This window comes from Myxocyprinus asiaticus, chromosome 7, assembly GCF_019703515.2.
Source record: "Myxocyprinus asiaticus isolate MX2 ecotype Aquarium Trade chromosome 7, UBuf_Myxa_2, whole genome shotgun sequence".
Taxonomy (NCBI): domain Eukaryota; kingdom Metazoa; phylum Chordata; class Actinopteri; order Cypriniformes; family Catostomidae; genus Myxocyprinus; species Myxocyprinus asiaticus.
In genome coordinates this window covers 46,829,385-47,320,000 of record NC_059350.1, presented here as the reverse complement: position 1 = coordinate 47,320,000, position 490,616 = coordinate 46,829,385, and the positions used below count along the sequence as shown (strand labels likewise).

General features: G+C 37.4%; 1 protein-coding gene across 1 annotated transcript; it reads right to left on the bottom strand.

Annotated features, from left to right (window-relative positions):
• Nucleotides 1–3,703: 3,703 nt before the first annotated feature.
• On the bottom strand, nt 3,704–283,722 carry gpc6a (glypican 6a). Its single transcript, XM_051702187.1, has 9 exons — nt 283,338–283,722; nt 219,032–219,190; nt 138,643–139,034; nt 111,220–111,385; nt 61,534–61,664; nt 59,713–59,856; nt 18,637–18,767; nt 13,534–13,709; nt 3,704–6,745 (listed from the first exon to the last, which is right to left on the bottom strand). Exons 1-9 carry the CDS (start codon nt 283,495–283,497, stop codon nt 6,549–6,551), a joined length of 1,656 nt encoding a protein of 551 aa, XP_051558147.1. The 5' UTR covers nt 283,498–283,722; the 3' UTR covers nt 3,704–6,548.
• Between the last annotated feature and the right edge of the window lie 206,894 nt (nt 283,723–490,616).

Sequence of the window (490,616 nt, the reverse complement as noted above, 5' to 3'; positions counted from 1 at the left end):
AATGTTTATTTGCACCCCTTCATTACTTGTCTGTATATAAGAGAGAGTAACAAAATCCAAATATGCAATTCATTCAGTACTTTTCTTAAAAAAAAAAAAAAAAGTAAAAACAAAATAGAAGGAAAAACTGTAAGGCATGTCTGCTTGCATGACATAAACGTCGTATTAAAACTTCACCTATAGTAGCTCAAAGCAGCGTGCTTCAGTAGAAACAACTTCACTTTCAAACCACAATCTCATCAAAGTGTTCCAAACATGTATTTAACATGGCTTGCACTTGTTTACATGTAAACTTTTTTTTTTCTTCTTTTTTTGTCACTCATAGCGATAAACAATCTAAATGTGGAACTCAGTTTCAAAGTGCAATGTGGAAAGAAAAAGTATATAAGTTGAAACTTTTTTTTTTTTTTTTTTTATCCTTCAGTTTATAAGAAATAAAAAATGAAAATAAAATAAAAATGTCCATTTGATGGATGGACATACTGTATCTTAGTCTTTACATCCTCCAGTAAAATCGGTGATACATTTTGAAACGATATCATCCTTGCACAAAAGAGAAAGCCATACATTCAGACCACAAATAGAAACACGCAAGCTATTAGGCAAAGTTTTACATGACATGCTCTTTTCAATAACACCATATCTTCGAATTCTGACAGGAAAGCACAATAAAGGAGAATAGAAGAGAAAAATCTGTTTTGCATTAACATGGCCCTATATTGCGACCAGCCCTTTTGGGACCCTCGACTACTTCTGAGGGTTCTTCACTTTTGTCGTCTTCTCTCTGTCATTTTTTTTTTTTAAAGTAAAGTTGGCATGTCATTCAAAGAGCACTCTGGAATTCTCTGTTTTTGTAAATCTTTCCATCTATATTTCCTTAGCTTTCTTTCTAACTTAGCGTCAACATGAAATTACATTCACAACCCATATTACTGCTGTAATGTGATGTATTCTTTAAGTGAAAGTTTCCGTAGTTTTTTGCCTTTTTTTTCAATAAAAATTTCTAAACGTCTTTCAAACTAGATATAGTTACTTCAGAAGCAAAAACTAGACTATATTTTATTTTATTTTCAGATCATTTATATTGAACTAAGCTTTTTTACCCTATTTGCAAACAGATTTATCTGAGAAGCAAAATTGTGTAAGATAATACCAATTTTTAGACAATATACTGTATGTTGAATTATGATGATTTTTCTAACCAAAGTTTTGTTAGAAATGACTATTGACCAAGATTAATACACTGGAAAGAAAAAGTATGTGAACCCTTTGGAATTAGCCGATTTTCTGCATTAATTGGTCATAAAATTTGATCTCATCTTCTTCAAAGTCACAAGTATAGACAAACACAATGTGCTTAAGCTAACAACACACAAACAATTATAATCTTTCATATCTTTATTGAACACATCCCATTAAACATTCACAGTGTTGTGTAAAAAGTAAGTGAATCCCTAGGTGTATGATGTCAGCAAATGCTAATTACAGTCAGGAGTTGGCAAACCTGGCATCCAATTAATGAAACGAGATTGGAGGTGTGGGTTAGAGCTACTTTGACTTATAAAAAAGCACTCTTGCAATTCACAAGAAGCATCTGCTAATGTGGACCATGCCTCACAAAAAGAGATCTCAGATGACCTACAATCAAGAATTGTTGCATTGCATAAAGCTGGAAAAAAATTCAAAGTTATCTCGAAGAGCTTAGATATTCATCTATCCACAGTTAGACAAACTGTCTATAAATGGAGACGATTTAGTACTGTGGCTACTCTCCTTAGAAGTGGCCATCCAGCCAAGATGATTCAAAGGGCACGCCGTAGAATGCTCAATGAGTTAAAAAAAAACAAAAAACAAAATCCTAGAGTTACAGCTAATGACTTGAAGGAATCATTGGAACTGGTTAACATCTCTGCTCATGAGTCTACTATACGGTAAATATTAAACAGGCATGGTGTTCATGGCAGGACACCATGAAGGAAGTCACTGCTTTCCAACAAGTTTGCTGAAGTTTGCCAAAGACCACTTTGACACTCCACAAAGGTACTGGGAAAATGTTTGTGTGGAGTGACTTCAAAAGAGCTGTTCACACCAGACATCCTAAGAATATGGCTGAGTTGAAGCAGTTCTGTAAGGAAAAATGGTCCAAAATTCCTTCTGAACGTTGTGCAGGTCTAATCCGCAGCTACCGGAAATGCTTGTTTAAGGTTATTGCTGCCAAAGGAGGATCAACCAGTTATTAAATCCAAGGCTTCACTTACTTTTTCCATAGAACTGTGAATGTTTTATGGGATGTGTTCAATAAAGATATGAAAGATTATAACTGTTTGTGTGTTGATAGCTTAAGCACATTGTGTTTGTCTATACTTGTGACTTTGATGAGGATGAGATCACATTTTATGACCAATTAATGCAAACAAGCAGCTAATTCCAAAAGGTTCACATAAATGTTCTTGCCACTGAAAGTGTTAAAAAAAAGTATTGTTCATTGTGAGTTCATGTTAACTACTGTAGTTAACTAATATAAATGATTACAACCTTATTGTAAAGCATTACCAATTAATAGTGAGAAACAATACTTGATTTTATAAATTACGAATTGGATTGTGAAAGTGTGTTGAATGTCACTTGAATGTGAGTTTGCAGTTGATTGTGGAGGACTTCTTTTTGTTTTGTGCACTGATGAATCCTAATAATGTATATTAAGAAAGTCATTACAGTAGATTCTGATTTCATGTTGACTTCAAGACACATTTAGAAACATGTTCAACCTTGTCCTCTGTTGGCTCACTGGATTACTTATTTCCAAAAACTCTGAGGTGCTTTTTAAACCTCTGCCAGATTCCACATTTCATTTCCAAAGCTGTATATTTGCCTATATAGTGTTTTCACATCACTGAAGCTTTCCGCATTCAACTTTTACTATGAACAGAAAACAGAGGAATTTAGCGATGTCGTACTTGAATGATGAAACAAGTGTTTAAGCAAGCAGGTTTCAACATAAAGCACACAGGCTCTGGTGAATGCATGGCATCCTTCTATAAACAAAGAGTTGTTTGGAGAGGTTTTATAAAACAATATAAAAACATGCCAACATTCATAACTGGAGGTCTGAGCCATTAAATTGGTAATTCCATTAGTTCGTTAACTGTACAAATTTGATCTGAAATCCACTGGATTGGGAAAAATTAAAACTACAGACACAAATGAGTCGGTACAACCAAGAAAGTGCCTTATAACATCCATTACAACTCCCTGACTCATTGGGCGTCATTCATACAATACTAGCAAAACAAATTTCTGTGTGCATCGTTCATAAAACCATTCGTATGTTTATTGTAGCATTCACATGGCAACAAATAATTTCTTAATTATGTCCAAAAAAAAAAACAAAACAAACTCTTTAAACATTAACAAAAACAAAAACATGCTTAATATATATATATATATATATATATATATATATATATATATATATATATATATATATATTTTTTTTTTTATTTGTTTTTTTACCAATGTGCTAAGTAAACTTATAATCAAGACATTCTAAGATTTTTTGAAAACATGATTTTTCTGAAAAATTTTACTTTTAAAGAAAATTTAGCTTGTTTTAAAGTTGTGTAGATATATATATATATATATATATATATATATATATATATATATATTATTTTTTTTATGGAAAAAAGACAAAAATACGGGTTAAGAATTTTTGCAGTGCAATTAAATGCGACATTTTTCGTAAGAATATTATTTTTTTTTTTTGACAAAAAATAAACTGCCACTCCAAAATATACAAAGTCCAAGATCAAAAACATTTGACTAAATAATTATATAAAACATACGTGTACACACATTTTTCACAGAAATTCTTTCTGCAGGTGTTTCATGAATGAAGCCCATTGATTCACAATATAAATGTGTAATTGTGAAAGTCAACAAGAAATGCAAAAAGCCAACATAGTGAGATACTTAAAAATACTAAAAAATAAAAGAAATGTTGATAGGTAAATAAAGGGTTGTATATAGATAATTGAGTACAATAAAAAAATGCATAAATAAGAGCAAAGACCACAAGTAGGTTAGGTTGGTTTTAACACTTTCAACTTAATTTAGTTCTATTTTTGCTGTTTTTACTTTAAATCGGCGTTTCCGTCCAGGGATCTGATGCTGTTTGAAATGGACGAACTCTCGCGTGATGTTCTTTCTTCTGTTGTAAATAAGCGCCGCTTTTGAATTCTCACGTGAACTTGCTGACCCGCTTCATGCGTCTCGTCAGTTGCTGGCAGGAAGTGCTTTTTAAAAGTTAATTAAGTTTTATTTATCAGTTTATTTTGTGATTTGTGATTTTCTTCAGAAGACATTCATTGATCAACTGGAGTCGTGTGGATTACTTTTATGCTGCCTAAATGAGACTTTTGAACCATCAAAGTGCTGGCACCCATGTACTTCCATTATAAGGACCGGACAGAGCTCTATCTTCTAAAAATCTTAATTTGTGTTCTGTTGAAGAAAGACAGTCATACACATCTGGGATGGCATCAGGGTAAGTGAATTTTGGGTGAACTATTCCTTTAAGGGAATTGTTTCATTCTTAAGGGAAATAACTTTTCCTCAATTTTCTTGAATAATTTAAAACTTATCAGGTGCAAAAGCAAGTACCTGTGAAGCCAGCCTTTAAATTGCAGTTTAAAATAAAATAAAAATATTAAAAAAATAAAATGAATGCTTGTAATGAAAAGGCCCAAAGCATCATTCTCTGCAAGAGCTATTTTGTTATATATAAGCATTTTTGAATAAAAGTTGCTAACTGGTAAAGCCAAAATATAATATTATATTAGAAATATAAATAAATTTTCTGTCTCTGTAAGAAAACATTTTATAACTAAAACCTTTATATTAAGATAAGGATCATTTAATTTGAATCAAGCCGGAGTAACCCTCAGGGAATTTCTGTCAGACTCGCTTAAAGCTCTCAGTCCTTTAAAATAATTTCAAATTGCTATCAGTTTTACAATTAACATAAAAAGTCACCTTTTTAACACACACAAAAAAGATTGAAAGAAACGGTGCATTAAAATTGTGAGAAAATCACAGTTAAAAACATTTACTAATGACCTTCCCATGCATTCTCACAGTGGTGCATAAACAAGTTTGATTTGTGTTTTTGTTCACCTCTGTTTTTTGTTTTGTTTTTATTATAAGATGAATTCAGGAGGGGCGTGAAAAAAACAAAAAAAAAACAAAAAAAAAGCCCACCAGAGAGCATTGTGTTTCTCTAATTTTATACAGTATAAAAGAAAAACAAAAATATATATTTTCACATTCCCATTCTTTTCCGAAACGACCATGATGAAAGTGGTCCCATTCCCACGGAAACCACCTTTCATCCTAAAAGTTTGTTTGTCTTTTAAAACTGATGTGTGTAAATTCTGTGCCAATAGTGTCACCAAACGGAATTGCAAAAATAATGACTGTTTTCCACTGGTTGGCTAAAGAGATAGTCCCGCCCCAAACTCACGCCATTGGTTGAACCAATGTTGCTGTGTCAGGCAGGTCGGTATGCTCAAACAAACAGAGCAATATTTTTATAGTGCCACAGTGTTTGCACGTTTTGTGGAAATTAACCTACAAATGGCTTACTTTTATTTGATAAGTCGAAAAATTATTTTGTCCCTCCTTTTCTTTAAAAAAGCTCAAATTTAGGTTGCAGTGAGGCACTTACAATGGAAGTGAATCGGACCAATTTTTGGATGGTTAAAAGCAGAAATGTGAAACTTATAATTTTATAAAAGCACTTACATTAAATCGTCTGGTAAAACTTGTGTATTATTTGAGCTGTAAAGTTGTTTTAAGTGTTGTTTTTACGGTCGTTTTAGGGTTTTCGGCGTTACATCTTCATGGCAAAAAAGTTGTAAAATTGGATATAACTACACAGAAAATGTTAGTATGAGATTTTAACACATATTGTTTTTGTCTTGTGGCTATACTTCTAAAACAGTGAGTATTTTAACATTTACAGATTTACCCCATTGACTTCCATTATAAATGCCACACTGTAACCCAGATTTTAAATTTTTTTTTAAAGAAAAGAAGGGACGTGTTGCAAATAATTTTTGTGGTAATCAACATTATGCCACAAATGCTGTCGATTGAGCTTAACTTGAACTAAATCCGGAATATTCCTTTAAACTGGGATACGATAAGAATTGTAACATTGTAAAAATTACACACTTTAGCTTTAATTTCCAAAAGAGAAGCTGCTTTGTGATTGCACCAAGCATTCTTTGGAACAAGCAGGATGCAAAAGTTTGCGTTCACTTCTTTATTAAACTCTCTCTCTCTCTCTCTCTCTCTCTCTCTCTCTCTTCGCTCCTTATGTCTAACTAGCTTGTTCTCCTTTTCTTTTTTTTACAAGGGCTTTTTCTCATTTTTTTTTTTTTTTTTTTGGAAAACGTCCAGCTCAGTTAAGGAAAGGCTAACAGCGCATTGTGAACGACGCTGCATTTGTCTTAAATGTCCTTGTGGCTGTTTGCCCCCTCCAGCCATTATCTCCACTGCAACAACAGCGTCGTGAGTGTGATTACAGCAAATAGTAACGGCAACGAAGGGTTTTGCTGATGGGCTGTGTCCGCTGCTGGTTGTGGGTCGCTTATGTCAGCTTCCACCATTGGAGGTTCTGTGTGCACCACTTCAGGTTCTGTCGTAAAGCCACTTCCACTGCCCGAACCGCTCTCCTCATCACCTGATGTAAAGAAACATACAGTGAGGAGAAATCTACAGAAACAACATGCAAGTGATCGTCAATTCCAATTCGAATTTTTACTGCAGTTGAACAATGCAGATTTACTGGATGATAAAATAATGATGGATATGATAAAAGACAGAAATGTTCAATAAATATTAGGGAAGTCCCAAACCAAAAAAAAAATTACAAAAAATTAGGGAGTACCGATACTTCCTTTTCTGTACTCACCGATATCTGTCTTTTTGTTTAATTTTTTCTGAATTCCATATCAACTGTTTTTCAAATTTATCATCAAAATGGTGTCTAAATACATTTTTCATTAAAACTTTAATCAAATGAAAATAGAACAAATCATTTTCAAAATAACATTGTATTATTTTTTTATCAAATAAAGTGCTTTTTACAGAATCTCACAGCACACTCGAAAATATAACACTGGAGGTATTTTTGTCAAATAAAGTGCTGAGCAACAGCATCACAGATGTGCAATATTGCTTAAATATAATACAATTACTATTAATTATTTTATTATTATTATTATTATTATTATTATTATTATAAATGTATTAATATTGACATATTATTATTATTATTATTATTAACATACTATTATAGTAGTAGTATTACAGTGAATATTACATAAATATACAGTAGTGATCTATTTCTGTCGTACATTTTTTACACTTAAATTGAGCTTTTATTTTGGCAGAAGCTTTTATTTTGAAGCCCTTTCCATTTCAGTTTTTTTTTAATTATATTTTTATTGTAGCTTCTCACTTTCGGAAAATCAGGTCGATACGTGATCCAGTGTGATTATTAAACCACATAAGGCTGCAAATCAATTCAATAAATATGTAGTCTGTATGTGCTGCACACTATAAAGTGAATTAGCGCTCTGCTCACTGTCATCTGCTACAAACAGAGCACACGATATTCATGATGGTGTTTCCCGTGTATGAGCCAAGGCGCTTTTAAAGGTATGAGACACCGGCTCCATACATTCACTATGAAGTGTGCAGCACATGCAAACTATATATTTATCTCATTAAATCACAGCCTTTGTGGTTTAATAAATCACACTAGGACATAAAAGTGATTGTAAGTCAGATGGTATAATTTTTTGGTATCGGAACATTTTTACAAGCACGAGTACAAGTATATGAGCTGATACCAGTATCGATATCGGGACATCCCTAATAAGTACATTTATTAATAATCACAATAATTATTTCCGCAAGTAAAATTCATTGGCCTAACTATAGGTTGTTTAGTGCTGACAACTGACATAGCAAAGTAGAAACTTGTATTTATATCAAATTATTTTGATGCACAGTCACAGATGTACATATATCAGATATATATATAAAAAATTGTTTTATCAATTTCATAATTACTTATTTATTAGATTTTTATGAATTGGTTCATACATTTTTCCAGTGATTACTAAGTCTCACATATAGTTACTGTACAACGACCAACTCAAATCCCCACAAACATGAATGTCACCCGAGGACAAGTATATTCTTGGACCAACTACTGCACCTTCATTTTGGACACGACCCTCCATTATCATAATTCAGTTTTCTGTTGGTGTCAGTTGCGACCGAAATTCCCCACTCTCATATTAACAGACATGAGATCTTGTTTCCCTGACATTGACAGAGGGTTTAGATGGTGTGTGATGCTTTTTGACGTCACTCCATGATTAATGGAGCTGTATGAGAGACACGCTGGCCTCCTTATGGGCAATAAAAAAATGCTGGAAAGTTTATGCATTAGATAAAGTTGTAAATGTTGATGTGAGTTTGGGCTTGTTTTGGACTGTGCAATTGAACCTATTTTCATCTGTGCAGTATTATTTTAAGTAAAAACCAGTTTAAGTAGGTCAACCTTAAATCAAATGTCTATTACACAAAGCGTAGTGAATGTAGTGTTGTCTGATATGCAAACGTGCCTATGCACTCACAGAGGTGAACTTGTTGACTTTTCAACATTGCTAAAAAGGTACACACTTAATTGTATATTGTACATGTGGAAATATATATATATATATATATATATATATATATATATATATATATATATATATATATATATATATATATATATTATAGTACTGTGCAAATGTCTTAGGCACATAAGATGTTTCACAAAAGCATTTGTCTTAAGATGGTTATTTATATCTTCAGCTTTAGTGTGTCAATAGGAAATATAAATGTTAGACTCCCAAACATTACTTTTGCAAATAGAAAAGATTAGAATAGAAGAACAGGGAGCCCTGCAACAGATGTCATGGCCTCCAAAAAGCCCCCCACTGAACATCGTGTCAGTCTGAGATTACATACAGAGACAGAAGCAATTGAGACGGACTAAATAGATAGAAGAACTGTGGTGAATTCTCCAAGAAGCTTGGAACATCCTATCTGTCAACAACCAAGAAAATTGTGTCCAGGTGTACCTAGGAGAATTGGAGCTGTTTTAAAGGTAAAGGTGGTCACACCGAATATTGATTTAGCTTTTTTATGTTTACTGGACTTTGTATGACATTAAGTGATAAATGAAAACTATTTATGTCATTATTTTTAAAGACATCCTCACTATGTAACATTTTTCACAAGTGCCTAAAACTTTTGCACAGTACTAATATATATATATATATATATATATATATATATATATATATATATATATATATATATATATATATTATACATTAGGGCTGCTCAATTATGACAAAAATCATAATCATGATTATTTTGGGCAATATTGAGATCACGATTATTTACCACGATTACTCACTGACTTTGGAAACATCGTGCATTTATTGAACTTAAACTTGCATTATAACTCTAAAGTAAATGTACGTTGTTTTAAAGGAGTTTTAGATATTATTTTGAAAACAAGCAAAAAAAAAAAAAACTAATCCATAACTTCTTTTGTTCCAGTGTATAATGGGCTAAGATTACACTCTCTCACCTTTATTTTCACTTCGATCCATCTTTAAAATTACAAAAAACAAATCGCCGATTTCCTTCATGATAAGATGAACATGATACATATATTGTGATTCACTAGGTCATGAGCCATCACGTTATAATCTAGCTGCAGCAAACGCGCGCGAGTGATGTGCGTCCTTGTGCAGTGACCATCAGCTGGGAGAAGATTCAATCTCTTCCCCGGTCACTTCTTGCAACTCATAGACACAGCGCTGACTGCACAGAGAAATGCCGTTTTCAGAGATTATTTTCATAACCTGCTTCCTTATTATTTTAACTTTAATAAAGGACGCTTTAAAAATATAACGGTGGGGTGTTTTATTGCAAAACGGAATGCGGCACAGTAATCGTTTATCTCGATTATCTTGTTTTCATAATCGTTGGAAGCAAAATCGTAACTGAAAATAACATTTGATTAATCGCTCAGCCCTAATCCTCTTTTTGCGTGTAGTATACATATAATTATATACACATAAATTCTGACTATACACACACACACACACACACACACACACACACATATAATTATTTGAGCTGTCAGTGTTAACGCATGCGATTCATTTAAAAAGCTTAACGCGTTAAATTTTCTTAATCGTGATTAACGCATTTACCATTAATACAACATAAATACATCTTGGGAATGGCAGACACATTACAAAGGTTCCAACCTTCCCAACATGTGTTAATGTCATTACACTGATGCACACGCCACAAACAGACACACGCCAGAGATATTCTACTAAGATGAGCCTACAAACCTAGCATAAGATAGCAAAATGTGGTGGTCCCATTGACATTCTATGGGCGGTACTGTCAAGCTACTTCACCGTTACGCTCTCTGCTATGATAGAGCCGCGGAGGTTGTTATCTCAGTAAATAAAATAATCTCTGCACACACACACACACACACACACACATAACAGCACTTCCATGATAAAATGATAGAGAAAGGACCTCTTAATGCTATTTAATGTACAAAACAAGCCCTAGCTGGGACTTGTGATCAAAAATCAAGTATTTTTCCAAACATGTAATGTGCATTTTAATTACCATAGAAGCACGTCAGCTCTTAGCTATTGGCAAAATGTAGAATGAGACGTTTTAGTTTGCAAGCGCTGATGCCCTGACGCGAATAATGAACGCAGCTTCATGATTGCGGTAGGAAAGCGAATAGCCACAGTCTACCGGCAGATTAATATTGTGGAGGATGAGAGTTTGCTGCCTGCCTGGAACAAACAGAGGCACCTTTGTACAATGGGCGAAACTTCACATTTGTCACGACTGCACATCCTAGCACAAAAACTAATTGTGTGGAGCAGTGCATGTTTCGCTGCACACGACGCATGTCCCTGGCATAATAAACATGGGAGCGGATTTACTGTATGGAGAATGAAGCCTTCGCTTGAACCAGGAGTGCAAGAGATACGGGCAAGCTGCTGTAAATGCGCAACTACTGTCGTCTGAACCAGTTTCAAAAGTGGAACCGCGAAAGAGAGACCCTGCATGTGTGCATGATAGAGACTGAATGATGTGTCCATTCAGCGAGCTGCAGACAGGTACTGTTGACAGGTACTAGACTGAACAACAGCCAGAGAAAATAATAATTATGAGATTTTAAACTTCAGCAAATTAAACTTCAGCATTCAATATGTTTTATATCTGTATATATAGTGTCTAATAATGCATTGTCAATGTAGAGTACACTTAAGTTTCTCTTGCCAATAAAGCTCGATATGAATTGAATCTGCCCCTTTGATCCTATTATTAAACAAAGTCCACTGGAAAACACAAGAGGATTTTGCTCATCTTTTAATAACAGCATTATGCTTTCCTAACAGTGATGAGCAATCTCACTGTAACACAATAACCCTAAGCTGTCAGCATGTCCATTGATTTTATGGCATGTATACGTATCCTTGTATCAAAGATTAATACCTGTAAAATTGTATCTTATTAACTCTATCCACAAAAAAACAAAAAAAAAAAAAAAAAAAAACAGAACATTTGAACATGTAAATTGTTATTTAAAATAAATGATGACTAACCAATTTCTTGCTAGTTCTTTTAAGACTAAGTATAAATTAAATATATTTATGATGATTTTTTTAATGTTTGTTGTAATGTATCATGTACCATAATTTAATTGTGATTAATCACAATTAATTACAGAAAATTGTGCGATTAATTAGTAAAAAAAAAAAATGTAATCGATTCCCAGCCCTAATATATATATATACATATGATTGTGTAAATACAAAAACACTATGTAGATAATTGTATATACATAAATGCTGACTATATATATATATATATATATATATATATATATATATATATATATACACACACACAGATAAACGCTGACTATATATATATATATATATATATATATATATATATATATATATTTACACCAGCGGCCACAAGTTTGGAATAATGTGCAGATTTTGCTGTTTCGTAAGGAAATTTTTACTGATGTAAAAAACAGCACCATCACTATTTGAAAAAAGTAATTTTTGATCAAATCTAGACAGGCCCCATTTCCAGCAGCCACCACTCCAACACCTTATCCTTGAGTAATCATGCTAAATTGCTAATTTGGTACTAGAAAATCACTTGCCATTATATCAGACACAGTTTAAAGCTATTTGGTTCATTTAATGAAGCTTAACATTGTCTTTGTGTTTGTTTTTGAGTTGCCACAGTATGCAATAGACTGGCATGTTTTAAGGTCAATATTAGGTCAAAAATGGGAAAAAAAAGAAACAGCTTTCTTTAGAAACTCATCAGTCAATCATTGTTTTGAGGAATGAAGGCTATACAATGCTTGAAATTGTCAAAAAACTGAAGATTTCATACAAAGGTGTACACTACAGTCTTCAAAGACAAAGGACAACTGGCTCTAACAAGGACAGAAAGAGATGTGGAAGACCAGATGTACAACTAAACAAGAGGATAAGTACATCAGGGTCTCTAGTTTGAGAAATAGACACCTCACATGTCCTCAGCTGACAGCTTCATTGAATTCTACCCGCTCAACACCAGTTTCATGAACAACAGTAAAGAGAAGACTCAGGGGTGCAGGCCTTATGGGAAGAATTGTAAAGAAAAAGCCACTTTTGAAACAGAAAAACACAAAAAAAAGGTTAGAGTGGGCAAAGAAACACAGACATTGGACAACAGATAATTGGAAAAGAGTGTTATGGATCTTAACCCCATTGAGCTTTTGTGGGATCAGCTAGACTGTAAGGTGCGTGAGAAGTGCCCAATAAGACAGCCACATCTATGGCAAGTGCTACAGGAAGTGTGGGGTGAAATGTCATCTGAGAATCTGGACAAACTGACAGCTAGAATGCCAAGAATCTGCAAAGCTGTTATTGCTGCACGTGGAGGATTTTTGATGAGAACTCTTTTAAGTAGTTAATTTGAAGACTTTGTTTTTTAGTATAGTAATTTTTCATGTTATTAATGTTCTGACTATACATTGTGATCAGTTGAATACCACTTTGGTGAATAAAAGTACCAATTTCTTTCCATAAGAGCAAAATCTGTACAGTATTCCAAACTATTGGCGGCCAGTGTGTATGTATATATATATATATATATTAGGGCTGTCAATTGATTGAACATTTTTAATTGAATTAATTACATGATATGCAGATTAATTAATTGAATTAATTGCAATTACTATAATATGTATATCAATAATAATCACACACACACTATATATATATATATATATATATACAGTATATGTTATATATAAAATGTTTTCTGAAGGTAACTTACTTGAGTCTTGGAAGTAGACGTCTTTGCCATTGTACGCATTTCTTAACTTGTTGGTCATCACACGCAATGTCATGATCTGTTGTCTTATAAAAGTATCCGGTCTTGTGATGTCCACTTCTACCTCTGGATTATTCAGCTGGTTTGTGAGGCCATCTTTAACAACTTCTGGAAAATATCTGAAAATGAACAAGCAAACATTTGGAATGGAGTTTTGGTTGGAATATTCCATGAAAAAAGGTTTTCACAGTTGATGTTACACCAACACATAAATCATCCACTTTTAGTTATGTATCAGATAGATATTTTGAAATAATCTATATTTAATTAAGAATCTCTTAAAGCGAAGTCATGGGGGAAACAATCACAAGTGCATTTATTTACAAATACTTTATTTATAAATTGAATAAAGATTATAATTCAAAACTGTATTCAAGCTTATCCAAGATAAAAGACCAATATTTTTCCCTTACATCTCCACCATGCAGTACTTTTTCATGAACCCATCATACTGTATCTGCCTTATATGTTGGATTAAATATTTAAAATCAAACTTTTTAAGTATTTTTCTTGTTTTATGTTACAGAGTTTAAAAGGACTGCATAACAGGAATGACTCCACTGCAATTGAAAAAGGGTAACTGTTGGCCATACATTTGCAAATGATCACATTAATGAGCATATTGACCCAACTATGACCCCGTCTGGAGTAACTTTAGTGCGATCAGCATTAACGTGCTCTGCATTGTGTTCAGGATGTATTCATTTGCAACATTCAATTGCAATAGGCTCTTGTTTGAAAAAGTCAGCGGTTTTGTGTCACCCTACAGTATGTTAAAGCACACACCAATATTGTGAGGTTGCACTCTGTACTTTCACTCATGTAAAGGCAGCTATAAATGGTTAAATAGATGCAAGAAAAACCAATCACAATTCAGTATGCTACTACTACAACGACATCATCGCTGTGGGTTTCATTTTACATGGCGAACATTCTAACAATGTAGTTCAATGGAACTTCAATTTCTTAAAGGATAAACAGTTTTAAAAGATATAAAAAATGTATAAAAAAGTTATATATTAAAGTTTTCCAAAATCGATTGCACACTTAAGACTGAAATGATCTTGTTTGAATAGAGTCTGTAGACTAAAGACCCCATGGAATGGCTTGATGTGCGCAGTTTTCTTTACTTTCTTTACTGTGTGGATATACTGTATTTCCTATTGAAACAGGAAGTTTTGGCGGGACAGATTTGTATTTTTTTATTTTAATTTTTTTATCGCCTTTTCTCCCCAATTTGGTATGCCCAATTCCCACTGCTTACTAGGTCCTCGTGGTGGCGTGGTTACTCACCTCAATCCGGGTGGCGGAGGACAAGTCTCAGTTGCCTCCGCTTCTGAGATAGTCAACCCGTGCATCTTATCACGTGACTCGCTGTGCATGACACCGCGGAGACTCACAGCATGTGGAGGCTCATGCTATTCTCCACGGTCCACGCACAACTTACCACACGCTCCATTGAGAGCGAGAACCACTAATCATGACCACAAGGAGGTTACCCCATATGACTCTACTGACCAATTTATTGGTCAAAAAATGGCTAAAATCTGCAACAAAAAATAAAAACAATATATATATTTGGTCAACTTTTAGGAGTACACTAGCATATAGATGGCCACAATGCGAACAGACATGAACTTTAAGACTTAAGGTCTTTAAGAAGTCAAGCTGAATTAATTGCAAAAATAGTTTTTAAGAAGAATAAATCTTAACAATATCAAATATCAAAACTATTTTTAATTTGCTGCCTTGCAAGCAGTTAATAAGGTATCATTGCTGAATTTTAACTCTACAAATCTGTATAAACACATGCTGCAGCTTTATGCATGCATTGCTCTCTGTTGTGATCTAATCTCCTAATAACTGCTTTAGCAGGAGGTAATTGTTTGTGCCTAATGAATATTTCAGGTGATGCTTTGTAGAAAAATACACAGAACTTGTTGAATGCATGCGGGTTGCGCTATCACAAACGTGCCTCTATTCAAATGCAAATTGTGTCCTTTTTAAGCAGTAATTAGCCAATATTGAGATTGTTGTATTCTGTGGAGACCTGATCTGACAAACACAAAAACCATCACATTAATTTCTTACAATACTATAAAGTCTTATAATTTGTGTTAATTTGTCGTTACTCTAAAAAACTCTCTTCACACAGTACAACAGAATTAAATGATGAGGCCACTCGGAGAGAAATTGAAACACGTCTTATATTGCACCATCTGCTCATATTATTACTTGTGGAAGGCCAGAAAGCAGGAGGGTTAGTCTGCCAATCCGTCTGGCATATTGTCAAACGCAGGCAGACGGAGTGACAGACAGCATGATGCGTGCCATTAGATGGCCATGAACTGATGATAAAATATGAACTATGTGATAGAAATAGACATTTCTTCTTATTTATGCAAATGAACTTGATGCCTTTTACTGGGCAAAATCAACCTGCATATACCTGCTTTGATGTAGATGTTTCACGTGATTTCCTGAGTAAGTGTGGTTCTAACACATGCATATTTGCTTACGTTTGCATGGATACTGAAACAGACAATACTGACGTATTGACAGCATCGAAAATGTAATCATTATATGTATGAACAACTTTATTGTTCAACTTTATTGAACAATTTTTTTTATTATTATTTTGTTTGCCATGGGACACAAACATTTTCAGAAAATGCTGCTGTTCATAAACATGACCATAAATAAACCACATAAGCGTCATAAAAAAGCATAAAAGTAATCCATTCTATTTGTACGCTATAAAATATTCTGAAGCCATATGATAGCTTACCATCTGCACATTTTTTTTGCAATTGTTCTACCAGTGGCAAGAAAAAGTATGTGAACCCTTTGGAATTACAGTACCTGCATTTACTGTATATATAAATTTGTCTCCATATCTGATTTGATCTTCATCTAAGTTATAATAATGAGCAAACACAATCTGTTTTAAGTAATGACAAACCAATTATTGTAATGTTCTTGAAAATATTGAATACATCATTAAAATAGTCACAGTGTAGGTTGGAAAAAGTATGTGAACCCCTAGGCTAATGACATCAACACAAACTGAGTCAGGATTTGGTAAAACTGGCATCCAATTAATGAAACAAGATTAGAGGTGTGGGTTAGAGTTACTTTGAATTTTTTCTTTTTTTTACTTATTTATGTATGAATTTATTTATTTGACATTTTGAGTTTCCTATTAAAAAGAAGCATCTGCTGACGTGGACCATGCCTCGCAAAAAAGATATCTCAGAAGATCTACAATCAAGACATGTTGCTTTGCATGAAGCTGGAAAGGGTTACAAAGTTATCTCAAAAATCATAGATATTCATTTGTCCACAGTTAGACAAACTGTCTATATGGAGACGATTTAGTACTGTGGCTACTTTCCCTAGAAGTGCCCGTCCAACCAAGATTAATGAGATAAAACCTCAATGAGGTAAAAAAAAAGAACCCTAGAGTTACAGCTAAAGACTTCATTTCATCATTGGAACTGTTAACATTTCTGTTCATGAGTCTAAAAAACATTAAACAGGCATCGAAGGAGGCCACTGCTTTCCAACATAATCATTGCTTCACACTTGAAGTTTGTCAAAAACCACACTAACACCACAATGCTACTGGGAAAATGATTAGTGGATTGATGAAACTAAGGTTGAATTGTTTGGGAAGAACACACAGCACTACGTATGGCGTAAAAAGTGCAATGCTTACCAACATGAAAACATCACCCCAACGGTGAAGTACAGTGGGGGAGTATCATGATTTGGGGCTGCTTTCCTACTTCGGGCCTGGACCACTTACAACAATCGAAGGAAAAATGTATTCAAATGGAAAGTTTGGTTGGAAATGTATCCAGATATCCTACAGGATAATGTCAGGGTGGCTGTGCACCAGCTGAATCTCAATAGAAGCTGGGTGATGCTGCAGGACAATGACCACAAACATCCAAGTAAATCCACTACAGTAAGTCTTAAAAAAAAAAAAAAAAAAATCCACCTTTTGGCATGGCCCAGTCAGAGCCCAGACCTTAACCCAAATAGAGATGCTGTGGAATGAACTCAAGAGAGCCATTCACACCAGACATTCTAAGAATATGACTGAACTTAAACAGTTCTGTAAGTAAAAATGGTCCAAAATGCCTTCTGAAAGTTGTGCAGGTCTAATCTGCAGCTACCGGAAATACTTGGTTGAGGTTATTGCTGCCAAAGGAGGATCGACCAGTTATTAAATCCAAGGGTTCACTTACATTTTTCCACAGCACTGTGAATGTTTAATGGGATGCATTCAATAAAGATATGAAAGATTATAATTGTTTGTGTGTTGTTAGCATAAGCACATTGTGTTTGTCTATACTTGTGACTTTGATGAAGATGAGATCACATTTTATGACCAATTAATGCAGAAAATCAGCTAATTCCAAAGGGTTCACATATTTTTTCTTGCTACAGTAGATCAAGTTTGTATATAAATATCACAAAATTCATTAGGGCATAAATCAGTAACAGTGTAAAAAAAAAAAAAAATATAAGCAAAAGTACATTTGATCTGATGGTGGCGCTAAAGGGTTTGACTGACATACTCCCAAATTGGTAAAAACACTATTCAGACTGACCCTAATGAGTGTGCCAATTTTCACAAATATCCTCCAAACAGTTCTGAGGGCTTCCATAGACCAAATAGCAGAAACAGATGAGAAATTACTGTAAATGTGAACTGTTCAAACATTGTACGAAGCTCTTTTCTTTCTTAATTAATTTTTGATGATAGTGGTGGCTAATACCACGTTACTAAAATGTCATTGTCATTATAATTGCATCTACAATGGTATATTGGCGAAACAGCGGTTACCGTGGTCAATTTTTTGTAAGGGACTCAACAACCTTGTACATTCTTTCTAGGACTTGCGGCAGCAGCGCGTGCATGTTTTGTATTTGGCTATGGCCTCATATTGCTAAAACAATTACCATCTAAGGTGTCATTGAAACACAACAATCTGCAACCCAACCCAAGGGATCTGCAGTTCAAGGTGACCTCCGTACCTTCCCTTTGTGTGACTGTTCCAACACTGTTCCTCATCTGGGTCAGTCACTTTGTCCTCTGCACAGATGCGGTCTGGCAACGACGACCAGAATTTCTTCGACTCCTTCAGCTTCTCCTTAATGTCGATCACCTAGAATAACACAATGAGAATCAGTTTACCATTTCCAACACTGAAAATACAATGAGAAATGAAGATTTTGCATTGACTTAGGCACATTTAAAACAGCTTAGATTGCTTGTGGTGGTTTGGGATTATTATTAAAGGGGATAAGACATGACCAAAATTTAAAAACATTACAGTGAAAAAAATCATATTCTAATATTGAGTAAAATACCAAAACATCCTTTTCCATGAGAAGGTGTTTTTTTCTTGCATTTAGGCATTTTTTGTCTTTGGTACACTCACAGATTTTGTACACTTGTTTTAAGCATGAATGTGAGAATTCTGGCAAAGCAACAAGACAAAATACACTTGAAATTATTAACCCATGTAAATTCACTCGGATTGTCTTCAAGACTTCTAAAACAAACTTAAAAAACAATACTGTCACTTTGAGACTTCAGTTAAGATGTTTTCCTTCACCGTTTCCCCTAGACACAGAATCTAAACACAGCGTGTGAAAGTTTCTGCAAAACTATTTACTGTGGCAAGTATAAAACAGTTAATGATTTGTTGTCTGTTGCTGAACAATTCATTGTAACAACATAACACGGCATTGTTTCACACTTCACATCTTGGCACCAAAATTCATGGTTAGCACTGCAAAAGTGAGACTAACTCCGCATAGGAGAAGGACTTCATAACTAAGAATTCAAATCAATGCTAACCCCATCAAAATTAAAAGTGTGAAATGTTTATATATTCTGGCTTAAATGTGGCTTTAACTTAAATGTAAAAATCGATCTCATGGCAAAATCGGCAACAGAGGATTGAATGTTTTTTTCTGCTCAAACTGGTCTACAGTATGCTTTCAGAATATCAGAATTTCACAAGAAAGTATTGCTGCAACCCAGAGATCTCCAAACGGGGGTGGAAACTCCAAAAGAGGGCAGGAAATCTCTGGAAGAGGGTGTGGTTCCTCCAGAAGGGGGTTGGGCCCACTCCATAAGGGGGCGGCACTTCTACCACAGTTAAGGTGAGGGTCAGGGTTGGTTTAAGGCTCTGTATGTCTTTGCTGGTGGTCTTGTGCTCCCGCCCCTTTTTGGAGCTCAGCCTGCAGCTATATCCTTCTCGGTTTTCGGGGCATGAACATCCACCGCATGGTGTCGTTTGTCCGGAATTCGGCATATTAGAGCCAACTTCAGGTGGAAAAAATTTCGGAACTAACAAGCCGATTTCCTGTGTGATCATGGTGAAGTAATCTGGGGTTAAGTGCAGAGTGAAAAGCCTTTTAAAGATTCTCTGAAAACAAGTCTTAATATATAAAAGGTGCATTTGTATTGTTTTATGGTAGTTTAGATTACTTTTATACTTGTAAATAAGACTTTAAGAATATAGCTTTTTGTAGTGTAAAAATCTAAATTTGTCTTTAACTATTATGTATTAACATTAAAATACATTCAGTGCAATGTACTTGTTGTGTAACTATATGTGGTTCTTCAAAATTATCACAAGATTCACATTTGCTGCTACTGAGGTTAAGGTACATGTAGGTTTAGTAGTACGGATAGGGTTTAGGGGTTAGGGTTAGGGTTAGGCTAGGTTAGGTTCAATTAAGTTAGGTTTAGGGTTAGGATAAGTGCTGGAGTGGGGTTAGGTTTAGGATTGGGACTGGGGTAATTTAACAGTGTAACTTCAGATGTAAATAAATGCAGGTACTTTAAATGTAAGTACAATGCAACAACATGAATGTACATAATAAGTACGTTGTATCAAATGCTTAAGTACATAGTAGTTATAAATATAAATATGGGTCCTTTTATATTAGTACTGTATTATAGGTAATACAGTTGTATATTGTGCTTTATGTGAGGAGTACATTCTAGGTTCAAGCAAAGTACCTTTTATTCTAAAACACCTATAATTCATCCAAAGGTGTATTCTGTTATTTATTTATATTATACTCATATTGCCTTTGATACAAGAGAAAATTAGCTTATGCTCAGATATTACAGAAATATCGATAAAATCTTGCCCTCTAGTACATCACCAGTGCTCAGCGCAGAGCTTCAGAAATGTGCAAATTGATTTTATTAATGAAGTGCACTGTACTCCAGAAAGCAAACACATTGATGCTTATCAGAGTCCGTGCACTCGGACTGTAAAGCCGATATATCACGGAAGAGATCAGGTGGGAGATTTCTGAAACACATTTTGTCAACCATATTAAAGGGCCTTTCATATTACTTGCGTCATGGCTTCAACGTATAACAGAATCTTGGAAGTTTTGTTAAATTTATGCTTCAAGGTGCTCTCAGTAATATTTCTGTTTATGTTGTGCTGACACCAAGTGATGTAGATGCAGCATCATGCAAATACAGAACTTCTGATTTAACAATGTCATTGTTTACCATTGTCACTCCGCAAGTGAAAGCTTCCAATTACATGGGATTATTGAGATAAAGCGAGTAATATTTGGCTGATGATGGGATTTCAACGTGGTGACGCTTTTGAATGTGTGCCCAGCACCATTATAAATGTATTTTTCCAAAATACTATTCTAATATGTCTTTCTATTTAAAAGTTTAGCAATTAGCAAAAAATAATAATTATAAATTAATTGAATGAATAAAACATTTATAAATAAATACAAATTCATGTGTGCACCTTTAAAGGAAGAAATACATTTTCAAATGGGGAAAATAAATAAACAATATTTAGATTTCTGAAAACAAGTTTTAACATCTTATGCAATTTGGCTTCACAAGTTGCTTTTCAATTTAGTTTCTTACTTGCTTTAAGGATGTTTCGCTATTTTAACTGGAAACCAACACAAATTAGGGTTGCATTAAAATGTTTAATTGAATTAATTACACGGTATTTCAATTAATTAAGCAAATGAATCGCAATTAATCGCATATATCATTATTTGCTGAGAAAGCCCCTCAAATAACAATAATTCAATATATAATGATTACACAATTATAAATAGTTATATTTAAATTATAATTAAAATATATATTATTAAAAAAATAATAATACAGATAATTAAAATGTATTACAATATTTAGGCACACAAGTAAATAATTAAAAAAGACAATACAAAAAGTGGCTTTACAATACAATATATTGTTTTTCCCTATCTGTCACTCATTCGACGTTGTGTCGATGTAGTGACACTAGGGGTCACTCTTGGGAGCCCGAGACACCTCTGGTCTTTGATAAAAGGCCAATGAAAATTGGCGAGTGGTATTTGCATACCACTCCCCCGAACATACGGGTATAAAAGGAGCTGGTATGCAACCACTCATTCAGATTTTCTCTTCGGAGCCGAACAGTCGATGTTTACTGAGCTGACTGTTCATTCACCTCTGCTGGATCAGACGGCGCATTTCAGCGGCTTCTCCCTCCTCTGCACTGGTGCACTGCAGAGAACGCCCCTGGGCACTTCGGCAGAAAAAAGAGAGTATATTTTTCTAAACGAGTATATTTCTATAAAAGAGCGGCACACACGGAACGTCTTTTTAAAGATGCATCTTTTTAAAGATGCCTTTCTGTTTGTGTATTATTCCTGGTTGCGGTCGTTACCTCTCAACTTCTGACAGTCACGATCGCTGTCTTTCGTGTCGAGCGCGACACACGCGGAGACAGAGTTCATGAATGGATCATGTACTCATTGCGAGGACATGACCATGGCAACATTTCTTACGAAAGCAAGCCACCCCAGTGGCTCCCCGCCTCGGTCCTTCAACCTACGGGTATGAGGCCAGCGCGGCTAGCACTGGGGGCGATTTGGGGACCAATGGGACCACCTCAGCCGGGTATCCCCCCACTGACCTCCCATTCCCCAGCACGCTCGTCTGCCCGATCGGGCTTCCGGATGAGTCCGCCGGCTCGTCTCACGGCGAGTTCGACCTCTTGTTCGGAGCCCGCGAAGCTGATGAGCTCTCGAGCGCAGCATCAGAGAGCGGGCTCGTCCAGTCGGACGCAGAATCCTCAGCTGGGCTACCCCCCTCTGGTACGGTTGCCCAGTCACAGGCTGATGCGGAAATGATGGTCATGCTTTCTTGGGCAGCCGCGAGCTTCAGGCTAGAGTGGAACCCTCCGCTCTCACCTGAAACCTCGTTGCTCAAAGCAGCCATGCCCCACTCCAGCCACGCCCAGCCATTCGACACTCATAACAGTGTTGGGGGAGGTTATGTATCGGCCTGGTGTGCTGGCTACGAGGCACACAGTGGTCTGTCCGTCACACACTGCCAGTTCACCTTACACAGTTCATCCAGTTGCTGTGTTTCGTATAGGGACCCCTAATGTCACTACATTGACACAACGTCGAGTGAGTGACATAGGGAACGTCCTGTTACTTGCATAACCTCCGTTCGAGACATTGTGTCCCTCCTGCCACAATGCTGAACTACCTGCTGAAATGGCTGGGACCTTGTCTCGGCTCCTCAGCACAAAACCTGAATGAGTGGTTGCATACCAGCTCCTTTTATACCCGTATGTCTGGGGGAGTGGTATGCAAATACCACTCGCCAATTTTCATTGGCCTTTTATCAAAGACCGGAGGTGTCTCAGGCTCCCAAGAGTGACCCCTAGTGTCACTACATCAACACAACGTCTCGTTCCCTCCATCAGGGAACGGAGGTTACGCAAGTAACCAGGACGATTTCCATATTATTGAACATAAGCCAATCAATGGCCTACAGTTCACAGCAATCTTTTTGCATTTGAATTCGTCAGTCAGTCCGAGATTTATTATAACTGCTTGTTTATGGACGTGTCAATGTACACCGGGATCAGACAAATGCTTTTGAGCGTCTCGGTTGCATCGCGTCATAAACGTACCATTTTAGGCCACTATGTCAAGTTAAATTAAGTTTGAAACTTAGAAAAACACGGAGAAAATTGGATTTGTGCTCGATCAAGCTATGTTTGTATGCAAGACCGTGTTCTCATCTTGTGCTGTCTGCTCTCAGTAAGTGTGGTTTGTTCTCTGTGTAAGCTGCACATTGCCTATACAGATGGAGTTTTGCTTACTGCCCCCTGGAGAAAATAGGTGGTACTACAAGCTTGAATTGATCATGAATCTTCCTTATTATGGTCCGGGGACATGATTAATTGCATAATTTTTTTTAACATGTTATTTTTTATATACGCGTTAAATCGACAGCCCTAAATATTTTTTTTTTTTTTTTTTTTGCAGTGAAGAATTCGCTATTATAAGGGCGCATTATGTTTAATTCTGTTTTGATCGTCAGTGTGGGGTTTGTTATACATTTCAATTTGGGATGTTCTACATATTAATATTAAATCTTTCTGCATAAATGCCCTTTAAATATCATTATGTAATTAGCCACAAATATCTCATGCTAAGTGACACTAATTCTTGTTGGCAAAGGAAACCTGTATACATCATATATGCATCATCTTGTGAGTAGATTATGTTTGTTACATATAATACTGATATTAAGGGATTAAAAGGTGCCTGATGTCACTTTTTGTATAAATAAGCTGCAGTAAATGACGCAGAGGTTATATGCGGAGTCAACAGCATCTGCCAGAGGCATGACATTAAAGAATCTGTATTGATGCCGTGTCAGAGTTGGAGACCGCTTTGCCCTTTTTGAAGTGCTAATCCGTCAGCATGGGCTGAGGAGATCTGGAGCGCTTTCACATGCGGCTTTTGGTTAGCATTCATAAGCTGCTAGGCTGGATACTGATATTAACACCTTAACATAGATGCTGTAGGGGGTGATGAGATAAACACCGAACAGACAGAGCTAATGTGACGGTGCATGCAGTGCTAGCGAACATGCATATGGAGATATTACAATTTGTTTTTGAACGTGGGAGCAAACAAAACAAAATCGTCTTCTTACAAAAAATGACACTAGGGTAACCGCTTGAAATACCAAAGTAAAATACTGTAGTTCCTACAGTAAAACTGTACAGTAAATAATATTTGGTAGAGGTGGGAATAGCTAGACTTACATAAACAAACCTGTTGATCAGTCTCCCCTTAGAAAGATGTACCATGGTAACCAAAAAATACCAGAGTATTACAGTAAAATAGTGTTGACATGGTATTAGCCACCACTGTCATCACTGTCATCAATAAAGGAAAATTGAAAAATTAACATATATTAATTTATTTAGCTTTTATAGTAGTAACAGTGAAAGTAACTATGGTATTTTGGTAGCAAATTTTGTAAGGTAATTTCAAATCTTTCTCACAAACATTAAATACTAAACCGAAGTCTAAGGGCCTTCGATTAGACAAGAGCAGAGCAAATTCCTGTGTAAATCGTTCATAAAACCATTTGTGCGTAAATGGTCAAATTCTGCACAAGTCGCATTCTATTTTAAGCATTACAAGTGATTAACAAAACCATTCTCATGTAAATTGTCACGTTCTGCATTAGTTGTATAATTTTAACAATTTTGTAAATCACTCGTAAAATCATTCTAATGTAAATTGTCACATGCTTTTTAAGCTGCATAATTTATACATAAATTATGCAGTGCTCTATGAAAATCATTCTTTAAATCATTCTCACGTAAATATTCACATTCTTAAGTCGTATAATTTCAGCATTCTATATAAATGATTCGCAAATTTTTTTTAATGTAAATTGATGTATTACGCATAAGTTCATCCTTATAGCACTCTATATAAATCATTTGTAAATCATTCTTGTATAAATTGTTTCATTCTTCTTAAAGGGATAGTTCACCCAAAAATACAAATTACGTAAATATGTTCTTTTTTGCACACAAAGTGATCTGTTTGGAGACAGGATGGATTACTTTTATGCTGACTATCTGTGCTCTTTGGACCTACACATTTTGAATCAGCATCCTCTCCCATTCTAAGGACCTGCTGAGCCTGGATCTTTTTCTACAAATCTTCAAAAGTGTTTTGCAGAAGAAAAAAGTCACACATCTCAGTTGGCATGAGGGTGAGTAAACATTTTTGGGTGAACTATCCCTTTAACTCGCATCATTTTAGCATTTTATTTAAATAATTTTGCGTAAGTTGCTTCACTATAGTGCTCTATCATACGTTAACTCATTCTTACATAAATTGTCATGTTTTTAAATCATTGTAGCATGTACAGTGAATCACACATAAAACCATTTTTACGTACATTTCTATATTTTGCATAAGTTTTGTCAGTATAATGCTTAATGTAAATAATTGTTAAATCATTCTATATAAATTGTCACGTTCTTAAATTGCTAAATTTTAAATATAATCATTTGTAAAACAATTTTTTAATGTAAATTGATGCATTTTTCATAAGTTGCTTCATTATAGTGCTCTATGTAAATCATTCGTTGACTCATTCATACGTAAATTGTCACGTTCTTAAGTCGCACCATTTTAGCATTCTATTTAAATAATTCGTAAAAATATTTTTTTACATAAATTGATGCATTTTGCGTAAGTTAATTCATTATAGTGCTCTATGTAAATCATTCGTTAACTCATTCATACGTAAACTGTCACATTCTTTGTTGCACTTTTTTACATTCTATAAATCATTCATAAAACCATTTTTATGTAAATTGGTATAGTTTGTGTAGGTTTGGTAATTATAATGCTTTATCTAGATCATTTGTTAAATCATTCTACATAAATTGTCATGTTCTTAAGTCACATTATTTAAGCATTCTGTATAAATAATTCATAAAAAATATATTATTAACATAAATTGATGCATTTCGCGTAATTCATTAACTCATTCATATGTAAATTGTAACATTCTTAAGTTGCATAATTTTAGCATTCTATAATTCATTCATAAAACCATTTTGTTTTTAATGTAAATTGACACATTCTGAGCAAGTTGCGTCATTATGGTGCTCTATTTAAATAATTTGTTAAATCATTCTTATGTAAATTGTGACATTTTTATTAAGTTGCATCATTTGAGCGTTCTATATTCATAAAACCCTTTTTACATAAATTGAGGCATTTTGCAGAAGTTGCATTATTATAGTGCTCTATGTAAGTAATTCGTTAAATCATTCATACATAAATTGTCACACTGCATAAGTTGCATAATTTTAGCATTTTGTAACGTTAAATCATCAGTAAAACCCTTTTTCAATGGTTTCAATTATTTATTTATTTTTAAGAATGACTTGCAAAAAAATTGATCATAACTACTTTTTTAATCAGTTTTTAACAGAAATATATTACATAAACAACACTTAGGCCAAAGTGAGAAACAAATATATTTTATTTATTTATTTAGTACAAACATTTTTTATATTTTATTTCTTTCAATCAAGGCCACTAGATGCTGCTAAGCCTCTTAGAGAGTGGGCAAGAGAGATAAAAAAAAAAAAAAAAACTCCCCAGACAGTTGAAACAGAGCCAAGTGAGCATATAAATAAATAAACCAACTCATGTTTCAAAGGTGTATTAAAATACATGCCGTGTATTAAGAGAAGCCCTTTATTAGCGGTAAGTGAGTGGCTGTTTATAGGGGGAGCGCCACGCACAGGGATAGTCTGCAGATCACCTAACGGGCCGGCCACACAGATCATTAAAACACTGGCCCACCAGAAGGGATGAGTTAAGGGTAGGAACTGTTACCCACTTGGGACCCATTGCTCAACTCTAGTCCAAATTGGAAAGCAGGCAGACAGCACAGTCCGATTGCTGGGCAATACTCCTTACATGTGACACGACTTAGCATGTGGGTTATAACCAAATCTCCAGCAGCTCAGCCAATGTCATCATGTTCTGGGTTAAAGTATTAGATGTTTAAAGGAATAATCATTCTTCAAAAGAAAGTCATGTGCGTTTTATATAACATTTTTATTTTTGGTTGAACTATTCCTTTAACTTGCCATGTACCAAATGCAAAAAATTGCAAGAATGCACAAGAGGAAAGCAGCTTTATTATTTATTTGTTACACTCATTTCTTTATCGTCTCGTGCAGGAGCGCTGCGTTTTTAAATCGCTGTGTCAAAGTAAACAGATTTTAACATTTAAAAAATGCACCTCGCGACACCTGCCTTCTGTTATATTCGTTGCACTGCATCAGCCTTTTTTTAAGCGCAAGAATGCATTCGGTCTGAACGATCCCTTAAAACCACTGTAATGCATGGACTATAAAGGCTTATTGCTTTTTATAAAATGCTGGCAACAGCAATATGATAAGAGACCCCAGTGGTCAATTAATGGCAGGTCCAAAGGGGGGCGCTATATCGCAAAAAAAAAACGTTTACGCTTAAAACATTCAAGTTTCCTTATAAATAAGTCAGGCATATGTGGTATCATTTAAAAGCTTAGAATCTAAACTTTTCAGAGATAACCATAACTTCTGCATTTCTGTTAGTTAAAATAATAAAATAAGGCCTCAAAGCATTCGCGTTGAAAATTAGCACCTCCTAGAGGCAATGGGGTAGAAATATTTATATGAAAATAAAAGTCCTTCACATAGCACCTAAATGGACAAGTCATACATCAAATGAAAGCTCACATTCTCAGGAGTGCGACTATATAGTTTATTTTTGTTGCTCTCATACCACAGTTTGAAAGATTTTCAAAAGAATCACAAAGTGAAATTTGATTTCTGTAAGTCATCAAATACAAACAGCTCTTTTATGAGCTGATCACTGCTGCCGTAAGCCCCAAACAGCTAAAAAATGTATAGCTGCTTTTACATTAGGCAGTTTTCTAAAAAAACAAAATAAGCCATTTTTACTTGTCTGTAAGCTTGCTTGACTGAATAATCTAATGTTACATCTTAGATGTCCAGAACAAAATATGCCATCCACCAAGAAAAGCATGCTAAACAAATTATGAGAAAAATATGTTTTTCAGCTTTCTAATAACACCTAGATTGAGCTTCTAGTCCACTCAGAGGCCGAGATATTCAATGAAATAAAAAGGGTGGCGCTTGAACTGAAAGTCAGATTGAATGTCTATGTACAAGCACACCTGTGAGGGCTAAAATGTGTTAAAACGCCACCTACATTTCAGATCTGTATATTGTGATGGAATGTGATAGAGATAGTGGAATTAAATAACACTTTTCAAAGTGAGGTAGAGTGAACAGAACCAGAATTACATGTTTACAAAATTAGGACACAAAAAGTTGTTTAAAAAAAAAAAAAAATTCTGTTTATTATAAGATATAAGACTTATAAGATATTTTAAGATTATAAACACATACAATAATATTTATGAATAACTGGAGTCTTTTTTTTTCTTTTTTTTGTGAGGATTTCTGAAAAAATGAGACCAATTTTTTGCAATAAGTCAACAGTATGTGTGAATGGTGAGCTTTTAAATTTGAGTGTTTAATATAATAAATGTATTATTATTATTATTATTATTATTAATAATAATAATAATAATACATCAGGGTTATTATTGTGAATTATTATTATTATTATTATTATTGTTATTAATATTAATAATAATAATAATAATACAGTGGTGTTCAAAAGTCTGAAAGCACATTGAAAATCAGGATTTTTTTATATAAATACAAAACAAATAATTGTTCTTAAGTAAAATAAAGGACAATATTTAATATTCTGCTCTATTAAAATTAAAAAGTAATTATTAAAAAAAGTCATTAATCAAATGTAAACCAATTTGTGACATTTAACATGAACAATCGTCAGATTTACTTGCTTCCACTGAAACATACAAGATGCTGTTTGGAACATTCTCAAATCAAGCTGGATAACATGATCATCCGATTTTTATATTATATGTAAAATAAGAGAAATGCAAAATAAAAGCATTTTCATGAGTAATCTCAGACTTTTGGACCCTACTATAGATATGAACATGCCTTTAACAACATACCAAAGGAGTTTACCCACTGGACTGCTCCTTTTCACTTAAAATGGGCGAAAATTTTGGTGGGAACAATCCATCATTGTGGTTCTATATGTATTCGGCACCATTTCTATTGATAGTTCTGTACCTCACTGGAGAATACAAGTGATACCCATCATCACAGGCCAGATCAACATGCAACATTCAACTTTCAAAAATACCCCAGCAACTGCCCTCTATTACAAAGTTTAGGAGATGGCATGTCCCAATTTATAATGATTTTATTCCTGGTTTGAGTTGTGGCTATGTAATGATATACTAAAGATTGCATGACTAGAAAAAACAAGACAATATATTAGTTAGAAAACTGCAAAGGACACGCAATAATCGTAGCACAAAACAGTTCCTTTTGAAATAATTAATAGTGCTTTGAAGGATTCTTCGGTGGAGGAGACTTTTCCTTCAGTGCAATAAACATACAACAAGATATTTTTTGACATAATGCCGTTGTTACTTTGAACTGAGATTGTTTTGCCAGAGAGGAAAAAGTTTTAAACTTTTATCTATTGTTATAGACACACCGATTCATTTTAAAGGAATAGTTCGATCAAAAACGAAAATTCTGGCTGTAAGGAACCAAAATACGAGTCCTGAAGAGCACGCGAGTCTACACGTGATTTGAAAGTGTCATAGAAGCACCACAAAATGACGTGGAATTGTGCTTTTTATCTCTCACTTGCTTTTTATGACACTGTCAGTAAGGTTTAGGTTACTATTCTATGCTATTCTACTCAGTCACTGGCAAGTGAAATCTGAACATTATCCAGGCAGTGGCTATTCACAGACATTTATAGTCACATAGCACAGAATTTGGTCACATTTGCGAGTGATTTTAATTGAAAACTGCGATGAATCAGAAAATCTATATTTTTACCTAGCCCTAATAAATAATGTCAGAATTGTGATTTTATGGGTGAACTATCCCTTTAAGAGCATTTTGCACATTTTGAACTGAGTATATATAACAGAGTTGAATAACAACACAGAAAGAATTACAGACTTCTGCACCAAGCAAACACAAAGTTTACAGCCTTGTCTCTTGTGTCTACAGCTAACCCAACCCTCAAGCCCAAGATCTTGGAAGTCATGTCAAATGCCAGTTGAACCAGTCATGCAAGCCGCTCGCCTCTCTGCTCAGCATACTAAATGCGCCCTCGCTGCTTTGCAGGGTTCTGGCTTTGGTGACCCTTCTTAGTCTGATCAAATGCCTGGCGAGTCACATCCCCTCCAGCGTTCTTTGTGAAGTTTGGGGGCCCGCCATGTCCCCTCAAAACAGCTTTAGTAGGCCAAGCCTTGTGAAGATCTGAGACTTGTATAGGTCAGAACGCCTCATTAGGACTATGTGTTCTCGCTCTCCTTTCTCCCTACGGGCGAGAACGAAGTTGTGCTAATACACTCTCATGCTGGTATAGATTAGATGTGCGGAGTGGATTTGGGTAATTGGACGGGGGATTACCCAGCGTGATATTTCACTGTTTAGGTTATTCACAGTAAACAACAACGTCCTCAGGTATTCGGTATACGTACATGCAACATAAAAGTAGCATTTAGTTCTAGATGCTAAATGACTGATAAATTAATATGTTGAATTCTACTGAATCATGATTTTTGCTAATTAAATATCAACTGAATTCCAACATTAAATACTTTTACATGTACAAAAAAAAAAAAAAAAAGACTTTTCCATTGATAATGATCTTTATTTGAATAATTCTGATTTCGATACTTCTTTTTTAAAGGTATTAATGCATAGTAATCATACAGTGAAGACCAGTAATTTAAGTAGTTTAATGTTACATTTCATTACTTTTCTTAAATTGCTGAATGTTTACCTGAATATTTAAGCATATTTGTTTATTTTTGTTTAATTGTTTTTATTTGTTTTATTGCTTGCCATTTGTTTCTACATTATTACTGACTGTTAACTAGTCTTGAATAATTACTTGAGAACTTGAAACAATGTTTCCTCAACCTAGTTAGAGTTTTGTATCTGTACTGTAAGCAAAAAGGACTCAAATATTCTCAAAGTAATTGGAATCAAATCAAATCGAATCAAAATCAGAATCAAATTAAATTGAGTGCTTGTGAATCAGAATCGAATCTGGAAATCTGTATCGATATCCAACCCTATAAAATCTTTCAGAAGGTCATATCAACAACCATCCATTAATAACTGGATATTTGTTAATATGACACAGCATTATTAAAAATACACATTACGAATGTTATTCAATAAATAAATAAATCGCTTTGAGTCTAATAAATGACTAAATGTAAATAAAAAATAATATAAATTAGTTTAATATATATATAAATAAATAAATAAATATATATATATATATATATATATATATATATATATATATATATATATATATATATATATATATATATATATATATAATTTAGTATTATTTAAATATAAAGATTATAATTATTTCATCATTATATATTGAATTATTGTTATTTGAGGGGCTTTCTCAGAAAATATTTATATTGATTAATTAATCGGCATACCATGTACATAATTCAATAAACATTTTCAGCATTTTCAGCATGAAAAAACTAAAAAAACTAAAAAAAAAAAAATATATATATATCTATATATATATCATATATATATATATATATATATATATATATATATATATCTATATATATATATATTATAACATTAAAAATGTTGCAAGACAAAAGCCTTGGTGGAACTGTTTTACTTTGGTTACTCAATTTGATTTGAACAATCCATCATTTTTAGCACTGCTTTTAAAATTAACACAGCAGACGTTGGAGGTCCCTATTAAGGGCATGATTTAGCAAGTTGCCATTACCACCTCAAGTTCCCTCTATAAACACATGCTTCTCTCCAGAGCAGATAGTGTTCACATTGCACTGTCTAGTCATCTGCTGTCTGATGAGAGCGCCAGTGAACCGACTGACACTGCTAATGCCTGCACCCGCTCCCTCCCCCCATTATGTCGACGGTAACCCTCATGCTTTTTACAGCCCATCTTCTTGACATACCTGCCAAGAGCTGAAAACCAACTCCAACAGGATGAGCCGTGAGTGACGCAGCCTCTTTCTTTTTATTGCCTGTCACTGTGTATTCTCATACATCAGCAGAACGCTTTAACGTTTAGCTAAACGTTTTAATTACAACCACATTCGCCTGCTCGCAAAACACTAACACTTAAGCATGTCAGAAGAGAGCACATTAGTATTAAATAGATGTTTGTCAATGTCAAAGCATAAAGACAGTCCTTTAATACATATATTTTCCTTGATAGCATTTGACATCATTGATCACAACCCTTTAAAGCTGAATTGTGTAATTTCTGAGCTACAATAATTATTGCTTTTAAACAGTTTTCCTGAATACTTCCATTGTCTTCAATTGGTTGTACAAACAGATACAGTAGTCCCGCCCCAAACTCACATTATTGGTCGAGCATTAGTCAATGTTGCTGTGTCAAGTGGTAGGGATGCTCAAACAAACCGAGCAATGTTTTAATAGCGTCACAGAGCCACGTCTTTTACACGTTTTGGGGAAATCAAACAACAAATGGATTACTTATAGTTGACTCTGCATATTAAATCAGCTTTAAGAAATGTCCAGAAGCATCTTGGTGCAGGGATTCTGTATCACTTTCTTACTTTCCGTGGAACACAAAAGAAGTAATATTGTAAGTCTCAGTCACCATTCACTTTCATTCCATTTCTTTTTTTATCCATACAATGAAAATGAATGATCACTGAGGCTTAAATTCTGCTTAAAATCTTATTTTGTGTTCCACTGAAGAAAGTGATATGGTATTGGAACAACATGATGGTGAGTAAATAGTGATATAAATTTCATTTTTGGGTGAATTATCTCTTTAAACCCTGCTGCAAAATAAACTCACTAACCGACCACATTAATTGACTTGTCAACTAGTTCATCCTGAGTGATCCCTAATAACAAGTGGTGTACCCCAAGGCTCTATCCTAGGGCCTTTTCTTTTCTTAGCCGTTCAATGATACATTGATACAATTTAATGACATTTCTGTAGAGTTCACATAGGAACTTCATCTATATGACAGAATTGTTTGCTATTGTGAGTAAACACAAAAATCTTTTGAACTAAACACAGGAAACATAGAGGTGCTATTATGGGTCCAGAAAGACATATTCATTTCAAACGAAACCAAAGCTACATTACACATTTCCTCAACACTGCACCACAATCACTGACTAACACCAATTGTATCCCTTTATTGGCTTCCTTCATGTTAACTGGTCTCCATTACAGTCTACTTGTTGTTAGGGTTGAGATTAGAAAATGATGGGATGCAACCACCATGGCCTACTGTGCTCCCCTATGGAAGAACTGAGGAAAAAACCTCAGACTTTCATAATCAGTCAATAGGCCTTATTAATTAAACTTGAGCAGGATGAATTTCCGTGTTAACTGTTCATAAACGACTTCTTAAATAAATTGTTGCATAAATTGAATGACAATATACATGAGAATGGTTTTATGATTTAAACACAGAAATTTGTTTTTCATACAATGAAAGTGAATGATGACTGAGGCTACAATTCTGCTTAATATCTCCTTTTATGTTCCACTGAAGAAAGTATTACGGAATTAAAACAACATGAGGGTGAGTAAATGGTGATATAATTTTCATTTTTGGGTGAACTATCTCTTTAAAGCACTGCTGCAAAATAAATTCACTAGCCGACCACAATAATCGTCTAGTCAACTAGTTCATCCTGACTGATCCCTAATAACAAGTGGTGTACCCCAAGGCTCTATCCTAGGACATTTTCTTTTCTCAGCCGTTCTATGTTACCTTCATCATATTTATTATGCTTAACTGTAAATTTCTGTAGAGTTCACATAGGAACTTCATCTATATTGAGAGAATTGTTTGCTATTGTGAGTAAACACAAAAATCTTTTGAACTAAACACAGGAAACATAGAGGTGCTATTATGAGTCCAGAAAGACATATTCATTTAAAACGAAACCAAAGCTACATTACACATTTCCTCAACACTGCACCACAATCAATGACTAACACCAATTGTATCCCTTTATTGGCTTCCTTCATGTTAACTGCTTTCCATTACATTCTGCTTGTTGTTAGGGTCAAGATTAGAAAATTATTGGATGCAGCCACCATGGCCTACTGTCCTCCCCTATGGAAGAACTGAGCAATTAAACTCAGACTATAATAATCAGTCAATAGGCCTCATTTATTATACTTAAGCAGGACAAATTTCCATGTAAAATGTTCGTAAATGACTTCTTACCTGACTTCTTATGTGACAATATACGTAAGAATGGTTTTACTATTTACACACAAAAACGTGTGTTTCATATTCGTTCATAAAACCATTTCTCCGCAATTTTCACATTCTATTCAGGGCGACAACTTACATATGAATGGTTATACGAACAATTTACAGTACAGCTAAATTAATTATTTTTGTGTTTTATATTCTTTTATAAAATCATCCTTTCATAATTTATTTCAGTTTGGTTTTATGAATGATTTAGACATCAGATCATTCTGCTCGTGTTTCATGTTAATTCTTAAATCCATTGTTTCTAAATTTTCACTCACATTTGTTGCCGCATCACATCACTGCTCATTTACATAAAGTTGAACTATTCTCAACTTTTTCGCATCGTCAAGTAGTTCTTCGCTCATGTTGCCGCAATTTGGCAACCCTCATTAAAAATTAATGACTTGGGGTTGCTTTGTCATCGCTAATCGCTCTCAGTGAGAATGACCTTTACACAGAAGTCTGTTGTTCTTGTACTTTATGAATGAGGCACATAATCTTTATATAACGTTTCCATTTGTTTTTTATCAAAGCAACATACAAAATGAGCAATTCATCTTAAGGAGACAGTAACATGAAAAGTGCTGCAATACAAAGCAGAGGTGGGTAGAGTAGCCAAAAAATGTACTCAATTAAAAGTACATTAGAAAAATAATTACTCAAGTAGAAGTAAAAGTAATAATGTAAAAAAATACTCAAGAGTAAGAAAGTATCCAATAATAAGAATACTAAAGTAGTGAGTAACTATAGTTACTTTTACATATAACTCTCCTATATTCTAGTACATTATACACATTTAACATGCATTACAGAATGATTATTATTGTTATTAACAATAATAATACTATTATTAATATTATTGTTAATAATGGAAATTCACCACCATGTTGTTCCAAACCCATATGACTTCTTTCTTCCATGCATCAAATTAAAGGGATAGTTCACCAACAAATTAAAATGCTCTCATTTTCTCACCCTCATGCCATCCCAGATGTGTATGACTTTCTTCTGCAAAATACAAATAAAGTATTTTAGAAGAATATCTCAGCTCTGTTGGTCCGTACAATGCAGGTGAATGGTGACCAGAACTATGAAGCTCCAAAAAGCACATAGAGGCAGCATACAAGTAATTCATATGACTCCAGTGATTTTCAGAAGCAATATGATAGGTGTGGGTGAGAAACAGATAAATATATGTATAACTTTATTATATATAAAGTCCTTTTTTTTACTATTAATTCTCCTCCCTGCCCAGTAGGTGGCAATATGCACAAAGAATTGAATCACCAAAAACACAAGAAGAAGAATGTGAAAGTGGAGATTTATTAGTAAAAAAAGGATTTAAATATTGATCTGTTTCTCACCCACACTTATATCTCTTCTGAAGACATAGATTGAACCAGTGTCATTCGGATTCCTTTAATGCAGCGTTTATGTGCTTTCTGAGCTTCAAAGTTTTTGTACCCATTCACTTGCATTCTATGAACCAACAGAGCTGAGATACTCTTCTAAAAATCTTTGTGGCATGAGGGTGAGTAAATGATGAGAGAATTTTCAATTTTGGGAAAAGTATTTCTTTAAAGAGATGAGAGAATGCTAAACTTAATCATCATTTACTTTAACTGCATGTTTTGTTTTCCCCTCCATATTTTGAAAGGGAATGGTGACTGAGTCTGTCAGTCCCTAACATTCTGTCTATCATCTTTTGGGTTCCACAGAATACAGAAAGCTTCACGGGGTTGGAAGTACATGAGGGCGGGGAAATGATGACAGAATATTAATTAAAGGCTGAACTATCACTTTAAGGATGCTTCTCAGATTTGGACAAATCTGTCAATTAGAAGAGAAGTTTGGAAACCTTTTTCTAGTAATTATTACGGTGGAAAACGTGAACAATGTCAACAAGCCGGGGGGGGGGGGGCCTGGGTAGCTCAGTGGTAAAAGATGCTGGCTACCACCCCTGGAGTTTGCTAGCTCGCTAGTTTGAATCCCAGGGCATGCTGAGTGACTCCAGCCAGGTATCCTAAGCAACCAAATTGGCCCGGTTGCTAGGCAGGGTAGAATCACATGGGGTAACCTCCTCGTGGTCGCTATAATGTGGTTCGTTCTCGGTGGGACGCGTGGTGAGTTGAGCGCGGATGCCGCAGTGGATGGCGTGAAGCCTCCACACGCACTATGTCTCCGTGGCAACGCGCTCAACAAGCCACGTGATAAGATGCGCACGTTGATGGTCTCAGATGCAGAGGCAACTGGGATTCATCCTCCGTCACCCAGATTGAGGCGAATCACTACACGACCACGAGGACTTAAAAGCGCACTGGGAATTGGGCATTCCAAATTGGGTGAAAAAGGTAAAAAAAAAAAAAAAAGTACGAGCCAAGACAGAGATTAGAGTGCCATTTTTTTTTTAAATATAAAGATTTTCACCCTAGTTATCTTTTCTTTTCTTTTTTTCTCTGCCTTTAATGTATTCATTAGGTGTACTCTTAATTTAATAGTTCATCTGCATTGCTTCTTAATAGCCTTTGTATTTTATGTACCCTATAGTCTCCTTCGTATTTGTCATGCTGAGCATGGGTAACACTTTGTGTTGCATTATTTGCATATAAAGGGTTTTATGAATATGAATATAGTCTGAACTGTGTTGGCGGAGTATCTCCCACATCAGTAGAAAGGTTATGCATGCAGACATTTCATTGTCTGGTGAACTTTTTTGCCGGCTTGTTTGTGTCAGAAAAGAGGCTTTGCACACAGAGCTGTCAGTCTAAAAATTTCTCAGCTATGAACGCAACGATAAGCATACGAGAATCTTTCTAGATAAAGAATTTCACCTCACAGCTGGACCCCACTCTACATACAGACCTGCAAAATATATTTTGTACTTTGCTGAGGCAAGCATCACAATTACTGTTTTAATTAAACCTTAAGTATTAACTTTTGCGCAACTCGTTGCACACCGTTTGTGCTACAGACATGAATTATACATCAAATCATTGGACTTGTTGAAGAGAGGTTTTTATTGTATTGCTTTTCTAAGTAATTGGAACTATGATGTTTGCCTTTTAAAAAAATTATCCAAGCAACTCAGCTTTGAATATATTGTGGTGATAGGTTAGTTAGTGTCAGTTGACGTATCCATTTCAATAATAAATGCAAAGTAGCTCGCATATTGGATCAGAGCCACAATCCATCAACCCCCATGTCAGTGATTCCTCGGAAACAGTAAACTATGCTAAAAATGAAAAGGCTGAATTCTTTCCAGAACCAGGGTAGATGACATAACATGAGTGCGAGCAACGGAAATAAAGGGGCATTCAGGATCTTCCCAGCCATTTTGAGAGCACTTGAAAAGAGTGAGCAAAGATATTATTCATGGAGAAAAAAAGAAATCTCTGACTCTGAGAACAGAAGGGGTCAGCCCTAGAGAAACTGAGCACATGACTTCTGCTTGAGTAGTACCATCACCATTTTAATTAAAATACCATGTATATCAGAGTTTTAAGTAAAAGTTACTGAAATGTTTAAGTTAAATATACTCTCTCACTTCATATTATGTCATAAAATAAAGTAGATTTTACTGAATTTTATACTATTAACATTTACTTGCAAAATTAAAAATTTTAGTGCAGATTAGAGACCCTACTGTATATCTGGCTGATTATTAGGCATGTTATAAAATATTATCCCCTTTCACACATACAACCAGGTAAATTACAGAAAAATCGTTGGGTTGCCTTTACTGATAAGTACCATATGTGCTGTTCACATACCATCAATATGGAAATTAACTCATTAAGAGTAACTGCCAGAGCAAAATTTACCAGTACACTGTAAAAACTGATTTTTATTTTTGTCATGTTTTCCAGTAAAATTCTCTAAACATTCCTTAAACGTGATTTATTTACTTGTTAAGCAAAATGGGATAAGATATTAAGTCTTGTTTTAAGATAAATCTGACAAAATTTTGTGAACTTTAGACATAAAACAAGAAGGGTTAGGTTCAGGGTTAGGGTTTACTGGAAAACAAGACAAAATGTCTTGAAAATCATTTATTGTCATGTATTTTCAAAAGGGTCGTGTTCACCCATGACCTCTAACCTGAAAATTGCAGTACATTTTCTGGACTGTATGTGTGAAAGGGGCTAATGATATATATTGATAATTGATCGGCACATTATGTTATCGATACATTTTTGAGGCTTTGATATATTAACAAAGGCTAATTTGCATGCTTTCCAATTCACTTAGTTGGGCTTCTGTTGAATGGCTGGCGTAATAGCATTGGGAAACCACAAGGGGGTGAAACAGGTCGCAAGGCACAGGTATCACAGCATAGGACAGGTGTTTTAGAGCTCCTTCTTCAAGACACATACACACAAAAGTTAAGGTTTTTGTACTTCTTCAAGAATGAAAGTGATGTTGATGAGTTTGCAGGTAGTGTTTGAAACTGGTTTAACTGCACAAACTAAACAATTAGAAATTATTATGAAATGTCTCTGTATGTATCTTTGAAGATTTTTCTTTCAAGTGTCAAACCACAAAAAGACACACTTGTAACTGAACATACATTGTGTAGGCATTATGAAAGATGCACGTTCATGCAACATGATCACACGGGAGGTCGGAATGTTGTTTCCGATAGTCCTGATACACTAGGATCGGCGACACTATGCTGACTCACGGACCGCCATCATGTCCTCACATCATGCTTTACCCTGTGGCGTACCCAGAAGCATGTCGCATCTGGACGCGCATCACATCAGCGGGGAACACCGTGGATTGAATCCCGTTGTGACCAGGGAGTAATCGTGATCGGATAATCAGTGATGGCCGCGCTGCGAACATTGCATTTTCACATCAAACAATACAGTTTTCATATACTAATGGTTAAGGTTAGGTATAGGTTTGGGTTGGATTATAGAATTTATAAAACAGTCATTCCTCATATGTGCCTGAACAGCAGAAAACAACTTTGCGGACATTACACCCAGAAAATGGCGCTCACACGTGACCATACACCCAAGAACACTTACCGCTTTGGCCACATGGGGCAGTGTTCCGAATTTCGGTAAGTATACGTCGATTTTACATAAAGAAAATTTGACCTACTCTTTCCGATCTCACTGTGAGATCAGTCTGGTTCACAATAGATCATCCACTGATTGTTAGAGTAAATAATATTTATCCTTTGATAATGATTTGGATATAATTTAATGGAAAAATATGCGAGTTACGTTCTGTGGCGCTGCAGATTTTTGAGCAGCCTCGAGAGATGTCGAGCCCATGGTGTATGCTTACATACTGTATAAATATCTATAATCATCGGGAAAATCTTCCGATTGTCGATGCTTGAAAAAGGCATCGATCCCAAGCTTACTGCTTATCCTTTGTCTTAGGGACAAGTCTATATGGTACTTTTTCTTAAATTAAACATAGCAGTGTTTATAGTTTGGAACATCTTGAATTGCTGTAGCCTTCTATCACTGTATTTGTTTGTTTTTGTCTTCCCAAGTGCAATTTAAGGTGCCATACAGAGTTATCTCGATTGCATGCGTAAGTTCAACATCATATTTGACATTACAGTTGTCTTTACAGATCCACAAGAGGCCATTTGAGCACTGTCAATGTTAATGTCATGGTGTGGTTATACTGACACAAGTGGCGGTGATAATGGCTGTGTTGGTCACTCAAAAAGGCTCCGAGATGCCTCGTTAGCACTTTTTAAGCGTTCCAACACTCCGCTCTTGTTAGCAGATCAATTTGCCGCGATCATTTAGACTTATGCATTTAGTTTTGCTCTCTAAAAGCTTGCATTACTTAAAGCAATCACAGTCTCCCAATCAATACTGTGCAAATAGCCATTTACGGACTATCAGGATATCTCGCGTTGTGAGAGGTTTTATGGGGTTAAACTGAAAGAGCTTTTTGTTGACTTTAGTGGAACTGCATCTAAAATGGTTAAAATGTAGGCTATTCTTTTGTCCATCTTACATTTAGAGCCTTGCATTCAAACAGTCTGTCAAAACAAACCACATGTACGTCTTTAACGGCTACACCCATGTCCACTGACAGTGGTTTTCATGCAGTTTTAGGTTAACCAAATAATTCCAGCATTCCGAATCACTTTGGAATGTCAATGCACCAAAAACACATAGTAAGATGATGACTACGAAGCTACACCCGGTTGGAAATCTGGTGGGAAAATCCAAAGTATATGGAAGTATATTAAAGACAAATGTCTTTGAAACAAAGCACACTGAATTGCACTAATTGAAAAATAAACGCATTGCATTAACAGTGCTTGCATTTGTTGGGTACAGAAACCCTGAACCACACTGTGAAAAAAAAAAAAAAAATTCACTAGTGCCTCCCTGAGCCTATGTCCTACAAATATGTTTTTCTCTCTCTTAAAAAGTTTTCTCTCAAAACTTTCTCCAATGTTTTTTTCAAAAAAACAAAAAACAATTGTTTCAAAAATATTTCCCTATAGAAATTATCTTTTTTTTTTTCTCCTCAAGAGGCAACACATGAGAGGCATCGAAACAGGCAAAGACACCTATCTAGTGCATGTTTACATGGGCCAACAAATTAAAAAATCATATTATTAATAGCAGCATCTATATTCCCAGTGGTGAATGTCATCAAACAACTAGAAATAACTCCCATTGATACACTTGACAGTGAATGCCATATGAAACATATGTAACCTGAGGTATATTTATTTAATTGTGGGATTTCATGCATTAGTAGACTCTCAAACATTATATATGTTTCTTTCCTTGATTAAGATTTGCAAAACATTCTTGTTAGAGTATTATACAGCTATAAATCAATAGATTAATGCTGCCTTCATGTGCTATCGGAATTATCGTAAATACGAGTTTCCCATTCGGAAGCTTCACATGAACGACACCTCAAGCTGTAATTACTACTGGGAAACTCTGAGATAATTTTGATACCTAAGTTTACAAGATGGGAGGAGTCCTAAACTTTCAGCATGGCAGAGGAGAGTTCAGTTTCTGTAGTGAATGACAGGTTTTATTAATTTTTCTAAATACAGCTAATTGTTAGCACTTTCCGTTTTGGTCATACTCATTTATGTACACCACGGGTCAAAAGTTTTGAAACACATGACCGAAATGTTTCCCATGATCTTAAAAATCTTTTGATCTGAAGGCGTATGCTTAAATGTTTGAAATTAGTTTTGTAGACAAAAATAAAATTGTGCCAACATATTCATTTATTTCATTATAAAACTAAAATTTAATAATAAAAAAAGTTTTTGAAATGGATTACTTGGACCAAATAATAAAGATAAGCAGCTAATAAGTGCCCAATATAGATGGGAACTCCTTCAATACTGAAAGATACAGGGTGATACCTCAAGAAGTTGGTTGAGAAAATGTCAAGAGTACATGTCTGCAAATTCTAGGCAAAGGGTGACTACTTTGAAGATGCTAAAATATAACACAGTTTTGATTTATTTTGGATTTTGTTTAGTCACAACATAATTCCCATAGTTCCATTTATGTTATTCCATAGTTTTGATGACTTTACTATTATTCTAAAATGTGAAAAAAAAATATATAATAAAGAATGAGTAAGTGTTTCAGAACTTTTGACCAGTAGTGTATATCAGCATCTATTTGATGCATGTTTTACATTTTTACACCATTAAAATAGCTTATATTTGACCAAAATTCCATTATCGTCAGCAAGCTGTCATATTTTTTATGGTGTCAAAATAAAAGTTCCTCATGAAATATATATGAATGAAAGTTTTTTCTGACAACAAAGTACTTGAACGCGACATACTCGTAATTACCACTTCAGAAGTGGGAAGTAGGATAATTCCGATAGTACATGAAGGCAGCATATGTACCACAGTACATAACCACAATTATTATTATTATTATTATTATTATTTTTGTTATAATCTTTTTTTGTTTGAAAAATAAAAGTAGAAAATAGGCTCTATTTGAGCTTTTAGAACTATTTTTTTTTTTAAAGGACTTTAATAAATTCGGACATCTGGGAAACAAGCTTACAAGTGTCTTCTGTCAAAACAGACCACGATTATGACTGTAATACAAAAAGGTGATGAACTACAGCCTTTAATATTGAGTATGTCCAATTCAGGCCTGAGCTCAGAAAATGGGGGCAGTGGGAACAGGTTAAACTATTATCCAGTAACATTTTTCTAGCATTGTGAGCTCCGTGTACTTGTTGGAGATGGCAAGTAAATGTTATTGTAAATGGTGCTTTGACGAAGGAAAACGGTAATTTGTTCCAGCCAGCGGGACTTTACATGTCAAGTCTGAGAGTCTTTTATGGCTTTTATTGGCTGTTTTTGCTAATCCATTGTGGACCATACACTTCAGCGGAGCGCCGTAAAGACACCTTCAGGTGTGATGTAATCACAGTTCCTGTCCATTCACATTTTATTGCCAACTAAAAGGCTGTGACTGTGAATTTCTAATGCAACTTTTTTTTTTGGCAGGACTAAATAAAAATAGTTTCTGGTGAACATATCAAGTATTAAGATCACTGTTTGCTTGTTTTATGGAATACAGAATGGTCAATTAATTGTCATTAAACAATTCCCAAGGACAACACGTGTGAAAACTACCACATCATACCCTGGGTTGGGGAGTAACGGAATACATGTAACGGGATTACGTATTTAAAATACAAAATATAAGTAACTGTATTCCACTACAGTTACAATTTAAATCATTGGTAATAAGAATACAGTTACATTCAAAAAGTATTTTGATTACTGAAGAGATTACTTTGCATTTTATTGTCATTTAATTCATTTAATATTTAGTCCTTTCAGATGGAAAACATTTATTCATATAAATGATGCGATCTGAGGAGCTTTTGAACAGCAGTGAAACGTTTAAGATTGTTACATTCATACGAGCAGACAAAGAGCGCTTTTACACTGTTATGAGTGAAAAGGTGTATATGACATCACTGAGGAAAAAGATTGTTTTGAATTGTTTGAATTGTTTGAATTGCTTTCCAGTAAAATAAATAAATAAATAAAAAGATATATATATCACTTAATATATATATATATATATATATATATATATATATATATATATATATATATATATATATATTATATTAATATATTAAAAAATAATAATAATAATATATATATATATATATATATATATATATATATATATATATATATATATATATATATAATTTATTATTATGATTATTATTTTTTAATTTTTTAATTTTATTTATTTATTTATTTATTATTATTATTATTTTTTTTTTTTTTATAAATTAGATGCATTTACTATGTATAAGATATTTAGGCTTTTTTTCAGAAAATGTATTTTTAATAAGTGTATTTTGTCTTTTTGTACTCACAGATTTTTGTACTTGTTATAAACTTGTTTATAGTCAAAACAAGTGTATTGTGTGTAATCGAAAGTATTCAGATTACATTACTGACCTTGAGTAATCTGACGGAATACATTACAAATGACATTTTAATGAATGCATTCTGTTATCTGTAGTGGAATATATTTTAAAAGTAACCCTCCCAACCCTGACCATACCATACCCTATACACCGTGGTATTAAATGACACTCTTTTTTCAAAGAATATAACTCGGTTTTGCCATGGTACAGGTCTTAAAACCCATGGTAATAATGTGGTACTTTTTACTATGGAATATTTTGGTTCCTGTAACTTAACTGGTAACCCAGAAGAAAAGTTTATTGCTACAAGGTTTTGCTTCAAAAGCTATATATATATATATATATATATATATATATATATATATATATATATATATATATATATATATATATATATATATATATATGTAATTATAAACATTACTCAATTTTGTCACATTTATCTGAAAACAAATCTAAGTATATTATGTAATTTTGCTTCTGCATCTTGTTTTAAGAATGTTTAGATATTTGATATACTGGAAAACAAGACAAAAATGCTGCAAGAAAAAGATTTTTTGCAGTGTTGGCTGCAAAGTCAAAAAACAAATAAAAATAAAACTCAGAAGCAAGAGACTTCAGAAAAATTTCTACATTGATCTCCATTTAATCTCATTGCTGTCTAGATACAGTATCACAAATTATATATAAAAAAAAAAAAAAAATGTTGGTACATTTTTTACTATGAGAGAGCATGGATAAAACATCTGCGTAATGCATACTATGTCAGTTGTCAATAAATTGATTAACACAATAGTTAATGTGATAGCATACAATTTGAAAACATGACCATCAAACATATTACTTAGTATGCCGAGAGTTTTCCTGCCCTATTGACCTGCCTTTAAAGAAGACTCAGAGAGCGTTGAAGAAACACAAGTCGAGAGAGAGGCTGCTATTGAGCCGACAAATGACTGAACAACAAGAGAGTGTCAAGATGAGATTAAGGGGACGAGTCTTTTTGAGGTTAAGACCGAAACTCAGAGGAAGAGGATGTGACTTGATCAACAAAGAACGTAGAGCGAGTGAGCGCAAAGCGAGAGGGAGGAATTCAGCTGGCCTCCTTTTGCCAGGACATGAATAGATCTTTCCTCAGGCATGACATGTGGAGAATTGCAAGTTTGGGGGTCGGTTCGGGTACGTGAAAGAGGAAGCTATTGAGATGCACCACCAGTCTCCAGCATTTGTTCCAAGTGACATCAGGGGTAGCAGAGTTCAGTTACATTAAATTAATTTATCAGGCGGTTTTGAATAGCATTACGGGCTGCATTAATGAAAGATATGTTAAAATGTATTGGGGTAACAAATGCTTGGCCATGAAATCAACTTGAATGAATATGCAATTGGATCATAGGAAGTCTAAGGGACCGGTCACACCAAACAATAATGTGTTGAATTTTATAATATGTTGGGAAACTTTTACTTGGTGACTTTTTATTGGTCCTGCACTGCCTCTTCATTTAGTGGTTTATATCGGCTAACAATGATTCTGTGAATGCCTGTCATGTTTTATAGTATAGCCTAATGTTCAATGATCATAATTCAAGGCAAGCACATCGCAATTATATGCCCTATTTTCCTGCTGCATTTAGTATCGTATTTGGCTATTGGAATGAAAGATTAAGAGGCAGATACACTAAACAGTTGCGCTACTTTATGCGTGTTATTTCAGTGCTAATACCTGCGTCTTATTCACTAACCACCTGCAATCACGTTTAGCGGGTGCAGTCAACGCTGAAATTGCGCTGCATCTTCAATAATTAAATGAAGTCATAGTCATTCCTTTCTGCGCAAGCACGCCTCATTTCTATTTAAATTAGGCTCATTAAAGATTGTGCTTCATTCACAAAACTCTGTGCAGTTTGCCCTGCGCAATTTACTGTACATCGCGCTATTACCGCCAACTGAAAGTAGGCGGTAAAATTAATTTTATTTAAAAGAGATGTTTGTGAACATTTTCAACTGACCATTTCAGTAGATATTAATCAAATACTCATCAAATGATGCTGAAGTGCTTCCGAATCAAAGTGATGCTGTTCGGTCTCAGCAGGGTGGGTCAAATACGGTGGTCTGCGGCATCCTCAGCTATATAGCTCTCAGAATCGGACCGCATTATCAGAATTGTGTGTGCAAATTGCGCTCAGCAGCGATTATGTGGGCACGTTTGTGCCATTGCCTGATCTGCTTAAATCCTTTAGTCAATCGGGCACTAAATGAGCACATTTAGCATGTGTTTTTTAATATTCTCCCCTTTTCTCCCCAAATTGGAATGCCCAATTTCCAATGCGCTCTAAGTCCTCGTGGTGGCATAGTGACTCTCCTCAATCCGGGTGGCGGAGGACGAATCTCAGTTGCCTCCGCGTCTGAGACCGTCAATCCGCTCATCTTATCACGTGGCTTGTTAAGCACGTTACCACGGAGACTTAGCGTGTTTGGAGACTTCACGCTATACTCTGCGGCATCCATGCACAACTCGCCACGCGCCCCACCGAGAGCGAGAACCACATTATAGCGACCACGTGGAGGTTACCTCATGTGACTCTACCCTCCCTAGCAACCGGGACAATTTGGTTGCTTAGGAGACCTGGCTGGAGTCACTCAGCACGCCCTGGATTTGAAAGAGCAATTCCAGGGGTGGTAATCAGCTTCTTTACTCGCTGAGTTACCCAGGCCCCGGCAATTTAATCTTAGTGAATCTGCCGGAGTATTTCAAAAGGATCGCATATACGTAGACAAAGTTTTTGCCTGTTTTCTGAGGGTTTCTTACTGTAAACTGGTCTAACTAATCGATTACAAAATTTCAGTTTAAACTTCAGTAAAATTATTCGTTGTGCACATCCCTAGTCTCAAGACGTGCTCTTAAAAGCTGCCTTCTTATATGTGGCGCTCATAGGCGAGACACTGAAATAAATGTGAGATGTGGTGCAATGTTCAAATATGTCGTCCTAGTGCATATTTACATAGAAAAACAATGGAAAAGGGGACCCACAATGTGTGTGGTGTGAACAGGCCTTAGATGTGTCACGTCAGGTTTGATGTCAGTTAAATTTTTCATACAAAGCTATCGTTTGGCAGAAAGAACTGCCAGTATATTATTCAACATTTCCCCTTTTGTGATCCACGTAAGAAAGAAAGTCATACAGGTTTGGAACAATATGATGGCGAGTAAACAATGACAACATTTTCATTTTTGGGTGAATGATTTAAAGTCTCAGTTAGCAACATACCTGGCAAATGGCCCCAATGCTCTTATTACATTAAGAACAACACAAACCAGAGTTTCTCAAATATGGCAAGGCAAGATAAAATATCCATAATTACATGACTGAGCAGAGAGGATGTTGGTTTAGAAAAGCCCATTTCTCGGGTTCTCCCCTGAAAAATCTCTACTCCAAGATGCTCTGGAAATGCCCACATTTATGCCCATTGTGGTTATTCTGCTCATAAAAATATTTGCTGAATCTGCAAAACAGCATGACGGCATGCCATACAACAGGAAGAAGAAAGCCTTTACTGGTGTTTTATTCGCCCTACTCAGCCGCACGGTAATTGTGACTTTGGGGAAATAAAAAATAGAGTGGCTATCTCAATGCACGCCTCCATTAAACTGTAACTTAAACCATCTGACAAAATGTCTTTTGTATTTCAAAGCTATTCAGGCTCTTTACTGGCAGAGGCAATTGGATGCTGTATCCGCCAGTGCTCGACTAACAGACTTCAGGTTTGCTTTTTACAAGTAGCTCTTTCTACCGTGCCACATCTTTAATTTTAGTTTTACACAAAGCTAGTGCAGTTAAATGCAGCCAGTTGACCTTAAATTGTCAACACTGACTGTTAAAAGAGGGGGTGAACATCACGAACAGACCAATGAAATAAAAGATTGAAAAATGAATGCAACAAAGCCACAAAGGAACTGGTAGGATGTCACTTTTCAAAACTTTGAAAGCTAATAACAATCTGAAACAATCCAACATGATAACAAAGGAAATCGACATGTTGCTTCCGAATGTTCACATACCCTGAAAACAACCCCATTCTGCCTAATTACTGCCAAGCGCCAACCCTCATCAGACATTTTTGCATCAATTCTAACGTGTTCGCATTTACCTCTAACGCTACCAGAGACACCGTTAGTAACCAGAAAGTAACCGCATTCACATAAACAATGGTGAGTGCGATTTGGAGGTTGCATTTTCGCTCTAAAATTACATTTCTGCTTTACTGATGGTTAGGTTCAGGGTTGGGATTAGGGGGTAGTGTTAATAAAATATGCATTACCAACCCAATTTCATGAAAATTCATACATAATTTATGAGTTGGCTATTTCGTATGCTCTAACATGATGTTGTTTGCATAAACTCGTACAACTTCATCACGTGCAAATTCACAGATGTCTAATGCAGAAGTGTGAGTTCCGCGCACGAGGCGTTAAGAACATACTTCTTAATATTATGCCCTTACCCAAACCCCTTATCTAAACTTAATCAATCAGTAGAGTATGTAAACATGATAGAAAGCTGTTGTGTGTGACAGAAGCAAGTAATTGTCATGTATTAGATAGAAATGATGTCCAGCGACGTCACTGGCTGAAGTGAAAGTCATAAGGAATTCAAACGAGTGTAGTCGCACAATATCATACGAATTAGTCAAATTTAGAAAAGTCGTACGAATCCTGACAATTTTGCCGTGAGAGTGTGATGGCATTACTGTTGACTGTTTTACATAATTTATGACTAAAAATACAACTCACTTTTTGCGCCCCTCTGTGGACATTTCATCCAGAAACTGGAGCTCACATGTCCATACGTTCAACAACACTTCCAGCATCGGCCACTGGGGGCAGTGATTCAAATTTCAGGAAGCACAGACTGATTTCAACAGCAAAACTTGCAGCCTACTGTTGCCAAATTCACAAGGCAATCATTCTGCATATTCAGCATTTCTCAAACTAAGGTCCAGGAAAATTCCTGATAATTTTTTATATTTTTTTTTTAAACATGGTACGGTATGTGATTCCCACTTTTATGCAACAACGATATGCTATAAAAATATTCATACTGTGAAAAATTAATTTTCTTATTCAGTATTTTGTCTTGTGTTCCAATAAACAATCATTAAACATCCTTAAAACAAGATACATTTCATTTAACCCAAAAATGAAAATTCGGTCATTACTCACTCTAATGTTGCTCCAAATCCATTAAAAAATTTCTTGACACAGCTTTTTTGCCATTTATTGAATGTGAATCGTTACTCCGGGCTGTCAAGCTCCAACAATGACCATAATCAAAGTAACTGATTCAAATCATGCACTATTTCCTTATTTTAACAATTTTTTCATATCGATGTGATAAACAGTCTGAAATGTAAGTGAGAGAATATACCTTGAACCAAGTTTATTTCTCTAACCCTATTGGCCTTTTTTCTTTTTTTACCCTATTGTCAAATTGTAAACTCAATATAAAATAAATAAATACAAAAAAATACCAAGTGTTGAACTTAATTCAAGCTATATTCTCTAAAAACTAGCCATAATTTCAAATTTTGCACCTTAAGAAAATGTATCTTGTTTTAAGGATGTGAATATATATATTTTTTTATTTTTTTTATTTTTTATTTGCAGTACATTATAAGTGACTGTCTTTCAGTTTATAACAAACAAAAAGTTTATTATAAATATTCAAATATATCCCAAAATTTTATAACGCAGGACTGCAGAGTAGATTGATAGTGATAGATAGGGGAGACGGAATTAGTTACGTCATTTGCAGTGCTTTATTCCGTGGAAGTGCACGGTTTCTGCCACAATTTCTGTTACTATGGTTACAGCGTCCTCTCTGTTGGTAGATCTCATACAAATTGGACCATGAAAGAGGTCCTTGGTTCAAATAAGTCTGAAAACCTTAAGATAATCATAACCCTTAGATTGAATTCAAGCTTGTTGAACTTCTTGAACTACGCTTGATGCACACTACACAGGACACACTGTTTAGTAGACAGACTGATTTGAGGGATTTAGTAAAACCTTTAAATAAGAATGAATAATATTGCTACTCAGCCTTTGAAGACTGAGAGATAATCTTATGAATTCTGAAATGTTAACACCTTCATATTATTGCTAGTGTAGCACCCAAAAATTGGCTCAGATATTTGAAAGTTCAGTAGGGTTTTTTCTATTTTAGGATTTTATGAATGTTATTCGAGGCACTGAACCATAGAGTGCTGGCTTGAGTTGAGGTCATAAAGCACCTTCATTATTTCGCAGGAAAATTGCGCTTGGTATTTACAGGCAAAAATGCGCCACTGGCGTCCTATATGAGAACACAAATCCAGTTGTTTGTGTCAGGCCATTTCTTGCCAAGTCCAACATAAAATGCCTCTGCCATTTAACTAAAAAGTTGCTGTTGGAATGCATATTCCCTTAATAACACTCAGTGATGGTAAATAATTCACCCAGTACTCCAGTCCTGATTCATGACTTTGACTTAACCCTGCAACAGGGCTCCAGACTAAAAAAATGACTTAGGAGCCATTGGCTCCTAAACTGAAACATTAAGGAGCCAAATGGCTGTGCTGTGTTGCGAAAATTGGATCTTCTTGGCCTTATTTGTGCACTTATGCAAACCCAGCTGTCATTGGAAACATCTCAGTACTGTCATCTCAGTAAAAGTGGTGATTTCATACAATGCATAGATCCAGGGATGCAAATTAGGAGCAATCAGTGTTCAAAAAACATACTAAATCACGTAGAGTGAATCATAATTTTAGATGACATTTCAGCATTCAGTTCATTCACAAATTGACATGAAAATGTTGACCATACAAGCTGATTTGTAGCTAGTTTGGGGAAAAAAGCAATAGGCTCGTATGACATCAACGGCCAGGGCAACCACGAGTGCATACTCAGCAATAGCTTTATCTTCAAACCTACTGTTCGTCATATGGTTGGCATTCGGTTTGTCGACATACGCCAAGACGTTGGGACGTCAAATGATCAGTCAAGCGAGCTCTTAAGCTAGAAATAACATTATTTTACCAAAAAGACACCAATGAGACTATATAAAGCTATAAATTGAATGTAAATAATTTAGCTCAGATCATTTGGTCTTGGAAGGATTTGGTGAGAAACGTTTGGGTTCATATTGAGATCTCTGACATTTTATCACAGACTTTGTAATCTTGGCAAACCTGAGCACAGTTTGAGACATAGTCGAGATCTCTTCTGAAACTCTAGAGGAGATTTGTGATATATCTAGGGTGTTTTTCTCCAGAGAAAAGCAGGAGACTTAAGAACAAGTCTCCATTTAATCTCACTGCTGTCTAGTAGAGACCACTGAGAGATTATCAAGATCTTTGTTGTGTTTTTTTCTTTCGTACGGGTTGGATTGAGATTGCGTTTCCTATGCTGGTCCAGGCTGGTTTATGATGGTTTGGTGGTATGCTAGCTGGTGGGCCAACAGAGCCATATTGTTCATGAGCAAATCTGGTAATGCTTTTTTGTAATGCTGGACATCTTTCTGGTTAAGCTTGTCAAAAATCTTTATTGGAACAGCATTTAAAACACAACATATGCTGGTTGTTAAAACAAAACTGTGAAAAAGTGTCAGGAATAAATCATTACTGCAAGACTAAAGCAATGAAAAGCTTTTGTTATCCACATTTGTACTTTAAGCACTATAACTCACTGACTCTGTTTAGTGTCTTGAAAAGCCTCGTTATTTTAAATGGCTTGTGCGGGCGCTTTCGTTCACTCGGGTCCCAAGAGGAAGTCTATAAGTCTCAGGGTAAGTGCTTCCATTAAAACTTCAATAAGCTATAAAAACCAATGTAAATTCATTTCCTTAATCATACTTAAGATACTTAGGTCACGTACTGTACAGCGAGCTGCTTTTAGTTGCACAAGTGCTCTCATAACAACTTCCATATTCATAGACAATAAGGCCTTTGCAAGTCTCTCATCCAAATCATTTTAGACATTAGATTTTTGTTCCAAAACCGAGTTTGTCTACTTCTGATACATAATATAAGTAAAGCTTTGCAATATGATTTTATATGTTGCATTTTCATGAACTAACACTGAAAATAATAATAATAATAATAACTGCAATTGTAATCTATAAATACACCATTGTTTATTGTTCATTCATTTCAGTTCATAACACATTTACTAATGTTAATCTACAGTATGCAGTACAAATTTGAATATATTAAAAACATATTTGTGCATGTAGAAATGAACATTAAACCAAGATTAATAACTGCTGTAGTAGTGTATTTCTTATTGTTAGTTCATGTTAACTTTTGTGTTAACATATACAACCTCACTGTAAAGTGTTACCAAACATGTCTATATACTCTTAAAACAAATAACTGTAAAATTGCTTAATATATTAGGAATTGTTTTCAGAGAATGTATAGATTTTTTCTTGCCCCATTGGTAAATTGTTTTTGTCTTGTTTTAAGAATAAACCTCACAAATTTTTATTAGAATAATGCTTAAAACAACAACAATAATAAAAAAAAAATAGAAAAGGGTCCCACTATATATTATATATGCAATGTAATTATTGTGTTACTATATATTGTTCTGCAAATTTCATAGGATTCACTTTTGCTGCTACTGAGGTTGAGGTACAGGTAGGTTCAGGAGTTGGGTTAGGGCAAGGGGTGGAGTTAGGTTAGGTTAGGTTAGGGTTAGTGGTAAGGTTAACAGTGTAACTTTAGATGCAATTAAAAGCAAGTACTTTAAATGTAATTAAATGTAACAACACATATGTACATAATAAGTATGCTTAAGTACATAGTAGTTAAAGATGCCTAATATAAGTGTGGGTCCAGAAATGGTAGAAAAAAAACAATTAGAAATTTTTATTTTTTTTTTAAATTCTGAATTGTCTTTATTTCTTATGCAATTTTGCTCGAAATAAGAGCTATACATGGTTTGTGACGACCACAATGTGTTTTTTCTGAAATTATTATTGTGTTGTAATTATTATTTTTGTACGTTAAAACTATTTTGGTACTGTATTTGTTCGGCACTTAGAGTCCAATGTAAAATCTCAGTCCTGAAGCAAAACCATTTGAGAAATGCTCGTTTAGGCAACTTTCTTGAAGCTACACAGCTTTCTGTAGCCACATTCAGTCTTATTTTGCACAATGTCAGCTGATGTGAGCATTAAGGAAAATGAACAAAGAAACAACACAACAGCATACTGTTCAAATCTTCTCACTGTCAGAAAATGTAATTATTATTTCATTAGAAGCATTGTATATTTATTTTATGGAGGATGTCCTTTTGCTGTAGACCCCCTAACTTGAACCGTTCTATCTCAAACCCTGCACTATAACCTACCACACACTTCAGTTCGCCAAGGTAAGCAGTAGCAACTCTTTTACAGCTCAAGTCATGTATACAATGATGAAAATAAATAAGGTGTAGAGGAAAGACTCAGAGTGCTGTTGCCAGATGCCCAGCAAGAATCAACGGAGCTGCAATGTTGTGTTTCAATGAGAGGAGAATGCAGACATTGCATCTTTGAATTTAAGTTAAATACAGGCATGTTGTAATTATTACATAAAAGCCCGCTCGCAAGTATTTGATCTTATCGTGATTATTTGCGATAACTGTTCAAAGTGCACTTTAAATTCCAATCACATGCAATGTAAACACGAGGCATTTCGGTTTATAAAAAAATACAACAATAATAATAATAATAATAATAATAATAATAATATTAAGGTTGGTTGGGTTGCAAAAACAACAGAATGGAAATGTGAATGGAAAGTGGACAAAGACTAAAGTGGACCAAAACAAAAAATAATTTAAACATTTGTAAATATCATCATTATTATTATTTGTATTATTATTATTATAGCTGTTTATGTTGTTGTTGTTGTTTTGGAACTAAACTCCATTGCAATATTTCTTTACAATTTTTTTTTATATATTTATTATTAGTATTGTTGTTGTCATTCAAACCCCATATAATATTTGTTTACAAAGTCTTATGTATTTGTAAATATGTATTATTATTATTATTATTTATTCCCTGTGCAATATTTGTTAATTAAGGTTGTAAACATTTGTAAATATATTATTAGTGTTGTTGTTTTTGTCATTTAACCCCTGTGCAATATTAGTTTACAAAGTCTTAAACATGTGTAAATATATTTTATTATTTAAAAAAAATGATTATTATTATTATTATTCAACTCCTGTTAATATTATTTTAAAAAGTCTTAAATATTTTTTAAATATTTTATTATTATTATTCAACACCTGTGAAATTTGTGTACAAAGTATTTAAAATGACAAAAATTATTATTATTATTATTTTTATTATTTATTGCTGTTGGTATTGTCATTCCCCTTGTGCTATATTTGTTTACAAAGTCTTAAATATGTATTAATATTTTATAATAATAATAATAATAATAATAATAATAAATATAGCTGTAAGCAGCAATTAAGGCGCCAAGCAGGTCATGATTTTAGGCAAAATGGTTGAAAAACCATGAATATTTTCAATTGCAATGTGACATAAAAGCTTATTACTTTTGACCAACAGGTGGTGCTGTCACCAAATTGATATGGTGTTGTCAAGGTGCAGTCATGATGACACATATAAAGTTTCATGTCAATACGCCAAAGCGTTGCCGAGATTGAGCCTGAAAACCATTCTGGCACTGTGCCATCAAATTCATTGTTGTGTTACACGAAAACGGTTTGGTCTATCAACACGAAATCCATAAATTTTTGTTGATATGGTCTGAAGGTGGTCTGATTCGATTTTGGTTACAATCTGACAAATGCTTTAGGAGGAGTTAGAAAAAGTAGGTTTTTAAAAGATTTCAAAATGGTGGATAGGAAGTTCGATCGATCATAGCATAATTGGTATCCTTGTTCTCGGCATGACCCACGGAATCTACCAAGACTGATTTCATGACAATAGCACAAAGTAATCAAAAGTTATTAGCATTTCATGAAAATTTGGTATAACTTTTGACCAGAAGGTGGCGCTGTCCCAAAACATTTTGAGTACATTCAGGGCATTGTGCCAATGACACATAACGAGTTTTGTAATGATATGACAAATGCGTTTGAAAAATAACATTCAAAATGGGTGACCCCAAAATGGCCGACATAGGAAAATATGGTATCATTTGACTCGGCATCCTACACAGAATCTCCGCCATCAATTAAGAATGGCAGAACAATTTTCAAAACGGAAAATGATGACATAGGGTGCAATCGATTCGTCTTGAAAATTAGGATTCTAGCACTTACGGTTCAAAGGTTATTAGAATAAATGTGTGAACATTTGGGCAGTTGGTGGCACTACAGGGTTTGAGTTAGAGACTCCAAATTTGCTCCAGTTAATGTTCAGAATGTCCTCTATCTTTCCCACATATGGGTCTATGGGCTACCATAGACTCAATGGCGGAAGAAGAAGAGGAAGAAGAATAAAAAGAACACTAATGATTACAATAGGTGCCTACGCACTTTCAGTGCTTGGCCCCTAATAATAATAATAATCAACCCTGGTGAAATATTTCTTTACAAAGTGTTAAAGCAAATTAAACAGTATAAGCCTATTGTAATATATGATATCAAGTTACACGTGAAAACAATGACTTCTTAATCAGTTGATTAGAGTTAAGTGAAGTTACATTCAAATATTTGCCAGATGCTTTTATCCAAAGTGACTTACAGTGCATTCAAGGCATATATATATATATATTATTTTTTAATTTTTTTTAATCAGTTTGTGTTTCCTGGGAATTGAACCCATTATCTTGGCATTGCTAGTGCCATGCTCTGCCAGTTGAGTTACAGGTTAGATTTGAGATAAGCTCTAGTAGTTGTTGTTGAATATAAGCCTGTTTTACTAAACTGTATATTATTATATAAAAGTATTATATGATTAATAAGTTAAATGTGAAAAAAATGACTGAAGGTGGAAGTTGTTAAAGTGTTAATTGCAATTATCTGTATGATGATAAGATGTCCGATTCGTGTTTACCTGTTGTTATCAGACTAAAAGCACACAATAATGCTCATTTGCACTCATTTGTCAACAGTGCCAGTGATTTCTGCTGTTGATGGTTTTGCATCACAAACAGTTTGTGATTCATTACTGCTATAAACTGAAAACAAGCAAAAGTCATAAGTTAGCAAAAGTCATATTTACATTTGGCAGATGCTTTTATCCAAAGTGACTTACAGTGCCCTTATTCCAGGGACAGTTCCCCTGGAGCAACCTTGGAGTTAAGTGCCTTGCTTAAGGACACAATGGTGGTGGCTGTGGGGATTGAACTAACAACCTTCTGCTTACCAGTTCAGTGCATTAGTCCACTACGCCACCACAAGGTCTGTTAGGCAAGGTCTCTGAGATGGTCTGGAATGGGCCAGTGGTGTTCTGAGTTTAATAGGCAATTACTAAATGGATCTTTGAGCATGTCTGGATAATAAGCAGAATCTGTTTCACTTGTAATGGTCAACACTGTTCTTAATGTTTATAGAACATAGTTTAACTTAAACAGCAGAATGGGACAAATGAGAATAGAGATATGTTTGGGTGTGTTTGCAGTAGCGAGAGAAACACATATACAATATAATGGGTTTTTCATTCCTTTTCATTTTCCAGCTTTTGATTACAGACCGTGCCATCTCTCCATGTTGCACTTCATCAGTCAACAATTTTAAGTCCAGACCATTTTCGTTCATCTCAGTAACTGTACAGTGCTGTGAATTAGCTGTGTTGACAGCCGTGGTAATTCACTGCCACTTCAAATCCTTTCTTTTACTAGGAACTCTGGCAGAGAGACCAGCAAAAGCCCTTCTTTTCAAGCCTTTATTTCTGTATGTACAATTTCAACTACCAGTTACATCGGCTATTTGTCATTTAGCAAACACTTTTTGCCCCCAAAGCAACTTACTAACTACTAATCCTACTACAGGGACTGATATTTTCAAATAGTTTTCCACTACGCTATCACCCATATCCATTTATAAAGGGAATTGTACTCAGAACTTAAGAGAGTGCAAATGTAGTATACTATAGTGCATGAGAAAATTCAGTACAAATCATACATTTATTCAACATTTAGCTTTAATTAGAAGGTGCCCTGTTCCAGACCTTTTACAGAAGCAGACATTTAATAGCCCTCCAAGTCAACAAGTTCCTTAATTCTCATCTGACTCAAATAGACAGTGCATTATGAGTCTGGAAACAAAGTCAGTGGAAAAGAGAAAGAAGATGTGAGGAGGAGGAAGAGATGGAGAGAAGTCTGATAGCCACAAGACAAATGACAGAGGTAAAGTAAGAGAAGTGTTAGACGGCTTACGCTGTGTTGCATTGTTCTCCAAACAATCCTCTGGGATACGCAAGCACAAAAACAGAGAAAAAAAGGGATTTCATTGAAAGCGTAGATGAGAAAGAGAGAGAGAGAGAGAAAGCATTCGATGATAAATATGCATTAGACAGGAAAGCAATATGTACGATTACATTTGATGAATGGCATCGCTGTGATATTCCATCCTATTCGCCTCGGCCTTTGGGAAAATAACTATAAATGCATCCCTTTTCAGACAAATGCTTCCTTCTAAATCAACATTTATTTAACCATCATGCATCTCTGTAATGAAATTTGAGGGTTAACTTTAGACTCATTCAATGATGGAATGAAAAAAGTCATTTGCCCAAAATGGATGGAAAGTCATCTGAAATGAATTGCACGAATTAGCCAGAGGCCAAAATAAGATTACGCACAAATGCAATCTTGCTCTACTTTTAAGTCAAATTATATAAACATGTTTTCGTGTATTCTTGTAAAGTTTTATTAGTCAAAACACTCAATTCCAGTGAAGTATCTCAAGTACTTTTAGAAACTACTTCATTGTGTCAAAAAAAAAAAAATAAATAAAAAAAGAAGAAGAAAAAGGAAAAGAAATATTGACTACATCTTATTTTAATAATATATTAATACATTTATTATTATTATTATTATTATTATTATTATTATTATTAACTTTATTATACCTTTTTTAAATTACAGAATTACTAATTTTGTATGCCTTACAAAAATATAAGGTACCACATGCTAATACAATGGTTCCATATTCATATACCATGGTATTTAAATAGAATTCCAAGGTACTTCAAAGAATACCATGATATTACCATAGTACACTTTAAAAAGTGAACAAGTACTGCTGTACTGGGTTTCTACCTTATCTGATTTGTCAAGATTACTTTAGTTGGTGTAATCTAATGTAGGTTAATTAATTTCAGCCATTAAAAATAATATTTTTGACGTGAATAAAACCAGTTATTTAATGTCATACCATTTATTTTGATAGGAAACAAATTTTACCAAAGGTAACATCATGGTGCTTTTTGGTACAGCCAATTATTATTGAATTGTGCTCTCTAAATGTAAATAAATAAATAAATAAATCAAAATCAAAACAAACAAAACATATCACACTGAACATGTTTCAGTTCATTGAACTACACAAACATTTTATGTTACCTTAAGGAGCTAGTATTGGAAATATGATGATGATGCTGATGATGATGATGATTATTATTATTATTATTATTATTATTATTATTATTATCATCATCATCATCACTCAACCCAATGCAATATTTTTTTCAAAGTCTTAAATATTTTTAAATAATATATTATTATTATTATTATTATTATTATTGTTGTTGTTTTTTGTTGTTATTGTTGTTGCTGTCATTCAACCCCTGTGCAATATTTGTTTACAAAGCCTTAAATATTTATAAATATTCAATAATAATAATTATTATTATCATCATGATCATCATCATCATCATCATCATCATTATTATTATTATTATTATTATTATTATTATTATTATTATTGATTATAATTGTTATTATCTGATTCTAACCCTAACCCTAGAATAAATGTGAAATATAGTATTAAATAAATTATGTGTATGCACATTTAAAATGTAGTAAATTAAATTATTTGTTTACTAAAAACAAAAGTTTTAAACTACACAGTTTGGTAAATTGCAAAGAAGTCACATTTGCTTTGGAATTATCTGACAATTGTGATATTTAGCAAAGTTAAGCATACTTAAATCTCACTTAAACCATCTTACAGAACATTTTCCAGGAATATTTTATTCCTGAGAAAATAAGACCCCCACAGAGTTCTCCTGGGTCTGAACTCTAAAGGCCATTACCTCCCACTCATGCCCTCCTTAACAGCACCACCCTCCTTGCCACCCACTTACCAGTCTGTCCAGGCTGGTGCCGGCTGCTGTAGTGGGTCTCTCTTCTGGGCTGTACGGTCTGAATCGTCTGTTGAACACATCCGAGATCCCGCGGGCAGACCGGCCAATTCCAGCTGGCTTGGGATGACCGCATCCTTGGAATACCTATAATTACCAAACCGGAAGGCATCAGATTGTGTGGTTTGGGTATAAAAACAGAAGCTATTTAAAAAAGGTGAAAATTAAGAATGAAGTTGTGGTGATCTTGAAAGAGCTTTAGATATTTCGCACTGGGTTGTTCATTTATTCGGTGTATAAAGTTTGAGACACATTTTTCAAACACTATATCCTAAAGGGATAGTTGACCCAACAATGTAAATTCTGTTTTCATTGAATCACCCTCATGTTGTTACAAGCCAATATGGCTTTCTTATAACATTACAATGATAAACAAATAAATCAAGAGCAATTTAAGTGTCAGAGAATTGTTGAAATGCCTATTCCAAATGGAATGGACCATTGTGATTTTTCAAAAGGATTTCTGCGTATGCCGATCAAATGAGAGGCAACCACTTTTAAAACTATTTTCAGTCTAATGTATGGTGTGAGAGAAATAATGTATGCTTTGCGTGCACATTCTGATGTCTTGTACTGTAGATGCAATGAGCTCAGGGTGAGCTGACAGTGATGGAACATTTTAATGTCATGTCTAGCTCTCATGGCAGAAGGATGTCTGTGCGCTGATGTTGCACTATCTGTCACCATGATTACCGTTCAAAGTGTCTGGGTGACATGTAAAGCAGGATCAGTCAGATCCTGCTTTAAAATGTACACTATATGGCCAAAAGTTTGTGGACACCATATGTGCTTGATGAACATTTCATTTCAAAACCTTAGGCATCAATTTCCCCCTTTGCTGTAATAACAGCTTCCACTCTTTTAGGAAGACTTTCCACTATACTGTATGTAGTAACATGGCAGCAGGGATTTGCTCTCATTCAGATTCACAAGGCTATCAGTGAGGTCAGGAACGGATGTTGGTCGATGGGGCCTGACTTACAGTTGCTGTTCCAGTTCACCCCAAAAGTGATCAGTGGGGTTCAGGTCTGGGCTTTGTGCAGGCCAGTCAATTTCTTCCACGCCAGACACAGTAAACCATTTCTTTATGGACCTCACTTTGTTCACAGGGGCATTGTCATGCTGGAACAGAAAAGGGCTATCCCCAAACAGTTGCCACAAATTTGGAAGCACACAAAGCCGAAGCCATTACATAAAGAAACATTAAGATTTTTCTTTACTGGATTTAATGGAGTAACCAAATTCTTTAATTAGAAGGGGGTGTCCACAAACTTTTGGCCATATAGTGTATATTCCTTCTTTTCTTCCTTTCGTTCTTTATTACTACCTTCCTTTCTATAGTTATTTATTCCTTTCCTTTATTTAGTTCTTTATTCATTTCTTACCTACATAAAGAAGGAAGGATGGAAGGAAAAGGAAAAAAAAGAACAGAAGGAAGGAAGGAAGGATCTTTCTGTTCTTTTTTCCTTCCTTCCTTCCTTCCGTTCTTTTTCCTTTCTCTTTCTTCCTTCTGTTTTCCCACTTAGCTTTTCTCCTTTCTTTCTTCCTTATTTTCTTTATTGCTTCCTTCTATTATTTTTATAAATATATATTTAAATGAGTCAATAACATGACAATGAAAAAAAAAATATACTATATAAAAAGTGTAAAGTATTCATAAATCACACCAGAATTTCAAGTACTGCAATCATTCTATTATGGTACTTTTACTTTAATATAGCAAAAAATTAAGCAAAATGAGTGTGTGAGTGTTTGCAGACATACCTTGGAAGAAACTTGCATACTGTTGTCCTGCATGGTCATGATGGCTTCAGAGATCTTCACATCGATTGGCTCCATGACGGCTTCGATATTAAACGGGCCTTCCAGTCTATCAGCGACCAGCAGCATGGCATCTGTCACAACATGAGAAAAGAACCAGTGAAACACTCACATTCATGATCTTACCTACAAAACACACACAACACACAGGCCATGATGCTACAGTGGATTTTAAAAGACCACTCTCGCTTTTCTATATCCAGAGAGAAATCACGCAAAGAAAAATAATAAGTAGATTTAGCTGTTTGTGCAGTTAAACATTTGATGTTTTGAATTTTACTATTTCAGTAGTTTAAAGTCAACATCAAAGAACATAAAACGTTCATAACACGACCAGGAACATGTTTCAAGAAAATAAATAGAATCAGTCGTGATTTCATGTTGTCTTATATGACCAATGTTATGCAAACACACTAATTAAAAAACTAAATGATCAAAGTCTAAGATCTACAGATGATAATTAACATTTATAATCCTCAAACTAATCTAATTATGCCCAAGCATGCCAGTAAAACTACTGAAGTGTCCAACAGATGGTCACATGGTAAATATCAGATCCTTGAGAAAGCTACTGAGACGGCATGGCTCAGTACACATTAAAGTTCTTATTTTCCCTATAAACTCCACTGAGTTGTATATACGACTGTCACACAGGCATAAAAACAAGTAATGTATTGATTCAATTAGTGTCAGTGAATTGATTTTATCCTTTAGGTTGTTCCTTGCACTCATATTTTGAAATCTGTAGCCGAATCGTTTGTCTATAATATCCCTTGTAGCTAAACAAATGCCATAATGTATTTTACATTGTGAAAGACAATAGCAGGGCAGTAATTTGTACATTTCCCTAAACATTACCTTTGAAAAAGCCAAGATATATGCAATATACTGCATATATAGTGTTATAAGCTTTAATTACCCAGTCGTATCATGGTATCACTATGTTTTTAGTTTGTTTGTTTGTTTTTTACATACTGTACATATGTATGTACTTTTTTATTACATTTACTGTGGAAACATCATGTTTATTTGGACATGTACCATGGCATCTATCATGGCATAGCCATGATAGTTATACTGTTATTTTCTGGACATGTACCATGGTAATACTATGTTTTTTATAATTATTATTAGTTTTATTACTATTATTATTATTATTATTATTATTATTATTATTATTATGTCATGGCAAAACCATTCTTTTTCTTATTATACCATGACAAAACCATGTTGTTGTTTTTGTTGTTGTTTTAATTTTAATAACAGAAAAAAACATGTTTTTATTATTATTATTATGATTATTATTATTATTATTATTATACCATGGTAAACCATGTTTTTATTATTATTATTATTATGATTATTATTATTATCATTATTATTATTATTATTATACCATGGTAAACCATGTTTTTATTATTATTATTATTATTATACCATGGTAAACCATGTTTTTATTATTATTATTATTATTATTATTATCATTATTATTATTATTATTATACCATGGCAAACCATGTTTTTATTATTATTATTATTATTATTATTATTACTTATTATTATTATACCATGGTAAACCATGTTTTTATTATTATTATTATTATTATTATTATTATTATTATTATTATTATACCATGGTAAACCATTTTTTTTTATGACATGGTAATACCATGTTTTTGGGCATGTACCTTGGAATTATTGTTGTATTTGGATATGGTGCGATGTTAATACCATTTTTTTCTATGGTTACATAGAAATGCCGTGTTTTTGTGGATACGTACAATTATACTGTCATGGATTTTTAACATGCCATAGCAACAGTATGGTATTCTTTGAAGTACCTTAGAGTACCATGTACATACCATGGTATACAAATATGGTAATCATTCAGTTATATGATATATATCAAAGTACCATGGTATCACCATGACTGTACTTAGGTACTGCCAAAGGAATATTTAGGAAGTTCTGAGCGTCTAAGACATTTAAATGTCACTTTTGAAGGTTACAGTTATATTGGCGTATGAAATTTGCAAATCAACCATTGCCAAGGATTATGAAGTATGAGAGTTGAGTCATGGTGTAAACTGATCAAATATATGCTATTTATAATTGTAATGCAATCTCATTGGAGTTCTCTGTAAAAATGTTTTAGAAAAGTAGATAAACTATTGAAACATTCTAATTAAATGACAACTAGCAAACAAACATCAGAAATAGGGGAATTGTTTTTACAAATTGCATGGTAAAAAAATAGAGGTGAATTGAGGTCAAAAATGAAACAATCAACAAATGAAGACCGCATACAGTATCTCAGTCAGGCAGTTTAGCAATACACAACTAATTGTGCAGAGCCAACAAAAAATTCACATCAGCAAGGTCAACCTTTGGATCCAATTTCACAACATTTTATGTGTTTCTTTCTTTCAGCAAAGCAATTATATTAAAAGGCCATTAAAAACCATAAAAGTAAAGAGATGCTTAATAGACTTTGACATGATAACAGGATACAGCATTTAAGCATACAGTGAAATAGATCAACTTAGCATAGGTCAGCATTCAGAATTATTTCCCCTTACATCATATGTGAGTAGCAGCTCAAGGGGGGGGATTCACTAAGAATCAAATGCGCTGCTAATAATGTCGTTTATTTGCATGCGCTGTCTGTTGCTTTTTGAACGCAATTTTCACTGCGCGATTTTTCGATGTATTGCAATCCTCATTTGAACGATCTCGATATTGATTCTTAAATCCCAAGATTGATCTTTCACTCTATGCACAACCCTCTATTACAATGAGAGGAAATCTCTCGCATTTGCAACAAAATTTTGCACTATTCAACAAAAAATGTCTATGATTAGCCACTGACTGATAAATGTTCAGATTTCACTCACCAGTAATGTGTAGTATAGTGGTGAAATATTCAGGAACGTCAAGTTTTCACTGCGTGTTGAGAGTAAAAGTTGTTCCGTATAATGCGTGTCCAAAGAAGAGATCCACAAAACCAATTTGTCATTGAATAATGTCTCTTTTAGTACCCTTTCTCTTCTATATAGTCAGTTGTTGATCAAAAACAACAAAATAGAAACATTTTATTCTAATTGCGCATAGCACAAATGAGCTAAAGCAATTTGGGTCATCTCTCGTTAATATTCGATCATTTACAGACGGTTTTTACAGGAATGCCGGTTTTCTTAAGTATCGCGTATTAGCCCGTGTTCAACAAATCAATTTAAATACTTGTAAATAGTTCACATTATGCAATTAAACAATAAATATTTAACAAAATATTATACGTAAAACATAACATCATATTTATTGATGTAATACATGGATTTGGCCATTTTTAAAAAGCTAAAATGTGGCCAAAATGATGAAAAACTAATAAAATATAAGTAATAAAACACTTTTTTATACTTTTAAGAACATACATAGTTAGAAGGTCCCCTGTATAATAAGACAAAAAAAATAATTTCTAAGCAAAATGGACATAATAACTGAAATATACCCATATGAATCGATATCTAATCGAATCGAATTGAAAAACTAATTGAAAGCTAGTGAATCGGAATCAGATTGAATCTATCTAGTCTCATAGATACACATTACTATATATTCATTTTTGCTAAATAATTTCTACGTGGCTCGTTGTACATATCGTGGCAGTTTCCTGGTGAAATGAACACTAGAGACACTACAACAACAATGACTCTTTGTTTCACTTTCAAACAAATCATGAATAAAACAGCATCTTATGACATCTAAACACTTTTACTACAGCACATGACTAACTATAGCACGATACATTTAATGTTTGCATTACAAAACCATCTACATTTACAGGCTTGCTCATGTGTGATCAAATTGCACAGTAGCTCAACTGATTTGCAATGCAAAAGACCGGTGTACGAGCCCAGAAGAGCGAGTCGAAATCTGAGACGAAAGTGTCATGGAAGCACCACAAAATGATGTGAATTGCGTTTTTTAATCTCACATTTACTTTTTATGACACTATCAGTTAGGTTTAGGTTGAAGGTTTAGGGTAGGGATGTAGGTTTTGTTGATTTTAAACTCAATAGAGCATTAACCTCAAAAACCTTTTAATTTGACTCGCTTTTAGCACCACTCAGTGGACATTTCACCTCGGAAGCGCCACGAAACGTTTTACCACGTAATATTATTTTGCAAAACATTTTGCCAAAATGTTGGCTAAAAATAGAACTTAATAGAAACAAGTCTAAGCACAAGCAATAGAATAGACCCTCCCAGTTAAATTCCCCATTTATGATGTCTCCATTTTGCACAAAATACTAACAAATTGTGTCAAATCTTGTAAAGCCATAAAGGCTGTACCTTCATACCAAGATGATAATATTACATATACCAGAGTACAATGATGAAATAAAATCAAACCTAGCCTGAGGTATTCCTTTTCACAGTGTACGATAATTTATTAATGAGCGCCATATATAGAAGCTCATGCTGAATTGTTAATTAAGGAGTCAGTTCGTATGAGCAACACTGAGGACTGATATCATATTGTAAAGTTTGTTTTAATTACCAAATTTTAGTTACTTATTTTGTTCATTATCTGCCTTTACATCCTCTTACCTGCATAAAAAGCCTCTGGTTTTTTATTATCACACACTATTTTGAGGGGTGACTTTTCTCATGGGTGTAAGAGGTGATTTGAAGAGGCAGTCTTGCAAGGACAAAGACAGGGAACAAATCTTAACCGTCTATCCTCTCGTAGACCAAATTAATCTTGAGCGGACTACGGCACAAATCGATATAGAAGACAGATGATTTGCCAATCTCGCAGTTGTGTCATTAAACCTCTGTGTTATTAATTTGTGCTCGCATGGAACCTATTACAGCAAACTGGATGATGGCATTGATCGGTGTGAGTTTTCGATAAAAGAATGGAGAGAAAAGGTATTTGAACTTTTCATTAGGTTTTACCCCTCAGTTGAACTCATAAATGCCCCTGGAAACAGGGCAAGATGGATATCGTGTTTCATTTTCGAAAAAAGAGGGAAAGAAGTGGGTGATTTAAGGCTTGATTGTCAATTAGGGTGTTGAAGAGGTGTATTGTGGGTAGCTCAAGGCGAATGAGTGACTATTGCACATGGGAACCAAATGGAATGACACCATAATGGCAAAAGCAATTAAAACTTGGAAGGCATCATTGGCGTGTCATGCTATAATGTAGGTCAGTCCAATGTAAGTTACTCACTGAGGAAATGCTTTGAGCTGCCACTTTGAATAATAATTGGCAAAAATGTGAGTTGGAAATGTAAACGCTGTGTTAAAGGGAAACATGAGATTGTAAAGTGATGTATAACAGTTTCAAATATCTATAATGCAAAGTGAAAATGGATGTAAACGCAGAGTCAGCATGATGCATGGACTGCTATGAATTTTCTCAAACCTAAATGGTTGTTTTTTCATATTAAATCTGTACCAGGGTGAATCATATGAAGAAATGTGGTCATATATATATATATATATATATATATATAAATTGACTTTCTGCATCCATACAAATAACTAAAATTATGATTCCATATATTTAAATTTGATTATTAATTTTTTCAATTGATTCAATTTAAGATCTGTATGGGTAGCTAAAATTCTGATTCCATAAATTAAAATGTAACTTCCTGTCTCCGTACAGGAAGTAATCAAAATTTTAATAAGTAATTAAAAATGATTTTGAACATTCATATTGGACTGTTTGTATCTGTACCAGTATTAAAAATCATAAATCTTTTATTTTTATTTTTTCTTCTTCCTTTTTCTCCCAATTTGGAATGCCCAATTCCCAATGTGCTTTTAAGTCCTCGTGGTCATATAGTGATTCGCTTCAGTCCGGGTGGCGGAGGACGAATCCCAGTTGCCTCCATGTCTGAGACCGTCCATCTTGTCACGTGGCTTGTTGAGCGCGTTGCCACGGAGACATAGCACGTGTGGAGGCTTCATGCCATTCACCGCGGCATCCACGCTCAACATATCACACGCCCCACCAAGAACGAACCACATTACAGCGACCATGAGGAGGTTACCCCATGTGACTCTACCCTCCCTAGCAACCGGGCCAATTTGGTTGCTTAGGAGACCTGGCTGGAGTCACTCAGCACACCTTGGGATTCTAACTAGCGAGCTAGCGAACTCCAGGGGTGGTAGCCAGCGTATTTTAACACTGAGCTACCCAGGCCCCAAATCATAATTCTAATGATTACAATTTTGATTTCTATATCCACACACGTAACTAGAATTAAGATTACACAGATTAAAATTTCACTTCATGAATCCATTGAAATACTGTGGCAAGAAAATGTACGTGAACCCTTTGGAATTACCTGCATTTATGTATACATTTGTCTTAAAAGTTAGGTTACACTAATGAACAAACACAATCTGTTTTTACAAATAACACAAATTATTGTATTGTTCTTGTAGATATTGAATACATCATTCAAATATTCACAGTGTAGGTTGGAAAAAGTATGTGAACCCCTAAGCTTCTGACATCAACTAAATATTGGAGGTGTGGGTTAGAGCTACTTTGACTTATAAAAAGCACTCAAACATTTTGAGTTTGCTATTCACAAGAAATATCTGCTGACGTGGACCTTGCCTCACAAAAAAGAGATCTTAGAAGAAACTACAATCAAGAATTGTTGCTTGGAAGAACACGCAGCACTACGTATGGCGTAAAAAGGGCACCACATACCAACATGAAAAGATCATCCCAACGGTGAAGTACGGTGGAGGGAGCATCAAGATTTGGGGCTGCTTTGCTGCTTCGGGGCCTGGACCGCTTGCCATCATCAAGGGAAAAATGAATTCCCAAGTTTATCAAGATATCCAACAGGATAATGTTAGGCTGGCTGTGCACCAGCTGAAGCTCAGTAGAAGTTGGGTGATGCAGTAGGACAGTGACCCTAAGCATTGAAGTAAATCCTCTACTTCCTATATCCATACAGGTAACTAGCCCTGCATTCCAGATGGGATAAATCACCCTCCAAAGGGCACTTTGAAGGGAAAAGAATCATGATAGTAATGTTGTAAGATCACTTAAAACTGAATTTCCAATAAAAATTACTTAAAAAGTGAGTTCTGAATGAATTACTTTTGAGCCCCACATCTTTTCGCCCTCCTCATAGTGGATGGTAAAGTATTTGAAGGGAATAGGGAATAGGGATGATCACTTCTGAATGGAACACATCTAGAATTAAGATTCCATAGATTTAAATTTAACTGTATCCTGTATCCTTATAAAACTAAATAATAATAATAACAATAATAATAATAATAGTACTAATGTGACTCCATACACTTTAATTTGACTTACTGTCTCAGTACAGATAACTAAAATTATGATTCTATAGATTCAAATATGACTTCCTGTATACATACGGGTAGTAAAAATCTCATATCCATAGAGATTATTACAATTTAGACTGCATAAATTCACATTTTACTTCCTGTATTCGTACAGGTAATTAAAATTATGACTCTAACCCTCTTTCCTTCTTCCAAAATCCCCTTTAGCTAGTAGCAATGATTGTATGAGCATGCAGAATATTAGCGCGGTATGATAATGATTAATTACATTTATGTATTAACCTCCCAAAACTAATTTGAATTAGAAGTGAGCATTGCAAAGCTACAGGTGCATTTATTAAAAGTCCTTCCACTCATCTTGTGTTCTTTGAGGCTTTAATAACCCCAGTGTGGTGTGAGAAGACTGGTTTAATCCAGAAATCTCTTTGAATGGACCTGCAGTGGAGCGGTTCTCTCTGCCCCGGCTGCCACTCTCTGTTCGGGAAGCGGGCTTTGAAGAGCACTTGTGTTTGTTTACTCTGAGGACTCAAATTGCCCGTGATGCTTGGTTAGATTTCCATCAGGAGCTTGCTCGAGGTCACAGTGAAGGGCTCTACTGGGGACTGTGAAGTTTGAGGCTGCTGTGGCAATCTAAAAGCTGTCTAACAATCAGTTATTACATTCAACTGCTTCAATATAACAGGTTCAGTTGATATAGTTTGATGATTTAACTAGTTTTAGCGTGTTTGAAGAGTTAAGATGGACATGACATGGAACCCACATTTTCCTTGTTCTTTTGAAATAAAACTTTTGATGTACCATGTAGACATACTACAACATACTGTATATAATGCAACACTCTATTCCCAGTCCAACCAGAGCATTTACTGAAACTAACCTGCAAAAACAGCTCAAAATCAGAAATCATACACAGATGTTAGCCATTCACAACAGAGATCATTTACATATATCATATGGAGACAGTAGCAAAAACAGCCTGTTAACCCTTTAAGCTCTGAGGGTGTTTTTAAAGATTTCCTGTTTCAATGACATACCCAAAATTAAAGGCTTATAACTTATATTTTATATATATATATATATATATATATATATATATATATATATATATATATAGACAGGAGTGTGTTTGGTGTAATTGTAAAGAAAACTTTTCAAATTTTCTAATGATATAGATTATGATAAATTCTGAGACTCTCAGCGTAAGAAATCGCTGAAAATCAAAGTTTGTGTCTTATTTTTCTGATTTGACATGATATACCTCTGGGTGTAAATAAGGTGGCTCAGAAAAACTGCTTTTGTTTTGTTCCCAATCATGTCAACTGTGAGTAAAATTTGGTGTTGATGCGTCAAAGCAATCAAAAGTTATAGCTTTAAAAAATAACTTATCTTAGTGTCCAAAAAAATGTGTAAAAGTGTCCAAAAGCCTCTCCAAACAAATGAATCATAATAATTGTACATAAGAACTAATTACACATGCAAACACAACAATGACTAAAGGTTTGCATAGCATGTAGACATGATTTTAATAATGAGATTTCACAGAATGAGTTTCATTCTGTGCCATTTGAGTCATCATTGAGTCTGTGTCATGTACTTGGCACCATCTCCTGGTGGACATATGCAATTAGAGTGATTGATTGCATGACTCTGCCGAAATATGTTGGACTATCACCACTGGTTGGAGCAATCTTAATCGAATACGATTGGTTTAGTGTTCCATGACTCTGCAGCATTTCCGATGATGCCATATGATTCAGGAAAGCTAATGTGTTTGTAGCTAGATAGCCAGATGATGTGTGTGCACATTGTGCTTTGTGTGTTTTATCTAACAATCTATGCATCCGATTACTTTGTGTGTGGGCTCATTTTAAAGATAATCACCTCCCCAAAGTAATGTTATGTGATATTTTATGTTCTGTTGATTTTTCTTGAAGTTATAATTTTTTATAAATACATTTTATAAATGTTATAAATACATTTGTAATACATTATCAAAACGAAACACTTCTGATTTGTCTGCAAATTTCAAAGCACTTGTTCAGTTTTGGTCATAATGACTAAATGCATTTTAAAGTAGAGATTTTAAGCTTTTAAAACAATGCCTATTTTGTGTTGGTAAAGACTGTAATTATTAATAATTATTAAAATATTAATAATTTCAGTCTTGACCAAATTATTTCTCACGGGCGCCCCATCCAAGCTTAAAGGGTTAAATTCTAAGGTTCAGAGCGATTATGGAAAATTGTCATGGAAAAACTAAATTATTATCTTTTTTTTGCACATTAAAGATGCACAGTGAGTTAAAAAGCTAGTCTGTTTTTTAATTCACTGCACTTCTGTATATATGTACTGTATGTACGTGGATGTTTACTTTTTAATTTGTATTTACTTTTGTGTAAATTAATCTTTTACCTTGTTTTATAATTGTAATTTTAAAATTAATCAGAATTTATTTAAAAATGACAGAATATTAAAGTGTAATGTATCCACATTTAACAAAAAAGACAGCATTTGGTTGATATTTAGGTATGTATGCAAATGTTTACATTTCATTTTTTATTTACTTTTGTACAAGTTAATGTCTTGCTTTTTATTATTTTTATTTTAGAATTTATTTTAATTAATTTATATATTAATTAATGAATTAATAAATGTATTTAATGTTATAAAATATTAGAATATTATATTATTTAAATGTTTTTTTTATGCAGTCACTTTGACTTTTCATTTCTGACATGCTATACAAATAAAATGTATTTATTTATTTATATATTAGTAGTAGTAGTAGTAGTAGTAGTAGTAGTAGTAGTAGTAGTAAACTGGAAAAAGAGAAAATGAGAGGTGAACAACCTTCTCTTTGAAATACACTGACTGGCTAATTTAATTTAATCTAATTTGGGAGAAAGTAACGACAAAATCATCAGAAATACATCAGGCCCTGATTCAGCATTTCAGACTAATTAAACTAATTAATTAGATTAATTAGACTAATGAATTCCTAATGCAAAATGCTTTCTGTGGTTTCATATTGTTGTCCTGTTGCAGTGCCTTTCATGAAATAATGTATTAATATCACATTTTGTTGAAAACAAAAAACAACAGCAAGGGAAAATCTCTGAAGAGACATTACTGACAAAACTGCAGTCCACCAGCATCAAGGTTAAAGTTTTTCCTACTAGCGGAAATAAAATGCACAGGCCATCGGGTAAAGATAAAAATAAAAAGATAATAGACGGAGGTCGAGAGCTCCATCAAGGGATTTCACGGCGAGGAAGTGTTAAGCACGCAGGGCGCACCTCGCGGCACGTCTGACATGCACTGTAGCACAGAATCTATGGTCCCCGCCATGCCGTCAGAATTGATGGCTTTCATGTGCTGAGAAACATCAGTTTAACTGCTGAGCAAAGGTCGGTACATGTTTGAACATGGTGCGTCATTCAATAAGATCAAGCTGTTCGGTTTACAAGAATAAAGTCGGAATCAAATTCTTGTACAGCAAGATTACATTTTCAGTTTATGGTTTCCAAAAAACTACTTAAAAATTCCTGACTCAGTTACCAAAGTGGCATAACAGGCAATAAACTTGTGGTTATGAGTCATAATGGATGAAATGGAGAGGATTTTACATGGTGAACGTTGAGGCCTAGACATACAGTAGAGCAGTGCCTTAATTGATTCCAGTTTTATGGGGGGTCCCCACCCCTTGAGGTTTTGAGTTGGGACGGGGGTATGGGGGGAGGGGGATTGATTGATGGGTGTTGCACTTTGTGGTATTTATGGGCACAGTCGGTGTTCAGGTTAATGTAACTGCTAATGTATCACAACAGAGCATGCATAAAAATGACTACAGAATTCATTAACAAAAGATTCTTCATACATGACAAAGTACATCTTCTCTGATAAACCTTTTTCAAATTATTATTTCTTAAATTAACCTTACAGGCAGCACCAAACTACATCAGTCCTGACGGATCTCCTTAAGCCATTAATAAACTAATAATATATTGATGACACTTTATACTTCCATTTGCCATAAACAAACATATACTGTAGGTATGACTTATTATTAACAGATTAGTAGCTAGTTCATCAACATTTAAATTTTTCAAATCAAACTTTATTTTACAGTGTCCATGTTACACATTTTACATCTTTTAACTATAGTAATAAAATTGAATTATGCATAATTACAAGCATCTTTTAACTATAGTAATAAAATTGAATTATGCATAATTACAAGCAACTAACCCTAAACCAAACCCTTACCCTTACACTAACCCTTAACCTATAGTAAGTACATGTTGTTAATTAGTAATTAATAAATTAGTATTAATCAGTAATTGTGTAATTACACTCTAACAAGGACACTGAAAAAAAAAAAAGTGTAATCCTTAAATATATACACTGATGAGCCAAAACATTATGACCACCTCTCTAATATGATGTTGGTCCTCCGCATGCCAATAAAACAGCACCGACCCACCAAGGCATAGACTCTACAAGACCCCTGTAGGTGCCCTGTGGTATCTGGCACCAAGACATTAGCAGTAGATCCTTCAAGTCCTGTAAATTATGAGGTGGAGCTGTCATGGATCAGACTTGTTGGTCCAGCACATCCCACAGATGCTCAATTGGATTGAGATCTGGGGAATTTGGAGGCCAGGACAACACCTTGAACTCTTCATCATGTTCCTCAAACCATTCCCGAACAATGGGTGCAATGTGGCAGGGCGCACTGTCCTGCTGAAAGAGGCCACCGCCATCAGGGAATACCATTGCCATGAAGGGGTGTACCTGGTCTACAACTATGTTTAGGTACAGTAGGTTCCACTGGTCTAATGTTCAGTTCCGTCGCTCACGTGCCCATTGTAAGCACATTTGATGGTGTACAGGGATCATCATGGGCACTCTGACTGGTCTGCGACTACGCAGCCCCATACGCAGCAGGGTGCAATGCACTGTGTGTTGTGACACATTCCTCATGTAACCATCTGTAAAGGATCTCTGTTGGTCTGGGAAAGGAGGAAGTGGGAGCCAGATCCATATTCAACAAGACTTTAACACAAACGCTGAACTGAAAGCATAACATCACAACATAAACACACATGAACACTGCTGCGTCTCTCTCTCTCTCTCTCTCTCTCTCTCTCTCTCTCTCTCTCTCTCTCTCTCTCTCTCTCTCTGTCATCTCCGGCTCCTCCTTTATCTCTCTCCCACTGATTGGCGGGACTCCTCCACCTCCTGGCGTCTGGCAGCGGCTCCTCCATCCCCTGATGGATGGCAGCAGTTCCTCCGCATCCTGGTGGATGGCAGAAGGTCTTCCATCCCCTGGCGGATGGCAACGGCTCCTCCGCCCCGCTGGCAGACGGCAACGGATCCTCCGCCTCCCTGGTGGATGGCAGCGGCGAGTTCTCCCAGATAGTGTGCTCTTCCTCCAGTGTAAAAGATCTCTGTTCATCTGAAAAAGGAGGAAGCGGGAGCTGGATCCACATTCAACAAGACTTTAATTAACACAAATGCTGAAATGAAAGCGTAACATCACAGCATAAACAAACACTGCTGCGTCTCTCTCTGGCATCCCCGGCTCCTCATTTATCTCTTTCTCACTGATTGGGCCCTCCTCCTCGTCAGACCATCGTTAAAATTTCCTGTGACTTCTGCCCCAGTAGTAGTAGGTTCGGACCAGATGGGATGGCCGTCATTGCCCTCGCGCATCGATAAGCCTTGGACGCCCAACATGCTGTCACCGGTTTGTGTTTTGTCCCTCCTCGGACCACTGTCGGTAGGTACTCACCACTGCTGACCAGGAGCACCCCACAAGCCTTGCAGTTTCAGAGATGCTCTGACCCAGTCGTCTGGCCATAACAGTTTGGCCCTTGTCAAAGTCGCTCAGGTCTTTACTCCTGCCCATTTCTCCTGCATTCAACACGTTGACTACAAGATTTGATTGTTCGCTTACCATCTAATCTACCCAGACCTTGACATGTGACCTTGTAAGGAGATGATCAACGATATTCACCTTAATTGTGAGTGGTCATAATATTTTGGCTCATCAGTATATACTGTATATATGTATATTATATATATATATATATAAGAATAAAGTTGGAACATTTTTATATTTTAAGTATTAATTTAATTTTGTAGAATATTACTCAATTTAATTGGATGGAATTTTTTTTTTTTTATTTGTATTGAAACATGAAAAAAAAAATGAAAAAAATAAAGGTTAAAATATTATTTTTGTGTGTGTAACACTTGAGCTATAAACTTTAGACTCAAAACAGCAAAACTAATATTATAAAATAATTAGTTCTGACAAAATTCTGATTGGATGAGCCACATTTAAAGCTAACTGTACATCAATTGAATTCTATATTAATGCAACAAGTTATGAGGTTGCTTGACAACCATAAACAATAAACAACTACACAACAACAAATGCAAATATTTTGATATTTGCTTTACATGTTGATTTGGAGCCAAAAGATTATTTAATGTGCTGATTTGGACAGACTATTGCAGCGTTTATTCGGTACCAATCTGTTTCAGGGCTGAAGCAAACATTTCCTAAAGAAAAAATCTGCAAGTATGTAATTGGACTAATTACTTCCTTTCTGAATTGAGACGCAATGAAGCACAGCTGCTCAATTCATGGCTTTCAAAAGTTGAAAATGTGACGTCAAAGTGTTGAATACTCTTAGTGTTTATAAAAATGTGTTTCTAGGAAAACAAATCATTGAAAAAGATGCAAATCGGTTATTTCCCAGACAGTGGTGATTGCTTTATGACTACACAGGAAACACAGCTTTCCCTATAATTTCATTGACAAATGGGTCAATGACATGTCTTTCAATTGACATGAGTGCAAATTACTTCTCTTGCATTCGTATTTTAGCAACGTCAATTGGGGAACTGGCTCTAAACAGGTTTCCAAAGCTCTGTTTGCACAAGAAAAACTATTTTATGTTCTTATGGAGAGTGGAGCTTTGAATCAATGCATTTCTCCTCTGCCTGGAAGCCTGACTTCTCAATAAAATGATTGGGGAAAGTCTCAAATGGGCGAGACTTTGCAAAAACAGTCAACTGAAATAATGACATGACTGACAATGTTTGTATAATGTGGTCGGTCAAACGCAGAGGGCTTGGCAGATGCCATAGTGCAGGCTACTTTTGGAATGTTTTGATAGCACTACGGAGACACAGTAATCAACCAAATGGCTTAGACTAACCCTAAACCTAACCCTAGCCTAACCTAACCTTATCCTAACCTAGCCTAACTCTAACTTATAGTTGACTATTAAACATACAGCAGCTTTTAAATACAACCCCAATTCCGAAAAGAGTTGGGACAGTATGAAAAATGCTAATAAAAACAAAAAGTAGTAATTTGTAAATTATATTCACCCTTTGCTAAATTGAAAACACTTCAACTAAACATTATATGATGTTTTACCTTATTTTTATTTTTTATGTACAGTAATTTCAAATCAGATGATTGCAACACACTCCAAAAAGGTTGAGACAGGGCAGTTTAAGACTAATAACAATTTGATGAGTTAAAATAACAAGGCGATATTAAACAGGTGAGGCAATCATGTTATAGTATATAAGGAGCCTCCAAAAACAGCCTAGTCCTTCAAGAGCAAGGATCATTTGAGACGTTTCAATTTGCCAACAGATGCTTCAGCAAATAATCCAGCAATTTGAGAACAATGTTCCCCAAAGACAAATTGGAAGGATTTTGACCATTTCACACTCTACAGTGCACAATATAGTTAAAAGATTCAAGGAATCTGGTCAAATCTCACTGTCTTAAAAAACGGCAAACATCTGTAATGGATATCATGAACATGAGATTGGGATAACTTTAGTAAACCTTTGTTAGTCAACACCACTCACCGCTGCATCCACAGATGCAAGTTAAGACTTTACTATGCAAAGCGAAAGCCTTACATCAACACTGTCCAGAAGTGCTGCCGACTTCTCTGGGCTCGGTCTTATCTTAGATGGAAAGTAGAACAGTGGAACTGTGTTTTTTGGTCCAATGAGTCCACATTTCAAATAGTTTTTGAAAAACACAGCTGTCACGTTCTCAGGGCCAAAGAGGAAAAGGACCATCCAAGCTGTTATCAGCGTCAGGTCCAAAAGCCAGTGTCTGCATGGGCCAGGGGTGTGTCAGTGCCCATGGCATGGGTAACTTGCACATCTGTGAGTGCACCATTAATGCAGACAGATATGTACAAATTTTGGAGCAGCATATACTGCCATCCAGCACAGTCTTTTCCAGGGACGTCCCAGAATTTTCAGCAGGACAACTTCAAACCACATACTGGCCGAATTAGCAGAGAGTGCGGGTGCTAGATTGGCCTGCCTGCAGTCCTGACCATCTCCAATTGAGAATGCGTGGTCCACTTTTTAAACTTGTCGTGTCTTCAGTGCCCAAGTGCTTAAAAAGTATTATTCGAAGAAATGGTGATGTTTCACAGTGGTAAACACTCGATTGTCCCAACTTCTATGGAGTATGTTGCAATCATCTGATTTGAAATTATTGTACATTTAAAAAAAAAAAAAAAAAAAAAGGAAATTCACAAGGTAAAACATCATATAATGTTTAGCAAAGGGTGAATGTAACTTACAAATAACTCATTTTTGTTTTTATTTGCATTTTTCATAATGTCCCAACTTTTTCGGAATTGGGGTTGTAGATGTTTTGTCATTAATAAATGACACATGTGCTTCTTTTGAAAAGCACCAGCCGCCACTGTTCACAAATGACTGGCTTTTGATATGTCAAAGAGTGAAAAAAACACTCTGCAAATTCTCTGACTCAACGTATGTTTTCTACATTTGCTTGTTTGAAGGACTTGCTGAAACTGAAATAAGGGATTACTGTTACACTTTTAGGTAAATTCAGAACATGGCCAGCCGACGAAATGGACGCAATCTGTCATGAAAACTGAGGTGTAAAAGAGTCTTTATAAGAAGCACCGGTCTGAACACAGAGATTCTGTTCTCTGACACATGTTTTGGTGGGATAAACTCATCAGAGCGCTATTAGTTTAAATCAAACTTGACAGATATGTAAACATTCCCTGGAAGGAATGTACAAGATAGAAAAAAGAGAACTGCTACTTCAGGCCACACCGTAGTTCGGATATTAACATTTTAATATTTTTTATTTTTTTGGACTAACACATAAATTATTAGGAGTTTCTGTTGAAGCTTACAGCTTAATTTGTTTAAATATTGGAGTACTTTTCAAATCTATGTCATAACTCACAAAAAACATTTCCAGGTCATATTGTACCTCAAATTCATATTGTTGTTATGTTGCAGTAAGAAAATATAGTCTATTCTTAGGACCATTAAGACATTTTATTTTCCAGCCTGGTCTCATAGAATCACGTCATTTGTGCAAAAACATTTTTATGTGGCTTGTTGTGCGAAATGAACACTAGAGGCGCTACAGCAACAATTACTTTTATTCCCTTTTATACAAATCACGAGTAAAACAGCAGATTGGGTTCATAAACACTTACTTTTTACTCTGTTCCTCACACAATGCTATCTTATGACATCTAAACACTTTTACTATAGCATATGACTCATTTTAGCATTTGCATTACATAACCAAATACATTTACAAGCTTGATCGGATGTGATCAAATTGAGCGGTAGCTCAACTGATAGAGCGTTGCACTTGCAATGCAAAGGACTGTGGTACAAGTCCTGAAGAGCACGCAATTAATTTTTTCATCATTAATTAATATCGTGAGACGCTGTGGCCTCATGCGAGGACTCGCTATTTTGGATTCACTATACGCAACGCATAATTTAAATGAATAAAAACCGACTGAATACTGTTCACAAGACTCTAGACCAGGGATGGATGACTTTGAAGGTGGTGAGGGACAACATTTTCTCTCCTTTCTACCAAGGGGCCAGATTACAAATCCACACTCACAATGTTTACCCCCTTACTAAATTTCCTCATTGTTGTGGGTAATCTATGGACAACTAATGCAACGTGCTTTTAAAGATTGTGTTAACTATATTAACATATTTTTTTTAACAATATTCATAAAAACATAATTATTTTTGTATAACTTGCATATTTACTAAAATATGCAGTTCAATTGTACCAATTCATGTTCAGTTGACAAGTAAAAGGATTTTACCCTTGTATTTTACCCTTTACATTTGTGAGGAGAGCAGCTCTTGTGTACGTATCTCTCATACTGTACGTCTCTTTGATCACTTGATCAATGGTGTATTTGCGAATCAAACTGAAATCTTTAATGACAGATTTTGCATCCACGCAAACAAAAGATATGTGTTTCACCTGCGTACATTAACGTTAGTGCGTACTAGCTCACTGACTAGCTGAGGTAACATTTTGCTCAATTTGCCTTAGAAATGATGAACAAGTGTTAGACGTTGCATGCTAGAATCCTCCAGTGATTAGCAGGTCTGCTAAAAACAAACGACCTCTTCTGGTGGATAGTTGTAATAACATCATAGCCTGAATGCAGTCTTTGTATAATCCCTTTTTCAATTAACTAAAATCAGTCCTCAGTCTTGTCCGATGGGCCGTATTCAATGACACTGCAGGCTGTATACGTTGCCCATCCCTGTGCTAGACTGTCATTTAAAGGGTTAACTTCTGCTGCACCAAGTCAGGTGGCACAACGGCATGCCGTCGGACGCAGTGCCAACAAAAGTGCCTCTGGTAAGAAATATCTTTGTGTTTTTTTTCATTTAAACCTGTTTGGTTGTGAAGAGTAGAGTCTCTAATTTCGTTTGATATACCGTTTAAAAAAATCTGTTCATTTTTTTTGTGCATCAGCATGCTGATAAACATGATGTCCACATATGTGGACACTGGCACCGCATATCCTCAAAAGCAGAAAAAAAAATCATGTTAGTTATTTTGAATAACTTTCAACTCTAACACATCTATGGGTCATTTAACTTAATTATAATATATATTATGTTATGTTTAATTTTGTTATCACTGTACAATATGATTTTATTCATTAACATTAGTTAATGCATTCCTATATATTTACTGTGCATTTTCACATTGAGGATCAATAGGTTCATCCAAAAGCTGAAAAATTCTGCTTTCAGAGGCTTTATATGGAGTTAGGATGAAAATAAGATGCATTTAAAACTGTTCTGAGACCAGTGCAGACAGACAGCACACTGGAGGTTAAGTCATTCACTAAATAGTGAGCAAGGGAGCATCCTATAGCTCTCTATGCAGCTAAGTGCATTCACTCTTAAAATCCGACTAAAAGTTCAGTTTCAGGCTGCAGATGGTGTTTGGAACACTCAACATGTTCGGCAAACATGGGACAAAGATAATCAGTACATAGATTCAGAATTTTCTAATGCTACATTTTATTTTAACATGGTTGGCAGTGATTGGATGAGGCTTATAATTAGAATTATTTATTCAGTTTACAGAAAAGCAGCTGTAATGTCTGTAACGTCTAAAAAAACATGAAAAACCAATACTCCTGGAAACATAAATAATTTAATGGGGGGGGGGGGGGGGGGAGCTACTGTATTTGCTCTAAAAAAAAAAAAAAAAGGAAAAAGAAAATGCACACAGCAGTCACTCGAGGGTCTCAGGAGGTTAAAACTCGATAGTGCATTAACCTTTAAAATCTCATCTGTATAGGGTTAGGGTTAGGTTAGATAGGCTTGATTTTGGGCTGAAATATGACCTGGACATGTTCTAAACAGTCGTCATTGCTTATATTTTATTATCTATTGCTAATACCTGAATGGATGCATATATGGGCCATCAGGACATGTCTAATAGGACACAAGTTATGTGTGTCTTTAGTCATCTGTTCTCTGTGGATGACATGGGCTAGTAAGTGTTTGCTGTTTATTGTCAGTCAGTGCATTTAGTCGGAGCATGTGGGAGGCTGCTGGATTCCAGCAGGTATAATTAGTCTTTTAAAATGATGAAGCTGTCTTCATCAGCCAACGACAATTTAGACCTCATCATGGAATAATTACAGCAAGGATCATCAAATACTGCAAATGTATAGTCACATTTGCTCACAGGTACTGCTAAACAGATTGTGTGAATATAGCGCCACTCCAAAACCTAATGAGCAGTCTACCTAGACACCATTTAAAAGGCATCATAGGTGCATCCCGACGTATAGACTGTTCCAGCAGGTAGGCAGCAACATTATGCTGCCTTCTAGGATCCCTTGAGAGTTGAGAGAATTGTTGAATAGGGCTAAAATCGGAAAGGCATACTACCATACTACTCTTACTACTGTGCAACATTCAGTAAGCAGTAAGTAATATTCTATTTCGGAACAGTCTGGGTAAGTACTCAAAAGAGCAATTTACTATTAATCAGATTACTGACTTTAATGATAACTTTATATAAAAAAGTTATAATTTTACTAATTACATTTAAGCTACTTTCTAAAAACACTTCACAGAAATGTTTTTGGTTTTCAGCTCAACTAATTCAAAATAATGTCTACTGTATATACTGTATTTCCTCTTTGTTCATTGTCACACGCAAGTCATACACTCAGTTTGTACCTTATAAAGACTCATTAGGAGACATCATGTTTTATATGTATTCTCCAAACTAATATTTTTAGTAATGTACTTAAAAGAAACTGAACTGAAAGTTAGTAACTGTAATCTGATCACAGTATTTTACAATGTATTGCCTAAGACTATTTTTTTTTTTACTAAAAATTAAATAGATTACAATAATGAAGAAAAAAGAATTAGATTTAAGTTCAAGAACCATTGACCACTTTTATGTAGAAACCGTGTTGTGTTTTTAGTTGCGTTTTTCATTTCCCAGCTCCACGGAAGAATATCATTGCAAAATATTTTGATGATACAAAAATATTTTAACAGCTAAATGCTTGTACCTTTAAAGATTTCACAATAAAGTCTGACCAGACCAGATGATAGCAAGACTGCAAATCATCATTCATTTCAACAGCCACTTGCAATGATCAAAAATATACCAAATTAAATACATTTACAGTTGTGCTCAAAAGTTTGTATACCCTGGCAGAAATTGTGAAATTTTGGCATTGATTTTGAAAATATGACTAATCATGCAAAAAACTGTCTTTTATTTAAGGATAGTGATCATATGAAGTCATTTATTATCACATAGTTGTTTGGCTCCTTTTTAAATCATAATGATAACAGAAATCACCCAAATGGCCCTGATCAAAAGGTGCCTGCATCTCATCTTCACTGTGAAGTCGACAATATAAGACAGATGTAGATAAATGATAGATAGACAAATGGATGGACAGACAGGTGGACAGACATACAGAGTTACAGACAGACAAATGAGAGATAGATAGACAGATGGATGGACAGACAGGTGGACAGACATACAGAGTTACAGACAGACAAATGAGAGACAGACAGACAGATGGACGGACAGACAGGTGGACAGACATACAGAGTTACATACAGACAAATGAGAGATAGATAGACAGATGGACAGACAGACAGGTGGACAGACATACAGAGTTACAGACAGACAAATGAGAGACAGACAGACAGACAGACAGACAGATAGATAGATAGATAGATAGATAGATAGATAGACAGACTGGTAGACAGACTGGTAGACAGACAGAGAAAACGACAGACAGAGAGAGAGAACGACAGACAGACAGACAGAGAGAGAGAACGACAGACAGAAAGAAAGACAGACAGACATGTAGAATGGTAGAAAGACAGACAAACAGATAGAACGACAGACAGACAGACAGAAATAGAAAACAACAGATAGACAGACAGAGAAAATAACACAGAAAGACAGACAGACAGATAGAAAGAGAAAACGACAGACAGACATACAGACAGACAGACAGATAGATAGATAGAAATACAGACAGACAAACAGAACAACATACAGACAGACATACCGACCGACAGACAGATGACCGAACAAATGACAGACAGACAGACAAACCCAATTTTCAGTATTCAAATCTAGACTTTACTGAGAGCTTATGAACTGATAGACTTCGAAAATGTCATTCTTAATGCAAAATATTCACACTGCTCTTAATTGGACAGTTGCTCTCACAAGTCGATGGAGAATTTGATAGCAGAGCAGGCGGTAATAGCCACAAAGCTATTCATGGTTGGTCAGCGGAGGATAAAGTTCTACATTTTAATGATGGGATTGGTGCATTTCTTTTTTAAAGCTCTTCAGAGCAAAGGGAGTTCAATTTGAGCTAATAAGATGTAAATGTACTGGAGGAGACTAAAGCTTATCAGAACTTGATACAAATTCAAAAAGCACTGTATTTGAAAGTCAACACCCAAAACACACAGATGCTAATTCACTTGTCATGCTGCATATAAGCAAACCAACTCCAAAAGGGCATTTTTACAAGAAGTCTTGTTTATCTTTCATGCATTAGTGGATTCATTTCATTGGCCGTTCGCATTTACAAACACAGTTTGAACACAACTACAACAGCGATTAAGTTGTACTATCACCATATAAAAGGTAATTAAAAGTAAAGGTGCTCTGTGCTTCAAACAGACAGTTCTTTAATTAATGGGTTATTTTTAATTACTCAACCTTTTTACTTCCATAATGTGACATATTTCAGAATGAATATGGATATTCAATGAGAAAAATTGCTTAACCAGCATTAAAACACTACATTTACTAATATCAAAATATTTGAAAGGCTGAATTACCTACAATAGTAGCCTAAATCATTCCCTAAATAGAATTGATGTATAACTAATAGGCCATGTGGCTTCGGTGATTTATGCCAAAGTCATAATACAGTCAGAGCAAGATATTACATTTTGATAAAAGATTAAAAAAAAAATCCCATTCAAAATACACTAGACTTCTACACAGTTTAAATAAGGCTGTAAAAACCCTGTTTTAATGTCAAGAGTGCCACTGTCATATTTAGTCACATATAAACTGTGACAAATATAAAACAGCACAGCATGTGTTTCATTCAATAAAACAAGCTGCATGATGGTTAAGGGTAAAATTGGAAAGAACTTTTGCTCTTAAATGTCTCTCATTAGCATTAGCTTTTCTGTGAGAGCTCATTTTATAAGCCTGAACCACAAACATGTTGATTGAATCTTTCCTCTGAGAAAACAAGTTTCCTGGCGAGAAAGCCACAAACACTTGGAACACAACAGTTACAGCCAAAAAAAAAAAAAAAAGCATAAATGTTCTGGAACATGGTCAGGCTAGCTTTTCCAACATTTCTAGATCCAAAACCATTAAAAATAAAGCTTCTAACAATACATGATTACACAACCGCCCAAATGATGCCAGCCAACTTAACCCTAACCCTAACCTACCCTAACCCTTATTTTTTATAAATCACATGTAATATCAGACTTCCTGGTCAAGAACAACAATACCCATGATCCTGCAGAGAAAAGATCCACCAATCAGACACCTGTGGCAAACAAAGCACACCAAAAGAGCTCTGCAGCGACCGCCCACTGCATGACACATTGTGAATGATGCAATCGATTTGCTCTCCTTATCCTCTCAAACTACATACAGTATATATTTGCATATATCTGGATATTTTGCAATAAACTTAAAGTATATTCTTTCTTTACTTATTATCAACAAATTTAAATCAATATTTTTATGTATTTCCATTATTTTTAATTAAATTACGTCATTTGCAATGTTTCATGGGATTATAGTTCATTCCCTCATTCCAGTAAAGATGTAAAGCAAACAGTCTAAACTGGAAAATGAGACATTTTTACATTTTATCTTACATTTATAGTTTCTATTAATAAAATATGTTTTTCATAATAATAGCCTAATAATAATAATAATAATAATAATAATAATAAAAGTATTATTATTATTAAACAATTATTATTTAATTAAATTATTATTTATTTATTTTTTAAATACAAAAAGTCAAGCACACATTTTGCAGTGAATAATAAATACAAATTCAAGCATTAAAATAAATATAATAAATCAATATAGCCTACAAACAGGTGAAAGTCCCGTAAATCTATCAGGAATTTTTACGATAGGACACCTTTATTTAGTTAAATAATAATAATAATAATAATAATAATAATAATAATAATAATAATAATGTTAAATTTATACAGCACCTTTTCAGAGCTCAAGAACACTTAACATTCAAAAATTTAGCACAGTTTAAAGAAAAACAAGAAAAAAAAAAAAAAAAGACTTCAGTTTCTTCATTTTCCATAAGGAGAAATATTCCGAATACTCTATGGAGCATTTAAACCTTTATGAAGCATTTTAACTTTTTTCGGAATAGTCTTAATCAGTTAATAACCTTAATTGCTGATGTGAATATAAATGTGGTCAACTTTAAAAGAAGGCTAGATGAGCTCCGATGTGAAATCATCACTTCAGGTCAGGAATTTAACATCATGCTCAGGTTTGGGCTATAACAAATACACGAGAATCACGTGTGAATCGTGTGATACATTAACAGACATTTCAAGAAGTGGAAAGTGTACATGATGTAATATCTTAGTTAATATTACAGTTGACAAGCTCCAGAAGTGCACAATTAACGGAACGCAAACGGAGTTAAGATCGCGGCCATCAGATCTGAAATAACACCTTTCGCATTTTCATTCATAAGGTTTACACCTTAGAAATATTGGCTGCACAGATTCATAAATTAATTGTAATTTAGAATAAGTTCATTTTTCAATGTTGCTTTATGCTTGTGTTTCTTGGATTATCAGTCAAACAAATTTGTTTTTATTTTATTCAGATGAATCCATTATTTATTTTGAAGTCATTATTCGTACCTTTCCGAATAGGGCATTCGGCTTCGGGCACATCCCTACAGTCTTGTACCTTTTTGACTGATTTTGAATACTTTTGTGGGCATTGTTGTGCTCTACAATTTTCTTGGGAGTTGACATTCTCAATTTAGAGAGCATTTTAATTGGCCAAAAATTTAATTATGTTCACAAGTGCAAGATGAGTCATCAATATTTTTTGTCCATTTTCCTGAAACAGTAAGAATGCGTATATCTGCTAAAAGTGAATATTAGCAACGTTAAGAAGTACACTAGCATATAGACAACCTCATACCTAAAATACAAAAATCCACAAAACTGCAATTTTGATTCCATGGGGTCTTTGAAGAATATTTAGAGAAACAATACCCTATATTAGCATGTTTTTGGACATGTACCATGGTAATACCATTCCATTCTTTAAAGTACCTTGGAGTCCCATGTAAATACCATGGGACATTTACATTTATTAATTTAGAAGATGTTTTCATCCAAAGTTACTTACAAATACAACAGAAGCGATTCATCCTAAGGAGGTAGTAATAAGAGAAGTGCTGTAATACAAAGTTGCAAATTGTTCAGAGAAGCGCAAATAGAGAGAAAGGTGAGAGACAGTGATTGAATGAAATTAGAATTATGTTTTTTTTTTTTTTTAAGAAGACAGTTATTGCATTAGTAGGATTGGGTCAAGTGCTCACGAAAGAGATGCGTCTTCAGATGTTTCTTGAAGGTTCCTAGAAAATCAGCTGCTCGGGTGGGGTTTGACAGGTCATTCCACTAGTGAGGAACAGCTGAAATGGAGGTTGGGGAAAGTGATTTTGTGCCTCTGGAGGGCACATGGACTGGAAGTAGCGAGTGTAGATAGGGGAGTGCTGAGCAAGTGGTTATTCTGTAAGCGAGCATCAACTCCTTGAACTTGATGCAAGCAACCTTTGACAACCAGTGCAGATGATGTGGCCTCTCTTGAGTTCGTTGAAGACCAATCGTGCCACCGCATTCTGGATCAATTGCAGAGGTTTGACTGTACATAGAGGAAATCCTTCCAGAAGAGCATTGCAGTAGTCCAGTCTCCATATAACAAGAGCCTGGACAAGGAGTTAAGTAGCATAGGAAAGCTCTGATCTTCCTAATGTTATACAAAGCAAATCTGCATGATTAGGCTGGTCTTGTGATGTGGTCTGTGAAGTTCAATTGATCGGCAAACACAACCCCAAGATTTCTGTCAGTCTTGGATAGTGTAATTGTTAACGAGTATAGTTGAATGGTAAAGTAATGGTAAACTTCTGGGTATGCTGGAACAATGAGAAGCTCCGTCTTTGCTGCGTTGAGTTGGAGGTGGTGTTCTTTCATCCAACAAAAAATGTCTAGTATATTAATATAGTAATCGTTCAGTACAATTATATATGGTATTCCCATCTGACACCATCACAGTACCATGCTACCACCAAATTACTTTATGACTGTCTCGATCAGCTCACTAGTTCAACAGTCAGGGCATTGGTCAGGGAGTCGGCCATTTCCAGGGCTATTTCAATTGCAAAATCGTTCCAGTGGACTGCAACGTTCTCTCTCGCAAAATTCCCAGAATGCACCGTAAAAACCAGGGAGCATCGTTGCTCACTTTGACAATGTTTACATGGACACCAGAAAGTCGCTTATTGCGAGAAAGCAGCGTTATGGTTTACATGCACTGTATAAGCAACGTACTCTTTAATCTCGAATACATGCAGCTTAGTCACTAAGCAGATTTCTCTACAGCAACGTAATTTCCCCGCAACGCTTGTGTAAATAAAAAACATGTTATACAAGGAAGACTTCACTACTTTTATTCCCCGTAAGCTTTGCTTTATTTACAGATATTCCAGAGTTATTGGTGTGTTTATTTTCTTAACTTTCTATCGTAACCTGCAGTGGAATTGCGCTGCAATAGTGGGGTTTCCCTCTTATGTAAAACTCCGGGAATCCCCCAATGTATGAGCGCATATACGTGGACATGAGGGACCATCAGTATTTTACATTGGTGGGTATAAATGGGTATAGTTTATAGTGTATGTGCTTCCCACTATACTCCCCTAAATGTTGAATTATTTTTGCTTTGTTGACTTGTTGTTGTGCTCCACCCTATGACATTTGTTATCTGGTCTGTTCACACATATGCACACTCTTCAAAAACCTGTAACAACGGCACTTATGCGTTAACATGACCATATAAGCTGCATTTTCTGAGAGAAGCCTGGGTGTATTAAACCGGTTTCTCTTAATCCCTTAAATGGCGTAAGAAAATCGTCGTTCTTGTTTACATGACTTTTCAGAACAGCACTTACTGCAAAACCCACAGAATAAACAGTTTTCTTAAGTGCATGTATACCGGCAATGTCATCATGTCTTCTGAAGTCTTTCAAGTCATTGAAGACGAGCACAAGTATAAAACTATCAAGTCAAAGCCTTATTTTCTTTTTAAAAGAGATTCATAATATGCATGAAAGGGAAATAATCTTTTAAACATTAGAGTTTTTAGAAGATTAAAAATACACTCCATTGTATTTTTATTTCTACTTTTATGTCATTCATCTTTCATAATGACACTATACGCTTTAATATCTACCACGAAAATGCACAACGGTGTCATTTAAATGTGCAACGTCATTATCGTGTTGCAGTTGATTGAGTGATAATGTCCCAGAGTTCAGTGGATAAACACCCTTGCAAGTGCCCGAATTCATGTTCACGATATACTGATTTATGACATAGGGATCACCTTTTTATTACAAACATTGGAAAATACACCACACTCTCTTGACTTTCCATTAAATGGCTCGTGCCTAATAGCCTAAAGGCCACCAAAAAGGTTAGCCTCAACTCCCCAAGATTAAAGCTAGCTTGTTTGTGTTACCATAACCCTGCTTGGCTTTGCAATGAAACATTCCACTGAGAGTGTGGTGAAAGCAAACAACAATTAGAGAGCTGTTTACCGAGATGCTACCATTGACCAAAGTCAATAACTGACCAACTGAGCCCATTATTGCTGCCTAGTCAATTGTCCAGACTCCAATTCGGATGACACACATCAATCTCTTATCATACCATCACTTAAGGTGGACAACTCCATGCTAGTACTGTAGATTAGACTAAAGTCTTCATTGATATTTTAAGAGCAGGTTTCTGATAATTACTATTTTCACAAGGGGCCAACACAATAACAGAAAACCTAAACACGCAACATTATTGACAGACAAAGACAATCATAATTGTCCTAAAAATAGGCTTTATTTTATTGGAGCAAAATGCATCTTCTTGTTTCTTTCTTTTGATTTTGGGAAGAAATTGTGGACATGTTGTGTGAGATTGGCCCAATTAAGTCATTGTGGTGACGTTCATCTCATAAATACAACCATTCCGACATGACTTAATGGTGTATCTGCGTATTTGTCTCTGGACATGTCATCTGCTGGCAAAAGATTCAAATGGTTAACACAAAACCTCCTCAGGAACACAGCTGGTAATCAGAGACTTCTCCCAACTCTGTGCTGTACTTCAAGTCCAATGCTCTGTCAAAACACATCCCGTCTGAGCTTTTCTCGTAAGTCTGAGCAGGTCTTTTCCAATTTAGAGAGAGAGGAGGTAGATATCGCCCAGGGCAAAGCTTCAGGGGCTGGGGAATTTGAGATGATGCCAGGCAAATTCATTTACATGGTGTAATTTCACAGCTGCATATGTATTCATGTCTATACAAAAGTAAGCAAACACATAACCGTCCCATTTTTAACAGATCTGCTTCATTTATTGAAATTTGTCGAAACTAGGGTTAATGGCTGGATTATCTGTTTAGGTGACCATTGACAGACAATGTTTCAGACAGCCCGTCAGTCTGTGCGTTGCTTGGTGACCTGCAATGTTTTTTTATTTTTATTTATTTTTTTGCTTTATCTTTGTTTGGAACTATTTTAGTTAGCAGAGACAAAATAAATGGTCATCTCGCGCATAATCAAGCACTCTAGCCTTTCAAAGTATAGTCTTTTGACCACGAGCCAATACGGACGTGTTCAGCGTAATTTTTTTTAGAAAAACAGAGCTGCAGGCGGACAGTTTGTGCGTATTGTGCTGATGACGAAATTGACATCATGCGCACTGTGTGCGAGACGTAACGGCATGCAGAAAACCAAAGTATGCTTTGGCCTAAAAATGTAAGCTACTCAATATTAGGGTGTTTCTTCAACTTTGGGCACTTTCCTGTCAGAGGAGTTACTGTAATTTGAATCAAAACTAACAGGTTTTAACTTTTTGTTATATGTAGGCCACATTAAAACTGACTTGGAAACTTTTTAACAGGCTTTTTGTTTGAGGAAATCAAAGAGAAATCAAGTTAAATATCACTTGTGAGCAGAATATGTTATTTCCAATCATGCTGTATGTGGAGGCGAGGGCGTGGTCGAGCGTTCATCTGGGGAGAGAGGAAACGGTAAGGGTTTTCACCTGAGATGAATTGCTGGTAATGGGTGTTTCTTTGTTCACAGTGAGAGACGGGGGAAATAAAAGGGGCCAGACCTCAGAATGAGAGAGAGAGCACCAAGCTGAAGCTTCGAGTTTGTTGGCCGCTGCCATTGAAACCAAGCTGCAAAAACGCTTCGTTCTCTACTTCCACGACTTCCCTACATCACTTGGGGTACATTAATTACAGCTCAAAAATATTAATGCCTACTTAAAATCATCACACCCTTGGCCCCGCCCACTGGTGCTTCAGTTCATAAACTACCCTGTGGCTTCACTATTCCTGAACACCAAAGGGGACCTGTCTGGACTATTTTAAATTAATTTTTGTATTTAAACATGCACAGACAGACGTCATTGACCGCTTAATATATATCTTGGTCCGCTTTTAAAAGATGCAGTGTCAAGTTACAACTGAAGAGGAAAATCTATTATCTGTCATTCAGCTGCTGCCTCTTGCTTTTTTGAGCACAAATGTATCATGGACACATTATTTCACCCATCTGTGCTATTTTTAATTGTTGGTGTATGAAAACATGTGATGGACGTCTTTGGCCGTTTAGATGCGTTTCTGGTGATGTGCATTTCAGTGCAGGATGATACTGAAAACTGGATGTGAATGTGTCTTCAGCATATTTCAGCATGGATTGCATGTTTTTTCTGCTCATATCAATGTGGATTGCTTGTGAACCAGTGAAAATATGATTAATGCTTTGCAAAGTAACTGTTGTTGTAGCATGGGGTTGTTAAAAACACTTGGATACAATCAAAAACGTAAGTAAACAGTTCAATTCATGAATATTTCAAATGTCATGATTGTTTGATAGTTTATAGTGATGACATCCTGTTTACACCGGCTGCGTCGACACAAACTTTCTAAACCGTTTATTTGTGCAGCGCAAAATGGAACGAGACATCTGTTTACTGTCGGCGAAATGCGACGCACCGAAACGGACGCTTCCATGGTAGACAGCATCATTGATTATTATGGGTTCTATTGCTTTTGACACAACACGACTCTCGCGTCCGGTGCTGCCAGGGTGTGAGTGTTTACAGTTGTGCCTGATGAACAGTTGAATATATTCAGTGTTGGATGTGCATTATGTGTAAACCCTGAAATGTAATTTTATAATGTTGTGGAGCTTGTTCCCTCTTTTCCGATTGAGTTTAAAAAATGGCTGTTTTTGAGGGGCTGCACGATGTTAGCTGATGATAACAGTGGGTGTTTATATTGAAGTTTTAAGGAGGTGCTTAGGCCAAAACCAAAAGCTTCAGACAGAGGGCCAGAGACAGGGTGGAATATGATCATATTTTACTAAATTATGACTGTTTTAATGCTAAAAAACAGTATCAGTGGACCTCAGGGAAGATAATAAAACTATAAAAAAGAGCATTTCATGACCCCTTATATATATATATATATATATATATATATATATATATATATATATATATATATATATATATATATATAGTACATATAGATATATATTCAACTTTTTGTAACAATTACTAAGCTAATTCCTGAAACTGACAAATTATGTGTTCTGAAATTGCTTGGAATTGTGCAAATAATTAATTCAATAATTTCTGAAAAAAACTTAACTATACTTAAAACAATATTACTTTGACTACCAGTGGCATCCATTCTAACCAACAGAAATAAACCATTCTCTCTCATTTCCCAGATGCATAAGTGACGTTATATGGCACCATGTGAACATCTGGAGCTCTTCACACTGTGATGACAGCTGACAGCTGGAACTGTTGTCATGGAAGCAACCACTGATGGCAAAGGCCTGGCTGACCGTGTGACATAGTGCATGTTGGGCGTCCCTGCTGTCACTCACAGACATTATGAGGAATAATTAATACTACGGTCAAAGCTTTGACAGTAGCATTGCACAGCATTTTTATTTTAGTCTGATGCATGACAAATTTGGTTCTTAAGCAATTTATGAGAAACATATTTTAATAAACATATGATAGAACATTAGAAAATGTAGTAAATAGACTTATTATTTTGTCTAATTTTATGAACTATGGATCATATGCATGTTGTTGCAAACCTAACCCTAGCTAACCCTAACCATACTCCTGTCCCCATCCCTATTAAATGAATAAAGAATAATATATTTAAAAAAAAAGATTCTATTATACAAGTTGTTGCATCTTAAATATGCTAATATCACCTTTTTTCCCACTTTGCTTGTTTTTTGTAAGATTTGCAGTTGCCTTGTAAACGTATCATTATTTATGTTTTTTATAACTCTTTCTCATGTAACATCAAATCTGATGCAATTCTTCATTTATATCTTGTGCACAAGGACACCCTCTGAAAGGAAGAAAATAATATTGACTCACAGGTTGCTGCGAGCTCCTATTTCACATTGACACAATGCCACACAATTAAAAAGAAATGAACAAATAAAATCAATGTGGATCACTTACATTGTGGTGACAAAGGACTCACCAAAGGACAACAGAGGCCTAAATCTTAATTAGCATTTGGAATTAGCAGAATGCATGGAGGAAAATCCGATACGCCGACAGGAGACTTTTGCTGGCTCAGCATTAAATTAGAGAATTCCTGTTTGGCATTCATTGATTAATGCAAAGAGGAGGGCTATGTACGTCAGAGTATACTACCATACTTCTCTTACCCGTTCTGCAGTATACTGTTTAGAATATATATATAAGTTTAAGCATTTCTATAGCATATTTTGTTAGCTCCTCACGCCCATGCACAAAATACATCCATCCATATGTAGCATTTGTGCCCTTAAGCTATGTGCACCCGTTGAGGGCATGTCGCTGGGCATTTATTATACTGTGCCACCTTCCCCTGTCACTGAATATCCCAACAAGTTGCTGACGAGAAAAATGATAATGATGTTCTGGTCATAAAACCGAGTCAAGGCTGTTTATCATGAGAGGATATGACTGATGTTGCACTGCCACTCATAAGTAAAAATATGAATCCATTCATACGCCACCTGCACCTGAACCATAATGAATTCTATATCCTTCGCTGACCTCCAAACAAACCACTTAATAAGTCCTTGACAATGATGCCAATTCAAAATGTGTTTCAATGTGATGCAAGCCCCAACATTGGGTAAATCTCACAAAACATGTCCAGGTCATATTTCAAAGAATTTTTGCAATTAAATTCTATTATAATACTCATTACTGTAATGCAAAAATTTGTAAAGTATTTATACAGTGTCAAGAAAAAGTATGTGAACCCTTTGGAATTAGCTGGTTTTCTGAATGAACTGGTCATAAAATGTGATCTCATCTTCAAAGTCACAAGTATAGACAAAACACAATGTGCTTAAGCTAACAACACACAAACAATTATAATCTTTCATGTCTTTATTGAACACATCCCATTAAATATTCACAGTGCTCTGGAAAAAGTAAGGCTAAAGACATCAACAAAAAATAATCAAAGTTATGAGTTGTCAAACTTGGCATCCAATTAATGAAACGAGATTGGAGGTGTAGGTTAGAGCTACTTTGACTTATAAAAAGAACTCAAACATTTTGAGTTTGCTATTCAAAAGAGGCATCTGCTGATGTGGACCATGCCTCAAAAAAAGAGATTTCAGAAGACCTACAATCAAGAATTGTTGCTTTGCATGAAGATGGAAAGGGTTACAAAGTTATCTTGAAGAGCTTAGATATTTATCAAAATCAAATCAAATCACATTTATTGTCACACAGCCATATACACAAGTGCAATGGTGTGTGAAATTCTAGGGTGCAGTTCCGATCAATATAGCAGTCGTGACAGTGATGAGACATATACCAATTTACAATAATATCAAATTAACACAACACAATTTAAAGTCTAATATACACATAATTACACACACACAATATACAAATAATAACATACACTGTACAGTATACAATATGCACAATATAGATACACATTATTCAATAAAAATAGTATATATAGTATATATAGAATGTACAGTAGGCTGTATTGTACTGTATTGACATTCAGGCTGTCGGCTGATAGTAAGTTGTTAAGAGAGAATATATATATAATAATAATATAATTTATGACAGTCCGGTGTGAGATATAAGAGTAAGAGTAATAAAGTGCAGTGCTGATGTATTTTGATCGTGGGAGATCAAGAGTTCAAAAGTCTGATTGCTTGGGGGAAGAAGCTGTCATGGAGTCGGCTGGTGTGGGTCCTGATGCTGCGATATCGCCTGCCTGATGGTAGCAGTGAGAACAGCCCATGACTCGGGTGGCTGGAGTCTCTGATGATCCTCCGAGCTTTTGTCACACACCGTCTTGTATATATTTCCTGGAGGGAGGGAAGCTCACCTCTGATGATGTGTCTGGCAGTTCGCACCACCCTATGCAGTGCTTTGCGGTTGTGGGCTGTGCTATTGCCGTACCAGGTGGAGATGCAGCCAGTCAGGATGCTCTCTACAGTGCAGGTGTAGAACCATGTGAGGATGTGATGGTTCATTCCAAACTTCCTCAGCTATCTCAGGAAGAAAAGGCACTGATGAGCCTTCTTCACAACAACTTCAGTGTGGATGGACCATGTGAGTTCCTCAGTGATGTGGACACCCAGGAACTTGAAGCTGCTGACTCTCTCCACTGGTGCTCCATTGATGGTGATGGGACTGTGTTCTCTATCTTTTCTTCTGAAGTCCACCACAAGCTCCTTTGTCTTACTGACGTTGAGGGAGAGGTTGTGCTCCTGACACCAGGGTGTCAGAGTGTGCACCTCCTCTCTGTAGGCTGTTTCATCATTGTCAGTGATCAGACCTACCACCATCGTGTCATCAGCAAACTTAATGATGGCATCGATGCTATGTGTTGCCACAAAGTCATGTGTATACAGGGAATACAGGAGTGGGCTGAGAACCCCCCAGTGTTGAGGGTCAGTGATGAGGAGATGTTGCTGCCTATTCTAACCACCTGGTGTCTGCTTGACAGGAAGTCCAGGATCCAGCTGCACAGCGAGCTGTTTAAGCCCACAGCCCGGAGTTTCTCATCTAGCTTGGAGGGCACTATGGTGTTGAATGCTGAGCTGTAGTCTACAGACAACATTCTCACATAAGTGTTCTTTTTTTCCAGGTGGGAGAGAGCAGTGTGTAGTGTAGATGCAATGGCATCATCAGTGGAGCGGTTGTTGCGGTAAGCAAACTGCAATGGGTCAAGAGAGAGAGGCAGCACAGAGCAGATGTAGTCTCTAATTAGTCTCTCAAAGCATTTGCTGATGATGTGGTTCAGAGCAACAGGATGCCAGTCATTTAAGCAAGTTATTTTTGACTGCTTTGCAACAGGCACAATGGTGGATGTTTTAAAGCATGTGGGGACTACAGACAAAGAGAGGGAAAGGTTGAAAATACCAGCCAGCTGGTTCACGCACACTCTGATGATGCAGCCCGGAATGCCATCTGGGCCCGTGGCTTTGCGGATATTCACCCATCGGAAGGATCGGGTTACATCCGCTACAGAGACGGAGAGTGAACTAACCCCTGTAGCTTCGGCCGTGAGAACTCTCTCCGCGAGGGCGGTGTTATTTCCCTCAAAACGAGCATAAAAAGTATTTAGCTCATCCGGGAGAGAGGCAGCAGTGTTCATGGCAGAGTTTTTATTCCCTTTAAAGTCTGTGATGATGTTAATTCCCTGCCACATGCTTCTAGAGTTGGTGGTGTTAAACTGTCCTTCAATATTGTTCCTGTGCTGGCGTTTTGCTGTTTTCGGAGGGCATAACTGGCTTGTTTATGCTCCTCCGCATTCCCGGAATTGAAAGCGGAGGTCCGCACATTAAGTGCCGCACGAACATCGCTATTTATCCATGGCTTCTGGTTCGGATAGATCCGTGTTGTTCTGGTCGGAACGACGTCCTCCACGCACTTTCTGATGAAACACATTACGCTATCAGCGTAAAGCTCAATGTCGTCATCAGAGGTGGACCGGAACATCTCCCAGTCCGTGTGATCAAAACAGTCTTGTAGCATAGAGTCTGATTGGTCCGACCAGCACTGGATCGTTCTGAGGGTGGGTGCTTCCTGTTTCAGTTTCTGCCTGTAAGCGGGCAGAAGCAGAATGGAAGAGTGGTCCGATTTGCCAAATGGTGGGCGGGGGAGGGATTTGTAGCCATCCCGGAAGGGAGGTAGCAATGGTCCAAAACCCGGTCCCCTCGTGTGTTAAAACTAATGTGCTGGTGGTATTTTGGTGCGACTGATTTGAAACTGGCCTTGTTAAAGTCCCCGGTCACAATGAACGCGGCCTCAGGGTGCGCGGTTTCCTGTTTGCTTATAATCCCATACAGTTCCTTGAGTGCCCGGTCTGTGTCGGCTTGTGGTGGGATGTACACAGCAGTGATAATGACCGCTGTGAATTCCCTCGGTAGCCAGAATGGTCGACACAGAAGCATGAGAAATTCCAGATCAGGAGAGCAGAAAGACTTGATAGAATGTACATTCCTCTGATCACACCAGGATTTGTTGATCAGAAAACATACACCACCACCTCTGCTTTTACCTGAGAGGTCTTTTGCTCTGTCCGCTCGGTGCACGGAGAACCCCGCGGGTTCAATGGCTGAGTCTGGAATCTCCGCGGACATCCAAGTTTCCGTAAGGCAGATAATGCAGCAGTCCCTCGTCTCTCATTGGAAAGAGATCCGTGCTTTCAGCTCGCAGAGCTTGTTATCCAGAGACTGAACATTTGCCAGTAGAATAGTGAGTAGCGGGGGTCGATTTGCGCGGCGTCTTACTCTGATGAGAACGGCGGCTCTGTTTCCCCTTTTCCTCCTGCGTTTCCGTGGCCGTGCAGCCCAGACAAAGAGCTCCGCTGGTGTGTTTGTAAACAGCGGGTCGGCATTGAGGAATTTGAAGTCCGGTTTACGGAGTGAAATTGCTGAACCAATGTCCAAAAGTGTTTGTCTGTCATAGACAATAAGGCAGACAACATCCAAGACAAAAAAAATAAATAAGAATTGTGAACAAAACAAACAAAACACTGCCATGTTGTGTCGGAGCTCGCAACGCAGCAGCCATACTCTGCGCCATCTTGAGTCCATCTCACATAAGGCTTGAGTCTTATCTGTCCACAGTTAGACAAACTGTCTATAAATGGAGATGATTTAGTACTGTGGCTACTCTCCCTAGAAGTGGCCATCCAGCCAATATGACTCAAAGGGCATGCCATAGAATGCGCAATGAGGTAAAATGAACCCTAGAGTGACAGATAATGACTTGAAGGAATCATTGGAACTGGTTAACATCTCTGTTCATGAGGCAGGACACTGCATGCTAGAATCCTAAAATATGGCTTGAAGCAGTTCTGTAAAGAAGAATGGTCCAAAATTCCTTCTGAACGTTGTGCAGGTCTAATCTGCAGCTATCGGAAACACTTGGTTGAGGTTATTGCTGCCAAAGGAAGATCAACCAGTTATTAAATCCAAGGCTTCACTTACTTTTTCCACAGCACTGTGAATGTTTTATGGGATGTGTTCAAAAAAGACGTGAAAGATTATAATTGTTTGTGTGTTGTTAGCTTAAGCACATTGTGTTTGTGTATACTTGTGACTTGTGCAGAAAACCAGCTTTTTCCAAAGGGTTCACATACTTTTTCTTGACACTGTACATTTAGGTAGAATTTGTGGTTTTACTTTTATTTTAATTTATACTATTTGAATAAAAAAGTATACAAAATGTTAATGCAATATATTAAAATAATTACTTTATTACAGTAATGAGAATCTATTGAGAATCAACAATAAATGAACCAAAGAGTGATGTTTTTATGATTTTTTCTACATTTAACCCCTAAACCAACCTTAGACTTAAACAAAGTTTTGTTTTTGATGCCTGTATAGTATTGATTTGAAATTCTGTTTGTTGATTGGTTGGTCTCTATGGCTGTAAAAGAGCCAAGCCATATAATATCTTACGATTTCAACATCTTGTACAAATTATTACAAGTTCTCATGAGACTATGTTGAAGACCTTTAAAAATTTGAGCCATTAAAGGTCAACCTCAACTAATGATGCGAGTTTGGGGCAGGACTACTTGTTTTTACCAGATGGGGGTGGGACTTTGGGAAACATTCAGTCATTTGGTGCTACTAGTGGTGCAGAAATTACACACTTCACCTTTAAGACATTGAATGTCTAAATGTTGAATCTTACTCTAATGTCTCATTACAGTTTTGAGTTTTCTCTTTAGCTGTAGTGTTTAGGTTGTCAGTCTATTATTTTTTTATTATTTTTTTTATCATATAATAATTTAATTTTATAATGTATTAATAGGGCTGTCAATCGATTCAAATTTTTTATTAATCACATTGTGTGCTGATTCATTAATAGCAATTAATCGGATATATAAATATTTGCTGAGAAAGCCCCTCTAATACAATAATTAAATACATACATAATGATGAAATATATATATAATAATACAGATAATTAAAATGCATTACATTATTGTGGCAGAGGAGTAAAGCATTGATAAGACAATACAAAAAGTGGCTTTAGAATTCAATATGTTGTTTATTTGCATATTATTGAACATAAGCCAATCATTGGCCTATAGTTTACAGCATTTGCAACTGAATTCATAAATCAGTTTGATTTATTATGAGGGCTTGTTTAAGGACGCGTCAATGTACACCTGCATCAGACCGGAGTGTCTCACTTTGGTTGCGTCGCATCATAAACATACCATTTTTAGGTTGCTGTGTCAAGTTAAATGTAGTTTAATACTTAAAAAAAAAACATGTCTTTGAATCCCTAAGTTTGGATTTGCGCTCCATCAAGCTGTTTTTTAAACGCAAGAACACGTCTTCATCTTGTGCTGTCTGCTGTCGGTGAGTGTGGTTTGTTCTCTGTAAGAGCTGCGCGTTGCATATACAGCTGAAGTTTTGCTTACTGCCCCCTGGAGAAAACAGGTGGTACTTCATCTCGAATTGCCGCGTTGGTAGGAATATTCCTTATTACGATCCGGGGACTTAATTAATTGTGTTTATTTTTTTAACACATTATTTTTTAAATAATTAACCACACTGAATTAAGGCATTAAATCGGCAGCCCTATATATATATGTATATATATATATATATATATATATATATATATATATATATATATATATATATATATACAATTTATAATTATTTAAATATAACTATTTATAATTATTTAATCATCATAAATTGAATTATTGTTGAACTATTATATGTATATAGTTAATCGGCATACCATATAATTAATATTAAAGTAGCTTGCGCTTTATTTTTAGTCAGCGATTAAAGATTCCTACTGTGACACATTAACATTTTCTTCTAGGACACAATGCCACAGAATCTATGAAATAAATGTAATGTCATGGGAAATTATTAATCTATGTTATTAATTTACTTATAAAGCCATGGGGGTTTAAATTTCCCACCATTAGCCTCAAGCTACAAAAAACTGACATTTAATGAGAGCAGATAGATGCTTGAGCTACGAGAATGTGCAGTTTAAAAAGAAAACAGATGCACTGAAAGTATCTATTTTATTTTTGTCTTGTTTTCCAGTAAAAATATCTAAACATTCTTAAAACAAGATACATTTACTTGAAGCAAAATCAAACTAAATTTAGTGAGGTTTATGCTTATTTGCCAATGGAATAAGGAAAATAAGCATCCATTTATTGTATTTTTTAGGGTTAGGGTTAGTTAGGGTTAATTTACCATTGGCAAATAAAATCTCACTAAATTTTGTTCGATTTCTCTGACTTTATATCGTATGTCATTTTGCTTCTCCAGCAAATGTATGCTGTTTTAAGAATGTTTACATATTTGTTTTACTGGAGAGCAAGGCAAAAATCCTGAACATGTTGCAATACTGAAGTGACATTTCATCAGAGCCAGTCAATAAGCTGTCATCACATGGTTAAGTTTCACAGGAAATGAGTTTTACCAAGATAACATCAGCGCATTGGTTTATTCTTATCCTGATGAATATTCCACCTCTGATCTGGGATCAGACGGGTTAGGAAGTATCATTTCAGTCTCATCCTATGAGCATTCATCTCTCTCGGGTTTTGAGTCTCAATTAGATGACGTTTGAATGGTTTTGTGTGTACAAGTACAGATAGTTGGTGACTGAGGCACATTACAAACTTAAGGTATAATACAATATGCATTATATCTAAATATGCACCAAAAAAATGTAATTTACTTCCATTTAATTCGTTTTTTTTTCTTGTTTTCCAGTAAAATAAACTTAAATATAATAGATAATATAATAGCTTTTTGTTTTAAAACATAAAGTTGCTTAAACATTTACTCAAGTAGAAATACAGCCTGCTCTGGAAAAAGACGGTGTGGTTGTTTCAAGGAGCACAATACGACAATACAAAATGAGCTGCATGGTCGAGTTGCCAGAAAGAAGCCTTTACTGCGCCAATGCCACAAAAAATCCCGGTTACAATATGCCCGACAACACCTTGACACACCTCACAGCTTCTGGCACACTGTAATTTAGAGTGACGAGACCAAAATAGAGCTTTATGGTCACAACCATAAGCGCTATGTTTGGAGAGGGGTCAACAAGTATTGTGCTCCTTGAAACAACCACACCGTCTTTTTCCAGAGCAGCCTGTATTTCTCCTGAGGTTATCTGTGGGTTTCTCTTTGTATCCCAAACAATTCTTCTGGCAGTTGTGGCTGAAATCTTTCTTGGTCTACCTGACCTTGGCTTGGTATCAAGAGATCCCCAAATTTTCCACTTCTTAATAAGTGATTGAACAGTACTGACTGGCATTTTCAAGGCTTTGGATATCTTTTTATATTCTTTCCATCTTTATAAAGTTCCATTACCTTGTTACGCAGGTCTTTTGACAGTTCTTTTCTGCTCCCCATGGCTCAGTATCAAGCCTGCTCAGTGCATCCACATGAGAGCTAACAAACTCATTGACTATTTATATACAGACACTAACTTCAATTTAAAAAGCTACAGGTGTGGGAAATTAAACTTGAATTGCCATTTAAACCTGTGTGTGTCACTTTGCGTGTCTGTAACAAGGCCAAACATTCAAGGGTATGTAAACTTTTGAGCACAACTGTATTCATTTCATTTCTTAATTTAAAAAAAAAAAAAAAATTCACATTTTGTTATGTTGCAGCCTTCTGCTAAAATACTTTAAATTATTATTTTTTTTCACATTAATCTACACTCCATACTCTATAACGACAAAACAAAATCCAGATTTTTGATAACTTTGCAAATTTATTAAAAAAGAAAAAACTGAAATATCACAATGTCATAAGTATTCAGACCCTTAACATTTCTCTGGATCATCTTTGAGATGTTTCTAAACTTTGATTCCACCTGTGGCAAATTCCATTGATTGGACATGATTTGGAAAGGCACACAGCTGTCTATATAAGGTCTCACAGCTGAAAATGCATATAAAAAATGAAGGGGTCTGAATTCTTTCTGAATGCACTGTATATATCATAACCACAATGCAAAATAAATTGTATAGATTTTAATTTATATTTTTCAGAAATTATATTTTTGAGTTGCGAGCATGCAGTCTGAATTGAATGCGAGTGATAATATAAATTCAACAAATACACAACATATTTTGTTATATCTATATATCTATATCTATAAAATATGTTGGAAAACATGTTCTTCTATTTTTTATTTACCTTAAACAATAAAAATAATATTTTAATTATATATATATATATATATATATTATCATATTAAAAAAACTCTTAATTTCAAGATGTATTTTTCAAATGATATTTTTTGTATTTTATTGTATTTTAGGTATTTACATTAGTTAATGGAGGGAGCAGTAAACACTGCTTAGGGACGCAGTCTAATACAGCCTTAAAGTCTCAAAGTAACAAAATAATCACTAAGAAAGCAGACAGAGAAAATGATGTGTAACTTTCATCTGTCTCAGTTTGCTGCCTACACTGAAGCACACTTGCAGCTCTGCTGTGTGGGTAGAGTCCATTAGCGTGTATCTGTCATAAGACTTGATTAGTGATTTGTTGAATAATCGTGGACACAGCTGTGTCAAACAGCATTAGGAAGAGAGAAGAGATACAGAATGTACAGTTTTGCCTTCTCTCTTAGCTTTAAGATTTCAAAATGGATACCATGTGAAGTTGTGAAGTATAGAACGCAACAGTCTCGTTACAGAAGTAAAAATCTCATTTATTTTTCCATAGGGGTACTGTTTTTACTTTTTGTCTTAAAGCTATACAGACAGACCTTCCGTGAGCTCCGAGGTTGGTAATCGATGGTATATGCTTCTGCTGAAGCCATCAGTATTTATTTTATTATTTATATTATTTTAACTTTTTTTAATTTTTTTTTTTATCATGGTTAATTACAGATATCCTGCTGAAGAACTATGCTACCCATGACACACTGCAAAGGACGCAATCAAGTGTCCCTTCACTCAGTTACGCTTACTCCCTAAATTATTATTTTGAGACTACACTTTTTTGTAAGGATACTTTTCACCAATCCTGCAGCATCCTTCATGGGAGTTCATCTGTACTGTCAGAGGTATAAGAGAAGGTAAACCGGACCAGAAAAAACACCTGGAAAATGGCACAAGTCACACTTGTGGTGTTTCCGGTCAGAAACGGCCGGCCATTGAAAATGAATGGGGGAGATCAAAAATAAGAGAAACATTGAGTGTTCAGGAGCATGTTCATCATATTCACATATGTGCATGTGTGCTTGCAAACATAAAGGCCTCGGACCTGTGCACTAACATACACACACACACACATACAGTTGTGCTCAAAAGTTTGCATACCCTTGGAGAATTGGTAAAATATGTACCATTTTTAAAGAAAACATGAGTGAGCAGGCAAAACACATTTCATTTATTTCTTATGGGATTCATATTCAACTGTAGGTTATAACAGAATGGCACAATCATAAAACAAAACATGGCAACAAAGAAAAAAATGAAATGACCCCTGTTCAAAAGTCTGCATACCCTTAGTTCTTAATACTGTGTATTGCCCCCTTTAGCATCAATGACAGTGTGCAGTCTTTTGTGACAGTGTGCAGTCTTTTGTAACAGTTGTCTATGAGGCCCCAAATTCTTGCAGGTGGTATAGCTGCCCATTCGTCTTGGCAAAATGCCTCCAGGTCACGCACGTTTGAGATCTCCCCAGAGTGGCTCGATGATATTAAGGTCAGGAGACTGTGATGGCCACTCCAGAACCTTCACCTTTTTCTGCTGTAACCACTGGAGGGTCAACTTGGCCTTGTGCTTAGGGTCATTGTCATGCTGGAAAGTCCAAAAGCGTCCCATGCGCAGCTTTCGTGCAGAAAAATGCAAATTGTCTGCCAGTATTTTCTGATAACATGCTGCATTCATCTTGCCATCAATTTTCATAAGATTCCCCGTGCCTTTAGAGCTCACACACCCCCAAAACATCAGTGAGCCACCACCATGCTTCACAGTGGGGATGGTATTCTTTTCACTATAGGCCTTGTTGACCCCTCTCCAAACATAACGCTTATGGTTGTGACCATAAAGCTCTATTTTGGTCTCGTCACTCCAAATTACAGTGTGCCAGAAGCTGTGAGGCATGCCAAGGTGTTGTCAGCATATTGTAACCGGGCTTTTTTGTGGCATTGGCACAGTAAAGGCTTCTTTCTGGCAACTCGACCATGCAGCTCATTTTTGTTCAAGTATCGTTGTATTGTGCTCCTTGATACAACCACACCGTCTTGTTCCAGAGCAGCCTGTATTTCTCCTGAGGTTATCTGTGGGTTTTTCTTTGTATCCCAAACAATTCTTCTGGCAGTTGTGGCTGAAATCTTTCTTGGTCTACCTGTCCTTGGCTTGGTATCAAGAGATCCCCGAATTTTCCACTTCTTAATAAGTGATTGAACAGTACTGACTGGCATTTTCAAGGCTTTGGATATATTTTTATATCCTTTTCGTCTTTATAAAGTTCCATTACCTTGTTACGCAGGTCTTTTGTCAGATCTTTTCTGCTACCCATGGCTCAGTATCTAGCCTGCTCCGTGCATCCACGTGAGAGCTAACAAACTCATTGACTATTTATACACAGACACTAATTGCAATTTAAAAAGCCACAGGTGTGGGAAATGAACCTTTAATTGCCATTTAAACCTGTGTGTGTCACCTTGTGTGACTGTAACAAGGCCAAACATTCTAGGGTATGTAAACTTTTGATCAGGGCCATTTGGGTGATTTCTGTTATCATAATGATTTAAAAAGGAGCCAAACAACTATGTGATGATAAATGGCTTCATATGATCACTATCCTTAAATAGAAGGCAGTTTTTTTGCATGATCAGTCATATTTTCAAAATCAATGCCAAAATTTCACAATTTCTGCCAGGGTATGCAAATTTTAGAGCACAACTGTATGCACACACAAACAAACACACACATGCTCACATACATGCACAAACTCTTTTGGGTATTACATGCTTTTCACAGAGATTGAACTGCATTCAACATCTATTCATCCATCCAACATTACCACACACACATAAAAAAAATTTACACACACACACGTGCACACACACACACACACACACTCTTTGTTTTATATCATCGTGGGGACTTTCCATAGACATCTATGGATCAAAGATGAATAGCCATTGAAAATGAATGGGGAAGACCACAAAAGACGGGACATTTATTTTTAAATGCTTTTATTTTCTGAAAAGGGGCACAAAGTAACACTTGTAGTGTTCCCTGTCAAATCTGACCATTGTGACAAAGAAAACTGGCCTAAGCCTATTTACACACTAACATTGTCATATAAAGAAAATTTCTCGGAAAAAAAATACCAACACTGTTCATATCTCTGTTATATTTTCTAATCAACAACAAACCAAATCAACAAACGCCTGGTAGATTTGTGTCCTCACACACATGACTGACAATAGCTTTTTGCATGTGCCTTGCAAATGTGTACTCTGCATTTGAAACACATAATGCTTGATGAAAGAAAGCTCATAAAAAAAAAATTCTATTGGAGAAGGGCCACTGTAAGGCAAAGACAGTTCGGGTGTGCGTGGTAATGTTGGATGGATGAATAGATGTTGGATGCAGTTCAGGGTAGGATAAAATTCATCTCTGTGTGAAAGAAAGCATTTAATACTCAAAAGAGTTTGTGCATGTACATGAGCATGTGTGTGTTTGTGTGTGTGCGCATATGTGTGTGTGTTAGTGCATATGTGTGTGTGTGTGTGTGTGTGTGTGTGTGTATGTGCGCGTGCACAGGTCTGAGGCCTTTATGTTTGCAAGTACACATGCACATACGTGATCATGAACATGCTCCTAAACACACTCAATATTTCTCTTATTTTTGATTTCCCCCAATCATTTTCAATGGCCGGTCATTTTTGACCCGGAACACCACAAGTGTGACTTTGTGCCATTTTGTACAAAACAAAATCATTTCAAAACAAACTTCCTAGTTAAACATTAAAGCACACAAGTGTGATAAACTGTACAGAAAGTTTACATATTTTATTTAATATTGCCAAAATTATCCTCAAATAATTATTTTTTCACTCAAAAACAGAGTTGTATAAGCTCAGGTCAATGAGGCCTACGATCAATACATTCCAAAAAGAAATACAAAACCTGTGCTAATTGATAGAAAACAAGTTGGCAAAATCGAATCCAATATTTGGTGATAATATGGCATAACGAGAGATTTCTAAGCAATTTTTAATAGGCCTGTCATTTTTGACCAGGAACACCAAATTAGGTAAAACATTTCAACACAGCACATGGGTTAAGGTAAAAATTGGTTTTGTTTTAAATCGACAAAACCGACCACCCTATCCGAAACCTTAATCCTAAACCTAACTGATAGTGTCAGAAAAAGCAAATGGGAGATAAAAAATGCAGTGCTAAAGCAACAACATAATTTTGTGGTGCTTCTGTGACACTTTCGGCTCACATGTCGACTCACGTCGACTCAGGTGCTCTTTAGGACTTGTACATCGGTCCATGACATTGCAATATCACAAATCATGTGACTTGTTGATGATAGGTGTGCTATTACTTTAATAAGCAATCAGACTTATGTTTTTTTTTTTTTTTTTTTTTTTTTCTGGTGGAAGATAAAATGGGGGGTGGGGCATACTTGCATTGAAGGAGGATCCCAAGACATATCGGGAGACCACAATAACACTGACCTTGGCCAGTAATCAATCACCTAGCAACTATCCGGAACACCCTAGCAACCACCTAGCAATGCAATGCCCTAGTAACAACTCAGAAAACCCTAGCAACCAGGGGCTGACTGGCCATCGGGAGGACCGGGTTTTTTTCCTGGTGGGCCGCTGGGTAATTTATCCTATAGGTGATATAGGCGGCCGCCCTGGGCTCCAAAATGCCAGCGCTAACCTCATTACAGAGTGAATATTCAAAAAAACTTTATAAGGTAAAGCCAATACAATGGCATTTATTTTGAAAAACTACAATGACTTTAATTCTGAAATTACTTACACTTCATGGCGCATTTCCGTATGTGTGCATTAACTCCGTATCTCGCGTGGACCTCATTATTTGACAAACAAATCACAATAATTGTGACAACCAAAGACAACATATTAAGTATAAGATGAGCTCTGAATAATCACAAAATGACAAATAATTTTAAGTTACAACAAATATAATAACAGCAGTGTAAATAAAATTGACAGTAAAGCTATGAGCAGTGCATAGTCATTTGCATAATTTATTCATACCACAGGGAGCTGAAGTGCAGCTTGCTGAATAATGCTCACACCTGATAAGAATGCAGAAAATAAGTCATGAAAAATATTATTTTGTAGCTATTTAAATCTTTGAGGATTACTTTGTGTAAGGGATTGCAGAAACAGCACTTGTAAAAGCACTGGGCTTTTCACTTTTTCTCAAGAATAATCTGGGGAAGGAATTAAAACACCGCAGATATAAAGATGCAACAAACTCACAAAATATGTGAAAATATGAGCAATTAATCTGCAAACTATCAGAAAAGATCTACACTTTAAAAGGTATGTTTATTATTATTTTTTTTACATATATTTATATTTGTTTATATTTATATATAATGTACATATTTTGATCAACTTTGTTTACATTGATTTTTTTTTAAAATAAACATTTACAGATAGTTATGCCAGTAACTGACAATAACATTTTAAGCATTGTCATCAGTGTCCTGCTGTGTGACACTCTAAGTATTTTAAACATTTTATGATCTTTTATAGCTATATATACATATATAATATATTATTATTATTATTATTATTATTATTATTATTATTATAATACTTGTTGTTTCCACAACCTCATATTAACTAAGACAATAGTTTATTTGCACTTCTAGAAAAAAGTTGAAACGTGATTAAGTTCTTTAAAAACTTTGAAGAAATGCTGACCTGTCACAGCACCTAAAATACACCCTTTCCCTTGTACTTTCATGTACATTTTAACCTAACATCTGTACGTTGGGAAAAAACGTTTTCGGACATGTTATTTGTCTGAGCTATAAAGTACTTATGTTTAGTGCTTTATCTAAAAAATCCACTCATCACATTTACAGTGTTTTTATATGTTTTAAAGTTATGACAGTTTTTGCACTGTGGGGTCCGTTGTCATGACTAGCAGTTAGTAGAAATTGAAATTGAGCTGGAAAATGAAATCAATGAGCCGGTGTGTTATGGTGTGGTGTGTTGCGGGCCGGGTTTGGTGGGTTGCTCTGGGCCAGAAAGTCCAGGGCCACTTTTTAGTCCCACTCCAACCCTGCTAGCAAACACACAAAAGTGCCCTGGGAATCATCCACAACACCCTTGCATCATGGTGGTAATTTCTTCACAAACAAATACTACTTAGATTTTCTACAAAAAAACAAAATTTAGGCTGTCGATTAAACTTGTTAATTCAGTGTGATTAATAATATAAAAAATAAACAGTTAAAAAATTTTTACACAAAATGAATGCAATTAATAAGTGCTTAAGCTTCTTTTTGTATTGTCTAATCACTCATTTGCCACAATAATGCAATTATTCTTTGAATTATCAGAATTATTATATTTAAAATATATGATTTGAATACTGTATATATACGCACACACACACACAGCGATCAGCCACGACATTAAAACCACCTGCCTAATATTGTGTAGGTCCCCCTCATGCCACCAAAACAGCGCCAACCCGCATCTCAGAATAGCACAGAACTGCCGCTCACTGGATGTTTTTTGTTTCTGGCACCATTCTGAGTAAATTCTAGAGACTGTTGTGTGTGAAAATCCCAGGAGATCAGCAGTTACAGAAATACTCAAACCAGCCCGTCTATATATATATATATATATATATATATATATAAAGTCTTAGGCACATACAATGTTTCACAAAAGCATTTGTCTTAAGATGGTTAATTATATCTTCAGATTTAGTGTTTCAATAGGAAATATAAATATTAGACTCCCAAACATTACTTTTGCAAATAGAAAAGATTAGAATAGAAGAACAGGGAGCCCTGCAACAGATGTCATCACCCACACAAAGCCCCCCACTGAACATCATGTCTGTCTGAGATTAAATAAAGAGACAGAAGCAATTGAGACAGCCGGAATAGATAGAAGAACTGTGGTGAATTCTCCAAGAAGCTTGAAACATCCTATCTGCCAACAACCAAGAAAAACTGTATCCAGGTGTACCTAGGAGAATTGGTGCTGTTTTAAAGGTAAAGGTTGTCACACCGAATATTAATTTAACTTTTTTAAGTTTACTGGACTTTGTATGACATTAAGTGATAAATAAAAACTATTTATGTCATTATTTTTGAAAACATCCTCACTATGCAGCATTTTTCACAAGTGCCTAATACTTCTGCACAGTACTGTATATACACAGTTTGACCAGTGTAGATCAAATCCCGAATGAATGACTTGTATGAGCCGGTACTTTTGAAATCTACTGCATGAACAGTGTAGTCCAATGCCTGCATGAATGACTCTATTGAGCTGTTTTTTTATTTATTTTTTTAATCTACAACGCAACCAGTGTAGTCCATTTTCCATATGAATGACTCATATGAGCCAGTTCTTTTGAATCTATAGCGCAAACTATGAAATTAGATTTCTGAATGAATGACTCTTATTACCCAATTCTTTTAAATCTTCTGCACGAACAGTGTGGTCCATTTCCCAAATGAATGACTCTTATGAGCTGGTTCTTTTGAATCTATAGTGCGACCAGTGTAGTCCGATTCCTGATTGAATGATTCTTATGAGCCAGTTCTTCTGAATCTACAGCGCAACCAGTTTAGTCTGATTCCCGAACTCTTATGAGGTGGTTCCTCTGAATCAATAGGGCAAACAGTGTTGTCAGATTTCCGAGTTAATGACTTTTATGGGCTGGTTCATTTGAATCTACAGTGTGACCAGTGTTGTCCAACTGTCGCACTAATGACTCTTATGAGCCGGTTCTTTTTAATCTACAGTACGACACGTGATTCCCGAAAGAATGACTCTTATGAGCTGGTTCTTCTGAATCTATCACGCAAACAGTGTTCTCTGATTCCTAAATTGATGACTCTTGTAAGCTGGTTCCTTTTAATCTATAGCATGACCAGTGTAGTCCAATTGCTGAATGAATGACTCCTATGAGCCAGATCTTTAGAATCTACAGTGCAACCGGTGTAGTATGATTCCCAAATTAATGAATTTTATAAGCTGGTTCTTTTTAATCTACAGCACGACAAGTGTAGTCTGATTCCCGAATAAATGACTCTGGTTCTTCTGAATCTATAGCGTAAACAGTGTTGTTTGATTCCTGCATTAATGACTGTGGCATGGGGGGCGTGGTCATGTGTTGGCCCGCGGGAGAGAGCGGTAAGGCTCGTCACCTGGGTCATAATTGTCTCTATCACCTGTCTCTAATTATAGTGATGGCGGAAGGAGACCTAAAAAGGCACTCCAGAGCGTCGGAGTGGGAGAGAGAGACCAGAGCCTGTTCCTGAAATGGCATATGATAGTATTGACCTGTTTGTGAGTTTGGCCACCAAGAGCCCTTTTTGTTTTTGTTTTGTAAGACATTGAGAGAGAGTAATAAAATACTCACCTTGGACTGTTCGCTGTCTCCTGACTCCTCCATTGCCCACGAAGCTAGAAACTTGTTACAATGACTCTAATGAGTTGGTTCGTTTGAATCTACAGCACGACCAGTGTAGTCCGATTGTCGCTCCAATGACTCTTATGAGCCAGATCTTTTGAATCTATAGCACGAACAGTGTAGTCCGATTACAAATTAATTGACTCTTATGAACCAGTTCTTTTAAAATCTATAGTGTGACCAGTGTAGTCCAATTCCCAAATGAATGACTTCATGAGCCGGATCTTTTGAATCTATATCACGAACAGTGTAGTCCGATTCCTGAACGAACGACTCTTCTTAGCTGGTTATTTTGAATCTACAGCACGGCCAGTGTAGCCGATTCCCAAACGAATAACTCTTATGAGTCGGTTCTTTTGAATCTGCACTGCAAAAAGACAGCCATTTATTTTCTTTTTTAGCGAATCAAAAACATACTGAACCATAAATTATTCTTTTTGTGTACGACTCCAAACAAAACAAGAACTGTCACTTTTTAATGATTGTGAAAAGTTGCCGTCACACACCAGAATAAAGCCAAACTGAAAGTGGGGTTCCTGTTGCTCAAATGGTAGAGCATGGTGCTAGCAATGCTATGATAATTTGTTGAATTCCCAAGGAACGCACAATGTTGACTATAGACTGTAAATACTATCCCAAAATATCTATTCAAGCACTACCACCTTGAAATGTATATAATGGCATCAGCAAATTACAATTGCAGTTCAAAACTCCATTCAGTAGTAAACCAAACAGTGAATTCTATTATGTCTGAAAACCAAATCACTTCTTACCAATGAACAGATTCCACTCTGGATCCAGATCCGCTTGGTTGGCCAGGCAGCCTCTCATAACATTTTGGCAGTAGTTGGCACAGGGTTTGAGGCCTGGCATTCCTCCACAATACGGGCAATACAGCATTTTTGTGAGTGCTTTACTGCAACCTGGTGATATGTTGACCTACAAGAGAAAAAGGAAGATGGTAGTTCTCAAAGTACTGATGAGTGTGTAAATACATGTGTGAGTTGTCTTCAAGGCTGTTGGAGGAAACAGAAATATATTCTTGTTGGACACTCTACTGTAATCTATGATAGGACGTGACCTCTGGGAATTTATTTTGCATTCTGACTGCTGTTTGCATCCACCTCTAAGTGCAAGCAATGACAGGTTGATCCACACTTAAAGTGGTTTTCAAAGGGAAAACTTGAATTGACAACAGGTTAAAGATCCCTTTCATACCAAATTTGTGGTGAGACATTCAAAAAAGCATTGCATTCGCTTAAAGCATGCTCCAATTTTCAGCGTCAGTGTTGGTTCTTCAAAACGACAACCAAATGAGAGAAGCTTTCGCCCTTCTGTAGAGGAATATTATTGAAATCTCTGATGGCTTGTTCCCCTGTGAATACGGACCTCGAGTGACAACATTCTCACATCAGCAAGCCTTCAGAGCAGCCAAATAGACAGTTCCAGAAGTCTCAGATAATTGCATGTCATCTTCATCTTCATACTTGACTTAAGAGCTTGAACACAAGCCACCTTCTGTCCATCACGTCAACCAAGTGTGGTCTCCAAACGTCAAGCTTTCACTGAAAGGAGGCACACGGTCAACTGGAAACATCTGGCCTGTGCAGCACCATGTGGATTTCCTTTCAGGAGGATCCAAAAGGACATTGGTGTGGATTGCCCTGATCAAACCTGACAGCGTTGTGTAGCATTGACTTACCATGCTCGAACTTTAGCATGTAACGTAATATCGGGTGTATTCTCGTGTAGAGAGGCCTTTGACTATCGCAATGGGGCCTGGTCCACATTGCATCTTATGGTAGAACCACCCACTTAAACAGGAAGTGACTGTCTTACTAACACACAGAGCAATAATATTATTTGTATGTGCCATTTAGGGGCAGAGTTATGCAAAATCGATTAAACCATGTGTGTTTAAGTACAGTACAAATAATATGTGCAGATTGTTTCATAGGTGTTTCTTCAACTTTGAGCACTTTCATGATTTTAATTTAAATGAACAGATTTATAAAATAAAAAAAATTATTTTAAAATTAATAAAATAATAATAATAATAATAATAATAATAATATATGACTAGGCATATACAAGGCATATTTTATTCATAGAAACTATACATTTAATAGTTTAAGAACGGTACAAATACAGATACAGACCATTTTGCCATATCAACAGATACAGATACAGATAATGGCATCAAAATCAACTTTTAGACATTGCACACAATGACCTCATGGATCAGAAAAATGTTGCAGTGCATAGTGACAAACAGGTTTTAGGAAAGTCCTGTTGTAGTAGTGTTGCTATTTAGTTTTTAAAGAGAAAATAAAATGGAAAGTGCCTTTTACCCTGGGGGGTCTTTAGCCCTGTTGTACCCTACACTAGTATTACATTCTGAACACAGCCTATCTTAGGCCTGAAAATATTCTTTACTATGGAGAGACAGTGAGATAGTGTCAATTTAGCCTTTAAAGTGAGTTTTTACAGAGCTAGTGTGCATTTTGCCTTGGTAGAGACAGCGTTAGTATGCAAGTTAGTTTTCAATTAACTTTCCTAACATTTTCAAACACATGTATCCTGTCAAGTTTCACTTATTTACCCTTCCAAAACTGTGCTTTACACAACTCCGCCATCGTCTCATAATTGAAAGAACAAGCAGGGAGGATCAGTTACATCTGTGAAGTTGCTTTACACCTCCAGATTCCAGGATAAACTCTTCTGCCCTTCATCTTCCCGTTTGTCTCTGATGTTCCGACAGATCTCGACAGAACCCACTCCCGTTCCCTTCCCTTCCTCTACTTCTCCGAAGCTATGAGTGTGTCTGGAGTGCTGTACGAAGACTTTGCTGCCTGTTACGAGTTTCTGAACTATGGAGGATCAAACAAAGTCACCGTGACGTGCCTCATTTTACACTCCGACAACAAATACAGAGCGCTGGAGAGCTTTGAACACAGTGCATCTGCAATTTCATCACAGGAAGAGCTTTACACACACTGTGCTCTGACAGGTTTTTTTTTTTTATGCATTTGCTCATCAGCCATTAACTTCACACAGTAAATGAGGAGGCTGTGTATTTACAAATGTGGGAATTCAATAAGGGACATTTTAATGATTCTGATAAATAATTTTACTCATAAATGCAGATAAAAAAATTAAATAAAAATCATAATAGCTACATATCTTTACCATGGAGCTGCCCCAGTCTTAAAAAATAAATAAACATATTTAAGCAAAAACATTGTATTATCTGTATTTTTTTGCCAAGAAACCAAAATATGCAATCAAATGATTGCAATATAAACTCAAACATTTCTCATCAATTTCGTCCAAGACCAAAATGATCTGAGCTATGCAATTTACATTAATTTAAAAGTTCTACATTCTTACTGCATTTTGTCTCACCTGTCTATTTTTATTTCTCCATAGTAATTTTAATCTGTTGACACTTCAATCTGCATTAAGTCTTCTGAGCTATGAAAAAGCAACCTTTAAGCAATAACATTTTCCTCAGTTTTGGGTTTGCCAACTTTATTTTTCTAGCACTAATCTATTTTAGTCTATATCTACCTTCGACAAAACTGTCATGCAAAACAGACGCATAGCATTGCTGGAGTAGACATATGAAGTGTGTTCAACATGTCAGATGATTTGTCATTTCCATGTTTCTAAATTTCACGGCTCAAATGCAAACGATGTATATTTCATGAAAGTAAAAGCAGCTTACATTGCAACTCTCTGATATCCCTGTCACTAATCAATTCCAAAAGTCCAGAAATCTACCTAAACCATGAAGAATGCAACATGCAGTAAGCTTGATCAGCACGCAGAGATGTCTCTCATATTTCCTGAGGACAGCGAGAGAGACTAGTGACTCAATTATAATCCTCGGCTTCTGAGGCGTTTCGTGATACCAGTGAATTCCAATAAAATGCCGCTTTTTCAAACATGTTTTGTTACCTGCCAACTTCGATCTAGAAATCCTTTAAGCACAGATTGTACTTACAGGCCTAAGGCAGACAACAGCCCTTGTTTGACATGCATAGCTTAAAAGAGAATATATCAGAATATATAGTTTCAACCAAACAGTAGATCAAGTAGATTCAACATGTTACAAGGAAAAATTAAACGCATATCTATCTATCTATCTATCTATCTATCTATCTATCTATCTATCTATCCAATATCATCCATCTATCCATCTATAATATTTAATATCCATCCATACATTATTTTCAATAGCCATCAACCATCCATTTGTCTGTCATATTTAGTCAATATCCATCCAGCCATCTATTACTTACAATATCTATATCCATCCATCTGTCCATCCATCTATCCATCCATACATCATTTAAATTTAATATCCATCCATCCATCCATCCATCCATCCATCATTTAAATTTAATATTCATCCATCCATCCATCCATCCATCCATCCATCCATCCATCGTTAAATTTAATATCCATCCATCCATCCATCCATTGTTTATATTTAATATTCATCCATCCATCCATCCATTATTATTCATTCTTCCATCCATCTATCCATCCATCCATCTATATTTAATATCCATCCATACATTATTTTCAATATCCATCCATCCATCCATCCATCTATAATATTTAATATCCATCCATACATTATTTTCAATCTCCATCCATCCATTTATCTATCATATTTAGTCAATATCCATCCATCCATCTATAATATTTAATATCATCCATACATTATTTCCAATATCCATCCATGCATCCATCCATCCATCTATAATATTTAATATCCATCCATATATTATTTTCAATCTCATCCATCCATCCATCATTTAAATGTAATATCCATCCATCCATCAATTCATCCATTATTATGCATCCTTCCATCATCCATCCATCTATAATATTTAATATCCATCCATCCATCCATCCATCAGTCCATCCATCTATCCATTCATCCATCCAATATTCATTCATCCATCCATCCATACATACATTATTTAAATATCCATCCATCCATCCATCCATTATATTCAGTATCCACCAATTCATCCATCCATCCATCCATCCATCAGTTTGTCTGTCTGTCTGTCTGTCCGTCCATCTATCCATCCATCCATCCATCCATCCAATATTCATCCATTCATCCATCCATCCATCCATTATTTTCAGTATCCACCAATTCATCCATCCATCCATCCATAATTTTCAATATACATTCATCCATTCAGTTATCCATTATTTTCAATATATATCCATCCATCCATCCATCCATTATTGTTAATATCCATTCATCCATCATTTTCAATATCTATCCATCCATTATTTTCAATTTCCATCCATCCATCTGTCCAACCATCCATCATTTTTAATATTCATCCATCCATCATCCATCAATCCATACATCCATTATTTTCAATATCCATCCAACCATCCATCATTTTTAATATCCTTTCATCCATCAATTCATCCATTCATTATTTTCAATATCCATCAAAAAATCATAATACTCCTTTGAAATAATAAAAAAAATAAAATAAAAAAAAATAAAAATACCTTTGTCATACAGGCTGAAATCAAAACCCTTTAAAATAATAATAATTATATACACACACACACATATATATATATATATATATATATATATATATATATATATATATATATATATTCAGCTTTATTTACAGATTTTGCTTACAACATTCAAGTAACAAAAAAAGGGTTTGAAAAGTGATCATACCCCTGGATTTAATACTCCATGGAGCTACCTTTTACTTTAATGAGTCTGTTTGGATATGTCTCTACTAGCTTCGTGCACCTAGATTGGGGAATATTTGTCAGTTCTTCCTTGCAGAATGTTTCGAGTTCAGTCAAATTGTGGGGTGAGCGGCGATGGGCTCCTCACTTCAAGTCCATCCACAGGTTTTCTATTTGATTTAGGTCTGGGTGCTGACTAGGCCACTAAAGGACTTTGACCTTCCTATCCTCAAGCCACTGTGTTGTTTTTTTGGGGGTTATGTTAAGGGTCATTGTGCTGAAAGGTGAACCACCTGCCCATCTTCAGTTGTCGAGCAGAGGGCCACAGATTTTCCACAAGGATTTGGGTGTACATGGCAGCATCCATTTTCCCTTCAATCCTGACCAATTGCACAGTCCCCGCTGAAGAGAAACACCCCAACATAATGTTGCTACCACCGTGCTTTACAGTAGGTATGCTATGTTCTGGGTGGTGTGCTGTGTTTGGCTTTTTCCAAATGTAGCACTTGGAGTTCAGTCCAAAATGTTAAATTTTTGTCTCATCCTTTTGTCTCATCAAGTGTTTTTTTTTTTTTTTTTTTTTGTGTGCAAACAAGACTTATTTTGGCATTTTTTTCAGAAGAGGCTTCTTTCTTGCCACCCTGCCATACAGGCCAGCTTTGTGTAAAGCTTGGGAGATTGTTGTCACATGCACAGACAAATCAGCCCCACAATGGCTTGTAAATCCTTCAAAGTTGCCTTTGGCACCTTAACAGCTTCCCTGATCAATATCCTGCTGGCACGATCATCCAGGCAAGGTTTTGGAGTGCCATGTGCTTTCCTGTTCTTTGAGCCTTTGACATTTTTTTTTACCCTTCTCCTAACCTGTGCCTTTCCACGATTTTATCCCAGAGCCCTTTTGAAAGCATCTTTCCAATCATAGTGAATTCTTGTATTCATTACCATGCACTACTAGTATCCTCATGGAACAGCTGCTTTATTCTGAAGTAATCAAATCCACTACAATTGTTGTCAGGTGGGGGCCAATTAGCCAGGTGTGTGAGCTGAAAAGTGATTGGCTGCACCTGAGAAAGTTTGTAATGGTTACTCTTAGAGGGCTGATCACTTATCTAAACCAGATATTTTACTCATTTAATTTTACTAATTGTTCATGGGACATTTTTCAAATATAAAAAAAAAAAGAAAAGAAAAAAAAACACAAGTCGGTAAATATTGCTGTTTACACTAACACCAACAGCTATTTTTGCCAACTTAAGTGAACTAGTAAATTATATTATATTATATTATATATTATTAAATATATTATAGTAAATATTGCTGTTTATTACTATGTATTGTTATAAAGAGTAAATACACTTTGAATCTACTTGGCAAGAATGGCTGTTCGATTGAAATGATGCTTCCTCTGATTGAAAAAAAAATCACCATTTAAAGCCATTTTAGAGCACATATGAAGATAGCTATGTCACTCAGGCCTACTTCATGGGCTCTTTCATGGGCTCTTTAAATATCAAGATCAGTTTTAATCCAAAGATTCAATTAGAGGCTAAATGCTCTAATGTAATACTAATACATCTTATTCATCACTAAAAATGTTTGAATGTGGGATTTTTTCAATCTAATAGATATATTTCTGCACCACTAGCGTCACAAAATGGAATTGTGAAAATAATGAGAGTTTTCAGAAAACTCCCCATCGTCCACTGTTTGTACGTTAACAGATAGTCTAAACTCACACCATTGGTTGAGCCACCATGTTACGCTTTTAGATTAAATCAACCTACTAATGGCTTATGTTTACTCTAGTTGACCCTACATAAGCTGCTAGATACAAGAAAGGATTTTGAGCACGGCATCATTTTATTAACAAGTTGTCGATGTAAAGAAAAGTGCAGGCAAAGTGCCATCTCAAGGAAAATCTAGAGTCTCCTTCAACAGAAATCTGAAACGAGGAGCCCAGTGACTCTTAACATTAATACAAGAAAATAATAAACTGTGCTGTATGAACAGAAAGAAGATAAAATGGCTTTGAACATTCGCTAAGAAATCCTGTTCGGCACATTGTGTTCCATTTTAAGCCATGAACATTTGATTTCTCATTCGGAGTTGAACGCATAGCCCGGGGAAACCGACCCATGGGAAATCTAGCCGAGCAAATCCTAAGACTTGCATCTGGGAAGGGAAATATATGACCAATGGTTTTAAGAAAAGGAGCAGAATTAACCTTGAAGGGTGTTAAGAAATACAATATAACAGTAGCAATACGCTGAGCTTATAAACTCTCTAATATGACACTTTTGGCATAACAAAAAGAACATTCCCGTCAGCAGATGCATCTAATCCGCAGTTATTATGACAGTATGTCCAATCCGACCTGGCACACACTACAGAATCAAGTGCGAAACATTCACAGGCTGGTAAAGGAGTGAAACTTTGAGAGGAGCAGCTTGCGAGTGTAGGCTTGGATATGATATGATCAGATCAGGGAAGACATGATGGCACCTCCCTGTGTTTCTCGACGCTTTCTTTTCAGATGTCAGAGAAGGGCTGATGAGCTACAGGAAGTGACATAAGAATGTAATAAGGTGGCAAAAGTTTAGAGGAATCCAGTAAGGCTGCATTATCTGACATTGTGCTTGTTACTAGAGAAGCTACAAAAGTTATTGAGACTTAACTTTGCCTTTGGTTGAGTTTCTTGAAACGCTCTTTTTTTTTTTTTTTGTATCTGCAAAAATTATGGGAATTCCAACCGCTGCCTTTATATGAGACACTCTTCTGTTCTATTACTGTTAGCGTTGCTGTTTATATCTGAGTACTTAGAATGGAATACAATCTTTATATATAATCATTTGACACAGGCCCAACTTATTGCACACACAATTTTTAATGCAATAAAAATATTCTGTTCACATTTGATAATTTTTCTTCAAACATTACTTGTCTCATATTTCATCTCAAGCATGCTCTCACTGACCCTTCTGTCCACTTGGTTAACAAGTACACTTCTTCTTTCGGCTGCTCCCTTTAGGGTTCGCCACAGTGGACCATCCGTGATCCGCATATTTGATGCTTGATGCCCTTCCTGACGCAATCCCCAGTGGCTGGGGGACTCTCACTCACACCAATTTGGAGACTCCAGTTCACTTAACCTGCATGCTTTTGGACTTGTGGGGGAAAACGGAGCATCCAGAAGAAACCCACGGGGAGAACATGCAAACTCCACACAGAAGGGCCCAGTTGAGCCGGGACTCGAACCCGGGACCTTCTTGTTGTGAGGCAACAGTGCTAAAATTGTTTGGTGTGATGAAAATGATGGAAAAAAGTTGTAATAATCAAATAAAAAAATAGATAAATAATAATTTCCACATAATAAATATTGCAATGATTTACAGTATATTTATTTCACTCTTTAAATATCATCCTGTAGTTTTAAACATGTAGTAATTTGCATTTTTATAATGCATTTTCATAGTTTAATATTGAATGTCTGGGTCTGTGACAAAGCTAAAACAGTGAAATCTAATACATTTAAAAAGTACCAAAAATAAATGATAATAGCCCATACAAACGCTTTCAAGTCTGTTTTAAGGTGACCTCTATATATCATTTTTTTTTTTTTTAAAGTTGGCATCTGTTTGTTTTAATAATAATAATAATAATAATAATAATAATAATAATAATATAGGTCCCTAATTAAATAAGCAAATTTGTGACATTGCTCATGTTAACTCATTTGTACAGACAGTCAGATTTCCTTGCTTCCACTATAGCACACAAGATGCTCTTTGGAACATTCCCAAATCAAGCTGAGATAATTAGAAGATATGTAATATGTCATTTACAGTATATAAAAAAATGAAAATAAAAACCCTAACACACACACACACACACACACACACACACACACAAATATTATTGACAAAATACAAAAATGCAGTGGAGAAACAATCTGACAGCATAGCAATGACGCAGACTCCAGATTTGCGCATTGTCCTACTAATCCAAATAAAGCTCAATCTCTCTAAAGATCCAAATTAGTGCCAGGCTTAAACTCACATTGCCAGCAGTCACATTGCCTTTCATTTGGGCATTAGGTGCGTTCGGCCAGCATCATTAACCTCGCTACCCCTGACAGTGAACTGACACTACAAGACTCAACACACCATCTGTCACCTACAAAAGCACTTAAACAAGCTGGTAAAGAGGAAATGCGAGAGAGTACTGGACTGGTATTGAATTGCATCCACTGAAAATGGGCTTTTGTCATAGTGTTATTCTTTTGAATGTTGGAGAAAAAAAACTTTTGTTTAACATACACATGAGTAGATAGATAGACAGACAGAAAGACAGACAGAATGACTGACAGACCAACAGACAGACAGACAGAGAGAGAGAGAAAGAGAGAGAGAGAGAGATGGATGGATGGATGGATGGATGGATCGATAGAAATACAGACAGACAAACAGAACAACATACAGACAGAACGACTGACCGACAGACAGACATACCGACCGACAGACAGACAGACAGATGACCGAACAAACGACAGACAGACAGACAGACAGAACAAATGACAGACAAACAGATACATAGATAGAAATACAGACAGACAGACAGACAGAATGACATATAGCCAGACAGACAGAGAGTGAGAGACAGACAGACAGACAGACAGACAGACATGGATGGATGGATGGATAGAAATACAGACAGACAGAAAGAACGACATACAAACAGAACAACAGACAGACGGACAAACGAACGATCAACAGACAGAATGGACAGACGGATGGACGACAGACAGGCAGACAAACAAAACAAACAAACAACAGACAAACAGGCAGACAGACAGAACAAACAAATGACAGACAGACTGACAGACAGACAGAGAGACAGACAGACAGACAGAATGCATGAACGATCAGACGACAGACATACATATCACAGTACTTTAAGTATGTATGTTAACTCAAAGATATGTGCATAGACGTTCTCAACTGATCACCAAAAGTCTGGACCTTTCTTCCAAAGGAGATAAAAATAGTAAAATGAAGAGAACTGTAGCCATATTTGGCCAAAGATTTAGTGTTCAAATTTCAGTTCCCAGTAATGTTTGTGCAGCTCTGTAAACATTACTGAGAACTGAAATTGTCTCAGCTATGAAATAGCAACCTCAGAAGGAACCTCTAGAAACCTTCACACCTTCGCTGACGCATACACGCACATACACACACACACACACACACACACACACAGACACACAAGTACAGTATCCACCTTTATCTGTCGTTTTCCAGTCTCCAGTGTTTCCACTTGCATCGGCAAATGTTTTTTAGCAGACAATGGGATGTATAACATATTACATTTGTAAAAATTGGCTCCAAAATGCCGATACTGTCTTTTTGACAGTGCCTCACCTGCGAACGTAGATGACATGAAATGATGGCCCGAGGTTAGTTACGTAACTACGTCGAGTTGTTATGACAGCTAACAACTGCAAAACTTGAGCCTGAACTCATGTTTACTCCAGCATACACTTAAATCATTTTCCTCCATCTGGATAGCTCAACTCGGTAGTTTATACAGTGGCCGGGTCTAAATTGGAGCTAGGGAGGCATTTACCCCCCAGATTTGATGCAATTCAATGATGTGGTACAATACCCAGTGCCAGTAAACCCCACAACAGTTCTGTCCGACCCCCTAATTACAATTCTCTCTAATTGTATGCCATCATACGCCAAGAGCCAGTGAGCTCTCAGTGGTGTTTTAACCCACTTGCTGCGACGCTGGCGACAAAACAATCAGCTTTGCACATTTGGCATACCGCCGTACTGCAGCTAGCATGCCACACACACAGAAAACGTGTTTGAGAGGTAATAAAGACAAGTGGAGCGCGCTCTACTGACACAGTTTATTCACTTCAGATGCCCTTTTGGATACATCCTACTTCCTGAGCATTGTCCAAGGGCAGAAATGTGGCACCTGCTGTGATTTCCGCATGGCTGCATGTTCATAAAGATGATACAGTGTTGGTGCTAATGATGGGCTTGTGCCAATATTTAGCAGGGCATACTGAGGGCCTTTGCAAGAAGGTTTGGTTGCAGATACCAGCTTGACTTCTGACAAAAGGCTTTAACAAGACAGAAAGATTTTCGTGTAGGTAACAGATGGTCTATACTTCTGTGCTCTTTTCAGTCAATAACTTGTCAATTTGCATTGGTCAAATGATGGTCCCTACTGGATTATATTGAATTGTAACCAATTTTGTCCATAGATAAATATATTAAAGAACAAAAAGTCACTCTTAAATGAGCATACATACAATTCTGCTGGTACTGAAAGATTTTCAGTAGAACCAAAGTGTTGTAACAGAAAACAAATGTGACATTAACGTATACAGACCCATGAACAGTAGGTCAAAATTCTGCTGTTAAAATTGGACTTTATTTACCAAAATTCAAATCACTGCCCCCAGTGGCCAAAGCTGGAAGTGTTGTTGAACTTATGGGCTGTGTCAGCTCCAGTTTTCATGTGAAATGTTCACATATTGGCGCCAAACTACATACTAAAACTCCATCGTATGCTGTATTACTCGTCGAAAACATACAGTAGTGATGAATAGCTGCAATTTAATATTTTGCTTGAAAAAAGAAGACGCTATGACTTCTACACAGATGCTGAAGTGAATTGGTGAATCATTTTTTTTTTTTTTACTTCATTAGAACTTCATTACAACTGTCCAAGCAAACCAATTCCCTAAAATGTTTTGGACTTCCGAAATGTTACATTTAAGTCAACTGGTGAATCGTTTATTCCGATCAACCCAATTCTGTCTTTTTTGGAAATTCCCGACACTACATTTAAAGGTGCTATAAGCGATTTTTCATGGAAAGGTATGCAAAAAATGTTACTACTCCCTGAAATATATTAATGCAATAAGTGACAGCTCTGTCACAGCTCTAGACTCTGCAAACAGCAAACTAAAATATGTCTGTGGGCTGTGGACAATGATGCTTTCTGCCTGTCAATCATTTTGCAGGTTCTCATAGTGTTGTAGTTGCAGCAAATTATTGTGGCTTAATGCCATTTTTATGCCATGCTGCTCATAACAGTTGTCAGTTGAGGGCGCTATTTTGATGCTTTTGTTTTTGACAACTGTTTATGCACAATGTCGCTCTCAATAAAGCTCACCTGGTATCTTTGGAGTGTGGCATTTTGGAAAAAGGAGGCGTGGCTAATCCAACAGCTCAGCGTGTGGAAATTCTAGAACGGGTAAAATTGCTTACAGCAACTTTACGTCAATTGGCTAATTGTTTATAATTGGTCTATGTACATGAACCATCTGAACAAACCGATTCACTTAAATGTTTCGGATTTACCATGGGATAGAGAGGGCGCATTGTAGGCAAACGTGTTTGATTAATGTCTTAATTCACTCAGCTGCTGCAGACTGATTTCACATTGAATTTGGAAAGAGTAGGTTGACTTTTCTTTACCAAACATTCGCTGACCGAAATTCAAAACACTGCCCCCTGTGGCCAAAGCTTCAAGTGTCGTTGGGCGTATGGGCACGTGTGAGCTCTGTTCTGCGGGTGAAATGTACACAATGTAATACAGTATGGAGGAATGCATATTTTATAAACTGTACCCCCAAACCACATTCCAAACCTAAATCTAACCATTAATGGAGTAAAAATGTTATGTTGGGGTGAAAAATACAGCCTCTGAATTGCGCTCGTCACTGATTATGCGAACGTGATTTCTTCCTGGCTTCAACATGGGATATGACAAAAAGCATTGTACTGCATTGTACTGTTTTGACATGCTACACAATTACTTGTTAGAAAAAAGTAAGAAAGTAAAATATAAGGGGGGCCTGGGTAGCTCAGCAAGTAAAGACGCTGACTACCACCCCTGGAGTTTGCGAATTCGAATCCCAGGGCGTGCTGAGTGACTCCAGCCAGGTCTCCTAAGCAACAAAATTGGCCCGGTTGCTAGGGAGGGTTGAGTCACATGGGGTAACCTCCTCATGGTCGCTATAATGTGGTTCGCTCTCGGTTGGGCGTGTAGTGAGTTGTGTGTGGATGCCGCGGTGGATGGCGTGAAGCCTCCACATGTGCTATGTATCCGCAGTAACGCAAGCCACATGATAAGATGCACAGTTTGACGGTCTCAGATGAGGAGGCAACTGAGATTTGTCTTCCGCCACCCGGATTGAGATGAGTCACTACGCTACTACGAGGACTTAGAGCGCATTGGGAATTGGGCATGCCAAACTGGGGAGAAAAAGGGGAAGAAAAAATAAAGTAAAATATAATTGTGAAAATCATTGAACTAATGTATAGCCTACATTAGTGAGAATGCTACCACCCTAGGCGACTACCTAAACTGCCTATGCCAAGATCCATCACTGCATATTTTATTAACACTACTCCCTTACCCAAACCCCAAACCTAAACCTTACCTTCAGTGGAATAAAATTTAAATTTTGGAGCAAAAATTCAATCTTCAACTCACACTCATCATTGTTTACGTGAAACATGCTATCGGTAGCACTAGAAGGAAATGCTTGAACTGATGCAAAACTATCTGATGGGGGATGACGTTTGTCAGTAATTTGGCAGTATGGGTACATTCACTTTTGGAAGCAACAAAAGTAAATTTTCCAAGTGATCATTTTGTAACGGAATATTTCTAATGGTGCTACATAATCAGCATTTGATTTGCTATTCCTTGCCAAGCTCAATTCAAAACTTAGGCCATGCTCTTGCATCTGTACCTGGCCCCTCACTTGACTTTATATGTGTCCTCTTTCAAAGTCTCTTTCTATGCAGAGTGGAGGACACACGGCTGAACTTTCAAATGAAAAGCAGAAGAGAAAGGCAGTCCTCGTGAGGCCGGGCCAGTGTCAGTTATTGTAAAGTCAAAAGACCCTTCTTAACAGTCAGGTCGGAGAGGCGGAAAAAGTCACCCCCAGTGTCCTCAGTGAAGCGGCTATCTCTGCTGTCTGGGTTGCCCGTGAAGGTGAAAGGCCGCATTTTATCTTTTAGCAGCACTACCCATCAGTGACCGCTTCAGACAGCCAGGGTGATCACTTTTATGAACTCTGACATACACCAGCAGACTAAAAGCAAAATATCACAGCCCCTGCTCCGGGCGTCTGTCGCCTGATCTCCGGCGGTCCCCTTCACTCCCAGGTCAGTTACTCAGGCTCAGAGTGTCATATGGCGTTAGGTTTACACCCTTGGGCCACCCATCCAGTCGGTACTTTGCTGATGAAAGGTGCCGCACTTGACAGAGTCGGCACTTTAGCCATGTCTCAAGACCAGCTTAAATGTCAGGGGTCCTCAGGGGCACGTAGAGTGCCAGGAAAGTACATACATTATGTCACAACACAGGCTTTGACAAGCCTGATGCTCAGTTACCCTCTCCAACTACACAAATACATGCACTCCTACTAAATCAAGACACTTACATAACACAGGTGTATGTGTTGCAGTTCTGGTTGAACAATCTGTCCTCATGCAATTACAGGAATAGTTCACCTAAAAATAACAATTATAATCCTCATGTCATTCCAAACCTGTATGAATTTTTTTTCTTCTCTGTCAGCAGCTCTTTTGCATATTGTGACCAATGGCTGTCTGTCAAGCTCCAAAAAGGACAAAAAAACAAAACAAAAAACACCATAAAAGTAGTCTGTACAACTTGTGCACTATATTCCAAGTCTTCTGAAGACTAACGATAGCTTGCTGGTGCAAACAGACAAACATTTAAAGGAACAGATCACCCAAAAATGAAAATTATGTCATCATTTACTCACAATCACGTTCTAAACCAGTATAACTTTCTTCTGTGGAACACCAAAGTAGATATTTTAAAGAATGGCGTGGTCGCTGATTTCCATACAATAGCAGTTGATAGTGACTCACTTTAAAGTTTTAAAAAAGCACCTAAAAGCTTCAGAGAAGTAGTCCATGTCACGCTTGCTTCGTAATTAAAATCTTCTAAAGGCATTCAATCACTTTGTAAGATGATTTATTCTCAAATCAACTCAAATAATTGATCAATTTGGCTCTGTATACACAAGATGTTAAACCATTTATTTTAAGGAATAGTTCACCAAAAAATTTAAATTCTCTCATAATTTACTCACCCTCATGCCATCCCCAGATGTGTATGACTTTCTTTCTTCTGCTGAACTCAAACAAAGATTTTTAGAAGAATATCTCAGCTCTGTAGGTCCTCACAATGCAAGAGAATGGTGATCAGACCTTTATAGCTCAATAAATCATCTTCCGAAGCGATATGATAGGTGTGGGTGAGAAACAAATCAAAATTGAAGTCCTTGTTTTACCCTAAATCTCCACTTTCACTTCCACTTTTACATCTTAAAGTCACGTGGTGACTGTTTAGTTTCACTTTTACATCTGAAAGTGAAAGTGTAGATTTAGAGTAAAAAAGAACTTAAATATTGATCTGTTTCTCACCCACACCTATCATATCACTCCTGAAGGCATGTATTTAACCACTAGAGTCGAGTGGATTACTTTTATGTTTCCGTTATGTGATTTTTGGAGCTACAAAGGTCTGGTCACCATTCACTTGCATTGTATGGACCTACAGAGCAGAGATATTCTTTTAAAAATCTTTGTTGTGTTCTGCAGAAGAAAGAAAGCCATACACATCTGGGATGGCATGAGGGTGAGTAAATGATGGGGGAATTTAAATTTTTTGGTAAACTATATCTTTAATTTGAGAATGAATAACTTAAATTTCGGTCTGTTCATCACACAAAGTGACTGTTTGTCTTCAGAAGACTTGGAATATAGCACACATGTCACATTCACTACTATTATGATATTTTTATGATACTTTTCCTGTGTTTTTATTTTCATTTAATTTTTAATGTTTTGTACTGTTTGGAACTTTAAAGCTCCTGGTCATCATATATATGTATGTATATATATATATATATATATATATATATATATATATATATATATATATATATATATATATATATATATATAAAATCAAATGGGTTTGGAAAAACATGATAGTGAGTAAATAATGAAGGTTAATGGGTTAAACTGATCTCTCTGAAAAAAAAAAAAGGGCATTTGCACTTGAAAATCTGTGCTGTTCCCAAAGGAGAACATCAATAAGATCTTAAAAGACATATATTCGGTAAACAGATAGATTACTGATTCTATTGAACAATGCAACTCAATCCTGCTGACTGTTAAATCTATCTTTCTCTCTCTCTCTCTCTCTCTCTCTCTCTCTCTCTCTCTCTCTCTCTCTCTCTCTAGCTCTCGCTCTCTCTTTCTCTCTCTCTTACTAAACATGCATGGAAAAATGTCAAAGTTAAATTTTATGTCAAACTAGGCTCTCTTAAAAAAAAATAATAATAATAACAAAAGGAAAAGAAAGAAAATATATGAAAATACAAAGTAGCAGATTTAGAATTGTGTTTTTCCTTCTACACCAAATATAAACGGTGACAAGACATTTATATATGTGTTGTACCTGCTTTAAAAGTCAGGGTTTAATTCTGAAAAAATTCCTAGACTGTATTTAATGGTGTTTGCAAAGTCAAGCATCACTATTACTATTGCTCATATTTCAGATTAGTGATTTTTTTTTTTTTTTTTAAACATTAACCTTAAAGTAATTTTGTCCACCATCAACTCGCATCGTTTTTACTAAAGTAAAAAGCAAAACACTTAAATTATTACGTCAGTCAACATTTAGACTTTCCTTTTTACTTTAAAACTCAAAATGTGTTTCTGAGTGACTCAAAATGATGGAGCTAATCACAATTACCCGGCCATCATTGAGCATGTCACACTAAGGGATAAAAACAGTTGCATTTGCCCTATGACAAAATAAATGTTTTATGATTCCAGTAATTTGTGAAAATTGCACAGTGTGCACCTGACTTTACAGTGCATTTAATTAACACATTTTATCAGTTTGTGTGTTTTCCTGGGAATCAAACTACTGACCTTGACATTGGTAGTGCCATGCAAAAAAAAAAAAAAAAACTTTCAGTAACAAGATACTGTTTTAACTTCATAGCAGAAGTATTAGGGTGTACTCACACTAGGCAATCTGCACCATGCCCAAGCACATTTGACCCCCAAAGTCCAGTTCGTTTGACTAGTGTGATCACTGAACCGTGCCCGGGCCCACTTGAAGAGGTGGGCTCGGGCACGGTTCAGTTGGCTCAGACACGGTACGCATCTAATGTGATTGCTAACCGTGGCCGAGCACAGAACTTGAAACATGATGTCAATGATGCGACTGTTCCATTTAACAAACATGGCCGCAAAGGGATCACTTTGGTCTACGGCAGAGGTGCAGTGTTTACTGGCAATTTAGGCAGACGAGAGTATTCAGGAACAACTGGATACAACACTCAAAAACGAAAAAGATATTTGGTAAAATCTTCATGCTCATGGATACCAAAGAACACTGAGCAATGTCAAAGCTGACAAAACTGTGGGCTCAGTATCTGAAGGTATGGGATGCATGCCGTAAATCTGGCAACATATCAGACGAAAAGGATAAATTCCAGTGGTACGATGCTGTCGACAATTAGGCATGTGAGCGTGCCGTGTGTCACTGTGCCCCAAACGACTCCAAATAAGCCACAAAGTAACGTTAGAATGATGGACTCGCATCGTAATGACGTAAGCATTACGTGCAAGTGTGAGTGCAGGCCAGCGGGGGAGTGGGGAGGGGGGCGATCATGCTTGGGCACGGTACAAGGCAACCAATCACACCACTATAATGCCCTCAAACAAAAAAATGCACATACTCTAATACTGTTTTCCTGCTTTTTAAATAATGTTACATCCAAATCTCTGAGGTAAAATAAAATGAATCTGGTAAATCTTCTTCAGGCTTTCAAAGTCCAGAAGGATGGCATGAAGAGAGAATTCCCCAAATGGAACTCATAATCTGCCATGAGCGGGATTTTCTGCTCTTAATTCAGAGGAAACATTCCAGCAATGAGGCCTTGAATTGCAATTAATCCCATATATGTAATCGGAGCTGTTTATTCTCAAGTGGACCATGATGGTGTTCCAGTTGACTTATGCATAATACTGTACATTATATACATTAAAAACATGCTGATATAAGTAAAGGCACACTAAAAGTTATTTATGCAAAGTATTATTCAGAGTATTATGGCTAGTATGTTCACAAATTTATTTTTTAACTATAATATATATATATATATATATATATATATGTAAGTATATGCAAAAATAAATTTGCAAAGATTTCAAACAAACTTCTTTCACGTTGTCATTATGGGGTATTGTTTGTAGAATTTTGAGGAAAATAATGAATTGAATCCATTTTGGAATAAGGCTGTAACATGACAAAATGTGGAAAAAGTGAAGCGCTGTGAATACTTTCCGGATGCACTGTATATACTTCACCATTATATTATACTTGACCTTGATCATTTAAATAATTATAGTTATTGTTTTGTTAGTTATCATATAATATTTGGTATTTACTTATTAATTAAAGTAATTAAATATAAAGCAGTACCTTTTATTCTTATTTTCAATTATTCACCTTAATATAGCCACTTGCATAATTATCAACATAAAGAATAAAGGATGTTCAGAGATGGATTTTTTTCATTCTTTAACATTTTATACGTAATTATTTCAATATGATATTAAACATAACTTTTTTTTTTTACTACTTATATTAAAATTTCAATGCACACAAGATAGAGTTATATGTTTGCAAATGATAAATTCTTAGGTTATTTTAAAGTATATATTAATACATTACATTTATTTGAAAGCGTTTTTATTCTTATTTAAAATCATTCTCCTTAATGTAGTTGTTTGTTCATGCATTTTTTGAAAATCTTCTTTAAAAAAGGATATAATTATCTGCCAAATAAATTTTAAAATAAATCATTATCAGCAAATTGTCTAATCTATTATTACAACAGATCTGAACAGCAGGAACATCGAGATCTCTAAAATAAGCTTGAACATTTTATGTTTCAGAACAAAACTGAGCTACATACAAATAAAACCTCAAAATAGTGATGGCTGCATCGGTGGGTTTATGTGCGTGTTGGTGCATGTAAACAACATGTTTTCATTTTGGCATGTTTTTTGTGTTCATTTTTTTTCTGCATCAGGTCAGTGACACACTGCCCCGAACAGGTCAGACACCTGTGAAAACAGCCGCGGTCCATTAGCACAATACACACTACACATGTTGAATCAAAACACAACCATTAGCAATATCTGCCTGTTCTACAGCAGGGACAGAAAAAAACATCTGTAGTCCAACAACATGCTGTAATTTGTACAAATAAATGCACAATAAGTCTTGCACAATTATGAATCATTGTAAATAGAATTTATTTGATTATATTTCAATTATTATTAATATTATTATTATTATTATTATTATTATACAGGTTTTTCTTATAGGTTTTTTTTTTTTTTTTTTTGTGGCTATATCTCTTTGGAGATTATAAACTTTCCTGATGTTACATTATACTGTAGATTGGTGTGTTGGTTTTAGGTATCATCTGTAAACAGATTAAAACTGTAGTACTAGTAAATAGATGCTCTAAAGAGCCATTCAACTTCAAAAGGTTCTCCTCTGTCATTATCGGAACTTTAAAAAAGGTTGTCCTTTAAAAGGATTTCCAATGACATCACAGGAGTTTAAAAAAGCTCTCATATGACATCATACAAAAAAAAAAAAAAAAGCAAAAGGCATCCCTTTAAAAACTGTGATTTTAGATTTATTTAAATATGCTCAACTTTGCTATTAAATTTGTTTAATTAATGCCCACGCAATTGTATCAAACTATATTATTTAAAACTCACAAATTTTGTTTACTAAGTATCTAAAGTTCCTTGTTAATTTTACAGTAATTTTCCTCGTGCGACCCCACGCACACATGCGTGGATGTTGTATTTTGGCTTTGCTATATGCAACGCATAATTTAAATAATTTAAAAATAATTTAAATTTAAAATGACTGATCTCAGTTCAGGATACTCTGTGCTGTCAGTAAAGGGTTAAACTTTCGATGCACTGAGTCAAGTGACAAAACAACATGGTGCCGACCACAGCGGAGTTTGTTTTTGGCTGAAACACCAACAAAACTGAATCTGGTAAAAAACCTAATTACGTTTTTACAATGAAACCTGTTTGAGTCAAAAGAGTAGAGTCTCTAGTTTCATCTGATATGCCATTTAAAAAAATTGAGTTATTTATCGCGAAATGCCACGCTGATAAACACAATGTACACTGATGTGTACTTTATCGCATTTTTCCTTAGAAATCCTATTTACTGTGCATTATCACTTTGAGAATCAATGTATGCATCCAAAAGCTGAAAAATGTTGCTTTCAGAGGCTTTATATGGAGTTCAGATGAAAATAAGGTGCATTTAGAACTGTTCTGAGACCAGTACAGACAGACAGCACACTGGAGGTTAAGTCATTCACTAAATACGGAGCAAGGGAGCATCCTAAAGAAGTGCATTCACTCCTAAAATCTTATCAAAAGTTCAGTTTCAGGCTGCAGATGATGTTTGGAACACTCAACATGTTTGACAGACATGGGACAATGATAATCAGTACATAGGTTCAGAATTTATAATGTATCATTTTAATTTAACATGGTTGGCAGTGATTGGATGATGCTGGACATTACTTTGAATCAGAATTATTTATGCTAATTTCTGATGTAATGTCTGTAACGTCTATAAAACATGAATAACCAACACTCCTTGAAACATAATAAGCAATTTGATTTAAAAAATCTGACTTTCTATTGCTTGATATTATTCAAAATTTCACAACTTAGTCCCGATGTCCACATATGAGGACATACATTTTTAGGAAAACTATTTGGTCTTGAAGCTCTTTGCAAGTTTATTAGGTGCCCCTAGTTACAAACACAGCGGTCACGCTCGGGTCTCAGGAGGTTAAATACTTCACATTTATTCTGAATTAATACGTACACTTTTTAAAGATTTTTCTATGACATTACAGGAACTAAAAAGGATTCTTTTATGACACTGGGCTGTAAGAGTCTTTTTGAAATGAGTGTTTGAGAAAACAGCCCTGATTAAAATACTTCTAATTATCATCGCCTAAAATAAATATTGTGCTTTAAATGATGAATGTTCATTTTTAAGTAATCTGTCATATCCAACGGTAAACAGTCCAACACTGTGCCCATGCACATATCAGAGATGTCCCTAAGTCTAGCAATCCCCCATAAAGGAATGTAGCCATTTTCCTGTTTCTGGCATGGATCCTAGTGGCAGAATCATAGCATGTTTGTGTAAAAAGGTGAAAGAAGGGTCAAGGTGATTTGTCCAGTCAACTGAGTAGTTCCTCTCTGTTTATCTTCACTTGAAGAGCCTCCTGCTTTGATATTATTGTTAGTGTTATACATACAGTATGAAATAGGTATGCAAAGAGCACCAGAGTTGATGGAAAAGGCCCCTCTCAGTTTCAACTTAAACCTAAAATATTCTGTATATGTTCAACAAGCTGTTCACCATTTCTGCAAACACAAACTCTTATTACAACTGTATATTTTTGCTAAAAATAATGTGTAAGAAATCTGCAGGTCTTGTTTCTGAGGAAACATGTGCCTGACCTTGAGGAGGGGAGAAAAAAAAAAAAAAAGAAATAAATCTGAACTTATTCTTTGTTTACAATAACCCTTAGACTAGAGAACCTACATTAAAAAAAAAAAAAAAAAAAATGCAAGATATGCAAAACAAGATTATTAAAGTTTCTGGAAACAATGATGCAGGACAGGTTAAACTATTAGTGCAATTCTGTCGTTGATATAATAGGTATACAGTAGTAACCCCAAGAAGACAAATTCATTTATGTACTGTTTAGCATATACAATTGGTATGCACTCCTTATTAAAAGTGTTAAAAGATTTAAATTAATGCAATTACAGTACACACAGATTTTTTGCTAAAATAAACATTATTAATACTAGACATTTTGTAGAGGCCAACAGTGTGATTACAGAAAGTTTTTTAAAAGTATCTCATGTCTGAAAAATGCTCCGTAAACAGTGTTGAAGCACTCCTCAAGAACACTTCACATAATGACAATTATATGTGATTACTGAAGAAATACATTTGAGACTCTCCCAACTGCACCCGATTGGCCAGATATGTCATTACAAACAATAGAGCATGATTGGCTGAATCAATACTGCTAGAGTCTGGTAAACTCTCTGTCAGAGTTACAAACACACACAAATGCACAGATATTTTGGGTGTGAATGTCTGTTTTGCTCAGAAAGTAGTTCCCAAAAGTTCCATCTGAATTTTAAACCAGTTAAAGAGTAGAGATTCTGCTCCAAACCAGCGGGGAAAAAATCCTTAATTCTCTTCCTTCCATTTCTTCTCTTTTCTTCTGTTCTCTTTCCCTCCATCCCTCTCTTCCTTCCTTCCTTTCTTCTTCCTTACTTCCATTATTTTCCCTTTCCTTCCTTGCTTGGTTCCTTCATTCCTTTTGTTTTTGCTTTCCTTCATTTTTTTCCCTTCATTCCATCATCCTTCTTTCCATTTTGCTTTCTTTCCTTCCTTCTGTTCTTTTTCCATTCTTTCCTTCCTTCCTTCCTACCTACCCTTCTTCTTTTTTTCCTTTTCTTCCATTTTCTTTCCTTCTTTTCTTTCCCTCCATCCCTCTCTTCCTTTCATTATTTTCTTTCCTTCCATCATCCTTCCTTCTGTTCTCTCTCGCTTCTTTTTATTTCATTCTTTTCCCTTTCCTTGCTTCCTTTTCTTTTTACTTTCTTTCCTCCCTTCCTTCCTTCTGTTCTCTTTCCCTTCCTTCTTTTTGTCTTTCTTCCTTCTTAACATTCTTATTTTTTTTATTCATTCTGTCTTCCTTCTTTACTTATTTTTTTTTCTTTCTTTCTTTCCTCCCTTCCTTCATTCATTTTTTTCATTTCCTTTTTTCTTATTTAAATTTTTCTGTCTTCCTTATGTTCTTTTTCATTCCCTCCCTCCCTCCCTTCCTTCTTTCATTCTTCCTTCATATCTTCCTGTTTTCCTTTCCTTCTTTTTTCATTTTCTTCCATGTTTTTCACATCCTTCCTTCTTTTCCTTCCTCTTATTTACTTCATTTTATTCTTTTTCCTTCCATCTTCCTTCCTTCTCTTCTCTTTTCTTCTGTTCTCTTTCCCTCCATCCCTCCCTTCCTTTCTTTTTCCTTTCTTCTTCCTTACATTATTTTCCCTTTCCTTCCATCCTTTCTTCCTTCCTACCCTTCTTCTTTACTTCCTTTTATTCATTTTTCCTTTTCTTCCATCTTCCTTCCTTCCTTCTGTTCTCTTTCCCTCATCCCTCTCTTCCTTTATTGATTTCTTCCTTTCATTATTTTCTTTCTTTCCTTCCATCTTCCATCCTACCTTTCTTCTTTACTTAGTTTCTTCTTCCAGTCTTTTCCCTTTCCTTCCTTCCTTCCTTCCTTCTCTTCTCTTTTCTTCTGTTTTCTTTCCCTCCATCCCTCTCTTCCTTCATTCATTTATTCCTTTCATTATTTTTCTTTCCTTTCTTCTTCCTTCCATTATTTTCTCTTTCCTTCCTTGCTTGCTTCCTTCATTCCTTTTGTTTTTGCTTTCCTTCATTTTTTTCCTTTCATTCCATCTTCTTTCCATTTTGCTTTCTTTCTTTCCTTCCTTCTGTTCTTTTTCCATTCTTTCCTTCCTTCCTACCTACCTACCCTTCTTCTTTACTTCATTTTATTATTTTTTCCTTTTATTTTGTCTTCTTTCTTTCCTTCCTTCCTTTTTTCCTTCCTTCCATTTTTTATTTCCTTCTGTCTTCTCTCCTTACTTTCTTCTTCATTCCTTCCATTCTTTTGCCATTCCTTCCTTCCTTGCTTCCTTCCTTCCTTCTGTTCTCTCTCACTTCTTTTGTTTTTATTTTATTTCATTCTTTTCCCTTTCCTTCCTTCCTTGATTCCTTCCTTCTGTTCTCTTTCCATTCCTTCTTTTTGTCTTTCTTCCTTCTTAACATTCTTCTTATTTTTTTATTCATTCCATCTTCCTTCTTACTTATTTTATTTTTTTCTTTTTCTTTCTTTCTATCTTTCTTTCTTTCCTCCCTTCCTTCCTTCCTTCCTACATTCATTATTTTCATTTTCTTCCTTCTTCCTTTTTTCTTAAAATTTTTCTGTCTTTTCTTCCTTGTGTTCTTTTTCATTCCCTCCCTCCCGCCCTTCCTACTTTCATTCCTTCCTTCCTATCTTCCTGTTTTCCTTTCCTTCTTTTTTCATTTTCTTCCATGTTTTTCACGTCCTTCCTTCCTTCCTTCCTCCCTTCCTTCCTTCTCTCTCTTCTCTTTTCTTCTGTTTTCTTTCCCTCCATCCCTCTCTTCCTTCATTCTTTTCTTCCTTTCATTATTTTCTTTCCTTCCGTCTTCCTTCCTACCTTTCTTCTTCATTTTATTCTTTTTTCTTTTTCTTTTGTCCTCTTTCCTTCCTTACTTCCTTTCTTCCTTCCATCCTTTCATTTTTTATGTATTTCTGTCTTCCTTCCTTACTTTCTTTTTCCTTTCTTCTTCCTTACATTATTTTCCCTTTCCTTCCTTCCTTTCTTCCTTAGTTCCTTTTATTCTTTTTTTCATTTTCTTCCATCTTCCTTCCTTCCTTCTGTTCTCTTTCCCTCCATCCCTCTCTTCCTTTATTCATTTCTTCCTTTCATAATTTTTTTTCCTTCCATCTTCCTTCCTACCTTTCTTCTTTACTTAGTTTCTTCTTCCTTCCTTCTATTCTCTTTCCCTTCCTTCTTTTTGTCTTTCTACCTTCTTAACATTCTTATTTTTTTATTCATTCTGTCTTCCTTCTTTACTTATTTTAATTTTTTCTTTCTTTCTTTCCTCCCTTCCTTCCTTCCTTCATTCATTTTTTTTTCATTTTCTTCCATCTTCCATATTTTTTTCTTCTTCACATTTTTCTGTCTTTTCTTCCTTATGTTCTTTTTCATTCCCTCCCTCCCTCCCTTCTTTCATTCCTTCCTTCCTATCTTCATGTTTTCCTTTCCTTCTTTTTTAATTTTCTTCCATGTTTTTCACGTCCTTCCTTCCTCCCTTCCTTCCTTCTTTCCTTCCTTCCTTTCTACCTACCTTTCTTATTTCCTTCCTTTTATTCTTTTTTCCCTCCAAAATAAAAAAAAAAAAAAAAAGAAAAATCAAATCACTTTATTGTCACACAGCCATACACACAAGTGCAATGTTGTGTGAAATTCTTGGGTGCAGTTCCGATCAACATAGCAGTCGTGACAGTGATGAGACATATACCAATTTACAATAACATCAAATTAACACAACACAATTTAAACATCTGATATACACATAATTACACTCAACAATATACAAATAATAACATACATTGTACAGTATACAATACGCACTATATAGATACACATTATTTAATAAAAATAAAAAATAAAATATATAAAAAAGTATATATAGTATATATAGAATGTATAGTATTGTACTGTATTGACATTCAGCTGTCGTTTGATAGTCAGTTATTAAGAGAGAATATAATATAATATAATAATAATATAATTTATGACAGTCCGGTGTGAGATATAAGAGTAAGGGTAATAAACTCCATCTTCCTTCCTTAGTTCCTTCCTTCCTTCTCTTCTCTTTTCTTCTGTTCTCTTTCCCTCCATCCCTCTCTTCCTTCATTCATTTCTTCCTTTCATTATTTTTTCTTTCCTTACTTCCTTTCTTCATTCCTGACTTTCATTTTTTATGTCCTTCTGTCTTCCTGACTTTCTTTGTCCTTTCTTCTTCCTTCCTTACATTATTTTCCCTTTCCTTCCTTCCTTCCTTCTGTTCTCTTTCCCTCCATCCCTCTCTTCCTTTATTCATTTCTTCTTTCATTATTTTATTTCCTTCCTACCTTTACCTAGTTTTTTCTTTCTTCCTTCCTTCCAGTTGTGTCCCTTTTCATCCTTCCTTGCTTCCTTCATTCCTTTTGTTTTTGCTTTCCTTCTTTTCTCCCTTCCTTCCTTCTGTCCTCTTTCCCTTCCTTCTTTACTCATTTTTTTATTTTTTATTTCCTTCCTCCCTCCCTCCCTTCCTTGATGGACTACAGATGAACTGAGATGAACTATTCCAAATGTGATAAGCTCTTTCACTTGTTGCTTCTAGAGGCTATTAAAATATGCAACCATCAAGAGAGGTAGTACATTACTAAGCAACAAATGTTGTTGCCTCATTGCCTTTGGCATCCTGGTGAACACAAATATAAAAGCTGCTTATCTACACATTATCCAAGCGAACTTGCTTAAAACAGAACAGGCCTGGCTGCCTCACGACATTCATAGGGGCTTTTTTGCAGGAAATCTGTCAATAATTCTCAAAATAATGCAGTAAGCCGTTACAAAGCATAAAGATCCAGCAGAAAATATGATTGAGACAAGATATCAAAGACGCACCTGAGACATGAAGAGAGATACCGGCTGCGGCTGTCGGGCCGCTCGCTTTTATCTTCCCTACAGAAAATGTCCATCTCGCCACAGGGCATGTCCCTTATCACTGATGTCATAACATGCCCAGCGCGTAGGCTGTCACATCAAACAGAATGAACTGTTACTATGGTGTTAAGACGCATTAACAGACACGTAAACACTTTACTTAGTGGCCTATTAGAAAAATAAAAAGCTTCTATAGAATATACAAAAGTAATGCTGTGTTTTGCTTGAGGGAAAAGCGAAGTAAACAACATCTTTTGTTCAGTTAATAGCTCTGTTTTAAAACCTAGTGAGCTGCCTACCTGTCAACTTTCTACATAGATAAATATCTTCTAAGGCAGCATCCTAGCTATCATGGAACCTCACAAGTGACTGACTTGGATGTGGTACAAATAGTGCTTTGAGACAACACTCATAGCTGATTCTAATAGATTTTGATGTTATTGTCACCAAACCGGAATTGCAAAAATAGTAATTGTTTTCAAACAGATTTCAGAAAACTCATCCCATCTTTCATTGGTTGTACAAACAGATAGTCCCGCCCTAAACTCACACCACTGGTCGAGCCAATGTTGCTGTGTCGGGCTGGAAGGGCCACTCAAACAAACAGAGGAATGTTTTGATTTCACTTTTACACTTTTAGGTTAAATCAACCAACAAAGCTCTTACTTATAGTTGACTCTGCATATTATGACATGATCCAACAAATAATTTTAACACCAAAAAAATGACACCCATCAGCTTTCAACTACAAAAGTACAACTAGAAAAAACAGCACAAGAGAATATCTCTTCTCGCACAGTCTGAGTGGAGTTATTTTATTACTGGGGTCAGTGACCCGTCTAGACGTCCAGTGAAAGCCGAGTTAGACCAGGAAGAATGTTGTAAAAGTAGAAGCCTTACCTTCGCCACTCTGTTGGCCACTTCTCGACCCACCATAAGTCCTTGAACGAACGAGCGAGCCGCAATAAATGCCTTCGTGACCTGGGCTTTGAGTTTGCGTGGAACATCTCCAAAGGGTTTTAACTGGTCTGTATATTTGCTGATACACTCAAGATAGTCGTCAGTAAACGTGTACTGGGAGTTGAGCAGCTGAAACATTCGTTCAAGCAGTCTCGACCAGAAATCGTTCAGCATTTCTTCAAGGTTAACATTGCCACCGGTGTAGTAGCGTTTGAGCTCCGAGAACAGATCTTCAAACATTTCCGAGTTATGAGTGTATAGTTTGCCATATGTGCGCACAAACATGTCGTTGAGTGACTTTTCCGAGTTGTCCAGCAACTCCAGGAAGAATTCTGAAAGAAAGAAAAACAAAAAAAGATGTTAGAAATTATAGATATTTTATATACTGTGTATACAAATACACACAGGGGCCCAAAAGCATGAGACCACATTGAATATCTAGGATTTCTTTAAATTTGTATTACTATTATTTAAACTTAAAAATAAACAAACAAAAAAAGTTAGTGTTTTTTTTAAGGAAATTTAAAACAAAGCAGGAATATTTAAGATTCTGTACCATTTCTAGGCAATAGGAAATTATGAATTTCACCCTACTTTTAGAGTTCAACTTTTCACTCAGATTGTTGTGGTGATGAATATATGAATATGGATATAATTTGCTTTTAAATATAATTCACTGTACATTTGAGTCACTGACAAATAAGGATGTCCAAAGTGCTAAAAATGATAAATCTTTTAAAAATGTAGTTTAAAACACACATCAGTTTTGTAGAAATGAAATCAGTGTGTCCAATTTGGTTTCTTCGTATATATATCTATATATAGCATTTACTACAAAAATAAATAAATTATAATACTGATTTTAAAAATATAAAGTCAAGTAAAAGGTGTAAAAAGTGTACTTAACTTAATCGTTAATTTCCAAAAAAAGTTTTCCAACACATTTTTGCAAGGTAAACAATATCTTTATTATTATTATTATTATTATTATTATTATTATTATTTTATTTTTTTACAAATACAATGAATTTGTGGGTCAAGACGTTTTCTCAGGGTTACTCCATTTCACCTGAACAAAATGTGCCTTTTCATAAAAATGTCTAAAATAGTAGTAGTAGTAGTAGTAGTATTTTAGACTTCACAGTCATGAGGGTCTTAAGGGGTCTTCTCTGTTTTTTGTTTAGTTTTTTTGGTCACATGACAAAAAAATGACAACCTCGGGTTAAAGTTAGGGTTAGTTATGTTAGTTAGACTTTTGGTGGACAAACCTTGTTTTTAAATAATAATAATATTTTAAAACTATATTTTTTAAATTGTTCTTAATATTATTTTTTAAGAAATAATAATAACAAATTGTTCTGCACTATTCATGCCAACATTTCTTTTATTTCAGAATTTCATCTTTCAATTTAGATTTTTTTTTATTTTTTATACTGAAACTAGATGGTTATACCACATGACATTTAATATAAATATATATATATATATATATATATATATATATATATATATATATATATATATATATATATATACACACACCCACAAACACACCATATATATAAAGTATATAAATATCATATAAACATGTACGGTGACAGAACAATGGTTCAGTTGTTGTATGGTACTGTTTTTGCAACAGTCATATAATGGGATATATTCAATTAAAGGTAAATTTAATTACATTTATTCAATTTAAGCAAATTACTTTAAACAATACCATGATATTAACCATTTTTGAATATCCAAAAACATGGTATTACCATGTATTCTCCATGTTATAAGGAATATACACCATTTTAAGTGTCAAAATAAAGATGACATTAAATGGCCATAATGATTCTGAAAACATGTTACACCAGCGATACTCTCCAAAGACCGTTTTCTCACCTTGTTCTCAAATAGAGTGGATATCAAATTATGTGATGCAGAGAGCTGCTGAAATACTGCCAGTCTAACATATGGTACTCAAATTATCGTCCTGCTTTAACTTTATCAGCCGGAGGCAAATATTTATGGAAGGGCACTGCTGACAGCGTCTGCTCAGTCTGATACAGACCGGCTAGTCTTTCAGGTCTACATTTTGCAGTTCATAACCTGAAGTGCCGATTATTTTTAACAAAGGTTGGCTGATTGTTTGTCCTCAAAGAGAGGACGTTACAATTTTTAAAAAGCTCAAAAACTCCAGTGATGGTCTTCCATCATGAACTTCGATGTTATAAACAAGTTATTCTGTTGTGTACTGTCGATTACCACAGACAATCATTTTGACATGTCATTTAGTATTAATCACGTTTAATATAATGTACTTAAAATGAAGTCAACGGAGAAGGCTATTTTAGGCCGTTTAACTTTTGTTTATACGTGACTGACAGGGTTGGGGAGTAACGGGATACATGTAATGGGATTATGTATTTAAAATATAAAATATTAAATCGTTGATAATCAGAATACCAGAGAGCCTTTTATTGTAATTTGTTTAATTTAATATTTAAACTATTCAGTTGGAAAACGTTTATCCATATAAATGATGAGAATCGAGGAGATTTTGAACAGCGGTGAAACACTTTCTTATGATGTGTTATCATTAACATTCATACAAGTTTACATTGTTGTGAGTGTAAGGTGGATATGATGTCATTGAGGAACTTTCCCTTGAGAGCTGAATAGAAGAGCTACATCATGTTTCTACAATTGAACAAACAACAGTTAGAAACGCTTTGACAGATGAAACATATTGTAAATCTAATAAATACACGATTGCATGCCTTGTCAATGCTGTGTATGCGGTTAGGGTATTTTTACAAGAAATGCTAACCAATGTAGCCTTTAACATCTTATAGAAAGCTACAAATAATATATGTTCTGCCTCATTCTATGAACAGAATCCACATACGATCAGAAAAGGATGTTGTTGTGTACACTCGGTGGGGTTTTGACGTTTGGTGCAACAAAAATAGTTAACCTTGTGTAAATTGTAATGTGAACATTTAGCTTCATGCTAAGCTAAAATGCTAATTCTTGCCTTTACGTGCATCTGTTACCAGACGCGATTATATTTTATAATGAATTCTATTAAGTAAATTCACGTTGGAGCATCACCTTTTTTCTCTCTAGTAAGACCTTTGATATTAGAGCAAATTATGTACTGCAAAAAATAAAAAATAAATAAATAAATAAATAAAATCTTAACGAGAATTAGAATATTGTTTTCTTATAAAAATATATAAAAATCTAAAAAAAAAATAAATAAATAAATAAATACAATTATTTATTAATATATTTCAGAGAATGTATTTTTACAATTAAGTGTACTTTAACAATGAATTGTATTTTCCTACTTTATTTACTTGTTTATTGTCAAAACAAGTGAAAAAATAAAAAATAAAAACATTTCTTCAGTGCTGAAGAAGTAATCCAAAGTATTTAGATTACATTACTGACCTTGATTCTAACAAAATAAATTACACATTTCATTTTACAGCATGTCTTCTATAATCTGTAGAGGAATACTGTTTAAAAGTAACCTTCCCAATCCGGGTTATCGATGTAATTCCTGTGGATGGATTTTTCTCATTGTAAATAGCACTTTATGAATAGTAACATTTAGTTTATTTTTTGTGCATTTCATGCGAAGTTACAGAGTTTACCGGTTTTGCATGGTCTTGACATGAGTTGAAAAATTGGATTAGTTGACAACATGTCTACTACATCAATATGCACATTAAAATTTAAATATATGTATAAGTGGAAATATTTACCTTACGTTCTGTAACTGGTCATCATTTCTTTTAAGTTTTTCACCAATTTTAATCATCTTTTTGCCTACACTATACTTTATTAGGGGGCCAAGCATCGAAGGTGCTGGAACCCTATTGTATTTTTACTGATTTTCCATTTTTTCTTATTATTTTTCTGCCCTAAAAGTGTCTGGGCAGCAAAAACCGTAAGTCGTAGAGATCCCAAACTTGGCAGGATGGTCCCAAATCCCAACCGCTAGTCGGGTGCATAGACACATCTCCATCTGACTCTAGGTGGCGCTTTAATAAGGATTTTTACATTTTTGCTAATAACTCCATAACTGTAAGGGTAACTGCAACTGTAATAAGCTAATTCCTGTTTTTGCAAATAACTCCAGAACCATATAGGCTACAATAATTTGTCTTAGCTTCATCAAATCCTTCAGTGACCCCAAACCATATGGTCACATGGATTTCTATTTCCGCATGAAACTTTTCAACCACTTTTCGAACTCGTCCTAGGCCGTTTCCTTGATTTACACAAAATTTAGTAAACATCATCTATAGACCCTCCTGATAAAAAAAGTTATCATGTGGCCTGTAATGACTAACTGGCCTGTATCTTGTGAAAAAATCATAAATTTTTGATACTAGGGGGTGCTATAACTTAAGAAAATCCTATTTTTTCTACTGTGATTAAGGCAGTTAGGGCTGGAGTTAGTGTTAGGGTTCCACAGTATCTTTCCTGTCAAATCTGATTATTTCGGTAATCTCTCCACATGTGCTTGGACCCCGATGATTGCCACTTCCGGCTATATTTTTTAATGGTTTTGCAGTGTGTCAAATGGATTTGTAGTGTATAAGTAGTGATGCAATTAATATTCCATGTGGTTTTTAAATTAATAGAATTATTAAAAAAAAACTGTATACATAATAATTCTAGAAGAACTGAAAAGTTTTGTTACATACGCTACATATAAAACTTTACATTGACAAGGTCAGAAAGGGATTTCATCACACTAGTTAAATATTAACATGTATAATATAAAGTCTTAAAGCTATACTTTGGAAACAGTGTGCATTTTAACATTTATCGCGTTGCAAAGTCTTGCCCCATAGAACATTCTATTGTAAGTGTATTACTACAGTATACACACAATTTTCTGAATGATTTGTCAAAATAATTATCTAACTTGAAATGAACGCAAAGCAGTCCTTTAACTTTCATTAAGTCTGACAAACAAGAAAAAGCTAAACTTCATGATTTCTGCAGTTATGAAATCTTCAATGCTTTACGCTCAAGTTCTGATGAATATTCCGTCATTTGCAAAGGATAATTAGTTGTATCTTTGGGTCACCTGCTCACATAATCAAATGTTTCATTAAAGCAAATTGATCTCAATGCCGCTTAGTTTGCCCCCTTTGAAAACGACCCTGCAAAATAATAGTAATTACCTTCTCATCAATCTCACAAAGGCTGTTGACGATGTAAAACAACATCTCTATTAGTCAACGTTGAAAAAGCGCTTCACCCTTTAGATAATTACAATGGAGTACATCATGCAAATACACAATCTAACACCCTACAGCCGCCACAGAACAACATGCCTGTAACCTTAACCTGATGTAACGCAATGGATTAATTTGCTCTTTTACTGAGAGTCAGAGAGAGACAGCGAATGCAAGATCATGTTCGTCGTACAAAACAATTGCCTAATCAACTGTCTTTGTTGCTGATACTGTGCTAATACTGCGCTTCTCAGCTGGTTTTGTTTTAGGACAAAGATTTTACACTGGTCATGAAGTGGTGACCCAACACAGTACCAACATTATCGTTCAGCACCAAAATGTAATTTAACCCTTGTGCGACCTTCGGGACATTTTTGTCTTTTTCATTTTTCATTTTTTTGATCATTTTGGCTGTGTTAATTCCAACGGCATATATTTTTTGGGGAATTTTTATATTTCAACCTCAGTTCCTATAATACATCTATAATACACTGTGTACACAATATAGTTACACTCAGGACCTTCAGGACAAAAATGTCCCCATTGAAACCCATTAAAACTGCAATATTTGATCCCAGTGCCATAAAAGCATAAAATCATGAATTCTATGATATTATGCTTTCATTCCAGAGCCCTGGCTTCAAAATGTAATTTTTAAATATTTTCCACCAGATGGCGCCATTTTCCGTTTAGCCTATGGAGCAAATACATGCTTTTTTCCTATTTTCTACTTGCTGTATTATAGAGCACTGCAGGCCAATTGAATAAATTATGCAGCTAAAATTGTGTGGGTGTGTTGGTATGGATGTTAGAGTGTGTTTTGTATGTGAGCAATTTGTGCATTTGTGTGTGTAAAAAACAACAGTGGCATTATGAGTGAGTTTTTTTTTTATATTTCTTTTTATTTTATTTTTTTAAATCTGACACTGCACAGAAAATAATAACGCATAAAAAAATCAATGTTGTTGCTAATCATTGACATATCCCAGACTGTTATAATCCCCCCAAAAAATTCCCCTAAGCATTTAGTATTTGGAAAATAATGCTTTTTTTTTTTTAATAAAACACAACAGTGACATAATGTAAACAAACTGCATTTAAAGAGTGAAAATCCTGAAAATGAATGAATGTTTGGTAGTTATGATCAGGACTGATGTTGGTTAAAAAATTAACTAATTGAAAGTGGAAAATAACATTATTATATAATATCCTTATGGCAGTTTTGTGACGTGGATATTTGTGTCCTCTAAGGACCTCTGAGTTACTATTTTTTATTGATGCATATGGGTTAAGTCGACACTGAAATTTATTGAAATTACCATGAACTCCATAGGCCCAACAAAAGGTAAAATTATTAATGTGTTTGTTTTGTTTTTAAATGTCCCTTAAAGTTCAGTGGTTTCATGCTCTCGAAAGTCAATAATTCACAGCCCTTAATATTTTGCAGTTGAAATTAGTGTGGGTCATATTTTCATGTGTAATTCTGTTCATGGTTTGCGAGCATCTGTCTAATTTGACGAGCTTCTATCAAAGGATAGACAAATTTGCAACAAAATACCAAGAATAGCCTTTGACATCAACAACAAACAATATGGGAAGCAGTGTTGAGTAAGTTACAAAAAAAAAGGTAATCCATGAAAAATTCGTAAGTACATAACTAAAGTTGTAATCAGATTAATTAACTGATTACTTCATCGGTAAAGTAATCACATTAGTAATGACTTGTTACTTTCTAAAACACTTTATACAGAAAAGTTTGTTTTTCTCGCTTAACAAATTAAAAATAGTCTATATTTCCTTCTCGTTCATTGAATTCATAATGTAAATCTACTCATCATCAATATTATTTTAGCAATATGTGTAACCCAAGTTATGGACTTTAAAGTAATAACCTTAATAAAAAAGTCAGTGACTTTACTATGATTACAAGAATTTAAAATGTAATATATTACATGACTTTTTTGACTAAAAGTAATTACATTACAATAGCTAATTATTTTGTAATTAGGCCCGATCCACACAACACTACTCCAGCCAATCAGCAACAGGGGGTGGTTCTTGCGCATGCACAGGATGGGGGGTGGGGGCAGAGCGAGAGGGAAAGTCATTAGAAGAGGGATGGCAAATCTGGCTGATGCGAACTTTCTAAACTCCAAGGAGGACAAATGGCTGAGAAACAGACCAAGAGAAAAAGGTCAGACAAATATAAACTAAAAAAGAAGGATTATGATAAGTTGAGGGCTAGGAGCCGCATCAACATCGGCGAGGCTTATCAATTTTGCAGAGACCTCCAAGAGGTAAAAGGAATTAATTTGCATGCTTGAATTTTGGGGGCAGAGCTTCCAAAGGAGCACTGAAGTGTGTTTGATTTGGCAGTTGAGTTCGAATATAAACAGTGTTTCTCAGGAATCACTAAGTGCACCATTAAGTCCTCTTTGCAACCTGAACTTCATCAGAATGCCAATTTGTGACACCAGCGCTGAACAGAAACAGAACACAGGTGTCTCGAGATGCGTTAATACTGTAAATATTGAAATTATTTTTAAGTTAACAGTGTCTAAAAAAATGCAACAGTCCTGCGCAGTACACTGAAAAAATGAGTTGTGGCACAATGATCAAAGACGTCCATGCAGTGCGTGTTTACATGGCCTCAACTCACGTGTGAACAGCCCGTAACTCGCCCTATAGCCTACTTGAAAAACTGACCTGAACCTGGCCCAAAACCTGTAGGTTTGTCGGACTCAGATCGGGTTGAAGACCTCTAAACACGTGCAGAATAACTGAATTGTGATTCTGGTATTTGAATACCATGCACATCCCTATTAAAAACGCACAATTTTGGATCGGTTCACAATTAAAAAGTACATACTGTATTACTGGCCATGTAAGACATTGCTCCAAACCTTTCTTCTGTCAATTTGAAAAATCCAACCAAATCTGGCAAGCATCCTGTAGCGCATAAAAGTGAATGTAGTCACATGACATGTCATGGGGGGCCTCCATGGTGTACCGGCCCATGGGCCTCTCAGTTCTTAACCTGTCCTTGTCTGTGACCATGTTTTATTCGTGACCCATTCATTTTAGGCCAGGTCCACACTAACCTGTTTGAGTTTGAAACCTCTATTTTCCTTTAAACCTAACCCTAACATAACCCTAACCCTTACTAAACTATATATATATATATATATATATATATATATATATATATATATATATATATATATATATATATATATATAACGAACATAGCACACAGCAAATATATACAAAATATATTATATATATTTGCTGTGTGCTATGTTCGGAATGTGTACCTATTACTGCATACTACAATATATACTTTACATTGACTACTGTATAATTTTACTTCATTGTGTGATTGTTTTTTTTTTTTTTTTTTTTTTTTTTGTATTTGAAACAGTATGCAATAAATATTGCAATATTCAGTAAACCTTTCAAAGAAGTATAAATATGTGTAAAAGATGCACAACATCTCATCCAGTCTTCATGGCCATCTCTGGTAGCCATAGAATAATGCGATGTTCGGAATAGAATACTATTGTACCACTTACTGCACACTTTATAGTATGTAGAGTACAGTACATTTCTTGTACTATTTTACAGCACTGTTTATAAGTATGTAAAACAGTCTGCAATATGGAACAATAAACATTTCCAACAATAATATGCTATAATGTTGAATGTTTAATTCCGCGAGTGGCATCCGCTTAACATGACGAAAAGTATACATGGTTATTTAGCATTTTTGATAAAGTAATATTAACATCTTACCTCATGTGCAATCAAGTTATGAGTCAAGAAAAAGTTGATATTACTTCCAAAATTAGTTTATATGAACAAACTGCAGTACTTGATATACATTTCCATACAGAGCCTAAATCAATAATTGCAAATGAATCATGTAGTGCAGGTATGTGGACTGTTCTCATTACGAGTCCCCTGTCTCTCACTCCAGATTCGCTGCAGTCGAGTGACCCATGATTACCCCTTCATTTATTTAAGTGATAACATGCCCCGAGCACTTCTGTGTGGCGCAGACAGACCTTTATTATTTTAAAAAAGGGAGTCAAGGACAAGCCCAGATTCTGACAGAGTCACTGTTAAAAGTAATTGTTCCAAGAGACACTCTGGTCAATGTGTTCATATTACAAATGCTGACTTGATTCTGAATGACTGCGGCTGAGAATAAAACACTACACATGCATCTAAACAAACATTTCTGTCCAGCACATTGCAAGCGCAATTTACCATTGTTCATATTTAGGGGCAGATTCACTAAGAATAAAATGCCCCCGCTAAAAGTGATGTTTTTTTGGCATGTGCTAACTGCACTCGTTTAGTGCCCGATTGACTAAAGGAATTGCAGATCATGCAATGGTGCAAAAATCGCGTGTGCCCACAAAATCGCAATTTGCATGCACAATTCTGATCTTGCTGTCCGATTCCGAGCGCAATGTAGCTGAGGATGCAGCAGACCACCGTATTTGACCCACCCTGAGACCGAATAGGATCACTTTGATCCAGACACCTGGATCATCTCTTAAACACGCAGAAGGTGCGCTTGACGACACCGCGCATCTGGATATATGCCAGGTTATTACGCTCTTCAACATAATTTGATGAGTATTTGATTAATTTCTGCTGAAATGGTCGGTTGAAAATGTTCACAAACATCTCTTTTAAATAAAATTCATTTTACCGGCTAGTTTCATTTGGCGGTAATAACGCGATGCAAATTGCGCAAGGAAAATTGCACGGATTGTGAATGAAGCACAATCTTTAATGAGCCTAATTTAAATAGAATGAGGCGTGTTTGCGCAGAAAGGAATGACAATGACTTCATTTAATTATTGAAGATGCAGCGCAATTTCAACGCTGACTGCACCCGCTAAACGTGATTGCAGGTGGTTAGTGAATAAGACGCAGGTATTTGCAGGTATCTGAAATGCCATGCAGAAAAGTGCCGCAACTGTTCGGTGAATCTGCCCCTTAATGTGCATTCTTGCGTAAATGACTAAACCAGATTTTAAACTTGTTTTAACAGACAGTGAGATTTAATGTCAATTTATATAATTTTTTATTTGTGTTATATTACCCTGGCATTATTATTATTATTTTTTTTTTTATTATTTTTTTTTTTTTTTTGCCTCTTTCCAAAAGGCATGGACACGTAATAGTGTATTTTTATCTTTTGCTGTTGGAGAAAATGGGAATGCAATTTTTTATTTTTTATTTTTTGTGGTCTCCCAGTCACCGCCATAGAAGTTTACCTGCTCTAGTTTACTTGCACGTTCCAAACCAAGAAATAGGAATATGGTCCATTCTGGTAACTAGCTATAAATATTTTGACAGTTTAACTAACTTTCAAATTAATATGAAACAAAAAAATAACCCTTTTTATTTTATTAATACACATTTGTTGGCGTACTGTGAATGATTAAAAAATATATGTTATTTCAAAGAGAGCATACATTACTATATTATATTGTAATATTATATTGTATTAATGATGTATTTCCCTCAGAAATACATCACATTACAAGAGTTATTTTTATGTAAATAATTGCACTGCATTCACTGAATTAACCTGACAGACCTAGTATATATATATATATATATATATATATATATATATATATATGCAAAATTGGTACTATTTACATTTATTTACATTGATATGTAGAACAAAGTCTAAAACAGTACTGTGTCTTTAAGAACAGCGGCAGCCCAGCGAGCACCTCAAAGAAGTGTTTTGGTTGAGAGCACATTGACGAGAGTCGAACAGTTTCTTTACCATATCCACGCTATGTATGATTAGAATTAAATGTTTCTATATTTGTTGTTTTTGGTCAACAACTGACTGTAGAGAATATTTTATCAGCCAGTGGCTAATCACAGAAATTTCTAGTTGCATAGCACAAAATTTGGTTGCATATGCGTGTGATTTACTCATAGACTGAAAGACCAATCACTGAATTTTAAAAAATCGGAAGAAGATTGCGATTAATCGTAAAATCAATATTTTTACCCAGCCCTATTGCCATTGCATCACGTTGACTATAACTCGCACAACAAAATTCTCTTCAAACTGTATACTGATATTTTACACCAATTTCCACTTTAGCAACATTGAGAATGCAAAGCTTACTTTGCTTAATAAAGCCTGCTAACGTGGCTTTTCCAATGCAAGACTGGGCTGCAATGCCACCAGTTGTTCTTAGTCCAGTTGTAAGAGTATTGTGGGAATATTATGCACAGAAAAATATACTGACATTAATATTAAAATACGTATGTCCCTCATCATTCACAGTAGGCTTTTATTTATTCAGCTAGCCACTCCCTGTAGAGGAATAAATAGCTAGGCATATTTTAATGTATTTCACTTAAATGACCTACATCATTGAGGGGAAAATCATGAATGATGGTGGAACGCTAAATTATGTATCAGCTGCTACATTAAGATTTACTTCTATGTTATGTGTAATTTAGCCATTCTAGTCTGACAATCTCTCTCTCTTCTCTTGGCCATGAACTCTTTCAGTAACATGAAAAGGGCAGAATGAATGAAATACTGAATTATGAAAATACACTTGGCTGAAACAGAAACTAGTAAGCACCAGGTCAAACAACATGACGGCCATGCTAAAACATATATGAGGATTCTTTGCCGAATTGGTGTTCAAATCCAGTCAACTACGCAATGGCTGCAACATTATCAACCTTGCGGACAGTTTTTCTGTATGTCAAAGTTCAATAAATGATAATTTTTAAGTATTAAGTCATGTCTTTAATAATGAAAAAATGTGGGCTCCAAAGTCAGATGTGTACTGGAAAAAATAAAAATGAAAAATTTGTTTTCAGTATTTTTGTCTTGTTTTCCTGTAAAAATATCTAAACATTCTTAAAACTAAATATATTTACTTATAAAGCAAAATTATATTAAAAAAAATATTTTCAAAGAAATCTAACCAAATTTTATAGCATTTATGTTTATTAAAAAAAAAAAAAAAAAAGGAACTTTGATTCAAAGGTAAAACAAGTTTATTTTTCTTACCCCATTGGCAAATATTTTTTTCTTGTTATAAGCATGAACCCCACACAATTTTGTGCTCTTATCCAATTTTTGTGAGAGTGCTAATTCTAGATGCAATTTTTGTGCCAGTGCAAAGCACAAGTGGCCGTGGGTGGGAGTGTTTGCGCTATCTGTGGGTGTATGTGCGCAAACTGTGATTATATTGTATGTTAATGGAGTGAATGAAAGCACAAATTGCTATTTTCCCGAGAAATAAGTAATTGCGCTACGACATTTGAGAAGCATGTTTAATCTCATCGCAAAGTCTAAAGTTAGTTTAATTTGCAGTTTGGAGATTCCACCAGCAGGTGGTAATTAAGTTCTGGTCCAATCTCTAAAAATATAGTGGAATATCAAATAATGTCCCTGACAATCACTGTTGTAGCCGTTTTATGAATCAAAAATATATGAGATTTTTTGTTAAGCTTCTAGAGGTCAGGGATTATTTTGTTTTTCAATTACTATTACTAAGTTATATTTACAATTTTATTCATGATCTAATTTGTATTGGTATTTTTCCACCTGTTGTCGTAGAGTAAAATGTTTGGATTTTGTATGATTTTTTTTTACCACTTTGTTATTTCGATTATATTTTAGTTTAGTTTAAATTGCAATTTGAATTTAGAAATATTTTTTTGTGTTTCAATAAATTTATTTGATTTTTCAAAATCAATCTGTGAATTGAAGTGCGCTCTGATCCAATCACTGTTACCATGATTTGGTGTTTCAGAAGATGAAAATGATATAAAATACTTACATTCTATATAATTAAATGGAGATCCAAGACCTGACAAGAACCACATTTTCCATGCGTATAAAAGGAGCGTGTCACTGTCATGGAAATATGCTTGACATTCAACAAGGACACAGTTAATACACAAAAGAACATAAATCCATATTTCTATTCTTCTAATTGACTGCATACAGTCCATTTACACTACCAACTTCTTATGAATGTGCTGTCTTTGTTTATATCACTGCGCTTGGCAGGTAATGGACTATATAATAGGATGCAGATGGTGAAATAATCAGAGAAGAACCTCAGAATTAAATTGTACAAGCCAATTAGCGCTCTGCACGCAATTTCACTGAACCCACTTGCGCATAAACTTAGCGCATGCTTGCACGAAAATATTAAAACTCCATGGCCATGCATATTGACTTTGCCCGTATGACTTAAAGCATAGTGCTGCACTTAGCACTCTTAAAATAGGGCCCCTTATGTCATTTTTGCTTCTCAAGTAATTCTTTCCTGTTTTAAGTAAGTTCAAATATTTTCACTGGTGGCAAAAAGACAGAAAATATTTTTTTTTTCCCCTGTGTGGGATATTCCTATTTGATATCTCTGACTTCTCTCCATGTAGTCAAAATTCCTGACATTCATTATATGATGTTTAAGGAAATGCTACTGTTAGCTTTGCACTCTCTTGTTACCTAAATTGTGATAAATAATGCTACCATTGTTTCTGTAGGTGTATGATTACCATGCTGGAAGACCAGCTTAATCCAGCCTAAGGTGGTTTGCTGGTCTTAGCTGCTTTAACCCCTTACACTCTGGTGAATTTTTGAGCTGCCGCCAGCAATTTTTCACACTCAAATTTAAAAGCTCACCATTCACACATACTGTGGACTAATTGCAACAAAAAAAAAACAAAATGGTCTAATTTTTTCAGAGAACCTCCCAAATAAATAAAAAAGACTCCAATTATTCATAAATAACATTGTATGTGTTTATAATCTTATGACAAACAGAAAGTGAAAATAAATTTATTTATTTATTTATTTATTTTTTGCTGGCCTGTTCACTCAACCTCACTTTGAAAAGTCTAATTTTATTCCACTAGAAGGCAGGAAGCACTAACAAAAATAATAATAATAATTCTCTATCACATTCCATCACAATAAACAGATCTGAAATGTAGATGGCACTCTAATGCATTTTAGCCCTCACAGATGTGCTCGTCCATAGACATTCAGTCTAATTTTTATTTCAAGCACCACCCTCATTGTTTGATTGAATATCTCGGCCTCTGATCTATGTGCTCAGTCTATGTGTCATTAGAAAGATGAGATCTTCCTCTTTGTGATAATATATAACATTTGATCATCATCATTTTCTGGTGATTTGTGTAATATGCTTTTCCTGCTGGATGGCATATTTTGTTCTGAATATCTAACATCTAAGATATAACATTAGATCATTCAGCCAAGAAAGCTCTTTTTTTCTGTAAAAGCATATATAACTTTTTTGGCTACTTGGAGCTTACAGCATTAGTTATTGGAGCATAAAGAGATGTTTGCATTTGATGACTTACAGAAATCATATTTCACTTTGAGATTCTTTTGAAAATCTTTTGAACTGTGGTATGAGGGCAACAAAATTAACTGTGAAGTCACATTTCTGAGAATGAGAGCTTTCATTTGGTGTATGACTTGTCCATTTAGGTGCTTTTACATCTGGAGGGCGCTAATTTTCAACACAAATGTTTGAGGCATTATTTGTTCTTTCAAGTATCATAAATGTAGAAGTGATTTTTATCTCTGAAAAGTTCAGATTCTAAGCTTTCAAATGATACATCATTTGCCTGACTTATGTATATGGAGACTTTTTTCGCAATATAGTGCCCCCCTTTGGATCTGCCGGCTGGTCCATAGAGTTTAAGGGGTTTTAAGCTGGTTTAAGATTAAAATCCCTCTAAAACCATCATACCAGATGAGCTTGACCAGTGGAAACAAGCCAGTTAAGACCAGCAAACTACCTTAAACTGATTGTTCAAAAGTTGTTTTTCAACAGAGTCATTAAATGAACCAGGTTTAAATATCATGTACAAACATACAATGTTGAAACTTTGACTTATAAATGCATTTTATTTGCTTAAAAGTGAATGTTTACCATTAACTGTGTATTGTGGAGTTGTGGATTTCTGAACAAGTTGAAAAATCAGTCTTCATGTTATTGTATTTTAAGTTCGAAATTCCAACTCTACGAGTTAAATGAAACGCAGCATAACCTCAAATTAAACAGAAAGAGGGACTCTAAGCCGCAAATTGCTATAGCTCCATTGGTCCACTGTACTATGTCAGAAAAGAGTCGATTCATTCTATAAGAGGCTGTTTTTTTTATACGTTTAAGTATCAAAGACTTGGTTTGAACTGTCTCCGTTGGTCACGGTATTTATTTATTTTTTATTTTTTTTCATTTAATTTAGTTCAACACAATTAAATTTGATAGTATTTTGTTATGAAATTTAAATGTGTACATTTTAAAAATAGACTAAAATATATTTTTGAGTGTATTGTTAGCATACAGCGATACTTAACATACAATATTTTTCCTGTTAATAATGTTATGAAGTAGCATTATAAACAGTAGAGAAAAACACAGTTTGCGACTAAAGAAATTTACCTAAATGTATGTAAGCTGGTATTTTCATATTGTGGTTGTACTATACTTTAATGATGGCAATTTCATGGTACTTTGATATATATACTATGGTTCTGCTTGATTTCCATATTTATATAGCACTATATTTTAAGGTCTAGTTAAATATTAGCATCATAAATGTTTCAAAAAGAATATATAGTTATGTTTTAGCATGGTATAATGTATTATGTTAATACCATGGTACTCCTTTTGTAAGGATCAATTTACAATGAAAGGTAAAGATGATGTTTATTACACTAACAAACTAAAAAACACCATAGTGTTACAATCTTTCATTCGGACATGATACCATTGTGTCATTATGGCTTTTTGGACATATACTATTGTAATACCATTTATTCTTTGACTTACCTTAGAATACCATGTTATTAGCAGGCAGTACCATGGTATATATCAGCATACAATGGTATTAATTTTACCAACTGAAGTCGTCATCTACCATGGCAATATCACAGTACTTTTTCATAAAGAAAATCACTGAATACATAAAACTTTGAAAATAAAAAGAAAATCAAAAACAAAAAAAAAGTGTATTGCTACCTTAAGTCAAAAATCAAAGTGATACCAAGTTCATTGCACTTTTATGACCATTTTGTTTCCAGACATTTTTTTTAATATATATATATATATATATATATATATATATATATATATATATATATATATATATATATATATATATATATATTTATTTTTTATTTATTTTTATTTTATTTATTTTTTTTCATTTTAATGGATGAAAACAAAGATGACATTATGTCAATGATGAAAACATTGTTTGCATTGAATGATATAATTCCTCACCACAATTTAATCCATTACTAACATGCAGCTTTACACTGGAAAGGGAAATTCATCCCACTCGGGCTGTCTATGTATAATTTATCATTACACATTCCCTGCAATTCACACTCCACTTCAAACCACAACTAACCCCGTGGCCATACCGCCTATAATAACCTCATAAAATGTCTTTGTTCATCTCACACTGTCTGTTGGCAGGAAAAATCCAATGGCGGTCATTTAGTCTGTGTACTGAAGCTCTGTGGTTGCTGAAGGACAATGCTGCATGTGAAATTTCCGAGACTGTGGTTATCGATCCGCACATCAGAATCAGTCACCTAATAGAGTGATTGATGGATAAAAATGGCCTGTTGTTCCACATAACTCTGGTGCAATTTTGGGCTGCCGTCTGCAATTTTTCCCATTCAAATTTAAAATCTCACCATTCACACATACTGTGCACTAATTGGTCTCATTTTTCAGAAATCCACCCAAATAATAATAATAAAAAAGACTCCAATTATTCATAAATAATATTGCATGTTTTTATGATCTTATGATAAACAAAAAGTGTTTAAAAAAAAAAAAAATGTTTTTTTTTTTTTTCTTTTTTTTTTTTGTCCTAACTTTGTAAACATGTAATTCTGGTTCTGTTCATTCTACCTCACTTTCTTTAGTCAATTTTATTCCACTAGATGGCAGCAAGCACTAGAAAAAAAGTTTTTTTCTCTATCACAATCCATCACAATATACAGATCTGAAATGTAGATGGCGCTCTAACGCATTTTATCCCTCACAGATGTGCTCATCCATAGACATTGTCTAATTTTCAGTTCATGCACCATTCTCATTATTTCACTGAATATCTCGGCCTCTGAGTGGACTAGAAACTCAATCTAGGTGTCATTAGAAAGTAGAGATTCTTCCCTTTGTGTCGATATGTAACATTTTATGATCAATAGTTGGCAACATATTTTTCTTAATTTGTTTAAATGCTTTTCCTTCTGGATGGCATATGTGTTCTGAACATCTAAGATATAACATTAGATTATTCAGCCAAGCAATCTCACAGACAAGTAAACAGTTGCTCATTTTTTAGAAAACTTTCTAAGGTAAAAGCAGATATAAAATCTTTAGCTATTTGGGGTTTACAGCAGCAGTTATTGGAGCATAAAAGAGACTTTAGTATGTGATGACTTACAGAAATCATATTTCACTTTGTGATAATTTTGAAAATCTTTCGAACTGTGTTATTAGGGCAAACATTAACTGTATAGTCTTGATTGCATTTGATATATGACTTGTCCATTTTGGTGCTATGTCAGTGATGTTTTTTTTTTTATATAAACATTTCTACCCCATTACCTCTGGAGGGTGCTCATTTTCAATGCAAATTGTTTTATTTTAAGTATATGCAGAAGTGATGGTTATCTCAAATGCCTGATTTATGTATATGGACACTTTAACATTTTAAGCGTAAACATTTTTCGCGATACAGCGCCCCCCTATGGACCCGCCGGTGGAGTTTAATGGTACAAAAACATAGACAAATGCAAGCTGAGGGTTTCAGCAAACAGAGTGTGCAAACTGCATAACAAAATTTTCTTAAGTATTTCTGCCTTATTTTCGAGTAGAAGTTCCTAAACATCCTAAAACAACATATATGTACTTGAGATGCAAAACTGTATACAATACTAAAGGTAGAGAGTCAAATTTGTAACAGCGCTACAAACACTGCAACCGAAGTCAAGATTTTCAGAAAAAAATTACTTACATTTCAGGTATGTCTTGGAATATGATGCACAAATCGCATGGACTACATTTATGACACGTTTGGGTCATTGTAAGCTTTAAAATGAGTCACTGGCCATTGTCATTGTATTGAAAATACCATTTTTTTATTTATATTTTAAATATCTTTATTTTTTCACACATAAGAAAGCATTGACAAATTACGAAAAATAAAAATCACTCAAAATATATTCTTTGAAAAAAGTCTCAATATCTTATATAATCTTGCTTCAAGTTTATTTAATTTTAAGAATTTTAAGACATTTTATTAGAAAACAAGATTTTTTTTTATTTATTTATTTTTTTTATTTATTTTTTTTGTACAGCTGTCATTGTCACCATTATTTGTTTAGTATTTTTAGTTCTTTTTCTCGCTGAAAGGACTATATTTTTTTTTCTATTAATCTATATTTCAATATTTGGCTTGACAAATGGCCCATGCAGTGATCGATCTGAGAGGTTTGTATTCTAGCAGTCCAACACTAACAAGAATCAATGACATTAGACTTCAGCTCTGAAATAACATTATGGAGACGTCTCAACAGTGTTGTCCCATTTAACACTCACTACCTGCAGCCATCCTGAAATGGGCTAAAAACATATTTCAGAGCAGCAATGAGCCAAAAATATGTGCAGAATAGTTTTTAACATTACTGTGTATTCTTTTAGTTGGGCAAATTTTCTGGGTCACATTTTACCCCAGAATTAAAAGAAATCAAATACAACATTAGATTTAGCATAAAGACAATTAATGGCGTTCATAAGAACATGCATTTTTTATGACATTATTTTCATGACAATTAAGCACCCACACATTCCCCAGATTGTTTACTTCTGAGTTTTTTGTAATTAATTTTAATTGACTCTCATTAAGGTAATATTTTACTATATACTGTATATATATATATATATATATATATATATATATATATATATATATATATATATATATATATATATATATATATGTAATAAAAATAAAGCATACACAAAGTATAAACATAAAAAATTTACTTATTAGTCACAAACAATAATTCCACAAAGCAAAATAAAGTAAATAAATACATAAAATAAAAATAAAAAAATAAAAAAACAATGGTCCTTAAAATTATTAATTGTCTGTTAACAAAATATATATATTTCTTTCTTTCTTTCTTTTGAGTTTGGGGTTAAATATGACCAGGTTTTGTGAGATTCACCCGGTTATGTGTTACAATGTATCATATCTCCTAACTGTTTCATATTGCTAAATATTATACCACAAGTTTCCTTAGAAACAAGCCAATAGTTATACATTAATGATACCAATATAGCCTTCCAATTTACTGAATCTTCATATAAATACCAGTGCTTAAAATGTTCCCGTTATCAAGCGTTTGCTGCAAGTGTTTATCCCATGTGGTGTTGTGAATTTAACTCATGCTGCATGATAATTTGAATCTCAGGAGAGGATTCAGCTGGTGTATAATGTAACAACTGGGTATTTATGTATCATAATTTAATGCAATGCAAGGCTCAATATGCATTGTTCCAAACTTTATGGGACCACAAACAGCAGTGCTTTTTAAATACAGCTTTATAAACAAGCTTGTCCAACTGATCTCCTGTCATTTTCACTACAGCAACAGCTCAGCAAGCTTGGATTGATACAATACAAACTATGCACACTAATCACACCTAGAGTTATTGCATGCAAATGTGCAAGAAAACATCTTAGCACCCCAGGCAACAAATATCATTCTAGGCACACTTGTGAGAATTTACATCCAGAAATCAATACAATCAACTTCTCTGTACCCAGTTAAGTAAAACTAAAAATGAATAACTCTGAATGAATGTAAGTGTATGTGCAGATGTACTTTAAATCAAAACCACAATCGGATTTAGATCTGTGGAATTTGGAGTTCAAGGCAATACCTTGAACTCTTCATCATGTTCCTCAAACTATTCCTGAACAACGTGTGGAGTGTGGTGGGGCGCATTTTGCTGCTGATAGAGGCCACTGCCATCAGGGAGTACCATTGCCATGAAGGGGTGTACCTGGTCTGCAACGATGTTTAGGTCGGTGGCACATTTCAAATTGACATCCACATGAAAGGCTGGACCCAGGATTTCCCAGCAGAACATTGCCTGGAGCATCGAACCATCTTCCTACGGTGCATCCTGTTGCCATCACTTCCCCAGGTAAATGGCCATCCATGTGATGTAAAACAAATGGGACTCATCGGACCAGCCATCCTTCTTCCACTGCTCCAAGGTCCAGTTCCAATGCTCGCGTGCCCATTGTAGAAGCTTTCGGCGGGGGACAGGGGTCAGCCCCATACACAGCAGGGTGCAATGCAATGTGTGTTGTGACACATTCCTTTCATAACCATCATTAACATTTTCTGTGACTTGTGCCACAGTAGACCTTCTGTCGGTTCGGACCAGATGGGATAGCCTTCGTTGCCCTCACACATCGATGAGCCTTGGGTGCAAAACACCCTGTTGCAGGTTTGTGGTTTGTCCCTCCTCGGACCACTGTCGTTAGGCACTCACCACTGATCAGAAGCACCCCACAAGCCTTGCCATTTCAGAGATGCTTTGACCCAGTCGTCTAGCCATAAAAATTTGGCCCTTGTCAAAGTCGCTCAGGTCTTTTCTCATGCCAATTTCTCCTGCATTAAGATCTTTGACTACGAGAATTGACTGTTCTTTTACCATCTAATCTACCCAGACCTCAACATTTGGCCTTGTTAGGAGATGATCAACAATATTTGTTTTACTTGTGAGTGGTCATAATGTTTTGGCTCATAGGTGTGTATATGTTTATATATATATATATATATATATATATATATATATATATATATATATATATATATTATAATATTTTAATGTATTTGAAGTAAGAAACATTTATATAATTTATTTATTTTAATTCAAATATATCTTATTTCTTTTTTTTATTTTGTCTATATCTGTGCAGATGTACTTTATATGAAGACATTCAAATGACTAAAATTAAAAATATAGATGCAGAATTTTGCACTCAACACTGTTAAAAAATGGTAACTTGCAATTGTTACCTTAACAATCAATTTCTACTTGATCTAACTTTAAAAATAAGTTTTTCTGGTGTAATCTAATATAATCGGGTTGATTTAGTCACATTAAATAATATTTTTTGACTTGAATAAATTGGATGTTACCAAATGAAGCACATTTTGTAGGTTATCTGACAAAACATTTTTACATTGTACAAAGAGGGAAAGAAAAAAAAAATAAAAAATAAAAATGCTTCAGGATTTCAATACAACAGCCAGTGCTATTTAAAAAAAAATGTCTTGGTTGCTCAAATGTAGTTGTTCAAATCACTAACCCTAAGAATGATTAATCATAATAGTGATGTTTTATGAGCATGTCAATCTTAACACTTGAGAAAAATGACTATGTATGATCTTCTTGAGTTTTTCTAGGTATTATTACAGCAATAACAACTTGTAGACTTGCACTATTTCAATATTAAACAATAACTCAAGAACTTACGGTAACTGCATAAATGGACTGTTCATAGCTTTGCTCTTTCGAAAATTCCAATAAGCTTTCTGCAGCTATAAACTATAATCCCAGAACCAGGAATAACGTTCATTTCTGCAAATTTGATTATGCACCTCACAAAGATAATTATACTGTTTCAACGGATTTATTTGCGTCACCCTCTAGTCCTTTATTGCCTCTTTGCACTAGATTCGCTCTTTTAAGCCCATTAAGACCATTCCGAATCAATTTTCTCCATTTCACCTATCACTGTGAGATACAGTGAAATTAGGCCCGACTCCATTCAGGCATAATTAGGATGAATAATTAATACGAATGTTCAGGGTGACCTTTCTATGGCTCAGTCGGTGTTACTTTAACATGAAAAATGCATTTTAAATACTAAAGACAGCCACATTCACCATGTCTTGTTACAATTCTTGCAGAGAAAGCGTACGGGTGATCATATTTTAGCACTTTTAACTTCTAGAGACTCATTAATATAATGTTTAATTAAGAACAAACTTTAGTTGGAAGTCTTGCAACACTTTCTTTGTTAAACACCAGGTCACAGCATTGACACGTTATTAAACTGCTTTACGAATGTGCGGCTTTTACAAAGATTTAACAGACCAAGGTCACTCAAAGTTGTTGTTTTTTTTTTTTTTTTTTTTTTTTTTTCTCATGTTAAACTGAGGATAATTACTGGTTCAACTGTATATAAGGTGGCTTTAACTGCTATGTACTAACACTAATACACTTATAATACAATGTAATTATTTTGCTACAACATGTTGTTCTACAAAATTCTCACAAGATTCACATTTGCAGCTACCTACAGGGTTAGGTTCAGGGTTAGGGGTAAAGGTTAGGTTTAGGGGTAAGGTTAAGCGTAAGTGTTTGGTTTAGGGGTTAGGATAAGGGTTAGGTTTAAAGTTAGGGGTAAGGGTAAGGGTTAGGTTTAGGGTTAGGTTTAGAGGATAGGGTAAGGGTTAGGGGTTAGGGTTAGGGGTAAGGTTTAGGGGTTAGGGTAAGGGTTAGGTTTAGAGGATAGGGTAAGGGTTAGGGTTTAGAGGTTAGGGTAAGGGTTAGGTTTAGAGGATAGGGTAAGGATTAGGTTTAAATTTAAGTTTAGGTTTCAAGGATAGTGTAAGGATTAGGTTTAGAGGATAGGGTAAGTGTTAGGTTTAGAGGTTATTGTAAAGGTTAGGTTTAGAGGATAGGGTAAGGACTAGGTTTAAGTTTAAGTTTAGGTTAAGAGGATAGGGTAAGGGTTAGGTTTAGAGGATAGGGTAAGGATTAGGTTTAGGGTTAAGGGTAAAGGTTAGGTTTAAGGTTAGGTTTAGAGGATAGGGTAAGGGTTAGGGTTTAGTGATAGGGGTAAGGTTAGCAGTGTAACTACAGGTGTAATAAAATGCAGATACTTTAAATGTAAGTACAATGCAACAACATGTATTTACATAATTACTACTTTGTATCAAATGATTATGTACATAGTAGTTAAAGACACCTAATATAAACTGGGTCCTAATTATTAATTACATGTTGCTAATGTTTTCACAAGTCAATAATTATAGGTGTTTGCGAAGGCAAGCATCACTATTATGATTGATCATTCTTTGTGTTCTGAGACTTTAGCCAAAAAGGAAAGTCGTTTCAGAGGCAGAACAAGTTTTTACATGATGAATCATGCACAATATGACCAGGATCATGTATTAAAAAAGTGTCCATTTTAAACGTTCAGCCTGAAAGTCAAACGGGTTTAAGAGTGAGCCGCTTGACAACAAAACTGAATATACCAATGAGTATCTGATATCGAAGTCCTAAATATAGAACCTCAAAATTGTAATAAACAGACTGTCATCAAACTCAGGAGTGGAGGACAGACAGGGCGAGAAAATCATTGCAGCTCGTGTCGTAATCATCAGAGACAAACAGGCCCGCTGACAGTTGCCGGCTGTATTTAGGCCTCCTGCAAACAGGCTCAACTTGCGCTAATTAAATTGGAGTGACACGCGATATGAGGCTCATTATGTAGTGTTTTCCCTTATGGACGTCAGAGCGTGTGTGGGTGGGTATATGATCACTGTCTGTCCCTAGGAATCCAGAATCCAAATATCATATCAAAAAGGCATGTCACGATGCCGTACTAAAGGCAGAGCATCAAACTTTGTGGGTTTCATTTTGCTATGATGTGAATATTGAAGGTGAAACTTTGGCCTTCTCTAGCCGGTGTGATATTTAAAAACAGGCACTTGAAATGTCTAAATGCCCCATGACTTAGTTAAGTGTGAGTCCTTGTTCACTAATTGCTTGCTGGAATGGTATGATATCGCTTACAGACTCATTAAGAGTAAAGACGCAGACTGTTGGAGGTTGCCACAGAGTTAGGACATGCTTTTGTTGTTGTTGTTGTTGTTGTTGTTTGTGTGCAGCCAGTGATTCATTACCTAAAGAAAAGATGACAACTGTCTGAATTCAATACTTGCCAATTATACAGATTGTGTTTATCTTGATGCAGATGCCATTGTGTGTAGGTACTGTATATAAGCAGTACGGAGGGGTTTTTCCAAATTACACTCTCTGAATAGAAGCTGGTTAGTTGAGAACTGATCGTGTAATGGCCAAAAGGTTGATGGTGTGATATGCAAAAGAGGGATTTAAATTAGTCTTGGTGTGTCATGCAAAGAAGTGTTTGAGCTGTGGTTTCTGATTCAGCCGAAGGCTTTTACATCAAGAAACAAAATAGACCGTTTAAGGGCCGTCTGATGCATATCTCATACACAAATGCCAAGGAGTTTCGTGAAACTGTGCGAGTTTAAAGGATTAGTTCCCTCAAAAAGTCATCATTTACTAATGTAATTCCAAACCCGTCTGACTTTCTTTCTTCCGTGAAACATAAGAATATTGATTCCGTCCTGGCTGCTCTTTTCCATACAATGAAAATGAATGAGGACTGGGGCTGTTGCGCTCCAAAAACGACAAATCAAGCACCAAAAATGTATTATAAAAGAACTATTTTGCGCTATATACAGGTGCATCTCAATAAATTAGAATGTCGTGGAAAAGTTCATTTATTTCAGTACTTCAACTCAAATTGTGAAACTCGTGTATTAAATAAATTCAATGCACACAGACTGAAGTAGTTTAAGTCTTTGGTTCTTTTAATTGTGATGATTTTGGCTCACATTTAACAAAAACCCACCAATTCACTATCTCAAAAAATTAGAATACATCATAAGACTAATAAAAAAAACATTTTTAGTGAATTGTTGGCCTTCTGGAAAGTATGTTCATTTACTGTATATGTACTCAATACTTGGTAGGGGCTCCTTTTGCTTTAATTACTGCCTCAATTCGGCGTGGCACGGAGGTGATCAGTTTGTGGCACTGCTGAGGTGGTATGGAAGCCCAGGTTTCTTTGACAGTGGCCTTCAGCTCATCTGCATTTTTTGGTCTCTTGTTTCTCATTTTCCTCTTGACAATACCCCATAGATTCTCTATGGGGTTCAGGTCTGGTGAGTTTGCTGGCCAGTCAAGCACACCAACACCATGGTCATTTAACCAACTTTTGGTGCTTTTGGCAGTGTGGGCAGGTGCCAAATCCTGCTGGAAAATGAAATCAGCATCTTTCAGCAAAAGGAAGCATGAAGTGCTCCAAAATTTCTTGGTAAATGGGTGCAGTGACTTTGGTTTTCAAAAAACACAATGGACCAACACCAGCAGATGACATTGCACCCCAAATCATCATAGACTGTGGAAACTTAACACTGGACGTCAAGCAACTTGGGCTATGAGCTTCTCCACCCTTCCTCCAGACTCTAAGACCTTGGTTTCCAAATGAAATACAAAACTTGCTCTCATCTGAAAAGAGGACTTTGGACCACTGGGCAACAGTCCAGTTCTTCTTCTCCTTAGCCCAGATAAGACGCCTCTGACGTTGTCTGTGGTTCAGGAGTGGCTTAACAAGAGGAATACGACAACTGTAGCCAAATTCCTTGACACGTCTGTGTGTGGTGGCTCTTGATGCCTTGACCCCAGCCTCAGTCCATTCCTTGTGAAGTTCACCCAAATTCTTGAATCGATTTTGCTTGACAATCCTCATAAGGCTGCGGTTCTCTCGGTTGGTTGTGCATCTTTTTCTTCCATACTTTTTCCTTCCACTCAACTTTCTGTTAACATGCTTGGATACAGCACTCTGTGAACAGCCAGCTTCTTTGGCAATGAATGTTTGTGGCTTACCCTCCTTGTGAAGGGTGTCAATGATTGTCTTCTGGACAACTGTCAGATCAGCAGTCTTCCCCATGATTGTGTAGCCTAGTGAACCAAACTGAGAGACCATTTTGAAGGCTCAGGAAACCTTTGCAGGTGTTTTGAGTTGATTAGCTGATTGGCATGTCACCATATTCTAATTTTTTGAGATAGTGAATTGGTGGGTTTTTGTTAAATGTGAGCCAAAATCATCACAATTAAAAGAACCAAAGACTTAAACTACTTCAGTCTGTGTGCACTGAATTTATTTAATACACGAGTTTCACAATTTGAGTTGAATTACTGAAATAAATGAACTTTTCCACGACATTCTAATTTATTGAGATGCACCTGTAAGTCTTCTCAATACTTCTAAAAGTTTGCTTACAGTACACTCAGATACGATGCTTTCAAAGCATCTAGAGGCACCATAAAGTACAAGGACATATTGGACATGAGGGCGAGCAAAATGATGACAGAATGTTTGTTTGTGAGTTAAAGGGTTAGTTAGTTCACCCCAAATGGAAAGTTTTCATTTACTCACACTTATGCCATCCCAGATGTGTATGACTTTCTTTCTACAGCAGAACACAAACAAAGATGTTTAGAAGTATGTCTTAGCTCTGTAGGCCCATAAAATACAAGTGGATGGTGATCAGCACTTTAAAGCTCCAGAAAGCAAAGACAATCGTTGTAAAAGTAATCCATATGACTACAGTGGTTAAATTAATGTTTTCTAAAGCAAAACAATCACCTTGGGTGAGAAACAGATCAATATTTAAGTACTTTAAACTATAGTTGTTTACTTCCGGATGCTCTCCGATGCTGCCTCTCGCATGACGCATAGGTGTTGGCATGTTTATGTGAGAAATTACGCGATATAACCGGAAGTGCAGCTCGATTTGTTTACAAAGTAACGCTGTTTACAAGTTTCATTGGTTTTGCTTTCATCAACATGCCAGTGCGCTTATGTCACATGAGAGGTAGGGTGAACTGAGTCCCCTTGTGGACGTGCTTTGGAGAACAACCGGAAGAAACCAATTATATTGAAAATGGCTTAAATATTGATCTGTTTTTCACCCAAAGCAATCGTATCACTTTAGAAGACATTAATTTAACCAATGGAGTCATATGGATTACTTTTACAACGACTGTCTGTGCTTTTTGGAGCTTTAAAGTGTTTATCACCATCCACTTGCATTGTTTGGACCAACAGAGCTGAGACATCCTTCTAATAATAAAATTACATTATGTTTCCCGTTAATATTGCAACAAAACATTTTTATTTAGAAGCCTAAGCATTATCAGAGCTAGTGCGGCATCATTCATAACAATATTGCACATCGTCTGAAATCAAAATATGTTGTTAAAGAATGCAACTTTTCACTCAGTAGATGATAATAAATAGAAAAGTGTTGCTTGTGTCAGCTAGATGACCGATGTCTGGTATTGGTCTTCACTTTGGTTTAGGCTAAGTTATGATTGATGCGTTTCAGCATCCCCAGTTCTGCACAACATCAACGTAAATGCAAGGATTTGCAGATGAAATGTATTACTGCTGAGTTTAATGGTGATTTATTGGGTAAAATGAGCAAATCTAACAGACCTCCGGAAAGGGACGTACAGTGGTAAATTTTGATTAAATGACATCGGAACAACAAATATATCTAATAATTTTACAAACTAATTGGTAACATTTTATCTGAAGCCTCTATTCAAAATTCATTGTAAATAATACCTAGTCATAATACCTTATAATGCACAATTATATGTTCTGAAATTCACAGTATAACGCAGTAAAAAGAAAGGAGTAACTGACAACTATGCATATATAAAATATTTTCTTAATTCCGCACACAAGTGACTAAGCAAGCACTACTAGCCCATCCACGTTTCCCACAATTGCCAATGACTTAAAAGGGATAGTTCACCCAAAAATTTTAATGTTGTCATAATGTGACCCTTAAAGGCAGTACTTGTAATTGCAGTTCTGATATACCATAGATCCAACACAGTGACATTTCAAAATAGGTGAACAAAAAATAAATAAACTTTAATCTCTTGATGTCTTTCAAGAGCAAAAGCAAGCCAGCTGATTCAAACACTGAAATATAATTCCCACGGAAGTCCAAGAATTCCATCCTGTTGTTTAAATATGTGCTGTCTTTGCATTGGAAGCCTACTGCTATCTCACACTAAAGCAGTAAGCTTCCACCTAATCCACTTTGTGAGTTGAATGCATAAAACATAGGCAGTATTCAGAAGCTGAGCTGGGATTCACCATGCTGTTATAAGTGGAAATGCATATACTGTACATTGTATGGCTAAATTAACAAGATGTCAGGGAGTGATGGATGGGGGTTTGGAAAATTGTCTCCTATATCACTGTAACAACTTGGTTTAATTTTGTGACCTCATATTGTTCCTGTCAGCTTAAATGAGCTACAGTATGCTCAATACATTTGCTTTAAGGAGAGAGAAAAATCAATATAGCGTGTATCGCTGTGAGTATCGAATGGGTCACTCCTGTTACAAATATGCTTGTGTTGTAATTTTAGGTAGTCTTTCTATAAAAAAATAAATACAAAAATATATACATTCAAGACTTTCAGAAATCTGCTATGGTCAAGCTCACACACTAAAACTCGATCAATTCTAATTGTGAAATTGCAAGAAAATTAACAGGATGCTTAACAAAATAGAAATAAAGAGCTAAAGTTAGCCATTGCTCTGTGAAGGCTTGAGAGTTAATTTACATGAGGGTGTCTACTTGAAATTTCTGTATGTTTATCTAACAGTACCACAAAACATCACAGAATTCAGCAAATCCATTGCTAATATTTATGGACGTTTGTGCCATTGTTTTCCCTCCAAAAATGATACAACTTCCTGGAAGACGATGTCATTAGGGAACTGGCTTTTGCTGGTTAAAGGGATATTATGAAATGCTAACAGGATGGACACTGAAATTCAGGACACAAATTAATAAATTGATTAGTTATTAAAACAAAAGTTTTAAAACATGTTTTTGAAGTCTTTTCCCCATCTTACCCCTCATTTTATCCCCAACATATCATGACTGTCCTATAAATATGAAGGTGGCACAAAGGCTCATGATTGTTATGAAAGCATAAGATAAAGTTTGGTGAGAAACAAACTGAAATCTAATGTATTATTAAGTGAAAATGTTCACTGACCATTGAACTCCTGTGTGTGTTCAGGATAGAGCACGAGAGCAACAGTTTATATATTTTTTTTTTCCATAACAGATGAAGCTGAATTTGTAGGCTACATTAACTGAGGAATATGTTGTGGTTTCTCCAGGTATTTCAGATATTAATATCTGCATGAAACATGAAAATTTTCGGTTGTTTGAGCATGTATAACAACATTATTCTGGAGGCAGGAGGTGTCAAGCAAAATGTGAAATGTCAAGCACACATTTTGCAGTGAATAATAAATACAAATTCAAACAATAAAAGAAATATAATAAATCTATATAGCCTACAAACAGGTGAAAGTCCCATTAGTCTATCAGGAATTTTTACGATAGGACACCATTATTTAGTTAAATAATAATAATAATAATAATAATAATAATAATAATAATAATAATGTTACATTTATGCTGGCTACCACCCCTGGAGTTTGCTAGTGCGCTAGTGCGCTAGTTCGCTAGTTCGAATACCAGGGTGTGCTGAGTGTCTTCAGCCAGGTCTCCTAAGCAACCAAATTGGCCCGGTTGCTAGAGAGGGTAGAGTCACATGGGGTAACCTCCTCGTGATCACAATAATGCGGTTCGTTCTCGGTGGGACGCGTGGTGAGTTGAGCGTGGTTGCCGCGGTGGATGGCGTGAAGCCTCCACACATGCTATGTCTCAGTGGCAACGCACTCAACAAGCCACGTGATAAGATGCGCGGGTTGATGATCTCAGACGCGGAGGCAACTGGGATTCGTTCTCCGCCACCTGGATTGAGGCGAATCACTACGCGACCACAAGGACTTAAAAGCACACTGGGAATTGGGCATTCCAAATTGGGAGAAAAGGGGGAAAAATCCCAAAGATTTTGCACAGTTTAAAGAAGAAGAAGAAGAAAAAAGACAGAGTTTCATATTCTTCGTTTTACATAAGCAGGAATATTCCTTATAGGTCAATACACTATGGAGCATTTCAATCTTTATGGAGCATTTTAACTTTTTTTTCGGAATAAAGTCTTAACCAGTTAATCACCTTAATCGCTGATGTGAATATAAATGTGGTCAATTTTAAGAGATGACTAGGTGAGCTTCGACGTGAAATCATCACTTCTGTTGCACGCCTAGGAATTTAACATCGCACTCCGGTTTAGGCTATAAATAAATACATGAGAATCACGTGTGAATCGTGTGATACATTAACACAGACATTTCAAGAAGTGGAAAATGTATATGATGTCGTATCTTAATGTTACACTTGACAAGCTCCAGATGTGAACAATTAACAGAGACCGCAAACGGAGTCGAGAACACGCCCATCCAATCTGAAATCACAACGTGCGCATTTTCATTCATAAGTTTACACTTTAGAAATATTGGCTCCACAGATTCATAAATTTGTTGTCATTTTGTATATGTTTATTTAAAATGTAGCTTTATCCTTGTGCTTTTTGGATAATCAGCCATACAAATATTTTTTATATTATCGTATTTAATTGTTTTGAAGTCATTATTCGTGCCTTTCCAAATAAGGTATTCGGCTTCGGGCACATCCATAACATAATGTATATATATATATATATATATATATATATATATATATATATATATATATATATATATATGTCATGTTTGTGTGTTTTGTTCTTGTTTTCATGTCTTTTATTTTCAAGTTTAGTTCCTGTGATTTCCTGTTCCCTCATGTGATCTTGTCATATGTTTCCCCTGTTCATGTGTCTTGTTTTCATTGGTTCATTGTTTGATTACTTCGTTATTAGTCTTGTCTTTTCATAGATTAAAGTTCATTTAGTCTTGTTATCTTGTTTTCAGTTTAGTCTTGTAATTGGTTGTCTTGTTTACCTGTTACCCATGTCCTTGTATTTAAGCCCTCATGTTTGCCATTGTCTGGTGTCAGGTATTGTGAATGTAACTTTGTTGTTTTGTCAAGTCAAGTCAAGTCGTTTATGTCTAGTCTAGTTTAAGTCAAGTCAAGTTTTGTCAAGTCTAGTTTTAATCTTATCAAGTTCATGTTTTTGTTTAGTTCACATTTGTAGTCAGGGTTTTGGGTTTCCACGTTTGAAAAATAAACTGCACTTGGGTTCGTCACTTCATCGTCATCGTCTTCATCATTGTCTTTGTCAGCATCGTTACAGAATACCTGACCTGCTCAAGATGAACCCAGTAGTTCAGCTCATTCGTCTATGCCAAGGGAGTTATCCCCTGGAGGATTATGTGGAGGAATTCTGCATTCTGGCCTGCAGGGTGGATTTTAATGAGGTGGCCCTCAAAGACGGTTTCCGTTTTGGGCTTAATGAGCCGATTTCCTCTTTGATGCCTGATGGTCGGTGTGCCGACGGCCTTGCTCGGTATATAGACCTTGCCCTAATGATGGGTGGTTCACCATTCACCGTAGGGGAGACGGCCAACGAGCCAACGCCAGCCTCGTCCATCCCAAAGCCAGCATTGCCAACTTCGGCCATCTGGAGGAGGAGGAGGAGAAGAAACATTTTCATTTCCAAGTCTCTGCCCATGTACACGACCACAGAGGTTGTTTCCAAGTTTCTGCCCATGTACACGACCACGGAGGTCCTTTCCAAGTCTCTGCCCATGTTCACGACCACAGAGATCGTCTCCGAGTCTCTGCCCATGTTCAGGACCATGGAGGTCATCTCCGAGTCTCTGCCCATGTTCACGACCACAGAGGTCATCTCAGAGACTCTGCCCATGTACAAGACCACTTAGGTATTTTCCCAGTCATCCAGGACTCTTAGTCTAGAGCATCCCATGGCTCCGCCTTCCACGACTTTGCTCCACATCATGGCCGCCACGCCCGAGTTCCACGTCATGGACGCCACGCCCGAGTTCCACGTCATGGCCACCACGCCAGAGTTCCACGTCATGGCCGCCACGCCAGAGTCCGCTCCATGCCATGTCACAGCCGAACCTCAGCCTGCTCCATGCCACGTCACAGCCGAACCTCAGCCTGCTCCATGCCACGTCAGAGCCGAACCTCAGCCTGCTCCATGCCACGTCAGAGCCGAACCTCAGCCTGCTCCATGCCACGTCACAGCCGAACCTCAGCCTGCTCCATGCCACGTCACAGCCGAACCTCAGCCTGCTCCATGCCATGTCACAGCCGAACCTCAGCCTGCTCCATGCCATGTCACAGCCAAGACCCAGACTACTCCATGCCATGTCACAAGCAAGCCTCTGCTCCACGGTCCAGGCCCGCCTCTGCTCCACTGGGACCTCTATCCCTGCGGCTCCGCCCCTTGAGCCTCTCAGGTCCCCACTTTCCATTGGCTTTGCCCTGTTCCCACACCCCATGCCCCATGCCCTGTCTCAACAGGCGACATCTCAAGGTCATGTTTGCCATTGTCTGGTGTCAGGTATTGCGAATGTAACTTTGTTGTTTTGTCAAGTTAAGCCAAGTCAAGTTTTGTCAAGTCTAGTTTTAGTCTAATCAAGTTCATGTTTTTGTTTAATTTGTTTGTAGTCAGGGTTTTAGGTTTCCACATTTGAAAAATAAACTGCACTTGGGTTCGCCACGTCATCGTCTTCATCATTGTCTTTGCCAAAATGCAACATAATACAACACACAGATGTTGACGAAATCTTCATGGAGTGACTTAACATCAACAATGTGATTTTGATGAGATGCGACTTATTCTCAGGTGCCACTTTATTTTCGAAAAATATGGTAGGCCGTCTGCCTGTTAATGTACAGTATGACTTTATCACGTTGCTAGATAACAGCTAATCTGCATGTTGCATTATATAAGTTCTAGCATACCAGCAATCAAACAAACTAAAGTAATTCAAAAATAACTGTCATTAAAGATATCAAGCCATATTGTTGTTCAAGTTACTTTCACATTAACACGTGATAACATTCAAAGATAACCAAGGCTTAAATCCTCCGTAGTGAGGTTAAAAACAGCCACAGAGTGCAAAAAGCATCACATCTGAAACTACCTTTGTCAGACTGGCCAACAGTAGTCAAAAACACTACCAACTGTCAAGTGGGCAGTTTGTGACTCATTTGACACTTGAGTGTGGCCATTTGGGGGTTTTGTAGGATAAACATGTGGATTTACTGTTCTGCGATCCGGATATGACAGCAAGGTCACGACTCACTGTGGGATCCCCAGGATTTCTAGAACTGGGAACGTGGAACTGCACAGACAGTCTGGCCACAGTCTCGATTACAAGTCAACCCCCAGCTGCACTAATTAAAAGCCTCTTCACTGATGCAAAAGGCCAAATACAGGCATTCTGCTTTATAGCGACAGGCAGACTGGATGATATTCTAATTCCCTATGGAGCACATGAGGCGGGAATTTAGTCCCTATGAGCTGATGGCTTGATGAGTTGTAAATCATTACTGTTTGTGCATGCTTCCTTTAAACATATGGCTAGCATGAAAAATAAGCTTAATTAGAGAGGAAGATATAAGCTAAAAAGGATGTTCCCGAGGTGGAAATCCAAAACACTAGACAGCAATGCATCTTTTATTCAGGGATGTGCGCGAAAATAGGAGAAATATCACCAAACGGACACCTTTGCAAAACAAAAACATCAGTGCATTTTGTCACAATTTTTAGGCAAACTAAAAGAAGCCTGTTTGCTCAGTAAGAATAACTTCCTTCATAAATAACTTAATTTTTATATTCAATAGTCTGACTACCAAAAGACTAGTATGGCTGCAAAAGTAAAATTGCAAAAAAAAAAAAAAAAAATTTGCAAAAAAATATATGAATGAATTAGTGTTTTGCATCGGGTCCAAGTATTTTTAACTGCCCCATCCTTTAATAAAAGTTCCTTTGCAAAGCTTGAATCGTTTTATGACTGGTTCACAAGCAATCCATGCTGACATGAGTCGAAAAAATATACAATCCACGCTGAAATACGATGAAGACACATCCACATGATGCACTTACATAGTCCAAACCACGGTGTGATTGCCGGAAACGTATCAAAACGGTCAAAGATGTCCATCTAGGGCATGTTTTCATACACCAACAATTACAAATAGATGGGCAAAAGAACGTGTCCAAGACGTGTTTATGCTCAAAACAACAATAGGCAGAGCAGTTGAATGAAACCGAATTTCTTTTCCTCTTCAGAGTTGTAACTGGACACCACATTTTTAAAAGCGTATCAAGCGGTCACAGATGTCTGTCTAGTGCATGAATATATATAAAAATAATCCAAAATAGACCAGATGGGTCCCCTTTAGTTTTCAGGAATAGTTAGGCCACAGTAGGCCTAGTTTGTCCTACTCTCTATGTTCACGAACTGAAGCACCAGTGGGCGAGGCCAAGGGTGTGTTGATGTAAAAGTAGGCATTAATGTTTTTGAGCTGTAATAAATGTACCCCTAGTGATGTAGGGAAGTTGCGGAAGCAGAGAACGAGGCGTTTTTGCAGCTTGGTTTCAATAAATACTTTTATTGCATTGGGGATTAGGTTTTGAGTTCTCAACTCAAATTCTGAACTCTGATGTTTTTATTGTAGAAAGACCTCTTATATTTCAAAATATCAAGGGAAATTTGATTCCTCATGACATGACCCCTTTGACCCTGCTATAGTCTACTTCCATGTTCTAAACCCGGAAATGTGTAAAGGGTCCATTTTGTTTTGTGCCACTAGAAATTACAAACTTCTTGTGGCAGCGGGGGCGTTGTCAAGTATCTCTCCGGAGAGAGAGAAAGCGGTAAGGGCGCTTACACCTGAGCTAAATTATGTCTAACACCTGTCTCTAATTTCAGTGAGCACGGGGAGAGCGGCATAAATAGAGCGACACAGCACTTAGTCGAGAGAGAGACTGGATACGACAGAGCCGAGCCAGAGCAAGGATTTTCTAGTAGTGAAAGTTTATTTATGAAAGCAGTGTGCGTTAGTGTTCAGTTTAGTGCGTAAAGGTAAACTGTAAAGTGGTGTCGCGAAGAGGGGAAAATAAAGCCTCACCTTAAGAAGGAAAAACTGCTTCTCGCCTCATCTTTTACACTGGTGCCGAAACTCGGGAATGAAGTTTGGGTCGAAGATGGATGGAGGTCGTCCCGTAGAGTCCTCCCAGTTGGCAGAGATCCTCCAAGCCCTCGCCAGCCTACATCAGAACCACCAACAAACGCTGCTTGAGCTCCGACAAGATCAAGACCGCTGGTTTGTGGAGCTCATGCATGCTCAAGCCGAGGACCGGCAGGCGATCCGGAGCCTCCTCAGCCAGGGGACATCCTCAGCAGCGACCCCGGACACACCCACGCCGTTACCCCCGCCAGCATTACAGAAAATGGGGGCAGCGGACGACCCCGAGGCCTTCCTGAATTTGTTTGAGCGGACCGCCGAGATCTGGGGCTGGCCGCTCGGCCAATGGGCAGCCCATTGATCCCACTATTGTCCGGGGAAGCCCAGCTCGCGGCTCAACAACTGCCAGCGTCGAGCATCCTGGCCTACTGAGATCTAAAAAGAGCCATCTTGCAACGGGTCGGTCGCACTCCGGAGGAAAGTCGTCAACTCTTCCGGAGCTTGGAGTTGGAAAGCTCCGACCGCCAGTTTGCCTTTGCCTAGCAGCTCCGTGACGCCTGCCGAAGATGGCTGCTAGCGGGGGATCGCGACGTCCAGGGAATTATCGACCAGGTGGTACTGGAACAGTTCATAGTTCGACTGCCAAAAGGGACGGCGGAGTGGGTCCAGTGCCACCGCCCGGTGTCGTTGGAGGAAGCCATCCGACTTGCGGAGGACCACATGGCGGCGATCCTGAGGGCGGAAGATCCCTCCTACGTTTTCTCTCCTCCCTCTGTTTCTTCCCCCTCCCCTCTCTCTCTCTCGTCTGCTCTCTCCGAGCCACTTCCGAGATCAGTGCCCTCTGATGGAGCTGGGGACGGTGGTTAGGGTCTCTGACCTCCCACAGGCTGCCCCCGACTGGGCCAGAGCGTACCGGATACCGGTAAGTGTAAAGGGGGGTACTCACCAAGCGTTGGTGGATACCGGGTGTAATCAAACCACTATCCACCAACGCCTGGTTCAACCCGAGGCATTGGTCACAACCAAAACGGTGAAGGTGAAATGTGTACATGGGGATATTCACAAGTATCCGGTGGTGACCCTGACAATTACATTTCGGGGGAAAAAGCATAGAGTGGAGGCCGCGGTTAGTTCCCGCCTCACCCATCCGCTGATTTTGGGGACTGATTGGCCTGATTTTAGAATTTTATTAAAGGGAATTTGCGTGGATGGGTCCTGTATGAAAATAGGGAGATGTGTGATGTGCGATGCTCTGGCAGGGGAGACGGAGCCGGGGCCATCCTCGACAGCTCCACATCATGATGACGAGAGAGGGGGAGATGCTGCGGCCCCCTCCCCTTCTCAGGGAATTCCCTGATGGGGATTTCCCTTTGGAGCAGTCACGAGATGAAACCCTCAAACACGCCTTTGACCAAGTGAGAGTCATCAATGGTCAACGACTCCAGCCTGACATCACCCTTTCATACCCCTATTTTGCAATTATAAATGAGCGGTTGTATCGAGTGACACAGGACACTCGGACCAAAGAGGATACAACCCAACTTTTGATTCCAAGGAGCCGTCGGGAAATGGTATTCCAGGCGGCTCATTATAATCCCATGGTGGGTCACCTAGGAGAAAGAAAAACACTGAACCGTCTAATAGCCCATTTCTATTGGCCGGGCATTGGCGGCGATGACCGCAGGTGGTGTGCGGCATGCCGCGAATGCCAGCTGGTTAACCCACCGGCCACCCCAAAAGTGCCATTGCGCCCTCTCCCTCTGATCGAGGTCCCCTTTGAGAGAATTGGAATGGACCTCGTCGGGCCATTAGAACGGTCAGCACGCGGACATCGCTTTGTATTGGTCCTAGTGGACTATGCAACGCGATATCCGGAAGCAGTGCCTCTTCGCAACATCTCAGCACGCAGTGTTGCGGAGGCACTCTTCAAAATAATCTCCCGGGTGGGGATTCCGAAAGAAATCCTCACCGATCAGGGCACAACATTTATGTCACAGACACTACACGAACTGTACGAGTTGTTAAATATTAAATCGATTCGCACCAGTGTATACCATCCTCAAACGGATGGCCTGGTGGAACGATTTAATAAAACCCTCAAAAACATGATTCGTAAGTTCGTGCACGATGATGCTAGAAATTGGGATAAATGGCTCGACCCCCTATTATTTGCAGTACGAGAGGTCCCGCAAGCCTCCACTGGCTTCTCCCCATTTGAGCTGCTGTATGGGCGACGCCCACGCGGTGTGCTTGATGTATTGCGAGAGGCCTGGGAGGAAGGACCTTCAAACAGTAAAAATGAAATTCAGTACGTTCTTGTTCTTAGAGCAAAACTCCACACTTTGGGACAACTAACACAGGAGAATTTGCTCCAAGCTCAAGAACGACAGCGCCGGCTGTATGACAGGGGAACTCAGCTAAGGGAATTTGCACCAGTAGATAAAGTGCTTGTATTGCTTCCCACATCGAGCTCTAAATTACTCGCCAAGTGGCAAGGACCTTTGAGGTCACACGACGAGTGGGAGATCTCGATTATGAGGTTAAACGGACCGATAGAGGGGACGCTCGTCAAATATACCACCTCAATCTCCTGAAATTGTGGAGGGAGGCGGTTCCCGTGACGTTGGCCACGGTAGTTCCTGAGAAGGCGGAGCTCGGACCGGAGGTGAGTTCAAAACATAAACAGTTCACCCCAGTCATTTGCGGAGACCACCTCTCACCGAGCCAACTCGCGGAGGTTGCTAGGTTGCAACAGGAGTTTGCGGATGTGTTCTCCCCTCTACCGGGACGCACAAACCTCATCCATCACCACATCGAGACCGAGCCGGGGGTGGTGGTACGTAGCCGCCCCTATCGATTACCCGAACACAAAAAGAAAATTGTTCGGGAAGAATTGGATGCGATGCTTGATATGGGGGTAATAGAAGAATCCCACAGTGATTGGTACAGCCCTGTTGTTCTAGTGCCTAAGAGCGATGGGTCTGTACGGTTCTGTGTGGATTACAGGAAAGTCAACGAGGTGTCTAAATTTGATGCATATCCAATGCCTCGCGTTGATGAGTTGCTCGATCGGTTGGGCACTGCTCGTTTTTATTCGATATTGGATTTGACGAAGGGTTATTGGCAGATCCCCTTGACACCAATTTCCCGTGAGAAAACCGCCTTCTCCACACCGTTTGGTTTACACCAATTTGTGACACTTCCGTTAGGTTTGTTTGGAGCCCCGGCTACGTTTCAGCGTCTCATTGACTGAATCCTCAGACCGCATTCAACCTACGCCGCTGCCTATTTAGATGACATCATCATTTATAGCAATGATTGGCAGCGGCATATGCAACATCTGAGGGTGGTTCTGAGATCGCTGCGCCGAGCGGACTCACAGCGAATCCGAAGAAGTGCGCGATTGGACGGGTGGAGGTACGGTATCTGGGGTTCCACTTGGGCCACTTGGGCAGGTGCGTCCCCAAATTGACAAGACAGCAGCGATTGCGACCTGCCCGAGAGCCAAGACCAAAAAGGGGGTGAGACAGTTCCTGGGGCTGGCTGGCTATTATAGAAGGTTCGTACCTAATTATTCGGACGTCACCAGCCCGCTGACTGATCTCACTAAAAAGGGAGCTCCAGATCTGGTCCAGTGGACGGAGCAGTGCCAACAGGCGTTTACGCAAGTTAAAGCTGCACTTTGCGGGGGGCCGCTTTTACATTCACCTGACTTCTCTCTCCCTTTAATTTTACAGACAGATGCTTCAGACAGGGGGCTGGGTGCTATACTCTCGCAGGTGGTGGAGGGGGAGGAGCGCCCGGTGCTGTACATTAGCCGTAAGCTCTCGTTAAGGGAAACTAAGTACAGCACCGTGGAAAAGGAGTGTCTCGCCATCAAGTGGGCGGTCCTCACTCTCCGATACTACCTGCTGGGGCGGGCCTTCACACTCTGCTCGGATCACGCCCCACTCCAGTGGCACCACCACATGAAAGATACTAACGCCCGGATCAGCTGTTGGTATCTGGCTCTTCAGCCGTTTAAGTTCAAGGTGGTCCACAGACCGGGGACGCAGATGGCTGTCGCCAACTTCCTTTCCAGGAATGGGGGGGGGAGTGGTAGGCAGGCCGGATGCCGCCCCGGCCTGAGTCGGGCGGTGGGGATATGTGGCAGCGGGGGCGTGGTCAAGCATCTCTCCGGAGAGAGAGAAAGTGGTAAGGGTGCTTACACCTGAGCTAAATTATGTCTAACACCTGTCTCTAATTTCAGTGAGCACGGGGAGAGCGGCATAAATAGAGCGACACAGCACTTAGTCGAGAGAGAGACTGGATACGACAGAGCCGAGCCAGAGCAAGGATTTTCTAGTAGTGAAAGTTTATTTATGAAAGCAGTGTGTGTTAGTGTTCAGTTTAGTGCGTAAAGGTAAACTGTAAAGTGGTGTCGTGAAGAGGGGAAAATAAAGCCTCACCTTAAGAAGGAAAAACTGCTTATCGCCTCATCTTTTACACTTCTCCTTTAAAAACAGCATTTATTAAAAAAAGAGCATGAAGTCTTTGTATGACATTTATTAAAGTGCACAGCAATTAAAAACCACTGCCAGAAAATGTAGTGATTTCCAGCAAACCAGTTGCTAAAACGCTCTAGAAGGATGCCATGATTACAATCTCTTCCCAAATATCCATTTACAAATCCAGAAAGGGCATCACTTAAACATGAAAACACACTCACCTGCCTGCTGAAGTTTCCAATGAGTCAAAGAATGATGGCTTGTGCCAATAATATATTATGTGTTGCTGTTGCTGTTGCCTTGGCTTTCTTAATGAAAATCCCATTCCATCTAATCAATTATGAAGACAGACAATTATTAATGAAAGCTTTGGATAAATAATTAAATGTGAAATCTCATTTTAAATGGCTTGTGTTCTATCACAATGAAAAAGGCCTGCAGCGATTTAAGGTAATGATTTACAGTCATACTCTCGTTGACTTCATGTTATATCCATTCGAAGCAGTGAATGACAGGGCAACAAGACTACAGTGAGACATGCGAGCATATAGTAAAGTTCGTAAAAGAGAAACCTGAATCCTTGATTTACCCTAATGTATGTATATGAGGTCATCGCATACCATAGGTCTGAATGAATGTTACATTATATAGTGCTTTTCTAGACACTCAAAGTGCTCCACCGGTATGATGCAACGGCAGCCATAGTGTGCCAGTACGCTCACCACACACCAGCTATCGGTGCTATATGACACATGGATGTACAGTATATATTTCCACTGTAAAGTCAACATGAAATGGCATTCGCAACCCATTTTACTTCAATAATGTGACATTTTTCCAAACGAAAGAAAAAAGTGTTAGGCGGGACTTAGTTTTACCAATCAGGAATTGACTGAATGGTGGAAATGGTCTCCAATTCCAAAGTCAAAAGGCAATACAATGAACACAAAGTGAAAGGGACAAGTTTGTATCATTGCTATCTGTTCCCCTCACATTCATTTTAATTAGCACCAATCCTTTTTTATCATCATATTCATGCCTCTCCACAGAGTGCCAGTGTGTGGGGTTATGACAAACAAATCACACAATTGTTGAACCCTCTAGAGTAGACGAATACATATTAACATTTCACTGTGTTTGTAATATGTTGTTTTGGTTTCTGTGTGGAATGCTTGAACAATTCATGAACATTTGCTGTCAGGCTTTTCAAAATAACTTTGAATACTGCAGACAATATCAGACCTATCCATTGATTTTCATGGTAAAACACTTTCTTTCTGTTATATCTCCATGCCATGATGGTGAAATGACATCAAAGGCAACTGTTTACATCATAAAAAATAAAATATGCAAGTTCATCCCTATTATATCTAATACAGTTTTCCAAATGAAAGTAATTAGTTATTTAATACAGACCGCGCATTGTAATGCCGGATTTCTGGATTTTGCTCCTGTCAAATTATATAATATCTTCTATAATCCAGTCAACACTAAGCAGCTTGTAATTATTGTAATTATTATTAAATGAGAGAGGGTAATCCTTCTTATACTAAAGTTATGCTACGTAAAATGTGGGCTTTCTGGCCAAAAAATTCTAAATTATTCATGGGTTTAATTAAACAACAAAATGAATGTAAACTTCATTTCTCAATAATAAATATATTATTATTATTATTATTATTATTATTATGAATGATCCACCCACGCCATATCTAGAGACTATGGGATGGACTCTTTTGACGTGGGCCAGGAAGCAACCACCAAGAAACCACCCTTGCAACCAAGCAGAACCATAGGTTTACCATGGTATTTGTAGTAAAACTTTAGTAACCACAAAAGTAACCATGGTTATCAGAGCCGTTTCTAGCTATAAGCGGTATAAGTGGCCGCTTAGGGCCCCTGAGCCACCAGGGGGCCCCGCAAATCAAAGTGTTTTTTTTTTTTTGTTTTTTTTTTTAGGGGCCAAGCCCCAAAGGGACACAGGCCCCTATTGCTTGAATAGGTTTTCTTATTATTATTCTGCCATTAAGTCTATGGCAACCCTATGAACCATACATAGGAGAATGCTTTGAGACCCCTAGGCAAACTCCGTAGTGCCACCACCAGTTAAAAAAAATCACTTTTCTTTTGTGCGCATCTTTAGAAACATTTGGCCTAGTTTTAACTTTTTTGTCTGATTACTCTGCTCACTTACCCCTCCTGGACCCCTTACATTAAAACTCCGCCCATTCCAGTGGCCACCATTTTGGATTATGATGTTTACAGTTTAAAAGTTTCATGTCCTTCAAACTTTGTCAGATTTTTCCAAACAATGGCTCAAAATAATATCCAGACTAAGCCGCACAGAACTGACCAGAAACCATTTTAACGTGCTACCATTCAGAAATTATGCCAATGCCAAGTTAACAATGTCAATGTAAAAATGGATTTGAGGCTGTATCTCAGCAATGCTTTGTCCTATTGAAACGAAACTTGGTGTGATTCATTGGAACCACGATCTGAGGGTGCATACAAAGTTTGGAGACAGCGCCATCTATGGGTCAAAAGATGTGAAAAATTGCTCTTTTTGCCCGAATCTTATGTCAAAAAGTCATGTGGTTGGTGTCTTTGGATTCCTTGGGTCATGAGGATTTCAATTTTTCCAACATCAGCCATATAACCTCTCTGCCATTTTGAAGTTTATGAAAAAGTAATGTATATTTTAAACGCTTTGTCCGATTTGAATAAAAATTGGAAGGGGTCTTTGACATCATGTCCTGAGGGTATCTGAGCAGTTTGTAGATAGCACCACATAGTGGTCAAAATGCTTAGTCAATTGAAACTAAACTTTTAATTCATCATTGCTTCTTTATTCTATGTTTTCATAAAATATCAAAGAGACAGTTTTTTTTTTTTTTTTTTTTTTCTGCTCTTAGCTTGGATTGTCTCTTTGCCACTTTTGAGCTGTATCAGCTCAATGGCCCAGTGGTTAATGCATTGGAGTACAGGTCAAAAGGTGGGGCGTTTGAGTCCAGCAAAGAGCAGTTTCAACTATTTTACTTCTGTGATCTCATATTGTGCTTACTACAATGCAGGCAGTACTTTTTTGCGTAGTTGCTGCTTTAAAAAAAAAAAAAAAAATGTAAAAATATATTACCAGCAATAGTTGTATACTCTCAACCTAGAATGTCTCTTTGATGTCAGTCTTTTGATTGCGTGGCACAGTGGTTAGAGCTTTGGGCTTCAGTTCAAAGGACTGGGTGAAATTTGGTTCAATACCCACCTCAGCTCGTTTAAACGTTGTGTCCCTGTTGTGCTAGGCTCTTTGCATTGTGCTTGATGAATTCTTTAGGGCTTGGCCCCGATCATTGCTGCTTGCAGCTATATTTTGTATATAGTTATTTATTGTAATTTATTGTTAATTTGTTTAATTATTTAGTGGCAATTTATTTGTATATGTTGTTAATGTATTGCAAAAAATGTTGTGTGTGCGTGTTTTGTGTATTAAATATATTCCAATTCTGTATCAATGTATTTACATTTGTTAAAGACTGTCATTCTTGTGTGACCTGGACCCGTCCTCCAAGTAGGAATTTGCTTAGGGCCCCCATATGCTCAGAAACAGCACTGATGGTTACTACAGTCATAGTTAGTAAAACGTTACTATAGTAAAACCATGGTGACTACGGTATATGGATACTACAGTATTACTGCAGTAAAACAATGGTTAATTTTGTATGGGTTAAACAAATAGGGTGACAACATTAAATTAAACATAAACGTACACTTAATATACCCTAATAAACCAGTAAAGACCTTGTTTTTAATAACCAAATTGAAATATAGTGATAAAAAGCAGCAAAACACTTAATATTTTGCTTAAAAAATAAGGCAAATCCCTTTATGGTTTTGCAGAGCTCAAGTGAATTATGTATATGAGCTAGTTCATCTGCATGAACTGTTCAAAAGAACCAACTCACTAAAATAAATCGAAGGTCCCAACACTAAATTTAAGGGAAAATTTAGTTGAGTTAGTAGTATCGCTACATTTAGCTAACTACTCCCCAACACTGTAAAGTCCAAAAGTATAGCAACACACTGGTAATCAGCCATAACAACCTAGAAATGTGGCATCAAGTACTGCATGGGAAAAAACACTCAATTTTTTCAGAAATGCAACATTTGATTTCTGTTTTTAAGGTTGGTCTCATGTTTAATTCAAAATAGTTAAGAAATTGGTTTTCATGCGGGCACAAGTGCTAACCTTGAAAACGTTCATCAAATCACTCTAGTCTGTGCAATATTTTTGCCCATATTTCCACAATCGTTTTAAAAAAGAGGGCTGCATCTGAAAGCCGGCAGTCTCTCAAGAGGTGTTGTCTGCGGTGTGGTCCACTTTCTGCATTCATCTGATAACCAAGACAGAACCATCGCCAGCATCCTCTCTGGGCTACCTCTCTGTCTCGAGTCATGCCGGTCTGAGCTTTCGAAAGCAAGAAGAAAGCCAGTCCACTCGAGTCCAGCGACGGCCTGCAGCCAAGGTGCAGCTTATCAATGTGGCAGGACTCAGGCTTGGGACTCTACGGCCTTTCGTTGGCCTTCCAATCTTTTTTGCCTCTGAAGTCACACAGACAGCATGGCAAATATGGCCTGTCAGTCAAAAAACTCTTTATCAAGTGCCAGACAGTGGAAGCTTGAAAAACGAAACCATGAGGGATTGCAGATGTGTTTCTGACGTGATATCGCACGGATGACCTAACTCGCTTTGATGGCTGCTACAATGTAAGAAACAGTGTTGGGCAGAAACTACCTGAACTACCAAACCAAATATTCAAAAGGTAAAATTTGAACTCAGATTGGAGTTCTGTGGCTTTTAGCGCATATCTTATAGCTTTGAAGCCATCTATATGCCAGTGTACTTGTTAAAGTTGACAAAATTAAATGAGAGTTCACCCAAAAATTAAAATCACAACCCAGTCATAATAATTAGTATGGTGGAGTTTTCTAGAACAAAAGGTGTGACATTTAATCCCATAGAGAAAAATAAAAGAACCAATGAACGATGTTATGAAGTTTTTAAAATGTATTTATTTATTTCATTTCTTAGTCCTCTAATAATTTGTTGGCTATTCCGTCGACCATTATGTGTTTTCCGAAAACACTTCTTTTTCTAACTCTCCAAGACCGTTGCTCCAATTCGCTCAAATGTTTACATGTATCATCTAGAGACATTTCTGAACGATTTGACAAAACCGTATTCTTTGGATACATTTTTGTCATAAGGATCTCAAGATGATGCATGTAAAATTTCAATCGAATTGGACCAATGGTCAATTAGGATTTGAAAAACTAGATTTATCTGAAAACTCAAAATGGCTGAAAAATATTGATTGTAGCCCATATGGTTGCAAAGATATTAGCAAAACCGTAAAAGTGCATATTATAGCACCACCTAGGGTAATATTCATAATTGATGATAATTCAAAAAAATAAGTTAAACTACAAAAGGGTTCCTGCACTTTCGGTGCTTGGACATCTAAAAAAGACCCAAAAGTTTCATAAAAGTAGTCTGTGTGAATTGTCATATTCAAGTCTTTGAAATGTAAGTAATTTTTCTGTGAAAATCTTGACATCCATTGCGTGTTCATGAGCACTATGGGAGAAGCTCGTTCACAGTGGCTCATGTTCACACGAGAACTTTTGCTGTTTTAGTGCCAAGACAGACCAGGATAATCATTACAATTTCTCCTTTTGTGTTCCACATATGAAAGAAAGTCATACAGGCATTTTTACATTTTTATGTGTACTATTCCTTAAATTATTTTTTGTTAGTAACCAGCTACTTGAGTAGCTTGACTGTAGTGTATTACATTAAGAGTAGCTTTTTAACAAGTACAGTTTCAAAGTAGCTTTCCCAACACTAGACAGAATATTCCAGTACTGCACAGACTGAGAACGGAGTTGTTGGAGCTTTGCAGCTCGGGCAGAGGCCTGAAAGATGAAGTTGTTTACTGGCCAGGAGAGAGATATGTAACTAAATCCAGACAGGCCTTACATTCCCAGATTTTTTCTTGAGGGAACCATGAAGCACACTGCCCTGCATCAAAATCAACAAATAGTTTGTTTCCAAGTGAAATCTAGCCTTCCAAAATCTCCCGAGAAATGTTCCCCATAGCCGTTAGCATGTGCTACGACTCTAAGGCCTTCAAAATGAGGCTAACTGATCATGAATCACGATTCTGTGCATATTCCTACAGAGAATTACAGGATCGATATGCTCTCTGGTAACACGAGGACACAGAGTATAGTATTCCCAGTCTTTATAAACAGCACTGTGCATTTGGGTGAAAAAAAACAAGATATTGCATTGATTTCAAGGTGGTATATTAACAATACTCCTACATTAGGGCTTTTTAAATGTCAACATGCCTGTGCACACTCTACAACCATTGAATTTCAGTGCATGTTGAATTCAAGGAGCAGATGTACAATTAAATATCTGTGATGTCGCTCCAATTCAAACATATTTTTCTTTCAGTGATGTGGTTTTTATAAAAGAATATGTTCAATTATTATTCTTAAATGGATAGTTCCGATTTTAAAATCTGTTTAGAGAGCCACGATCAAAGCAGTTGTAAAATAGCTCGTCATAGTCATATCTAGAGATCAGAATATTAACAAAATTACTGACGAAAATGACGATGGATTTTTTTTATTTTGTCAACAATAGCGAAGATGAGATAAAAAATATGCATCATGATGATTAATCAAATGGCTGAATTTAAAACATACTGTTAACAAAACTAAAATAGAAATAGAAAATATATGATCAATGCACAAAAACTATTTATTAATTTATTTTTAAAGACAGAAATATATGGAAAGAATTGATTCAAAGTTGATTACCTCACTCATACACATAATATATTTGTGACATTAATCAGCTATGTCTTAAATGTTTTATTACTACTTATACCTGAACAGACAATGAAGCGAATGAACAGGTCAACTGAACTAAGTTACGCGCTAGTAAGAATGCGTTGTTAATCTGCGGTTTCCTTAAAAATACGTAATGCAATACTCTAAATTGTATAAACGTGAGGAATTCGCTAAAAATGTGCTAATACTTGAGTTTATTCATTATATGCTATTATTTCAGTAGTTCGAGTTTTCAGGACAGTCTCATGTTGTTTAATTTTAGATATTAATTTTAATATGCTTGAAACATGTTAATATAAATGATAATTGTAAGAAGTTTATACATTTCTCAAAATATTTGAATATTTGGCTAAACTTTGATCTGTTACAGTTTTATAGCTACATGTTTTTGTCATTTTGCACATATTTGTCAACTAAAATATGTTGTTTTTGTCGACTACAATAATATGCCATTTAAGTCTGAGTAAAATTGACTACATTAATGAATATGACAATAAAATATTGACTAATTTGAATGGAAATTTCGTCAAATACAGCAAGTATGACTAAAATTAACACTGCTAGCAACAATGAACACCCTAGCAACCAACTAGCAACCACCCAGAGCACCACAGTATCCCCATAGCAACGCCCCGGCAACCACTAAAAACACCCGAGTATCACTGCAGGGAGTTTTACAGTGGCAAGAAAAAGTAAGTGATTAACTGGTTTTCGGCATTAATTGCTCGTGAAATATAAAATCATCTTCATCATAGCCACAAGTACAGACAAATCACAATGTGCTTAAGCAAACAACACAAAATATCTATTATCTTTCATGTCTTTATTGAACACATCCCATTAAACATTCACAGTACTGTGGAAAATGTAAGTGAACCCCTAGGCTAAAGAGGTCAACAAATGCTAATCAGAGTCAGGAGTTGGCAAACCTGGCATCCAAATAATGAAACTAGATTGGAGGTGAGGGTTAGACCTACTTTGACTTATAAAAAAGCACTCAAACATTTTGAGTTTCTATTCAAAAGAAGCATCTGCTGATGTGGACCATGCCTCACAAAAATATATATTTCAGAAGAGCTGAAATCAAGAATTGTTGCTTTGCATAAAGCTGGAAAGAGTTACAAAGTTATCTCGACGAGCTTAGTTATTCATCTGTCCACAGTTAGACAAACTGTCTATAAATGGAAACAATTTGGTACTGTGGCTACTCTCACTAGAAGTGGCCGTCCAGTCAAGATGACTCAAAGGGCACACTGCAGAATGCTCACTGAGGTAAAAAAGAACCCTAGAGTGACAGATAATGACTTGAAGGAATCATTGGAACTGGTTAACATCTCTGTTCATGAGTTTACTATATGGAAAACATTAAACAGGAATGGTTTTCATGGCAGGACACCACAAAGGAAGCTACTGCTTTCCAACAAAAACATTAATGTGCGCTTGAAGTTTGCCAAATATCACCTTGACACTCCACAACGCTACTGGGACTGTGGACTGATGCAAATAAGGTTGTATTGTTTGGGAAGAACACACAGCAATACATATGACATAAAAAGGGCACCACATACCAACATAAAAACACCATCCCAACGGTGAAGTATGGTGGATTGAGCATCATGATTTGGGGCTGCTTTGCTGCTTCAGGGCCTGAACCTCTTGCCATCATCGGTGGAAAAATGATCCCAAGTTTATCAAGATATTCTACAGGATAATGTCACGGTGGCTGTGCGCCAGCTGAAGCTCAGTAGAAGTTGAGTGTTGCAGCAGGACAATGACCCTCAATATCGAAGTAAATCCACTACACAATGGCTTCAAAAAAAGAAAATCCACCTTTTGGAGTGGCCCAGTCAGAGCCTAGTCCTTAACCCAATAGGGGTGCTGTGGAATGACCTCAAGAGAGACGTTCACACCAGACATCCTAAGAATATGGCTGAGCTGAAGCAGTTCTGTAAGGAAGAATGGTCCAAAATGCCTTCTGAACATTGTGCAGGTCTAATCCACAGCTACTGGAAATGCTTGGTTGAGGTTATTGCTGCCAAAGGAGGATCGACCAGTTATTATATCCAAGGGTTCGCTTACTTTTTCCAGAGCACTGTGAATGTTTTATGGGATGTGTTCAATAAAGACATGAAAGATTATAATTGTTTGTGTTGTGTTCTGTTGTTAGCTTAAGCACATTGTGTTTATCTATACTTGTGACTTTGCTGACAATTTATGACCAATTAATGCAGAAAACCAGCTAATTCCAAAGGGTTCACATACTTTTTCTTGCTACTGTAAATGAACAAGTACCACTCACATTTTCTTGTATGTAAATTTAAATATAAATAAATAAAATAAAATACTAAATCAAATTATTATCATTTATATTAATACACTTAATGAATATATTTTGAAATCTGTGATTTGCTTGTTTATTAAATGTAGAGCTTTTGGAAAGTTGCTATACAGTATAAATAGCACTTAATATTTTCTCATATTGCCATTGCCAACATGTTTTTAAAGCAATAAGTCAATCAAGGCTGTGCATTACAGTGATTTTACCACAGTTAAATTGGCTTCAGGCACTCTGTTTTGTGTTTCACCCAACAAAACCTTTTGTAATGCTTTGCCTCAAGTGCTTTGTTGCATTATAAGGCATACTTTATCAAGACTTACACATATATTAAAATATATGCATAGTGTTCCCAACTCTCTCTCTCTCTCTCTCTCTCTCTCTCTCTCTCTCTCTCTCTCTCTCTCTGTCTCTCTCTCTCTCTCACCTGCAGCTATTTTCTCTGCTCATTTTTAAGGCTTAAAATAATTGACCTTGTGAAATTAATTACTTGTGTGCTCTGTGGCGTCCCCCATTCGAACTGAGGAGAATTAATGGAGGCAGCAGCATTTTTCATCCTTTATCAGACTAATTTTTCAGGTAGATGTGGCCGCTATATGTGGCACGACACTTACAGTGAATGAAGCCCGAGATTTCAGTTTCCACACGAGACAGAAATTATTTCAAAGCATCACAGACTGTCATTTTATTTCATTATTATTTAAAGGTGCAATATGTAACATTTTTCATGTAATATTTGCCTTTTTTTTGCCAATGTGTGAATGGCTTGTAACGCAACTGTCATGTGTATTCTGTTGATTCATGTCTTTTATTTTGAAATGTTTAGTTCCTGTTTCCCTTGTCATGTGATTCCTGTTTTCCCTCCATGTTCATTTGTCATGTTTTCATTGGTTTATTGTTTAATTATCTTGTGATCAGTTCTGTTTGTTCATTGGTTTATGTTTCCCCATGTCCATGTAAATAAGCCTCATGTTTTCCACTGTGTGGTTGTCTAGTATTGAATGTGAAAGGGTATGTGCAAAGTCTAGTCTAGTCTAGTCTAGTCTAGTCCATGTCCATGTTCATGTTTTGTAGTTAGGGTTTTGGATTTCACATTTATTTAATAAACTGCACTTGGGTTCTTCATCTCATCATCGTCTTTGTCAATGCCATCATTGTCAGCAGCCAACAACGTTACAGAATACTAGACCACCCATGAACCCAGCAGTTTTACTTCTCCGCCTTTGTCAGGGCAATCGTCCCCTGGAGGACTATGTCGAGGACTTCTGCGGTCTAGCCTGCCAGGTGGACTTTAATGAGGTTGCCCTCAAAGACTGTTTCAGATTTGGATTGAATGAGTCCATTTCTTTTTTGATGCCAGGCGGTCGCAGTTCCTTCAGCCTGGTTCAATATATCGATCTCGCCCTACGGATCATTGGTTCCACGTTCACTGTGGGGGAGGCGGATGCCGAGCCAGAGTTCCACGTCATGGCCGCCGCCGAGCCAGAGTTCCACGTCATGGCCGCCGTCGAGCCAGAGTTCCACGTCACAGCAATGCCTCAGCCTGCTCCATGCCACGTCACAGCAACGCCTCAGCCTGCTCCATGCCACGTCACAGCAACACCTCAGCCTGCTCCATGCCACGTCACAGCCACGCCTGAGCAGTAGGACCTGGAGATGGTTCCCACCCTTGTACCCACCCTTAGTTTTCCTGAGCAGGCAAGGGGAACTTTCGGCCCTCCGATCCCGCCTGGACCCTCCGAGCCCTGGACTTCGCCATGGCCTGTCGGTCCCTCGACATTGCCTCAGCTCGGCGTTCCCTCGGCTCCACTATGGTCCTTCAGCCTGTCGGCTGTGCCGGGGTCCCTCGTCCCTCCGGCTCCTCCTTGGTCTGTCGGTCACCTGGCTCCGCTTTGGCTCTCCGATCCTCTGGCTGCGCCTCGTCCCTCCGATCTGTCAGCTTCACCGGGGACCTCCTTCCCTACGGCTCCACCTTGGTCCTCAGTCCCACCGGCTCCACCTCAGTCTTCCGATCCCTTAGCTCCACCTTGCTCCTCCGAGCATCCAGCACCGCCTTTGTCCTCCCTGCCATCGGCTCCACCCTGGCCCTTCGAGTCTTTGGCTACTCTCCGGGCACCACATTCCATGGCTCCGCCCCTCGAGCCTCTCACGGCTCCACCTTCCATGGCTCTGCCCCTCGAGCCTCTCATGGCTTCACCCCCCACGGACTTTGCCCTGGCCCCATGCCCCTCGTCCTTTCTCACCACGCCACGCCCCATGCCTCAAGACACCCCCCCCCACCCCCAGCTCCCTACAGAACTTTGAATTTATGTCATGTTTTACGTGTTTTCTTTATGTGTTGGTGTCAGGAGCCACCCCTTAGTGGGGGGGATATGTCATGTGTATTCTGTTGATTCATGTCTTTTATTTTGAAATGTTTAGTTCATGTTTCCCTTGTCATGTGATTCCTGTTTTCCCTCCATGTTCATTTGTCATGTTTTCATTGGTTTATTGTTTAATTATCTTGTGATCAGTTCTGTTTGTTCATTGGTTTATGTTTCCCCATGTCCATGTATTTAAGCCTCATGTTTTCCATTGTGTTGTTGTCTAGTATTGAATGTGAAAGGGTATGTGCAAAGTCTAGTCAAGTCTAGTCCATGTCCATGTTCATGTTTTGTTTTGTAGTTAGGGTTTTGGATTTCACGTTTATTTAATAAACTGCACTTGGGTTCTTCATCTCATCATCGTCTTTGTCATTGCCATCATTGCCAGTTCCAGCATACGTTACAGCAACTTAAAAAATGAGCCCTTCCCAGACTTCCTTTGTTGCCTATTAAAGCCTGTAGACTGATTTTCATGCGAAGGGAGCGGGTCGCTTTTGCCGGGAAAATCCAAAGGATGTGATGTTTATGCGCGCTCCCGAGAGACTTGCCACAGACAGTAATAGCTTTTCTTCCGCTATTCAACAGCGTCAACAAACTTCAACACTAGGTAACGTTATCTTAGAGATGGAATCCAGCAAACGTCCAGCTCCCAGCACAACACTGACTCCAACACAAACTCAGAGTAAGCCAAAAAAACATTTATCTACTGAATCCCGTCTGGCTAAGCGGGAACGTGATCGTGGTCAAGCGAAAACTAGAGTGAACATCGGTAAGACATTTGATTCCTAGAGGGACCTTCGTTCAGTTTTGGGGATCAAAACTGACCCTGAATTGGCATTCTTCTTATTGGACAGGTAAGCTTACATAACTGCAAAGCATGTGAAATATAGTGCCATAAGGATTGATCTGTGTCATTTTAGCTAACTTGATCTTGCCTGCTAACACTGACAAATTGCAAGCTACCTTGCTTCGTAACTTTGTAACAATAATTTCAACTATATTCTCTTTATACTAAAAGTCAGGTATGATTCACAGTAACTGACATAATGTTAATCTGTAATTATTCAGCAAGGTAAACTACAATAACACATGAAATGAATGTAGACAATGTTCAAGATAATGCAAAAAGACCCATTCATTAGTGTAACGTAACTTGGTTATACAGAAAATATATACAATCTATTATTATAAAACAATAGCGCATCGATATATCAAAATGACAGTTGTGATGGAATCACATCAATACTGAATTGTGTTAACATATTTATAATGTACAGTCTATTTTATAAACAGCTACTGTCATCATCCACCAAATTTAGCTAACAGCTATTGATAAAGCTGGCTAGCTAGCTAACGCCGACATAGGCTATCGTATAAATGCAGTCAATGTATCATGCAAAGAAAATTGATTACTTCAGACTACAGTCTCACATAGCCAGATCTATATCCACACTTTGTTTTAGCCCTGTTCCAGCACTGGAGAGTCAGATATAATATGCAGTCTCAAAGTTTGTAGTAAAACAATCATAACTGTGTCATTTTAATTATGCTACCTCATCTGTGATCATGATGCCGGTGAATCACGGTCAGTCTCGCTTCCCTATGGAGTCATGCTTGCTTGCGTCCCTATACAGTGTGTGCGCGATCACGAGCAACAGGCTGCAGTTCACTTAATGGGCACAGGTGTCATTAATAACAAGGGTTTCTGAATCTTACATACTGCAACTTTAATGCAACCTGAAATGCGCTGCCTTGATGTGCTTCTCCTGTCCTTAAAACTCCTTGCTAAATAACACCTAAATTGCAAGAATGTGGGACTTTTTACTGCACAGACCACCAATTGTTGTAAAACACTGTGCATCATTGTAAAAGGGATGTAATTCTCCATGATTGTGGTTTATTTTAGGATGAATTGAATTTGTGTTTCAACAGCGCTTCTCTTCAAATATGGACAATCAAATGCTGCTCTGAAAGGAACAGTCACTCAGACAAAAATGTAAATTTCAGAGTGTAATAATGTGTATCTCAGTGCAAAATATATTTAAAGTGGAATGCCCATTGTTTCGCAGTGACCTTTTCATCTACATAGCTTATGTTCGAGGCCAGACGATCTTACAGTATGGTGAATTCACAATGGTATTGCCGTAAGTTCATTTGTACAAATAAATAGAATTATATAAATCCAGAACTAATCAAGTCTCCATAATACAAATGTCACTCAGACTGTATAAGCCGCACGGCTGAGCTAATCCATCGCGTTTATCCTCTACAGACTGAGAAACCTCTCGGCACAGAATAGAACAGATATTGACCGGAATCCGGTGCTGTTGTTTGAACATCTCCTCCTGGAAAAACCTGATAGGTCATGTCCATTTTCAGCATACAGCATACATTTGCATTAAATGCTCAGAATTCCCTGCAGAATGTTCCGTAATCACATTTTTAAGTCTTTTGGAGGATGCTCTAATGTTAAAGCAGAATTCCGAAAAGGTGTCCCGGGTGTACTAAATAGATTTATATTTCAGAAAAAAATGTTGATATATAAAAATGTCTCTGTTATTGTCACTTTCCTATGTGAGGGACTGGTCGAAGTAAAATATTGTCTGTATCCTAGTTGCCAGGAAGAGAAAAATAATAACACGCTGATGTTAATATAAGATGGTGACTCGAAGACATCTTTAAAGAGGATACGGATTCCAAATAGAAAGAAAATTATTCCATCTCAAAGGGAGATATGTGAAATATTTAAATGTATTTCACTGAGACTTTAAATTAGAGCAAGACGAACAGTGAATGACGGCATGTGAACGTGGTGATATTAATCAACTCTGTATTCTATTTAAAATTGAAGAGTGAATGTCATTCTAGTGGTAGCTTGAAAAGTAAAAAAAAAAAAAAAGAATATAGCTGGTATACCTGGCCCCATCAAAATGCTGTGTAAAAACGCAGGACAGATTTTCCACTTAATCCCATTGAAGTCACAGTTATTGTTGCTGCATCATTTGGCTCAACAACTGGGAATGAGAAATATACTTTTATATCAACAACATATTCACTTATATTAAAATCTGCTCATGTATATTTTTTTTTTTTTTTAAAAGATGTGTGGGTAGAGCAACATTACTCCAGTACACAAGCTACATCAACCTACTTTAAATACATTAGCACAAATATGAAATAATTAATAAATAATACAAATAAATAAATAATATGGCCATTACAGTATATACTGAGGCAAAATCTGGATGGATGAATGCATGGATGAGAGAGAGAGAGACTGACTGACAGACAGGATGATAGAACTATAGAACGATGCATGGATGGATGGATGGATGGAACGAATGAAAGCTGGATGGATGTATAGAGAGAGAGAGAGAGAGAGAGAGAGAGAGAGATACAGACAGACTGATAGACAGGACGACAGAATGATGGATGGAGAGAACAAATGAAAGCTGGTTGAATGGATGGATGGATGGAGAGAGAGAGACAGACAGACAGACTGACTGACAGACAGGATGATAGAATGATGGATGGCTGATGGATGGATGGATGGATGGAGAGAGAGAGAGAGAGACAGAATGACAGAACAATGGATGGATAGAATGAATGAAAGCTGGATGGATGGATGGGTGGATGGATGGATGGATGGATGGATGGATGGATGGAGAGAGAGACAGACAGACTGACAGGATGATAGAATGATGGATGGATGGATGGATGGATGGATTGATGGATGGAGAGAGAGAGAGACAGATGGATGTATGGATTTATTGAACGAATGAACACTAGCTGGATGGATGGATAGATTGATGGATAGAGAGAGAGAGAGAGAGAGAGAGAGAGAAAGAGAGAGTGAGATAATGATGGATGGATGGAACGATAGATGGATGGAGGGACAGATGGATGATAGATAGTTGGATAGATAGATGGATGAAACGATAGAGTGAGAGAGAAAGAAAGAGAGTGAGAGAATGATGGATGGATGTAACGATAGACTGAACGATAGATGTGAGAGGCATGATGGCAGACCGACAGACGCATAGAACGATGGATGGATGGATGGATGGATTGATGGATGGAGAGAGAGACAGACAGACAGACAGGATGATAGAATGATGGATGGATGGATGAGAGAGACAAACAGACTGATGGATAGACGTATGGATTGACTGAACAAATGAATGATAGCTGTATGGATGTATGATATAGAAAGAATGAGAGAGTGAGAGAGAGAGAATGATGGATGGATGGAATGATAGATGGACAGACAGACAGATGGATGGATAGATAGTTGAATAGATAGATGGATGAAATGATAGAGAGAGAGAGAGAGAGAGAGAGAGAAGAGAGAGAGAACGATGGATGGATGGAACGATAGACAGAATGATAGATCAAAAGAGAGAGACATGATGGCAGACAGACAGACACAGAACAATGGATTGATGGATAGGTAGATGTATGGATGGATGGAATATATAATATATATACTAGGAGTGACAGCAAAAGTCACTGGAATTAAAACGTGCCCAAGGGTCAAACAGATTCACTATCATCCTCTTCATAAACTCACTCCGACATTCACCGACTCCCTTAGGGTTCAACGGGTAACTGCCAGCTCTCTCTTACGGCCCATCTGAGTTGGGTGACTCTATAAGGTCAAAACAAAAACCAATGACGTGATTGAGGTCGCCAAACCGATTTACCTGAATATGTCTAATTCGAGAGGAGGCGCTCTCTTGCGAATATTAAAAGCCTGCTGTAAAAACCAAAGTTCAGTACAGATCAACTCCTAAATGGTGCTTTACTCTGTGCTAATGGTCAATAAAGTCTGTTGCTGGTGAGGAAATGGTTGTTATTATGGTGTGTCTCCCTCCTCTTCAAACATCGCCACTTAGTGAAAAATGATGCAGTTGTGGTGGGAAATTTTCTTTTCTGAAAAAAATACCATAAACCTCATGTGGTGCATGCACATGTACTGTTGGACATTTTTAGTAAACACACTTTTAAAAAAATAAGTGAGAGTGTGAAAAATGTTTTAACAAGCTTTTACTTTCTGAACGCCCACAGTGCTGAAAGTGCCCGAAGTTAAAAAAAAAAAAAAAAAAAAAAAAAAAAAAATATATATATATATATATATATATATATATTTATTTATTGCCTAAAAAGTATATATTAATATTGAGCTCAGCAAAGCATATATAAATGGTATGTTAAACTACAGTATAAATAAGTTGTTTCCTTTCCCACAAGATGATAATGTAATTGCATGGCAAAGGTCACATCCTTAAACAAACCCTTGAGGAAGTGCTCTAAATTCAAGCTTCATATTCTGTCCATGTGACCCTGCCTCATTTGCCTTTATTAATACCAGCCTCTGCTTTGCTTTTACACTTCTTGATGAACGTGCGAGCGACACGCTCTAGCTGCATTCACGCCCCCTAAGAGTCAAAGGTAATTTCAGCTCATTAGAACTTGCCCAAATTCATTAGCAAAGACTGCAGCAACCGGCAACCCCGAGGGGAAGAATCACCAGCGTCCAGTTAGTATGCTAATTCTAAAAAGTGGTTAATTCATCAGCGGGAACACAAGACTTAAATTAAAGCATAAAAGTAAAGGGTTTTTATTCATCAACTAATTACACTCAAAACAATGTGCAGAAAAAGGAAAATGGATTACGGTCTGTGTTAACTGAAAGGCAGATATTGCATTGATATGTAGTTTTCAAAGGCAGAAAGTTACAGAATATTTGAGGCTAGACAGAACAATTCAGGGAAGAGGGTGTCTTTGGATTTTCCAACATGTATTGGATCATTCCTACTTCCTGGACCATTTTCATGTCCCAAATTGTCATATTTGTCTTAATCTATTGGACAAAATATTTTGAACCATTTTTAATCATTTTAGTTATGACATCATCACAAATAAGAGAAGACTGGTGTTGAATTTAAGGTTATTTTACTACGTTGTTTGAGTGGATGCTTTGCATCAAAACTATGCTATCTATTTAGGCCACGTCCACATGAATACGTTTTTGTTTTTTGTTTTTTGTTTTTTTCGTTTACGGCTTTCATCCACACTGGAACAGCATTTCCTCCACTGAAAATGGAGCATTTGCAAAACGCTCCCATTACAGCATACTTTGGAAAATTATGACATTAGGAAACTGAAAAACTGAGATTTCAAATGAAAACATATCAGTGTGAATGTGGCCTGTTCCAGATGATTACTAATTTGCTTCATTTTCTATTTAAAATGTTTAAAACTAAATGTGTTTTATTAGGAATGCTATTTTAATCTGTAATCAATTTATAGCTTTTTTCAGATGTCCTCAATATAAATTTCCATCCTGTTAGTCTTGTGTAATATCCCTTTATTAACAAAGTCAGTAATCTGGTAATAAGTTACCAAACGAATAAAGCATTAAATTAAAAAAGAAATTACCAAATGAAAAATATATATATATATATTGTTAGGCCTATATAATTGCCTTTTCTTTGCACAAACTTAAATTAGCCGTACCCTGTTCTCTAGACAAAAAAAGTCGGCTGAATGACATTCTCAGAATGTTCTAGACTTTTTTCAAGACTATAAACTATCAGAACTATTTGTCCAATGCTGAGTTCACTTTCAGAAAACGAGCTTTTGAACATCTTAAAACTTTTAAATATTTTAAATCTAACCCTCTTTACCTTGGATCGCATTTGCTGAACTTCTTCAGAAAATATAAATTGCATTATGACGCTAAAATTAATTTGAGATGACAATCAAGTTCAGTTGTTCGTTAAAAGTTGCTGGAGAAATATGTGGGACATAATGCAGTTGTGATGGTGATGCTTTAGATTAGATGATTGTTCAGAACAGCCTCTTGAATATCAGGAATGTATCATATGTAAACTATGATATTACACCGCATCAGTGTTTCTTTAATAGTTGTGCACACAGCATATACACATCGATGGATGATCCTTATACTAAGACCTAAAGTTTCCCCCACTACTTGGTGCTGGTTTCCAGCTTGAACAGGGTCATGAAGATTCACTTTCAGGTCAGAACCGGTGTCAACCTGCGACAGGCGCAACATCAGGACCAATATTACAGTCCTATCAGTAGGGCAACTGCTCCCATTGCAATTCCTCTTCTTCTGATTGCTTTTATTTGTGAAATTAAAATCACAGTAAGCTGGCTAATTTCAATGAATTGTCTCAATACTCTCCCCATTTTAACAAAACTTTGGGGGAGACAATTTAGGGACATCTGGGAGGCAAAAGGTACAGGATTAGTGATAAACACACATTTCTGTATGGAAACAGCTTAAGCGCAGATTTCTTAAGCAATAAACCAAAACTTTTATTAAGCATGACGTCATCACGCACACCATTTGTATCGATTAAAGGCCATTTGAATGGAAAATTTCGCAAATATTTTGTTATGCATTTTCACTTTGTCGAGAACAAAACAACACAAAAAGTGGATGGAAACTAGGTTATTCTCACCCATTCCTCTGACTGCAGTGAAGTCTAAATTTGCCCATAATTTGGGAAAAGCTACCAGATGATGTGGAAAAGTTTTGTTAAACATGCTTAGATGTTCAGTTCGCTCTTTCCTCAGGCTTAAGCTTGTGTTTCTTTGGTGTCAATGGTGTTTCTTTAAATGAAGGAGGTTGATTTGTTTTACCAAACTAACAGATTTTAATGAAATAGTTCAGCCAAAAATAGAAATTCTGTCAATCTTGTCGAACGTTTAGGGATAGTTCAACCTCCAAACCCATATAACTTCCCTTCTTCCATGGAACACAAAAGGAGATTTTAAACAAATAGTACATTTTTTTAACAAAGCCAATTGATTTGATTCCTTTTTCTCTTCCCAAATACATTGTTATACTATAACTATAATATATAAAGATTAAAAAAGGGGTGATTTGATATTCAATTTCAATATTTAATGTGTAAAAATGATTTATATATCTCATTTCTACCTTTGTATATTGCTGCTAAAACTGCTTTTTTTTTCACACGTTAGTGCACTTTTTCCCAGAGTGTAAAAAAGTGTAAAATATTATTTAATTGTGCATTTTTAGGATACTTAAAATGCTAGCATAAAAGTAGCAAGACAAAGGTGTTTACATGCTAAATTTCATGTCAACCAAGTTCAAGGGTACCGTCATATACTCACATGCACTCTTTTTTTCCAAACATGCATGAATACAAAGAAACCCAGGGGAGCGATGACAATAGAAAAAAAATCTCCACAAGAACCGAATTGAGGTTAGCAAGCAAATGACCTCATTCATCTTCTCCCACGACAATGCTTGGATAACAATTTAAGGGTGCTGATACGATCCGAAACATTAGTTGAGAAGGCTGTGCGCAAGACAATTCGTAAACACTACATCATAATTTGGACTCATTCTGACAGGCCAAGGCCCATGTTACTGCAGGACATTTTAACACTTCAGGTTTTTAAACGGAATATCACACATTTTTCTATGCTATGTTATCCCTTACATGCTAAAATGTGGACTGTTAACACTTTGAAATGCAAAGTGCTTGTGTGAATGTCTGTTGAAATTTGATTTCAGCAAGATCAACTTTTAAATACTAGGGATGTCCTGATCCTGATACCCGGAATCAGTTCCCATACCATGCTCATGTACTTGTACTCGTGCTCGTAAAAATGCTTTGATACTAAAAACTGATACCATCTGACGTACAAATGTCATTAAACATGCCGTAAACATTCAGTGCACAAATTACAATCATGTCATCTCCTAATGTGATTATTAAACCACAAAGGTTGTGATTGAATGAGATAAATATGTAGTTTGCATGAGCTGCGTGCTTCAAAGTGAATAGTGTGCCAGCACCTCATGCCTTTTAGAGCTCCTACACCGAAAACACCATCATGAGCATTGTGCACTTTGCTAGTAGCAGATGACAGCGAGCAGAGCGCTAATTCACTTTGTAGCGCGAGGCACATACCGGCTACATATTTATTTAATTAAATAGCAGCCTAGGGGGCCTGGCTAGCTCAGCAAGTAAAGAAGCTGACTACCACACCTGGAGTTGCAAGTTCAAATCCAGGGCATGCTGAGTGACTCCAGTCAGGCCTCTTAAGCAATCAATTGACCCGGTTGCTAGGGTGGGTACAGTCATGTTGGGATGACCTCCTCGTGGTCGCTATAATGTGGTTCTCGCTCTCGATGGGGCGCGTGGTGAGTTGTGTGTGGATGCCGAGGAGAATAGCGTGAGTCTCCACATGCGTCTCTGCGGTAATGCGCTCAACAAGCCATGTGATAAGATGTGCGGATTACTGGTTTCACATGCAGAGGCAACTGAGATTCGTCCTCCACCACCCAGATTGATGTGAGTCACTACACCACCAAGAGGACCTAGAGTGCATTGGGAATTGGGCATTCCAAATTGGGGAGAAAAAAAAATAGCAGACTTTTGAAGTTTAATGATCACATTGGGTCACATAGCAACCTGCATTTCCAGAGGTGAGAAGCTACCATCAAAAACACACAGAAACGGAAAGAGCTTCAAAATAAAAGCTTCGCCAAAATAAAAGCTAAAATTAAATGGAAGTATGACAGAAATGTACCAATACTGTATAGTTCTGTTATATTTACTGTAATACTACTACTAATAATAATAATAATAATAATAATAAATCAATGGTAATTGTATTATATTTAAGCAATATCTCAACTGTGTGATGCTCAGCACTTCAAGCATGCCAGTGTTGTGCTGTGAGGTTCTGTAAAAGCTCTTCATTTCATAAAAAAATAATACAATAATATGTTGGAAATAAATTTTTATTTGATTGAAGTTTTAATAAATGTATTTATTTAGACACCATTTCGATGGCAAAATTGATAAATTATTGGTACGGAATTCAGAAAAATAAATAAATAAAATAAAACAGTTAGCTGTATCGGGAGTACCAAAAAGTAAATATCAGTACTCGTTCTCAAAAAATAAAAAATTTAAATAAAAAAAATAACAAATAATAATGGACAATTCACCAAAAAACGACAATTCTCTCATCATTTACTCAAACCCATGCCATCCCATATTTGTATGACTTACTTTCTCAAAATGAAGATTTTTAGAAGATATTTCAGCTCTGTAGGTCCATACAATGCAAGTGAATGGTAGCCAGAACTTTGAAGCTTCAAAAAGCACACAAAGGCAGCATAAAGTAATCCATAAAAATCCAGCGGTTTAATATATGTCTTCTGAAGAGAAGAAATCACTTTAGGTGAGAAAAATATAAATATTTCAGTCCTTCTTTTTTTTTTTTTTTTTTACTATAAATCTCCACTTTCACCTTCACTTCCACATTATTTCACATTCTGAAAGTGAAAGTGGAGATTTACAGTAAAAATGCAGCATTTATGTGGTTTTTTAAGTTCTGACCACCATTCACTTGTATTTTATGGACCTACAGAGCTGAAATATTCTTCTAAAAATCTTCATTTGTGTTCTGCAGAAGAAAGAAAGTCATACACATCTGGGATGGCATGAGGGTGAGTAAATAATGAGAGTTTTCAACTATCCCTTTAAAAAACGTTAAATCACCTTAAAATGAAAACTCTGTGATCATTTACTTACCATCATGTTGTAATTTGCCATTCCAATCTTGCTATTTTTCCAGAATGTGTGAGCTATTGTTTTCCAAACAAAGAAAATGTACAGTGATTGCCAGGCTCCAAAAAAGACATTAAAGCACCATATACGTAGACCATATGACTTAGACACCATATACGTAGACCATATGACTTAGACTTTTATTTTAGATATCTTCTAAAGCCATATGATAGATTTATGTGGTGAACAAATCTCAAATCTCATTCACGCACTCCAGTGTTGTGCCGTGGAATGATGAAAGATCTCCTCTTGACCTCACTGTGACTCCCCTTTGAATACTGCGGAGGAAACCAGCCTGTATGAAACATTTCCACTAGCAGGACAGAATCACAGCATAAGCGGCTTTGTCTTCATCTCGCTGCGGGACGGCCTCTCTACACTCCTCCAGTTTGGCTTCATAATACGTTTTGTCAGGCAGATCCATCAAACCCAGCCTTGCTCCCTACACACAAGTGTGGATGCGCAATGGGATCTCATTAATATTCGGAAGTATTCGTACAAAAAAGCATGGATCTAGCACACAGATATTTTCCTACATTTGGATAGACACTGAATCAACGTATTGACAGCTTCTTAAACGTACTAACAACTTCAGACACGTACACATGTTTACAAAGTCTTTGAGGATAATAAATATTGGCTTTAGGGTATTTTTGTTCATGTATAAGTAGGAAAGATTTTCCTGATTGCTGCTACAATCGGAATTTAACATGTAATTATTCCCATTGGCTACAAAATTTTGTACCACAAGCTCTCCAAAAAGTACAACAACTGTATCATTAACTTTGAAAACCTTTAACCATTCATGTAGACATCAATACATGAGTAATTTTAAGACAATTTACAATTGCAAAACAAGTGATTGTGTTTTTTTTTTTTTTAATGTATAGTACACTTGAAAGTTGCTTAAGACAGATATTATTTTAGATTGTAATATGTTCTGTCATTTCTGCCTGTCCTTAAAAAAAATAAATAAAACATCATTTTAAGTTAATAGAAGGTTTTAAAACTTTAAACTTGAACTTATTAAGTTTAGTAATAATAATTAAAAAATAAATAAATAAATAAAACACAGCTTATTATTATCTACAAAACAAATTTAAATGGAGTCTGAACATAAAGCGCTTAATTAAGTTTAATAGTTAGAGTTAGGAGTTCAGAACCAGAATGACTGAAGAATATCAAACATTGCCTTTCAAGCACTGAAATTATAATATAATATAATATAATATAATATAATAATTGTATAATAATAATTACATAGGGAAATCTATCATTTATAATTGTATAAATATATTATAAACAATTGTGTGTGTGTGTGTGTGTGTGTGTATGTATATATATATATATATATATATATATATATATATATATATATATACAATGATCAGCCACAACATTAAAACTACCTGCCTAATATTGTGTAGGTCCTCCTCGTGCCGCCAAAATAGCGCCAACCCGCATCTTTGCAGAGCGATTATCTGAGTTACCGTAGACATTGTCAGTTCAAACCAGTCTGGCCATTCTCTGTTGACCTCTCTCATCAACAAGGCATTTCCATCCACAGAACTGCCCTCACTGGATGCTTGTTGTTTTGGCACCATTCGGAGTAAATTCTAGAGACTGTTGTGTGTGAAAATCCCAGGAGATCAGCAGTTACAGAAATACTCAAACCAGCCCATCTGGCACCAACAATCATGCCACGCTCCAAATCACTGAGATCACATTTTTCCCCATTCTGATGGTTGATGTGAACATTAACTGCTCCTGACCCGTATCTGCATGATTTTATGCACTGCACTGCTGCCACACGATTGGCTGATTAGATAATCACATGGATAATTGTTGGTGCCAGACAGGCTGTTTTGAGTATTTCTGTAACTGCTGATCTCCTGGGATTTTCACACAAAACACATATTGTATTATATATTGTCTGAAATTTGTTTGCCACTTTCAAAACAGTCACAGGATTATTGTGCATGCCTGACTATAAATGTTCCCAATATATTCCAAGAAATTCCAATTCCTTATAAAGTTGTAATACAGAGATAAACAAAATTGAATGCCTTGAGCAGGAGTATAAGAGATCATGTTAAATTTAGTGCAGGCTTTATGTTAGTTCAACAGTCAAACTTGTTGATAAACATGCCGGATATTAAACTATGTGCACGCTTCCCCCTTTGTGGTTTGAAAAATAATTGGAGTTATAAATAAATATATATAATCCGGTCACAAGCTCAGGAAGACATACTTTGATTGTACTAGAAGAAGGATGAATTCAATTAGGTTTTAAGGTCTCCTACATTCTCAAGTGTCTTTGTAAAAAAACATCCCACAGCCTTGGGATTTCTGGCAATGACTCCTGGCAACATAAAAAGTTAAGAGCATCTATGGCACAAGTAGCCCTTCCCTTGGGTTTGTAATGATTGGTTATGTTCTCAACCCTCACTAAAGTGCTTCCATTTGCTTTTCACAGAATATCGCACCTGCATTTGTTTCAGTTTCTTAAATTACTGTACAATTGTGCATAAGCTTACATTACACTTGCAGAATCTGTAAAATTATTACTTAGCTTATTATCATTTAGCTAAGTACATTCCACACTGAGCGGTATGAAATAAAATTATGTCCCAGTGATATACAGTATCAGTAACTTAAGTTCCTTAAGAGTCTAGAAGTGAACCACAGTGTAACGATAGCCAGCTGGTATGTGATAGCTGTGCAGTGTGTAAACCTCACTCCCCCGGACTCAAGAGGCGCACTAGCGACTGATGCCAGTGGCTGTATCCTTTAGCATCCTTGTTAGCGCTCCCGCCTCCCACACCAGAGACACCAGTTCGAATCCCGCTCAAAGTGGGTGGAGCAGGACTGGTTACAGTGGTGCCGTGACCTGAATGGGAGTGAGGTTTAGAAGAGTGAGTGTAACGGGAGCCAGCTGGTAGGTAGCTGTGCAGTGTGTAAACCTCACTCCCCTGGCCTCAAGAGGCACACTAGCGACTGACGCTAGGGTCTTTAGCCTCCTTGTTAATGTGCCCACCTCCCATGCTGGAGATGCTGGTTCGATTCCCGCTCAGAGCGGGTCAAGCAGGACCAGTTACAATAGCATGCCATAAACCTAATGGGGCTTGAAAAATATGTTCAGGATAGCCTGTAATAATTAGCTCTTGCCTTGACAGCACATAATGCTCATGGTAAAACGGTCTCCAATGTATTTCACAAATCGCTGAAAAGTGGGGGAATGTACTGCCTGGCCTTGTAATGCCGAAAAACATGGGACAGCTCATTCCAACAGAGCTGGTACTCTGAAAAATTTATGTCTCCAAAAGCATTAAAGCTCCAACTGCTTGAGGTTCTTCAGCTTAAAAATGTATCAGCCCAAGTAACTCAAATCCTTTACAAAATTGGTTATCTAAACATGTTTGTAGGTACAGTAGCAAACAATTCATTTTTCTTCATAAAAGTGTAAATGATTTTGAATGTATACTCTCATCATGGTAGATTTAGAATGATCTCACTTGTATGTATACGTAGGTTAAGTGTACGCTTACATTTTTGTGTGTCCGAATAAAATATCAATGTATTAATAGTCTCTAAAACATAAACCTTTTTTATGCATGATCATATGAATCAATTCTCAAAATGTAATTATAAGTGAAATCTAGATGGTGATAATATCCGTTTTTCACGTACACATACAAAATATAAGTGAAACAATGTCAATGCCAAGATAAATGCGTTAAATGTTAGAAATAAATATGAATATTTAATTAATCTCCTTTATTAGAATCACAATAAAATCAACCTATAAATTACATGAATTCAGCATTCTTTGGAGTAGATAAATAAAAGTGTTTACCTTTTAGAAGCTGTCCACATATTGATATTGTACGGATTAGTGACTATCCAAACATACAAAAATTTACTTTATATACAAATAGCGAGGAATACTAATGTCATCACATTGGTAGATTACTCTGGGAAGATAAATGAAATATGAACCTTCTTATTTCGTAAAAACGCTAAATGTTTCATTAAAAAAAAAAAAACGTGTACTGAACGGTGTTGGCGAAGCTACTTAAAAACTGCTAGCTAGAAACATTACAAGGGAGAGCATTTTTACACCTGTAATTTGGCTTGGCTTTAAAGCTGCGTGCACAAAACAATGTGCCATTAAAAACAGTGATATGGCATTTTGATGTGTTAGAAGCCATTTAGTTCAAACATTTTCTGAGGCTAAAACAAGCTAGACATACTGTAGGGCAACGAATGGAACAAAACGCAAGTGTCTCGAGACGCATTTTTAAAAGTTCTTTAACTTGACATTTCAAGACATTTCCTAAATCTGCAATCGTTAACGCAAAATGCAAAATGTATTTAGTGTGGACTCAAAAAAGTAGTCTGTTACTGTAAAAGTAAAAAAACATAGCGCTCATTGGCGCGATATTGAAGAAAAGAACAGCGAGACGTGGCACAAAGGTCATTGGCGTCAACCTAGCAAATATTTATATATTAAAACAAATATTAAAAAAACAGTACAGACAGACGGAAAAAGGTATTTGGTGTGAACTGAAAAAAGTAGGTTGTTACTGTAAAAGTAAAAAACGTGGCGCTTATTTGCACGGCACTGAAAAACAGCGGGAAGCGACTCAACTGTCAAAGACGTCAGTTTAGCGCATGGTTATATAGAAAAACGGCACAGACAGTCGCAAAATATGTATTTGGTGTGAACTGAAAAAAGTACATTGTTACTGTAAAAGTAAAAAACGTGGAGCTTGTTTGTGTGACACTGATAAACAGCAAAATGCACTGCAACAGTCAAAGACGTCAGTCTAGTGTTTGTTTACATAGAAACACTATTAAAAAAACAGCGCAGACAGATGCAAAAAAGTATCCATTGTGAATTGGAATAAGTAGATTGTTACTGTAAAAGTAAAAACCGTTGTGCTCAATTGTGCAACACTGAAAAAACAGCGAGACTTCAAAGGGTATTCAAAGGGGGCCTGGGTAGCTCAGTGGTAAAAGACGCTGGCTACCACTCCTGGAGCTCGCTAGTTCGCTAGTTCAAATCCCAGGGTGTGCTGAGTGACTCCAGCCAGGTCTCCTAAGCAACCAAATTGGCCCAGTTGCTAGGGAGGGTAGAGTCACATGGGGTAACCTCCTCGTGGTCGCTATAATGTGGTTCGTTCTCGGTGGGGCGCGTGGTGAGTTGAGCGTAGATGCCATGGTGGATGGCATGAAGCCTCCACATGCACTATGTCTCCATGGCAATGCACTCAACAAGCCACGTAATGCACGGGTTGATGGTCTCAGACACGGAGGCAACTGGGATTCATCCTCTGCCACCCAGATTGAGGCAAATCACTACACAACCACAAGGACTTAAAAGCACATTGGGAATTGGGCATTCCAAATTGGGTGAAAAAGGAAATAAATAAATAAATATAGGTACTGTTCAAAAGCCAGGGCACAAAAATGCATTCACTTTAATTTGGAAAAAGTAGTTTGTTACTGTAAAAGTAAAAAACGTGGTGCTCATTCATGTGATACTGACCGTTGTAATGCTTCATGCTGTTTTTCCAAAGACGTCAACATAGCACATTTTATATTTTAAAACACACACATAAAAAAGAAATAAAAAAAAGCTATTTGGTGTGAACTGAAAAAAGAAGGCTGTTACTGTAAAAGTAAAAAAACGTGGCGCTCATCTGCAAGAAACAACAAAAAAAAAGCGAGACGTGGCACAATAGTCAGCGATGTCAGTCTAGCGTATGTTAAGACAGAACAACTATTAAAAAAAGACAGGGCAGACAGACGCAAACATTTTTTGGCTTTGACTTGGAAAAAGTAGTTTGTTAATGTAAAAGTAAAAAACATGGCACTCATACGCGCGATACTGACCGTTGTGATACGTCTCGCTGTTTTTTCAAAGACGTCAACATATTTTAAAACATAAAAATACAGTCCAGATAGACGAAAAAGGTATTTGTGTGACGGCAGTCTAGCGCATGTTTATATAAAAAAAATTTAAAAAAAATAAAAAACAGAACAGACAGATGCAAAAATGTATTTGTGTGAACTGAATAAAAGTAGATTGTTTGTGTCAAAGTAAAAAGTGGCGCTCATTTCTACGACACTGAAATAACCACGAGACGCGCTGCAACGGTCAAAGACGTCAGTCTAGCGCATCTTTACATAGAAAAACTATTAAAAAACAGCACAGACAAAATGTATTCGGTGTGAATTGTAAAAAAAAAAAAATTCTGTAAAAGTATAATATTTTAAAAACAGCTAAACAGCAGTCAAACAACAAAAACATTTAGTTATTTTAATAGTGTTGCTACTTTTAGTTTGTTACTCCCTAACACTGGCACTAAAATAACTGATAAAGAAGTAATCCATCCAGAGTAAAGAGGATTTTGGCTGAGCAAACTCAATATCAAAGAGAAGAGAGATTCTGAACAAAGTGAATTATGAGAGCAAAGTTATCTCCTCATCCCTGACACGCTCGGATGTAAGGGAGCGGAGGAAATAAATGAAAAGAGATGAAATAAAATTGCCGTGGATCTCATATAGCCTTTCCCAGACAGTCCGCGGAGACATCTGGCCATTTCTTTGACCATTCCTCAACTGCCAGAAGCTCAAGGCGAGAAAAAAACAACAAAAAAACAGCCTTAGTTTCCACTCAGTCATCGGTACTGGCGTGATGAAATTACACAGAGTGGCAGCCACTCCCCTGATGATGGAGGTCGCTGCCCGCAGTGAGTGAGAAAGCCGGATGAGGGCCTGTCTGGAGACGTCCTGTGAGAATAGCCCACCCTCTACGACAGTCACTTTAGCTGACACCAGCCCATCACAACAATGCTTATTTATTCATGCTGGATTCCAGGAACTACATGCATGGATTCGGATTGCTGATTTGAAGAGGAAACCTTGCTGTCACCGGGTTATGGCCACACGGGACAGCATATGGAGCGATGCTCCATCAAACTCATGATTTTTTGGGAATATATTATGTTGGTGTTGCTGGACTGATCAATGCATTGACATTCAATGACATTTAGGTGCTGTAAAGTGCTGTGCTGACATATGTATGAATTATTGAAATGAAGGGGGCCTTGTGCTGTGGAACAAATATGATAAATACGCTTTTCTGCATCTTCTATGTTGTTACATAATATACCATAATAGTACTATGATGATATACATTAAAACTGTTTGTGGTGCTATTTGCAACGCTTGTCATGAGGAGGACAAAGTGAAATTTAACGATGACATAGAGTACTGCGTTGATGCCCCAATGCCACAGAATTTTCCTTTTTGTGTAAACTATTCCTTTAGTAAAAGAGCCTTAAAATAAATTCTGATGGTGAGGGTAAGCAGACGTCTTTAGCTGACTCGGCTCTTTGTTTGTCTCACCCCAGTTTCTCTCAGCCCCTGACCTAAAGGAGACCATGAAAAGTTCCTCTTCACAGCTGAAGTATAACTGACACACAAACTAGGTCTGAAGTTGCCCTTTAAAGCCAGTATGGGTTTCGGAGTGTTTGTTATGACTGGGGAAGCTGGTCTTGGATCATTGTAAAGGCCAACTTCAACCCTGAGTGCTGGATTTCCATTAAACAATGCTGTGGAAACGTTTTCTCAATGGTTTCTTTCCAGAGCAAGACATCAACTGTCATCTAGATTTTTAAATGTTCTTAAGAAATCTTGCTTGTATGTGCAAAAATCGTTGGCGACATTCACATTAATAGAAAACTTGTAATGACAGTGGCAAGGTTTGCATTTCTTTTTTCTCTGTTTTCTAACAGCCTTCTAACAGCCTTGTTTATCAGCTCAGTTTAAAAATATGGGCACAATGTTTACCATGTTAGCTCTCCTTCACAGCAGCCATAATGGGCATTTCACAATGTTTGTCAAAAAGCCATCTGTATCACTCTCACTCTCTCCAAACTGCTATTTTTTGCCCTCCTCTTACTGTATTTATCAATCTGTAAATTGATTTCTCTGTAAACCATCTCTTTCAGACACAATATGATATGAGATTACATCCAAATGTCCATGCTATCTCCTCATGCCTTGAATGGGAAGGAAGAGCTTTCAGTAAAATATATGTAATGTATGTGAATGTATTTCTCATATTTTTTGCAGGTTTTAGTGGCAAATGTCACAATTATTATTGCTCATACTTGTGGTAAGGAGTTTGTTCCAAAGTATTAACAGTAGTAACAGTGATGCTTTCCTTAGCAAGCACCAAAACCAACAAAACAAAATCCAAAACCAACCCAAAACAAAACCCAAAACCAACAAAAACAAAACCCAATACCAATCTGAATTGTTCTTTACCTGAAACTAAACAAAAAAACTAATCCCAAAACAGAACAAAAAAAAAAAACCCAAACCAACCAAAAACAATATGAAACAAAACATTGCAAAGCACACCTAAAACAAACACAAACAAACCAAACAAAACTCAAAACCAACGTAAAATAAATCCAAACAAAACCCAAAGCCAATGGAGCAGAACAAAATAAAACAAAAACACCCCCCCCCCAAAAAAAACCCTGAAACAAACACACACAAACAAACACACACAAAAAAAATACACAAATCCAACGTGAAAGCAAAATGAAACAAGAACAAATCCCAAAACAAAATGAACAAAGCATCACAAAAACACAACTAAAACAACCACAAAGAAACCAAACCAAACAAAACCCAAAACCAACAGAAAACAAAACAATAAAAAAAACAACCTAAAACTAAATGAACAAAAACATAACAAAACCAACGTAAAACAAACCCAAACAAAACCCAGAGCCAATCGAACAAAACAAATCATGAAAAAAGCAAAAACAACCCCCCCAAAACCAAAACAAACCCGCAAAAAAACAAATTAAAACAAACACAAACAAACAAACCAAAAAATACCCAAATCTAACCCAAAAACAAAACTAAACAAAAACAAATCCCAAAACAAAACATCACAAAGCCAACCTAAAAGTAACCCAAACAAACTAAACGAAACACAAAACCAACTGAACAAAACAAATCAAATCCGAAAAACAAAAAAAGAACAAAACTAAACTAAACTTTATTTATATAAAAAAAAACTTTGAGACAAGAAACGAAACCCAAAACCAATCGAAAACAAAACAAAACCCAAAAACAAGCCGAATCTAAACTAAAAACTAAAAGCAACACAAACCAATCTAAAACTAACACAAACAAACAAAACCCAAAATCAAAACAAAACAAACAGAAAAAAGGTCTATGAGAATATCCAAAAGCACATTTGAGCTGAAAATCTCCACCTGCCTTCTAATGTATAGCTGCAACCCTTGAACACCCACAGAGTTTGACATTTCGGCGTTTTAATGCCATTGCAAGTTCAAGCAAGGCAGCTCCGTGAAGGTTTGGCCATACAAAATTAAAAAGCGAGTGATGTCGAAACCCGTACTTTGTGAAATACTGGCTTCCTCCCGTAAGCTCTCCTGCCAGCAAAAGAGCACAAGATTTGTCAAGTTTGTGGGGGTGACCAGAATAACGTTAAGAAGCTTTTCGCTATGATGTAATCAATCCGCTGAGGCTTTTTTTTTTCCATAACATCTGTGATTCAGGGGCTCTCCCACACTGAGCAAAGTGCCCACATTTGTCTAATCCTGAGTGTGTGTATTACTCATCTCGCTGTGCTTAAAAACAGGTTAGGATGGGGCAAAGTAGGGGAGATTGAACCAAACTAATGTATTAAAGTAAATGTAATGCAGCCTAATGGTTATAATTTCCGTCGGTTTAAGATGAGAGTTTGTTCACGTGTTCATCATAAAGGATTAGGTATAATCCGTGCCAAACGACATGCCAATATTCAGAGTTGGGTAAGCTGCTTTGAAACTGTAGTTTGTACTCAAGTACTTAAAATACTGTCAAGCTTGCCTGTCATAAAAGTAGTTAGCTACACTACAAGCTACTAACAAAAAGTAGCTAACTACACTGAAGCAATTTAACGGGGAGATATCTTTCTAAATATATAACATAATATATTCATGTTTGCGAGCGCAACACAACGTGACAAAAATAAACAAAACAAAAATGCTACACTGCTACTCATTGGAAAAACTAGCTTGTTACTGGAAAAAACTATTTGAAATACTGTAATCGTCGCTACATTTAGTTAGCTACTCCCCAGCACTGCCATGTCACGCTTAATGAGTTTTAAATGAAAAAAGGGATATAGTGAATGACAAAACTTGATGAGGATGAGCATTCTGATTCAAACTTAATCCTGTAGCCTTTCAAAGGCTAAACCAAATCAGGATTTTTCAATAATGTATCAAAAAACACAAAAACCCTGGGAAGCAGAGGCAGTAATCAAAAAGTGGGAGTTAAATAATTTCTAAATAGGGTCCTATAAATAGCAAAGAGAAAAAAACGAGGGCATGTAAAATGGATGAAGGTTTAAATCCCTTGGAGGTGGTGAGAGCTCAGTGCTAGAAGAAAAAAAAAAGTTGGAATTCAGCTTAACAACCTGGTAGAGTGGGCAGCTGTACGGAGAGCAGCCCTTTGGTTGAAGAATTCTGATTTATGAGTAGATATGGCCATAAACTCCAAACATCATGTGAGATCTTTCTGTGATCAGAAGCTGATTGCAACTGGTAGCAATAACGTTACTGGAAGCTATGGAAGAAAATACGCCACCAACAGCAAATATCTCAAATGAGATTTGACAGCTGATTTGACAGTAGTGAGATGAAATAGAGACCTTTGATGAAGTCTACAGCTTATTTCACATGTGTCTCCTTAAGAGTTTCAGAAAAGAACTCAACAAAGTCTCAAACTGTGCTCACATTTGCCAAGATACCAAAGACTGCAATCAAAAGTCAGAGATCTCAATAGGAGCTTAAATATCACTTAAATACATCATAACTGAGAACTTAATACCTCAATTGATTCTCCTAGACACCAATGAGATTAAAATGAGAACAAACTGAGACATTTGCTGAAGTCTACGGTGTTATTTCTCAAGAAAAATCTCCCCAGTAATCTCAAACGTCTCATCTAGAATTTCCGAAGAGATCTCAGCGATGTCTCAAACTGTGATCAGATTCGCCAAGATCCTATTTCAAAAGTCAGAGATCTCATTGTGAACTCAAAAATGTATCATAATTTTCTCTCACATGTCTCCTGTGGCTTTTCAGAAGAAATCTCAATACGATCTCAAACATTTCTCATCAAACTCTCCCAACTCTTTTAACTCTTAGGAGGTGTCAACAATTGTCAGTTGCAAAGATTTTTAGAAGAAACATCTCAATGCTGATACAAAAATGAACCATAACTGAGAACGTTATACCTCAACTGTTTCTCCTAGACAGCAATGATATTATAATGAGACATTTGCTGAAGACCCCAGTAATCAAAAATATGTCTCCTCTAGAGTTTTAGAAGAGATCTCAATGATGTCTCAAACTGTGATCAGATTCACCTAGAATCCATATCAAAAGTCATGGATCTTAATGAGAACTCAAAAATGTATCATCAAATTCTCCCAACTTTTTCAACAATTCTCTCATTTGTGTCTAATTTTATTTCCCCATATAGTTTTATGAGAAACATATCAAAGTCTATCCTTAAATTATCCATAACTGAGAACTTCAATACCTCAATTGCTTCTCCAAGACAGCAATGAGACTAAAATGAGAACAAATTGAGACATTTGCTGAGGTCTACTGCGTTTTCTCACAAGAAAAAGACACCTGTTATCCTACATGTGTCTCATTTGGTGTTTCAGATGAGATCTCAACAATGTCTCAAATTGTGCTCAGATTTGATACAAACATCTGCAATCAAAGATCTCAATATGAACTCGAACATTTCTCTTGAAACTCTCCTAGCTCTTACTTTATGTCAACAAATTTCTCATTTGTGTTTAATTTTATTTCTCAGATTTAGGAGAAACATCTCAGACCAATTTTGAACATAAATGAACCATAACTGAGAACATAAATAGTTAATTGTTTCTGCAGAGATATTAAATTGAGAATAAATGGAGACGTTTGCTCAAGTCTACTGCTTCTCAGATGATTCTTGTGAGACAAAGACCCCAGTGATCCAATATGTTTCTCTTCTACAGTTTCTAGAGATCTCAACGATGTCTCAAACTGTGCTCAGATACACCGAGACTCAAAGTCAGAGATCTCAATATGAACTCAAACATTTCTCATCAAATTCTCCCAACTCTTACTGTCAACAATTGTCTCATTTGTGACTATTATTATTTCTCCAAATATTTTTAAGAGAAACATCTATAATTGATACTTAAATGAACCATAACTGAAAATGTTAATGTCGCAATTACTTCTCCAAGACAGCAATGAGATTAAATGTGAAACAAAACCCCAGTAATCTTGTGTGTCTCCTCTAGAGTTTCTAGAGATGTCACAATGTCTCAAACTGTGCTTGAATGTTCTAAGATAAAGTCTGCAATCCAAACTCAGAGATCTCATCAGATTAATTCAAGAGCAAATTATCTGAGCTATGCTACCTACATTCATTGTATATCTCTATACTCTTACTGTTAATCAATGTCACATGTGTCTAAATTTACTCCTTGGGAATTTTAGGAGAAACTTCTGATACAAAGTTATTACTTACAGAAAATAACCATAACTAAGAAGTGTAATCTCAAATATCTCTAGTGCATAAATGCCCTAAAGCTTGAGGTTTGTGTCAAGTTTTGTGTGAACAGTTTTTGGGTAAACAGATGGACTTGACTTCCTTCACTTCACTCTCAACAGAGTACAAAAAGAGAGCCATTCATCACAGAGGTTTGGCTTTATGAGAATGAGATACTGCGAACCGATCAATATTTATCCTGCCAAGCTGAAGGTGTTTCTAGGGATTAACTGCCAAATCTGTGGTGCCTATCAGAGTGATAAATAAAGTTGTGCATAAAAGCGTGTGTTTGAGCTTGTGTTTCTATCAGATACACCAGCCCTCGGCGATAAAGGTAAGAACACAAGTAAACCGTGCGCTCAGAGATGATACAGAAAACAACAGACTGCGAGTGGACTTCAGGTGAGAAGTGAGCTGTTCAATAATACAGATGTGCCTATAAAAATCTTGGTATTGAACCAAACCTTGGTGCATGTCTGCTCTACTGTCTTTTGTTCATTCAAGTTCTGAACATGTGAATCATTTTTTTATTTTTTTATTTTTATTTTTATGTGCTATGTATTTATTATTTGTTTGATTTTTAATAGAAATTCATTGTCTTGTTTCATGTTTACTTGATTGTTTTAAATGTGTATTTATTTTCTTGACCGATGTTTATGTATTTTAGTGTACTGTCATTTACTTAAATTCAGATTCCTTAAACTGTTATGCAGAGATAAAAAATAAACTCATACTTAATCTCATGAAAACTTGTTTTTTTAATTCTCATTATATTCACATTACTGCTATATACAGTTTATATATATATATATATATATATATATATATATATATATATATATATATAGTATACACACACACACACACACACATCTGTATTAGTACATATTACAACAAATAATTAAATTATATATACATTTTATTCATTTATTTTGGTGCTTACATTGAAATCACAATGCAATAATAATAATAATAATAATAATATTAATAAGTATTGTATATATTGTATATATTTTTCCCAAGATCCACTTATAATGTTAATTATCTCCACCACAAAAACAAAAAGACAAAAAATACTAAATTATATTTTAATGAAAAAAATATGCCTAATTTTATTATTATTTTTACTATTATAATTCTATTAAATATTTTGTTACATTAGTTTTTCTATTTTTATTCAAGACTGTACAACAAATATTGCTATAAGGTCATCGTTTACATTTAAAAGATATATATATATATTTTTGTATTATTTATTTTGGTGCCAAAACGACATTACAATGCAATAAATAAATAAATAAATAAATAGATCAATATCATACCTTATTTTTATATATTTTATGTATTTTTTATTTATTCTTTTCCCTGAGCTCCACTTATAAGGTTAATAATCTTGACCCCCAAACCAAAAGAAAACAAGTAAGAGATTATATTTTACATAAAGAAAATGAAGCCTATTTTTAGGACCAATATGTTTTTGGTGGTTTTCATTAGACTCCCATAACGGTTTTTTTTATTTATTTTTTTTTTTATCAATATAAATAAAAAATAGTACAGCAAATATTGCCAATGATGTAAACATAGATTACAGTTTAAATAATTTATTATTTTTATTTATTTATTTATTTTGGTGCTTAATTGACATCACAAAGCAAAAAAAAAAAAAAAAAAAAAAAAAATCTTAGAGGTCATGATCATACCTTATTTTATATATTTATTTATTTTTTTAATATAAAAAAATAATAATTTATCAATATAAATAAAAAACAGTACAGCAAATATTGTCAATGATGTACACATAGTTTACAGTTTAAATAATTTATAATTTGTATTTATTTATTTATTTTAGTGCTTAATTGACAATGCAAAAAAAATATAAATAAATCTTAGAGGTCATGATCATACTTTTTTTTTTATTTTTTTGGTCAATATTTTATCATTGAGGTCCACTGATAATGTTAATAAAAAATAAAAAATAAATATTATTATTATTATTATTATTATTATTATTATTTATATATATATATATATATATATATATATATATATATATATATATATATATATATATATATCCTAGTTTAGTTTTATATAACAATATATTCAACAACTTTCTAACCCTTTATTGTAAAATGAGTTTTGGGACTACTTTACATTGAATTTAAAGAGCACCTATTATGGTTTTTCAAATATTACCTTTCATGTAGTGTGTTATATAGCTGTTTGTGAATGTAAAAAAGTCTAAAAAATTAAAGTGCACAACAAATGGAGTTATTGACTCCCAAAAGAAAGAACCGATTCTGGACACCTGAAACGAGTCGTTTGTAATTCCAGACTTACTTCCTGTACTAACCTACGTAATTTGGTAAGAAAAAACCCTCCTCTGGTCTTCATTGGCTGCTCGCGAACAGCTTTGACCCGCCCTCAAACACTACACTAAGCGATAGACCAATCACAACAGACTGGGACATCTGACCAATCAGAGCAGAGTAGGCTCCCTGAAAGGAGGAGTTTAGAATGAATCCTTTAGAACGGATCATTGAACGAGTCGTTTTTGACACTGGGGAAAAAAAGGTAATACTGCAATTTAAATTACGAGCAAATTAAAGTGTTTTTTGACCTTGGATGCATATAAATCTATTGTATGAGACCTTTAAAACAAAATTAGGCACATTTAAAAATCATAATAGGTGCTCTTTAATCTAAAAACCCTATTTTGTCATTTTAGCCTTTCAGCAAAGTCTTCTTCATATTTTTACTGCTTCAACACTAAATCCACAGTAAAGTGTGCCTTACAAACATACTGTTCAAGTTCATGCTGACTTGACCTGGCGCCTAAATAATATAAATGTTGACATTGAAGTCTAAATGGTCCTAATAAAGGGCTTCATTTTCTTTACGCAAAAAAAAAAAAAAAGATTGTGGGATGAAATGTGTCATTTTCCTTTTCCTGAGTTACACCCAAACACAGCACTTGTTGACTCAAAAACGTTGTACGCTATTGCATGCAAGCTAATTGCTAATGATGCTAATTAAGTTATCTTATAAAGTGCTTATGAGTGAAAACAAACCCTACATTTCAAAGCAGAACATAATTAACAATGGGATATGGAATGGATTTTGATTTTGTTTGCAACTTTGCAAAACTTTTCAGGTTTAGCAGGGATGCCGTATTAAATATTCATACCCAAAAAGCTAACTCTGCTACATTTTTCACATTTATTAATGATGTTCCTTAAGTATTAATGATGCTGTTTCCCATTAATGAAATTTCTCTCCCGTTCCTGTGGCCCAAAACAGTATGCATAATCACCGCCATGCTTATATTCAAGCTGTTTTATTAAGAAACTGTCAGATTGTTAGGCCATGCTATGTTAATCAAAGCCGCTGTGTTGAGTTTTAACAACTCTTTTAGGCTGCTGGGCTGCACTGACTTCAAGCGAAAGCTTTATCGTGCAAAAAATGTACACTAACAAGGGGTTTTGAATATTTTGAAGCCAAGGACCCCCAAATATGGCGATCCTCTTGCAAGGGACCCCCTTCATAAATAAAAAAGTGACTCTATTTTCATGTTTAAAACCTATATACCAGCCTGATCTCATTAATATATGTAGCTATTTGTACGTTAATATTTGTAACATTTAAACGTACATGTTTGTACGTTTGGATAGACACTAAAACGTACAATAAGGACACTTGAAAGCATCTAAAACGTAAACATTTTAACGTATTTACAGCTTTAGAAACATACAATATTGACGAATTTTAAAGTAAGCAAACTACATGAAGCACAATTAAAATGACCACGCCATATGTTGTAAATACAACACTTTCTAATATTTCGACAGGCCACAACTCTTCCCATTTCCATGTTGGATGTTTTCTGCAGACTATCTCTAAAGAATCCACCAAAAAGTGGGCAGAAGAACACAGAAATTAGATTTTGAAGTGGACTAGGTGCTGTCACAGGAGATAATGTCGGTTATCAGTGCAAAGTAATTTAATGTAAAGGGTTTTGTTATGTTACAGGATTTATGTGGGTTGAATAGTTCATTCACATAAGCTTTTCTTGAAGCTCACCAAGCTTGAATAAGTTACATTTTCACATGTTCAGGAAAGTAAAAATGCAAAATGAGATCTCTTTTATATATCAATTGTTTACCCTAGCAATGACAGCAATGAGCAAAGGGAGACTGTAAATGAACCATAACTGAGAACTGCAAGAGTAACCTCTGAACAATAAGATTTTCCTCTGGCTTTATACATTAAAAGCACGATTTTCAACATCTTCTCAAATTTGCATTGCGGATAAAATGAAATCAATGTTAAAAATAAGTTTTAATTACACTCTTGTTCCATGCTCTCCATATCGTTTAAGGACACAAAGTTCGTTTATGTCACACGATATGCTCAAGTGTCATTTCCTTTGCACTAAATGCAAATCACTAACTTTTAAGAGCGCTAATATTAGCCTTTACATAACCTTTGATTAAGTACAAGAGCTCTCCACAGTATGCTCTCATTATATTTCAAAAACAGTATTATTAGTTCTAGCTCAAAGGAATATGTCAGTCTGGTTTGTTTAAAACCACACATTCAGCTTATGGAAGCTTATACTCTTTTCACTATATTCTCATTCTGATTATTACAGCTTTAAATAATTTTTTAATGGTCATTTTATACTTTAAGGCCCATTTATAATGTTAGTCTTTATTGCACCAAACAACTTTTTTCTGACCCTTAAATCTGCCTTTCAGACCTTGATCTAAACGCCGCCGTCCCATGTGAAATGAGTTACAGCGTTTACTGCCGGGCTGCGGGTTTGCTGTCGAGTCCAACATAGTTTTAAACTACGGATCGATATGGGTTTTCAATAGTCAATTCTTAATTTGTTACATTTGATCCCTCATAAACTGGATATGTGTTTACAGCCTTGCAGCCATCAATGATGTGTAAATTTGGCTGGTCATGTGTTTATGATGTTTCAATGGATGAGTTTGGAATGGGGAGGAAGATCTGAGTTCTGAAAGACACACTGTGGTGGGTTACAAAACTAAATTGTAATCAGTAGCAATCTGTGTTGCAATCTTTAGTAATGCAATAAACAATTGCTTATTGCATGTTTTGATGAAAATCTCATTTTAAATATATTAAAGGAATATTCCGGGTTCAAAGTTAAGCTCAATCAACAGCATTTGTGGCATAATGTTGATGACCACAAAACTGAATTTCAACTCATTCCTCCTTTTCTTTAAAAAAAAAAAAAAAAAAAAGAAAAACAGACTTCATCTGATATTTTTGTCAATATTCTTGACTTAACTACACAAAACTTAACAAACCATGCCAACCCGGTGTCACTATACCATCAGACATTCATTGCAGTGCCACATTCAAACTGAAAGCCACCAAGGAGGTTAAGAATAATTGCTTCGCAATACCTCATGTTTACAGTAAATCTTGCTGCTTTTTACAGACTACCTTGCAATTAAAAACAGCAAAACAACTGGAAACATTGGTCTACAAAACCAGAGCAAACTAAATACCAACTGTTGCTTCAACTTACCGTCAAACTTTTTATGTCTGGAGGTCAGTGTTGTCCGTATTGTGTGGCTGCTCTCCTCCACTAGTTTCTCAAAATCCAGCTTACTCTGCTGGCCGAGTTTGTCCTCCATGTCTGAGGTACAGCAGGTGTAGCCCTGAGGGCAAACCCGCAGATGTTCTCCTGTGAGGAAAGAGAAGGACATATTTCACACGGGCCGCACTGGGAGACGCAGAGCTCATCACAGCAAATCAAGCATGCTTCATTAAGTCAAAGCTGCGATCTGTGATTTCCCCAACCACACTGAAGATGTGAAGGTGCACCAACTGAAATTAATGGTGCACGGCTCTTCTAAAAGTGACATCTTTAATTACGTCAAGCCGACAGATGGATGTTTGAGATCCATCCTGGAAATACGTCCGTCAAGGCACGTGTTTTTCACTCAAGTGTGCGTTTAATGGCTGGGAACAAGTAGAAAACTTGTCAAGAGTGTCAGCCAGAAAATGCATTTACTGTCTATTTTTGAAACTTCACACTTGACAGACCACATTACATTAGACTATGTTCTTTTTGATGTTTTATATAATTTCCCTGCTGAAAATAAAGTGTGATTCTTCAGTTAGGGAAATTACTCTGAAGCGGTGCTAGTTTTAAAGGATAGAATATAATTGCTTCAAACCTCTGTATCATGTCTCTTTAAATGGTAGCACAATATACAATATGGGTCAATTTGGTAACATTTATTAATGCATTAAGTATCATGAACTAACGATGAACAATCTTTATTTACCGCATGTATTTATCTCGATTAATGTTAATACATTTTTAAAAATCCTATTGCTCATTGTTTATGTTTGTTCATAATGCATTAACTAATGTTAACATATACAAATTTTAATTTAATATATTTTCATTTGTAGAGGGGGGGGGTCATAATGAAGATTTACACCTATGATTTGAGAGCACCATATCTCTGGGATTCAATTACATTGGGCCTTAAATTTGAATATACAAAATATACAATTTGTTCTGAACCAGAATCTAAAAGGATATTAACCTATCTTTAAAGAGCACCTATTATGGTTTTTCAAATATTACATTTCATGTAGTGTGTTATATAGCTGTTTGTGAATGTAAAAAAGTCTGCAAAGTTTCAAAAATCAAAGTTTTACTGACTCCCAAAAGAAAAAAACAATTCTGAACACCTGAAATGAGTCGTTTGTAATTCCAGACATACTTCCTGTACTAACCTACGTAATTTGGTAACAAAAAACCCGCCTCTGGTCTGTTTACATGTACAACCAGTGCATGCTATTAGCTGTTAGCCTCTGCTAACCGGCTAACTCACGTTATTGTCAAATTACATATAAACTTACCACTGAGAGACGTCCTGTTCTCGTCGTGCTTGCGATGATGGTTCGGGTTGATCTTCCGATGTATCACTATCGGACTCGGGCTCAAATTGGTAAGGTAAAACAGAAATTTTTTCAGACGGAGCTGAAACTCGGATAAGGTAGTGGGCGTTTCCTTTCCGACACGCACTGTAAGCGGTAGACCAATCACAACAGGCTGGGACATCTGACCAATCAGAGCAGAGTAGGCTCTCTGAAAGTTGGAGTTTAGAATGAAGCTTTAAGAACGGATCATTGAACGAGTTGTTTTTGACACTGGGGATAAAAAGGTAATGCTACAATTTAAATTATGAGTGTTTTTTGACCTTGGATGCATGTAAATCTGTTGTATGAGACCTTTAAAACAAAATTAGTCATGTTTAAAAATCATAATAGGTGCACTTTAATACTTCTGGAGTTGTAGACATTCAAACTTTGAAAAAACAACACAAAAAAAGCACTTTTTTCCTATTTTTGGACTCACACATTGGTATATTATGCAACAAGAGGTGCTGAAGTCTGAAGTGAACTGATTTTAGTAATAGACCTAACTATCTTTGTGTATAAGTACAATAATAACACTCCCACCTTTCTAAGGTTATTTTTTTGACTTGCAGTTTTGCTCCAAAATCATAGGCGAAAATTGCGGTTTTCACTAAGAAATAATGGATTACTTAGTAAATATTGATCCATGTTGGCTTTCATCATCATTTATGGATTTCTTTCACCAGTAATCTATATATATATATATATATATATATATATATATATATATATATATATATATATATAGCCTCGGTCACTTTTCACTATCTCTTTAAGATGGGTTCCAAACAGCATCGAAATTCTTTTCACAAAACAGCAGTAAATGAATTACAGTTTTACAGTATAAATGCCATCTCTCGAGTCAATATGTCCAGTTCTCCATCTGCACCATCTGTCCAACTCAGCATTACCCTTCTCCTGCCCATCCCAACTTCACGAAAAAATCTCCCCAACACCTGCTAGATTAAAAGTGCTGTCAGCTTGGCCACCATTGCATCATTCCCCACGCCAAAACCGAAGTGCTTTTGGCACGTGGAGATCCGGTGGACAAAATAATGTATGGCGGAAATGCCAACCACTGGCTAATGATACATTTAAAATAACCTGAAACTTTGGCGAGGAATCATTAGTTGCTCACAGTGAGTGAAAAAACAAGCCTCCTTCCAACACTGAGCAGTGTGTGTGTGTGTGTGAAAAAATCTAATTCTCGGATAATCGCTGGGTGTTAGATACAGCTCTAGTTGATTTGAGAAGTACTATTAGAACATTATATTCAGAGCAGGCAGCTACTAATTTTCAACTTCAATTGAAGTACATATTGAGTTCTGCACAGAGAATATTTTGAGGCCTTTGTGCGATTTAATTTCTGATTGGGTCCTGTATGTGTCTTGCCATTTTATTGTAATAAGCGAAAAATTGTGCAATTTCTGTGCAGGGCTGTATCTGAACTCTTCTTTGACAAGAATAATAGGAAACAGACATTATAAGCCTCAGTATTCAGTGTTGCCACATCTCTTATTAAAGTGTATTCACATTGAAATCCTGACAAACATATTCACTGTAGTTCTGCTTCATTATAGACGCTTTCAATACCTCATTCCTGTTGGCCTTTTCAAAATATTGCTTTGGCACAAAAAAAAAAAAATACCAAATGAGATCTCTTTTAATATCTCAATTGTTTCTCCTAGACAGCAATGAGGATGAATGGAGTTCAAATTTTATAGCTACATACTTTTACTATATGGCAACAACTGGGACACTCACTATCAGACTTCATCTAGCTAGAAGTTTTGGTTTTGATTTTGTTTGTTTTTTAAGGTGAAAGATAAACATGGCTGATGATGAAAGCCAAAATATTTAATGCCATGGATCACTATTTACAGAGTAATCAATTATTTTGAAGAGTAGTCAAAATGACAATTTTTGCCAACAATTTTGGAGCAAAACTACAGGTCAAAAAAGTAACCTTAGAAATGTGGTGGCATCACTATTTTATTTATACTCAGAGATCAGTAGGTCTATTACTAAATTCAGTTGACTTCAGCACCCCTTGTTACATTATTTGCCATTGGTGTGAGTCCAAAAATGGGAAAAAACACTATATCTTGTTTTTTCCAAAGTTAGAGTGTCAATAACTCCAGAAGTATTAAATATATCTTAATATCCTTTTAGATTCTGGTTCAGAACAAACTTTCCTTGTTGTATCTTCATTTTTAAGGTCCTATATGGTTACCTCTCAGAGATATGGGGCTCTCAATGTGACTCCATGAGTAAATGGTCAAATTTGACCAATTTTCAATGGTCGAAAACCAAGTGTGAGTCACATGTCCAACAGTTCAATACTGAAGAAGCAGGTTGTCTAAAAAAACGCAAACTATGAGAACAGTGTTTATCAGTGCAGACAGAGATGCTTTTATGAGGCACAAGAAACACTGAAACTGAATCGAAGCTGTGTCTCTCTCACTCATTTGCTGCAGTTTCAATCACGACCCAATTATGATAACATGACGAACTACTGCGATGTATTGAATCGTGACATATGTATCATTATACATATAATATTGTGAGATGCCCTATTAGACTGGTATCTCCAAGGCTCTATTAGTTATGTCAACTACTGAGATTATACGTACAATATCTTACGATTTCATAATCTCGATGATGATTAAAAACATTATTACGAGTTGTCATGAGACTATGTTAGCTTTAAAGCACTGTGAGATGAGATCTTGATAAACGTGATGTTTTTTTTTTTTTTTGTTTTTTTTTTACAAACTGTTCCAAGACGTTAATTTATTCATTCATGGTCTTTTCCCTTGCTCCCTCTATCTCGGCACATATGTGGCGGATCGTTATGGATCATTATCTCTGGATCTCAAAGCACGGAGTGTGATTGAAGCGCAGCATTGTAATTAGCAGAAACTGCTGACTATAAGAAGCCAAAGCAAACTGGTGCTGCTGTTGAAATGCCAATGAAAGATGGCAAGACAAATCCCTTTACCTCAGCCAACTATCTGTCACACATCAAGAGCACTCCTCTCAAGAAAAGTTCACAAAGTCATTCCCTACCTTACAAACTACAATCATCATCGACTGGAGAGGTAGATTCGATGAGAAAGGTTATAGGGCAGACTGGTGGTGAAAATTGTGAAAGGGTTTTTATCTCAGTAAGTATACTGTAAGGCTTTCAGTCAGAAGTAAAATTCCTCAAAAGATTTCTTAAACAGTGGTTTGGTAAAAGCTGGCTTCATCCCTAGTTAAAAAAAAAAACCTTCAATTTGAATAATTTGTCAATTTTATCCTCCTAAACTCCAAAATCATCATATTTTTGTAATAGCAGTTGGGTAAACAAGTGATAAGCACAAGAATATCACACAAACATGCATTCAGGCAAGAGTCAACTTTGTAATGAAGGCAGATTTTAACTGAAAGGTCGATCTAAGTGGGTTTTCTTGAAAAGGGTCAGGTTGGGGCAAGTTGTCGCATTGATACTGGGACAGGTTGTCATATGTATTAATTTTATACAATTCAATAATTACAATTTCGGTTGGTTTTATGTTATGTTAGCTTTGCTATTTTTGCTTTTTTATGAATTGTTTTGTGCATCAAACTTGTTTTACTGTTTAAATTGAGCTGAAAAGCCAATAAGTACACAATAATACATTTTGAATACAGATATGTTGTAGAAGAGTTCCACTGTGACAACTTACCCCATATAGTGAGACAACAGCGCACGTAAACTGGTTACCTTACCATATACGGTTAAAATTTGCATTTAATCATCTTTAAAATTTACTTTAAAATATTGTGAAAATATTTTGTTATGTTTAAAAAGTATGATTGACCTTATAGTTAACCTTAAAAAATAATAATACAAATAAATAAATAAAAAAAAGTACTCTTTTTTTTTTTTTTTTTTACAGCACTTCTTAATCTTGGTTAGTGTAATTTCAGCATATAATATTATTATTATTATTTTTTTATATATATATATTAAAAGTTGTACATGTTAATACATTATGGACAAACATGAACAACTGCATTTTTCTAAATGAACATTAATCAAGAAACCTTGAAACCTTGAGTATTTACAAATGTTGACAGATACAACCTAGTTACTGACGTTTACAGAGTAAAGTGTTAATGAAGTATCATCCACAGGTACACCTCCAGTTGACTCCAATTAGCTTATCAGAAGCTAATTGTCTAATTGTCTAAAGGCTTGACATCATTTTCTGGAATTTTTCAAGCTGCTTAAAGGCACAGTAAACTTCTGACCCACTGGAATTGTGATATAGTCAATTAAAAGTGAAACAATCTGTCTGTAAACAATTGTTGGAAAAATTACTAGTGTCATCACAAGTAGATGTCCTAAACGAATTGTCAAAACTATAGTTTTCTAATATTAAATCTGTGGAGTGGTTACAAATATTTTTTTTAATGACTTCAACCTAAGTGTATGTAAACTTCTGACTTCAACTGTACTCCTCCTATGGAATTCATGTGACTGGCAACAAATTTGTGCAACATCATGCCAAGACATTATAGATGCTAAATTGCGATGGATTTTTGGATATTTTGAATGGTGTCGCCATGCGAAGCATTATATTAATGGTGAAAAATGGGAAACAGGAAGTGTGTCATCTTCTGTGTGCAATGTGTGATTTAGATCAAAATTGAGACGTATGTTTAGTCTTGGGGGCTAATCACATGGATGTGACTATTTTGGGTCACGGTCGTAGTGCCACCACCTGGCAGCAGGAAGTGTGGCTCTTACAATAGACTTTAAAATAGTCTTCTTATATTTACCCAAATTGCTTCAAAATTGTTTAGAATAATGTCAAATACCAAATGCATGTGTCCACCTTGCATTGTTTTCTGAAAGCCACCAGGTGGAAATGGGCCAGTTGTGCTTGGGCCCAGTCATGCACATTTGGGTGTTTTATGTTACATTATATGTTGTTTAGTTAATGTTAAAAACAACATGGTCACTGTATTTTTACTGTGAGTTTGTCAAATGCAGCTACCATTTTTTAATTTAATTTAATTTAATTTATTTACAAAGTAAGTTCCCTTGACTGGCATGTGACAACTTGCCCCGGTCTCCCCTACTCCATTGTAGTATTTCTATGAGGTCCGGAAACCTTAAGTTTTTTATCTGTTTTAATTCTTGTGGTATCATTCATCTCAATTTAACAGGCCTATAATTTAACACATTTAACATCTGGCCACTTAATCTATTTTTTTTTTTTTTTTTTTTTTTTTTTTTTTTATCACAGAACGTGAACATCCTTTTCAATAAAGAATACATTATATACCATGACATGGTTTATATCACTCTTTCTGGAATAGCGCAAATCATCACCATAGTGCAGTAATGAAATATACGTATTTACAGATAAAAATGAAAGCTATTAGATCACAGATGCATTTTTTTAAAATATGTTGATTACAAGCAGGATTACATTTATTAAAATGTGTGAATGAATGAACGTTACATTTACATAGCTCTTTCTGACACTACACTCAAAGCGCTTTGCACAGTGAACGGGACTCTGCTCAACCACCACCAGTTTGCAGCATCCATCTGGATGATGCGACGGCAGCCATAGTGCACCAGTACACTCACCACACACCAGCTGTTGATGGAGAGGAGAGAGGAGAGTTATAGAGCAAATTAATGGATGGGGATTATTAGGAGGTCATGATTGAGAAGGCCCAATGGGGGTAAATTGCCCAGGACACCGGGGTTACACCACTACTCTTTACGAGGATTTTTCACAACCACAGAGAGTCAGGTCCTCGGTTTAATGTCTCCTCCAAAAGATGGAAACATACACAACGCTATCTCTGCTATCAACAAAAAACCCTTACAAACCCAGTATACAGTGGATCAAACAGTTTACCGGTGCAAGCAGAGAAAAAAACACATTGCATTCAGTGACTGAAATTATATTAGCTAATGAAGAGTATCAGATTGGCCTCTTGTGACTTTTCACCTCTTTCTCAACTGAACTAAACAGCAGATCAACCAAACTAACTGCTAACCATCCCATAAAGAGATGGATGGAAAAAACATGGCTCTTTGTGCATATTGCAGCAGTTTCCTTGTGAAATGAGCACTAGAGGCACTACAACAACAATGACTTTTATTCAGTTTCACACAAATCACGAGTAAAACGCCAGATTATGAGTTAACAAACATGCACTTTCCACCCTGTTCCTCATAATGCTATCTTATGACATCTAAACACTTTCACTATAGCGCATGACTTATTTTAACGTTTGCATTACATAACCAACTACATTTACAAACTTGTTGGAGTGTGATCAAATTATGTGGTAACTGATAGAGCGTTGCAACTGTGATGTAAATGACAGGGGTACAAGTCTTTAAGAGCACGCAAGTCGACACGTGAGCCCAAAGTGTCATAGAAGTACCACATAAAGATGTGAATAGCATTTATCATCTCACGTTTGCTTCGGTTAGGTTTAGTTTTAAGGTTTAGGGTAGGGAGGTCGGTTTTTGTTTGTAAGAACATTTAATTTGCTTTTAGCACCACTCAGTAGACATTTGTCCTCAAAACTGCTGTGATACATGTAATATCATTATGTCACCACTACACTACAACCACCTAGCAACAATCTAAAAACCACCAAAAACTCCTTAGCAACCACATAGCAATGCCCTGGCAACCACCCAAAAAACCCTAGTAACATGGTGGCAAGTTGCTTGTAAAGGTGTGCATTTTCTTCAGGAATATATGGAAATTTGTAACTCAAAATACAATCTAAGCTGTGAGATTTTCCTTAAAGGAGTAGTTCACCCAAAAATGAAAATTCAGTCATTTTACTCACCTTCTTTTTCTTAACACAAAGGGAGAAATTGTGAAAAAAATTGTTGTGCTCAGTGATGTCATACAATGGCAGTTTATGGTGACCACCTCTTCAAACTTCAAAAGGACACAAAAGTATAATTCAGAAGTCTAATAAATGATTCCATGAGTCTCATGATTGTTATGAAAGCATATGATAAGGTTTGGTGAGAAACAAACTAAAATCGTATGTATTATTTAGTGAAAATGTTTACTGACTGTTGATTTCCTGTGTGCGTTCATGACAGGGCACGAGAGCAACAGTTCACACAGCCCACTTGCGACATTGGGGCGTTCAAGTGAAAACTTCTAAAAACAGGTCCTCCACAGCGATAGCGACAACAGAACACAACACATCTGCACACAAAACAGAGAACAGAACTTACTAAACATGTCTGAAGAGTTTGTAGTCGAAGAATTTATGCATTTCTATGCCCAGCCTTATTTTTTTTTAAAGTTTTTGGACCGGTGCCAGTTACTCGCGCTATGCTGAAAATAGAAAACAAGCGATTGATAGAATGTACTGTTGCTCGTCACTGCTGGTTAGAACAAAAACTCTGATTTACATAGAAAATAAACCTTTTATTGCGTGCCGTTTGCCGTCAGGTTAGGACACGGTGTGACTGTGGCTGCCCGTTGCCTCCTCTATGTTTCTGTTTGATTTCCGAGTACTCTGCTTAAAAAAAAAAAAAACAAGGCTGGGCATAGAAATGCATCAATTCTTTGACTACAAACTCTTCAGACATGTTTAGTAAGTTCTGTTTTCTGTTTAATGTGCAGCTGTGTTCTGTTGTCACTATCGCTGTGGCAGACCTGTTTTTAGATAAACAAAACGAAAAAGTTTTCGTTTGAACGCCCCAGTGTCGCGAAGGGGCTGTGTGAACTGTTGCTCTCATGCCCTATCATGAACGAACACAGGAGATCAATGGTCAGTGAACATTTTCACTAAATAATACATTAGATTTCAGTTTGTTGCTCACCAAATCTTATCGTATGCTTTCATAACAGTCATGAGACTCATGGAATCATTTATTAGACTTCTGAATTATACTTTTGCGTTTTTTTGAGCTTGAAGAGGTGGTCACCATAAACTGCCATTGTATGACATCACTGAGCACAACATTTACACAATTTCTCCCTTTGTTTTAAGAAAAGAAAGAAAGTCATACAGGATTATAACAACACAGGGGTGAGTAAACAATGACTGAATTTTCATTTTTGGGTGAACTAATCCTTTAATGTAAACATTGTTTTTTGTTGTTGTTGTTTGTTGTCTTGTGCTGTAACTTTTCATAAGTAGAAAATTGTATTAAATATAGAATCTTTCCAAACTCAAGGTCGCATTACAAGAAAATTACATCATGCATTCATTACATTCACTTACACCAAATGCACCAAAAAAGTCAACAGTCAAAACTCATATCTAAAAAAAAATAAAAAATACACACCCTGAAGATGTTCAAATTAAAAAACAAGATATTTACACAGGCTACTCATTTCTGTTTTCATTATGCTGTTTTACTCAAGAGTCGACTGTTTTGATAGTTGCTCTCTCTTGCATCATTACAGAAATGAGCATTAATAGACATTTTTAAGGCATGACTTTTTTCATAAGATGATTCCAAGCTTCCTTCAAGGAGCTTCATTCAAAATTTGCATCTCTTTGAAGGGCCAATATCTCTCTGGACCAATCATGAAGTGTAGTAAATATGATATCTTCGTTTAAAATATTTTTTTCTTTCATAAATAAAAGTGATCTAAAAAAAAAAATAATCTAAATAATGTATACAATGTAAATAAATGTATATAGTAATAAATACACCAATTGATTGACCACTTTGAAGTACCATATTTACACAGAAAATTAATACTAATGTGTTAGGTTTTTTTTTCTTATCAGCTTTTTTTCATCAAACAACAGTGAATTGACTCAATTAGCACTTTTAAAAATCTACGCCTCCAACTCCAACAACTGTATTGTCTTTTAAATTGGTTTTTATTTCTATCCTATGTGTTTAATGCATTTTTTTCTTACTCTTTGAATTCCATTTTTTCCTATTATTTTCTTTTTACTAGGGCTGCAACAACTAATAAAATCGATAATTACTGATAATGAAAATCATCGTCAAAGAATTTCATTATCGATTAGTTGCATATTTGCGGCGAGCAAGGAGAAGATCCTTCAGTGACTTAACAGTACAGTGAAAAATGTGTTGCATGATGAAACTCATTTGAAAAACAATGGCGACAAGTTGAAGCCGGAAAAAAACATGTCCAAAGATGCCCATCGCATGAGAGCACATTATAAGCACTTCAAAGAAGATCATAATACGCATACAGTTTAATGTGGAGCGGTTGCTGCATCAGGTGCGTTGAAAGAGGGCTTGTGCTGTTTCATGTGCTAAAGACTTGTTTCTCTCCAGCGCATAACTTACATTTTTACTGCTATTTTCTATGTTTTGTAATGTAAACATGTTAAGAATTCAAAATCAGGCACGTATTTCCATTTCACAAAACTGTTTGTCTTTACAACAAGCGAGTCTCCATTAAACTTTACTGAGCGCGCAAGCACACGCATCCACGTAAATCAAACCGATCGCAATGGAGAAAGGGAGTGCATCATACCGCGATTTCAGTTTCAATGTAATCAATTATGCAGCTTTCATGGATGTCACAATGTCCAACCCGATGTCTTGAAAAGTCGTACATAAATTACGAGTTGGCTATTTCGTATGGTCTCGCAAGATGTTTTTCGTGTAAACTCGTACGACTCCATCACGTGCACATTCCCTGATGTGTAATGCGGAAGTAAGCGTGAGTTCTGCGCACGAAGCGTTAAAGACTTATTAATATTGTGCCCTTACCCAAACCCCTTATCTAAACATAACTAATTAGTAGAGTGTGTAAACATGATAGGAAGCTGTTGTGTGTGACAGAAGCAAGTAATTGTCACGCATTAGATGGAAACGATGTCCAGCGACGTCTTTGGCTGCAGTGAAAGTCGAAGGAATTCAAACGAGTGCATCCGCACGATATCATATGAATTAGCCAAATTTAGAAAAGTCATACGAATCCTGACGATTTTGCCGTGAGAGTGTGTTGCAATGTCTCAGAGGTCCAAGTGTGCCGGCTTTTAAAATGTTTTAGATGGTTTATTCTCATCATGTAAGCGCATGTAATACAATGAGCATGTCTAGACAAAAAGTCTAAAATGAGACTGTTCAGCACGAGAGTGAATCAGATGATTGTACTACATAAACTTTATCCTGAATATAATGTATAATAATTCTAAGGGACCTGATATATCATAGTCCTGATAATTCCAAATGTAATGTCTAATTTCACCAGTAAATTTATACTATGAAAAAGATTATTTTACTGGATAAGCATACACTACCATTAAAAGTGTTTTTGTTTTGTTTTTTGTTTTTTCGAAATGAATAGTTTAGAAACAGGTAAGGAGTGACTATACTTTTTTTTTTTTTTTTTTTTTTTTACTTTTAATATGAATTTTACATATAATATAGTAACATATAATGTCTTTTTCAGCTGGGAAGAATTATTAATATTTTTATTCTGTGTCATTTTGTCCTCTGCTGGGATGATTTTTTTTGTCCCACTCCATCCCTGATGAATAATTTTACTCTTTAATGAATAGTACTCTTTGTTAAGCTTTACAAGTAAAGGAAAGGAACTGTTTTGCATATGTCCTGAAAGTAATAATAATAATAATAATAATAAATAAATTCAAATGTAACTTTTCATGATTCAGGCTTTGTTCAAATTTATGTGAGAATATAGAATCGTGTAGTAGAATTTAGTACAGTAAATCGAACCAAATAATCTTTATAATTTAATTTAAAAAAAGATCACATTTTAATAAAATACAGGAAATATATATATATATTGTAAGATTAATCAATCAAAATAATCATTAGTTACAGCCCTACCCTACAGGCAAAGGTGGCAACTTTGGAAAAAGATAAATATACTGTTTTTATAACATTTTTGATCACTCAATTATTTTCACACTTTCATTGTGTTGTTTCATTCAAGAATGAGGAGGTGTGTTCAAACTTTTGACAGGTAGTGAAGGTCTAGGTTGAAGAAATGAGGTTTTATACTGCTGCAAAACCAGCCATGGGATCTGATTATGCCCAGCGAACAAAGTCATGCCAAAAAAACTTGGTGCAAAGTCTCTATGGTATTCATTAGGGTACCTGGCAACAGGGTCTCCTGCATATGGACACTGCCATATGGTGGGTCCCACGGCCCGTTTGTGTGGAAGTTCTGAAAGACTCCCTGCCAATGTATTCACCCACAGCACCACGGTGAAATCCACGTGAAAAACAGTGATAGCCTAATTTACAGCAGACACTTCCCATGGATAGGGTACACTTTGTCCCATTGCTTTTTTAAAAGAATTAAAGGCACAAATCCCATGTTATTTTGATTGTGAACTATTAGATAATCTATTATCTCACAACAATAGGCAGTTATAACAACACTAAATTTCTCACTTCGACTGTATGGAACAATTAAGATCGTCTAACAGTGTTGTAACAATGTCATAATTTTAACATAATTTGTTGAATTGCTATTTAATTAATTTTAGTAAAAATATTTTGTATTAATTGTTTTAATTATTTAAAAAAATGTTTAGATGTGTCCATATTTTACATTGATAAAATTGTAGTGTTGGCTACATATGAATATATATTATTTTTTTCTTTAATTTAAGTTTATTAGTAACTTTAAGCCATACTAAGTAGCCCATATTAAATTACAGTTTAATTTAGGCTATATCTGCAACTCTGTTACCCATTCTGACTAAGTTTTTGTTTGCTTATTTTGATTTTGATGCTTCATTGTTTGTTTTGTATGTGTATTGCTAGAAAATAAATTTAAAAAATCCACACAAATTAAGGATGTAAACTGTACTGTATATAGTATTGGTGATTAATTAATTTTAACAACCTGTTTAATTAATATTTAAGTTAATGTTTTAAATAATTAACTGGTAGTGTTGACTGCATTCATCAAGCTCAACCTTTCAACACTGTTACGAAAGTAATTTTAAGAAAAATGTTTTTTCTTTAATTTTAGTGAAATTTATCAGTTCATCAGAAGTTTATCAGTAACTTTAAACCAAACTGACTAGCCCCTATTGAATGAGAGCTTCATGCGAAATCTTCAGCCCTGTTATTTGCAACAGCTTTACACATTGTTTTAATTACATTTTCTTACATTTGCTGGTAAATGTTTATTGCTATAAAATCAAAAAAATCTAAAGGTTTAAAACTTTATAAAGACTTTGTAACAGGGTTGCAAAAAGTCCAAACCTAGCAACATTTTCTGAATAATCACTCATTATTTGCAAAAAAAATAAAAAATAAAAACTGACTTCATTTTCTTGTGTTTCAGACCCTATTTTGTACATTATTCGTGGAAAGTGCCAGCCAACTAAAACTAATGTGCCCTGTCTTTGATAGCCACTCCAAGCACCGTAAGCAAGTCCCAACAAACCACACGTCATTTCGGTTCATTTTGTTTTGTGGCAAGGAGCACAGAAAAATCAATAACCATTGTTGTTTATTGCCTGCCTGGTGTGAGACTTTTGTCAGCGCCCACCCAATAAGTCATTTATCATGTTGTGCAACCCCACAGAGAATGATGGGATGGTGAGAACAAGAGAGACTCATTTAGGAACCGCAAAGAGATTTTCGGTGTCTGTCATGGTCAGGCACTGGGAAACCCAAGCTCTCCACTAATTCCATGACTAATCAACTTTTAGCCGGCCAGCAACGGCTGTTTTGCACATAGCAGTGCGCTTGTTCTGCAGTGAATGAATCGCCATCGATCTGCTATCAGATACGGCCTCATCAAAACCACTACTGGATCACTGACTTCAGAAGCATCTTTGGGAGGGAGTCTGGCACCCACAACTAAGGCTTAATGAGGGTTCTAAGGTTTTGACTCAAGTACATGTAGGGGTATTAGGCTAAATGTGTTACGCATCTTTAAAGATTAGGCAGCTTGCCCAGATGCTCGATTACGTCAGTACTGAGAGAAATGTAGCAGCTGAAAGTGAGCTGAACTTGAGTTGAAATTTGCATTGATAACAAAGAGAAAGAGCTCTGGCGTCAAAACCAATTTTAAAAATGCATTTTTGTGTAGGACATTTGTTATTTAAGTTTTTCAACAGTGGTAAATCTTGGGGTATTATCAGAGGACTCTCTGGGCTTTTCAGAGATACCGAATGTTTGAGAGTTTGGCCATGACAACTTCCTCTCCTTGGTCTATAAATATGGATGGAAATGTATCACAGTTCAATTCGGCAAATTAAATAAAATATGAATAAAATATATATTTTTTTAATATTTATTTATTTCTTTTATCATTTTGATTTTATGCACCAAAAACTTCAATTTTCAAAGCTCTGTGAATTTGTATTTTTATTTATTTTTTTTATTTATTTTATTTTTTTTGTGTGTGTGGTGGGAATGAATGTAATGTAATGGTGATTTGAGAGATATACGTCAAAATCCCGTTGTATCATATTTGATACATGAATTTCAGAGAGGGTTTTTCAATAAAATAATATATAAATTTTTAACCAAGCACAAGTTGCTTATATTCAGCAAATACTAATTTTAAAATATCAGTAACAATATAATCATTACTGTCACTTACTTCATTAAAATAAGCTTTCATTTATCCCAACATAAGAGTCACTTTTCACGCAAGTCCGCCACCATTTTAAATAGATTGATATAAACATTGAAACCACTTTTTTCACAAATAACCACTAGATGGTGCCATAAAGATGTGAAACTTACATACCATAGGTTGCTTGGCTCGTCAGCTTGAACAGAGAGTGAAACAGGAGCCGTAAAACGTTGTGTATCATATTTGATACAGCGTTATGGTGTCAAGGATTAGGTTGGGATTTAAAGGGTTAGGAGATCTAAAATATCTGTAAAATAGTAAAAAATGTAACTTTACAAAAATATTTTTAATATAAAGGATTACTTATATTTGTATCTTTCTAAAGCTGTATATACATAAAAACGTTCACATTTAGATGCTGTCAATATGTCCATATTGTACATTTCTGGGTCTATCCAAATGTACAAAAATGTATGTGTAAATGTTACATACAAATACCTATGAATAAGAATGAGATCAGGCTGAAAAAACACCAAGAACAGCCTAGCAACCACACAGGAATACGCTAACTATTGAGAACACCTTAGTAACCACATAACAAACCCCCAGCAACCACCAAGAACACCCTAGCATCACGGTGGCAAATTTTGCACACACACACACATACACGCACAATAAAAATAAATGTATCTTAATATAAATATATTTTGCTGCACGAAATATACATCTTTAGATATAAGATTTCCAAAAAGGGGAACACCCTGCTCTTAAAGTCTAGATAAGAGTAAATATAGTCATGAATCTCATTGAAAACTAAATAATATTGTACAAACATGCCCTACTGAAACGTATCGGTCAGTGGTTTGCTGCCAGGTTGAAAGAACATGAACAGCCTTTGCTGTCTTTATCTGTATCTCTTCTGTCAGCGTCTGCTTTGCCAGAGTAATATGGGTTCATGTCACCCTGACATCATCTACTCAACACACAGAAGATACTTCAGAGATGAGCATGGAGCCAGAAAAGGCACTACGTTCAACCAAAGCAAACACACTCTCTCAGAGTGAAGCTTAAAGGTCCTGGAATGAAAACAGACTGTTTCAAGGGTCGAAAGCTCTTTGAGAGTCTGCCAGACCACCTCGAACTAAATCAACAATGATTAGAAACCTTCAAGCTGCTTCTGTATTCGTGGTCTGCTCCTATCACAAGTCTAACTAATGAACACATCAGTTTCATACTGCATAATGGATGAGTTTTCACACCAAACACTGCCTAATTATGCCTTACAGCCAAGACGGTGACTGGCATCCTTTTTTCTTTTTTGATTTTGGATGGAAAACATAGGAATTATGAAGGGTTTAATTTAAACATTGTAAAATGTGTTAAATGGATAAGTGGACAGTTCTTGGCTAGAATAATCTGCAATGTGGGCCAGACTTTATGCAGATAGTCTTGCAACGTCTTGCAACACAAGACTAGGGGGTACAAGAAAAGAAGTGGGTAATGGGAAAGGAGCCACAAAATGTGATGTTACACCATATTAACTTTTTACTCCGTATACCACTTTCCGTGATTCCTGGTGGGACTCGAGACCTAAATTGAATTTGTCCATTCAACACAGAGAAGAGAATTCCCCAAACTGAATGCCACCATATGTCACAGTTTTTGGAGGCATATGAAGGCTCACCTGACTTCCAAATAACTTCCAGTCTTGGCAGACACTCCTAATTTGCCCACAGATAGTTGGTATTTTTTCAAGTACAAGAAAAAAATAAATAAATGAAAATACTTGAAGAAATACAGAAAATTACACCCGGACCAAGTCATGTTGATTCTGCTGTGTTTTTATTTTATTTGTGATTATGTCTTTTTATCAAATTAAAAACGTATAATATTTCACTACCTCTCTAAGTTCTTTAGATGTAATGCTTTACCACCAGTAAAATATTTAAAATATTTTTAAATATTAAAATTAGAATAACAATGTTTGTTGAAACCTGTATCAAGTGCAACTAAAGTTATTTCTAAATATGTATTAAAATGTAGACAACAGAGGAGTTCTCACTTTATTTATTTATTTTGTTAGAAATGAACAAAATACGATTATTAAGCCAGTACATACAAAACCAATATTCAAAAGAGCCTGATGTAATGAGAAAAAAAAATATTTGAAAGTGCTGTAATTATTGCTAAATGACTTTACGTGGTTCCTTACAGGTATCACGGCAGTTTTGAGGTGAAATGTCCACTGAGTTGTGCTAAAAACGAGTTCCCGAGTTTTCGAAACAGATGATTTTTTTTTAAGGTTAATGCTCTATCAAGTTTTCAATCAACAAAACCTACCTCACTACCCTAAACCTTAAACTTAAACCTAACCGATTGTGTCAGAAAAAAAACAAATGTAAGATAAAAAACACAACCACGTAATTTTGTGTTGCTTCTATGACACTTTCAGACTTGCATGCTCTTCAGGGCTCATACCCCGGTCCTTTGCATCACAGATTCAACTCTCTATCAGTTGAGCTAGCGCACAATTCCATCGCGCCCAAATAAGCTTGTAAATGTAGTTGGTTATGTAATGCAAAACCAACCACTTTTCTTAAAGTAAATAGAAGTCGTTGTTGTAGCTCGTCTAGTGTTCATTCCAACTGGAAACTGCTGCGATACATACAACGAGCCATGCAAAAAACATTTTACAAAAATGCAGGTATAGTAACAGGAATCTATGAAACCAGGTTGGTTCAAAACCATGGTCTTTCGCTACCCTAAGACACGACGGTAAGCCTACAACAATGATTTCAAATTCAGAGCTGTCGACTTCCATTATTCGTCATTGCACGTTTTCGTTATGTCCATAAAAATCATGATGGATAACAAATGTAAAAGTTTAAATATTGGTAATTGTAAAAACAAACAAACAAACAAACAAAAAAACATTTATCAACCACTATTTTGAATATTGCAAGGACCTGTCCCCTTCAGTATCTATGGTGGTGATACCAAGTGTTGGTGTTGAGAAAATGGTAATACCATGGTACTGTATGATTACCATATTTGTGTACATGGCATTTTACATAGTACTCAAAAGTACTTCAAAAAATACAAAAGTTCTACCATGGTGAATGTCCAAAATACATGTAAATCTTGGGGAATTTTTTGTTAGTGTTTACTGCAATATCACACTTTGAAAATGCTGCAATATACAGTATAGTACAATAATCAAAACTTCCCAACAACAATACCGGTAAGATGCCTTAAACTCCACAATATCAGCAGCTGTTGCATTGGGCCGAAATGGAAATATGCTCTCAAGCTAAATATTCCATGACCCACTGATCCACAGCATTTATGAAATTTGACAGACTACCGCAATTCATCCTACATTCCCGTTACCCACTTTAGCCACTGACAAGATGCACTCCATACACGGAGGAAGCATTCAACCTTGGTGTAATTTAAAGTCCATTTAATGTACATTAACAGCCACACTAGCATTTTTACAGTTCCGTGCTCAAATCCCCCACACCACTAATGAGGGGTCACATATCGCTTGCAGGTGGAGGCGCTTCTGCTAAATGTCAATGGAGGAGTGCGCTGATAGCCAGAAACTTCTGTTCCGCCCATGGCGAGTGTCTAAAATGATGCATATGGACTATTAAATTGGTGGAATTTTTAAAACTAGAGCTTTTATTCACTCAGAGGGGAGTGTGAGTTGAAGTTAAACTTCATTATGCTTATTTTGAAATTGAAAGTCGGGAGTACAATGAAATATTCATGTTACACGGACTGGTAGACTATTATGCATGTTGCATAAAAACTGTTATACTTCATATGAAACTACTCGGAAAGTTCGAATTTCCAACTTTATACTTGGAAAAAGTGTGATAAAATAAAGCAAAAAGTAACGAGGGCTGTGCGTTACATTGATTTTAACACAGGTATGGGGTGTTACTAGGCACAACAAAAAATGGACGATGCTAACTGATGCTCTCTTCAGGTACATTAAAACTCCATGCAAAACAAAAAAGCTACAGTAGTATTGCTATTTTGTTTCTATCTTTGTTTCTATCATTTTCAGGTCAGAAATATAAAGTAGAAATATCCCAAATCGGTCACATTTACATTTGCAAGTCAAAATTCAGCGGGCGACGAAGACATTACAGCACAAATAAAAATAAAGACAACCGAACAAAGATTCAAATTGAGTAAACAGCATAAAATTAGCAATCCTGCCGTGTCTCATAAATTATTTTCTGTCGACTTTTTAGAATCAGATTTAGCGATACCGAATTCGAGAATGAATCCCTCTTCTGAGGCAGTTGTAACTTTCATGTTTGCAGTAATCAGTTCTCAGTGAAAATGCATAAAAAAATTGAAACCACCCATCCATCAACCAACTAAGATTCATTTTTTGGAAAGCTGGGAAATGGATGAGCAACAGGAGAGGAAAAATCTTTGGTCCACTGCACATTATACAAATGCTAACTGGAGCATGCCACAGTATTACAGGTAGCATCTAAAGGCTGTAGTGAGCCCAGGAAGAGCCCGAGGCATCAACCGATCACTCAACCTCCATCCCAACCAGCGTCTCCATCACCTCCACCCATCTGGAATAGACAGCCTGCCTTGGCCAGACCTGTTCTCTCCACAACTGATGCTCACTGATGCTCAGTTGTTAACTAGCCACCAGTGTCGACATGCATCTTTGAAATTGTAGTGTCTCAAGCTACAACCTACTCAAAAATTAAAGTACAATATTTAAACTACAGTCAAACTAACATAATCTATATCCAAAGCTAACCCTAACCTTCAACAAAAAGTAGTTAGCATCACTACAAGCTACTAGCAAAAAGTAGCTAACAGCACTGAAGCTATATCACTGCAAAAAAAGTATTTTCCAGTAAGAGTATTTTTGTCTTATTTTCCAGTAAAAATATCTTATCCTTAAAACAAGAAATAATTACTTGATAAGCAAAATGGGATAAGATAAGCAGAATGGCATAAGATATTTAGTCTTGTTTTTTGAGAAAGCTAACAAACTTTAGTGGGATTTATGCTTAAAACAAGAAAAAAAAAAAAAAAAAAAAAACTACTTGCCGATGGGGTAGGAAAAATAAACCTGTTTTTGTTTTGTTTTTTACCTAATTGGCAAATAGTTTTTTCTTCTAATAAGCATAACCGTTACTAAATTTTAATAGATTTCTCTGTAAACAAGACAAAATATCTTATGTAATTTTGCTTCTCTAGTAAATTTATCTTGTTTTAAGAATTTTTTTATATTTTTACTAACAAAACAAGACACAAATATTCATTAAGAAAATAATTTTTAGATATTTTTTACTGAAAAAACAAGACAAAAATATTGCAGTTAGGGGGCAATACCTATTTTAATATATAAACACTTCCGTTTAAGTTTTAGAGTCGTTTTTGTTCTTAAAATAAATTTGTGTGTTTGTTGACCAAGGATGCATTAAATTGATCAAAAATACTTCCAAAAACATTAGTATTGTTGTAAATTATTATTACTCTTTGAAATTATAAACTGTAGTGTAATCATCAGCTTATAAATGTTTGTTTTTTTATTTATTTTTTTATTGTTTTTAGAAAATGTTGAAAATCTCTATTAGAGTGACAGCATTTACAGATTTAAATAGATAATTTTACAGACAATTATGGTTGCCATTTTTTTACCACATGAGCACTTTAAGCACTTTGAACCATCATGCATCTCGTCGTTAAAATGCGGGACAATAGTCATAATTTTGGCCAAGATATGGGACGTCCCAGCTAAAATGTGACATATAGCAAACCTACATACAATGCAACCAATAAAATGAGAAAACACCCTAATTTATTTCACCGAGTCGAAAACGTGGTGATTAACAGCAGCATTTAACTGAATATTTTATATTTTCAAATATGACGTAAAATGTCATGCAACGACTTCTGCGCTGGAACTGGAATGAATTTGTGAATACATTTTAAATACTTTCTAACACTATACAATAGAAAGAGGACATTTTGGGACAATGTGTTGGATTAGCGAATTAGTTAGCTAAGCTGTAAAGCTGCATGTACATTCATACACTGTGACGAAAACCACAAATTTAGCATTTTGTGATGCTAACCTGTTACTCTTTCAAAAAAGTACATTGTTACTGGAAAAGCTGTTCTGTTTGGAAAATATCTGAGCTACTGTCATTTTGCTAAAAGCATAGTTAAGTTAGTAGCATTGCGACTAAGTTAGTTAGCTACTCCCCGAAACTGCTAGCCACTAATACCTGAGATACTCTTTAGTCTGTATTTGACTACCAACATCACAGTTTTAAACAATGTGTGGTTAAATATCACATAAATGTTCGCAGTGGGGTTGTTTTTATAACTTAAACAATTCAAGTAAGGACAGGTTGACTCTGTTAGCCAAGTTACTATGTGTCCATTTTAATTATCTAGTCAGCATGTTCCCACCAACATTGGCAAAAGCAAAATAAGAGACATTTCTATTTAATGGATTCTTTTGTGAATCGCTTATTAACTTATAATTAATAAGAGTATGTGAGCAGCCTCTAAACCAATGTATTTATGATACTATTTAATTTATCTATCCATTTACCACCCCTTTACTTTTGCCTTGCAATAGTGAGACCTTGATGAAAGGTAGAAGTCAAAAAACATTCTGGCCTACAACACAGTATTTCATAGACAAAGGCCTAATTAATCAGCTGATATATGGCCATTTCGAGATTATAGGCTGATATCCATCCTTAATGACGGCTAGAATTTTCAATGGACAATATGCATTTTCAGTTTTCCTACATTTTAGAGTAAATAATGATGTGTGTTGTGAGCAGGGTGGGCTTTCCAGTGAGGGGCAGTGGAAGTATTTAAGGAGATGAGACAGAGGCAGAAAGAGAGAGAGAGAGAGGCCGCTCTGTGCATGTGTGTTTATGTTGCTGTGATTTAAGTTTTGTTGTTTGTTACTCCGGTTCCTGCATCCTCCTTTCCCGAACTGTTACACTGGTGCCGAAACCCGGGAAAGGAGGATGCGGGAACCAAATTAACAATCAACAAAACTTTAATCAAACATAACATAAACTGCAAAACAAACAAAGTCGCACACATAGCTTCATGCGTCTCTCTCTCTCCGTCTGCTGCTGTCTCCTCTCCTTAAATACTCCCACCGCCCCTCACTGGAATGCGAGACTAGTGTGGCACACAGTTGGAACTCATTCACCACTTATCGTCCCGGCCTCACTCTGCCCAGACACCACTCAGCCCGCCCTGCTCGCCACAATGTGTAAAATTTATGTTAATTTAAATAGTCACCATGAAATCAAAATTGACCCTATTTATTTTCTAAGTACACATTTCTGGTTGTATTGTGAACAATTAAAAAAATGTAGTGCTTGTTATTCCATAGAAACTTAATGTTGTAATCTTTCAACAAAATTGAATAACTTTGTCCGCCTCTGAAACGACAATGGTACTGTATGTATCGTCTCGTTTTCACAATCCAATCAATTCCTGATGGATACTAACATGGGAATATATGGTATATTACTGAAGTAAAATAGGTCTAGAACACTGGTTGATGTGGAATTTAAAGCAGTTTTGTGGAGGTCAAATGTGTTATCTATTCAAATCAATTATCATTATTAAAATCAACATTATATTGACTAACCTGCACCCTGCTACAGATTTCAAAACCCATATCTGTCGACATCTAGTATTAAACTTAAAGTGATAAAACAGCTTCAACCAACTATCTCAAACTTCATTAGCCACAGAAAATATTACACCCATAATCTGCAGCTTCTGATCCGCATCATATTCACTTTAACCCACTAAAACAAAATCTTTGAACCTCAGAGTCAGGTTAAATTTGCGAAGCATCTTGAATTAACACAAAATCAACTGTGTTGGAAATCATTTCCATGATCAAATACCGCTGTTATCCAGAACACAAACTCCAGTTCTTATCTTCTTTTATCTAGCTGTACATTAGCGGAGCTGCTATCTCATAAATGGATTATTTTCTGCTTCGGTAGGGCTCGTCAGATGTGCCATTGTTTAAATATTAGTCTAATTCCCTATGCATTAACGTGAGGAACGAGCTAGCATTACTCTCCCCAGCCAAATGCTTCACCTCGGTCCCAACAGACCTCACAGACATAATGGTGTGTGACTGCTCCATCTGAGATGACTGCCGGCTAGACTTTGCTTATTTCACAGAAAATGGGCTTTATGTTCAACGTTAAATGTCTGGTAAGAGCGCCACAATTTCACGAGGAACCCACCTGGTGTGGGAAACAAAAAATAAGTGAACAACATTTCTTTTTGTTTAAAATTAATAAATGAACAAAAGCATTTCATTTAAAGTGTGGTGAATAGACTTTGATGGCTGTGACATTTTGTGACAAATGTGTTTTTGCTGAAATAAAGATGGAAGGAAACAAAGAAATAAATGGAAATGCTATTTTCAGCCATTGGTTTGTTTTTGAAAGCAGTGACTTCCTCGGCACACTTCAATGCAGCTTGTTATCCAATTTGTCCAAGTTCAAGAGGTATCGAGTCTGTCAAAATACGCTTTTACATCAACAGACACCTGAAACAAACCTCGAATTAAGGTATTACAAAGAGAGAAAACCTGCTATGAATTCTTATCAGGCTGCAAGTGTCTGTAATGAACTGCAGTGTCCCATTCAGCATGTGTCCCATTCAAGAAAGGTGAATCTTACTGAAGGTTTTAGGCCAAATGCAGTGGTCATAAAGCCCAAGGTGTGAACTAGTAGAGATTTTGCATTACCATTTATATAGATGGCCTTTGCTATATTTTTTGCCATTTATCATTGGGCAAGGCTGATATATTATTTATGTGAGAGAATGACAAAGATACATGAAATAATGAGAAAACACAGAGCAGGACGAGTGCCAAACAAGTCAAGACCAACATCAAGCTTTGTCGCATAATGATATTAGACTTATGACACAGCGTGCCACCCACCCTTACTTATTTTTCATTTAACGTTATACTATTAAATCAAAATTGACCCTTGGAATTCTTGGTCATATTGTGAACGATTCATCAGTGCATGCTATTCTATTAGTTTTAGTGTTCATCCACACTTTTATGATGTTTTTCTATTGTTCTTCTTTTTGTACATCTAGACGGACATCATTCATCGTTGCACAGTGTCTCGCAGTCATGTCAGCATCTCATGCAGGAGCTGCAAATTTTTTAGATGCCATGTCAGGTTAAAAGGAACGTCAACTTTTAAAAATGTATCTTGAGATACCTGCGTTCTGTTCCATTCATTGCGATGCATCTTTCTTTCTTTTTTTGCGCAAGAATGTGTTTTGTCTGAACAGCCCCTAAATCTTCAAAAATCTTCAGAAAACTTGCTGAAACAACTTATTTTTTTCTTACCACCTGTCATTTAAAGACCCCTTTTCACCATCAAATACATTTTGGAGTCCTGCGCTACTTTTTTATTTATTTATTTTTAAGTTGAATATTTTTTTTTCAATAAAATACGTCACAAAAATGGTTTGCAAATTCAATTTCATATTGCTTAAGAACAATTTCTTCGAAAGAAAAAATTGTATGGGGCTGTTCTCACCGAACGCTTTTTGTGTCCATTCACACTGGTTTTTAATTGTTTTTCAATTTTTCTTTTCGTCTGTCTAGTCTAAACACACTAAATGGACATCTTTGACAGTTGCCGAATGTCCCACCGTTTTTCAGTGTCTTGCACAGGAGCGGCATTTTTTTAGATGCTGTGTTAGGTTAAAAAGAATGTCAACTTTTAAAAACGCATCTTAGCACAACGAGTTCAGTCTAAATAACCCCTAAGTATACATCAAAATGTAATAACTTGTAATAAGTTATTATAACTTAATAACTAACGTTTCCACCTCTGAAATGACTTTCCTTCTTGGCCGACCTTACCAAGCCCTATTTTTCAACCCCTCCCTTACAACGACCTGCCATATAGACACTTTTCACCATCCAAACAATTCCTTATCGATAAAATCCAGTCCTGTGCTACATTTTGTTTTTATGTTGAATATTCTGTTTCAGTAAAATACATCACATAATGGAAGTACAAATGGTTTCTGAATGCAATGTCATGTTGACTTTAACACGATGACTGATCACACTTCCAAACACGTCATAAATATTTGCAAAGCACTACTGAATGAAAGCATCATACAAATCCGAAGACATCTGAACTAACCCTTGGGTTTAATTTAGGCAAATCCAGACAAACTTTTCTTTGCCTTCTTCAATACTTCACAGCACCAATAACTTTCAGAAGGCGCTGCGGAATACAATCTTGCGTGCATGAGTGTTTCTGAATGCGTTACCATGGTTATTTTAATAATTTGTTTGTTTTTTTTAGAGACGGAAATATTTCCTGATGAACTTCCCCTGGGTACGACTGATGCCAAATCTCATCAACCGTGTAATTATTTTCTTATGTAAACAACAATAAAGCCGTCCCAGGGGTGAGCTTTATTTGTGCGACTGACACCTTGCCCTGTTGTTTGAGAACTTGAAACCGAAATCTTGCTTTGTATTACTTTCACATCCTTCAAATCTTCTCCACAGTGCCATTGCAGGGGGTTTAGATACAGTGAAGCCCCACAGGACCCAACAAAGAGTGTTCTTGAAGGGAGAATACGCAGCAAATCAAAGATGCTTTCGATTTTCAGAGCTCAGGGTTTGAAATAATACTGTGGCTTTTCCACTCATGGCTAGAAGAAACTGTGCAGGATGAATCCCTTGAAATATTGGTCCCTCCCTTGACATTTTATGGATTCTTTATCCTGTTATGTAAAACTTATTTCCAGAAGTTTATGTTTTCTATCTGCTTGTCAAATGACACTAAATTAAACTAATTTTTAGACATTTCTGAAGAAAATGTGAGTGGTGCTTGCCCAAACTCATCACAGGTGTTTTAAAAAACCTCTATCCCCAAACGTAACCTTAATGAGCACCACTAATCATTTCCAACAAACTAGAGGTAAAAGAAACTTATCGTAGTACAAGCTACTTCTAGACACTAGTTCTTATTACTAAAGTAAAACATCATTAAGGAACATCGAGGAACAAGGAAGATCCACATTGTTTTAGGTCTTACAATTCTCCCAGTCTGAAAACTAATTTAGTTTTAAACAAAGTTTGGTGGATTTCCAGGACATAACATAACATTCCTAGTTATAAAAACAAATTTCAATGCCTGGAGATATATGTTGCCTGGGTGATTCTCACAAAACCTGTCAAGATGTCCAGGTCATATGTAACCCCTGTTCATCTACTTATCCATGCGATTATCTAATCAGCCAATCATGTGGCAGCAGTGTAATTTATAAAATCATGCAGATACGGGTCAGGAGCTTCAGTTAATGTTCACATCATCCATCAAAATGAGGACAAAATGTGATTTCGGTGATTTAGACCGTGGCATGATTGTTGGTGCCAAAAAGGCTGGTTTGACTATTTCTGTAACTGCTGATCCCCTGGGATTTTCATGCACAATAGTCTCTAGTGTGTAAAGAGAATGGTGTGAAAAACAAAAAAAACAACCAGTGAGTGTCAGTTCTGTGGACGAAAATGGCTTGTTAATGACAGAGGTCAGAGGAGAATGACCAGACTGGTCCAAGCTGACAGGAAGGTGACAGTAACCCAAATAAACACACGTAAAAACAGTGCTATGCAGAAAAGCAGTTCTGAACGTACAACACGTTGAACATTGATGCTGATGGGCTACAGCAGCAGAAGACCCCTCCGCCAGCTTAGAACAGGAAACTGAGGCTGCAGAGGGCACAGGCTCACCAAAACTGTACAGTAGACAATTGGATAAACATCGCCTGGTCTGACAAATCTGGATTTCTGCTGAGGTACACAAATGGTAGGCCCACTGCAGCCTCAGTTTTCTGTTCTTGGCTGACAGAAGTGGAACCCAACGTGGTCTTCTGCTGTTGTAGCTCATCCGCCTCAAGGTTCTACATGTTGTGCATTCTGAGATGCTATTCTGCTCACTACAATTGTACAGAGTGGTTATCTGAGTTACCGTAGCCTTTCTGTCAGCTCGAATGAGTCTGGCCATTCTCCTCTGACCTCTGTCATTATAAGCCATTTTCGCCCACAGAAATGCCACTCACTGGTTGTTTTTTGCACCATTCTCTATACACACTAGAGACTGTTGTGCATGAAAATCTCAGGAGATCAGCAGTTACAGAAATACTCAAACCAGATCATCTGGCACCAACAATCATGCTGAATCACTGAGATAACATTTTTCCCCATTCTGATGGTTGATGTGAACATTAACTGAAGCTCCTGACCCGTATCTGCATGATTTTATATATAACACTGCTGCCACATGATTGGTTGATTAGATAATTGCATGAATAAGTAGATGTACAGGTGTACCTAATAAAGTGGCCGGTGAGTGTATACTGTATATATACAGTATACTTTGCTATACTGCAACAAAAAAAAGTTGCTGTGTACAATATTAAAATTGTGCAGAAAATGTGCATAATTGTGCTTAATTGTCATGAAAAAAAGAAAATCTATTTTCAAAATATAATTTGATCTATCAGTTCTCATTATTGCAGTGCATCCGGACATTTTACTTGTACTGTTCCCATTGTTTTCAATGATACATTTTTTCTGTATTGCAACAAAAATAAAGCCTGCTGTTGAAAGTTTTTTTTTATTTATTTATTAAAATCTGTGAAAATTAAATGCAGTACCAAGGGAGTACTACTACGATATGTAAAAACTTCATACATTTAAATAATATACTGTATATATATATATATTATTTATTTATTTATTTATTATTATTTTTTTTCTTCACATTGTGGTAATGAGAATATCGTAATGAAATAACTATATTTTGTTCGGATTGTGGTAATGAGATTTTGTGGGTAAAATGTGCATAATTGTCAAGAAAATAAACTCCATGTCTATAAACAAAATATAATTTTGCCTACCACTTCTCATTATTGTAATGCGCCTGAACGTTTTACTATTTCCATTGTTTTAAACGATGATTCTCACTACCGTAACACTTTTTTTCTGTATTGCAACAAAAATAAAGTTGCTGTTGTGCAATATTGAATTTTTTATTAAAATTTGTGAAAATGAAATGCAAGGGAGGACTACATTGATGTGTAAATACTTCATCATTTAAATAATATATCTTTTTTCACATTGTGGTAATGAGAATATCATAATGACTACATTTTGTTCAGATTTCGGTAATGAGAATTCGGGGGTAAAATGTGCGAAATTGTCAAGAAAATAAACTCACAATGTAAAAATTATCATTATTGTATTGCATCAGGATGTTTTACTTTTGATATTGCCATTGCCTTTATTGATGATTTCATTACCGCAACCATGATTTTTTGTACTGTAAAAAAAAAAAAAAACTAAAAAAAGATGCTGTTGTAAAATTATTTTTTATTATTATTAAAATAATAAAAAATGTAAGGCAGTACCAAGGGAGTACTACTAAGATGTAAAAATACTTTACTTTTTTTCACATTGCAGTAATGAGAATTTGGGGGTAAAATGTGCATAATTATCATGGAAATAATCAATGTAAACAATGTACGAAAATCTTAATTGCCCTTTCTATCTTTATTGCTTCAATTTCAATATGCAAAATATAAGTATTATTTATTTATTTATTATTATTATTATTATTATTATTATTATTATTATTATTAATATTGAGTTAAAATAGGACCAGGAATCTTTTTGAAAGGTTTCGGGAGGATCAACCTCCAACTGTGTCAATTAAATATACTGCTTTTGGTTTTGACAAAACTCTTCGAATAATGCAAGCCATTAAAACGCATTTTATAGCGCTAATCTAGCTAAGCACTTGCTGCAACTACTGCATGCATTTAATTGCAAATAACTCCACCCTCCATTCTTTGTAATTTCAAGCTGATTATTATTTGGTGTCGCCCTGTCCCTAAAAATAAATGAACATTACATCGTTAAGCCTTTCCAGGACATGAACAGTTGGAGCACTTTTAAAATGCACATCCTGCTGTGTGACTCTACAGTACATAACCCGGCAATATCCACAGACGGCTTATCAAAGGGTCTAATCCCTTAAAGTTACGCTCAGAAAATGAACAGCTCTTGCACACAGGCTCTTATTGAGGAAACAATACTCTTTCTGACCTCATGGTTTGTCTTCCCATGTTCACTTTCATTTTTCCATCTGTGTCGTCCTGTTGAAATGAGCATCACAGCTAGTCACTGGCATATGTTGAGATTTTGATCATGGTGTACTGTTCCAATCAGACTTTCTTTAAAATTTTATGAATATGACATTTTTTGCATCATTTCCAAACAGTGCATGTTGATCTGAGCTCAAGCTCCAAAAATTAAATAAATTAGAATAAAATTAAAAATAATAAATAAATACAAAAATATAATTTAATATGGATATGACATCATAAAACGATCATAAAAGTTGTCAATGTAATTTTTTCATATATATACAGAGTCAAAAGCTATGTGTGATGCTAGTTACTAAACAAAACTTTATAAATCTTGTTTGACAGATGAGATTACCGTTTACTTCCATTGTATTGAAAAGAGCATCTTGGACAATCTTCTTTAAAAGACAAATTGTGTGGTCCATGGAAGAAAGAAGTCATGTGGGATTGGAAAACTTGAGGGTGAGTAAATGAATTTTCATTTTTGGGGGAACTATTCTATTAAAGGACTGTTTTGGGTTCAATACAAGCTAAGTTTACCACAGAAATTAATTTAAATTCATCTTACATTTAGTAAAAAACAAGCTAAATTTACATTTACAGTAATGCTGTTGTATTGGAAGTCTATAGGGCAAGAAACTGTACCGTGGCCACAAGATTTAAACATTATTCATGTTAACATAAAATAAGTGTGTGACGAGGAGGAGGGCGGGGCCGGGCCGTGACTACGCACTCCCGGCCCCCAATTGGGCTAATCAGCCAAGGAGAGGGATAAATGAGGCAGAACGTGGCAGTTCAGGAGAGAGCCACATGCAGCTACCATGTGTGCGTTTGTGTTATGTGTGTCTTTTTGTTTAAGTTCAAATTAAATATTATTTTGACTGTTCAGCCGGTTCCCGCCTCCTCCTTTCCCAATCTTAACCTTGTTACATTGGTGCCGAAGCCTGGGAAGGAGGAGGGATGCGCTGTCGTGGAGTCCTCGCCACTGCCACCCACCCAAAGGAGCAGCCAGGGCCATCCGCCGGGGCACGGAGGAGTTGCTGCCGATCGACGCGGAGGAACAGCCGCCATCCGCGATGGGAGGAGAGGCTCGCTGCCGGCCACCTGGAGCAGTAGAGCCGCTGCCAGGGGCGGAGGAGTTCCCAACCAACCGTCAAAATGCAGAGGGGCATTCCATCCGCCAGGGGTCGGAGGAGTGGCTCCGGTCAGACCGGGGAGGAGTGTCTGTCATCCGCCAGAGGGTGGAGGAGTGATCCAGGGCCAGACGATGGCGTGTCTGGGAAACTGGCGAGCAAGTTTTATTTCTCTCTCTCTCTCTTTCACTGTCGCTCCGCCTTGCCCTTTCCCTCTCCTCTTTTTTGTTTTTGTTTTGTTTTTCCCTCCCCTTGTCCCCCTCCACAGCCCTAGAGAGGTGGGGAAAAGCCTGCCGGCAGGCGCAAGCAGATGGGCAACGAAAAGCAAAAATCTATGCAGATAGTTCTCGATAGTTTTTTAAACAAATGCCTTATTTATTTTTTCCTCATCAATAAACCTCATCTGGTGCTAATATAAGCTATTAAAAGTTTCATTTGGTAAATACTCACATATAGAGCATTGTAACGGAGCCAAATACTAAATAAGTGTATTACGGCTTATTTATGGTTAAAACTCCCATGCTACTTTTTCTGGTTATTATTGGGATTTTGGATGCACAATAAATTGCTTTTGGGATTTTATTCATTTTGGATTCTTGAAGCCTCAATGTCTGTACCCTTCATAGTAAGGAAAGACCAAGACCAAGATCAAATTTATCGGCCAGTTTATTGGTTATCAGCCTTTTCCACCTCCTTAGGTATCGTATCAGCAAATTCCACTATCGGCTGACCTCTAGTCTGTAAAATACAAAATACTGAAAAACTCTGAAATGCATGTTAACTTTTCACTTTAACTTTTCACTTCAATTGTTATACAGGTAATATAATTTAGAATTAAAAATGTATTTAATGCAAAAAAAATGAAGGAAAAAAAAAAGAAGCATTTTCACTAGTGGTTTCATATTTTAGGAACTCACCGTAGCTTATATCAGTAGGTTTTTTTAAGTCATTCTTGTTCCGGAAGTATTTTTCCTCTTAATTTATTTAAATGGGATTTAATAAAATCCTTAATAAAAGACTTTGAATGAAAGAGTTTTGAAACAAACCAGCTCTGACGTAGATCACAACATCATAAACTTCAATTTAAAGCAAAAAAAAATAAAATAAAACTAAATACTTATTAGTAATAAATACTTTAAACTTTTTACTTAACCTTTTAAGCTCGGACAGGGCCCGTGAGGAAATAAAAGTCAAAATATAAATAACTACAGTCCTGACCAACACAAAATCAGTATCGTTTCAAAGAAGCTCTACTTTTAAATGCATTTAGGCATTAGGCCCTGATCTAGTGCTTTGAAATTTGCAGAAAATCAGAAGAGTTCCGTTTTGATAACTTAAATATAAATAAATAATAATAATAATTGCAATCAGTAAAAACATCAAACTGATCAAATAGCCATGAGTCATATGTTGTTGGAATGCTCTCAAAGAGTAGAATACAACCAGATACAAAAAAATATAGCGAGTAATAGCTAAGTATGTCTTTGAAATAAACGGAACATAAAATATCACATACCATTACTTAGAGGGGGTGATTATCTTTCAAACAAGCCCACACACAAGGTAATCAGATGCATAGATCATTAGATGATCCACATGAAGCACAATGTTACATATGGCCACCAGGAGATGGCGCCAAGTACATGACACAGACTCAATGATGACTCAAATGGCACAGAATTAAATTAATTCTGTGAAATCTCATTACTAAAATCATGTCTCCATGCTATGAAAACCTTTAGTCATTATTGTGTTTGCATGTGTAATTAGTTATTATGTACAATTATTATGATTCATTTGTTTGGAGAGGCTTTTGGACACATGGAGACATTTTTGGACACTATGATAAGTTATTTTTGTAAAGCTATAACTTTTGATTGCTGTGTCGTATCAACACAAAATTGTTCTCAGTTGACATGATTGGGAACAAAACAAAAGCAGTTTTTCGGAGCCACCTTATTCACACCCAGAGATATATAATGTCAAATAAGAAAAACAAAACAAAATTACATTTTTGTCTAAAAATTTTTTCAGCAGTTTCTTAGGCTGAGAGACTAAGAATGTATCATAATCTATATCATTAAAAAAAAATGTAACGTTTTCTTTACAATGATAACAAACAATTGATGCTCCTTGTTTTTTGTCACGTTATAAGCCTTTAATTTTGGGTATCCTGTTGAAACAGGAAATCTTTAAAAACACCTTCAGAGCTTAAAAGGTTAATGTCTTGAATGAAAGAATGAACTACAATCCCATGAAGCATTGCAAAAGAAGTAATTTAATTAAAAACAATGAAAACATTTGAAACTATTGATTTAAAGTTGTTTATTATAAAAATAGAAACAATATATTTTGATTTATTGCAAAATATTTAGATATATACAAATATTTAAGTAGTTTGAGAGTGTAAAGGGAGCAACTCAATTGTGTTATTCACACTGTGTCATGGGAGTGGGCAGAGCTGCAGAGCTCTTTTGGCACGCTTTGTTCGTTGCGATTCTCTGATTGGTGAAATTCCTCTATAAAACCATTTTTGTGGACTGATGGCTTCAACAGAAGCATATACCATCATTTAACAACCTCAGAGCTCACGGTCTGTCTTTATCTTTAAAAAATCGATTACCCTATGGGGAAAATGAATGGGATTTTTCATTCCGGAACCAGTCTGTTGCGCTCTATTAGTATTAACTTTTAAAAAACCTTACTTCCAACACATTTAATCCTTAAATTTAGCATTGTACCTCCTCTTGTTGCGAGCCTTTCCTCTGGTTAGTTTATTTTTCTGGGGTTAAAGGGTAAAACCATAATCCGCCCTCTACTCTTCCATTACTGCTATTGGCAGGCGGTTGTTTGAAAACAGTCAAGTACACTGTGGCAGTCTTGGCTAACCCTGCCGGCAGCTCAAACACTTTTCTCGCCGCTGTCAGAATGGGCATATATGGGAGTTTTAGAGTCGAGCTCAAGGGCTCTTCACTGCCTTTATGTATTTCACACATGGATGCTTACAGAAGCTTACACAAGTCAAATTCACTACAGCCATGCTTCCATCCAGCTTTAATCCATCGTAAAGAAGTAATGGAAGGTTTAAACTCCTAAAAACTAAAGACTTTCTTCTCCAACCCCTGTTTTAAGAGGCTTAAAAGACACCTTTTGTTAGGCTGAATTACATTAACTGTATTCTGTTTAAATTTAGAAAAACTGCCATATAACTCATGCGCTACTATAAAGTTTTTTGAAGCCATACGATAGATTTGTGTGAGGAAAATTGCAATCTCACATTGCAACTTTATTTCTCACTAAAATTAGTTTATATCATTCAATTCTGACTTTACATCTCGCAACTGAGACATTATATCATGAAATTGTGACTTTATTTCATAAAGTTGCGACTTTATATCTCACATTGCAACTTTGTATCTTAGAATTGTAACTTTATGTCATGCAATTGTGACTTTATCTTGCATTGTGACTAAATCTCACAATTGTGACTTCATATCATGCAATTTACACAATTGTGAGAAAACAAGTCAAAATTACCTCTTTTATTTTATTTTTATTCCTTGGTGGGATCCGACTTTCATAAGTCCAAAAAAAGTCAATGTGAAACCAATGGTACCTCCGCAATTGTGAGAAATATGGTAATAAATTGTGAGATGTAAAGTCACACTTTTCAGATCTAAATTTGAAATTGAGATATAAAAATTGCAAATGAATATAACTCGCAATTGCATAAGTCGGAATTGAGATATAAACTTGAAATTGTGAGATATAAACTAAAAATTCTGATAAAGTCACAATTGCGAGACATAAACTCGCAATTGCATGATATAAAGTTGCAATTGAGATATAAACATGAAAAATGTATATAAAGTCACGATTGAGATATAAATGTGAAATTGTGAGACAAAGTCTTAATTGCGAGATATAAAATAAAAATTCTGATAAAGTCACATTTGCGAGACATAAACTTGAAACTTCGACAGATAAACTCTCAAAGTTGTGATAAATAGATAAATAAAACTATTGCGACTTTATTTCTCACAACTGTGGGATATAAATTCACAATTGTGAGATAAAAAGTCAGAATTACCTTTTTTATTCCGAGGCGGGATCTGGTTTCCATAAAAAGTGAGCTTTTTTGTTCCTTACACAAAGCTATTGTATGACTAAAGAAGAATTGGAATAATTTTGGAAATTAACAGCCCCAGTCCACTTTCACTTTCATAGAAAAGGGTGGCCTGGATATTCTTGAGAAATTTCAGTAATGTGTTCAGTGGAAGAAAGAAAGTCATAGAGGTTTGGAACAACATAGAGAGGGTTAGTAAATAACATCAGAACTTTTATTTTTCATTTCCTTTCATGATTCCTTTAAGTCTCCGGAGCTATAAAAGTACAACTTCTGAAAAAAATACATAAATAAAACAAATCCTTTGGTGGTTTCTTACAGTTTTTAATAGTGACACGACAGTATATGAGAAGCATTGTTCTGTCAATTATAAGACTTTGCGATAGACACCAGCATTCAGTCATGCTACAAGGTCCTGTGCTTATCTCTGGAGAAGAACCAAATTAAAGCTGCAATATGTTCGTATTGCATCAGATGAAAACAAAGTGGTCTCATTTCTGCAGCGAGCTCAAGTGCGGCATATGTCTTGTAACCACTTGAGAGATAAAAAATAAACAAGACACCCACACATGCGTTTGAACACGTATACGCCACACAAACTCACACATCAATCTCGCTGAAATTGGTTTGGGACCTCACTCGTGCACCCAATCAGGTACAGCATGTTAATGAAGAACAGCAAACATTTTTAATTGTAAACGTATTTGTGAACTGTGCCTTAGAGTCAACCTATTTCAGGAGTCATTTTTTTCATTAAATGAAGACAAGGTAATATCGTTCGGGAAACTTCAGGGTTAAATACAACTTAAAGTCAAAATAAAAACAGACCCCATTTCATTCCTTAATACATGTTATAGAGTTGTCATAAGCTATCATGAATATTTTAAAGTGTTCAGGGGATGTCATAACAACTGGAAGCAGGGCGGGAAGAGTTTAAAACACGAGTACTTCATTCATAAATATACAAGATCCTATCTTCAAGCTGTGGACTTACTCATTAAACTCCAAGAGATAACACAAAGTCATTACAAATATATTGTTTTTGTAATTTTTTTTTAATGTTGAACTTGAGCTGTTGGACATTTCATATATCAGCTACACATTTTCATACAAATTATTAACAAGTTGAAACCTAAAAATTAAGCAGAATTACACGTATAACAATGAAATGCTTGTATCATGAAAAAGTGCAGTGTGTTATAGCTATCCCAGTGTGATCTGACTGGTCCAATTTACCTCCGCGGGTGTCGGAGAAAACATTTCTAAAAAAATGTGCATTCTAAAATTTGAAACAGTTGATTTCTATATATGTACGCACACCGCTGCCGCCTCACGTCGTCTGTCGGCAGCGCCCACCAACAACTCTGGAGGCCACGGAGTGCAACGCAGCTCACATATTTTCCAATAAATTTGACACAAATCATTATCAGTGGACATATATTATTTACTCTAGCCTTGTTTATTCTTGAAGAAGGGAAAAACCTTGGTAACTTTTGTGTGTACTGTCTGCCACCTGATCCACATCAACGTGCCCTGTGCTTGATATCTGTGCCATGTCCTAGCCGCGACGAGGCTTTGCGCTTCTCGTCTGATGTGTGACCTCCTTGAGGGATAAGTCTAAATTATTTTCAGAGGTCACAGACAGTGTTAGGGGTTACGTGTTACAAGTAACATGCATTACGTAATCAGATGACTTTTTTCCGAGTAACAAGTAAAGTAACAAAATATTTGTATTTTATTTTAGACCATAATATCAGGGTTACTTTTTAAATCAAGTAACGCGTTGCTCTTGTACACCTCTACTTTCCCTGTATTGCGAGAAATCAGGAGTAAAAGTGTGCAAACTTCGGGGAGGAGACGTAGTTCATGATGGGCATTGTAGTTCTATAGAGTGTGAGGCCAGAGACTATTTAGAAGAAACGAGTCACTTATATTTAAATGAATGGGAGAAATTGGAACGCTCAACCAAGAAGCTCTAGCACCCAACACTCAATGGATGTAGAAAGGAAGTCCCACCTTGCAGGTAAAAGAATCAGTCACCTTTTAGATACAGACATCACCTGTCAATCAACTCGCTAAAGCACATGCACATTAGCTATACAAGCCAGTAAAATTGCATATTTTAGCGTAATATGAAGTCAAAATTCGGTTGAGTGAAATGCGATTAATTCATGTGTTAATACACACTGCATTAAAAAATCAGTAAACACATTTAGGCAGAGGGATTATAAGACTAGTCTTCCACTGGACATGACATGATACACAGGGTGAAATAATCGCTCAATTCACTGACTAATGCAGCCGAACTGCTCCATGTTACAGCTCCCCATAACTGGGAGAATGGGATGAGAAAAGCTGAGTCTGGATCAGTGGCTCCAAGCAATGTTCTACATCGATTGTGTATGCAAATAAAATGTCTCAGTTTCCAAAAAGATTCTACATTTTTGCTTTATAATAAACAAGTATTTTGATTCATGAAACAAAGTGTTTTTATGACATTTTGATAGCATAAAATATTATTCCATTCAAGTTGTAACAACAAGCGCTTTTGAAGATGTATGCGATCAACCAGTGGCGTCTGTACGCACCGTGGATCAATTTAAAACAAGCATGCACTGAGATGACTTAAGTGAAAAATATTCTTTTATTATCAGACACATTCCTTGAACATGTTATGTTGGTATTCCCCACTGTATTTTATCCTGACTTCTGAAGAACATCTTAAGTTGACTCTGGCATTGTCAGTGGGTACAGCACATGATGACATATATGATGCAGGTTCAAGTGTTGGATTTTGCTGCTTTAGGTAAGACAGTGGTTATTCTTCATTATTCCTACTGGCTGCCATGTTGATGGAAAAACAAATCATGCATATTCATGTTATTGATTCTTTATTGTAAATAAGATGTGAAGACCTACTTTCTAAATATTTGTTTGTTTACTATGTTGTTTTGACATGAGTGATGTACAGTAGCTAGCATGACCTGTAATGTCTCTTGTATGCAATGCATGGCTTATTTGTATGGAATGCATAGCATAGCATAAGAGAAAGTGGCTGTCTAATGCAAAAATAATGCAAAAGTAAAGTAATGCTTTACCTTCCATAAAAATTAACTTTTTAATTAATTAAGTTACTTTATTAAGGAGAACTGCAATATTCTAATGAGTTACTTTTAAAAGTAACATTACCCAACACTGGACACAGAGTCATCAACAGAACTTAACAGCCCACAATATTCTTTCAAGTTTGGCTTTCACTGTCTGATTAAATGCAGACCAGATTTGTTATGGCGCTATCGCCACAGACACCGAATATGAGAAACCATTCAGCTCCTAAGCTTTAATGAAGTCTCGTGAGTAGTCGCCCCTCACAGAGGGGTCTCACAGGGAGTTCTACGCCCTAAAGCAGTGCAGCATTGCCCTTTGCACCTCCCCGTACTCCCTCTCCACTGCTACTAAAACTACACAAAGCAACTCTGCAATCACTTGAAATCCCGACTGCCTAATTAGGCACTTCTGTACCTACAGTACAGCATACTACCTAAAATGGACTTTCGAGAAGCGATCGTTTTCATTGCACTAATACCTTTGGTACCTGTTGTGAATCTATAAATAGATGCAGTACACAACTACATCATCAATACACGGCAAATGGAGTACCGAAGTAACTATCGGGATGCACAGAAAATCCCAAAATATTCAACAAACGTTTGTGTCTAATGCAATATCCTACGATATCAGACCCCATCAGTCAAATAAAGGAGAACAGTAAAGGTCACATGGATGTCGCTTTGGCAACTGCTTTGCATATATATATATATATATTATTTATTCTTTCCAGTTACATTAGCAAGCACACCTACATATGCTTCAAGGGAAATTAATGCTAATATCTATAAATAAATGTTAATTTATTTACGTATTGATTTAGGTCACACTGTAGAGGTGATAGAAACTAAAAAGTATGCAATAGCATATTGAGTATGTTGTACAAATGTTAGGAACAGTTGTGTACACTAACACTAATGTTATCAGCTGTAAGAATGTCAAATGAGGCTTTACTCTTCAGGAGACTTGCCTCAATTCTGATTCGCAGTCTTTACAGTTTTTTTAAATCACATTACTGCAGAATTTAAACATTTTTTAAAAGATACACAGCAGATAAAAATGCTTTGCAATGTCACAATTTATTCTAGACCATGGAAGAATAATACACATTTAATGAGCATTTTTTACTGAAAATCATGCTGAATTCATTCCTATTTAATTTTTTTGTACAAGACTTGTTGTACACAAAGCATGTTGTTCTAAAGTAGCTTTACAAAGAGTCCTTTTCAGTAGTCAATGCCAATACCACAGTAATTTCACAATCCTTGATACCAATTCTGATATCACAACAAAAACAAGTACAAACTAAGCATTGTGTCAAGATCGCTTAATTAAGAAACAAGTTAGTAATACAGGTGTTTCTTTAAAGCTTTGTCCCATTTGAAATGAAACTGATTCTGTATGCATAAAATTAGTTTAAGATGGAGTAAAGCACGTATAGCATGTCACACGACATAACATTTTTATTGTTTTCAGCTATTTCACACATTGTTTCCAGCAGTTAGATTCCCATATGCTGCATCCACACGGATATGTTAAGCTGCAACTTGTTTGCTTATTAATGTTGAAAACGACCAATTATGTGGATCACATCACACCGCAGGAACGAATAAACATAAATATGACAAATTCAATTAATTGCAAGAGGTAAACCTTCAACTGATTAAATTGCAAGCTTGAAAATATATTACTTCCTGTTGGGGTCCTGATTAGCAACATTGTCAAGGATCCCCAAGAGACTGCCTGTTTAAAAATGGATTTTGTAAGTCAAACCACAGGATTCAATGGCTGTGTCTTGTTTTGAAGGCTGCATGCTAGGTAGGATGCGTCCTTTGAAGGCTGCAGTATACGGAGTGTCCTCCTTTAAACAAGCCTCATTTATACGAGACGGCCTTCATAGGACAAATGGAAACGTAACGTAACATGGTTGCTATGACAGCACGCCACTTTTTAACAAGAGCGAGCGCTTTGAGTGAGAAGGCAACAAAGTCCCTTTGGAAGGGAATGTATGAGGTACATTTTAGGAGAGTTATGATGTAAAAAGAAAAGAAAATAGATTGTACAGGTGTAATTTTAGTCTAATAAATTATTATTTTAATTATATATTAATATATAATTATACATATTATATACTCTGCACTCATCTACTGAGGTACTTTAACTTGGGAATTAACATTGCTTTCGTTTGAACATCATATTTACGGGCAAATTGGCGTTATTTTATTTAGACATTTCCGTTGAAGCAAAGAATTGTGGGTTGTGAGTGCCCACAAAGGATACACCTCATGCATCCTCCGAATTCCCGTGAAAGAAGGTCGCATTCGAAGGCTGCATTTGAAGTGTCCTACTCGCTTTTCTGAAACGAGACAGCCTCGATGACGTATGCGGCCGACAAATGCGACCTCCGGATGACACAGCATTCCAAACGAGACACAGCCAATAGTTGGTGACCAATTTTGTGTAGACTTTTTAACATTTTATGAAAACATACAAATCCATGAACAGACATTTGTGTAAGGAATATAACGGTTTCAAAACAAGTTAAGTTTAATCGACAGCATTTGTGGCATAATGATAACCACAAAAAAATAATTTTGAGAATTTTCTTTAACCCTCCAATGGTATTGAAAAATGGCACCTCCCTTTGGTATTCACAGTCATTTTTGATCGGAACGGTCAGATTTGTAACCTTTTTTTTATTATTATTATGATAATTATGCCATTTATTTCTCCCTGAAGTAAGAACAATACAATTATGCATTTCTTTTGGGATTTTGTGCTATTTTGATCTCATGTACATTTCAATTTTTAAATTTTACCATTATTTTTTTTTTAATTTTATTTATTTATTTATTTTTTATTCACAACCTACACTTCTTGAAACATAAAGAAAATTTGAGAATGTGACATAAATTGGAGGCAGATTGCTGCCATCCGGTGAACAAAATATAAATAGCATGACTTGAAAACCATGTCATGCCAGTAACAGCTAGTAGATGGCTGTAGCCACCTACTGTGTATTCTGATGGCTTGCTTTAACCTAATTTTATCACAAGATATGCATTTGGATATATATTTAGACATTATCAAACTATTATTTGTCAAAGTTTAGCATTTTAAAATTGATTTGAAGTGTCAGTTTTTGCAGTTAATGTCATTATCCTTGCAGTCAAACCTGACCATGGTGTTACAAAGAGAAGACACAGAATAAGCATTTTTCTACCAATAATTTATTAATTCAAACATAAAAATGTAATAACTAACATAAGTAAATGCATAATAATGTCAAGAAAATGACACCTCACCCCTTCATTTCTGAGTGTGTGTGTTCAGCATTGTGACTGATTTATTGTTTTTTTGACAAATGTCATATAAATGCTCTGTGTTATAGTCTCACCAGTTCATTTTTGTGTGTAAGTGTGTTTGTGTGTGAGTGTTTGTATGTTTTGCACTTAGGATGTTTTAGAGGCTCACCCTGTAGTTTCTTTTATAAATTGTGGCTGATTTATTGATTGTATTTAACAGATTAAAAAAGGCTCTGTTTTTTGTCTTTCCCATTCATTTTCAATGGTTGGTCAATTTTGACCGTGAATACCAAAGATGTCGTTTTGTTTATGACCACTTAGAATCAAGCCCAATTTAAATTTTTTTATATTCAGATGGCAAATGGAGGAAAAGTCAGCATGTCTTGTACTGCTCAGATAAAGGAAACCATTTTTATTAAATGAGGAAATGTAATTCTGGTCAAAAATAGCGAATACCATGGGAGGTTAAAAAAAAATACAATAAAAAAAAATAAATAAAAAAAAGCAAAAATGGAGGTTCCAGTGAGGCACTTACAATGGAAGTAAATGGGACCAATTTTTGGAGGGTTTAAAGGCAGAAATGTGAAGCTTAAAATTTTATTAAAGCATTTACATCAATTCTTCTGTTAAAACTTGTGTATTATTTGAGCTGTAAAGTTCTTTAAATCGTTTTTATGGTCATTTTAGGGTTTACAGTGTTACGTCATCAGGCAATGAAGTTCTAAAATTAATTGTAACCCCTCACTGTAACCCAGGTTTTGCTTTTTTTTTAAAGAAAAGGAGGGTCTAAATAATATTTTGTGGTAATTAACATTATGCCACAAATGCTGTCGCTTAAAGGGGCATTTAGTAGTTCTTTAGCTAGCGTTAGCATTGTTCTTCTTGATGTACTTTAAGTATAGATACGACAGTGGTGTTAGACGCTGTACTGACATCTATCGACGTGGATCAGCTTGATCGTCTTTGCTGCCCCCGCCAGCTCTGGAATATCATTTTCATCTGGAAAATGTTGGAGTTTGAGGTCATTTCTAAAGTTATTCATTACTACTATATTATAATTTCTTTGCCTAAAAACAAACATCAGAATTCAAGCGAACAGACTTCTACAGTTAAGGACAGATTAATATTTGGAGACTGTTTACATTTCATGTTATTTTTAAAGACAGTAATTACCTTCAATAGAGAACTGCTTAGCGAAAAATAAACCTCAATTATCTAGCAATACAGAATGTCATGTTAAAGGAAAGATTAGAATTGTTTTTGATGATCAAATTTACCATGTCCATGAATACTGTATTTGACGAACTATTTTGTTTCCAAGCAACCAACGTCATGGTTTACACAAAATCCACAACAATTGCTGTGCCAAGCTACTTTGCACTAAACGAATGAAGATGAAGAATATATTTTTCTATATTTTATTTTATTTATTTATTTTGCCATTTGCTGGTTTACACATAATCCACAACAATCGTTGTGCCAAGCTACTCTGCACTAAACCAGGGGTGTCCAAACTTTTTCTACTGGGGGCCAGATGCAAAAAGAAAAAAGGTGTACTGTTGTAATAATACATTTAGATGCCACTATTAAATCATCTTTTTATTGTATGCTTATTATTATGCAAGTTTCAATCACATTTTGTGTTAATAAAGGATATTTCTCTCACCAAGAATGCTTGTAATAGAACACTGATGCAGGGTCAGAAATTAAGGGGGGCTCAGGGCAAAAATGCCCCCAAAGTGACAAAAAATGCTGGGGGCAAGCAATGCCCTGGTTTCAGTTTTTATTTATTTATTTATTTATTTTATTTTTTATTTATACCATCTGATATAGTTCTTATATGTTTAGAAAAAAATGCCCTCATAAACATAAAAATACCTCTTAAAATGATATCCATAAGGCAATTAAAAGTTAATTTCTTACAAGTAATATTATACTGGGTAAAAACGTTACTCTCAATGCCCTTGGATTTAGCTTTTTTTTTTTTTTTTGACGTCCATTCAGTGTCACTGCAAAGCACAAGTAGTTTTGGGTGTGATGCATAACAATAATTTTTCTTGTTTCAATGAAACATCAAAATGAACCAATTCACAACAATTAATAAACTTCCAGTGCTGCAGAAGACATTCTCAGCTCACGCGTCTCTGCGCACGCTCAATAAACTCGGTGCGGCCGATTGAACTGCATAACGGCAGCTCTATTCAGTTGTATGATGCATGGTCTTGGGACATTTTATCCAGAACGAGTACATGTGCAAAGTATCTAACCCGAAACCAGTCCTATAACAAACGCATCATTCTCTAAAGCTAAAGGCAATTAAAGAGAATGCACTAGTGGAGAGAAAAGCGCTGTGAAATGTGGCTGTACATGATAGCACCACCCAGTGTTCAGAATACGAATTTCATATCATTTTTCAATAGCGGGCCAAATTATGTCCTTTTCCCAAAATCTCTCATTGGCTGCATCAAAGAAGTCGGCAGGCTGCAGATGGCCTGTAGGCCGTAGTTTGGACACCCCTGCACTAAACGAATGAAGACGTAGATACCGTACCAATTTTTACTCCAGTTTTTTGCATTTGCCGGTCTTTCTGTCTTCAGTCTGCAGCCATATCACCCTGTAGCTCAAGACTGGTTGCCCACTGAAGCTAAACAGGGTTGAGCCTTGCCAGTACCTGGGTGGGAGACCTCCTGGGGAAACTAAGGTTGGTGCTGGAAAAGGTATTAAGGAGGCCAGCAGGGGGTGCGCACTCTGCAGTTTGTGTGGGTCCTAATGCCCCATTATTGTGACGGGGACACTATACTGTAAAAAGGCAATGTCCTTTGGATGAGATGTTGAACCAAGGTCCTGACTCTCTGTGGTCATTAAAAATCCAAGACACTTCTCGAAAACAGTAGGGGTGTAACCCTGGTGTCCTGGCCAAATTTCCCCCATTGGCCCTTATCAATCATGGCCTTCTAATAATCCCCATCCATTAATTCACTCTACTCTCACCTCTCCACCAATAGCTGGTGTGTGGTGAGTGTACTGGCACACTATGGCTGCTGTCGCATCATCCAGGTGGATGCTGCACACTGGTGGTAGTTGAGGAGAGTCTCCTGTTCACTGTGTAAAGTGCTTTGAGTGTAGTGTCAGAAAAGCGCTATATAAATGTAACATTCATTCATTCATTCTTGTTTCAGACCTTTTTCGCTTCTTTGGCAGTACAGCTACTGGATCTCCCATTGTCTCCACTGCTAAAGCACGATAATAAATATGTTCCATTGTGTTCTTTTCGCTCTTTGTATCACCGAACAACACTGTGTGCCACATAAGCATAGCCAAGCGTATCTACATAGGCGGCAGCCAATGAGCGCGAGGATTCTCTACTTCCACGGGTATTGTGATTTTAACATGGCGAAACACATTGAAGGGGTTGACCCGCACCATGTATAATAAAACACTTTTTATAGAAAACTATTATGAGTACAGTCTTCATCTCATGTGAGTGTACACCATTCGGATCACGCTTCACAAAAACACAATTCATTCGTTAATGTGTAAAACTTTTTAAATAAGCTCCAAACTACTGAATGCCCCTTTATGCATTTGTGGCATAATGTTGTTTAACAGTACAAATTAATGTTGATTCGACTCGTCCCTTTAAAAAATAAGCAAAGTGCCTTAATGTAACCGCAAAAATCGTGGTTGATTTCAGTGTGATAAAATTAGGGAATAACTGCCTTTATGGCGTTACAGACATTACGTAGTCATGACAACGAAGTAGTAAAATTGGATATGACTTTACACAGAAAAGGTTAGTAAGCGATTTCATCACACTAAAATCATGTTAACACACACGTTGTTTACGTCTTGTGGCTATACTTTTGAAATAGTGAGTATTTTAATTCCATTGTACAGTTAGTGCCTCACTGTGCATGCGATTTTTAATTTTTATTGTTTTTTAAATAAACGAGGAACGAGTCAAAATTATTTTTTGTGATTATTGCCATTATGCCACAAATACTGTCATGCGGGGGGAAAAACCGTAAGAAGCGTGGTCCTGCGTAATTTCCATGTACGGTCTGAAACACAATTGTTCTCGTGTTCTGCCATTGGACAGTAATTCCGAGGGAACTTCCCGTCAGTTTTCAATGTGGTTTCACACTTCTGAAACCCACTATATTTAATTGTGGCTCTTTGCATCTGTTGTGGTTTGAATGTGTCTCTCTTTGAAAACTGCTAGACCAGGGGTTCTCAATGGGGGCATTCAAAGGATGCCAGGGGGCGCTGAGAGCAAATTAGTAGAGAGGGGGGCATTAGGTTACAAATGGGGGAATTCATCAGTCATAATAACTAAATCTATTGGCAAGTTCCTCTTTGCATTAAAACATTTATCTAGAATTGGAGTATATCAGATGGTTCTCAATCATACGGGTTGGTATGCATTTGTACCACGGTTCATCTGATTCTGAAATCTAGCAACGCATCTGGAGTATCTGGTTTAGCAGCGTCAGATACACAGGCGGAGGCACAACCTCGGCTAATGCACCTGTATGGCTCTGTAGATGGATACGGCTCAATGGACAGATCAGCGCAAGTGCAAAGCTCTTAAAGCTCAAGTTCTTAAACTCGCAGCTCTGCGAGAATCAGTGAGAAGCAAGGCATGAGAAACGGAAACCATTTAAATTCGGCACAGAATTCTACATCACCACCCTTGAATTCACTATAGTAACACTAACTGTACTTTAAGCAGAACTAGATTGATAATAAATATTATCAGCTCTATTAAATTTGTCTTAGGCTGCATTAGGGGAGTGAGGGAATATAATAAATTTTTGTGACAACTTATAAATATTTATACTTTGTATTTATTGTTTTTACATGTGTTTAGAGGAGATCTACTGTTTATAATTACAAAAATGCCATAATTTGTTTTATAGAAATCATGTTACATCTAACCACGGTAGTGAAGAAGACATGCTTCCATGTGTTTACTATGGTCTTGTTACAAATACCACTGTTGAAACTATAAAAATAAATAATTCATGAATAATTAAAATATTGATATGCAGTTGCTATGGTGTTCTGGGTGGTTGCCAGGGTGTTGCTTTGCGGTTGTTAAGGTGTTAAATTACCAGGCTGGGGTATAGGAATGAAGTAGGGGGGCGTTCGTCAAAAAAAAGGTTGAGAACCACTGCTCTAGACTGTCTTGTTTGCTGAAGGGTTTTTTAGCATCAACAAGGAAGAAAGTAATCTCTCTCTCTCTCTCTCTCTCTCTCTCTCTCTCTCTCTCTCTCTCGTGGTTGTTGCTATAGCGCAGGTTTTACTGAGAGGCTGATTGGCACATAATGAAGTTTCTGAGAGCAGATTTGGATATGCAGGTGCCCAAGCAGAAGAGCACTAGATGAACGGCTTCTTCTGATCCACTGCACTGCTGTCAGTCCAAATGGTGTGGATGGACAGCGTCTCACATCGGTTTCTATACTGCATCTGCATTGTTTTTGACCTCGCTGTCAGGCTGAAAAATGCACTCGAGTTTCTCTCTTACGCTGAAGATGGGTGGATTTATTTACAGAACTGCTAATCTTTCAGCTTCAGTATATAAAAGTCAAAGTCTTATATTTAACAGCAGCATTGCTTTTGATAACGCAGTCAGATGCATTTCTTATTTGAATGTGACACGGATCCTCTTACTCACAACACTAATGGCCGAATTTCACAAAAAGATAACCCTGTCACATTTTACTACAAAAAACAAAACATTACATATTTTGTATAGAAACGTTTCAAGAAAATGACGACTATTTTTAATCTGATTATGAGTTTGCATTGTAACATTATTTTCATGGCAATTAAGCACGTTTGTTATTTATTTTATTTTTTTGTTCAAATTAAATTAAAGTATTCTTTTATGATTTGTTTTTAATAAGGCTGTCGATTTAATGCGTTCATTCAGTGCGATTAATTATACAAAAAAGTGTTAAAAAATGTATCCAATTAATTATGTCCCGGACCGTAAATTAAGCTTGGAGTACAAACTGTTTTCTCCAGGGGGCAGTAAGCGAAACTCCAGCTGTATAACGTGCAGCTTATACAGAGAACAAACCACACTTCTCGAGTGCAGACAAAACAAGATGAAAACACGTTCTTGCATTCAAGAGCTTGATGGAGCGCAAATCCGAAGGCAGGGAAATCAAGACGTGTTTTCTTAAGTTTCAAACTTCATTAAACTTGACACAGCGACCTAAAAACAGTACGTTTATGACGTGACACAACCGAGACTGACACAGGTGTTCATTGACACGTCCTTAAACAAGCCCTTATAATAAAACTCGGACTGATTGACGAATTCAGTTGCTTAATGGATTGTTATGAACTGTAGGCCAATGATAGGCTTATGTTCACTGTATTCTAAAGCCACTTTATATATATTTATATATATATATATATATATATATATATATATATATATATATATATATATATATATAAATAGAGCGGGGTCAGTGGATGCTGAGGCGCATAGTGCGCAGAGGTCGCCAACTTTCTGCAGTCAATTGCTACAGACCTCCAAAGTTCATGTGGCCTTCAGATTAGCTCAAGAACAGTGCGTAGAGAGCTTCATGGAATGGGTTTCAATGGCCGAGCAGCTGCATCCAAGCCATACATCACCAAGTGCAATGCAAAGCGTCGGATGCAGTGGTGTAAAGCACGCCGCCACTGGACTCTAGAGCAGTGGAGACGCGTTCTCTGGAGTGACGAATCACGCTTCTCCATCTGGCAATCTGATGGGCGAGTCTGGGTTTGGCGGTTGCCAGGAGAACGGTACTTGTCTGACTGCATTGTGCCAACTGTGAAGTTTGGTGGAGGGGGGATTATGGTGTGGGGTTGTTTTTCAGGAGCTGGGCTTGGCCCCTTAGTTCCAGTGAAAGGAACTCTGAATGCTTCAGCATACCAAGAGATTTTGGACAATTCCATGCTCCCAACTTTGTGGGAACAGTTTGGGGATGGCCCCTTCCTGTTCCAACATGACTGCGCACCAGTGCACAAAGCAAGGTCCATAAAGACATGGATGAGCGAGTTTGGTGTGGAAGAACTTGACTGGCCTGCACAGAGTCCTGACCTCAACCCGATAGAGCACCTTTAGGATGAATTAGAGCGAAGACTGCGAGCCAGGCCTTCTCGTCCAACATCAGTGTCTGACCTCACAAATGCGCTTCTGGAAGAATGGTCAAAAATTCCCATAAACACACTCCTAAACCTTGTGGAAAGCCTTCCCAGAAGAGTTGAAGCTGTTATAGCTGCAAAGGGTGGGCCGACATCATATTAAACCCTATGGATTAAGAATGAGATGTCACTTAAGTTCATATGCGTCTAAAGGCAGATGAGCGAATACTTTTGGCAATATAGTGTATATAATACTAATATATATATATATATATATATATTATTTATAATTTGAATATAACTATTTATAATTATTTAATCATTTAATATATTAAATTTTTGTTATTTGAGGGGCTTTCTAAGCAAATATTTATGTATGCAATTAATTCGATAAATTTATCGGCATACCATGTAATTAATTTGATTACAAATTTTAATCGATTGACAGCCCTGGTTTTTAAATGGACCAGTTAAAAAGAGAAGAAGAATAAAAACATTTAACTGATTCGTTTCAGTGTCTGCGCAAAAAGGACTTTTTTGTAGTGATTTTTTTCTGTGGCTCATTACTATGTTTTCAACTTAGTAATATAAATAATAGTCTTTATGTTTTGTTTAAGTTTGATTTAGTGTAAATTTAGTGTGAATTAGTTTAGATTTACAGGTAACTGTCTCAGACACTATTGGAGATACTTGTTTTCTGCAAGAAAGTGCTTCTAAATAATTTTAAAAGAGTAAAAATCATCTGATAGTTATATATTTATAAAGATATCGCCTCCTTAGAAAAGTGTAATGTGGTTAACTAGTATCTTGTAGTGTTGCTAACTATACTTTTTCAAAAGCATATCTTGACTGTAGTTTAACTACTTTATATTATGAGTAGCTTGCAGCTTTGAAAGTAGCTTCCCCAACACTCAAACAACCAATGCCACATAAAAATTAAACAATAAGTAATTCACTGTGAGCCAGCTGTATTACTGGAGGCGCGAGGGCCAGACAAGGTAATACTTCCATAAATTGTCCATAAATGTGAGCTGGCAAGATTTTGCTGTAGACCTGCTATAAAATGTAGCTTGAACAAATCAGCATCTAAAAGCCAAAGTACCATACACTTCTGATGTCTGAGCTTCATTTTAAACCTGTTTGAGTAATATGATGTTCTTTGTTCTGAAATAAAACAACATTTGGCTGCCTTTTGTTGAAATCTCACAAACAAAAATATTATTTTGTTATATTTTTGTTACAATCATTTTAACTTAGTGTGAAAAAAAATAAAATAAATGAATATTAAATACCAAACAGATTTTTACATTTCCTAAAGAAACGTGATCAGTGCTTCCTATACAAAACTTGCTGCAATGATGCTAGGGTGCTGTGGGTGGTTGCTAGGCTGTTGCTGTGCGGTTGCTAGGGTGTTCTGGGTGGTTGCAAATGTGTTCTGGGTAGTTTATATGGTATTACCAGGTGGTTGCTAGGGTGTTTTGTGTGGTTGCCAGGATGTTGCTAGGTGGTTGCTAAGGTGTTTTGGGTGGTTACTAGGGTGTTGCTATGCAGTTGCTAGGGTATTCTAGATGGTGACCAGGGTGTTGCCATGAGGTTGTAAAGGTGTACTGGGTAGTTTATATGAAATTTCCAGGTTGTTACTAGGATGTTTCTATGCAGTTGTTAGGGTGTTCTAGGTTGTTACCTGGGCATTGCTATGCAGTTACAACAGTGTTCTGTGTGGTTGCTAAGTTGGTGCTTTGCTGTTGCTAGGGTGTTCTGAGTTGTTGCCAGGGCATTGCTATGCAGTTGCTAGGGTGTTTTAGGTGGTTATCAGGGTATTGCCAGGTGGTTGCAAAAGTTTCTGGGTAGTTTATATGGCACTGACAGGTTGTTGTTAGGGTGTTCTGGGTAGTTGCCAGTGTGTTGCTATGCAGTTGCTAAGTTGTTCTGGTTGGTTATCAGGGTATTGCCAGGTGGTTGCAAAGGTGTTCTGGGTAGTTTATATGCCATTGTCAAGCTGTTGCTAGGGTGTTTCTATGCAGTTGTTAGGGTGTTCTAGGTGGTTGCTAAGGCATTGCTATGCAGTTACTAGGGGGTTCTGAGTGGTTACCAGGGTGTTGCTATTCAGTTGCTAGAGTGTTCTGGGTGGTTACTACTAGGGCATTGCAAAGGTGTTCTTGGTAGTTTATATGGCATTTCCAGGTGGTTGCTAGGGTGTTTCTATGCAGCTGTATGGGTGTTCTAGGTGGTTACTAGGGTGTTTCTATGCAGGCGTTAAGCGGTTGCAAGGCACAGCTATGATGTTACAAGGGTGTTCTGAGTGGTTACTAGGGCGTTGCTATGCAATTGCTAGGATGTTCTGGGTGGTTTCCATGGCATTGATATGCAGTTTTTAGGGTGTTCTGGGCGGTTTCCAGGGTGTTGCTTGCAGTTGATAAGGTGTTCTGGGTGTTAGGGCGTTGCCAAGTGGTTGCAAAGGTGTTCGGGGTAGTTCATATGTCATAGCCAGGTTGTTGCTATGGTGTTTCTATGCAGTTGCGAGGGTGTTCTAGGTGGTTGCCAGGGCATTGCAATGCAGTAATTAGGGTGTTCTGTGTGGTTACTAGGGTTTTTCTATGCAAGATGGTGGTTGCCAGGGCAGTGCTATGAAGATACTAGGGTATTCTGGGTGGTTACTAGGGTGTTGATATGCAGTTGTTAGGGTGTTCTGGGTGGTTACCATGGCATTGATATGCAGTTGTTATGGTGTTCTGGGTGGTTGCCAGGGTGTTGCTTTGCGGTTGTTAAGGTGTTCTGGGTGGTTACTACTAGGGCGTTGCCAGGTGGTTGCAAATGTGTTCTGGGTAGTTCATATGACATTTGCCAGGTGGTTACTAGGGTGTTCTAGGTGGTTGCTAGCGTGTTTCTATGCAGGTGTTAGGTGGTGACATTGCTATGCTATTACTATGGTGTTCTGAGTGGTTACCATGGGATTGTTTTGCAGTTGCTTTGGTGTTCTGGGTGGTTGTCAGGGCGTTGCTATGCAGTTGCTGGGGTGTTCAGGGTGGTTACAAGAGCATTGCTATGCAGTTGCTATGTTGTTCAGGGTGGTAATCAAGGTATTAACAGGTGGTTGCAAAGCTTTCCTGGGTAGTTTCTATGGCATTGACTGGTGGTTGCTAGCATGTTGTGGGTGGTTGCTAGGTGGTTACTTACTGGCCCAAGTCAAAAGAGTCAAAGTCTCTTTGATTTTCTTGTCTCTAGATGGGTTCCAGTGTAATTTGATGCAATTTATTTCACCCGTTTTATTGTCTGCCAGGTGAAAATCATCAGTCTGATTGCTTAGTAAAGTAATAGCACACCTCTGATTTAAGGTTTCATTCATGTACTGTACAAAGCACATCACAGTTAACAAAGTCAGTCTGAAGGAAAACAAACAACCAGAAGAAAAAACAAGAATGAAAAAGTTGAGAGAGAAAAATCACAACAACAAATGATGCTGACAGTGTCAACATGTGCTGCAAGCAGCACTAGAATAATGTAGTGTTGGTTTTCTAGACGCTCTGAGGGAAACTGCGAGAGGCGAGAAAAAAATGTTATCAGCATTTCACAACTGACAGGACAAAGCAAAGAATTACATTCTCACCTCACCCACGTCTCCAAACACCTGATGTCTGAGCCACAACTTTCTGTCAGTGCCAGTCAATTTCCACATTATTAATGCCTTCATTACTTCCTGTACATCCAACGGCAAAACAAACAACAAATGATGCAACTCCTACTAGCTTAACAAATGCTTTGTTGAACACTATAACCCTACAACCAAGGTTTTAAAATATAAAAATATTGTACTTAAATTTCTTCACTCCCTCCAAAAAAGGTAAACATTTCTCAACATATGAATTTTAGGAGAAAAATCTGAAACAAAGTTGACATTTAAATGTTAACTGAGAACTTATTTAAGTTTGATGCATGACTGTATGAAAGAGCAAATTCCATGCAATAAATTTTTGGGGGGAAATATAGCCATTTAGTTCCAAACACCTTCAATTTCCACAGTATTAATGCCTTCATTACTTCCTGTGCATCTGAAACGCTCTCCAAGGCACCATTTCGGTCGGCGTCTTAATGTAGCTTACTTTCCAAACGCTGAATCAAACTCAGCTGTTTAAGTGGGGGAAAAGCTGTCCAAAATAATGAACGTATGTAAACTGACTTTCTGTCGGCTTTTGCCTCTTAATAAAAAAAATAAAAAAAACATGTCTTTGAGCTTTATTAATGTGGAATTCGTCATTTGAAAGGATAAATATTACTGCCACCATCTAATCCTACAACACCTGATGCGCTGGTGTTAGCATTCCTAATTAACAGTAATTAAGTGCTTCCTACAGCTGCTCTCCTCAGGGGAAACAGCTAGTTTGTGGGATATTTATGCTTGGATTATTTGAGAGGCATTCAGGAAAACCAATTACACATGCCGTGGCTCACGGTGAATCCAAATTAGAGTTTATTGCTGTCGCAAATGTCAGATTTTTGCAAATGTGCTCACTTGAAATCATTATACCCTGTAAATGACAAGCAACCAAATCACGCATTATGCAACTCTGACATAGCATAACTAATGTTTCTCTGAATGCTGTAAACATACAAACAAGATCCTAAATTAACTTTTTGCCACAAATGTCAATGGCAGGTGGGTGAAAAAACTTTCAACCGGTATCATGACAAGTCATAATAATTATTATGAAATGGCGAAATCATAAGAAGTCTTTTGAAAAAGTTTGCTCGTTCGAATACGTACTTTTACTACCATAGAGAAAAATAGTTTATATATCGGTTTTACCGATTAATTAGTGCCGACAGTTATAGGCAAAAAGCTATGCCAATAGTTTATTTTTTTTCCAAATGTTTATATTCCTCATCAATAAACCTCATCTGGTGAAATATTTACATATAAACTCTTCATCTGGTGAATGTATAAACTGTAAAAAGCGTAATTTGTTGAATACTTGCATACAGAGAATTTTAAGTTAGCCAAGTCTCCCTTCATTTCAAAATAAGACGTATTTTTACTCCCATAGAGAAAAATAAATGAACTAAGGAATGATGTTATTAAAATTTTTCCTAAGTCTAACCACTAACCTAAACCTAACCATAAATTCTAACCCCTTTCCCAAAACAAAATCTAAGTCAAGAGATTGACCGATATATCGGTTTTACTGATTAATCGGTACCGATAGTTGCTGTAGAGCCGAGGAGGGTGGGGCCAGGCTGGAAAGACGCACACCCGGTCCCCAATCAGCCTGATGGGGCATGCGAGGGATAAAGGTGGCCAGGGACGACAGTTCGAGAGAGAGAGAATTACAGGCAGCTGCCCTGTGTGTGTTTATGGTTGTGTGTTTTTGGTTAAGTTGTTCATTAAATTATTATTTAAGTTGTCATGCCGGTTCTCGCCTCCTCCTTTCCCTCGAACCCCCCTTACACTGGTGCCGAGTCCCAGGAGGGAGAAGGGATTCCCGTCGCAGAGTCCTCGACACTGCCATCCACCCAGGGGAGTGCCACTGCCATCCGACGGGGGACGGAGTAGCCCGACCACCCAGACGCGGGGAACGGCCACCGTCTGCGAGGCGAGTGGGGACTGGACTCCCCGACTGCCTGGAGCAAGGGAGCCGCTGCCGGAGGCGGAGGAGTGCCCTGCCGTCCCCCGGGAACGCGGAGGGGTCAAGAGAAGACCGCCGTCCGCGGGGGGAGGAGGGAAGCGACTCCCCGACTGCCTGGAGTGGTAAGACCGCTGCCAGGGGCAGAGGAGTGTCCCCACGGGACGCCGGGAACGTGGAGGGGCGTTCTGTCCGCTGGGGGTCGGAGGACTGACTCCGGTCCGCCCGGGGAGGAGCGGCTGCTGTCCGCCTGAGAGGGTGGAAGAGTGATCGAGGACCACGCGATGGCGCATCAGAGAACCGGTGAGTTTCTTTTTCTCTCTCTCCTCTCTCTCTCTCTGTTGCTCTGTGTTGGCCTTTCCCTCGCCTATTTTGTTTTTGTTGTTGTTTTTCCCCTCCTGTCTCCTCCCAGGTCGAGGAAGGTGGGGATGACCCGCCGGGAGTCGGAGCGCAAGGCACGCCCCCTGGAGAGGAAGGGGGGATGTACGTCATGCCGGGGGCTCCCCAGCCTGAGGCAACGCCGGGAGGAGTGTAGAGCCGAGGAGGGCGGGGCTGGGCTGGAATGACGCATGCCCGATCCCCAATCAGCCTGATGGGGCGCGCGAGGGATAAAGGCGGCCGGGGATGACAGTTCGTGAGAGAGAGAATTACAGGCAGCTGCCCTGTGTGTGTTTATGGTTGTGTGTTTTTGGTTAAGTTGTTCATTAAATTATTATTTAAGTTGTCAAGCCGGTTCTCGCCTCCTCCTTTCCCTCGATCCCCCTTACAGTTGCTTTTTGGAACTATCCGTTATAGGCAAAAAGCTATGCCGATAGTTTATTTTTTTTCCAAATGTTTTTATTCCTCATCAATAAACCTCATCTGGTGAAATATTTACATATAAACTCTTCATCTGGTGAATGTATAGACTGTAAAAAGCGTAATTTGTTGAATACTTGCATACAGAGAATTGTAAGTTAGCCAAGTCTCCCTTCATTTCAAAATAAGACATACTTTTACTCCCATAGAGAAAAATAAACATACCAAGGAATCAAGTAACAATGTTATTATGATTTTCCTAAGTCTAACCCCTAACCTAAACCTAACCATAAAGTCTAACCCCTTATCTAATCCTAAACCTAAGACTAGAGGTAGACCGATATATCGGTTTTACTGATTAATCAGTGCCGATAGTTGCTTTTATCCAAAACATATTGAGATTTTGATTGCACAATAAACTGCTTTTGGGATTTTATTCATTTTGGACTCTTGTAGCCTCAATGTCTGTACCCTTCATAGTAAGGAAAGACAAATTTTTTTTTATCAATTTATAAAATGATTAAAAAATAAAAATAGCGGCCGATTAATCAGTTACCAGCCTTTTCCATCACCTTAGTTATCAGTATCAGCATTTACATTTACATTAAATTTATTCATTTGGCAGATGCTTTTATCCAAAACGACTTTCAAAAGAGGAATAATGCATCATAAGTGATTCATCTTAAGGAGACACCAGTACGAAAAGTGCTGCATTACAAAGGCAAAATCCACTATCGGTCAACTTCTACCTAAGACCATGATTTTAATAGCAAAATAAGTGTTATGTACGACAGAAGAAAGGAAACATCATGGTTCGTAATGATACGAGTAACGTGTATTACAGGTTTTTGACATACATTAGTCATTTGCATTGCATGAATAAATATGGAATGAGAAACCAGATTTGTTTGCAGACACTTCTTTTAGATTTCTCAAGTGCCACTGCTAAGATGAAAAAAAAAAATACATAAATAAAATTAAATGAAAACTGAAAGGAGTTCTCATGTTTTTAATGCATATATATGGAAATAATGAACTACTGATGCCTTTAAGAAATAGTTTAGCTCAAAAATTACAATTATGTCATCATTTACCCACCGTCAAACCCATGACTTTCTTTCTTTTGTGGAACATACAGGGAGTTATTTAGCAGAGCAGTTATTTTCTGTTCAAATCTGACAAAAGCATCATAAAAGTATCACAAAGTAGATTATAAAAATATTTTTCAAATCTTCTGAAGCCATAACATAGCTTTGAGTGAGAAACAGCCTGAAATTTAGGTCATTATTTGCTGAAGATCTTTCTATCCACCATAGCATATTACGCGGCTTCTTATCGTGGCAGTTTCAATGTGAAATATCTATTGTGTGGCGCTAAAAGCGAGTTAAATGTCCTCCCAAACTGATTCAATTTTTGAAAGAAATATTCCCGGTTCAATACAAGTTAAGCTCAGTTGAAAACATCTGTGGCAAAATATTGAATACCATAAAAATGTATTTCGACTCGTCATTACTTTGCTTTAAAAAAAGCAAAAATGGAGGTTACAGTGAGACACATACAATGGAAGTGAATGGGGACAATTTTTGAAGGGTTTAAAGGTAGAAATGTGAAGCTTATAATTTTATAAAAGCACTTACATTAATTTTTATGATAAAACTCATGTATTATTTGAGCAGTAAAGTTGTTTAAATTGTAATTTTTACAGTCATTTTATGGTTTGTTGACATCACATCATGGCAATAAAGTTGTAAAATTGGCTTTAACTTTACACAGAGAAGGTTAGTAATTGATTTTATCACACTGCAATCATGTTAACACACATATTGTTTATGTGTTGTGGCTATACTCTTGAAAAAGTGAGTATTTAAACATTAAAAAATTGGCCCCTATTCACTTCCATTTTAAGTGCCTCACTGGAACCCAGATTTGAGCTTTTTTTAAAGAAAAGGGACGAGTCCAAATAATTTTTTTTTGGTAATCAACATTATGCCACAAATGCTGTCGACTGTGATTAACTTGTATTTAACCCGGAATATTCCTTTAAGGTTAATTCTCTATCGAGTTTGCTACCCTAAACCTTAAACATAAATGATAGTGTCATAAAAGCAAATATTACATGAAAAACGCATGTTCTGGAGCTTCTATGACACTTTCGGCTCACGTGTTGAATCGTGTGCTCTTCAGGACTCGTACCATTGTCCTTTGCATCATAAGTGTACCAATCTATCAGTTGAGCTATCGCACAATTTAATTACATCCAAACAAGATTGTAATTGTAGTTGGTTATAGTATAATGCAAACGTTAAAATGTATCACCTTACAAGTCAAGCACTTTAGTAAAAGTGTTTTGATGTCATAAGATAGCACTGTGTGAGGAACAGGATGAAAAGTACGTGTTTATTAACTGACCCTCTTCCATTTCTCTCATGATTTGTGTGAAAGTGAATAACACTAGTTGTTGTTTTAGCGCCTCTAGTGTTCATTGCAACAGGAAACTGCCACGTTACGTACAACGAGCCAACTTACAAAATGGCGCACAAGTCATTTGGACTAGTTTAATGATAGTTTAGGGTGCTTTTTGCCATTTTTGGAGCTTGATCGCATCCGCCGCCATTCGATTTCACTACATGAATAAAAATCAACCTGGATATGTTGTTAACATAAACCTTTTGTGTTCCATGACATGAGGAATGGTGAATGAAATAGAAAATGCACCATATAGCATTGTGTTTCTTAACATTACATCATTAAATGCACTGTAATTCATCTATGTTTAATGGTAAGGATATTCCTTTGAATATATAATCACATAGATATTACGCTGATGTTTTCAAGATTCACTGCACTTGAGACGTCACCTTTCAATGATAGCATAATTAATTAATCTCCCATGAATTTGCATTTCTTTCCATCCTTTCAAGTAATATCTCTCCATGCGTCTGTGTTCACCTTCTAACTGGCATGATGTCTGCCGAGTGTGCTCTGTTTGTGCAGGGTCTGTGTTGGATAATGAATGCAAATGGATGTCGCTCAATACGCCAGTGCTGGACAAATAGGCCGAGTGCATGCGTGGCACTGATCAAAGCCTTTCTCAGGGGCTCCTGACATTTAGGGGCCAAGATTTTCATTAAGCATCGTGATTAGAGGAGCGACAGAGAGAAAGATAGAAGTGAAGAGTGAGGCAGAGAGAAAGGAAAAGACAGATTGGATCAACACTATGCCCTACACACAGGTGGATGTGATATTAAACATGGGCTGTGTACGAAAACTAAAGGGTCATTCAGACCGAATTTGATCTAGGAATTTATTCTGTGATTTATTGTTTATGTTTGTTTTCTTACCAAATAAAAAATGTTTCCATCCAGTATTTTTATGCAATATTCCAATATCCCCCATGATGCATGTACCGAATACAGGTAGACCGATATATCGGTTTTACCGATTAATCGGTTCCAATAGTTGCTTTTTAGCAAAAATCTATGCCAATAGTTGCTGATCTTTTATTTTATTTTTCTTTATTCCTCTGTATTACACTGTGGCCAGAGCTGGAGGATTGTACAGTTCTTATAAAAGCGGCAGAGGTGAAATAAAAACAATCACCAACACTGATTTGCTCTATCTAAATCTTTCATCATTGACTATACTCATCCATGTATTTATCCTCATATAATCAAGTGTTCTAATGTGTTCTAATATACTGTATACATTATACATATAGTATATTAATAATAACTAATACCATTCTTTAAAAAAGCAGTTCACTTTTAAACATGCTTACAGTATTATTTGTTTCTCATGTATGTCAAATCAACATGTAAATTGCAAAAAAAAAAAAAAAATTATATATATACCTGTGTATATATATATATATATATATATATATATATATATATATATATTATAATAATAATAATAATACAAAAATTGTCCAGCAAGAAATCTGTCTGGCTAGTAATTTTTTTCATCTACCAGACATCTTGGCTGTTAGGCTAAAAGGTTCATTTTGGACCCTGAGCATGTTGATATTAAATATCTGTCTAATCATGATACTAATGTAAAGTTTGTGTAACGCTATGTAATGCGTCCCTGATGACCTTTGTGTTGTCAGGCACTGATTTGCCCCTTGAACTCTCACAACACAAACAAAAACCCCACTGAGATCTGAAATGAGCTCATGAGAAGAGCAACAATCAAACATGTGTGATTAATCAACCGGATGATTTATCAGAGGACAAAGCCTTATTATACTTCTTTGTGTGTGTGCGTGTGCGTGTGCGTGCATGTATGTGTGCGTGCGTGTGTGTGCGTGTGTGTGTGTGTGTGTGTGTGTGTGTGTGTGTGTGTGATTCCAGCTGTATTTCCCAATATATATACTGAGAGACAGGATAAATGTTTTTTGTGTGACTAACATTGGGCTTGGGTCTTTGTTTCTGGCCAGAGTTTGGAAATGTAATCTCATGATTTGGGAATCGTATGATGCATGTAATTCAGAATGTTCTCACACACCCATGAATGTACAGCAGGGTGAAGAGACACTGTAAAACCATACAGTTATCCCTGTAATACAGGGGTTTAGGGTAAAGTTGTAGGGTCATTTCAACTGCAAGTACTGACCTGGTCTCATGACAAGTTGTACAAATAGTACAACATGGCGAAATTGAAAAGAAATAACGTGCAAGTTGGCTACAACTTTTACTCCCACGGAGAATAGTAAACAAACCAACTAAACATTTTATAACTAGGGATGCACCGATCCCCGATACTGAAGCTTTTAGACAGATCGTGTATCGGTCCGATAAGCCCGATCCAAATCCGATACTGTGTGTTAGTCATGTTCGTTACTATCAAGCGCCAAAAATGATGACATAGAACCATAAAAACACCATTAAAGTAGTTCATATGACTTGTGCATTTTATTCAAAGCCACTTGAAGATGTGCAGTAGCTCTGTGAATCACAAAAGGCTGTGTTTAATAAGTAAATATATAGTATGCGCAGCGCCAGCGCGTTAGTGAATGGTGCAGCTCTGTTGACACAAACTCACGCACAGGCTGGTGATGCACTCGCGGATATTTTTAGCCTTCACAGCGGTGTGCAATATTTGAGCGCTACCCAAGAACAGCATCTCAGTTGTAGATGCTCAATAGTTCGGTTCACTTATAATATGTATTTAGAACGGCACCGGAGGTGCATTTTACCAGAATTTGAATAAGAAGTGAATTAAACTACTGTGAACTTGCCTACAACCAGACACATACAGGACTTCCTGGAAAGTTTAGAATGTCAAAATAAAAGCGTGAGGGTTTAAAAAGTGCACAATTTAAATATATTACTGTTGTATTTAAAATTAAAATTAAAAGTAAATAATAATAATATGAATAACAATTTATTATTATTATTATTATTATTATTATTATTATTATTATTATTGTCATCATTAGTATTTGTTTGCCGTTTATAACAATATTTAAGTTGAATGGGTTCCAAAAAATAAGTGTGTGAATGAAAAGTGGAGGTCTTACAACTAAATTTAACAAAAAAGAGATCTGAATCCTTTAAAGTCCAGATGCAAGTTGAAACATTTAAAAAAATATATAATTTTTAAATCCCCTATATCTAAATGACAAATTTCAACTTCAAAGAAAAAATGTTTTTGAATAAAATTAATAATAATATCTAGAGAATAATAACCCTAACCCTACAAGAAACTTTAGAATTATTTTTTTTTTTTAATAATTTAAAATAATGTACATTTTCTGAATAATTTATTATGAAATTTCTCTTGGAGGATGTTTGCCAGATTTAGCGAACTTCTGGGGAGATTTTCTTTTAGCCACTTTGTTCCCAAAATATAGTTTTTATTCAATATATAGATTTTTGTATAAGTTTGAAAATGTTGTTGAAGATATATCATATCATATCATATAGCCTAATAGCGAGATCTGGCAACAGAACGCAACAATGCCTGGCCACTTTTTCAGCCATCTAGGTGTTTTTCCTATTCAAATCTTCCAAAGGGATTTCTTAAAATTCTTCATAAATGAGTTCTAACTATTAACCAAACCATCACAACATTGTGGTGACTCACAACATTGTAAACTTTTATTTGAAGCTAAAAAGTATTTGAAAAAAGACAAAGCTACAAGACTGTGTACTTGACGTCTTTAATGAAGGAATGAACTATAATCCCATGAAGCATTGCGAATTACGTAATCGAATTAAAAAAGGATGGAAAAATATAAAACTATTGATTTAAAGCTGTTGATTCTAAGTATTGGATCATTATATTTTAATTTTAATGCAAAATATTCCAATATATACAAATATATAATTAGTTGGAGAGTGTAGGGATAGACTCGTGTGTATTATGGGAGTGGGCAGTCACTGCAGAGCTCTTTTGGCGCACTTTGCTTGCCACGATTCTCTGATTTGTGGATCGTTTCTTTTCAGGATCATGGGTAGTGTATTTCTTCACCAGTAATGTCACTATCAAAAACGGTTTAAAAAATAAAGTTGAAATAATGCAGACTGTTGGCTTCAGCAGAAGCATATATCATCGATAAACCTCAGAGCTCACGGTAGATCTGTCTTTAAAGATTTATAAGTTATTGTTAAAAATCTATTTGCTTATGGAGAAAACAAATGGGACTTTTTTCTTTTGGAACCAGACTGTTACGCTCTATAACCACAGTCTCTGAATGAACAAGTACCTAAGCAAAATCCTGCCTGTAAAAGCAGTAAACTTAACAATTAATGATTATTTACAAAAGGAAAACCTGTTGAATATTAACCCATTATTTTTGTCAACACAAAACTTCTTCAACCAATTTGAAATTGCATTGCTAGAGTAGTCTAAAACAAGATATGCTGTTCTATTACGCATCAACACAAGGAACACCAATAACAGCAGCAGATACAGTCCAGCTATACGGATACACATGCCACTTGCTATGAAACTGATGGTACACTTCGGGAGTTGAGTCCTGTGAGAATGCCTGCAATGGGACACTCAAAAGACAACACACTCACAGGTGAGACACCAGGGACGAGAAAAGAATCTTATTTTAGAACTGTAGAACAACACGGTTTAATTGTGCAGACATAGGCTACATACTGTAAAGCTGATTTTAATGCGTTGATACACTTTTGTAATTCCATGTTTAAAGGTTCACCTTTACTCACCCTCATGGATGTCAATTGTCCGTGGAACACAAAAGGACATATTTAAAAGAATGTTCACGCTACTCTTTTCCATACAATGAAAATGGATGGGGACCTGGGACTGTCAAACTCCAAAAAGGGCATAAAAGCATCATAAAAGTTTGTGTTCTGAAACCAAATTTAGGTATGGTCACCATTCACCTTCATTATATAGGAAAGAGCAGCTTAGACATTCTGCTAATCATCTCCTTTTGTGTTCCACGTAAGAGAGAAAGATAAATGGGTTTGGAACAACATGAGCGTGATTAAATAATGACAGAATTTTAATTTTGGAGTGAACTATTCCTTTAAAATCTGCAATACGCAGACCTGTAAACTCCTGTAAACCGCTCTCAAAAACATCCAACGCAAGAATTCACAAATGCCATAATCATAAACACGGTATAGTCACTAGTTAGCCAGCAAAAACCTAACTTTAAGACAAATCTAACTGCTCTTTTCATCACATTTCGTATTGTGGGACCAAAAACACATGATTACTGTATTATCTCTTTTCCTGCATGATGCCTCTACCATGGTAATCTGCTTTTGACTGGATAAAACCTTCAAATGTGATTACTTCACAACAGATAATAAAGGAAAACCCCTATCTGTGCCGCAGTATGCATTAAAGCCATTCTATAGCCTTAAGGACTTCATAAATCCAATGCTAAACAGGGACTCTTCCAACTGCGTGAGAAGGCCACCTACTGGGGTTGTTTATATTGCATGTCTGAGATTTTAATTGGAGTCAGTCCTGTGAAAAGAGGCTGTAAACCTTTTTCAGATGTGGCTAAAACTCACTGGACACATTTATGAGTGGAGAGCGAGAGTTTACAGAGCATGTCCAAAGAATAATCCACAGGTATATTAGACTTTTAACTCACACGGGCCTCGTTTTATATGTGATTGAGAATGCAAAATAACTTTCTGTAGTTTTGCATTTTCTAAGATTAAAACAAACTAATAAACATTCAAGTTAAAGTAGCAGTGGAGAACAAAAATTGTATTGTTTACTATAAAGTTGGCAAGTGGTATGGTTACCGAGGTAAACTAAGAGTTATTGTAAAATATTCTCTTAATATTTCTGATTTGTGGTTTTCTGTGAATTTAGGCAGAAAACCTTCTTACTCTTGTACACTTAAAAATATTTTAAGATTTTCTCATTTCAATTTCATAACAAAATTCCAAATAATCTGAGTAATCTTAAAATAATAATAATAACAAATAAATATTTTAATTTTTAGTTATTGATTTTGTTAAAAATTACACAATATAATTTTATGGAATTTTGCTATGAAATTAAAATGTTTTGCAGTTGATTTTTGTGTCTTGGTGGTTTCAGCTAATTTAAGCAGAAAGCCTTCTTACCTTTGTATATATAGAGATCTACATTTACTTTTTGAAAAAAAAAAAACAATAATAATAATAATAATAATAATATATATATTCTTTTTTTTTTTTTTTTTTTTTTGCATGTGATACGACCATTTTAATTATTATTATTTTCAATTCTACAAGTAAAACTTGGATATGCGCCTTGGTTTTAAAAGTGAACCCCTATATTATCTTGAGATATTAATACTATCTTTAATAATAAGTTAAAATGAATGTAACTGGAGATAAACAGATAGTGGTAGGAAAAGTATTCAAAGCTCTCCAGATTGCAAGTCACCCACTTTGTTCCTGATTTTATGAGATACATGTAAAGATCTTTCATTTATGGCATGCGATGCATGTTTCCATCATTATTAATCAACACCAGCAGATATTTTCCTACATTGATTGTTTTAGCAGTTGATTTGGCCATATAACAGATACTGAACTCTCCAACTTTCAGCACGCTCAAAAAGGACTCAAAACTCAAACTCACACAAATGAAGAACAATATCTCCCACAAAAAAAAAATCTTCTGTTGTTTTTTATGCCTAAAATAAATGTATATCCATCATGATTGAAAAACAGAAGGAAGGTGATGTTTTCAAAGCTCTCAAAATTGCAAAAAACAAATTTATGGGTGATGTTTTGAGCTACATGTAAAATTATACTCATTTATAACATGTAAAATATCTGCGAATCATTATTGAGCAACACCACAGCACATAATGCATGATTTAATGATGCACATTTAGATTTACATTGATTTCACGGTTGATATGGCCATATAACTGAGACTTTTTCAAGTTCTCCAACTTTCAGCACGCTCAAAAAGGACTCAAAACAGTCAAACACACACAAATTAACGCTAAAATCACCCCCAGAAATGATTTGTTGTTGTTGTTCATGGTTAAAGTGAGTGTAGTAAGGTATAACCACCGTAATAATGCCAAGTACATCTATCAAGAATGAAGAACAGATGGAAGGGAAAGTTTCTAAAGCTCTCAAAAATGCAAGTCACCCACATTTCTTTCTGAATTCTTGAGCTGCATGCATTTATTAGCCTACAGGCTATGCAACATGTATATCATCTCCAAATCTGCATGATCAACACCATGCAAATGATTGAATGATCATCAAGACTTTAAAAACCAAACTTTCTCTATGTGTATGGGCTGTTCTCCACCCAAATAGGGTTTGTAAAAACTCCCAGCTGATATGCGAGCACACATTCCTCTTTAACCCAGAGGTTGTGATGTGGACATGATCTTGTCATGCTCTCCTCACCTGATATCTCCTGGTGTGGTACGTTATGAACACTAAAGCCTTTGGCTGTGTAAGCCTGGCGCATGTCGCTGCAGCTGCGCGATTTTACATCCCCAGCACATGTCAGCGATAATAGAAGCGATAAAGAACAAATGAAACCCACGACAGGTGTCTTCCACATCGCAAATCCTCCTGTGCGCAAAATCCAGCCGACGCGTAAAAGCGCAAAGTGCGCGGGATCCGTGGAGAGAGAGAGAGACGCGCTCAGCGCACCAGGTTGGGAAATGTTTAAATCATTCAGTCGTTCCTAAATCACGCCTTCTTTCGGATCCACCACATAGCAGAAGTCTCCAATGGATCCTCTTAGAATAAACGCGCTTCTTGTAATAAAAGCAAAACCTCCAGATTCCAGTTATCTGGAAGAGAGCGGGAGCTGCGCGCTGAAAGTCTCTCTCTCTCGCTCTCTCTCTCTCTCTCTCTCTCTCTCTCTCACACACACACACACACACACACAGATAAACCCAGTGGCGCCGCGTTGAGGAAAACACGGACTGGATTATCGAGCGCTGATCGAGTTTTGCCTGAGGAAATGCATGATGGATTAGGAATCATAAAGCCCTGTTTTAATACAACGACTTCACTTCACAGATTTCAGGGTCTAATTTCAATTTTAAAATATAACAAAATAAAATAACAATAGTGTAAATTCATAAAATAAGGAGTATTATCAAGTAACCAGTGCAAAATATGTAAAATAATAATAATAATTAAAAAAAAAACTATGTAAAATAACAATAATGCAAACTAAGTAAACAAGTACTATTAACAAGTAAAATAGTGTTTGTAAACAAGGAAAAATAAAATGCATAATAAAATAAAGTTATAACAATAATGCAAATGGAGTAAAAAGAATAAACATATTAAAGAAAATTAAATAAAGAAAATTTAAAAAGAAAAAAATACAGTAAAACTAAAATAAAAATAACTGAGTATAATGTCATGGTTACTTGTGTAACCTCCATTCCCTGATGGAGGGAACGAGACGTGTCAATGTAGTGACACTAGGGGTCGCGCTTGGGAGCCCGAGACACCTCTGGTCTTTGATAAAAGGCCAATGAAAATTGGCGAGTGGTATTTGCATGCCACTCCCCCAGACATACGGGTATAAAAGGAGCTGGTATGTAACCACTCATTCAGGTTTTATGCTGAGGAGCCGAGACAAGGTCCGGCCATTTCAGCGGGTAGTTCAGCGTTGTGGCAGGAGGGACACAACGTCTCATTCCCTCCATCAGGGAACGGAGGTTACACAAGTAACCATGACTTTCCCTATTTGTCACTCACTCGACGCACTAGGGGGCCCTATATGAAATGCCACAACTGGCTGAACTGTGTTACGTGAACTGGCGGTGTGAGGCGGGCAGACCACTGTGTGCCTCGTAGCCAGCACACCAGGTCAACACGTAACCTCCCCCAACATAGTTATGAGTGTCGAACGGCCCTTTGGGGACAAGTCGACTACCCAAAAGATAGAGCCATCTAACCCAGTCATGGCCTCTTTTCCCCTTCTCTTTTTCCATTCCCTAAAAAAGAAGGGGGATTATCCGACACCGCGGAGACCACACCTCGCCCAAAGGGGGGGGGGGGGCATTTAAGTGGAAAAATACATCTCATGTGGAGAGTCTTCAAGGTAGATCCTACCCTAACGGGGGAGGAGTTACTACAAACATGGAGACTGGGGCAGAGGGGATCTGCCCAAGGGAGACACAGTTTGCCAACAGGGAAACAAATTAGCGGAAGATATACATCGCATGGGGTTAGCCTTACAGGGAACCGCCATATGCGGAGCACCTACCCCAGAGCAGGACTCTTAGTTAGCATGTGTACTGGGCCAGCAGCGAGTCTTTCCAAAAACTCGACTGCCACAGGGCTTGGAGGAAGTCAACCAGGGAACAAAGTTTGTGAACACTACTGGGAATTAATGGCGCACATCTTCAGCTCAAAAGGAGGTGGAAGGCGCTATGTGCAAGTGATACACCCGGCCGGCTATCCCGGGCTTATCCGCTTATATTGCGTGCCACTACCTGGGATGAAACCAGTTCCACCCGGAGGTTGTAGAAAGAAGGTCCTTCCTCAGGGGAATTTGCCGGGGGGTGGGGGGGGGGCTGTCGCGAGGAGCGTGAGGTCCGAGAACCACATCTGGGTGGGCCAGTAGGGTGCTAACAGGACGACCTGCTCCTCGTCTTCCCTGACCTTGCACAGGGAGGCCTCGATCAGGGCGTACCAGAGCGGGCAGTGGGAGGATTCTTGGGAGGCAAACAGGTCCACCTGTGCCCATCCGAATCGACTCCAAATCAGCTGGACCTCCTGAGGGTGGAGTCTCCGCTCTCCCCTGAGGGTAACCTTCCATGACAGCGCGTCCGCTGTAGTGTTGAGGTTGCCTGGGATGTGAGTTGAAGTGCTGCTGACTCCAGAGGAGGAGACGGCGGGCGAGTCGTAACATACAACGAGAGCGCAGACCGCCTTGGTGGTTGACATATGCTACCGTTGCCGTGTTGTCTGTCCGAACTAACACGTGCTTGCCCTGGATCAACAGCTGAAACCTCCACAGGGCGAGCAGAATTGCCAACAACTCGAGGCAGTTGATGTGCCAATGCAGTCGCGTGCCCGTCCACAGGCCGGCGGCTGCGTGCCCATTGCAAACAGTGCCCCAGCCCGTTTTGGAGGCGTCCGTCGTGACCATGACACGCATGGAGACCAGTTCTAGGGGAACACTTGCCCGTAGAAACGAGAGGTCGGTCCAAGGGCTGAAAAGACGGTGACAGACCGGCGTGATGACCACGCGATGTGTCCCGTGGCACCATGCCCATCTCGGGACTCGAGTCTGAAGCCAGTGCTGAAGCGGGGTGGCTACCGCTGAGGATTCCATATGCCCCAGGAGCCTCTGAAAAAGTTTCAGTGGAACCGCAGTTTTCTGTTTGAACACCTTCAAACAGGCCAGCACCGACTGGGCACGCTCGTTCATAAGGCGTACTGTCAAAGAGACTGAGTCCAGCTCCAAACCGAGAAAAAAGATGCTCTGAACTGGGAGGAGCTTGCTCTTTTCCCAGTTGACCTGAAGCCCTAGTCAGCTGAGGTGTGAGAGCACCAAGTCCCTGTGTGCTCACAACATTTCCCGAGAGTGAGCTAGGATTAGCCAGTCATTGAGATAGTTGAGAATGCGGATGCCCACCTCCCTTAACGAGGCAAGGGCTACCTCTGCGACCTTCGTGAAGACGTGAGGAGACAGGGATAGGCCGAAAGGGAGGTCTTTGTACTGATACGCCTGACCCTCGATTGCAAACCGCAGGAAGGGTCTGTGTCGAGGAAGGATCAAGACATGGAAGTACGCGTCCTTCAGGTCTACTGCCGTGAACCAATCTTGATGCCGGACGCTCGCCAGAATGTGTTTTTGCGTTAGCATTTTGAACGGGAGTGTAAGGCCCGGTTCAGTACTCGCAGGTCCAAGATTGGCCACAACCCACCACCTTTTTTCGGTACGATGAAGTAGGGGCTGTAAAAATCCTTCTTCATCTCGGCCGGAGGGACAGGTTTTATCGCGCCCTTCCGTAGGAGGGTAGCGATCTCCGAGCACAAGGTAGCAGCATTTTCGTCCTTGACCAAGGTGAAGTGGATACTGCTGAACCTGGGCGGGTGCCTGGTGAACTGAATCGTGTAGCCGAGTTGGATGGTCCGGATCAGCCATCGTGACGGATTGGAAAGAGCAAGCCACGCATCTAAGTTCCGCGCAAGGGGGACCAAGGGGACAACGTCGTTGGATGTACCGGCCGGTGGGCTGGGCCAAAGGTGCAGGAGCCGGTGCAGTCACCGCAGGGGGACGCCCTTGGCAATGAGCAGACAGGGTGTGGGATCTTGTGCCACGCCGGGGCAGGATGTGCCGGAGAGCCTCCATCTGCTGCTTCACCGCCGAGAACTGCTGGGTAAAGTCCTCGATGGTGTCGCCGAATAGGCCAGCCTGGGAAATGGGGGCAGCAAGAAACCGTGTCTTGTCGGCCTCACCCATCTCGACCAGGTTGAGCCAAAGGTGGCGCTCCTGGACCACTAGTGTGGTCATCGTCCGCCCGAGAGACTGCTCTGTGACCTTCGTCGCTCGGAGAGCGAGATCGGTCACCGAGCGCAGGTCCTGCATCAAATCTGGGGCGGAACTACCCTTGTGCAGTTCTTTCAACGCCTTGGCTTGGTGGACCTGCAGGAGAGCCATGGCGTGCAGGGCAGAGGCGGCTTGTCCAGCAGCGCTGTAGGCTTTAGCCGTCAGGGACGACATGAACCTACAGGGCTTGGACGGGATAGGTGCACCGCGAGCATCTTATCCACCTGGGGAATCGCCGTATAGCCCCTGGCTGCCCCGCCATCGAGGGTAGTGAGGGCGGGGGAACTGCGGAATCGGGGCTGGGCAGTAAAAGGTGCCTCCCACGATTTCGTCAGCTCCTCGTGCACTTCCGGGAAGAAAGGCACTGGAGCTGGGTGCGGCTGCTTTGAGCGGCGCCACGAACCCAGGAACCAATCATTGAGCCGTGAGGGTACAGGGGAGAGTGGATGGTTCCACTCTAACCCGACGCTTGCGGCCGCCCGGGAAAGCATGTCCATCATTTCTGCATCAGCCTGTGACTGGGCAATCGTCCCCGAGGGGGGAGCCCAGCTGAGGCTTCTGCGTCCGACTGAACAAGCCCGCTCTCTGATGCTGCGCTCGAGAGCTCATCATCTTTGCGGGCTCCGAACAAGAGGCCAGACTCACCGTTAGACAAGCCGGCGGACACATCCGGAAGCCCGACTGGGGCAGACGAGCATGCTGGGGAATGGGAGATCCACGGGGGGATACTCGGCAAAGGCGATCCCATTGGGGTCCCCAAATCGCCCCCAGTGCTAGCCGCGCTGGCCTCATACCCGTAGGTAGAAGGACCGAGGCGGTTTTCTTACGAAAGCAAGCCACGACCGCAACGTTGCCATGGTCATGTTCTCGCAGTGAGAACATGAACCATCCACAAACGCTGCCTCCGTGTGGGTCGCGCCCAGACACGAATGACAGCGATCATGACCATCCGAAGTTGTGAGATAACGACCGCAACCAGGAATAACACACAATCGGAAAGGCATCTTTAAAAAGGCGCATCTTTAAAAAGATGTTCCGTGTGTGCCGCTCTTTTAGAGAAATATACTCTTTTAGAGGAAAAAGCTCTTTCAGAAAATATACTCTCTTTTTTTCTGCCGAAGCGCCCAGGGGTGTTCTCTGCAGTGCACCAGTGCAGAGGAGGGAGAAGCCACTGAAATGCGCCGTCAGATCCAGCAGAGGTGAATGAACAGTAGAAATTCAGCTCAGTGAGCATGACCATTCGGCTCCGAAGAGAAAATCTGAATGAGTGGTTGTATACCAGCTCCTTTTATACCCGTATGTCCGGGGGAGTGGCATGCAAATACCACTCGCCAATTTTCATTGGCCTTTTATCAAAGACCAGAGGTGTCTCAGGCTCCCAAGAGTGACCCCTAGTGTCACTACATCGACACAATGTCGAGTGAGTGACAGATAGGGAACACGTAGTATTATCAAATAAAACCAAGTAAAATAAATAATGCAAACTGAGTAAACAAGTAGTATTAAAAAGTAAATAGTGTAAAATAAAATAAAATGAAGTACTAAATAAAATAACAACAATAATGCAAATAGTCAAAAAAATATAAACAAATAAAACAAAACACTGTAAAATAAGGGAAACTAAAAAATAATACAAAATGACTGAGCAAATAGACGTAACACGTAGTATGATCAAATTAAACCATGTAAAATAAAACAAATGTAAATAATATACAAAGTAGTAATTATTTAAACTGAGTAAACAAGTAGTATTAACAAGTAAATATGGTAAAATAAAATACAAAATAAAATATAAAAAAAATGTGAATGGACTAAAATTAATAATAAAACAAAACAAAATATTGTGAAATAAAGAAAATGTAAAAATAAAAATAAATAAAAAATAACTGAGCAAATAGACGAAATGTAGTATGATCAAATAAAACTATGTTAAATTAAACAGTTAAATAAATACAAAATGATGTACAAATAATGAAAACTGGGTAAACAAGTAGTATTAACAAGTAAATAGTGTAAAACAAATAAAACAAATTAAAATAAAGTACTAAATATAATAAAGAAATAACAATTATGCAAATGGCCTTACAAGTATCAGAAAATAAAATAAAATAAATAGAAATAACTGAGCATATATAAACACGTAGTATGATCAAATAAATCCATGTAAAATGAAACAATTTGAAATAAAATACAAAATAAAGTACAAATAATGCAAACTGAGTATTAACAAGTAAATAGTGTAAAATAAACAAAGTAAAATAAAATACAAAATAAAGTAATAATGTAAATGGACTACAAGTATTAATAAAACAAAACTGTAAAATTAAGGAAATAAAAAAATGAGTTAATTCATTAAAAATGACACAAAAAAATGCGTTTTATTTAAAAGGCATTCAAGTCTTTTAATGAAAAAATAAATAAATAAAAAACTCTTCACAATAACATCATCAGAACAACACCATGTTGTTCACAAACTTCATTTGTGAGGTGATGTTGTGCAGTTTAATATGATAATGTTGCAGAATATTATATATTATAAATTAGATATTATAAATAGGACATTCTATCTCTCATATACATAGATCAACCACACAACCCAGTGGCCAAATATGAGCACTGGAAAAAACATGGACTGGATTCACGAGCTTTGATGCAGTTTGCTTCAGGAGCTGCTCTCAAATCAGCTTCATCATGTTCTTCTCATTTTAATGCAAAGAGCCATTTACAAAAAAACTTTTTTGAGAAATTCTGATTTCAATTTAGAGTAATTTATCGGCATAACCAAAAAATGTGTAGACCTATAAAGCAGTTCATGTTGTAGTCCAGAAACCCAAGAGAATTGGAATATTCGAGCAATGAGTTTCCGCTGGATTTTTGAAGGTTTATGAGTTAAAATAATCATATTTTATTTACGAGTAAAATAAGATCTGTGGTAAACATTACTTGAAGAACCTTAGAAGTTTTGTTCTACAACACAGTGAATTTTTAAGCCGCTGTGTCTTTAAAAATGTATGTTGCTAACAAGTTGCTAGATAAGGACTATAACAGTTTTCTGTTTTGTTAGGCATGTACACTCACATGCTTGTGGTAGTTGTAGTCCTGATCTCATTAGCAACATACAACGCTTCAAAATTCACACTAGAAAAATGACTGTGTTGTAGAACCACACGTCTAAGTAACTAAGTAAAAAAAATGGTAAAATAAAATAGTGCAAATGGATAAAACATCTAGTAAACATACAAAACAGACTAAACAAATAGACTAAAAAAGCAGTATTAACAAATACAAGAAAACAATAAAGTAAAATAGAATTAACTAATTTAATTAACAAATTAACCGACAAAACAACAATGCACTGTAGAATGCACTATAAATAAATAAATAAATAAAGATCAAACAATACATCTTTATTTTGGTGCATTTTCATTAAAAAAAATAAGTTCTCAAAATTATATCAACTATGTCGAAAGTTTTAATTAATTTTTTGAATGCTGTGCAATAATCCAAATGCTGCGAAATAAACTACATGTTATTTATATGATCAAAAACACTACCTCTAATTAAAAGTGATTTCACTGCAGATAAAGAAAGAAAGAAAGAAAATGTTCATACATATATGCATAACATCAATATCAAAGTCTTTCCTCAGTTGAAATTCTAGCTGGTGTGGTTGTGACTGTGCCAGCCTAAGGCAGACTCTCCTCTATGAGTCACTACACAGTCAACTATTGAATCTAGTGTAATAACCAGCAGTCTCTTTTATAATGTGCCTCTGACTTTTCCAGGTCACTTTATTATAACTTGTTAAACTGCTGAGGGCGTTATAAAGTTCACCTTTTGCATGTGCAGATACGTAAATAGACTTCCCTGGCATATTAGGCTATGCTATTTTCTTGCATATTGTGTTAAAGTAAAAGTCATATACTCATAACTGCAATATGCATGCATTGTAATAAACTCAGCATGTATCTTGGCTTTATGAATCAAATGCATAAAGCTTCATGTTTACTCACACTTGATATTAACTGTGCTGTTTTTGGCACCATTTGGAGTAAATTCTAGAGACTGTTGTGTGTGAAAATCCCAGGAGATCAGCAGTTACAGAAATACTCAAACCAGCCCGTCTGGCACCAACAATCATGCCATGCTCCAAATCACTAAGATCACTTTTTTTCCTCATTCTGATGGTTGATGTGAACATTAACTGAAGCTCCTGACCTGTATCTGCATGATTTTATGCACTGCTGAAACACTATTGGCTGATTAGATAAACAACAGTCTCTAGAATGTACTCCGAATGGTGCCAAAAACAAAAAACATCCAGTGAGCGGCAGTTCTGTGGACGGAAATGCCCAGTTGATGAGAGAGGTCAACAGAGAATGGCCAGACTGGTTTGAACTGACAAAGTCTACGGTAACTCAGATAACCGCTCTGTACAACTGTGGTGAGAAGAATAAAATCTCAGAATGCTGTTCTGAGATGCTGGTTGGCGCTGTTTTGGTGGCATGAGGGGGACCTACACAATATTAGGCAGGTGGTTTTAATGTTGTGGCTGATCGGTGTATACTAGCATGCATTATTTCATGCCATGTGCTCTGTTGTATACTGCACATTGTGTTAACTGTAGTAGGTCATCCGGGGATTGCATGCATAGCGAAAAGTTGCACACTACACACAATATGCATATTATTTTCTGCAGATATTATGGCAGTATGCAATTTCGAACATAGTTACACACTCCATCAAATTCTAATCTACATTGAAATATAAAAAGAAAGAAATATTCAACAATGAAACAAATATGCATATCACTTAATTGCAATTAAACTTCATGAATGTGTGTGGTTTATGCATCATCCATGTGATAATGCATTATATACCTGAGCAACGGCGAGAGTTTGAAACCCATAGGCCAGGAGCAGTGCTCAGCATCCTGAAGATGGATTACACTGTGGTTTTCACCACATGGAAGGTCAGTGTGTGTGTGTGACAGGAAGCAGTGTGCTGTTCTGCCTGTTGTCTCAGCAACACGTGTCTCCTCTGGGGTTGCTCGCAGTGGCTCTGAAATCGCAGACACATCAGTGGCAGAAAATAAAAGCACTCGAGTCATCTCCTGAACAAATACTGTGATTCTCACTTATTTATTCTCTCACTTTCATTTACCAGTATTTTACCTTGTAGCACAGCGGAGCATAGAGAATGTGCCTGGGAAATGGTGCAGGCCAGATTTGAACCTGCATCCATGTGAGAGCATCACAGCTCCACATGCCACAACTCAGTGTGCTAACCACTGCAACACAGCTCCGACAGATGCAACTCATTTAAAGGGCTTATTTCAAGAGGAATTCAATCCAAGAGTTCATTGCTCTACAAATACAAAATGTAACTTTCAGAACTCAAAACTTCCTTCACAATTCAAAAAGACTTAAAGCGGGAAAAACGGCTCATTTTCTAAACTTTTTGACGTCAAATACATTTGAACACATGACCGCTTTGGTGTTCAGAAGCAGGCAATAAGGAAAAAGCAGGATAAACACCAGAAGAACTAACTATCAGAGAACAATAAAAGTAAAATGTGATGAACTTCATCAAGCCTTCTGCTGTTTCTGGCTGTGTAGCACCTACAGCTCTGCAGATTCTTCTGAAGAATCCCAACATATTTTAAACAATTTTAGTTTGAGTGGCACATTTCAGCACATTTGTGAATCTGTCACAATATATTGCAGCTTTACAAAGAGGCTGCTATTGAAAGATAGGGCAGATAAAAACTATATTGAATCCAGCAGCAAACCCGTAGCCCGGCAGTAAGCGCTGTTACTCATTATACATAAGAAAAGGGTTTGCATAGTCTTAAAGGAACAGCAACTGAAAATGGCATGTGTAATTCTGAGAGTCAGAGAGTGGGTTGAATATATTTGTGAAAAATAAAAAAACAATTTATTTTTAAAGGGAGACATTTTTTTTTTTTTTTTTACATTACACGTGGACCTAAGGAAAGAAATAAAAAGTGTAAAAAACTAGAGCTGTGAAAGTTAATGGGTTAACACATACGATTATTTTAAAAAGTTGAATGCGTTCATTTTTCGTAATCATGTTTAACACATTTACCGTTAATAAAGTACAAACCAGCATAAAAACACTGGTCTGAGTATGGCAGAACCTTTGCGATGTGTCGATGTGTCCACCCAGAGTCATTACACTGACACACACACCACAACACACACAACAGCCGTGTCAGAGATCAAATGATGGAGAAAGGACCTCTTAAAGCTATTTATTGTATAAAACAAGCCCAGATGGGACTTGTGATAGAAATCAAGTATTTCCAGCCTATGTAAGGTATATTTTAATTACCACAGAAGCACGTCAACTCTTAACTATCACAAAAATACAGAATGAGACGTTGTTTGCGAGCGCTTTTCACGTGGAGTTCAAAGTGGTGCTTGACGCTGGCGTTGACACCCTGATGCGAATCATGAACGCAGCTTCATCATTGCTGTAGTCACAGTCTGTGCAGGATGAGAGTTTAAAGGATTTTGCAGTGCAGTGAATACTCAACCTATGTGGGACTAGTTCTTTCAGTTAGTCAAACTCCCACTTAGACTTTGGGAAATGTTTAGGTTTTGTGTGGATGACTGAAAAATACATCTGGATGAAGCATATTTTGTCCACTCATGTTTATAAAGATATTGCGATTAATCGCGATTAAAAAATAATTTCATAATAAGTGTGAAATATGATTTTTATTTTTTTATTTTGTGTTTGCACTTCTTTATCTCTGTGTTAGTAAAAGATTGAGTAATTTTGAAGATTTCATAGTAAAATCTCAAGTGTTAGCTTTCTAAAGATACCTTGATTATGTGTGTAGTCAGAGGGACTCATGAGCAGTAAACCTTTTATTTTGGGTATGTCATTTACCCCAGTCCTCACCAAAGTAGGGGTGCCAGGAAACAGGTTAATCGTGATTAAATATTTTAACCATTAGACAGCCTTAAATGTAATGCATTTTAATTTTCTGTATTGTTATTTTTTTTATAATATATAATTTATTTATAATTTAAATATAACTATTTATAATTATTTAATCATTATATATTTAATTATTGTTATCTGAGGGGCGTTCTCAACTAATATTTATGTATGCGATTCATTTGATTAATTAATCGACATACCATGTAATTAATTTGATTACAATTTTTATCAATTCCAGCCAGGTCTCCTAAGCAACCAAATTTGCCCGGTTGCTAGGGAGGGTAGCGTCACATGGGGTAACTTCCTCGTGGTCGCTATAATGTGGTTCTCACTCTCGGTGGGGCGCGTGGTGAGTTGTGCGTGGATGCCGCAGAGAATAGCATGAGCCTCCACATGCGCTATGTCTACACGGTAATGCGCTCAACAAGCCATGTGATAAGATGCGCGGACTGATGGTCTCAGACGCGGAGGCAACTGAGATTCGTCCTCCGCTACCCGGATTGAGGCGAGTCACTACGCCACCATGAGGACTTAGAGGGCATTGGGAATTGGGCATTCCAAATTGGGGAGAAAATTTGAAAAAATTTTAATCAATTGACAGCCTTAAGGATATTGTTACATATTGTTTTATTTTCTTTCCTAAGAAGGAAATAAGTGGATTTTGACAGGAAAAGAAGTACATCTAGTGTAACATTTCAGCACTTTCAAAATATGTGATTAATCGTGATTAACTATGAAAAATGATGTGATTAATATTGATTAAAAATTTAAATCGATTGACAGCAACAACCAAAAAATGCATCATATGTCACTTTAGATAATCACTTTAATGAACAAATAATGCTTCCATTATACCTCTTGGCTTTGTACTTGGCTTTGTGTAAGTCATTCATACTTCTACGTTCACGACTTTCTCCGCAGTCCTAATGTGATTCTGATTTTTATTGACTGTAACCATATACGTCATTGTGTAATCATGACTCCCAGTCATCCGGTTTGTTAACCTAGCGGTAGAGGGCACCTCATGGAGCTCACCACAGTTTGACTGCCATGTGTATGAGCTGCAACTCCTGCATGCGAGAGGATCTTCTGATGGATCGATAAGACTCAGTGTGGGTTAGCTGTTTCTCAAACCTGTCCCTGTTTAAACACACACACATACAGAAGCTCTTGACCGTTCAAGACTAGCAACCAGCGATGTATGTTTGATCCAGTCTGAAATGGGTCCACTCTGTTCAAAAGGTTGCCGTGAGTGGATGTCTTTGATGTTTCATTCATCTAAGTGGAAAAACTCAAAGTCTGCAAATCTCAACGTACACAATAGTTGCAAATAACGTCAGGTCATCTTTTTTCGATTTTACATTCAAGACACGCTTCAGAAATGCTTCAGAAATTTGCAATGCTATCCATTTAACCTCACTTTGCAATCCAGGATCAAACTGTGGGCTTGTCTGGCATGGTGGCTGAAGTTCAGAGTTGGGAACCAGAAGGTAACTGGTTTGAAGCGTGGAAGGAGGAATGTTCCATGAGCATTGCACCCTTAAAGGAATATTCCGGGTTCAGCACAAGTTAAGCTCAATCGACAGCATTTGTGGCATAATACTGTAACATGTTTACTAATATTTATGACTCCTGAAATTGACTGTTAATTGTTATATTGCATTTTTAAGCATGTTATTTTCATGTTTAATAATTATATTTTATCGCCATCATTATTGAATCCTCGTTTTATGTTTTTAGTTTACTGCATTATTGTGTGCATTCATAGACATACTATTTTAGTATTACAGTTCACTTGCATTATCAACTAAGGTTGTACAATATAATATATAAATAATAAAGTCTTCCACTGAACTCGTATCAGCCATATCACAAGTATCACATCTTAAATTGATAAGTGTAGTACAATACAAACATTAATAGTAGATAAAACACTTGAAAAATTATATTAAAATTCTGGTCTGATTGAGGTGATTGAGTCCCCTGTTCTCTATGTAAAAACACTTTGAGTGTAGTGTCAGAAAAGCACTATAAGTGTAAAAATCATTCATTCAAAATATGTGAATACAAGTGTTGTTTATCTTCATCAAAGCAATTAATATTTCCGTTTTAAATGTTTAATCGTATAACATTATATCAACATGAAAATAGCATGTTATGACTCTGGCTTTGAATATCTCCAGTCATGATCACACACAGGCAAAGCTCAAATCATGAGATTCATATGCCAGAAGAGTAGTGCCGAAACATGACTGATGTAAAGTGTTCTGCAAATTGCTTACAATTTTAAGTTTCAACCACATATGTCGCTAGTGAGCACAAAGTTATGTAGTGCAGCTTTAAATATAACTATTTAAAATTATTTAATCATTATATATTGAATTATTGTTATTTGAGGGGCTTTCTCAGCAAATATTTATGTATGCGATTAACTTGATTAATTACTTGGCATACCATGTAGTTAATTCAATTAAAAATGTTAATCGATTGACAGCGCTACTTAACATGATTTTATTTTTTTTTATTTTTTTGTCACACAAAGCTATTGTAAGTCTCCACAAGACTTGAAAAATTACACACAAGTACTACAGACTCATTTTATTGTGCTCAAATTCAAACTTTCTACGAGTCACGCCAGGTTTAACGTCACTGATGACAAATGTCATTGATTGTTACATACCTCGCAACCTAAAGTAATGTGCCAAGTTTGAATATGCAAATATGTGCAAAAGAGACTTGAGAGCTACGATTTATGGGAAGATTTTCAGCGAATAATAAACTCTAAAAATTACATTTATTCATGATGCAAAGCTATTGTAATTTATAAAATACGGGACACTCTCTCTAGAGTTGTTTACGGTTTGAGGGCTGCTGGTTGAAGTATTCAGATGGTCGCTTACCTCGCCCTTCACAGTTTTAGCATGTTTTAGCACAATGTGAGGACTTTTCAGATGGTCCATTAACCACCGTAGGCACAATTTCCAATGAATATCAAGGTTAAACTAATGATCTTTATGGTGACGCCATCGGACCAGCTTAAATACGGAACATATCACATCCTGTATTGATTCGATACGGGACGATCCCTTATTTACGGGATGGGTGGCAACCCTAATTGTAAGGCTTCACAAGACTTGAAAAAAGTTATACAGATTATGATGCTTATATTCAAACTAAGCGCCGGGTTTGACGTCACTGATGGAAAACGTAGTTCGGCATGTCTCATAACTAAAAGTGAAGTGTCAAGTTTGAATATGCAAGTGCGCAAATGAGATTTGCATACTTCGAAGAAGATTCTTAACAAATAACGACTAAAATTTCGGTCTGTTCGTCACACAAAACCTACGTAAAATGTAGAATTTAGAGCATAAGTTAGATGGACTACTTTAATGATACTTTTATGGTGCTTATTTGTCATTTTTCGAGATTGACAGACACCACATTTCATTTAAAAACAGCAGCTCAGACATTCTGCAAAATGTCTCTTTTTGTGTTCGACAGAAGAGAGAAAGACATACGGATTTGGAACAAAATGTGCATGAGTAATTAACAAAATTTAAATTTCTGGCTGAACCATTCCTTTAACCTTTTGCTCCAAGTTGCTTTCAATAAAAGTATCTCCTAAAAGACTTCCTTCTAAACTAAGAGCCCCAGATTAAGCAATCAAATTAACAAACACTGTCAGTTTTCCACACAGATGAAGATGCATGTTATAAAGCCCTGTCACCACATGGCATGTTCTCCATTAAAGAGATAAGCTCTAACACTTGAGGGGCATCTTTTGCTCATGCGGTAAAAAAATAAATCACATAACCATATCAGCAGGGGGCGTCCAGTGTGCGCACAGAGGTGGATGCTGTATACAAATGCTACATCCCAAAGGCTTCGACTCTGAAACGGCGCTAATGATGCCTTTGAAATGATGTGGGGAACAAAAATAAAAGAAAGAAGAGAAAGGCGTCACGGAGGTAACATGTAGTACACTTTGATGTAGTACACTTTGATGAGCTTATTCGCTATTTGCCTCGGGAATGTTTACATGAATTTGCTATCTTCGCTAATATTGTTGTTGTTTTGTTCTTTCCAGACATAAGCACACATTTTCTTGGCTTACTTCCATGAGAATCCAATATGGTTTGTGGAGATAAGGTGCTAACTATGATATCTTGTTTTCCAGATATTTATTTACAATAAACTTGCAGCCCATGGTCATAGCAGGCACATTGTGCTGATTAATATTTTGTTGTTGAGTGAAATGCTAAGGGCATTGTTTGCGCTAACTAAGCGAAAATCAGCATAATAATGCCTTTCGGTCCTTTTTAGGCAAATCATACTACAGGGGTTTACTCTCTTTAAAGGTGAAACATGGTGTTTTTGGTTTGCTAAAAGTTTATTTTGGTAAGTTTACCCAGAGTGTAGCTTTTCTTCTTAAAAGACTGGGGCGAGCTGTCACATTTTCTACTCTAGTGAATATTTCTCAGGGTAGGTTTGTTTTGGAAAGTCAATTTCTGCATAGTCTTGGCTACAAAAAAGCTTTGAACATTTCCACCATCATTTATTGAAGTTAAAAAAAAAAAGAAAAGAAGATGACCTTTGGTGACAACATGCCCCAGTAATTGATAAGTTGATGTGTATTATAGACTATTAATGTCAATTAATGTTTTCAGTCAAATTTAAATAGTACTTAATTTATAAATGTCTAATTAATTCATGAAACAGAAACATTTTTAAATTATTATTAAATTTCACAATATAAAACACACAAACTTGCCCCAATGGTAATGTGACAATGTGCACTAATGTTGCCAGTCAAACCTTAGTTAAATCTAAGTCTTAAATTCAGAGTATTTAAAACCAACATACAAAACCTTACGTTACGGAGATATGAATATGGGGGACTAAACAGCAAATAATTATATAAATTCTGAATACATAATTATAAATTCTGAATATACTGTAGATATAAATCTGAATATATACAATTATAAATCTGAATATACTTTTTAGATCTAAATTTGAAAATACATGATATATATATGAATATATAATTGTACATTTGAATATATAGTTGTAAATATATAAATTTGTTATATATAATCCTGAATACATGAATATATAGGATTAACATTTATATTTTCACATGTTTAACTATATATTCAGAGATACATTTATAATACCCAGATTTACAACAATATATTCCGATTTATAACTATATATTCAGGATTTATAGCTATTTATTTGAATTTACAAATATATATTCGTATTTACAATTATATGTCTGGATTTACAACTATATATTCAGATTAATAACTATATATTCAGATTCATAACTATATATTCAGGATTTAATACTATATATTCAGATTATTAACCAAATATTCAGATTTACAAATATATATTCCTATTTATAACTATATATTCAGGATTTATAACTATATTTTTATAACTATATATTTAAAATAAGTATATATTCAGGATTTATAACTATATATATTCAGATTTAGAACTATATAATCCCATTTATAACTATATATTAAGGATTTATAACTATATATTAAGATTTATAACTATATATTCAGATTTACAACTATATATTCAGGATTTTTAACTATATATTCAGGATTTATAACTATATATTCAGATTATTAACTATATATTCAGGATTTATCACTATATATTCAGGATTTACAACTATATTCAGGATTTATAACTATATATTCAGATTAATAACTACATATGGATGGACTCAAGATGGCGCCGAGTATGGCTGCTGCGTTGCGAGCTCCGACACAACATGGCAGTGTTTTGTTTGTTTTGTTTACAATTCTTATGTTTTTTGTCTTGGATGTTGTCTGCCTTATTGTCTATGACAGACAAACACTTTTGGACATTGGTTCAACAATTTCACACCGTAAACCGGACTTCAAATTCCTCAATGCCGACCCACTGTTTACAAACACGCCAGCGGAGCCCTTTGTCTTGGCAGTCCAGACGCGGAAATGCAGGAGGAAAAGGGGAAACAGAGCTGGTGTTCTCATCAGAGTAAGACGCTGCGCAAATCGACCCCCGCTACCCACTATTCTACTGGCAAATGTTCAGTCTCTGGATAACAAGCTCTGCGAGCTGAAAGCGCGGATCTCTTTCCAACGAGAGACGAGGGACTGCTGCATTATCTGCCTTACGGAAACTTGGATGTCTGCGGAGATTCCAGACTCAGCCATTGAACCCATGGGGTTCTCCGTGCACCGAGCGGACAAAGCGAAAGACCTCTCAGGTAAAAGCAGAGGTGGTGGTATATGTTTTATGATCAACAAATCCTGGTGTGATCAGAGGAATGTACATTCTATCAAGTCTCTCTGCTCTCCTGATCTAGAATTTCTCATGCTTCTGTGTTGACCATTCTGGCTACCGAGGGAATTCACAGCGGTCATTATCACAGCTGTGTATATCCCGCCACAAGCCGACACAGACTGGGCACTCAAGGAACTGTATGGGAGTATAAGTGAGCAGGAAACCGCGCACCCTGAGGCCGCGTTCATTGTGACCGGGGACTTTAATAAAGCCAGTTTCAAATCAGTCGTACCAAAATGCCACCAGCACATTAGTTTCAACACACGAGGGGACTGGGTTTTGCCCCATTGCTACTCTCCCTTCTGAGATGGCTACAAATCCCTCCCCCACCCACCATTTGGCAAATCGGACCACTCTTCCATTCTGCTTCTGCCCACTTACAGGCAGAAACTGAAACAGGAAGCACCCACCCTCAGAACGATCCAGTGCTGGTTGGACCAATCAGACTCTATGCTACAAGACTGTTTTGATCACAAGGACTGGAAAATGTTCCGGTCCGCCTCTGATGACGACATCGAGGTTTACGCTGATAGCGTAATGTGTTTCATCAAAAAGTGCATGGAGGACGTAGTTCCGACCAGAACAATATGGATCTATCCGAACCAGAAGCCATGGATAAATAGCGATGTTCGTGCAGCACTTAAGGTGCGGACCTCTGCTTTCAATTCCGGGAACATGGAGGAGCATAAACAAGCCAGTTATGCCCTCCGCAAAACTATCAGAACAGCAAAACGCCAGTACAGGAACTAAATTGAAGGACAGTTCAACACTACCAACTCTAGAAGCATGTGGCAGGGAATTAACAACATCACGGACTTTAAAGGGAATAAAAACTTCGCCATGAACACCACTGCCTCTCTCCCGGATGAGCTAAATACTTTTTATGCTTGAGGGAAATAACACCGCCCTCGCGGAGAGAGCTCTCGTGGCCGAAGCTACAGAGGTTAGTTCACTCTCCATCTCTGTAGCGAATGTAACCCGATCCTTCCAACGGGTGAATATCCGCAAAGCCGCGGGCCCAGACGGCATTCCGGGCCGTGTTATCAGAGCGTGCGCGAACCAGCTGGCTGGTGTTTTTACAGACATTTTAAATCTTTCCCTCTCTTTGTCTGTAGTCCCCACATGCTTTAAAACATCCACCATTGTGCCTGTTCCAAAGCAATCAAAAATAACTTGCTTAAATGACTGGCGTCCTGTTGCTCTGACCCCCATCATCAGCAAATGCTTTGAGAGACTAATCAAAGATTACATCTGCTCTGTGCTGCCTCTCTCTCTTGACCCATTGCAGTTTGCTTACCGCAACAACCGCTCCACTGATGATGCCATTGCATCTACAATACACACTGCTCTCTCCCACCTGGAAAAAAAGAACACTTACGTATGTGAGAATGCTGTTTGTAGACTACAGCTCAGCATTCAACACCATAGTGCCCTCCAAGCTAGATGAGAAACTCCGGGCTCTGGGCTTAAACAGCTCGCTGTGCAGCTGGATCCTGGACTTCCTGTCAAGCAGAAGCCAGGTGGTTAGAATAGGCAGCAACATCTCCTCATCACTGACCCTCAACACTGGAGCCTCACAGGGCTGTGTTCTCAGCCCACTCTTGTATTCCTTGTACACACATGACTGTGTGGCAACACATAGCTCCAATGCCATCAAGTTTGCTGATGACACGACGGTGGTAGGTCTGATCACTGACAATGATGAAGCAGCCTACAGAGAGGAGGTGCACACTCTGACACACTGGTGTCAGGAGCACAACCTCTCCCTCAACGTCAGTAAGACAAAGGAGCTTGTGGTGGACTTCAGAAGGAAAGACAGAGAACACAGTCCCATCACCATCAATGGAGCACCAGTGGAGAGAGTCAACAGCTTCAAGTTCCTGGGTGTCCACATCACTGAGGAACTCATATGGTCCATCCACACTGAAGTCGTTGTAAAGAAGGCTCATCAGCGCCTCTTCTTCCTGAGACGGCTGAGGAAGTTTGGAATGAACCGCCACATCCTCACACGGTTCTACACCTGCACTGTAGAGAGCATCCTGACTGGCTGCATCTCCGCCTGGTATGGCAATAGCACAGCCCACAACCGCAAAGCACTGCAAAGGGTGGTGCGAACTGCCAGACACATCATCGGAGGTGAGCTTCCCTCCCTCCAGGAAATATATACAAGACGGTGTGTGAAAAAAGCTCGGAGGATCATCAGAGACTCCAGCCACCCGAGCCATGGGCTGTTCTCACTACCATCAGGCAGGCGGTATCGCAGCATCAGGACCCGCACCAGATGACTCCATGATAGCTTCTTCCCCCAAGCAATCAGACTTTTGAACTCTTGATCTCCCACGATCAAAATACATCAGCACTGCACTTTATTATTATTACTACTCTTACTCTTATATCTCATGCTGGACTGTCATAAATTATATTATTATTATTATATATTCTCTCTTAACAACTTACTATCAACCGACAGCCTGAATGTCAATACAGTACAATACAACCTACTGTACATTCTATATATACTACTATATATACTTTTTTAATTTTATTGAATAATGTGTATCTATATTGTGCATATTGTATACTGTACAGTGTATGTTATTATTTGTATATTGTGTTGTGTGTAATTATGTGTATATTAGACTTTAAATTGTGTTGTGTTATTTTGATGTTTTTGTAAATTGGTATATGTCTCATCACTGTCACGACTGCTATATTGATCGGAACTGCACCCAAGAGTTTCACACACCATTGCACTTGTGTATATGGCTGTGTGACAATAATTGTGATTTGATTTGATTTGATTTGACATATTCATTATTTATATCTATATATTAAGATTTATAACTATCTATTCAGATTATTAACTATATATTCAGGATTTATCACTATATATTCAGGATTTATAACTATTTTCAGGATTTATAACTATATATTCAGATTAATAACTACATATTCATGATTTATAACTATATATTCAGGATTTATAACTATATATTAAGATTTATAACTATATATTCAGATTAATAACTATATATTCAGGATTTATAACTATATATTCAGGATTTATAACCATATATTCAGATTATTAACTATATATTCAGGATTTATAACTATATATTCAGATTTACAACTATATATTCAGATTAATAACTATATACATGATATATATGTGAATATATAATTGTACATTTGAATATACAGTTGTAAATATATAAATTTGTTATATATAATCCTGAATACATGAATATGTAGGATTAACATTGATATTTTCACATGTTTAACTATATATTCAGAGATACATTTATAATACCCAGATTTACAACAATATATTCCGATTTATAACTATATATTCAGGATTTATAGCTATTTATTTGAATTTACAAATATATATTCGTATTTACAATGTTGGGCCACATGTATTCAGATAGAAGACAAAGGCAGGCCTAACTCAAGCCCCCACCTTCTAAGTTGTAAATTTTACTGATAAAAATCGCGCCAAAATCAAACAAAGGGAGTCCAAAACAGACTACAAATCCATGAAGCCTTGCTCACTAAAGGATCGAATTCTCAACTCCAACTGGATGAGGCACACAACAGAACGTCCCTCAAACATGACATCATCAGGAGTTGAAATACCTCGTGAGGTGAGTGGCTTCCAGCGACTTCGTTCACCGAATATAGACGTAGCTTTTTTATAACAATATATTCAGGATTTATAACTATATATTCAAGATTTATAGCAATAGATTCAGAATTTAAAACAATATATTAAGAGTTATAACTATATATTCCGATTAATAACTATATATTCAATTTTACAACTATACATTCAGATTAATAACTATATATTCAGGATTTATAACTATATATATATTCAGGATTTATAACCATATATTCAGATTATTAACTATATATTCAGGATTTATAACTATATATTCAGATTTACAATTATAAATGTAGATTATTAACTATGTATTCAGGTTTTATAACTATATATTCAGAATTTATTGCTATTTATTTTAATTTACAAATATATATTTGGATTTACAATTATACATTTGGATTTACAACAATATTTTTGGATTTATAAATATATATTCAGGATTTAGAACTGCCGGTATATATTCAGATTCTAAACTATATATTCAGATTAAAAACTATATATATTCAGGATTTATAACTATATATTCAGGATTTATAACTACCAGTATATATTCAGATTTACAACTATTTGTTCAATTTAATATCTATATATTCAGGGTTTATATATACAATATACAATTGCTGAGCCAATGTGTAAATTTCAAGTATATTTTAACATATTGGCTTTTGAAAATATTTGATATTGGCCTTTTTTCCTGATATCTTCAGTATTTGGGTACTACATGTTGTGATACAAAAATGACAATTGCTCTGCTCTTCTCCGTTTCATGTTTCATGCTATTTGGTACCATTATAGAGTCCGCTCATGGGCATGTGATATGAGCAACCATTATGCCAGCCTATCTCAGAGAACTCACTCTAAATATGACCTGGAACGGTACTACCCATTACATCAAATCATCCTCTACATGCCCCAGCGACTGCGAGAACAAAAAATGTTGTTAATTTAGCACTATAAGGATGAGAAAGGTTTCTTTGCTCACATTAGTGCTGAGAGTAAGCCTCTGTATTATTAATGAGCCTTCCATAATTTATGAATCCTAAAGAAAAATATGGGCAATTATTGTAATCTTGTGAGAGACGAATTGTGGATCTTAATTTTGCCATATCATGCTTCAGAATGTTGTTTATTGCATTGAGTGGAATAGGCAATGAGGCGTAATGGAAGAATAAAATCTGCATTATTATTCTTATTTTTAGTGGCACTTATTAAGAACTGTTGCAATTGGGGCATGTTGTTACAACAGGTTGTGTGTTTATGGCTAAATGAACCCCCTTTTTTGAAATGTTCAAAAACTTTTTTGTAGCCAATATTTTAAGAAATGTGTCTATACAGAAACTGACTTTCAAAAATAAACCTACCCCGAGAAATATTTACTGATGTTAAAAGTATGACAACTAATTCCAGTCTTCTCTATCACACATACATTTTATGTTAAAGAACACTTAGTTATTGAGGTGGCATTTAATTTAGAGTTTTGAGATTCCGGTACATCAATCAACCTTTGACTTTAATGTATTTCAAAGTCTAAAATTACAAAGTAAATTTTGTATTTTCTTTTTCGCTCAATACTAGGTGGAGTTGTCAGTGTTGCTCCCTCTACTGAGTAATTAATGAGTGCCACATGAATATGCAAAAGAGCTGTAGTCATTAGATATACCCCTGCATTACTGTATATCTTGAACCTCAATTAAATATTAAGGGGCTGAAAATGCGAAGAAAAAACAAACCGAGTTAGCTGCTATTTTCTCTTCATGGCCAGTGAAAGTGTAATCCTCAATGTAATGTATTTGTAGCGATAACCAAATTCCAGAAATGTTCTCCTTTGAATAAACCGCAAGTAAGAGTTTCAGCACTTAATTTTCTCCTTTCTTACTTTATTCTTTAGTCTGTATCATCCTTTTCTGAAAAAAGGGGCCAATTTCATTAAAGAACTCAAGAAGAAACCACTCATTACGCCTTAGCAACCACATAACAACTCCATGACTACAACCTGCTACACCTAACAACCACTCATAACATCTTAGCAACAGCATAGCATAGCAACATCCTGGCAAACCACCCACAACACCCTAACAACTATCTAGAAATGGCCTAGCTACCACCAAGAACATCCCAGCAACTGCATGCAATGCACAAACAACCACTCAGAACAACTTAGCAACCACACAGTAACACACTAACAGCCACTCAGAACATCTTAGTAACTACATAGGAATGTCTTGGCAATCACCCAAAACACCCTAGCATCCACTTAGCAATGGATTAGCAACCACACATAAAACCCTAGCAACCACATAGCAATGCAATGACAACTACTCAGAACAACTTAGCAAGCACATAGCAATGTCCTGTTAACCAGCCACTGCACCCTAGCAACCAATTTTCAATGACCTAGCAACCACACAAAATACCCTAGCAACCACAAAACAACACAATAACTACTAAGAACAACTTAGCAACCAAATAGCAATGGCCCTGACAACCACACACAACGCACTAGCAACTATCTAGCAATGGCCTAGCAACCCAGAACACCCTAGCAACCATATAGCAATACACTTAAAACCACTCAGAATCACTTAGCAACCACAAAGCAATGCCCTGACATCCACCTACAACACCTAAGCAACCACACAGCAGCACACAACCACTAAGAACATCTTAGTAACTACATAGCAATTTCTTGCCAACCAGACAGCAACACACTAACAACCTCTCCGAATCTCTTAGCAACTGCAAAACAATGCACTAACAACCTTTCAAAATGCCTTAGCAACAGCATAGCTGGCAACCACTTACAACACCTTAGCAACCACACAGCCACACTCTAACAACCAATCAGAACATCTTAGTAACAGCATTGCAATGTCTTGGCAACCAACCACAACACCCTATCAACCACATTGCAATGGCCTAGCAACCAAACATGGCACCCTAGCAACCGCATAGCAACACAATAACTACTTAGAAAAACGTAGCAACTGCATAGCAACACCCTGACTACCACCCACAACACCCTAGCGAACAACTATCAGTGGCCTAGCTACCACCCAGAACACCCTAACAACTATATAGCAATGCACTTACAACCACTCAGAATCTCTGAACAACCGCAAAGCAATGCACTAACAACCATTTAAAAGCCTAAGCAACCGCATAGCTGGCAACCACCTACAACAACTTAGCAACCACAGAGCCACACACTAACAACCACTCAGATCATCTTAGTAACTACATAGCAATGTCTTGGCAACCAAGCACAACACCCTAGAAATGGCCTAGCAACCAAACATAACACCCTAACAACCACATAGCAACACAATAACTGGTTAGAACAACTTAGCAACCACATAGCAACGCCCTGACTACCATCCACAACAGCCTAGCAACCAACTAGCAATGGCCTAGATACCACCCAGAAAACCCTACCAACCGAATAGCAATACACTAACAACCATTCAGAACGCCTTAGCAACCGCATAGCAACATCCTGGCAACCACCTACAACACCTTAGCAACCACACAGCCACACAGCAACCACTCAGAACATCTTAGTTCAACTAGCGACCACATTGCTCAAAAAAGAAAAAAACACTCAGATCGCCCAAGCAACTGCATATCATGCTCTTGAAACCACTTAAAACACTTTAGTAACTGCATAGCATTACAATAAAAATCACTCAGGACATCTTAGCAACTACATAGCAGCATCCTGGCAACCACCAACAACACCCTAGCAACCATCAACAACCACATAGCAACACAGTAAGAACCACCTAGAACATCTTAGCATCTCAGCAGGGGTGGGGTGTCTTTCTATGTAAACAAGGCTCATTGTAAGTTGTGCGTCATTCACAAAGACTGCCCACCACAATCTACGTTGCGCTATTACTGCCAAATGAAACCAGGTGGTAAAGCCAATTTTGTTTAAAATAGATGTTTGTGTACATTTTCTTTTGATCATATCAGCAGTAATTTGTCAAATAATGATTAAATGATGGAGAAGAACGTTATAACATGCCATATATCCAGATGTCAAGCTGTCAAACGGCTGTTTTTTTTTATTATTATTTTATTTTTTTGCTTTATTGATTTTGCTTTAAAAATTTAATTAATTGAAACGCGAAAAACATAAAACATTTCTAAATTCTAATTGCACTTTAAATGAAACGGAAAAGGCAATTAAAATAATGAAGTGATCAAAATATCTTATATAAACATCTTCCCAAATCCAAACATTTACTGTCTCCAGTGGCCCCATTTGCCATTACGTAAGTTTTTGTCTATGACAACAGGTGGTAAATTAATAATGGCCTAAAAATTAAGAACTATACAATCAAAACAAGCAAGTACAACCCCCCCCCCCCCATTATTTATACCATTATCAATGAAAACATGTAAATGCTTCAAGCTGCAACTCCCTCAATGTTCAAGCCAAATCTACGCCCTTGATTTCAGCACAAAACCCTGCTTCTTATTCACAAACCCACTGCAATCTATAGTTTAAGCAGGTGCAATCAACTCAGAATTTGTGCTGCATCTTGAGTGTTTAATTGAAATTATTGTCATTCCTTTCCACATAAACACACCTCATTTCTATGTTAAATAGGCTCATTATAGATTGCACTTCGTTCAGAAAAATTGCCTGGTGCAAATTAAATCACACTATAACTGCAAGATGAAAGTAGGTGGTAAAATTTATTTTATTTAAAAGAGATGTCTGTGCACATTTTTGATCAATCATATCTGAAGTAATTTATCAAATAATGATCAAATGATGGAGAAGAGCATTATAACCTTGAATAAATCCAGATGCATGGTGTAGTTAAGTGCATTTTCAGCATGTTTAAATAGATGATTCAGGTATCTGGATCACTGAAGTCAGTGATGCTGTTCAGTGCTGCCAAAGTGTGTCAAATAAAGGTGGTCTTCAGCTGCAGAACCGGCCTGCAAGATCAGAATTGCACGTGCAAATTGCTTTGAGCAACGAATTCGCACCGTTGCCTGATCTGCATAATTCCTTTAGTGAATCTGGCTCTAAGCCAGCACAGACAACGTGTGCAAATAACCGGCACTTTTACCGGGAGCAATTCATTCTTACTCTTAGTGAATTCTCCCCTAATTCTTTGTTTTTTAATAAATGTTTTTAACATATTCACTGTAATTGTTTATAAACAGACCACCAGAAATCCCTCATCTGTTGACTATTAATACGAATAGTAGCCTATTACAGGAACACATCCCACTTTGTTGTTGAATCAGAGTCAAAAGCTAACCACTCTTAAAAATTCGTCCTCTCGAAGTAAAGCATCCAGATATTCAAAAAACTATCAGGGCACAAAAGAATAATATCTCGTGTTTTAAATGATCGCTCTGTTTCTGTCTCTTTTTTTGTGTCCAGTAGGCTATATCAAATTGTGGTTCGCAGACCTTAAGCGCTGCTGTGCAACTGCGATGCATATCACAGAGTGAACATTGCCTTAACCCTATAGGCCTACTGTTTGTCATGGTTGTCTTATGTTTGTTCATATTGTAAGAATACATTATGAACATCCATAATCATAACCATATAGAGCCTTTAAGGCTGAGCACCTTTCTCCCATTGCGATCATGCAAGCTGTGCGGGGGCAGGGTGGCACGATTTGGGGGACCTATCTCCCATCGCGATATTGCAAGCTCTGTGCTGTGGCAGGGTAGCATAATCTGGGGCACCTCTCTCCCATTGCGATCTTGCCAGCCAGGGGCGGGGTGGCACAATTCAGGGCACCTTTCTCCCATTGCAATCTTGCCAGCCAGGGGCGGGGCGGCACAATTCGGGGCACCTTTCTCCCATTGTGATTTTGCGAACTCTGTGAGGGGGCAGCCTGGCAGGTACCCTGTTGTGCTGCCCCAGAGAACGTTGCCGCCCTGGGCGCCTGCCTATATCGCCTATGCCAGGATCTGCTACTGCTCGAGATCTTGCAACAGTCAAATAAATAAGACTCACTGTACATGTTCTTTGTTGAAATAATCTTAATATGCATCTTATGTGGATTTTCCAAGCACCAGAGATTAAACTAAACTATCAAAACTGTTGCACTGCACAGCTTTCGTTTTGCAGTCCGTCCGATCATCTAGAGTGGGCAGACGAACCCACCCATAGACTAGCCCCCGACAGTACTCATTCTGAAAATCTTAAAAGTGGAAACCCAATAAACATCTTGTAAAATTAACATCAACCAATAGAAGGTTTGTAGAAACAAATGATTACTTCAAACTTGGCAATATTCCAGTGAAATATGGCATTGTATTCCAGCTCAGAACGCCATACTTCTCATAATAGTTTTTATTTTAACTCTGGTGAACTCATTCAGCTTTGGCCCGGAGGAACTGCTGTACCATTTGTTTACTTGTTGACTCACTTCAGTTCGAAATCCCTAAATGACAGCCCTATTTAAATACGCTTTGCATTTTTTCCCCCATTTAATTTGCAGCACACCTTAGGCAAAAGCCAATCTCAAAAGTACATGCTGCGAGCAACAATTAAATATTAAAACGTTCTTATAAAACCCATTGTGTATGTCCATATGCCCCAAAATCAATGTTGTCAAAGCTACTTGTGCGCAAGAGGCAGCTTCTTCTTTTAAGTAATTCATCGTCTCCCCATACTGGAACATCATTCACAGGTCTGAAGATACCTGTGATGCCCGTGGCACAGACCAGAGGGCCGTATCAAATCAGAAAGCCTCAGGGAAGATGAAAGAGTCCAAAACACTTTTTTACCATCCCTCAATGGAGGCCATTTCTCACTGTGTTGGCAGCAAAGTGTCTATCAGGTAATTCCAAGCACATTGTTTCCCGGAGATTAATTGATTTGAGGAGGAATGATTAAGAACATGGACAGCGGTTGTCAGCAGAGAAAGAGTCAAATCTCGGGAGCAGGTTAAGTGATTATTTCAGCTTATGATTCATTACTCACTAAAAACAAATTATAAAAAGCTTTATATCTCAAAGGCAAAGAGGACCTTTACTGTAGAAATGAGCTAACATTGGCCATATGGAAATATCGGTTAAAGAGGAATGGATAGTTAACAATAGGGTAATGAATTATCATTGTTATGGTATGAGCTGGTGTTTTTGCAGACAGTATACTCAGAAATAAACATTCATTGAATTGCCTGCACAATGTGTTTTGATTCATGAAGTTTCATGTAATTAATATCATGACACTGTGTTATGTTCTGATCATTTGACCAATTCAGTTTATTCTACATAAAGCCAAAACAACCATTTTACACTGATGAGTCAAAACATTATGACCACTCACAGGTGAAGCGAATAATGTTGATCATCTCCTAACAAGGCCAAATGTCGAGGTCTGGGTAGATTAGATGGCGTGTGAGCAATCAGTTCTCGTATTCAGTGTGTTGAATGCAGGAGAAATGGGCAGGAGTAAAGACCTGAGCGACTTTGACAAGGGCCAAATTGTTATGGCTAGACGACTGGGTCAGAGCATCTCTGAAACGACAAGGCTTGTGGGGTGCTCCTGATCAGCAGTGGTGAGTACCTACCAACAGTGGTCCGAGGAGGGATAAACCACAAACTGTCAACAGGGCGATGGGCACTCAAGGCTCATCGATGAGCGAGGGCAACGAAGGCTATCCCATCTGGTCCAAACTGACAGAAGGTCTACTGTGGCACAAGTCACAGAAAATTTTAATGATGGTTACACGAGGAATGTGTCACAACACATAGTGAATCGCACCCTGCTGCGTATGGGGCTGGGTAGCCGCAGACCGGTCAGAGTGACCATGATGACCCCTGTCCACCATCAAATGCGCCTACAATGGGCATGCAATTATCGGAACTGGACCTTGGAGCAGTGGAAGAAGGTCATCTTCCACGATGAGTCCTGTTTTCTTTTACATCACGTGGGTGGCCGTGAATGTGTGCACCATTCTGCTGTGAAACCCTGGGTCCGGCCATTCAATTTGACACGTGCCATCTAACTAAATATTGTTGCAGACCAGGTACACACCTTCATGTCAATGGTATTCCCTGATGGCAGTGGCCACTTTCAGCAGGATATCGCACCCTGCCACACTGCACACATCCAGATGTCAAGCAGTCAAACGCTTTATTGATTTTGCTTTCAGTTGATTTTAATGCAAAAAACTTAAACAAGACATTTCTAAATTCAAATTGAAATTTAAACAAAATGAAAAAGCAATTAAAATAACGAAGTGATCAAAAAATCTTATATAACCATCTTCCCAAATCCAAACATTTACCGTCTCCAATGGCCCCATTTGCCATCACGCAAGTTTTCGTCTATGACAACAGGTGGTAAATTACTAATGGCCTAAAAATTAAGAACTAAAGAGAATTATAAATGTAAAGACAAAAATAATAATTACAATAATAATAATAATAATAATAATAATAATAATAATAAACATTACCTATAGAAAGTCCAACATATTACAGTTTCATATTAGGTGTAAGCCTAATAAATTCCCCTGTGTTCCCAAAATAATGCTGCCAAATGTGTGTTCTTATCAAATTTTTGTTTGTATTGCATTTAGTTAATACAGTTAATGCTGCCTAAAGAAAAGAAAATAGAACTCAATTTTTATTTCCTGCTTTGTAATTACAAAACATGAAATTCTCTAAACAGTGGCGTCACTTTAGCGCGTTTTATTTCAGCCAGGGGTGTAGATTCTGGGGGGATGGGAGAAGGTAACAAGCCCCCCCCCACAATAATCAAAACAAGCAAGTACAACCCCCCCATTATTTATACCATGAACAATGAAAACATGTAAATGCTTCAAGCTGCAACTCCCTCAATGTTCAAGCCAAATCTACGCCCTTGATTTCAGCACAAAACCCTGCTTCTTATTCACAAACCACCTGAAATCTATAGTTTAAGAAGGTGCAATCAACTCAGAATTTGTGCTGCATCTTGAGTGTTTAACTGAAATCACTGTCATTCCTTTCCACATAAACACACCTCATTTCTATGTTAAATAGGCTCATTATAGATTGCGCTTCATTCAGAAAAATTGCCTGGTGCAAATTAAATCACACTATAACTGCAAGATGACAGAAGGTGGTAAAATTAATTTTGTTTAAAAGAGATGTCCGTGCACATTTTTTATCAATCATATCTGAAGTAATTTATCAAATAATGACCAAATGATGGAGGAGAGCATTATAACCTTGAATATATCCAGATGCATGGTGTAGTCAAGTGCACTTTCGGCATGTTTAAATAGATGATTCAGGTATCTGAAGTCACTGTTCACTGCTGTGACACTGCTGTGAAACCCTGGGTCTGGCCATTCAATTTGACACGTGCCACCTACCTAAACATCGCTGCAGACCAGGTACGCCCCTTCATGGCAATGGTATACCCTGCTCTTTCAGCAGGATAATGTGCCCTGCCACAGTGCACACATTGTTTGGGAAAGGTTTGAGGAACATGATGAAGAGTTCAGGGTGTTTCCCTGGCCTCCAAATTCCCCAGATCTCAATCCGATTGAGCATCTGTGGGATGTGCTGGACAAACAAGTCCGATCCACAGTGGCTCCACATCACAGCTTACAGGACTTGAAGGATCCACTGCTAATGTCTTGGTGCCAGACACCACAGGACACCTTCAGGGGTCTTGTAGAGTCCATGCCTCGGTGGGTCTGCGCTGTTTTGGCAGCACACGGAGGACCAACATCATATTAGGCAGGTGGTCATAATGTTTTGGCTCATCAGTGTATGTTATCAGTTCTCTATTTTCCAACTAGTTATTTATTTATTTATTTTTAGATTTCTAGGTCGTTTCTCTACCAGAAATCATAATCTTAATGTAACTGGAGCCAGCTGGTAGGAAGCTGTGCAGTATGTAAACCTCATTCCCTTGGCCTCAAGAGGTGCACTAGTGACTGACACTAGAGCCTTTAGCCTCCTCATTAGCATGCCCACCTCCCATGCCGGAGACGCTTGTTCGAATCCTGTTCGGAGCAGGACCGGTTACATTAACTTTCCTGAATTTGAAAGTACTTGCAGGCTAACATAATGAGGTCAGAAACTGGTCACAACTAAGCAGTATCGGCTGTTATCTTAAGCTGTAAAGATCCAGATCAGCAAGTATCGTGTTGTCTGAATGTTACATCACGGTATTAGTATTTATTAGTTTAATACTTTTATAATGTATTTAATATTTCATTTAAAAATGAATATATATTTAATAATGTATTTATTTGTATTTTTATGAATCAATATTTTAAACTATTAAATAGTTTATTTAATAATTGTATATTCTGTTTAATAACTTATTTCAAATTGTACATATTTTTATTTTAATAATTTAATATTTTATTAAATTACTTAATACATGACTTAGTAATTTCTTTAAAAATTATTAATTTTATATTTGATCTAATAATTTATAAAAACATTAAATATGTAAGAATTTATTTAATAATTTCTATAGTTTTATTAATTAATTTTAATAACAATTAACAATTTGTAATCATTAAATAATGTAGTATATTATTTTATAATTCATTTGAAAAATATATATATATTATTAAATATATTAATTATTGAACTTCTTAAAAAATAAAATATATAAATAAAAAAAACTTCTTGACAATATACAGTACTGTGCAAAACCTTAGACAGATAAGATGTTTCACAAAAGCATATGTCTTAAGATGGTTATTTATATCTTCAGCTTTAGTGTGTCAATAGGAAATATAAATGTTAGACTCCCAAACATTACTTTTGCAATTAGAAAAGATTAGAATAGAAGAACAGGGAGCCCTGCAACAGATGTCATGGCCCCCACAAAGCCCCCCACTGAACATTGTGTCAGTCTGAGATTACATAAAGAGACAGAAGCAATTGAGACAGCCGAAATAGATAGAAGAACTGTGCTGAATTCTCCAAGAAGCTTGAAACATCCTATCTGCCAACAACCAAGAAAAACTGTGTCCAGGTGTACCTAGGAGAATTGGTGCTGTTTTAAAGGCAAAGGTGGTCACACCAAATATTGATTTAGCTTTTTTTTATGTTTACTGGACTTTGTATGACATTAAGTGATAAATGAAAACTATTTATGTCATTATTTTTTAAAACATCCTCACTATGCAACATTTCACAAGTGCCTAAAACTTTTGCACAGTACTGTAATCCATAATTGGCAAACTCCACACCTGAACTCTGCAAATCATATCTATGTTCCAACTGATTATGGAAGTGCTACCAGTTATTTATGTCCCAAAGAGCTCATGTTTTGTTCTTCTGCATGGATTTCACTAATTCACACATGTTCTATAAAAAAGCTTGTCATATTACTTTAATTACACATCACAACTTTTTTTCCAAGTTGCAAGACTTAAAAGTGATTTTCAATCTTCTTTTAGCTGAGCAATCATGATTGTATTTCTAACATTTAAAGTAACAGAGGCCTAATGCAGTACTTTGCTTTGGGATACTGTAATTATTAATACAGGATGACCCACATGAGCAACACATTTAAATTTGTGGGGAAACCAATCAGGGTGTCATTCTCATGGTCAACGAGTCCATAAATTATGTATTAATGTGTTAGGAATAGACGAACACCCTAGTGCAGGTTTTCTGTGTGTTAAAAGAGGATTTGAGAAGAGGGGCCCGTTACTGGCATTCTTAATCACTATTCAGACGCAAAGATAGACAGAGTCTAAAACGGGACACGGAATTTAGCCTGTGGTACAACATGGAATTTTCAAGGCCACCTGAGAATTTCAGTCATCAACTTATCTATACTTATGCATTTTTAATGCTTTGTAATGATGTCATTTGCAATTTCAGATTTGCATTATACTTTTTCGGGACCCCTGACTCCAGATTTTAGCATGGAAATATCCTGAAAGCATGAGCTCATATTAGGAAAAGCTTCAACAAGGCACTATAGGGCTCTTCTTACATATTCAAAGGAAATTAAAAGATTTGAGAACGACTTTATAAGTTCAATTCTTTTGTGTTAAAAGAATAGTTTAGAAATGCATTAATATTTACTCACTGTCATGTCGTTGCAAACCTGTATGACTTTCTTCATTCTATGGAACACAAAAGAGATATTTTCCAGAATGTCCTGGCCACTCTTTTCCATTCAATGAAAGTCAATGGGGACTGGGGCTGTGGAGCATTAAAAATAACTAAAAAAAGAACCATAAAAGTAGTCCATACAACTCATACACTATATTCCAAGTCTTGAAAAGCCGTACGATAGATTTGAGTGAGTGAAAATGCTGCCCTTCACCACAGCTCTCAAATCTCATTCGTTTTTGCGTATATACACATGTAGCGTATTTTTTCCATTTTCTTTTTTTGGTGAATTTCCTCTAAATTCAATTGAAGATACTAGGTTACTTTATGTGATTGGATTTCTCTTCAAAATAATTACATTCTCAGAAATATGTAATTAAACAAGGTGATGTACATTTTTTATAGGGCACTGCCCTTGGTGCCAATTGCAACTAATCAGTTAACACTTGCAATGTATTTATATGCTTTTGCTATTTTACTGACAAATGAAAGATGTATTTTTTCATCTTTAAAAAAAAAATAAAAAAGGTAATGTTGTAATCTGCAATATGAATATTATACATACCAAAATTATTCATTATAAACCTGCACTATAGGTTTATAATTATTATATTTTTGGGTGAAATATCCCTTTAAGAACAAATTGAAAAACAGTATGCAAAATGACAATGACATGTCATCATAACCCAATGCATACATTAACAACCTACATTATGCTTTTTAGAATATAGGAACTGCAATGAAAATGATGAAATGAATGACTCTGCTGTTGTTGCAGTAGGGCCCTTACCTTGCACACTTCTGTGAATGCTGAGCATGTTTCACCTGATCGCTACGGTAGCGCTTACTCACCCGGCAACATCAGCAGTCTGAGCATGTGTGCTGTGGAGCTGATGCTTCTGTTGCTACAAAGTCATAATGAAATCAAAAATGCAAACGAAGGCAACAAAAGCATTGTCTCTCAGAACTAATACGGTGAATCATGCAAGGATTATATTACAGTATATGGTTAATTACCTGATATAAATCATCTCCAGTTGGTCTTAAGTGTTTGCATCTGTTTCAGGTCTGCATAAGTTTAAGTGGACCCTTCGCTAAGCCCCGCCTTAAAAGCATTACTGACCAATCCTTCTCCTGCATAATTTTTCTACACGCCTTTTTTGTCGGGGAGGTAGATTACGCTAGCTTGCTTATTATATTTCTTGTATAATATCTTGTCAATAAATGTCTTTTTTAGCTTGTCTGAGAACTTTTACCTTTCTGTGTGTTCACATGTGTTTGCATCTATGCATTTTGCAGATGCTTTTATCCAAAGTGACTTACAGTGCATTTGAACCCATGACCCCGGCACTGCTAGCGCCTTGCTCTACCAGTTCAGCTATAGGAACCCCTATAGCTCAATGTAACCTAACAGAACTCATATAAATGTAACTTAACGTATCTGTTACATTGGAATTGTAACATCACAGTGGAAAATGAAACTCCCTTATTGAAGGCCTTTCATCACAGTAGAAGAAGAGTGCTTTTACAACGTAGAGCTGAATGGATGACCCTGAAGAACACGTAGTTCTCTTGGAGAGACATCTGCGCCCATGTGGCATGTCAAAGGCATGGTGAGGCTGAATGCTGAACATAATGGAACAAATAATGAACTGAACTAAGAATAAGGCTTTTAAAAGCACTCAAGGTTTATCTGCAATGAGTTAGGACTGGCACATGCGTCCAGACAGCTGATAATACAATGTGAGAAACTTTCAAATGATGCCTTGAAAGGTTGTTACTCCTAAATTTTTGGAAGCTGCACCTACTGTACTTGATCGAAGTGAGCTGTTCATTATGTACCCACAGGGAAATATTTGCTCAGTGAATGTCCATCCATCCATCCATCTGTCTGTCTGTCCGTCCGTTCGTCCGTCCGTCCGTCCATCCGTCCATCCGTCCATCCATCCATAACACATTAGAGCCATTTAATTTTTTAAAGCATGCTTATTAATAATCACAGGGCACCTGATTTACAATGTAAATCTTCTACAAATCAGAATCTATTCTGATGTTCTGGACTACAGTTTCAGTAATGTTACTCAATTATTTTAAGATGAATTACGGCTTACCACAGCTCAGCGCTCTGCCACACAAGAGGAGTGCTGATAAATCAAGCGTGATTTGATGAGCATCTGTCTCAATACAATCAAGATGACCCAGACTTCACCTCTTGTTCTAACATCTCGTCGGCTCTCTCAGTAGAGTAATAAACTCTTTCTCTAGTGACCTGCCCAACAAACCTCAGCAGCCAATCACGTGTCAAAATGAGAAAATGAATGAGAGAGCATGTCTGCCTGAGCTCAGTGGGATATATAGATGGCAGAATTTAATACACACAGCAAATACAGTTAGTCGCTGTCTTGTGTGCAAAGATTCCCTGTGATTTCAAAGCAAAGAACTACAGAAATAACTTAAAACTAAAATGTTACCCTCAGTCAGGGCTGTAACCACAATATACTTTGAGGGGGACAAGTCCCCTTCAATAATCAGATATGGCCAGCTTGTCCCCCCCAATAATTGGTATCCGTGTTGCTGTTCTGCTGCAGTCCATTATGCCCCGCTGTCTAATTGTCGTTACGTTGCTGCAGGAATAACATAATGGTTTAAATAAGTACAAAAATTTAGCGTGCTCAGGCTAACAACGCTTGTCAAAGTAATTTGAAATAGCTAATCAAATCAATGAAGGCGGGATTCAAGTTTAAGAAGCTAAGAGGGAACCTCGTGGATTATTTATACTCCAGCGCCACGCATCAGCCAGCAGTTCAGGTTAAGAGTGTTAGCAATGTTTTCCGACTGTTTTGTGATTGAAATGTTGTACCGACTGACAGTGATTTCCAAGGGTGCAAACTACAGTATATTCACCATTTGGCGAAATTCGCCATTTTGAATTTAAAATATGTCACGTACAGTACGTGATTCGTATATCATTCATAACTGTGAATGTGAAAACATTAATGGAGTAGTTTTCAGCATATCAGGCTCAAGACAAAGAGCGAATGTGTGTGTATTGTAAAGGAATTGAATGAATGTGGTTATCTAGCAAGTTTCTGAAGTACGTAGCTTTTTTGAAAATTCACTTGACATTGTCTAAGAAAATGATCTATAACTCACAAATTAGAGCGTTTCCATCCACAGATTAGAACTAGAACATAGACTGTGACTTCTGGCTTCCATTGAGTTTTTAGGTTGTGGCAAGGACAGTGTCATATTTGTAATGCAAATATTATTAGGTAATAATTTACAATCAATTTAAGATTTTCTAAAGAATTTATTTGCCATTAATTAATAAAGGGTCCTCTTTAAAATAAAATAAAAAAAGACCATTTTTTTAGTATGTCCTTGTCAGGTTTGGGCAAAAAAATTTAGCACAGTTACAAGAGTAGTACACCTAAAAATAGAAAATTTACTTTTACTCATTCATTGACTCACCCTTACACAGTCATGACATTTTACAGATACATTCAGATGCATCAGTGATGAAAAGAAATTCAAATTATATTAATCTTTTCTTTGAAACAGCACAAAAAAGAAAGAAAAGATGTCAAATAGGTGAATTTCTAGCACTGTGTGAACTTGTGTGCATTTTATTGTCATTTGTTTCATTTAATATTTAATCCTTTCAGATGGAAAACATTTATACATATAAATGATGCAATTCAAAGTGCATTTGAACAGCAGTGAAACACTTTCTTATGATGTGTTACATTCCTACGAGCAGACAGAGAAGTAAGTCTGAAGTAAGTTTGGAGCAGAAGAAACAGAAATAAACCTTGTGTAAATTGTCAGCTTTATGCTAAGCTAAAATTCTATTTCTAGCCATTTTACATGCACATGTTACCAGGCACAATCATATTTTTTTATCATATTTTTTTTTTTTCTAGTCAGACCTTTGATATTAGGGCAAAAATCATATTCTTGATAATAATTTTTGTATTGTTTTCCTGTAAAGATATCTAAAAATCCTTAAAACAATATCAGTTTGATTTATCTTGTTTTAGAAACAACACTGCATAAGATATTTAGGTTTTTCAGAGAATTTATTTTTTACATGTGTATTTTGTCTTACTGTACTGGCAGAGTTTTTATAGTTAAAACAAGTGAAAAAATCTACCAGTGCTGAAGAAGTAATCCGAAGTATTTAGAATACATTACTGTCCTTGAGTAATCTAATGGAATATGTTACAAATTACATTTTACAGCATGTATTCTGTAATCTGTAGTGGAATACATTTCAAAAGTAACCCTCACAACCCTGATTGTAGTAATGATAATTTAATGAGATGCACCATTGACAAGAATGGAAATGATAATTTTTTTTTTTTTGTTTAAACTCAAAAGTAAAATGTCCAGACACATTACAGTAATCACATTCATCCTAATATAACCTCTGTGAACACAATTTCCCAGCTACACTAATCTATTTGTTCCCTCCACTCAGACTAAAGCATCTCACCCCATGCTGAACGTGAGCGGGTCATCCCGGGTGAGTCTGCTGTAATCACTCAGTGGAGATCATACAGGCACAACTTTGGTGTGAAAGCACAACAGTAGGCAAATGCAGGCACTTAAGCACTGTGGGAGGGACACAGTGTGAGACAGCAATATTGATGATGTCTCTTTTCACAAATTCACACCTTCGAGAAAAGCAAACGACTCGAGAGAGACAGGATGATGCTGGGCATGGAGAGACTGGTGTATGGAATGATATTTTAGCTTTTTCTCGAATTTGATATGGTGAAAACTAAATTGCAAACCGCTCTGTTCTGTCTGAGATAATTGACACATTGGAGCAAATGGCACATTTTGTATTTCACTGTCTCTTATGGAAGAGCAGTGGATAAATCTGTCAGAAATCTAATGAAAAATCACAAATGGATGGTGCCTTGATCCCACCACATAATGCACTTCAAAAACAGAAAAAGAAAAGAAATCATTTTCTAACTGAATATTTTTTGTCTTATTTTTCGTTAAAAATACCTAAACATACTTAAAACAAGAAAACAATACCTGAGAAGCAGAATAGCATAAGATATTCTAAGTCTTGATTTATTTATTATTATTATTTTTTTATTATTATTTATTTATTTATTTAGTTATTTTTTGTCTTACCGCAGTGGCAAATAGTTTTTCTTGTTATAAGCATAAACACTACTACATTTTGTTTCAAGAATAGTTATACATTTTTAATGACAAAAAAGATAACAATTAATTGTAACAATTAGATAACAATTATCTCACAATTCTGACTATTTCTCGCAACTGTGAGATATTAAGTCGTAATAATGAGATATAAACTCACAATTTGGTTTGTATCACACAATTGTGGTTCCCTATCTGTCAATCACTCGACGTTGTGTCGATGTAGTGACACTAGGGGTCACTCTTGGGAGCCCCAAACACCTCTGCTTTTTTGAAAAAAGGCCAATGAGAATTGGCGAGTGGAATTTGCATGCCACTGCCCTGGACATACGGGTATAAAAGAAGCTGGTATGCAACCACTCATTCAGATTTTCTCTTCGGAGCCGAGCGGTTCTATTCATTGAAGCTGAATTCATCTGCGAAGTTCATTCACCTCATCTGCTGGATTCTACGGTGCATTTCAGCAGCTTCTCCCCCTCTGCACCTGTGGAGTGCAGAGAACGACCCTGGGCATTTCAGCAGAAACAACTAAAAGAGTATATTCTAAAAAGAGTATATTTTCTTTCTAAAAGAGCGGCACACACGGAACGTCTTTTTAAAAATCCGTTTGTGTGTTATTCCTGGTTGCGGTCGATATTTCTCCGCTTCTGACGGCCACGATCGCTGTCTTCGTGGATGAGTCATGTCCTCATTGCGAGAACATGACCATGGCAACATTGCGGTCGCGGCTTGCTTTCGTTGCGGTTGTGGCTCCCCGCACCAGTCCTTCTACCTACGGGTTTGAGGCCACGTCAGTTAGCACTGGGGGCAATTTGGGGACATCAATGGGACCACCTCTGCCGGGTATCCCCCCACGGACCTCCCATTCCCCAGCACGCTCGCTTGCCCCGATCGGGCTCTCGCACGAGACCGGTGGCTCGTCTCAGTGGGAGTTCGACTTCTCATTCGGAGCTCCGGAAGACGATGAGTTATCGAGTGCAGCATCGGAGAGCGGGCTCGTCCAGACTGACACAGAGGCTTCGGCTCGGCTTCCTCCTTTGGGAACAGTCGCCCAGTCTCACGCCGATGCGGAAATGATGGACATGCTTTCCCGGGCAGCCGCGACCGTCGGGCTAGAGTGGAACCCTCCACTCTCCCCCGAACACTCGCGGCTCGACGATCGGTTCCTGGGCACGGGGCGCCAGCCACGGCCATGCCCTGCCCCCGTTCCTTACTTCCCGGAAGTGCATGAGGAGCTGACAAGATCGTGGGAGGCACCTTTTACTGCCCGGTCCTGGTCTTTCAGCTCCCCCGCTCTCACTACCCTCGATAGCGGAGTGGCCAGGGGGTACTCAGTGATCCCCGAGGTGGATAAGGTGCTCGTGGTGCACTTGTGTCCGCAGAGCGCCGCCACCTGGCGCGGTTGCCCAAAACTCCCATCCAGGGCCTGTGGACAAGCCGCTGGACAAGCTGCCTCCGCCCTGCATGCCATGGCTCTCCTGCAAGTACACCAAGCCAAGGTGCTAAAAGAACTGCACAAGGGTAGTTCTGACCCGGGATTGATGCAGGAACTGCGCTCTCTGGGCTATAAAGGTCACGGCATGGTCTCTCGGGCAGGCGATGTCCACCCTGGTGGTCCAGGAGCACCACCTTTGGCTCAACTTGGTCGAGATGGGAGAGGCGGACAAGGCACAGTTCCTTGACGCCCCCATTTACCAGGTTGGCCTCTGTTTGGCGACGCCGTCGAGGACTTTGCCCAGCAGTTCTCGGCGGTGAAGAGGCAGACAGAGGCCTTACAACATATCCTGCCCCGGCACGGCTTAAGACCCCGCTGGGGTTCCAGTGGACTACAGGGACGAGATTCCTCCTCTCCCCTCCTCGGCCAATCTTATGGTCGGTGGCAGGAGCCAGGTAAGTGCTTCGATGTCCCTGGACTCAGCACAGCCACGGGGCTCAAGTCCCCTCAACATAGCACCTCGAGCTCCACCCGCCGTGAGGCCCCACCTGCCGGTACATCAAACATGATCATTCCCTTGGTCCCCCTCGCCTGGAATTTGGGCGCATGGCTCGTGCTTTCCAACCCATCGAAATGGATTACCCGGAACGTCCATCTCGGATACACAATTCAGTTCACCAGGCGCCCACCTAGGTTCAGTGGTGTCCACTTCATCTCGGTGAAGGGCGAGAATGCCGCTACCTTGCGTGCGGAGATCGTTACCCTTCTGCGCAAGGGCGCGATAGAGCCTGTCCCTCCAGCCTCCAGATGAAGAAAGGGTTCTACAGCCCTTCTACATAAAGGTGGTGGGTTGTGACCAATTCTGGACCTGCGAGTACTGAACCGGGCTTTGCACAGACTCCCGTTCAAGATGCTGACGCAAAAACGCATTCTAGCGAGCCTCCGGCATCAAGATTGGTTCGCGCCGTTAGACCTGAAGGACGCGTACTTTCACGTCTCAGTCTTACCTCGACACAGACCCTTCCTGCGAAGGCCAGGCTTACCAGTACAAGGTCCTTCCCTTTCGGCCTGTCCCCTCGTGTCTTCATGAAGGTTGCAGAGGCTGCCCTTGCGCCGCTAAGGGAAGTGGGTGTCCGCATCCTCAACTATCTCGACGACTGGCTAATTCTAGCTCACTCTCGAGAGTTGCTGTGAGCGCACACAGGGACCTCATGCTCTGGCACCTCAGCCGACTGGGGCTTCGGGTCAACTGGGAAAAGAGCAAGCTCCCCCCTGTTCAGAGCATCTCTTTTCTCGGTTTGGAGTTGGACTCAATCTCGATGACAGCGTGCCTCACAAACGAGCATGCACAGTCGGTGTCGAACTGTCTGAAGGCATTCAGACAGAGAACAGCGGTTCCACTGAAATTTTTCAGAGGCTCCTGGGGCATATATCCTCAGCAGCGGCCACACCGCTCGGGTTGATGCATATGAGACCGCTTCAGCACTGGCTTCAGACTCGAGTCCCGAAATGGGCATGGCACCGTGGGACACATCACGTGGCCATCACGCCGATCTGTCGCCGCATCTTCAGCCCTTGGACCGACCTTGCATTTCTACGGGCAGGGGTTCCCCTAGAGCAGGTCTCCAGGCACGTTGTGGTTACAACAGATGCCTCCAAGATAGGCTGGGGCACCGTATGCAATGGGCACACAGCCTCCAGCTCCTGGACGGGCCCGCGGCTGCGTTGGCACATCAACTGCCTAGAGTAGTACTGCTCGCCCTGAGGAGGTTTCGGCCATTGATCCAGGGCAAGCACGTGTTGGTCCAGTCAGACAACACAGCATCGGTAGCGTACATCAACCACCAAGGCGGTCTATGCTCCCATTGCATGTCACAACTCGCCTGCCGTCTCATCCTCTGGAATCAGCAGCGCCTCAAGTCACTACGAGCCACTCACATCCCGGGTGACCTCAACACCGCAGCGGACGCGCTGTCACGTCAGGTTACCCTCAGGGGAGAGTGGATACTCCACCCTCAGGTGGTCCAGCTGATTTGGAGTCGATTTGGTTGAGCACAGGTACACCTGTTTGCTTCCCGGGAAACCTCCCACTGCCCACTTTGGTACACCCTGACCGAGGCACCCCTTGTTATAGATGTGCTGGCACACAGCTGGCCCCCTGGACTACGCAAATACGTGTTTCCCCCAGTGAGCCTACTTGCACAGACCCTGTGCAAGGTCAGGGAAGACGAGAAGCAGATCATCCTAGTAGCACCCTACTGGCCCACCCAGACGTGATTCTCGGATCTCACGCTCCTCACGACAGCCCTCCCCCCAGTGAATTCTCCTGAGGAAGGACCTTCTTTCTCAGGGAAAGGGCACCATCTGGCACCCACGACCAGACCTGCACGAGGGTAGTTCTGGCATATGAGCATATCAGGCTCAGGATGTGCCACCCCCTGCGGGGTTACGACCCCACTCCACCAGGAGTGTGGTGGCCTCCTGGAGCCTGGCCAGTGGCACCTCTTTGGCAGACATCTGCAGAGCAGCGGGCTGGGCAACACCCAACACCTTTGCGAGGTTCTACAATCTCCGGGTTGAGCCGGTCTTGTCCCGTGTATTGGCAGGCATGAGCAGGTAAGTTCCGGGACAACTGGCCGGGTGTACCGCTTGCGCATAGCACCTTTCCCCTTCCTTGAGGTGAAGACGTGTGCCTTTGACTCCCAGTCGTGTTCACAGACTGTGATCCCTGGATGACTTTCCTCCTTAGCCCTCTGGCAGCTGAGTTTGCGGAGAAACTCGCTGACCGGCCCAGTATGTGCACAAATGAGCCCCTGTACTGAGGTAGATGCTCCACATGTGTTGGTTCCCCGAAGGTGACCCCATGTGATTTCTTCCACAAAAATTGTTTCCTTGATGGCAAATTGCGTCTTCTTTGGGCAGAGGCCCCACTGCCCCGGTCGCCATGCTCTGTAGAAACTCCTCCCCGTTTGGGTAGGACTTACCATGGGACCTCTCCACATGACATACTTCCGACAAGACTCGGTAAGACCATGTGATGTATTCCACTGCAAAATACCTTCCCCCCCCCTTTTTGGGCGGGGTGTGGTCTCCACGGTGTCTTCCCCTTGAGAGGGACACCCCCCGATGCAGACACTTATGGCTCTCAGTCAGTTAACAAATTCCACTCTTTTTGGGGAGAAAAGGAAGGGAAAAGAGGCCTCGGCTGGGCTAGTCTATCCCTGTATTTGGGCAGTCGACTTGTTCCTGATGGCCTGGTGTGCTGGCTACGAGGCACACAGCAGTCTGCCCGTCACACACTGCCAGTTCATGTAACACAGTTCAGATAGTTGTGGCGTTTTGTCTAGTTTCACTACATCGACACAACGTCGAGTGAGTAACAGATAGGGAATGTCCTGGTTACTTTCGTAACCTCCGTTCCCTGATGGAGAGAACAAGACATTGTGTCCCTCTTGCCACAATGCTGAACTACCCGCTGAAATGGCCGGGACCTGGTCTCGGCTCCTCAGCACAACACCTGAATGAGTGGTTGCATACCAGCTCCTTTTATACCCGTATGTCTGGGGGAGTGGCATGCAAATTCCACTTGCCAATTCTCATTGGCCTTTTTTCAAAAAAGCAGAGGTATTTGGGGCTCCCAAGAGTGACCCCTAGTGTCACTACATTGACACAATGTCTCGTTCCCTCCATCAGGGAACGGAGGTTACGAAAGTAACCAGGACGTTTTATATCGTAAATTGCAAGAAATAACATTGAAATTGCGGGAAATAGTGTCACAATTGCAAGCAATAAAGTCAAAGTAGCGAGATATAGTCAAAATTAAAAGATATTACACAATTGCGAGGTTTTATAACTATATTTCTGACAAGAGACTATTTCTTGCAATTGTGACTTAACTGTAAGATATATAATCGAAACTGTGCGAAATAAAACTTTGCGAGATACAGTCACAGTGAAGAGATCTAAGTCACAAAAACATAGAAACATAAAAAAAGTAAAATAAAATAAAAACACTTGAATCTGAATGGGGAAGAGGAGAGAGTGAAGACTTGGAGAAAGATGCTTAAATGCCATGCAGCACTACTGGCACAGGTGTGTCCCATCAATATTGAGCCAAACGAATCCATTCACCACCAATCTGCAAGAGTCCAGACAAAGAAAAAAATAAATAAAATATGTCCCAAAAAGGGTCGTAACACCCTCCCCCATAAAAACATGAAATAAAGAAAATCCAATACCCTGCATCATCCTACCACTCAATCCACCCCACAACTCCAGTTCTCCACAACCACAGGCCCTGTAGAAGCAAATTAACAAAACCAAAGTGTAGGGTAAAGAACAGAAGGAATCAACAGGGGAGGGGGAAAAAAACAGAAAATACAAAACATTAGGGCAAATCTGATGATTCTCGAGACTCCCCAAAACAGACTCGTCAGCCAGCACAGCAGCCTCGGCAGCCAGGCTGACTTTCTGTTTACTGCAGGCACAGAATTTCTGAACCAGTCAAGCAGTATCAGATCACACAAATCTTCAAGTGTATCTACCTCAAACGCAGTACACCATCAATTAAAAAGTGTCGTAAGATCATGGACAAACTTGCGAGTTTCATTCAGATCCTTCGTCAGAGTCCTAAAGTTTTGGCAATATGCCTACCAGCTTGTAAGCTTTTAAAATAGCAGCTTTAACAGTAGCATAGTTTTAACTATCTGCCACTGACACTGCCAAGTAAGCCTCCTGAGCTCTCCCAGTGAGAACACATTGCAAAAGTAATGTTCGTTCTTTTTCAGGCCAACACTACATTTGGCTTGAAGCATGAAGCATTTACTTGTTTCCATTAATCATGGTATAAATATTAGAGGGTTGTACTTACTTGTTTTGATTATTTGGGGGATTACCTCCCCCCATCCCCCCTGGAATCTATGCCCCTGGCAACAGCTACCCACTCAAACAATATAAAGAATCTATCGAGGTCTTTTTCGTTAAATGTGGGTAATAGTTGCAAATTTCTGACGGTGTCAAACACTGGAAAATCACCTGCTCTGATCAAATCTAGACAGTATTTCTGATGCTCAAGGTTACCTTGTTCACTTTGTTGTTTTACAACTCAAGCTGCAATAAATACTCTTTTTGCTGCTCAAAAGTTAAAGAGCGAGCTGAACTGCGCAAAGGTGGCATTGATGAGGCAATGGTTGCCCGACTAGGTTTTTCACCCGGAGGAACTCCTTTATCAACGAAATTCGCTTTGAGAATCTCGTTAACTGTATCTTTTAATCGTTTGTCACCTATGTCAATCTCATAGAGTTCAGCGATTTTTAATAATTGGTCTTTAGTACACAGATCAAGTGTAGTTTCCGACAGAGAACTTATAAACTCTTCAGACAAATTTGCCATGTTACAAATAGGGCATACAAATACAGGCCTAAGGGCCAAAACAGGAGGTATTTAGATTTAGTAAATACGAAAACGTCCCCACTCCTGTCTAAACACAAGACACTAACTACCTCAACCCTAGTCTTCATGCAGTTACTTGTGATGAGTATTTATGCACTAAATCCCGCTGGCACAACAAAAGCAACCAGCAAGCTGGCGACCCTACTGTGCCACAGACGTGCTCCCAAGACAACTGCTCAGCAACTGGGCAGCATCTTGCCAAATTAGGAGCAGAAATTAAATGAGAAAATTCTTGCCCAAACAAACCTGACGAGTGTTTCCCAACCAACAGCGGATACAAATGTTCAAAACAATTGTGTGTAACTGGTCCTATTCGACCCGCTCAGAGCGGGATTCAAACCAGGGTCTCTGGAATGGGAGGCGGGTGTGCTAACAAGGAGGCCAAAAGCTACAAACCTGAGTGTCAGCCACTAGTGGGCCTTGAGGCCAGGGGAGTGAGGTTTACACACTGCACAGCTAAAACCAGCTAGCTACCGCTACAAGTGCAACAAAGTTTGTAATCATTTGGCTGACAAAATCAATGTGAGCAACCAACACCCACCAAATAGCCAATGACCACAAATGAACAAAAGCGCTTAATTAAATTTACAAATCACAACAAAACCGCGATAAAGAGGGAGACCACACGTGGGTTAAACTCTAATAAAAATATATTTATTAAAGGAAAATGTTCACATAAATTGAAGTATTAAAAAAAAAAAAAGATGTCTGAATGGGTAAGAGGAGAAAGTGAAGACTGGGAGGCTTAAATACCACGCAGCACTACTGGCACAGGTGTGTTCCATCAATATCAGTGAGACAAATGACTCGATTCACCACCAGTCTGCAAGAGTCCAGACACAAAGAAAACCAAAAACAATAAGGCCCAAAAAAACTTGTTTACCCTTTGAATATTTTTTTTTTCATATCCCATTGACAAATCGTTTTTCCCCCTTGTTTTAAGCATAAACATTAGAAAATTTTGTTAGATTTCTCCAAAAAATACATAACATCTTTAATATCCTTCTCAAGTAAATTTATGTTTTCTGAGATTTAGAAATGTTTAGCAGAAAACATAACAAAAATGCACAATAAAAAAAATAAATAAAAAAAATAAAAAAAATGCATTGCTCAGAGGTTGCTCTTTCATACCTCAAGAGATTTATTGGAGCTGTTTATTGGAGTTCTCTTTATTGGAGATATGTTTCATTCAAATATCAACAAATATCCAATTAATTATTAGATACAAATGAGACAATAGTTGACTCAGTAAGAATGTTGAGCTACAAAATTAATGTGGAGAATATAGCTCTCAGATCATTTGGTCTTGATGAGAAATGTTTGGATTCATATTGAGATTGACTTTTGATTGCAGACTATGGTATTTGTTGCAGCTGTTTAATATGTAAAAATCCTTTTATCAAAACTCTGTTGGGTCACAATCCTCTCTCTCTCTCTTTCTCTCTCTGTATATATATGTCTTCATCTGTCGCTGTCCCTCTCTGTGGCTGGCTCAATTCCAGCTCTTTGACATAAGCAAGACTGAAGGACTTAACTTCTCTCACCCTGGAGCCCATCCAGTCCAGCTTTAATACCACAGGGCCAGCTCAGAGATCTGCAGGTTTGGCCCTCGAGCTTCAGTCTATTTATCATGTTTTGAGCCTGCACCCATCTATCATTCCAAACTAATCCATCTTAACTACCTTAATACATTATGTGTCAACATGTTCACCTGACCTTGCCCATGCTCTTGTGACACCTCCAGTGCCAATTTGGATTCAACCGATAATAATAGCTTAGAGCAAAACTCAGTGGTCAGTAAGTGACCTGAGTTTTAAAATTTTTGCTGGAGGGGGCCTTTAAATGATGATCTAGGAACAAATTAACATGATACTATACATTAATTTTTGCAAAAAAAATGTTGTGCCTCGTTGTTCATATCGCGGCAGTTTCCTGGTGAAATAAACACTAGAGGCACTATAATGACAATGACTTTTATTCACTTCTCATCCTGTTCCTCACACAGTGTTATCTTATGACATCTAAACACTTTTACTGTAGCACATGACTCATTTTAATGTTTGCATTACATAACCAACTAAATATACAATATATACAAGCTTGTTCGAGTGCGATCAAATTGTGCAGTAGCTCAACTGTTAGAGCATTGCACTTGTGATGTAAAGGACTGGGATACGAGTCCACACGTGAGCAGAAAGTGTCAAAGAAGCACTATGACGTGGTTGTGTTTTTCATCTCACATTTGAGTTTTCTGACACTATTGGTTAGGTTTAGGTTTAAGGTAGGGAAGTCAATTTAGTTTATTTAAAACTCGATAGAGCATGAACCTTAAAAACCTCATCTGTTTAAGAGAAAGTGTAACTTGTTTTTAGCGCCCCTCAGTGGACATTGATCTCAAAATTACCGTGATACGTGTAAGGAGCAATGTAATATAGTTTTGCAAAAATGTTGCCACGGTAATGTCATTTTCATGCGATTGTGTTCGTAAAACCCATATAACTTTCTTATGTGGAACATAAAAATAGAACTTTAATAAATAATTCTGTCTATTTTTTTCAACACAATGGCAGTGGAAAGTGCCTCACTTTAAAGCTTCAAAAAGAAGGCAAAAGTATAATGAAAGTAGTCCATGCGACTCATGCATCATATTCCTTACATACAGTCTTCTGGAGGCATACGATAAACACAACTTGAAATTTAAGTCAGCGTAAGATCTCACGTGAACAAGCAAGCCACTGTGTATAAGTTTTTCTTAAGGCAGCAGATGGATTAAGATGCTCACCCAAACTCCTAAGCTGGTCCAAGCTGGTCTTGATGGTTAATCAGCTAGACCAGTGGTTCTCAAACCTACCCTGGAGGCCCCTCAACACTACACAGTTTGGATATCTCCTCAATCAAACACACCTGATTCAACTTAAATTGGGTGTGTCAGAAAAGGGTGATGTGCAAAATGTGCAGTGCTGGGGGGCCTCCAGGACCGGACTGAGAACCACTGAGCTAGACAACCGGCTGGTGCATCTGGTTTTAACTCGGTAGACCATTTTGGTAAAGCTGGTTAGTGCTGGTAGATCACTTTGGACCAGCAACAAACCAGCCGCCATTTTCCAAAAAACATCTTGACCACTGTTACCTGCTTTGATCTGTTTTTGTCAGGCAGGGACCATTTATAAAAAGCCCAAAATCCCACTGACACTAAAAAAACCACAATACTGTACTTTGCATTGAAATTCAAATTAAACCAATGCAAGCTTTTCTTAACTCACAGATAGTACAGATAAAAAAATGAAGTGACTATCATTTATGGAGAAACAACTGCCTCATCGCTGTAACCTCAGCTGTCACAGCAAATTATTAATAAAACTCATTACGAGTTATAGGGCCACACACACCATATAAAATGAAACTCATTTCCTGAGTGCAGCTTGTCTGAATCATTTCAGTAATGCCTGTTCAGAGCATTCAATGACTTCTCAAACAGATGGTGTCGTGGATATTTTCAGGTGAACAGTCACAGTTATTAAATGGTTTTGGTTTCATCGTAAGGAATTTTAACAAGGTTTTTTTACATACTGAAAAATTAGATGCTACAATATTGCAAGTTGTCTTGTGCTTATCCATTTTTGCCCATCCACTTTTTCAGCCGTCTTGGTTCTGGAAGTATTTTTCCTATCCATTTTTTTCCATAGTGATTTCACAAAGTCCTTCATAAAAGAGTTGTAAGCGATGAACCAGATCAACCAGCTCTGAGGTGAATTGCAACATTATAAACTTTTATTTTAAGCAAAAAAGTATTTGAAAATTATACAAAAAGCCAAACGGGTACAAGAATGTTTACTTAAAGTCTTTAATGAGGGAATTAACTGCAATCCCATGAAGCATTGCAAATTGTTTATCAAATAAAACTATTTATTTAAAGTTGTTGATTGTAAGTCTAGATAGTGAAATTTATACAAATATATAAGTAGTTTAAGAGTGAAGGTAGAGCGACTCGATTGTGTCATTCACAGTGCATTGTGGGAGTGGGCAGTCACTGCAGAGCTCTTTTGGTGCACTTTGTTGGCCACGATTATCTGATTGGTGGATTTTTCTTCAGGATTATGAGTAGTGTAGTTCTTTACCAGGAATTCCACTATTAGACATGATTTTTTTTTTAAATGAAGTTGAAATAAATGTGGACTGATGGCTTCAACAGAAGCATATACCATCAATTAACAGCCTCAGATCTCACGGTAGGTCTGTCTTAAAAAATGTATATTCTATTTGCCTATGGAGAAATGAATGGGCATTGTACTTCCAGAACCAGAGTGTTGCTCTCTATAACAGTGGTTTGTGACTGATGGGTCACGACTCAAAAACGTTGTCTCAAGTCTGTGATCGAAATAAGTAAAAAAAAAAAAAATAAATAAAATAAATAAATAAATAAAAAAAAAAAACAATGCCAAATGCAAATAGTAAAATTCAAATATAATCATGCATAATTTGGAAGGTAAAGTAAATATTTTATTGGTTTTAAAAGGCAGGACGCTTCCCATGTCTTTTGTTTTTGACATCAAAGGCTGTGCATCCTGTCAAACGTAACATTTTATCACAAATTCTTCCGCCACTTGTTAGAAGCTAGCCGAAATAGACAGATTTCAACTGCAGAGCTCTTTTGGTGCACTTTGTTGGCCACGATTCTCTGATTGGTGGATTTCTCTTCAGGATTATGGGTAGTGTACTTCGCAAGGAATTCTATTAGACATGATTAAAAAATGAAGTTGAAATAATCAACAGAGCATATGCCATCAGTTAACAACCTCAGATCTCACAGTAGATCTGTCTTTAAAAATGTATACGTTATCGATAAAAATCGATTCCCCTATGGAGAAAATGAATGGGAGTTTTACTTCCGGAGCCAGACTGCTTCTCTCTTTAACAGTGGTTCGCCATTTATGGGTTATGACTCAAAAAATTTGTCTCAAGTCTGTGAAAGAAAGAAGGAAAAAACAATGCTAAATGCAAATAGTAATATTCTCATAAAAATCATGCATAATTTGGATGGTAAAATAAATAGGCTTATCGATTTTAAAAGGCAACTTCCCATGTCTTTTGTTTTCGATGTCAAAGGCTGTGCGTCCTGTCAAACTTAACATTTTATCACAAATTCTTCCACCACTTGGTAGAAGCTAGCTGAAATAGACAGATGTCAACATGTTCAGGTTCTACAAAAAATCTAGAGTTCTGACAAACTTGCCGCAAATTTCCCGCTCGTTAGTTTCACATGCAAATTAGCTTGTAATTCTCTGCAGATGTTTGCCAGAAGTTTGAAGCTCTTCACCGGTATTGGTGAACTGCAGCGAACCATTAGGGGCAATGAAAAGTTTGCCGCAATGCTTGTGAAAATAACGAGTGGTAAATTTGCCGCGAGTTTGTGGCAAGTTTCCCAGAACTCTCGATTTTTGCAAGGGGTGACATGCCGTCATCCTTAAAAACCATGAACAAAACTACAAAGTAAAAGAAAATATGACCAATTGATTGGACGCACGGCCTTTGCCATAAACAACAAAAGATACAGGAAGTGTCTTCTCCCTTTTAAAAGTTAATAAGCTTATTTATTTTGTTACCCTAATTACTGTATATACTGTAGAATTATATGACTAGTTGCATTGTACTATTTGCATTTAGAATTGTTTCTCTCTGCTTTCTGTGACCCTATCAGAACAGACCTGTGACCCATTTTTGGTTCCTGACACACCAGTTGAGAAGCACTGCTTTATTATACGCAGAAGAATCAGCTCCCTATTAAAAAAACAAATCGTTTATGTGCTGTTCTCCCTAGAATCTCTCAGTTTTTACTTCAATTAGAACGTCTTACAGTGAATAATTTGCAGATGGCATGTTTCCTCTGTGAGGTGCAATGGGCAAAAATAGAGTAATAGTTCTCGGAAGAGACAAATGTTGGAAAGTTTTTCCCTTGAACACCAGGAACAATCAAACTGTGTGTTGCGCAAAGGATGATAATAAGGTTGCTTCCAAGTGCCAAAACCGACAGCTTTTTATAGCAAGGCACAACTTTATTCTTCTGTCAAGATTTAAGAAAACTTTCATCCAGCAGGTACATGTTGTCTGGAAATCTGGAAATGAGAGTGTTTGTGTGTCAAACAGCTGAAACAATTTTTTCAAACATTATTTTGAGAGCCTTATGAAGAGAGCATATGTGTGTTAGTGAGAGAGTTGGACGGAGACAGAAAGACAAAATCTGTTTTAAAGTTAGATACATCTCAGTTTATAGTGTATTTTAATGAGGGAGTCAAGAGTCCACCTGTGCAAACATGTGTTCCCTATCTGTCACTCACTCGACGTTGGTGTCAATGTAGTGACACTAGGGGTCACTCTTAGGAGCCCGAGACACCTCTGGTCTTTGATAAAAGGCCAATGAAAATTGGCGAGTGATATTTGCATGCCACTTCCCCGAACATACGAGTATAAAAGGAGCTGGTATGCAACCACTCATTCAGATTTTCTCTTCGGAGCCGAACGGTCATGCTCACTGAACTGAATACTACTGTTCATTCACCTCTGCTGGATCTGACGGCGCATTTCAGTGGCTTCTCCCTCCTCTGCACTGATGCACTGCAGAGAATGCCCCTGGGCGCTTCGGCAGAAAAACTAGTGTGTTATTCCTGGTTGTGTTTGTTATCTCTCACCTTCTAATGGTCACGATCACTGTCTTTTGTGTCTGGGCACTGGTCACGTGGAGACAGCGTTCGTGGATGGTCATGTTCTCATTGCGAGAATATGTCCATGGCAACGTTGCGGTCGCGGCTCGCCTTCGTAAGAAAGCGAGCCACCACAGAGGCTCCCGCCTCAGTCCTTTTACCCACGGGATTGAGGCCAGCGCGGCTAGCACTGGGGGCGATTTGGGGACCCCAATGGGACCGCCTCAACTGGGTATCCCCCCACGGACCTCCCATTCCCCAGCACGCTCGTCTGCTCCGATCGGGCTTCCGGGTGAGTCCGCCGGCTCGTCTCACTGTGAGTTCGACCTCTTATTCGGAGCCCGCGAAAGTGATGAGCTCTCGTGTGCAGCATCGGAGAGCGGGCTCATCCAGTCAGATGCCTCAGCTGGGCTCCTCCCTTCGGGGTTGATCGCCCAGTCACAGGCTGACGCGGAGATGATGACATGCTTTCCCGGGCAGCCGCGAGCGTCGGTTAGAGTGGATTTCACTGCTCTTCCCTGAACCCTCGTGGCTCAGTGATTGGTTCCTGGGCTCGCGGCGCCGCTCAAAGCCACGCCCCGCCCTGTTCCTTTCTTCCCGGAAGTGCATGAAGAGTTGACAAGGTCACGGGAGGCACTTTTTACTGCCCTGTCCCGATCTTTTCAGCTTCCCCGATCTCACTACCCTCGATGGTGGGGCGGCCAAGGGTTATTCGGCAATCTCCCGGTGGATAAAGGCGCTCGCAGTGCACCTATGCCCGCAGAGCGCCGCCACCTGGCGTGGGTGCCCAAAGCCCCTGTCCAAGGCCTGTAGGTTTACGTCGTCTCTGATGGCCAAGGCCTACGGTGCTGCTGGACAAGCCGCCTCTGCCCTGCACGACATGGCTCTCCTGCAAGTCCCCCAAGGCACTAAAGGAACTGCACGAGGGTAGTTCCACCCCGGGATTGCTGCAGGAACTGCGCTCGGCGACCGACCTCGCTCTCCGAGCGACGGAGGTCACGGCGCAGTCTCTCGGGCGGACGATGGCCACACTAGTGGTCCAGGAGCGCCACCTTTGGCTCAACCTGGTCGAGATGGGTGAGGCCGACAAGACACGATTCCTTGCTGCCCCCATTTCCCAGGCGGGCCTATTCGGCGACACCGTCGAGGACTACTTTGCCCAGCAGTTCTTGATGGTAGAGCAGTAGAGGGATGCTAGCCAGCTTATCCTGCCCCGGCGCGGCTCAAGATCCTGCACCCCATCTACTCATCGCCAAGGGCATCCCCCTGCGGTGACTGCACCGGCTCCGCCGCAGCCCACCCCTTCGACCTGGCCCCAGCGTGGAGCTCACCGCAGGAAGCAGACGCCACCTGTCTCGCGGCCGCCCAGAACCCGTGAAAGGCTTCAAAGCGCCCTTGAGACGGGCGACCCAGGGACAATGAAACCCACTGCTCTGGAGCTGGTAAGCAGATCTTCATCTTTTTGTTACCTTTTGCATTTAATTGCGCTGCATGCCCAAGTGGCTGCAGTACTCAAGAGCTCAGCAAGAGTGGTTTCCTTGTTCCCTGGGTCACGTATCCGGTGTGTACAGCTGCCATCACGACCACCGTCCACCACTCCATTTGGCAGGTTGGCGCTCCAGCGGCGGTCTCCCGCCCTGAGCGCCCAGCTGTGGCACAAATCCGCCCCCGATGTGACAGTCTCCACGGGTCACAAGGACAGGCCTCTTCCTCCCCCATCCCAGGCTGTTCCGGGGGTGGTCACAAGGAGCCAGGTAAGTGCTTCGATGTCCTCGGACTCAGCACGGCCACGACGTGGTGTGGCACCTCGAGCTCCGCCACGCCGCGAGGCCCCACCTGCCGGTACAGCCGATTACGTTGTCCCTTTGGTCCCCCTTGCGCAGAACTTGGACGCATGGCTTGCACCTTCCAGTCCGTCACGAGGGCTGGTCCGGACCATCCGACTCGGCTGTGCGATTCACTTTGCCAGGCATCCGCCCAGGTTCAGCGGTGTCCACTTCACCTTAGTGAAAGACGAAAATGCTGCTACCTTGCGCGGAGATCGCTACCCTCCTATGGAAGGACGCGATAGAACCTGTCCCTCCAGCCGAGATGAAGAAAGGGTTTTACAGCCCCTGCTTCATTGTACTGAAAAAAGGTGGTGGGTTGCGGCCAATCTTGGACCTGCGAGTACTGAACCGGGCTTTACACAGACTCCCGTTCAAGATGCTGATGCAAAGACGCATTCTAGCGAGCGTCCGGCATCAAGATTGGTTCGCGGCGGTAGACCCGAAGGATGCGTACTTTCACATCTCGATCCTTCCTCGACACAGACCCTTCCTGCGGTTCGCGTTCGAGGGTCAGGCGTATCAGTATAAAGTCCTCCCTTTCGGCCTGTCCCTGTCTCCTCGTGTCTTTACGAAGATCGCAGAGGCTGCCCTTGCCCCGTTAAGGGAGGTGGGCATTCGCATTCTCAACTATCTCGACGACTGGCTAATCTTAGCTCACTCTTGAGACGTGTTATGCGCACACAGGGACCTGGTGCTCTCACACCTCAGCCGACTATGGCTTCAGGTCAACTGGGAAAAGAGCAAGCTCCTCCCGGTTCAGAGCATCTCTTTTGTCGGTTTGGAGTTGGACTCAGTCTCCTTGACGGTGCACCTTACGAACGAGCGCGCCCATTCGGTGCTGGCCTGTTTGAAGGCGTTCAAATAGAAAACAGCGGTTCCACTGAAACTTCATCCTCGGCGGTGGCCACCCCACTCAGGTTGATGCATATGAGGCCGCTTCAGCACTGGCTCCAGACTCGAGTCCCGAGATGGGCATGGCGCCACGGGACACACCGCGTGGCCATTATGTCGGTCTGCCACTGTCTTTTCAGCCCTTGGACCGACCTCTCGTTTCTACGAGCAGGTGTTCCCCTAGAACTGGTCTCCAGGAGCGTCGTGGTCATGACAGATGCCTCCAAAATGGGCTGGGGCACTGTTGGCAATGGGCATGCAGCCGCCGGCCTCTGGACGGGACCGCGGCTGCGTTGGCACATCAACTGCCTCGAGTTACTGGCAATTTTGCTCGCCCTGCGGAGGTTCCGGCCGTTGATCCAGGGCAAGCACGTGCTAGTTTGGACAGACAGCATGGCAGCGGTAGCACATGTCAACCGCCAAGGCGGTCTGCGCTCCCGCTGTATGTCACAACTCGCCCGCCGTCTCCTCCAACGGAGTCAGCAGCACCAAGTCGCTGCAAGCCACTCACATCCCAGGCAACCTCAACACTTCAGCGGACGCGCCGTCACAACAGGTTACCCTCAAGGGAGAGTGGAGACTCCACCCTCAGGTGGTCCAGCTGATTTGGAGTCGATTCAGTCAGGCACAGGTGGACCTGTTCGCCTCCCAAGAATCCTCCCACTGCCCGCTCTGGTACGCCCTCACCGAGGCTCCCCTCGGCATAGATGCGCTGGCACACAGCTGGCCCCCTGGCATTCACAAATACATGTTTCCCCCAGTGAGCCTACTTGCACAGACTCTGTGCAAGGTCAGGGAGGACGAGGAGCAGGTCATCCTGGTAGCACCCTACTGGCCCACCCAGACATGGTTCTCAGACCTCACGCTCCTCGCGACAGCTCCCCATTGGCAAATTCCCCTGAGGAAGGACCTTCTTTCTCAGGGACGGGGCACACTCTGGCACCCGCGCCCAGACCTCTGGAATCTCCATGTCTGGTCCCTGGACAGGACACAGAAGACCTAGGTGGCCTACTACCCGCGGTGGTAGACACGATCACTCAGGCTAGGGCCCCCTCTACGAGGCGCCTGTATGCCTTGAAGTGGCGTCTGTTCGCTAAATGGTGTTCTTCTCGACACGAAGACCCCCAGAGATGCGCAATCGGATCAGTGCTTTCCTTCCTGCAGGAGAGGTTGGAAGGGAGGCTGTCCCCTTCCACCTTGAAGGTGTACATTGCTGCCATAGCAGCACACCACGACGCAGTTGACGGTAAGTCCTTAGGGAAGCACGACCTGATCATCAGGTTCCTAAGAGGTGCCAGGAGGCTGAATCCCTCCAGGCCGCGCCTCGTTCCCTCATCGGACCTCTGTAGTTTTTCAGGGTCTACAGAGAGCCCCCTTTGAGCTTTGCAGTCAGCCGAGCTTAAGGCACTCTCCTTGAAGACTGCCCTCCTGACTGTGCTCACTTCCATCAAGAGGGTAGGTGACCTGCAAGCGTTCTCTGTCAGCGAAACGTGCCTGGAGTTCGGTCCGGGCTATTCTCACGTGATCCTGAGACCCTGACCGGGCTATGTGCCCAAGGTTCCCACCACCCCTTTTAGGGACCAGGTGGTGAACCTGCAAGCGCTGCCCCAGGAGGAGGCAGACCCAGCCCTGTCGTTGCTGTGTCCGGTGCGCGCTTTACGCATCTATCTGGATCGTACGCAGAGCTTTAGAATCTCTGAGCAGCTCTTTGTCTGCTTTGGTGCACAGCGGAAAGGAAGCGCTGTCTCCAAGCAGAGGATCGCCCACTGGCTCATTGACGCCATAACTATGGCATATCTCACCCAAAACATGCCGCCCCTGGTAGGGCTACGAGCCCATTCTACCCGTGGTGTAGCGGCTTCTTGGGCCCTGGCCAGAGGTGCCTCTCTAACAGACATTGCAGAGCAGCGGGCTGGGCAACACCCAACACCTTTGCAAAGTTCTACAACCTCCGGGTGGAACCGGTTTCGTCCCAGGTAGTGGCACGCAAACACAAACGGATAAGCCCGGGATAGCCGGCCGGGTGTATCGCTTGCACAAAGCGCCTTCCACTTCCTTTTGAGCTGAAGACGTGCGCTGTTAATTCCCAGAAGTGTTCACAAAAGTTGTTCCCTGGTTGACTTCCTCCGAGCCCTGTGGCAGTCGAGTTTTCGGAGAGACTTGCTGCCGGCCCAGTACACGCGCTAAGAGCCCGGTTCTGGGGTAGGTGCTCCGCATGTGGCGGTTCCCTGTAAGGCTAACCCCATGTGATCTATATCTTCCGCTAATTAATTTCCCTGCTGGCAAACTGCGTCTTCCTTGGGCAGAGCCCCTCTGCCCCAGTCTCCATGTTGTAGTAACTCCTCCCCCATTGGGCAGGATCTACCTTGAAGGCTCTCCACATGGTTGGAAAGACCATGTGATGTATTCTTCCACTTAAATATCCCCCCCTCTCTTGGGGCGAGGTGTGGTCTCCGCGGTGTCCTACCCTTGGGAGGGACACCCCCCGACTAGACCTGGCGGCCCAGTTGGATAATCCCCCTTCTTTTTTAGGGAGTGGAAAAAGAGAAGGGGAAAGAGTCCACGACTGGGTTAAGCCTGTCTCTATCTTTGGGTAGTCGACTTGTCCCCAAAAAGGGCCGTTCAACACTCATAACTGTGTTGGGGGAGGTTACGTGTTGACCTGGTGTGCTGGCTATGAGGCACACAGCAAGTCTGCCCACCACACACCGCCAGTTCACGTAAAACAGTTCAGCCTTGTGGCGTTTTGTATAGGGACCCCTAGTGTCACTACATCGACACCAACGTCGAGTGAGTGACAGATAGGGAACGTCATAGTTACTGGTGTAACCTCCGTTCCATGATGGAGGGAACGAGACATTGGTCACAACGCTGAACTACCCGCTGAAATGGCCTGAATGGGTGGTTGCATACCAGCTCCTTTTATACTCGTATGTTTGGGGGAGTGGCATGCAAATACCACTCGCCAATTTTCATTGGCCTTTTATCAAAGACCAGAGGTGTCTCGGGCTCCCAAGAGTGACCCCTAGTGTCACTACATCAACACCAACGTGTCGTTCCCTCCATCAGGGAACAGAGGTTACACCAGTAACCATGACATTTTCTCTTGCAGAAGTTTTGTATGCTGGTTTCACACAACTAGTTTGAATTAGAATAAATTTTGTGCATTCTACCTTCAAAGTAAATTTTCACTATCATAATTTTTTTGTTTCACTCTTTGGTAAACAAGTGAACATACAGTAATCAAACCACAATGGCACACATTAAGACTAGGGCCAACTATATTTTTAAGGCAGATTTTATTGAAAGGTTCAAATGTGTTCTTAAGACAAAGGTATTTCTCATTAAAGTCAGGACGGGGCATGCTGTCACACTTTTATCAGAGCAGGTTGTCACATGTGTCATAAATGCACACAATTTATTAATTACAATACTTGTTGGCCAAAACGATGTTTCAACATTTTTGCAAATTACCTTTTTCAGGTTCCATTGTGACAACTTACACCACATACTGTGTTTGTTTAAAAAAAAAAAAGTATTTTGTTACCACAATGCTAGTTAAGGACTACAACTACCATGAGTATGGGTGCTACGTGCTTTATGAAATGGACGACTGTTAAGGCCTAAACATACTCTACGGAAGTACGTGAACGCAGATGCACCTTGCTACGCAAGCTCGATTTGACACGTCGTTGCATTGTGAAATATGTCAGCGATCAATTCATACCACAACGCAAGTACGCGCTGCATTCTCAGCACTGCCGCAAGGGGCGCTAGAGTGGATTTTCTTCTTTCAATCAGCAATTATCATGGTGGACTCGGGCAGCAATTTGAGTTGAAACTTTTCAAAAAACAACTTTTTGTCCCCAGTCAATTCAAACGAGCTTGTTTTTTCTCCATGTCTCTCCCCACTCCTCAACTATAGACTCATCTAACACATCTGGGCTGCATCCGAAAACCTAGGCAGCTGACTTAATGCCTAATCAGTTAATGGCTTAACTGACAGCTGTTTTGAATGAATGGAACTCTAGGAAACTGGTCTCTGAACAGTTTGAAAAGCACCTTATTTTCATCCTGCCTCCGTATACAGCCTCGGAAGGTAGCATTTTCCTGGTTTCGGACGCAGCACCGGTTTTGTGATCATGCCTAAAAAAATCTATTGCCCTCTTGTGTTCTGAGGTTTGTAACCACTAGAGCAATGCAAGAGCTCACATAATGTATGTACAACGGGACCACACTTTGGCCAAGCGCTCACATCAGCGTTTGTGTACTTGCGTGAAGTACATTTCGGCCTTTATAGTCCTTATTTAGCAGCGGGTTAAGCCAAGCGTATACTACACAACTTGCAGTCGGCGCCCTGCAACTCACAGTCATGTTTTTTGTTGTGCTGGTGCAAACACTTCATGACTGTAGTGTATAAACTACAAGACCATTCGTCCCCGACTGAGGCCATGTGTACAACTGGGATTAAGACGCATTTTGGGTGATCCGGTCACAAAGGTACAAGCCTGTAACTGAGCTTCAAGTGCGCATTCTGATAATTTCTGTGCCCCATTGTGCGTGTTCATATATTCGCTTTTTAAAATTTACCGATCGTAGGCTTATTTCCCTATTAATCTTTACAGAACCGGCGAAAAGCCAGCTGTAACAGCTGCCATTAGCATTGTCCCCTTTCAAACGGATCGTCTTAAATGCATCTTAAAATTAGGATAATGAAATTCATTCACAAACTCGCACAGTTTATTCTTGATAACATGTCAACAAATATGAAAGAATGGCTCTCGCCTGATTTCGTGCATACTGACACCATTTGCAAAGGAAAAAACAGCAAGTAGGGAGAAGTTATTTTTTTCTTATATTTTTTTTTTTCTCCTGGTACCCAAATCTTGCTCTCCTCATTCAACATACATTGAAAGAACAGCTCGCGCCCATTTTACTATCTGCAAAAGGAAACATAAGAAAAACAGCTGAAAATAATAAAGACAGCGGGTAGGGAGATGTGGATGAGGTTTTATTGTATTTTTTAATTACAATTTGTCTTTTGCTTCCTAATACCTTGCCCTCGTCTTGCTTCTCTCTGTATTTTATTGACTGTTGCTCATTGTCATGTCTCATTCGTCGCGACAGTGCGCACACCTGATGACAAGACATCTAGATATCAAGCTGTTTTGAAAAATGTCGTAGCGTCTGGGACTCGTCTCGACATGTCGCAATAGTGAGCAGACAACAAGACCGTTCGTCATGAGATCCGAGACTTCTCGTCGCAGACCAGTTGCTGACTCAAAACATCAAAGGAGATGAGCTTGTGTCATGTAGTGTACACTAGGCTTTAGCAACATGCATTTTCTAAAGACACAACTGCTCCAAAATCCATTATTAAGTTATGACTGTGTAATTTATGTCCTAGAACGAAACGTGAGGAAAGTATTTATTTTTTTATTTTTATTTTTTTATTTTGAAAATCCATTTTCTAAACACCCACAGGAAATTCCTGGGGGAACCCATGGTGAATTAGCCTTCCGGATTTGTCATCATGGCTGAACAGCTCTACAGCGATAGGCCATGACAAGCCAAAGACCCCATGAAATGGTTTGATGATGCAATTTTCTTTCCTGTGTTTATGAATTTCCTTTTGAAATAGGAAGTGAGAAGGGACATTTTCAAAAGCGTGTCCCTTTTCTCTATATAGCCATTTGGCTTTAGATTACATCACCACAATGGGACATTATATGCTACTTTCTAATCAGTTGCAGGTGGTATTTCGGTGAGGGACATTCTTATTTTTATTGAGTGCATTTGACTGGACACATTTTTTTTTAAATGTCCCTGAGCAGAATAAAGACTGTATAAAACATGTATATTTCTGCTATACATAAATTTTGTCAACTTGTAGGAATACAATAGCGTAAGGATGGCCTCAAAACAAACAGGTATGAAACCTGTTTAAAGTTCAGCACTTTAAACAAACAACACAGCTTTAAACAAAAATATATGCTTTACAATTTGTTAAATACAAAATAAACAATTAACATACCTATACTGTCAACATTACATGAACATTACCAGTAATGCTTAATAAGCCGACAATCTGTGTGAATTTTGATTTTGTAAATGTCTTAAACGGTCTTCCTTTATCAGGGTAAGGTAATAAACGGTTTTAGCAAAAAAATATTGTTGCATGAAGATTTTTTGGATTTGGATTGGACTTGTTGGTCCAGCACATCCCACAGATGCTTAATCAGATTGAGATATAGGAAATTTGGAGGCCAGGGCAACACCTTGAACTCTTCATCATGTTCCTCAAACCATTCCCAAACAATGTGTGGGGTGTGGCAGGGTGCATTATCCTGCTGAAAGAGGCCACTGCCATCAGGGAATACCATTGCCATGAAGGGGTGTACCTGGGCTGCAACAATGTTTAGGTATTGTAGGTGGCATGTGTCAAATTGACATCCACATGAATGGCCAGACCCAGGGTTTCCCAGCAGAACATTGCCCAGAGCATCACACTCCCTCTGCTGGCTTGTCATCTTCCCACAGTGCATCCTGTTGCCATGACTTACATTTACATTAATGTAAGACGCTTTTATCCAAAGCGACTTACAGTGCCCTTATTACAGGGACAATCCCCCTGGAGCAACCTGGAGTTAAGTGCCTTGCTCAAGGACACAATGGTGGTGGCTGTGGGGATCGAAACATCAACCTTCTGCTTACCAGTTCAGTGCTTTAGTCCACTACACCACCACCACTCCTGTTGCCATCACTTCCCCAGGTAAATAGTGCATACGTACACGGCCGTCCACATGATGTAATAGAAAACGGGACTCATCAGACCAGACGACCTTCTTCCACTGCTCCAAGGTCCAGTTCCAACACTTGCGTGCCCATTGTAGGTGCTTTCAACGGTGGACAGGGGTCATCATGGTCACTCTGACCAGCCTACGGCAACACAGTCCCATACACAGCAGGGTGCGATGCATTGTGTGCTGTGACACATTCCTCCCGTAACAATCATTACAATTTTCTGTGACTTGTGCCACAGTAGACCTTCTGTCGGTTCGGATAGCCTTCACTGCCCTCGGGCACCCAACACCCTGTCGCCAGTTTGTGGTTTGTCCCTCCTCGGACCACTGTTGGTAGGTACTCATCACTGCTGATCAGGAGCGCCCCACAAGCCTTGCCGTTTCAGAGATGATCTGACCCAGTCATCTGTCCATAACAATTTAGCCCTTGTCAAAGTCGCTCAGGTCTTTTCTCCTGCCCATTTCTCCTGCATTCAACACGTTGACTACGAGAACTGATTGTTCGCTTACCATCTAATCTATCCAGACCTTGACATGTAGCCTTGTTAGGAGATGATCAACTTTATTCCCTTTACCTGAGTGGTCATAATGGTGCATATTGGGTACATATACAGTATATACTGTGTGTGTGTGTGTGTGTGTATATGTATATATATATATATATATATATATATATATATATATATATATATATATATATATATATATATATATATATACACACACACACACACACACACACACAGTATATACTCTATATGTGCAAAAAAAGGTAATCATTGGCCTACAGTCACATGTACACTATATTTTTCAATTGAATTTGTAAATCTGTCCGAGACAGACTCATTATAGGGGCTTTTCTAAGGATGTGTCTATGTACACCTGCGTCAGATGGACCCTTTTGGACTGTCTCACTTTGGTTTTGTTGCATCATTAACACAGCGTTTTTTTGGAGGCTGTCAATTTAAACTTAGTTTGAAACTTAGAAAGACGGCGTATTTGATTGTCTCTGCAGCATGAGGTATGAAGGGTGTGTGTGGAGTGAAATTATGATGTATTGACTCACAGCCCTGTGTGTTCAGAGAGACACATACAGAAGGGTGTGTGGCAGTCCCCTGATCTCAGATCAGCACATTGATCTGTTTCTTTGTAAACTTAAGTCACCTTCTCTCTTGCCTCTCGCATGTATAGTCACCGCTGTGCTGCAAGTAGAGAAGATAAAATCATGATATTTGTGTTGGTGGATCAGTTACATAATGCATTCATTTCAAATCAACACACATAGTACAGAACCATGCTTTGTTTTCAGAATCAACTCTTTTTTTTTCTTTTTTTTTTTTTTACAGACTATGATGCATACATTTTTTTAAATTATTTTGTGTGCATTTATAAAATATTAATAAACATAAAAATATAACATATTTATAAAATTGTTATAAATGTAAATGTATAACACATTTATACTTTTTATTACACTTCAGCGCTCTACGCATGCATCAAGTGCGAGAAAGCGTATTCGAGTTTTAAATCATGATTGCGCAAAGGAGAGTGCACATCAATATTTATTGTGAAAAATTATTAACATTTTGGTCTGTTTCTCACCCAAAACCGATTGTATCACTTCAGAAGGCATGGATTAAACAACTTCAGTCATATGGATTACCTTTATATTGCCTCTACGAAGCTTGAAAATTTTGGACCCCATTGACTTGCATGAATAGACAAAAACACCTCATATCTCCTTCAAAATATCTTCGTTTGTGTTCTTCAGAAGAAAGTAAGCCATACAAGTTTATCATTTTTGGGTGAAAATTCATGGTAAACAACTACATTACTTATGGTACAGCAGAGAAAGATCCACCAATCAGAGAACCGCAGCCATTGAAACCCGTGAAACATGCCGCCCACTTCCATGATGCACTGTGAATAACGTAATCGAGTCGGTCTCCCTTCACCCTTAAATTACTTATATATTCATCATTATCAGAATATTTTGCAATAAACATAAAATATATTGCTTCCATACTTATAATCAACAACATAAAATCAATAGTTTTACCTATTCCCATTGTTTTTTATTCAATGACATCATCCGCAGTGCTTTATGGGATTGTAGTTTGTGCCCTCATGAAAGACAGTAAGTATAAGTAGTCTTGTACCTTTGTACCTTTAAGTCCAATTTTCAAATACTTTTTTTGCCTCAAAACAAAGTTTGTGATGTTGTGATTCACATCGGAGTTGGTTGGTTTGGTTCATGGCTTACAACTCTTTTATGAAGGATTTTATTAAAAGTCTATGGAAGAAATGAATGGGGAAAATACTTCTGGAACCCAGATGGCTGAAAATGATTTGAACAGCTTCTAATATATACCTGAAAATACATTTCAGGCCTTATATAAAATAAATTAGGGTAAATAATAAGGGCTGTGAAATGATGGTAATCAACAGTGCAAGAGAAATGAAATAAACTCTGTTCACCCATCAAAACATGTGAGAATTATTGTGAATGAAATAACTAGATTTCTCCCTCTCTCTCTGAAAATGATATCTACTGTAATTTTTCAATGCCGTTGTTGTCACTTAGGTACATAATGGCAAAGACAGGAAGACATTTCTCCTATTTATGAGCACACATTGAGCTCTTTCCCATCCGGCTGTATGTTTACATAAAACCACTCATTCTTCACGCAAATCAGCTTAACAGCCTCAAATCTGCTTAACAGACTCTGTTGCATCAAGCTACAGACATAAATTCTATCAGACCGCATGCTTTTCAACATAAGCATTTATAATGAGAGAAAAGCTTTTGGTTAACAGTGCTGTGCTGAATGAAAATCAAATCGATAATTTATTCAGGAAAATGTTTTACAACATTAGCATTTGCACTGCAAGCAATCCTTAATCACCTGATGTTCCATGCGATTTTCATCCACTAAGACGGCGCTGGTGAGCAAAAATATCACCAAAAAATGTCCTACAGTAGTATCTGTAGAACAGGAACATTTTCGAAAGTCATCTTAATTCTGTGTTTTATAGAAGTATCAACTTTGAAATTCATAAGGAGACATAAATATATACAAAAAAGGAATAATTGTTGAAATACAGTAAAAGTATAGAGCACAACAGTGCCTGCCCACTTTTCCCACCATTTTAGTTCCAGAAGTTTTTTCCCCAATCATCTTTTCCATGGTGATTTCATAAAATCCTTTATAAAAAAGTTGTAAGCCGTGAACCAAACCGACCAGCTCTGAGGCGAATCACAACATTACAAACTTTGATTTAAAGCAAAAGAGTATTTGAAAATCAAACAAAAAGACAAAGGTACACAACTGTGTACTTAACGTCTTTCATGAGCGATTGAACTTCAATCCCATGAAGCCTTGCGAATGACGTAATCCCATTAAAAACTATGGAATACTGTTGTTTTAAAGTTGTTGATTGTTGAGTATACAAATAATACATCTTAATTTTATAGCAAAATATTAAAATATATACAAATACGAGGAGGGAGACTGTTGTTAGTGTGCAGTTGCTGCAGAGCTCTCTTGGAACACTTTGTTTGCCGCAATTTTCTGATTGGTGGATTTTCCCTCAAGATCATGGGTAGTGTAGTTTTTAGTTTTTTTTAATGAAGTTGAACTCAACCGGGCTGATGGTTTCAACAGAAGCATATACCATTGATTATCAACCTCGGAGCTCACGGTAGGTCTATCTTTAAAGGTTTACAAGTTATGGTTAAAAATAAATTTGCCTGTGGAGAAAATGAATTGGATTTTTACTACCTGAACCAGACTGTTGCGCTCTATAGAGCTATACATTTTATGTGGATAACATATATATGATCTTTTGTTCTTGGAAGACTAGGAAAATGAGAAATGTTCAAGTTGAGATCTCTGAATCTGACTTTGTTATCTTGTCAAATCTGAGCACAGTTTGAGACATTTTTTAGATCTCTTCTGAAACTCTAGAGGAGACACATGACATTACTGGGGTCTTTTTCTTAGGAGAAAAACACAGCTTTTCACTTGCTTTCAATTTACAATTGAGGTATTTAAAAAAAATCTTATGTGTGATATTTCTTTTCTAAATGAACTCATGTTGCATGGGACATATGCACTACAAAGCGTTCAAAAGTCTGGGAGCTTCAAATCTCATAAATGGATTCGAGCTTTGTGAGGGACCTTTCCTTGACCAGTAGCACATGGTTTTAGACGGCTCTCCTTTGTCAATATTCTTTTTTTATATAAAAGATAAATATTATATAAGTCTGGAATCATATTGGTTTGGCACTCTGAGTCTATGTTCAATTATTTTTTTTATTTTTATATTTATTTTTTTACCTCAAGGACTCAGTAATAAAAAGGTAAATGCAGGACTGCATTTTATTTTTATTTTTTTTCATCCAAATGAGAACATAAGACTAGTCTCCGGTCTAGATGCTGATGCTGGTGAAGACTGAATACACAAGGACACAATTACATTTCCTTTGCAGTGTTTACCATTAGACCTGGATGGTTAATTTTCAGAGGGTCAGTTTGCAAAAAAAGATGTATTACAGCAAGCCCTTTCGGCATTTAATTACGTACAGGATATGAATGATATGAATTATATATTTCTGCAATTCAATTTTCAATGCTAATTCTTGATATCAGATATATTGGTGTGGTGGTGGTGTAGTGGACTAAAGCACTGAACTGGTAAGTGGAAGGTTGTTGGTTCAATCCCCACAGCCACCACCATTGTGTCCTTGAGCAAGGCACTTAACTCCAGGTTGCTCCAGGGGGATTGTCCCTGTAATCAGGGCACTGTAAGTTGCTTTGTATAAAAGTGTCAGCCAAATGCATAAATGTAAATATCAGCAATGAAATTACTACTAGTGAAAATGCTGATTTATGATATCAAAACTGAAATATTTAATCATTGAAATACCCATTCTTTACCCTCCTTTGGTATTGTCATTTTTGACTGAAATAAATTTTCCACATTTAATAAAAATGGTTTGCTTTATCTGAGCAGTAGAAGACTTGGTCACTTTTCCTCCATTTGCCATATGAACTTAAAAATAAAAATAAAATACAATTATCTGTCAAATACAATCAGTAAATTAGCCACAACGCATAAAAATTACAGGGTGAGATAAACTTTGACAAATAATAGTTTGATAATGTCTTAATATATATCCAAATGCATGTCTTGAAATAAAATATAACAAGCAATCTGACTACAGACATCTACTGGCTGTTACTGGCATGACATTGTTTTCATGCGTATGACTGGGTATTTCCATGAGTAATTATGTCATTTATCATCAAGAATTAACGTTTTCACTAGTGCAAATGTATTGCTGATATCAGAAATGGACTAAGAAATCTATCAACTAAAAATAAATAAAATAATTGTATCTGTAACTGCACTTTCACTATTATAATTTCACAATGATCTGTCATTCACTCCTGTTTAATATACAATTACAGAAATCTACGATTAATTTCTTACTAGTTTAAATTTTAATTTAACTTATCAGCAATGTACTTTTTACTAGTATTTATTGATATCAGCAATTACAATGTTACTACTACAAATATGCATTCCTGATATCAACAATTAAATTACAACTAGTAAATAAAAATGATATTTTTTGTTATCTGTATATGTATTTCAACGTTTTAGATCAGGTATTTTAGATACCTGGAAATGGATGGAACATCGCCACAAGAGAAAACCAAATGACATATATCAAAAATTTGTAATTCAATTGTTGACATTAGGAATGGACATTTGCACTAGTAACAATATAATCATTGATATAAAAAAATATTGTTACTAGTAAGAAGTGCATAGCTGAAATATGAAATTGGAATTTTGACTAGTACAAAATTAATTGTAGATATCTGTAATTGTGTTTCAAATAGAGGTGAATGACAGATTTCTGTGAATTTTACTAGTGAAAATGAAGTTACAGATATTCCATTTTTGATATCAAGAATGTGATTTCCATGACTAATTATGTATTTTTTAAATAAAGAGTAACGTTTATACTAGTGCAAATGTAATTACTCAAATAAAAATGAGCACTTTCACTAGTAGTAATTCCATTGCTGATATCAAGATTTAGCATTATAACTAGTAAAAATTGAATTATAGATATCTGTAATACATTTCCTGTGCATGATTAAAAGTCATTTTGGCTTGCCAACAGAATGTATATAGCCAACAGAAAGATACACTCTTAAAAGGCTCTTCGGTTCTCTTAGGTTAAAAACCATTCCAGAATCTTTATTTGTAACAGAAAAACTTGTGCATTGCTGAGCCACTGAATTGTATGGCTCCTTTTTATTAAAACATATGCAACGATAATAAATGCAGGTGATGACTTGTGGCTGCTGGCTTTTCTTCTTCGCTGAAATTTGCTTGCAGAACAAACACTTGCATCCCTAGGGCTCGCCGAAGTCTCCCTCTTCAATTAATTTCTAGCACCATCTTTAAAAGGGATCATAAAACTCATAGACAAGGAGCAAGCCAATGCTTATCTGAAGTGACACTGGATTTTAGAGTTTCACATTTACCACAGATGCACAACATATGCATTATTTATTACTATTATTATTTGGGGGGGTTGCTGCCATATGAATTATACAGCACCCAGAACATTCTAGCATTGAAATTGCACCACTTTCAAGGAAGATACATTTTACAATGGCTTCATTGTTAATCCAATCAACCAAATCATTCTAAAGCTGAGGTGTGCTATTAGCTACTTTTCCACTATCAGGTCAGTGCGAGCCAGGACTATCAACTGGCCAGCCGGGGCCAATAGCCTCAGACCTTGAGCCACAAGAACAAAATCGATCTGCGTTCCCACCATCGGGCCAATAACACTGCAGCGTTGTCCAAAAACCCAATAACCAAAAGCATTGTCACCGAACCATGGAAAGTAATTTCTTTAGGTACCGCATTGCCCGTTTTAATTGATTTGTACTGTGCCCGCATTTGTTTATGTATTTTTTTCCCAAACCTGTACCATTGTGTGCTGGATACACATCCTGGGAAAATTGGCGAAACTCTGCCTTTGACATTGACCCTGTTTCAATCCCCAGTAGGATTGTTTGGCCCAAGGGTAATCGGTGGGCCAAACACCATTGCCCCGAGGAGGCAGGATGAAGCCCCGGAAGTGACAGTGGGAACGCAACTGGCCCTGGCACACACTAGCACACCCTCAATTGGCCCGATAGTGGAAACGCGGCTACTCTTTTGATGCTAAAATTATCAGCTTAATACGCAGTCAACTAGAAGTAAATAATTTGGTTGATTGTAAAACAGTGGCTCTTTTTGTTTGAGTATCCTGACCAGCAACAATGGCTCGACCAATCGAGTGAGTTTGAATATGGGCGAGTTTTCTGAAATCTTTGAAGTTTGCTATTCCATTTGGTGACACTAGAGGCATAGAAATTACACACTTTAAAGTGAGTCAGCGAAAAAATTATCTTCTCTGTACCTGCTTTATTGTCACCTTGTAGGGCTTCTGTATGTTACGTCTCTAAGATATGTCTTAATTAAACCACTCTGTTCATTTTCACCTAAAGCGATAACAATTCTCTCTGCACACCGCATGGCCCGCAACCTAATTAAAGAGTTAGAGCATGTTCACAATTACTTTTCAGAAATCCTCTCACAACTTTAAACAAACTTCAGACATCGCTTAATGCTAGCACAGTGATTCTTCACTCCCAACACCACAGATACCATCCATCTCATCTTCACTGACCACAAAGAGGTTCAGATCAATGCGAGCCAATTAAAGGCGTCTTCTTTTTTAAAAGCCCTGTGCAGAGAATTCCATCTTGTAGCATGTGGGCGGTTAGATTGAGCTCATCTTTTATGTGAGAGCATACTGCTCTGTGGATTATGTGCCAATATAATTCATTGAAAGTAAATGAACACTTGCACTTTATGTGTGTGTGTGTGTGTGTGTGTGTGTGCGTGTGTGTGCGTGTGTGCGTGTGCGTATATGCGCGCGTGTGTGTGCGCCACTAAATTTGAGACCTGGGATCTGCCAAATCAGAATTGTGTACTTGGCTAGAGGCGAATGAAACTGAAGTGCCTTTTGACTTTTTTACAGCCTATTTATAATTTTACCTCTATGAAGTCACACAACATAAATATTCGAAAAGGTAACAGGAACTCAAGTCACTTCCCTGATAGCACACATACATTACCCAGACTTCTATTTGATGTGTGTTTTACATTGTTTGCTCATCTGCAATACGTCTATAAGACTTATGTCAATAAGCATGTCTCGGATGTCAATAAGACATTCAGCAGATACCTTTGTGATGTTTATGATTTGTAAATCTGATCTTTTTAAGATGTTTAGCAGCTGTTAATTAGATTGTGATGCTTTCCACATTTCTAAAACAGACATCTCAGAGATGTATGTGTGCTATCTGGGTAGTGATAATGAGTGAAAAACACCAATTACAAACACACAATTTTAGTGTTATTTACCAACATATGATAGTTTTAATCAAAATGAACAGTGTTTACTTTTGTAATACACATGTCTGGTCGTATTGTGTGCGATTCATCAGTATATGATATTTCAAACTAAGGCTGGGTAAAAAATATAGATTTTCCGATTAATCCCAATCTGAATTCGAACAATACAGATATTGACTCGTAAAATCCCAAAAACAATTTTTTAGTTTTACTTGAAAATTAACTTCAGTTTTGATTGTATTTATTATTATGTTTATTCAGTAAATAGCAACTGAACTGCATAGTTACTTCTTCAGCACTGGTAGATTTTTTAACTTGTTTTGACTATAAAAACTCTGTGTATTTTGTAAGACAAAATACACATGTCAAAAATACATTCTCTGAAAAATGTCCTGGTTACTTGCATAACCTCCATTCCCTGATGGAGGGAACATGACATTGTGTCAATGTAGTGACACCTCAGGTCTCTGATAAAACGCCAATGAAAATTGGCAAGTGGTATTTGTATACCACTCCCCTGGACATATGGGTATAAAAGGAGCTGGTATGCAACCACTCATTCAGGTTTTGTGCTGAGGAGCCGAGACAATGTCCCAGCCATTTCAGCGGGTAGTTCAGCGTTGTGACAGGAGGGACACAACATCTCGTTCCCTCCATCAGGGAATGGAGGTTACGCAAGTAACCAGGACGTTCCCTATCTGTCACTCACTCGACGTTGTGTTGATGTAGTGACACTAGTGGTCCCTATACGAAACGTCGCAACTGGTTAAACTGTGTTACATGAACTGGCGGTGTATGACAGGCAGACCAATGTGTGCCTCGTAGCCAGCGCACCAGGCCGACACGTAACCTCCTCCAACGCTGAGTGTCAAATGGCCCTTTGGGGGCAAGTCGACTGCCCAAAAGATAGAGACAGGATAGCCCAGTTGTGGCCTCTTATCCTCTTTTTTTTTCCTCTCCCCAAAAAAAAGGAATTAACCGACTGGGGCCACCAAGTCTAGTCGGGGGGGTGTCACTCCCAAGGGGAAGACACCACAGAGACCACACCCCGCCCAGAGAGAGGGGGGAGGGGGGTATTTTGAGTGGAAATATGTCACATGGTCTTGCCGAGCTTTGTTGGAAGTATGTCATGTGGAGAAGTCCCATGGTAGGTCCTACCCTACGGGGGGAGTTTCTACAAGCACGGTGACTGGGGCAGAGGGGCCTCTGCCTAAGGAAGACACAGTTTACCAACATCTGCTCTGCAAATGTCTGTTAGAGAGGTGCCACTGGTCAAGGCCCAGGAGGCCGCTACACCCCTGGTAAAATGGGCTCGTAGCCCTGCCGGGGGCAGCACGTCCTGGACGTGATATGCCATTGTTATGGCGTCAATGAGCCAGTGGGTGATCCTCTGCTTGGAGACAGCACTTCCTTTCTGCTGTCCACCAAAGCAGACAAAGAGCTGCTCAGAGACTCTAAAGCTCTGCGTGCGATCCAAATAGATGCATAAAGCATGCACCAGAAACAGCAATGTCAGGGCTAGGTCTGCCTCCTTCTGGGGCAGCGCTTGCAGGTTCACCACCTGGTCCCTAAAAGGGGTCGTGGGAACCTTGGGCACACAATCAGGATCACGTGAGAGTAGCCCGGACTGAACTCCAGGCACGTTTTGCTGACAGAGAACGCTTGCAGGTCTCCTACCCTCTTGATGGAAGTGAGTGCAGTCAGGAGGGCAGTCTTCAAAGAGAGTGCCTTAAGCTCAGCTGACTGCAAGGGCTCAAAGGGGTCTCTCCGTAGACCCTGAAGAACTACAGAGAGGTCCCATGAGGGAACGAGGCATTGTCTGAAGGGATTCAACCTCCTGGCACCTCTCAGGAACCTGATGATCAGGTCGTGCTTCCCTACCGTCCACTGTGTCATGGTGTGCAGCTATAGCGGCTACGTACACATTCAAGGTGGAGAGGGACAGCCGCCCTTCCAACCTCTCCTGCAGGAAGGAAAGCACCAATATGACTGCGCATCTCTGGTGGTCACATTCCCAGAGTGAGCTAGGATTAGCCAGTCGTCAAGATAGTTGAGGATGTGAATGCCCACTTCCCTTAGCGGGGCAAGGGCTGCCTCTGCGACCTTCGTGAAGACGCGAGGGGACAAGGACAGGCCGAAAGGAAGGACCTTGTTTGCGTCGGGAAGAACACCACTTAGCGAACAGACGCCACTTAAAGGCATACAGGCGCCTCATAGAGGGGGCCCTAGCCTGAGTGATCGTGTCTACCACCGCAGGTCTTCCACATCCTGTCCAGGGGCCAGACATGGAGATTCCAGAGGTCTGGTCGCGCATGCCAGATGGTGCCCCGTCCCTGAGAATGAAGGTCCTTCCTCAGGGGAATTCGCCGGGGGGGGGGGCTGTCGCGAGGAGCATGAGGTCCGAGAACCACGTCTGGGTGGGCCAGTAGCATGTTACCAGGACGACCTGCTCCTTGTCCTCCCTGACCTTGCACAGGGTCTAGGGGAAACGCATATGTGCGAAGTCCAGGGGGCCAGCTGTGTGCCAGCGCGTCTATACCGAGAGGTCCCTCAGTCAGGGCGTACCAGAGTGGGCAGTGGAAGGATTCTTGGGAGGCGAACAGGTCTACCTGTGCCTGCCGAATTGAATCCAAATCAGCTGGACCACCTGAGGGTGGAGTCTCCACTCTCCCCTGAGGGTAACCTGCCATGAAAGCGCATCTGCTGCAGTGTTGAGGTCGCCCAGGAGAGTGGCTCGCAGCGACTTTAGGTGCTGCTGACTCCAGAGGAGGAGACGGCGGGCGAGTTGTGACATACAACGGGAGTGCAGACTGCCTTGACGGTCGACATATGTTACCGTTGCCGTGTTGTCTGTCCGAACTAACGCATGCTTGCCCAGGATCAACGGCCGAAACCTCCGCAGTGCGAGCAGAATTGCCAGCAACTTGAGGCAGTTGATGTGCCAATGCAGCCGTGGGACCATCCATGAGCCGGCAGCTGCGTGCCCATTGCATACAGTGCCCCAGCCTGTTTTGGAGGCATCTGTCATAACCACGACGTGCCTGGAGACCTGCTCTAGGGGAACGCCTGCCCGTAGAAACGTGAGATCGGTCCAAGGGCTGAAGAGGCAGTGACAGATTGTGTCCCGCGGCACCATGCCTATCTTGGGACTCGAGTCTGAAGCCAGTGCTGAAGCGGTCTTATATGCATCAACCCGAGTGGAGTGGCCACTGCTGAGGATGCCATATGCCCCAGGAGCCTCTGAAACAGTTTCAGTGGAACTGCTGTCTTCTCTCTGAACTCCTTCAAACAGGTCAGTACTGACTGTGCGCGCTCGCTCGTGAGAGTCCAACTCCAAGCCGAGAAAAGAGATGCTCTGAACCGGGAGGAGCTTGCTTTTTCCCCAATTGACCCGAAGCCCTAGTCGGCTGAGGTGCAAAAGCACCAGGTCCCTGTGCGCACACAACACATTCCCAGAGTGAGCTAGGATTAGCCAGTCGTCAAGACAGTTGAGGATGTGAATGCCCACTTCCCTTAGCGGGGCAAGGGCTGCCTCTGAGACCTTCGTGAAGACGCGAGGGGACAAGGACAGGCCGAAAGGGAGGACCTTGTACTGATACACCCGACCCTCGAATGCAAACCGCAGAAAGGGTCTGTGTCGTGGTAGAATTGAGATGTGGAAGTACGCATCCTTCAGGTCTACCGCCGTGAACCAATCTTGATGCCGGACCCTCGCTAGAATGCGTCGAACTTGCTGTGAGACGAGCCAGCGGACTCATCCGGAAGCCCGATCGAGGCAGACGAGCCTGCTGGGGAATGGGAGGTCCGTGGGGGCATACCCAGCGGAGGTGGTCCCATTGGGTCCCCAAATCACCCCCAGTGTTAGTCGCGCTGGCCTCAAACCCGTGGGTAGAAGGACCGAGGCGGGGAGCCTCTGGGGTGGCTTGCTTTCTTACGAAGGCTAGCCTCGACCACATCGTTGCCATGGACATGTTCTCATAATGAGTACATGACCCATCCATGAACACTGTCTCCGTGTGTGCAGCACCCAGACACGAAAGACAGTGATCATGGCCGTCAGAAGGTGAGAGATAACGAGCGTAACCAGGAATAATACACAAATGGGAAGGCATCTTCAAAATGACACATCTTTAAAAAGACGTTCCGTGTGTGCCGCTCTTTTAGTGAAATATATTCTTTTTTTTTAGAACATACTCTTTTATTTCTGCCGAAGCGCCCAGGGGCGTTCTCTGCAGTGCACCAGTGCAGAGGGGGGAGAAGCCGCTGAAATGCGCCGTCAGATCCAGCAGAGGTGTCTCGGGCTCCCAAGAGTGACCCCTAGTGTCACTACATCGACACAACGTCGAGTGAGTGACAGATAGGGAACCTAAATATCTTATGCAGTGTTGTTTTTAAAACAAGATCAATCAAATTGATCTTGTTTTAAGGATTTTTATATATTTTTACAGGAAAACAATACAAAAATTATTATCAAGAATATGATTTTTGCCCTAACATCAAAGGTCTTACTAGAAAAAACAAACAAATATGAAAAAAAAATATGATCGTGCCTGGTAACATGTGCATGTAAAATGGCTAGAAATAGCATTTTAGCTTAGCGTAAAGCTGATAATTTACACAAGGTTTATTTCTATTTCTTGTGCTCCAAACTTACTTCAAACTTACTTCTCTGTCTGCTCGTATGAATGTAACACATCATAAGAAAGTGTTTCACCGCTGTTCAAATGCACTTTGGATCACATCATTTATATGTATAAATGTTTTCCATCTGAATGGACTAAATAATAAATGAAATAAATGACAATAAAATGCAAAGTAATCTCTGTATTCTAATGACCAATTATTTAAATTGTAACTGTAGTGGAATACAGTTACTTATATTTTGTATTTTAAATACGTAATCCCGTTACATGTTTTCCGTTACTCCCCAACCCTGAATATAGTTAATATAGTTAAAAGGTTCCATGTATAATTTGCAACATTAACAGTGAAAGAATTTCTCTTATATGTAAGCAAAATATGTTTCACTCTCTGTTGATGGGCCAAACAACCTAGTTTCACATGTTTATGGCACTAAAAAGACTTGTGCAAAAAGTGTCTCTTATGTTGGGATAAATGACAGCTTATTTTAACAAAGTAAATGTGACAGTAATGATTATATTGTTGCTGATATTTTAAAATGAGTGTTGCTGAATATAAGCAATTTTTGCTTGGTTAAATTTTTTTATATTATTTTATTGGAAAACCCCCTTTGAAATCCATGTATCAAATATAATACAACAGGCTTTTGAGGTATATCTCTCAATCACCCTTTGTGTTCCACGGAGAAAAGACATTTGTATAAGTTTTAGAATCAAACTAAAACATCCGTGTTTTTCTTACAAGCACAATTGATGTTTGTTAAAAAAAGGAGGAGCTATATGACCTGGTACTTAAATAGATTTATCACCCTATTCACTTCAGTTTTTATAAGCAAAAACAGCAGTCTGATTATTGCTGCAGTATAATAATTTCCCCTGAAATGCTCTATGCATTATTCTGCAGATGTGCGGAGCTACACTGAATACTAACAGCATCAGTCACTGGCTTCACTCTTCAAGTTTTAATGCAGCAGGAATTTATAATTCTCTTGCCTCGTGTTTTGCCATAAACTCTAAGAAATCAATGAAATTCAGTACAGTAATAAAAAAAAAAAAAAAAAAAAAAGGAGACAAGAAAGCAAAACAGACACAGGTATTGAAGGTAAAGGCCCCAGAGTGACGTTTAAACTCCGAGAGTATAATAGATTCTAGTTTCTTGTCTTTTGAAAACTTTTGGTCACGTATCACAATCTTCGTGGGACTTATGAGTCTGTCTGGTGCATGAGTCATAGACTGCAGGCAGGATATTCATAATGACACACGCAATATTCTGAGTTATAGGTAACTAATGTCTACAGACCACATCTGTGGCATGCTGTCGATTACTAAAGATAATAATTTTAACTCCTCCCTTAGTGTAAAAATTAATGGAAAATGCATACAGTAATACAATTACAAGTGCGAAGCACAAATAAACATTTAAAAAATGCAAATCATGTTTCGAAGGTATCTCTGTTAAACATATTAGGTTTAGGTTAGACTTTATGGTTCGGTTTAGTTCTGGGTTAGGGGTTAAACTTAGGAAAAATCATCATAAAAAATAATGAGTTGGTTTGTTTATTTTTTCTATTGGAGTTAAAGTCGTAAGTTTTTGTATGAGCAAACTTGTATGATTTCTTAGGATTTCGCCATCTCTGACAAATATTGTGACTTTGGTTGGTATTTCTCAGGCTGGTCCAGCTAATGCACTTGTACACTCTAGAGCAAAGATTAGGGCTTTCTTGATACTGACTCTGGTATCAGAATTGGGTCCAATACCATGCTCGTGTAGTTGTACTTGTGCTTGTAAAAATGCTCCGATACCAAATATCTGACGTACGAATATCATTCTGTAAAAAATCAGCTTACAAATTATTGTGATTATTGTACCATAAAGGCTTCGATTTAATAAGATTAATATATAGTTTGCATGTGCTGCGCACTTCAAAGGGAATGTCTGAAGCCGTTGTTGTGCTATAATAATAAATCAATAATAATTGTTGCTTTGCTTTGCAGCACTTTATTTGACAAAAATACCTCCAATGTTGTATTTTTGATTGTGCTGTGATGTTCTATTTAATTGCGCTTCATTTGATAAAAATAATACATTATGTTGAAAATAATTGTTCTATTTTCATTTGATTAAAGTTTTAATGAATTAATTTATTTAGACACCATTTTGATGATCAAATTGAAATAAACAGTTGATATGGAATTCAGAAAAAATAAAACATAAAAACTGCTATTGGTTTCGGCGAGTACCAAAAAAAGAAGTATCGGTACTCGTACTCGTTCTAAAAAGGGGTGGGGGGGGGGGGGGGGGGGTCCAGCTTTAAACTATGCAATATTGTGAAATAAGTGATATGCTAAAAATTTTAAAGTCCCTGGATATATAATCAGCCATATGTGGTATCATTTGAAAGCTTAGAATCTGAACTTTTCATAGAATACCATCAATTTTGCATTTACGTTATATAAAATGACAACGTAAGGGCTAAAATCATCCACATTGCAAATAAGCGCCACCTAGAGGTCATGTGGTAGAAATATTAATATGAATATAAAAGTCTTTCAAATAGCACTTAAATAGACAAGTCATACATCAAATGAAAGCTCTCATTCTCAGGAATGTGACTATATTTTCTATATATTTTGTTGCCCTAATACCACAGTTTGAAAGATTTCCAAAAGAAAAATGTTATCAAATATTGGTGATAAAATGTTTTATATCATCGCAAAGGGGAGAATCTCAGCTTCCTAATGACACCTAGATTGAGCTTCTAGTCCACTCAGAGGCCGAGATATTCGATGAAACACTGGGGGTGGTGCATGAACTGAAAATTAGACTGAATGTCTATGGACGAGCACATCTGTGAGGGCTAAAATGCATTAGAGTGCCACCTACATTTCAGATTTGCATTTTGTGATGGAAGGTTATAGAGGAAAACGTATTTTTCCTAGTACTTGCTGCCATCTAGTGGAATAAAATTTGATTTTTTAAAGGGAGATAGAACAATCAGAACCAGAATTACATGCTTATAAAGTTAGGACAACTGAAAAATAAAATAAAATAAAAAATGCAAATTTTTGTTCATCACAGGATTGTAAACATACAATATTTTTTTATGAATATCTGAGTCTTTATTTTTTATTTGGGGATGTTCTGACAAATTAGACACCTATTTTGCAATTAGTCCACAGTACTGTATGTGCAAATGGTGAGCTTTTAAATTTGAGTGTGAAAAATTGCAGGCGGCAGCCCAAAAATGCACCAGAGTTCAGCCTAAACTGATTTGCTGGTCTTAGCTGGTTTATGATGGTCTAAGTGCCCAAAACCTTTCTAAAAACAGCCTGAACAGGATGGGAGACCAGCTAATACTAGCAAGCCATCTTAGGCTGGTTTAAACAGTTTCTTTTAACTGCAAGTGTCACGCTCCTGTTCTACCCGCTCCGTACGGGACTCGAACCGGCTTGGGAGGCGGGTGCGCTAACAAGGAGGCTAAAGGCTACAGCCTCTAGCGTCAGTTGCTAGTGCACCTCTTGAGGTCAGGAGAGTGAGGTTTTATACACATTGCACAGCTATCTATCAGCTGGCTCCCGTTACACAATGTTGTAATCGACAGCATGTTGCAAATGCAACACACATACATTACATTGCAAATGACCTGGAATATTTCTAAAACAAAAGAAGCTCATTTGTATGAGTTGCCTGTTTCACACTGATTGTGCATTTAGTTAACACATTTAACAGATAAAGCTCAGTTACTTTTAGTAACCTTCACAAGTCTTTTCTAATTATCATAATTTTACAGCTAGTCACAATAAGTCAGAATAATAACAGCGTGAATGCAGCTCTTGAGAATACAATAAACAACAGGAATAAAAATCAAGACTGATTCTCTGCTTTGAGGTCCTTCACATTACATGTCTCAAAGTAAAACTAACTTTATCTTTTTAAAATGACTCCTTAATACAAATCTAATTATCACTGACAATAAATCTAGTGGAATCCAAAATAAACAACTTCAGAAACTAATTTCAAATTTGCATAGAAGGCCAACTTCTACTATAGTTTATTGAAAGTGGTTCTGACACTTTCTGAAATGCCTAATAATACTTAATTCTAATGGAGGACTCAAGTGAAACTGTGAATCATTTGTTCACGGACTGATTCATTAGAACAATAAATCGGACTTCCCAATGCTACTTGAAAGCAATGCCAAATGAATGTGACATAAACAGTGATAATGAGTGTTTTATCTTGGTACACTGCTACCTTGGTGGAGAGCAACTAAATAGCTTGCTATGTACTAAAAATCTACACTGTTTTGATAACACTGAAGTACTGTGGCACTCCTGAAAAATTTAGTTTAATAAGTCTTGCATGGCTAAACCCTCTGATAGCTTGACTATGGGCATAAAGTCTGGTTCACTTTGCAGCTAACTTTTGCCAAGAATCGCCTATTTGGACAAAAAGTCTGTCTGACTGAATGACATGAAAAACAACAATACTTTTTGAGTGAAATATTCCTTTAAGTTAAGTACACGCACGTTCCTTCCTACAAGAGTGGTGCATCCATTGGATAGCAAACGGAAGACAAACCTGACGATAAAGAAACTGAAGTGTCTCAGAACATCCCCTGTGCAACCATTAGCATGCTAACAATCCCCTGAAGAGTTTCCCCAGCAACCCTGGAAACTTTGAGGAGAACTCAATCACCTTGTCTTAGATCTGCAATTCTGCCTTGTCATCTTGCCGTAGCCTCTCTTTAGATTATTTACTGAGGCGGGAAAAGCTTGAAATAGGGATGATATCATTCATCTTCATTTCCTAGAGAGACAAGAGCACAATTTCGGAAATGCATTGAAGCACTGGAGCATTACTAAAACAAGCACAACAGTGGATCTTTCTCTTCCCCGTCTGTTCGATCATGGAATAGGACACGTGTGGAATATTGCTAGTCGCTATTACAAGGCCAACGCTCGGCCAACGCATAGCAAAGGCACAGCAGTGCTATTAACGTTAACGTCGGTTAACTAAGAAGTCATACATTAGTTACACAGAAAATTATAAAATCTGAAACCTTTACATTATGCCTTCATAAAAAAATTTAAATGCCTCCACATAGCAAAAAATAAATATATTGAAAAACTAAAACTAAAACTAGAATGAAACAAAACAAAAGCAAAACTTAATTGAAAAGTACAAATTGAAAAAAAAAAAAAAAATACAGTGTCCGACTGTCCAAGCATTTTGCCGCCTCAGTACGGTACACAAACCCTTCAATGTGGGACATTTCAGGACACTCCCCCTCAAGTGTTTAAGCGCTAAAATATGAGACAGTAGGCATCCCGTATGGGATGTCATCTTTTCAGCCATGTCCTGCTCAATGGGACAGTTGGCAACCCTAGTTTAAGCTAATGTCCGCCATTGCACCTCCTGCAGCAAAGCTGAGAATTCAATGCATACTTGCGTTGCGTTATGAATTACGGTCTGCAACATGCAGAATGCAACACCACCCAAAATCAAGCTTGAATAGATAGAACTGTGCGCATTAACTTTCTTGTGTAGAATACGTCTCTGGCCTAATAGGCAACAGTTTTCAAATTTGGTATTGGAAGGACACTATTGTCAACAAGAAGTGGATGACCTCGAGAAATATGTAAGTGCATATCGTAAAATGTGAATGACTTGTTTTATTATTCACTGATCTCATCTTAATTCTTCTAAAGTCCCTGGAAAGTCTGTATTCCTTTCGTTCCTATGAAGGGTCCCTTAAGTTGTCTTAATTTGCCTCTTGTCTCTAAAACAGGGTCCAAAACAGTACTTGAGGTGTTACAGCAGTCGTAGTGTGAGAGATCACCTTCAGACTTCATTAAACAAGAAGAACCGGAGGAGGATGCAAAGTAATTCCCGCTTGAGACAGGTGATTAATTAATAAAAGGACTCTCCTTAACATCTTCGTTTTGTGTTTTTTGCTGGAATGTTATGAGCAGCATCTCCCTACCTACTTTGTCTGGACAAAATGTTATTTATTACTTTCCAGCCTCTAAACATTGTACGTTCATCTGCAATCTGAATTCAGTAATTGGTTTGTTAACCGAAGACTTTGTCAGATAATCTGCAAATACGGCATGCTTATTTTCAGTCTACTTGTCTGTTGTACAGGTAAAGAAAGCACTAAGCCATGTTTCATATGAAGCCACTTTACAGAGCCAATTTAATTAGTGAAATAGGTTAGCTTTCCCTCGCAATAATTTTTTGCTTTTCCTCACAATATTTTGTGTTTCATCCCAATAGTTTAACTTCCCTCACAATAAGGTTTGCGTACCCTCACAATAAGTTTTGCGTTCCCTCACAATAAGTTTCGCGTACCCTCACTATATGTTATACGTTCCCTCGGAATAGTTTGCATTCCCTCTCAATAAGTTTTGCATTCCCTCTGAAAAGTTTGCATTACCTCACAAAAATGTTTGCGTTCCATTGCAATAAGTTTTATGTTCCCTTGCAATAAGTTTTGCGTTCCCTCGCAATAGTTTGGGTTACCTCGCAATAAGTTTTGCGTTATATCACAGTAAGTTTTGCGTTCCCTCACAATATGTTTTGCGTTCCCTCAGAATAGTTTGCTTTCCCACACAATAAGTTTTATGATCCATTACAATAGTTTGCGTTCCATTGAAATAAGTTTTATGTTCCCTTGTAATAAGTTTTGCGTTCCCTCGCAATAGTTTGTGTTCCTTCGCAATAAGTTTTGTGTTCCTTCATAATAAGTTTTTCATTCCCTTGCAATAAGTTTTGCATTCCCTTGCAATATTTTGCGTTCTTCTTTTTTTCCAAACCTTGACATATAAATACGTCTATGCCTTTAATCAGTAAACTGAAAAGTCTGAGTATTAATGCAAATTTTTGATGAGTTGCTCAATAATATATGATTTGCTTACTACAGAACTTACTTCCGATGACATTATGCAACCTTAATATTTTTGTCTTGGGAAAATGTGTTTGGAATCATTCTTAAACTTGAGGTGACTTCCTTAGCTCACAAAATAATTCTCAAATTGAGTTGGTGCTTCACCTGCCAATAATACAGTTCTTTCACAGTCCTCCCATTTATCGATTTCCCACGACCATGAACATAGAAAAGAGTCTTTATTCTCAGAGACAAGTTCATAAAGTGGCCGGTTTCCAATGGCAACAGTGATATTGTTCAGCTTCCTAGCTGTTAATTTGCTTTTTGTGAGGAGAACACTGGTGTCTTCATTCACATCATCAACCTAATAGAACACATTCATACTTCTTTTACAGTCAATCAACTAGGAGAGAAATAATAACTAAATTATTTTTATTGTTTACAGTTCTGTACTCCAGCTGTGCCTATCTAGAAACAGAAAAGGCCAATGTGAGTGACATCCAGTTCATACCTTGAACTGAAACGAAAAATGTATGCCTCATTTTACATACATTATTTAACTTAAACTTTAAATCCAGAAGAGAGTCTGCCAAAGGCGATAAACCTAATCACCAAGGGAAAATATGCCATCATCTCTTTATTCTTTTCTTGTGATCATTATAATTATTTAAGTATATAGGGCATAGTCCAAGGATTAAAGGCAATGATTATAGGAATTTTGAAGAAAATGTGAATGATTCCTCTTCTACACTGGTGATTCTGAGATATTTGAAAGTATAATGATCAGCAAGGACAATTAACTGCATTGGCCAAGTATTCACAATCACATACTTGCGCAAAGTAAATTTTTGGCTTTAGTCCACAGAGGAATCTCAGTTCTGAATTTCATGGTTTGGAGATATTCTATCAAATATACATCATCTCATCAAATATTTAAAACGTAGCACTCAATGCAAGTTATTATAGCCATTAAAGACATTATTCCATCTGAAATGCACTTTTACAGATAAAATAGCCATTTTTTCAGGTTCCATGAATAACCAACAGCTTCAAAACAAAAAATTAGTGACATATTTCCATGCATTTGCTCTGTGGTGTTTCCAGTAAATTAGCAGATTACATTACAAACCACAAGGTAAGGGCAGTGCAAGGTTAAATGGAACCAGAGGAAACTGAGTTTTCTAGCCTTGATGCATGTGTTAAATATGATTTAACAAAACGTACCTGCAACCGTGTAGAGAAACACTTATAAGGGCAACATAAAGCAAAATGAATGTGGCAGTGGACAGAAACCCTAAAAACTACTGCCATAAAATCAGTATGGATGCATCTCTACCTGACTTTCAATGATTTCACTTTATCCAAGTTAACAATAGAGGTCTGTCGGGACTGTTTAACTGGGTAGTGCATGAGTTTGCAACATGTAATGCTCTATTAAGTTTAGTATGTTTGGAAACTGATAGTCAATTCTTATTTATACCCAGTTCCATTAACAAAAAAAAAAAAAAAAAAAAAATATTGGAAACAAATATTATTACTATTACTATTATCGTTTCTTAAATATCTAGATTCTTCCATGGATATGGGCAGAAAACCATACTAAAAACTTCTACCGCTACCGAATCTAAAGTGCCATGGCAAACAATGTAAATAAAATGTTTTAGCAGAGTTGTGTGCTTGACGTCTAAATTAAATGTGATAAGAGAGAACAGCTGGCAAAATAATACAAATACAATGAATAGTCAACACATCTTCCTATTGCAATGCTCTTGCTGCTTGCACGTGAAAACAAATATACAAGTGTTGTTCTTGATTGAACCGCAAGTCATTACTTTTCATTTCTCAAAATTAACCAAGGCTTTGTTTAGACAGGCAACAAAATTGTTTATTGTTTAAATAAAATGGTGTATCCCACCCAAATCTGGTTCTATTTAAAAAAAAAAAAAAAAATACAGCTCCAAGCAGCATTTATGGGGCCAAGCTAACAGCGACAGGCCCACCATAAGTAAAATTAATAGAATATAGAATCCTTGGTGAGGCTTTTTGACAAAGCAGTTTAAAAGTGATAAGAAGGTCCTTATAAAAAAAAAAAAAAAAAAAAAAAAAAAAACAAATACTTTTTACCAGTAGGCGCCGTTGTCTCCAAACTACTCAGGTAGCCTCAGGGCATGGAAGTAATAACATGTACCAAGTTTCATTTCAATAGCTCAAAGAGTTGTACAGATACAGCTTTTTTACAACTTTTTGTATGGTGTCCTGACGGTCACATTTGTGAGACCATTTCTCGCAAATGGTTTGGAATATTTTAGAAAAAATGATAACTTCAGTGCAGCTTGGTCCGAAGATCATATGAGTGAAATTTGCTGAAGATTGGACAAGACTTGTAGGAGGAGTGCAAAAAAAACTGTTTTTAATTGAATTAAAAATGGAGAACAGTGGGCCCTGCAGTCGCGAGTTCGAATCCAGGGTGTGCTGAGTGACTCCAGCCAGGTCTCCTAAGCAACCAAATTGGCCTGGTTGCTAGGGAGGGTAGAGTCACATGCGGTAACCTCCTTGTGGTTCCAATTAGTGGTTCTCGCTCTCAAAGGGGTGCATGGTAAGTTGTGCGTGGATCACGGAGGGTAGCATTAGCCTCCACATGCTGTGAATCTCTACAGTGTCATGCACAATGAGTCACGTGATAAGATGCGTGGATTGACTGTCTCAGAAGCGGAGTGAACCGAGACTTGTCCTGCGCCACCTGGATTGAGATGTGTAACCACGCCACCACGAGGACCTACTAAGTAGTGGGAATTGGGCATACCAAATTGGGGAGAAAAGGGGATAAAAAATAAATAAAAAATGGAGAGCATTCAATATGGTCAGTCATGGCAAAATTGGTATCATTGTATTCGGTATGACCAAAGGAATATAAAAAGACAAGTTTCATGACAACTGGCTAAATTAATCAAAAGTTATAAGCAAAAAATTAAGGGGGTGGTGACATCACCGAACTGTGCATTCAAATGTAAAATATTTTTTCCATACGGTTCTATGGGCTGCAATAGACTTCAATGGCGGAGGAAGAATAATAACAATAAGCAGAACACTAACAGGTTTTACAGATTTGGGGCTTGGCCCCACTAATTAGGGGCAAAGCCCCCTAATTAAAAAAAAAAAAAAAAAAAAAAAAAAACATTAAAATCCATTTACTTTTTTTTGTTTTTATCAGAAAAAGCATTAAATTACATTTTTATGATTCTGATTCAAAAACCACTTTTGAACGTGTAACACATCCAATTTCATCACTTGCAATATAACATTAAGAACAAACATATGAAGGTTATTATTGTTAACATAAACTATTACGAAGACTATTACAGACAGTATAGTGGATTGTCAAAAAGTACCATCCAACTAGAAGCGGCCATCTGATTGACACGTAAAACTCCCAATCCGCTTGTTGCATTTTTTGCTAAAGTGTTGTGTGTCGCTATCCATCTTAAACTCAAACTAATACTGAAACGAAATTAAAACAATACTAAAACTAGTCAAAGAACCCCCCCTAACTAACTCAGTCTGATGCAACATAAACAAAGACAAAACTGTTAATAAGGACGTGTTTTGCCTCTGTTTTGTTGTGTACAGCATTAGCAGTACGTTTTTGTTATTTAATGTGTAATCCCAGATCAGTAAAGCCATTTAAATGCTTCCCTTTTAACAGATAAGCATGATGGTATTATACCACTTTGTGAAGCTGATGTCACCCAGCAATTGATTTGCAAGCACTGTATCGTGCTAATAAAGACCATGACCTGCCGTCGGTCATGTAATCTAGTTCCAGGCGAACTCGCAATGAGACACAAACCCTGTCAACACCCTGCAGTCACTCACCAAATGAGGGATTATATGAGACCTAATGTCGGATGAATGCTGGAAGCAGACAGTAAGAGAGAAATTGACAGAGAGAAAGAGACACTATGTCTGTGTAATTGTGGTAAATAATTAGTTTAAGGACAAAGAGCTCTACAAATGGTGTCTTTGATGTGAAAGGTCTTTTAATGGCACTAAGAGAACAATGCGTTCCTCCATTGTGACACAGACAGCAGATGGAGACCTAAAGTCAATAGCACTATAAAAATTCAGCGCTCTATGACAATACAAGCTCTGTCAAATGGTCCCCAAGCGCACTAAAATTGTGTAAAATCACTGCAATTTCAAGGTGCAGTTCACAATGAATGTATGTTCTAAGATATGACTATACTATCTAGCTCTGCTCTAAAATATAGTAAGTTGACTATCTAGGCGGCATTATAGACAATTCCGATGCAAAGGCTGTTCCAAAAGGTAGGCAACAAAATTATGCTGTCTTGTAAAATAGCAAAAACAAATTCACATTCTGAGCGGACGTTCAGACCGAACGTGTTCTTGCATTAATTAAAGTAATGGTGTAACTTGACAAAACACAACATTGTCACATTGTATTGTGCATGCAGCAGCCTTGTAAAAAGTAAAACCGCTTACCAAACTGAACCGGTTCATTCGGACAATCATATAAGTGAACCGGATAAAAAAATGATTCACCAATTTACTTATATGTAGCTTCAGCAAGTTCTTTTTAGTGAACTGGTTTGTTCGGACGATTCATTTAAATGAACCAGTTCAAATAAGCGATTCACCGATTCACTTAACCACATGCGAAGTCACTGCCTTTTTTTTTTTTTTTTTTTTTTTTTTTTTTGCTAAACATTTAAGTAATTGCTGTTGCTTATCACAGTGTTTTGGACTCAGTTTTATTAGTTAAACATTTTTATTGCTGTATTTAGAAAGTATAAATTATGTTCAATATATGTTTTATTTCGTGTGAATTTATTTGTTCAATTGAATGTTGCTTTCCTTTTAGTCACTCTAATTACGATTGTCATTATTTTATGTGCTGGATAAATTCTGTAAGATTAATAGTAGATTTAAAATTATTTTTATTTATTTTCTTTATTTAAAATATGTATTGTTTAAGAGCTATCAATCGATGAAAATTTTTAATCGAATTTATTACATGGTGTGCTGATTAATCACAATTAATCACACACACACACACACACACACACACACACACACACACACACTATATATATATATATATATATATATATATATATATATTTGTTGAGAAAGTCCCTCTAACAACAATAATTCAATATATAATGAAATAATGAAATAATTACAAATAATATATATATATATATATATATATATATATATATATATATATATATATATATATATATATACACATATATATATAAAAATATTCAGATAATTAAAATGCATTTCATTATTATGGCAGAGGAGTTAAGCACTGATAAGACAATACAAAAAGTAGCTTTAGAATCCAATGTATTGTTCATTTGCGAATTATTGAACATAAGCCAATAATTGGCCTACAGTTCACAGCAATCCATTTTGCAATTGAATTTGTCAGTCAGTCCGAGATGTATTATTAGGGCTTGTCTAAGGATGTGTCAATGTATAACGACATCAGACATCAGACGGAGGCTTTTGATGGTTTGTTTTCTGTATGAGCTGTGCGTTGCATATACAGCTGAAGTTTCGCTTACTGCCCCCTGGAGAAAATAGGTGGTACTCTCATATGGAAGGAATATTCCTTATTAATGCTCGGGGACATGATTAATTGCTTTTTTTTTTTTTACGCGTTATATTTTATATAATTAATTGCACAGAATTAACAAGTTAAATCGACAGCCCTAATTATTATTAACAGCTGAAATTCTTTTAACTTGACGCAGCATCTTAAAAATGCGGTGCTCATGAGCAAGATGCTGAAAAAACAGCGAGACATGGCGCAATAGTCAAAGACGTCCATCTAGTGCATGTTTACATTAGAAATTAAAACAGACAGATGCAAATACGTGTTCAGTCTCATATGCATTGCGACTAACTTAAATCGAAATGTTGATTATAAAAAATTATATTTGTGTTAATACTAAAAAGTATCAATTGACTGAAAATTTACTATTTTACCCAACACTTCTGTGTGCTATGTATTTTGTGCTTATTAGAGTAACATACAACTAGTCTCACAAATCCAGTGATTAGTTTTTCTTCAAAAGTGCTCATTGTATCAACCCTGTACCTTGTAAATATGACTTTGTTTTCCGGCGGACTGGTGAACCCCAAATGCCGAACATTGCATAACAACAGCCAATCAGATTGGAATTATCGATTCCAGCCAGCACATGTCTTGTTTGTATGCAATGTGCATCAGACAGCCACTATTCTGGTGCCAAATTTAATCAAAGTGCTAAATTGTATGTGTAAGAAGGGTTTTATGGGCCAGTATTTAAAACAAATTAAATGTCTTTTTCCCATTTTGATTACATGAAATTATGAATTGCAGCAATTATACATATGTGTCTGGATCTAATGATGTAATGCTGAGCAGTTTTATTTGAACTTTGAGGTGAATAAAATTACCTGGGATAATCACATAATTCCCTGCTTCCTCAAGTTTCTAAAATCCACATCTTCTCGGCTCATATATAAATGCTTCCTACAGCGACAACAGCGATATCAAGAAACTTGTGAGATTGATTTATTCAGGTGCAAATAACAGCACAGAAGGTAACATGCGAGTCGTGACCTGAAACAAATTATTTGAGTCTCTGAGAAGTGCAGGCATTATGGAAGGTCATGTACTTTGGATTGGTGCATCATGAAAACCACTGAAAAAAAAATAAGACTTATACATGTGATATTATGTACATGTACTATGTATATAATAAAGAGAATGAATTAATGTGAGGATCACACTACAAGAGTATTGGTTTAATATTCTTTTTAATAGGATGGGCAGTTCTTGAACCACCAACTGTTATTTTGCCTGAAAGTTGGCAAAAAAGGTCTTAATCCACAAAGGATTTGACGTTTAGCTTTCAATAACATGTATGCACCTCCTTGAAAATAGGCATGTAAGGGGGGTCATTTTCACATACAGTAACCAAAATTGGTACATATATAGCTCTCAACAAGCCAAACAACTTTCATACTCACAGTCATTAGCTCCGCCCAACAGGAAGTCGGCTATTTTGGATTTCTGAAAAGTGCAGGCTCTGAACTTTTAAATACTCCTTTTAGGGGATTAATGTGACTGGCACCAAATTTGTGCAACATCATGCTAAGACATTGTAGATGCTAAATTGTGAACACATTTTTTTTACATTTTGAATGGTGTCACCATTGCGAAGCAATACTTTTATGGCTAAAAATATGAAATATGACCGATAGTGGATTTTGCTGATATGATATGAGATATGATGAGATAACTGATTAATTGGCTGATAGTTTTTAAAATCGATTTAAAGAATGCTAAAAACATATCTTAGTCTTTCCTTACTATGAAGGGAACAGACACTGAGGCTACAAGAGTCCAATATGAATAAAATTCCAAAAGCAGTTTATTGTTCAACCAAAATTTCAATAATAAACAGAAAAATTTGGAGCATAGTGTGGAACTTTTTTAAGTATATCAATTTAATCTTTTTATAGACACTATATTCACCAGATGAAGTGTTTTGTATATAGAAATATTTCACCAGATGAGGTTTATTGATGAGGAATTAAAAAACTAACAGCATGGATTTTTGCAGATAGTTCCAAAAAAGCAACTATCAGCACAGATTAATCGTAATATATGACTGGCACCACATTTAGACAACAGTTTTTATTTCAGAATCAGAATGAGCTTTATTGCCAAGTATGCTTACACATACAAGGAATTTGTATTGGTGACAGAAGCTTCCAGTGCACAAACAATACAACAACAAGACAGAGATAATAAAAAAATAGAATAAAAAAGGTGAATAGAAAATATAAGTATATAAAGAAATACACAATAAGACTATATATAGTCTTATTGTGTATTTCTATATATATATATATATATATATATATATATATATATATATATATATATATATACGTATGTACAAATACAAACCTGTTATATACTGATAGTGCAAGGGAATGTAATGGCATGGCACCAGAGGTAGGATATGATGGATGAACATAAATAGACTAAGCTGTGTATTGCACATAATTATTGCTCAATTGGGGCATTTTAACTGTTCATGATATGGATAGCCTGAGGGGGAAAAAAACTGTTCTTGTGTCTGATGGTTCTTGTGCTCAGTGCTCTGTAGCGTCGGCCAGAAGGCAAGAGTTCAAAAAGGTAGTGGGCTGGGTGAGTGGAGTCCAGAGTGATTTTTCCAGCCCTATTCCTAACTCTGGAAATGTACAGTTCTTGAAGGGAGGGCAGGGGCAACCAATAATCCGCACAGCAGTCTGAACTGTACTTTGTAGTCTTCTGATGTCCTATTAGTTATTGAAGTGTAGAGGACAGACTCAATGACTGCTGAGTAGAACTGTGTCAGCAGAGGCTGTGGCAGGTTGAACTTCCTCAACTGGTGAAGGAAGTACAACCTCTGCTGGGCCTTTTTCACAATGGAGTCAATATGGGTCTCCCACTTCAGATCCTGTGAGATGGTAGAGCCCGAGAACCTGACTGACTCCACTGCTGCCACAGTGCTGTTCAGAATGGTGAGCGGGGTCAGTGTTGGGGTGAAGTTCACAATCATCTCCACTGTTTTGAGCATGTTCAGCTCCAGGTTGTTTTGATTGCACCAGACAGCCAGCTGTTCAACCTCCCTTCTGTATGCAGACTCATCATCAGTTAGTTTAATTTAGTCTGGAGAATAGCTGGGATGATGGTGTTGAAAGCCAAACTGAAGTCCACAAAAAGGATCCTTGCATATGTCCCTGGTCTGTTCAGATATTGCAGGATATGATGCAATCCCATGTTGACTGCATCATCCACAGACCTGTTTGCTCGATAAGCAAATTGAAGGGGATCCAGAAAGGGTCCAGTGATGTCCTTCACATGGGCCAACACCAGTCTCTCAAATGACTTCATGACCACAGACATCAGAGCAATGGGTCTGTAGTCATTAAGTCCTGTAAGTTTGGGTTTCTTTGGGACAAGGTTGATGGTGGAGCATTTGAAGCAGCAGGGAACTTCACATTGCTCCAGTGATCAGTTGAAGATCAGTGTGAAGATGGGGGCCAGCTGGTCAGCACAGGATTTTAGACAAGTGGGTGAAACACCATCTGGGCCCTGTGTTTTCCTTGTCTTTTGTCTCTGGAAGACCCGGCACACATCCTCTTCACAGATCTTAAGTGCAGGTTGAGTAGCAGGAGAGGGGAGGAGGGTGGTTGCGGGAAGTTATAATAATTTATTATTATTATAACCCAACAATTGTTTATTGTTGTCCAGTTTGTCATTATAATTTGATACAGTATTATTATTATTATTATTATTTTGAGGATTTGTTGTATATAATAGGAATATATTTCTGTCTTATTTAATTTACTTTCATCTGGAGCTTATGTTCTGATGCTGCAGTGTATTGTTCACTATGTTGCAAAAGGCTGTATTTTATATAAGCATCGTAAGCAACATTCATAACAGAATTGTAACAATAGACAAGGCACAGTGGCCCCTCAGCACAGTAGAGCAGAAGGGGGTGGGGGGGGAACATTGCCGTTTATCAAGTGCTGAAACTTTGCTTGGTGCAGAACAATCTGGAAAAATGTCATACATTGTAACAGTCAACTCACTGCAACCTGAACTTGTTCAGAACATTAAATCTTTGTGACACCTGCGCTAAAAACAACCTAGACGCATCGCAATCTAGGTGCAGTACAACAAATGAAACAGAATGCAGGTGTCTCGACGTGCGTTTTTGAGCCTTGAAGTTCTTTTTAATTTGACACTGTGTCTAAAAATGTGTCGGTCCTGTGAGACCCTGAAAAAACAACGAGACACTGTGCAGCAGGTATGGATGTTCATCCAGCACGTGTTTACATAGGAAAACAATGGAAAAACAGAGCAGACGTGGGTAAAATACACATTCGGTATGAATGCCGCCTAACTCATCCATTCACGTGTATCTGTGAGTGAGAGCTGGTGGGCTGAGAGCACTGACAACAGTATACAGTATAACAGTATATTTGTGTGCGTACACAGAACAACATGTCACCCCTCAAGCGGTTTTTGCGGAGCTTTCCTACTAGGGCGGGGGGGCCCCCCCTACGTCCAGGGCCTGATTTCATTATACGAAAAAAAAAAAAAAAAAACATTAGCAGATTGCAGAGTAAATTAATGCAATCAAAATCTGCTTCAATAGCATTTTATTTTTCCCCTCTTGTCATATACGGCAAGGCGGGCCAAATCAAACATCATCACGGGCCAACTTTGACCCGCTGGCCCTGGTGTGGGCATCTCTGATCTAAAGGAACCCTTTAAAAAGCTTTCTTTAAGAGATTTATACTTCTATAAATGATCATTCCTGCCTGATAGCCTTGCAGTTGTGTCTTTTCTCTACCTTTTATTTCTACAGTTCAGTGCTGGAGTATTATCATTATAGCACTGGCATAAACAACCATACAACAAATAACCTTGAGACAACCAGTATCAATTTTCATTGCATTTTGAACACGCAAACATTAAAAAGAACATATTAGTAGCAGGGACACAAGGTCATCGGCCGTTAAAGCACAGCCGACTGGTTCTTATTCACTCTAATAAGACACAAACACACACATTAACACACTCTCTGCCTGTCGAAACCATCATCAGTATTTGGTCTCTGGAGAGAAGGTCATATTGGCAGTCAGTGTGTCCTCTATAAGAGTACACCCTCATCAGCAGTCTGAAAGCAGGTAAACATCCAGTGCCGGCACTCCTGCATACAGAATGACTTTCAATAAACAATACGGCAGTAGGCTTTGTAAACCATGCAGGGCGCCTAAACTGGACAACCCTCTTTTAATCCACATCCATATTGGATTATACTTTTGTCTTTAAGCAACAGCTGTGGACAGGACTGTTACTGATGACGTTCCTGAATGTTCCATTGCGTATGCATGATTTTAACTTTCTACATCCTGACATTGTACTATATCCATCTACTATAGGAAAATCAATACTTTGCCGTAGTTAGGGCTGGGAGTCGATTCTAGAGGCGTCATTATTATAAAATTTAACTATGCCTCTTGTTTTTTCAGAAAATAAAAAAAGAGAAAATTAGTCTGGAATTGATTCCAAAACCTATTCTGTCCACTAAATTGCTGCTTAATGATTTTTGCGTTTCTTGGATGCGATGGTTGATCAGTTCACTAACGGTCGCCTTAGCCGTCCCATCTGCAGATGTTGCTTAAAATCCCTATTAAAATATGTTGCTTACCTCTGTCGTCTTGCATTAAAAGCACATTTCCAATGGAGGACAGTTACAAAGTACTTTTACTCTGTAAAGCTGCGGTCACATTAGATTTCATGCTCCATTCACTCCCATTCAAATGCACCCGAACAAGGAAAACGGAAACACAAGCTTATGTAAAGAAATTTCGTTGGACAGGAAAGTTCAAGTTTGGAGAAAACGTTTGACCAATAGAAGACGAAATGTGACACATGGACCTCTTGGCTCAAAACAAAGAATACATATTTTAAAATACATATTTTTATTATTGCATGTACAGTACATTTTCACATTTTGAATAAAATACTATTTGTTATTTGTGATGTATTATTATTAAAACTGTGACTACGAATTATGTAGCTAGGACAATGACCAAAGTATTTTAATCTGAAATGTGTTAAATTTAATTTTAGACATGACATTTAATAAAACTGAAGATTTGTGTGGATTATTTTATAAATTTGTATTTTTAAAAAAGCAGGAATTTTCAGTAAGTGGAGCTTTACATCCATCGTTTGGTCATTGTTGGCATTACAAGACTTCTGTTGTTTTCCAGCTGATGACAGCAATCTGACACACACACACACACACACACACACACACACACACACACAACACACACATTTGTAAAATACATTTTTATTATAGAATGTTTGAAATTGTAAAATGTTTACTCTGATTCTTCTGTTTTACACTCAAATTAAATTTTCAGACTTTTGCAGTTGTTTTTTTTTTTCATGATGTTCATTTTCTTGACATTATTATGTGGTAACTTAATTTGGAATGTACAATTCCCAATGCGCTCTAAGTCCTTGTGGTGGCGTAGCGAATCTCAGTTGCCTCCGCATCAGAGACTGTCAATCCGTGCATCTTATCACGTGGCTTGTTGAGCGCGTTACCACAGAGACATAGCATGTGTGGAGGCTTCACGCTATTCTCCGCAGCATCCACGCACAACTCACCACGCGTCCCACCCAGAGCGAGAACCACATATTGACCATGAGGAGGTTAACCCATGTGACTCTACCCTCCCTAGCAACCGGGCCAATTTGGTTGCTTAGGAGACCTGGCTGGAGTCACTCAGCACGGCCTGGATTCGAACTCGCGACTCCAGGGGCGGTAGTCAGCGTCAATACTTGCTGAGCTACCCAGGCTCCCCATTATGTGTTTATTTTGAGTTATTTAATTTTTTATGTTTGAAATGAATTATTGGTAGAAAAATGCTTATTCTGTGTCTTCTCTTTGTAACACCATGGTCAGGTTTGATTGCAAGCATAAAGACATAAACTGCAAAAACTGACACTTTAAATCAATTTTAAAAACGCTAAACATTGACAAATAATAGTTTGATCATGTCTAAATATTCATCCAAATGCATCTCTTGTGATAAAATATAAAATTAGGTTACAACAAGCCATCAGAATACACAGTAGGTGTCTACAGCCATCTACTTGCTGTTACTTTCATGATATGGTTTTCAAGTCATGTTATTTATATTTTGTTCATTAAATCGCAGCAGTCTGCCTCCGATTTATGTCACATTCTCATATTTTCTTCATGTTTCAACTTATAGAAATGTAGGTTCTGAAAAATGTGCTTAGTTCTATATGTAAATTAATGAAATGTAGAAATGTACATGTAAATAAGATCAAAATAAAATAAAATCCCAAAAGAAATGCATAATTTTATTGTATTCAAATACTTCTATTCGTCTAATTTATTCTAGCTACATGGTGGCTTTATTGTACTTAAGCAGCCAATTTTTTTCAAGTATCGGTACTTTATCAGAGTATTTAAATTTATGAACCAAAATTTACCAGTTTAAACCAGCTAAGACCAGCAAAGCAACTTAGTTTTGACTTTTTTTTTCTCCAGCAGGGTACTGACAATTTTATACATTTTCAAATGCATTTTATTTCTAATCAGATTTTGATGAATTTTCAGTTTTAACATCGTAGAGCTCTACAGACACATTTGCCTACATTGATTAATAATTAATAGGCCTATTAAAAAGGTAATGTACAAATATCTAAGCAAAACGTAAATCTAACCCACCCACCATGGCCCACACCACATTTTAAAATTAGTTCGACACTGTTTCTGCTTCATAAGTCCTGATAATATTCAGTGATGAACACTGTTTGTCCCTTAAGGCGAAAACAGCAGGTTAAGATATATATGGTGCGCCTTTGGGGAAGAATTTTACATGTATTCCATCTTGTTGGGATTCATGTTGAAATTCTTGTTGATAGCTGTTAAAAGATGGCATATTTATAATGTACGTCTAGAGATGAAAAAAAACGAAACTGTTGCATAAATCACACTTTGGCAGCCACGGGTGACTTGAATGTAAATGTTTGATTTAACCTATAAATATTTAATCCACCAGACAGACAAAGGAGGATAAACTCAGAACATGAATAGATGTGAAATTGGTGATATTTTTCAACCCTTTTGTGCTTTTTATACGGTGACAGCATCTGACAAATAATTAATCTTATGCACCGATTGCAGAGCCCTAGTCCAAATATGGATTTCTAATTTAGGTAGGTTCAAACAGGTCTATAGATGAGGCCACTCGACTATTTATATCTGCAGTGAAGGGGATGGCATGACCAGAATTAGGAGTCAAATCGATGGTCCAGTGGGGCGTGCGGAACAGGAGTCTTTATTCAAATGAGAATAATTGATTGGTCACCCTTTTGATTTACATATAAATGAAACCTTTTATCAGTCTGTCCACCTGTTTGAACCTCATCATGAGGCATATCCCTTTGAGAGATATGACGTGGTGCTGGTCTCCATTCAATGAGGGACGATTGGCTCCATGGACTCGGGTTCTAGTGTCACCACATTAGAAATGAGATATTTAGCAACTTCATCTTTTTTTTATTTAACTCTGAGTAATGTGAAATAAATATACAGTATATTTAATAAGAACACATCTATATTAATTGATTTAATTCAAGTACATTTTACTCAACAAACTTGAATACGTTTGAAGAGTCAAATCCGGTAGAAATAGTTCCTTAAAGTAACAACTGAATATGTTTACTTTTAAAAGCACATGCATACAAGGATTCATAATTTTTTTTACCATGCTCTTTTTAGAAATGACACCATTCTCCTCTGCTCTTTTATGCATCTTATTTAGGTAATAAGAGCTCATTTAATTTTCATTTCTTTATGCAGTGAGCCGTGACTTTGGTACAATCCAAGCACCCTGGGAGTATTACAGGTGATTAGGTTAATCGCTTTTGCTGACGGAGGAGTCATATTTACTGTTCAAGCACAGAAGATAAGGAATTATATGATCTTGAATTTTAAATAACCTTCAATATGTATTACAGTCTATTTGAGAGCAAATCAGAGGCTATATTTTGATTAAATGTATTAACTATTCATGGTTAATCTAACAAAAACTTGTCCAGGTCACCCCAAAATCAAAAGTAATTATAAGAAATAAGAATATAATAAATACGAATTCATTAAAAATAATATCTTTAAATCATATCATATCATACCTTTATTGCCATAAAGAAAACAAAACCTCCTATTGTGTTCGGGTCATTTTTGGGAGAGGTAGATTTTAAATACCACATAGTTTTTAGTCAATTGTGGCTTTACACGTGATATTATGTAGATCTTTTTGTACATCTTTGAATTAGATTTTTACTTAAAAACTTACATTTAGCCTCTTTCCCAAACTCTCTCACACACTTTTTTTGTGTTTTAATGGGACACACACACATTCCTGTACAAAACAGACATAACAGATGTAAAAAAATATAACAACTAAACTAAATCAAAGGTACTACTGTCTAAAGGGGGTGTGGCGAGTGCAAAAGTTCATGCACACATTAGCCTAAATAGAGCTTGAAAGAGGAAACTGTCTACATTTTTACTCTGCAGCCATCTGATGCTGAACCAGCATACAGCATGATCGCACATCAACATTCAACGGTTCATGCAAGTTAACAGAATAGATTTAGCTTAAAAACATAGTAAAGAAGTATTAATGTTGTATACTTGAGTTGTAAAGTTGTTTTAAATGATGTTTAGTTGAAGAATAATATGTTGGTTTCATAACTTTTGGCCATCAAGATGTATTGAGCAGTTATGAGTAATAGGAAATTCATTCAAATTACTAGTAATTCTCACATTAGATGTTAATAAAAATGGTATATTATGTTATATTTAGATACAGTTTCACAAAAATGTTGGTAAAAAAGATGTCTTCACATGTATCACACTGGTTTTGCTGTAGTTAATGTATATTTTGAAATGTCCAAGAATGTCTACATTTTATTATTTCATTTAAAAATTTAATATTAATATGTTTTATATTTGTCAGTTTACATGCCAAAAATATCAATCTTTTTAAATATATGAACAGTTAAGAACCTATTAATGACTTAAAAAAAATAGTTTTATATGAAAACCACCTGGATAAGTAGGTCTATTACTAAAATAAGTTGTTACATTACCTTGTTACATTATTTGCCAATGGTGTGAGTCCATTAATGGGGGAAAAAACACTTTTTTTGTGTGTGTTGTTTCTCCAAAGTTTTAGTGCCGGTAACTCTAGAAAAATGTAAGATATCTTAATATCCTTATAGATACAGGTTCAAAACAAACTTTCCTTTTTATATCTACATTTTTTAAGATCCTCTATGGTTAAATCCCAGAGACAGGGTGCTCTCAATGTGGCTCCATCCGTAAATTGTTACATTTTACGCATTTTTAGTGGTCTAAAACCAAAATGTGGGTGACGATATGAATCTAGTTTTTCTTGTCCAACTAAACAAAGGTTTGAAGTACAAATAATGTTGAAACTAGAAATGTACCTTTATTTATTAACTTAAAAACAATGTCAAAAATTTTACAAAAAGTATTTAAACACTAAATCAAGCTTGAAGATTTTTGGATTAGATTAGAAAATATATAAATACAGTACAAGAATATAGTACAAGAAAAATATCACACCATTATTTTATATTGCCACAGAGCCACAGTGTTTACAATTTTGGCAGGATTATAGCCTATAAATGTCTTGTTATAGTTGTCTCAGCACATTAAGCTGGGAAAGAAGAAATTATTTTAACATGGAAAAAATTACACACATCAGTTTTAGCACAACACGGAACAGTTCACTGTTTACCAGGACAAATTTCTGATGTGTGTAGGCTATATTGAGATCAGTGGCCTAGAAACAGAAATTAGTATATTTCTCTAATCATTCTTACTGTCAGAGAAATGGTAGGGTGTTTTGTGCAAAATATAACAATGCATCTTATGTGGGAATTTTTGCTTTTGATTCTTGTGACTGTGAAGAGCTATTTCAACCATGGAGTTTGACATTACAGGCCATTTGTTCAAGTTGTTAGAACCAACACAGGTTACACCAGCCTTTTCTGCAATTAGCCTTTTTGCGGGGTACCATGTTTGTTGAATTGCTGCATGCGTAAACAACTTGAGCAAAGAAAGTCCAAAGATCTCTTTTTAACGTGAGGTAATGTGTTGCCGATGCAGTATTTCAAAATGAAAGCTATTTTCACACTTATTTTGATTATTCAGTCCAAATCAGAGGTCAGTCACACACCCCTCCTCATAAGAAAGCAGGTCTCTTTACACACTGTATTATTTGGCTCTGAACAACGATAGGTTTGCATCATCATCGTGTGTACCACCATGACTACTAATGGCAGCTAGTTTACTACAGTAGCTAGGTAACAACAAAACGATGAATGATTAAATCACTGTCAGTAAGGTCGCCATGTGCTGCTGGTTACAAGTACGCGTTCCTACTCTGCTGCTGTATCCAACTGTATCAGACAGCAGATAACATTCTGCACTGCCATTGCAACATGATCACATGGAAAATTGACATGTTGCTTCTGACAGTTCATGTACCCTGAAATCAACCCCATTCATTTGAATTACTGACAAGCAGCATCTCCCATCAGACAAGTCTGCATCAATTCAAACGTGAATAAATGTCCCTTTAGAGCTACTGACCTCCAAGACATGGGTTCTTTTCCCGTTCACTTTAACAATGATGAACGCGGTTCGGAAGTTGCATTTTCACTCTAAAATAAAAATTGTACTCCACTGATGTTTAGGCTTAAGGTTGGGGTTTGGTTTAGAGGGTAGAGTTAAAAAAATATTCATTTCGGTTGACTATATTACATCATTTACAATTAAAAATACAACTCACTTTTGGCGCCACTCTGTGGACATTTCACCTGGAAACAGTTTGAAAGCTTCGGCCACTGGGGTCAGTGATTCAGATTTCGGTAAGCACAGACTGATTTCGACAGCAAAAATTTCGAATTTACAGTGTGATCACTCTGGACATTGGTAGTTGCTAAATCTGTCACTGCTTATTCGCATAAAATTTAGATCTGTTCAATTTAGCCACATCCCCTACGGTCATTGTCGCTAATGACACCAGAAATTGATAATTCTCATTGAAAATTACTGATTTAAGGTCAGTTTGTCAGTGCAAATCACTTTCAATGTGATTGATGGTATATTTTGGAATTGGCACTAGACGAAATGGCAACGGATTAAGAGCAATGGATTAAGTAGTTGTTTGGGACAGTGATTAACGAGGAAATTAAAAATAGCACTTCATGTCAAAAAAGGTTGCATCCCCTGATCTATCACAACCAGTTACTCAGGATGATATGGCACCAACAATGGAAAGTTTTGGTTCATATCACATTTGTACTCATGCAAAAACGAGAAATGCTTTTGCGGTTTTGCTTGCAGAAATCTGATGTGTTAATTAATGTAAAAAAAAATATGTATGTTTACAGTATGTATGGTTTTCACTGACATAAGTATTTCACAAATGTGTACATATACACAACATGTCTTTCAAAATGTGCCTAGAATGGCCGTTTTCATGTATGGAATATGAAAAATGTAATTTTACCAAATGCATACAACACATATTTCTATGAATCAAATGTATGAATACATATACTAGACTGTAAAAGTGAAAAACCATGTTCTCAACTTCATGTTTGTGCATGCACTTTAGAATGCACAGTGGAACTGGAAATATGTACATATATATCCACATACTCTGATGAGCCAAAACATTATAACCACCTGTCTAATATGCTGTTGGTCCTCCCTGTGCCACCAAAACAGCACCGACCCACCTTGGCATGGACTCTACAAGACCCCTGAAGGTGTCCTGTGGTATCTAGTACCAAGACATTAGCAGGAGATTCTTCAAGTCCTGTAAGTTGCGAGGTGGAGCCACCGTGGATCGTACTTGTTGGTCCAGCACATCCCACATACGTTCAATTGGATTGAGATCTGGGGAATTTGGAGGCCAGGGCAACACCTTGAACTCTTCATCATGTTCCTCAAACCATTCCCGAACAATGTGTGCAGTGTGGCATGGCGCATTATCCTGCTGAAAGAGGCCACTGCCATCAGGGAACACCATTGCCATGAAGGGGTTTACCTGGTCTGCAACGATGTTTAGGTAGGTGGAACGTCTGAAATTGACATCCACATGAATGGCCGGAGCCAGGGTTTCCCAGCAGAACATTGCCCAGAGCATCACACTCCCTCCACCAGCTTGTCATCTTCCCACAGTGCATCCTGGTGCTATCACTTCCCCAGGTAAATGGTGCACACGTACACGGCCATCCACGTGATGTAAAAGAAAATGGGACTCATCGGACCAGACAACCTTGTTCCATTGTAGGCACTTTCGAAGGTGGACAGGGGTCATCATGGACACACTGACCGGTCTGCGGCTACGCAGCCCCATATACGCAGCAGGGTGGAATGCATTGTGTGTTGTGACACATTCCTCCCGTAACCTTCATTCAACTTTTTTGTGACTTGAAGACCTTCTGTCGGTTCAGACCAAATGGGATAGCCTTCATTGCCCTCACGCATCAATCAGCCTTAGGTGCTCTAAACACTGTCACCAGTTTGTGGTTTGTCCCTCCTCGGACCACTGTCAGTTGATACTCACCACTGCTGATCAGGAGCACCCCACAAGCCTTGCCATTTCAGAGATGCTCTGACCTAGTCGTCTGGCCATAACAAATTTAATTCTGGATTGGGAAGATTACAATCTGTCGTCAAAAATGGTTTACTCCTGCAAATTATGCCAGACTGCTTTTATACTAATTGCAAACCATAATTGAGTCCTGAAGAATTAAACTCAAGACCCCTTGAAGAGGACCAAACAGTTCACACTTCTCATTCATTGTCCCTGGCCCAAATATTTGGAATTACATCAAATGAAAATAAAATGAATCTAGAGCATTCACAATGCCAATTATAAGCAAACCACCCTGCATAGTCAAAGAGAACCATCTCAATCCGGTTTTCTTTAAATACTGTATTCTTGAGATGGTTTGGAACATTTAAATATATGCCAGCATTCTTGGGAATTTGCTTTCAGAAAAAAAACCACTCCACCCCTCAGAACTCTGTTTTCAATTAAAGTAGTGTTCACACCAACCAAACAAAACCAACTCAAATGGTCGAACGGATTCGGGTACTCAACAAAATATCATCTGAATTATCATTATGTGACAGTTAAAAGCTGATTCTGCACTTTAAACCCAAAGTAGCATGTGTGTTTAAACCCAAGAATCACTGCATCGCTGAACTTGCATTGTAACCCTGCCCTCATTTCAACCTGCTCCAAAAGGGAACAGTCCTAAGATGTAGCCCTGAGGGACACCCAACCCCCCCACAGTTCCTTAAGAGTGCTCATCCTGTGAGACCTCACAGAATTTATCTTCTTCAGTTTATGATCTGATATGATCTATTGCTGAGGCTGATTTCTCCACTTTAACTTCAGAGCACACCCGCTTGAATCCCCCTGCAGTGTAGATGTGAAAAGGCAAAAAAAAAGAAGAGTGAAGGAGAGAATGAGAGTGGGGTGATAGTCACTTGAGATAACTGCACAGATGTCAAGGATTGAGAAGTCTTCATACACCTCTCTCTCTCTCTCTCTCTCTCTCTCTCTCTCTCTCTCTCTCGTGTGTGTGTGTGTGTGTGTGTGTGTGTGTGTGTGTTATATAATATTATATATTGAGAATACTGCATTTGTAAATCAGATTTTATTTTATAAAATCTGTTATAAATGAAAAGTTATAAATGAAAATATATTGCAGTGAAACCAAATGTATAAATATAAATATATAATTAAATGTCTAATATAACCTTGATTTAATATACATATACATGAGTGTATGAGGGACAAACCACAAACTGGCGACAGGGTCTTGGGCGCCCAAGGTTCATCGATGCACGAGGGCAACAAAGGCTATCCCATCTGGTCCGAACCGACAGAAGGTCTACTGTGGCACAAGTCACAGAAAATTTGAATGTTGGTTATGGGAGGAATGTGTCACAACACACAGTGCATCATACCCTGCTGTGTATGGGCTGCGTAGCCGCATGCTGGTCAGAGTGCTCATGATGACCCCTGTCCACCATCGAAAGCACCTACAATGGGGACACAAGTGTTGGAACTGGACCTTGGATCCGTGGAAGAAGGTTGTCTGGTTAGATGAGTCCCGTTTTCTTTTACATCTTGTGGGCGGCCGTGTACGTGTGTGCCTTCTTGTAGGGTCCATGCCTTGGCAGGTCGGTGCTGTTTTGGCGACATGCAGAGGTTCAAAAGCATATTAGTAAGTTGGTCATAATGTTTTGGCTCATCTATCTATCTATCTATCTATATATCTATATATACACTATATTGCCAAAAGTATTCGCTCACCTGCCTTTAGACGCATATGAACTTAAGTGACATCCCATTCTTAATCCATAGGGTTTAATATGACGTCAGCCCACCCTTTGCGGCTATAACAGCTTCAACTCTTCTGGGAAGGCTTTCCACAAGGTTTAGGAGTGTGTTTATGGGAATTTTTGACCATTCTTCCAGAAGCGCATTTGTGAGGTCAGACACTGATGTTGGACGAGAAGGCCTGGCTCACAGTCTTCGCTCAAATTCATCCCAAAGGTGCTCTATCGGGTTGAGGTCAGGACTCTGTGCAGGCCAGTCAAGTTCTTCCACACCAAACTCGCTCATCCATGTCTTTATGGACCTTGCTTTGTGCATTGGTGTGCAGTCATGTTGGAATAGGAAGGGGCCATCCCCAAACTGTTCCCACAAAGTTGGGAGCATGGAATTGTCCAAAATCTCTTGGTATGCTGAAGCTTTCAGAGTTCCTTTCACTGGAACTAAGGGGCCAAGCCCAGCTCCTGAAAAACAACCCCACACCATAATCCCTCCTCCACCAAACTTCACAGTTGGCACAATGCAGTCAGACAAGTACCGTTCTCCTGGCAACCGCCAAACCCAGACTCGTCCATCAGATTGCCAGATGGAGAAGCGTGATTCGTCACTCCAGAGAACGCGTCTCCACTGCTCTAGAGTCCAGTGGCGGCGTGCTTTACACCACTGCATCTGACGCTTTGCATTGCACTTGGTGATGTATGGCTTGGATGCAGCTGCTTGGCCATGGAAACCCATTCCATGAAGCTCTCTACGCACTGTTCTTGAGCTAATCTGAAGGCCACATGAACTTTGGAGGTCTGTAGCGATTGACTCTGCAGAAAGTTGGCGACCTCTGCGCACTATGCGCCTCAGCATCCGCTGACCCCGCTCTGTCATTTTACGTGGCTGAGTTGCTGTCATTCCCAATCGCTTTCACTTTGTTATAATACCACTGACAGTTGACTGTGGAATATTTAGTAGCGAGGAAATTTCACAACTGGACTTGTTGCACAGGTGGCATCCTATCACAGTACCACGCTGGAATTCACTGAGCTCCTGAGAGCGACCCATTCTTTCACAAATGTTTGTAGAAGCAGTCTGCATGCCTAGGTGCTTCATTTTATACACCAGTGGCCATGGAAGTGATTGGAACACCTGAATTCAATTATTTGGATGGGTGAGTGAATACTTTTGGCAATATAGTGTATAATATATATATATATATATATATTACAGATTATTTTACACTTTAAAATATTCAATATAGGCTAATATTTACTTAAACCCTCATTAACCCTAAACTGATTGCATGATCTGATCTGCTATATGCAACTGCATTAGTTTTTGTTCCAGACTGGGCAACTGTCCACTGTCTATATGATTGTCTATATGATTTTTTTGTTACTGTTCTTTATTGTGAAGCATCCTTGAGCTATGGAAAGGCGCTATATAAATTAAACATATTATTATTATTATTATTATCAGAATCAGCTTTATTGCCAAGTATGCTTACACATACAAGGAATTTGTCTTGGTGACTGGGGGCAACCAATAATCCTCTCAGCAGTCTGAACTGTCCTTTGTAGTCTTCTGATGTCTGATTTCGTAGCTGAACCAAACCAGACAGTTATTGAAGTGCAGAGGACAGACTCAATGACTGCTGAGTAAAACTGTATCAGCAGTGCCTGTGGCAGGTTGAACTTCCTCAGCTGGCAAAGGAAGTACAACCTCTGCTGGGCCTTTTTCACAATGGAGTCAATGTGTGTCTCCCACTTCAGGTCCTTTGAGATGGTAGTGCCCAGGAACCTGAATGACTCCACTGCTGCCACAGTGCTGTTTAGAATGGTGAGGGGGGTCAGTGTTGGGGTGTACCTCCTAAAGTCCACAATAATCTCCACCGTTTTGAGCATGTTCAGCTCAAGGATGTTTTGACTGCACCAGACAGCCAGCTGTTCAACCTCCCTTCTGTATTCAGACTCATCATCATCTCGGATGAGGCCCATGACAGTGGTGTCATCTGCAAACTTCAGGAACTTGACAGAGGGGTCCTTGGCGATGCGACGTTCGGATGCTGGTGTAGAGGGAGAAGAGTAGTGGGGAGAGCACACATCCTTGGGGGGCACCAGTGCTGATTGTACAGGTGCTAGAAGTGAGTTTCCCCTGTCTCACAAGCTGCTGCCTGTCCATCAGAAAGCTGGTAATCCACTGACAGATAGACATGGGAACAGAGAGTTGGTGTAATTTATTCTGGAGAATAGCTGGGATAATGGTGTTGAAAGCCGAACTGAAGTCCACAAAAAAGGATCCTTGTATATGTCCCTGGTCTGTCCAGATGTTGCAGGATATGATGCAATCCCATGTTGACTGCATCATCCACAGATCTGCTTGCTCGATAAGCAAATTGAAGGGGATCTAGAAAGGGTCCAGTGATGTTTTTCAGGTGGGCCAACACCAGTCTCTCAAATGATTTCATGACCACAGACGTCAGGGTGACAGGTCTGTAGTCATTAAGTCCTGTGATTTTTGGTTTCTTTGGGACAGGAACTGGTGAGTTTACTGGCCAGTCAAGCACACCAACACCATGGTCATTTAACCAACTTTTGGTGCTTTTGGCAGTGTGGGCAGGTGCCAAATCCTGCTGGAAAATGAAATCAGCATCTTTAAAAAGCTGGTCAGCAGAAGGAAGCATGAAGTGCTCCAAAATTTCTTGGTAAACGGGTGCAGTGACTTTGGTTTTCAAAAAACACAATGGACCAACACCAGCAGATGACATTGCACCCCAAATCATCACAGACTGTGGAAACTTAACACTGGACTTCAAGCAACTTGGGCTATGAGCTTCTCCACCCTTCCTCCAGACTCTAGGACCTTGGTTTCCAAATGAAATACAAAACTTGCTCTCATCTGAAAAGAGGACTTTGGACCACTGGGCAACAGTCCAGTTCTTCTCCTTAGCCCAGGTAAGACGCCTCTGACGTTGTCTGTGGTTCAGGAGTGGCTTAACAAGAGGAATACGACAACTGTAGCCAAATTCCTTGACACGTCTGTATGTGGTGGCTCTTGATGCCTTGACCCCAGCCTCAGTCCATTCTTTGTCAAGTTCACCCAAATTCTTGAATCGATTTTGCTTGACAATCCTCATAAGGCTGCGGTTCTCTCGGTTGGTTGTGCATCTTTTTCTTCCACACTTTTTCCTTCCACTCAACTTTCTGTTAACATGCTTGGATACAGCACTCTGTGAACAGCCAGCTTCTTTGGCAATGAATGTTTGTGGCTTACCCTCCTTGTGAAGGGTGTCAATGATTGTTTTCTGGACAACTGTCAGATCAGCAGTCTTCCCCATGATTGTGTAGCCTAGTGAACCAAACTGAGAGACCATTTTGAAGGCTCAGGAAATCTTTGCAGGTGTTTTGAGTTGATTAGCTGATTGGCATGTCACCATATTCTAATTTTTTGAGATAGTGAATTGCTGGGTTTTTGTTAAATGTGAGCCAAAATCATCACAATTAAAAGAACCAAAGACTTCAACTACTTCAGTCTGTGTGCACTGAATGTATTTAATACACAAGTTTTACAATTTGAGTTGAATTACTGAAATAAATGAACTTTTCCATGACATTCTAATTTATTGAGATGCACCTGTATAATATAATTATTTTTATTATTAAACATATACAAATCCTTTTTTTTTTTTTTTTTTTTTTAAAGGAAATAAAACTGAAAGTCCCACTTTTGAAATAAGACATCAAGTACAATCCAACAGATCTCAATAACTTTATGGGGCAAACCATGTTTCTTCATAAGATCAAATCTGTTAGCTAACTGAGATTAATTAAACCACTTCTTCCAATACACCTTAGTATCAAAACAAACTTCTTTTGATTAAGGCTTCAATCAATGATTTAGTTTGGATTTATTGTCATACAACTCCATTTGTGTCTGCCACTGTAATCTTATTGTAAGTTTGGGCCATTGCAGTCACACACTGCTCTAAAACTTTTGTAGACTTACTGTCTGCTGGTCAATATAAATTCATTTTAGATAAATCAATTGTCATATTTAGGTCTAAAAAATATTCCTCCATTTACAATATTGCCATTGAAACGAGAGCAGCATCATTCATAATCTTTGTGTTTTTAAAACCTTGCTTATAAAACATGTTTCTCAAAGTCTTTAGATGTCATGTAGAGTTCATTCTTTGGTAACAGAACTAGTTTGCCATTAACTGAAGATGTTTTACCATCTAAATGGCTTCTTTGTGTAATGCATACTGGGTCATTTCTGTTATGCATTACCTTTAGGACTCAAAGGACTCAAAATTACTTTCAGAAATAAGTTGTGGTCAAGTCCAGGCACATAATTTAACCTTGATTATTTACCCAAATGGCAAGAAAATGAACCAGATGGAAATAAAGTGTTAAAGTTAACCGTTGCTCAGTGAGGGATTGAGAGTTAGCTAAAATAAAGGGTGTCAACTTGAAGTTCATTTTTATATTTTTAACCTTCTTTGAAAGTTAATATCAAGCCAATTTTAATAATATTATTGAAAAGAATGTAATATTTTATAGTGAAACAAACCAACTAATGCCACAAAACATCACAGAATTAATCAGATATATTGCTAATACTGCTGTATATATGTAACGTTTGAAGTAAGTCACGAGAGCAGGATCTAGATGCGGCTTAACTTTAATGGAAAATAAAATACAAAACAGGGTTAACACTGGAACAAGGAAAGACTCAGAATCAAAAAACAAAACAAGAAGGCAACCAGTACAAGAACCAGCAAAAACACACAGCAACTGACGAAAGTAAAACAGACATTAGGGCAATATATACACAGGGATAAACGAGGTAAATGAAACACAGGTGAGAACAATAGGGAACAGCTGGTAGTGATCAGGGCAGTGAATTATGGGAAATGTAGTGCAAGGGAGATTAGAGATTTTAGAATTAGAGTATTTCCATCAAGTAAATGTATTAAAATACTTTCCTTGAATACATGAGTGTACATAACTAAACCATAAAAAAAATAAATAAATTAAAACACACATTTCAAAATAAGACTATATATGGTTAAACCATGACCTGAACAAAATGTGCCTTTCATAAAAATGTCAAAATGTTGTAATTTTTTATTTATTTTTTTTAACTTCACAAACTGTCATGAGAGTCTAAAGGAGGTCCTCTCTGTTTTATTTATTTATATATTTATTTGTTGGTTACATGATAACATGGCTACCTAGATGTTGGTTACACACCCTGACTATGTTTTGGTTGACAATTTGTTTTACCAAATATTAATGATATATATATATTTTAATTGTTTCAGTGCTTATTTTAAGAAATAACAATAGAAGATTATTCTGCACTACTCATGACAATTCGGACGGTTACACAACATGACATTTTTTTTTTTTTTTTACTTTTAAGCCTCATATATTTTATAGATCTGAGAAAAAATCTTTTTTAGTGTGATGTCATTGACACTTTTGCTCGTCAAAGGAATATTACAAAATAATAACAGAATGGAAGGTGATATTGAGGACAGAGGAAAAACTTATAAATTGCTTGTCAATTAAAAAAATATTATGAAGAAAACATGCTTCATTTGAAGCATTTCGGTTATATAAAGGAATATGGAAAAAGGAACCTGGAATATATTTTTTAAAATACAGTGCATCCGGAAAGTATTCACAGCGCTTCACTTTTTCCACATTTTGTTATGTTACAGCCTTATTCCAAAATGGATTAAATTCATTATTTTCCTCAAAATTCTACAAACAATACCCCATAATGACAACGTGAAAGAAGTTTGTTTGAAATCTTTGCAAATTTATTAAAAATAAAAAACGAAAAAAAATCACATGTACATAAGTATTCACAGCCTTTGCCATAACACTCAAAATTGAGCTCAGGTGCATCCTGTTTCCACTGATCATCCTTGAGATGTTTCTACAACTTGATTGGAGTCCACCTGTGGTAAATTCAGTTGATTGGACATGATTTGGAAATGCACACACCTGTCTATATAAGGTCCCACAGTTAACAGTGCATGTCAGAGCACAAACCAAGCCATGAAGTCCAAGGAATTGTCTGTAGACCTCCGAGACAGGATTGTATCGAGGCACAGATCTGGGGAAGGGTACAGAAACATTTCTGCAGCATTGAAGGTCCCAATGAGCACAGTGGCCTCCATCATCTGTAAATGGAAGAAGGTTGGAACCACCAGGACTCTTCCTAGAGCTGGCCGCCTGGCCAAACTGAGCGATCGGGGGAGAAGGGCCTTAGTCAGGAAGGTGACCAAGAACCCGATGGTCACTCTGACAGAGCTCCAGCGTTTCTCTGTGGAGAGAGGAGAACTTTCCAGAAGAACAACCATCTCTGCAGCACTCCACCAATCAGGCCTGTATGGTAGAGTGGCCAGACAGAAGCCACTCCTCAGTAAAAGGCACATGACAGCCTGCCTGGAGTTTGCCAAAAGGCACCTGAAGGACTCTCAGACCATGAGAAACAAAGATTGAACTCTTTGGCCTGAATGGCAAGCGTCATGTCTGGAGGAAACCAGGCACCGCTCATCACCTGGCCAATACCATCCCTACAGTGAAGCATGATGGTGGCAGCATCATGCTGTGGGGAAGTTTTTCAGCAGCAGGAACTGGGAGACTAGTCAGGATCGAGGGAAAGATGAATGCAGCAATGTACAGAGACATCCTTGATGAAAACCTGCTCCAGAGCGCTCTGAACCTCAGACTGGGGTGAAGGTTCATCTTCCAACAGGACAATGACCCTAAGCACACAGCCAAGATAACAAAGGAGTGGCTCCGGGACAACTCTGTGAATGTCCTTGAGTGGCCCAGCCAGAGCCCAGACTTGAACCCGATTGAACATCTCTGGAGAGATCTGAAAATGGCTGTGCACCGACGCTCCCCATCCAACCTGATGGAGCTTGAGAGGTCTTGTAAAGAAGAATGGGAGAAACTGCCCAAAAATATGTGTGCCAAGCTTGTAGCATCATACTCAAAAAGACTTGAGGCTGTAATTGGTGCCAAAGGTGCTTCAACAAAGTATTGAGCAAAGGCTGTGAATACTTATGTACATGTGTGTTTTTTATTTATTTATTTATTTTTATAAGTTTGTAGAGATTTCAAACAAACTTCTTTCACGTCATTATGGGGTATTGTTTGTAGAATTTTGAGGAAAATAATGAATTTAATCCATTTTGGAATAAGGCTGTAACATAACAAAATGTGGAAAAAGTGAAGCGCTGTGAATACTTTCCGGATGCACTGTATTGCCAGTTTTTCTTTTTAGAAGCCGGGGTCATGACAAAAATAAAAGAGGTGAAATAACTCTTAAAGATTATTATTATTTAAATTTTAAATTGTGAGTTTATTATTTCATTGAATTAATTAAGAGATATACTTTATGATGAGTACATTAGAATAAAATGCATATTAGGAATGAGTCTAATAAAGAAAGTCAGAGTGCCCATAAAAATTATTATATTTAGGTTTACAGATTACATGTCTACCATGGTCTTAATCTACAGGAGTCCACAGCACAGTGTATTACTGGAGTTAGTTATCTCCAGCAGAAACAAGACAAGATGACAATGAACTTCAGCCTGTGATCATTTATGGCGAGAAGGTTGTATGGCTGACCAATGCAATTATCTATAGCTTATATAGGGTTTGGCATTTTTATAAAACCCTCATGTTGTACCCAACCTGTTGAACAGAAAAGGAGATATAAGACAGCCTTGGTCACCATTCACAAATCTATGGGATCTATTTAGCATAAAGTTGAATACAGTTAAAACAGTTAAGGGTTTGCTTTGAAGTAAGTCATTAAGTATGGGTAATAAAATTGAGATGAAGTGATGCTTGTCTTAGTTAATTATAATGACTCATTATAAGGTGCTCTCCATGCAAGGTTCCCTCCATATGAGGGCCTATGCATTACAAACTACTGAATTTATACAAAAACATACCAAAAATGATTGAATGAACTATATTAGAATGGCCTGACAAAATGCGTGCCTGGTTTAGCATTAAGTCCATAACAAAAGATGATAAATCTTTGAAGCAGCCAAAGCTCCAAACAGAGCTGCGTACTGAATCCAGTGAAAGAAAATAGTTTTGAAAGTCCCATTATTCCAGTTGAACTCGAGCTGTGGGGATCCAGCTCACAAGATGATTGGTGTACATTATGAGTGTGAGATCTGAGTGAGTGGAATCGATTAAACTCTGTGGGATATTTAACTCGTTTCGCTTTGTGATTTGTCTTTTCTATTTTCCTCAAGAATTGTACGTTTTAAAATTAGAGCAAAACAAAATGAGAATTATTCAAGCATGCAACTGTTCTGAACATATTTGCATATTATCTAGTGTAGGGCCATTTAAACAAAAATCATTCCTGCATTTACAAGAAAATGTTGTAGTTAAAGGTACACATTTAATTAATGCATTCATTTGTAATCTATCTCTAGTGTAGAGCTGTATATATGGCATGTACACAAAAATATATATTTTTGTACATTTTATGTATTTACATTATGTAACGTTGATGGCTGCTGACAATGATGGCAATGACGAAGACGTGAAGATGAAGAACCCAAGTGCAGTTTATTATATAAGTGAAATCCAAAAACCCTAACCATAAACGTGATCTAACAAAAACATGAATTTGACGAACTAGGCTTGACTACAAAACAACATTCACATTCAATACTAGACAACTACACAATGGAAAACATGAGGCTTAAATACAAGACATGGGAGAACATAAACCAATAAACAAACAGAACTCATAACAAGCTAATTAAACAATAAACCAATGAAAACATGACACATGAACATGGAGGGAAAACAGAAATCACATGACAAGGGAAACAGGAACACATGACATGAAACAGGAACTAGAATTTCAAAATAAAAGACATGAATCAACAGAATACACATGACATATCCCCCCCACTAAGGGGTGGCTCCCGACACCCCAACACATAAACAAAACATGACATAAATTCAAAGTTCTGTAGGGAGCGGGGGGGGGGGGGGGCGTGGCGAGAAAGGGCGAGGCGCATGGGACCAGGGCAAAGTCCATGGGGGGTGAAGCCATGAGGGGCTCGAGGGGTGGAGCCATGGAAGGTGGAGCCGTGAGAGGCTCGAGGGGCAGAGCCATGGAACGTGGTGCCCAGAGAGTAGCCAAAGACTCGAAGGGCCAGGGTGGAGCTGATGGCAGGGAGGACCAAAGCGGTGCTGGAGGCTCGGAGGAGCAAGGTGGAGCTGAGGGATCGGAAGACTGAGGTGGAGTTGGTGGGACTGAGGACCAAGGTGGAGCCGTAGGGAAGGAGGTCCCCGGTGAAGCTGACAGATCAGGGGGACGAGGCACTGCCAGAGGATCGGAGAGCCAAAGCGGAGCCAGGTGACCGACAGACCAAGGAGGAGCTGGAGGGACGAGGGACCCCGGCACAGCCGACAGGCTGAAGGACCGTAATGGAGCCGAGGGAACACCGAGCTGAGGCAATGTCGAGGGACCGACAGGCCAAGGCGAAGTCCAGGGCTCGGAGGGTCCAGGCGGGGTCGGAGGGCCGAAAGTTCCCCTTGCCTGCTCAGGAGAACTAAGGGTGGGTATAAGGGTGGGAACCATCTCCAGGTCCCACTGCTCAGGTGTGGCTGTGACATGGCATGGAGCAGGCTGAGGCGTTGCTGTGACGTGGCATGGAGCAGGCTGAGGCGTTGCTGTGACGTGGCATGGAGCAGGCTGAGGCATTGCTGTGACGTGGACCTCTGGCTCGGCGGCGGCCATGACGTGGACCTCTGGCTCGGCGGCGGCCATGACGTGGAACTCTGGCTCGGCATCCGCCTCCCCCACAGTGAACAGGGAACCAATGAACCGTAGGGCGAGGTCGATATATTGAGCCAGGCTGAGGGAACTGCGACCGCCAGGCATCAAAAGAGAAATGGACTCATTCAGTCCAAATCTAAAACAGTCTTTGAGGGCGACCTCATTAAAGTCCACCTGGCTGGCTAGACCGCAGAAGTCCTCAACATAGTCCTCCAGGGGACGATTCCCCTGACGTAGGCGCAGAAGTAAAACTGCTGGGTTCATGGGTGGTCAAGTATTCTGTAACGTTGTTGGCTGCTGACAATGATGGCAATGACGAAGATGTGAAGATGAAGAACCCAAGTGCAGTTTATTATATAAGTGAAATCCAAAAACCCTAACCATAAACGTGATCTAACAAAAACATAAACTTGACTTGACTTGACTTGACTTGACTTTGACTTTGACTTTGACCTTGACCTTGACCTTGACCTTGACAACATTCACATTCAATACTAGACAACTACACAATGGAAAACATGAGGCTTAAATACAAGACATGGGAGAACATAAACCAGTGAACAAACAGAATTTATAACAAGCTAATTAAACAATAAACCAATGAAAACATGACACATGAACATGGAGGGAAAACAGAAATCACATGACAAGGGAAACAGGAAAACATGACATGAAACAGGAACTAGAATTTCAAAATAAAAGACATGAATCAACAGAATACACATGACACATTAATGCATTTATTTGTAATTTTACTAAATGTATATTATAAAAAAACAAATAAAATATCATATAAAATTATATATTGGCCTCTACTTAAAACTGAATTTGTTAAATGTGTTTTAATGTTTCAAATTCCATTGTTCTGTGCATCTAAAATATGTCTCATTAGTGAAATCAGTGGCCACTTCATTGGCCCTGTTCAAGTATTCAGCAATTAATCCAGCATAAGCTCGGAAATTAGCACCATCTGTGCACAATTCAAACCAACAGAACAAGTTCAGTTTATGAAAATATAGTTTGGCACACCATATGCCTGTTCATTTTAATCAGGTTTCTTGTTAAATTCATACAGACTACAGATGTATAAATGACTCAAAGCATGTTATATTGTTATGGCAAAAATAACACTGTGAAAGAAAGAAAGAAAGAAAGAAAGAAAGAAAGAAAGAAAGGAAAAAGCATAAAAGGAAGGAAGGAAGGAAGGAGGGAGGGATGGGGAAAGGAAGGAAGGAAGGAAGGAAGGGAAAAAGCATGAAAGGAAGGAAGGAAGGAAGGAAGGAAGGAAGGAAAAGTATGAAGGGAAGAGAGGAAAAAATCATGAAAGGAAAGAAAGGAAAAGCATGAAAGGAAGAATGGTAGGAAAGAAGCAAGGAAGGGAGTGAAGGAATGAAAAAATCATCAAAAGGGAAAAAGGAAGGAAGGACAACAAAAAAATGTATGAAATAAAAAAGGAAAAAAGAAAGGAAGGAAAAACAGAAGGAAGAAAGGAAAAAAGAATGTAAAAACTGAAGGAAGGAAGGAAGGAAGGAATGGAAAAAGCATGAAAGGAAAAAAGGGAGGAAGGAAGAAAAAAGCATGAAAGGAAGGAAGGGAAAAGAATTAAAGGAAAGAAGGGAGGAAGGAAAAAGGAAGGAAGGAAGCAAGTCAAATGACTCCATAACTCATTTCAGTATCTGCTTTCTCTATTACACTCCTCTGGCTAATTACCACAGCAGAGATTACTCATCAAATATATGTACTGATTCATACCAACTCATGTGCACATAAACAACCTGAAGAGTGGCATGCTTTAAGAGGAGTGCTTTCTATTCTGCATCTTTTCTTTTTTATTTTCTGTCTTCCTACCTTTCTTTCATGCTTATTCTCCTTCCTTCGCCATTGGAGTGTAGTGGAGAAAGCAGATATCGAAGCATGAGTCATGGAGTTATTTGGCTTTTTATACTCTTGAGAAGATGACACTAATATGACAGTGTGTGGTAAAACATGATGCCAGAGCAGAAAAGGAAAATGCAGTTCCATGTTTGTTTTGCTTTTTTGGTATATCGCCCCCATTTTACAGCTGAATTGAGTAATTATTTCTCATATCCCAGCTTAATATGCACAGATAAGTACAAGTAAACCATTCATAGGTTGAGACAAAATTTTTATACAATGATTGTTTTGGACTTATAATGATAGTACCATAGTATTCTTTGAAATACCTTCAAGAATTATTTATATACACTATTGTACATGAATATGGTAATCATTCAGTTCCATGGTACAGTATGTATCAAAGCACTGTAGTATTATCATCTGATACAATCACTGTCACAATACCTTGTTGGCAAGGAACTGGTAAGAAAAACCTTATCTATAGATGCTTGACCCAACATTACATCTCTATTAAACATAAAATTGAAAAAAAAAAAAACATTAATGTCCTATTTGTGAGATCCATGTTTCAAAGGTTAACAAAACTGTTGCTCAGTAGGGCATTTCAAGAAGTAGACAATTGAAGATAACCTCCTCTCAATTGCTTCAGCAGATAGAAGATCTGGGTCATTTATAAGTAGGCCAACTTATTGATGAATTGACCATTTTAGCACGAATGCCTCACAAACAAACAATTTTCCAATGGACAAAAAGTCATTGCAACAAGGTTCAGACTCATTTTTTCAGAATTAATTATTGTATATGTTTACAATCTTATGATGAATAGAATAAAAAAAAAAATTGTCCTAACTTTGTAAGCATGTAGGTCATCTTTTCACTTCATCTCCCTCCAGAAAGACTTATTTTATTCCACTAGATAGCAGTAAGTACTAAAATAAAGAATTTTCTCTCCATCACCTTCCATCACAAAATGCCAATCTAAAATGTAGGTGGCGCTATAACGCATTTTAGCCCTCATAGATGTACTCGTCCATAGACATTCAGTCTAATTTTCAGTTCATGCACCACCCTCAATGTTTCAATGAATATATCGGCCTCTGAGTGGACTAGAAGCTCAATCTAGGTGTCATTATAAAGATCGCCTTCTTCCCCTTTGCGATAATATATAACATTTTATCATCATAGTCAATACCAAATATTTCCAATGATTTGTTTAGCATGCATTTCCTGCTGGACCGCATATTTTGTTCTAGACATCTAAGATATAACATTGGATTACTCACACAAGCAAGCTCCAGATAAGTAAAAAAAAAAAAAAAAATGGCAACATTTTTAGAAAACTGCTTAATGTAAAAGCAGATATACATTTTTTGAGCTATTTGGGGTTTACAGCAGCATTGATCAGCACATAAATGAGACGTTTGTATTTTATGTCTTACAGAAATCATATTTCACTTTGTGATTCTTTTGGAAATCTTTCGAACTGTGGTATTATGGCAACAAAATAAACTATACAGTCGCATTCCTGAGAATGAGAGCTTTCATTTTGATATATGACTTGTCCATTTAAATGCTATGTGAAATACTTTTATTTTCATATAATTATTTCTACCCCATTACCTCTAGGTGGCGCTGATTTGCAGCACAAATATTTTAGGCCTTATTTTGTTATTTTATGCAACATAAATGCAGAAGTGATGGTTATCTCTGAAAAGTTCTGATTCTAAGCTTCCGAACGATGCCACATATGCCTGACTTGTGCATTTGGAGACTTGAACATTTAAAGCATAAACTTTTTTCATGATGTAGTGCCCCTGTTTGGACCTGAAGGCAGGTCTGCAGAGTTGAAGAAGTTAATGTTAACAAATAGAACCTTACTGTAAAGTGTTACCAAAAACATGAATTTCATTAAAACAGGATCATGTGTCTGAATATTCGTTCCACCCATCACAGCACTTATTTACTTCAAAGTAATTGTGAACTTTTATTTTAAAAGACACAATGAAGTAGAAGTGACATCATCTGTATTTTCAGAGAAGCCAAATTCAAAAGCTGGCAAGATCTAACCCATTAACTTTCATAGTTTGTTAAACATAACATATCCCATCATATAAAAAAAAGATGGATGAAAAACAGTGTGTGGGGGGGGGGGGGGGTTTCTATTAAACTTAAATTGGAATTTTAAATGCTAATGGCAGGAGGACAAAACCTGGATAACAGGGAGAGAAACGTCATGGTTACTGGTGTAACCTCCGTTCCCTGATGGAGGGAACGAGATGTTGGTGTCGATGTAGTGACACTAGGGGTCACTCTTGGGAGCCCGAGACACCTCTGGTCTTTGATAAAAGGCCAATGAAAATTGGTGAGTGGTATTTGCATGCCACTCCCCCGAACATCCGGGTATAAAAGGAGCTGGTATGCAACCACTCATTCAGGTTTTACGCTGAGGAGCTGATATAAGGTCCGGCCATTTCAGCGGGTAGTTCAGCGTTGTGGCAGGAGGGACCAACGTCTCGTTCCCTCCATCAGGGAACGGAGGTTACACAAGTAACCATGACGTTCCCTATCTGTCACTCACTCGACGTTGGTGTCGATGTAGTGACACTAGGGGTCCCTATACAAAATGCCACAAGGCTGAACTGTGTTACGTGAACTGGCGGTGTGTGGTGGGCAGACTTGCTGTGTGCCTCATAGCCAGCACACCAGGTCGACACGTAACCTCCCCCAACACAGTTATGAGTGTCGAACGGCCCTTTTTGGGGACAAGTCAACTACCCAAAGATAGAGACGGGCTTAACCCAGTCGTGGCCTCTTTTCCCCTTCTCTTTTTCCACTCCCTAAAAAAAGAAGGGGGATTATCCGACTGGGCCGCCAGGTCTAGTCGGGGGGTGTCCCTCCCAAGGGGAGGACACCGCGGAGACCACACCTCGCCCCAAGAGAGGGGGGGATATTTAAGTGGAAGAATACATCACATGGTCTTTCCAACCATGTGGAGAGCCTTCAAGGTAGATCCTGCCCAATGGGGGAGGAGTTACTACAACATGGAGACTGGGGCAGAGGGGCTCTGCCCAAGGAAGACACAGTTTGCCAGCAGGGAAATGAATTAGCGGAAGAAATAGATCACATGGGGTTAGCCTTACAGGGAACCGCCACATGCGGAGCACCTACCCCAGAACCGGGCTCTTAGTTAGCGCGTGTACTGGGCCGGCAGCGAGTCTCTCCGAAAACTCGACTGCCACAGGGCTCGGAGGAAGTCAACCAGGGAACAACTTTTGTGAACACTACTGGGAATTAACAGCGCACGTCTTCAGCTTAAAAGGAGGTGGAAGGCGCTATGTGCAAGCGATACACCCAGCCGGCTATCCCGGGCTTATCCAATTGTGTTGCGTGCCACTACCTGGGATGAAACCGGTTTCACCCAGAGGTTGTAGAACCTTGCAAAGGTGTTGGGTGTTGCCCAGCCCACTGCTCTGCAAATGTCTGTTAGAGAGGCACCTCTGGCCAGGGCCCAAGAAGCCGCTACACCACGGGTAGAATGGGCTCGTAGCCCTACTGGGGGCGGCATGTTTTGGACGAGATATGCCATAGTTATGGCGTCAATGAGCCAATGGGCGATCCTCTGCTTGGAGACAGCGCTTCCTTTCTGCTGTGCACCAAAGCAGACAAAGAGCTGCTCAGAGACTCTAAAGCTCTGCGTGTGATCCAAATAGATGCGTAAAGCGCACCGGACACAGCAACAACAGGGCTGGGTCTGCCTCCTCCTGGGGCAGCACTTGCAGGTTCACCACCTGGTCCCTAAAAGGAGTAGTGGGAACCTTGGGCACATAGCCCGGTCGGGGTCTCAGGATCATGTGAGAATAGCCCGGACCGAACTCCAGGCACGTTTCGCTGACAGAGAACGCTTGCAGGTCACCTACCCTCTTGATGGAAGTGAGCGCAGTCAGGAGGGCAGTCTTCAAGGAGAGTGCCTTAAGCTCAGCTGACTGCAAAGCTCAAAGGGGGCTCTCTGTAGACCCTGAAAAACTACAGAGGTCCGATGAGGGAACGAGGCGCAGCCTGGAGGGATTCAGCCTCCTGGCACCTATTAGGAACCTGATGATCAGATCATACTTCTCTAAGGACTTACCGTCGATTGCGTTGTGGTATGCTGCTATGGCAGCAATGTACACCTTCAAGGTGGAAGGGGACAGCCTCCCTTCCTACCTCTCCTGCAGGAAGGAAAGCACTGACCCGACTGCGCATCTCTGGGGGTCTTCGTGTCGAGAAGAACACCACTTAGCGAACAGACGCCACTTCAAGGCATACAGGCGCCTCGTAGAGGGGGCCCTAGCCTGAGTGATCATGTCTACCACCGCGGGTGGTAGGCCACCTAGGTCTTCCGCGTCCCGTCCAGGGACCAGACATGGAGATTCCAGAGGTCTGGGTGCGGGTGCCAGAGGGTGCCCCGTCCCTGAGAAAGAAGATCCTTCCTCAGGGGAATTTGCCAGGGGGGAGCTGTCACGAGGAGCGTGAGGTCCGAGAACCATGTCTGGGTGGGCCAGTAGGGTGCTACCAGGACGACATGCTCCTCGTCCTCCCTGACCTTACACTGAGTCTGTGCAAATAGGCTCACTGGGGGAAACGCGTATTTGCGAATGCCAGGGGGCCAGCTGTGTGCCAGCGCGTCTATGCTGAGGGGAGCCTCGGTGAGGGCGTACCAGAGCGGGCAGTGGGAGGATTTTTGGGAGGTGAACAGGTCCACCTGTGCCTGACTGAATCGACTCCAAATCAGCTGGACCACCTGGGGGTGGAGTCTCCACTCTCCCCTGCGGGAAACCTGCCGTGACAGCGCGTCCGCTGTAGCGTTGAGGTTGCCCGGGATATGAGTGGCTCGCAGTGACTTGAGGTGCTGCTGACTCCGGAGGAGGAGACGGCGGGTGAGTTGTGACATATAGCGGGAGCGCAGACTGCCTTGGTGGTTGACATATGCTACCGCTGCCGTGCTGTCTGTCCGAACTAGCACGTGCTTGCCCTGGATCAACGGCTGGAACCTCCGCAGGGCGAGCAGAATTGCCAGTAACTCGAGGCAGTTGATGTGCCAACGCAGCCGCGGACCCGTCCAGAGGCCGGTGGCTGCGTGCCCATTGCAAACAGTGCCCCAGCCCGTTTTGGAGGCGTCTGTCGTGACCACGACGCGCCTGGAGACCAGTTCTAGGGGAACACCTGCTCGTAGAAACGAGAGGTCGGTCTAAGGGCTGAAAAGATGGTGACAGACTGACGTAATGGCCACACGGTGTGTCCTGTGGCGCCATGCCCATCTCGGGACTCGAGTCTGGAGCCAGTGCTGAAGCGGCCTCATATGCATCAACCCGAGCGGGGTGGCCACCGCCGAGGATGCCATATGCCACAAGAGCCTCTGAAAAAGTTTCAGTGGAACCACTGTTTTGTGTTTCAACGCCTTCAAACAGGTCAGCACCGACTGGGCACGCTCGTTCGTAAGGTGCGCCTTCAGGGAGAATGAGTCCAACTCCAAACCGAGAAAAGAGATGCTCTGAACCGGGAGGAGCTTGCTCTTTTCCCAGTTTACCCGAAGCACTAGTCGGCTGAGGTGCGAGAGCACCAGGTCCCTGTGTGCGCATAACACGTCTCGAGAGTGAGCTAAGATTAGCCAGTTGTCGAGATAGTTGAGAATGCGAATGCCCGCCTCCCTTAATGGGGCAAGGGCAGCCTCTGCGATCTTTGTAAAGACACGAGGAGACAGGGACAGGCCGAAAGGGAGGACTTTGTACTGATACGCCTGACCCTCGAACGCGAACCGCAGGAAGGGTCTGTGTCGAGGAAGGATCGAGATGTGAAACTACGCATCCTTCGGGTCTACCGCCACGAACCAATCTTGATGCCAGACGCTCGCTAAAATGCGTCTTTGCGTCAGCATCTTGAACGGGAGTCTGTGTAAAGCCCGGTTCAGTACTCGCAGGTCCAAGATTGGCCGCAACCCACCACCTTTCTTTGGTACGATGAAGTAGGGGCTGTAAAACCCTTTCTTCATCTCGGCTGGAGGGACAGGTTCTATTGCGCCCTTCTGTAGGAGGGTAGCGATTTCCGCGCAGGGTAACAGCATTTTCGCCCTTGAAGAAGGTGAAGTGAATACCGCTGAACCTGGGCGGGCGCCTGGCGAACTGAATCGTGTAGCCGTTTCGGACAGTCCGGATCAACCACCGCGATGGATTGGGAAGCGCAAGCCATGCGTCCAAATTCCATGTGAGGGGGACCATGGGGACAACGTTGTCAGACATACCGGCAGGTGGGGCCTCACGGCGGGGCGGAGCGCGAGGTGCCAAAGCACGTCGTGGCCGTGCTGAGTCTAGGGACATCGAAGCACTTACCTGGCTCCTTGTGACCACCCCCGGAACAGCCTGGGACGGGGAGGAAGAGGCCTGTCCTCGCGACCCGTGGAGGCTGTCACATTGGGGGTGGATTTGTGCCACAGCTGGGTGCTCAGGGGCGGAAAGGGCACTGCTGAAGCACCAATCCTGCAAGATAAAGCACGTGGACGGTAGTCATGGTGACGACCCAGGTATGTGACCCAGGGAGGAAGGAAGCCGCTCTTTTGTTGAACTGTTGGGTACCGCAGCCACTTGGGCGTGCGGCGAAATCAAACAAAAAGGCAACAAAATATTTTCCGCCCGGCCCTCCACCGGGGGATGGAGTGGTCTTTCTACCAGCTCCAGGTGAGTGGGTTCCCTCGTCCCTGGGTTGCCCGTCTCAGGGGCGCTTCGAAGACCTCCGTGGGTTCTTCGGTGCCGGCTGTGAGACGGGTGGCGTCGGCTTCCTGCGGTGGGCTCCACGCCGGGGCCGGGCCGGAGGGGCGGGCTGCGGCGGAGCCGGTGCTGTCACGGCAGGGGAAGCCCTTGGCGACGAGCAGACGGGGTGCGGGGTCTTGAGCTGCGCCGGGGCAGGATGTGCCAGATTGCCTCCGTCTGCTGCTTTACCGTCGAGAACTGCTGGGCAAAGTTCTCAACGGTGTCGCCGAATAGGCCCACCTGGGAAATGGGGGCATCAAGGAACCGTGTCTTGTCAGCCTCACCCATCTCGACCAGGTTGAGCCACAGGTGGCACTCCTGGACCACTAGTGTGGCCATCGTCTGCCCGAGAGACCGCGCCGTGACCTTCATCACCCGGAGGGCGAGGTCGGTCGCCGAGCGCAGTTCCTGCATCAAATCTGGGGTGGAACTACCCTCGTGCAGTTCCTTTAGCACCTAGGCGGACGTGCAGGAGAGCCATGGCGTGCAGGGCGGAGGCGGCTTGTCCAGCGGCACCGTAGGCCTTGGCCGTCAGAGACAACATAAACCTACAGGCCTTGGACGGGGGCTTTGGGCACCCGCGCCAGGTGGCGGCGCTCTGCGGGCATAGGTGCACTGCGAGCACCTTTATCCACCGTGGGATTGCCGAATAACCCTTGGCTGCCCCACCATCGATGATAGTGAGAGCGGGGAAGCTGAAAAGATCAGGACCGGGCAGTAAAAAGTGCCTCCCGCGACCTTGTCAACTCTTCATGCACTTCCGGGAAGAAAGGAATGGGGCAGGGCGTGGCTTTGAGCGGCGCCGCGAGCCCAGGAACCAATCACCGAGCCGCGAGGGTTCAGGGAAGAGCGGTGAAATCCACTCTAACCGACGCTCGCGGCTGCCCGGGAAAGCATGTCGTCATCTCCGCATCAGCCTGTGACTGGGCAATCGACCCCGAAGGGAGGAGCCCAGCTGAGGCTTCCGACTGGACAAGCCCGCTCTCCGATGCTGTGCTCAAGAGCTCATCTCTTTCGCGGGCTCCGAATAAGAGGTCGAACTCGCCGTGAGACGAGCCGGCGGACTCACCCGGAAGCCCGATCGGGACAGACGAGCATGCTGGGGAATGGGAGGTCCGCGGGGGATACCCGGTGGAGGTGGTCCTATTGGGGTCCCCAAATCACCCCCAGTGCTAGCCGCGCTGGCCTCAAACCCGTGGGTAAAAGGACCGAGGCGGGAGCCTCTGGGGTGGATCGCTTTCTTACAAAGGCGAGCCGCGACCGCAACGTTGCCATGGACATATTCTCGCAATGAGAACGTGACCATCCACGAACGCTGTCTCCGCATGAGCAGTGCCCAGACACGAAAGACAGTGATCGTGACGTTAGAAGGCGAGAGATAACTAGCACAACCAGGAATAACACACAATCGGTAAAGCATCTTTAAAAAGACGCGTCTTTAAAAAGACGTTCCGTGTGTGCGCTCTTTTAGAGAAATATATACTCTTTTAGAGGGGAAAAATGCTCTTTCAGAAAATATACTCTCTAGTTTTTCTGCCGAAGCGCCCAGGGGCATTCTCTGCAGTGCACCAGTGCAGAGGAGGGAGAAGCCGCTGAAATGCGCCGTCAGATCCAGCAGAGATGAATGAACAATAGTATCCAGCTCAGTGAGCATGACCGTTCGGCTCCGAAGAGAAAATCTGAATGAGTGGTTGCATACCAGCTCCTTTTATACCCGTATGTTCGGGGGAGTGGCATGCAAATACTACTCGCCAATTTTCATTGGCCTTTTATCAAAGTCCAGAGGTGTCTCGGGCTCCCAAGAGTGACCCCTAGTGTCACTACATCGACACCAACGTCGAGTGAGTGACAGATAGGGAACTACAATTTTAGTTTGAATTGTCCCACCCCATCACAAGTTCAGAAGCAACTTTATTATGATTCAGTTAGCTTAAAGTTGGCACAAAGTTTAAAATATTACATAGATGTACTTTAAAATTCTCCTTGGCAAAAAGGCACACAATTCATAGAATTACTTGTTAGTGTTATCAAACAGCATTAAAGATAGCAGCTCACAGCGCAGCTCAACTTTGTTTTGCCTTAAGGGAACTTAATCTAGCCTAACTTTAATTAGATCTCTGGTTGTGTTTTTATCTTTCTTGCTTCTAGATTCTAAATGCTAAGCCCTTTTTAGCAATCAATACAAGTCCATAATCAAAACAGTAAAACAAAGAGTTTGCCTGCAAGTTAGCTTCTGATCTGAGAGCCAAGCACGTAAACAAGCTGATACTTCAACACTACTATGAATGACACCAATGCTCTCCTGTCATTGTGTCAAACAAGGTGACAACAACAACTTGTTGTGAGAAATGATAGTACAAATAAGATATTATATTTGTTCTTCTTGTAGAATTGAGTTTCTTTCGAGTTTCCTTTTCCTACATGTAGTATCAGGTAGGGATGCACCGATCCAGTATTGACGTTTTTAACCGGAATGGGTATTGGTCCGACGATCCCGATCCAAATCCGATACTGTGTGTTAGTCATAGTCATTACCGCCAAGAAAAACATTGTCTCCTGTAGGGTTGCGCGGTATACAAACAAAATATCGCAATACCACAATTTATAAAACAGTACAATATCATCTTGTTGCTAATTTCATTACTGTATTACAGTATTACTATTACAAAAATTGTACGGTATTTGACATTTTTGGGATGAAATAAATGACAATTTGGCAATCAATCAAATTCAAATTTCTATTTGGCCAAGTGTGATCGTTAAACCGCAAAAGGATGTGATTAAATTCAATACATATTAGTACTGTCTGTCGATTAAATTTTTCAATCACGATTAATCGAATCGGTTTTTGTAGTTAATCGTGATTAATTGATTTAGAAAGTGCTGACATTTGACACTATATACACTTATTTTCCTGTCAAAATGCATTTATTTCCATCTTTGTAAAGAAAACAAAACAATATGTAACAATATAATGCTTTATTAACATTTTCATAACAAAGCCCTCCACAGTAAAAAGATAGAAATGTACTAAAATAGCACCAATTCATGAAACATTAAACGTTTCCCAAAGTTGAAGTGGGAGTTTGACTAATTGAAAGAACTAGTCTCCATAGGTTCAGTATTCATTGAAATGAACATTAAATCTCTTAAACTCTCATCCTTCCACAATATTAATCTGCTGGTATATTAATAATATTAATTATGATTTGTGTCAGGGCGTCAGCACCTGCGACAAGCAACGCTTTGAACTCCACATGAAAAGTGCTTGCAGACAAAATGTCTCATTCTGCATTTTGGTGATAGTTAAGACTTGATTTGCTCCTGTTGTAATTCAAATGTGCCTTACATAGGCTGAAAAATACTTGATTTCTATCGCAAGTCACACCTGTGCTTGTTTATAGCGTTAAGAGGTCCTTTCCCCATCATTTGATCACTGACATGGAAGGGCTGTTGTGTGTGTGTTGTGAAGAGTGTGTTAGTGTAATGACTCCGGCCGAACACATTGCAAAGGTTCCACCTTTCCAACCATACTTCCCATACACTCATACAGTAACACAAATTGTGTGTGATGCCCATGATACTGTGTGTTTAGTGTATGAGCAGCTTTAAACACTCAGATTTTCATCATATTTAATTTGGAATGGAACTCAAAATTCTGAAACTTGATGCATAAAATTGAAGACATTACGACAGAAAATATGACTACTGTATTGAAAAATTAATATAATAAAAAAAGTAGCAGTAATACCACTAATAACAATAATATAACATCTAAATTATTTTGTATTTAGTATTATTTTAATAATGATAATAATAATAATAATAATAATAATAATAATAATAATATATAAGCAATATCACAAAAGGTAATCAAAATGTTTTCATCAATGTTTTAATTTATACAGTGAAGCTCTGTTGTGCAGCACTTTGCCAAAAACAATACTGCAATGTTTTGTTCAAAATTAATAATTATATTTGTATGTATTCATTTGATTAGACACAATTTTTGTTATAAAATTGAATTAAAACATAAAACATGGATTTCAGAAAAAAAATAAATAAATAAAAAAAAAAAAAAATTTAACTGGAAGACATTACACAGTTCTTTTAATCAAGTCATTTTCTGTGTAATTTCATCAGTAATCTGAGGCTGTTTATTTGTTGCTTAAGTACCGATACCAAGGTACCAGGGCTGGAATCATACCCAAGCCAAAAGTTTGGTATCGGAGTGCCCATGAAACAAAGATTGCAGCGTACAAGTGATGTACTTCCAGGACTGTATGTGTCGGCCAAGCGATGGTTATTGAGATGAATGTGAATGCTAACAACCTGTCCAGGTATATTAAAACTCCTACTGTGTTGCAACATAAAAATGAAGTAGTTAAAGGGCAAGTGAAACTGTCAGCTCAGCTCAATGCAGTGCTTAAGCTACACTATTGTTATGAATTGATTTTACAGTGCAGGATTTTGGCCAAGTCCAGCGGTGCTTCACAAACAGTTCTATTAATTGAGAGCCCGACACCTCATACATAAAACTTAGAATTTTGGTGGAATGGAGACAAGAGCAAATATTGGATGTTTAAAGGATTTGTGTCCTTTAACAGTAAATCTCCAAAATGTTTTGGGTAGGCTGTGATGTCAGCTATTTCACCCGGAAGAAAAATATAACGTAGGCTATAGCTTATGTTTGAAGCCTGTTACAAAAACTATTATTGGATAACGTGTACGGCTGTCGATTTACTGTGACAATTTAGTGTGGTTAATTATAAAGAAAACAACACAATAAAAAAAATAATAATAATAATGCAATTAATCCAGCCTGATCTCATTGAATTTACGTGACTATGGCAACATTTTTGTAACATGTTTGTCTGCAGTTTCCCGGTGAAATGTCCAGAGGGAGGTGCCAAAATTGAGTGAAATGGTGACGTAATCAGACAATTTTAGATGGAGGTTTTAATGAGTAAAACACACTTCCCTAAACTAAAGCTTTAGCCTAAACCTAACCGATGGTGTCCTAAAAGATAAACAAGAGGTTAACAAAACAGACATCCTCACCCTAAACCAACACCTAAACCTAACCAATAGTGTTCTTGTCACAAATGTGACATAAAAAGCACATTTTCTGAAGCAACCACATAACTTTGTGTCGTTTCTATGATACCTCGGTCCTACAAGTCCAAAGTCCAACCAATCAAGTGAGCTACTGCAGAAGTTAATCACATTGGAATAAGTGTGTAAATGTAGGTGTGTCTGTAACAAGCGTTAAAATGTATTTTATTCAAGCCATTCAAACAGGACTCATCTTGCGTTCAAAATAGTCAGACGGAGCACAACAGAATGCAACTTTGCAAACTATTTTGCAAACTTTGCATACAAATTGTCTTGTCCTAAAATTTTCTAAAGATTGAGTTCCAGTAACATATTTCAAATAAACAATGACATATAATAATTTGTGCTTTTTAAGCAAAAAATTAAATATGCAATTTGCAGGCTGGAATACTGAAACTAAATGCACGTTCTAGAGTTAACAGGCGATTTGCACTTTCATCTGTAAGGCGGGATTTCCATTCCTACAGCCAACATATTGAGCGTTGAGATTTTTCCCATTCATATATATACTGTATATATATATATATATATAGAGAGAGAGAGAGAGAGAGAGAGAGAGAGAGAGAGAGAGAGAGAGAGATTATACACGATTGTTCTGTCCTCCCCTGTCTCAGAGGACACTTTCTAATGAAAAACAGACTGGCAGGTTAACGTGACAGCCTGACACAGCTACTCAAACTTGACCTCTTCGATGAAATCTCTGCCACATAATTAATCAACATTTCCTCATGGATATCATGTTCTCTCTCAAGAGCTACAAAACTACACAGGAGAGCACAGCCGTTGGCACCACTTTAACAAGGAATTAAAACAGTGCCATTCATGTTCCAATCAATGAAAATATGTGAGGCATGACGGAAGTGTTATTCATTTATGCCAGGGCACAATCTGTGGCATTAGCCAACGGCTCTATAGAGCTGAAGCCCTAAAATGTACTGTAATGGTTTAGATTTGTATATACAGTATGTGTGTGAGGCAGGGGTGTAGATTCCGGGACATGGGGGGTGTTAACCGCCCCAAAAATCAAAACAAGCAAGTACAAAAAAAAAATCTTGGTTACAGTAAAGCACTTGCTGTAGTGAATGGCCAATCCATAAAGATTAAAATACTCACGGTTTCAAAAGTATAGCAACAAGACGTAAACAATATGTGTATTTACATTAATTTAGTGTGACAAAAACACCTACAAACTTTTCTGCGTAAGGTTATATCCAATTTTACATACAACTGTGGGCTCTCTATCGACATCTGTGGTTGAAACAAAAAAATTGCAAATTACTTGTGGAGGAAAATTAAAAATGTTTACATTAGTTGTAGGGCTCTATGATTTCCACGATGCGGAAAACACACATGGAATCGCAGAATCCAGTCATAAAAACAGAATTAACTATAAAATGCTTAAAGGACATATTTGGGATCAAATTAATGTATGAATGCAAAAATAATCAAATTAAAATTGTGATATGTCCTAGTGTGATGATTGATCCACAAAAGGCTGTGATTAAATAAATATACAGTCTGCATGTGCTGAGCACTTCAAAATTAATGTGTGAAGCCAGCCACTCATTCACTGATAACACCACATTGGTCCCTTTCAAGGCTAAATAGTCTCTGATCATTAGCATCACACGTGCTCTGTTTGTAGCAGATTACAGAGAGAACACTTATCAACCTTGAAGTGTGCAGCACATGCAGACTATATATTTATATCATTAAATCGCCTTCCGCTGTTTAATAAGCACTTTAAACCATATAGCGAGCTGCTTATCTGGAGGTAAGCAGCCACCCTCAAACAGAAACTGAAAGAGCTTAACAGTATATACCAAGTTTTGAGATAGTAATTAACTCATCTGCCTCTGGATATTCTTTTCTTTGTTTACAGACATGACATAAATGCAAGGCTTTAATAACGCTGTTTATTTATAGTATTTTGTTCATTTATAATGAAAAATTAAACAAGAAATCCTGTGTTGTATTCCTTAAAATTAAAGTATTTGACATAACAGGGTGTTAGACAGTATATATATTTTTTTTATCTTATCTAATGAAAATTGTGACTGTGGCGAAATGTATTTATTTTTTATTGTTTTATGATATTACACGGTTCCTTATGCGTATCGCAGCAGTTCCAAGGTGAAATGTCCACTGTGTGGCGCTAAAAGCGAGTTAACCCGTGAGGCCCACGAGAAAAAAAAAGTCAAAATATTAATAACCACAGTCTTGACCAACACAAAATAGGTATCATTTGAAAGCTTGGAAGGTTGTCTTTCCAATGCATGTAGACATTATGACCAAAACTGAACAAGTGTTTTGAAATTTGCAGACAAATCAGAAATGTTCCATATTGATCATTTTTTTTATTTTTTTTATTGCACTGTACATAGTATTGCAATCAGTAAAATCATCAATCTTACAAAATTGCCATGTGTTATATGGCGTTGGAAAGCTCTCAAAGAGTAGAATTGTTTTACTCAGATACAAAAATATAGCGAGTAATAGCTAAGTATATGTCTTTGACAATTATGTTGGTGTTGCTTATATGCTGCATTTTGGCTTAAACCTTCATGAAAAATAAATGGAACATAAAATATTACATACTTTACATATATTACATTACTTAGAAGAGGTGATTGTCTTTCAAACAAGCCCAAACACAAGGTAATCGGATGCATAGATCATTAGATAATCCACATGAAGCACAATGTTACATATGGCCACCAGGAGATGGTGCCAAGTATATGAGACAGACTCAGTGATGACTCAAATGGCACAGAATGAAACTCATTCTGTGAAATCTCATTACTAAAATCATGTCTGCATGCTATGCAAACCTTTAGTCATTCTTGTGTTTGCATGTGTAAATAGTAGAATTATTATGTTTATTTGTTTGGAGAGGCTTCTGGACACATGAAGACATTTTTGGACTGGGATAAAATAATTTTTAATGCTGTAACCTTTGATCACTTTGTTAAATCAACACAAAATGTTTCTCAGATACAGTTGGCATGATTGGGAACAAAACAAAAGCAGTTTTTCAGAACCACCTTATTTACACCCAGAGATATATAATGATAAATATGAAAAATAAGCAAAAAAAAAAATTTGGTTCAGTTTTTGTGTGATTTTGTGTGACAGTTTCTTAGGCTGTCAGTGTCAGAATGTAACATAATCTACAGTATATCATTAGACAATTTGAAAAGTTTTCTTTACACTTGACCCTCGTTTTTTAAAAAATTTTTTTTAGTTATAAGCCTTTAATTTTGGGTATGCCACTTCATCAGAAAATCTTTAAAACACCTTCAGAGCTTAAAGGGTTAAATGTTTACCCAAAGAGATGAGGTTTTTAAGGTTAATGCTCTATCAAGTTTTAAAACAACAAAACCGACCTCCTTTCCCTAAACCTTAAACCTAAACCTTAAACCTAACCGATAGTGACACAAAAAGCAAATATGAGATGAAAACACAACTGTGTCATTTTGATGTGCTTCTATGACACTTTCAGCTCACGTGTCGACTCGGCTCTTCAAGACTTGTACCCCGGTCCTTTACATCACAAGTGCAATTCGCAAGTCAGCCACATAAAAAAACATTTTGCTAAAATGTATCTAAAGTAATGTGATTCTTTGAGACCAGGAATGGAAAAGTTATTTTCTGATACTATGTGAATGTGCATGTTTATACTGCCCTCGCTCTTCCTACCCATCCAACCTGTCCACCCTTGACAGATCCAAAACTTTACAATGAAGATAAAACCCACAATAAAAAAAAAATCAGCATAAAGGGTTCGAACACAATAATTGGTTGTGACAAAAGCTTGTGATAGTTGATCAAACCCCAGGCAGTGAAAGTAGACAAGGAGGAGGCCTGAGCAATACAGATGAGTAGAGATGCAGCTTTTGTTAAATAAAGAAGCTAAATCAGTATATCGACTGTCATGAGCCGTGTTGGTATGAGATACAACCATTTAATTACACTTTTGTGCACCTGATGGGTCAGAGTCTGTGAGTCTATGGCCCCTACAATGAAACATGGGCCCGGATTGTGTGCGTTCACGCTTGTACGGTCTGTTTATTTGGCCGTGGTGACATTACTCACCCGCATGTCGTTCCAAATCCGAATTAATTTCTGTCTTTTGAGGAATGATGACAAAAAAGCACCATAATACTGTCATAAATGGACAACTTTGGCATCACTGATATCAAATTTGGCAAGATGCGACTTCACACTCCAAATTTGAAAGTGCAGAAATAGCTGTATGTTCCTCTCACAGAGCTAACCTAACAAATATCTGTTTTAATTAAAAGGAAAATAGTGAGAGCATCTCAGAGAATTCTGTTTAAAAGAAGGAAATTTGAGTCAAGTGTCTATACATTCAAGTGGCCTTCCACATAAAATCACGAAATGATTTCTGAAGACTGGGCCATCAGTTCAAGCAGAAATTCTGCCTCATTGCTGCTCTCTGTACGAGTGGGTATAAAGTCTTATAAAGATCAGAGTAAGAGCATGCTGTTGAATCTGAAACATGAAGAGAAGGGCCCCCGGGATCATAGATCTGCAGGCATCTTTTTCACTCGCTAATGACTGTATTCGTGAGTCAACTATAAGAAAAATAGCTAGATTTTTACATGTTAGTGGGGCTTGCTCATGCAAAACTCATCACCACAGTACTAGAGTGATAAGTATTGTTGCTAAGCAGGTGCTAACTACAGTACAGTGTGAATCTACAGCGAAAACAACATAAAGCATGACCAGTTTTGTCCGATTCCATAATGAATGACTCATATGAGCCGATTCTTTTAATCTACAGTGCAAAACATACAGCGCAACCAGTTTGTTTGATTCCCTAACAATTTACTCTTATGAGCCGGTTCTTTTGAATCTACAGTACGAAACATACAACACAACCAGTTCTGTTCCATTCCTGAATGATTGACTATAATGAGTCAGTTCTTTTGAATCTACAGTACGAAACATACTGTACAATCAGTGTAGTCTGATTCCTGAACGAATGACTCATATGAGCCGATTCGTTTGAATCTACAGTGTGAAACATACTGTGCCACCAGTGTAGTTCTACTCCTGAATGAATGACTCTTCTGAGCCGGTTCTTTTGAATATACTGTGTGAAACATACTGTGCGACCAGTGTAGTCCGATATCTGAACGAATGACACATGAGCCGATCGTTTTGAATCTACTGTGTGAAACATACTGTGCGATCAGTATAGTTCGTCTCCTGAACGAATGACTCATATGAGCCAGTTCTTTTGAATCTACAGTGCGAAACATACTGTGCAATCCGTATAGTTCGATTTCTGAACTAATGACTCATATGAGCTGATTCTTTTGAATCTACTGTGTGAAGCATACTGTGCGATCAGAATATTTCGATTTCTGAACGAATGACTCATATGAGCCGATTCTTTTGAATCTATTCTGTGAAACATACTGTGCGATCAGTATATTTCGATTTCCGAACGAATGACTCATATGAGCCGATTCTTTTGAATCTACAGTACGAAACATACTGTGCGGTCAGTTTAGTTCGATTTCTGAATGAATGACCCATATGAGCCGATTCTTTTGAATCTACAGTACGAAACATACTGTGTGATCAGTATAGTTCGATTTCTGAACGAATGACTCATATGAGCCGATTCTTTTTAATCTACTGTGTGAAACATACTGTGCGATCAGTATATTTCAATTTCTGAATGAATGACTCATATGAGCCGATTCTTTTGAATCTACTGTGTGAAACATACTGTGCGTTCAGTATAGTTCGATTTCTGAACGAATGACTCATATGAGCCGATTCTTTTGAATCTAATGTGTGAAACATACTGTGTGATCAGTATAGTCCGATTTCTGAACGAATGTACAGCGTAGTTATTTCCAAATATTTCTTCCTCAGAAGTACTGAAAAGAACTGTGAGCGGAACAGTTAAGGAACCAGAATCGTTAAAACGAATCGGAATCAAAACTAGAACTGTTCAATCGATTTAAGTCAACCTGCCAATGGCTTAAATAATGTAAATTAAATGGGAACATCAAAAAAATTACACACTTCATTTAAATCATGACATAGAAAAGAGCAGATTGGATTTAAGGAGTTGTGAACTGCAGAAAACTAGTCTTTGTTAGAAGGTTCCTCCCAAAGCATTACGCCCAAGAAAACCATTCGGATGAAAGCTGATAACAGGGATAGCACTTCCAGGAAACATAATTGAGCCAATGATAAGTCACATGACTGATCACCATAAAAAAATGCCAGCAAGAGAGTGCTAATGATGCCATCATCGTCAGCCAATTTTCTGAAACCACACAAACATCAACCCTACTCGCTGGAGTGTTTCTGAGGATAATTTGGCTTTCTTCTGTAGGCCTGTGATGAATAAATGCCTTCTTGTGTACGTCACTGTCTGGCATTCATTCATTGGATACTGGCATCAATCCTTAATCACTCAGGAATTATGCTGACCCCAGTTTTACACAGTTTGAGACATTGTTGAGATCTCTTAAATGTGAGCAAAAGTCTCTATTTGCTCTATATTTGATCTCACTGCAGTCTAGGAGAAACAATTTATATATTAAGAAGAACTCATCTTTCCTTCAGTAAGACTTGCTGTCTATAATCTTGTTTAAAAGTCTTTAAGGGGTCTTTAAAGGATGACCTCGACAGATTGCCGCTCCTTAGCACCGCAGGCTATGATTAGCTATAGGCTGAACTCCAGGCATTGGGTAGCTCTTGTGTCAAATGGCCTGCAATGCTACAGTTATTTAACAGGAGCTAAAACTGCATCCAAAAAATCTACTTGGATTCCCTGCAAGTCAATGAGTAAATATTTCATCAGCTCACTGTTGGACATTAATGCAGAACCACAAGTGTTTTGCAAGTGAAAAGTTTTCAGAATTTGGCTAAAGTCGAAATCAATAGTCCTTGAGTGTAAATGCATTCTTTGGCTTGCAAAGGCAGTCGTTTGTCATATCATTTAACTACAGCAAGAGATAGATGATTTTATGTTATTCAACCAAGTTGCTGCCTTTTAATGCCTAAATGCTACACAATTAAAGGGATAGTTCACCCAAAATGAAAATTCTATCATCACCCTCTTATCGTTCCAAACCAGTTTGACATTCTTTTTTTCCATGGAACACAAAATGAGAAGTTTAGCAGAATGTTCACCCTGCTCTTTTGCATACAATGAAAGTCCATTTCGCAATTTTTGTGTGAACTAATCCTTAGTTAGTCTAATTTAGATTTGAGACTAAATTTGATTCAGCATAATATTTGTCCATAAAATCCAGATCGTTCTTGATTTGCATTTGGAATAAGGAAAACTATGTTTGGAAAATGGGTTTTTCCCTTAGCCGACAAAAAGTAGTTTAAATTAGGGATGCGCCTTTAGAGTTATTTTGTTGTTGAGTACTCTTTACACATAAAAAAGCAAATAACTAATTACTTCAAATTTAGAATTTAAGGCTATGTCTAAATTAAACCGGATAAGTAAAAAAAAAAACAACGCATTTTCGTTTTCGAAGCGCTCCCCGTCCCCGTTTTCAAGCATTTTCCAAAAGTTTCTGGTCCACACTGAAACGAATGAAAACTCTTAAATCTCCTTACTGCGCATGAGAAAAATTGTCGCCGGACAGCAATTCTGAGTAAACTTTGCATTGTCTTTGAAGGAATGGATTGTGAAGGCTGTACAAAGTAACATTTATCTTAAACAACGCTCTCAAAGTGAATAACAGGCACAATAACGTCGCTACAATGTGGGCCGCCATCTTGATTGTTCTGAGTTGAATGGATCACATGACTGCGTCACATGACAACAAATACGTCATCATTTTCAGATATCTCCGTCTTCCCCATCCACACTACAACTCGAAGACACTGTTTTCAAATGTATCCACTTGGGAGAGCATTTTTAAAAAGCTCAGTTTTCGCTGACAAAAACATCGTCTCAGTGTGGACAGAAGCCCAAAGCGTAGAGAAAAAGATGCGTTTTCAAACAAAAACATGTTAGTGTGGACAAGGCCTTAGTTCAACCTTCAACCACTGAAATGGTTTTACTTATTAAAAAAATTGCACTTTGCATAAACAACCTCTAGATTCAGAAATTACAAAAAATACTCACAAAGTCTTACAAATTACAAAGTCTTTTGAAGCAATACAATCACTTTAAATTATGACTGAATGTTCTTTTTGGGTGAACTACTCCTTTTACAACATCATGCACATTATTTCTGTTAACTGTTTACATTTTTACGGTTCAAATTTTCAGCCAAGATTTTCAGCTTTTTTTCTCTTTCGTTCGAAAACTGAAAATAGCATTTTATGCCATTTTTAACCAAAATGTTTTGGCGGCCGACATTTTGGTGCATCCCTAGTTATAGCAGCAATATTTAGGTGGGAGAAACAGTTCATTGTTGCCCACAGCAGGCAAAGGCGGGAAGGAAAATCAAATTGCAATATTTGAGTAGTGTTTTTACTAGTTGAATATTAAAAGCTGAACGATTACTCACGCACATTCCAAGCTTAAATATTTTTTTTTGGCCTTGACTTAAATGAGAGCGAATGGAAATCTTCCAAATATCATCCCCATGTCATTCAAAAACATGTCAGAGAAATTACTGTTGTTTACACTCTAAATAGGGTAAAAGTGTCTGATTAATGAAGATTCCGAAATCGAATCTGGATGAACCTGTGTAAATCTGAAAATCTGTGAAAAGACAATATAACATACAGAGGGTCATAAAAATGACTTTAAAAGATGTAATGATCAAAAGATTGCAGCATGTGATTATGAAGCACAATTACAAACACTGCTATTAATTTCACATCCTTTGAAAAGGTTAGTCACATAAGCAAAGGTCTAAAGGAATACAACTTCCTCAGCAAAACATTTATTATCTTGTTTTGTGCATACTAAAGCTAGAGAATGCAATTAATTGTTTGCTCTTCTCTGCATTGTAGCACTAAAATTTACAAGACAAGTCAGATGGGGCGAGTAGCTCAATATTTGCAGTATGTTGCTGTTTGTAAGTGCTTTGGTGCACACGGTTTGATAAATCCATCTGTTAGAGATGATTCTCAGACTGCTTTGAATTATTAATAAAACTTTGCATGTACTGTATGTTTACCGCTGGGCCTTTATTTTGTTTGTGCATTCTTCTCAGGCAACTGTGACATTTGTTTTTTAAGTCATTCCTTAGTCACATTATCTGATAGAATTAATTCTGTTTAAAGTATAATGTAAAACAAATATTAAAAATAAGTTTGTGGGGGCCTGGGTAGCTCAGCGAGTATTGACGCTGACTACCATCCCTGGAGTCGCGAGTTTGAATCCAGGGCGTGCTGAGTGACTCCAGCCAGGTCTCCTAAGCAACCAAATTGGCCTGGTTGCTAGGGAGGGTAGAGTCACATGGGGTAACCTCCTCGTGGTCGCTATAATGTGGTTCTCGCTCTCGGTGGGGGGCGTGGTGAGTTGTGCGTGGATGCCGCAGTGAATAGCGTGAAGTCTCCGCACGCACTACATCTCTGCGGTAACACGCTCAACAAGCCACGTAATAAGATGCACGGACTGACGGTCTCAGACGCGGAGGCAACTGAGATTCGTCCTCTGCCACCTGGATTGAGGCGAGTCACTACGCCACCACGAGCACTTAGAGCGCATTGGGAATTGGGCATTCCAAATTAGGGAGAAAAGTGGAGAAAAATAAATAAACAAATAAATACAATAAGAACAATAAGGTTGAACTGTATTTGTTAACATTATAGCTAACATTACATGAACTAACAATGAATCTTTGTTTATGTTAATTTTAATACGAATACATTTTTAAAATTGTACAAATAAACATTAGTTAACAATGAACAATTGTATTTTCATAAATCAATATTAAACAACACTGATAAATGCTGTAATAAAATATTGTTCATTGTTAATTTATGATACCTAATGCATTCGCTATACACAATGCATAATTTAATTTAATTTAAACCGACTGATCTCAGTTCAAAAGACTCTAGACTGTCAGTAAAGTGTTAAACCTTCGACGTACGGAGTCATATGACAAAACAACATGGCACCGACCACAGCGGAGTTTGTCTTTGGGAGAAATGCCAACAAAACAATTGCTTTCAGAGGCTTTATATGGAGTTAGGATGAAAATAAGGTGCCTTTCAAAACGTTCTGACCAGTGCAGACAGACAGCACACTGGAGGTAAATTCATTCACTAAATAGGTAGCAAGGGAGCTTTCCTGGCTTTCCTAACTTTTCTTTTTTTTTTTTTTTTTTTTTAGAATTTGTCTTTGTATCATCACTTTCTGTTCAACCCTATTATGCTTTGATATTATCCCCTTTAAAAATAAATTATACATATTTAATAAAAAAATAAATAATAATAATAATTTAAAAAAAAACACCGTTCAAACAGTTAACACTCCTACGGTATTTGGTAATTTTTATTCCTCATTTAATAAAAAATGGTTTCCTTTATCTGAGCAGTACAAGAACTTTCCTCCATTTGCCATCTGAACACACACACACACACACACACACACACACACACACACAAAAAGATTGGGCTTAATTCGATAAGTCTAAGTGGTCATAAAAAATAAAATAAAATAAAAAAACAACACCTTTGGTATTCGCAGTCGAAACTGACCGACCATTGAAAATGGATGGGAGAGACCAAAAACATTTTCTTTATCTGTCAAATACAATCAATAAATCAGCCACAATGCAGAAAAAAACAGACAGAAGTTACAGGGAGCCTCTAAAACATCCTCAGTGCAAAACATACACACCCACTCACACACAAACACACTTACACACACACACACACACAAATTAACTGGTGAGACTATAACACAGAGCTTTTTTTTTATTATTTGTCAAAAAATCCAATGAATCAGCCACAGTGCTAAACACACACACACAGAAATGAAGGGGTGAGACGATAACACACACACACACACACACACACGCACACACACACACACAGGGCATAAATAAGTGGAGCTCTACAGCCATCTTTTGGTCATTGTTGGCATTACAGGTCATCTGTTGTTTTCCAGCTGATGACAGCAATCTGACACACACACACACACACACACACACACGTTTGCAATTACAAAATGTTTATTCTGATTCTTCTGTTTTATACTCTAATTGAATTTTTAGAATTTTGCAGTTCATTTCTGATTCTTGATGTTCATTTTCTTGACATTATTATGTATATAATTTGAGTTATTAAATCTTTATGTTTGAAATAAATTATTGGTAGAAAAATGCTTATTCTATGTCTTCTCTTTGTAACACCATGGTCAGGTTTGACTGCAAGCATAATGACATAAACTACAAAAACTGACACTTCAAATCAATTTAATATGCTAAACTTTGACAAATAATAGTTTGATAATGTCTAAATATATATCCAAATGCATATCTTGTGATAAAATATTCAATTAGGTTACAACAAACCATCAGACTACACAGTAGGTGGCTACAGTCATCTACTGGCTGTTACTGGCATGACATGGTTTTCAAGTCATGTTATTTATATTTTGTTCACTGGATGGCAGCAATCTGCATCTGATTTATGTCACATTCTCATATTTTCTTCATGTTTCAACTTGAAGTGTAGGTTCTGAATTAAAAATAAAAAATAGAAAATGTGCTTATTTGTATATGCACATTAATGGTAAAATTCAGAAATTTGTAAATAAGATAAAAAAATAGCATAAAATCCCAAAAGAATTGCATAATTGTATTTTACTTACTTCAGGGAAGAAGAAACGGTTCACGAATACCAAAGGGAGGTGCCATTTTTCAATACCATAGGAGGGTTAAGTTACATTTTAGCACTTTTTAGTATAGCATTCACCAGTGTTGGGTGTAATCTGATTACAAAGTTATTAGTTACTGTAATCTAATTACTTAAAAAAAATTGTGAAATGTGTTAAATTTTAAATTCTTGTAATCAGATTAAAGTAACTTTCAATTAAGGTAATTACTTTTAAGTATATTAATTGGGTCACACAATTCAAAAATAATATTACTTAATTAAAAACCTTTAAAATATTAATGCCTATGTTCGTAGAGTATGTACCTCTGTTTGTGTTTCTGTGGCAGCTGAAGGGTGTACGACAAATGAACGAGGAAATATAGGCAATATTTTGAATTTGTAGAGCGTAAAAACTAAAACATTTCTGTGAAAAGTATTTTAGAATGTAACTTAAAAGTAATTACATTTCAAAGAAGTAATCAGTAATCTGATTACAATTCTAGATAAATAATTTGTTGTTAATTACTTTTTTGAGTAACTTATCTAACACAGTTTTCTGAGAATGAACCTAGTTCACACCCTTCACATTTAAAATAAAATATTTTACATTTTTAAATAATAATAATAATAATAATAATAAGTGAAAGTATCAAATGTTGAATCCAGTAAAGAATGTTGAATTCATCTCCTGAGCTCACTTAAAAGTGTATTAATATGTGACTTGAATTCATTTAGACTCAATCATTGACTTTGGTCTGCAGTACCTGTGGCTTTAATTGGGCAAAGACACACAATTTGCCATTCAGCGGCAGACACATTTATCCAAGCTAATTATAGGGTCAATTTTGGGGATAGTCCCACTGGAGCAACTTAAGGTGAACTGTTTAACCCTGAGCACTGCAGTAATAAAGCCAGATTATGATCTCAAGAACTGACCTGAGATCAAACCTCCAACCTTTTGGAGATCAGCTCAGATCACAAGCATACATTTCTGGCTGAACTATCCCTTTAAGTTCAATGAGGACAATGTATGATAAAGAATTCTGAAATCAAAGAGCAGCATACAAAATGAGTCATTACTCCCCATTGATTGTCAGAGTTAATCTCAGTTAAAGGCTATGAATATGCTCAAACCATAACCATCTTAAAAACTCATTTTCCATAGGTTCCCATTCTTAATAACTCTATCTCTGAGAAAATGAAGTGAAAGTCTGATGTAAGGGATATTAAATATGTAGCAAATGAGCTGTAGCCAACAGAACAGAGCCGGACAATTGAGCATTTGGTCTCGGGAGACGGTCACGACTGTCTGATTCTGTGTCAAACGTGATAAGATTGTTGGAGAGACGCTTCACTCCACGCTCAGATAATTGCACAGATTAGTCATTGGTGCTCATTCATTATAAATCACTATTGTTAATTATGTATGTTTGTCCTGTACGCTTTGAGCGAACGAATGTTTTTATCTCCACTGTATGCATTGAGCTGTGTCGCGCATATTCAGAATAGCACTCACCAAGCCTGTAGCCCAGTCATTTCATGTAATGCATTTTAAATAAAAGCTCAATTTAAAATCCAAAAATAAATAGTTTAGCATAGTTTCCTGAAAAGCTCCTTGAATTTTCACAAATGCAACTAAAGGACCGCATAGCTGAATGGAGCTGCGTGGGTTTCATTTGTTGTAGAAGAGGATCATTAGCAGTAAGGTTAGAAGTTAATTGGCTGTGAGCAATACATGTATAATAATACTGATGATTGTGTGAAATGCAAAGGTTTTAAGGCAACAGCATAGTATGTACTTTTAGGTCACTTCAGAATGGATAATTATAACAAAACTTTTCAATACTTTCTGATAAAATGATTATGTTTATCAGTGAAGTGTTTGCTAATTAACATCAGTAAGGTTAATGCCTTTAGTAATAGTCTTGGGCTATATTCGGATTAATAGTGTACTGCTTGCGGCATACTTGTGCAGTATATACTGTACCTAAATGCCTACTAGCTATTTTTAACAATAGCATTTAAACTACAGAATGCAACAGTAACATTTCATAACTACACTACCCATGATCCTGAAAGAAATGATCCACCAATCAGAGAATCACGGGCAACAAAGCGCGCCAAAAGCGCTTTGCAGCGACTGCCCACTCTCTTGACGCACAGTGAATATCGCAGTCTATTCCCTCTCACTACACTCTCAAATTGCATATATATTTGTGAATATCTGAATATTTTACCATGGCCACATTTTTGCAAATCAAAATTACATGTTATATTACAAATTTGGCTGCAGTTTCCCAGTGAAATTTTCAGCGGGGGGCACCAAAAACAAGTAAAATTATGTTGTTTTTAGATGTTTTAATGAGTAAAACGTACCTCCCTAACCTAAAACGTTAATCTAAACTTAACCAATTGGTGTCCTAGAAGCAAATGAGCTTAACTTTAACCTACGCCTAAACCTAACCAATGGTGTTTTAAAAGCAAACGTGACATGAAAAGCACATTTTATGAAGCAACCACATCACTTCGTGTCATCTCGCGTGTCAGCTTGCGTACTTGGCTGGGGTCTGACCGCACAACACTCTATCAGGTAAGCTACCGCAGAAGTAAATCGCATTAAAATAACTGTGTAAATGTAGGTGGGTCAGTAATATAAATGTTTTGTTTATCAAATGATTTGTTAAAGTGTTTCAATATCATAACATAGCAGTGTACGAGTAATAGAGTGAAAAATAAATCAGCCATTGTACTGGTGATTTGTGTGAAAGTGAATAAAACGCACAGTTGTTGTAGTGCCCCTAGTGTTAGGGTATTTCACCAGGAAACTGCGGCAAAACTTAGAATGCTGCAAGTTGTAGTACATTCAATCTATGAGACTAGGTTGGAATACTTTGCAGTATACTTAAAATATATTGATTCTATACTTTTAATCAACAAATTTATCAAAATAGAGCAATGTTTTAAAAGGTCAATTTCAGGGAAATCAACTATTTGGAGACATTTGCAGAAGTTACACACTTTACAGAGACAAATGAGATGTTAAAGTGACCTCATTTGAGATTTTTCATTTTGATAGTTGTATCAGGATCAGAGGTGCTCCCATGACCCGACTCCCCTCTTCTGTGACAGATAGTATGGAAAACATGGATTTGAATTCCCATGATACAACAATGAGATCCAAAAGCCAACAGATGGGTCTGCCCACTGTCCAAATGATCGTTTGAAGCAGTTGTAATTTGCTTCGGTGTAACTCAATCCTTTGAGTTCTGCATGTGTATGCCTTTCTCTATTAGATCATGTTGTATGTGTTTGTGAAGTATTACAGTGGCTCTGCTCATAGGAGGTGTTGGTGGACACACATATTGCTATGTTGCCACAACCCACCCGCATCTAATGATGAAACAGATCCGTGCTGAGACGCTCAGTTCCCATGTGAAGCGTTCTGCTCTGAAGAACATCAGTGGTGGCCACTCAAGAAAACGATCACATATCCCCAACCTCTTTCATTCTCTTGAACTCTTGAAAATGTAAAGAGACCTTCACAGAATAAAAAAAACTGACCTTAAGGTGGGATTTTAAGCACCATATAGCCTACATTCCTTGTCTACTGGGGCTTTAATCAGACCTAAGTGTCCTTCTCCATAACCAGCCAATGGAAAATTATGAAAAAAAAGCACGTGGTGTAGAGGTCGACCAATAGTGGATTTTGCCGACACTGACACCTAAGGTTGTGGAAAAGGCTGAAAACCGACTAATCGGCTGATAGTTTATAGACTTATTGAACATTAAAAAAAAATCTTAGTCTTTCCTTACCGTGACAGGCACAGACATAGAGGCTGCAAGAGTCCGAAATTAGTCAAATCTGGTGCATTACATTGGACTTTTCACTATAAGCCAGCCCGAAATACGCTAGGGACTCTTATTTTGAAATGTGTGCTTTCAGCTAACACAAACACACAAGGACAACAAAACAATCATCTAAAATGTATTAAAATAAAATCACTATAAAGTAAACATTGTTAAGTGGGCTAATTAATACTGTATGAGCTGAAATTCAGCAACAATAGATCATCATTCATCAATAGTACATAATCAGCGATTGCATGTCAATTTTCATTGCATCTTTTTAAAACATTTTGCATTAATAGTTGTAAATTAATCCATAAACAGTAATGGTGACACTGTCTTGACTCTGTTACAATGCTCTCTCTATATAAAGATTAAGAGTTTGGGCCACAGAGGAACACAGAGAAATAAAAAATAAAAACAAACTATCGGTAACTATCGGCATAGATTTTTTCAGATAACCGACAGTTTCAAAAAGCAACTATCGGCACCGATTAATTGGTAAAACTGATATATCGTCAACCTCTAATTTGATCCATTACTTGTGTATTCAAGTGAAAACTGGGATAATCCTTTAATCCATTTCAATAATTTTTATCTCAACTGTTTCAGCTGTCCTTTCAGATGATGAAGAATGAATGTATTTAGTAGAATGTCCATTTTGCTTTTTCATAAAACACAAAGAGTGGCCAAGAGCTTTTAAGCTTCAAAAATGACAAAAAACACTTTAAATGTACCAAAAAATGTATCCATATAATGGCCCTCTGAAACCGTTACTGACAGTAGCTCTCAAAATCGCATTAGCGTTTGCATACAGCATTTTCAAAAAACGCACATGAAAACATGCCGTGCCAGTTTGATGTCAATAATGCCAAAAGCAATTGGTTCTTGAGTGTTTCTTAACCAAGAATAGTTCGGTAGTTTGAAGATGCAAACGTGTAAATTAGATTTGAGATCTACCTTGTAGGGAAAGATTTTCAGCAAACAATGGCTTTCGAGGCTTGGAATATAGAGCACAAGTGAGGACTACTTTAGACTACTTTTATGGTGTTTTTTTTATTTTTTTGGAGCTTAAATTTCCTCTATAAATGTATCTCTGTTCACTTTTATTGTATGGAAAAGAACAGCGTGAACATTCTTAAAAACAAGTCCTTTGAATTCCACAGAAGAAATAAAGTAAAACGGGTTTGGAATGACATAAGTGTGAGTAAATTATGACTTCAATATAGATTCTTTTGAGTGAACAATTCCTTTCCTACATGTTCAGTTTTAAATTTGTTGCCCATCTGCAATTTTTTATAGACTTACTCACCTAATGCCCTTTAAGAATAGTACTAATTTAACAGACAAACTGCAGGGCAGCTGCGGTGTTGCGAGCTTCTGTGTGGACAAAAATAGAGATGAAAGGACACATTTCTCTGCTAATTTTTGCTCTCCTGTCAAATAATGACACCACACTAACATTGCAAGGTTTTATCACATTACAACATGCGCAATGAGCGAAAACAAAGCTCCACACAGTAAAAAACTCTTTAGTATATTTGTCCTGTTTTCTAGTAAATAGTAAATCCATCCATCCATCCATCCATTATTTTCAATATCCACCCGTCCAACCATCCATCCATTATTTTTAATATCCATCCATCCATCCATCCAACCATCCATCTATCCATCCATTATTTTTAATATCTATTCATCCATCCATCCATCCAACCATCCATCTATCCATCCATTATTTTTAATATCCATCCATCCATCCATCCATCCAACCATCCATCTATCCATCCATTATTTTTAATATCCATCCATCCATCCATCCAACCATCCATCTATCCATCCATTATTTTTAATATCCATCCATCCATCCATCTATCCATTATTTTCAATATCCATCCATCCATCTATCCATTAATTTCAATATCCATCTGTCCAACCAACCATCCATCCATCCATCCATCCATTATTTTGAATATCCATGCGTCCATCCATCCATCCATTATTTTCAATATCCATCTGTCCAACCAACCAACCATCCATCCATGAATTTAATATCCATCCATACAGAAAATGGTACAGGCTAAAAGGCAAAGACAAAAGTATTTCTCATCATATTAACACATAGTAAATTACTGTGAGACATTTAATGAAAAGGGAGTGTTGTGATGGGCAAGTCAAGCAGAAAATAGTGTCACTGAAAAAAAAAAACACTCAAGTTTGTAAATTACCTAATGCCCTTTAAGAATAGTGCTAATTTAACAGACAAACTGCAGGGCAGCTGCGGTGTTGTGAGCTTCAGTGTGGACAAAAATAGAGATGAAAGGAGACATTTCTCTGCTAATTTTTTCTCTCCTGTCAAATTAAGAGACCACACTAACAATGCAAGGTTTTATCGCATTACAACATGAGCAATGAGTGAAAACAAAGCTCCACATGGCAAAAAACATCAATCCATCCAGTATTTTCAATATCCATACATCCATCAATTATTTTCAATATCCATCCATCCATCAATCCATCCAGTATTTTCAATATCCATGCATCCATCCATTCTTTTAATATCCATCCATACATTCATTATTTTTAATATCCATCCATCCATTATTTTCAATATCCATCCATCCATTATTTTTAAATATCCATCCATCCATCCATCCATCCATCCAGAAAATGGTACAAGCTATAAGACAAATGTATTTCTCATCATATGAACACATAGTAAATTACTGTGAGACATTTCATGTAAAATCTCATTTCATGAGTGTTGTGATGGGCATGTCAAGCAGAAAATAATGTTACTGGGGACTAAAAAACTCTTCAAGTTTGTGTGCACATGTAATGACTGGGACCCTGCTAATCTCAGGTACGTTAATTTCAACATCCATATTCATTAAAAGAGCATCTTATAGGACTTGCTGTCTATATATTTCTCATATGGAAAAAGGTGAAAAGGTCACGCTGCTTTGAAGTTTTACGTATTATAAAATAAACTGACAGATAGACATGACCTTTCAACACAGCATACAGAGGATCTCAATAGAAATGAGCTTCCTTTTATGGTCTGTTTCTAAGTGTATGCAAATGGACTGTACAGTCCGCAAGTATGAATTTGACAGAAATTATGGTCTTAGAAGCAAACCAAGGAAATGAATTCAGCCAATCTTTCAGAAATAATACAAAGTTTAGCTTTAGCTTTTCAAATTGATACAATACAGGCATCGAATTTAAGATAGCCTCTTATCCAACACTTTATTTTAAGAAAGGAAATGTCTGTAAATAAATTTGGTAACTCATTTAATATTTTTTCATGCAGTCCAAAAGATTGATGAATGTCAATAACCTGTATACGCTTCCCTCATCTCGTTCCAAACGCCGATGTTTTCTTTCTCTTGTGGTACACAAAAGTTATTTTCCCATTAAAATCATGGTAAGGTTCAGGGTTTGGGTTAGGGGTTAAATGTACGGGGAAAAACTGTTATAACATCGATCATTGGTTCATTTATTTTTCTCTCTGGTAGTAAAAGTCATACATTTTTGTACGAGCTCACTCATATGATTTGTTACGATTCTGCCATCTCATGCTATAATTACGATTTGTCCCGAGACCGTGTTGTCTCAGACTCAAATTTGCCAAGACACCAGAGATTTCAATATGAACTCGAACATCAGATTTCATCCAAAACCAAATCATCTGGGCAATGCTATATTACTTTTATTGCTTTATACCCTTGCTATATGTCAATAATGAATCCCATAGTGTCTATTTTTTTCCTCCAAAGGAATTTTAGTAGAAACATCCGAGATCCAAATTTGAATCTTCAATAAAACATAACCGAGAACCACCTTAAGTCTCATGAGCTATGAAAGAGAAACATCTGAGCAATACAATTTGCTTTTGAAGTTGAAGCACTGAGGTTTACATCAAACCCATGGGTACCTCTAAAATTAGCATTATTCTGAGAAATAAACTGTGATATTTCTTTCCATCACTGTGCGAGAATTATTGTTATCTCGGTATCTCACCAGCTCTTTGTGTTTTCATGCCGGTCCACACCACATAAATTAACCGCACACTTTCCTTAATGGAGACATAAAACTTTTCAAAAGGTGTCTCTATTTTAATGACTTGTATGAATCATCAACGACAGTGGCTGTGTACTCGAAACCACCCAGTCCGATGAATTGCCACACCATTATATCGTAAGATTTGCTTGTAGGTTGTGACTTTTAATTCATGCTGTTGGGGATTTCACCAAGTTTGGAGCACATTTACTTTCTTCTTATGCTATTCCACAGGAAAAAATATATATATTTGTAACCTTTATCATTACATTTACATTTATGCATTTGGCAGACACTTTTATTCAAAGCGCCTTGCAACCTCTGCTTACCAGTTCTGTGCCTTAGCCCACTATGCAACCACCACTCCACACCACAAATGTAATAACTTGCTCCATGTCTGAAACGACATAGACATCACCATAACACAGAAAACTGACATCCGAATGTCCACGTACCCGACAATCAACCCCATTCTGCCGAATCATCCTCCATCAGACATTTTTGGGTCAATTCGAATGTGATCACCTTTGCTTCTAGCACTGACCCAAGACACGTGTTCTGGTCCCATGGAAACCAGGAAGTAATCGTGTTCATAAAAACAATGGTTTGCGTGATTCAAAGGTTGCACTTTCACTCTAAAATTACATTTTGAACTCATTTCCACCTGGTTTTAAGATGCGTATCAGGTGATCCGATCATATGAGGTCAGCCCTAAATACAGGTCTAAACAGGGTCTAAAACATTTTGTGATCAAATCAGAAAAACCACATACGAATGTGCTCAAAAACGTATTTGACCACATCGCATTTGTGGTGTAAATGCTAATCTGTCCTGTATGCATCCCGGCAGCAGTGAAGCCACCCCTCACCTGTCAATCAACCACTGCAGTTAAACAAGAGTTTAAAGTTCACCGGTTACAAGCGGCTTTAAAAGGAAATAACCGTCCGATCGGAAAATTTTAAAACGCTTATAAATACACATGCTGGGTTTCCATCCAAAATGTTTAGCGCATTTCTAAAAATGTGACTTAAGAAAATACAGATTGTTGCGCGTTCCCATCCACTACGTAATGCACATTTTCATGAAGGAGCCGCCTCATCATGATAGAGCAGCTGAATGACCTCTCCCTGATTTGGGGACAGTTTTATTTGCATGATTGGAGCAAGTATCTCATTTTATTAAATTCATCCACAAGACACCGCAGAATAAGTGTAATATCTGATGCCCACACACCGCCAGTGTCCGCATACCTGGGAGCGCCCGCTCTTAAAACTGTTCTGGCAGATTGTGAGGACCCACTTTATCGACAAGCTGTGGGTTAAACACTTCCAAATGACAAGCACTATGTTCAAAGAATTGTGTGCCAAGGTCAGACCTTTCTCATAACACATGCATGAATGGTCAAAACACGTCATTGTTTTGAGAATAAACCTTTTCCATCACCTTAATGCACATTTTAACTAATGTGAAATCCTAGAAAATCCACCTCCTCCTAGCGCATAAAATTTTAAGCAAATTTAGAAAGTTTATTCGCATATCAAGCATTTCCATTCAGGATTTCTTATGCGCAATTTCAAATTGCAGATAAAAATAGTTGGATGGAAACCCATCTACAGTTAAGACAGCTTCACGGATCTTCTTTAGTGTGTCTGATATCAACACAGATGAGAAGCACGAACACCTGAAGCTCCTTAAATACAGGTAATCCACTAAAATAACGGATAATTCTGCTTGATGTTGCATTTGTGCTTAGATTAAATTAGCACAAACACAAGCTTTTTTTTGTGCTTTTCTTTTCTGACATAGTGATTGATGTATATCCAGAAAGTATTCAGACCCCTTCATTTTTTTTTCACATTTTGTTATGTTGCAGCCTTATGCTAAAATACCTTAAATTATTTATTTATTTTCACATCAATCCACACTCCATACCCCACAAAGACAAAGAAATAAACAGATTTTTGATAACTTAGCAAATTTATTAAAAGTAAAAAACTGAAATATCACATTGACATAAGTATTCAGACCCTTCGCTCAGTAATTAGTTGAAGCACCTTTGGCAGCAATTACAGCCTCAAGTCTTTTTGGGTATGATGCTACAAGCTTTGCACACCTAGAGTTGGGGATTTTCTGCCATTCTTCTCTGCAGATCCTCACAAGCTCTGTCAGGTTGGATGGGGACCGTCGGTGGACAGCCATTTTCAGGTCTCTCCAGACATGTTCGATTGGGTTCAAGTCCGGGCTCTGGCTGGGCCTTTCAAGAATGTCTTGGCTGTGTGCTTAGGGTCATTATCCTGTTGGATAGTGAACCTTCGGCCCAGTCTGAGCAGTCTGGACCAGGTTTTCATTAAGGATATCTCTGTATTTTGCTGCCTTCAGCTTTCCTTCAACCCTGACCAGTCCCCCAGTCCCTGCCGCTGAAAAACACCCCCACAGCATAATGCTACCACCACCATGCTTCAACGTTGGGATGGTATTGCACAGGTGATGAGCGATGCCCGGTTTCCTCCAGACATGCTGCTTGGAATTGAGACCAGACAGTTCAATCTTTGTTTCATCACAGTCTGAGAGTCCTTTAGGTGGTTTTTTCATGTGGTCTTTCATGTGTCTTGCACTGAGGAGAGGCTTCTGTCTGGCCACTCTGCTATAAAGCCCAGATCGGTGGAGTGTTACAGTGATGGTCGTCCTTCTGCAAGTTTCTCCCATCTTCACACATGATCTCTGGAGCTCAACCAGAGTGACCATTGGGTTCTTGGTAACCTCTCTTACCAAGGTCATTCTCCCCCGATTGCTCAGTTTGGCCAGGTGGCCAGCTCTAGGAAGAGTCGCGGTTGTTCCAAACTTCTCCCATTTAAGAATTATGGAGGCCACTGTGCTCTTGAGAACTTTCAACATTATTCAACAATGCAGCCAAAACTTTTTGTAGCCTTCCCCAGATCTGTGCCTCAACACAATCCTGTCTCTGAGCTCTGCAGGCAGTTCCTTTGACCTCATGGCTTGGTTTTTACTCTGATATGCATTTTCAACTGTGAAATCTTATATAGACAGGTGTGTGCCTTTCCAAATCATGTCCAATCAATTGAATTTGCCACAGGTGGAATCAAAGTGTAGAAACATCTCATAATCAAGAGAAATGGGATGCACTTGAGGTAAATTTCAAGTGTCATAGCAAAGGGTCTGAATACTTATGTCAATGTGATATTTCAGTTTTCAAGTTATCAAAAATCTGGTTTTTACTTTGTCATTATGGGGTATGGAGTGTAGATTGATGTGAAAAAAATAAATAATTTAAAGCATTTTAGCAAAAACTTGCTGCAAATTCACCACAGATAATTTTCACATGCAAATGAGCATTGTGGCTAACTTGTGGCAAATTGTACATTGTTGCCAAAGGTTTGCCGGAGGTTCACCACTACTGGCTAAGAGCTGCAAACTTCTGGCAAACATTTGTGGCAAATCAAAAGCTCATTTGCATGTGAAAATAACAAGCGGCAAATTTGTTGCAAATGTGCTGGAAGTTTGCAGCTAGTTTAGATTTTTTTGTAAGGGCTCCCCTGCAAATCTGAACACAAGTGGTCACAGGAGACGCATTTAAGTGACCAGTTGTAAACAGCGATGGTTCTCACCTGACCACATGTGATCGGCTCACCCGAGATTGTAATACCATGCATTGTAATACCAAGTGGAAACGGGGTCTTTTACTCCACTGACGGTTAAGTTAAAGGTTGGGGTATGGGGTAGAGTTAATAAAATATGCATTCCAGCTGACTGCATTACATCATTTATACCTAAAAATACTAGGCTACAACCTGCTTTTGGCGCCACTCTGATGACATTTCACTCAGAAATTTGAGCTCACACCTCCCCATATGTTCAACAACACTTCCAGCTTCGGCCACTGGAGGCAGTGATTCAAATTTGTGTAAGCTCAGATCGATTTCAGCTGAAGAACTTTCGACCTACGGTTGCCGAATTCACAGAGAGATCAGTCTGACTTAAAAGTGAGGCTGTTTTAATGTTGATTGGCTGTAGGGTAGTGCTCTTTTGTTGGCTTTTCAACATGCCTCCATATAATTAAAAGCTCTGGCTCTTTCTAGCATTTCCTTGCACAGTTAGGCAATGCTGATGACGGCATTTAGTGGTAGCGAGAAGATATGAGGCATATAGCATAAGGAAAGACGCAATTGTTCTCTAGAGTAGTCATTTAAGTCATTTGTCAAGGTTTACAGCCCATGTGGTTGAACAGAGGTTCAAGAGTAAAGGGGGCTTGCAGTCACTCCAGTTATTTATGTTATGTAGACAAAACATTTAGCTAGCTTTTGTTAGCGTAAAGCCCAATTTGTGTCTTTATGAAAACATATACACTTATTTCAATTCTACCGTTGTCCATGCGAAGGCAAGCATTACTTTGTTATTGCTCGTACTTCTTCAACCCAAAACATTGGCATGTAACTTAAACCACGTCATTTGTGCTACAGACATGAATGATACTACAAATCAAGTGGCTTGTTGAGATAAGGTGAGATATTACTTTTCTAAGCGATCAGACTTTCGATATTCAACTAAAACATTTCTATGGGTCATATGTACAGGTGCATCTCAATAAATTAGAATGTCGTGGAAAAGTTCATTTATTTCAGTAATTCAACTCAAATTGTGAAACTCGTGTATTAAATAAATTCAGTGCACACAGACTGAAGTAGTTTAAGTCTTTGGTTCTTTTAATTGTGATGATTTTGGCTCACATTTAACAAAAACCCACCAATTCACTATCTCAAAAAATTAGAATATGGTGACATGCCAATCAGCTAATCAACTCAAAACACCTGCAAAGGTTTCCTGAGCCTTCAAAATGGTCTCTCAGTTTGGTTCACTAGGCTACACAATCATGGGGAAGACTGCTGATCTGACAGTTGTCCAGAAGACAATCATTGACACCCTTCACAAGGAGGGTAAGCCACAAACATTCATTGCCAAAGAAGCTGGCTGTTCACAGAGTGCTGTATCCATGCATGTTAACAGAAAGTTGAGTGGAAGGAAAAAGTGTGGAAGAAAAAGATGCACAACCAACCGAGAGAACCGCAGCCTTATGATCGATTCAAGAATTTGGGTGAACTTCACAAGGAATGGATTGAAGCTGGAGTCAAGGCATCAAGGGCCACCACACACAGACGTGTCAAGGAATTTGGCTACAGTTGTCGTATTCCTCTTGTTAAGCCACTCTTGAACCACAGACAATGTCAGAGGCGTCTTACCTGGGCTAAGGAGAAGAAGAACTGGACTGTTGCCCAGTGGTCCAAAGTCCTCTTTTCAGATGAGAGCAAGTTTTGTATTTCATTTGGAAACCAAGGTCCTAGAGTCTGGAGGAAGGGTGGAGAAGCTCATAGCCCAAGTTGCTTGAAGTCCAGTGTTAAGTTTCCACAGTCTGTGATGATTTGGGGTGCAATGTCATCTGCTGGTGTTGGTCCATTGTGTTTTTTGAAAACCAAAGTCACTGCACCCGTTTACCAAGAAATTTTGAAGCACTTCATGCTTCCTTCTGCTGACCAGCTTTTTAAAGATGCTGATTTCATTTTCAAGCAGGATTTGGCACCTGCTCACACTGCCAAAAGCACCAAAAGTTGGTTAAATGACCATGGTGTTGGTGTGCTTGACTGGCCAGCAAACTCACCAGACCTGAACCCCATAGAGAATCTATGGGGTATTGTCAAGAGGAAAATGAGAAACAAGAGACCAAAAAATGCAGATGAGCTGAAGGCCACTGTCAAAGAAACCTGGACTTCCATACCACCTCAGCAGTGCCACAAACTGATCACCTCCATGCCACGCCGAATTGAGTCAGTAATTAAAGCAAAAGGAGCCCCTACCAAGTATTGAGTACATATAGAGTAAATGAACATACTTTCCAGAAGGCCAACAATTCACTAAAAATGTTTTTTTTATTGGTCTTATGATGTATTCTAATTTTTTGAGATAGTGAATTGGTGGGTTTTTGTTAAATGTGAGCAAAATCATCACAATTAAAAGAACCAAAGACTTAAACTACTTCAGTCTGTGTGCACTGAATTTATTTGATACACGAGTTTCACAATTTGAGTTGAATTACTGAAATAAATGAACTTTTCCACGACATTCTAATTTATTGAGATGCACCTGTATGGATACTTGAGAATGGGCTCTTTTTTGAGCTAGTAAGCAACCACCAAGAATACCCTAGCAACCATATTACAATGCCCTAACAACCACTTAACTGCCTAGCAACCACCTATAAATGCCCTAGCAACTGTCAAGCAACCACCTAGCAATGCCCGAGCAACCATCCACAATATCTCAGCAACTGTCAAGCAAGCACTCAGACCACCTTATAACCAATCACATTGAAAATACTGTGAAAGTTTTGACTATTTGATTCATCAACAACTCAGAACATCTTAGCAACACCCTAAGAAACCACCTATCATTTGCCTAGCAACCACTTTAAACACCCTGCAAATGTGTAGCAACTGCACAGACAATCATGGGAAAGTTTTAAAGATTGGAAATAGCAACCACCTAGTAAAACCTGGAAACACATTGCAACACCTTATCAACCACCCTGAATACCTTAGCAAGCATATTACAACGCCCTAACAACCACATAACTGCCTAGCAATCACATAAAAATGCCATAGTAACCACCTAGCAATGCCCGAGCATCCACCCACAGTACCTTAGCAACTGTCATGCCACCACTCAGAACACCTTAGCAACCAATCACACTGAAAATACTGGGAAGGTTTTGACTATTTAATGCATCAACAAACCAGCACATCTTAGCAACACCCTAACAACCACCTATCAATTGCCTAGCAACCACTTTAATCACCCTGCACATAAGTAGCAACTGCACAGATAATCCTGGGAAACTTTGCATGATTGGACAGAGCAACCACCTAGCAAAACCTGGAAACATATAGCAAACCCTTAGCAACCCCCCTGAATGGCCTAGCAACCATATTACAATGCCCTAACAACCACTTAACTGCATAGTACCCACCTACAAATTCCATAACAACTGTTAACAACCACTTTTTAATGGCCTAGCAACCACTCTTAAAACCCTGCCATTGCGTAGCAACTGCAAAATAATAATATTAAATAATATTGAATAATTTCACACCAACCAAACTCTGATGTGAAAGTGCTCTTACTCTCCAGATACAAAATCTACATAAATGCTAAATAAATAGCCAGACAATGGCAAGTTTTTACTCAAAGATGCTATCTAGCCTACACTGACAAGCAGATATTTGCAACTGTCATTTTGTGTGAATGAATTTGACAGTAAATCAATGGCAGTGAGGGAGATTCATTTAAAGCTGCAGGTTATTGACTGCGCCATTGCAGCTGGTGTTAAAACTCTGGTCCAGGCAGGCCAGCACGTTGATTAGTTATAGAATTAGCCGAGGCTCAGGTTCCCAAAATCATCTATCTTTGCCACTGCGTAGGCCACGCACACCGTACGGCTCAGGTGTCGCTGTCGTAACGCTCTGATCTGCCGTGATAAATGACCTTTGTGTCTGCCACAGACAAAAGCATCGTAATCACCATGAAACAGGAAACAAGTTAGACACCTTTGCTTTTTGCCTGTGAATACTGACACGTTAATTTTGGCCTGAGTGTAAAATGTGTTTTTGGACAATAGAAGACAATGTCTTTGTATTAAAATTTTTACATTTCATTATATACAGTTGTCCCCTAAAATGTTTGTACACTTAAGTCATACTTAAAAATCAAGTCTAATGTCAAGTGCCATATGCGTTCAAATGCTGTAAGGTTTCAAATGCTTGTTTTTGATCATCTGAATGTTTAGGTCTTGAATTAACATAGGCACTTTTAAAAGGTGGAATGGAAAAGTATAGTTTCATAGTCTACAGTGTTTCATTAGTTCCAAGTGCTTTATTGACCTCCATTATTCCTTTACTCAAGCAATGTTCCTGGGAGAACGCGGAGAGACCATTTGCACAAGAAAAATTAATGTTCCAATTATGCTTTTAGAATGTTCCTATAACCAAGCAACATTCCCAATAGAAGCATTGCATAATGGGAAAAGTAACTTTCCAATAACGCTTTTCAGAACGTTCCTATAACAAGCAATGTTCCCGGGAGAATATGGAGGTGCTTTGCACAATGAGAAAATGTATCGTTACAAGAATGTTTCCAGAATGTTCTTATAAACAAGCCACATTCCCAGTAGTACAATGAGAAAATAATGTTCCAATAATTATTTTCTATACAATAATATAGTTCCTATAACCAAGCATTGTTTCCAGGAGAACGTTGAGAGAAGATTTGCACAATGAGGAAAAAATTCATGTTCCAAGAATTTCCTATAAACGAGCAACGTTCCCAGTAGAATGTTTCCACAATGAGAATATAATGTTCCAATAAAAATTTTCAGAATGTTTCTTTAACCAAGCAACATTCATGGGAGAACGTTTTCACAAAAAGTAAAAGTAACATTCCAAGAAAGTTATCCAGAACTTTCCTTTAACCAAGTTTACCAGAAGAATGTTTGTACAATGAGATTATAATGTTCCAATAAAGTTGATTTATAACGTTCCTATTAACAAGTAATGTTTAAAGTAGAACATTTTAACAATGAGAAGATATCATTCCAATAACATTTTTTAGAACGTTCCTATAATCAAGCAACGTTCCCAGGAGAATGTTTGCACAATGAGGAAAAAGTAATGTTCCAAGAACATTTTCCAGAACGTTCCTATAACCAAGCAACGTTCCCAGTAGAACGTTCGTACAGTGAGAAAATTAGGTTCCAATAAAATGTTTATGAATGTTACTTTAACCAAGCAACGTTCCCAGGAGAATGTTTGCTCAATGAGGAAAAAGTAATGTTCCAAGAACATTTTCCAGAAGAGTCCTATTACCAAGCAACATTCCCAGTAGAACATTTGTACAGTGGGAAAACATTTATAGAATATTTAAACAATGACAAAATATCATACCAATAACATTTTTCAGAACATTCCTATAAACAAGCAACATTCCCAGTTGAATGTTGCGAAAATATTTGTACAGTGAGAAAAAGTAATGTTCCAATAGCATTTTTAAAAACATTCTTAAAACTTCTAAAACCTGACCGTTTTTGAATGTTCCCAGCACTTTCAGAAAGAACATTTTCATATCTTAATGCGAATGTTAGGAAAATGTTCTTTGAACATAAAATGTTAGCTAGGATGAAGTCACAATACATTTGGTCTTTATTTTGAACTGAACATATAATTATGAAATGTCAGTTATAAAATGTTTAGCTTGAGAATTGTGCTTGAGCAAAGTCTTTCTAGCATGTCAGTCCACTGTCGGCCATCTTTGGGAACACTCTCGGGAGGTTATTTCCAGTCATACCAGTGCAGCTCCTACCAACTTGAATGGGGGGACACCGAAATCTCATAAATGGTTGGTCAAGATTACGATCAAAGAAGATATTTCAAATCAGCAATAAAATTTGAATACACTGGAATTATAAATTGTGCTTCTTTACCTCATTTTATGCTAAAACATGCAATTTTCCCGGCTTGTATAGCTCATGCATGTTAAAGAGTTGATTGACAGGTGATGTCTCTACCTAAATGGTCTTTTACCTGTAAGGCGGGACTTCCTTTCTACATCCGTTGAATGTTGGGCACTAAAGCTCCTTGGTTAGGCTTTCCAATTTCTCCCATTAATTTTAACAGAAGTGACCCATCTCTGCTAAATAGTCTCTGGTTTGAGCTAGACTAGAAATGCCACTGTAAATGAATTTGTTATCCAATGCAATGACATTCAAGTGTTGGACATATTTAAGTGTGTCTTAACTGTCTAAATAGCCTATCTATTTATTTTATTTATTTATGAGACTCCCATCATAAAGATGGCATGGGAATTTGGAGATAGCTGAGCACATGGAAAACAGGTCCCTATGGCATGCCTAATGAATACTACTGAGAGTCATCTCAACTTCTGCATTCTGGGATATTTGCCCTCTGTTCCCTCATTCGAGTTTCTCAGTCACGTCTACAAACTCAAAAATAGCGTCAAATTTTCAGACACATACTGACCTTACAAGAATGTATAAGTTGTGCCATTTTCCCCGCTGCTTTTTAAAGGTTAAGTGTGTACTTACTTCCTCAGTGTTAAAATACTTATGTACATTCCTATTTATGATGTGGACAGCCCTGCATACTGAAATGTGTCATCTGATAGCAACAAATGTTTTTGAATTGTAATTTATTTATTTATTTATTTTTCTTTTATTTAAAAAAAAATGTACGTATATTATACTGTACTGTATATTATAATGTGTTTTTTAAAATAAGGACGAAAACAGAAAATAAAGGCACAACTCATGGAATAGGCCTACTGGCTAGCGCTAGAGCGATCTGACACCCTGTCAAATCACATAACGCTCTTCGAGCCAACATTGTGCTCATCAAAGATGCCACCTTTGGCTCGCCATTCATATTCAACAGCCACTGGAAGCTGTGGGAACTGGATTTCCCAGTCTGCATATGTCTCTTCAGAGCACTCATTAACATGAGAGAGCGGCAAGCAGATTGTCAAGTTACCATTCTGAATGCTGAACGCTCAAGCTACTAATGCAAATAGAGTCTCCCATGAGGATAGCTGGTCTAAAACCTGTGCATTGTAGGTTTAGGCCTTGAATGCAATAATTGCTATTAAGAAAACAGTATATACAGAGTAGGGAAATCAGGGCTAGTTGTCACACAGGGAGTTGTCCCAATGGCTACATCTCAGTAAAAGTAAGATTTGGAGTCAGAATGTGCAAATGTGCGTTTTCTCCATCAAAGGTTTTGTATGTAGGTATCAAACACCTAGTAAAAATTATTCATATATAATTAATAAATAATTTTGATGAATTCTACCCTCCAAAGTAATTCTTTTTTTTACTATATTTTAGTATAGGTCGGAGCATGTTGTCAAATGTGTTTCAGATGTCATAAATTTATACAACTGATCAGTTAGAATATTTGTTGGCCAAAACAATGTTTTGATATTAACTTTTCCATTTTTGTTGTTTTATGAATCATTTTCTGCTTCAAAATTATTTAAACTTTTTATTTATAGCATATGCAGGCTTAGATTTAACCCTTTAAGCTCTGAAGGTGTTTTTAAAGATTTCCTTTTTCAGTGGCATACCCAAAATTAAAAACAAGTGTTTGGTATCATTGTAAAGAAAACTTTTCAAATCTTTTAATGATATAAATTATGATACATTCTGAGACTCTCTGCCAAAGAAACGGCTGAGAAATAAAAACATTTTCTTTTTTCTTTTTTTTTTCTTATTTGACATTATATATCTCTGAGTATAAATAAGGCTCAGAAAAACTGCTTTTGTTTTTGTTCCCAACCATGTCAACTGTATCTGAGAAAATGTTTGTGTTGATACGATAAAGCAATCAAAAGTTATAGCATAACAAAAATAATTTATCATAGTGTCCAAAAACATCTCCATGTGACCAAAAGCCTCTCCAAACAAATAAAACATAATAATTGTACATAAGAATTAATGACACATGCAAACACTAAAATGACTAAAGGTTTGCATAGCATGTAGACAAGATTTTAATAATAAGATTTCACAGAATGAGTTTCATTCTGTGCCATTTCAGTCATCATTGATCTCCTGGTGGCCATATGTAACATTGTGCTTCATGTGGATTATCTAATGATCTATGCATCCGATTACCTTGTGTGTGGACTCATTTGAAAGATATTCACCTCCTCTAAGTAATGGTATGTAATATTTTAGATTCCATTTCCTTTTAATGCGGCATATAAGCAACACCAACATAACTGTCAAAGACATATACTTAGCTATTACTCGCTACATTTTTGTCTGTGAGTACAACAGGCTGGTTGTTTTCTACTCTTTGAGAGCTTTCCAACAATATATGAGTTTGATGTTTTTACTGATTGCAATAATATGAACAGTGCAAATTTTTGTATAAATTATCAAAACGGAACACTTCTGATTTGTCTGCAAATTTCAAAGTAGTTGTTCAGTTTTAGTCATAATACCTGTATATATTGTGAAGTAGAGCTTCTAAGCTTTCAAACAATACCTATTTTGTGTTGGTCAAGACTGTAATTATTAATATTTTGACTTTTGTTCCTACATGTTGGTTACACCACTTGACTTTGATTTGCTGGACAAAAGTTTTTAAAATATTAATTATATTTTATTTATTTTTATGTAATTCTTTTGTTACATGAAAAAAGAATGGCTATATACATGTTTGGTTACACAACCTGACTGTGATTTGGTGGACACAATTTTTCAAAAATATTAATCATATTTTAAAATAAAATTGTTTCACGCTTGTTTTGTTTTTTGTGTAAGATATAATAATAAAAGATTATTCTGTACTACTCAACATTTCAAGAATTTTTAAAGTACTGGCATGAACATTTCCCCCTCTGTTACACACCAGCATTTCTCGCCCTTGTACGCGAAACCGTTGGGCATTGCTCCAGGTATGCTGATAGTGAGGTTAGTTATGGGGCGTCCTGTAGGCAGGATGACAGCAATGATGAAGAGCCACACATTTAGTCTTAGCCAAATAGGGCTTTAGTGAATTCCTGCTGTCCTCCTCTTAAAGCCCTGGGCTCTGCTCCGGCGATTAGTCCATTTTCTAGGCAGTTGATACATGGTGACAGGGATGAGTCCATCACGGATTGACTTCAGGTCAGCAGATGTCTACACTTAGACCAGCGCTGCTGTTGAGCACGGAAGTGCAGTTTGCTACAAACAATACTGTAACATTCCTAAGTAAACAGCCTACAGTAATGCTAATTACCTATATGACTTGGCGTAAGAGTCGTCAAAAATCAGAAAACAGCTCTTGAAGTTGTTTGATTCTAGAGAATGTGGAACCAAGCCATGACTTTTGTCTAACAACACCTTGTACCTTAATCATTCTTAATGTGCAAATTTAGCACAATAACTGCCTCTACCGGAACAATAATCCTAATGACTCCATCTATGACACACACACACACACACAAAAAACTTGTGATTGGCTATGTAAGACATGTTTGGTGTCATGGGCCAATGTACTCTGATTAAAAACATCTGTGCCGATTGCCAGAGTAATTTCACTGTGAAATCCCTCCTGAACATAAGCATTCATCTTCAATTATTGTGCTTGCTGTAATTGCACATATTTTCATCTCTGATCACCCACTTTCTAATGTGAAATATGAGCAGCAGGGACCAGTAATCTGTGAGAGAATAGAAGACAAGCAGCTGCTGCCGAATCAAGATTATGGCGGCAGTAGATGTCTTGAAAAGGATGCCATCAGTGATCAATAAAAGGAGTAATGCATCATCAGGAGGCAAAATCGACATAAATCACCCTATTCCTCCTTGTCTTCCTGAAAGAAAGACAGCCTAAGTGGTTTACTGGATTTAGCTGGTTTATCATAGTCTTCAGATGGTCTCCCAGCCTTACCAGCTGAAAAGTGTCCAGAACCTCTCTAAACCAGCAAACAGACCAGCTATGACCAGCAAACCAGAGTAGGCAGTTTTATGATGTCAGCATGCTATTTTCCCTATATAAACAAATCAAAGTCCGCATTCGCGTCCATAATTAAAAAATGCCACATTGCATTTGGTTACTTTACATGCGAGAATGACTTTTTTGCATCAGTGAAATTAAAGTGCCATTTTTTAAATCTCGATGTGAATGCAGGTTAAATGCAAGCTTTGGTAGAGGGGATGTAAAGCAGAAGCACAATGGCAAAGTCAAGCGGTCAAGACATTTGAACCGAAGTCCAGAACTTTTACCACTGTGCCAAACAATTAAAGGTGGAGTAAGTGATTCCTGAGAAAGACTGTTGATATTTGAACTCAACAGCCAAACAAACACACCCCTCCCTTCAGTGCTCCTTCATAAGCTCCCCCTCCCTCCTCCAAATTCATGCACATGCAATAGTGTTGTGTGGATTGGTCCGATCCACTTTGTTTATTTTCCCATTTACAGAGCCAGATTTTTTTTTTTTCAGTGCACACACAGAACGGACAGCTAGCGGACCGTGAAGAGATATGCATGGAATTTGACAAAAAGTGTATTGGATTAAAATGACTTACTCCACCTTTAACAAGTGCCACTTACAAGACTTTCAAAGTTAAGAGTACAAAACTATTGCTTAGAAAATGTTTTATTACATTTTAATTAAAGAAGGAATCGTGCAGTGAAGTACACTAAAAAAAAATAACTCCACAGTGGTTCCACGTGTTTGAAATTAGTTTCCTTAACTTAAAATTACTATGTAATCTCAACACTTTGTGTAGAGGGAACTTAACTGTGTAAACCCAACAAAAATGTCAAAGTAACTCAAATAAATGTTTTTTTATTTCTCATTGTACTAACTGGTGACAGTGTATGTTAGCATGCTAAATACATGTAAGTGGGAAACAAAACGGTGTAACTTAGTTACTAAGCTTTGGTTAGCATAGCAGTTGCTCAACGAAGAGGTCAATCAAGTTCCACATGTATCTGTTCTCATAGTAAGTCAATAACGATCTAAATTTGGACTTTTCCTCACACAAATGTCATATTGTTCAAATGTGCCAGTTTTAGGGGCCGTTCACACCAGTGTGAGAAGTTAAGTTTTACATTCAGGGGCAATATTTGCCCCCTAGATTTTATTTATTTATTTATTTATTTTACTTTTATGAGGGCATATTTTTCCTAACCGTTTAAAACAGGCTAAACTGTCTCATCCATTTGACAAATGTGTTAATTTAATCAATCCATTAATACAAATTCTCATGATTGAGAGTTTATTTCCTTTTATCCTAAAAATTAAATCAACATTGACTCATATTTATGCCATACTATGTATAACTAGGGCTGTAATAGAATACTAAGAATAGATGTATAGTTATAGAACTATATCTTACTCTCTCACACTGAATTTCGGGGCATTTTGATGGCATTTTTGCCCCGAGCCCCTCTTAATTTCTGACCCTGGTTCACACCGAATGTGGTTTTGCTTCCAAATGTGCTGTTTTTGAACAGTTTTTGTACGTAAACATGAGCTAGATGGACGTTTTTGACCATCATGCCACTTCTCTATGTTTTTCAGTGTCTCACTGATGACGACAGTGTTTTTGAGATGCCGTATCACATTAACAAGAACATAAACTACTGCATGTTTACATAGAAAAATAACTGCAAAACCAAGCAGACAAATGCAAAAATGCATTCGGTCTGAACAGCCCCTGATTTTGATTCACATTTATGACACATGTGAATATGACCATGTACATTATTAACCAACCCGCACAAATGATCTCTTCATGATCTGTGCACACTACTACATAATAGATATTATTTTAATGGCCTTCAAAGGTGAGTTGTATTCTTCATTGTTTCCTCCTTTATTGTCCAAGACAAAAGAGGAGTCAATGTCACACCTCCCAGTGCTTTCATCATTGTCGTGCCAGCTAATAATGACTGTGGCGCCACCTCGGAGGTCGTTTGAGGTTTTTTGCAGTCATTAGCTAGAGCACTGGCATTTCCTCCATACATTAGCGTGTCCCAGATTCTCAATATGTCAGCTTCACCACTCAAGTGAGTCTAAGAAATGGAGTTGAGATTGCACCACTGACAACACATTAAATCAGGTGCCAGAAGAAGATGAAGACAAGTTGGGTGAGAAGTTATTTTATAGACGGGCGAGTACTCCTGTTGACCAGTGAAGCTACTATGAATAGACATGGGCATAAAGCTGGAAAGACCAGCCTAGATCAGCATGGAAATTTCCGTGCTTCTCCAAGCTGATTTCTGTTGGTCAGTGCTGGTTTAGGGTTGGTCTAGCAAGTGGATCAGGATAGCCATGTTGTTCACCAGCAAAAAATGCAAAGGCCAAGGTTTTTGCATTACAAATTATGTCAGACCGCAATTTATAACATAATGCATGTGTGCGTTGCATTCTCAACGTTGCAACAAGGGGCGCTATAGCAGACGTTAGTGTGAACTGTCCACTTCTACGGTGAGTATTCTCTTACAAGTCAGTCACTGTCATGGCGGAGCAACAGTTTGACGAGAATATTGCCGAGCAATTAAGTAAAAGCAAAGTCTTTCTAGCAAGTCAGTCCACTGTCTGCCATCTTTGGAACATTCTTGGGAGACTATTTTCAGTCATGACAGTGCCGTTGGGCGTTCCAATTTCTCCCATTCATTTTAATAGAACTGGCCCGTCTCTGGTTAAAGTCATTATATTTATAGCAACTTACCTGAATATCAACACATCCAGTTTATTGGCACAGACATTTGATGGTAACTCTATCGCCCCCTTGAGTACTGAGGTTTGTTACCGCTGCATTTGAACAAAAACAGTTATGTATTAGCACTGTTAAATATCCATCTAAAATGTATATGGTGTATATTATCCCCACCACAAACCCAAATTGGTCAGGGGGCCCTAAAATAGTACTGTGCCTGGGGCCCAAAATTTGGTGCTATGCCCCTGCTCATTCACGTACAATATGTACACACTAGAGCTCGACCGAAAGTGGATTTTGCCGATACGATAACGAAGCTGATAGAAAAGGCTGATAACAGATTAATTTGCTGACAATTTTTTAAAATTGATTCATATGTTTCAACATTTTCTTAGTCGACACAGACATAGAAGCCAGAGTCCAAAATAAATAAAATCCCAAATGTAGTTTATTTTTCAACCAAAATCCCAATAATAGTAATAAAAAAAGAAGATTAGGTACATAACATGGGACTTTTAATTCTAAACCAGCATGAAACACACCAGGGGCTCTTATTTTGAAATGATGGAGACTTGGCTCTGTTACAATGCTCTATATTTAATATTTACCAAATTAAGCTTTTTATAATCTTTATATTATTATTCACAATATATGAAGTTGGAGACAGGATGTAGTCGCATTTTTCTTTGCATGCCCTAGCTTCACTTTTAAAAAATGTATTATCAGAGGAAAATGGAGGAATAAAAAAAATTATCGGCAACTATTAGCATAGATTTTTGTCGATAACCGATAGTTCTAAAAAGCAACTACCGGCACCGATTAATCGGTAAAACCGATATATCAGTCTACCTCTAATAGACACTATGGGACGAATTAAGCCAAATTTTAGTACTAAGGGTTAGTAGTTTGTTTAAATCACTAACTCTTCAGTATGAGCAATAGAAATAGTGGTGTTGGCATTAGCAAATACCACTGAGAATAAATGCAGTTACCAAGTTTTTCTTGAGTTGCTTATTGCCTTTTTTCCATCTTATTTTTAGCAAGCTGTTAAATTTGGATATTATTGTATGTGAAACAGAAAATACTCCTACACTGAAAGAATGCTGTGATTATCTTTTGATATTCTTTAATCAAACTGCTCTCTCAAAATTGATACCCTATTCCAACAGCATTAAATCAACTTGCATTATTCTCCTTAGAAAGCTTTGTGTCAAAATATTTTCTTCCCTTCCTAGAATCCCCCTTTTGTTTGTCCTTAGAAGTGGTGACATTCTGTAGCAGCTTTTTTTCTGTTCCTTGCGAAGCCCTCATGTCGTGTAACTCACTCACGCTTGGCTGTTGGGGTCAGAACGGGAGCGGGTGGCTGTGAAACTAGGCCACCTGCCAGACAGCTTTAATATGCATGCTTGCAGCGACACTGCTTTCTAATGCATCTGACAGAACTTGGAAAGATTGGCATGTTTACAGGCACTTTTCTCGCAGCCTGTGTATTATTTTTGAAGACATATCCCAACAGCTAATGGAGTTTATGGAAGTTTCTGGCTGATAATAAATTTGATTAGAGATGACTTGGCAGTAAACAGAGTTGTTGAGTTTTATTTGAGGAAAAATTAGAGCTGAAAAATTTATTTACAGTTTCAGAAATGGGGTCAAAAGCTTTTGCCTGAATCTGATTTGATTCCTAATAATCACCCAAGTCTGGATTCAGATATTTACATCCAAAAACTAGATACAAGTAATGCACTAAAAGAAGTGGCACATGTGTCACTTATTCTTCATAATGGTGTATTTTTGGACATTTTACATGATTGTTTTTATTTGAATAAATAAATGTACACTGAACACTGTAAACCCTAATGTTGTCATTACTGAAAAAATCAAGTTGTCTACATTACTTGAAATGTCAAGTTTTGGGCTCATAACTCAAATAACTATGTTCCTTGAACGTATTTATCTTAAAAATCTATAGACTTAAAATTTTAAGTGTAAATAACTCAAACTATTGAGTACAACATTGAGGCTATGGGGAATACCCATACTCCCTTGTGCTTGGATTATTTAACAGTGCTGGGCAGATTACATGTGAGTTGTATTAAAGTACTGATTACAGATTACATGACAAAAATGCAATCAATAATGTAATCTCATAGATTACATTTTTGGGGTAATATAATCTGATTACTTTTGGATTACTTTCAACCTAATTCTATTTTATTTTATGTCACATGTATTTCAGTTGGATAATCATTTTTACATAAAAGTACAAAGAACATGTATTCATTCTTTATTACTAACAAAAATAGCCTCACAAAAAGAGGTGTTGAGGTATGATGATATTGATATGAAAATGATCAATAAATTAACAATTTACTGCCATTTCCTTGTTAAAATGTAATCATGTAATCTATAAAAAGTAACTGTAGTCTGATGAGTATTTTAAAATATAATTTTATCCAATTACAAGTACTTGATTTTTGTAATCTGATTACGTAATCCAGATTACATGTATACGCTCACTTGAGTTCGATAATTTTTTTATTCGAAAAGAAGAAATGCGCATAAACTTTGATGGAAACACATTAACCAAATAATTCAATTTATTAAGAATACAAGATGCGCATTCAAATAGTCATGTGACTGAATAACTCGTTCATACCTAGATGAACAGCGGACCAATAATCGCATCTGAAATGTTGCTCTGGTCATCCTGAAATAACAATGTCTAGAAAATTCAAAGTCTGCAAAGAGTTTGCAAAGCAAATAAGTTGAATACAAACGTGAACTGTGCCGACAAGCAGGTTTACTGATCTGCTCAGCAAAGACTTAAGAAAGGAGGAACGCACACACATAGGGCTCCCAGAACTATGTGACGCGCTGTCACTTCCAGATATGAGACGAAGTTCTTTACAGTTTTTTGTCTTTTCGTTCTAAACCGTGAGTATTTTATTAATAAGAGTCACAGTGGCTACAGTTTCACCAGAAGTGACGATTTTGTTCTTTTGAACAGAAGGGATATAAACGTGGCTTTATTCGCACATTGTTTTTGCAATATTAAGTTTTTTTTAGTTTTTTTGCATAAATTAAATCTGCAACTTGAATGAAAACATAGCTAGTGATCTGTGAAGTACTGTACAGGTGTTTATGCATTTCTGTGTAGAATTAAGTGTATTTTATAATTCACCTACTGTAGAATCAGTTATTATCTTCTTTATTTAAGCTGTGTTATTGTATGATTTAAATTTGAGTCAGTTCAATTAAAATTAATAAGTAGAAACAACAACATTTACAATAGCATATAAATCTACTTGCATCTACTGTACTTACCTTAGCTTAAATAGTTAAGTTCATTCTATATGAACACAGAGTTAAGTAAACTTAATCGCAAACTTAAAATTGGAGACGGCATTACTTAATTCAATTGAGGGAACGAGTTTACTCAATCAACTGTATTTTTGGATTATTATCTAAATCCTGCACACTGACATAAGATATTAAGTCTTGTGTTCGGAACTATCAAACAAAATTTAGTGGGGGTTTTGCTTAAAACAAGAAAAAAATATTTGCTTTTCCTACCCTTTTGGCGCGTAGTTTTTTTATTATTATTATTATTGTTCTAAGCTTAGGGGTAGCATGGTTAGCACTGTCGCCTCTCAGCAAGATGGTCCCAGGTTCGAGTCCCGGCTCAACTGGGCCTTTCTGTGTGGCGTTTGCATGTTCTCCCCGTGTTCATGTGGGTTTCCTCTGGGTGCTCTGGTTTCTCCCACAAGTCCAAAAACATGCAGGTTAAGTGAACTGGAGACTCTAAATTGCCCCGTAGGTGTGAGTGAGAGTCTCAAAGCATCAGGAAGGGCATCAAGCATAAAAACCTGTGCCAAGTCAAATATGTGGATCACAGATGGTCCGCTGTGGTGACCCCTAACAGGAGCAGCCCAAAGAAGATGACTGTTCTAAGCATAATTGCTACTAAATTTGGTAATGAAAAAACCTGACAAAATATATTTATTGTAAGGATTTCAAAATAATATTTGTCAAAATATCTTCCTCATTTTGCTTCTCTGTAAAATTTAGCTTGTTTTAAGATATATTTTTACTGGAAAGCAAGACAAAAATAATAAAGAAAATCTTTTTTGTAATGTACATTTATTGTTTCAACAGAATTTGTACTTCAGACCTTTTTTGTCAGACAAAATCTTCATACCATTTGAGCCACATTTGGTTTTTGACCATTGAAAATGATTTATAAAAAATTAAAACATTCAGATGGAGCAACCTTGAGAGCCCCATATCGCTGGGTTTAAGCACATAGGGCCTTAAAAATGAAGATAAAAGGAAAATGTACTGTAAACTATCAAATCTAAAAGGATATTAAGATATAGGCACTCCATTTTGGATTCACACCATTGGCATATAATTTAACAAGAGGTGTTGATATCAACTGAATTTGGAAATAGACCTACTTATCTCTGTGTAAAAGTAAAATAATGATGCCACCACCTTTCTAAAGTAACTTTTTTGACCTGTAGTTTTGCTCCAAAATCATAGGCGAAAATGCTCATTTTGATCTACTCTATTAAAATAATGGATTACTCAGTAAATATTGATCCATAGCATTTAATATGTTGGCTTTGATAAACAGTTATGTTTATCTTCCTTCAGAAAAAGGATTAAAAAAATAAAAGTTTGGGGACCTGGGTAGCTCAGCGAGTATTGACGCTGACTATCACCCCTGTAGTCGCGAGTTCGAATCCAGGGCGTGCTGAGTGACTCCAGTCAGGTCTCCTAAGCAACCAAATTGACCCGGTTGCTAGGGAGGGTAGAGTCACATAGGGTAACCTCCTCGTGGTTGCTATAATGTGGTTCTCGCTCTCAATGGGGTGCGTGGTGAGTTGTGCGTGGATGCCGCGGAGAATAGTGTGAAGCCTCCACACGTGCTACGTCTGCGTGGTAACGCGCTCAACAAACCACGTGATAAGATGCATGGATTGATGGTCTCAGACGCGGAGGCAACTGAAATTCGTCCATCCCGATTGAGGTGAGTCACAACGCCACCACAAGGACCTACAGTGCATTGGGAATTGGGCATTCCAAATTGGAGAGAAAAGGGGAGAAAAAAATAAATAAATAAAAGTTTTCTAAAATTGGGTTGATTTGACATAGGAAAACCTAGCTCACTAGTTTTGAAACAGCCCTGTTGACTTTGGAAAAAGATTATATATACAAACTGTTTTGATAAGCATGTTTGTCTTTTTTCTGTATGTAAAATCATTTTTGATTGTTGAATGCACAATATCCCTGTTGAATTTAAACCATCAGAGTCTTCAAACACTGTTGACCTCTGAATTAAGATTCGAGGTAATGCGGCGTGCCAAGACAGGCAATTTAGACATATCACCGCCTCAGGGTTAGACCCATAAAACCAAACCTGACAATGTTTGTTTTGTAATCCACGTCTGCTTACTTGAAGCTAAAACTGCTGAAAATTTCATGATTTGACAGACTGTTTTGCCCAGTATCTCTGAGATGAATATTAATAACCTCTCTCGACCATCAACACTGTTTGTCCAAATTAAATTAATAGATACTTACAAATTCAGACAAATTATACCCTTTAGACACCTAATAAGCAGAGTTCAGCCTAACAGCGTAGGGACATGAAGAGTTTGGGTGAAAATATACAGTGTTAACTAAACATTGTTGCCCTTCGTGTTATTTTTGGTGCATTTTAGGTGTATGAATTTGATATCAAAACAAATCTCCTGTTGACGAAGTTAATTTCTGTGTTCATTTTACCAGTGGCTGCTGAAATCCATATGATTCCACAGCAGGGCACCTTTAAGAATTAGATGTGTTTCATAGGGAGTCTTGCATTTCCTCACACTTATCTTTTGTTAATTATTGTCACAGCACCCCTATTTTCACCCACTGGGTGCACTACTGAGCCGTGCTGGTCTGTGTTACGAGCATTAGCACTTTAAAATGCCAGAGGTGCTGTGGCAGCCCATCAGGGTGCTGTAGGACAGCGAATCTAAGCCCAGAATACAAAGTAGGTGAGCTATAGGAGCATGCCAAGTCAAAGGCTCTTCTAGGACTTGCTACAATTTCAAATAGTTTGCAGGTAGAGCAAAAGAGTTAGCTGAGGACTTTATATTAATGTAAAAGGCAGACATGGAGTATAGGCATGTGGGGATACTGTACATTGAATATCTTGCCACCTGTTCTCATAGAGACATGTTACCACACCTGCATTTTTGCAAAATGATTTTTACGTGGCTCGTTGTATGTATCGCGGCAGTTTCCTAGTGAAATGAGCACTTTTGACTTTTATTCACTTTCACACAAATCTCTAGTTAAACGGCAGATTATCAATTCATAAACACTTATTTTTCGACCTGTTCCTCACACAATGCTATCTTATGACATCAAAACACATTTACACGAAAGTGTCATAGAAGCACCAAAAATGACGCAGTAGTGTCTTTAATCTCACGTTTACTTTTTCTGATGCTATCAGCTAGCTTTAGGTTTAAGGTTTGGGGTAGTGAGGTCGGTGTTGTTGATTTAAAACTCGATAGAGCACTAACCATAAAAACCTCATCTGTTTGAGAGGACATTTAAATCTCTCTTAGCGACACACAGTGGACATTTAGTAGAGAAAGATCACTTTTTATTTCCTCTTTTCGGTACCCGTGCTGTTTGAGTGATTGATAGGTGGCTAATGTGTGCATGCTTGTGCGCGTGTGCTCTGAGAGCGCTCGCGGAGTTGCGGTATTATCTAACAGTAAAATACACTTTTTTTTTTCTTTTTTTTTACCAAAATACACGTTTAGGTATTACACTATAAACACAATTATTTATGTCCAAAGTGAACGTAAACAGCGGGAAAAAAAAGGAAATTTTTATCAAAACATTAAATGTAAAGTGTAAAAGCAGCATAATACACTGTCAAATCAATCGTAATGACCTTACTTAGGGTAACATTAGGGCAATCAGTTTGCATGCTTTTTCTATGTAAACATACTTATTTGTCTCAAGTAAACTGAACTTATTGTTTTAAGTAAAGTTAACTAGTTACAAGTAAACTAGCAATTAATTATCAAAATTTTTATTTCATTATTTAAATTGAGTTATAGCACATGTTATACAGTTTAAGGGAAATTATGAATCTTGGTTAGCCATTTGGCACATTGGATTCTCCTCAGTACTTCTTAGTGCACATAACTCTGCACTTTTGTAAAGTACAAATGAGTAAAGAAGAGTGGCTTAAATTTAACAGACTCCAAGTTCACCAGAGGTAACACTAATCACCCTCATGATTTTCAATCAGCTACAACAAAACAATAACAATAGTCATAAAAATTAAAACTACATAAATTATAAAAGTTATATTGTAGAGCTGAGGAGGGCAGGGCCGGGCTGGAATGACGCACACCCAGTCCCCAATCAGCCTGATGGGGCGCACAAGAGATAAAGGCGGATGGGGACGACAGTTCAAGAGAGAGAGAATTACAGGCAGCTGTGCTGTGTGTGTTTATGGTTGTGTATTTTAGCTTAACTTTATTCATTAAATTATTATTTAAGTCGTCAAACCGGTTCTTGCCTCCTCCTTTCCACTGAACCCCCTTACACTGGTGCCGAAACCCGGGAGGGAGGAGGGATTCCCGTCGCAAAGTCCTCGACACTGCCGTCCTCCCAGGGGAGCGCCGCTGCCATCCGACGGGGGACGGAGTAGCCATCCGCAAGGCGAGAGGGGACTGGACTCCCCGACCGCCTGGAGCGAGGGAGCTGCTGCCGGGGGTGGAGGAGTGCCCTGCCGTCCCCCGGGAATGCGGAGGGGTTGAGAGAAGACCACCGTCCGCGGAGGGGGAGGAGGGAAGCGACTCCCCGACCACCTGGAGTGGTAGGGCCGCTTCCAGGGGCGGAGGAGTGTCCCCACGGGACGCCGGGAACGCGGAGGGGCGTTCTGTCCGCTGGGGGTCGGAGGTCTGACTCCGGTCCGCCCGGGGAGGAGCGGCTGCCGTCCGCCTGAGAGGGTGGAGGAGTGATCGAGGACCACGCAATGGTGCATCAGAGAACCGGTGAGTTTCTTTTTCTCTCTCTCCTCTCTCTCTCTCTCTCTGTCGCTCTGTGTTGGCCTTTCCCTCGCCTATTTTGTTTTTGTTGTTTTTCCCCTCCTGTCTTCTCCCAGGTCGAGGAAGGTGGGGATGACCCGCTGGCAGTCGGGGCGCAAGGCACGCCCCCTGGAGAGGAAGGGGGGATGTACGTCATGCCGGGGGCTCCCCGGTCTGAGGCAACGCCGGGAGGAGTGTAGAGCCGAGGAGGGCGGGGCCGGGCTCGAATGACGCACGCCCGTTCCCCAATCAGCCTGATGGGGCGCACGAGGGATAAAGGCAGCCGGGGACGACAGTTCGAGAGAGAGAGAATTACAGGCAGCTGTGCTGTGTGTGTTTATGGTTGTGTGTTTATGCTTAACTTTATTCATTAAATTATTATTTAAGTTGTCAAACCGGTTCTCGCATCCTCCTTTCCACTGAACCCCCTTACATATATATATATAAAATATTATTTATAAAAATTATAATTTTGCTTTGACCACACATACATAATTTATTCAAGCGCAAGGGCTTGTAGTACTCAAAGCCAAAGTTTTAAGAACACATATATTTGAGTTATGATTTCTAAATGGGACATTTTATTTACTGTTTAATTAGGACCACTTAAATGTTTTTATTAATGACAACTTTAGGGTTTAGAGAGTAATGTAACTTAATTAAAACTAGTATGAATAGTAAAAAAATAAAATTAAGCTTAAGTTGTCAACTTTCTTTTCTTTTTTTAGATAACTATTAGTATTTTCAGACCTGCCGCTGTCTAGTATCTCATTAATATTAAACGAATAACAATAACAAGAAAACAAAAAAATTCAGGAAGAAAACGGGACTCAGTTCCCTCCAACTCTCACCTGATGTAAGAGCGAGGCGTTGGCATGTTTACGCAAGAACTGATGTGATACAAACGGAAGTGCAGCTTGATTCGTTTACAAGAGAACGCTGTTCACAAGCTTCATTGGTTTTGCTTTAATCTGAACAAGCCAGCATGCTTACGTCAATTGAGAGGCGGAGGGAACCGAGTCCCGTTCTGGACGTGCATCGGAGAGCGACCGGAAGTTAACAAATAGTGAAATGGACTTAAATATTGATCTGTTTCTCACCTAAAGCGATCATTTGCTTTAGAAGACATTAACCATTGGAGTCATATGGATTACTTTTACAACGATTGTCTGCACTTTTCGGAGCTTTAAAGAGCTGATCACCATCCACTTGCATTGTATGGACCTACAGAGCTGAAATATACTTCTAAAAATATTTGTTTGTGTTCAGCAGAAGAAAGAAAGTCATACACTTCTGGGATGGCATGAGGGTGAGTAAATGATGAGAGAATTTTTATTTTTGGGTGAATTATCCCTTTAAGCTTATGAAGCGGAATCTAATTTATAGGGATATTTCACCCAAAAATGAAAATTGTCTCATCATTTACTCACCCTCATGCCATCCCATATGTATATGACTTCCTTTCTTTAGCAGAACACATTTGAAGAAAAGCTCAGTAGGTCCTTATAATGCAAGTGGATGGTAACACGATTTCTGACGCTCCAAAAAGCACAGACAATCAGCATTAACATCATCCATACAACTCCAGTGGTTAAATGAATGTCTTCTAAAGTGATATGATCACTTTTAGTGCGATAAAGATCAATATGTAAGTACTTTTTAACTATAAATCATAACGTCTAGTAAGCAGCAGTATCCACGTTCATGAGAGGGCTGAGGTCACGCGGTCTTTCAAGCGATGGCATGGCAACGTTCCATTTGTTGCAGCAAATGCTGTCTACCTCTGTTGGCATTGCCTATCATTGCCTACATGTGCACCACCACGTCTACTGAACTCTCTGTCTCTCTGAAGCTTGTTGTTGTGCTGCTGTTGGTCCAGCATCCTCCATCTCCCTGCACTCCTGGTCAGAGTACTCAGGTTCAAATAAATAGTCAAACATCTTTGTTTAAATTTGCTTCAATTTGTTTACAGCGTTCAGTCTGTACAGCGTTCCTCCTACTCAGTTGTAAACAGCGCTGCTTCTTCCAGGTGTGTCGCGCATGAGTCACTTCTTGTGTTGTACATGCCAACGCCAATACGTCACACGAAATACTGCGTGACCTCAGTCCTCTCATGAACGTGCATCCCGCTGCTTAACGGAAGCGATTATTATAGATAAAAAGTACTTAAAAATTTATCTTTTTTGCACCAAGAGTGATCATATAGTTTTATAAGACATTAATTTAACCACTGGAGTCATATGGATGACATTAATGCTGATTGTCTGTGCTTTTTGGAGCATCAAAAATTGTGTCACCATCCACATCCATTATAAGACCTACTGAGCTGAGATATTTATATTATTTTGTATTTTTTTTAAATGTGTTCTGCTAAAGAAAGGAAGTCATATACATATGGGATGGCATGAGGGTGAGTAAATGATGAGACAATTTTCATTTTTGGGTGAACTAACCCTTTAATCGGGAAATCTGTTTTGAGACCCAGCCCTAGTAAGATATGCTTATTTATTTCCCACACTAAATACATTTATTGGATATTATTAAATATTTTAAGCAATTGTTCTACTGCTTAATAAACTAGAATAATGTCATGTATTTTATTCTGTGGTTGTATTTGAGTTAGGGCAGCTACAGAGCCCTGCAATATTTATGCTTTCTTTCTGTACGGATCAGGGTGAATGTTTGTTTCACCTCATCAGAGCTTTACTCTACCCAACATACGAACTTCTGACCCATTCTGGATTTCCCAAAGCAAAGCAACCCTTCAGGATAGAGGCAAACACGGAGTAGATTAAAACATCATTGAGGCTGAAATGGTAAATGAAGTATGTCACCCTTGGGTTGTCGGAACACAAATATCTCAACATAATGTCAAAAACTTTGATGTGACCATATATATAAAAGTGTATGACTATTTTTTCACCCACCTTTTCATAAAGAGTGTGATGTTTAGTTTATTTATTGTTTTCACAAAATGAGGAACTGAACTTTTAACCTCAGAGCACAATTCAGAAATACAAAATTCAGACCTCCTCGGAATTGCACTGCTAGCCATGCTCTGAAATGTCGAGGAAGCAGTTGTTCACTTCTTTGGCACATAATTATTTCTGCCCACAATATACAGCAACAAAGACCCTTAATAAAGACTTATCATCATCTGTGAGTGACATATTTACAGCTTAAGAGCTTTAGTCATTTTTAATTAGCCAGAATTAGCTGCTAATCGCAAGGGAACTATAATATTTATCACAGCCCAAGTTGCACTAGCATAGACGCTTCTGGATATCAGGTATGACTGCAATTTATTGTATCAATCAAGTAATGAGATTTATTCTGAAGATGGCACAGAGTTCTGAAGGATTTTTGCACATTGTTGTGGGGTTTTTAGGGTGTTCTCGTGGTTACAGGCACGTTGTGATGTGTGTGATTGCCAGGGTTACATGGCTAGGTTGCCGCTTGCCAGCTAATACTTCCTAACCGGCTGATTTCATGACTGTGATTCAGTTAGCTACTTGTGTGTATATCTTTGCCAAACTGCTTGTGTTTTTAGCGACAAGCTAAAGATCTACCATGCGTTGTATGCAGTGCTATCACGATACCAAAACAAACACACAAACACATTAGCACGCACACAGAAAGAAGCCGTCTGTCAGTCAGACAGTGTTTCCGAAATTGTGTTTCAATGTTTCAGAATTTCCGAAACGTAGGATGGCACGGGATGAGTCAATTTATATTGATGAGGAAAGCAAACTACAGAGAAACTAACCCAAACCTAGCCCTAAACCTAACGCTATCCAATCAGGTAAAGCGTTCCTCATAAATATGAATCTTCCTACGTTTATTTGTGTAGTTTCTCTTTCTACTCCCTTTCTCTTTTGACCTGTTAACGAGAATCGACCAGAGGTTGTCTTGCGATCGACCAGTTGACATAATAAGTACCCCGGTCTATATGTAGAACATTTGTTTAATATCGAAAATTACTCAAAAGTGTATCATCTACAGTATATCGAGAATTTTTTCTTTTTTATTGAGATCATTTTATCGCCTAGCCCTAGTTTCAAGGGCATTACAAGGTAGGTGCTAGGGTGTTCAGCAGGGCTTGACATTAACACCCGCCAACCCGCCAAATGCGGGTAGAAATCGGGTTTGCGGGTAACTCAGTCACTCTTACTGGCCACTTTGGCGGGTGGCCAAAGACGAAGCAAATTTAATTGTATTCATCTCACGTTCAGTGCCTTATAAGCAGTAAATATGCTTCTCACATCTGACACGTGCATCTTTGCGGGTCCGGGGCGAATGAAGCATGCTTTTGCATGAACCGCCGCAGCGCACATGTGCTTCAGAGACAGAGCCAGAGCTCAGCGCAGAGCAAAACTTGTGTGATTCAGTCGGGCTTCGATATCGCATGGCGGCCGACAGAGACCACAAAACTAATCTGACGCATTTGAATTCTACTGAGACCTCTCAAACTCCCTGACAGCCCTGACATTAAACAGCATTGACAAGGTAAAGAGACAACAGTGTAAGACAACATCGATTACAAGGTTTTTGAAATACTCTTCATCATCCAAACTAAAATGCTTTTAATGCAGTAACACTAACTGGTATCTGGTATAGATGCATATTAATTCAATTAGGGCAAATATATATAAGACTTAATTTATTAATATTATTCTGTCATCATTTTCTCCATTTCTCCATTTTCACCAATTTCCAGTTACCTTTATCAGTTTTTGTGGGGCAGGGGATTTTGCTAGTGAAAACGCTGAGTGGCTAGTGACATTGGAATACCTCTAGCCACAGTGGCCAGTGAGCCAAAATGTTCATGTCAAGCCCTGTTTTTTAGAGTGTTCGGGGTGGTTGCTGGGGTATAGCCAGTTGGTTGTTAGGGTGTTAAATTAATAGGTAGTTGCTAGACTGTTCAGGGTACTTTCCAGGGTGTTCTGGGTGGTTGCAAGGGCATAACTAGGTAGTTGCTAGGGTGATCTGGGTGGTTCCTATGGTATTCTGGGTGGTTGCTAGGGTGTTCTAGGTGGTTGCTGGGGTATAGCCAGGTGGTTGTTAGGGTGTTAAATCAATAGGTAGTTGCTAGACTGTTCTGGGTGCTTTCCAGGGTGTTCTGTGTGGTTGCAAGGGAGTAACTGGGTAGTTGCTGTGGAGTTCTGGGTGATTTCTAGGGTGTTCTGGGTGGTTGCAAGGGCATAACTAGGTAGTTGCTGTGGTGTTCTGGGTGGTTTTTAGGGTGTTCTGGGGTTTTTTTAGGGTGTTCTCGGTGGTTTTTAGAGTGTTCTTGGTGGTTGCAATGGCGTAACTAGGTAGTTGCTAGGGTGTTCTGGGTGGTTGTTAGGGTGTTCTAGATGGTTTCTAAGGTGTTATTGGTGGTTGCTAGGGTGATCTGAGTGGTTTCAAGGGTGTTCTGAGTGGTTGCAAGGGCATAACTAGGTAGTTGCTGTGGAGTTCTGGGTGATTTTTAGGGTGTTCTGGGGGTTGTTAGGGTGTTCTGGTGGTTTTTAGGATGTTCTGTGTGGTTTTTAGAATGTTCTGGGTGGTTGCAAGTGCATAACTAGGTAGTTGCTAGACTGTTCTGGATGGTTTCTAACGTGTTCTGGGTGGTTTCTAGGGTGCTCTGGATTGTTTCTAAGGTGTTATGGGTGGTTGCTAGAGTGTTCTGGGTTGTTGCTAGAGTGTTCTGGGTGGTTGCTAGGGTGTTCTGGGTGGTTGCTAGGGTGTTACTAGGTAGTTTCTAAGCTGTTCTGTGTGGTTTCTAGGGTGTTATGGTTGGTTGCAAGGGCATCAATAGGTAGTTGCTAGGGTGTTCTGGGTGGTTTCCAGGGTGTTCTGTGTGGTTGCTTGGGTGTTCTGGGTGGTTTCATTGGCATTACCAGGTAGTTCCTAGGCTGTTCTGGATGGATTATAGGGTGTTCTGGGCAGTTGCTAGGGCATTGCCAGGTGGTTGCTAGGATGTTCTGGGTGGTTTCTAGGATATTGCCATGTGATTTCTGGGGTGTTATTTGTGGTTGCTAGGCGATTGTTAGGCGGTTGCTTGATGTATGCTTATTGGCCCAAGTCAGACCACAGACAGTTATTTTTTTAAAGCAGATGGAATATGGAAATGTTTTTGTACTTAGTGTTTTGTACTCAGAAATATGAACAAACCTCTAACCCTAGTGAGTAATATTAATAGTGTTTTTTGTCTTAGCATACACCACTAATAAAAACCATGAAGCGCACTGTACAGATGTTGCTCAGTCTGTTACTATTCATTCTGTTTCACACTAAATGACCTTATCAGGTCTTTCATTGGTGCTTCTTATATCAGTAAAATTTCCCCTAACTAAAATTTCCTTTCAAACTCCAACAGTTCTTAAGACTGTCTTCAGAGTCTACATCAAAAACTTGACTTAGAAATGTAAAATTGTTTGAACTATTCTCAGTGGACTGTCTTCTGAAAGTTAACCACTTTTTAAGTTTCGTCTGTACGTAATTAGTTGCTAAATTTAAAGGCAGATGGCTCTTATGTTTAAATTCACTTCTGGACAGCGGGATAAAGACTGTGATTAGTCCTAATTGTGTGTTTCTATAGATCTGGCTTTGTGTTAATTAAACTTTTGTCTTCTGTGATGGATAAAGATACTGTATAGTATCCTCCTCTTTCCCTTGTTAAGGCCATTTAATGATAGGTTATATTCCTAATATTATGCTACTCATGCTATTTCTGCATATATAGTATGCATACATAATGTACAGTAAACAATCAGTGCACACTGTGTCAGATAGTGTATTACTCAATGCAATATTTCTAGTAGAATTAATAAATTGACATATCTTTCTTGACTCATTATTAGATTGATCTGCCAAAAGTTCCAATTTGTATACATATGCAGATTAAATACACAAAATAACTTTATTTCCAAGATGATAACTCATGCAATAATATGCAACATGGTGAGGTCATGGGACAACAATATAGTATACTAGAGTTGGAGGCGTTTATTGCCATATATTGCTAACTGTTTCGCATAATTAAAAAAAATAGTAGGCAGTATACAGTATATTCCATGCATTATGCTGTATTTACATTTACATTTATTCGTTTATCTGATGCTTTTATCCAAAGCGACTATTATATGCTAGCATTGCTTTCTGAAAATAGTAAAAGGCTCTGTTCTAAACCCTAGTGATCTCCCTACAGTATTTTAAGGCATCTTAAATTATGGTGCCTTAGATACCTTGTTTTGGCCAAAATGTAAAGCAAAATCTAAGCATTGCATGTGTTTTTTATGGAGAGGACAATCTAAAAATGCATTGCGGGGAACATTGGAACATTTTGTTTCAAGTTGTTGAATGTTGTTGAGAGTAATACCAATTTTATTGCTAGTAAATAGTTTTATCACTGTAAAAAAATATTTTGCCTTTTAGTTATCATAACTTAAAATGTAGAGTTAGAATAACTGCCCTGGATTGATCTTGTTGAGATAACTCAATTGTCCTAGTTGTTGTTGGTTGAACTTGTAATAAGTTACTGAACAACTGAAATCAAAAATATAAGTCAAGAGAACTACACACATCACACTCATGTATTGGGATTCCCAGCATGCACTGCAGCATGAATAAATGATTCAATAATAATGGATAATAATTAATTATAAATGAAAATGTATTTATTCTGCTGGTTGTTGTGTTTGTTGTCACTTTCATTTATTTGTCATGTAGCAATAATTCAAAGCTCATGTTTTAATTCAGTGGTGTGTTTGATGATTGTCACCGTCATTGTGATTTGCGTGTAAAATGTTAAGACATTAAAAAGGATCAGATCTTGTTATCTGATCATCAGCTGGCAATTTACTATCAAATGCCAAATTATTTTACCTCTAACAATGGGACAGACCAAAATTCTACTAGGGTTATCAGTAATATCGATAATATAAGTACCTGAATTTCTGTATTCAGTTTGAACTGATTTAGAATGAAGTTGATTGAACTAAGAAAGTCATTTACTTACAAAGACATAAGGCTCATTTAACAAGTTATGTTGATTTAAGTCAACTTTATGTTTTTTATATAAATTTCCCTCTTAAGTTGACACAACTTAAAATTTTAAGGCAGCACGAACACTTTCTTTTTTTAAGTTCAAACAACAAGATACATATATTTTTATTTTTTTATTTTTTTTTTTGCTGTGTACCTAAAAAAGAACTATTTCAACCAATATTTGTATACTATATATATATATATATATATATATATCATTACTAGGTCTGGGTAAAAATATTGTTTTTCTGATTAATTGCGATCTTCATTTGAACAATCCCAATATTGATTCTTAATTTTTTTTTTCTTTAAAGGTTACTTTAAGTTTTTGGTTGCATTGATTATCATATTTGTTAAATAAACAACATCATTTTTAAAATACATTTTCGTAATGTTCCAAGTTACAGTAGAAGTTTCCCTGTATAAACAGGGTTCCCACCCTTAGTAGGTAGCATGGTGATTCGGACTTCACACCTCGAGATGTGAATTAATGTTCAATAATTCAACGATTGGAGTCTGCTTATACTGTGGTTACCACATGTAGTATGCGGCAAACATGGACTGAATCTTGGAATCTAGTCATAAAAATGGCATTAAAAATTAATGTGTAAAGCCGGCCACTTATACACTGAAAGCACCTTATCATGATCATAATGCGCACTCTTGTGTGTGAGAAATGACAGAGAGCACTCTGAAGTACGCAGCACATGCAGACTATAAATTTCTTTATTTAACTTCCTGAGACCCGAGCATGACTGCTGTGTGCTTTTTCCATTCCCCTTTTTCATTTGTAACTAGTAGCACCTAATAAACATACAAAAATAAAAATATGTAATTTTTTAGAGCAAATAGTTTTCCTAAAAAATAGACGTCCACATATGTGGACAGCGTGACTAAGTTGTGAAATTTTGAATAATATCAAGCTATAAAAAGTCAGATTTTTTTCAAATAAAATTGTTTATTATGGTTCCAGGAGTGTTTGTTATTCATGTTTTTGAGTCGTTACAGACATTACATCAGAAATTAGCATAATTAATTCACTGTCATCCATGTTAAAATAAAATGATACATTATAAATTCTGAATCTATGTACTGATTATCATTGTCACATGACTGTCAAACATGTTGAGTGATCCAAACATCATCTGCAGCCTGAAACTGAACTTTTGATCAGATTTTAGGAGTGAATGCACTTAACTACATAGAGAGCTATAGGATGCTCCCTTGCTCTCTATTTAGTGAATGACTTAACCTCCAGTGTGCTGTCTGTCTGCACTGGTCTCAGAACAGTTTGAAATGCATCTTATTTTCATCCTAACTCCATATAAAGCCTCTGAAAGCGACATTTTTCAGCTTTTGGATGCATACATTGATTCTCAATGTGATAATACACAGTGAATATAGGATATTTTAACTGAAAATTAGCATACAGTCCACGAATGTGATCGTTGTGTATAACATTGTGCCGATTAGCAATAAATTGCTCAAATGTAAAAAATGGCATATCGGATAAAACTAGAGACTCAGGTTTCAAACAGGTTTCAATGTACTTAATTACTTAAACTTAATTAGGTATTTTACCAGATGTAGTTTTGTTGGTGTTTCTCCCAAACACAAACTTCTTTGTGATCAACACCATATTGTTTGATCGCATGACTCCGTGCATCAAAAGTTTAATCCTTTAATGACAGCACAGAGTCTCCTGAACTGAGATCAGTCAGTTTAAATTAAATTAAATTATTTGTTGCATATAGCAAAGCCAAAATGTAATGTCCACACAGGTGGACGCGAGGTCTCAGGAGGTTAAATCACAGCTTTACGGGGATTAATAACCACACTGGGCCATGCGGCAAACTGCTTATCTAGAGGTGAGAAACTACCATCAAAAATACACTGAAACACCCAAAAAAAAGCAAGATTTAAATGGACACATGAGTTTTAAAATGTCCTGGAAAATTGTGCCTTGAAAAGAGTGGGAACACTGATAATTTACAGCATTAGCTAAGAGAACATTTCTTTCATGTGTAAGCAAAATGGACATTGTAACATATTTCCAAATGAATCAGACATGAAACGAGAGCTTGTGAATCCAAATCAATTCAAATTGGTACATTTGTATCGATACTCAGCCCAGCCCAATTTCTATTGGAATCAGCTGAACGTTTTGTGTTGCGTTCCATCTAAAGTGGCTGGTGGGAGTTGGTGTCCACTGTAAATAAAGCCACATACAGTGTACTGTACAGTTCCATTCAGTAAGGATGAAGTACTTCTATAATATAAATTGGTTAGTTTCATGTGTGTCTATCTGCGTGGGTGAATGAATACAGTTGAGAATGTTTTTCATATTTACAACAATAACAGTGGGCATTATCGAGAGGGTCGCGAACAGGGCAAAGGTTGCTTATGAGAATAAGGCCAAGAGGAAATTAAATCAAAGTAGAGAAATGAAACTCAAGCAAAGGTTAAAGAGGGCACACAAATGCCATCAAACTGCCATTTAAACAAGCCCTGCTCCTTCATGAGTTCCATCACACGACACTCGGGAGAATGCCAGTGATGTTTGTGTGAAAGGTCACTTGCTGCTCACTTGATTTCTGTGATGACAAAAAGGGGCTCTATTTAGACATGGTTGAATGTTTGTAAAAAATATTTTAAGCTAAGGCTGCTCTAAAGTATCTGATTTAATTCTCTTTAAACCATTTCTCACTAGAGGTCAATGATAAATGTGTGGCGGAAAATGTAATTATCATCATCTTATGAACGTAGACACGGCTATACATCACCCACTTCATTCCAGTATCGCCTATAACACAGCAGTAAGCGTAAATGTCTGGAATATAAAAATTTCTCATCTTTGAATTTGACATTGTATCAAATTAGTTTGTAGAAATGACATTGAAATGAATATTCTACCATCAAACAGACTTCATCTGAAAAAGACGTTTTCATTTTCTTTTATTCTTCTCTATTTATGTAATATGAACTTGAGTATCGACTATATTCGACTATTGCACTTTATACTGTATTTGTATCTTCATGCTAAGATTATGTCTTTACAATGTGCATGTGTTAATGTAATTGCATTGTAAGACTGCCTACAAGTATTGATAAAAATACTTTTTATTTTTATAAACAGGGAAGTTTTGTACATTCCTTGTTGCTAATAATGGAGTACTGCCTACTGTTCGGAATGGAATGCTGCCTGATTTTATGAAAATAGTATGTGGAAAATGTATGCAAAATGCTACAATAAGTCACAATACAGGCTTAATTTTGCAAGTGGCGTCCAGTCTTTTAGGTGTAATGATTGAGTCATTGAATCATTTATCAACTGATTCACTAAAAACACAGTCATTCGCGAATGATTGATTCACAATACATTCGCAAACGACTGTGTTTTTAGTGAATCAGTTGATAAATGATTCAATGACTCAATCATTACACCTAAAAGACTCTAATTTGTTGCCACCAAATAAATATGTGATCTGCAAAAAATGGCGACTAAACGAATCAGTTAACGAATCAGTGAATGAATCAGTGAACAAATCCGAACGAATGTCTTTGGTGAATGAATTCAAAAGACTTGAGTATCTTGGATTAATCAAAATCCCCACCACTACCAGTTTTAGTCTCAGAAATAGATTATATTTAGCATTTTATTTAAAATCAAATTTCGTGTAAAAATGCGATTCAATAAGACAAAAATAAGACGTTAAAATTTGTGGTTGCTATCGCTGCTGGTTCATTTGTCATATTGGAAATGGACACTTGAAGTGTATTGCATTGTGGAATATAGTATTAGTTGTTAACTACAAATACAGAAAACGCAGTAGGAATACAATTGTACACAGTGTGCATAGTGTATATTTGCAGAAATAGTTTAGTTGTATTTTAGTATTGGTTACTATTTCTGCCATTCATAATTAAATGTATTTATTAATATATCATATATTACTCCCAACAAGTGTCTTGGAGTTGGTTTTAAATGCATCAGATTATGGAAGTAAAATGGGTTTACCAATGGTGTTTTGTGTTGACTTTAAAAAGGGAAAAATCATAATAATCCCATGTATCTGCTCTCTCTCTCTCTCTCTCTCTCTCTCTCTCTCTCTCTCTCTCTCTCTCTCTCTCTCTCTCTCTATATATATATATATATATATATATATTTTCTTTCATCATTTTGGAATAAGAGAAAGTTGGAAGTGCACACATATCCCCATTCTGCAACTTCACACATTTACCCAAATCTTTATCCTCCTGAGACCCCACGTACACATGCGTGGACATTATGTTTTGGTTTCGCTATAGGCTATGCATAATTTAATTTCATTTAAACTGACTTATCTCAGTTCAGGAGACTCTGTGCTGTCAGTAAAGGGTTAAACTTTTGACGCACCGAGTCATGTGACAAAACAACATGGCGCCGACCACAGCAGAGTTTGTCTTTGGTTGAAACACCAACAAAACTACATCTGGTAAGAAACCTAATTAAGTTTTTACACTAAAACCTGTTTGAGTCCAACGATTAAAATCTAGTTTCATATGATATGCCATTTTTAAAATTTTCATAGATGTATCGCAAAATGGCATGCTGTTAAACACAGTGACCACGTATGTGGACTATAGGCTCATTTTCCATAAAAAATCCTATATTCACTATGCATCACCACACTGAGAATCAATGGATGTTTGGACCACTCATCATGTTTGACAGACATGGGACAATGATAATCAGTACATAGATTCAGAATTTATAATGTATCATTATATTTTAACATGGTTGGCAGTGATTGGATGATGCTGGCCATTACTTTGAATCAGAATTAATTATGCTAATTTTTTAACCAAAACCAGTATTATTTTTACATTTCACAACTTAATCCCACTGTCCACATATGTGGACATACATTTTAAGAAAAACTATTTGGTCTAAAAAATGTTTCTTAGGGGCTACTAATTACAAATAAAAAAGGGTAATGGAAAATGCACACAGCAGTCATGGTCGGGTCTCAGGAGGTTAAAATAAGAACCAGAACAGATACATCTTGGGTGATATGTGATGCATTATTTTTTGCAACTCAAAGGTCAATATTCAGAGCTCATTTGATGGTGCATCCTCATATGTATTTGTTTTCATTTCTTGTTTTATTGGCTGCATCTTAGGGGTCCTGGATAGAGAACTCCTAATCCCTATAGCATACTTTACAATGCTGTCTGAAGGACTTTACACAGAGACTGTAAAGATTTAAGGGCAAGTAAACAGCTGCAGAGTCCCAGGTCTGAATCTGCTGTACTGATAAGCTGGATGTTGGTGGGCCGCGCTGGGCGTTCAGGAGACGCTGGCAGTGTTTCAGTATTTATATGCACAGAAAGTGGAACAATGCAAGGACAAACACCTCATGGGTCAAATAAACACGGACCTCCAAAAGCAATAAAATGAGTCAACTTAAATCCTTAACCCTAAGTATGATCAAAAGTAAAAGCCTTAGAAAGCACAGCTAATTATTCTTCAAAATGATAGTGTTTTGTTTAAGTCTGTAACACTTTACAATAAGATTTCATTTGTTAACATTAGTTAAAAACATTGGTTAACATGAACTAACAATGAACAATATTTATTAATCTTAATTCATGTTAATTTCAACATATAGTTTTACATTTTTTAAATCAAACATTGTATTTGTTAACATTATTTAATGCAATTTGAACTAAATTCAACAATGAACAATAGTATTTTTATTAACTAACATAAATATTAATAAATGATGTAAAAAAAAATAGTGTTTGCTGAATATAAGCAACTTGTGCTTAGTTAAAATTTTGTATATTATTTTATTGAAAACCCCCCTTTGAAATCCATGTATTAAATATGATACAACAGGAATATCTCTCAGTCACCATTACATTACATTCATGCCCAGCACACCAAAAAATGTATATTTAAAGTGTGAACTCATATTAATTATAATAATTATAAAAAAAGCAGGTAAACAGTATGCAAAATGCATTACTACATGTTTCATACAGTATTATGCTACATTGTCAAATGACCACTTTTCATGTTTAATTCATTTTTGTGCAAGAATGTCATGTCAACATGAAACAGCATTCTGAAACTATTTTACCTCCGTAATCAGCAGTTCCGGGTTCAGGGGCGGAGCAAATTATTACATGATGAACCAAAATGTTTTTATTTCTCTGGAATAACATGCAAAGATAAATGGTGCGCAGTAAGACCAAATAGGGTCAATTTTGATTTCACATTGACTTTTGGAAATCCAATCAAATGAGTCAAGAAGACATGATAAAAATTGCATGTTGATATTATTTCTATTTCATTCATCACATTGGAAATGGAAGGTCGAGTCAAGCGCATTGCATTATGTTCTTCAGTACCCAGCACAGTCATATACTGGACATTTTGGCAAATGTAGAAGGTCATCTGGGTACAAGTTGTATGTATGTATGGGGATGGCGGCGTGGTCATGTATCTGTCTGCGGGAGAGAGAGTGGTGAGGCCCGTCACCTGGGTTGTCATTATATCTAGCACCTGTTTCTTGTTATAGTGATGGCCGAGGGAGACCTGAAAAGACCTACGAAGCATCAAAGTGGCAGAGACAGCAGAGAGTGTTGGCTGCATGTGCCCGCCATATTATAGAGTGAACCTTCAAATACTCGAACCTGCATACAGCTTTTTTCATTCAACACTCTGGCTCAATTTGGTAGAACGGCCCGGTCTGGCTAGATCGCCTGTGGTTTGAAATCTGAAGTGGGGTGATTGACTACAAAATTGCTTGGAAAGAAAACACTTCCTGTACTCACTTTTTTTTAAAGGGCAGCAGAATGCTCATCTCAGCATGATATAAACACACACTTCAGTAGTCGAGACCAAACCAGGCCACTTGATGTTTGTACACGACTCTGTACTGTATGCTACTCGCAAATCGTGTTATAATCCTTACATCTTTCGCTCACCTGATTTTAATGATAAGGGTTTAATGCAATGCTAAAGGTAGGGTGACTGGACTTTTACAATATAATTAGAAGGATGGTTCACCCCAAAATGAAATGTCTGTCATCGAGTGTGTTTACATGCACAACAATATGCTGATAACGATCAAAAATAAACAACAATGCAAGAAAACCCTGTTTAAATCACATTTGAAATCAAGTTTTTCTCTGGTTTTGACAAAAAAACGTAAACAGTCATGTGCACTCATTGGATAAGCTGGTAAGAATTCTGGTATATTTTTGTACTTGCAGAGCGCAATTGGAGTAAAAACGAGCAAAAAGCTATTTGTGGCAGTCGGATTTGGCTTAAACAGTTTATAACTTTTCTATAATAGTACACTGTTTAAGGTGTTTACATGAACTTTTCTGTTATTAGACATAAGGTTTTATGATCGTGCATGTGAACACTCTCATTTACCCACCCTCGTGCCAATCAAAACCTGTGTTTTGCCAAAGGGATTAAAAAAAAAAAAAAAAATGCTTTATTAAGTAAATAAAAAATAAAAAATTAAAAAATTAGTTTTTTAATAATAATTTAAAAAAAGCCTTATTAACAAAATTTGATTGGAACTATTGGAAATTATTTTGTCTTATTTTAAGAATTATCCTCACAAAAATAACTTCATTAAATATTTTATATACACACACACACACACACACACACACACACACACACACACACGTATTCTAAAATAATAAGTTTAGTTTTTAGTAATTAGTTTTTTAATTAAAAAAAAAAGCTTTGTTAATAAAAACTTAAAAGAAAATGTGGTCAAAATTTATTTTCCTTACCCTATCGGTGAATATGTCTTTCTTATTTTAAGCATGAACCTCACTAATACAGCCTAATTAATCCAACAAATATCTAAAGAGAATACATTTGAAATGTTTATTAGTTTTTATTATTATTATTAAAAAATCTTAATAAAAATTCATTCAAAGTTTATTTTTTTACACTAGTGGCAAATATTTTTTTCTTATTTTAAGCTTAAACCTCTCTAAAAATGTTTAATTCAATAAATATGTAAAATAATAAATTATAAGATTTTTTAATAAAAAAAAAATAAGTAATAAATATTTTATTAAAAGAAAATACATTCAAAAGTGTATTTCTCTTACCCTGATGGCAAAAAAAAAAAAAAAAAAAAAAAAATTATATATATGCATAAACCTCTCTAAAAAATACTTAATTCAATAAATAATTAAAAATAATTAAATCTAAAATTATTATTAGGTTTTTTTACACACAAAAAAACCTTCTTTAATAAAGATTTAATTAAAAGACAGTCAATGTTTATTTTTCTTAACCTAGTGGCAAATATATGTTTTTTTTTATTTTAAGCATAAACCTCTCTAAAAAATACTTAATTCAATAAATATAAAACAAAATAATATTAATAAATTATAATATTTTTTAATAAAAAAGTTTCTTTAAAAAAATAAATTTAAAAGAGAAAACTTTGAATGTCTTTTCTTTTAATAATTTTTTTTATTAATGAAGCTTTTTTATTACATTTTTTTTTATAATTAATTATTTTTTATTTAATTATTCTTTACCCCATTGACAAATATTTTATTTTCTTATTCTGAGCATAAACCTCACAGTGTTATATTGCTTCTATATTGATTTTGTTTTAAGGATGTTTACATTATTTTAATGTAAAACAAGTAAATTACAATGTTCAAAGGTAATCTAGACTTCAAAAATCATTTGAAAGGTTAAAGTTGCCACAGAAAGGTTTTTTCCTGGTCAATGTGCAACATCAGACGAGCAACATTTCCATTGTGAGACAGGACAGAGCCAAACTGTTTGACATATTAAACTTCAGAAAGTATTTTCTGCTCTGCAAATTTCAAAAACACAAGTACATCACAAAATAACCCCAGGCATGTCTCAGCGTTGTAAACGTATTAAATCAATTAAATCAATAGAGCTGTTGCAGTCCACACATGCATCAAACGACATAAACATCATTAATACAAATTAGGACAAAAGGTGAGTGTGTCCTTTCCATTTCCATTGACGACACAATTAGGGGTGTTGAAATATTAATCTGTGTTTGTATGCAAGTCTCGATGGACCGCGCGACCTGTTTGTCATAATCCTGCTTTGCGATGCTCAGGAGAGAAAGGCAGGCGTGCGCTGATAAAGAAAAGGACTGCTGCTAATTAAAATGAAGGAGAGGAGAACAGATGGCTTCTTCACAGCTGGAAACTTCAGTGTCTGGGACAACGTAGTCCGGAATACTGTAGGGATAAATATCCTGGTTTTGTTTTGTTCTATGGAAGTAAGAAAGTTATATGGGTTTGAAGCTACATGAGGGTGAATAAATGATGACAGAATTTTAATTTTGGGGTGAACTATTCTTTTAATGGTCAGTATTCACAAAGCAACTGCGTCATCGCTAATGAACGCAACCGTCCTTTGCCATTCCACAATAATTTTGCCGGGAAATTATTCGAGTAATAACTTTACCACCTAATGCATACGCTATCTTGCTCTTAAGAGAATGGCATAAGTAATCACTTCCACAAACAGAGCGTGATTCTGTCTAGCGGGGTTGTTTTGGCTCTAGGCCTTTTTTTTAACCCGCTCTTTAACTGCTTCAACGTGATGCTTTTGTTAACAAGGCACTGAAACTTGTGTGTATTTCACTTGGAGTAGCAGCTTCTTTACTTTCACCTCAAGTCCAGTGCAGTGAAATCAAAATGCTTAACAGATGTCACATGGGTAATAGAGTATTCACTGTTAAAAAGAACAGTATTGCTGGTGCTTCCACTGGGCTTCTTAACTCAATTAACCAGAAAGATTCCTTGGTCAACCAGCGATACCAGAAAGACCATGTGTGTCGACCAGCTTCAGAGTTACAATATTAAAAGTTCATGTTCATGCTAGTCTAAAGCCATGTCCCACTAAGCAAGAATAGTCATTGCAAATATTTGTTGCGAACAAGAATTTGAATGAAACCTATGCACTGGACATATTTACACCAGGGACAAAAATTTGTATTATTCCGACAAACCAAAAAGATGTTGTTATTTTAACAAAGTGCAATATGATTTATTTATTTATTTATTTTAATGCCAATTTGGTCACAGGTTGGTCATGCTAACACACCAAAAGCTTTTTTAGCCAAACAACATCCAAAATGATTACAATTTTAATTTCAATATTTTACTTTTTAATACAAATTTAGAATTAGTGAAGCACCAAAATGAAAATTCTTGTCCGAAATGGAAATTCTGGACTCACTGGGCCAAAAATGTACATATATTTTAGAAAAACCCAAAATAATTATTTACATTATTCTTTATAAGGAATAACTAATCAAATTCTAAGTATTACCATATTTATTATAATAAAGAGATTACGCTTGTTCTTCCTTCAGGTGCTACCATAACATCTTGGATCATTTGTTCGACCAATCAGGTTGAGGTTTCATAGTGAATATTACTGATTCGTCCAATCAGGTATGGCTTTCTTCCTGACACAGCCATTCTACGTTTCAGAACTTCGCGTTCAGAAAACCAGTTTGGAAACAATCGATATTTTTGTCATTCCATTTTGTGCCACTAGTGGCACCAAAATTACACACTTCTGGTTTGTCCAGCAAATTTCACCACCAACATAGTTCCCAACCAAACAATAAACGTTATCTATTGGTTACAGTGTTGGCTATCACTCTGTCATTAGCATTTGCCGGGAAGCTACACAAACAAAGTAAATGAGCTATATCGTGTCAAAACAATCCTCTTTTCCTCAGCTCACTGGTTATAATAGGATGGATTTTATAGTATATGAACATGTCCCTGAGGGACTTTCTGGTACCATCTGCTGGCCTTAATGCTCTTTGGCTGACGGGCCGCGGCTAACAGAAGGTCAGACGCTGACAGTGTGAATGCAGCTCTTGCCAACAAATGCAAATTAAGAACATTATCTGACATCACTTTAAACGTTTCTGTTATTGTCTTGAGTTACAGTCCGTGTTTCAGGAATAACCCCCATGTTTCTCAGATTGCATCACATTCTGACTCTAGCCAAGGCATAATATAATGAACGGTACGCTTTAAATATTTTTGATGCATACATGTTGTACACTTGGAGAGATGTCTAACGTATAACAACATGTTTGAAAATGTGCATGGGCTAAATCAAATGATTTATTTTGACAAATGAAATATTTGTATGTTGGGTTTTGTTGTAATAATTATTTCAGTCTATATTTATGTTGTTCACTAGTTAGGTTCTGTTTTGTAAGTTCAGTTGCTAAATTGATGGCCTAAAAAGACCTGTCATGACTTTCACTTACAGAATATCTATGACAGACAAGTCAGATAAGTAATTTGATGTAGTTATTTATTTATTATAATTTATTGCAATTTAGTGTATAGTTGTGTATATAAAAATAAAACAATTGTAATACATGAATTAGTAATTAATTTATTAATTTCAATATTCTGGAAACATAAAATGTTATTCTTTATTGTTTAGTTTTTATGTGGTTATTTGTTATTGTGTATTTATTGTAATTTATTCAAATTGAGTATATAACAGCATATATAAATTATAAAAGTATTAACTTACATTTTTTAATATTTTGAAAAAATATATCATTTATTGATTAAATTTTATGTAGTTATTTATTATTGTTTATTATATTTTATTGCAATTTAGTATATACCTGCATATATAAATTATAATAGGATTGTAATAAATTCATTTTAAATTAATTATTTTATTTTAATATTTTGAAAGAAAATAAAATGTTATCCTTTATTGATTAGATTTTATGTTTTATTTATAGTAATTTATTAAAATTATTGCAATTTAGTATATAACTGTGTATACAAATTATAAAATAATTGTAATAAATTAATTTTAAATTAATTATTTTATTAACTTTAATATTTTGAAAAAAGATCCTTTATTGATTAGACTTTATGTAGTTATTGTTTTTTTTATCATTATTTATTACAATATTTTCAATTTAGTATATAACTGTGTATATAAATTATAAAAATAATTGTAATTTAACATTTTTTTATTATTAATTTTAATATTTAAAAAAAAAATCTCGCCATTGTGTCACTGGCCGTTTTTGGACAGACACTGTGTGACTTCCTCGAAGTAAAACATTTTTAGTCATTATTCATTATATTTTATGAAAAGGTTTATAGTAATTTATTGCAATTATCATTTTTGCTGTTGTCCACCTTCCACACGGATAAATCAGTTGCACAATCATGATGAAGATCATGTTAGATTGACGTAGAAGTCACGTGAATTCCCTCCTGACACGTCACACTAATATGTATTCAATTTATTTCCATGTATTAAAGTGGCCATAGGCATGACACCCAACAGAATTCTTAATACAATTAGATTTTTGATTTATTAACAAGTATATATATAATTTATTGAAATGAAAATGAAAATTATAATAAGTTTATAAATACCATTTAACTTGTACTAAATGTTAGTGTTACCTGTGTGATGTTTATTAGTTTGAGCAACTTTGATCTTGATGATTTATCTTTGATTTGAAGGATCTACAGGAAATTGATTTGATTCCACTGGTACAGAAGCCATCTTTAACATTATTTTAAGCTGTAACTATACTACAAATGTTTCCCTGAATCAACACGCAACATTTTAGCAACAGCATAGATCAACCAGTATTCATGCAGTTAGTATGTAATCCCACTTCTACAGTTTTCCTGATGAAGAAAAGGAATGGTTATTAACTGACCCTGGAAACGCTTCAATGGCCAGAGATGTTCTTGCTCAAGACACCTCTTATCTTTACTGGCAGTTGTTCTGCCTCAGGCGTCCCTTTAATCCTTGAAAATGAAACATGTTTCCGAACTGCTGAAAAGGTGCAATTCATAACCGCATTTACCCTGTTATCTACCTACACCATGTTAGATTGTTGGGTTATGAAGTTATCACTATTATAACTCCTTTGATTCTTATCAAAGCTTCAGATAATGAGCTGGTTACATAGTCATACAGGTTAACAGTATCACACACTTGCTTTGAAATCCAACAACTTCATTACAAATAAATTTGTTAGGAAGGCAGCTAGGTGCTTCTCTGCAGGGAAAAAAGGGACTTTTTTTGACTGTCGCCTTTGAACGTTTTTTAGTATAGCGCTTGGCCTTGTGTTGCTAATTGTGGGGTTGAATGGGAAGTATCAAGCAGAGTGAAATGAGGTTTGAAACTTTTTTTTTAACTAATATACTACGCACTTCAGCAATATTGGTTTTGCATTTATAGTTCATATTTTAATTGTATGAAAGAGACCTTTTTTGGGGTGGGGGGGGGTCGAATCAAATAAAAAATAAAAAAGATTGTTCTTGCTATTTTGAAGTAGAGTTTGAAGAACTATATAGACATATATTAGGAAATATCAGGTCATTTTTTAATTGTTTTTCAGGCCTGTAAATGTCTGTTCAGTGAATCAGTTGAATGATTCATTTGCGAATCAGTCTGAATGAATGAAAAATGTATCATTCTTGTGTAGAGTAAAACTCACAAGTAATAGTGATTTATAGTGATTTGAGAGTTAATTGTTTTTTGAATCAGTTCTGTTCAGTGAATCAGTTGAATGATTCATTTGCGAATCAGTCTGAATGAATGAAATATGTATTATTCTTGTGTAGAGTAAAATTCACAAGTAATGATGATTTATAGTGATCTGTGAGTTAATAGTTTTTTTAATCAGTTCTGTTCAGTGAATTCGTTGAATGATTAATTTGCGAATCAGTCTGAATCAAAAACGTTTTTTAAAGTCACGGACATTGGTCACAAAGTGATGCTGATAATCCTGATAATCTAATATTCACAACGAAAACAGTGCCCAGTCCACCCAGACCCTTTATGGAAACTAAACTGCAAAACTGGCTAGTCTTTGCAATGGGATGACATCACAACCTTGAGCTCATTAACATATGACTGCTGCTTAGATTTACATATCTATGCATATTCTGTATTCAGCAACTTAGCCGGCCCTGTAAAACAATGGTGTGAATGTATACGCACTGTACGCAGATATCAGCTCATCGTAACAAAAGTCGTTTACGTATCAAATTCTTAAAGGTACAGTAGCAAAAACTGCATGTTTAATTGCAAGGGTCAGAGAAAGGGTGGGAAATGCTAAATTACGACTATTTTTGTTGAAAGAAACCTTGACTAACATTATAAGTGGACTTTGTGGGGAAATATCTAATGGTACAAACGTGTAGAGTTTGTCCCCTTTAAAGTAACATACTGTAAGTTCAGATGTTGAACAGAGCTACAGGAAGTCTAATGTGAAAGGTCATATGCTGAGGGAAGGTCTGTGCTGTCAGGAAGGTCAGTCCAGAGGTGTAAAGTCATGCCATTTTTGGGTAAGAGGTAGTCGGGCGATGTTTCTCCATGCTCGACCTTAAGGACAGCGCATGCATGTGTTAGTGGAATCTGGTGCCCTTTACAAAAGATGACTTGATACAAAAATATGGAATAGGTGAAATTTTTGAATAATGTTTTGAAACACATGCCATTTGCGGGTGAATTGAGGAAATGTACCTGCCATGAAACATATATATATATATATATATATATTAGTATATTAGTAAGAAACAGCACAGGTCACAGTGTCACTCTCAGGATCATATATGAAGCGTAAGGCATCCTCGATAAACTTCTGGTGGTCAATTTTCCATTGAGGTAAAAGTTAAATTGTTAACAGATTTTTTCATTAATGCTTACAATAAGGTTATATTTATTAACATTAGTAAAAGCATTGGGTACCATGAACTAACAATTAACAATATATTGATTTTTACAGCATTGATTAATCTTTGTTAGTTAATTTATGAAAATACCTTTGTTCATTGTTAGTTCATGTTAGTTAATAATGCATTCACTAATATATAATATACAACTATACAACAATTAGTATATGTTGAAATAAACATTAACCAAGTTTTAATAAGTGGTGTAAAATAATTATTAATTGTTCATTCTTGTAAACTAACATAGTTAAGTAATGTAACAAATACCACCTAATTGTAAAGTGTTTCCATGTTTTCTTTAGTAGATGCTTTATAATTCTTGAAATTGAATCACTCGCGTTACTTATACATCAGCGAGGGCCGTGAAATGCAGTATTTCCTATTAAAGTTACATCTTTTATTTGCTCACTATAGCTAGTTTTTACTTTTGGCACTTGGTGAGTGAGACTTTGTGTTTCCTTGAAAGATAAACAAAATGCATTAGAACTGAATTAACCACGGAAGCCCTGAACCGCAAAGTGGGAAAACATTTCACTAAGTGATTTTTTTTAGGTGTCTTAGTTTGTCCTACAAAAACAAAAAAAACAAAAAATTTCACTTAAGCCATTAACAGATAAGGCAGCAAGTCAGCTTCCTACTTTTTCGGATGCAGCTCTTGTCAGCATAAGATTTCATGCTTACTGATATTGGCACCTACTGGCCAAAGTTGGTACCACATGCTAATTGTTAGCTAGCATGAAACAAAAATTCTAATGTGTTGCCTCTTTAGAAAAGAAAAAAAAATCTGAGCAAAAAGCAATTCAAAGAAAAACCAATTTTCAGAAAACCCTAAGACACCTAAAAAAAAATGTCATGTTTTTTTTTTTCACCTTGTGATTCAGGGCTTCCATAATTAACAGCCCTAATAGAAGCCTTTTATTCTGTCACACATTATACATTTTGAATATATACAGTGAAATTCTTTTTTTCACATATCCCAGCTAAGCTGGGGTCAGAGTGCAGGGTCAGCCATGATATGGCACCCCTGGAGCAGATGGGGTCCCCTTGCCCCCTTGGGGGCCCAACAGTGGCATCTTGGTGGTGCTGGGGCTTGAGCCCTCAACCTTCTGGTCAGTAACCCACAGGCTTAACCACTGAGACACCACTGCACTGGCTATAATAAGCTATACAGTAATAAAAACAAGGTGTTTTTAGTGAGTTATCATGTGTTTACCAAACTAAAACCCTCTCTGTGTCATGATATTCTTTGAACAAATGGTTGGTGTTCAGTCTACACCAGTGTAACCCATGAGGGCATTATCTAACAGGGCCGTTACTCATCTCTGACAGCGCGGCATGGCTTCATACCATCCTGCTCATTTAATGTGCAGAACGACGGCATCACTCAACTCAACTTCACAGAAATGTGGAAACTTTGTTGTTTGTAATTGTGAAAGTTCAGATGAAACATTAAAGAGCAGCGTGAAGCTTTCAGCTCCTCTTCTGGTTTTGAGTGATGGTTTAATGATGCAAGTCAACATGACGCCTTCACTGCTTGTTAGTAAACCGTTTGCTAAATTATGAATTAATTGAAGTGGTACTTACACGTCTCACCTGGAAACAGTGTTCGATTATTCAGATTCATGAAAAAAATGCTCTCCTGTCAGTACAACCTGTAAGAAAGAAAAATCTCAATTGTTCCCATAGACAGTAATCTCATTAATGTTGCCCTCTTCTTGTCCAACTGTAAACAGTGTGAATTGTTTCAAATCTTATCGCAACTGTTTTATTATTTTATTCAAGATCTCCATAAATAACCTACTACAAGGTTGTTCTTATGGATGTAGGCAAATGTGTGTAAAAAGCCGTCTGTCAAACTGACAGTAAGAGAAAAGTCGAGGTACATGGTGTCATATTTGTTCAAGATGTCGTAAGACGTCTCAAAGCTTCACAACAACAACAACAACAACAACAACAACTGAGGACTGTTTGTTCTGGGGTTTGTGGTGTCTTAAACATACAACATTTAAAAAAATTGATTCAAAACATTTTATTTTTATTCTGTAGTAGTTTAATGTTTTAATGGAGTAATAACTGACTGAACACTTTAAAAATGTCTTTTTTACAACCTCTGTGCTACATATAGTGTTAAAGTAGAAGTATTTTGTTATTATTTTTTGTTGTGGTTTCCCCATTTTGTCCCCCCCAAAATTCTGAAATATATATATATATATATATATATATATATATATAGCTATTTTATATCAACAATTGGACCGAAAACAATATTCCAGCATAAGAACATAACATACCTAAGATATTGTGTCCAAAGGTGTCATTTACGGGTATAACGGGTCGGGCATGTCCCCACCAATTTTTGCCTTTACCAATTTTGTCCCCACCACTTTTTGAAATACGTTTTGTCAGGTAAGTGTCTAATACAGAAGAGACATCTCCAGTTTTTGAGCAGGAGTTTCCATTGTGTTCATGTTAGTTATAATAAGTGGCGATCCAGCACTAAAGTTTCACTTAAAGTAAACATCTCGTGCTCCTTTCCAGTTAAATCGCAAAGAAAATGCAAACTGTCCTATTTTAGGGTGCATAAGAATCCAGAACTCAGAAATCCAGTACTAGAGGTGAAAACTCTACCATGGGACCAGTCATTCTGACTTAGATCTTAATGATCCATGTTTTTAACCACTGACAAACAAAATCCCAGTACTGTCAGTGTTAAATGTATGGATCAAGTTATCAAATTAATCATGTGAAATATTTATTAAGAGCGCTTGAATTGGTCCCCACCACTTTTTCAAACAAAATGATGCCCATGATTTTGTCCATGTTATAGCAAGAGACACTGGCTATATTTGGAATAGCATAATATCATACTGCTCTTTCTAGCTGAATAAATCGTGCATATCATCGTTTCCATTTATTGAAAAGCTGATTTTCATAATTAACAATATTACCGTGGCGATACAAATGGCAGTATGGGCCATTTTGGTCTGGTACCTACTGTATCAGAAAATAAAAATATTAATAAAGAAATGGTAATTTAAAAGATAAATAGGTATGTTCACACATAGGGACGTTTAAATCAAATGTTAATAAAAAAAAAAAAATGTATAGTATGCTAATAACATTTTTTGTATTAGCGTTGGATTTAAACATACCTATGTGTGAATGTACATATCTTTTATTTTTTTATGTATCTTCTAAATTTCCACTTAATTGTTGTCTTATTTGTTTTAATTTATTAATATTTTTATTTTCTGATACAGTAAGTACCAGACCACAATGGCCCATACCGCCGTATCTATCGCCGCAGTAATATTGTAAATTATAAAATATCAGCCTTTTTCAATAAATGAGAGGGAAAGGCCAACACGGAGCAACAGCGAGAGAGAGAGAGGAGAAAAAAAAACGTACTCGCCAGTTCTCCGATACGCCATAGCTTGGTCCTCGGCCACTCCTCCACCCCCTAGTGGACGACAGCCAAGCCTCCCCGGGCGGATCGGAGGCAGTCCTCCGGCCCCTGGCGGATGGAACACCCGGCACATTTTCGGTGGATGGACGGGGTCTGTCCTCTCGACCCCACCGTGTTCTAGCGGCTGGTAGGGGTCTGCCATTTGTATCGCCACGGTAATATTGTTAATTATGAAAATCAGCTTTTCAATAAATGGAAACGATGATATGCACGATTTATTCAGCTAGAAAGAGCAGTATGATATTAGCCCCTGGCAGCAGCCCTGACCGCTCCAGGCGGTCGGCTAGGAGCCCCTCCTCCCCTCGCAGTCGGCGGCCATTCCTCCGCTCTCAGGCAGCCAGGCTCCTCCGTCCCCTGGTGGATGGCCGCAGCTGCTCCATTGGGGTGGATGGTAGTGGTGAAGACTCTACTACGGCACATCCCTCCTCCTTCCCGGGTTTCGGCACCAGTGTAACAGGGTAAAAAGGAAAGGAGGAGGCGAGAACCGGCTTGACAATATAAATAATAATTTAATAATAAACTTAAACAAAAAGACAAACACATGCCGGGCAGCTGCCCGTAACTCTCTCTCACCTTTATCCCTCTTGAGGGCTTGATTAGCCTGATTAGGGGCGGGGTGTGCAGCATCAAAACCCGGCCCCGCCCTCCTCCCTGTCACACTCATATTACAATTGTGTATTTGAAGCAATTTGAGCTGCATTTGGTGTATTAATGGTGCTATTCAAATAAATGTATTACTATTAGGCCTACTAATATTAATATGTTTGAAACCTATATCATTGCAAAATGCATGCTGTTTTGCATACCATTTAAAGAAATAGGATACACATTCAGTATATTCTGCACAGTATGCTAATATTCCATTCTGAACATAGCCATATAGTTAAAGTGAGTTCTAGTATACCTACTGTATTATCCAACATATGGCGTCCTGTATACCTGTATAACCTTTGCATCCACTGCAGAACAGGCCAATCTTTCACTTTTTCCTGAGCGTCTTTACACGCACCATTGCTGTCCTGAACTCTAATTTATTTGACCTTTGTTTGCTTGTGTTTTTACACACCATTGCTTTTATGGGCAACGTTAATTTTAGCCCAAGAGCAAAACGTTTAGAGAAGCCTTTAGCTGGCCAAGGACAAACTCAAAATGTCTTTCCCCATCACAAATATGTGGATAAATTGTATTTAGAGCATCAAACCATCGTCAAATCAAACTGAACTTCTCTTGTTAGTGTGTGATTCATTAGTGCACATTATTCCAAAGAATACAAATGTTTTCGTAATCTTTCATTGAAAAGTAATAACTGGCTCCGCCTCTGAAATGACTTTTTGGCTGATGTCACCAAGGCCACCCATGCTGTTGGATAGTGTTAACCAATATCCAATTCGATATTTAGACATTGCTTTAGGCTACTGTTGTATGTAATAAAGCCTTTCTAAAATCTTGCCAGTTAACGTAGTTATTTCAATGCCACTTAACATTTAAGAAATAAAGATTAGGGCATTAGCAGATAACAATACATTTTAGAAAAACATTATGATTGGTATAAATCAAGTTGTTCTTAAAGGTAAACTTAATCTTTATCCTCCACATGAAACACTTTTCTCAACCCAATCAATTCCTGATGGATAAAATCAAGTCCCGCCTTACATTTTATTCTTATTTAGTAGAGATAGACCGATATATCGGTTTTACCGATTAATCAGTGCCGATAGTTGCTTTTAGGAACTATATGTTATTGGCAAAAATCAGTGCCGATAGTTTTTTTACAATTATTATTATTCCTCCATTTTCCTCTGTGGCCTTTTAAAAACTATTGGCCGATTATTCGGTTATCAGCCTCTTCGGCAAAATCCACTATCCGTTGACTCTTTTTGTTTAGTATTGTTTCTCTCTGAAAAACATAAGTAAAATCGGCTGTGAATGCCTTTTTATGTTTACTTTAGGTTTATCAAGTTCTTTATCATGAAAAACTAAATCCATTCTGAACATAGTGCTTTATTGTATGGTAAAAGCTTTTCGATTAAGTATCACCTCTTGCGTCCTAAATGTATGATTTTTCTGCAAAAAACAATGCTATAACAGCTGTTCTGTCCTTATAAGCCAGCTGTTTCTTTTTCTAGTTTCTCATGTGTGAATTTTCATAGCCATATGTGTGCAAAATGAATGTTTTATTCTACGTATTTATGGGCATGTCTAATTTGCACATATGTACTACATTAAGTATTCAAATACTGTGAAAAAAGAACAGAAAATAGCTTTTTCCCCTCATTTTTTTTTCAAGGTGGATTTCCACAGTCATTGAAAATCTATCAAATTGAGAAAAGCTTTCAAAACTGGCTGTCTTTTTGCATAAACCACATCACCAAGTCATGATTCATGTCATACGCTTTCTTGGCAAGTCATATTTGAATGCATATTGTATATAAGGTGAATATTCATTATTAACTTCATTTCTAAGTGTCAAAATTAAGTTTTTGCCACACCTGCAAGTACTATGTTAATTTAACTGGCAAATAATAATAATAAAAGGCAATCAATTCCAAACATTTATTTTGCATTGTTTTTATTATAAATATACTATTTATTGTTCATGTTAACATGCTGTGAAAATTAGTCTCTGCATAGACATGCATTATTACCTTGGCAGCATCTCAAATGTTTTTGTTTAAGTGTTTTTCATTTAATTGGCAATATGTTTTCTGCATTAACGTTAATGTAGACAGAAGCAGCAAACCAAAAACAGCAAGCAACTCTAACATCCTCATATGTCGTTAGTTTTTGTTCTCGGAGGAAAATAATGTTCCATTGCGTTTATAGTAACCCTCGGAGACTCCTTGCTTCAAGAGACTTTAGTCTTCTTATTGGATTGGATTCTGTATTGGTCTCATTATTTCAACTAATTAAGATTTAGCTCCATGGTGTCTTTTTGTCTCTGTGGTGTAAGTGATCCATATTGATTTTATTTGCTTATCTCAGTTCAGTTGGTTTGTCTCATTGAGGAACAAATTCCCATGGTAACTACTAAAAATATGGTGTTTCAAATTAATGATTTATTTTTTCAGAAAAGTGTAAGTAATGTATTTGCATTAAACATATATTCTCAAATATTCACACCCTCTGTCATGTATTGGTGTCATAAAAATATGATAATAACAAATATTATAAATATTCGATGAGCAGTCAATCAAACTTGGAAACATTACACTGGTATAAATCAATTTGCTCTTAAAGGTAAACTTAACCTTTATCCTGCACATGAAAACTTTTCTCAACCCAATCAATTCCCGATAGATAAAATCAAGTCCTGCCTTAAATTTTGTTCTTATTTAGTAGAGAAAGACAGATATATCGGTTTTACCGATTAATCGGTGCCGATAGTTGCTTTTAGGAACTATATGCTATCGGCAAAAATCAGTGCTTATAGTGCCGATAGTTTTTTTAAAAAAATGTTATTCCTCGTTTTTCCTCTGTGGCCTATAAAAACTATCGGCCAATTAATCAGTTATCGGCCTCTTCCACTACTAGCTATCGGTATTGGCAAAATTCACTAAACCGAACATTAAACCGTACATCAATATACATAATGTATATATACATTATATAAATATAACTTACATTTCTTGGTTGAAGCAGCATCGATTTTTGCTGCAGCATTGATTTAAATACTCTGTAGTACACACACATTTGCAAAAAAACAATGACGTTTCAACTAAAAAACGTGGTATTGTGGATGTTGTATGAAATTTATATACTTTGAAAAACTGTCAGTCCTGTTATATTAAGAATTTTATGTAACAGGATTGAACAGAGTCTTACGAAAATCGAGAGTTCTTGGCAAATATGCCGCAAATCTGTGGCAGATTCGACACTGAACATTTTCACATGCAAATGAGCTTTGTGGCAAACTTGTGGCAAATTGTTGCCAAAGGTTTGCCGGAGGTTCACCACTACCAGCGAAGAGCTGCAAACTTCTGGCAAACATTTGAAAAGCTCATTTACATGTGAAAATAACGAGCGGCATATTTGCTGCAAATTTGTGGCTAATTTAGATTTTTTTTTTTTTGTAAGGGCAATGTTGCTAATAGTGACTCACAATGTTTATTCTGTCAGTAATAAGTCATGGGTACACACTCAGCACACTCATTTTTATTTTCCTTTGAGTCTTCAGTTCGGTTGTTTACCTGACTGACTTCTCACTGGATGGCCGATGGGTGGTGAGAACATCGCTGTACATTGTCTGCAGTTGCATCATCATGGTGGGTGCCGTGAAGCAACTGTGCTACTGTGCTGAGCTTTGAGTGTCGAAATAAAAAATAAAAAAAAATGCTATTTAAATTCAGTAATACATACACTTGTTGAAATGGCAGGAAAAATAGGGCCCCTTGACCTGACATGTTGTCAAGAATATACTGTTATTACTGACAATACGGATTCAGTCTATTTTTGCACTTTCTGCACCCTGTTTATCAGTGAGTCTGGCTTCAGGATCTACATTTTACATTAGACAGTACTAAACTTAAGCGTACAAAAGTTAACCAAAATGTCCCTAAATTCAAACACTGAAATTGATTATATTGATATTAGCATGAACTGCATAAGCTCGATAATATGCTAAATTATTAACCTGACATTGGCTGAATAGGAAAACAGACAATTTTGTAAATTAGTAAACACTTGAATACAAATTTAATTTCAATGCTTTCATGCTCTCGGCAGCCAATCAATCACTTCACAAATTGTCACATACCATGTTTGCTCTCTTTGCTTTTGGTAGGTGTGTAAGACATTAGCTATATTAAGAAAAACACATTACCATAGCTTGCAAAAACAATCTAAATTTATAGCAACGTTTTGGTCACACAAGCTTCATCAGGCATTTGAAATTTTCTTTATGAATGCCTGTTGAAGGTCGTATGTATGAAATGTTGCAATATATTTTGATTGCTTTTGCAAGCTATGGTAGTTACATAAGTTAAAGTCAATCGACAGCATTTGTGGCATGATGTTGATTGCCACAAACATGTATTTCGAGGCACTTACAATGGAAGTGAATGGGGCCAATTTTGTAGGCTTTAAAAGGCAGAAATTTGAAGCTTATCATTTTATAAAAACACAATCATTCTTCTGTTAAAATGTGTGTATTATTTGAGCTGTAAAGTTGTTTAAATCATAATTTTTGAGGAATTACAGAGTTTGCAGCGTTATGTTCTCATGGCAATGAAGTTGGATATATATCAATTGGATATAATTTTACACAGATGGGGTTAGTAAGTGATTTTTTTCACACTAAAATGATGTTAACACACATATTGTTTACATCTTTTGTCTATACTTTTGAAACAGTGAGTATTTTAACATTTACAGACTGGCCCCCATTCACTTCCATTGTAAGTGTCTCACTGTAACCTCGATTTTTGCGAAGGAGGGACGAGTCTACATTTATTTTTGTGTTAATATTATATTGAACCTGGAATATTTCTTTAATACAGAAAGAAACGGAGGGGAAAATATATTTAGAAATGTAAACATTAACCACATTTGACATTGCAACTGTTTCATTCTGTTTTCTAAGGACTAAAAATAGTTTTAAATTAGGGCTGTCAATTTAACACATTAATTCAGTCCAATTAATTATATAAAAAATAACGGACTGAAATATGGAATATTTCTTCCATAAAAGCAATTCAAGCTTGTAGTACCGCCTGTTTTCTCCAGGGGGCAGTAAGCGGAACTCCAGCTGTATAACACGCAGCTTATACAAACAAAGAACAAAGCACACTTACCGACAGCAGACAGCACAAGATGAGAACATGTTCTTGCGTTCAAACACAGCTTGATGGAGTGCAAATCCGAAGGCAGGGATCTCAAAACGTGTTTTTCTAAGTTTCAAACTTCATTTAATTTGACATAGTGACCTAAAAATTATACGTTTATGATGCAAGGCAACCGAGATGCTCCAAAAGTGTCCGTCTGTCACAGGTGTACATTGACGCATCCATAAACAAGCCCTTATAATAAATCTCTGACTGATTGACAAATTCAACTGCAAAATGGATTGCTGTTCACTGTAGGCCAATGATAGGCTTATGTTCAATAATATGGAAATAAACAATATATTGTATTGTAAAGCCACTTTTTGTATTGTCTTTTTTAATGCTTCACTTGTGTGCCAAACTAGTGTTATGCTTTTTAATTATCTGTATTATTTTTTATAATATATATATATATATATATATATATATATATATATATATATATATAATTGTGATCAAATTAATCACAATTAATCGCATACATAAATATTTGCTGTGAAAGCCCCTCAAATAACAATAATTCAGTATTTAATAATAAAATCATTATAAATAGTTAGATTTAAATAATTATATTATTGTTATTTGAGGGGATTTCACAGCAAATATTTGTGTATGCAATTAATTGTGACTAATTTGATTAATTAATTGGCATATCATGTCATTAATTTGATAAATTGAACTGAAAATGTTTCCTTTCCCATTTAAACGTTACATTACTCACATTACTAATTGTGGGATGAAAAAAATATCATATTTTTTCATATAACCAGATAATTTTTTAATTATTTCTTTTGTCTATAGTACATGACAACGTAAAATCCAATTATTTATATTATAAATGGGTCTTTATACATTTCAAGGAATCTTCACACAAAAATGAAAATTCTCTCATTTACTCACCCTCATGCCATCCCAGATGTGTATGACTTTCTTCTATAGAAAAATGAAGATTTTTAGAAGAAAACTTTGAAGCTCAAAAAGGACATAAAGATAGCATAAAAGTAATCCATATTACTCCAGTGGTTTAATCTATATCTTCAGAAGCGATATTGATAGGTGTGAGTAAGAAACAGACATTTTCAAGTACTTTTTTTTTTTTTACTATAAATTCTCCTCCCTGCCCAGTAAGTGCTAATATGCATGAAGAATGTGAATCGCCAAAAACAAAAGAAGAATGTGGAAGTGAAAGTGGAGATTTATGGTTAAAAAAAAAAAAGGACTAAAATATTGATCTGTTTCTCACCCACACCTATCATATCGCTTCAGAAGACATGGATTTAACCACTGGAGTCTAATGGATTAATATTCTTCTAAAAATCTTTGTTCGTGTTCAGCAGATGAAAGTCATACACAACTGGGATGGCATAAGGGTGAGTAAATAATTAGCAAATTTTCCTTTTTGGGTAACTATTCCTTTAGAAATGTATAACAGCCTTGTTTAGGAAGGGGGTCCCTCACAAGGGGATCATCATATTTGGGGTTTCTTGGCATAGGAATGTATGAATACCCAGGTCTGGGTCATCTTCACCTTAGTAGTTCACTGTAGTTCTGTTTATGTTTTTATTATTATTATTATTATTATTATTATTATTATTATTATTAATTTATTTTTTAAGTATGAGGGCATGTCTCACAGCCTTTCCATGTTGGTGTCTGCTTAATTTGACTAGCTTCTACCATGACATCTTTTATTCAGTTCCCGTTATTTTTACATTCTTTCCCTCACCTACAAGGAGAATTGATGATCGCTGTGACAGAAGTTGACAAGTGAGAGGTGGATAGAGTGTTGCAGACTGACAGACGTCGTAAGGGAGAATGATTGAGTTTTGCCGCTCTCTGAAAACCATGTTCAAGTTGCTAACGCGCTGCCAATTGCGCCATGCCTAATCTCTCCTGGCAGGCAGCTCGACCGTTGAGAATGCTTATCTGCAGGAGTGGGTGGCCTGACTCTGAGAAATGGACAAAGCTCAGGGAAAGAGTTGTTTAAGGATGTACAGTGAGTTTGTGGGTCACAGAACAGCTTCGTTCTGGAATGTGACAGAGTGCAGCAGGTTCGGTCCGGTCTCCTCCTTTGTCCTGTCCAGACAAACATTGAGTAATCTCTCAAGGTAGTTTGCTCTGGCAGAATTCCCAGCGACGCTCATAACAAAGGTGCTTGTTTTGTGCACCGACGGAAGCTCAAACAAACAGAACTTGACGTTTGTGTTGGCTCTTCTGGGGCAGCTTGGCCTAGATATCCAATCCTCTCTGTTGGAGAAACTACATTTCCAAGCCTTTTATTGTTTCGTTGTTTATTTTTGCTTGTCCTATGTTATTTACATTTTTGCACCCCTTAGGCACATATAGATTACTGTACTTAAGGACATCTTTTGAATATTTCTACTTTACCTGAGTATAGATATTAATGACTTTAACTTTTATTTCACTACATTTTAAAGAGAAAACGAACACTTTTATACAATACATTTCTCCAGACTCTTTCGTCACTTTTGCAACTGAACAATGCAAAAAATATAATTTCTGTGAATGTAAATTGCATGCAGCGTGATGATAGTGATGTCAGATTCACGTACAAATCGTTTCAGTCATACATTTTGATCAATTTATACTTTTGAATCGGTAAAATGTTTGCAAAATGCGGTCTGACCGTTTCTTTTTGCGAATCGATTCACGAATCTGAATCAAAATCAAAAGTAAACCTGGAAACCCGAACAGCGCGTGTTGCGTCTCCACTCGGGAATGTAAAGAGAAGATAATAAATAAGCTTTAATCTGTGGCTATACAATAATTATAAAAAAAATACAGAAAATCTATTCACACAAAACATAGTCATTTTAATATATATATATATATATATATATATATATATATATATATATATATATATATATATATATATATTGTTTTTTAGGTGCTTAAAATAAAACATTTCATGTGGTGTAACCGCCTAAAGAGACAGAAATCAAATCAAAATTTGTCATTAAAAGCTGAAATTCTTGAAAAAATAAATGTTTGCATGAGTAGTACAGAATAATCTTTTATTAATATTTTTTTTTTTTTTTTAAACGAGCGGTGAAACAATTTTTTGACAAAACAAACTTTTGTCAACCACATTAAAGTAATTTGGAATAACCAGCATTTAGCTAACCATTTTGTTTATGTTGACCATCAGACAGAGAAGTGTGAAGTTAAAAAATATATATCTGATATGTATGAAATTTATGAAAAAACATTTTGTTCAGGTCATGTGGTGTAACCCTGATAAAACTTCTTGATATTCTTGACTTAAAAAATCATCATATTTGTAAAAAAAGTTTGAATTTTTTTTTTTTTAAATATGGACCCGCCGGCGTGTCCAATGGAGGGCGCTATATAGTGAAAAAAGTTTACGCTTAAAACGTTAAAGTCTCCATATACATAAGTCAGGCATATGAGGTATCATTTGAAAGCTTAGAATCTGAACTTTTCAGAGATAACCATCACTTCTGCATTTCTGTTACTTAACAATATAAGGCCTCAAATCATCCGCGTTGAAAATTAGCGCCCCCTAGAGGAAATGGGGTAGAAATATTTATATGAAAATAAAAGTCCTTCACATAGCACCTAAATGGACAAGTCATATATCAAATGCAAGCTCTCATTCTCAGAAATGTGACTGTACAGTTAATGTTTTCCCTAATACCACAGTTTGAAAGATTTTTAAAAGAATTACAAAGTGAAATATGATTTCTCTAAGTCATCAAGTACAAACGGCTCTTTTATGCGCCGATCACTGCTGCTGTAAGCATCAAATAACTACAACAGGGTCACTGAAAGATGTGACCAATTTTTTTAAATTAGTCCACAGTCCAGTATGTGTGAATGGTGAGCTTTTAAATTTGAGTGTGAAAAATTCCAGGTAGCAGACCAAAAATGCACCAGAGGATAAGGGGTTAAGTTGTGTATTCTCCAGTGTAATCAAGGTGCAAGGAAAATACTTTAATACCTTTTACTATGGTTACACCACATTGCATTTTTAAAGTCATTACATCATTTTTTTTTTAAATGTTTTTTTTAGAAAATGCAATAAATGTTTACAAACATTTACAAACTGAAGAATTAAACCTCTCGAGTCATATGGACTACTTTTATGCTGCCTTTATGTTTTGTTTTGGGTTTTTTTTGGAACTTGAACTTTAATCCCCAATGACTTGCATTATATGGACAAACACAGCTCATTCATTCTTCAAAATAGATTTGTTTGTGTTCAACAGAAGAAAGGAAGTCATATGAGTAAATGATAAGAGAACTCCCATTTTTAGGTGAATCATTCCTTTAAGGCCAAAACATATTTTAGGAAAGTATGTGAACATTTGAACACCCCTGTAGAGAGCTTGAGACACCTTTTTCCAGACGTGTCCTGTGTAAAAGCATTGCATGAAACTATACAAGTCATTTAACTAATAATTTAACTATTAAATGGAATATACATTGATTCTGGAGTGCCAAGTTGTGTGGCTTGTGGCCTTTCCTCTGTAATTGTGGCGCACCTAAAAATAAATGTATGTCCCTGTTTGGGAGCCACTTCTGTAATGGTGGCGGCCCCTGAATAAATTTAAATAATTCAGTTTTGAATTAAAATATTTGGGCACCAGACAGGAGTAAGCCTGTCAAAGAGAATGTTTTAATGACCTTAGAGAGTCAGGACCTCGGTTTAACGTCTCATCCAAAGGACAGTGCCTTTTTACAGTATAGTGACCCCATCACTACACTGGGGCATTAGGACCCACACAGACTGCAGGGTGAGCACCCCCTGCTGGCCTCCCTGATACCACTTCCAGCAGCAACCTTAGTTTTCCCCAGGAGGTCTCCCATCCAGGTACTGACCAAGCT

Excerpts from the sequence above, each read along its gene's own strand:
- gpc6a (XM_051702187.1), bottom strand. The coding sequence starts at position 283,497 with ATGTGGAAGACACCTGTCGTGGGTTTCATTTGTTCTTTATCGCTTCTA. Across the intron at positions 219,191-283,337 it reads ACCACACCAGGAGATATCAG|GAGAACATCTGCGGGTTTGC; the intron begins GTGAGGAGAGCA and ends CTTTCCTCACAG. Across the intron at positions 61,665-111,219 it reads AGAGTGGAATCTGTTCATTG|ATGCCATGCTGCTGGTCGCT; the intron begins GTAAGAAGTGAT and ends ATGTTGTGACAG.